General features: G+C 51.9%; 9 protein-coding genes and 1 pseudogene across 15 annotated transcripts; 7 read left to right on the top strand and 3 right to left on the bottom strand.

Annotated features, from left to right (window-relative positions):
* Positions 1-34,113: 34,113 nt before the first annotated feature.
* On the bottom strand, positions 34,114-285,978 carry ZC3H12A (zinc finger CCCH-type containing 12A). 3 transcript variants are annotated; one of them, XR_009247404.1, is made up of 7 exons: positions 285,833-285,978; positions 284,626-285,102; positions 280,630-280,769; positions 279,816-280,050; positions 279,287-279,393; positions 277,638-279,075; positions 34,114-34,123 (listed from the first exon to the last, which is right to left on the bottom strand). XR_009247404.1 is itself a non-coding variant. In XM_058679063.1 (6 exons), the coding sequence occupies exons 2-6, from the start codon at positions 285,066-285,068 to the stop codon at positions 278,204-278,206; spliced, it is 1,797 nt and encodes a 598-aa protein (XP_058535046.1). In that variant the 5' UTR covers positions 285,069-285,102; positions 285,833-285,978; the 3' UTR covers positions 277,482-278,203. The 3 variants fall into 3 exon arrangements, 2 of the variants coding, with proteins under 2 accessions (XP_058535046.1, XP_004591630.2); XM_058679063.1 differs by lacking the exon at positions 34,114-34,123 and having other exon boundaries at positions 277,482-279,075; XM_004591573.2 differs by lacking the exon at positions 34,114-34,123 and having other exon boundaries at positions 277,482-279,075; positions 284,626-285,099; positions 285,833-285,960.
* On the top strand, positions 34,725-79,429 carry EPHA10 (EPH receptor A10). The gene is made up of 17 exons (XM_004591697.3): positions 34,725-34,920; positions 37,112-37,176; positions 38,410-39,088; positions 44,228-44,383; positions 44,798-45,148; positions 63,344-63,477; positions 65,690-65,861; positions 69,828-69,936; positions 74,356-74,417; positions 74,537-74,662; positions 75,288-75,473; positions 75,840-75,901; positions 76,071-76,274; positions 76,532-76,681; positions 76,894-77,087; positions 78,182-78,337; positions 78,495-79,429. Exons 1-17 carry the CDS (start codon positions 34,815-34,817, stop codon positions 78,607-78,609), a joined length of 3,027 nt encoding a protein of 1,008 aa, XP_004591754.3. The 5' UTR covers positions 34,725-34,814; the 3' UTR covers positions 78,610-79,429.
* CDCA8 (cell division cycle associated 8) lies at positions 84,694-98,711 on the bottom strand. The gene is made up of 10 exons (XM_004591570.2): positions 98,225-98,711; positions 98,003-98,131; positions 97,384-97,424; positions 91,680-91,752; positions 90,285-90,373; positions 88,931-88,995; positions 88,294-88,389; positions 86,744-86,870; positions 85,694-85,780; positions 84,694-84,916 (listed from the first exon to the last, which is right to left on the bottom strand). The coding sequence occupies exons 1-10, from the start codon at positions 98,316-98,318 to the stop codon at positions 84,872-84,874; spliced, it is 846 nt and encodes a 281-aa protein (XP_004591627.1). The 5' UTR covers positions 98,319-98,711; the 3' UTR covers positions 84,694-84,871.
* AIRIM (AFG2 interacting ribosome maturation factor) lies at positions 98,940-103,744 on the top strand. Its single transcript, XM_058679201.1, has 4 exons — positions 98,940-99,346; positions 101,131-101,310; positions 103,389-103,507; positions 103,643-103,744. Exons 1-4 carry the CDS (start codon positions 99,072-99,074, stop codon positions 103,678-103,680), a joined length of 612 nt encoding a protein of 203 aa, XP_058535184.1. The 5' UTR covers positions 98,940-99,071; the 3' UTR covers positions 103,681-103,744.
* Positions 152,675-175,118, top strand: RSPO1 (R-spondin 1). 2 transcript variants are annotated; one of them, XM_058679179.1, is made up of 7 exons: positions 152,675-153,029; positions 154,748-154,812; positions 157,040-157,434; positions 170,654-170,845; positions 173,156-173,305; positions 173,500-173,688; positions 174,405-175,118. In XM_058679179.1, the coding sequence occupies exons 3-7, from the start codon at positions 157,341-157,343 to the stop codon at positions 174,575-174,577; spliced, it is 798 nt and encodes a 265-aa protein (XP_058535162.1). In that variant the 5' UTR covers positions 152,675-153,029; positions 154,748-154,812; positions 157,040-157,340; the 3' UTR covers positions 174,578-175,118. The 2 variants fall into 2 exon arrangements, with proteins under 2 accessions (XP_058535162.1, XP_012784291.2); XM_012928837.2 differs by lacking the exon at positions 154,748-154,812.
* On the top strand, positions 154,065-269,591 carry MEAF6 (MYST/Esa1 associated factor 6). Of its 4 annotated transcripts, XR_009247408.1 has the most exons (9): positions 247,284-247,450; positions 248,387-248,502; positions 253,751-253,838; positions 253,946-253,991; positions 263,819-264,011; positions 267,142-267,171; positions 267,277-267,334; positions 267,961-267,994; positions 268,806-269,591. XR_009247408.1 is itself a non-coding variant. In XM_058679140.1 (8 exons), the coding sequence occupies exons 2-8, from the start codon at positions 247,361-247,363 to the stop codon at positions 268,812-268,814; spliced, it is 576 nt and encodes a 191-aa protein (XP_058535123.1). In that variant the 5' UTR covers positions 154,065-154,070; positions 247,330-247,360; the 3' UTR covers positions 268,815-269,591. The 4 variants fall into 4 exon arrangements, 2 of the variants coding, with proteins under 2 accessions (XP_058535123.1, XP_058535116.1); XM_058679140.1 differs by lacking the exons at positions 267,142-267,171; positions 267,277-267,334 and adding an exon at positions 154,065-154,070 and having other exon boundaries at positions 247,330-247,450; XR_009247409.1 differs by lacking the exon at positions 267,142-267,171 and having other exon boundaries at positions 247,286-247,450.
* GNL2 (G protein nucleolar 2) lies at positions 194,024-216,181 on the top strand. Its single transcript, XM_058679057.1, has 16 exons — positions 194,024-194,212; positions 195,272-195,356; positions 196,256-196,350; positions 197,884-198,023; positions 200,398-200,582; positions 203,337-203,403; positions 204,233-204,391; positions 204,803-204,916; positions 210,347-210,475; positions 211,155-211,259; positions 211,936-212,094; positions 212,277-212,390; positions 213,737-214,197; positions 214,499-214,590; positions 215,078-215,178; positions 215,992-216,181. Exons 1-16 carry the CDS (start codon positions 194,149-194,151, stop codon positions 216,142-216,144), a joined length of 2,223 nt encoding a protein of 740 aa, XP_058535040.1. The 5' UTR covers positions 194,024-194,148; the 3' UTR covers positions 216,145-216,181.
* DNALI1 (dynein axonemal light intermediate chain 1) lies at positions 216,206-223,459 on the bottom strand. The gene is made up of 6 exons (XM_004591572.3): positions 223,265-223,459; positions 222,693-222,838; positions 221,092-221,261; positions 220,060-220,238; positions 219,527-219,691; positions 216,206-217,755 (listed from the first exon to the last, which is right to left on the bottom strand). The coding sequence occupies exons 1-6, from the start codon at positions 223,412-223,414 to the stop codon at positions 217,720-217,722; spliced, it is 846 nt and encodes a 281-aa protein (XP_004591629.3). The 5' UTR covers positions 223,415-223,459; the 3' UTR covers positions 216,206-217,719.
* SNIP1 (Smad nuclear interacting protein 1) lies at positions 224,277-237,530 on the top strand. Its single transcript, XM_058679115.1, has 4 exons — positions 224,277-224,556; positions 225,632-225,734; positions 235,340-235,938; positions 236,794-237,530. The coding sequence occupies exons 1-4, from the start codon at positions 224,348-224,350 to the stop codon at positions 237,059-237,061; spliced, it is 1,179 nt and encodes a 392-aa protein (XP_058535098.1). The 5' UTR covers positions 224,277-224,347; the 3' UTR covers positions 237,062-237,530.
* Positions 285,979-439,382: 153,404 nt separating the features above from the next.
* Positions 439,383-439,846, top strand: LOC118758596 (PRA1 family protein 2-like; annotated as a pseudogene).
* Positions 439,847-467,865: the final 28,019 nt, after the last annotated feature.

The raw sequence follows: 467,865 nt of genomic DNA, 5'->3' as shown, positions 1-467,865 counted from the left end.
CTCCTTCGGAAATAGTTTTACCTCTGCCTCCTTTGTGGGGTCCACGAGGAGCCCTGCTTGGTCTCGGGCACTCTTCCAACTACAGGGTCTTGAAGAGCATGGTGCACTGCTAGGTATGCAGTTCTTATTTCCCAAGTGCAGGGGAGCTATGAGGAGGAGCCGTGAGGTCGGGCAGGGTTGGTAAGTCTGCAGCCCAGGACAGTCTGTGGGAGAGAATTCACAGCAGTGAGTGAGCGGAGGCCAATGCTGACGCCCAGGGTCACTGACTCCAGCCGAGGTGCAGAGCAAGAGGAGAAACGGGATTTGAACTCACAGCCAGAACAAATTTATTATGCTTTTACAAGATTGATTTATTTTATTGTAAAGTCAGATATACAGAGAGGAGAGACAGAGAGGAAGATCTTCCATCCGCTGATTCACTCCCCAAGTGTCCACAATGGCCGGAGCTAAGCTGATCTGAAGGCAGGAGCCTCTTCTGTGTCTCCCACGTGGGTGCAGGGGCCCAAGGTTATCCTCAACTGCTTTCCCAGGCCACAAGCAGGGAACTGGATGGGAAGTGGAGCTGCCGGGATTAGAACTGGCACCCATGTGGGATCCTGGCATGGTCAAGGTGAGGACTTAGCGGCTAAGCCACTGCACTGAGCCCCAGAACAAATTTATTATAGACAAGTCCATTGGCAGAGGTGGCCAGCTGCTGGTGTGGTTATGGAGCAAGCCAGTGGCAGAGGCCTGATCTTCCAGCAGCTTAGGGTCTCACATAGTTTGGGTTGGGAGGGTACTTAACAGTCTACAGGTACAGGGCAGTGGATGGAGCTGAGGTAGTTGGGGGTCAGGTGGTTGGAAAGGAATGCAGGGGGCTGGGTTTTAGGTTAGGGAAAGGTGAGTCTCAGTTACTCCCAGGCAGGGAGTTACAGTGGCCGAGGAGTGAAAGTGGTTGACCGCCCCTGTGTGGCTTCCTGAGGTAGGAAGTTTCCTGTTGGGCGGCACGGCCCATAGCGTCAGTCCATTGAAGCTGGGAACTTGCAAAAGAACTCCTACACTCTTTAGGATGGTAGGAGCTCGGGAAACAGATTCAGACAGCTCTGCCTGTGTGTCCTGAGGAAGTCAGGGCAGGGCGCAGTGGTGTTGATTTATTACAAAGCGGAAGAAATGTCTTTATTCTTTGAGAAAGAACCTAGAATAAAGAGTGAATATATACACGTAGTAACAGTGTCCTTAACAGTCTGGCAAAGTGCACTTGTCCAGGGCAAGGATGTGCTGATCAGTGCGGTTATTCCAGATGTTGGAGGTGAAAGAGCAGAGGTCACCACCATTTGCCTTCCTGCTAAGGAGGCATCCTGAGACATGCCTAAATCCTGCTCCTCTAAGCCTTCCTAACTCCATTCTGAAGAGCTCTGTCATGCAGATTGAGTTATCATTCGTAGGGCTGCAGTTTCCCACTCCAGCAGTGGCCTCTGCGACTGCCGAGGTCCTGTCTCCCTGCTCTGCCCTCCCAGGTGGGTTTTGCCCTGAAGCTCGCCTTTTCTCTCGTCAGCTGGACCGTCTGACTTGTCTGTCCCAAAATCCTAAACATGCATCTCTTTGGACTGCATTTATCTTAAATTACTCCCCAGAGGAAGGAGGTGGCCGTGACCCCGTGAGATGCGATTTTTGGATAAATGTCAGAGGGAAGAGCACAAAGTCTGTCAAGGAATGAAATGACTCAGAACACCAACTTCCCACAGCAGCCTGGTGCTGTTATTTCTTCCCAGGGCGCAGGAAATTTGAATTGGAAGCAGAGTGGGCTTGGATTCTGTGATTTTGGACAGAATGTCCTGAAGTCTTCCCTGCTAGCTCTGTCTGTCTCCCCTAGGAGAAGGCAAAATCGCAACAGTGCAAAGACCTAAACTGGCTTCATGTTTTATTCTAGAATCAGGCAACACTTCCGTTTCCTGAAGTGATAGGGTTAATTGTATCTCTGGAACTCTGGAATCTTCTAAGAAACACCTGCATCCTGTCATTGGAAAGCCCCTGCTTTCTGAAACACCAGGAAGCAAACAGGAGATAGGAATGATCTTGGAGTTTTTAGAATTCCCGGGAAGGACAATTACCTTTGAGGCAGGCTGTTTATTGTCTACACTGAAGTGATAGGATTGGAATCCTGAGCTTTTGCATCATAAATCTTTATTAAAGTAATCAGATCAGAATCCTAAATTTTTACCTGCTTTCTGCTCTATGTCACAAACCATTATGTATTTACCCCATATCATATAGTTATTGATTTTCTCACAGATAATTGCTATAAAAACCTCCATTTACTTTGTTCAATGTACTTCTTGTTTATGGCAAGAGGTGGCAGCCCAACTGGACATTAAAATCACTTTATTTGACTTGGAGTCTCGCAAGATTTCTTTAAACTCCGTTACTGATGGGTTGAGAATAAGGTTGATTTTATAGACAAAGTAGGTTGAAGAAAGCAGACACAGAAGAGCCAAAGGCAGATCGGTCATTTCAGAGTTGCTTTCCTTGTGAGGCAAAGGCAGACAGACAGAACAAAAGAAGCAGAGCTGATTGACTTTGTTGAAACTAGCTCCTGGTTCCTGACAAGGTCAGATCAGCAACTTAGCTGAGCTGGATGATGTGAGACTTTAGCTAAGTGACTCCATTTTGGTTTCCAGCCTTGTCTGTGGGAGCCCAGTGCAGGAACTGGCTCCAAGACAATGGCCTCCTGAGACTTTTTTTTTAGCAAAGCAAGAAGAGAAAGAATGAAGAGGAAGCAAAAGAAGTAGAGGTTGGTGGTGATGTGTTGGGGTACCTAGTACGTAAGCTTTCCCAGCTCTGTTATTTTGCTGTCGCTGGGAATGATCTGAAACACAGCGGAGGCCCCCGATGGCCGGGCCTGGAGTCCTGGGCACTGCCACCAGAATTCTGATCCAAGATGACTAATCCACAAGAGGGCCCTGTCCCCATTGTCTCAGTCAAGTACACTGGTCTAAGTTCATCAATGATAGGTCCATGTCTGGCTGTTTTTCTTTCTGATGCAGGGCTCAGATTGAAGCCTTTGAAGTTTAGAGAAGAGACGAGGCGTGGTGGTGTGGTAGTCCGTTGTTGCACTGGGAAACCCTGGCACTTTCCTTCCAGAATAGTACACGTGGTCCCTGTTAGGTGGGACAGAGCAGAAGTGACTGCACTACCCTGGCGAAGTCAAAGCTGACACTCCCTCCCAGGAATGCTTGCAATGCTGGGTCACCCTGGTCTTGTCTCTGCAAAAGTTCAACGCCCCCATGATGAGTACCCTGCAATCTGTGCCACAGGCATGCGCAAACCAAGGAGCTGCTGCCTTCCCGCACGTCCCGTGCCTGAGGTCCTAAAAGCCCAGTGCTGTGAACCTTGGGTTGGCCATCTCCCTCACCTGGTCATGCCGCCCTGTAGACATGGTTCTGGGCGGGGTCTCCCAACAGGAGTCAATAGACTCTTCCCTGACTGATAAAACCCTTTGCATGAAGTAAAAGTGCCCCCTCTCTCCCAGTCACCCCCAAACCCTAACAGTCCTACACAACATGAGCTCACAGAGATGACCTTGCTAGTTGCCCAACAACCTCAAGCAGAGGTTGAGAAAGGGAACTGGAAGGACATTTGGAAGGAATCCCAGGAGGCAAGAGTGAGGCATTGATGAAATGAGAAAGGAAGTTAAATTAACCGCACGTTCTGAACGTAGCTGTTCTAGATGATGAGGCTTCAATTCCACCAGGGATTTGGAGAAGGGTACAGATGCTTCTAGAATTAAGGGCTGTGAGACTGGGGCACACAGCTACCCCCTCCACTGGGTGAGCATCTTCCCCAGGGGCATCATTTCCATTCACTTTCTCGCTCTTTTTACACTTCCCACCCCCCTGCTAACGCCAGCAGCAGCTGGGGCTGGCGGACCAGAGCTGGCTGCCACATCTGTGGGGTGATGGGGACCCTCGCCTGCTGCTGTTAGGAGGAGATCGGCACAAAGGCTGGAGGCCATGTAGGTTCTTGTCTCACAGGAAGAATTTCCATGTGGATAATTCAGAGATCGAAGTGAGACTGGTTGAATCAGAAGTCAAAAGTCGCCAGCCAATCAGGAAGCGGGCCTTCAAGAGGGAAGAATCAGAACAATGGTCAAGGTGCAGTCTTTTTTTTTTTTTTTAAAGATTTATTTATTTTTATTACAAAGTCAGATATACAGAGAGGAGGAGAGACAGAGAGGAAGATCTTCCATCCGATGATTCAATCCTCAAGTGACCACAATGGCCGGTGCTGCGCCGATCCAAAGCCAGGAACCAGGAACCTCCTCCAGGTCGCCCATGCAGGTGCAGGGTCCCAAAGCATTGGGCCGTCCTCGACTGCTTTCCCAGGCCACAAGCAGGGAGCTGGATGGGAAGTGGAGCAGCCGGGATTAGAACTGGCGTCCATATGGGATCCTGGAGCGTTCAAGGCGAGGACTTAAGCTGTTAGGCCACGAAGCCGGGCCCAAGGTGTGTTGTGGGATAAGGAGTTAGTTAGCACTCAGTAAGCTGAGCACTACAGGGAATGGGCTTGGGGCTGAAAGTACCTGGTCAATCGAACTCAGCTGTATCCAATATTCTGCTAATGAGGGTGTGGGGGGAAGAGTAAACAAGAAGTAGGTGAAAGGTCAAGAGAGGAGGCAATAAAGGCAGGCCTCAGAGAAGGCCTGAGAGAGAGACTTCCAACTCACTGGTCTGGGTGCTTGTCGGTGCCGCATCCCCAGATCCTTGCGTATCTACGTTACTGGCTCTGCTGGCTGGAACAAAGGTGGAGTCTTTTAAGCACACTTTTGGGGTGAAAGTTTCAGTAGTTAGCAGTCTAACCACGGGGATGAAACTTGTTTCAGGGGGGAATCTGTAGTTTTATCTAGATTGCTCAAAGTCAAGCTAACAGAAGGGTGGGATTGGGAGCTCCCCCCACTTAAGACCTATGTGTTTGAAGGAGTTACACAGAGAGGAAGAGACAGAGAGAGACAGAGAGAGAGAGCTTTTCCATCCAGTGGTCACTCCCCTGCAGCAGCAATGGCCAGGGCTGGGCCCGGCTGGAGCCAGGAGTCCAGCACTTGTTGCAGTTCTCCCGTGTAGGTGCAGGAGCCCAGGCACTCGGCCCTTTCTCTACATTCCCAGGCCCAGTGACAGAAGCTGGATCGGAGGGGGGCAGCCAGGACTTGTACCAGCACCCATATGGAGGCTGGCGCTGCAGGTGGAGGCTTTAGTCACTACGCCACAGCACCGGCCCTGGTAACTTTTCTAGTCTCATGAGAAACTAAAAATTCAGACACTGTCTCAGGATAAACCTGGAAAGCCAACGGAATGGAGGGTTGGCACTTTGGTCAAGCCAAAGGCAGCTCTAGGGGAGACAGGCACTTTGCACTCTTTTTTTCCCTTAAGAGTTATTTTTTTATTTTAAATGGAAAGGCAGATTTACAGAAACAGAGATACAGAGAGAAAGATCTTCCATCAGCTAATTCACTCCACAAGTAACTACTGAAGCCAGGAGTTTCGTCCAGTTCTCCACATGGGTGCAGGGTCCCAAGGCTTTGGGCCGTCCTTGACTGCTTTCCCAGACCACCAGCAGGGAGCTGGATGGGAAGTGGAGCTGTTGGGATTAGAACTGGCTCCCGTATGGGATTCCAGTGTGTGCAAGGCAAGGACTTTAGCTGCTAGGCCTGCGCCGGGCCCACTCTGCACTCTCTTAAAGACACTCTCTTGCTTCCTTGCTAGTGTGTGAAAACATCTGGAAGCCCAGGGGAGTGGACTCCCCATTCCATAGGCTGCCCTCAGCTGCTCTTTTTTTTTAATTAATTTATTTTATTGTATTGCTGTTGACAATCTTTACATAGTTAATTATGGTTAAAAAAAAAAGGTTCAGGGGGTATAGGAAAGTGGGTAATACTATTATGTCCATATTGTTTCCATCATGTATCTGAGGTAAAGGGGGATATTGAGGGAGAAGCCCCACCCGGTTTCCCTCCCACCCCAAGTCCTGGATGTGGGGCATGCTCTGAGATATTTGCTCAAGTGGTTTTAAAAGTTCTCCAGTTATGAATCGCTGCCAGTTTCGCTCGATGAGGTCGTCCACTGATTGATATGGTCCATCATAAAGTCTCCGTTTGCCCCATATTTCGCTGCCAACATATAGCTGAGGTGGTTGATTGACCTGTTCTGTCTTCTGTCTTTTCTTGGTTAGAGTTCTGAGTCCAGCAGTTCGATTGGGGAGGTCTCCAAAGAAACTTTGAGGTATTCCCAGACCAGATTCTTGTATGTTCTAGCAAGCACAGGGCCCGGCACAATCCATCACCCCGATCAGCTGGTGGTTGCAATTGCTGGGTTGGTTCTGTTTTCAGTCCCGAGTTGCACTGGAACCAATGGGTGTTGCAGTCAGTCTGGTTCTGCCCAGCACATACTCGGCCCTTCAACCAGTGGGAGCTGCAGCGTAGTCGGGGCGACCCACAATAACTCCCACCAGGCCCACCCCCTGCCCTGGTTTGCCAGTATGTGTAGCAGTAGAGCAGTCTGTCCCCCAGCCCATTTGGCTCTTGTACTTGTCAATGGGTATTAAAGCTTAGTTCCATCTAACCAACTCAATCATCCAGCCCTCACGGATGTTGTTGAGTGCCTCTCTATCTAGCCACCCCAACCCCCGTCCTAGTTTTCATGCTCTCCCGCGGGACTAGTGACCCAAGAAGGGGGAACCCACTTTTTCCCTCCCAGATCTCTGTCAGTCCCGGTTTATGCACTCTTTAGGTGGTTCCCTCAGCTGCTCTTCTTACGGTAAAGCTAGAAACTCAGATTGGACTCTCACTTTGATATTGATAAATGCAGTTTATGGGGAGAAACAAGCATTTTGTATATTTTTATTTTTTACTTTTGAAGAAGTTATTTCTTTTTATTGGGAAGTCAGATATGCAGAGGAGAAGAGACAGAAAGGAAGATCTTCCATCCGCTGATTTCACTCCCCAAGTGCTACAACGGTTAGAGCTGAGCCAATCTGAAGCCAGGAGCCAAGAGCTTCTTTTGGGTCTCCCACACGGGTGCAGGGTCCCAAGGCTTTGGGCTGTCCTCGACTGCTTTCCCAGGCCACAAGCAGGGAGCTGGATGGGAAGTGGAGCTGCTGGGATATGAACCAGTGCCCATATGGAATCCCGGTACGTGCAAGGCGATGATTTTAGCCACTAGGCTACCCCATCGGGCCTTTGTATTTTTTTTAACAGTTTATGTCATACATCAGATCATCCAGGGTAATCCTTGTTTCATTGAAAAAAGGTTTTTTTTCTGTAAAACCTGCACACAGGGGGCAAATGTGTGGTGTGTAAAGTTAAATCACCACTTAGGACACTGGCAGTATCCTGTGTCAGCGTGGTTTGGATCCTGGCTACACCACTTCTAATCCCATTTCCTGCTAACACACCTTGAAAGCAGCAGCTGATGACTCAAGTGCTTGGATCACTGCCACCCATGTGGGAGACCCACAGGGAGTTCTCGGCTTCCCTCTGTGGCCTGTTACGTATCTGCAGATGTTTGAGGGATAAACTATCAGTTGGATGTGTTCTCTCTCTCTCTTTCTCTTGCTCTCTCCCTTTCTCTATCACTCTGCCTTTCCAGTAGGTGAAAATAAAAAATATTTCTTTAAAAGATTTATTTATTTTATTGGAAAGTGTGATATACAGAGAGGAGGAGAGACGGAGAAGACTTCTGCCTGCCAATTCACTCCCCAAGCGGCTGCAACGGCCGACTGGAGCTGAGCCAATTGAAGCCAGGAGCCAGGAGCTTCTTCTGGGTCTCCCACCTGGGTGCCGGGTCCCAAGGCTTTGGGCCGTCCTCAACTGCTTTTCCAGGCCACAAGCAGGGAGCTGGACGGGCAGTGGGGCTGCTGGAGTTAGAACCGGTGCTTACATGGGATCCTGGTGTGTTCAAGGTGAAGACTTCAGACACTAGATCACTGCACTGGGCCCTATTTATTATTTTCTGATGATTTTTGCATAGTTAATTAGGGTGATGAGGGTCAAAGACTACAGGAAGGTGAGTGAGACCTTTATTTCCACATTCTCTTTTTCCTTCTTGTTTCTGGGGGAAGAGAGAAGATAAAGGGAGAAGCCACACCCAGCCTCCCAAACGCCTATGTACCCTGGGATGGAGGACAGTCACCAGACACCACCTCAGGGTCCCCAATGTGGGGCATGCTCCGAGGGTCCTGTTCAAGAGGCTTTGATAGTTTAACAGGTCTGAATTATTGCTGATCTCGCCACTCCAACCACGATGAAATCTCTCCAGAATCCACTGGTTGATATAGTCCACCCTAGTGTTTGCCCAGATATTCACTGCCAACGCTTGACTGGGGTAGTTGATAACTTTGTTTTGTCCTCCGTCCTCTGCCACAGTACCGATGCCTGCTGGAGGCTCCAATGTACTACCATATCCTCCGTGTGCATTTGGATATGCTGTCCATTGCTCTATCTAAGCCACTGAGGAGGCCCAGCTCTGACACATCCACGGTCAGACCATGGAACCTGCAATTCTCTCCATGGTTGGGTTCAGAGTCCAGATGTTCAACTGGGGAGTCCCCAAAGAAACTTCATCTGAGGTGATTGCAGACATGGTTCTTGTGTGTGCTTGCCAATACAGGGTCTGGCACAGTCCGGCACCCCAATCAGCTTATGCACATGCTGGTGGTTACAATTGCTGGGTCAATTCTGTCTCCAGCTCCATGTTTTACACAAACCAATGGGAGTTGCAGCCCAGCTCAATCCTACCCACCACACACTCGGCCCTCACGCAAACCAGTGGGAGCTGCAGCCTAGTTGGGGTGACTCCCAATAACCCTCACTAGGCCCGCCCCCTACCCTGGTTCCCGTGCTTGCCAGTATTACAACAGACTGCTTCCATCTGTCCCACATCCCATTCAGCTCTCATACATGTCAATGGGCACTAAAGCCTAATCTAGCCCCACTAGCCAGCCCACACGTGTGCTGGCGGGTACCACTCTGTGCTCTCTGTGTAGCCATGTCTGCCCCATTCGTGGTTCTCATGCTCACCAGTTGGAATGGCAACCCAAGAGGGAGGTGCCTACTGTTTCCCTCCTGGGCTCACTCCCACTCCTGGATCGTGCACTCTCTAGGTGGTTGTGCAGTTTAACTTGACAGAATGTGTTCCCCATGCCAGCATTTGCCAGCTGATGCTTCAACAAAGCCCAACCAATCCACACCCACTCTGTCTTATGCATGCAAAGTCAACCCAGCCTGGCTTTCCCCTGAACCAGCCCACATAAGGCCCACAGGTGTTGTAGCCCTGCCCGGCCTGGCCTGCCCCATCCCAGCTCTCATGCTCACTAGTGGGAATGGTGGTAGAGCAGAATAACCCCCTGCTGGGTTCGCCTGCTCTCCCCCAGGGCTCACGTGTCCTGGTTGCAGCGTCTGTTGCAGCCGGAGTTTCTGCATTTCCAACAAGATCACAATTGTCCGACTTCAAAGAACTGTTGCTCCCTCTTGTGGGTACAGCCAGACTGCTCTCGCTCAAACCCCAAAGCCACTCTGTTGATGCTAGATGGGGCTGGTTGGAGGGCATAGGTGGCTCTTGCTGAGGGCTGCTGATTGGTTCAACCTGGGCCTGGGTTCTCTCTGCTTCCTGGCTCACCACCTGACTGTCCCCCTGCAGCTGTCAGGAGCCAGCTCTGCAGAGGCCACCCAGACCTGAAGTGAAACCTCGAAGCTGTTTGCTGAAACATGCCTTTTCTTCCCCTAGAGACGCCTTTCAGGCGTTACAGTTAAAGTAACAAAAAGTGGACAGACGCCTGTCATCCCACCCATGCTCCCCAGCCGTGTAGAGTGACTCTGAGTGTGAGACGGTCAGTGGGTTAATGGGCAGTTCAGCCAGTTAACCGCACTTAGCTTGACCAAGCCTAGAAAAAAAGTAATCCCTGCCTTCTGATTGGCTTTTATGCTACTCCTCCTCTGATTGGCAGTGCCTAGGTTTGATTTTCAGAAAGGGGCCAATCAGAGAGAGCCACTTGGTACACAAAAAGACACGCCCTCTCCCTGCCTGAGGTTTAACTCGCAACTCCCCTCAAGGAGTTCTCCTGTTTGTGGAACGAGGTTTTTTGCTTTCAGCAAATCTTGCTTGGCTCGCTGTCCCTGACCACGTGGAAATTCCTCTCCAACGAGGACCAAGGTCACCCTCATCCCCTTCCTCCTTCAATGCAAGATGGTTAATACAGTGGTTCAGACCTCACGGCACCAGATCGCTTGCTCTGCGCTGGTTTCTCACTGCTGTGATGGAACGGAAAATGAGGTGAGCAGGAGAAACAGGATGAGAGTTGCTCTGAGCCGCATATTCCCACATGACAGAGAGACCATGGAGATGAAAAGAGGATGGGCCTCTAGCTAACGGTTAAAGTGCCAGCTGGGACGTGCACTCCTCTAGAGGGCCTAGGTTCAGCTTGCTACTCCAGCTTCCTGCTGACACAGGCCTTCAGAGGCAGCAGCGACAGCTCCTGTCCAGAGAGAATACCTGGATTAATTTTATAGTTTCAACCCCAGCTCTGAGAGCATTTGGGGGTGGGGGTGGGGGTGAACCACTTTCCCAAGTACAGTTTAAACAGAAGAATCAAGATTTCCAGACGTTGTCAGCAGATTTACCAAGACTTCTCATGGATGAGAACCATGTCATAGGCTCATGCCTCAGCTGGTCCCTCAGCAAAGACAGCAAAAGAGTAAACAAAGGGCCCGGCATGATAACCTAGTGGGTAAGTCCTCGCCTTGCATCCCCTAGGATCCCATATGGGCACTGGTTCATTTCCTGGCTGCTCCACTTCCCATCTAGCTCGGCTGCCTGTGGCCTGGGAAAGCAGCCAAGGACAGCACAAAGCCTTGGGACCCTGCACCCATGTGGGAGACCTAGAAGAAGCTCCTGGCTCCTGGCTTCAGATCAGTTCAATTCCGGTTGTGATGGCCACTTGGAGAGTGAACAGTGAATGGAAGATCTTTCCCTCTGTATCTCCTTCTTTCTATAAATCTTAATTTCCAAATAAAAATAAATAAATACTTTTTAAAATTAGTAAAAGATCAGATTTATGGAGATCAGATTTATCTGCTGGTTCACTCCCCAAGTTACCACAACAGCTGGAGTTGTGCTGATCCAAAGCCAGGAGCCAGGAGCTTCTTCCAGGTCTCCCATATGGGTGCAGGGTCCCAAGGATTTGTGCTGTCTCTATTGCTTTCCCAGGCCACAAGCAGGGAGCTGGATGGGAAGTGGGGCTGCTGGGATTAGAACTGGTGCACATGGTATCCTGGCATGTTCAAGACAAAGATGTTAGAGGCGGGGGCCCAAGCGGCTTAGCCCCGGGCCGCCATGCGGCCCGGGTGCTCGGGTCCCTGCCACGATTCCAGCCTAACACAGCCAAGCTTTCCACCACGTACGTGCGTACATGGGGTGCGAGGCTCTCGGGCGGCCAGTGCGCCATTTGGCGCCAGGCTTGGCCTGCTGGCCGCCCGGCCAGGAAGTTCTGGAATTTGGTTTCTCTGATATGCTGCATGAGACGCTCCATGCTGAACCCACAGTACTCGGAGAATATGTATTAGTCCTTAAGCTTTTCAAAGGCATTTTATCTTCCTCTGAAGAACCTGTAGTCACTTTATAGTGCCGATTGCCAACATCAGCTCACTTAAAAGGCAAAATTCCGGGCTTTTCTAGCAGGATGCCCCATTACCTGATAGGATGAGGGATCAGCAGAGGGGTCACAGAAGGCAGGACTATGACATTGACTGGCATTCAAGAACCATACTCGGGGCTAGAATGTGTGAGGCATGCGTGAACCAATCCCCTGAAACTCTGACCCCATTAGAAGGTTTAGAAGGGCCGGTAGAGTCTATGCAGGAGGCATGACAGTCTATAGGGCGCTCTGGGATGACCAGAGCAACCTCTGGCATACTTAACACTGGCAGGCAACAGGCCTGGTTGGAGAGCATGGGGGAGGCCTTGGCTGCGTGGAGCCTACCACTAAGGGGCACAGGAACTGGAGGGAGGCTGAGTTCTGGTCGGGTCACAGTTGTAATCCCTTGGCACAAATATCAATTCGGCTTTGACGCACCATGCCGGATTAGACCACAGCACAGTTTGGTGCTCCGGAGGACCAGGATAGATGTTGGACTGGCTCGGCTAGGCCTCAACCCCATCTGAGCCATATATGAGATATACGTGGGTATGGACGAGCCGTGGCTGGGCTGAAACTCTCAACAGCAGGAACCAGAATGGATTGAAGAGCGGAGCTGGCCGAAGGACCTGCTGGAATGCGTGAAGCCCGACACCAGGAAGGAGTCGGAGGGAGGAACCTGAACAGTTCCTCTGACAGGAAGCTGACTCTACAAATAAACGCAGGAAGCATGGAGGTAAATAACCCAGAAGAGGCTTTGGAATGTGACCCACTGGCATACACTTGGCTCGGGTTGGGGCAGACCAGGCTGAGCCGGTTCATGTCATCCACTGGCAAGCCCAAGTGCTGAAACTGTGTGGGGGCCTGGCCGGGTTTGTTTGCGATTAAAACAAACAAACAAACAAACAAACAAAAAAACAGTACAAAACACAAAATGCCAAGGTGAAATGGCCTGTGCTAGTAGGGAATGCAACACCCGACCAGCACTCCTCCCACTGGTTTAGGTGAGGGACGAGAGTATGATGGGCAGAGCCGGGGAGAGATGCGATACTCATTGGTTCCAATAGAGGTCGGGGCTCAGAAGAGAATCAACCCAGGGGTTAAAACCATCAGCTGATCGGAGTGATGGACGGTGGCGAGCACTGTGCTTACTAGTTGTACATGTAGGAGCCTGGACTGGGAATGCCTCAAAGTTTTTTTTAGGGGGATTCCCCTGAACAAAATGGAGGAATCAAAGCATTAATCAAAAAAAGATGGAAAATGGAGTAGATGAATCAACCACCTCAGCTTTATGCTTGCAGCGGAAAACTGGACAAGGGGAAACCCTAAGATGGACTATGTCAATCAGTGGACTCTGCACCAGCCTCATCATACCTGGACTGTTGCTGATGATATGTTGGAGCTTCTAATTGATCGAGGTGACGCTCTGCTGGCTCTGCCTTCAAACCTGAGAGGGCCTCCCTAAGAGGCCGTTGAACTTGTACTGGACAAGTGGGATGCTGGACTCTGTATGGTGTAAACCTTTAATTAGGGAATCTCAACGGAACTTGAGCTGTGGTTATGCATCAAGGTGAAGGAATTCATGATGGGGGAAGGGTTTGGGGTGAAGGGGGGGGGAATCCCAGTACCTATGAAATTGTGTCATGTAATGCAATGTAATTAATGAATAAATGAATATTAAAAAAAAAAAAAAAGACAAAGATGTTAGCCGCTATGCTATCATGCCAGACCCGAGGGAGATTTTTCATCAGCTGATTTGCTTCCTAAATACCCACATTTGCCATGACTGGGCCGTGCTCAGGCCAAGAGCCAGGAACGCCGTATGAGTGTCCCACATGGGTAACAGGGACCCAAGCACTTGGACCATCTGCTGCTGCCACCCATGACGTGTTAGCAGGGAATGGGATTGGAAATTGCGGAGCCAAGCAGCAGCGTCACTTGCTGTACCACAACACCTCCCCCACAACACGACTTTAAAATACTATTTCAATAATAGTATTTTTGCATAACCTTCCTTTTGGGGTGTCTACTGATGATTAAATCCTCGAAAGGGCTTGGCCAAATGGAAAGCGCTACTGAAAACCACAAAGGCAGCAGGAGGCAGGGGGAGGGAGAGCACAGAGACCTCCTTGAGGTCATGAGAAGGGTGAGGGGAAGGAAGCTAGGCCGGCCTTTGAGGGCACAGAGGCCTCAGGGACCTGGGCGCAAGGGTGTGCCCGCACGCTCCTCAGTATCTGCCAGGGTTTGCACTGTCATCCCCACTACTCACCTGCTGTCCAAAGAGACACCCATCTCTCAGTCACCCACCTTCAGATGCTAGTAACTACATCTTCACATCTTTCAATGCATGCGCGTATCTGTGTGATTTGAACAGCAGAGAGAGGCAGAGAGAAATCATGCCCACAACAGCTGGGGCCAGACCAGGCCAGAGCCTGGAGCTGGGAGCTCTATTAAGGGGTGGCAGGATCCCAACGACTGGAGCTCACGGTTACTGCCTTCCAGGCTGTGTGTTAACAGGACGCGGGGATCAGGGGTGGAGTCAGGGCTGGAACCCAGGCTCTTGGTTATGCCATGTGGGCATCTTGGTGCCTCTGCCAAGTACCCGTTCCTAACAGAAATGCTTTTGTGGGCATGTAACACGTGTACGTTTTTGTGGGGTGCTGTGTAATATTTCAACATCTGAACGCAACATAAACTGACCAGATCAGGCATCTGGCATTTCCCTTTTTCTGTTGGAAGCCGCCACTGCTGCACTGCTGTGTCCCAGTTTGCAAATGCTGGCCAAGTCATAGTGAGGCTTCCTGCAAAACATTTTAAGTCCTTTTTCTACCTCCCCACTGTACTATATCATTCAGATAGTGAGAGAAATGATGGAGTATGGGGACCCTAGAGCTCTCAGAGTCCAGCAGGTGCAACTTCATCCCACTGAGGCCCAAATTGAGTAGCCTCTATGGAAGCTCAGTCATGTCTCCTGACAACAGGCTGAGCTGGGTGATACCATGCCTGAGTCTGTCCCCGCCCAAGTCCACTGTGTTTTGCCCAGTGCTTCCTTCTCCCATGCTGCTCTACTTGGGCAGGAATCTCGCCTGCCAACCCCGCATGCCTTCATCCCTCAGGAGCAAATCTGACCTTCATGTCCCATCAATCTCCTTTCACTGTGCTCCAAGGGCCGTGTTCTTCCTGCCTCCCATCTGTGCCTCACTGCCTTCTCCCTTTCCGCTCAGCATGTGCCTCCATCCCTCAACGTGTCTCTCCACCATGGGGAGCAGGAGCTCCCTGCAGGGGACTTGGTGATCTACTCGTTGACGTCACTGTGACCTGGTGTCATGGATCTGGTCACTCTCTGTCATACAGGTGAAGAAGCAAAGGCCCAAAGAGGTGGCACGAGGCTGAGTTGGTGGTCGCAGCTCACATCGCTCTGTGCCCTTTAGGGTTGCCTGGTTCGGTCCTGTGAATCTGCCGGCCAGCAGGGGCCTGTGCATGGTGGCTGTACTGCTGTTGGACATCCCCACAGGCTGGGGATCTGATCACCTCAGTCCACCACATCCTGAGACTTATGGGCCAGAAGGGGCTCACGAAGGGCTCACTTAGTGCCAGATTCAGTACCACATCTGGTCAGTGTGAGGACTAGAAGGAGATACAATGGAATGTGTCAGAGGCAGAGGCACGAAGGAGTGAGGCTGAGGGATGGAGCAGGTGTCTAGGGGTTATACACTTATTCCAAGCTGTCTAGTATTTTGTGACCTCAGATTTTAGGTACCATAGCACTTAGCTGAAAATTAGAAGTGATTTGAATGCCAGCTGGGGCTCCTCATGCTACCATCAGCAACTGCCCATGCATGGGGGTGGGGGACATGTATGCCCAGGCAAGGGGACTGGGACCAAGTCAGAATGGGGTTCACTGAAGGCTAGTTTAACATGTATAAAATGATGTCTTTTATTCTCTTTTTAAGATTTGTTTTATTGGAAAGGCAGATTTACAGAGAGAAGAGACAAACAAAAAATCTTCCCTCCACTGGTTAACACCCCAAGAGCTCGCAATGGTTGGAGCTGATCTGAAGTCAAGAGCCAGGAGCCTCTTCTGGATCTCCCACATGGGTGCACAGTCCCAAGGCTTTGTACCATCCTCTGCTACTTTCCCAAACCATTATCAAGGAGTTGGATGGGAAGTGGAACAGCCAGGACATGAAGCAGTGCCTATATGGGATGTTGGCACTTGTAGGCAAAGGATTAACCAGTTAAGATCATGTAACTACTATAAAATGATTTCTAAGGGCTTTACAGACTAAGACACTGCACCTGTAAGTAATTGAGGGAGGTGAGATAGGATAGATTGCATGGGGGGAATCCAGAGAGCCTAACTGGGCCAGCTCAGTGCACTTGCCAATGAACATGAAAGCTAGGGCTAAGGGTGGACAGGACAAGACTAGGTCATAGACCACTAGTGCTTGTGAGAGCCATGTTCAGGGGTGAGTCTGATAGAGGTCCTTTGGGGTTGCTCTGACTTAGCTGTAGCACTCAGTGCTGCATGTGAAGCTCAGGGTTGTGGGTAGATAGGCTGGGCTAAACCACAGCATCTGCCACTGAGTACCAGGGCTGGGGATGGGCCACACTGGGCTGGGATGTAGCACTCTCTGGCATGCACCAGAACTGGGGATGTGGAAGGACCTGGTAAAGGTTCTTTGGGGTGGTCCTGACAGTACCTCAACATCTGCTGATGCCCATGGAGCTTGGCCTGTGGGAGGACTGGGCAGGTCTAAGCCACAGAATACTTTGGTGCACACAAGAGCCAGTGCTGGCAGGGGGCCACACTGGGTTGGGCTGTAGCACCTGCTGGCACACATGTGAATTGAGGCTGGGAGTGAGCCTGGCAGAGAGTCTTTGGGGTGATCCCAACTAGGCCAAGCACCTATCGATGCATGCAAGAGCTGGGGCTGGAATTGGACTGGAACGGGCTAGGCTAGGCAGCACCAAATCATGTGAGAGTCAGGGCAGGCGACAGGACTAGTCAAGGCTGAACCTACTGGCATGTGTGTGGACTGGTGCAGAGGGTGGGATGGGTCTTGTTGGGTCTGAGGACCTCCCCAGCTCAGAGCTTGTTGGGTTCTGATGGACCACTGAGCTCGAGACTCAAACTCGGGGAAAATGACATAGATACGTGGTCTGATCCCGGAGCACATGTTGCAGGACAGGTCCATCTCAGTTGCTGACGCCTGTACAAGAAAATAAAGCATACTCAGGTACACACTGAAGACAAGAAATCCAGCTCACCTAAGCCAACAGGGGACTTCAAGTACCTCATGAAAATATGGAAAGCAGGACAGGTTGAACTACACTCTAGGCCAAGCTCTGCAACAAGCACCTAGGTCTATGGAAACATGGAGGTGAACAAGAACAGCCAACGGGTCTTAGAATTTCTCACTTCTAATGCAACAAATCCAACAACTTCTCAGAACAATCAAGACCCCTCAAGTAACACCTTTGCAATGTTCTTCCCCTCCTTGGAGTCTCTAAGGTGACATCAACCAACCACTTTCTTCCTTGGGCACTGCTATATTTTAATGGAGAGGAGCAGCACATTCTACCCCTCCTGCAAACACCAGGAGGGAAGACAGAAACATTTATCTCACCCACCTTTCCCCTCACCCTAACCCTTCCATCCTAATGGCCCACATGGATCTGCAACCCCCTCGCCTTAGTAAAATAAAAATAAGAGTGACTTTAAACCGATGAAATTTTTAGGTTGCTTTAGGATCCTGGATTCTTGAGAGAAGAGGATAATTTAAGAAAACAATCATCTTACAATCTTTTGTAGTAAGAACTGAACCACAAAATAGTACTTGGCACATGCTTAGCACAGAACTAAGCAGCAAGAAGTATGAGAACATGAACACAGAATCGAGGTTTCTGCCAGGTGTGCCAGGTCTGAGAGATGCCACCATGATGCCTGCCAAGACAGAATATGCCACTGCCTCCCCTGGCATTGCAGCTCCTTTCTGCTCACACCTTCCTCCAGATTCTTCTTTTCAGTTCAATCTACTCAACAATGAATCCTTCTCAGCCCACCCCCACACTCACACACAGCCCTTCCCATCATGCTTCCTCTTCAGCCAGCCCTTAAAATGCTGGAGAAAGCGAGGAAGGAAGGCACAATCAGAGTTTTGCAGTTCAGAAGAAGTGATTATTTTCCTGGGACGTTTTAGAGTCTAGGAAAGACAGTTTGGGAGAAGCAGTGAATCACAGTGTTAAAATAGCATCATGGGCCAAGTACCGTGCGCCAATGGATTAAGCAATTGATGTTGTGTCCCATGTTGAAGTGTCAGGGTCCTGGCTACTCTGCTTCAGATCCAGCTTCTTGCTAGTAAGCCCAGGTAAGCAGCAAATGATGGCCCAAGTGCTTGGGTTGCTGCTGTCCATCTGGGAGACTCGAATGGGGCCTCTGGATCCTGGCACCAACCTTGCCCAGCCCTGGTTGCTGTAAGCATTTGGGGAGTGAATCAGCTAATGGATGACCTCTCTCTCTTCTCTCTGTCTCCCACACTTTCCTTGTCATTTTGCCTCTCAAACAAGTTAAATATTTTTTGAAGAGGCCCAACCATACACTCATTGAATACGTATTTACCAGGTGCATGCTAAGTGCCAGGCCCAGTCCTGGGTACTGAAGGGCACATGATGAATGAGACCAGCCTACTGTGTGTCTCCAGGGACTTGACAGTGACCAAAGCCACTCCGCGTGTAGGCTGAGCACTGATCCCTTTCTACTGCTGCCCAGTCTGAGGAATGGAAGGGACTAGAAGACATGGAACTCCTGGTTACTCCCTACCCCCTTCCCTGCCTTGCTGACTCTATTTGTACCATGTGACTCTGTCCCATTGACATGAGACATGTTACAGACATCTGACTCAAGGTGAACAATTAGATACTTCCCCCTGCAAGAATCTGCAACAGGAAGCTGGGGGAGCTGGAAGGTCATGCAGAACGATGGCCACCTCCAGGGCGAGCCAGAGCTGACATCTTGAGAAATCCGATTATGGGCAGAAGAGCCATGGCATTGGGTACTACAAACAGGCTGAGACCAGCAGCCTGCGTAGAGGAAAACATAGCAACTGTTTTACAAAAAGGAGCAAACCGAGATCATTTGCCCCTGGCAAGAAGGAGGGAAAGAGAGCAATCAAAGCATTTTAGTTTCAAGCAGAGGGCAGGCGCTGGTGCTGTGGCACAGCAAATGAAGTCACTGTCTGCGAGTTGGTCATCCCGCATGGATGCCGGTTAGACTCCCAACTGCCCATGCCACTCCAGCTCCCTGCTGATATACCTGGGAAGCAATGGAGGATGGTGTAGGTGCTTGGAACCCTGTACCTGTGTGGGACACCCAGATGGTGTTCCAGGTTCTTGGATTTAGTCTGTCCCAGCCCCAATTGCTGTAGCCATTGGAAAAGTCCCCCAGCAGATGGAAGCGCCTGGCTCCTGGTTTCGGATCAACCCAGTTCTGGCTGTTGCAGCCATTTGGGGAGTGAACCAGAGTATGGAAGATTCTCTTGCTCTCTTACTCTGCCTTCCAAATAAATAAATATGTAAATATTTTTTTAAAGGATGGAGAAGCTGGCTCACTAGCTGACAGCTTCTTTTTTTTTTTAAAAAAAGATTTATTTATTTTATTGGAAAGTCAGATATACAGAGAGGAGGAGAGACAGAGAGGAAGATCTTCTGTCCGATGATTCACTCCCCAAATGACCGCAATGGCCAGTGCTGCGCTGATCTGAAGCCAGGAGCCAGGAACTTCTTCCAGGTCTCCTACGCGAGTGCAGGGTCCCAAAACTTTGGTCCTCGACTGCTTTCCCAGGCCACAGGCAGGGAGCTGGATGGGAAGTGGAGCTGCCGGGATTAGAACCGGCGCCCAAATGGGATCCTATCAGGTTCAGAGCAAGGACTTTAGCTTCTAGGCCACTGTGCCGGGCCCAGCTGACAGCTTCTGTACCCAGCTCCGTCTCCCTGGAGTTGGTCCAGTTCATTCTCACACCACAGTAACTCCTCTCTCCTTCTCTTTATTGGTTTGAATATCAGTGGCAGACCATCTGGAGTGGCTCCCAGACTCTGAGGAGTTCCCTGGTGCTCACAACCCACTGTACCTCCTACCTGTGACTTGCTTTGAGGCAACAGAACACTACAAAGTGAGGGTTACTGTACAGGTGATCCCACCTCCCAGGACAAGAGGGGGAGTCTGAGATCTTCAAAGGGAAGTGGATCCTAACTTCATCAGGGAAAGTTCTGAAAAAGGGACTGCTCCTCCCGCTGGTGACAGGTTTGATGGAGGTAAGAGCCATGCTGGGCAGCTCCCAGGGACAGAGTGAGGGCAACCTCCAACAAGAGTTGGGGGAGGGGGCAGACACCTCCCCAGGTGAATTTCCAGGTGGGTCTGCAGCCCTCTGGGGGAGCCTGCTTGCAGCTTCTGAGCCCCCAGCAGAGGCCCCAGCTGGATTGGGCTGAGAGAGGGTAATCAACGACTCTCTGTTGACTGTGGTTTGCTCCCAAGTTTGTGGTTATTTGTTAGCACAACCGTAGAAGGACAATGCACTCTTCAACCAACCAATCTTGACTAAACAGAGATTGTTAGGCAGGAGGCCCAGGTTCTAGTCCCTGCTTTGCAGTGCTCCCCAACCCCTTTTCTGTTCTGACCCAGTTGAGTTCCCTTCCCTCTTTGGAGATCTTTGCAGTGGACAGCGGGACGAGCTAGTGCATCTTTGAGATCCTATTTTAGTTGTAATATTCGGGATGGGATACTTCACCGGAACCCACTGTCTTGTGGCAGTGCACGTCTGTTGACTATGTGTCTGTTCCAGAGAGTTCCAAATGTAAGCAAACCACGCCCGCCTTGAAGGTGTAAATCCCAATTCATTGTTGGTCTTTGGTCATACCACATTCCTTCCATGGAGCCATTCAGTCCCCATCTTGGCCTCCTTGTTAGTTTAGAAGCATATTTGGGTGAGGGTGACACAGGGACTGTGTCTGAGTGTTTATGATTTGAACTTTCCACTGTGGAAAGGATGGAGGCCCCTGGATCAACACCCCTGGAGGTGTCTCCTAGGAGGTTTTTTTCCTAAATATTTATTTATCTACCTATTTATTAGAAAATCAGATATACAGAGAGGAGGAGAGACAGAAAGATCCTCCATCAGCTGATTCACTCCCAAGTGGCCACAATGGCCTAAGTTGCACCGATCCGAGATCAGCAGCCTAGAGGAGCCTCTTCTGGGTCTCCCCAGCAGATGCAGGGTCCCAAAGCCTTGGACTGTCCTCGACTGCTTTCCCAGGCCACAAGCAGGTAGCTGGATGAGAAGTGGGGCTGCCGGGATACGAACCAGCACCCATATGGGATCTTGACGCATGCAAGGTGAGGGAGGGCTTTAGCCACTAAGCTACCACGCCTGGCCCTCCTAGGAGTTTTGAATCAGCTAAGAGAAGATACTATGGTGGGAAAGAAGACAAAGGAGAAAGGAACCAAGAAGAATGTTACAGAGATAGGAACAGACAGAAATGGGTAGATGCTGCTCGAAAGGCAGAACTAGTAGGAAACTACTAAAAACCCAGAAAGCAAGATTTCTTTAAAAAAAATAATTAAATTATTTTATTAATCCATGATACAGTAAGAGTTCTTAAAACACAGTTTTAGGGCCCGGTGCGGTAGCCTAGTGGCTAAAGTCCTCGCCTTGCATGCGCCAGGATCCCATATGGATTCTGATTCATATCCTGGCTGCTCCACTTCCCATCCAGCTCCCTGCTTGTGGCTTTGGAGAGCAGATGAGGATGACCCAAAGCCTCCCTGTACCCATGTGGGAGACCTAGAAGAAGTTCCTGGCTCCTGGCTTCGAATCACCTCAGCTCCGACCATTGTGGCCACTTGGTGAGTGAACCTGTGGATGGAAGGTCTTTGTCTCTGCTCCTCTCTGTAAATCTGACTTTCCAGGGCCCGACGCGATAACGTAGTGGTTAAGGTCCTCACCTTGAACGTGCCGGGATCCCATGTGGGTGGTTCTAATCCCGTCAGCTCCCAAAGCCTTGGGACCCTGCATCCGTGTGGGAGACCTGGAGGAGGAAGTTCCTGGCTCCTGGCTTCGGATCAGCGCAGCACCAGCTGTTGCGCTCACTTGGGGAGTGAATCATCGGATGGAAGATCTTCCTCTCTGTCTCTCCTCCTCTCTGTGCCTTTCCAATAAAAAGAAATAAATCTTTAAAAATGCCATTTTAAAACAGTGTTATACACTAAGAAGTAATGTGTTTTCCTTTAAGGATGTGGACAATTCCTGCTACAGAGAGAGTGCCCAATAAATACTGTGTGTGCTCCCCACATTCCCCACCCTTGCAGTTGGAGTGAGTCTGCGCACCTGTGGGAGTTAGGAACTTACAAGGTTTGGTGTAGATCCAATCTGGCAAACTCTGGCAGCCACTATGGAAGTTGGCTTGGACTGTTCAGACAACTGAGAACTGGTCTGTTGTGGGACCTGGCTATCCCACTGCTGGGAATGGATCCAGAAGAAACGAAACCTGCTTACACAAAAGCAATTTATAATCTTATATTATGGCAGCATAATCCACAATAGCAAAGACGTGGAAACAACCTAGATGCCTGTTGGGAGAATAATGGCTAAAGAAACTGCTAAATCTACTCAGTGGAGTACTACACAGCAATTGAAAAGAATGAAATCTTCCCATTTGCAACCAAATGGTCCCAATTGGAGATCATTATGCTCAGTGAAATAAACCAGTCCCCAAAGGGCAAACACCACAATACAGTCTCTGATATAAAACAACATTCTTGCAAAATATAAAACTCAGAGGTACATAGGTGAACAAGTATATACATATATTCTCCTTGATGAACTATATAATGGAGACTAGCAGACTGGGACAGGAAGATGCATTGCGGTGTGCCTCCTGATTCCCAAGGAAACAGTTAAATACATCTTGACAATATGATACTGGATTTTCTACCTTTGCCTATACCTGCGATACTGTGATGCACCTAAATAACTGGAAGCTGGACTTGTGTTGCTGAAGGACCATACAACCGTAATTACATGGGGGGAGAATGGGTGGACAGGGAGGACTGAGGGCAAATGAGGAAATCAAAAGCGTTTATCGTGGAAAATAATAATAACAATAAAATGATTTATTATAAAAAGATGGTAAAAAAATGTTAATCACTTTCCCTGGGATAAAATCAGAACGGAGCCTGGCAAGATGGCACAATGGCTAAATTCTCCTCTATGGGATCCTGATTGGGCACCGATTCTTGTACCAGCTGCTCCACTTCTCTGCCTATTGCCTAGGAAAGCAGTGAAGGATGCCCCCAAAGCCTTGACCACCTGCACTCATGTGGCAGAACTGGAAGAAGCTCCTGGCTCCTTGGTTTTGGATGGGGTCAACTTCAGCCGCTGCATCCATTTAAGAAGTGAACCAACAGATGGAAGACCTCCGTGTGTGTGTGTGTGTGTGTGTGTGTGTGTGTGTGTGTGTGTAAAACTCTTTCAATTAAAAAATAAGCAAATCTTGGACCTGATGTGGTAGCCTAGTGGCTAACGTCCTTACCTGGTAAGTGCAGGATCCCATATAGTTGCTGGTTTGTGCCCCAGTGGCTTGCTTCCTGCTTCCTATCCGCTCCCTGCTTGTGGCCTGGGAAAGCAGTAGAGGACTGCCCAGAGCCTTAGGATCCCTGGCTCCTGCTTCAGAACACCATTGCAGCCACTGGGGGAGAATCAGTGGATGGAAGCTCCTGGCTCTCTGTCTCTTCTCCTGTCTGTATATCTGACTTTCCTGTAAAAAATAAATAGATATTTTTTAAAAAATAAAAAATAGAGAATCAAGATGGCGGAATAGGGTAAGGACACATTTAAACGGATGGAAAAACATCTAATCAGGATGAAGCAGAGAGGACATATTCCAGGAAATAGGAAAGGACAGAACAACAGCAGAGGGGTACCTGGAGACTGACAGGTACAGGAAAGCAGCAGACACAACGGTGTGGTGTTGCAGTGACTGATACCCCAGCGGCATTCAGCTAACGGCAATCTGAACTCCACCAGCAGTTGGAACTCCACCAGCAACCAAGTGGGAAGGGACTTTCACTCAGAGCTTGGGAGGTGAGCCCAGACAAAGTACTGTCCGTTCTGCTGGTCCATTTGATTTGACCAGGAGCAGAGACAGAGCAGCAGATCACAGATGGGCAGTGCGAGAGCAGTGTGGATTTCACAGCCCAGTCAGCCCCCTAGAGCTGAATTGGGCGCCATTTTGCATAAGGAGGCAAAGGCAAGGGAAAGGACTGAGCATACGCTGAGCTGGGAGTGAACTCATTTCTGACTCAGTGAACTGCTACGATGTAGCATTGTACAGGTTCCCACCCAAGACAGGTCTGGGTAGCCCTAAGAACTGATGGCCAGCAGATCAAGAACTCCAGTAGTGGTACGTCAGATGCCATTTTGTACACCTTGGCAATAGCTTTAGGACTGCAGGGGTCAACAGTGAACTGCGCATGTGCTGATCTCGCGAGAACTCACCGAGTTCCGTGGATTGCACTGGTCCCACAGGAAAATAATACCAACTGTGGCATCGTATGGGTCAAAGTAGGTCCGTGTGGCACCCAGACCTAACGTCCAACAGGTTCCAGCAAGATCAGTGCCACCAACAACCTAACTATATAGGACACCTGGTGTCTTGCTAATCCTGGGTCCTGCTCCAACCGGAAGTGGGAGAAAGGTTGCAGTGCAGCCTCAGCACTGTATCACAGGAGGTGGAGAGTGGTGTGCCATGAGCTGGGGCTGTGGAGACCACGGCAGAAACCTAACATAATAACCCAGACCTGGAACGCACTGGAGGGAGTGGCACAAGTGGCTGCAAGCAAAGAGCTGTGTACCAACTGCAATAAGTAAAATCGCATTGTAGACCTGTGGGTGACACAGCTTAGAAACCTGCCCCAAGGAGAAGAATCTCATAACCAGAAGTACAATGACCAAGAGCAAAAGAAGAGACAAAGGCACAATGAATATTACTGAAGACTCCCCTGCAAAGGAGCAAAACCCTATGCCAACCTCTGAGTTAACTGAGGAAGACATCGAGAAAATGGGGCACACAGAATTCATAAAACTCATTTTAAAGATTCTGATCAACAATGAGAAGCACATACAAGAGTTCAAAGAATTTAAGGAAGCAATAAAGCAATTCAAGGCTGATATATCAGAAATTAAGAACACAGGAGAGCAAATTAAAAGTACAATGGAGAGTCTCCAAAACAGAATGAAGCAAGCAGAACAAAGAATCTCAGAATTGGGAAATATTTCCTGTTATCAAGGGGAAGCAAACAAAAAGCTAGAAGCAGAGCTGGATCAGGCAAAAAAAAGTATTCAAGAATTGAAAGACACTATTAAGAGGCCAAATATAAGAGTTATGGGAGTCCCAGAAGGTGCAGAAAGAGAAGCTGAGTTTGCAAATATATTTAATGAAATAATAAATATAAATAAATAAACATAAAAACATAAATAAAATTTAATAAAATAATAAATTTCCCTAAGCTAGAGAAAGAATTGGGAAACAAGATCCAGGAGCGGCACAGAACTCCCAACAGGCTTGATCAAAAGCGATCTTCACCAAGACACATGATCATCAAGCTCTCTTCAATTGAACATAAGGAAAAGATTCTTAAATGTGCACGTGAAAAAAATCAATTGACATATAAAGGAATGCTGATTAAACTCACAGGAGATCTCTCACAGGAACCTCTACAGGCAAGAAGAGGATGGAGTGACATATTCCAGATTCTAAAAGAAAAAAATTGTCTCCGGCTGCCAGAGGCAAGCGGAGGGCTGCGGGAGAGGACGTCTAGCTCGGATCCCGAACCCAGCCCGCCATGTGCCCATGGCTCATGGTGGGCTGGGCCCGGGGGGCCAGTGCGCCATTTGGCGCCAGGCTGTGCCTGCTGGCCGGCCGGCCGGGGAGCTCTGGGGTAATGGATGTCTGAATCGCTGCTTAGATAGCTCTAGGGTGACCTCATTGTTTCTGGGATCTGAGTCAATCCTAAAGATTCCCAATGCCAGTAACTCTTCCTTTGAAGAACTTCCAATCCCTTAATAATGCTGAGCTTTGAACACCTATCAAGTAAAAGATAAGCTCCGGCTTGTCTAGCAGACTGGCACCTAATGGTCCTCGGAGCAACCACAGGCAGATGCGTGATTTGCGGCTAGGAACGGGCCCAATCTGGGAGGTAGGGGGACGCCACAACTGGGATGAGGTTCCCACCAAGGAGTGTATGTGCTGGAATGGGGGCTGCGTTCTATCTAGGAAACAGTTGTAGTCACCCAAGGCACTAGTGTGGGCTGGGACTGGATGCACCAGGCCGGTTCAGATCCTAACACCATCTGGTGTTATGGAGAACCAGGGTAGATGTGGGACTGACTAGGCTGGGTCTCAATCCCCTTCTGAGCCATGTGTGAGCTGTATGTGGGTATGGACGGGCCATGGCTGGGCTGAAACATCCAACAACAAGAGTCAGAATGGGGTGAAAACCAGCCAGGAAAAGCCAATGTTCCTGCTAGGACAAGAGGTGAACCGAGTAGGGTTGGCTCAAGAACCCCCTGGCAAGCGCAAAATCTGGCATTGGGAGGGGTTCTGATGGAGGAGCCTGGGCAACTCCTCTGGCAGGACACAGTCCCTGCAGGTTAGCGCAAGAAGCATGATAGGAAACAGCCCAGAATAGGCCATGGAAAGTTTCCCACTGGCACACATTCAGCATGGGTCAGGAGCAGACCAGGCTGAATCAGTTCATGTCATCCACTGGCAAATCCGATCACCAGAATAGAGTGTGGGATGGGCCGGGTTTGGATGCTACAAAACCAGTACACATTATGGAATGCCAGGGCGTGGTTGCCTGTACTGGATATGAATGCAGCACCCATCCAGCACACGAGAGACCCAGGAAGGAAGGGGCAGAGCTGGCGGGGGGATTAAAGGGGCTGGTCCCCTCGCTGGACAGCCAATCCCACTGGAGAGCGTGGGCTGGGATAGAGACAGACACGACTAAGCAAGGCTACAACACCTGTGGGCTGCATGTGGACTAGATCAGGGCCGCAGCATCAGCTGGCAGAAGCTGGCACTGGGGACTAATTCTGTCGAGTCAAATCACAGGACCACCTAAAGAGTGCATAAACCGGGACTGAGAGAGACCTGGGAGGGAAAAGTGGGTTCCCCCTTCTTGGGTCACTATTCCCGTGGGAGGGCATGAAAACTAGGATGGGGGATGGGATGGCTAGATAGAGAGGCACTCAACAACATCCGTGAGGGCTGGATGGTTGAGTTGGTTAGATAGAACTAAGCTTTAATACCCATTGACAAGTGCCAGAGCCAAATGGGATGGGGGACAGACTGGTCTTCTGCTACACATACTGGCAAACCAGGGTAGGGGGTGGGCCTGGTGGGGGTTATTGTGGGTCGCTGGGACTACGCTGCAGCTCCCACTGGTTGATGTAAGGACCGAACCAGACTGGACTGCAACACCCATTGGTTCCAGTGCAACTCGGGACTGAAAACAGAACCAACACAGCAATTGCAACCACCAGCTGATCGGGGTGATGGACTGTGCCGGGCCCTGTGCTTGCTAGAACATACAAGAAACTGGTCTGGAAATACCTCAAAGTTTCTTTGGAGACCTCCCCAATTGAACTGCTGGACTTAGAACTCTAACCAAGAAAAGACAGAAGACAGAACAGGGCAATCATTCATCTCAGCTACATGTTGGCAGCGAAATATGGGACAAATGGAGACTTCATGATGGACCATATCAATCAGTGGACCACCTCATCGAGCGAAACTGGCAGCGATTCATAACTTGAGAACTATTAACACCACTTGAGCACATATCTCAGAGCATGCCCCACATCCGGGACTTGGGGTGGGCGGGAAACCAGGTGGGGCTTCTCCCTCAATGTCCCCCTTTACCTCAGATACATGATGGAAACAATATTGACATAATAGCATTGCCCACCTCCCTATCCCCCTGAACCTTTTTTTTTCTTTTTCTTGTTTTTCCTTTAACTATAGTTAACTATGTAAAGATTGTCAACAACAATGCAATAAAATGGATTAAAAAAAAAAAAAAAGAAAAAAATTGTCGGCCTAGGATAACATATCCAGCAAAGTTTTCTTTTGTCTTTGAAAATGAAATAAAATTCTTCCACAGTAAAGAAAAGTTAAAAGAATTTGCCTCTTCCAAACCTGCCCTACAAATGATACTTAAAGATGTTCTCTAGACAGAGAAGAGGAATAGCACCTACCAAAACCAAAGGCAAATGTGAAGAACATCCCAGTAAAATGACAATAGAAGACTAAACCAATGAACAGCCCATTCCTAAAATGACAGGACCAAAATACCATCCATACATATTAACCCTGAATGTAAATGGCTTAGGCTAAATCAAATGTCATAGATTAGTTGACTGGATTAAAAAACAAAACCCATCTATTTATTGTCTAGAAGAGACACACTTCACCAACAAAAATCAGCGGAAACTATATCACATGGGTTTTCATGTTTCTGTTAGTTTCATCTCTTCAAAACACTTTCTTCTGATTAAATTTGTCAATGACTCATACAACATACAGTAGCATCATTTTCTTCAAGAAGGTTCTTGATTTTCATTTCTTCAGCTACAAGTAAATCATTTAGTAGCATCATATTTAACTTCATGGTGTTGTTAATTTCTTTTTTCTCCCTGATGTTGATTTTGTTTTGTGGCTTTTCATTTAAGGGGATGCATAGTAGCTGTGTAATGGAGACTGTCATATCTAGTAACATGTCATTTAACTTCACGGCATTGTAAATTTCTATTTTTCTTTCTATTGTTGATTTTGTATTATGACTTCTCATTTGAGGGGATGTACAGTAGCTGTGAAATGGAGACTAACATTCAGATGTGAGGATACAATGTAGCATGCATTTGTACTTCCAGACAAAGATGGACTTACAATGAAACTGTTCGCTATATCTTGACAACAGGATGCTGGATTCTCTGCCATTGTCCATGCCCGCAGTGATGGACATATGACTGTGTATGAAGAACTTTATTGTAGTAATGATATAGAGGAACAAGGAGGGGAGAATTGGGGAGGGGATAAGGGAAATGCCAGGAGCCTATGGAATTGTATCATTAAATGATAATAAAATACTAAAATGTTAAAAAAATAAAACAACCTAAACTAGAAAAAAAATACTAAAATGAAAATAGACACGAAACAGCTGAACAGTACCCTATCGCCACTTTAGGATGTATATTAGCTGGTTCTGTGTACAAACAAAAATTGAAGGGTCAATGAAGTAGTCACAGGATGTGGTTAAGAACTTGCACTGTTATAATGTATTGATTACCCAATACCATGTCAATTAATTCCATAATGTTGTAAATTGTTGTTGATGTTGTGCTGGGGCTTCTAATTGATCGGGACAATATTCTGCCATCTTAGTCTTCAGACCAGAGATGGTCTCCCCAAGAAACTGTTGAGTTTATCTGGACAATAAGATGCTGGACTCTGTGCTTGGTACATGTTTGCAGCAAAAGAACCTCGACTTAATTTGAACTGTAATACTGCAACAAGGTGGAGGAATCCACCATGGGGGGAAGGTATGGGGAGGGGATGGGGGAATCCCAGAGCCTATGAAACTGTGTCACATAATACAATGTAATAAATAATAAAAAAAAAAGATACAAAAAATGAATTGTTTCTCTCAACAATATAGAATGCAAGAAGGAAGAGATATTGCATAGATAACAATATTTACAGCTATATTCACTTTCTATAAAGAAGTGTGCCTCTGTGTGTGTGTAGAAAACATCAGGAATGATAGAAATCAATCTATTAACATGATTTAAATTTTGGGATAGGATCATCTGGGAGGAACAAATTAACATTTTCACATAAAATTTTTATTAGTTTATATTACTTTGATGATTTAAATTTAAAACGACTGATTCAGTCTGAATATGGGCAGCTGGAAATAGAGCAAGGATTTCTAAATGGAGCCCTTGAAGACCATGTGGGTATAATGCATTCCCAGCCCTGGCTGTCGTACCATCATTCAGGTGCCAGTGGCAGGTTTGCTCCTTCAGGGGATTTGGAGGCATGAGGCTATCAAAGCCTGATGCCATCAAATATTTAAAGCACCCAGCTCTCTCTGCTCACACTCTCAAAGCTGCCTTCCCATCACATATTGGTTTCCTGGGCACATTTTCCTACAGAGAACGAATGTGCTGGACATGGCAATGTGAGGATACTGATCCCTTGGCAGTTTCATTTCTCATCATAAATGAATACATTGATTCTTTGGCTCAGATAACAGGATAGGAGCTGAGTTATTATGATTTACTTTTCAATCCTCTCTCTTTAGGTCTCTCTCCCAGCGCTCTTGAAGTCAAGTTTATAAGCCAGACCATGATGAATTCACTAAAGTAAATGTCACCTCTGATGCCACTTGGCAGCTGGCCAGCCTGCATGCCCTGACAACATTCATGTCTCTTCATACGTTCATCTCAACAAGGTGCCTCTTTCTTTCTCCTGTAGCATAGCTTTCCCAGTGTGACTTTCTGTGACGTTTTCTCCCCCCCTCATCACTTAACCTACCTTTTAAAATCCCTACCTTCCTTTTCCTTCTTTCATTTTCACCTTCATCAACCATGAACTTGAATAATAACATATTACAGAGCAATGTGTCAAGACTGTGTGGGGCCGTTTGTAAAAATTGTATTCTGATGTCATTGCAATACTGAGAAGTGTTTTTTGTTTCTCCTTTACAGAAAAATGAGCAGTTGTATTTCAGACTGTGAAGATTTTCTCTGCTTAATTGTAAAAATTAGTAAGCTAACTGCTATACATTTCCTGTGTCCTAGAAAATTTCAACCTAAAAGTTTATTTTGGGGCTAGCATTATAGCATTGCAAGCAAAACCAATGCCTTTGAAACTGGCATTCCATAGGGGTGTCAGTTTGAGTCCTGGCTGCTCCACTTCTGATCCAGCTCCCTGCTAATGTACCTGGGAGGGCCACAGAATATGTACAAAGTAGTTGGACCCCTGTCACCCATGTGGGAGACCCAAATGAAGCTCTAGGCATTGACCTGGCAAGCCAGGCTGATGGAAAACTTCACTCTCCCTTGCTTGCGCCCTCCCTTTCTGTATGTAACTTTGCCTTTTAAGTAAATTTTTGAAAGATTATTTATTTTTTTAATTGGAGAGGCAGATTTACAGAGAGAAAGAGACACAGAGAGAGTCTCTGTGTCACTGATTAACTTCCCAAATGGCCATAATAGCTGAAGCTGAGCCAATCCAAAGCCTGGAGCCAGGAGCTTATTCTGAGTCTCCCATGTGGATGCAAGGTCCCAAGGCCCCAAGGCCCCAAGGCCATCCTCTACTGCTTTCTCGGGGCATCAGCAGGGTGTTGGATGGGAAGCAGAGCAGCTAGGATGTGAACTAGCACCCACAAAGGATGCCAACACTTGCAGAGAGGATTCGCTGGTTGAGCCATTGCATGAACCCCTCAAGTAAATTTTTAAATAAAACATTATTTTTATTGGAAAGGCAGATCAGATTTATGGAGAAAATGAGAGCCAGAGAGAAAGATCTTCCATCCATTGGTTCACTCCCTACATAGCCTTAGCTGCCACAGTTGAGCCAATCTGAAGCCAGGAGTCAGGAGCTTCCTCTAGGTCTTCAACACAGATACAGGGTCCTAAAGCTTTGGGCTATCCTCTACAGCTTTTCCAGGCCACAAGCAGGGAGCTGGAAGGGAAGTGGAGCAGCCAGGACATAAACTGGCACCCATGTGGGATCGTGGAGCTTGCATGGTGAGGATTTAGCCATTGAGCCATTATGCCAAGCCCTCAAGTTAAAAAAAAAAAAATTAAGTTTGTAACTTCCATCTTACTTTTGCCCCAGTCTAATGTTCCAGAAAGGAATTTGCCTCATGTATTTTTAATCTTTCTTTAGGCTGGAGAAGAGAAGATGTCATGGAGGAGGAAATACACACATTTAATCTGCCTTGGGTAACAGAGCTCTCCGTTGCTTTGTCCCTCCTTGTCCTCTGTTCCGAGAGCAGGATATGGTCCTGACTTCTCTAGTGCAGTCCTTATCCTCTCCAGGGAGCAGATGACCTTTCCACCTGGTCATTCTGAGTCTACTTTACATGTCAATGAAAGGGAAGGAATCAAATTTACAACAATTAGATTTGTAGTCATCAGTAACTTGGAGGTGAAAGTTACGGTATTGTGGGATTCACTACCTAAATGACTTCTTCTCGTTCTTTTAGATGGTGAATGAAGCTGGTCCACAGTAGGTATGTCCCCCGCCCCCAGATCATGGCCATCAGAGATGCAAAGTAGAAGTAGACTTCACTAGGAATCCAGGAGCAGCGTAAGAGAAAGCAGGAGTTGTCAGCTGTGTCCCTGGCTCCTCCTGTTACTGAAGCAAGTGGAAGTTGCTTAGTTCCTGGATACTCAAATCACAAGATCTTGGCTGTAGATTGGAGGCTCAGGCAGTGAGCCCTGAGTCAGGGATTGGCCAACAGGAGCACAGAAATTCCAGACCTAGGTAAAGAAGAAGGAGCCAGGCTTGGTGGCTTCAGCACCACGGACAGAAATTAACCGAACTTGGTAATAGGGGCACAGGAATGTTCAGCACCATGGCCAGATGCCCTACCACCACCCCAACTATTCCAGAGAGGGACCCTCACCCTTGATTGACTGGCCCCCAGCCCTTAAAAGTTGCGATAAACAACCAATGATAGTTTGGGTTCCTTTTAAGGCCTCCAGCATTTCTCCACTGGGCTGTGTATTCCGCAACCTTCTGCTAGAGCAGAGTCCGCCTTGAAGCAACTAATTAAGAGCCATCTGATTTGCATATATCTGCATACTCTGGGGCTTCTCCATTCTGGTTTTATTATAAATGAATTGTTCAGAGGAAGGAAAAGAAAGGCTAATTCATTCCCTTTCTTTCTATTCTCTTCCCCATTTCTAGGCTCTCCTGACAACTCTCCACCCCTCCCACACCTTGCCTGCAGATGTGTGTGGCAAGAGAGCAGGTAAGCCAGAGTCCCCACAGCCAAGGTTTCTTGGGGGCACCCTCTGTGTCTTCCCCTAGACAAGCTGCCCCCATCTGCTTGTCATTTGAGGGTCCTTGCAGAACTCCGAGAGAGTCTGTGTTTTGTTTCAGCCTCTAGGGTCGCCGCCTTTGGACTAAAGTCCCTGGAGTTCAGCTAAGGAGCTACGACTAACGCCCCTGAGACTGCTAAGAAGGTGGGGCCAGCTTTGTAAGAGAAGGGTGTGGGGTGGTGGAGTGAGGACTCATTTCGCAATGAAAGGAGTCCTGGGTCTCTAAGCAGCTTCTAAAAATACCATTTCCCAGTGCTGGGGTGGGGGAGGGGACAGGCAAGCGTGAGGAGAATGAAGAAGGCAAGGAGGTGGGGCTGTAAGAGTGTGGCTTCAGGTAGATTTGACTTCAGCAGCTCCGGGGGCATCCCCGGCTGGACAGAGACCACACCCCTCCTGCTTCCTGGGCAGGCTCCAGGCTCCCCCTGGTCGCCCTTGCTCCCGACAGCAGAGCCCACTTCCCACCACCTGCTTTTTATTGCTACTGCCCAGCAAGTGTGTCTGTGAACAAGCAAGTGTGGGTATACACAAACCGTGCACACACACACACACACACACACACACAGATTGCAGCTGGAGAACAGCTTGTAAATGGCCCATTTCTATCATGCAAGATTCCACTTGCACTTGGTCCTGAGAGAGACACGGGCTGGGGCAGGGGCGGGAAGGCTTGTCCCTTGGTATTCTTCGCACAGAGCAGGGCACCCAGGAAGTGTTGGTGGGAGGGATGAGGGATGCGTGCAGGCAGAATACAGGGCCACTCAACCACACAGGAGATGCAGGATTCACACCCCATCTCCTGGCCTCCCGGCCACCACCACCTGCCAAGGGAGAGGGCGTGGGGTTTCCCAGACGAAAGGGCTCTGAGAAGAGGCAAGCCGGGTGGAGCTTTCTCCTCTCAAGTTCACCCAGACGGAGAAGCGCCGAGCTGCCCCTGCCCTCATCCCGAGGGCCCCGGCCCTTCCCACAACCCCTGGATAAGCCTTCAGCTTGCACATAAATGACCTTCACTAAACAGAGGTCGTGCTCCACGTTTTCTGGACTCTGGCTGCCTCGCAGAAGCCTGAGACTTCCGGCCGCTGCGCTCCTCGCTGGTCTCGTTGGGGTGGGCAGAGTAGGGGCATCCCAGGGGGACCCCCAGGCCGGGCAGACGGAGGACATAGCTGGTTGTCGAGTGGGCTGCTCGTGCTTTGGTAGCAGGTGCAAGGACCGCAGGGACCCTTCATTCCAGAAAATCCACCTCCGCACGTGGCCCCGCCTCACAAGCACGGCCCGGGGGCTGGGGACCCCGACTCCCACTTAGCTCCGGGGATCAGGGGTGGGGATCCCGACTCCGAATAGCTCCTGCTGCCCTCCAGTCGAGGGGTGTGTGTGTGTGTGTTTGTGTGTGCTGAGGGCGGGGAGAAAAAGGGGAGGCTCAAGCCGCGACACAACTGGAGCCGCAGACGCAAGAAAAGGGCCAGGGACTGGGCGGGCGAAGAGCTTCCCAGGGCTTGGGGGTCGCGACACCGGGCCCCCAGGCGTCTTGGAGGTGACGGAGCTTCCAGCTTAGCTCGGAGGGAGGCTGCCAGGGTCGCTGCTGCGCGGAGGGTCGCCCCTCCGCAAGCCACGCCCACGTCGCCTACTTCTCAGGAGCCAGCAGGGGCGCAGGGGTAGCGCTCTGGATCCCCGAAGCCGGCCGGTCCCCCGCCCCCCACCCCCAGCCGCAGTCCCACCCCCACGGCTGGGAGATCTGCGGGACCCCTTCCTTTCCCCCCTCCAGCTGCATGTTCCTCCCCTAGCCTGTGAAACTCCGCCTTCCCCTGCTCTGCTGGCGGGGATTGGCGGGCCTCCCGCGGCGGTGCCTAGCCATTGGTCCCCACGGATGATGGTGACCATGAGACCCCGCCCCACAGCCGGCGCTGGGGTCTGGGGGCGCAGCTCGGCGGCGCGGGGCTGGCGCGGCTCGAGCCGCCGCCGCACTGCCAGCGCCGCGTGCGGACCATGGAGACCCGCGCCGCTCCACACCCGCCGCGCCTCTGGGGCTGTCTGACGCCGCTCTGGCTCGTGCTGCTTTTGGGGCTTTGGCGGTCTGGGACCGCCGAGGAAGGTGAGGGAGGATACTAGCGTCTGTGCTCCGAGCCTGGAGTGCCCCCCAACACAAATTTTTTTTGAGAGCTGGGGGGACTAAGGTACTGGGATAAGGAGTTTTTGGAAAGACCAGCGGGTTCGAAGCAAGCAGGCTGCAAAGCATTGGTGAGACAGAGGAAGGTGGCTGCGTAAATGGGAAGCTCAGGGACTGGAGACCTTGGGGGGCGGGGTGGGCTGGGAAGGAAGACCCCGAGTCGGCGGTTCAGGGCCAGTCACACTGACGGGCTGAGATTGGAGGTGGGAGCTGTGGAGGAGGGGAGTGAAGAGAACAGAGGCGACAGGGAGCTGCGGAGGTGAGGTCGGATGTGGGATGCAGCCCGCCCAGAGCGCGAGGGGCTGGGTCCCCGCGCCCCGCGACGCGCGAGGCTGGGAACTGTCCGCAGTGCTGAATTGAGAGCGCGTTCTCTCTGGCGCGCTCCGTGCTGCCGGGCTGGGGACGTTCGGCGACAGTGGAGCACGTCTAGCCTCCGATACTGCATCTGGGGGAGCTGTGCGCTCAGCTCAATCCAGGGGCGGAACACCCAGGTGCAGCCTTCGGAGGAGCTGGAATCCGAGGCGCCGACTGCGGGGTGCGTCCCGCACCAGATCGCGGTTACTTTCCACTGCGCAATGCCGATGCTCAATTGGATATGAGAAAAGGTACAAGCGGTCAGTGGGCGATGCTGATGCCGCTGCGGTCGGCCCCCGGTGCAGGCCCTCACCTCGGCGGCCCACCGCTTTGCTTGAGCCTGGCATGAGTAATCTACCACGGCCTGGCCTCCTGTCTGTGGGCGGCGTCCCTGCGGTCCGCCCACACAGGTGCTTCTCTGGGAAAGATGTGGCCAGAAGGCAGACGGCGGTTCCCACACCTCCCACAGAGTTAAGTGATCCCAAGCTCCCCTGATGCCAGGAGAGGTCGTGGATTCTATAGGAAAGGATCCGCACGATTCTTGCAAAGGCAGAGGAGGAGCTCCTAGACAAGGCAGGAACTAGCCGAAGAGATGTGAGATTTCTGTTTCTCATGTTGTTAGACACCGCTTTTTCCTCAGAATCCCCAACAACACCCCCTCCCCCTGGGGGGGTGGTCACACTGCACAGGTTCAAGTCTCCTTCATGGATGGTGACTCTGAACCTCAGACATCTGATGGATTCAGGGATGTGTAGGTGACAGTGAGCAATAATTCTAGAAATCCGCAAAGTCTGTGGGAGGTCACTGAGAGCCCCTTACCCCTGTCTGGGAGCCAACTTTAATGTATTAGCCATGAACTTTGTGGTAGACTAAAGAATGACAACTTTCCCCCTGCCCCATAAGTCTGTGTCTTAATCCCCTGACCTGTTTATGACCTTAAAAATGTGTATTTATTTATTTGAAAGGCAGAATTAGATATAAAGAGGGAGAAACAGATAGATCTTTCATTCACTGGTTCACTCCCCAGATGGTTGTAATGGCCTGGGCTGGGCCAGGCCAAAGCCAGGAGCTAGGAACTTCATCCATCAGGGAGCTGGATTGAAGAGGAGCAGCCAGGACTTGAACCAGTGCCCATATGGGGTGCCAGCATTGCAGATGGCAGCCCAACTCACTGTGCCACAATGCCAGCCTTCATGCATGTGATCTTAAGTGACATGGCCAAGGAGACACTATCCCAGATGATTTTGGTGGACACAGGGTAATAATAGCATGTTCTTCTTTGGAAGAGGGCCAGGAGGGGTCAGAGGAAAAGCCCATATGATGACAGAAGCAGAGACTGAAGCAATGTGCTTAGATGATGGAGGAGGGGGCTGCAAGCCAAAGACCCCGGGCAGCCACCGGAGAGTAAAGACAGCAAGGCAGAGCCTCCAGAAGGACCGAGTCTGAGGACATCTTGACTTTAGATGAGATCTGGGAGCTCCCAGATCTGCAAGGGAGAAGATGGCTGTGTGTGAAGCCACAGGCGTGTGGGAACCCATGACAGCCGATGCAGGCTCCTTCCTTCATTCTTGTGGTTCACATTCTAGATTTGATCTGTTCAGACCTCCTGGGGGCTTTGTGGTCTGGGAAAAGCTGTCTGCCTCTTCTGCCACCTCCTCCATCCTCTCGGTTCAGAAATGGGTGATGAGTTCCGGGGAAGAACCCATTGCCCTGTTCCTAGGAGCCTTGGCTTTCTGACACCTGTCTTCTCCTCTCTGCTTAGTTGTCCTCCTGGATTCCAAAGCATCCCAGGCTGAGCTGGGCTGGACTGCATTGCCGAGTAATGGGGTAAGTGGGAAATGGCCTCCCTGTCCGTGGGATCCTCCCGCACCCCAGGACTTAGTCCCCTCAGCTGCCACGGCCATATCAGGTCTCCTCAGTGTGTGTGGTCACCAGTGGCTACTGACGTTGTACCACAGCAGCCTGTTAACAAATGTTGGGTCTTCAATCAATGAGACTGTTAAAACGGGGGGAAACGGGGAGAAAGCTGACTGGGTCTAGGAACAAAAATGGGGTGCTTATCGGGGCGGTGGCCTAGTAGTTAAGGTGCCGCTTGACTCCCAATTCCAACTTCCTGCTTAATGTGCACCCTGGGAAGCAGCGGGTTCAAGTATTTGGGACAAGTGGACCAGCAGATGGGAAATTTCCACCTGTCCCTCTTGCTGTCACTCAAGTTTCAAAAAACATCAATTAATTATTTAAAAAAATATTTATACATTTTTATTGGAAAGGCAGATATACAGAGAGAAGGAGAGATGGAGAGAAAGAGCCTTTGTCCGCCGGTTCACTTCCCAAGTGGCTGTAACGGCCGGAGCTAAGCTGATCCAAAGCCAGGGACCATGTGCTTCCTCCAGGTCTTTCACGCAGATACAGGGTCCCAAAGCTATGGGCTGTCCTCTGCATCTTCCCAGGCCACAAACAGGGAATCAGATGGGAAGTGGAGCATCCGGATCATGAACCGGTGCCCACATGGGATCCAACCACGTGCAAGGCGAGGACTTTAGCCACTAGGCAACTAAGCCAGGCCCATCAATTATCTTTTAGTCAGAAATGTGGAGCCTGGCTGGAGCCACTGCTGGACAGTGTCAGGCATGCAGTGGGCTTCTGGGTGGAGCTGGCGGTGGACAGAGCAAGGAGCTTGGAGCCTTTGGAGGAGTCAGAGAACTAGGGTGCAGGTGGGGAAGGGTTGTATGATTGCAGCCTGGTGTGGTGGAGAGCACGCCGGGTGCAGGCCAGGTGACTTCCAGCTGTCATAGGGAAAGCCCCTCTACCTCAGGGGCCTCACATTTCCCTTTCAAAATACGAATTGAACTCAGTTGTTTCTAAAGTTTTCGCGGGCTCTACATCTTATAATTTGGGGTGGTGGTGGTGGTGGTGGTGAGTGGTGCATGGGAAAGAAGGAGGGGGTTCAGGATAGGGCAAACTGACGGAGAAGATTGTGTCCACCTACACCACGGCCACTGCTGGCCGTTGTGTGGGAAGCCTGGCTCTGAACTGTCCCCCACTTTACTCTCGCCTCAGTGGGAGGAGATAAGCGGTGTGGACGAACACGACCGGCCCATCCGCACATACCAAGTATGCAACGTGCTGGAGCCCAGCCAAGACAATTGGCTACAGACAGGCTGGATCAGCCGCGGCCGCGGGCAACGCATCTTCGTGGAGCTGCAGTTCACACTGCGCGACTGTAGCAGCATCCCTGGCGCCGCGGGCACCTGCAAGGAGACCTTCAACGTCTACTATGTGGAGACCGAGGCCGACCTGGGCCGCGGGCGTCCCCGCCTGGGTGGCAGCCGACCCCGCAAAATCGACACGATCGCGGCGGACGAGAGCTTCACGCAGGGCGACCTGGGCGAGCGCAAGATGAAGCTGAACACCGAGGTGCGAGAGATTGGCCCGCTCAGTCGTCGGGGTTTTCACCTGGCTTTCCAGGATGTGGGCGCATGCGTGGCGCTGGTCTCCGTGCGCGTCTACTATAAGCAGTGCCGCGCCACGGTGCGGGGCCTGGCAGCGTTTCCGGCCACCGCGGCCGAGAGCGCCTTCTCCACGCTGGTGGAAGTGACCGGAACGTGCGTGGCGCACTCGGAAGGGGAGCCGGGCAGCCCCCCGCGCATGCATTGCGGCGCCGACGGCGAGTGGCTGGTGCCCGTAGGCCGCTGCAGCTGCAGCGCGGGATTCCAGGAGCGAGGCGACATCTGTGAAGGTATCTGACCCTCTAGGGGAGGGGATCATGGGGTGGGAGTCCAGGTTGCAGGTGGCAGGTAAGAGGGAGTTCTCGGAATCGAAGAGCCTGGCTGGGGGGATGGAGGGGGGTGGAATGCAGGGTCCTGGCTCAGAGCTGGAGTCCTGATCATGTGCCGTTTCCATGGGGACAGATGAGTGAAGTGACTAGGGGCACTTGTTTCAGCCACTATGGCAGGCACCTCACACCAGCCTTCTCATTCACCTTCCCAGCAACAGCATGATCAATATTCCTATTACAGAGAGGAGGGGACCTCAGGCAGATCAACACCTCACTTGCAAAGTTAGGGACTGGGGAGCCGGGATGTGAATCCAGGTGTGCCCAAGCTCAAGGTATTCGGCTATCCTTTGTGGCCCCTTGTATGTGTAAAGAGGAACTCCCCAAAAGCTTGAGCTTTGGGCCAGTGGGTTGGTTCTAGGAAGTGAACTTCTGGTCGTGGATTATGGGCCAGTCAGAGGCTGCTGGAGATTGGTCATGGGGGGGGGGGGTTGATTCTTGAGTTTGAGGGCTGGAGTGAGATTGGCAGGTGCAACTGGATGATTCCCTGGAGTGTCACTCAAGCCTTGAACCGGAATCACTGGGGGCGAGCCAGTGTTCAGGGTTTGGCTCAGTTCTCTGGTGTGTGGGGGCGCTGGGAACAGATCTTTCCTTCCTCCCATGTCTGAGGCTTTGGAGGCCCACAGGAAGGAAAAGGATGAAGTGACATGTCTTCCAAATGCAGTCTTTTTCTGGGTATCAAGGTGATAGAAATGAGTCAGTCCTACTTCCTGCTCTTGGGAAGCTCCCAGTCTAGATGCAGAGACACCAGAAATCTACAACTCCCTAGGGAGCAGGATATGCCACCATGAGGGACATCTGCAGAGCTGCTGAGGAAGGGTCTGTACTTGCCCTCTTACTTTGTTCAGCCAACCCGGCAAGAACTGAAGCCAAACCAGCTGTTTTCACTCAAGGGCTTATTCCATGACCTGGGAATGCCATCCTCTCTTTCCTGGGAAACTATGGTTTACTAAGGTGGGGGGAGAGCGTGAACCTTCCTGAGCACTCCAGATAGGATAGGATAGGGCTCCACCTCTGTGCACCTCTGTGGTCTCTGTACTTACCTCCTGATGGGCAGTGGTCTCCCTAGGCTGGTGTCTTGTGAGCTCAGGCACTGGCCCTTATCCATCTCAGTAGCCCCAGGGTCCACAACAGGGGCCCATTGGACATGCATTGAGGAAATGAGTGGCTGTCACAGGGTGTGATGTGTTTCGTAGAGAGCTTAGGAAGCATGGAGAAGTCAGAACTCAATGTGAAGGATGGAGAAGGCTTCCCAGAGGAGGTGAGAGGCTTTTCCCCCCAGGCAGACGAGAGTATGGTGAGCTTCGATCTTGTGTGTGAAAGCATTAGGGCCTGGAGGAGCACAGTCCCATTGGGTCCCAGTACATCAGTGGGTTGCTGGTGGCGTTGGGGTGAGATGTGAGGAGCGATAGGGTTGGAGAAGGGTAGGCCAACTCATGAAGGCTCTGGAACTTGGGGATGAAGAGCTTAGGTTCTCTGCTCAAGACCGCTGGGGAGGAGCTGAAACAGGATCTGACGTGCTCAGCAAGATGACTTGAACTACAGCTGCAAAGGAAGGACTAGAGGCCCAGAAGATGAGACAGGAAGTTGGGTGCAACAGTTCAGAAAAAGGACTGCAAGGGCAGAACCAAAGCAGTGACAGGACCCACTGGGGCTATGAGCATGACACAGTAGCCACAGCCTGGAAGAGTACGGGCTACGGGGGAAAGGAGGATCCGATGGCTGGACTGAACAAGCAGAGGTATCATTCACTGGGGGACAGAATGCAGCATGTGGCGTCACTGGTGTGTCCCAGTGGGGATGGTGAGAAAGCCGGTCCAGCATTCAGAAATGAACACAGAGATGCTATTTGAAGCCCTGGGTGTGGTTAGGAAAGACCAATGAGACTGTGTAAGGCAGGAAGCAAGAGGGCCCACCACAAAGACGCACAGAGCAGCGGTTTCTAAGGAGTCTAAGGAGATGTGGAAAAAAAGCTCACATAGTCCAAGACAGAGGGAGTGTGGAGGGGTTGGAAGAGAGTGAGGAGTGTGATGTCACAGAGCAAGGGAGATGGAGACTGTAGGAGAGAACAGCCTACGGTGTGGGCAGGTGGTTGGAAGATTGCAGAATGTCTTCATGGTGGCTCCACCGAGTGATGGAGAGGGAGCAGGCGCAGAGGGTGGAGGGAGGAAGGACATGGAACAGCTAGTCAAAGGATCCAGAAGACAGAGGTGGCAGGGAGGAGAGGATACAGGACTGAGAGATTCTTACTGCAGGTGGCAAAGACTTGTTTATAAGCCTAAGGGAAGGAAGCATGAGGGTACCAGGCTGGAGGGGGGTGGAGAACGTCCACTTGGGGAGGGGAAGAGCTGTTGTGTTGTTACTGTGATGGATTGGATTTGCTGATGTGTGCTGCTAATAAAAAGCAGGCCAACATTTAGTCATCTTTAATATTTGTAAAACATTCTGCATTTGGTACCGGCATCCAAAATGGCCCATCCACCCCCGTGGGTGAGGCACCCAGCAGCCCCGGGACCCAGCAGGGCAGATGATGGGTTGGGGATCCATAGTGGAACTGGAAGGGCTTTCCTTCACCTCAAGCGGGCTCCCACCCACTGAAGGGAAGAAAGAGGGGGAAATGGGTGTGGTTGGAGATGTGTGCTGATCCTGATGGCCAGATGTGGAGGGAGTTACCAGCTGGTGGCCTGTCCACCCTCGGGGAGGGGGTGGATGATAACTATCCATGCAGTGTGCTGTCACTGTGAGGTGTCTTGGGGGCTTTTACTGCACCATAAAGGATATTTGTTGAACATATGGATCAGCAAGTGCTCTCTCTCTCTCTCTCTCTTTTACACACACACACACACACACACACACACACACACGAACCCAATTCCACTTCTGAGTCGTGCCCAGACTCTCCCCTTGGGCTAAGTAAGAAGGTAACCATGCCTCTGTCTTGGGAATAGGGGGCCGAGAAGGTTGTCAGGGAAAGCTTCCTACCGGAGGTGGGCTTTGCAGCCGGCCTTGGGAAAGTGTGACAGTCGGTCAGGAGACCCGGAGGCCAGGAAGGCAGAGCTCGCTGTGGGTAGGGGGGCTGGCAGTGGAGACCTCTGGAGGGTTGGGTGTTGGGCAGGGGCGTGGCTGGAGCTGTATTTAGACAGTGAAGGCACCTGCTGCAGCTGAGCGTGGACTCAGCTGAGTGTGGATTTAGCTGAGTGTGGACTCTGCAGGTAGAGGGATGTCAGGGGGAGAGGGCAGAGCTGGCATGTTTTCCTTCCTTTGTTGTCTCCCTGGACTGGCCCTGAAACATGTCCCCTTCTCCTAAACCACTAACAGAATTCCCGAAAGAAGTGAGGTTTCCCTTGGGGAGGAAATCTACTGGGCACATAGCCCGCTTCTTCCATCCTCTGTAGGGCTGCCCTGGTATCAAGCTGGGCGCTGAGGGCCTATGCAGGGTGGCACATGGGGGACTGCAGACAGTGGAGGCTGAGCTGGGCCCTGTAGGAAGTGCTCAAGGCAGCCCTGGCAGCGGTCTTGGCAGGGAAGTACACAAACAAAGACTGTGCCCTCACTCAGGAAGCTGCTGGGGCCCACAGGCGGGCAGCTGACTCTGACCTTGAAGAAGCCCCTTGAAGCCCCTTCCTGAGTGTGGTGTGCCACACAGACCTCAACAGGGCCTCTGAAAGCAGAGTGCTGTGGAGGGGGCTCCTGCGTCCGAGGCGGTGCTGCCTCGTCCACTCGGCCCTGGCAACCCCGCTGATTGCAGAGGCAATGCATGCAGGCCACGGTTACAATTTCCACTTATCTGGTGGGTCCTTAAAAAGTCAGAAAGACCTGAGGAGAGGGGGGCCTTGCTTACACTGAGACCCGCATCCCCTTAGTCCCAGCCTGGGTCTGCACTGCCTGCCAGACCCAGATAAGCTGGCCCCAGGCTTTGTGCTGAATGCAAGAGAGTTTCTCAGGTTGGTGGGTTGCTAAGACCCCTTGCCCCCACCCCAGTAAGGTGCTGAAAATCCACACTCCACACACACGCACGCACACACACACACACCAGCTGGCCCCCCACCCCATACTGATCCTAACTTGTCAGAACTGCATGGCAACCAAGGTGACAAGCAGCCAAGCTCTGAGAGAGGGGTCAGCAGCCACTGCCTCCTCATCCCTTGCCCAGCTGGTGAGAGACTTTGAAAAGCGGGTGTTTAGCAGTCTTTGCTTCACGCCTGTGGGGGAGGAACTGTCAGTAGTAGTTACTGTGTAAATGGAGTTGGTTCCTGAGCTAAGAGGTTTACAGGTTTTCTCTCAGTCTTCCTGCAACCTTTTTGAGGTTAGGGATTCTGCGTGAGGCTCAGAGAGGTCAACCCATATGCCCAGGGCCACACAGCAAACAACAGTGCAACTCAGTTACCAACCCAAGTTGATAGAAAGGCCTGTTTGTGGTGAGAGTGGACAGGTGAGAGATGTGTAACATCAGAGTGGGTGACAAGATGAGAACGGGGTGAACCCAGGGGTCCAGAGAGCTGTCCCTGCCCCCACACCTGGTTGGCTCCGCTGTCAGAACTGGATCTGAGGGTGTGAGCTGGGGATCTGTGAGGCCCTGGCCCCGAGGGCTGGGGTGATGGGAGCATGGGTGCATGTGCACCTGTGTGAATGTCGGGGAAGGTGGGAGATGCTGGGAGTACCTTGTCACACTGGCACAGCCCTTGCCGGCTCCCCACTTCCTTCACAGCAGGGCAGTACTCCGTCCAGAGGGCACTAGCTGGAATCCCAGTCGTTTTGGCAACTTACTTTGCCTCTCTGAGCCTTACTTTACCTGTTTTAAAAATGGGCATCAAGGACCGCGGTCACTGATGGTTGTGATGATTAAAAGAACTGGTACAAGTAGAAGGTGTTGCCTGGCATTGCCCAGGGGTTAGGAGGGGCCTGGCTTGTGCCTAAGTACCTGAGCCTGTCTGTCCCGATCACAGATGGAAACTCGTCCCTCTGGGGGTGGGCAGGAAATGGCGGGGGGCGGGGAAAGGGGAACAGCGAAGGAATCCCGTCCTCACCAGCTCCTCCTGGCAGCCTGTCCCCCAGGGTTTTACAAGGTGTCCCCACGGCGGCCTCTCTGCTCGCCCTGCCCTGAGCACAGCCGGGCTCCGGAGAAGGCCTCCACCTACTGCGTGTGCCAGGACAGCTATGCACGCTCGCCCACCGACCCACCCTCGGCCTCGTGCACACGTGAGTCCCCTCCCTCCCGGTTGCAAGGTGCAGGGTGGCGGGGTTTGGGGGGAGGGCTGAGTGTGGACGTGGGGGCCAGCGAATCTGAAGATTGGGTGGGGAAGGGGATCCTGGGACAGGGCAGGCTAGGGGCCTGGGTTTTCAAGAACCGGGACAAGAAAGTCAGACTGAAGGGACCCTCACCGCACCCGCCTCTCCACCCAGGAGAGGCCACTCCGTCCGCATAGCCTCGGTGCCCCATCCCTCACCCCTCACCGGTCTCCACCCACCTCGTCATCCGATGCTCCTCGCTTTCAACCTCCCTCCTCCCCACCCTACTCCCGCCTCCGCTGGCCTCTTCGCCCTGTCCCTCCCGTGCTCCGGCCCTGCTCCCTTCGCCAGCCCGCCGACCGCTCCCGCCCCGTGTCGCCGCAGGGCCGCCGTCGGCGCCGAGGGACCTGCAGTACAGCCTGAGCCGCTCGCCGCTGGCGCTGCGGCTGCGGTGGCTGCCGCCGGCCGACTCGGGTGGCCGCTCGGACGTCACGTACTCGTTGCTGTGCCTGCGCTGCGGCCGCGACGGCCCAGCGGGCGCGTGCGAGCCCTGCGGCCCGCGCGTGGCCTTCGTGCCGCGCCAGGCGGGACTGCGGGAGCGCGCCGCCACGCTGCTGCACCTGCGGCCCGGCGCGCGCTACACCGTGCGCGTGGCCGCGCTCAACGGCGTCTCGGGCCCGGCGGCCGCCGCGGGAGCCACCTATGCGCAGGTCACCGTCTCCACCGGGCCAGGGGGTAAGGCTGCCGCGCGCCCCAAGGCCGAGCGACTCCGGCCCTTCCCGCGGCGCGGGTCCCCCAGCCCCAGCTCCCAGCCTACCTCCTCGCATGCACCGCAGGAACCGCAAGCGCCTCGGACCCTGGGAATGCCCACTGGGGCTCCAGCCTCCTGACCCGCGTCCAGGGGGCGGGACCCAGGGTGCGGGTAACTCTTTGCCGGTACGCCAGGGAGAAGACGAGCGCGTCCTTCCTGCAGGCCACCGCGCAGGAAGTGGTCCTTGGTTGCCAGTGCAACCCTGTAGTTCAGCTCACCTCTGGCTTCCCGGGAAACACGAGCCTGAAAGTTTCTCAAGATTTTACCTCGGAAATATCCGTAGGAAGCAGAATCGCTGCGTTCCTTTCTGTCTCAGGGCCCCCATCGTGTGTCCCCTGCAGCCCTCCGAGGCCACTCTCTTTCCTGGTGCGGGGGAGGGGGAAGGCCGAGCAAGCAGCAGGCTCCGCGGGGCCGGGCGAGCCACCCGCCAGCCCTTCGCAATTTCAATTCTCTGAAATTGAGAGTAGATGAAGACGCACGGCCTTTCGGACTGCACCTTCCCCCGTGGTGGTGACATTTGCTTGTTATTATTTGTCTCTCAGGGAACACTTTCCAGTAATCCCTCCAGGAGCCTTTGCAAACCCTCGGGCTGAGGCTTGTTTTGCTTTGAGGGTGCAGGGTTGGCCTGTGACCCCCGCCTCGGGCTCCTGGCTTCCCAGCTCCCGGGTATGTTCATTCCTTTGTGAGTAACTCGGCCACGCCTGTGCACGTGTGGATGCTTGAATAATTCCTTAACCCGGGATGAAGATTAAAATTTAACCAATGTGCGTTTCTTCTCACCGAGTTTGATCAAAACAGAGGAAAGCCTTTTGATCTTCACACCTTTTCCTATTCCTGAAAGAAGTTGTCTTCAGTTTTTGCTTGGACTAGAAGTTCTGACGATCCCTGGCCTTAGGCGTTACAGCCATTTTGATTCTCTCAATCCATTTTTCTCTGCCACCCAATTCGCCTGTTCTTTGCGATCTCTATTGTGCTGCAACACTAGCTACTGAGGAATCATTTATTTGAAAAGCAGAGCGGAAAAACAAAGAGAGGTCATCCATCTATTGGTTCACACCCTTAATAGCAGCGCTGGGCCAAATCAAAGGCAGGAAGCCTAGCACTCTAACAGGTTCTCCCGTGTGAGTGACACGCCCCCCGAGGACCTGGGCCATCTTCCGCTGCCTTGCAGGAAGCTGTGTGGGAAGCAGAGCAGGCAGGACTGGGACCAGAACCGGTAGGGAATGCCGATATTACAAGTGGCTTAACCGACTATACCACAACAGCTGCCTCTGCATTTACATATAGAAGATTAATATAGGAGGTGAAAACACCAATCCTATTACACAGACATAAGCAACCATTAACATCTTGGAATCGATACCTTCAGGCCTTCTTCCCCCTGTCTTATGTCCACACCGTTTTTATCCGGCATTTCCTACTAGGGTTCCTCTTGTTCCAGCATAGATGGAAATAGTCTCTGCACACGCTTTATTAATAACTACACTGAGCTTCCGAGAGCGCCACTCTGCGCTTGGCTCTGTGCAGTGTGCTTTTTCTGCGTTAATATGTTGCAATGGGATGGTATTTGTCTTCCGAACAATGGACCTGCGTTTGGAGATGCCTAGACACACTTGTCTGTGCGTTTGGCTTTGTCTGCTGTCCATGACTTCTGCTGTTGGTTTGTAGGCCACATAATGCTCCTGCTGTTGGTTTGGAGGCCACATAATGCTTCTGCTGTTGGTTTGTAGGCCACATAATGCTTCTGCTGTTGGTTTGTAGGCCACATAATGCTTCTGCTGTTGGTTTGGAGGCCACATAATGCTTCTGCTGTTGGTTTGGAGGCCACATAATGCTTCTGCTGTTGGTTTGGAGGCCACATAATGCTCCTGCTGTTGGTTTGGAGGCCACATAATGCTCCTGCTGTTGGTTTGTAGGCCACATAATGCTCTTGCTGTTGGTTTGTAGGCCACATAATGCTTCTGCTGTTGGTTTGTAGGCCACATAATGCTCCTGCTGTTGGTTTGTAGGCCACATAATGCTTCTGCTGTTGGTTTGGAGGCCACATAATGCTTCTGCCTTTTGCTATTTTTTTTAAATCAGAAATGCATCTTAATTTTGTAAAACTGCTTCTTAAGCATCTCTCAAGATGACATGTTTTTTTTTTTTTCTTTGACCTGTCAGTATGACGAATTCTATTAATGGATTTTTCAAAGTCGACTTTCTGCAGTCCTGGACTCCACCACAGTGGCTATGAGTAAATGCATATTATTCCTATAATAGTTTGCTGAATTCATTTGCCTTTATCATAAGATTTCTCCATCTGCATTGGTAAGAGAGATTAGTCTAGTGCGTTTGTGTTCCTTGTCAGGGTTTGGCACTGGGCTAGTGTTGGCTTTGGAAGAGGCCTTGGGGAGGTGTGTCCTCCTCTCATCCAGAACCGTCACATATTCCTGTCAAGTCTTTGAGAGAGGATGCTAGTGGGAACGTGAACTTAGAAGATCATTTTATTTTGATACCAAAAAAAAAAAAAAAAATCCCAAATGAAACCCATGCATATCTCCCTCATAATATGCACTTTTTGAATACCCCGATTTGCATGAATATCAGGTTTTATTTGCATCCAAATAAGTGATCTTCTAATTCCACTTTCCATTAAATGTTAATTTTAAAATATGTTTACATGTTAAAATGTTTAATTTATTTGAAAAGCAGAGAGACAGAGGGAGCGACAGAGTAAGGTTGGATTCACTGATTCATTTCCCACATAGCGGCAGTCGCCGGAGCTGGTCCAGGATGAAGTCAGGAACCCGGACTCTGGCTGCGTTGCATCTCCCAGGCTGGTCATGGGGACGCAAGCACTAGGGCCATCATCTGTTTCTTCTCAGACACCATCAGGAGAGAACTGGATTTCAGGAGAGTGGCTGGGACACAAACCCACCCTCTGACATGTCCCACTGGGTGGCTTAACCCATGGTGCCGCAACACTGGTCCCTCCATAACTTTTTTTTTTTAAAAGATTTATTTTATTTTATTGGAAAGGTGGATATACAGAGAGGAGGAGAGACAGAGAGGAAGATTTTCCGTTCAATGGTCTCCCACATGGGTGCAGGGTCCCAAAGATTTGGGCTGTCCTCAACTGCTGTCCCAGGCCATAAGCAGGGAGCTGGATGGGAAGCAGGGCCGCTGGGATTAGAACCAGCACCCAAATGCGATCCTGGTGTGTGTGCAAGGCGAGGACTTTAACCACTATGCTATCGTGCCGGGCCCTCCTCTGTAACTTTTAAAAGTAGCCCTGTATCCCGTGAAGGCCTGGGATGCTTTCTGAGTGCTGCACGTCTTCTTCATTTCTTCTCGAATCACATTTGATCACTTGTGCTTTTCAGAAAAAGCTTGGAGTATCTTTTCCTGATTTATTGTTGCAAGTGTGTACTTTAAGCCTTTCCTCAGTACCTGGAGTTTCCTTGGTCTCTGATCTCATCTTTCTTCATGCTGTGGGCTTGTAATGGCTCCTCGCCCTTCGTTTTTTCTGCCAGCAGTTTCTTTTCCTGCTTATGACAGAGCCGCCTGCTGAATCTGTCCGCTACTGGTTACTCTTATCATGTGTTTTCTGCTTTCACCTGTGTGCGTGCGCCCTCTTGCCTTCCTGAGGCCCTTCTGTAGAGGGGCTCTTCTTTTTGTTCTTTTTGTTTTCATTTTGTAGGTGCTAGAGGCAGACAACACTTCATTTCATCAAAGAGAGTGAAGGAGTTGCTTTTACAGACACAAAAGGGTTGGCAAAAGCAGAAACAGGGCCCGGCGCGATAGCGTAGTGGTTAAAGTCCTCGCATTGAACGCCCGGGATCCCATATGGGTGCCGGTTCTAATCCTGGCAGCCCTGCATCTTTCTCTCCGTCTCTCCTCCTCTCTGTATATCTGACTTTCCAATAAAAAAATAAATAAATCTTAAAAAAAAAAAGCAGAAACAAAAACCAAAAATTTCATTGGTTATTTAAAGATATATATGTATATATTACATGTATATTGGAAAGGCAGATTTACAGACAGAAAGAGAAAGATCTTCCATCCACTGGTTCACTCCCCAAATGGTCATCATGGCCAGAGCTGAGCTGATCTGAAGCCAGGAGCCAGGTCTCCCATGTGGGTGTGGGGTGCCAGGGACTTGGGCCACCTTCCACTTGCTTCCCAGGCCACAGACAGAGAGCTGAATGGGAAGTGGAGCGAGCAGGACATGAACCTGTGCTGGTATGGGATCCCAATGCTAGCAGCCGGGAGATTAGCCAGTTGAGCCATTGTGCCAGCCAGCATGGGTGGGTCAGTTTTTCCTTGTAAGGCGGAGCCTGGGAAGCAGAACAAGATTGGCTTAAGGGATGTGGGAACTGAAGCAGAGGGAGCTTCACTGGCATGCCAGTGGTTACTATCCTGATCTCCTCATTTCTTAGAAGGGCAAATAACAACTTAATTTCAGTTTAGTGACATGGAACTTACACATGGGTGGCTCTGCTATGATTTTTAATCTGATCTGTTGGTACCTATGCGGGATTTAAAAAAAATAATTCAGAATGTTTCAATAACTTTTTATTTGAAACACACACACACATCTTCCATCTCTTGGCTCCACTCCTCAATGCCTGGTACAGCCATAGCTGGGCCAGACTGGATGCATGTGTCTTAGATGGGTGTAGGGACTCAAGACTTGGACCATATCTGTTACCTCCCAACATGTGCATTAGCAGGAAGCTGGAATCTGGAGCAGAACTGGAACTTGAACCCAGGCCCCCCAATATGGGAGGAAAGAATCTCAAGCGATGTCTCAGTCATTGAGCTAATCACGGAGCCAAACCTGCTTCCCATCATTCCCATAAAAATAAAACAAACTATGACTTTGCCTCTGAGTATAGCTTTGGTCACATTTAATGCGTTTTTAACACAATATCTTATTTTTAGAGTTTTGCGGACTATAGTATTTGCCCTTTCAAAGCATACGATTCACTTGTGGTTGTAAAAATCACTTGTATACACTTTTTTTGTGTGTATTCACATGGTTTGTAATCAGCACTAATTCTAGAATATTTTCATCACCGCGGAAAGAAACCTGTTAGCAGTCACTCCTCATCCTCTCTAACTCCTACAGCTTCAGTAAGCACTGAATTCTCTGTGTGTGTAAACTTGCCAGTTCTGGGTGTTTCAATATATTGAATTATACAACTTGTGCACTTTTCATGTCTTGTTTTTTTTCACTGAGCATAACGTTTTCAGGGTTCACTCATGTTGTAGCATGGGACAGTACTGCAGTCCTTTTCTTCAGGATTGAGTGATATTCCACTGGATGAAGCTACTACAAAGCTTGTGCTGTCCTAACAAGGCTAGGATCAAGTTTTAATGGTCCCTTCATCAGCTCGTGGGCACTGGCTGTTTGTCATATTGATTACTATGAGCAGTCACTATGAACATCGGTGCCTAGCTTTCTGGGTGAACGTGTGCTTTCAGTTCTCTTGGGCCTATGCCTGGAAGCAGAATTGCTAAGTTATGCAACATTACAAACGGAATCACATCCTTCCAAAATTCATTTACTGACTGCAATAAGTTTTGTTGACCATGGCAAAACAGGAGTGTGTTTAGAGATCGTGCCTTTAAGGTGGATTGAGATGATAAAGATGGGCCTGAGTCTAACAGGACTGGAGTTCCTGTAAGAAAAGGAAGGGACAGAGCAGCTCACGACCCTGTTATCTCCCTGCAAACAGCTGTGTGAAGAGCAAGAGGATGAAAAGGGCTTTAGCAAAGTGCAGATCTGCTGGGCTTGTGCAGCTAGCACTCCCAGGACCTGGAGAAAATAAGTGGCTGTGGTTCAGGCCGTGCAGGCAGCAGTTCAGTGTCTTGCTGTGGGAACCTGTGCTTGCTAACATATAATCGCATTAAATTATTATTATTATTCTTATTATTATTTTAGTTTATAGGATATGAGGAGAAATAGAAAGGGGGAAACAGAGACAGGTTGATGTCTTCCAGCCGCTGGCTCACTCTTCAAACGCCCACAACAGAAGCCGGGAGTTGCAGACTCTGTCCTGGCTACCCACCTGGGTGGCACAGCTCTACCACTTGAGCCATCACCCGCTGTCCCCCGCCCCCGGAGTGTGCATTAGCAGAAAGTGGTACTGCAAGCACAGATTGAAACCCTGCATGCTGATAGGGATCGCAGGTGTCCCGAGTGGTCCCCAGACACCTGCTCCCAAATGACGTGACCTCTCAACCAGCTGCTTTGTAGGAGCAGCCAAGTTGTTTCCTACGGCAACAGAACCGTTGTACGTTCCCGTCAGCGTACAGAGGGTCTGGCTTCTCCTCTGTCTCTCCCACCAGCACTCCATGAGCACAGCATCCTCAGTCCACGTGGACTGGTGTCTCCTGGCACTTTGGATTGGCCTTTGCCTGTGACTAATGGTGCCGAAGTCTTTTTTTGAGTGCTGGCTTTGCTTTGGTCACTAAGCTGTGTAAATACAGATCCGGGTATATTCTGGGTTCTAGACCCCTCTGTTGGTTCCCTGGGTCCAGGGCCGTGGCCTCTTGGTGGTGCTAGGGGGAACCCTTCTTTGCTCTTGTGTTCTGTGGTGGTTGCCAGCTACTTCACTACCAGACACCTGGGAAGAATTGCTTAGGAAGGAGCGAAGTTCATGTTGGCTTGCAGTTCCCCGGGCCTCACCTGGGGATACTTTGAGCGGATTAGTCCCAGCTTTAATACATTGGCAAGAGATCAAGCCAGACTACCAGCCACACCCTAACGCCAGCCGACCTCATCTGCTCGGCATATTCTTGCAGGCAGGAGGCTGTCTGCTCCCTCTGTCAGTCTCTGTGTCCAAATGTTCCCTGTTCCTCAGGACATCAGAGTTAGGGAACGCTCGAACGACCTGAAGTCCCATTGCCAAAGGAGATGACCACTGGCTGACCACGGCACAATTCTAACAAACCCATAGGAACCTTATCGGAATTTCAGATATTTTCCTCTACACTGTGGCTTGCCTGTGTGAGAGCTTCCTTTGAATCATTTCAGCTTTTGATTTGATGTGGTCTAATTTATCTTTTTTTTTCTTGATTGTTCCCGTGTCTGGTGTCAGGCAGACACTGAAGGTCGCGATGATCAGACCTTCTTCCTCCTAGTACTATGCTCTTGGCTCATGTCGCTTTCGGAGCTGTGTTTGTGTTTCACGAATAGCTTTCTATTCTGTTTATGTTTCTGATTTGACTGTTTCATGGTTGAAGAAAGACATTTGTCCAACTTTCACTGGGTTGTTTGGTAACTATGAAGATTTTCTATGTGGTTTAAGACGTGGTAAACATTCTGAGTTTTTCATAGCTTCTTTAGAACAATGTGCTTTATGTTGCAGCTTCGTCTCTCCACACACATACAATTTAGGCTGTTATTCAGTTCTGTTTCTGTATTTTCTACCTGATGTTCCAAAGACCAAGAGGTTTATAGTCCACATTCTGCTTTTGATTGTCATAAAACTCCTTGTACTTCTAATGAATTTTCTTTAAAATATTGCAATTTTGCGGATATACTTTTGGTCTTCCCACAAGCCTTTCTTACCCTTCCCATTCAAGATTTTAAAAAGGGCCAGCACAATGTCTCAGCTGGCTAATTCCCCACCTCTAAGCACTGGCATCCTGTGTGGGCACTGGTTCATGTCTGGCTGCTCCACTTCTGATCCCGCTCCCTGCTTGTGGCCTGGGAAGGCAGCAGAGGATGGCCCAAAGCCTTGCGACCCTGCACCCACGTGGGAGACCCAAAAAGGGTTCCAAGTTCTTGGCTTTGAATTAGCTCAGTTTGGGCCATTGCAATTACTTGGGGAGTGAACCATCAAATGGAAGATCTTTCTTTTTCTCCTCCCTGTAAATCTGCAGTAAATCTTTAAAAAAAAAAAAAAACCCTACTTGGTATTATATTAAAAAAATATTTGTAGTCAGAGAGAGAGAGCACTCTCACCTGCTTGTTTAACCCAAATGCTGAAAGATCTCCTGGGCCAAAGCCTGCAGCTGGAGTCGGGGACTAAATCCAGGGCTCCCTCCTGGGATACAGGAGCCCAGCTGCTGGGCCACCACTGCTGCCTCCCAAGGGTCTAGATGCAGAAGAGGCTGGAGTCGGGAATCGAACCCCGGTCTTCTGAGGTGGGATGTGGGTATCTTAATGAGCATCTTAACCTCCAGGCCAGCGCTGACCCGGGTCTGCACTTTGAGCTCAACGCTTCTTGGTCTTTTTCCTCCCACGGCCTTCTCCACCTGTGTAGCAGAGGCTGTGTTTTCTCTTAGATTCCTTAGGTCCCTCTGGCAGCCATGCTCTATGGCTGTTCAAGTACACTCCTCCTCCTGGGGCTGCAGAATAACGGCTGAAATGCTTGTTCATCTGCCCAGTGTCTGGGCGTTTGCAGCTGCCTCTTGGTGGCATGTTGGCTGCTGCAGCTCCAGACTTTACACTTTACCATTCAGAGGCAGAACGAAACTGGTGCTTCTTTATTGGTTTCTTTTTCCTTTTTTTTTTAAGTGGGAAGCTTTTCCTAGATTTTCTTATTTCCCTCTCCCTTTCACTTACTATTTTTTTCTAAAGGTTTATTTATTTATATGAAAGTTTCTCTCTCTCTCTCTCTCTCTCTCTCTGTCAAACACACACACACACACACACACACACACAGAATTTCATCTGGGTCTACCGCATGAGTTCAGGGCTTTACCCTGGGCTATTTTTCTGCTTTCCCAGGTCATTAGCAGGGAGCTGGAAGGGAAATGGAGTAGCCTCAAACCAGTGCATAGATGAAATGCTAGCATTGCAGGTGGATACCTTACCCACTATGCTGCAGCCACCACTAATTGTTTCTGTTGGGCAAAACAGGCTTATAAACCCAACCTTAACTCAGTCATTGGCAAAAGGAATGGTGTCCCCAAATGTCCTGAAGCACACAGAATTCTCGTGAGTCACCAAGAGTAGACCCTCCATCCCTGCAAAAAAAGAAGGGGCTGCGCCTGTTGACTGCCCCCTTTGGTGTCTGTGGCATGCTTGGCCCTCTTTGGACTCTGGCTGGATTTCACCGCCAGTCCACGGCCACGGAGCAGGTACAGGGGTGGGCTGGGATGCTCGTTCCATTCCCAGGCCATAGACGGTTCTTATCTCCGTGGCTCTGTGGGGCGGAGTTGTCTCTTTCTCTGTGCCCTGGTCATCTGATGCTATACAACAGATGTGCTTTTAAAAAAAAAAAGCCATCGGGAGCCTGTTCCCATTTCTGCTGCGGTCTGCCTCTGCAGGGGGCTGGGCCAACGCTCAAGGTGATGCTCCCGCACTTGGCTGACCTTTGTGCCCAGGTCTTGTCTGCATTTAGCCAACAAAGTAGCCCTGGAGCAAAGGGAGGAGGAGCCCTTTTTCTCTGGGGCAGCTGGGCAGAGGGCATGGCTGCGAGTTGGGCCATTTTTTTTCTTCTTTTTAAGGATCAGACACTGGGTGGGTAGGAGAATGGATTTTTCAAGTTATTTTTAGAATGGGAGGCCTGCCTCACTGTGGGCAGCCTAGCCTGGGGTATAGTACAATCACACTTTTCCATCCAGTCCCACTGGCTAAGAGGCAGTTGCTAGCTCACTACCCAGCCGACGTTCGGGCAAGCAGCTGCCAGGAGGAGCTGAGAGGGTCACAAGGCCTTTCGGCTCTCCCTGGAGCTTTAGTTTTTTTGTTTTTTTGTTTTTTTTTGAAATTATTTTTAAATAATCTTACTTAGTTGATTAGGGTACAATGGGTCAAGGGCCACAGAGTGAAAGTGGGTAATACCATTGTTTCCACACAAATATCATCATTTTTTTTCCTGTATCTGGGGTCAGGGGAGAAACGAAGGGGAAAGCCCCACCCAACCTCCCACCCATCCCAGATCCCCAATGGGAGGTGCGCTCTGAGGGTCCTGCTCAAATGGTTTTCATAGTTCATCAGTTCTGGATTGCTGCCAATCTCGCAGTTCTAATCGCAAAGAAACCTGTTCAGAGTCCACTGGCTGACAGTCTCTTCATGGTTGGCGTTCTCCAAAGAAAGTTTATCTGAGATGATCCCAGACGTGATTCTTGCGTGAGTTTGCTAATACAGAGTCCAACACCGTCCGTCACACCAATCAGCTTATGCACATGCTGGTTGTTGCGATTGCTGAGTCCGTTCTGTTTCCAGCCCTATCTTCCTCGTGAACCAATGGGTGTTGTAGTCCAGCTCGATCCTACCCACTTCATACTTGGTCCTCACGCAAACCAGTTGGGGCTGCAGCCTAGTTGGGGCGACTCCCCATAACCCCCACCAGGTCTGCCCCCTACCCTGGTTCCCATGCTTGCCAGTTTGTACCGCAGGCGTATCCAGTCTGTCCCATATTCCATTTAGCTCTCACATATGTCAATGAGCATTGAAGCCTAGTTCAACCTAACCAACCTACTATCCAGCCCATACACCTAATGGCAGGTGCCTTTCTGTCTAGCCACTCATGCCCCTGTCCTGGTTTTCATGCTGTCCAATGAGAGTGGTAGCCCCGAGGGAGGTGCCCACTATTACTCTTCTAGGCCATACCCACTCCCAGATTATACACTCTCCAGGTGGTTCTGGCATTTGACTTGACAGAATTAGCTCCCAGTGCCAACCTCTGCCAGCTAATGCTGCGGCTAAGCCCAACCAACCCTCGCCCACTCTAATTTTTGCTTGCACCAGTCGGAACAGTCAGCCCACCATGGCCCTTCCCTTATCTAGCTCACATGAGGCCCACAGGTGTTATAGCCCTGCCTAGTCTGATCTGCCCCCATCCCGACTCATGCTTTCCAATGGAAGTAGTTGTCCAGCAGGGGAGCCCACATTCCCCTTAGGCTCTGCCTCCTCCCCCCTGATTATCACATGTGCTGTTTGGTCGCTGCAACCATATCTGGTATGGCTCATCTCACCTTGGCATTCCTTAATGTGTACTGGTATGTGTCGCAACCGAACCTGGCTTGACCCCCATACGGCTTACACATGGTTCAGTAAGGGCTGAGACCTAGCCTAGTCTGTCATACATTTCCCCTGGTCCTGCAGAGCACCAGATGGTGTTGGGGTCTGACCCAGCTTGGTACTTCCAGTCCCAGTCCACACTTGTGCCAAGTGAGATTACAACTGTATCCTGATCAGAATGCAGCCCCAATTCTAGCCCATGCGCTCCTTGGTGGGAAACTCAACCCAGCTAGGGTGTCCCCTTAGCTCCCCAACCAGGCCTATTCCCTGTCTTAGATCACGTGCAGGCCAGTGGTTGCTCTGACTCAGCTTGGCAGAGCCCCTCACTTGTCCTGGCCTCCTAGATGCTGTGGCTTAGTGTCCCTGTCTCACGCAGATCAGTAGGTGCAAGGACCTACTTGGCATGACTTGTGCTCCAACCTGATTTCTGTTGTTTCTTGTGAGTTAAGGTTTGTTCGGCCCTGCCCATTCTGCCCCCTTCCAGTGGCAGCCTGGCCCACCCCACATCCTGTTTTAGGATGCACATTCAGGTGCTGCTGCCTTGATCTGCCCTGACTGTTGTGGGTTCCCTTACCTGTAAGTGATGGCAGGTGGCATGGTCACACCTAGCTTAGTTCATCGCAACTCCAGCTTGCGAGCTAACCAGGGGGACTTGTATTTCCATAGGGTTGGGCCCACACAACCCCATAGAGTCTACCCCCAGACCAAGTTCTCTCACGTGCTGGATATGTCTTGACCCTGTCAAATGTGACCACTCCACCACTCCACCACCCAGTCGGGTAATGGTACCTAACATTGCCAAAGAGGCCCCCATCCATAGCTTTGGTGTGGGCTGGTGTGTGGCGATCAGTGATGCTCTACGCTAACAGCCCATCTCTGGATTCCTAATTGGGCTGGTGAATCTGTCTAACCCAAATTATCTTCTGTATACTTCCCTCCAAACCACCAGGTCTCAGTCCGCACGCATGCCTGAAACTTTCATGACCCTGTCACTGGGAATCACCCAAAATTCACTTCTTACCTACACTAAAACTGGCCTTAATCATGGGTGTCCCCAGGCAGCAACTACATATCTTAAAAATCCCAGAGTTCGCCACTGGGCGGCCAGCAGACAAAGCCTGGCACCACTTGGTGCACTGGCCACCCAAGGCCGAAGACGCATTCACTGCCTTCTGGCAGTGTCTTTGGCGTGAGTCCCCAGCATTGGGTCTGTCATGGCAGGGGCACCCCCCACAGCCGCCACACTGCAGGGAGCTGCAGTTGCCCCCAACCCCAAGGCCTGAACCCCTCCCAAACTCGCCCAGCTGCAAGATCTTAGCGGCAGGGCGGAGCTAGGATTTTAATCCAGTTCCCAAGTTTCCACCCTTCTTACCCTGAGGGAAGAGGGAAGAGCTCTCTTGGGTCCTGGGGGAAGCCGAGGACTCGTTCACTGCCTTCTGGCAGTGTCTTTGGCGTGAGTCCCCAGCATTGGGTCCAACCTGGCAGGAACACCCCCCACAGCAGCCATACTGCAGGGAGCTGCAGTTGCCCCCAACCCCAAGGCTCGAACCCCAGAGCTTTAGGTTTTAATGAGAATTTGGGAGTGTGTTGAGGTGGGGGCTGTTAGATGAAGGAGATTTGGAACTGCAGCCACCTTCATACCCATTCCAAAGAGGAGGCTGCCTGCCCTTTGTCCCCCCTGTCTACCTTCAGTCCTCCATAAGCCGAGGTGAAGCCTCCCATTGTTAGCACCAGTAGGTGCTTCGCATCTCCCACCCGGTCTCATCTCCATGCAGCTGGCCACAACCGACTGCTGGACTGCTCCATCAGGAAAGAGTGGAGCGGTGCCTGCCCCGGGCTGTGCCTGAGCTCATCCCAGCAGGGGCTCCTCTTGGGTAGGTCTGGGGGGCACCTGCCCCGGGCTGTGCCTGAGCTCATCCCAGCAGGGGCTCCTCTTGGGTAGCTGGCCTGGCAGCAGCTGCTGTTACACAGAAGGAGGTGTGGGCGCAGCCAGAAAACCCTGACCATGGTCCAGAGCTCCTGGCCAGGATAGCTGAAGGGGCCTGCTTCCGTATGCGCTCGGCTTCCCGGCCCTGGTTTCCTGGTTGTTCTCTGACTCCCCAAGCTGTACCTCCTGCACGGTCTGGACAGAGCTGCGAGCTAGTGCATTTCCTGAAAGTTCTGTGGTTTTGCGGGCTCTGGGATCTCCACTTGCGTGTCTGAGCCCGCAGCCTTCCCTGCCGCCTTTCTGGTATCTGCTGTTGAAATCCTAGTGAGGCAGCGAGCATTCCTCCCAGGAAGCCCCCTCCTGACCACCGTGTATGTGACTGTGTGTGTGAGGGGAGTGTGCGTGTGAATGTAGGTGTGTATGCATCTGAGTGTATATGTGAGTGTGAATGTATATCGGTGTGTATGAGGGTGGGAGTGTGCATTTGAGTATATATGTATTTGAATTTTTTTGTGTGAGTGTCTAGGAGTAGTGGGTGAGGGAATGTGTGTGTAAGTATATAAGTGTAAGTACATGTGCATATGAATCTATGTGAGCGTAGGACTAGTCTGTGTGTAAGTGTATGTATGTGTATGTGTGTGTGTGCACATGAATATGACTGTATGTGTGAATACATGTGTATGTGGGTGTATGTGCGGACAAGAGTGTATGAGTATGTGAGTGTATGTGAATTTGTGTTTCATTTTTTTAAAAAAGATTTATTTATTTTTATTGGAAAAACAGATTTATATAGAGAAGGAGAGACAGATAAGAGAGATCTTGTATCTGCTGGTTCACCCCCCAGATAGCCACAGTGGCCAGAACTGAGCCAATCTGGAGCCAGGAACCAGGATTTTCTTCTTACAGAGAGAAGGAGATGCAGAAAGATCCAGGATCCAGGATCCAGGAGCTTCTTTCAGGTCTCCCATGTGGGTGCAGGGTCCCAAGGCTTTGGGCCATCCTTGACTGCCACAATCAGGGAGCTGGAAGGGAAGTGGAGCAGCTGGAATGCAAATGGGCGCCCATATGAGATGTTGGTGCTGGAAGGCAGAGGATAAGATCAGTGAGCCACAGCATTGGACCCATTTATAAGTGTATGTGATTGAGCTTGTGGGTGTATAAGTGTGTGTGAATGGGAGTGTAATGTATGTGTTTTCTGTTGTATGTGTGTGACCGTGTATGTAGGTAAGCCTGTGAATGTGTGAGTGTGAGTGATGGCATGTGAGCAGCGTATATATCCATGTGAGAGAATGTGTGATGTGAGGGTGGGTGTGGATACATGTGTGTGCATCTGAGGGTGGGAGGGTGTACAGTGTGAGTGCACATGTGGCAGTGAGGGTGCTAGTGCTCAGCGCACAGTGCTCCTGAACTCTAACACACACTGCAGTCCTGCCCCTGGGAGCCGGACCAACTCAGCTGCTGGCGTCACAGCCTCTCACTCTGGTGAGAGCACCTGTCGCCAGAGTTGTCTGTTCCATCCCAGCTGCGGGTGCGAGCTGCTGCGGGGCAGTCCTGCACAGAAGCCTCAGCTTACCACTTGGCAACTCACCACCACACAGCCACTCTCCCTTCCTGCCTGTTGCAGCCCTGGGGGCTGCTGCAGGCTGCTCTACCGGCGACCTTGGCTCCTTCCAATCCAGAGTTGTCTTTGCAACTGACGTGTCTCACTGAGCATGGTGTCCTCTAGTTTTACCCGTGGTGGGGCATGTGTCAGAATTTCCCCCTTGTGAAGCAGTGAGTCATGGCCCCTCGTGCGTCTGGACTGCATGTCCGTACGTCCGCTCCTGGCCTTCAGGGAGCTTCCACAGCCCAGTTATTGTGACTGAAGCTCTAATGAATAGGGTGTGCGCATACCTCTCCAAGAGCTGTATTCTTTTTCTTTTCTTTTTCTTTTTAAATTTTGCTTCTCTTCTATTTAAAGATGTCTTTATTTATTTATTTATCCTTAATTGGAAAGTCAGATTTACAGAGAGAAAGAAAAACAGACAGAAAGATCCTCCATCTGCTGGTTCATACCCCAAAGGCCACAATAACCAGGAACTAGGAACTTCCTATGGGTCTCCCATGTGGGTGCAGAATCCCTAGGGTTTGGGCCATACTCTGCTGCTTTCCCGGGCCAGAAACAGTGAGCTGGAAGGGAAGTAGAGCAGCCAGCATATGAACCGGTGCCCAAATGGGATCCCAGCACATGCAAGGTGAGGACTTTAACCAATTGAACCATCACACTAGGCCCTAAAATCATGTTTTCAACTCTTTTAGAAGTGAGGATTGTTGGATCAGATGACAATTTGATTTTCATTATTATTTTAAAAGTGACTTATATGCTTAAATATTGTATTTGTTTGAAAAGGGAGAAAGGAGGATTTTTTTTTTAAGAAAATTATTTATTTTTATTGGAAAAGTAGATTTACAGAGAAAAGATGAGGCAGAGATCTTCTATCTGCTGGTTCACTCCCCAAGTGGCCACAACAACTGGAGATGAGCCGGGTTGAAAACCAGGAGCCAGGAGCTTCTTCCAGGTCTCCCACATGGGTGCAGGGTTGAATGGGAAGTGGAACAGCTGGGACATGAACTGGCACCCATCTGGGATCCCAGCGCTCGCAAGGCGAGGTTCTAGCACTGGGCCATTGCACCAGGCCCAGGAGGACTCTCCTATCCCTTGGTTCACACACAGAATGTGTCCATCAGCTGCCAGGCCTGGGCAGGTGGAGACTAGGAGCTGAGACTGTTTTGTGTCCCCAGTAACAGTAGATGCATTTCCAATTCCTTGTCATCTTTACCAATACTTGTAAACATTTATTTTTTTAGAGATTTATTTATTATGTGCTTTTTTGAAAGGGAGAGAGGGAGATGGAGAGAGAGTTTTCTCTCTGCCGATTCATCCCCTAAATGGCCACAAAGTCCAGAGATGCTCCTGGACAAAGGCAGGAGTCTGGCACTCCGTCTGGGTCTCCCGTGTGGGACCAAGGGCTCAAGTACTTTAGTTTCTCTTCTGTTGCTTTCTCAGGTGCATTTGCAGGGAACTGAATTGGAAATGGAACAGGCAGGAACTGGCCTGAGTTTATATGGGATGATGGTGTCGCATGCAGCAGCTTAACTGACTATGCCACCATGCCGGATTTCTATTTAATTTTTGATGGCAAATATCCTAAAGGGTATGAGGTGACATCTCATTAAGGTCCCTCATTGATGGATGATGTTAAGCATCTTCTCATATGCTTGTTGAATGAATGGGTCCTTTCTAAGAAATGTCCGTCCTTTGTGCATTAAAATTTTTTATAAGTTATTTTATCTATCTGAGCAAGAGTGATTGCTGAGAGAGCTCTTCCATCAGCTGGATCACTCCCCATAAGCCCGCCACAGCTGGGGCTGGACTAGGTTATAGCCCAGAGCCAGGAGCCAGGCAGTCTGCTTGTGTTTGCCTTGTTAGCAGACACCTGGTCGCTTGAACCATCACCTGCTGCCTGCAGGGTCCGCATCAGGAAGAAGCTAGAGTTCGGAGCCAAAGCCACGCATTCCAGTGTAAGACATGGGTGTCTTGGCAGGTAGACAAATGCCTGCTCCCACTTTGCTTATTTCTTAATCGAATGGCTTGGTTTTTTTTTTTTTTTTTTTTGTTATTAAATTGTGGGGGTTGTTGTTATTGTTTTTTTGTTGTTGTTATTAAATTGTTATTAAATTGTGTACTGCAGTATTAACTCCTTAAATATTTGGTGAGTGGATATTTTCTCCCACCCTGTATGTTGCCTTTCCATCTGTTCATTGTTTTCTTTGCTCAAGTGAAGTTGGGCGTGGTTCCATTTGTCTGTTCCTGATTTTGTTGCCTGTGCTTTTGGTGTCACCTTCAAGAAACCATTGCCAAATCCAATGTCATGGAGCATTCCCTCCATATTTTCTTCCAAGAATTTTGCTATTCCAGGTCTTGCGTTTGGGTCTTTAAAGTCATTTTGAGTCAATTTTTGTATGTGGCATAAAGAGGGGCTCCAACTTGATTCTTTTGCAAGTGGCCATGCCATTGTCCAAGAACCATTAGAGAACAGGCTGCCATTTCCCCGTCACGTAGCTCTGGGACCCTCATGGAAGGCCACGCGCGAGTGAGTAGGATTTCTGACTCGCTACCCTGTACCACCCGATTCGGTGACTGCAGCCTCGTGGCTGTTGGGAAGCTGGGAAGTCAACTTTGTATTTCGTTACCATTCTTGTTGCTTTGAGAGTTCATTTAAATTTTAGGAATTTTTGTTTATTTCGGCAAGGAATGCCTCTGAGATTGTGATAGAAATTGCTTTACTTTTATAAAGTGCTTTCGATAAGGGCATTTAGCAATATTAAGCATCCTACCCCATGAACACAGCGTATCTTTCCATCATCTCTGTTTTCTTTAATTTTTTTTTCAGCAATCTCTTACGGTCTTCATGGTACAGGTGTTTCGCCTCTTTGGTTGTTTCCAAGTCTTTTATTCTTTTCCTTGCTGTTGTAAGTGGGATTGTTGTTGTTTTCTTTATAATGAACAAACACACCTTTGTTGTGCATTAGTTTTGCATTCTGCAACTTTCCTGTACTTATTAATGCTCACTCTTGTGTGTGTGTGTGTGTGTGTGTGTGTGTGGAATCACTAGGGTTTTCTAAGAGATAAGATCCTGTCTTCTGGGGGCAGAGATGCATTTGTGGCTTCCTTTCCAATCTGAATGTCTTTGACATCTTTTTCCGACCTGACCTCCCTGGGTAGAAGCGTGGCCATCCTACCAGTGTCCCTACCTTAGAGGAGAACCTTCCAGCTTCTCTACATGGCTTGTGACCTCCACTTTTGGAGGTCTTTTCATACATGGCCTTTCTTAGTTGGGGGAGTGGTTCCCTTCTGTCTCCAGTGTTTTGAGCCTATGCGCTCATCGACCAGGTTGTGAGGATAGTGAGGAGCGTTGATCCTCCTAGCCAAACCACAGCAAGGGTAGCAGCAGCATGGGAGGACTGGACACTCCCAGAGGGTCAGTGTGCAGGGTCAGGAGGCTCCCACAGACTCCGCCCCTCAGCCACCCCGACCAGGTGCACAAGCCCCGCCCACCAGGCCCCGGCCCCGCCCCGTCCCACATGCCCCGCCCCTGCCGTTTACACCTGTTCCCTTCCCCGTCTCCCCGCTGCACCCTGACCTGCGCAGTGGGTCCAGGGGAAGAATCTCGCATTCTCTACTTTCAGCGCCCTGGGAGGAAGATGAGATCCGCAGGGACCGCGTGGAGCCCCAGAGCGTGTCACTGTCCTGGCGGGAGCCTATACCCGCAGGCGGCCCTGGGGCCAACAACACGGAGTATGAGATCCGCTACTACGAGAAGGTGAGTGGAATCTTCTCCATGCCCTCCCTCCAGCAAGAGCCCTTCTCTGGCTTTCCGGGCTTTCCCCCACCCCACCCCGAGTCTCCCCTCCTGCCCTCCACTCCAGTTCCTCCAGTTCCTCCTCTCTCTCCTGGATTCTGCCCCAGGGCCCCCGCTGTCTGCATTCTCACCACTTCTGCTCACTCACAGTTGACCAAGGCCTGTCTCTGGTGGCTGGTCCAGATTGTGCGGCTGGATGTTACCCTTGTCCTTGGAGCAAGAACACAAATACCACATTGTTTCCCATTGTACAAAGCTGTGGGACTGTGGGGTGTATTGCTAGGTGGGGTGGAGGTAAGTGTTAACATCCAGCTCTCCCAAATGGCAAATAGGCAAAGGGTGTGCATGTAAAATGCCATCTACAATAATATGAAATAAATTCAGTAGTTTCTAGAATAAGCTCCACACGGCTGGTTGACCCCCAAGGAATACTTGTAATGGTAATGCTCCTAGAAGCCCTCGTCAGTGCATGATTGCCGCTAAGCTATGGCTTACAAAATAAAGTCCCAAAGACTTGGGCCATCCTCCACTGCTTTCCCAAGTCATAAGCAGGGAGATGGATCAAAACTGGAGCAGCCAGGGCACCAACAGGCTAATTTTTAAGATGATAATTGTGCACAATCTGAATTCTATTAGAAATATTCTGATGAGCTTTGGCAGAAAAAATGCTCTGCTCCCCTGCTTAATGACTGGGCGCTTGCCGCCCATGAGGACAGCTGGATTGAGTTTCTACCTTCTGGCTCCAGCCTCAGCCAGGTGCAGGTGTTTGGGGGAAATGAATTATTTTTGAAATATTTATTTATTTATTTGAAAGGCAGAGTGACATAGACAGAGGAAGCGATAGAAAGATCTTCTGTCTGCTGGTTCACTCTCAAATGGCTGCAACCAGCAAGGCTGGTCTAGGGCAAATCCAGGAGCTCGCATCTCCATCTTGGTCTGCCCCATGTGTGGCAGGGACCCAGGTACTTGGAGCACCCTCTGCTGCCTTCCCAGGTGCCTTAGCAGGGAGCTGAATTGGAAGCAGAGCAGCAGAGAATCAAACTGGCACCACTATTTGGGATGCTGGTTGTGCGAAGCAGTGACCCAACCTACCCACCGCACACAACACATGTCCCAAGAAATCAAAGGGTGAAAAGAGGAAGATGTGACCTCAGCTGTATGTGAGCGGCTTCCGAAACTCTCATGGAACCCACCCCCCGGAAGTTTGACAGGTTCCCAAGTCTGGGCAGATGTCAGGAGCCTCCTCCCTGGGGCCGAGTGCTTCTCATCTCAGCTTCCGCCTGCATACCAGCCAGGGTCCTAGAGCAGAGGGGCTGGCCCAGTGAATGCATGTGGCGGCTGTGGAGCCTGGCAGTCTTGCTCCTTGCTCCTCCCCAGCTTTCTATCAACCTTCCTGCTCTCATGCGTCCCATGCCATTGCCTTCTGTGTCTCCATGCTGACCTGCCTGGAGGGACCGTGTGACCCGCCAGCTTGGGTCAAAGCCTGCTCTGTGTCCATAGAACTAGTGCCACAGGGGTGCTTGAAGTCAGGGCAAGGTGGGGGGCGTGCTGCCCTGGGGACTATGGGTGTGGCAGGGGGTCTGAGAAGCTCCAGGATAGGGTGGGGGCAGAGATGGAATTCTTCGAGGAACATCTCCAGGGCATTCCATTGGCAGATTCACTGGGGGTCAAGCTGGGGCCATTTGATGCGGGGTTCAGAGCAGGACCTAAGAGCTGCACAAGGGGTCGCCTGACCCCTGCCTTGGCCTCACCTATCAAAGGTAGAGGGAAATGGAGACTCAGGGCCTAGGAGAAGACCTAGCACTGTAGCCATTGCTGTCTGAGTCAGTTACTGTGTTAGTGAAGACGGGACAAGACATACAGTCGTGTCCCAAGAGAATGGGAATCCCTGCGAGCCCTTCAGGGCCAGGGTCCTTTTTCTGTTCTTTCCTGGGAGGCTCAGGCCCACAAGGATAGTCTAGCATTTGTCTCCAGTTTCAGTGTGAGGTGGAACGTGTGGGATCCTGTGGGAGAAATCTGGGGAATGGCCCAGGATGACCCGGGCTAGGCCTCTACCCAGCCCATTCCCAGATCAGGGTATTTCTCCTCCTGTCCTGCCCTGCTCCTTTCTTCCATCCTCCTCCCAGGGTTGGCTCTGGCCCTGGCCTGGACGCCACTTCTCATCCCTCTCCAGGGTCAGAGTGAGCAGGCGTACTCCACGGTGAAGACAGGGGCGCCCGCGGTCACCGTCACCAACCTGAAGCCGGCTACTCGCTACGTCTTTCAGATCCGGGCAGCTTCTCCAGGGCCTTCCTGGGAGGCTCAGAGCTTCAACCCCAGCATCGAAGTGCAGACCCCTGGGGAAGGTGAGTGGCAAGTGCAAGGGACCGGGACCCTGGGGGAGGAGGGATGAATAGAGAAGAATTACTTAGCAGTGGGGGAAGCCTACAGCACATTTCTCTGCAGCCCACTTAGCGAACGAATGTGGACTCTGCCAACACTGGCTTGACCACCCCTAGGAATTGCCCTGCCCTGCGGAAGCTGGCAAGTGCAAACTCCAGACAGCTGCAGCCTTGCCTCTCTCGGGACCCACCACAGGTCTTAGGGAGCCACCCCTGGCTCTCCCTGGAATCACTGCCGCTCTCTTGGGAGAAGGTACAGCCTTGGGGTCCGCTCTTGCAGCCATAGCTGGCTCCTTCCTCCAAAATGCTTGCTCTCTGCTCTGAGAGAGACTCCAACTGGGACACAGCTCTCTTGCTGAAGGAGAGGGACCATGCTGCAACACTAAACCAAGCACAGTGAGGACAGTGGGCCAATTACACAGTGTGAGAATTGTGCTTCCACAAAGCTGCCATTAAAAACAAAACCAAGCGGAAATTGAACTCGCTCTCCAGGTCTTAAAACATCTCCAGCCTCTCTGGGGTCTGTGGTATTGTGTTGGCTCGCTCTCTCTGCCCCTGGGCGCCCGCCCGCTGGGCTCCCCATCTGATTGCCTCTCCTGTTGGTGACCCCACCCTCAAGATCTCACCTCTATCGGAGCAGCTCCTGAAAGTATTTTCCTCAACAAAGGCAGTTACCCCCCACCTCCTCCGAGGCATTCTGGCACCAGCTGTCAAGATAATGCTTCTTCCCAACCTGCCACACAAGCAGGCTCATCTAAGATCGGCAGAGCTCTGAGCCCACAGGGAGCTGGAGATAAAACGTGCAGGGAATTGGAGTTCTGGGAAAGAAGACAGCACCTCTTGCCGGGATTGCCCCGTCTGTGTCAGACCTGGGCCAGGTGCTGGGGAGAGGAGATTAGAGCTGTGTCCCGTAGGCTGGGGAAGTGGTGAAAAAGGGGAAGGAAGGGATCTGGGGTGGAGGAAGTCAACAGAGCAAGGGCTCAGGGCTCGGCAGGCACAGGAGCTGGAGCTGTGAGCTGAGACCGGCCCGAGGGTTCCTGTTTCCGGGGTCCCTCTAGATCAGAGACTGCCCAGCCCTGGTCTCCCTGCGAGGTGTGGCCCTGGCTATGGGGTCCATAATGTTTCTCCTAACCCCATGAGCACTTCCTTTTTTTTTTGGCAAATCGTGACCCCATCTCTCACCAAGTCAGGGTTTTAAAGAAAGGTTTATTCATTTACTTCAGAAGCAGAGCAACAGAGAGAAAGGGAGAGACAGAGAGAGAGAGATCTTCCATCTGCTGTTGTACTCCCCAAATACCTGCAACAGCTGAGACTAAGCCAGGCCAGAGGCAGGAGGCAGAAACAGTGTCCTGACCTCCTGCCCGGACAGCAGTGCCTAGGCACCTGGGCTATCACCTGCTGCCTTCCCAGCAACGTTAGCAGGAAGCTGGACCACGAGCAGAGTGACTGGGACTTGAACTGGCACTGCGATATGAGATGCTGGAGACCCAGGTGGTGGCTTCACTTACTGAGCCTCAGTGCTGCCTCCAGGATCTTTTTGATTATTTGTGAATTTATTTTCACTTTATTTGAGAAGCAGAGAAGGGGGCATACCTTCTTCTGTTGATTCACGCCCCAGATGGTCAGAATAACAAGGGTGGGGGGCCAGAAGAAAATGAGGAATTGAGAACTCCACCCACATCTCCCACACAGATGGCAGGAACTTGAGTAAGCCATCACCTGTGGCCTCCCAGGATGTGTTTTTTTTTTTTAGAAAGATTATTTATTTATGTGAAAGGAGAGGAGATCTTCCATTTGTTGGTTCACTCTCCAGATGGCCGCAATGGCTGGAACGGGGCCAGTCCAAAGCCAGGAGCCAGGAACTTCCTCTGGATCTCCCGCTTGAATGCAGAGGCCCAAGCACTTGGGTCATCCTCTGTTGCTTTCCCTGATGGGAAGTGGAGCAGCCAGGACTTGAACCGGTGCCTACACGGGAGTCTAGAGCAGCAGCGTCACTCACTGTGCCACAGTTCCAGTTCCCCAGGATGCTGTGCACACGGCAGTGCCTTGAGGAGATGTATTAACAGAAATCTGTGATCAAGCCAAGAGCAGATTCACACTGTGGCAATCCAGGAATACTGACACCCAAGCAGGGTCTTAACCACCTGCGGACTGCCTGCCCCCCCGACAGCCAGCCTGTGTTATCTGGTGTTTTCTGTGTGTCAGGAATGAGTGATTGTGTGGCTGGCTCACGGTCTGTCCCCACGCCACAGCCATGGTGTTTTCTGAGACTGGGGGCAGCTCAGCAATGGACTGGGAGAGCACCCCCTCCCCATCTGGGCTCTTGGCTGCAGCCGTGCTGTCCCCTACCTCGTGGGCCTTGCCCAAAGCAATCATCCATACAGCAGCTACATTCTTTCAGTTTGGGAGTGGGGAAAGCCGGAGGATACCCAAGGCAGAAGCTACCGTGACCTGTAACTTGATCATGAAGACACATCCCATCAATTTAGCCAAGTTTGAATCACCAGATGTGAATGAGCCCACTAGAGCCAGCCTGGGGGGTCTGGGGAAGGAATGCCAGGAAGTGGGGTCCCAAGCTGACCTTGTCTCCTCCTCCTCCCTGTCTGTGCATGTGGAAACTCTGTTGCACACATTGCACACCTGGGGCTCTGAAGTCCCCCTTGGGCCCTAGCTTTGTTGGCCTTGAACACCGACTCTGTGATGCTCTGCCTTCTCGCTCCTCCAGTTCTTGGACCAGGTCTGTCTCTATCCAGTCATGGATTGTTCTCGCCTGCACCTGCCCTGCTGGGCTGCAGCCTGGGGCCTTTCTTCTCCTGTTCCTCACACCTCACATGCTGAGGCTGCCTGCACAGGTGCAGTTTTCCAGCACAGAGGTCAGCTCTGTGTTGTCGCCATCCTTGGTCTTTGCTGTGACCCTCCACCTCTCTCAGGCCCCTGCCCTCCTTCTGCACTTCCCATGAGGCAGATGCCTTCATTGCTTTCCTCCTTGGGCAGGACAGCCCTCACGGTGAAGTTCATCCTCCTGAGCTTGGCATTCCCAGCGCTCCAGGTTTTGTCTCCCCAATACCTGCCATCCTTCCCATCCCCCCACACCCACCCAGTGTCACCCCTCATCACTCACTCGCTGCCTCATTGTAGTCTGCTCCACAGCCACACGGGGCGACCTGCCACTTTCCAACACAGCAGGTGCATCTAGGCATCCTCAGAAGCCTCTTCAATCTGCAGGTGCGGTTGAATGGTTGTCTTCCGTGACACCTCGCTGGCTTTGGGAAGCAGTTACTGTGCTTCTGCCCAGCTCTGCTTCTTTTTCCAGGATGTTTTGCTTCTCCTGCTTCCTGCTCTGTGCACTCCTGCAGGGCAGGGATGGATGGACCAGTGGATGGGCTGAGGGGCCTGGGTCAGGGGGGCTCTTTGGGGGGGTGGAAATAGTTCAAAGCTGAGGCTTTTGGAATCAGGTTCGAGGCTTAGGGGTTCACCACTTATTAACTGTATGACCTTGGGCAAATTCACCTAAATCCTTCCTGTCTCAGCCGTAAAATGGAGACGGGCACATCTTAGTGTTGTTGCCATGGTAAAGTGCATGGAGTAGTGTCCTAAGTAGGTGAAGTGTTAGTTAACTCACCTAGTGTTAGCTCCTGTGAGTGTGGGTAGAGGAGCCAGACACCCTCTGTGGAGCCCCTCTAAGCCCTGCTCACTCATGGAAGAGGCCTGGCCTTGCCTGCCTACAGCCCTGCTCCTCTCAGAACCAGGCTACAGGGAAGGAGCCTCCCACCCTGGGAGGAGAGGAAGCATTTGGGATTCCCAGTGCACTGTCACCAGTGGGACAGTGGTGGGTACAGTGGTGGGCACAGGGGTGCTGAGGGAATCCTGTTATGGCATGAGGACAGTGCTCTCTACCGACCTCAACTTCCTGATGTTCCCCCTCTGCAGTTGCATCAGAGCCCAGGGACCAGAGCCCTGCAGTTGTTGTCACTGTGGTGACCATCTCAGCCCTGCTTGTGCTGGGCTCCGTGATGAGCGTGCTGGCCATCTGGAGGAGGTAGGTGGCTGGTCCCAGCCTGGGGTTGGGCACTGCTCGGTGTGTGTGTGTGTGTGTGTGTGTGTGTGTACCTTAACATGGACTCACAGGCACCAGTGTCTACACCTGTTCACACATGAAGCTGCTTTGCACATGTCAAGCACACTGCTGCATTGGATATGGGCACCGCCCCCTCGCTGCTCCTGCGGCAGCCAGCACTGCAGCTGGCTCAGCCACTCTGGGATAAAAGGGATTTAGCTCCTTAACTCATTAAATGTCACAAGGCATCACCCAGGCAGGAATCAAGCCCCAGCTGCTTGGTTGCGATTAGGATTCTCCCGAGGAGTTCTGAGGCGCCCATCCCCTGCCCCTAGGGGATCTTGAGGCCTTTCAACACAGGCGAAGAGAAGAAAGGCTGTGTGTGTGTGTGTGTGTGTGTGTGTGTGTGTGTGTGTGTGTGTGTTGGACAGGGAAGGAAATTCATAAGGCAGAACCTCCCGCTACAGCAGAAAGCAGTTTGTGGGAGAGAAGGCAGAGAGAGATTGGGAGGAAGGAACTTGCATCCAGATAAGTCTGGGTGAGAGAAGGTTCCAGGCCTTTTGCTCACAGCAGAGGGAGGCCTCTGATGCAAAGGCACTTGTGATGGGGAAGGGGAGAGGTGGGAAGGTTGCAGGAGTCAGGCTGGATGGGACAAGCGGGTGGAGGACCTGTATCCCAGAACATCCTGCCTCCTGGAAGTGACTGGGCTGCAGGCATCCTGAGCATTTGTATGGCACTGGTTCCCTGTTCTGAGGGTGACCCAGGTCATGGTCTTGCCAGTCTGGGGCCAGGAGGGGCAGGAAGGCGGGACGGATGGGGTGGGGAAAGGAATGCCTTCTTGCAGACCATAGGACCTTATTATTATTTTTTTTTAATTATTTATTATTTAACTTCAGTAATTACATTGTATTATGTGACACAGTTACATAGATACTTGGGTTCTCCCCACCCCTCCCCAAACCCTCCCACCATGGTGGATTCCTCCACCTTGTTGCATAACCACAGCTCAAGTTCAGTTGAGATTTCCCCATTGCAAGCGTATACCAAACATAGAGTCCAGCATCTTATTGTCCCGTCAAGTTCAACGGCTTCTTAGGTATACCCTCTCTGGTCTGATGACAGAGCCAGCAGAGTATCATCCCAGTCAATTGAAAGCTCCAACATACCATCAGCAAAAATTTACATCATTATGGAATTAATTGACATAGTAATGAGTAACCAATATGTTAAAAGTAAATGCGGGATCCCAGCCACCTTCTGTGACCACCTCACCTATACTTCAATTTTAGTTTATACACAACATATAACATTCAAAACATAACATGTTATACATAACATCATATCATCTTAAATTAAGGCAAACATGTGGTATTTAACCTTTTGGGATTGGCTCATTTCCCTTAGCATTAAACCACAGGACCTTAAGTAGGTTAATTCAGGACCGGACAGATGCTAGAATGTCTGGTTCTGGATATGAGTGGGGGCAGGCGGAAGAAAGGGAGGGATGTGAGAAAGGAGTATTTTGGACAGGGACAGAGGAGTAGGCAGAAGGAGAGGGCAGGGGCCTCCTGCCTTGCTCGCTGTCAAGCTGCATTTTGGAGGGGAGCACCCCCAGGGCCTGGGGGTTAGCCAGGCTGACTCCTGCAGCACACAGCTTCCACCTTCACAGACTGTCTACCGGCCCCTCTGCATGTCCCTGCACCTGTGCTGGGCCATTGTCCCCTCACCCCGATTCATCCCCTCTGCTGCCCATCCTGGTGCTTCTCACTTCTGTGAGATGGTGTGGGCTAGTAGAAACCTTTGCTTCTCATCTCTCTCTCAAAATAATTGGATTTACTTATTTATTTGAGAAATAAAATGACACAGAGAAACATCTTCCATTGCCCAAATGCCTACAGCAGCCAGGCTGAAGCAGGAATCAGGAACTTCAGGACTTAGGCCACCATCTGCCGCCTTCCCAGGCACTCAGCAGGGAGTCAGACAGGAAATGGAGCATCCAGGACTAGAACCAGTGCTCCCATAAAGGATTTGGTGTTACATGTGGCGGCTTAGTATGTAATGCCACAGTGTCTGCCCCTGTGCGTTTCTCTTAACCATGCACCTTCTGATGTTCCCCTCTCTGCTCAGCCCTGCCCCTTCATCTGCACCCTTCTTTCTGGAAGTCTCCCCCTGTATCACAGGAGTTCTGACATCACCCAGTTGATTCCAGTGGCCACTGGGCAGTCTTCCCACCTCTGGTCTCCTTGTTCTTTGTCTTCTTCATCTCTAAGGACTTCTCTTCGGTCCGCCTCTCCTGTTGGAGTCTCCCTCCGGATTGTCCCACCCGCCCACACCTAACCCGGCCGTCTTCATGGCATCCTGCATCCTTTGCACCTGCTTTCCAGCTTCATCATTGGTCCCTCGTCTTCTCCACACCAGATTGACAAGCAAGCTCACCGGCCTCTCCCCCATCTTCTTCCTGCTTGTCCCAGGGGGGTGCCCTCCCCATGCCGGGACCCAAGGCCCGAGCCCCACCCCTGTTGCTGCCTTAGGAACCAATACTGCTCTTAAGGTCCCCTTCTTCCGCCACAAGATTGCCAGCGTGTCGTGGGGATTAGGAACAGGAGGCTGACTTTATCCTGATTTTGTTAGAAAGCCGAGCCCCGGAGTGCCCCCGCCATGGAGTGGGGAAGCTGGGAGGCGACGCAGTGCGGGGGCTACCCTTCCCTCCACTGCCCAGATGCCAGCTTCTCTGTTTTGCCAGCTGCCCCTTTGGCCTCCCTCTAACCTTCATGGAGCCCCGCCCCCACCCATTCCTGCGCACTTCCTTGTCCCTTGTTGCCAGGGCACAGCCAGCCCCCAGTTCTTCTCCTACGTCCCTGGAGGTTCTTTTGCGGTCACCCTGTGGCTTCCTTCTCTTCCACCCAGCCTCTCTAGTGGAGCCATCTTGCAACTGTGCCCTGGGCCCCCGCTGGTATCCTCAGAGGAGATCTCCCTTCTAGGCTCCACACACATACACATCCCCATGAGCACACACACACACACACACACACACACACAGCCATACTGCATACACACACATTCAGCACACACACAGAGCCATATCACACACACATTCCCCATGCACACCCATAGCACACAGTCACACCACACAAACACACATTCCCCATGCACACACACATGCCATACAGTCCACACACATTCTCCCATGCACATATATCCCCATGTGTACCCACCAAACAGCCACACCACATACGCCCACGTTCCCACACAGCCGGTGCCCTATGCATATCTCCCCAGCACCCACACCACGCACACACGCATCCCCATGCACACCCACATCACACACAGTCCCCAGGCGCACCCACATCACACACATACATTCCTCACACAGCCACACTACATGCATGCCTCCCTCTCACACACCCCCTGACACATACCCCACACTGGTATTACACATACAGCCACCTACCCCCACACCTTTCACAGACACATCCATGCCCCACACACACATCACATATAACCTCCTGTGCACACACAGCCACACCCTCTTACACCACAGGTACACTCACAGCCATATCCCATCCACACCCAAACTCCCACAACCACATGTACCCATCAGCATCCACACCCAGACGCACACAACCCACAGCACATCCTGTACTCCAAGCTCATTAGCTCTTCCTGTTTGCCGCTTGGGCCCCACAGCTTCACACTCTGACGGTGACTCTCCCTGCCAACCCTCTCCTATTGCACTCCATCTTACTAGATGGCACCCCTTGTACTCTGCCGTGCAGGGTCCTCCAAAAATCTCCAAGCCTCATAGCCCTGTCCTTCGCGGCCGCTCAAGTCCCCTCTCCTTGGCCCTATCCGTGACCACCCAAATGCTCAAGCCACTGTGGCTTCCTATTGAGGGGACAGCAGGATCTTCAGATTTGAAGCACAAATCAGGACCCACCCAGCACTGCCCGGCCCCCAGGGGGTTCTCCTGTGCTCCCAGCAAGGCCTTGCCAGCTGCAGTGGCCTTAGGTGCCAATCTGGGTCTTTGTTGACCGTGGCTGCCTTGCTTCTCCCATGCCTGGGCTGAGGGGCCCCCAGGGAGCCTGGGTCTCTCTGATCTGCTCTTTCATCTGCTGCAGGCTGACGGAAGGCAGCTCTGGGCTTAAGGTCAGGGCTAGGCTCTCCCGCGTTTGGGGGGCTGCAGGTATCTCCAGTGTATCAGGAAGCAATACAAAGAGGAATGTGGGTAGGGCACATGGGTTGGGACTGGGACCATGCCATAGCAAGGAGGCTGTCAAAACCTACAGGGCAAGAAGGCCCCTCTGTGGGGGCACATGCCCCCAGAGCTGGTGAAACTGGAGAGTAGGGGAGGGGCAGCCATTGCAAAGTTGTCTCCCCCAACCCCTGCACCTCCCACCCCAGGCCCTGCAACTACGGGAAAGGCGGTGCGGACGCCCACGATGAGGAGGAACTGTACTTCCACTGTGAGTTGCCTGTGCCGTGCTGGGGCGCAGCGGTCCCTTTGCTACCGCAACCTTAACCACTCTTCACCAACGACTGAAGTTCCATTCCTCAGGCTGTCTCTCTCTCCCTGCCTTCCCAGTCAAAGTCCCCACGCGCCGCACGTTCCTGGATCCCCAGAGCTGCGGGGACCCGCTGCAGGCTGTGCATCTGTTTGCCAAGGAGCTGGATGCGAAAAGTGTCACGTTGGAGCGGAGTCTGGGAACAGGTGAGAGGGGCCTCGCCCATTCCCGAGCCTGGCCCTACCTGACTGTTCTCAAAGCCCCGTGTGCTTCCACTATGCTTCCACCCTGCTGTCCTGTGGACCCACCTCAACCCACTTGGCTGCCTCATGCCTGGAAGCCCGGTTTCCACCCAGAAACCCTCACCTTGCCCAGATGCCAGAGAAGGGGTGTGGGGGGGATGTGTGGTCCCATCTTCCTCCCCTCTCCTGGTCCCCAAGGAGTTTTCAGGGTTGGTCTCTGGCAGCTTCATGGGGACAGTAGGGAGGGGCCTTTGCAAGCAGGGGACCCTGGCTCTGCGCTGACCAGGGGCGTGTGGACGGATGCTGGGAAGGGTAGCTGTCATGGTCCCCCACCACACTGTAGTCACTTGGAGTCTAGTGGCCTTTGATGCGCTGGTGCACAAGCAAGATCCTCACTCTGAGGCTTGGCAGCCCGAGAGACGGACAGGAAAGACCTGTTCTTTTTTACAGAGAGAGCCCAGGTCCGCACGGCCTGCGGGTCCTTGGGTTTAGCAGGATTCCCACTCCATGTCCAGGCTGGAAATGGCTACTGTCCTGAGTGCCCACACTCAGCCTGCAGCAGGCGTCTGAGGAGCTGTCTTCCCAACAGGGCGCTTCGGGGAGCTGTGCTGCGGCTGCCTGCAGCTGCCTGGCCGCCAGGCACTGCCCGTGGCCGTGCACATGCTCAGGGAAGGGTGCCCAGACTCGCAGAGGCTCAGCTTCCTGGCCGAGGCCCTCACGCTGGGCCAGTTTGACCACAGCCACATCGTGCGGCTCGAGGGCGTCGTCACCCGGGGTAGGCCCAGCGCTTTGCCCCTGGTGGGGGGCTGGTGGGTGGGGAGGGGCTCCATCTGAACTCCACCCCTGGGGCAACCTCTCTGATCCTGAGTGGCCTTTCTGACTCTTCGTGATACTTTGGGGGTCACTTTGCCCGGGGGTACAGCTCCCCATCTTTGCCTGTATCCACTCCACAGCTGCCAGAGGTTTCTGCTTTTGTGCCTTGGCCCAAGGGGTGAGGGCTGGGCAGAAGGGTGGCAGATCTGGGGAGCACAGCTTTGGTTCTGCCTCTCTTGGCTGAATTGGGGGCCTCTGGAAGGGGAATGCATGTTTGTTTAGGGCGGGCAGGTGACTTATCCCCTGCTTGTCCCTGTCCTGGGCACAGGAAGCCCTTTGATGATTGTCACCGAGTACATGAGCCATGGGGCCCTGGATGACTTCCTGAGGGTGAGTGGCCTGGGCCCTGGGTGCTGACGGTCCCTCTTGTGACTCTTGGAGGGGCTTGGGAATGCTGTCCTTCCCACAGCAAGGCTGGCCTGGTTGGTGCAGGCTACACTGCGGTCAGGAGATGGCTCAGCACTTCCCCAGAGCCTCCATCTTCTCCTCCCCCCTGCAGCAGCACGAGGGGCAGCTGGCGGCTGGGCAGCTGCTGGGGTTTCTGCCCGGGCTGGCGTCTGCCATGAAGTACCTGTCGGAGATGGGCTACGTTCACCGGGGCCTGGCGGCCCGCCGTGTGCTGGTCAGCCCAGGCCTCGTGTGTAAGATCTCCGGCTTTGGGAGGGGGCCCCGGGACCGAGCCGAGGCTGTGTACACCACCATGGTGAGGATGCCTTTGCTACCAAACCCTCTTTGCCCCTCCTGTGCCCACCAAGCTCCCCTCCCCCCAATCCCTGCTGCCAGAGACCCTGCCCCATCCCCTACACAGCTGGTGCCAGAGTGGGCATCCCCCTGAAACTGGCTTGTGTGTCCTTTCCTGGGGCAGAAGCTGGGAATGGGGTTGGGAACCCAAGTTCTCCCAGATCCACGGAGGGTGCTGCGAGGATGAGTGAACCCTGCCTCCCGCCCTGCCCCACACAGAGTGGCCGGAGCCCGGCTCTCTGGGCCGCCCCCGAGACGCTCCAGTTTGGCCACTTCAGCTCTGCCAGCGATGTGTGGAGCTTTGGGGTCGTCATGTGGGAGGTGATGGCCTTCGGGGAGCGGCCCTACTGGGACATGTCTGGGCAAGACGTGAGTTTTCCTACGGCTTCAATTCTTGCCTTCTGACCCTCCTAGTCCCATGCCCCACCTCTTGGCCTGTTTCTGGTCCCTCCTGACCACTCCCTGTCTCCCTGTATCCTCTTTGGAATGTGTGTGTGTGTGTGTGTGCGTGCTTGCGCACACATGTGCACACATGTTGGGGAGACCCGAAGCTTCCGGTCTGCTCCTTGCCTGTGGTCCAGGTGATCAAGGCCGTGGAGGATGGTTTCCGGCTGCCACCCCCCAGGAACTGCCCCTCGGCACTGCACCGCCTGATGCTCGACTGCTGGCAGAAGGACCCTGGTGAGCGGCCCAGGTTCTCCCAGATCCACAGCCTCCTGAGCAGGATGGGGCAGGACCCAGAGCCCCCGAAGAGTGCCGTGGTCCCCTGCCCCAGGTACCTTCCCCTCTCTCCCCAGCCTGGCATACTAGATGGTGTTGTAGGTGCAGTGACGCTCCTGTTCCCCCACCTCACCACCTCACCCGTCCAAGTGCTGTAGGGTGCGGGGTGCTAAAGCCGCTCCTGGGACTGGGAGGGGCCGTTACAAGATGGCGACTGGCCCAGGGCCAGGAGGCGGAGTTGGTCTCATCAGCAGGTAAACAGGAAGTCACAGGGATAGGCTAATGCTCTCGCTGTGATTACTGGCCTATCACGTAGTGCCAAGTGGACCCACGGGGAGAAGTGATTGGTGGAGAACGATATAAAAGTAGCTGGTAAAAGCTGGACAGGGACGGACGGAACAGACGGAACAGACGAGGACAACAGAGAAAGACTGGGGGGCGACGAGGAGAAAGACTGGGGAATGAAGCAGAGAGTATGGGAAGAAATGTGGGAAGAAGGGTGGTGGAAAATGGAAGGAAGGTTGGCGGAAGAAGCAGAGAGGAAAGCTTAGACCAATGGGTACAGGAGCAGCAGAGAGAAAGTTTTAAATGCAGCCTCTTTTGGCAGTGAAGGGTCCGGTTGCCAGCTTTTCCCGGACCCCCAAGAGTATGCCTTGGCATTTTTAGTGTCGCCGCTGCTGGGCAGCAGCGACAAAGTGCCACTGCCCATCCAGGTACCCCTTGCCGCACTCACCTCCCTCTCACTTCTCGTGTGCTCTGTCACCTTTGCTCTGGTCCCAGCGCCAGGAAAGCTGCCTGGGAGAAAAGATGTGGCAGGAGTCCCAACACATTAGCTCCTGATCCTTGGTTGGAACTCGAGTTCCAACAGAGAGGTGAAATGACTACTTGCCGCAACTATAGCTCGCTTCTCAGGCCCCCAGCTTATCCCAGGTGTGTCCACTCTCCAACTGGCCCCGGTACTCCTGTGCCTTTCACTGACTCAGCTTGCCACCTGCCTGGCTATCCTGCGGCCCCACCCCTCTGGGAACGTGCAGGCCTGCTCAAGAGACTGGTCCATCCCTGCCCTACCCTTTCCCAGCCGGCCCCCTCCCCACTCCCAGATGCAGCAGACCTCAGCCACGGACTGACCGCAGCCCATCACACCCCCAGGCCTCCCACGCCCCTGGCCGACCGTGCCTTCTCCACCTTCCCCTCCTTCTGCTCCGTGGGTGCGTGGCTGGAGGCCCTGGATTTGTGTCGCTACAAGGACAGCTTTGCAGCTGCTGGTTATGGGACCCTGGAGGCCGTGGCCGAGATGACTGCGCAGTGAGTCGGAGGGACCGGGGTCAAGGCTGGGGTGTGGGGAATCGAAGGGTCCTGCTTCTGCCCAGATAGTGAGTCCCCCAACCTGTCCTGGTTCTGGGTTCACGGAAGGTGAGGGCCTTGTGGGAGGGCCTGACCTGTGCTTCTCCGTCTGTTCCAGGGACCTGACCAGCCTGGGCATCTCTTCGGCAGAACATAGAGAGGCCCTCCTCAGCGGAATTGGGGCCCTGCGGGCGCGAGTCCTACAGCTACAGGGCCAGGGGGTGCAGGTGTGAGGACTCTGGTGCTGTACCCTGCCAGGGTGGGAGGGAGCACCCTCCTCTTGGATCCAGGGCTGGTCTGGAGTCACAGCATCGTCCATTTCACTGCCTTCTCTCATTTCCGCTTGGGATGTCCTGACTGACCTAGTACTCCTGGCAGAGAGGTTCAGCTCTCTGGGGAGGTAAGATGGGATGGGGCCAGGATGCAGGGGAGGTGGCAGAGATCAAGCTGCCGTGCCTTGTACCTGCCCCTTCTGTCTTTCACACTTGCTGGGGTCCAGGACCTGCTCCAGTGTGGGGCCCCTTTTTCTACCCACACAATAGCCAGTCTGACAGCACAGGCCACCAAGGCAGCCCAGGGAGAGACGCCTGGCCAGAAGAGATAATGTCCTTAGCTCCCTGGGACTTGGCTGGGACCTGTCTGCACAGGCAAGGCTGGCACTGAGCTCTGGGGCTGCATGCCAAGGGTTGGGGACCCAGGAGCCAACTGCTTCCCTGTCTTTGGGCTGACAGTTCAGGGTGAGGGCCAGGGGCCTGTCCAGGCCGTGCAATGTCCTGGTGCTTCCCTCAGGCCTCACAAGGACCCCTCCCTCCATTTGCATTCCTTTTGTTAACTCAGTGGCTGGGGCATGGCTGGCAGCTTCCTGGTGTTCCCCCAGAGCTCTGCTGTCTAGCCTGGGAGTGGACAGAGAATCTCAGAGATGGGCCTCTGTCTCTCACAGGCTTAATTAATTTCCATTGTACAGATGGAAAAACTGAGGCCCCGAGCTGGCCAGAGCTGGGGTCAGAACCCAGATTGGGGATGAGGATGGCTCTGGGCAGAGTAGCAGGCATGCCCAGTGGCACCAGTTCCTTGAGGTGAAAAGCTCCAGCCTTCCCAGGAGTACCTCCTCCCTCTGACATCCTTGGCTCTGACTACAAAGCTCCTTATCCAGGTGGCCCTCCTGGCAGCAGTGGTGACCAGGGAGGCAGGGCTGTGATGGGGGCAGCAAGAGGCTGCTGGAACTAGACAGGCTTCAGAGCCTAAGTTGGCGTGGGTCACCCTGTTCCAGTCTGGCTGTGCATGGGGGTGGTGTGGGGCAGGCTGGGGAGGAGGATGGGGTGCAGGAGGCAGAGGGCGTGCCCTAAGAGGTGAGCTTAGGGCCAGGAAGTAACAGGGGCACCCTCTGTTGGTACATGTTGGGAGAGGGGTGCAGGGATCCCCCTGAGATGGCAGGTGAGGACCAGACCAGTGGGCAGGCTCAGCTCATGCTCGTGGCAGGACCAGCAGGGGACTGGGAGAGGCGGTGCACCCCAGGGGAGCACTCCGTGGAGGGGCCGGTGACTCAGAGCAGTGCCTTTGCCTCCCCTTGCCCTCGCCTCAGCAGCAGCTCCCCAATTCTCCCCTGAGCACCCGCCCCAGGTCCCTGAGAGACTTGGAGGGTCCTGGCTCCACTTGTAGCGGGGCTGCGGGGAAGAGGGTGTGGGCTCCCGCCACGTGCCCTGCAGGTCTTGTTTTGCCTACTCCCTCCGAGGGACCCTGGCCCAGCACCCAGGAGACAGAGGTGTGGACAAAGCTTCCTTCGCTCTCTCGCCCACCCCACCTTACTCCAGCCACATCAGCGGTTTCCTTAAGATCAGAGCCCACCCCCCCACCCCGGCTGCTGCGGGGAGGGCCCAGCTGTGTTGGCAAGACTTCGGCGTCCAGGGTAGATCTCCCCTCCACTGAGGCGTGAGGTCCCAGCATCCTGAAGGGCCCCAGGCCTCGCCCCACCCAGGTGCCAGTGCAGGGTGATGGCTCTCGGGCAGCCTTCTATAGATCTATTTTTATATGGAACTCCTTCAGCAGGCAGAGGGAGGTGGCCTGCCACCCCCACCTATCACCCCGGTCTGAACCCACCCAAGGGAGGGAAGGGGCTGCTGTGGGGCATGGTTCCTTGAACTAATCCCGAAGATGTTTTTATATTTCTTGGGTTTCGTGTGCAGGACAAAGTAATAAACCTTGCCTGTGAGGTTGCCGCCTCTAGGGTGACAGTGTTTCATTACTCAGTGGCTTGTGTGAGAGGGTGTGGGCGCCCCTTCCTTCACGGGAGGTGGGGGCACACGCTGGAGATGCTGTGGGGTGTGCAGGCAGGGACAGGGGAGGTGGGCAGGGCCTCAGGGTGTGGAACCCGGTGCACAGATGTGGATTCAGCATAGAGCTGTGGGGTCATGGTGGCAAGCGGGTGACCTGGGGAGCATGTTGGGGAGAAGGGAGCCCTGGAGACACCCCAGCATTAGCATCCAGAGGCACCTGGGTGAAGGAGGGCTGGAGACAACGTGAGAGAAGCCGGAAGGGAATCGGGCATTGCAGCAGGAAAGCGAGCTTGTTTCGGTGTTCAGGTCTGACAACTTGGCAGGAAGAGGACAGCAGGTGGATATTGCCCCTAATGATGTTAGTCGACTGGGGTCATTGGACATAGATCCCGCAGCTGGATGCTGTGACCAGAAGGAATCCATTGTCTCATGGTTCTTAGAGCTGGGAGGGAAGGGTCTGCTCCAGGCATGGCTTGCGTGTGCTGTCTTCTCTTAGTGCCGTCCCACACCTCCTTGTCCAAATGTCTCCTTTTATTACATCCCGTGGTCAGCCTCACTTAATCAGATCCCCATATATAGTCACTTTCTGATTTGCTGGGGCTTAGAATTTCAATATAGGAATTTGAGGGAATGGGCACATAGTTCAACCCGTAATTGTTGGGGAGCAAAGGCAGATGAGAGGAACAGGGGGTGGGGTTGGGAGTCACTGGGGAAGTGTGGTGCGGGGAGGAAGAGTAGGCTGTGGGCCAAGGATTGCCTGCAGCTGTGGCACACAGGCACTGACACACACACACGCACTCTCTCTGCTTTTCTTGATTGGCTGGCTAGGACTAGCACTTCTCTCCTAGCCTGGCTGTCCTCACCCACAGGCTCCACGGACAGGGAAGTGGCATCCCCAGCATGACTTTCCTTCCCTGAGAGCCAGCTGAGCACCAGCTCACTGGGACAGACGGGGATCAAAACCCACCTCTCGGCAGGCTGGAGAATGGTGCTTTCCATGACTCTGGTTAACACGTGTGACCAAGAAAGCAACCCCACAGCTCGTTACAGTATGCTACACCATGCAGCTTGAAGATGTACCCAGACTTCACCTGTAAGAATCTCTACGATGTACATCTTCATTAGATACAGCACAGGGCCTCGTGGACAAAGTAGGTTTCCCATCACTCCCCTGGGCTAGACCCACCGGTTGGCGGATGAGCTGGATGGCTCCAGGCCTTGTGGGCAGGGCAGAGCTGCCCGCTCAGCTTTTGCATGATGGGAGCAGAGCAGGGGCACCTTCAGTAAGGCGGGCAGATCCGTCGAAGTCAGATGCCACCAACTCCAGCAGGTTCTTCCTTGTGTCCCCACCTGTTCCCTCAGGGAGGAATGAATGAGTGGGGTGGAGGTACGAGGAGCACAGCTGTGCCCAAGTCTGCCCTGGGACACTGGCAGGGAAGGTTCGCATGGAGCCCACACCCAGCAGGTGCCTGCTACTGTTAGGGCTGACACTCGCAGGTGGATGTGCAATGTAAGCTCAGGAACTGAACTCGACTGCTCTGGGCTGTGACACATGATCTTGGAAAGCCAAGATCATTTTGCCTGGGTGGGTGGGGATAGTTAATAAAGTGAAAACCAAGGACAGGTGATGATGGGACAGACTACAGAGAAAAAACAAAACAGCTGCACCTCCAATCCTCACTGACCCTTCTCCACAGTGCACAAGTCTTCACCCCACCCCATGCTCAACTTCAGCTGTGAGCAATGACCGTGGCATGTTTCACGAGTGGGGATGTGGGTATGTAAGTTCAACAGCCTCGGTGGCAATGGACTTTTACGTCTGATGCGCTGAGGAACACTGCCTAGGAGAGTGCCTGGCTGTCTCACATCCCACCCCACCCCACACACATCAACCGGCTTGTCCTGTGAGCCATTTTAGACACTGCAGGCCCCATCAGGAAGTATTGGGGCAAACAGTGAACAGACTTCCCTGGAGTGCTGGAGGTTTTTGGCACTGCCTCAGGGGTCCCCGCCCACAGCAGCCTGGCTTTTACTTTATGGCTGCAGAGGATGGTCCACACTCAGCTGCCCACAGGCATGAGCTAGGTAATATCAAAATCGAATACGGATGGCTTTGAACCAGAAGCGGATTGTCAGGCTAACAAGCTGCTCCTCAACCCCAGCTGACTGTGGGCCTATGTCATCAATCAGTACTTTTTTTTAAAGATTTATTTATTTTTATTGGAAAGTAAAAAGTACAGAGAGGAGGAGAGACAAAAAGCTCTTCCACCCGCTGACTCATCCCCAAGTGGTCACACAGCAGCCAGTGCTGAGCCAATTTGAAGCCAGGAGCCAGGATCCTCCTCCAGGTCGCCCATGCGGGTGCAGGGTCCCAAGGCCTTGGGCCATCCTCAGCTGTTTTCCCAGGCCACAGGCAGGGAGCTGGATGGGAAGTGGGGCCACCTGGATTAGGACCAGGGCGCATATGGGATCCTGGTGCATGCAAGGTGGGGACTTTAGCCACTAGGCTACCACGCTGGGCCTGCCAGTTAATATTTTTGGAGGCTAGTAGGCAGTATTTGTGCAATCTCCTGATTTTAAAGTTAATAGCTGGTTTACAAAACACCACCACCAAAAGCACTCATACTCAAGCCCCGCCGTGAGGGTGAAGTGCCATCTGCAGGCTGCCACTGAGGTTGACTTTCTTTGTGACATCCCAGCCCTGACATCGTTCAGCCCATTTTTGTTGTCACTGTTAAGTCCAATCTTAAAAATCAAGGAACGCAAACTTTCCACCTTCCAAATCAGTCCCTCCTGTGGAATGTGGTGAACAATCTGTCACAGGTAGCATTTATTAGGCATCTGCAGCATACCACATTCTGTATCAATGGGTTAACTCGGGCAGAGCTGTGAAATGAGTCGGGGGGAGCTGGGTCTGGGCAGAGCTTGTTGGGTTCCGTGTCCTCCATGTCAGGCTCTTCTCGAAGATGCTCCTGAAGAATGGAGACAGGCAGGAGCCTGGGGGAGAGAGTGGCTGAGGCACGGCTGTTCTCTGCACACGCTCACTGACCAAAAGGCTTCACACATAGCACACATCCAGAAGCCAGGCTGAGGCATAGTCCTTGGCCGTAGTGAGATCCGTGCTGAGCCTTCTCGGTGCCAATGGTCTGAGGCGGCATGTGTGCCAGGGTCCTTAGGACTGTGGCCCTGAGAAGCATTGGCTGCTGCCCCTCACCCAGTTCCAGGCTGACCAGCCCTCACCATCCAGGTGAATGGTGCCTACTCTGATGCTGTCCTACAATGCACATTTCTGGCCTAGGATTAACGTGTTGGGAAACCCGCCTTAGAGGCTCAGGTTCCTGGACCTGTGGGTGAGCCAGCCTTCAGACAGGGGAGACGCTACCTGAAATAAAGGCTCCCCATCTCCTGAAACCAGTAGCTGTCCCAAGACCTTTACTCTGAGGGCTTTGGACCCTAAACTGTCCCTCAGTCCAGGTCGCACAGCTGGGAGAGGACAGACAGACAAGTGGCTAAAAAAACCCCAAAAACTCAAGAGTTTATTGTAAGTGGATATCCTTGAGAAGCTGGGATCAGAACCATCAGCTAACAGATACCAGTATTCAGGAAAACAGTACGTCCAAAAACCTCAGGAAGAGGAGGCTAAGCAACTTAAAAACAAATCAGTTTGCACAGGCCTGCATTACGTGATCGATCATGTCATAAAATACAAGATACCCCCAGGCCTGCAGGACAACTCGGCTCCCGGTGCCCGGGCCGCAGCCCAGGACTGTTGGGGCAGAAGGGCCGACTCATAGATCTCACCTGTGCCCAGGGGCACAGGCTCCACACGTGGGGCAAGGCAACCAGTCCAGTCACGTGTGGGCCATGGGCCCTGAGGGACAGAAGAGCTTTCTGCAGAACCATCCACCTTGCAGGGACAACTAGGTCAGAGAGCTTAGGGACAGCCAGTCACCAAAACCCCAGACAAGGCTAAATTCTACAGTTCCTTTCTCCACAGACCAGTTAGCTGGAGAGGTAGACGTGCAAGACATGGAAGCTGCCTCTGAGCTGAGTTTTGGTCTTTGATAAATAGGATAAACAGGAAAGCTGTTCCACGAGCCAGCTTGAAAAGAAACAACTGGGCAGAGGCTGAGAGATGCTGAGGCTCCATGCAGTGCCCCCAGAGGAGGAGGGGAGGAGGTCTGTGTGCTCAGCTGTGCCGCACCCGGTCCTGCCTGCTGTCTCACTTGTGGGTCTGTATGCTGCTGCAGATTTGGGCGAGACGGCTCTGAAAGCAAAGCAGACGCGTGGGTCATTTAAAGAATACACACTTGGCCTGCGTGTGTAAGCCACTCAAGTGCCCCCGAGCACTAGTCCGAGGGAAGGTCAGCCCTTCCGCTCCATTTGTACCACAGGTGAACGGGCCTTTCTGAAACAGTGTCTTGTCTGCACAAAGGAGCAACGGCAGCTCAGCTGAGATGGTGATGCATGCCGGGAGCAGTGATGCCCTGGGCCCGGCCTGAGGATGACTCGCAAGGTCTGGGCGGCTGGGGGCGGGCACGGGGCCCAGCTTAGCGTGATGTGTCTGGGAAACCAGCTTTGCCCTTGTTCTGCTCCTCAGATGTACCCTTCCCAGATCCCACAGAAGGACGGGCCTGCGAGAGTCAGGAATGTTCTAAGTGCTCCCAGCTAGGAAGTTCAGCTGAGTCAATTAAATCCTTTGGAGAATTTCAACCCACACAGGAAGCTGAATTGTGATGGGTACTGAGAGTAAGATTTGGTTCCCCACAGTCATGTGCAGATCACTGCTGAGCGAGAACACAACAGAGCTCCCTGTGGAGGGTACGTGTGCAGGGGGGAAGCAGGTGCACAGGAGAAATGCCAGGGGCAGGCACCAAACTCGGCCCCACTTGAACACAATGCTGTGATGGCAGCAGAGCCACTATGAACTCCCTGAGGGAAGGATGGCAGAGGGAGTCTAGTTAGTGGCCCCGGCCCCAGGGACAGCCACCCCAAGAGCTCTGGAGACACACTGAAAGGGGAGATAGATGACCATGAGACTTACCGAGAGCTTCTTAATGTTTCCCAAAGCCTCTGGGTCCAGCTGTGCGATATCAGTCCTCTGCAAGTCACTGGCCAGTAGCCGCACGCTCTGTACAGGATAGACTGTGTGAAACTGGCAGGTCGCCAAGAGCACCAACCCCCCTCCTCGGCATCCTCGTGGACTCAGGGGTCCCTGTAACATCCCGCACATGGCAGTGGGAAATGCCAGAAGGTGGGGAGCATCACGCCTCAGGGGAAAATGGCACCAGCAGTGCTCTCTGAGCTGATGGCTGCATTCCCAGGACAATGGCACAGCAGCTTGGGCAGCCCTGCAGAGCCCATCCGAGAGAAGCCCTGGGTGGCACTGGCTCTGCAGCCCAGAGTCAGTGGGCCTACTGCACGTCAGAATCCCCACTGGTGCACAGCTGCAGGCGTGGTCCCAGCTTTCTAGCCCAACTTGAACATCCCTGTTAGCTGGGGCTGGTGCAGTGGGGAAGTTGCTGCCTGTAACATTGGTATCCCACACTGGAGTGCCAGTTCAATTCTTGGCTGCTCTATTTCTGATCCAACTTCCAATTAAAGCACATGGGCAAACAGTGGAGGAGGAGACCCAAGTGTGTGGGCCCTGCTACTGGAGAGCTGGATGGAGATCCAGGCTCCTGGCTTCAGCCTGGCCCAACCCAGCTTGTTCCAGTCATGTGGGTAGTGAACCAACAAATGAAAGATATCTTGGTCACTTTGCCTATCAAATAAATCTTAAACAAAACAAAACAAAAACAAACAAATCCCTTCTTAGTGCAGCTCCTGCAGATACTACACTTGCTAAGCCAGCTGACTCCTGACCTGCTCCGCAGTGGCAGGAACCCCGTGCCCTGGGGCTTGCGACAGCTGGCTGGGCACGCAGTAGCTGCTCAACAGAGGTTGGTACAGGACCCTCCCAGCCTGGGCCTCTGAGGACAGCAGGACTGCAGAGACCAGGACCCATGGAACCTGAAGGTCCCCGAGCAGAGAAGTGGCTGAGGGCCCAACAAGGCAGGTGCTACACGAAGCAGCTCCCCGGAAGATACCGTACCGCGCCGCTGCCCATGGGCACAGTGAGGAAGACCTCCTTGCTGTCGGCCAGGGGGCTGCCGTTCATAGAGATGTTGTAGATGTGTTCTCTGGCTGCCGGAGTGCGCAGGCCCGGGGTCTTGAAGACTCTGCACAGCGGGAAAGTCTGTGAGGACAGCCTGGCAGACTGAATGACACCGGGAGGCACAGGGAGCCCTGCCTACCCCCATCTGGTCTCAAGCTGCAGTTTCCAGAGTCACATGTTTCTAAGAAGGCGAGTTCTAAATTTAGAGAAAACTTCTTTTTTTTTAAGGCTAATGACTAAACACAGCTGGGGAAAGGAGGGCATAATTACCAAACATATATCTAGCACAAGTCAACTCTTTCCCGTGTAAACGCCAGGCTCTCAGCTCCTCGGGGATGCGGGTCATCCAGCCAGCCACAAAGCCAAAAATAAACTGGCTGGGTGCTCCCGCCAGGCACAACTTCCCGGGGTCAGAGGAAGAAGAATCAGCGATGACATCATTACACTAATCCACATGCTTTCTCAAGGCCCTTAAAATGTTGCTGCCTATTTCCTCTAAATGTCTTCTGTTACATAGTCATGTGGAAAGAAAGAAAAAAAAGAGATAGTAAAGTGAGAACTAACAGTGGAAAATGACTCGTACTTTCCCTAGAGAGAAAAACCCCTTCTTACTCCACTCCCCAGGGGTGACGACTTGTAATTCCTTATCTAGCCTTCCAGAACTTCCTGTGACCATACAGCAAATGGGATCACTGGGACCCCTCCATCAGCAAGCTGCCAGGGGATGCTCTGAGGTGATGAACTCTCCCTACCCCCACTTGTTTCTGATGGCTAGCTGGCATTTCCTACTTCGCGAGCTAGCCTCTATGGGAGCCTGCGGGGTGGCACAGCCTGTTAAGCTTCCACCCATGACACTGGTATCCCTTATCAAGGTGCCCGTCTGAACCCAAGCTGTTCCACTTCTGGTCCACCTGGGGAGGCAGTGGAGCATGGCCTGTGTTGCCCGTGCTCCTGCACCCGGGAGGGAGACCTGGGTAGTTCTTGGCTCCTGGCCCTGTCCTGGCCCTGTCCTGGCCCTGTCCTGGCTGCTGCAGCCATCTGGAGGGAAAACCAGCAGATGCAGGGTCTCCCTCCGGCTCTGCCTTCCAAGGCAATCAAGTAATCAGTTTAAACAACAGCAAAACAACAGCCTCTATGGCAGGCACAACAAAGCTCAGTTACTTGTCTCTGAAAAGGCATTATCAATTTTCCTGTCTCCCAGGGGTAAAGGAACGCACCTCCCTGGCTCAAAAGATTTGTCAGAAAAAACACCAAAAAACAAAACAAACAAAAGAGAGAACTCCTAGTTGTCAGAGACAGAATCTTCTCCCTCTCTTTGGACAAAGAATCATTTTTCTGCTGCAAACAAGTGACCCAGGAGAGAGCGAGACAACACTGGGCAGGCCGAGCCTGGGCCAAGGACCCAGTGCGCCCTCAACACCCCTTCCCTGTGTGCGCTGCTCACTGCTGCGCTCTCACCGAACCCACACCCCGCTCCCGCTGCTCACCTGGAGTCAAACCTGGGCGTCAGGCGTGGAGTTGGTCTGACCATGGACAACTCCAGTCGGCTCAGAGCCGGCGTCACCATCTGACTGCGGCTTGACCTGCAGGGAAGCAGCAGCTGTTGAGGTCATGTTTGCAGCCCTCAGGCCCGGGACAGCAGCAGCAGCAGAGCTGGTGACGTCCCGCTCCGGGCACCTGGTACACAGCAACTCACATGTAGGAGGGTAGCACCCCCACTTACAGATGTGGAAACTCGGGGATTTGGAGTTCAGAGAACTTGTCCCAGACATGGTCACCCAAGCAGCCCGCCTCCAGAAGCTGATCTCTCATTTGAGCTAACAGATCACAAGAAAGGAGACAGCTTCATAACAATACAAGAGGTCAGGGTGGGCGTTGTGCTGCAGGCAGATAAAGCCTGGCCTGGGATCCTGGCAGCCACTCCGTGTCTGGTTGTGAGGCAGCTCTGCCCAGGCACTGACTGCTAGGCAACTAAACGGGCCGGGGGGGGGGGGGCAGACCGCTGCCCACCCTGGCTTAGGCACAGGATTCACGACTCGGTGCTCCTCTTCTACATCCGCCACCAGCCCTCCTCTGCTCTCCTGTGAGGCCCAAACTGTACTCCTCAGTTTGGAAAGCTAGTACCTTTTGCTTCTGCCTTTTCCTTGTAGGGACTGGTTCCTCTTCTTGGAGGGAGGGCACCTTCTGACCTGCAGTCACAACCAAACAAAACTGAATGTGCAAAATGTCCAGAAACGGGATAGGAGGGTTAAAAAAGAAAAGAAAAGAAAAGATGGGAAAGGGAGACCAGAACTACTTCAGGCCCCTCACAAAATCAGAGGCTTCAACACATTCACAACATCCCTGATGGGCCAAGGGCCCATGCCATCCAGGTCTTCAGAGAATTTCTGCTGGCACTAATGGTAAATCTCTTTTGAACCGACTGCAGCCAGACGTACCCCCACTGCTTTTCATGAAGTGCTGCCATGAGGGTCTCTCGGGCCATCCTGGGTGCCCAAGGAGGATCCCTCCTGGAGAGCTGGGAGGGGGATGACAAGGCTGGACCACAGCATGCAGTATACTGAACTGGGTGGTAACCACACACTGCCAACCTTAAGGCCTCGGGCACTCTCCTCTGCCCTTCCTACTTCCCTGGTTAGTCCCCAGCAGTCCACTTTCCTCTAGAGTGCCTACCTGCTCCCTCCCTCCCTCCCTGCTGTCCCTGCAGGACCTCTCCCGCTGCCTAGCTGGCACAAGCACCCAGAGATCTGGGGGGGAGGTCAGTGTGCCGCTCAGGCTCCAGCTTCTCCCTGAAATTCCCGCCCAGTGTATTCGTCCTGGAAGAGGACACTCAACAGGTCCCGCACCCGTCACCTGCCTCCTGGGCCCTGGTTCCACTGGGCAGCAGCTGCCTGGGTTACAGGCCACGTAGTCACTTCAGGGTTCTCCTCTCCTTCACTCATCACACCCATTCTCCTTTCTAAAATTCACCTCCAGCCAGCCCTTCTCTGCTGTGTCGGAGCCTCAGGTCAAGAACTAACAGTCTCCAGGCTGACGTGTTCAGCCTGTTTTCCCCTTTTCCCCTGTATTCTGAACGTGGCCCGGGAACATCAATCTAATGTCATTTTAGTACCCACCGTCAGAATGGAAGGACAAGGCCATGTGTCCACTCCTCATCCAGCCTTTGCTCTTGCTCTATCTCTATTACTCCCTGGCTAATAAGCCACATCAAACTGCTCCTTCACAGGACACTACTTTTGCTTCCCCCTGGAATTCTCTCACATTTTTTTCCTCTAGTTAACGGGATCTCAGCTTAACAGGCCTTAGCTGTGTCCTCAGAGGGAGCTTCTGCCTCTGTTTTACAGGTTCTTTACACATGCCAATGATCCTTTGTCATTGGCCATTTAAGATCGAATTTTCTTTTTTCAACTATGAGCTCTGTGTTTTTGTATTTGCTTCTCCTGCTAGCTCCCAGCCCTCAATTCAAATGCCTACTTACTCTTGCAGTTTGAGGGTTCTTTAGTTTGTTTTCTTCTTCTTCTCCCTCTTCTTCCACTATCATTTCATCCATTTGTATTGCCTTTCGTGCTGTAAAGGAAGTTTTAACAGTGTGAAATTTCTGATAGGAATAAACTCTTCAGCAGTCACATTTCTTAGAAGGAATAATACTACAATCTTAGACTGCAGTCAAGAGACAGATTCAACATAGACCACCCCGCTGTTTTAACAAAGAGGGGTTAGGAACCCCACATGAGGCCATGACAAGCCGGTCCAGCGTTGTGATTCAGCAGGAGGCTGATGCCTGGCTCCACCAGCTAACAGGGTGCATCACCCTAACCAGGCAGCCTTGGTTCCCTCATCTCTAACAGGGAGCAGTCATGTTACAAGAATATGATGAGGCTAGGAATGCGAGCTCCACAAGAACGCAGTGCTGCTACTTTTACTGCTGCTCAACTGCAGGCCCAGAATTGTTCCTTCAGTATTAATTAAGTGTTGTGGGATGAATGAATGCCACACCCTTGGACAATACCAGACACAGACCAAAACAAGCAGCATTGATTCCATATCTATTCATAAATGATTATAATTCTCATCTCAGGAGGAAAAGGAGTATGAGGCACATTTGAGATGCACCAAATTTACTCATTTTAAAGGCAGAGTGACAGAGAGAGAGGGAGAGGAGGGGTGAAGAACCTGGGCCATCTCCCACTCTTCCCAGGAATACTGGATCAGAAGTGGAATAGCACTCTATATAGGATGCAGGCATCCTAACTTTCTAAGCCACAACGTAACCCCTCTATCACTGAACAGCCTACAAAGCAGTCAAAGCCCAGCCAACAACTAACTGTTGGTTCAAATTGGTCCTGGTGCATTCAGTTCCATGGGGTAAAATTAAAACAAAAACCTGTACTTCTTAAACACAAGAATTAAAAGACTAATAGTGACTCAACAGATTTAAACAGCTACCAAACTCAATGATAGCAAAATCAAGTCTATGTTACAATTCCTCCTGCCCCTCTCCTATGTTTACTGATAACAAATGGGCTTTTTCTGTAACTCAGCGTTAAGTGTGTGATATGTCTGAGTTCATTTCAACTCACCGAAGTTCCATGGAATTACAGAGGACATTCCTCCTCTTACACCCTGATCACATCCGCAAGTCTCACTTGCTATTGCTCTCTTCGACTCTCTCTCAATCTTGTCAACTTTACCCCAGAGGAAAGCAAGCAGATATCAACGTTTGACTTTTTTTTCTTTTTTTCCACTTTAGCTCACACAGTGGTCTCACAAGCTTGGTTAGCATCTGTCTCGCACACAATGACCTGCTGAGTAGCCGGCCAGGCTCCCCAGCCCCGGCAGTGTCCAGTGCACGGAGGTTCGGACCAGTACTCACACTTGGCAGACCTCAGGGGTATCTGCATGGCTTCTGCTGTCAGTTTGTTTATTTCTGTGATATCCACGTCAGCCTGTGACAAACAAAGCCAGAGAACATCAAATGTGAGGAACATTTTTTTTCTAAAAATCAATTTTATTTTTATCCCAAAGTCAGATACACAGAAAGAGGGAGAGACAGGAAGATCTTCCGTCCGATGATTCACTTCCCAAGTGACCACAATGGCTGGTGCTGCACCGATCTGAAGCCAGGAGCCAGGAACTTTCCTCCAGGTCTCTCACATGGGTGCAGGGTCCCAAGGCTTTGGCTTTCCCAGGCCACAAGCAGGGAGCTGGATGGGAACTGGCGCCCATATGGGGTCCCAGTGCGTTCAAGGCTAGGACCTTAGCCACTGGGCCACCGCACCAGGCCCAGGAACATTTTATGGAGAAAGTTTCAAAAATACACCATGTGGGCCCGGCGCAGTGGCCTAGCGGCTAAAGTCCTCGCCTTGAACGCCCTGGGATCCCATATGGGCACCGGTTCTAATCCCAACAGCTCCACTTCCCATTCAGCTCCCTGCTTGTGGCCTGGGAAAGCAGTCGAGGATGGCCCAATGCATTGGGACCCTGAACCCACATGGGAAACCTTGAAGAGGTTCCTGGTTCCCGGCATTGGATCGGCGCAGCACCAGCCACTGCGGTCACTTGGGGAGTGAATCATTGGACGGAAGATCTTCCTCTCTGTCTCTCCTCCTCTCTGTATATCTGACTTTGTAATAAAAAAAAAATAAATCTTTAAAAAAAAATACACCATGTGATCCCAAGGTTAAGTATTACAGTATGTCCCTTTCCCAAAGTGACCAGTCTCTTAATCCTCTCACTCACCAGCTGTACCATCATTCCACTTGCTGAAACATACACACGTGCATATGTGTCCACACAAACATATGCAGCTTGCACCTCATTTATTTCAGGCTATATAAGATTCTACTATAGGCTATATCACAATGAGTATGTCCCTTCTTCCATCAACAGGCTTTTGCTCTTATAAACACTGCTATCTGGACCGCCCTATTCTTGTCTTACGCACATACCAAGGCCATATCATTTTCAGCTTTGATAGCATGTACGTGGTTTTTTTAAGTGCCTGTACCTGCTTACATCCCATTTGTAAACAATACAAATCTTCTACTGTAATACCTGGTATTGTCCCAGACTTCTCATTTCTTTGGGGTAACTCTAAAAAGTTGTCAGTAAGGTTCTTTGTGATGCTCTTAGGTCCTTCCAAAAGGCTCCAGGGCCAGCACTGTGCTGTTCTCAAATTATGGTGTGCAACACTAGCATCCTCTATCAGAGCATAGGTTCAAGTCCTGGCTGCTCCGTTTCTGATCCAGTTCCCTGCTAATGCTCCTGGGAAAGCAGTAAAGATACTCCAAGTGCTTGGGCTCTGCCATCTAGATGGAGTTCCAAGTTCCTGGCTTTGGCCCAACCCAGGTCTCACTACTGAGCAACTTGGGGAACGGAAGGCCAATCTCTCTCACTCTCTTTCTCTGAGTCTGCTTTTCAAATAAATAAATCTTAACAAAACAAAACAAAACAAAACAAAAGGCAGGGGGTTGGGAGGGCTTCCAGTCATCATTCTAGGTGATTACCTATAATGTATGGGTTGTTTAGAGCTAGATTTTGAGGCTATCTGGGCCTAACAAGAAAGCAACGCTGTATGGATTAATAGTGTCTACAACAATCTGCTTAAACACAGTGGTGACATTCCAACCAATTTCCCACCAACTCTCGAAGCAACAGTCACATTATGGGGTTATCACTGATAGCCAGCCATGGATTACCTACCATGTAGCTGCATTAACACAGCAGGTCTGAGCTGACCTAGGTAAAAAAGCCTGTTTGCCAAACTGGCCCTTAGTTGGCACCCGGGGATGGATTTCTGGAGGCCTCCCACTATGCCTTAAACTAAGACAGCTTCACCTGGGCCAAGGACCCACCAGTGTGTGCGAGAACTGCCACTGAAAGGAGACACAATAGAGGAGCTCTGGAAACTCCCTCATCGGGATGCAGTCCCTGCAGGTGAGCGCAAGAAGCAAGGCAAGGGGCAGCCCAGACCACACCAGGTTACAATACCCACCAGCATACATATGGATCAGGTCTGGGGATAGACCAGTCTGGGCCAGGTCATAACATTCCCTGGCAGATCTGAGAACCATGACAGGAAGAGTCATATCAGGCAGCAACATCAGCCAGTTCACATTAGGATCAGGGCAGGAATCAGGCTAGGCTAGGTTAGGCTGTAGCATCCACCAGCAGGAACTGGATCAAGGGGCAGGCTAGACGAGGTCAGGATGCGCAGTAAGACTGTGGATGCTGAGGTGAGGCGAGTCATGCCAGTCTGGGGCCAGCAGGGGCCAGGGATCTGACAGGGCTCAGGTAGCTTGGCTTGAGTCCTGGGGCCCACCTGCATGGTGGGGGGCCAGGTTTGTGAGCCCCGGGGGTGGGGGATCTGGCAAGACTCGGGTCTCCTAGCCCAGGTCCTGGGATCTGCCTATGAAGTGTATGTTTAGTTCATGAGCCCCAGGGGTGGGAGATCCGGTGGGACTCGGGTCCTTGGGTCCATCTGTGAGGGGTGTGTTGGGGTTCTTGAGCCCCGGGGGTGGGGGATCTGGAGGAGCTTAGGTCACCAGGCTCAGGTCTCTTGGCCTGCCTGCAAGGTGGGTGCTGGGTTCATGAGTTCCAGGGGTAAGGGATCCAGAGGGATCTAGGTGGTCTAGCCCAAATCTTGGGGCCTGCCTGTGAGGTGGGTGCCAGGTTCATGAGCCCCGGGGGTGGGGGATCCAGTGAGGCTTGGGATGCCTGGCCCGGGGCCTTGGGCTCACCTGCAAGAACATGTACTACTTAGTGAAAAAGGCAGAGCAGTGGACACAGGCCCTGTTGTAAAAGAATATAGCAGTTCACTTGGTGCTACAGCAGAAGGAGCAAGACAGAACAAACTGGACAATTGCCCCAGTCAAATGATGACAGCAAAAAATTCTGGTGGAGACGAGGCTTACTGTGTCAGCCAGTGCACATCGGGAGGGTGGATTCATTCCTGGATTGGCGAAATCATCAGCCTTTCAGAACTCTCCAAGCCACTTGGGCAGAACCCTTGGAATATGCGCACATTGAGACCCTGGGTTGATATGAGGTGGCGGTTCCTCATCCCTGGGTGCTGGGATGTTTGGAAAGTTGTGTGTGGCTTCCCCCTTTGTCTCTCCCCTTCCCCCAGAAACAAGAAGAAACAGCAAATTTGTAAACAACGAGTTCACCCAATTTTCCGTAAACCTTGATCTTTCCCATTCTGATCAAGCATGTAATTATTATAAATAAAAAACCAAACCAAACCAAACCAACAAAAAGATGGCTAATGCTAAGACCTGCTTTCCTTCTTCGTGTCTGTGATTTTGTTACATGCTCAGCAGAGGCCTACCTGTCCAGTCCCCAGTAAACACTAGAGGCTTTTGGTCCCTAGGAGTTGTTAGCATTGCTACATGTTTAACATTTCTTCTTGCCTCCACTAGGAGGCTTGGAACTTGCTCCAGACTCCCTCCAAATCTTGCCCGTGGGCTTCTTTCCTTTGCAGATTCTGCTTTGCTCTCTTCCATGTCATAACCATTCACAGGAGGATTACATGCCGATCTAGGAGGCCTCCAAGCGAAGCTCCTGGCACACTTTCCAGTTGGGAGCTTTTGTGTCCATTTTATTTTGAAAGGCAGAGATCTCTCCCACTGGCTGGTTTGTTCTCCAGGTGCTCCCAACAGCTGTGCCTCGGCCAGACGGATGCCAGGACTCTGAAACGTCCTGAGGGCCCCCAAATATTTGATCCATCGTCTGCTGCCTCGTAGGGCACACACTGGGAGGATGCTGGGTCATTAGCGGAGTCAGACCCAGAGTGGGACAGGCTGCAGCGTCCAAAGTATCAACATGCCGCTGTACCCAAATGCCCACCCTTTGTCCAGTCTGTATCACTCCTTTCTTGGGCTTTGAATCACGCTAACAAAGCCTAGGATTCTTCCAATTGGTGCAACCACACTTGGTATTACATCAGAAGCTCTGACTTGCAGTTCTTTGTTGTCTGAGGTGGAGGCAGACTGCGTTACCTAATGAGTGTTAACTCATCTCAGGTACGCGTTATCACATCAGATCTGGAGTACATGGGGGACTGAATAACATGAGTCAAGGAAACCCCTTCCGAAGAGTCAGCACTCAAAAAGAAGAGCATTTTGCTGGTTCTTGGTTTGGTATCTTAATTATCCCCATTCCTCTCCTACAGTGTTCATCTTCAGATCCTCAGCTGCTCCACAACGGCCTCTAACCCCCACAGCTGATGGAAGGCTGCTGGTTGGTGCTACTGTGCACATTCTCAATGCAGTTTCAGACCTCAGATCCCAAAGGATTCTCATCAACTTAGCAAAGACAAGTAGACCTGGTGGGGTCACTTTTTTTTTTAAGACATTTATTTGTAGTTGAAATCAGAGTTACGGAGAAAGAGGAGTAACATACTCCATCTCCTGGTTCACCCCCCAAACAGCCATAGCAGCACAGCTGAGTCAGGGCAAAGCGGGAACCAGGAGCTTCTTCTGGGTCTCCCGTGGGTGTGCAGGGGCCCAAGCACTCGGGCCACCCTCAGCTGCTTTCCCATGCCTGCCAGCAGGGAGCTGGATTAGAAGGGAGGCAGCTGCGAATCCATCAGCGTCCATATGGGATGCCGACGCCACAGGTGGAGGATCAGCCTGTTATACCTCATCACTTTGTAAGCTAATGAAGTTATTATAAACTTTTCTCTCAGAAACATACTCGAATGTGTGCATGAACACAGATTGTTCATGAACTTCACATGGCAAGGGATCCCATTAAGTCTATTAATGGGCAAGTGCTCAGTGTTGTCTGACTAAACTTCCTGCAAGAGGAAAATAATTTTTTTGTTTTCTTAATTTTTCATTTTGTTTCCTCTCTCTTCTCTCTTTGTTAAGAGTTTATCGATTTGAAAGGCAGAGAGAGAGAGATCCACTGATTCATTCCCTCAATTCCTGCAAAAACTGGGGCTGTGCCAGGCTGAAGCCAGGAGCCTAGAACTCCATCTGGGTCTCTCACGCCTGTCTTTCCAGCTGCATCGGCAGGTAGGTGGACTGGAAGCAGCGCAACCAAGATTCAAACTGGCCCTTGGAGACGGTACACCTGTGCTCTAAGTGGCGGCTTAAGCCACTGTACGCAATGCCCACCCCACAAATGAGTTTTTATTAATTAATGTTAATAGCTACCTGAGTCTCACGGCTACCACGTTAGACACTGCAGACTTGAGGTCTTCACTTTGCTTCCCCATCTTACTGCCTGCATTGCTAGTACGGCTGCCAGGAGCAGGTGGGGAACAGTCAGGAGTCTGACCCAAGAACGTGACTCTCATGCATGACATGGCCTCTTGGTCATCCAGCAGGTTCGTCACAGTTTATGAACATAGAATGTAAGGCCGCCAAAAACAGACCCATCTTTCTCTTTAGGGCTCAAAGCTATTTGGACTTCACATAGTTATACATTCAGCATCCTGCTTCAAATGTAACTTTCCGGTGCACCTGAATAGGGAACAGCTCTTTTAGGGAATCCTTCCACACCACCGTTCGGATTGTTCACACTGGATTATAATTAGGAACTAACAGCTCAAAAATAAGTCAGTTACTTACTGTTGCTGCCTCCTCCAGGGCCTGTTTGTTTCCTCCAAGGGCTTGAAAGAGAATGTTATACTTGGTTACTATCAGCTCTGAATGCTCAATCACCTTCCCTCCTCGGCCCCACCCTTGCCAACTTCCCCACCCAGCCTGGTCCTTCACTAAGCTTGAGCCTGTTTACTCATGGCCGGTTGTTATGATGCCCCAAACGTGCCACGGGCATAAGGCTGGGGGGTGGACTGAAACCCTCCTCCGCGCTCTTCCAGTTCATCCTTCCAAACACAGCACCAACCTCGGCCGAGGCTGCTTCCATCACAGCAGCTCGCTCACCACACAGGGCTGAGGCGCTCACCCCGTGCACACCCTGCTTCGCACTGAATTCCAGAAGCAACACCCACGGCCACGGCCCCAATCTGGTAGGCAGCTGGAGTGAGGCAAGTGCGTGCTGACTGGGGGATGAGTTGAGCCCCTCCTGCTAATCAACCCTCCCTTGCGGTGTGACAGCGAGGGCCGCACGCTTGCAGCCAAGTCAGCGATCTCTCTGCGCCTTCATCTCGTTCTCCTTCAAACGGGGACACTGCTCGTTAGCGCGCGGGGGATCAGACCGGGGGGAGGGAGGTCGCGCCCCACTTACCCAAGTAGCCGAGCCAGTTCATCTCGCGCAGCGCCTTGGGCAGCCGCAGGACCTCGATGTTGTACAGGTTGTCCACCTCCTTAAGGAGGTTCTGCCTGTCGGACGCAATCTGCTTCATCCTAACTTGCACTGCGCGAGGACAGAGACGCGGGTCACCCCGGCGGGAGGACGCGTGCCGCCGGCGCCCCTACCCCGCCAGCACCCCGGGCTCGGCCCCCTTACCTTCCCGGTCGAAGTCCTTAAGAAAGGAAGCGAGCTTCCGGCTCCGCAGCGAGTTGGTCTTGGCCACCCGACTGCTGCCCTTCTTGGGCGCCATGGCGCTTTGCAGGGGACCGAGCCACAAGGCGGCAGAGGCTGCGGAAGAGTTTGGGGGCGTTCGGCGCCGCGAGGGGCGGAGGCGAACAGACGGAATGGACACCCTTCCTTCGGGGGTCTGGAGCTATCCAAGACCTGAGGCGAGAAGTTGCAGGTCCCGAGATGAGGAGTAGGAAGAGCTGCGGCGTTCCGGCTGCGAAGGTGTGGCTCCGCGCCTAACCGCCCTCAATTCAAACTCAACCACCACCGGCTGGCGAATGAGAAGTCTCCGTTACGGCGCCGTAACATCCAATCACGAAGAAGCGTCTCACTCTGGCAGCCAATCCACGCGTAGGACTACAGCGCCCAGAAGTCATGGCGGCCAACGACAATTTTGGCCGACTCCGCGGAGGCCTGAGGTGAAACGCTGAGGGGGCTGCCGTCCTGGCGTCCGTCGGAAGGCCGCGGCTTCGTTGGAAGGCGTCCGTTGGAGCGCCATCGAGCCCTGCGGGTTCCTTGGCTTGCCGCTGCCCTGCTGGTGTAGGGACTGCAGCAACCCCCAAGGAACGGAGCCACGAGTTCGAATCCGGAGGAGGGCTCCTAGGGGAGCGAGGAATGCTCCTTCTGAAGTAGGCGACTCCCGCGGTCCCGGATCGCCGGGAGGCGGGGAGCGAGGGTCCTGCGCTCCGAGAGCGCCTTGCGCGGGAGCTTCTGTCGGAAAGAACTCGAAAGCCCTGGACTCGCTGCCGCTCCGTCGCCTCGGCCCCCCGGGAAGATGGCTGCGGACCGGTCTCTGCTGGCCGTGCGGGAGGCGCTGAAGAAGTGCTTCCCGGTGGTGCGGGAGCAGCAGGGCTCGTGGCAGGACGCCGTGCGGGACTGCCAGCCCCTCTTGGCCTCGCTCAGCAACCTGGCCGAGCAGCTGCGGGCGGCGCAGAGCCTCCGCTTGGACGAGGTGCCGGCGCTGCGGGCCTTCCCGGACCTGCAGGAGCGGCTGCGGCGCAAGCAGCTGGAGGCCGGAGACGCCGTGCTGGAGCAGCTCGGGGACAGGCTGTAAGGGGCCGTGGGGACCGGGCAGGAGTGAGCCGGCCAGGGTCGGCCGCCGGGTTTGAGGGGTGGCCCTGTCCTCCCCCTGCGTTTCCGTCTGCTGCCCTGGGTGGACTCTGGGAAAGGCCTCTGGTTGCTAACATTTCCCTTCTCGAAGACCTGGGACAGCAGCGGTGGGCTTGAAGTTAACAGCAAAAGGGACAAGGAATAGAGGCAGCTTATTTATCTCCTGTAGTTTTCATTGGTGATATAAGGCAGCGAGGAACTAGGCTGTGGATGCAACGGGTGCCAGAACTAAGGGTTTTCTGTGTATTATCGCAGAATCCTTTTAAAGGATAGTAATTTGAGGGCCTGGTACAGTTTCTCAGTTGGCTAATCCTCCGCTTGCACATGCCAGGATCCCATGTGGGCACTGGTTCAAGTCCCAGCTGCTCCACTTCCCATCCAGCTCCCTGCTTGTAACCTGGGAAAGCAGTGGAGGACAGCCCAAAGCCTTGGGACCCTGCACCCGCATGGGAGACCTGGAAGAAGCTCCTGGCTCCTGGCTTCAGATGGGCTGAGTTCCAACCGTTGTGGCTCTATGGGGAGTGAACCAGCAGATGGAAGATCTTCCAGTCTGTTTCCTTGGCTCTGTAAATCTACTTCTCCAATACAAATAAATACATTTTTAAAGGTAGTTATTTGAAAAGCAGTTACATAGGGGGAGGAACAAATCATTCATCCACTGGTTCACCTTCCAAATGGCCCCAGCAGCCTGGTTTGGGCCACCCCAGGCCCCTTCCTGACCTCCCAGCCGTGTGCTGGAGTCCAAGGACTGGGGCCCTCTTAGGCCCCAGGCGCATTAGCAGGGAGCTGGATCGGAGCAGCCAGGTCCGCTAGGGGATGCCTGTGGTAGCTCAACCCCCAGTGCTGCAGCCCTGGGCCCAGAGACTGTCTTGATGTTCCCTTACCCCATGGTGCAGAGGAGGGCACAAAACCCCCAGCCGGTGCCAAGCGTGGCTGACCAAGGAGCTGGAGCCTTCACTCCCGCTGGGGCGCCTCTGTGCCCAGTAGCAGTTGTCCAGGCTGGTTTGTGCCCGTGGTTAAACCTTCCATTTCAAGTTGCAAGGACCCTCCAAAAGCTGGTGGGGAATTGGAATTTACTAAGATGGGAAAATTGTTTTAGAAATGTAACGGCAACTTAAGTTCTTGATTTTTTTTTTAAAGATTTATTTACTTATTATTGGAAAGTTAGATATACAGAGAGAAGGAGACACAGAGAAGAAGATATTCCATCCGATGATTCACTCCCCAAGTGGCTGCATTGGCCGGAGCTGAGCTGATCTGAAGCCAGGAGGCTAGAGCCTCTTCCGGGTCTCTCACATGGGTGCAGGGTCCCAAGGCTTTGGGTTGTCCATGACTGCTTTCCCAGGCCGCCAGCAGGGAGCTGGATGGGAAGCAGGGCTTTGGGGATTAGAACCGGCACCCATATGGGATCTTGGTGCGTGCGAGGCAAGGAATTTAGTTGTTAGGCTACTGCACCAGGCCCCAAGTTCTTGACTCTTGAGCACCCACCAGCTTTGTTGTGACTGATCTTAGCTCAGTGGCCTCATGGTGGATTCTTGGCAGGGGACATTTGGCGGCTTCTAGAGCGGTTACTGCTCGTTGTGACAGGGCCAGGGTGGCAGCATAGCTGCTGTTGCCCAGCGGGCTGCCACACGTCCTGCAGTGCCGCCGCAGGCAGGGATCAGCGAGACCCTCGCCCAGCACCTGCTTCGGGCTGCCACCTGATGTCAGACTCTCTCCCCCAGAGCTGCCCTGCTCGAGGTGCGCGACGCGGTCAGCAGCCACGTGGAGCAAGTATTTGAAGTGTACGAGCGGCATGCCAGCACGCTGGACCTCGACGCTGTGCTGCAGCCCTCGGCGGCCACCCCCTCGGTGGCTGACATGTTAGAATGGCTACAGGACATTGACCGACATTTCCGAACCTCGTATCCTTGGTCCGGGTTTCACATGGTGTCCGCAGCTGCTAATGGGGACTTGACTGTAGCTTCCTCCCAAGTCCCTCGGCACAGGGTGTCCTTAGTACTGTACTGAGCAGATGCTGTCTGCCGGGTACTGTTCTCGGTGCTTGGAGACTGGCATCAAAGTAGATATGTATGAAAGTTCAGATGGCAGTGAGTGCTATGGAGTTGGGGTTGCAATTTTTGTTTTATTTATTTATTTATTGTTTCTTTTGTTATTGGTTTTCTTTTGTGGCCTGTTTTTTTGGGAGGAGGAGGTGTTGTAACTTTAAATAAGGTGGTCAGGGCAGACCTCATGAAAAAGTGCCTTTGGCACAAAGATCTTAAATGGATGAAGGAGGGAACCGTGTGGTCGTCTGGGGTGTGCCAGGAACATCAAATGCCAGGTTATGAGCTGAGAGCATGGGTGGCGTGTTCAGGAAGCGGCGAGGACCCTCCAGAGCAGGCTCCAGGGCAGGAGGGGGGCCTCACAGGCCGCGGAGACTCTGCAGGTAATGCATGTTTATTTATGTAATTTGAGAGAGGAATCTTCCATCTGCTGGGTCACTTCCCAAATGCCCACGCCAGTCAGGGCTGGGCTAGGCCAAACCTAGGAGCCCAGAACTCTGTGTGGGCATCCCACGCGTGTGAGGGCATCTGCTCATTGGCAGGAAGCCGGAATCAGCTGTCTGGGATGACCCGAGTGTTGCAGTAGAGATCACTTTCTCATGTCATCGGGGAAGGTCCTCGGGGGACGAGGGTGAAAGCTGGCAGCCCGCTGGGTTAAGGCTGTGACCTTTTTCTTTGGATTCTTGCTTAATGTTCCAGCTCACCTTTCTGGTCTCCCGTGAATGGTTCACAAGGTGCAACCGTGACTGTTGCCTCTGGTCTTTCTGGCATTTCGGTTTCCTGCAGATGTCTGCAAATGCAGGTTCGAACTTGCTGATCTAAGCTGGCCCTTCAGCCCTCTTCCTTAGCTGTCGCAGCCACGTTGTCTGACCCCCTCCCCGCCCCCTGCTCCTTCCTGACTGTAGTAATCCTGGTGGCAGCAGCCTGCGCGGGAGCCCCGGCCAGCTGAACTCTCACTGGGTGCTGCTCAGCCCTGCAGTCCTGCCTCCCTGCTGCCTCTTTCCTTCTCTGTCCCCCCAGGCACAGGCCAGTTCCTCTCGTCTCACTTGGCGTCCTCCTCACATGCAGCCTCGTGCAAGTTTCCCTGCGTAAGGCGGCTTTCTCTCCGGGCTGCCTGCAGACCCGGACCTCAGTTCCACAGGTGTATCTTTGGGTAGTCTGATTCTGACCACATTACTGGGCTAGCAGCGGTGAAGCTCAGAATCCGGCCCTTGGCCCTCAGGGTTGTCTTCTGGCTGCACCAGCATTTCCCGGCCTCTGCAGGGCCCTTGGCTGGGCCAGCAGGCAGGGGGGTCTGCCTCCCCTCTGCCGTGCCTTGGCTTGCACCCCGTCTCCCAGCTGGAACGTACCTGCCATCCTCTCTGCTGCAGTGTGTGTCCTCCGACTTCCTGCTGCTTTCCACCTGCCCTGTGTGTCATTTTGACCCCTTCTCTTGTCCTTACCGGGGTGAGGCCTGGCTTTCATTCCTTCCTTGAATCCTATGGCTGAGTTAGTAAAGATGTCACAGCTGGGGCCGGACATTGGCTCAACTGGCTAATCCTCTACCTCCTAGCGTCGGCATCCCACATATGTGCCGGTTTGTGTTCCAGCTGCTTCACTTCCCATCCAACTGCCTGCTTGTGGCCTGTGAAAGCGGTCAAGGTCGGCCCAAAGCCTTGGGACCCTGCACCCACATGGGAGACCCGAAAGAGGCTCCTGGCTTCAGATTGGCTCAGCTCCAGTCGTTGCAGCCATTTAGGGAGTGAACCTGGGAATGGAAGATCTTTCTCTCTGTCTTTTCTTCTCTCTGTAAATCTGATTTTCCAATGAAATAAATAAATCTTTAAGAGCGTGCCCTGGCTGCGCTTGTGCTGGGCTGCTCCCTCTGGCTCTGCGATGGTGTGCTTCCTCGTGGAGGTCGTTCCTCTTCATTGTGAGCAGTCCTTAACTCGGGGAAGGTACCTGAAGAGGAAGGCCCTCCTCTCCTCCATCCGATGGGGAGACTTGGTGAGCATCCAGGCGCTGCCCAAGGCCTGGGACCGGATCTCAGAAGGCGAGCATGAAGACCTCGTTCAGGGTACCACATCTTGTTCATTCTGTCTCCACCCCTTGTCCCTCTCCCCGCGGCTTACCTCTTAGGGAATCCGGCCAGATAACCCTCACAGTGGCTGGAGAGGTGGTGGGCCCCAGTGTTTCTCTCTTCCTATTGCAGATACCCTGATGAAAGTCGCCTTCTTCCTGGAAGAGTGAGGAAGCCGCATGTCTCTGGAGGTTGAGGCACCATGCTCGGAGACTGACGGTTTCTCTGAAAGTGTCTGCACCCTGGGCTGACCAACCCGCGGTCCCAGAGCCTGCAGCTGAGGCCTGGGTTGGGGAACGCTGGTGTGGGTGCTTCTGCAGGCTGCGTTGTGGCTGAGTGCCTGGGCCATGCTCTCCTGTTCCTGCAGCTCCAGGAAGAACACAGGGGTGAGAGTAAGCAGGAAAGGCCCACGCAAAAACACGGGATCTGGGTGTCCTTCGGGGATGCAGAGCAGCAGGGAAGGAAATACCGAGGACCAGAGTTCCAGCGGCCCTGGGCAGCTCCTGAAGCTCCAAGCCCAGGGACACCAGGTCCTGGGTCCGTGTATTCCTGTCATTCGGCCCAACTGCTTGGCAAAAGCCAGAGTGGTTTCGATGATTTGAAAAACTAAAGGTCCTCCTGCTGGAAAATATATTCAACAGCGGCAGGGAAGCTGCCACCAGGGGGCAGTGGTGCTGCACGAGTGGTTCCTGCTGTTTTGTCCAGGAGAGGTCCTCGGTGGCTGCTGGAACTGGCCGGCTTGGGCCTGAGAGCAGGGCACCAGGTAGCAGCCCTGTGCAAGTGGTCCAGGCAGCACTTCTGAGGCCCATGCTGCTTTCTGCACAATGGTCATGATACTTCTAGGACTTTGAATTCTCGAGTGGCTGTAGAAATCTTGATCATTAGACAAAAAGGGGCTTCAGAAACATAGAGGGCTTTTTTTTTCCCCCAAAGTGAAGATAGCTTTTTACTGCTTATTGCAAGAGTGAAGTATGCTTTTTAAAAAAATTGCAGACCCCAGTATATACCATCTCTTGGGTTTTATGTGCATTTTTCCAGATGTTCATATTTGTCTATCTGCAAAGGTAAATATTCTAATTGTGAAGAACTGAAATATTATATGGATATGTGGCATTGTTGGCCTGCCAGATAACTTGTTAATTTATGTAGTGTCCATCCTCCCAGGAATTTAAAAAGTTTTTTATCTTGTTTTTATCGTTACCTTTGGGTACAAAGGCCTATGATGGACTCAGATGAAAGAGAATAGAAAACCCTAGGGGAAGTTTACCGTGCAGTGAGGAAAAGACCTTCATGGTACCCACAAATCCCTGCTGCCTTCTGTCCATCCGGGTGCAGTGGGTCTGGGACGTGCACCTGGACAGGGAGCCCAGTAATGCTGGGGCCCAGACTCCTGGGCCACGGGGATCGAGATGTAACGTAATAAAGGAGTTCACGTTGTGCTGGGGGGCAGAGAATGGTAACTGGGAGCCTGGGAGGACCTTGTGGTGACAGTAATGCCCGAGTTGTTCTTGAGGGGAGTTTTGCTCGGCGTGAGACTTAGAGCAGCACACTCCATGTGCACGGACAGGCTGAGCGAAGGCCGTGTCCTGGGGCCCGTGGAAGCTGCACTGGGCAGGGCCCTGCATCGTGCACGGACAGGCTGAGCGAAGGCCGTGTCCTGGGGCCCGTGGAAGCTGGCTGGGCAGGGCCCTGCATCATGTGCACGGACAGGCTGAGCGAAGGCCGTGTCCTGGGGCCCGTGGAAGCTGGCTGGGCAGGGCCCTGCATCCTGGCTTGTGGGTTTGTGTGTGCTTGTGCAGAGGAAGAGCTGTGGAAACTCCCCTTTGAAGTGAGTGAGGACTGAACAGAAACAGGTTTATTGAGCTTAGTGATGACTGCGTTAAGAGGAATTGTTATGTTGTTCCCGCTTAGCTTTTCTTGTGCTATTAAAATGCCATCCTTTTTTAAAAAATTCACTGTTCTTTTTAAATTGAAAATAAATTTGATTTGTATCTTGGAAAGTAAAACATCCTTATTGTGTGAAATTTAAAGGGTTCAGCAGCACATTGAGTGGAGTGTCTCCTCCGTCAGTTAGCAGCCAGGACTCGGTGGTGGGGTGTACCCTGCAGCCCCCTGCCCTGCCTGTGAGCGTGTGGCAGCCCCTCCCGGGAAGCCCCAGGGACCCCTGCCTCTCTGGTGTTTACACCCTGTTGTATGCCTCTCCCATTCCACATGGGTTGGACATGTCCATTTGCTGTGTAGGAAATCAAATCCTACAGAAATGGTGCTCTGCTACTTTGGAAAATAGGTTGCAAGAAAAGGCTGCAGTCTGTTGGGGACCCCCCACAGGGGAGCAATCAGGCTGCAGCTGCCCCCAGGGGAGGCCCATGGGAAAGAGCAAATGGGTGCCCAGGCTGATCCTTGCTTCCAACCGGTCTGACGCCTTCACTGCAGACTCTTTCACTGCAACCTCGTTAGGACCTGGGCCAGCAGCAAGAGTGGAACTGTCCTGCCCCCCCCCCCCCCCCCCGACCACCTGCTTAACCCGAGGTGACAAATGTGGGAGCCACAGGTTAGGGAGCAGTTTGTCCCTCACACTACGTGCAGATATGCCGGTGACTCGTTTTTATGCAGACAGGAACACGCCATATGCTGTGTTGGACCTTGTATTTTCCACTTACCTTACCCTGCCGTTTTCTCTAAATAAACACTTAGAGCTTCCTTAGTTTGTTATTTTTAAAGATTTATTTAAAGAAAAAGCTACGGGTAGGGGAGTAGAGAGAAAGGTCTTTGATCCTTGGGTTCACTTCCCACGTAGCTGCAGTGGCCAGAGCTGGGCCAGGCCGAAGCTGGGGTGCTGGAGCCTCATCTGGGCCTCCCCCGTGGGCTCAGGGGCCAAGCACTTGGCCACTCTGTGCTGTTCTCCCAGGCCGTCAGCTGGGAGATGGGTTGAGTGCAGCTGGGCCGTGAGTCAGCACCCACGTGGGATGCAGGTGTGCTAGGAGATTGCTTAACCTATGCCACAGCATAGGCTCCTTATTTTTTTTGTATTTTAAGACTTTAGAAGATTTATTTGAAAGATGAATTTATTATTTTTTTAAAGATTTATTTATTTTCATTACAAAGTCAGATATACAGAGAGGAGGAGAGACAGAGAGGAAGATCCTCTCCCCAACTGAGCGCAATGGCCGGTGCTACGCCGATCTGATGCCAGGAACCAGGAACCTCTTCCAGGTCTCCCATACGGGTGCAGGAACCCAAAGCACTGGGCGGTCCTTGACTGCTTTCCCAGGCCACAAACAGGGAGCTGGATGGGAAGTGGAGCAGCTGGGATTAGAACCAGTGCCCATATGGGATCCCGGGGTGTTCAAGGTGAGGACTTCAGCCACCGGGCCCTGAAAGATGAATTTAGAGGGGAGAGATCTTCCATCCACTGGCTCACTCCCCACTCGGCTGCTCACTCAGCTGAGCTGAGCTGATCCAAAGCCAGGGACCAGAAGCATCTTCCAGGTCTCCCACGTGGGTGCAGGGTCCCAAGGCTTTGGGCCATCCTCGACTGCTTTCCCAGGCCACAAGCAGGGAGCTGGATGGGAAGTGGAGCAGCTGGGGCATGAACCAGAGTCCATACGGGATCCTGGCACTTGGAGGTCAGAGTCATGACACAGCCCCTAGTTTTTAAGACAGTTTCCTTAACCAGCCCCTTGCGGGAGTTGGGAGTGCGTTCAAGCTAGTTCCAGAGCCCCCAAGTCTACCAGGTCTACTGGTCTCACTTCTGTGAGATGCTTCCTCTCTCCTCCCCTGACAAGAACAAACTCTGCTGCTCTTTTTACTGGAATGGTGTTCTGTTTGTCCTAATATGCCTGGTGGATAAGAGCTGTTTCCTCTGCTTCCGAGGGCTAGATCCAAACCCTGCCTCTGTGAGACACACAGTCAACAGGAAATGAACACTGGTGCCCCTTTTCCTGCTCCATCCACTACCACAGAAAGGGTTGTCCCAAGCTCGTGGGGTGCCTGGGCCGGATCCTGCTGCCCTGGGGCAGGTTGAGAGCCAGGTACTCTCCCAGGCTCGCGGAGGGTGGGGCTGTTTGTAATCCCCCCTCCCCAGAAGGCCAGGAAAGTGCAGGAGCAGGGCAGGAGGAGGGCAAGGAGCTCGTCACTGCCTCTGAGGGAAACAGAGTCCCCAGGACCTGGGGCAGGGGTTTAGGGCCAGCTCTCGGTCTCCTTATCCTGTGTCGTGGACGCCGGGTGTTCTCACAGGACTGCGGCCTGGAGGCTTCTGGTGGATTTATAAACATGTAAGGGCCTGGAATCCACGGAAGATTTAGGAGTCGCCAAACTCACAGCCCTGCACTCTATATTCTCTCATCTCTCATTTTGATTGTTTATTTTAAAAATATTTTTTCAAATATCTTTGTTGTTATTGAAACAATGGAGCAGAGTTAACCTCCATGAGACAAATGGCAAAACCAACATTTTTTTGAGTGCGCACTTCTCAGCGGCATGGCTGGGGTTGGCACCAGCATCTTCTTGGCATTGGTAGAAAGCTTTTCGTCCACAGCACTGTGGGCAGCAAGGACTCACCTGACTTCTCAGCTGGCACAAGAGCCAGGATTTTGGAACACCCAGCCCTGTATGGGACACAGCTCTTCCAGGGTCAAGCCACCCCCTCCATCTCGGCGGTGGCCACTCCAAGCCTCTCGCAGGATGGCTGCACCCTGGCCAGCCACTCTCTTTTTAGCTGTGGGCTGGAGTGAAACCTGGGCTGTCTGAGAAAAAGCTCTTCCTACATCGTATCTGTAAGGCTCCTTCTGGGTTCCATGGTTCTGTATGGACACCTGCTTGGTTAGGTATGCGAGTTCCCAGCCCCAGAGAGATGGATGCAGCCCATGTGGAAGGAGCTAGGAGTTTGCCTGCTTTTTAAGTTTAGTTTAGTTTTATTTATTTATTTATTTATTTATTTATTTATTTATTTACTTATTTATTTATTTATTTAAAGGCAGATTACAAAGAGGAGAAATAGAGAAAAGAGATCTTATATCTGCTGGCTTACTCCCCAAATGGCCGCAATGGCCCAGAGCTGAGCTGATCCCAAGCCAGGAGCCAGGAACTTCTTCCGGGTCTCCCACTGAGTACAGGGACCCGAGGGTTTAGGCCATCCTCCACTGCTTTCTCAGGCCACAGGTAGGGAGCTGGATGGGAAGTGGAGATGCTGGGATATGAACCAGTGCCCATATGGGATCCTGGTTTGCAAGGATTGCCTACTGAGACATTGTGCCGGGCCCAGATGTTTGCTTTTTAAATTAATTAATTAATTTTAATTGGAAAGATAGATATACAGAGAGGAGGGGAGACAGAAAGGAAGATCTTCTGTCCAATGCTTCACTCTCCAAGCGGTCGCAACGGCTGGAACTGAGCTAATCCGAAGCCAGGAGCCAGGCGCTCTTCTGGGTCTCCCATGCGGGTGCAGGGTCCCAAGGCTTTGGGCCAACCTTGACTGCTTTCCCAGGCCACAAGCAGGGAGCTGGATGGGAAGCAGGGCCGCCAGGATTAGAACCGGCGACCATATGGGATCCTGGTTCATGCAAGGTGAGGACTTTAACCACTATGCTGTCGCGCCAGGCCCAGAAGTTTGCTTTCTTAATAAACATTACTTTTGTTCCAGGGTCATTCTTTATAACACGACCTTAATCCTGAGCATCAGTGGCAGCCAGCACAGGGAGGTGACGGTGGAGTGGAGTGGAGGAGTGGAGTAGCCACGGAGACTGCCCCTTGGGGGACAAGCAGGTCTTTATCACTTCACTGCATCTGCTTCTCCCTCATTCCCAGCACTGGTGCTAATTTCTGACAGGAATGCCCTTGTCTCTGCCCGGTGGGGCAGTTGTGGCTTAGGTTTACGGGGCCTCGCAGTGCCGTAGCCACATTCATGCCACCAGGGACCGATTCTTCTTACGGGCTTTCAGGGGAGGCACAGTGAGAGCTTTCCTGCTGGAGGCCTGCCGAGGAGCTCCGTGAGGCCCGTTTGCCATCGTGCGGGCTGGGATGTACCCTCTACACTCCCGTCCCTCTCTTCCGGATTCAGACCTGGGGCTTGCCTCTTCGCTTGCACAGAGCGCCCAGACTAATAAATCCCCCGCTCAATTGCGGTCCCCACCGCGCGTTTATAAGCAACAGCTGACTTTTATCTGCTTTTATCAGCTGGTTTTGTTCTTTCATATAAGCAAAGTTTTATGAGGGTCTCCTGAGCTGGCTCGTAATGTGATGAGACGTCTTCACAGCCGTGCCATAAATCGCCGGCACCTGCCGGGTGAGGATGCCGTTTTCCAGGCACGTTTTGTCCAGCTGGCGGCTCTGTCCCCTGGCCCAGTTTGCATTTCTGCACTTGTCTCTTTAAACGTGGATTTGTTTTCACATCTTTTCTGCGGCCTCTTTAAAAGTAAACTGAAACATGAGGGATAGAGAAAGGAGCTAGAAAGTTACGTCTGTGCTAAAAATTACCCCTGGCTTAAGCTGCTTGGAGAGCTGGTTTTGATCCATTGCCGAGACCTCAGCCTTCCCAGCCACATGTGCCTCAGGGCGGGGGACGGAAGGACAGCGCCAGCCACCCCTCAGGATGACTTGGATTCTTTTCTGGGCCATCGCCCTTTGCAGTTGCCCAAGCTCGAGCCCCTGGTTGTCGGTTCTAGAGGGCTCTTCTCCAGAGGGTGCCAAGCAGGACGTCTGGCATGGAGAGAGACGAAACGCAAGTGTGCCCCGCCTCCTGCAATTCAGGCCAGCCCCTTGGGGTCCAAGAGGGTGCCAGGGGGCAGAGGAAGAAGGGGACCTGGGATGGCAAAACATGCCATCAGTCAAGGAGAAGGGGAGTGTGGCCCCAGCCCACGTCTCTAGATTATCCACTTTCTGGGTTTTCTTTTTTTTACATTCATTCATAATTTTTATTGGAAAGGCAGATATATCAAGAGGAGATACAGAGAGAAAGATCCTCCATCCACTGGTTCACTTCTCAAGCAGCCGCAACGGCTGGTGCTGAGCCGATCCAAAGCCAGGAGTCAGGAGCTTCTTCCAGGTCTCCCACGCAGGTGCAGGGTCCCAAGGATTGGGTCATCCTCGACTGCTTTCCCAGGCTACACATAGGGAGCTGGATGGGAGGTGGAGCAGTCAGGATTAGAACTGGTGCCCAAATAGGATCCTGGTGTGTGCAAGGTGAGGACTTTAGCCGCTAGGCTACAGTGCCAGGCCCCTACGGGTTTGCTTGATTCAACTGGGAGACTATTAGGTCAGAGGACAGGATCTTCAGAGAGCCCATAATCTCCCTCTCCCACTGCAAGGGACAAGGACCATGACCCCTGCTTCTCCAAGCCCTCCTCAGGCCCCATCGACTTTGTGGGTATCTTTCGTAATTCCTCTAGTGCAAGCAACCTTTCCTGGAGGGTGTGCTTTGAGGTGCAGTGGGTGAAACCACCGCTGGGGGCACTCGTATCCCACATCAGAAGGCCTGGAGCCAGGAGCCTCTGCTGCTGACCCAGCTTCTTGCTGAGGCACACGCGGGGAGACTTCAGATGATGGCTGGCTCATGGGGGCCTCTCCTACCCACAGGGGAGACTAGATGGAGCCCCAGGCTCCTGGCTGCAGCCTGACCTAGTCCTGGCTGTTGCAGCCATTTCAGAAGGGAACCAGTAGATGAAAGATTCTCCTGCTTCTGTCTCTCTTTGCCTTTCCAATAAATAAAAATGAATCCATGGCGGGGGAGGGGGAAGGAGAGGAAGACATGTCCATGGGTACCCAAGAAGGAAAAAAAAAACACTATTTCTTTTTCGGTACGTACTTTTATTCTCTTTATTAGTTTAGATTGTTTTATTATTATTTTTTAATCCAGCCCTATAGCTTCACCAGCTCAGCAAAAGACTCTAACCATGTGGGAACTGAATCAAATAGACAAGATTCAGAGGTCCCTGCATCTGCCTGGTGGGGAGCGGGTGCACCTTGCTCTTGGGGCAGGGGAGAGTGCAACGTGCTGAGCTGGCTGGCTGCTGGTGGCTGTGGCCTTGGCAAAAGCCACAGCATCCTGGAGCCATCCTCAGCTTGGGCACAGGTCTGACCTTGCCACCTAAGACCATACGCCTGGGGTCTCCCCCGTTTTTACCAGTAAAATGTGGATATCTGAGCCACTAGGTTATTACGGAAACACACTGAAATAACCTGCCCAAAGCACAGAGGCTATGGCCTAGCACCCAGGAGGTTCCTCATTCACTGTAAGCCACCCTCTGCCTGGAGGAAGAAGTGGGGCTGAGGTTCTTTTTCCTTACCCTCCGCTGGGCAGAGCGTGTCCTGGCTACCTGTGCAATCAGCAGCTCGACTGAAGAGACTGAAACTGGAGGGCAGGACAGGACTCCCTAGGCCCCCTCCTGGCCTGGGCTCCCTGGCGAGACTGGCAGGCCTGGAGCCACCCGGCATTGCCACACCAACGGAAACGGTGGCTGCTGTCCCAGCCAAGCCCTAGGACTGTGGCAGGAGGCCGGACCGGGTCCAGCCACCACATCAAGGCTGCAGCCCCTCCCAACTTTGAGTGTGTCTCCCATGCGAGGCCTCCCGCCGCCCCTTTCCCAGAGAGCCCAAGTTCTCCTGGGGGCCAAGGGGGAGGCCACAGCCTTTTGTGGCTGCTGCTTTGGGGAGGAGAAAGTCCTGGGCAGGGAGGCAGACCATGTGGGCGCCTGAGCTGGCTCTGACTGCTCCCCGAGCTCCTCCCCACCCTCCCCACTCCCTGCTGAGCCCCGTGGGTATGCAATTGGGCTTCCCCAGCACCCAGGGTTTTCATCAGAAACAAAAGGAGGCCTGGAAGACCACAGTTTCAGCTGCATAGGCTGTTGCAAAAATGAAACTGTCTGATGAGACTCATCATGAAACGTCAAATCTTACACAAATGTGAGTGATTTTTCTTTGAGAAACAACAGCATGTAAAGGAAATAAGAAGGATTTACGAGGCCAGTGCTGTGGTATAGTGATAAATCCACTGCCTGTGATGTCTGTGTCCCGTACGGGCACTACTTGTATCACAACTGCTCCACTTCCCATCCAGCTCTCTGCCAATGACCTAAGGACTTGGGTCTCTGCCACCTGTGTGAGAGAGACCCACATGAAGCTCCTGGCTCCTGGCTTTGGTCTGGCCCAGCTCTGGCTGTTGTAGCCATTTGGGGAGTGAACCAGCAAATTAAAGATTCCCTCTGTGTGTGTGTGTGTCCCTCTCTATATAACTTGAGTTTCAAATAAATAAACCACTTCTAAAAAGAAGAAGGATTGGGCATAAGAACAATATGGAGCATGGGACGGGCATTTGGTGTAGAAGTTAAGTCTGCTTCCAATACTGAAACATCAGCATTTCAGTCTTGCTACTCCACTGCAGTCCAGCTTCCCGCTAATGCACACCCTGGGTGGCGGCAGGTAATGTCTCGAGGACTTGGGGGCCCTGCCACCCATGTGGGACACCGAAGAGGAGTTCCTGGTTTTGCCCGGCCTAGTTCTGGCTGTTACAAGCATTTGGGAGGAGAATAAACCAATGTTTCTCTGCCTTTTAGATAAATGAAAATAAATCTGAGCATCTATCATGTGCTAGGTACTGTGCGAGAATCTGGGGAGAACCAAGGGGTGTGGATTCTCCCTCTCCCGGAGCTTGCATCCTAGCAGGGAGGATCTCAATCAATGAGAACACAGAACACTTCTAGTGGAGGTGAATGAAGGAAGAAAAGGGTTTGGAAAGGAGTCAGAGAGGCAAGAGGACTCTGAAGGGGGGATGTTTGCACGGAGTCTTAGAGGAAACAAGGCCGGAGGGAGTGACAGGTGTCCAGGTCCCCTCTGCAGCCAGTGCGCCGTGACGGGACCGGAAAGAACAGATTGGACTGTTGACAGAGTGGGGCCTTGCCTTTCCACTCTCTTCGGCTCACAAGCATAAAGAGGAATTTTCAGGTGCCCTGTGAACTGAGTGACACCATTGCTTCAATGGCTGCTGGGATATGTGATGTGTGTCCTTCCCCCCCCCCCCAAGATCTATTTATTTATTTGAAAGGAAGAGCAAGCGAGAGACAGAGTCAGACAGAAAAATCTTCCATCTGCTGGTTCACTCTCTAGGAATGGGCCAGGCTGGGCCCAGGCTGAAGCCAGGAGCCAGGAGCTCCATGCGGGTCTCCCACATGGGTAGCTGGGAGCTAGGTACTTGGGGCATCTTCCACTGCCTTTCCAGATGCACTAGCTGGGAGCTGGATTGGAACCAGGGCTCTGATATGGGATGCTGGCATCACAGGGAACAGCTTATCTTGCTGTGCCGTAACCCGGCCTCCCTGTGTGGTGTGTTCTGAAGGGTTTGCTCAGCTGCTGTGGCCATAGTGCACATGCGCACATACAAACCTCTGGAGTCCTGGGTTTACACGGCTGTGTTGGAGCCATGAGGACTGCTCACCTGGCAGGTGTCCCAGGACCTTCCCCACTCCATCCCCTGCTAATGCACCTGTCTGCTCTGTTCAGCCCCAATCCATCTTCCCCTGACCCATGCCTTTTTCATGGAATATCTCCTGACCAGATGTCTCCTCTCCCCTCGTCAGCATGCGGAACTCCTCTTCACTTCCCTGGCTGAGCCCTGACATCCCCTCTTCTCGCTGGCCAATTTGCCTGGGTCCCCACGGAGCCACACACTCCCAAGATCATTCACTCAGTCCTGGGGTGACTAGCAGCTGTTTGCATATCCATTCCTCCCCCTGCCACCTCAACCCCTTCAGAACAGGGGCCAGGTTTGATCTGCAACTGCATCCCAGCCGGAAGCAGAGTGGGTGCTGCAATGAATGGATAGACGGATGGATGGATGACTTGGTGGTGTTCTTCACCGTGGAAGAACATCTGCAGCTGTCTTTGAAAGAATGTGTTATGCCATTTGATGAAATTCAAAAAAATGCACAGGACATCTCGTCTTCCTTGGGTGCCCCTGCAGAAGGGTGCCCCTCCTTGGGGGCCCTACATCTGCACCCCTGAGGAGTCTCACTGTGCTGCTGGGTCTCTGGACAAACCCGGCCCTAGAAGCCTTGATGGTCAGGAGGCCCAAGAGACGTGGCACTCACTCACCAACCCAGGCCGGCTCAAGTCTGTCCTGGCCAGATGCAGGGGGCTGTGTGGGATGAACGCCGCTCCGAAAAGAGGCCCTGGCTGCCTGCGCCTGCGTGACAGCCGAGACTGTCACATCTGCAGGTAATTTCTTCCTCCATCTGCCTGGGGATGGATCTCATTCAATTCGTCAGAACAATACCCTCTGTCCCTGTGCCATCTCACGGGCAGGAGGGGCTGCTAGGTCCCCTGGAGAGCACACTGCTCAGGCCTCTGCGTTGGAACCTTCTGTCTCCCAGTGAGCTATAATTGCATTAGGAGTGACCATGAGGTCAGCGGGTATGCTCATTCCGGGCAGTCTGGCCTGCAGCCACCCGCCCGGGTGCGTGCGCAAGGAGCCCGCAGGCCGTGCTGCCTGACATTTGCAATCGTTTACTGGAAATAAATTCCATCTCTGCGTTCTGCTCAGCCTTTCATATGGCAGCCAAGCTGTCCACCCTGGACTGGACATAAATCCCGCTGGTGAGGCCCCAGCCAGTGCTCCCCTCACTCCCAGAGCTGCTGCCTCTTCAAGAGCTCACCAGTGTGCTGCTGTTTGCCCCCCACTAGCTCAATTAAGGTCCCGGGGCATGGTGGGGTACGGGGAAGAGGGAACACTGTTGGGAGCCACACGCAGATGAGCAGTTTTCGGTCTGGGCGAATGACTTCATTCTGAACTTTGGTTCTTCTCAGTTGTAAAAGATGGATGAAGACTGTCCACTTCTCTCAGTCAGTCTCCAGATGAACAGTCTCCATGGTGCCTGCCAGCTGCCACCTGCCACCTGCCAGGGACAACAGACACACTTCTTTCCATCACTTTCTTTTCTGAGCTGCACGAGCTCAGAACTTGTCTGTGCATCAGTATCTTCCTCTGTCCAACGAGACCCCATTTCACACGGCGGCTGAGGGCATGACCACGGTGCCCGGCGCACATGGTACTCTGCCATCCATGGGCACAGCACTGGGAGGAGGACCTGACCAGTGCACTCCCTGAGCAGTGTGTGGTTGGTCCGGGAGGAATCTGGGCTGAGACAGGCTGTAGGTTTGGGGGAGGGACAGTCAAAGGGAGGGCTGGGTTGCAGGCTGACCAGGGCTCTTGCACACTGAGCACATGCTTAGTGGGGATCTACTGTGGCGAGCAACGGGCTTAGGGTGTGGAACCAGGAGAACTGCCTGTCCCACGGCCCTACAGGCCACTCATGGGACCTGCTCACTGGCTTCTCTCTTCTCTGGCCCTCTCCAGCTCTATACACATCACCCAGGGCAGAAAAGAGCCTCATGAATGCTCCCTCCTCAGCTGAGCTTCTGGGTATTCCTCAATGGGACTTAAGATCTTAGGGTCCAGGGCCCGGTGGCGTGGCCTAGCAGCTAGGGTCCTCGCCTTGAACGCGCCGGGATCTCATATGGGTGCTGATTCTAATCCCAGCAGTTCCACTTCCCATCCAGCTCCCTGCTTGTGGCCTGGGAGGGCGGTCGAGGACAGCCCAAAGCTTTGGGACCTTCACCCACATGGGAGAAGAGGTTTCTGGTTCCTGGCTTTGGATCAGCGCAGCACTGGCCGTTGTGGTCACTTGGGGAGTGAATCATCGGACGGAAGATTTTCCTCTCTGTCTCTCCTCCTCTCTGTATATCTGACTTGGTAATAAAAATAAATAAATCTGTTTTTTAAAAAAAATCTTAGGGTCCAGTTGTCACCTTCCCCCCCACCCCACCCAGGCTCTGCCATCTCCCTGTTTAATCTCAGTGGAGAAGGCCCTAGAGGGTCTTTACCAGCTCGCCACCAGGCCTAGCCATGTCATCCTTATTCAGCAAAGCACTGACAAGGCACAGTCCTGAAGATTCCTCCATGACTCAGCAGGGGCCGGGGTGGACAGGCACCTGCTCCCTGCCGTTCTCTAGAACCTTGGGATTGCCTGGCCCGGAGCAGAAGCTCAACAAGCACTTATAAACCAAGGGGTGAAACATGAGCTTCGTGAGCTTTGTTGGGGCCTGTGGCCAGGCTGGTGACTGGTGACCCAGAGGTGACCCTCCTGAATCTTGCACCATCCCTCGGGCTTCCCCAGTCCCCTTCCTCCAGCCACTGCTCCAGGCTTTAAGGCTCTACTGTTCAGGAAGTTCTCCTCAGTGTCTGCCTGCACCTCCCGGACTGACTGCTGTCTCAGGACCAGGCTGTGTGCAGGTATAAGGGTGTCCTCACTGAGCAGGAGATCAAGGGAAAGGCAGGTTGGGGACAGAAAGACAAAAGCTGAACGCCAGTGTTCAAGAGAAGAGAGAGCAGTTGCATTGAGCAGGGCCTGGCAGAGCGTGCTGGCTTCTGATTCAGATCTTAAGAGCATTGCTGGCGGACAGGCCTTGGCCACCAAGCGTGAACTGATATGTCCGGGGCAGCCGAGCTTGGCCTGAGTGTGGTCCCTGCTGGTGGGTGCAGAATGTGGGGCATTGAGGACTCCTGGGACACCCATTAGGGGTAGCGGAAGAAGCCAAGTCCAAGGTAGGAGTCCCCAGACCCTTAGACTTCCTAGGCTGGGCCAGGATTAAGAAGACACATTATAGCTGGCTGGACCAGACAGACAACATCAGAACCTGGGCCAGCACTGCTTGCACTGTGGAGGCTGGAGAAAAGTGCTACCTTGCAGGGAGGAAGGACTTCCGCTGCCATCAGCCCCCTAGGCAGGGAGCCCTGGCTCCACTGCTGATGTGTGGCTGCCAGCGTGCAGGGTGCAGCAATACCTCATTCCTGCAGGCCCCCAGAGAGAGGAACCAGCTCCTGTGGGAGTCCTGGCCGTGCTAGTCTAAATCCACTTCTGGCCTCCTTTGCTGCATGCTCTGCTTTGTCTGGAACTGAGCTCGTTACTACAAGCAGAGGGTGGAGGGCCTAGTTCTGGCCCAGGAGACACATGACCTCCAGGCGAATGTGTGAGCTTGAGCAAGTGCCTCTTAGTTCACTTGCACGGAGTGGAGGAGAATCTGGGGCTTGCATGTTTGATAGGAATTTTTTTTTTTTCTTGAAAGCAGTAGCCCCTGGGGAGGCGTGATGGCTTACTGTGCTAGTCCTCTGTCTGCAGTTGCCCGCATTTCCTATTGGTACCACTTCCTGTTCTGGCTGCTGCACTTCTAATTCAGTTCCCTGCTTGTGGCCTGGGAAAGCAGAAAAGGATGGCTCAAAGCCTTGGGATCCTGCACCCTGTGTGGGAGACCCAGAAGATGTTCCTGACTCCTGGCTTTGGATCAGCTCATCTCTGGCCATTGCTGCCACTTGGGGAATAAATCAGCAGATGAGAGATATTTCTGTCTCTCCCCTCTGTAAAATCTGCCTGTCCGATAAAAATATATAAATCTTTAAAAGGAGAAAAAAGAAAAAAGGAAGTAGTGACCCACACTGGTATTTTGGGGAGAGCGCTGAAGTCCAAGATCAATACGGGACACAAATGGGCTGGAGTGTCTTTGCTGGGAGGATTGGGGGCCTCCCACTACCCCTCTGGGCTGCATGTCCCCCAAGGGACCTCTTTGCCCTAAGCTCCACGGGGTCTCTCAAGGGCACCAGGGCTGCTGCGAGGTCCCAAGGCAGTGTTCCTATCTGGAAAGATGTTGACAACTGGCTGCCAAGTGGGGACAGAGGAGGAGGGTGGGCCTACTGGGACAGTCCCAGGCCCAACGAAGGGCAGCACAGCCACCTCCCTCCTGCAGCTGCCCCCAGCCGAGGGATCTGTGCAATGGCGGGGACAGCAGCCAACAGCTTTAGAGGGAAACTTCCTACAGAAGGGACTTGAGTCCTGGGCCTGGCCTTGCCCTCCCTAAGGGGAAACCAGAGGGTCTCAGAGCGGGCCCTGCTTGCAGTCTCTGTCCCAGAAAGCTCCTCCTTCCCTGGGGTCTGCTTAATCCCCGTTAACTGAGTTCTGACCTCTGCCTTGCACTAGGCCTTCCCCCACGCCCTTGCAGGCCTCCTCCTCCAGAGAATAAATAAATACTTTCTCCATTATCCCATTAGCAGCTTCACAGGTTTTCCTGCTGTTGGTTCCTGGCTCCGGTAAAAGTGGAAACACGTGTTCCGAAAAGCTGCCGTGTCCCACCCACCCCCACAGGCTAGGGGCCAAATGCAAGTGGGCATCATGCCCATTCACCTGCAGCTGCTGCCCACTGGGGACAGTTGTGCTCAGAACCAGTAGGGCTTCTCCCAGCTTTTGCCCACTTGGGCATCCCCCAGGGGTCTCCAGCCCCCAGACATGGAACTGGAGGTGCTCCTTCTGGATGCTGTGGGTCTTCAGGCAGATCGCTTTGCCTGTGTGGGCCTCAGGCTGTTTATTTTGGGGGAGAAAAAAGTTTATTTTTAAAGGCAAAAAGAGAGAATCTTTCACCCGCTGATTCACTCCCAAAATGCCTGCAGCAGCCAGGGCTGGACCCAGGCCAAAGCCAGGAGCAGGAAACTCCATCTGGGCCTTCTTGCAAGGGTAGCAAGGATCCAGGTATTGAGCCAACACCTGCTGTCTCCTAGGTAATCTGCATTATCAGGAAGCAGCCTGGGCTCAAACTAGGGCACCAGTATGGGATGCAGGTGCTCCAAGGGTTGGCTTAAAGTATGTGTCGAACACCTGCCCCAGGCTATCTAGGTGGCAGTGTTAGTGCCTTTCCTGATGGATTAGAGAACCCAGATAGCCTGAAAAAGCAAGGAAGGCACCAGGAGCTTTTGGCTGGGGCCCTTGGAAGAGGTTGGACTGTTCTGGTTCTGCAATCCATGTTTCCTTTTATAGATTCGGACAAGCAAGAAGCCAGGCCTTCCCACATTGTGACGGAAGGAACTTTGCAACCTCAGCCTTGTTGAGGCTGGCACCGTGCAGTCTCCCCTCCAGGGGTCACCACTCTCTGAGGAAGTTCTAGAACATTAGCACCTGGGCTTCTCAAGGTGGGTTAAGGAGCTGCCCAGCTGGTCTCGTCTATCACCTACCCAGTGCCCCGGGCAGGCACTGGCACAGTACACGCTCTGGCTGGGAGCTGGAAATGTATTTGTCTCTCCATCCCATCTCCTTGTCCTGTCCTCTGCCAGAGCCTCAGGCAAAGGGGCCCAGGTGGGCAGGAGTGTGGGCTGGAGAGTTTGGTAGCAGGCTGGCAGCCCCGTCAGTCTGAGCAGAGCCTGGCAGCAGCCAGGGCCTTTCTTAGTGCCATGCCACCACTCTGCCATCTTGCCTTCTCTTCTACAGTCGGGATAAGTCCTGGCCTGGGCCATCTCTGAGCCCCTCCACCTCTGGTGCCTGCCCCTGACAAGAACCCCAGCCCTGCTCACTTTGCCTGTCAGGGAGTTTCCTGACACAGCAGAGTATCTTGTTCTCCCTGGTTGAGCCTTTGAGTCAGCTGAGCTCCATTCAATGTCTTTTAAACTGTGGCTTCCTGGGCCTGGCGTGGTAACCTAGTGGCTAAAGTCCTCTCCTCGCACATGCCAGGATCCCATATGGGCTCTGGTTCTAATCCCCACAGCCCTGCTTCCCATCCTGCTCCCTGCTTGTGACCTGGGAAAGCCGTCGAGGATGGCCCAAAGTCTTGGGACCCTGCACCCACATGGGAGACCCCGAGGAAGAGGCTCTAGGCTCCTGGCTTCAGATTGGCTCAGCTTTGGCCATTACGGTCACTTGGGGAGTGAATCAGGAGTCAGAAGATCTTCCTTTCTGTCTCTCCTCCTCTCTGTATATCTGACTTTCCAATAAAATATTTTGAAAAAATAAATAAACTATGGCCTCCTTATTGGTTTGCTGGGTAACCTCAGATAAGTGGCCAAACTTCTCTGCTCCTCTAGTTTCTTCATTTTTTTTTAAATTTGTTTCTTTGTGTGAAAAGCTAGTTACAGAGAAAGAGATATTTTTCCTTCATTGGCTCACTCTCCAAATGGCTACAATGGCCACAGCTGGGCTAGCCCTAAGCCAGGGGCCGGGAGCTTCTTCCTGATCTCCCATGTGAGTGCAGGGGTCCAAGCACTTGAGCCATCCTCCAGTGTTTCCCCAGGCCATTAGCAAGGTGCTGGATTGGAGATGGAGTAACCAGGACTCAAACTGGTGCCCATATTGGATGCAGACACCGCAGGCAGCAGCTTTACCCACTACCCTGCTCATCTTTTTTTATTTGTTTGCCTAAAAGACAGAGCTAGAGAGAGAGGGAGGGTCGTATCTTCTACCCACTGATTCACTTCTCAGATGACCACAACAGACGGGGCTGAGCCAGGAGCATTGTCGGGGTCTCCACATGGGTGGCGAGGACCCAGACCATCGTCTGCTGCTTTCCCCAGACCAGGGAGCTTGATCGAAAACAGAGAAACCAGGCTACGAACCAGTGCCCATTTTGGATACCAGTGTTGAAGGCAACAACGTCGTCGTCTCTTCTTCTTCTTTTTTTTTTTTTTTTTTTAAGATTTATTATTATTGGAAAGCCGGATATACAGAGAGGAGGAGAGACAGAGAGGAAGATCTTCCATCCGATGTTTCACTCCCCAAGTGAGCTGCAACGGGCCAGTGCTGCGCAGATCTAATGCCGGGAACCAGGAACTTCTTCCGGGTCTCCCACGCGGGTGCAGGGTCCCAAAGCTTTGGGCCGTCTTCGACTGCTTTCCCAGGCCACAAGCAGGGAGCTGGATGGGAAGTGGAGCTGCCGGGATTAGAACCGGCGCCCATATGGGATCCCGGGGCTTTCAAGGCGAGGACTTTAGCCACTAGGCCACTGCGCCGGGCCCCTCTTCTTTTTTAAAGATTTATTTGTTTTTATTGGAAAGGTAGATTTACAGAGAGAAAGATCTTTCATTTACAGGTTCACTCCCCTAACATCCACAACAGCCATTAACTGAGCCAATCTGAAGGTAGGAGCCAGGAGCTTCTTCCGGATCTTCTACATGGATGCAAGGTCCCAAGGCTTTGGGCCATCCTTTACAACTTTCCCAGGCCACAAGCAGGGAGCTGGATGGGAAGTGGAGCAGCTGGGAGACGAACCCATGTCCATATGAGATTCTGGTGTATACAAGGTGAGGATCTAGGCACTGTGCCATCATGCCTGAAGGCAACAGCTTTACATGCTGTAACGCAGTGCCAAGACTGTACCTTGCTCATGGTTAAAGGGAAGAGGCACATGGCACTCTTGGAGAGCCTGGTGGGACAATGCACGAAGCAGTACCTAGCGCCTCATAAACCTTCCAAACAAGGAGCTTGCTCCTTACAGCCCCAGCATGCAGCATGGAGAGAGTAGTGAACACAGGAGAGCCTGAGGTGCACACTTAGTCCCAGACCCTAGCTCTCCAGCACGGGAACCACCAGACACCTGGGACCACATGAGGACGGTGCCCGGAGCGCATTCCTGAGAGAGGAGCTGGCATGGCCCACCCGTGCTGTTGGACTTGACTTTGTCTCCAACCCTTGTGTCCCCTCCTCTCCAGGGCTCCTTTCTCTGCAGCAGCTGGGCTTCCTTTTCTTGCCTCTGGGAAGCCCCCACAATTGCAACCCCAGACCTCTCAACCAGCGGTTCTCATTGGGTGCTTCCCCAAGAATTGTAGGAGGAAAGTGCAGTAGGGTGTCCTTTCATTCTGCCCTGCTAAGCCACTCTCTGCATGAGCATCCTGGGTGATGGACTGAGAGATGCCAGCTCAGCCCATGCTGGCCTCAAGGAGGAAGAGGCGGATGGCTGGTAGCCTCTCTCTCCCTGGGACATGGGAGTGACTAACTGGGCATGTTGGCATCAGTTGCCTGGCTGGCTAGGCATCAGGCCCAGCCCCCTCTGCACAGCTGGCAGCATGGTGGGACTGGCAGCATGGTGGGGAGGCTGCTAGGGGTGGTGAGGTGGGGGTGGGGAGATTGTGTTGCTTGACCTCCTGTGAGTTCCCCCTAGGCTGTGGTTCTGTGGTTGATTCTCTCCTGGGAGAGGCTCTCCTGGGAAGCTGGCAGGTCTGGGTCAAGGGGAGGGAGGCTGGTTGGGACCATATTCAGGGGCGGATTAGCTGGGAGAGCTGCTCCCACCAGCAGGGAGAGCTGGAGGAGGGGCCCAGCACCAGGACATTCCCTCCTCTGACCCCGGCAGGCAGAGCCCGGTGTCTGGGCTAGGGGGAGGGGCCGCCTCTTTCCCAGGGTCCTGGCCGGCCCCCAGAGCCCAGCACTTTCTCAGGCCCTTTATTAAATTTCTCAGGAGTGAGAGGGGAGGTTATCCCTCCCCCTCTTCCCCAGGCGCCCCTCCTTTTGTCTCCCTCCCCAGGAGGGTCGGAAGGAGCTTTTCTCATTATTGTGGTTATTAAAAAATAAATGAGCCAGAGACACACACAGAGAGAGACAGAGACAGAGAGACAGAGAGGCTGAGAGACACAGGCCAGCTAAGAGAGACAAAGAAAGTCAGATGGATAGAAGAGGGGTTTGGTGAGATAGAGATGGAAGGAAGGAGACGTGGAGACGGAGATGGCAAAAAATGGAGGTGAAGCTTTGGAGCTAGGGCAGCAGCTTTGGGGCACACCTGGTGCGCAGCGCTGTGGCCTCGGACAAGCAGACAAGCAGCGATCCTGACCTCAACTCCAGTCTCCTGCACAAAGGGAAGGACCACCCTCCCTTGGCAGCTTCCCTGTGTTGCTTAGGGTCTAGCACTGAGCGCACACTTGAAGCTTGACAGGTGTTCAGATGTGGCTTCATGTATGCAACCTGTCGTGTGTGTGTGTACAGGGAGACGATGAGAGGAAGGACAGTGGCAGGAGAGCTTGGATGGGGTGGGGGGCCTGGGGAGCCCCTGCTGCCTCAGTCCTTGCCCTGGCCATTGGCTGCCCCTGAGAGCCAGCCACTTCCTCCTGTCTCATCTCCTTGCTTCTGTGAGCCGACTCTTGGCTCCTGTGTTGGGGTGTGGAGAGGGGACCAGAGCCTGTGATTTTCTTCTGTTTTCTCCCAAATGAAGAAACTTAAGTGTGAGTCTAGAGCCCACCAAACCTGACACTGGGCTCTACAAATTTGCTATAAATTTTTCAAAGAAAAGACGTAGTTTTAAAATTCAGCCATTAATTTCTTTATTTGAAAGCAAAGTAAGAGAGCAGGAGAGCACTTTCAGTCACTGGTTCACTTCCCCAATGCCAACAACAGCCAGTGTTGGGCCTTGCCAAGGCCAGCTGCCTGGAATGCCATCCTGGTCGCCAGTGTGGGTGGCAGGGGCCCATCACCTGCTGCCTCCCAGGAGCATTAGTGAGGAGCCAGATTGAAAGCCGAGTAGCCAAGGTGCAAACCAGGCCCTTGTATATGGGATGTGAGTGACCAAAGGGGTGGCATAACCCACTGCCCCAAGGACAAAAACTCTTGTTTATCTTGAGGTTCTTTTTTTTCTTAAGTGCCTTCCTTTTTCCTCCTTAAGATATATTTATTCACTTAAAAGTCAGAGTTACAGAGAGAAAGGGAAACAGAGAGAAAGATGTTCCATCCACTGATTCATTCCCCAGATGGCCACCACAACCGTGACTGGGCCAGATCAAAGCCAGGAGCCCCGAGTCAGGAATTCCATCTGGGTCTCCGTGTGGGGGACAGGAGCCCAAGCACTTGGGCTGTCCTCGGCTGCCTTTCCCTAGGCCCATTAGCAAGGAGTTAAGCAGCTGGGACTGGAACTGGCATCTGTATGGGATCCCACAGTGTTGGTCCTTAACTAGCTTTCCTGAAGTATAACATTCACCCATGGAATCCACTCACATCAAATATACAGGGGGTGCAACTACCATCACAGACCAGTACTGAAGCATCCCCATCACCCTCTCTTGTCTGTCAATAATGTCTCCCCAGTCTTGCCCGGAGCCCAGGCAATCCTGCGTAGCTGTTAAGATCTCAGAGGGTGGGCTGATGCGATGGCTCAGTTAGCTCATCTTCCACCTCCAACTGCCATGTCCCATATGGGCACCGGTGCGTGTCCCAGCTTCTGTACTTCCCATCCAGCTCCTTGCTTGTGACCTGGGAAAGCAACAGAGGACGGCCCAAAGCCTTGGGACCCTGCACCCACGTGGGAGACCCCGAGGCTCTTCCTGTCTGCTGGCTTGGGATCAGCTCGGTTTTGGCCATTTTGTCCATTTGGGGAATGAACCCGCAGATGGAAGCTCTTTCTCTGTCTCTCCTTCTCTCTGTAAAATCTGTCTTTCCAATAAAAATAAATCTTTTTTTTTTTTTTTAATCTCAGAAAAGTTCATGGAAATAGAATCAAAAGAGGCATTTATTCTGGCAGGTACCAAGTGCTAACTCTGCCAGGGGCTGGATCTTGGAGTTGCACAGACAGCATTGTAAGGGTTAATTGGGGCCCATATGGAAAGGGATGAGGTCAGTCCATATCAGATCGTCTTAAATAGATTACGGCGAGAGGAGAGAGATGGATTTCTTTGCAGGTCCACTGTGTGCCAGACACAGTTGGAAGCACAGGGTGGCTGTCCACTTCTCACAGCACTAGTCTGGGGTGGGCAGGCTCTGTTGCCCTCTCCGTTCTGCAGAGGAGACACCCACAGCTTGCAGAGTTGACTGCCTTGTCCCGAGGTCATACCGCACGAGAGCGTGGGAGCTGAGATGTGGGCACTTGGTTGGCCCCAGCCGTGCCAGTGTTCTCCACTGCTGACAAGGAGAATGGCTAAGGGGTTAGACTTGCCCAGGTCCTGGGGGAATGAGGGGAAGAGCCAGAATTCCCACAGGCTTCCTGCACCAGCTCCCACACCCACCCCTGAGCAGGCCGCCCCAGGTTCACTGTCCCTCCTTGGCATTCACTAGGACACTCTGTGTCTTCCCTCTGTAACCTGAGTCTCCAGGCGTGGAACGCCAGCTTGTGGCAGGCCTGGCTTTGCAGGTGTGAAGTTCATGAGCCACGTCAGTCCTGGGAAGATGGAGGTAGGGGGTGGCACAAAGGCTCAGAAAGGTCCAAAGCCTCTGTTAAGATGGTACAGTTGGTACGCAAGTGGCGGAGGCCACATTCCGAGGGCTGCATCTGTTTGCTTCTGAAGCCATTCTCCTCTCTTTCCCTCCTCTGCTCCCCTTCCTCCCAGAGACTTCAGCGCCACATCTGGCTCCCAAATGACCCCCGCCCCCCAGGAGGGGAGGCGAAGGCCTGGGGAAGAAACAGCAGGAGGCTGGAGCGGGTGTGGGCAGAGGGGAAGGCTGGCCTTCTACCCCAGCTCTCGCCAGGGTGCTGCAGCTGGCCCCACCTCTCCTCCTGGACTCAGATTCAGTGTCTGTGTAAGTGTAAGGGTCAGAGCTGGGGTGGTAAGAGAGGGAAATGCCCTGCCACCTTCTGAGTGGCCCCCAGCCATCACCCACACTAGGCCTGCAGGACAAGGGACAGACTTCCTGGTGGGAGTTCTTGGATGGTGGGGACTGGTTAGTGTGAGGCCAAGGCCTCATTGCCACTGCTGGTCTCTGCTTCCTGCAAAGTAGACTTCCCCTCTGATGCCGCTCTTAGAGGCAGGCCCCGCTCTTAGAGGGGGTCACCCTGGCATTGGTGGGCGTGAGGGCAGGGTGGGCTCAGCCCAGCCTTCCAGGGCTTGGCATGCCCAGTAGAAGGGGAGACTGGGGCTGCAGAGCTGGGCTAGGGGGATGCGCCCACTGTGCCCACCCCATCCCTGCTGTGCTGGGCCCAGGTGAGGAGCTGTCAGAAGGCTGGAACTGATTATAAGTTCCAGGTCCAGCCCCTCCGCCCCACTGCTCTGATGGTGTGTCAGCCTGGGAGATTGTGAGGGGCAAGGATGTTGCCCACCCATACATTCTGAAACCCTGTCTGAGAACCTGGCTCAGGACAATGGCAAGGGAGACAGGGTCCTCTAGGATGTGACTGTCGGCTGCCAGGGCACCTGTCACCTGCACACAGCCATGCTTGTCACAGCCAGGTGGACACTCTTGGAGACCTACGTGGGACCCTCACACCAGGTATTGACATGTGCACACACTCAAAATAAGCACAGACCCTGTGCTCTCCATCTCTCTCTCTCTCTCTCTCTCTCTCTCTCTCTCTCTCTCTCTCACACACACACACACACACACACACGCTTCTGTAGGCACGTGGAATTCCTCCCACACCCTGACCATGGCAGGTACACCTCTGAGTTGCCTCCTGCTTCAGGGCAGCGACGTGTGGGGAACCCAAGGACTCTGGTGTGGGGAGTGACCTTGAAAGTCCACCTCCAGATCCCCCAACCCAGCTGCTGTGGCATCACTCAGGAGGACAGCAAACCCTTGGTCCTGGAGTCCTCGTGACACCTGGCTTTTTCCCATGGACCTTGTCAGTCGGAGCCTTTGGAAACCCCCTTTGGGAACACAAATTCTCAGGTGCTGGATTTCCAAGGCTGGCTCTCCCAGGAATGGGCTCTGGGGAGGGGTGGGAGGGCAGGAAGATTCATGGCGAGAGGGGTGTTGACAAAGGGAAGCTTTGGTTGGGTTAGGGCAATAGCTCACCTCATCCATGCTGAAAACATTCGAGAACATTCGCTTTGCGTGTTCACTGAAACAAAAGAAGGAGGAGTAAGAGGCCCTGTCCCCGGGGTGCCCTCCACAGGTCAGGAAGCTGGGGCCCTGGAGGGCTGATTTGACCCCCAGGCTGGGCAGGGGGACTTTTGCGTGAGAGTGAGTTGCCAGGCTTTAAGAGAAGGAAAAAGGCAGGGCCAGGGGACCAAGGAGAGGCTCTTCCCCGTTCACACACAGCGGCCAGTGCAGCCACCAGGAGAATGGGTGAGACCAAGATTTGCCTCTGGGTGCAGAGCCCCCCCCGTGCTCCATTGGTTCCTTCTTCATGCAGTCCAAGCCGGTGCCTTCCTCCGGGCTGCAACTTGCCTGAACACCTGTGACAATCACCCGTCTCCCTCAGTGCCCAGGGAGCTGCTTTGTTCTCATTCGTTCAGTAATGTGATGGCTCATGACTAGCTGTGCGACCTGGGGTCACCCATGATCTGTGGATCCCAGCGACTTCCCGATAGGATTGTTAGGTTGCAGCGAGTTATTTAAGCTTAACGGAACACCACCTGGCACCCACTAAATGCCAGGCAAATGTTAGCATTAAAAATGTTAACAGTCACATGCCAGCCACCACTAGGTACCGAGGACACAGCTGTGGAGAAGGGACACATGAGGTGTGCCCTACCCTCAGTAGCCCCAGGTCCTGGGGGCCAGGGGATGGGTGGGGTGTTGCTCTTGATCAAGAGGTTGTGGTCACATATGATGACTGTTGAAATGGGAGAAGGCAAGGTTTTGGGGGGCACAAGCTGGGAGCACAGCCTAGGTTGTGGAGCAAGGAAGACCTCCCACGGCAGGTCATTCGAGGTGAGACTTGACGGACAGGAATGGGGAGGAATAGCCAGGTGAGGAAGAGGAAGAAGAGGTGTTCCAGGCAGAGGAATGGGCAAGCAAAGACTTCCAGGTCATTGTCATCAACTCCAGGAGTAGCCCAGGGCCTGGGCTATGCGGAATTCTTGGCTAAGCATTGTTGGGGTGTGGAGGGGTATTGATCACTTTCAAGCTTATGCACTCACATGCAGTCCTTGAGAGGATTGTGTGTGTGTGTGTGTGTGTGTATCCATTTCACAGAGAAAGACACAGAGTCCCTGCAGTTGATGTAGGTCCCATTGCTGGTGGTCAGCAGAGGAGTCAGGGCCCTCATCTTGTCCATCATCTGGCATTTGGAGCTTAAGTGAGAACCACTTGTCCAGGGCGGCCGCTGACAAAGAGAGCTACTGAGGCCCTGGATCCCATCTCTAGGTGCCAGCCTACTCCCACCAGCCCCCACTGTAGGAGGTATCTGCTCTTACAGATCCTCCTCCTGGACACAGCTGCTGGATAGGAGAGAGGAGACACATTTGGCTTTGCAAAGTTTATGTAGTTTAGTTTTGGGTAAATGCAGTCAGGGTACCAGGAAGGCCAAACCCACAGAGGAGTGGGAGCTGTGGGGTCTAGCCAACCTTCATCCTGTCTCCTGGCTAAGAAATACTCCTTTAGGGTGCCAGATCGCAGACTCTGAAAGGAACAGCAAGCCCGTTGCACAGACAGGAAAACCAAGGCCCGTGTAGGCTGGGAGGGGCTGGGGGGCAGATCTGTCTTGTCTGTCCTCCTTCTCCGCCGCCCCATCCTCGAGCTACCCTGCACACTCACCTCTCCAAATGCTCCTTGGAGGCTGGCCGCCGCGACCCCCTTCCGGGAACGCGATGAAAGGTCTATTTATTATACTTTAGCTTGGACAGTTGTTTCAGATGTTTTCAATTCGTCAGCCTGCTCAGACATCTGTTCCTGGTTGAAGTCAGAGAAAAGAAAGAAAAAGGGAAAAAAACCCATGCATTTTACACACCCTTGCCCGGAGGCACACCACTCCACACCCCCTCACACACACTCATGACATACTCTGTGTCCTCACCCACACGTGGATATCCCCGTTCAGCTTCCCTCCCCAGACACTCCCTTCTGGCACGACTTCCACAGGCATGCTCACCACCCTCACCACCATCCACCTGTCCCCTCCAGGGCCTCCCAGTGGTGTTCACCATGCCCATGGTGGTTCAAATCCTGTCGTGGATGCAGTGTAGACACTGAGAAGTGAGTTGCCACCTGCCTTACCAAACAGGGCTCTCATACAGCCTTAGATCCTGTGTGTTCAGCCCCTGGCAGTGAGAATGGTTTCTGTTGATATTTCCACCCTCACCTTTGCACATCCGTGTGCCTATTTACCCCACTGGGGAAGAGGGGAGGATCTCTAGGGCTCCTGGGAAGCTCAGAGCCCTGTGCTGCTCGGCTGGACCCCTCCACGCACACAGATGCACAAAGCTGCATATGCAAGCCAGGTGCCTGCATGCTCAGGGCTCTTGTCCAACACATACATACACATGCACGTGTGTGCATGCACATGCGCATAGCATAGACATGATCACACATTTCCCCTATGCATGTGGACACACCTGTACCATTACATACACGCATGCACTCTCAGCTCACTTGCTCATGCAGCACAACATACACACGTGCACTGCCCAGGGAAGAGGCTGGGGATAAGAGGAACAGAGGGGGTGCTACGTTCATGGGGACCACTCCGGACAGGCTGGGTGTGTTTTTTCCAAAGAGACTAACCCCATCCAGCCTAGGAGATGTGAGTCGGGGCAGCAGCGGCTGATGAACTCCTAATGCCTGTGATGCCCACCCTGGTCACTCCATGCTGGAGGAACTTGGAGCAGCTTCCAGTGAAAGGGGGAGGCTTTGGGGTAGGAGTCCAGGGAATAAATCGCCTACGTAGGCTTCATTGGTTGGCACCTCCTGTTCGCCAGCCCCAGCCCCGGGCTAGGCCCTGGGCACGGGATCATGAGCACCTTCTCCGAGTCCTCTCCCACCTTCCCTGGTTTCCACTCCCATAGGTGGCTTCCATGATTGCTTAGACCAGCTCAGTTCATCTTCAGCCTAGGGTGCCCCAGGCTCAGCTGACCCCTCTGCCTCTCCCTACATCCTCTTGTTTTGGTTTGTGCCTTGGGCCCTGAGGCAAACTGGGGTATCTCCTTCTCTCCTCTAGTTTGCAGTTGGCACTGGTCTTGGGCTCAGAGCAGACCTGGGTTACCTGCTGTGTGATTTGGGTAAGGCATTTAACCCTTCTGAGCCATGATGTGTTCCCCTGTAACACATCATGGACAACATAGGCTTTGTGGGGAGGACCTATGGCAGGGCCTGGCACTGGAGGTGCTCAGGAGAAACTGAACCCTGAGCCAGGGCCCTCTCCCACTGCAGGGCAGGCTGCCCCCCTGGAGAGTGCCCTCCTTCAGCAAGTCCTCCCATTTGGGCTTGATGAGAGGAGGTTCTTCCTGGTGCAGATGGCAAGACCAAACAAGGGCAAACATCTCCACCCTCTTGCCTTCCAGGATCTTTGAGGTTCCTGTCAAATCCCCCGCACCCTAAGGCACTTAGGGAGCTTGTGTGGGGTGGCACGTGCAGCAGTAAGTGTTGCTGCTCGGTGGTGAGGGGTGATGGCAGTGGTGTCTGGAGCTGATTCCTATGTGCTATCCAGCGCAGTTCTGTCCTGCTCACACAAGAGAAGCAGTCAAGACCTGGAGCTTCTTGCTTCCCTGTCCCGAAGCCAAAGGCAGGACTTGCTGTTGCACTGTGTTGAACCACTGCATATCCACAGTCCTTGTAGCTGGGCCACCACCTGCCCACCTTAGAAGAAAGAACTTGGACCCGGCACAATGACTCAGTGGCTAACTTCTCACCTTGCACACACTGGAATCCCATATGGGTGCCGATTTGTGTTCCAGCTGCTCTACTTCCCATCCAGCTCCCTGCCTGTGGCATGAGAAAGCATTAGCGGATGGTCCAAAGCCCTGGGATACTGCACCCACGTGGGAGACCCAGAAAGAAGTTCCTGGCTCCTGACTTCGGATTGGCTCATCGCTGGCTGTTGTGGCCATATGGGAAGTTAACCAGCAGATGGAAGATCTTTCCCTCTGTCTCTCCTTCTCTCTGTAAATCTACCTTTTCCAGTAAAAATAAACAAATCTTAAAAAAAAAAAAAAGAAAGAAAAAGAAAGAAGAGCCAGAGGCCTTGGGCAAGGTGAAGGGCTGCTGGGCAGGAGCCAGGTAGAGAGGGGCTGTGGCCAGACTCCTTATCCAGGAAATCCTATCAGATGGGAGATGACAGGAAGTAAGCACTTTCTGAATGCCTACTGTGTGCCAGACTCGTGTCAGCATGCCTATGCCCGGAAGTCAACTCCATAAGGGTGGGGTGTTGTCTGTGGTGACCTCCAGCACCTAGCCTGGTGCCTGGCACATGGCAAAGCCGTGCTGAGTCACCAGATGTGCACCTGTTACTCTCATCACAATCGGTAGCTTCATCTGAAGGCTTAGAGACGTAAAGTGACTTGCCACTCAAGGTCATCACACCAGGTAGAGGTGGAGCTGAGCCTGTCTGGTTATAAAGCCCTGGCTGTGGCCACTGCCCTGCACAGCTGCTCTGTGCTTGCATGTGTGCCCATACCCTGGCACAGGAAGGGGCATGTAGTCCACGCCATCTCATGTCACCCATAGCAGCACTCCTGTGTTCTGTTCAGGGCTCACATGGCTGTATTGTGTAGATACTGGTCTTTGTACCAGGCCCAGCATCAAGTCGCCTGGATCCCTCTGAACATGGACTGGACATGGGCACAGGGCATAGGACAGGGCACACACCATCTCTGGGCACCCTGTGCTTAGCCAATCCAGATTATATATGTGCATATTTGTACTAATGCAAGATGTACATGTGTGCATACATGATGGTATTAGTCATGTATCAGGGATGTGTGTATGTGTGAGGTGCTAGTGCATGTGTCGTGTGTGTGTGTGTGTGTGTGTGTGTGTGTTTGTGTTTGTGAGAGCTGCTCAGAGAGCCCATTCTACCACACCCCAGGTCCTGGGGAAGCTAGACAAAGAAGCTGCAAGAAGTTCGCCTTCAGTCTGGTGTGTTGGAGCTGGGGGAAAATGTGTCACCAAGGGAAGGGGGTAGGAAGATTGGGGGGGTTGGCTGACCCCAACACTCACCTCCTCCCAGAATAAGAGGCAGAACAGAGGCATAGTGAATCCACTGCTTCTCTGACACATGCGGACTCACACATCTTGGCAGGCACACTCTCCTCCCCACCCCGCCACCACTTCCTACACATATGGACTCATACATACGGGCATGCATGGCCATTGCAGCAGCTGTGGGCTCATTCCACATGGACAGATTCCTGGCATGGTTGGCGTGTGGACACACACGCGTGCCTGCTAAGCACACACAGACCTACAGACACACCAAGAACAGACTCCATTTCAGTGTAGCAGTCCTGCCTGACTCTTTCACCTCCTCCCGAATCACCCCATCCCTCCACCTGTACCCCCTCTCCTTGAACCTAAACACAAGCAAGATACTCAGCAGCACGAGAGGGCTGGCCAGAGCTGTGATCTGGGGCAGTGGAAGGGGGTGGAGCTCTCCACTGGCTGTCCCCTCCCTGCAGAGTCCAGCGGCCGGAGCACCTGAACCCAATTAGCTGTCCAGCCTGCTCCATGTAACTGTGTCGGGGCCGGCTGGCAGAACGGGTTGGCATGCTCAGGGAACTGACTCACCCGGCCACGCTGGCTCTCCTCTTGATCTCCAGGGGACCCAGAGACAAGCCCCTCCTCTCAGATGCTCCTGGCACCTGCCCCTCATTGGATACCCATCCTGTACACCATCTTCCTCCTTTCTGTCCCCTACATTTCACTGAGAGCCACCTGCCCCTCATAATCTTGATCATACACCACTCTTGCTATGAGAAACTCTTCCAGGGGCCAGTGTGGTAGTGGTGCCCTGGGTTAAGCCATCGCTTGGGACGCCTATATCCTACATTGGAGAACTGGTTTGAGTCCCTGCTGCTCGGCTGATAACCCAGCTCTCTGTGAATGTTCCTGGAAAGCAGCAGAAATGGCTTGAATCCTGGAATTCCTGTCCTCCACGTGGCAGATCAGATGGAGCTCCTGAAACCTGGCTTTGACCCAGCTCAGACCTGGCTGTTGAGGCCAACTAGGTTACAAACAAACAGATGAAAATCTCTCTTGCTTGTCCTGGGTCTTCCACTCTCTTGCTCCATCACTGTGCTTTTCCAATAAAGAACTCCTTAAGAAAGGAATGCTTCCATATTGCACTGGCCACTTCCAGTGGTGCTCAGGGCCCTCCTCAACTGTGCATGCCTCTGGCTGGGCTGCTCCTCCCACTCAACACTCCCTCTGGCTCTCAGCACACCCGTCTTCATTCACCACGACTTCCCCATGCCTTTGCCTTCCCCACAAGACATTTTTCCCCACTCCTGCCTGATGAACTCCCATGATCTGGTCCCAGCTGAGAGTCCCTCTCCCCAGGAATCTGCCACTCCACAGCCTCTGCTCAGGGTTCATCCCAGGGCGGGCATCAGGCGTGGTGACTGCCACGTGACAGCCCTGTTGGCCACTGTTTCCAGCTTTGGCTTTGCATTTGGAATCTCAGCAACAGTTGTGTCTTGCTGTCCTTGGGTGATTGGCCCTGTTGGTCCTCAAATCTAAACTGGCTGGTAACGCCTCTACAAAGTTCCTTAGAGTTGGGATATAACTGCACACAGACTCCTGTATGTTTCACTTATTTATTGTTTTGGAAAAGCAGAGAGACAGAGAGAAGAGGAGAGAGCTCCCATCTGCTGATCCACTCCCTGGGGTTGGCAGTTTGTCAGCTTAGGCCAAGCTGAAGCTGGGAGCTAAGAACTCAACTGGGGCCCATCATGTGGTTGTCAGGGACCCAGATACTTGAGCCATCATCTGCTTCTCATGGTCCACATTAGCAGGAATCTGGATTAGAAGCAGAGCAGCCAAGACTTGAGCCAGCACAGTATTTTAATGTGAGATGCTGGCGTCAAAAGCAGAGATTACCTGCTATGCCATGATGCTGGCCCCATGTGGAACATGCTTGATTCAACCTTGATGGAGAAAAAAACAAGCTACAAAGACTCCATTAGATGAATGGGACCTTATGTATAGCTAATGGGAGGCAAATGATATGGACACAAAATTCCAAATGTTTAGCAGTAGATATTCACAAACATTTCATCTTACCAATAATCAAAGAAATACAAATGAAAGCAATGACAACATTCTATTATATCAATTAATAAAGGAGTTTCCCTCTGCCCCTCTAATGAGAATAGCCAGGGTAGGCAGTGTCACCGTGGAAAAGGCAAGTTCACATACTGCCATTTGCTTTATTCATTAACCTGCTGTTTACTGGGCACCTAGCACCCACCAGCCACTGCCCTGGGGGGATGGAAAGTGTGCTGGCCACAGGAACCAAGAGCTGTGGATGCTCTTACACCAGCAAGGCAAGGAATTACACATAAACTTGGCATGGCTGAGCCTCACAGCAGCAGTTCCCACAGATGTGGATCCAAACCCAGTAGCTATTGCTAGTGACTTGGCCACATTAGGGGAGCTGCTTAAGTGGTGGAGCCCACTAGCTCCCCGCCTAGTGGATGCCATGGGCACCATCACCTCCAGCCCACAGTGCTGTTGCATTAAGTGAACAGGTGTAACAGACCAGGACTACACTTGGTCTTAGCCAAAAGGCTGAGAAGCAGTCAGACCAGGACTAAAGAGAGTGAGCAGCCGGCCTGCGGCAGAGCCCAAGGAGTCCTGATGCGCCCTGTGTTTTGTCACTGGGGGCAACACCCCCCAACTACAGAAGACTGCACAGGGACACGCATAGGCTGCTACTTTCACTTTCATGGAGTGTTTATTCATTTGATTTTATGTGTGTGTGAGAGAGAGCGCGATATCTTGCATTCACTGTGTCACTCCCTGAACAGCCACAGCAGCCAAGCCAGGAGCCAAGAATTCCATCCAGGTCCACCCCATGGGTGGCAGGGACCAAGTCCTTGGGGTCGTCTCCTTCCCAGGCACATTAGCTGGATGGGAAGCAGAAGCAGAGGTGGGGCTTAATCCCAAGCACCCTGGTATGGGCTGGAAATGTCCAAAGCACTTCTTAGTCTCTGCTGTACCATGACACATGCCCTGTTCTTCTCACCTTTTACGGCATCACGTAGACCAGCCATTCACAGCGGTGCCTGTAGATTCTTGAATCTCATAGCCCCAAACCTGCAAAATGTGCCTTGGGACTAACAGTATGTGCTATGTCTATGAGCACCACCAAGGAGCCACCAGGAAGGAAAGGGTTCTACCATGATGGGGACAGAAAGCATGGGTCAAGTCCTCCTCTGTGTTTTGTAAGTCATCAAAAATGGCTCTTACAGCTGGAAATGAACAAGTTGTATGTAATTACATGCAACTCATAGTCATGGATAATTTGTGTTATAGAAGGGCCTTGTCAGGTAGGGAGTAATAAGGCTGTAACAGAGCCCAGTGGGATGGCACAGTGGCTAAATCTTCACCTTGCATGCATCAGGATCCCATATGGGCACTGGTTTCATGTCCCAGCTGCTCCGCTTCCCATCCAGCTCCCTGCTTGTGGCCTGGGAAAGCAGTGGAGGATGGCCCAAGCCCTTGGGACCCTGTACCCATGTGGGAGATCAAGAAGACGCTTCTGGCTCCCGGCTTTGGATTGACTCAGCTCTGGCCGTTGCAGCTACTTGTGGGGTGAACCAGCAGGTGGAAGATTTTTCTGTCTTTCCTTCTCTGTAAATCTGACTTTCCAATAAAAATAAATAAATCTTAAATTTAAAAAGAAGACTGTATGATGAGTAGTACAGATCAATCAAGAAAACCAGATGTTTTAAAATGCAGGGCCTGGAGCCTGGGTCTTACTTATTGATAGTTCCCTGGCAATCACTGCAATGAATCAATCATTGAGAAAATACATGCATATATTGCATGCATCATAGCAGTTTTCAAAGAAATCCTGTAATTGGGGCTGGCAGCATGGCATAGTAGACTAAGCTTTTTTGTGGGTGCTGGCATCCCATATAGAAGCTGGTTAGAGTATCAGCTACTTCACTGCTGATCCGCCTCCTTGCTTATGGCCTGGGAAAGCAGTAGAGAATTGCTTAAATCCTAAAACCCCTGTGCTCTCATGCTAAACTCAGAAGAAGCTCCAGAATCCTGGCTTTGGATCAGCTCAGCTCTGGCCATCGCAGCTATTAGAGAGTGAACCAGTGGATGGGAGATCTCTCCCTCTGTCTCTGTCTCTCTCTTCTGGTCTCTCCTTTCTGCCTTTAAAGAAAAAAAAATCTTTGATACACTAAGAAAGAAATAAAAAGTAATCTTATAATTATTACTACTTCAACACATGAGGAAATTAATTTCACCGAATTAAAGAGATTTATCAAGAGATTTATCAATTTACCAAATTAGAAGACAGAGCTGGGTTTGAACCCTGGGTTGCCTGACTCTCAAGTGCTGACTTGAGCCACCTTGTCATGTCATACCCTGAGCTGGAGTGTTCATGAGCTCTTCAATGTGACCACAAGGGATGAGGAGAAGAGGAACTGGGGAAGAGAACAGGCAGGCAGGGGCTGTCTGAGGTTCTGAGATGGGTGGTGGAGACCCGATGATTCAGAGCTGCCTGGAAGAGGTAAGCTCTGTCAGTGACTGGGGGAGAAGGGAAACCTGGCTTTCCCTGGAATGCATTTGAAAAGATGGTGAGGCACCGGAAGTTCTGACTGGTGTGAGGATAAGCAATACAAGCTGGAGGTAGATGCATGCCAATGGGAGCTGTACAGAATGCGAGGTGCCGGAGAAGAGGAACTCATGCTGCTGAGGACACACTAGGTGCCAGAGACTTGGCCTTATGCAGACATGCTTGGGGAGCATCTGGCCAATCGTGCTCCCTTCTTTGGGCATTGTTTCCCATCCACATACATCCTGAGGGCATGAAACCAGAAAGTCACCCACGCTTTATAACCTCCTCACCTTGCCCATGGGCGATGGCACCAGGAATCATTGAAGGGTTCAACATGGGACAGCTGGAATCTCCCTCCCTGACTGTGATGGACAGCAGGTCCTGGGCAGCCATGCCAGGACATGGAGAGTTGGGGCTGCATTGGCCACGAATGGCTGTGTGCAATCAGAAGACATTCACCTTCATGGACAAGGCACATGGGTGCAGAGAGGAGGCAGTTGGGGGCCACAGGGTGCTGTAGGGTGAGGGTTAGGGTGAGAGACTCAGCATCTTTGTGGTTCCCAGGATGTAGCCTGTTTCTCCTGTGTTTTATCTCCTTGGATGCTCATCATGTTGTCCATTGCAACCTCACAGTAAACCTCTTTTTCTGTGAGTCAACTTGTGAGGGATTCTGTTTCTTGCAAGTCAATGCCTTGAGCTAAGATGTGGCCATATCTTAGGTATAAGCTGCTAACTTCTCCAACCAAGCTGATGAGACCCACTGGAAAAATAAAGTGACAGGCTGGCTGACACATTCGACGAACACTGAGTGAGACCTGGTGTTGGAAATACAGAATGGACGAAGTCCCAGCTTTGCTGATGCCTGTATTGCTCCCTGGGAGACAGAAGCCAACAAATAAGCAAGGAACCGGAAAACATCAGGGAAGAGATGGTATTATAAAGGAGAGCACAGAAAACAGTCAACTTGAGCTACTTGATGCAGGAGAGAGGCTCTTGGAGGAAGATCCCTCCAGCTAAAACCAAATTGACAGGAAGGACTGGGCCTTGTGGGCACTCAAGCAGGCAGAAGGGCCAAAGAAAGACTTCAAGTCGAGCTGGGTTTGATGCCCTTGAGGGACCTTGTGGGGGTGTAGGGCCAGGATGGGTGTACTAGGCAAGAAGGGACAGATGCCTGTGAGGTCTGGGGTTCAAGCGAGATGTTTGTTTTGGATTCTAAGTGCAATAGGAAACCAGTGGAAGATTCTAACAGTGATCTGGTAGACAGTCCAACCAAACAGGATGCCATCTTTTAATATTTATTTACATGAAAGGCTGAGTTAGTAAGAATAAAGGAGATAGAGAGAGAGAGAAATGGGGGAGAGGGAGAGAGAGAGACCTTCCATCTACTGGTTTATTCGCTAAATAGCCACAAAAGCCAGAGCCGAACCAGGCCAAACCCAAGAGCAAGGAACTTCATCATGGGTACATGAACCTAAATACTTAGTCTGCTGCTGCTTTTCCCAGGGACGTTAGCAGGAAACTGGGTTGAAAGTTGAGTAGTCAGGACTCAAACTGGCATCCATATGGTGCAGGCAGCATCTCAGTTCACTACACGACAACATTGGAGATGCAAGAATCCTTTTCAAACGGAGACGGGAACATCAGAATCAGAAGAGATGTGATGACAGAAGTGGCGGTCAAAGTGGTGCAAGAAAGAGGCCATGAGTCAAGAAATGCAGGCAGCCTCTGGCAAGCGGAAAAGGCGAGACAGATCTTCCCCAGGCATCAGAAAGAACTCAAAGTTAACAACCCACTGTAGACTTCTGGCCTCTACAGCTGTAAAATTGTACATTGATGATTCTTTTTTTTTTTTTTTTTAAGATTTATTTATGGGACTGACATTGTTGTGCCAATTGGGAGTCCTGTCTGTTCCACTCTTGATCTAGCTTCCTGCTAATGGTCTGGGGAAAACAGCAAAAGGTGCTCCAGCTATGGGCAACTGCCTAGCTTGCCTTGTACCTTTATTATTGTTGTTGTTGTTTTTAATACTGGTACAGAAGTTATACTGCTGGGAGAAAGGCAGCCAATAGCTGGCAGGACTTCCAGGAACTTCCAAGGACCAGGCCACTGCACCTGTTGGTAGATGAGGGAGCTGAGGTAGAGTGGTTTAGAGAGGGAAACTGGAGGGCATGTCTGGATCAGGCCAAGGCACTCACCTACATGGGAAACATGGGCTGAGCTAAGTAGCATCATCTACTGTCCACCGGGACATGGGAAATCTGTGGCTAGAAGGCATGCCTGGCTGGACTAGGTTGTATTGCCCACCCACGAGTGTTGCAACAAGGGGTAGGCCATATCAGACCAGGCCATAGCACCCACCAGATCTGGAGGCAGATTCTGTAGGAGACTTATGGGCTTGCCTCTGTGGGACTGCAGTACCGCTGGTTTGCGTAAGAGCTGTGTGAGGTGATGTGCCAAGCCAGGCTGGACCACAGGACTCACCTGTCACTCAGAAGTCAGGGATGGGAAGTGGCTGGGCTGGACCAGGCTGCAGTACCTGCTGGCATATGCAAGGGTTGGAACTGAGGCAGACCATGCCAAGCATGATTGCAGCACCCACTACCTGCTAGTGCTCACAAGAGCCAGAATAGGTGTGGGACAGGCAGAACTAAGCTGCAGCACCCACTAGGTCACATGAGAACTGGGTCTTGAGGGTGGGACAACCTGGGATAGACTGTAGCACCTACTGGTAAGAGGTGGGATGGGTGCAGCCCATAATTATGCCGGGTAGCAGCATCCATTGGCACTCACGAGATTCAGGGCTGGGAGCGGGCCTAGCAGGGAAACTTGGGGAACTTCCATGGTAGGCTACAGTTCCTGGTGGTGAGCATGAGAGCCAGGACTGGAACCAGGCCAGGCTGGATTGGGCTGGTCTGCAGCACCCATTGGCATACAACAAAGGTGTAGGCCAGGTCTGGCAGCCAGCCAGGCTGGGCCAGTCCACAACACACCATGGAATGAGAGAGAGTCAGGATGGGGTACAGGGCAGGGTTGGACTGCAGCACCCATCCCCAGTTCAAAAGAGTGCTAAGAATGGGAATGGGCCAGGCTGTGTAAGGCTGCTGTACCCACTAGCCAGAGCTGGGTCTGGGGGCGGGCTGGGCTGAACCAGGCTGCAGAATCTGCTGGCAAATGCCAAGATGGGGTGGGCCATCTCAGATTAGGTTGCAGCACCTGCTGGCACACGCAAAACCTAGGAGTGGGAGTAGGCCTGGGACTCCGCCTGCTGAGACCCTGCTTCTAACGGTGAGCATAGATCTGGGACTAGAGGCAGGGCTGGTCCAGGCAGGGCTGTAACATCCATCAGCTAGCAGTTGGGCTGAATTAGGGGACTAGGCTGGGTTTTGCATGAGAGCCAGAATAGATGCAGGCCAGCTGATCTAGGCTGCAGTACCAACTGGCAATTGCCAAGACTGGGTGCCAGTCATGTCAGGCTCAACTGCAATACTCCCTGGCAGATGCAAGATCTGGAGCTGGTAACATGCCTGGCAGGGAAACTATGGCAACTATGCAGCTGGGTTGCAGTTTCCACTGGTGAAAGTAAGTGTTGAGGATAGGCCAGGCTGATCAAAGTGGCAGCACCAGTCAGCATGCATGTGCACTGATCTAGGGGCAGGCCCAGGTGAGTTACTCTGTAGCACTCATAAGTGTACACAAAAATGGAATGGGACAGACCAGGCTAGGCTCCAGCACATGCTGGCACATGCAAAAACCGGGGCTGGGGGGCAGGTCTGGTGGGGATTATTAGTGGTCACCCTGACTAGTGCCTGGCACCTGCTGATGTGTTTGAAGACCAGGCCTGTGGCAGGCTGGGCTGGGGTAGGCCACAGCACCCATCAATTCGTGTGAGATGGGATTGCAAGTGGAATTGACCAGGCAACTACATCCACTGGTATGTGTGTGGACTGGTAGAGGTGACAAACTAAACCTGACCCTGCTTTGGCTGGCACACATAAGTCAAGTCTGAGATCACCCCAAGAAAGGTTTCTTGGGGGACTCTTCAACTAGATCACTGGATTTGAATCCTGTCACAGGGAAAATCACAAGATAAGTGGTCTGACCTTGGAGCGCATGTGTTGGGACTGGGTCTTCTCAGTTGCTGATGCCTGTGCAGTGACATCATGTCCAGATGCACATGGGGAACATGACAGGCAATTCATTTGGCCAGCAGGGGATGTTAAGTGCCTTGTCAGAGGATATAGAAAGCAGAACAAGTTGGACAACTCTCCTGGCCAAGCTTTGCAACAAGTGTCGAGGTCTGTGGATGCACATTGAGGTGGATTTGGCCAGTCAGTAGACCTTGGAAAGAGTTTCTTTTTATAGAAAAAGATTTAGCCTAGCAGCTAAAGTCCTCACCTTGAATGTGCCGGAAACCCATATAGGTGCCAGTTCTAATCCTGGCCACCCCGCTTCCCATCCAACTCCCTGCTTGTGGCCTGAGAAAGCAGTTGAGGACGGCCAGGGCCTTGGGACACTGCACCTGCGTGGGAAACTTGAAAGAGGCTCCTGGCTCCTGACTTTAGATCGCCTCAGCTCCGCCTGTTGTGGCTGCTTGGGGAGTGAATCAACGGATGGGAGATCTTCCTCTCTGTCTCTCCTCCTCTCTATATATATATCTGACTTTCCAATAAAGATTTATTTATTTATTTATTTTAAAAGATTTACTTATTTTTATTGGAAAGGCAGTTAAGATTTACAGAGAGAAGGAGAGACAGAGATCTTTCAACTGCTTGCTCACTCCCCACGTGGCCACAACAGCCAGAGTTGAGCTGATCTGAAGCCAGGAGCTTCTCCTTGGTCTCCCACGTGGGTTCAGGGTCCCAAGGCTTTGGGCCATTCTCCACTGATTTCCTGGGCCACAAGCAGGGAGCTGGATGGGAAGTGGAGCAACTGGAATATGAACTGGTACCCATACAGGATCCTAGCACATGCAAAGGGAGGATTTAGCCATAGAGCTCATTGGACCTCAAAAGTTTCTCAAGCTTGGTGTAACTAAGCCCACAACATCTTAGAACTACCAAAACCATTCAAGTAACACCCTCGGAACATTCTTCCCCACATCAGCATCTTTAAGGTGTCATCAAATGACTGTTCCCCATCCCTGGGTGCTGTTGTGGTTTGATTGCGAAGAGTGGTCCCTTCCGCTTCATCCCCATCAGACCAGGTGAATAATAAGAAAAGAACTGAAATATTTGTCCCACCTACCTTCCTCCATACCTCGACCTCCCCCACATAATCGGAGGCCCACATGGGCGCGCATCCTCTCAACTATGTAAACAATATTAAAAACAAAACAATATTTTTTAAAAGTGAAAATAAGTAAATATTTACAAAAAATAAATGAATAAACCTGTAAAAAAGGAAACAGCAGAAGGTGGCCCAAATATTAGGGTTTCTGCTACCCATGTGGAAGACCCAGAGGAAGCTCATCTCTCCTGGTTTCGGCCTGGACTGGCCCTAGCCGTTGTGGCTATCTGGGGATTGAATAAGAAGATGGAAGACCTTGCTCTCTGTCTCCCCCTTTCCCTTCATCACTCTTTCAAATAAATAAATAAGTTTTTAAAATGCATTTATTTATTTGAAAGTCAGAGTGACAGAAATGGGTGGAGAGAGAGCTCTTCCATTTTAGGTTTATTCCCAAAAAAGCACAGAACTGCTGGGGCTACCCAGGCCAAATCCAGGAAGCAGGAACTCTATCCCAGTCATTCACTTGGGTGGCAGGGCCTGTCATCTACTGCCTTCCCAGGAGCATAAGCAGGAATCTGGGTGGGAAACAGAGCAACTGGGACTTGAACTGACATTCAATATGGGATGCAGGTGTCCCAAGTGGCACAGTACCCACCCCTACATTGGCTCTATTGAGGTGACCAAAGTGGTTGGAATTTGTTGCACTGGCCATAAGACCCTGATATAAGTTCTGTGATCTGATTTGTATTTTTTTTTAATTTATATTTATTGGAAAGTCAGATATACAGAGAGAAGGAGAGACAGAGAGGAAGATCTCCCATCCACTGATTCACTCCCCAAGCAGCCACAACAGCCAGAGCTGAGCCAATCTGAAGCCAGGAGCCAACAGCCTCTTCCAAGTCTGCCATGTGGGTTCAGTGTCCCAGGACCCTGGGCTGTCCTTGGCTGCTTTCCTGGACCACAAGCAAGGAGCTAGATGGGAAGTAGGGTTATGGGGACACGACCCAACACCCATATGAGATCCTGGCTCATGCAAGATAAGGACTTTAGCCACTAGGCCACCATGCCAGGCCCCTGATTTGTATTTCTAAAAATCATGCTGGCTGCTGTGGCTCCTGGGGGAGAAGGAAAGCTATGGACTAGCAAGGAGTTGGAGGAACCATCCAAACAGGTGCAGGGGCATGTAGACTAGGATGATGGGAGGAGAGATAAAACTCGAGACAGGGATTCTCCCTGGAGACAGAAGTGAAACAGTATGCAGATGGCTTACACAGAGCGAGTGAAGAAAACGTGGCTCCAAGACTGCTTTCACATGCGTAGCTAGATGGCTGGCAGAGCTGGAAAGACTGGGAGAGCATCCGATGGAGACATGTCATGGGCTTGGACAGGACCAGCCAGCCAGCAAGTGACAGACCCAGGATTGGGACTTGGTTGTTCTGGCTCTCAGGACTAACATGTTTGCTGTGAGAATTTTATTAAGGAAACGAATTTTAGATTTGTTTAAGCTAATGGCACCTCCTGTACTGAACCAGCAAGATGTATGAATCTGTATGAGGAATCTTTAAATGTCCATGAAAAATGGAGTTTATTTCAGAAAAACTAAGCATAGATCTCCAAAGTTATTCATTTAACCTTTAAAAAAGACGAATGTAATGGAAAGACGAGAGTGACACAGAGAAGGGAGGGAGGGAGAGATCTCTTATCAGCTAGTGCATTCCCCAAATCACCTCAACAACTGGAGCTTGGCAGACGGAAGCCAGGAGCCTGGAACTCCACCCAGGTCTCCCACGTGGGTGGCAGGTTCCCAAGCTTTCGGGCTGTCTTCTGCAGCTTTCCCAGGAGCATCAGCAGGCAGCTGGGTCAGCAGTGGAGCAGCTGGGTCTCAAAATGGCTTTTGTATGGGACGCTGGCATCACAGGTGGCTGTTTAGCGTTCTGCACCGAAACACTGCTTCCTGATTTCTAAAGCTTTTTGAACCTAAATGAACATCTTGTAGAGTTTTTTCTCCCCACAAGCTTTCTGAAATACCCTTATATCTACAAAGTCTACCCTTATCTGCCTATGTGAAAGGCCTTGTATTTAGTGGCTTAAGACAATAGCAATCCATTATATCACAATCCTGGAGGCCTGAAGTCTAAAACTGGTTGTTGGGGCTGTCTTTCTTCCAGGGAGTAGGGGGAAGAGCTGCACACTTGCCTTTTTAGCTTCTGGAAGCCACTTGCACACACACAGAGTTCTTCTCCCAAATAGATGGATGCAGAGGAATTAACTCCCATGATAGGAAAGGCTGTGCAGCCCAGCAGCTTGGAGACACAGGGGAACACGCTACAGCAGCTTCAGTATCCTGACAGAAATCCTTCCCACCTGAGAGAAGACATTCTTTGTTTCTTGGATGCTCTCCAATGGGTTATGGAAGGTAGACACCTTTCCTGAAAGTCTACTGATTAAGAAAATACTTTCAGAGAAACATCCAAAGTAATGTGAGTTCTGTGGTCTAGCCATGTTGACATCTTGAGCTGCCACTTTCCTATTGGGCCACATGCTTCTTGTCTGTATTGATTCATGGTGGAAGAGGAAGGTGGACGACTGGGACTGATCTTGGGTTTGTCCAAAGGAAAAGGTTGGGAGGAGGGCTGGGCAGGGGGGTGAGTACAGAACCAGAACTGCAGAGAGAAGCAGTCCACGACAGAGGAGGTGTCATGAGTTGCAGAGCCAGAGAGCCCCCAGGCTGCAGCCATCATCAGGTGGTCAGCACTCATAGTAACAGATCCTGAAGACTCTGGGAAGGAAGAAGGTTCCATCACAGGGACAGTCATGGGTCATTGAACCACGTAGACACAGAAAAGCAGTGTTGGGTGAATGTGCTGTGTGAACATGGGCTTGTGGCTCCCAGGCTGGAACCCTTTGTGCAACATGCTCCCCAACTGCATAAGCCATCAGAAGACAATGGTGTGAACCATGTGTGCATCCCAATATAGAAAGGTACAGCAAAAACACTAGGTGATGGGCAGTCTTTTGGTGTGCTGGTTGGGCTAGCTGAGCTGAGATTGACTCCTAGCTGTGTTCCCAGCTGCAGGTTCCTGTCCATGTGTGCCCAGGGAGGCAGCAGTGGTAGGAACTTGCCAGCTAAACTAGGAGGCCCTAGGTTGAGTTCCTGGCTCCTGGGTTCTTTGGCCTGGTCCAGCTCTGGGATGTCCGAGGAGTGAACCAGCAGAGGGGAGCTTTCTCTGTCTCTCTCTACCCCTCGAATTCAAAACAAATAAAAATCCTTTCACTAAGTGATGAGTTAGGGGACCACTGTTGTGTTCAGGGTCCTTAGCTGTTTGAGACATGTGTGTGTGGAGTGTGGCTGTGCTGGGGAGTGGAGTCCAGAGGGGAGCAAGTGAGGAGATGACCCCAACACATCTTGGGCAAGTGGAGTGGGAAGGGAATTGGGCTGTGGAATTGGAGATCCCTATTTGGAGGTGTCAGCAAGGGCATTTCCAGAAAAAAAGGGTCTGAGCCATGACTGGAGGTGAGAAAGGACGTGGCCAATCCTAGGAGGAGGGCAAGCCAGCCCAGGACCAGCGCAAAGGCCCAGGAATAAGAACGAGTTAGAACGATCAAGGAATTGAAAGAGGCCCAGTCAGGCTGAAGCCAGGAGAGAAGCAATACACGAAGCCGGAGGGATGTGGCCTTATAAGGGCTGCTGTTTGGATTTGATTCTAAGTGTGATGGAAAATCACTGGAAGGTTTAGGCAGGGCCGTGAGGGATGGGATCTGCCGGACAGATCCGAAGGTTGACTCTGGTTGCTGTGTGAAGCTGTGGGTGGAGATGGAGTAGATGCTGCGGAAAAGCAAGGGACACGGACAATCATTCTGGTATGCTGGTTCTGCTAAGTAGCGAGCTTGGCCTCAGGGCCGGCAGCTTGGAGGAGAGAGGAGCTGGCCTGGGGGTCCTAGAAGGGATCCTGGCAGGATCTGCCGATGGAGTAGATGTGGAGGTGCCAGGGGAAAACTGAGCAAGCACTCCTGGTTTTCTATGGTATCGGGTTCCCTGAAAGAGAGAGGGGAGACTATTCATAGCGACTGTGAGTTTTGTTTAGAGGCTTGGCTGTCTCAGCTGCCTTGGTGATGAAATGGTGATGGCTGGGAGCGAGAGGCTGGAGCAGCACCTGCGGCTGAGGCTGGTGAAGGGTTGGCCTTGGTCCCAGGTAACTGAGTTAGGGTAGTGGGACAGCTGTGAAGCGAGCGTCAGGGCAAAAATCAGGGTCAAGTAGACAAAAAGTCAAACGTTGGAATCAAGAGATTGTGGTGAGCTCAAGGATCTAGGAACTGAGGGACAGAGCGGATTGGGAAAAGCCCGGGGAGTGGGCGGCGAGGAGTTATGTGAGTGCAAGATATTAAGTAGCCCGGAGGACAAGAATGTAACACCACGGGGTCAGAGTCCAGGCGGGGGTTGTCAGGAGCAAGGCTAACCTAGGAAATGGGGTCCCCAAAGCCATGCTTTTGAGCCTGTCATAAAGCAAAGAATTCCAGGACGGCTGTCCTAGTCCCACAGGAAGAAAGAAGCTGCACCAAGGCACGGGGCTGGGGAGCAGCTAAGGCAGGTGGTGGGCAGTGGGGGTGCAGACCGCAGGAGATGCAGGGCATTGGCAGGCTGCTCCTGCAGGCACTAGAGGAGCCCAAGCCGTCATCCAACCAGGTGAAGGATGGTCCTGGGCTGCTTCTACAAGATTCAGCAGGTCCTGGGAGACAGGAAAGAGCTGGTGGGCAGTGCTCTTGGGAATGACTCACCTAATGAGTTCTTTCTAGGGGGCTTACCCCCTCCAGTTTCTCCCCCAAATTCAGCTTCACAAGAGCTTCCAGGAACTATATAAATATATATAAAAATATATATATATATATATGAAAGTCAGACACAGGCAGAGAAGGTTTGTCTATCTACCGGTTTAACTCCCTAAATGGCTGCAACTGCCAAGCCTGGGCCAGGCTGAAGCCAGGTGCCAGGAATTTCCTCTGGGTCTCCCCTGTGGCTAGCAGCGGCCTGAGCACTTGGGCCATTTTCCACTGCTTTCCCTGGGGGAACATTAGCAGGGAGCTAGATGGGAAGTGAAACAGCCAGAACTCAGCTGGCATCAAAGGGGATGCTGGTGTTACAGGTAGCAGCTTTACCTACTAAACCACAGCACTGACCCCCAGATACTGTTTGTATTTTTTTTTAACTAATTATGTTTTTTCCAGATACAGATTTACAAGTGTAGGGGTTCATCTCTTCCTCTCCTTCCTCTCTCCCCATAATCCCCTCCCATCATTTGTCTCCAAGTTATCGCTTCTTGTAAAGTATAACTCTGATCCTGCCTCTCACCTGTCTCATAAACTCAGAGGATGCCCTGAGAGAAAGTCCTGGTTCCTTGGCCTGGTGCCATACGATGCTTCTGGAAGGACCTCATCTGCTGTTCTCTGCTTCTTTTATCCTAAAAGGCTGCAAAGCAGGGAGAGGGCACCATGACGCATCAGGCCTTTCAATCTTCGCATGGGCCGCCCCCTGCCTGGAAAGCCCGTGATGCTCACATTCCCAGAGGCCATGGACTCTTCCAAGCACCTTCTCCTCAGAGCTGTGGCCTCTAATTCCCCCAAGGAGTCCCAAGCAGCTGTTCCTTGGGACAGTCTGTCTCCTCCTCTTTCTCTTCTCACTAGACCTCCCTATGTCCACCTCAGCTGTGGACCAGGAGCTGCTTGGAAAAGAGAAGGCACAGCAATATCCACCTCTCTGCTCACCAGCCCCCGGCGTAGGGGCCTGTGGTACAAGAGGGCTCATTAATATTGAATGACAGCAATGACAAGACGATGGCTAATAACAAGGGCCAGTCGTTCCTAGCTTCATGTTATTTATTTTTATCATTCTTGAAAGGCAGAATGATAAAGAAAGCGAGACCTTTCATTTGCTAGTTCACTCTCCAAATGTTCATAACAGCCAGGACTAAGACAGAGCAAAGCTAGGAGCCCAGAAATCCATCCAGGTCCTATATGTGAGTGGCAGGGGCCCAAGCAGTTGGGACTCTCATGGGCTGCCCTCCCAGGGCACTGACAGGAAGCTGGATCAGAAGTAGAGTAGCTGGGACTCAAACCAGCACTCAGATATAAGATCCAGGTGTCTGTCCACTGAACCACAATGCCTGTCTATGGTCTAAGCACTTAAACACTTACTTTACCATATGCTATCTCCATAAAGGCCATGGTGGGGATCCCCCGGCATAGCAAGCTAAGCCTCTGCCTATAGCTCATGAATCCCATGTGTGCACTGGTTCAAGTCCTGGCAGCTCCACTTCCAATCCAGCTACCTGCTGATGTGCCTAGGAAAAGTAGCAGAGGATATTCAAAGTCCTGGGCCCCTACAGCCATGTGGAAGACCCAGAAGAAGCTCCTGGATCTTGGCTCTTGGTTCAGACCAGCCCAGCTCCAGGCACTGTGGTCATTTGTGAAAGAAGCAGCAGGTGGAAGATCTCACTCTAACTCTCTCTGTTTCCCTTTCTCGCTCTGTAAATCTGTCTTTACAATAAAAAATTTAAAATCTTTTTTTAAAGATTTTTTTTGGAAGGGCAGATTAACAGAGAAAATGAAACAAACATCTTCTGTCCACTGGCTCACTCCCCAAGTGACCGTACCAACGAGAGCTAAGCTGATCTGGAGCCAGGAGCCACGAGCCAGGAGCTTCCTCTGAGTCACTCATGCGGGTGCAGGGTCCCAAGGCCCTGGGCTGTCCTCTACTACTTTTCCAGGGCACGGGCAGGGAGGTGGATTGGAAGTGGAGTAGCCGGGACATGAACTGGCACCCATATGGGATCCCAGGTCGTGCAAGACAAGGACTTTAGCCATTAGGCTACTGCACTGGGCCCTAAAAAAAAAAGAACAACAGTGGGGTAGTCATTGTTAGCATATCTGCCATGCAGGTAGAAAAACAGGCTTAGGTGAAGTAACTTGGTCAAGGGCATGAGGCTAGTCAGTGGTAGACACAGCGACTTTGAACTCCAGGCAATGCCCAGGATCCATGCCTTTAGCCACTAGGCTCTGCTGCCTTGGAGAAACTGACAGCCTCAAGTTTCTGGGGGACAACTGGACCATGGGGGTAAGGGTTTAAGATGAACTGACAATAACGGGGTTTGTTTTTCTGGAATAGCATGACTACAGATGTAACCCTCCTTCTGTGCTACGGAGTTCTGCTTTTGTAGGTTTTCCCCCAGGGAATCCTGACAGGTCTAAATTAATTCTAGTAGCATCATCCTTTTTGTCTGTCACTGGTTTGTTAATGAGTATGAAATCCCATTAGCTTTTTAAAAAACAGATGGACTTATTGCTGGACTTGGTGGGTGAAGATGTTGCGCCTGGAGCCGCTACAGACATCTTGTACTCATGAAGACGGCAACCAACAGACCGAAGATGGGAAAAATGAGGAAACAGGGGCCAGCACTGTGGCGTAGCATGCCAAGCCTCTGCCTATGGCGCTGGCATCCCATATAGGCATTGGTTTGAATCCCAACTGCTCCACTTCCAATCTAGCACTCTGCGAATTACCTGGAAAAGTAGCAGAGGAAGGCTCAAGTCCTTAAGTTCCTGCACCAATAACCCAGAAGAAGCTCCTGGCTTCAGACTGGCCCAGCTCTCACCACTGGGCCATTTGAGGGAATGACCCAGCAGATGGAAGATCTTTCTCTTCTTTTCTCTCTGTAACCCTGCCTTTCTGATAAAAATAAACAACATTGGGGGAGAAGAGAGTGAGCAAGAAAAGGAAAAAACATGGATTGACATTGTGGCATAGCAGGTAAAGTTACTGCCTGCAATACTGGTGTGCCAGAGGGGCACCGGTTTATGTCCCAGATATTCTGCTTCCAAGCCGGTTCCCTGTTAATGGCTTGAGAAGAACAGTGGGAGACGGTTTGGGTTTGGGTTCCTGCCACCCATGTGGGAGACCTGGAAGAAGATCCTGGCTTCTGGCTTTAGGCTGGCTCAGCCCTGGCCACTGTAGCCATCTGGTAGCTCTCTCTCTCACTCTGTAACTATGACTTTCAAACAAAATTTGTTTAAAGTGAAGAAACAGGACAGAACTTGATTTCTTTTGAAAAATGATTTACTTCTGTATTTTTAAGAGTTATAGAGAAAAGAGGGAGAGAGAGAGATCTTACATCTGCTGGTTCACTTCCCAGATGGCTAAAACTGCTGGGGCTGGACCAGGCTGAAGTCAGGAGCCTGGCCCTCCATCTGGGTCTCCCATACAGTTTCAGGGACCCAAGAAGTTGGACCATCTTCTGTTGCTTCTCCAGGTGCACCATCAAGGAGCTGAATCAGAAGTGGATAAGCCAGGTCTTGAACTATATGGGATGCTGACATCACAGACTCTGGCTTAACCGACTATGCCACAACATGGGCCCCAGAATTTGATTTCTGTTGGACTGTGGAACTCCTGGGCTGTTCTTCCATCAGCCCTTCTTGATATCTGCTGTTTTGTGAGTTCTGACTTGGTCCTTACCGCTGATAACAGAAAGTGTCCCGGAACAGTGATAATGCAGGCAGTCAGGCTCGCTGCCTGCTGAAGGATGCCAAGAAGTCTGAGCAGCACAATCGCCAGGAGCTACTGGCCTGGCCTGAGGCCTTGCTCCGAATGGCCGTCTTGGCCGCAGGTGGGCAGGGCTGGGATCCTTGTGGGAGTGAACCTGCAGGACCCAAAGAAAGGGCAGTCATGATGGTCCAGGGGCCCTCCGGTCACCAAACCTAGGCTGAGGATGTCTGTGGTGCTGGGCTCATGGGGTTAACAGACACAGTCCCTGGCCTCGTGGACTCCCTCCTGCGCCATGGAAAACAGCCTCCCGGGCCAGAAGTGAGGGACACACAGGGCTGCAGCTCCTGCAGGCTGACTTGCAGGGCAGCCAGGATGAACTTGCCAGAGGCAGCGTTTTGAAGATGCCGAGAGCTGGGTCAGGGAATAGGTACACCCAGGCAAGCATTGCACACGTCAGCCAAAACAGCCATCTCTGCCAACTGCCAGGCGTTTAGCACAACCTGGATGGATGTGACTGCCTATAGGTCGCGTGTTGCCCAAGTTATTTACTTGACCTCTTGGAATTCACATCTCTAAAGCAAGGCAAAGAGAAAGGGAACAAAACAAAAAAAACGCATGAACATGATTGCCAAATGTCACAGACTGCAGAACTTGGTGCGGGGCATGTATTAGGTGCTCAAGAAATGCTCTTTAGTATTCTCCTTTGTTGGCTACTAGGCAGTAATGCATGTGTCCCCTGAGCCAGGTGGCTCCCCTCCCTTCCTCACTGATTCCAGAGCCTGGGAGGGAGACGGCCCCTCCATGCCCACAGACTCCTCCTCAGGCAGGAAACCCGAGCCCACTGCCTGGCCTGAGACAGCTTCAAGCGCTGGGGTGGTTTGTGTTACTTCTTCTCTCTCCCCCCCCCCCTCCATTAAATGCAACAAAATAAAACCAAACAAAAGTCCAACGCCTGGCGTGGCTTGTCCGGGAGTTATGCAAGTGTGTAAAAAAAATAAAATAAAATAAACATTCAGTTTTCAGCATTTGGGGCTGTTTGATTAGGCACAGAGCAGAGCCAAGGGCTAGTTAGAGACAGAGACGGCAAGGGGGGAGGGATTTGGGAGGGGAATCGAAACCCTGCTCCCCCCAACTCGGAAGTGGTGATTTGCCTCCTGTGAACTTGGCCATGCTTTGGCTACCAGAGCGCAAGCACTGGGCACTGGGGACCCAACGGATCTGCTGTCTCTAGTTTTCCATAGTCGCTCTTCCCTAACGGGTCAGGACACACCAAGGGTCACTCCATCCGTTCCCATCTCATTGCAAGTGACCAGGCGCCCTTACAGTCAGGAATCAGGCTTCCCCTCTAGTAAGGAGGAGCCCCCCCACCGCCCCAGCCGCCTGTTCTGAGCACTCGGCCCACCCCCTCCGCACCAGGGCGTCTTTTGGGTTCCAGCTTGAGCTCAGCGCGCTACAGCCTCAGCCGAGTTTCCTTCAGCCCATGTGAAGCTGCCGAGCAGCTGTTTGCCACACTATGACGCAGGGAGTCCCCACCCCCCTCTCCAGACCTCGGCTTGGTCTGCGGCGCCGCAGGTGTCCGCTGCTCTTCAAGGCAGCCCCAGTCAAGCATGCATAGAGTTCCTACTGTTCACCAGGCATACAACCCTTCCTTTCACCCAGCCCTAACCCAGATAAGAACTGGGCAGCTCAGAGAGATTCAGGAACGCGGGTACCGCCACACAGCCGGTGAGCGAGGCCACAGGGATTTGAAATCACGTTTCCACTGGCTCTCACGCCGTCACGTCGGAGTGACTTCACCTGGGTGCCCTGCCTGGAATTTCTTCTGACCCCTGAAAATGGTCTGCAGGCTTGGCCCTGAAGGGGAGAAGACTGCGGCCAGGACCGGGTCTCTAGATCCAGTTCCTCACAACTTTACAAGTTCCTGATGGGGCAAATTGAGGTTTCCCTAGTCCCCCGAGGCCCTCCTCTGACCCCAAGATTCGTGGAGCTGCCGCCAGGGCCCTGGCTGCGTGGACTCCTCGCGGGCTGCGAAGCCCAGGGGCGGGGCGGGGACCGAGGGTCCGAGCCAGGTCCAAAGCCAACCCCGCGCTGCTGGGAGCGCAGAGCGCCAGCCAGCGTTGGGCAGGGGCGTGCGGGAGGGGGCTGCGGCGTCCCGGGCCCGGCGCTCCAGTCCGTTTTTTCTTGCGGATCGCAGGCAGGGGGGCCGGCTAGGGGGTGGGACCGCGAAGGGGGGGATTCCCTCCCTCGTGCGAGCCGAGGAACGGCCCCTCTCCGGGCTGGGAGCTCCGGCCGAGCGGAGGCGCGAAGCAGAGCACGAGCGCAGGGCGGAGAGCCCGGGCGGCGGCCGCCGGGGCTGCGGCTGTGCCCTCGTGGGCTGGTGGGGGAGCCAGGGCCGCCCGAGCTACCCCAGAGGACCGATGAGTCGGGTGGGGCGCCGGCCCCGGAGGGCGTGAGCCGCCCGCAGATTGAGCAACTTGGGATCGGGCAGGCGGAGCGCAGGCGAGCCGGGCGCCCAGGAGCGTCCTGCGGCTGGCGGGCGGCTGAGCCGGCCGCGCCCTCGCCCCTCCCGGGCCTGCCCCTGCCGCGGCGGGCAGCGTGGAGGTGAGTCCCCCCGCCCCTTCGCTGCCGCGACCTCCTCCTCGCCGGCGTGTCTCTCTCCCAGACCTGGGCTGTCGCGGGCCCTCCCGTCGGGGCCAGGCCGAGCTGGGTTGCGAGGAAGTTGGGGGGTGGGGGTAGGAGGTGGAAGGAGACAGCGAGAGGAAGGGGAGTCCTGCCATTGTGGGGAGGGCGGCTCCTGGACACCCTTCCTTGCAAATCCTGCAGTCCCCATCACCCCCTCAAGCCAGGGGACGGCTCCCTCCCCGCTGCCGCCTTGGGGTCCATCCGTCACCCAACAGTCGCCAACTCCCCGGGTCCACCAACCCAAGTCGCAGCTCCATCAGAAGCTACCGGGCTCAGATTCCCACGGACCCTGGCCACCTCCGACCCTATGCCGCAGCCCGGGCCGGGTCCGACGGAACAGGCAGCATGCCTGGCGGCCCCGGGGACCACAGCGAGATGGCTCCCGGGCCTTGAAGGGCGGGGGAGACGCACTGGGCTCCGGGAGCAGCAGGGACGCACCTCGGGTGCGAGCGTCTGCAGCAGACCTCTGCTGTGGAACCGGCCTTTCGGCCTCAGGAAGCTCAGGAGCTCAGCCCCGAGTACCGTGGGTCTATCTCTGCCTCGCACCTGTTGGAGCTTCACCAGGAACGTAGGGGAGGACCCAGGGGTGGTGCGCGCTCGCGGCAGCGATGGGTTTCGTGAAGGAGCCATTCTCGGCCGCCCTTGCTTTTGAGGGCAGGAGAGAAGGCCCAAGCACCTGGCTTGGCTCTGGCCGACAGGCTAATCCCGACAGGTCGTGTAGGCACGTACTCGGTCCCGCCCCCCCCTCGCCCGGCAGTCTGCCTGGCCGCCAAAACCCTGAAGCCCCGTAGCCGGTCCCAGGGAGGGCTAATGAGAAATTATCCGGATGGTTTACATTTTTGGGTCTGTATCCGGCTCCTGATGGAGTACCAATTTATCCTGATACTGTTGCAAGGCAAGAAGGTGAAAGTTATTCCAGCCTTCAGCTGGGACTAAGCCCACCCCACCCCCGCCCCCAGCAAATCCCACCTCCCCCACCCCACATACACATGTTTAACCAAAAAGCTGCTTCCCTCTTTCCAAAACGTGCCCTCCCCTCCTGGGACCACCCAGCTCTGCCTCTGCCCCAGTCCTTTTCCACACCTCCAATGCTCCATTCCCCAAGCCTGCTGGTGCCCTGGATGGCAGAGCTCTGGTGCCACGCCCCACTCTCCTGACACCCATCATGGGAGAATTACTGCTTGGAAAGTCTGTAGCTCCCCTATGTCTTCCTTGTGAAATGAGAATGATTGGCTCCCTGAGCTCGTGACAGGTGGGGGACAGGCACCAAGCAGGAGTCCCTCACCTGGAGCCTGGCAGAGAGAGATGCCCGTTTCCGTCCCCCCCCACCCTCCCACTGAGACTTGGGTCCCTGGCCACTGCCAGTGGCTCCCATTCTGTCCCTGAGGCGAAGGGTGTGTCCCAAGGACATCAGGCATTGTTCATGCGTCCTGAAAGTGGCACATTTGCCTTTGCTGGACCCAGGGCTTGCATCCATTGAAGAAATGAATGCAGCCCTCTTGTGGGGTTGAGTCTGTATGTAATTTTTTTTCCCTCCAAAAGAGCTTGAAATTCCTCCCCAGCCCGAGGTAAGGGAGGTGGATATGGTGGCTTGCTTCTAGGAAATTCATATTTGGATCCTTCGCTTGGTTTCCCAGCTGACTGTGGACTGCCAGTGATTCAAGTGGGAGTGGGCCAGAAGTTTGTCGCTGGGGAGGACTGGGTGAGTATGCAAAGGGCTTGGCGGACCATGTTACACCCCAGATGGGGTTGAGAAGGAATCGGAGAGGGTATGCATGGGAAAGAGGGAGAGGAAGCGAGCTCGTGTTTGCCAAACACAGACCCTGATGCGCCAGCATCACGTAGGGTAGGAGGGAGGAAGGTAGACATACGCAGAACCTGTCTGTCCCTAGGACCCAGGCGACACTGCCATTGGCCTCGGGGACTGAGGGTTTGACACCAAGTTTGGATGACACAGTCTCCTGGTAGGACAGAGGCTGCTGTTAGGAATCATTCCCACTCCTTGGAGCAACTCCTTCAACGCCAGGGCAATCACCCACAAAGAGGCGCTCCCCACTGTTAGGGTGGGATCCAGATGATGCATATGTCTTTATCACTGTTTTATGGGGCCATAGGAATGGAGCCACAACATGGAGCCATAAAAAAGAAAAAAATCCAGCAAATGTTACTGAGTTCTCATCCTGTGCCCTGCACCAGAGTAAGCCATTTTCTGTGTTCATTCACTGAAGTGATCCAAAACCAGCCACCCTCCTGCAGATAAGGAAAACAGGCTCAGACCAGCTAGGCAACTAACCCAAGGTGGCACAGCTGCAGTGAGCAAAGCCAATATTCAAATCCAGGCAGGCCTCCAATGCTGATGCTTCTCACTATGGCCTGCACTGGCCAGTCTCTGCTTCGAGACAGCATCCTTGGCACTGAAGACCCCAGCCCGACATTCATGATTGGTGGAAGATGGCAGTATGCCATGGGGGGCTGGGCAGGCTGGGGAGGCTTTGGCAGGTCACTCAAGGAGGCCCAGAGGGGCGAGGAGGGGTTGGCAGCTGATGGGGTACTTGGGGGTGGCTGGGGGCATCTCTGCTGGCTACGGCCACAGCACCAGGTGGGATCCATCAACCTCGTGTAAACACTTCTCACAGGCAGCTTAACCACTTGAGTGTGTCTGGCCTTCAAAGCCAGTGGGAGAGGCCAAGGAGGGAGGTACTGAACTCCCTTGGGGGATAATGATTTATCTCCTCTGCAGGTGGGCTCAATGGAGTGGGGGGGGGGGAGGCTCCCTGAGATGCAGGGGGGGGGCAGGAAGGAGCCAGAATAGGAGTGGGGGTGGGACGGAGTTTCTGGGAGGGCTATGGACACCTTCACTCTGGCATCTCAGATTTCTCACTCAGCTGCATCTCCCAGCAGTCACATCCATCCCCATTATATGGATGAGGAAACTCAAGGCCAGAGAGTGAGTGAGTGACTTGTCCGGAGGCATGAGACCAGACAGGATAATGCTCCCTGCCCTTACCCAGCTATCCATCAAGCCCTGGACACTCAACGCCCCTGCATGGGCGTGGTTGGGCATGCAGGAGAGCATGAGGGGTACACAACACGGGCAGCCTGCGTGGTGCCAGCATTGGGGGAGTGTCCGAGCCAGAGCGTGGGAGCCTCGAGTGGGAAGCAGGGTTTCCGTCTTCACTCCCAGCTTGGGCTCTGAGATCTGACTTCCCAGACACAGCTCCTCAGGGGAGGGGCCGGCTCCCCTGCCCCCATCACCCCTGGCCAGCCGCGGGTCCAGAGACCTGGCTCTCGCTGTGCTGGGGATTATCTTCATTCTCTCTGTCTCTGGCCAGGGCGGGCATTGCTGCCTCTTTTATCCTCTCACAAAGACCGGGCCCGCCAGGCCTGCTGTGTCAGAGTTTCTGTGGCTGGGGGGGTGGTGGGGGTAGAGCCTCACTTCCTTTTCTCCCGCCAAGCACAGAGGGCTGTGTGGTGTGCCAGCTTGCGGGGGGCCACTGCGTAAGCTCCAGTCCAGGTGAAAGGCCCTTGGGTGACTCAGCACTGGGAAGAGAAGGGGCTCACTCAGAATGGACAGAGACCGCTCCTCTTTGAGACACTGCAGCATGTGGGCTGTAGGATAGACTTAAGGAAGGACTTCCAGTTGGAGCTAGCCGCTGTTTGGCAGGGGCAAGGCCGGCCGGCACCCGTGATTGAGACTCACTGCGGATCCACAGGTTTGGTGTTGGAGATGGCCACATTCCAGCCCTCGTCCTACTTTAGGGAGTAGGGAGTTCTGTAGAAAAGGAAAAGGAGCTGGCTTCTTCTGTGGGGGGTGCCAGGCAGGTACCTGGGATGAGCCTGGGCAGGGAACCCTCACGGGAAGGCAGGAGGGCTAGGCTGGGACCCTGCTAATATCACAGGATTAACTCTTCTTTCCCTTCTCCCTACAGGCTGGTTTCTGGAGTGCCTGCTGTAGAAGTGACAAAGATGCCATCTCCTATGTGACACCCAGAGGAACGCTGCTTTTGACAACCTCCCTTGGGCTCATGGAGAACTGGGCTCCCCACACCCTCTCTGTCTCCAGCTGAGATTATGGTGGATTTGGGCTGTGGCCCAGGCCTGGGCCTCCTGCTGCTGACCCAGCCTGGGAGGCGTTAACAAGAGCCCTGCGCCCTGCGTTGTTCAGCCCCCCTCCCTCAACCCAGTACCCCCCCAGTCCTCCTCCCAGGGGCCTGGAGCCGGCAAGTGACTATGCGGCTTGGGTTGTGTGTGGTGGCCCTGACTCTGAGCTGGATGCACCTTGCTGCCGGCAGCCGAGGGATCAGGGGAAAAAGGCAGAGGCGGAGTAAGTAACGGGGCGGACTGGGCTGGGCCACAGCTGGTCTTGGCCTTGGGAGGGGGCCGCCTGGGACTGCAGGGACCTGGCTGGTTTCATTGATGCGACAAGGGATGTCGACTTCTACTTTGTCTCTCAGAGCTTTGTAGGTGATGCAGCGGATTTTTCTGGTTGTGGATTATCTGGTGGGTGGATTAATTAGTTGCGATTACCCACTCTGTCCATTACTCACTTTGTCTGTTTTCCCCCTGGTCCACGGCTTCCTAGATTAACCTCTGTCTTGGGAGGATCCAGTGCGTGGATTACGCCTTTGGGGATTTACGCCCTTTGACATAACACCAGCTTTGTGTGGTTTCCATGGAGATGCCTCCTGGGTGGGAGGAACCCCTCCCACTCCCCAGCACCGTTGAGTCGGTTCTCTGCAGGTCATCCCAGGAGTTCAAGGCCCCTTTCTTTGAGTGGAAGCTGAGGCACAGCCAGCCCTCAGCTCTTTGGGCCAGAAAGAGTACATTCTGGCTATGGACAACTAGGTAGGCATCTTGTGCCCAAAAGATGGAGCAGTGGGTTGGGGAGACTGTGAACTCCTGTGGCTTGGAAACCAGGGTTGGGTGCAGGTGTGGAAATGGCCGGGAGGGGTCTGGCTTCCGACTCTACAGAGCAGAGCAGCTTGACTTGTGTGAGCCTTGCCATGCCTGGCGCGCGTGCTGAGACAGGGAGGCAGTGGCCCGTGGATGCTCAGTGTGGCTGATGCAGGCCTGCTGTTTCCAAAGCAGAGCCTGGGGCAGTTCAACTTGGACCTGCTCTACCTGCACCCATGGGCTTGCCCCGCCCATCTGGCCAGGCATCTCCATTCCCTGTTGGTCATTGCCTGACACAGAGCTGTTCCTGGTGGGAGTGGCATCCAGGAAGGAGTGGTTAGGGAATAGGGTGGGGGCCTCCAGACCCTCAAGGCTGGCTCTCTCTCTCTCTCTCTCTTTCTCTCTCTCTCTCTCTCTCTCTCTCTCTCTCTCTCTCTGGATGTTCTCTGAGAGCTGGAAGTTTTCCACAGATCTAACCCAGTGTGCTTCAGATTGAGGCAGGCTACACAGGCAATGTGGAATTTTCTTGGATCTCCATGGGTGCGACCAAGGCCAGGACTTGGTCCAGAGAGAGGAGCCCAGAGAACGAATGAAGCTGAAAATCCCCAACTTCACAACCACTTAGAGACAGCTCGGTCCATGCATGGGAGGCTTTGGTCTGGCCCCCTGTTCCTCTGGTGTGCACAGCGCCGGGGTCTTTGTGGGCTAGATGTAGTGTCTGTGCAGTGTCCTGGACTTCAGGCAGGGCCTGCTCCTAGTAAAGGCTGATGGAAGGGGCTTTCTAATGACTCCTTTAAAGACATTTATTTGAGGGACACACAGACAACAGGCTGGTTCTCTTCCCTAGGCCCACAGTGGCTGGGCCTGAGCCAGGCTGAAGTCAGAAGCTAGGAGTTCAATCTGTTCCCAAGCACATCAGGGAATCCAACACTCCAACCACCCCATGCCAGCCGTCACCTGCCCATCACCTGCTGCCACCCAGGTGAAGCTAGGACTCATACCCAACCACTCCATCATGGTGTGTGTATGTGTGTGTGTCTGCTCCCATCTTAAATATTTGTTTTGCTTATCTGAAAGGCAGAGTAACAGAGAAGAAAGATGAGGAGAAAGGAGAAAGATATATATATATATATGGAGAGAGAGAGAGAGAGAGAGAGAGAGAATCTTCCATTCTCTGGTTCATTCTCCAAATGGCCACAGCAGCAGGAGCTGGGGCAGGCCCAAGCCAGGAACCATCTTCAGATGCTTTTCTAGATATTTTGGCAGGAAATTGGATGAGAAGTAGAACAGCCAAAAAGTGCTAATGACTTCTTTTGGTACAGCCACATAAAGCATACAAGGCAATGTAGGTTGCTACAGACATCCCTGAGCAGGGAGAGTCAAGGGTAAGGGCAGTGCAGGAAAGACTCGGGCATGCAGGAAGAGCCTCAGCTGTGTGTGCAGCAGCTCAGGGAAGTGTCAGAGGATGTATGGTGAGCAGGGCTTGTTTTACGATGATCACCATGCTAAGTTGTGTTCCTGCGTAGTGTTAGATTAAGGATTACAGATAATTATACATGTTTAATTAGTCCACGAATTGGGAGAGATGGCAAGAGAGATTGCTCCTGTCTACTGGTTCATTCCCTCAAATGCCTGCAATGACAAGGAGGAAGTGGTCACTCAAGCCAGGATCCCACATGGGATCCTGAGCCATACTTGTTGCCTCCCAGAGTCTGCATTAGCAGGAATGCTGGCATCAGCTGAGAGTAGGACCTGGGACCTGAACCCAGACACTCCGGAGCGGAAGGCAGCTCTCTTCCCCACCAGGCCAAGTGCTTAGGCTGTGGTGATGAGTTTATAACTGCCTTGGTAAGATGCATAAACAGGAGCAGCTTGGGGATCCTTTTGTCCTAGGGTTTCTGGGAAAGTGGAAGACCAGTTTACTTGTACATTCTGCTCCAGCCTCTTGTCAGAGTGGAAGGCACAGCTTGGAAGCAGATGAGGGTAGCCGGGTCCTGGAGCCTCAGGGCCAGTGACTGGCACACCACAGGTGCAGCGCAGTGATATCGCCCCCGAAGCTCCCTAAGGGAATTCTGACCTCAGGGTAACACGGATGACCTCCCTTTGTGACGGGAGAGAAGTGGAGCCAAGGCGGTCTTTCTCTCTTTTTATAAAGATTAATTTTGTTTTTATTAGAAAGGCTGATTTATAGAGAAGGAAAGACATAGACAAAAATCCTCCATCAAATGATTCACTTCCTACAACAGCCGGAGCTGAGCTGATCTGAAACCAGGAGCCTTTCCTGGTCTCCCGTGTGGGTGCATGGTCTCAAGGACTTGGGCCATCCTCTGCTGCTTTCCCAGGCCATAGGCAGGGAGCTGGATGGGAAGTGGAGCAGTCAGGACATGAACTGGTGCCCATATGGGATGCCAGCGCTCAAAGGTAGAGGATTAGCCTGTTGAGCCATGTCTCTTTAGCAGGGTGGTGTGAAGGTTCCTGGCCAGGCCACTCTTCTCCTCCCCCTCGTGCAGCTGGGATCCACCCCCTCCCTGAGTCCCTGGGCTTGTTGGCCCTTGTGGCTGCCTGTTCCATCTAAAATCCCTGCACCTGCCAGGCCTTCATTGCCTCCCCACTATCCCACTCCCCCAATGCTGCCTTCAGCTGTCTCCTTCTGATTTCTGGACCTCTTACTCAGTCCTGTCCTCTAGGAAGCCACATTTATTTCTTCCCTGACCCCCGAGTCCCCCCACATAGCTGGAACTACCTGAACAGTCGAGGGAGCTCCCCATTCACTCCTCCACTGGCAGCTTCCGTTCCCCTCAACCCCTGTCACTACACATCTTTAGCGTCTCTCTTCCCTCCCTGAATCCCAGTTCATGTCTTGAGTCATTCAGCAAATGTTCACCAAAAATCTATGAATTCTGTCTCCACTTGGCAGAGCTAAATCACGAAAAGCCTACACAGGTGGCCGGGGGAAGGACCATTTCACTCGCACACCAACATCACCCATGGGATACCTGGAGGGCAGAGAGCCTAAGGTGCTGGGAGTAGGCCCAGGACATTTGTTCAGGACGTGGAGCATACCTAGGAGTTGAATGAAGATCTGGGAAGCCCCCAGGGCTGGAGCAGCTGTGTTCCTGGTAGTTTTGAATATTGAGGGTCTTTTCTTCTGGAACCAAGGTTGTACCCAGTGCTCAGATAAAACCTCAAACCCCACTAGGATAGAGCAGCTGAGCAGCCTAGGGCTGAAGGCCGGGTTCTGGAGACGAGTCAGACCACCAAGTCCTTGGAGCTGTCCAGCTGAGCAGTTTGTCCTGGAGTCCCTGGGTGGGTTTGGTCCAGGGAGCCCTTGGTCCAGCTGCAGTCAAGGTGGGGGAGGGCACTGGAGGTGAGAGAAACAAAGGCTCCTCCAAGACTGTTCCGCCCAGGAGAAAGTGAAGGCCAAGCTTGCAGCGGAGTTGCAGAACCCTGGGTCTTCCCATGGGGGCAGGTCCAGGGCTTACAGAACATACAACATGGGGCCTTATGTGATTGACCCAGTGTCTAAATCCTCATGTTGCAAGCACCAGGATCCCATATGGGCACCAGTTCATGTCCCAGCTGCACAGCCTCCCATCTAGCTCCCTGCTTGTGGCCTGGGAAAGCAGCAGAGGATGGCCCAAGGCCTTGGGACCCTGCACCCACATGGGAGACCAAGAAGAGGCTCTGGGCTCCTGGCTTCAGATTGCTCAGCTGCAGCCACTGCCAGCAGTTGAAGAATGATCTAACAGTTGAAGATCTTTCTTTCTGATTCTCCTTCTCTGTGTAAATCAGACTTTCCAAGAAAAGTAAGTAAATCTTAAAAAAAGAAAGAAAGAAAGAAAAAGAAATAGCACAGGCAACAGAGGGCCTTGCATGCTAGGAAGCTGCTAGAAGGGACAGGAACCTCCCCACAGGAACCTCTTACTTACCACTTGCTCCTGCTCTTCACAGAACCTGCCCTATCACTCCCATCCCAGCCAACATAATTTAGGCTTCTCTTCCCCAGTCTAGATCCTGCAAGGCTAGATTCCACCCCTAGATTCAAACCGAGGTCATCCCTGCTCCAGGTCAGGATGCACTCTCGCCACCCATGCTCAGCTGACCGGTCACTCCTGTTCCCTCTTCTGCATTCAGCCCCCTCTCCTGCACTTTGGAGAATACATAGAGGGCTCGTGCAGATGCCACCCCTACCCTGAGCCCCTCTCTTGCTAGATCCTAAGCCCTGCACCCCTAGGGCAGCTCCCATCTAGGGATAAGACAGACTCTGCCCTTCATGTAGAGGCGAAAACACAGCAAAGGCAAATGGTGTGATGTCTGCTAAGACAAACTCAAGTCTGGGGATGGGGGCAAGAATAAAGATAACTTGACCCCAAAACTTCACAAGGAGATAAGATGAAGCAAAGCTTGCTGGGAAGGCTGTTTTAGGTTTTAGTTCTCAGGCTTGAAGCAGTGAGTCAGACTCAGAAGGAGGCAGAGAAGCTTCCAGACAAAAAGGCCAATGTGGAGACAGGTGTTGTGGGTGCCTCAGGCTAAGATACCTCTTGGGAAGCAGCATCCCAAATCCGAGTGCTGGTTCAAGTGCTGGCTGGTCCACTTCCAATCCAGCTTCCCACTACTGCAGCTAGGAAGGCCATAGATGATGGCTCCAGTATGTGAGCCACCTGCCACTCATGTGGGATGCCTGGCTCCTGGTTGTTGCAGGCATTTGGGGAGTGAACCAGTAGATGGAAGATTTTCTCTCTCTCCCTTTCTCTGTCACTCTACTTTCCAAATAAATAAACAAATCATTAAAAAGGCAATTTTGAGATATAAAAAGTCTCAGGTGTGGAAAGTAATGTGATGTATCCAGAGAAACAAAAATCCTTCTGTATGGTCTACGGATGGTATTGAGAAAGGAGGAGGCAGGGGAGAAGACAGCGGGGTGGGGAGTGTCAGTTCATAAAACAAAAATAGGTAAATCTTTTGTTTAAAAGATTTTTCTTGAAAAGGCAGGTTTACAGCAGAGACACAGAGAGAAAGATCTTCCAACTGTTAATTCACTCCCCAAATGTCCACAATGGCCAGAACTGAGCTGACCTGAAGCCAGGAACCAGGAACTGCTGGATCTTCCACGCAGGTGCAGGGTCCCAAGGCTTTGGGTCATCCTCAACTGCTTTCCCAGGCCACAAGCAGGGAGCTGGATGGGAAGTGGAGCAGCTGAAACATGAACTGGTGCTTGCAACGCGAGGACTTTAGCCACTACGCTACCACGCAGGACCCTCTACTTGAGCTCATTTCTTAAAATTAATGAGCTGTAATTGTGTGTGACATTTCAGCATTTGTGACCAATGTGGAATGATAAGATCAACATAGCTGTCGCCTCAGACAGCGACCTTGTCTCTGTGTCGACAGCTAATTATTTTGAAACTCGCAGGACAGCTATCATGTTGTCAGACTGGAAGGTACTGTCCCTCTCCAAGTCCACTTCTGTACTCATTTACGTCAAGCACCCCTGTTTCATGTGCTCCTGTCATGGTCAGACCGGTGTTTGTAACATCACTGCCCCTGTCCAGGAGCTTTGCAGTCACATCCCTCACTCCCACCTGCTCTCTGCTCCTATTTCTCTGTCCCTCTTCTGGCTTTCCTCCACTTACCTTCCTCTCTACTCACTCCTTAGCCCCCCTATGATTTGGCTCCCATCCCCGCCCTTCCACCCAAACTGCCCCTCTCAAGGGCACCCAATCAGTGACTGCTAATAGTTCAGATTTTGTAGCTATGCAGCCAAGCTGGCCAACCTTGACTTCCTCCCTTTCTCTGGATCCCTTCCCACATCTCCAAGGATTCCTCCACCGCTTCTCACCCCCACCCTTCTGCCTCTGCTTATCGGTTGAATGCAGGTGTCAGCCCTGCCTTAGTTTCTTCTCACGGCTGCCCAGCTGCCTCCTGGGGCTGCCCTTCCATTGAGCTCGCTAACCTTCCCTTTGCTCCCTGGCCCCAGCTTTCTGCCCTCCAGCCCCACCTCTGCCCTGTGATCCTCTGCAATTGCCCACCAGGGTGGCCAACAGCCTACTTGCTGTGGGTCAGTTCCAGCATTGCAGTGGCATTCAGCAAGATGGGGTCCCCGTTTTATCCCTCATGGCTTCCCTGGTGCTTTTCAGTGGCCCCTGCCGGTCTCTCACTTCATTCTCAGGCTCTTAGCTGGCCCTTTGTTCTCTGTCCCTTCTCACCCTGCAGCCCATCTGATGCTCCCCCTGTCTCTGGTGACTGTTGTCCCATAGAAGATGCCAGATCTTCATCATCACCTGAAATGCCTCCCTTGGGTTCCAAACCCACACGTTCAACTGCCTGTGGACACGGTGCCCTGGAGGTCCCATGGGAACCACACGTTTCATGCATGTGAAACTGAACTACTTGGTATTCCCTAGCTGCCCCCAGCCCCTTTTGTCCCTCTCAGAGAAGGACCCCAGCTTAGCCCCGACTTTCTTCTATTTGAGAGGCAAATTTACAGAGAAAAAAGAAACGACAGAGATTATCCATCTGTTGATTCACTCCCCAGATGGCTACGACCGCTTGACCTGGGCTGTTCCCAAGCCAGGAGCCAAAAGTTTCCTCTGGGGTCTTCCATGGGAGTGCAGGGACCCCAAGACTTGGGCCATCTTTTGCTGCTTTCACAGGTCATCACCAAGGAGCTGCTGGGACTTGAACCAGAGCCCATGTGGGATGCCAAGCACTGCAGGTAGCGCTGGCCCTCCCAGCTTACCTTTATCTAAGCCTGGCATCTCCAGGTCACCTGACTTGTGCTTTGCTCTGCCCTCCCCTCCTCTGCCCCTGCCATCACCTGTTCTTGCCCCAGTAGCTCATCCGGGTCTGCTGCTTTCCTTCCTCTTGGTCTAGCCTTGGCTCTTTCCCCCACTGAGGGTTAACCTGGAAACCTTGCCCCTGCTTTGGCCCTCCCCACAGTCAGTTCTCTCTTCTATGGAGTAATCTTGCTACACCAGAATCCTTTCTGTCTCTGCTGTTTTAACCCTTCCTTTAGGACCAAGTCTGGGCTCCTTCACATGGGCCTGAGGCCCGTGGCTATCTGGCCCCTGTGTTTATCCGCAGCTTCACATCTAACCACTCCTTCCACACCCCTGCTATTCTGGACTGATTTCAGACCCCTGAGCATGTCACATGATCTGCCGTGTCATGGCTGGTGCTGAAGACAAATACCCATTGAAAGAAAGGTGGGTGGAGGGATTCTAAGAAGACCTTTGGAAATCTGTCCTTTGCAAAGGTGACAGCAGAGGAAGATGCCATGTGGCCCTAGAGGACTGCTAAGGGGACACATGATGTGAAGGTCCAGAGGGAGCTTTCATTTCAACAATGGCTTAAGAACTATGAGTAGGGACTGACATGATAACTGGCTAATCCTTCACCTCTAAGCCCCCAGATCACCTATGGGCACTGATTCCTGTCCTGGCTGCCCCACTTCCTATCTAGCTACGTGCTTGTGGCCTGGGAAAGCAGTAGAGGATGGATCAAGCCTCTGGGATCCTGTACCCACATGGGAGACCCGGAGGAGGCTCCTGGCTTCTAGCTTAGGATTAGAATACAGCATCAGCTGTTGCAGCCACTTGGGGAATGAACCAACAGATGGAAGATCTTGCTCTCGGTCTCTCTCTCTGTAAATCTGCCTTTCCAATAAAAATAAACAGCTCCGTCTCCATGCATCCTGCAAAAAAAAAAAAAAAAATATTTAAAAAGAAAAAAAAATAAAAATAAATAGCTCCCTTTGTGGTCTGGGAAAGCAGTAGAGGATGGCCCAAGACTTTGGGACCCTGCACCCACATGGGAGACCCGGAAGAAGCTCCTGGCTCCTGGCTTCAGATCGGAGCTCAGCTCCAGCCATTGCGGCCACTTGGGGAGCAAACCAGCGAATGGAAGATCTTTCTCTCTGTCTTCTCTTTGTAAATCTGAATTTCCAATATAAATGAATGAATAAATAAATCTTTTTAAATAAAATAAAATTTAGAAATTAAATCTTAAAAAGATTAGTGAGTAGTAGTGGATGCCACAGCTTTGCCGTGGAAGTAGCCCTGACAATCCACAGGGTGTATTCATTTGTAGCACACACTGAGGTCCACACTGGGAAAAAAACTACCCCAAGGGCCCCTCTTAACTCCAGTATAAAACATAAGGAGGGGGTCCGGCGGCGTGGCCTAGCGGCTAAAGTCCTCGCCTTGAACGCCCTGGGATCCCATATGGGCGCCGGTTCTAATCCCGGCAGCTCCACTTCCCATCCAGCTCCCTGCTTGTGGCCTGGGAAAGCAGTTGAGGACGGCCCAAGGCTTTGGGACACTGCACCCGCGTGGGAGACCTGGAAGAGCTTCTTGGTTCCCGGCTTTGGATCGGGGCGTACCGGCCATTGCGGCTCACTTGGGGAGTGAATCATCAGACGGAAGATCTTCCTCTCTGTCTCTCCTCCTCTCTGTATATCCGGCTTTCCAATAATAATAATAATTTAAAAAAAACGTAAGAAGGATTTTTGCTTAGATAATGATGACATTCACAAGAACTACAGCAATTTAAAATTGATTGATTCCATGACTGTATAGATCATGGATTTTTTTTCAAAACCTCAAGTATTGGCATTTGGCCCAGCTGAGTTGCTGCTTGCAACAAGGGCATCCCATGTCAGTGTCTGGACTGAGCCCCAGCTGCTCCACTTCTGATCCAGTTTCCTGCTAATTCCCACTCCGGGAGACAGCAAGAGCTGGCTAAAGTGCACAGGGACCTTGATGGAGGTCCTGGCTCTTGGCTCCTACCTGGCCCAGCCCAGCTGTTGTTGGTGCTTACAGAATGATTCAACTGATGGAAGAGCTCTGACTCTGTCTTCCTCTCTCTCTCTCTCCATTTCAAATAAGATACAAAAAAGAAGAAGGAAAAACCTGTGAAAATGAATCAGTCCATCTAGTTCTACTCTCAATGTCCATGTCATCTACCATCAACACCACCCTGGCTTTTGGGATTCCATGTTTGTTTTAAAATGGATTTTATTTATGTAAGAGGCAAAGTGACAGTGAGGGAGGGGGAGAGAGTGAGAGATCTTCCATCCACTGGTTCACTCCCCAGATGGCCACTACAGCTGGGACAAAGCAGGCCAAAGCCAGGAGCCAGGAGCTTCACCTGGGTGTCCCATATGGGTGCAGGGTACCAAACACTTGAGATATCTTCAACTGTCTCCCCAAGCCATTAGTAGGGAGCTGGATAGGAAGTAGAACAGCTGGGATTTGAACCAGAAGATACTGGCACTCCAGGTAGCAGCTTTATTTGCTACAGCAGAGTGCTGGCCCCCACTCTGGCTATATACAGTCGATTCTCTATCTCTCCGGGTTCCCTATTCTAGGAGCCAATTAGTTGTGGATCCAAATTATTTGAAAAAAAATTGTGCCTGTCCTGATCATGTATATACTTCTTTTTCTTGTGTTATGCTCAAGCAATACAGTATCACAATGACTTCCATAGCATTTGCATCAAGTATTAAAAGTCATTTGGGGCCAGCCCTATGGTAGAGGAAGTTAAGCCTCAGACCGCAGCATCTTATATGAGCACCAGTTGAAGTCCTTGCTGTTCTACTTCCCATCCAGCTCCCTGCTAATGCACCTGGGAAAGCAGTGAAAAGTTACCCAAGTCCTTAGGCCCCTGCACCCATGTGGGAGACATGGATGAAGCTCCCAGCTCCTGGCTCTGGTCTGACCCAGTCTTAACCATTGTGGCCATTTCGGGGATTGAAGCAGCAGATGGAAACTCTCTTCTCTCTGCCTCTTCCTCTCTGTGACTTGGCCTTTCAAATAAATGAATAATGTAAAAAGAAGTTATTTAGAGATAATTTAAGATATATGGGAAGATGTATGTAGGTTTAAGGCCACACTATGTCATTCTATGTACGGGGTTTGAGTACTGTCAGATTTTGGTCCTGGGATAAGGGGTGGTCCTGGAATCACAGCTGTATTTCTGCCCCCCACGCCAACCCCTCCCACAACAAGTACTAACTGATAATTCTTTTTTTTAAAGATTTATTTATTTTTATTGCAAAGTCAGATATACAGAGAGAGAGAGAGACAGAGAAAAATATCTTCTGTCCAATGATTCACTCCCCAAGTGACCGCAACGGCCAGTACTGCGCCGGTCAGGAGCCAGGAGCTCTTCCGGGTCTCCCATGCGGGTGCAGGGTCCCAAGGCTTTCGGCCATCCTCCACTGCTTTCCCAGGCCACAAGCAGGGAGCTGGATGGCAAGTGGGGCCACCGGGTTTAGAACTGGCAACCATATGGGATCCTGGCGCATTCAAGGGGAGGCCACAGTGCTGGGCCTAGCTGAGAATTCTTACTCAAATAACTTAACCCTTCCATTTCTTCATCTATAAGAAGAAATCAAACATAGTAGTAATAGTTCCTGCCTCGGGGGTTGTTGTTAGGACTAAATGAGTTAGTATTTCCCGAGCATCAAGAACAAGGGCTTGACATTTGGTGACAAGCTGTGGTTAGCATTGTGTCGTGTGGTGGTTGTTACCTTTGTTCTATCTTCCTTCTTCCATTCTACTTTCTCTCTCTTCCCTCATCTACCATCATGAAGCCAGGAATTGTCTTGGGGCAACCAGAGGACTTAGAAAAGTCCTTGAAGAATGAAAGGAGAAGAAAAGTTGATTTGGATGCCAAAAAGTTTGAAATTCATACACATAAGAGGTCCTCAGACTGTGGAAAAATACATGTTATGAAAAAACCATGCACAGATTTCAACAATTTTCTTGCACCCAAGTAAACGATATCTTTGCTCTATTTTCCCACCCAACAGCCATTCAGGGTAGCCTTCTCCATCAGCCCTTCTCAGGGGTGGGGAGGGTGGCACACAGGATCCTGTATGCAGTCACACAGACACCCAAGTTAGCTCCAGGTTTTCCTGAACTCCTGGTCTACCAGCTGCTCCTTCTCACACTATCTCATTTCTGATTGTCCCAGTTTTCTGACTCTAGTCTATACCGACAGCTTCTTGCCACCTGGGTCCTCCTAAATAGCTCCTAAGCTACTTTCCTCACTTCTTTGCTCATTTCTCTTCCCAGGGGCCTCTTTCATTGGCTAGGCCCCAGGGTCACCCACAGCCCAGCCAGAATCGTCCTTACCTGTTAACTGTAATCGCCTACCAGTTGTATTCGCGTCAAACTAACCTTTTGTCTCCTTCTCCACTGCAGTCTCAGGGTCTTATTCAAGTTTGTTCCAGTGTTTTCATCTGTTTCCACCCAACAGTTCTTGGGTCTCTGGTCTCTGCCTTGGTTTGCCTGAGAATTCCTCCCAAATGGGTTCATGGGACCAACTCTCACTCAACATTTGCCCATGGCTTCCTGTTGTCCAACTCCAAAGACGGACTCTGCCCAACAAGTGTTCTATGGCCAGGCTGTTTGGGGAATGGAGCCCACTCTGTCCCTGCCTTCCAGAGTCACTCACTTAGGAGTGTGACAAAAGCTGCAAGCAGCCCTGCCCTAAAGATTTGTCCCCCTGGTCCCTGGTCTGACGGGAACTAAAGTTTGGGAGCATCAGGCCCTAAGCATTACTCTAGAAGCTTCCACCTTGCAAGGTCAAGTTCTCTTTCCTTAGCGTGATAAAAAAAGGAAACCTTGCTTTTCCCCACTGGCCCACCACTTTCCACCTCCACCACAGATTATCTGCCATTTCCCTGTGGGGAGTTTTATACCTCTGGGGTTCGGCTTCTACTCGCCGCAGACAAGTGGCGCTTTGTGAAGCCTTTCCCTCTCTTTAGTTTGGGTCCATGATTGCTTGCACTGTGGCTGTTTGTAGACCCAATGAAAAGATCATTGCCTATGTTGGCAAGCTTGTTTCCATCTCTGTCTCCAACATATCAGCCTGGGCCCTGGGAGGCACTCAGGGACTTCTGGGAACTAGCGAATAAGCAGATAAGAAAGAAGAAACAGGAGATCGCACATATGCCCAAAGGATGAGTCTGAAGTAGGCTTTCTCAACCCCAGCACCATTCCCATTCTGCACCAAGCAATTCTTGTGCCTCACGCATTGTAGGGTGTCTGGAAGTAATTCTGATGTCTAAGCCATTGAAGCCAATGGCAAGAGCCTCCCTCTCCATCCCAAGCTGTGACAGTCAAATATTCACAAAGGTCCCCTGGGAAGCAAAATCATCCCTGATGGAGACCACTGTTCTAAACATGGGTTACTCCAATTGTCTTCCTGGCTCTGGGCAGGTGGGCCTTCTTTCAGACATTGTGACTCATATTACTCTTTTTCACAAGACTGTTATCCCCAAGACCTCCTTCTCGGCCCAAGGCTGAGGTCTTCTTCCTCTGAGGAGAGGAGGGCTGACTTCCGATGGGAGAGGGAGCAGCTGCCTAGGGTGGTGATGCCAAAGCCAGAGGGTGAGCTTTTGTGGTGCCTGGGCTCTAGAGAGGCTGTGACTCCAGACACCCATGCTGCTTCCCTTGAGAAAAGTTCCTGGGGATGCATGCCAAGTAGCCCTGCAGAGAGCTGCTTCCTGACCTGCACTTTCTGAGAAGTACGTTTCCTCTATGGACAGAAACCCTCATCTTCTGACTTCCTCTTCTCTCGGGGGCTTGGGCACATGGGTTCCCTCCTGCAGCCACCTTCTTGCCCTTGCTCTGCCCATGCAGTCAGCGCCGAAGGGAGTCAGGCTTGTGCCAAAGGCTGCGAGCTCTGTTCAGAGGTCAACGGCTGTCTCAAGTGCTCACCCAAGCTCTTCATCCTGCTGGAACGGAACGACATCCGCCAGGTGGGCGTCTGCTTGCCGTCCTGCCCACCTGGATACTTTGACGCCCGCAACCCCGACATGAACAAGTGCATCAGTGAGTATGGGTGGGCTCGGCTGGGGGTGGATGTGCCAGAGGCTCTGGGCTGGGGAAGGGACCTCTAAACTGCTGGTGGCTGCGGAGAGGGGTATAAAAGACACTATAGTAAGGAGGGGAAGTTCCCCAGTGGAGTTTGCAGCTGCTGGCCAGACGGATCCCTGCACCTGGCAACTCCAGGTTCCTGCATCTTCCAAACACCATCTCACCCCTGCCCAGCTGCACCCCTTGCAGCTACACAGGTCACTCCCAACCTGGCATGCTGCGGACCTGGCAGCCAACATCTTGCTTGTACCACCCGCATCCACCCAATCTCCATGTCCTGCTTGCCCCATCTCCTTTCTATGTTCCCTGCCAGTGTCCTGCCCAGCCTCCTGGCACACCTCTCCTGGACCACCGCCATAGCCCATGCACTTGGCCCCCAGCCCTCAGCGGATTCCCTTCAACACACCCTTGGCACCTCAGCAGGAACACAGCCCATCCCATCACACTTGACTTCATGCCAACTGCCCGGAGATCCGAGTACGAACAGTCTGCTCTCCCTCTTCACCCCCACTTCAGTTCTACTTCTTTATCCCAGCTGTAGCTCCTGTGTCCCAAAGCCCACATGGCCCATGTCTTCACCTCATCTCTGTTGCCACAGCTGTGACAGCATGGAGGCCAGGCCATGAGTGTAGGCTGGTGCACGGCGCCACTGCCCATCCACCCATGCAGTGTGGTGTGTGTCCAGATCTCAGCCCAGCTTAGCCACTTGACAGCCTTCAGAAACAGATAGGACCAAGTGGATTACCAAAGATGGTTACATGGAGGTCTGGAAAGGAAATGAATGCCTGAGCCAAGAGTAGTCAATGGGGTTCTGATCTTGATTCTGCTGTGAATGTCGCATATGTCATGTGACAATGACCTTATTGTGGTCTCTTAATGCCTCGTCTTTCCATGGGAGCATTAGGTGTTGTAAGATACATGTGCTAGTGCCTGGCACTCAGTAAATGGTGGCTGCTGCCATCCTTATGTCTGTTCTTTAAAAAAAAAAAATGTTTATTTATTTTACTTGAAAGAGTAGAGAGAGGGAGAGAGAGGGAAAGATCTTCCATCTGCTGGTTTACTCTCCAAATGATCACAGTGGCCAAAGCTGAGACTGTGCAAAGTGGAAGCCAGGAGCTGCTTCTGGGTCTCCCACATGAGTGCAGTGGACCAAGGCCTTGTACCACCTTCTGCTGCTTTCCCTGGCCATTAGCAGGGAGCTGGATTGGAAGTGTAGCATCTGGGACTCAAACCAATGCTCATATGGAAGGTTGGCACTATGGGCTGAGATTTAGTCTGCTACACCACAGTACTGGCCCCTTATTTTTTTGCTTGTATTTTACTGGCAACCAAACCCAGGAATCAGAATACCAGAGAAGGAAAAGGGGAGAGACAGAAGGAGGGAAGTAAAGCTGTGCCCATGCCACAGAGGCCAGGTGGCACAGATGAGGGTTGGGGGTGAGGAACTTGGGAGGTTGGAGGTAGGACCCTGGGACCTGCCCTCTTGGTTGTAAGGGTGTTTTGGGCAGTGAGTTCCTGGTTGTGCCAGCTCCTGGCAAACTGGCAGCTCAGGCAGCAGGTGCCAGAGCCTGGGAGGAAGACCCTGCCCACAATTTATGAAGGGAGAGGTTGTGAAAGGCCTTACTTGTTTCCAGCCAAGTCCTGGGCAACCCATCCTCCCCTGCTTCCCCAGAGGAGAGAACTGGCAGGAAGAAGGCAGGGAGGGACCCAGGAACCCCACCAAGGTGCTTCCTGGAACCAGGCCCTGGACATAGAGAGGAATTTGCCCCAGGACGGCTTCCCTCCTTGCAGCAGACTCTCCATGCTGGGTGAGTGGGCAGGGGGAGGACTCAGAATTTAGGTGCCCAGCTAAGGGGGCAAAGGATGCCATGCAGCTACTCTCTGGGGGCCATTCTGTCCTTCTGCACTCGCTAGCAGTAGGTGGCCCAAGGTACTAACCACTCCTCTGCCACTCCCATAAGGCCCAAAGGGGTCCCACCTTTCTCCAAAACCAGCTCTCCTGGGCCTGACCTTGGAGCCCAGGCCTAGGACCAACTTCAGACTAGGGGTGGATGGCTGGCAGCAGGAGTACCCCCACACCCAGGCAGTCCCCAGAGAGACCCCTTCATCTTCTCTGACCTTCCCTTGTCCCTCCACTCTCCCTGCTCCCAGACTCTTCTAGGCCAAGGCCTTGTCCTCCATACCAGGCAGGAGGGAGAGCACTAGGGCTGAGGGAGATGGGCATTGCAGGCTGGGCTGGAGGCTCCACTCTGGTCCTCTCTGCAGAATGCAAGATTGAACACTGCGAGGCCTGCTTCAGCCATAACTTCTGCACCAAGTGTCGGGAGGGCTTATACCTGCACAAGGGCCGCTGCTACTCAGCCTGTCCCGAGGGCTCCACAGCTTCCAATGGCACCCTGGAGTGCAGCAGTCCTGGTGAGCAGCTGCGGGCACTGGGGCAGAGGGATGGCTGTGGGAAGGGGCCAAGGGAGTGTGGCCAGGGGTGCTATGCAGGCAAAGACCCTTAGCTGCCTTCTTGTCAAGGTCCCGCCTACCTGGGGCACTGTAGGCTGGGAAGGAGATATGACCCCCCTGCTCCTCTTCCTTTCCGTCTCTTCTCTTGCCACCAGCACAATGTGAAATGAGCGAGTGGTCGCCATGGGGACCATGCTCCAAGAAGAAGAAGCTTTGTGGCTTCCGGCGGGGCTCCGAGGAGCGGACACGCAGGGTGCTATTGGCACCTGCAGGGGACCACACGACTTGCTCTGACACCAAGGAGACCCGCAGGTGCACAGTGCAGAGAACGCCATGTCCTGAGGGTGAGCTGCCACTGCTGCCTCCCTGAGATTGGGGCTCAAGTCCAGGCACAGAGAGATTTTCACCCTAGGTACTATATCCTAGCCGGGAACAATACTCCCGGGCCCTGTACAGAGGGAGTCGAAAGCATGTGTGGCCACTTTCCCTCCAGCCTCCCCATTTCCTCTCAGCTACAGTGGTTTGTGCTGGAAGGACACTTGGAAGTCAGATGGAGGGCACAGTGACCCAAAAAGGTGCAGGATCTCAGCCAAGGTCATGCAGCCTGCCCCAGAGGTACACAGGGGGTGCAGGTGGGGGAACCCTAAGAGCTGCACTGAATACCTGGGAAGAGCTTTAACCCTGAGGATCCGAAGTGTGCAGGAGGCATGAGGAAGAGGACAGCATCTGGTGTGTCTTGAGAAGTGGAGGGTGGAAAGATTGATGGAAGCTCTCTGGGTGTCCAGGCTGCAGGGCACCCAGGTATAGGAAGCCCAGGCTGTAGGGTGCCCAAGCTGTAGGGCACCCAGTCTATAGGGCACCCAGGCTGTAGGGTGCCCAGGCTCCAGGGCCCTCTGGAGTGGCTGGTGCTTAGTGGTAGCCTGGAGCCGACCCAGTCTCCAGACCTCCTTCCTGCCTCCCCCTGACCCAACTTCTGTGGCACTCCCATCTCAGGGCCTCAGCCCTGCCCGTATGCTGCTGGCACACCCGGTGATTCTTCCCACTGTTGGGGTCATTGCAGGGCAAAAGAAGAAAAAGGGAGGCCAAGGCCGACGTGAGAACACCAACCGGAACCTGGCCCGGAAGGACAGCAAGGAGACAGGCACTGGCTCTCGGAAGCGCAAGGGGCAACAGCAGCAGCCGCCGCAGCAGCCGGGCACAGCTGGGCCACTCACGTCTGCAGGGCCCACCTAGGCTCGGGCTCCAGACGCCAGGCTGATCCAAAAGAGTTCTGTGTGATGAACTGGAATGTTGTGGGTGTTGGACACACATACCCTATCCATCCATGCACACACAGACAGACACTCAAACCCTTGGCCCCTTAGGCAGCCAACCAACACAGACACACACACACACACACACACACACACACACACACATACACACGAGGCCATCATAAGACTCTGGTGGGCCTCCTGGTCTCAGCAGAACACAACAGCTTGCGATGCTCAGAGTGGACATGGCACCAAGAATGTTCTGGAATCTAAGCCCAACTTTGCAGCATGAAGCCTTCTGGAAAGACTTCTGGGATTGGATTGGCCAGGAGTGGCTGCAGGAGCCCAAGTGGAAACCTGCCGGGAACCTGGGGCAGAAGCTTCTTGCTGCCCTCTCGGGCACTCCCAACTGTGTGACTTTATCATTGGAGAGAATTTCAACAGCCGTGATATGTATCAGGGGCTGACCTGACTCTGAAAACTGCTTAAAGGTTTATTTCAAATTAAAAAGAAGTCGACAACAACAATGCCAGCTGTGGCCCTTAGTGCCATATTCCTTTCCAGGGTGTGAGGGTTGGTGGGATGTGGCATGGGGGGTGGTGGGCCACAGGCTAGCAGAGGGCTGGCCTGAGTGGGCAAGCCAGGGTCTTGCAGGGTCACATGCCTTGGAGAATGTGGTTTGTGGTTAAGTAGTGATGGCATCGCCAGGCAGCTTGCTAGGAGTGATCATTGCAAGCACCATCCAGATCTGATGACCAGGACCTGATTAAAAAAAAAAAAAAAAGATCGATTTATTTTTATTGGAAAGTCAGATATACAGACAGGAGGAGAGACAGAAAGAAAGATATTGCATCTACTGATTCACTTCCCAAGTGGCTACAATGGCTGGAGCTGAGCCCATTCGAAGGCAGGAGCCCAGAGCCTCTTCTGGGTCTCCAATGTGGGTGCAGGGTCCCAAGGCTTTGGGCCATCCTCGACTGCTTTCCAAGGTCACAAGCAGGAAGCTGGATGGGAAGCAGGGCTGTTGAGACATGAACGAGGGCCCATATGCGATTCAAGGCGAGGTCTTTAGCCACAAGGTTACTGCACCAGGCCCCTCAAAAACAGTTTGATGTATTTATTCTACTTGTAAGTCAGAATTACAGAGTCAGGGAGAGAAAAACCTTCCATATATTGGTTCACTCCCTAATAACCACCACGGCCAGAGCTGGACCAGTCAGAAGCTGAGAGCCAGGAGCTTCTTCTGGGTCTCCCTTGTGGGTGCAGGGACTCAGTAACTTAGATCATTTCGTGCTGCTTCTGCCAGAAACATTAGGAAACTGCATAGGAATTGGAGAATTTAACTCTCAAATGAAAGCCCCTAGGGGATGCTGTGCTTCAGATAAAGAATTAGCCTACTACATCACCATGCTAGCTCCAAGGATTGCTCTTTTATATTTTTAAGATTTGTTTATTTTTATTGGAAGATTTACAGAGAGAAGGAGAGACAGAGAGATCTTCCATCTGCTGGTTCACTCCCCAAGCGGCCACAGTGGCTGGAGCTGAGCCAATCTAAAACAAGAAGTCAGGAGCTTCCTCTGGGTTTCACAGGCGGTTGCAGGGTCCCAGGGCGTGGGCCATCCTCTGTTGCTTTCCTAGGCCACAAGTAGAGATGGAAAGTGGAGCTGCCGCAACACAAACTAGTGCCCATATGGATCCCTGGTATTTGCCAAAGGAGGATTAGCCAATTGAGTCACATTCTGGGCCCACAGAACCTGCATTTGAACCAGATTCTGGCTTGCTGCTGCTGCAGCTGCTGGCTTATAGATGCTGGGGAGCCTGATGAGCAATGCTTTATCCTAAGGATGAAATCAAAGGCCTCAGGCAGCTTGCAGCAGGGCAAATGCTGGTCAGCTGGGAAGGGGGACTTCCTATTCAAGGGAGCCAGAATCCACAGATGAGGGCTCCCAGGATCTGTCTGGCAAGGGAGTGCATGAGCTTTTTGAGATGGAGCAGGACAGTTCTGCCAAAGCGCAAGCTATGTGCCCGACTCTGGTCTAGGCATTCGGTTTGCAGGCTCGGGAGCCAGCCAGCCAGATGCCTTGCTCTCCTGTACCATGGAGGTTTGATAGGGGAATCAGGCAGGCATTGATCGAGGAGGTGCAACACAAAATTGTAACAATTGCAAATGGACAGAGTCAAGGGCAGACCAGTGCTGGCCCATGTTGATAGGTATGAAAATGAAGGTAATGGAGTTAAAATAGAATCCCATTGTCTCAGAGAAGCTTAGAAGAGGCAGTGTCTGAGCCCAGCCTGCAGGATGCCTTGAGTGATTGAAAGACTGCAGGAATTGCCTTTCAGACCAGCATTTTCCAAAAGAAATCTGTGAGCCCTAGATCTCATCTAAAAATCTTCTTAGCCACAGTTTAAAACCCAGCTATACTTTTTAAACATATGATTGGTCTAAAAATTATTTTTTACATTTTCAGAAACTAAGTCTTCAGCCTTTTGCATGTATTCTTGCATTTAGAGCATGTCTTAATTGGGATGCTGATTTTTCGCCTGAAATGCTTGATCTATGCTTAGATTTTGTGAAAATTAAAGTTGAACAAGAGCTGCCCACCCAAGGTGCTTCAAGAATACTCGAGTTTTCCAATAACCAACTGGACATATTTTTAAGATGTAAATTTAATAAACTAAAAATCAAATAGCATTAACAATGCAGTCCTTTGGGAATACGAGGCACATTTCTTTTTTCATTAATTTTTAAATTTTTGATGATGATTACAACATTGTTGACCAGAGTGGGAAGGATCGAGGGTTAGGGAAAAGTGGGTGAAATCATTGTTTCCAAGTTCTCTATTTCCAAGTTAAAGAGGGAAGCCACACCCAGCCTCCCAAATATCCAGTACCCAGGGAAGGGGAACCGCCACCCAACATCAACCCAGGGTCCCAATGTAGTGCATGTTCTGAGGGTTCTACCCAAGTGGTTTGGATAGTTCCGAAATGCCATCAGTTTCGCCGATCCAAGGGTGAGGCTGTCCTCCCAGTGTCCATTGGCTGACATATTTGACCTCAAGTCTCCATTCACCCAGATCTTTGCTGTCCTTGTTGGGCTGGGACAGTTGTCGAATTTGTTTAGTTCTGTTGCTATGGTACCCAATGAGCTGCCGTATTCTCCACATTCATCCACTGCCCCATCTTTTTCACTCCTAGGTGGGCCCAAGGACCTGGACCAGGTGACCTGATCCCCGCCAGGTCGCCTGCCACAGGGACTCATGAACCTGGTCCCCACCTCACAGGCAGGCCCAAGAACCCAGGCCAGGCCACCCGAGCTCCGACGGATCCACCACTCTCAGGGAGAGCCATATTTCAAGTGCTCACCAGTTAGCTGTTGGCTACTCTACCGGATAAGCACATCCTTCTTAAATGTATTTATAATCTGAGTGGTCGAGAGAGACAAAGAGAGAGCATTCTCTTCCTACTGACTCTGCAAGTGCTTGTGATGATTGAGGCTGAAGGTCATCTATACGGGTGGCAGGAACCCAGTCACTTGGGCCATCACCACTGCCTCCCAGAGTCTGCCTTAACGGGAAGGTGGAGTCGTGAATCAGAAGTGGGTGTCAAACCCAGGCACTGTGATATGTGATGGAGGCATCCCAACCACCATTTCAGATATCTGCCCTAGAAGGGCACAGTTCTAAATAGAGGGCCTCGCATCTCCAAATGTCCTGAGAGTGGCTTAGCATTCAAGGCACTGAGAGCAAGTCAGTGCAGCTGCAAGGCCTGTGGGGTAAGCCAAGTGACAGGATTCTAGAAAGGTCATCTGGAGTTGGGCCCTTACTCTCAGAGCCAAGAGAAGCTACTAGTGGGTTGGAAGCAGCAGGACTATAACCAGACTTTTTATTTATTTATTTATTTATTTATTTATTTATTTATTTATTTATTTATTTTTTACAAAAGTCAAGTTTCCCTGCAGTGTGGAAAACAGCTGAAAGGGGCTGCCTAAGAGGCTGTTGCTGTTAGCCAGGAGAGAGATGTTGGAGGCTTGGACTGCGCTGGGTGGTAGAAACTGGCATGGAGGAGATGATCAAGGTTGTGGGTTTGGAATAAGGCAACGCAAGGGAAGCACTGGGTGCAGGGCAATCTTGGTACTCAGCTCTGTGGCTCTTGACCGAGAAGGCTGAACCAGGGTGGATCAGTAGGCCTGGGAGCCTGAGGGCGGAGCAGACCCCAGGGGAGCAGGAGAGAGCCAACTCTAACCAGTGTGGCTCTGAACATGCCTTCCACCAGCCCAGCCAAGTCATTATCTGTCACCTGGAATCACAGGCCACACCTCACTCTGCAGGTGACTCCTACACCTGTGCCAGCACCTGCAACTGTAAGGACACAGCTGCAGCTCCTGGCAGAAGGGCTGCTGTTCCTGCTGCCCTGCGGGCTGTGCCAAGGGTGCACACAGGATTGCATCTGCTGAGGAGCATGGGAACAGCATCCATGGAGCCCAGCTCCCAGCATTAACAGAGTGCAGTGCACAAACCTGGCTTTCCTTCTCAGGAGAGCCTCAGTTGCCACATTCCTTTCTCTGTGTCAGGTGTAAATGACAATAAACCCATTCAGACTTGAAAGAGAGAGATAGGAATATGGGTCTGCCCAGAAATAAGATCTTCTAGGCCATTGAACCTGTGAGAAGCACCACTGAGAGGTTCCCTTTAAAACAATGTCAGAACCCACATCCAGCTTCCGAGCACCCCAGGCACAGCAGAAGCTGCCCCATCTCCGATAGGGCCCCCCAGCTTCTCTCAGCATCGTCTCTTGAAACCTCTGCAATCTGCTCAGAAGCTCCCAGCAGCCAATGGAGGGAACATCCCATGTGTTGCAGGAGTCTGCTGCTTGCCCATCTGCAGAACCACTGGTGGGAGGGCATCAGACCCTGCTGCGCTACGTGCGAGCCAGGTGTATCCTTGCTGACTACAAGCCCCTCCTGTGCCGGTCTTGCTTTGCCCCCTCTTGAACTGGAAGGAAGGTCTGGCTTTCACCATGAAGGGTGGTCACCTGCTTCTAGTCCTGAAGGATCCCACATGAAGCAACAGAGGCCATGAAGTCTGAAAATCCCTGGACACTGGGCCAGATATGTAGGTATGCTGGACTTCCGTGCGACAGGCAGGGGCTGGGAAGAGGGAGCATCAGTGGAGATGTAGGCCTAAGCCTACACCCTGGTGGAGGCAATGACAGCACGTGATTGTGTGCGGTCATCATTTGCTCCCCCCCCCCTTTTTTTTTTAAATGTTAGGCTTTTTCTGTCTACTTTGTCTCAACCTTGCCCAGACTAACTCATTTCTGGCCAATTCACTCAGTTCCAGCTCTGGTATATTTCAAATCGAGTCTCCAGAGAATGGATTTGTTTTCCATTTCATTCTTTGGGGTGTTGCGGTTGTGTGCTTTGGATTTAATTTTTTTTTCTAAGCAGGGATTTTCTTCCCCTCTTGATTTGTTTGGTTTGGTTCAACAGGGCTCAGAGAGAATTTAGGGACAGGATCAGTTTGTTGGACCCTGTTACACGCCCCTGCTGCATAGCCAGTAGCCCAGGTGCTCACTTGTCGCTGCTTCTCCAGCTGTGGTCCAGACCAGATTTAAACAGGGAACAGCAGGTGGAGGAGACCTAGTGGGAGAAGCAGTGGGAATATCTTGAAAGAACAGGTTCCATTTTGAGGGGTGAAATGGATTGGTTGCAAAGGGGCTAGGGGCCTGTGCAATGCTGTTGTCCACAGTGAGCTTGACAGAAGCCTAGTGGTAGGGGAGCAGAGATCTGCAGATGAGACACCTCCAGGGTTGCTGGGATGTGAGCATCCCAAGAGAGGGTGCAACTGCTTTGACGTGGCATGCCTCCTGGCTCCCCCAAGGCAGAGAGCCAACCAAGATGAAGAATAAACAGATCTTGGCTGGAGGCTCAAGGCAGGCATTTCACTAGACCCTTGGGTGAGTCAGCATGGAAGAGGATGGCGAGCACGCTAGGAAATCTAAGACCCTCTCTTTCTACGGCCACCTGTGGTCTACCACGTTGGTGGCAGCGATGATCAGAGACCCAGTTCAGTGACTGGGGGTGATGGCTTGGGTTCTGCCCTAGAGCTTTCCAGAAATGAGGCAGGAAATTGCGAAACCGAGTTACATTTTGAAAGAGAAAGTATGTGAGAAATGGTTCCTCCCTCGCCCGTTCGCTCTCCCGGAGCTTGGTGCAAGGAGGTGGGTAAGATGGATTCTTGGCTGGGCTCAGTCTGGTGTGAAAAGGAGGGCACAGCCAAGCTCCCAGCCCCTGCCCAGCACCCCATAGACACACACCAGGCCAGGCCCCAGCAGCCCGGAATTATTGATCACTGGAATTAGGATGCACTTTTACCATCTGTGGAACATCAACTGGGCCCATGGAAAAGGCCGGTTCTTTCCCCTTGCTGAGTCCGGGCTCCTGCAAGGGCCAACTTCTGAGCGCTCCCTCCGCAGCTCAATATGTACCAACGGCTGCTGACTGAATACTTGGAATGTCTTCCAGCTGAACCAAGCCTGTCCATAAAATGGGAAGCATTTTGGCACTTCCAAGGCCCCTGGCACCCATTCTTGGCCCTGGATGGGTTGTCTTCAAGGAGCTGGGGTGGGCCTCCTGCCAGCACGCTTCCCTGGGAAACATCGAAGTGAGTTAAAGTCAACAATGAGTTCATCTCCAAAAGGAACAAGCCGGCAGCCTTCAGGGCACAAGAACAGGGGACTTGGGGGCAGTGCAGGGGGTTAGGTGGTGGTGGAACAGTCAGACCGCATCCCAGTCTATCAGACAAACTGGCAGCTGAAGGCACCAAAGGAAGTATTTTCCCAAGCCAGCCCTGGAAGGTTCACTTGGCAAAGGCAGGGCCAAGCAGGGTGTCACAATGCACAAGCAGTGTTTTCTCAAGCCCTGGGGGGCTGGAGTAAGACACTGAGGTGGAAAGCAGCTGGGGCAGGCAGGTGAGTGGGTCAGTGAACTGTGGCCATGCTGGGCCCAGGCCTGCCTTTTGGATATGAGAGGACGAGGATGGTCATTTGGCCAGTTGTGCACCACGGCTGTCTCATCCTGGAGGATTGGGAGGAGAGGATTTGGTGGCAGTGACAAGCAGGCTTACAATGATTGCAGAATCGCACAGTTTTCATCTGAACATCTCCATCAGTATTAGCTTTATCTCTGAGGGCTTCCCAGGCAGTGAATGGTCCTGGAGACAGGAGTCAGCATCGCACTTCCATGCTGGTCGCTGCCTGCAGTATGAGCAAGATGTTCTCATCCTCAAAGACACTGAACTGCCCTTGGCCTTGAGACACTTAGAACCAACCGCACCGCAAGCCCCAAGCCCCAAGGGTCAACCTCCCTCTGTGTACCAGAGTGGAGTGCCAGCCTACACAACTGCTTTCAGGGCTGGGCTCAGAGTGGAGAAGCCTGGTTAAAAACTACTGGTGCTAGACTGAGACAGACAAGTCCACCTGGCTCACACACTTAGGGGGTTGGAGACTGGGGGAGACTGCCTTCCATATGAACTTGGCCTTTATCCCAAGGGCAGGCCCCATTGTCAATAGTGTGCTCTGCTCTCACAGGGCATCCCATTGTACAAAGAATTTGACTACCATGTGTATGCACAGTTCACTTTCTGCCATCAGTCAACAAAATGCTCACAGACAGGCCCAGTGCGGTAGCTTAATGGCTAAAGTCCTTGCCTCGCTACCATCAGGATCCCATTTGGGTACTGGCTGCTCCACTTTCCATCCAGCTCCCTGCCTGTGGCCTGGGAAAAGCAGTAGAGAATGCCCCCAAAGCCTTGGGACCCTATACCCTTGTATACCCGGAAGAAGCTCCTGGCTTCAGATCAGCTCAGCTGCAGCCATTGCAGCCACTTGGGAAGTGAATCAGCAGATGGAAGATCTTGTTCTGTCTCTCCTCTGTGTAAATCTGACTTTCCAATAAAGATAAAGAAATCTTTTCAAGAATGCCCACGGACCTGCATCTCCATCACTCACAAATACATCTTTATGCCATCTCCATGGTTCACAACTCTCCTCATTCCTCTCTTTCCTTTTCCAAGCCTGCTCATTCTTCTGACCCTGATGGCCGTTTGCCCCCCTGACCTCTTTTCCGCCTCCTCCATGACTATCTTTTGTTTTTTTGTTTTCCTCCCGTGTGGCTGCAGGCTCTTCACAGCACTCCTGGACCAGTCTTTCTCCTGCGTATTTGACTAACAGCATTTATCCTTTGCTCTCCCAGACTAGATGTTTGCGAAGTGAGTGAATGAAGAGGTGGGGCTGGAATGTGTTTTTCCTTCATATTGTTCCCAGAGATGATCATTATGAATGGGATTTACTCTTGTATATTTCTGAGAGGAAAAGCCGGTCATGAAGGTGCTGGGTCACCCGCAGGCATTTGGTCATCACTGGTTAGGGTGACCCACCTTTTCTGGGGTCTCCTCCTGTCCCTGGCCCTCAGAATGATTCCCTGGTGTCCAACACAGATGCATGTCCCAATTTCCTCTGTCCCCTCCCCCTGAGATGCGTTCCCCCATGCTGTCACCAGGAGGCTTTCTCTCCTAGTCCATCCCCTCCCCACTACCGACACACACACCCAAACGCTTTTCCTTGGTGAAGCTTCTGATTTGCCAACAGCAGTGTCTCTTCTGCATTTTGGCAATCTCTGTGTGCCTCAGGCTCATCCAGGAGTGCTCCCCCACTCCCCCTGGAGACTGCCAGCTCCAGAGCTCGGGGATTGTTCTATCTCTGTCGTTTCCTGAGGTCTACAGGTGCAGAGGGAGTTACAATAATAAATCATCTACATCGTGTTTCCAATACTCAAAGGCTTTCACTTGCATGTGAGTGGACTCCATTATAATGCCCATTTTATAGACGAGACAAATGAGACTCATAGAGATGAAAGGCTATGGCTGAGGGCGCACTGCTCATACACTGCAACACCCAGGCTGTGGAGCTCTGCTACAACCTCATTATACAAAAACCCAGTTTGTGTGTCCTGCTCTTTCCTCCCACCATGCATGCCTTCCTGTCTGTTCAGCAGCTGCTTTGCTGGGAGGAGAGATGACACAGGCACAGTTGCTTACCAGGTTCTGCCTCAGCACGCCAACCTCTCATTGGCATCAAAGTCTTTCAAGATCACCAGCATGACCATGGCTGCCAGTGTATCCCAACGACACACTGCCCATCCTGCTCGCCAGCCCGGAAGACCTCTGGGCACCAGAACCACAATGGGCAAGGAGAGCAGTCTCCTCTACTCTGAGTCATGCTCTGGATCCAGGTCAGGAAAGCCAGTCCTAGTCTCTGGACAAAGGGGCTCTTTGAGTTTCTGCCTGAAGTTGCTTTTCCTCCCATCTAAGTACTAACCAGGCCGGACCCTGCTTAGCTTCCAAGATCAGATGCGATCGGGCGCCTTCAGGGTGGTGTGGCTGTGGACATGAAACTCCTTTTCCTTTGGGCTCAGCAGAGAGAAAGAAAGAAAGAAAGAAAGAAAGAAAGAAAGAAAGAAAGAAAGAAAGAAAGAAAGAAAGAAAGAAAGAAAGAAAGAAAGAAAGAAAGAAAGAAAGAAAGAAAGAAAGAAAGAAAGAAAGAAAGAAAGAAAAAAGAAAAGCCAAGCCAAGCCTAGGACTTGGCCAAAGGACAACTAGATCAAGAGATGTCCCCACTAGATCTGTACTTTGCCCACCAGTCCAGGCTCTCTCTGCCACATTCCCATGAAACTTGAACCACAGTCTGGCGCCCTCAGCTGATCCACTAAAGCATCAGCTACGTGTGGGAGTAAAACAGACCCTCAGATACCCCCAGGGTGGGCGATAAAGTTCTGATAAGGGTAGCATTCACGTCAGACAGCCGAGGTTAAGTCATCTGACAGTCATGTGACCACTCAACGCTCAGAACACACACCAGCACCCTAGAATGGGGTTGTAGACAGGCTTTTCAGACAAAGGATTAGGACATAAATACTTCTGGCATTTTGGGCCATGGGTCATCTGTTGCAGCCATCCATCCCTGCCTGTGTAGTGTGAAAGCAGCCACAGAGCATGTGTAAACGAGTGGTGTGGCTCTGCTCCAAAAAACCTTTATTTACGAACCCTCAGATTGCACCCCGACTATAATATTTATGTGTCACAAAATACCTCTCTCTCTCTCTCTCTCTCTCTTTCTTTTTTTAATTGCAAAGTCAGATACACAGAGAGGATGATCTTCCATCCGGTGATTCACTCCCCAAGTGGCCACAGCAGCCGGAGCTGCGCTGATCCAAAGCCAGGAGCCAGGAACTCTTCTGGGTCTCCCACGTGGGTGCAGGGTCCCAAGGCTTTGGGCTGTCCTGGACTGCTTTCCCAGGCCACAAGCAGGGATCTGGGCGGGAAGCGGGGCCACTGGGATTAGAACCAGCACCCATCTAGGATCCCGGCGTGTTAAAGGTGAGGACTTTTGCCACTAGGCCACCGTGCTGGGCCCAAAATACCACTCTCAATCTGCCTTTCTCTGTTTGAAGACATAACCATTCTTTACTCATGGGCCATATCAAAATAGGCAGCTGCCGGGATTCAGCCCGCGGGCTGTAGTTTCTCTACCCCTGCCTTTGGGACAAAGCTACTCCATTCAGTTCATGCTCTTTCAGGACCGTGGAGGGAGGGGGGAATCCTAGCAGCTATCTGAGTCCCCATATCTTGGGCACAGCGGTGAGGCATCCTGTGTATCTTCCCAGCTTTAGCTAGAAGCAAAGTTGGCACACTTGAAAGTGTCTCCAACAGGTATTTAAAGCATCAAGATTCCTCCACCCTGTATTGCACAGCGAGTGGGAAGGCTCACTTGACCCAAAGATAATGGTGATAAATTTGCCTTTTTCTGATCAGCGCTCCAACACGTTACATAACAAGAGGGGTTCACCAGTTTGTCCACTGCTTGAGGAGGTATGTGCCCCAACTTTCCTCCACACCTTAACTTCGATCTCTATTTGGGAAACAAGATTTATTTCCAATATAGGCTTCGCCAGGTCGGGGAGCAAAGGGGATGGGAGCAGATCAAGGAAAACTCAGTATCTTGCTGGGCAGAAGCTGCCCTCAGGGCCAGACTGACCTGATGGACAGACCTCCCTCCATGAACCATCCCCTCCCCCGCGCTCTGACTTGAAGGGATTGAGTTTTCAAATTCTTTAAAGTGACATTATTCTTCTGGAAACCATCCAGGAGTCCTGGCTCACATTGTTAAGAAGTGTTTTCCTAAGGGCAGAAGATGAGGCAGTATAAAGCATGACACAAAGGTTGAGTCTAACGGCGTGGACATCAAAAGGATCATTGGACAGATAGCTATCGGAGTAATAAGAAACACACTGATCCTGGAGAAATGAGTCAGTACGGGCCCTCCAGCCTCGTTGGAGCTTAAACAATTATCTGCAATAGGGAATTATGCTTTAAATTCTTACAACCATGGGTGTTCTGGATTAAGCTCGCAGGATGCAGCCAGCAATCCTGCGTTCTCCAAGTCAGGCTGAAAATCCGAGGCCATTCGTAGCATCTCCTCAAAGTGTTTCTCGGATTTTCTGAAGTGGAATATGCTGGGGACCACTGGGGTCTCAGCAAGGGAAAGCATTGTTAGTTGTTTCCCGGACACCTCTTCTAGGGATCATTTTGGAAGAGCTGTTTAGCCAACAACGCAGTGAACGTCAAGACTCATACAAATGATGCTTTTCCCACGCAGAAGTGTGCCCAGATACATCCGTAATAAAGAGAAGTTCTCAGGCCTGGCGCGGTGGCCTAGTGGCTAAAATCCTCACCTTGAACACGCCCTGGGATCCCATATGGTTGCTGGTTCTAATCCCAGCATCTCCAATCCCCATCCATCTCCCTGCTTGTGGCCTGGAAAAGCAGCCGAGGACGGCTCAAAAGCTTGGAAACCTACACCCGCGTGGGAGATCCGGAGGAAATTCCTGGCTCCAGGCTTCAGATCAGCACAGCACCAGCCGTTGCGGTCACTTGGGGTGTGAATCATTGGATGGATGATCTTCCTCTCTGTCTCTCCTTCTCTCTGTATATCTGACTTTGCAATAAAAATCAATAAATATTTTTTTAAAAAGAGAGAGAGAGGGTCTCAGTGTTCCTCAGGGTGATTCTCACCATCCTCCATGTTGGCCTAGCTTGTGCCCAAAACTTCCCAGGCACCCCATACTAAAAAACAGAAGACCGAGTGGCCTGTGAATCCACATTCATACTTCTTAGTTTTCTTATCTTTCCTGAGAAACTGTTGTATTTGCAAAAATAAGTTTTTACTTATTTTGTTTTTATTTGAAAAGGAGAACAAAAGGGACAGACAGTGGTCTTTCGTGCACTGGTTTGCTACCCCATTGTCCACAGCAGCTAGGACTGGCCAGGAAAAAGCCAGGAACCAGAAACCCCATGCAGGGCTCCACTAGGGTGGCAGGAACCCCAGTGTTAGAGCCATCAGCTGCTGCTTTCTGGGCACGTCAGAAAGCAGCTGGATCCGATGTGGAGAGCCCAGGACTTGAATCATTTCTCTAATAGGTGCAAGCTTCCCAGGTGGTGGCTTAACATGCTGCACATGGACCCAAACACCTGAGCCATGACCTGCTGCCACTCAGGGTGCACATCAACCAGAAAGCTGGATTAGAAGTGGGGCAGCTAGGACTTGAATCAGGTGCCTCAAAAATTGGATGTCGGGCCCGGCGCAGTGGCCTAGCGGCTAAAGTCCTCACCTTGAACACACCGGGATCCCATATGGGTGCCGGTTCTAATCCCAGCAGCTCTACTTCCTATCCAGCTCCCTGCTTGTGGCCTGGGAAAGCAGTCGAGGACAGCCCAAAGCCCTAGGACTCTGAACCTGCAAGGGAGGCCTGGAGGTTCCTGGCTCATGGCTTCGGATGGGCGCAGCAACGGCCATTGCAGTCACTTGGGGAGTGAATCATCGGATGGAAGATCTTCTTCTCTGTCTCTCCTCCTCTCTGTATATCTGACTTTGTAATAAAAATTAACAAATCTTTAAAAAAAAATGGATATCGGGCCCGGCAGCGTGGCCTAGCGGCTAAAGTCCACGCCTTGAAAGCCCCGGGATCCCATATGGGCGCTGGTTCTAATCCCGGCAGCTCCACTTCCCATCCAGCTCCCTGCTTGTGGCCTGGGAAAGCAGTTGAGGACGGCCCAATGCATTGGGACCCTGCATCCTCGTGGGAGACCCGGAAGAGGTTCCAGGTTCCCGGCTTCGGATCGGCGTGCATTGGCCCATTGCAGCTCACTTGGGGAGTGAATCATCGGACGGAAGATCTCCTCTCTGTCTCTCCTCCTCTGTGTATATCTGGCTGTAATAAAATGAATAAATCTTTTTAAAAAAAAACGGATATCAGTGTCCTAGGCAGCTACTTAATCTCTGTGCCAAATGCCCACCCCAACTTCCTGGTAAATTATTGAAGTTGTATGAGGGAGCTTTGAAGAGGTCAAATGGGCTATTGTTGTGGCACAGCAGGTTAAAAGAGCATCCCATAGGAGAGCTAATTGCTTCATTTCTGATAGAGCACCTAGTTAGTGCACCTGAAAAAGCAACAGAAGATGACCTACATACATGGTAGTACTCTGCTTAGAGTTCCCTTGCAGTCATTCAGGGAGTGGATCAGCAGGTTAGACTTCTCTTTCTATCTCTACCTCTCCACCCTACTCTTTAAATAAATAAATAAATCTCTTTTAAAAAAAATAAAGCAAGGGGGGCCTGGTACAGTGGCCTAGTGGCTAAAGTCCTCATCTTGAATGTGCCAGGATCCCATATGGGCGCCGGTTCTAATTCCAGCAGTTCAGCTTCCCATCCAGCTCCCTGCTTGTGGCCTGGGAAAGCAGCCGAGGACAGCCCAATGCCTTGGGATCCTGCACCCATGTGGGAAACCCGGAAGAAGCTCCTGGCTCCTGGCTTCAGATCAACTCAGCTCCGGCCACTGTGGCTATTTGGGGAGTGAAGTCATCGGACGGAAGATATTTCTCTTCATATCTCCTTCACTTTATATATCTGCCTTTCCAATAAAAATAAATAAATCTTTAAAAAAAGATTTACACAGAAGGAAAGACAGGTAGAAATAGAGAGACATCTTTCATTTGCTGGTTCACTCCCCAAATGGCCATAACGGCCAGCACTGGACCAGGCCAAAGCCAGGAACCAGGAGTTTCTTTTGGGTTTCTGACAAGGGTAGTAGGGGCCCAAGTGCTTGGGCTATATTTCACTTCCTTTCCCAGGCCACTAGCAGGGAACTGAGTCAAAGAAGGAGCAACTGGAACCAGTGCTCACACGGATGCAGGTGATGCAGGCGGAGGCTTTATCTTCTCTGCCACAACACCAGCCCTTCCATAAATTACTTGAAGTACTCGCATATCACTATGAATTGTCTTGTTTGCTATGAACAAAACACAACGACAAAGCCCTGACCATGTATTCTGAGCCCTTGCTTATCCTCCATGGTGTGCCATGGCCTCCTCCTTGGGGACCCAGAGCAGCCATTGCAGGGGCTCAACTCTTAGCCCCAGCAGACCAGGGGTCAATGCATCAGGGACCACGCATGCATGGCAGGAGAGATGTAGCGAGCTGCATTGAAGAGCCTCTGCCTGCAGTTGAACTGGGAAGTATTAACCAACCAAGAAGCTGGCACTAATTAAGAGCTAATGGCCCGACAATGGAGCTCCGCCAAAGGATAACGACAGCATTTGGGGGAGAGCCAAGACATGTATTCTTCAAGTTCCTTAGGCACTGCCGCAGCCTGCCTCAGCCTTGCTCTGCGGAGAGAAGGAACAGGATAGCAGACAGGGGGCAGAGGGCTGGATCTGCCAAGGCTGCCCGCTGCTCCACCGGACAGAAAGCCACAGGTGATTTGTGGAAAGGACTTTGCAGACTTAGAACTTGAGTGTCCTGGGCCCGGCGCAGTGGCCTAGTGGCTAAAGTCCTCGCCTTGAGCGCACCAGGATCCCATATGGGTGCCGGTTCTAATCCCAGCAGCTCTACTTCCCATCCAGCTCCCTGCTTGTGGCCTGGGAAAGCAGTCGAGGACAGCCCAAAGCCCTGGGACTCTGCACCTGCGTGGGGGACCTGGAAGAAGTTCCTGGCTCCTGGCTTCGGATGGGCGCAGCAACAGCCATTGCAGTCACTTGGGGTGTGAATCATCGGATGGAAGATCTTCTTCTCTGTCTCTCCTCCTCTCTGTATATCTGACTTTGCAATAAGAATAATAAATAAATCTTAAAAAAAAAAGAAAAAGAACTTGAGTGTCCTCCAAGAATCACTGAGGGGTCTGCATAGCAGGCAAGTCCTCTGCCTGGAGCAATAGCACCCCATGTTTGTACCAGTTTGTGTCTCAGCTGCTCCACTTCCTATCCAGCTCCCTGCCTGTGGCCTGGGAAAGCAGCAGGAGAAAGCTCAAGGCCTTGGAACACTACACACTCATGTGGGAGAGCTATAACAGGTTCCTGGTTTCAAATTGGCTCAGATTCAGTTATTGTAGCCATTTAGGGACAGAACCAGCATCTCTCTATCTCTCTCTCTGATTCTTACTTTTAAGTAAAATAAATAAATATTTGAAAGAGAATAAGTCTTTAAAACTAATAGTCACTGAAATGTAGATTCTCTGCACCCCTCCCCTGCAGGGTCTGATTTCTGGAGCCCTTGGGGTGAAGCCTAGTAGTGTGTATTTTTTAGTGATTTATTTTTATTGAAAAGGCAGATTTACACAGAGAAGGAGAGACATAGATAAAGATCTTCTGTCCAATAGTTTACTCCTCAAGTGGCTGCAATGGCCAGAGCTGAGCTGATCCAAAGCCAGGAGCCTCTTTCTGGTCTCCCAAGCAGGTGCAGGGTCCCAAGGCTTTGGGCCGTCCTGTATTGCTTTCCCAGGCCACAAACAGGGAGCTGGATGGGAAGTGGAGCAACCAGGATATGAACCAGCACCCATGTGGTATCCTGGCACATGCAAGGTAAGGATTTAGCCTCTAGGCTATTGCTTCGAGCCCCCAGGAGTGTGCCCTCTAAACAGTTGTTTCCAAGCAATCTCCATGTCAGCGATCCTCAGACCACTCTTGTAAAATTCTGTTCTAGGAGCTGCTGGTATCAGTCCTTCAGAAGCCAATGAACGCGTCTTTACAGCATGAAAGTGAGGTTAGTTTTCTGTACTTGCCGTAGAAACACCAATCAGGAACACAGCACAGGGCTATGTGGCGTTTCTAGCCCTTCTCTGTCATGGTCTTCGTGTTCACACCCACCTGGGGTTATGATGAGCAGGATTCCAGAGAATGAGCGCCAACCCTGGGTCTGGAGAGAGACGCAAACACGGAAGCACGCATCCCATGTGTGTGCCAGGTCTGTATTCCCTGCTCACATCCTCCTGCATAGGAACACACCGCAAACCTCCAGGGCAGTAAGCAATTATTTTGTCTGGTTTAAAGCTGAGAAACTATAGGCCTGGAGGTATGTCTTGCCTCCTGTGCTGTACAAGACACCAGAAAGGAGAGTGGGAAAGCAGTCACAGCATTGCAGTTGCAGCAAGCAGGGCAGGAAAGCGAAACCAGTGACGAGCTTGACCGACCTGGATCGGGTTCGTTATCTCGCTGTTGGTTGTCAGATTTGGCCAATCCTGTTGTGAAAGGATTGACAGGTCAGATTGTAAAAATAGATGGGAGATCTGCCTGATACATGCAAACAGAGGATGAGACTATGAGAGAAAGAAGCCACCCTATCATCTGGGAAAACGAAACTGCTTGGCAAGACTTCACAACAGCCTGATTCAAAATTTCATAATGAAATTATGTCTCTGATCAAAGCCCGAATGAGCTCATAGGCTGATTTTTGCCATTCGTGTTTATTCTGGTTTACACCAAGCTGAAGCATCAGAAACGCATTAACCTCATCTTCTCTCCGGGAGGAGGCATTGTCCCCTTACTTGGGGATCAAAGGGACAGGACGGGGTGCAAGGGTTGGGGTCAGGGGCTGTGAAGATCCTCAGTGAACACGGCTTGTTTTCCATGGAGCTCTCTGAGGCCCTCAGACATGTATCAGAGCCAGAGCCGTCCCTGCAAAGTTTGTGTGGAATTTCAGGTCAGCTCCCCTTCCCTTCCCCTGCCCCCGGGGCAAGAAAAGTGAAGATTCAGGGAGAGAAGACACTTTCAGCTCTCCTCCAGGACATGGCCTGGGTTGGCGCTAAAAAGATTGTTTTGGGGGGGGGGGTTGTTTGTTATAGACTCAGAGAGCTAAGGACTCAATCATTCATTCTTCAATTAGAGTACCTCCCTTTCTAACAAGCTGTTTGTTTTTATGCAACGGCCAGAGGACATTACAACATTACACGGTCCCGCCTTTCCTCTGTCTTACCATCTCTTCTTTGCCCTGCAGAAAGCCCTTCCTGACCTTCAGGGGTGTCGACCAAGACGGAGGGCTTCTTGGTGGAAGCATTCTAGAGACCTGGCTCAGGCTGGCAGGAAGGGTAGCCTCTCCTGGTTGACTGCCCTCCTCTGCTCTGGCTGTGGGCTGGAGAGTCTTCCTGGCTTTGTTTCTGCTGTGGTTCTAAGTCCTGAGGACACAGCAGCACACCTGCTCAGGAGAGCCCTGCTTTCAGGAAGTTACGTTCTGGCTTTGCAGAAGCAGCTCCGCAAACTTGTACATAAAAGCATTTCGTGGGACCATGTGAGCAGGGGTAATTCAGGAGGGGAGGACGTGAGGCAGCTGATTTAGAATATTCAGGAAAGAGTTTGCCCAGTAGGGTGATCAGCAGATAAAATGTAGGCTGTACAGTTCAGCTTGAATTTTGGGTAAACCATAGAAAAATGCTTCTTTTTAAGATTTTATTTTGATATGAAAGGCAATGTTACAGAAAGAAGGAGAGATAGAGAGGTGTTCCATCTGCTGTTTCACTCCCCAAATTGGCCACAATGGCTGGAACTGGGTGACTCTGAAGTCAGGAGCCAGGTAGGGCTTTTGTTTTCCCCATACGGGTGCAGGGGCCCAAGGACTTGAGCCATCCTCTGCTGCTTTCCCAGGCCGCAAGCAGGGAGCTAGATCAGAAATGGAGCAGCTAGGACACGAACTGGTGCCCCTATGGGATGTTGGGGCCGTGTGCGGAGGCTTTAACCTACTATACCATAGTGTTAGCACTGTAAAATTATTTTAGTACAAGTATGTCCAAGATAATATTTAGGATATTATAAAAATTTTGATTCTTTAACTGAAATTCAAATTTATCATCTTTTTATTTCTTAATGCTAGCAGCTTTATCAGCAGGTGACGTTTGATCTGAAAAGGAATGACCAAAAGGAAACGGCTTGTGTCAAGACTCAATGAAGGGCCCTGCTTTGTGGCATAGTAGATAAAGTTGCCACCTGTCATGCTAGTATCCCATATGGATGCCAGTTTGAATCCCAGATGCTCTACTTCCTATCTAATCTCCTGCTGATGTCCTGGAAAAAGCAATGAAAGAGGACCCAAGTGTTTGGATCCCTGCATCCATGTGGGAGACCTAGAAGAAGCTCTTGGATCCTGGCTTTAACGTGACCCAGCCCTGGCCACTGGGAGCATTTGGAGAATGTTCTCCCTCTCTGCTTCTCTAACTCTACTTTTCAAATAAATAAATATTTTTTAAACGAGAGATTCAGGGAAGGAGTGATTTGGGAAGAGGAAAAAGGCAATACAAATATTAAAATAACCTCAGGTAGCAAGGAGTGACGTCAGATAATCAGGCAGAGGAAAGCACAGGATTCTGTAGAAACTACAGAATTTGAATCTGTCTCTCATCCTAAAAGAGTGCTAACCCATTAAAATTTTTTAAAAATTGATTTTTAAAAAGATTTATTCTTTTCTCTTATTGCACAGTCAGATATACAGAAAGGAGCAGAGGTTGAGAGGAAGATCTTCTGTCCAATTATTCACTTCTCAAGTGCTGCACCCATCCGAAGCCTGGAGCCAGGAACCTTCCTCCAGGTTCCCCACGCGGGTGCTTTGGGCCGTCCTCGACTGCTTTCCCAGGCCACAAGCAGGGAGCTGGATGGGAAGTGGAGCAATCAGGATACTAACCGTTGCCCATGTGGGATCCCGGTGCGTGCAAGGTGAGGACTTTAACCACTTGGCTACTGCACAACGGCCCAGCCATTAGAATTTTAAGGAAGAGGATGACACGTAGTGACAAAAAGTTGGCGTTTGTAGAGGTCAACTACATTTGGAAGAGCTTAGAGAACAAATTTAAAACATAATTAAACTTGGGTTTATGTCATTGGCTCGAGAAGAGGCATTTTTATTTGGAAGTGTGTCCAACCACAAGCTCTAGGCGGTTGCTATGGAGGGGCAGCTTGGCGGTTGCTAGGGCGGGGGCGGAGCCAGGGGCGTGGCAGCGCGCCTCCGTTTCCAGGAAGTCGCTCCGGTGAAGGGCGCGGCGCGAGCGGAAGTGACGTGTCCATTGCCCACGTGGTCCGGCGTGGTTCATGCGGTTTCTTTCGGCCGGGCCTGCAAAGTGAAGTACTCGTCCACCTGCCGTGAGCCAAGGCCTGGACCTCGGGTCCCTGTTGAGTCGGCAAGATGGTGAAGCCCAAGTACAAAGGACGGAGCACCATTAACCCCTCCAAGGCCAGCACGAACCCGGGTACGGCGGCGGGGCTGGCGGAGGCCGGGGGAGGAGGGGTCCCAGGTGTTCAGGGCGGGAGTGACCTCGAGCCGAGTGGCCGTGGGGAAGGGAAGGAGGGCCGGATGTGCGGCAGCTTCTCTCCTCGGGAGGCACCGAGGAAAGCTGACATCTTGCCTGGCTGACCGGCCCAGGTGTGTGTCACCTGGTCTGAAAGTCTGGGGCGCGGTCAGTGGGGCGGTGGAGGCCTGAGGGGTGCAGGCCCCCCAGCGGGACTTCTGTGCTTGACCACCTTCGCTTGCCCATTTCAGTGGCACCAGGATGGTGGATTTGGCTCTTGGGATCTCTTAACGTGTGTAGAAAACCCCACAGATGAATGAACAAGGTCGTTCCGGTTCAGATGTTTTGGAAGATCCACGTACATTTTGTCCAGTTTCCAGCATCCTTAGAGACGGTGGGGCAGCAAATTGGCCCAGCCAGGGAGTGGGAGGGTTCCCTGGGGCTGTCACGCAGCCTGTCTTCTCCCGTCGCTTTGAGGGGCTCAGAAAAAGAAAAGCTGGGCTCGTGTTCCCTTGCGTGTACAACGGTCTCTCCCTCGTTGAGGCGGCTAGAGTTGCCACACCTTTAGCTGTTTATCCCATGGAAATCTGCACTTTCTGAGTCGTGAGACTGTCACGTATGTGTCAGCCCTGTGGTCTGCCTGCTGCCTTGCCTGTTCCAGGCAGAAGTAGGGATTTGTCCAGCTGGAGCGCAGGGGTGACCATAGGCAATGTTCACATCCTGACTGTGCGTGCAATAGTGAGCCTGGGCAGGGTGTCCGACATCTGTGTACCTCGACGTGGGGACATAACGTGGGGCGTTTCTGTGGGTGAAAATGAGCCACGATTGTGCACCAAGATTGACGTGGTTGTGTCATGTCCCATGCCAGTGTTTACATACTGGAGCAGCGTACGGAGAGGTGGTGTGGTGAGGGGGGCAGCTTGCCTTGTATGGCCTGAGGACCCAGGGTGTCTTCACCAACCACCGCTCTTGGACTTGTTAGTGGTCAACTAGTGTATTGTCTGATTGTACCTTTCTCAGATCGAGTACAAGGTGCAGGAGGCCAAAACATGAGGGACCGGGCCACCATCCGGCGCCTGAATATGTACAGGCAGAAGGAGCGCAGGTAAGGCTGGGGTGCTGCCCTCCTGCACTGTTCCCCACGCCTGGACTTGGAGCCTTTCAGGTCCCCACCGCTGTTCGCTCCAGGTAGCAGTACTCTCAAATGGCATTTTTACAGGTGGGTTGTGCTAGTTCGATCCCGTATTTTTGGCGTGAGGCCTGGGCAGGTGGTGATTCACAGTACCTCCCCACAAGTGGAGGTGTTGTGTTCCTCACAGCCCTGGTCTCCAGAAATGGCCCATCATGTCTCAGAGTTCAAGATTGATGAGCCGGAGCTCCAGCAGTTGTAGGACTGTTGTCACGACAGTGGCCAAGAAACTGGGCAGCAATGCTAGACTTGAGATCCTAACACTGCGGCTCTTGGAATCTTGTTCCAGCCACGGTTTCTGCCACAGAGGGACTTGCTGAGTGTGGTGTTTTGCTAGCTGCTGTTAATTTGGCTGGTAATTAAATCCCTGCCCTGTTCTGAAAGAGACGTCTAGAACAAAGGGCGATGAACTTCATCTGCCTTAGTCACCTTCTCTGCCATTTGTTTTAGAAGGTTGAGTTCCAGCATAAATCACCCTCTGCTTAGAATTCATTTAAACCAGGTTTCAAAGAATTACTCAGAAAACTCGAGTATGTGATGTTTTTAAAAAAAGCAAACAAACAGTAGATGGATGTTTAAACATCAGCCTTGTTATTCAGCTAGCAGAAATCATTACGTGCTCTGTTGCAAGAGATTAAATGGCTTTCAGGCAATCTGTTTCAAATGTAGAAGTTCTCTTTGTTTACCAAAATCTGTACTTCATGATCCTTTTAAAAAAAAAAAAGCCCTTTTGATGGAAAGCGTGTTCTGTAAACCAGGCTTTGCTGTTGCCTTCCTGGTGATGTAATCCCAAATCTGTTGTTTCCTCAATTTAGGAACAGTCGTGGTAAAGTGATTAAGCCCCTGCAGTATCAATCCACAGTGGCTTCTGGCACGGTGGCGAGAGTAGAGCCCAATATTAAGTGGTTTGGTGAGTATTATCCGCTTTACTTTGTTCTCCCTAGTGTGTGCTGTATGCAGAAGGCCGGGCCGTGTCTGTGTCTCCCGAGGAGGACTCTGGTCTGAGTGGAACTGTCACGGGTTCTGTGGCAAAGGAAATAGTGCTGAGAAGAGTAACGGGTTTAAAAGCCAGCCAGCTCCTTTGGAAGAGCGCTCGCCTTTGCTGGCTGTCAGAGTACCCTGTTGGGCTGGCCGGCCGTCCTTAGTGACTGGGCTGGCTTTCACAGTCCTTGAGCTCGCCTCATGGTTCCCGTAGCAATCACTGCTGGAGACATGACGCTAGTGCCCTTAGCTCACAAGGCACACTAGCCTAAAGTTCCTCTGCAGTACTTGGTGTTAATGAACTTGTACTTGAACTTGCGTAGCACTTAAAGAGCCTGATTGTTGATTGGTCCTTCTAGGAGTGAGTGGAGTCGCAGGAGGAGTGGGAGTTTTCTTTCTTTGGGGGAAGCTCCTCCCTCCGCCCCATTTCACGCTGGACTTGCCCTTAGCCATCAGCGGATGGGAGCCAAGGGAAGGCTCAGACAACCAGAACGCATCACTTGCTGGCAGGCTAACCTCTGGGTTTGGGTACGGGTGGCATCTCCCAGTGAATGTCTTTCTGCGCCCTCTGATCAGATGGCCCCTGTAGAGCTGCCCCAGGCAAGTGTCAGAGAAGACTGTGAAGACAGACTGAACATGGTGAATGGGTACGGGCCTGTCTAGGTCCAGACTGCCTGAGTTTGACTTCTACTTCTGCCATTTCCATGGCTGTGGGCAAGTGATGGAGCCTGTCCGCCTCTCAGTTTCCTCTTCCCTAAAGTGGGAACAAGTGCAGTTTGTATCGCGCAGCAGTTAGGGCAATGAAAGAAGAGATGTGGAATGCCTAGTGCAGCCCCAGCGCACAGTGGGTCCAGTGTGTGCACTCGCTGCCTCAGTGTTGTTACATTTGTGCTGTAAGGTGGGCTGTTTAATGGAATACCTCCTCCAGGCAGGCTCTCAGGGTTTTCTCCAGCTCATGCCATGTGGCTATGCTTTGTTCCCTTGCCGAGATGGTTGGGTTCACAGCGCTGCCCCCCTGGTCTCCCTAACCATGGTCTCCAGGGCTCTTGAGTGTTGGTACTTCAGGATTCTGTCAGTGCCAACTGGTCAGCTGGGATCGCTCCAGGTTCCTCTGCCAGAGCGAGCCGGAAGTAGGACAAATCTCCAAAGTCAGCTCCATTCAGTCAAGTTTGTGTTTCAGCACTCGCCAGTCAGGAAGTTGGGCTTGGAGAGCTGAGAGGTCCATTTGTGCATCTGTGTTGGTGGATTAGCTCCTGGTGCAGGAGTGCAGGGGAAGCAGTTTTGAGGTAGCTTGTTCTCCCTGCCTCCTGCACAGTTGGACACGGTCACAGGAGTGGCTGTGTCGGGTGCTGGGGCGCAGGAGGGCGATTGAAAATCTTGCTGGTGCCAGTGTCACTGGGAGGATGGAGCCAGAAGCCATCGGAGTTGTTCATTAAGCAGCAACACTTGATTTGTAAAACAGGAAATACACGTGTGATTAAGCAGTCGTCACTACAAAAGTTTCAAGAGGAAATGGAGACGGTGATGAAGGATCCGTACAAAGTCGTCATGAAGCAGAGCAAGCTGCCGATGAGTCTTCTCCATGACCGAGTCCAGCCTCACGTAAGCCGTGGGATTTCACGGGCGCACTGCACACGGATACCTTCCCAGCTTGGTTGTCCTTGGCCTTGGGCAGCAGTGACAGGCTTCCTGAGCCTTCCATTGCCCCTCTGTCAGGGTCTTACCTGTAGCATAGCACAGGCTGTGGAGTGACACCTGAGTGACTTGTTCTGCCTGTTAATGTGGACTCTGCCTGTGATGGAGAGGTAGCTCTCCCCGCTGGATGACTGGAGGCGGATGGGACGTGGGTCAAGCCCCAAGGCCTTAGTGAGCAGATACCCCACCCCCATGAGCTGAAATAGATGGGAGCTGTCAGTAGTGATTGTTTTGATCTCAGTTGATTTATCTTTGTAGGCACATTCATTTAAGCAGTGATTCCATCAGACTACAGGAGGAATGTAGGGTTAGGACTGGGCAGGTCTAAGTCCCTTCCAGCTTTTGTGAGACCCCTGACGATTCTGTGGGGAAACGCGGGTACAGGAGAGACTAGGTCTGGCTTGAGTGGCATGAGGTTCGCACAAGGCAGGGAGATGGGCTCGTGCTAGCCTGCACGTCTTCACTTTGCATTGAATAATAATTCCCAGAAACGTATCCAGCACATACACTTCAGTTCCCGTGTGGGGAAGGCAGGAAAGCATTGACATGCATGCATGGATCAAACAGTTCAAAGACAAGTGTTTACTTCCAGAACAAAATAAAAACCAAGGCCTGGTTATTGCCTCAGGTTTTGTCAATTATGTTTTGTTTTATGATGGACTGGAAGAATGGCACCTATTAGTGGAATGACTGTTTTCTTTCAGGGAAGCACATGAGTGTAATTCATGAACCACAGACAAGTTGCTCATTTCCCCTGTGCTCTTTGTCTGTTCTCCCTGAAGCCTTGTTTTAAGCAACTATTGAATCCTGTTTATGGGAAGAGCAGAGAAGTTCTGTTACGGAGTCATTGCTTTGTTGCTTGCTCCAGTTGTTCAGGACTTTTAAGATTAGGGCTTGAATATCTGCCTTGTGGAGTAGGATCTACAGCTGCTGTATTCAGCTGGTATCTTAATACAGAAAGCTTCACGGAATCATTGCCCAGTTTTCCGCTTTAGTCTTGAAAAACCTTACCTATTTGATGTTAGTACGATACCTATTACTTCCTGTTAAGTTGAATTTGGAGATTGTTGGCACGGTAGTATCAGATCAAACATACTTTGCAACTTGGCCACGTTCGTGCACGTGTGGATGAGAATGTGGTTTCCGTAGCAATACAGTAAAGATGCTGTAACTTACTTTACATATGTACGATAGGTCTTACTGCGTTGTACCTACTGACGTGTAAGCTTACAGACACAAATCCGTGTGTACTGTCCTTGTAGACTGTCAAGGCTGTCTGTGACCGTAGTTAGTGACACCTCTGATCCTTGATGCTAGGCAGTGGGTGCAAGGAGGCTAAGAAATGGACTGGAGGATCTGACAAGATGAGGGCATCTCAAGGAGCTCTGAAGTTGGGGGGGTCTGCTAGAGTTTGGAAGCCACAGGTTTGCTCTGTCTTCCTGAGTTTGGGGGTGTCGTACTTTTAAGGAGGAATTCATGTTGCAGGGAGAGGATGGTTCTTCTTCTTTTCTGAAGATTTTCTGCCAGCTGTTAACATTCTGTTAGGTGATAGATCCTAACACAAACTTGGACTTTCATCCTGCTTCAAAAATTCCTGTGCCTGTAACTGCTCTACAGGCACATCAAGTTCCAGTTAGGATCAGGTTCCTTTTATCACATCTAAAATTTTATTTTGGACTTTTGCTAGATGTTTTTCATCTGAAGGCTTTCCATGTGCATTTAATAAAAGACCTTACCTAAATTAGGGAAAATGTTATCTGAAACTAAAATGCATTGTACAAAACAAGCAATTGCTTTTAGCCATGAAAGAAATTTAACTTCCAAGAAAAAGTTGGCATTTACAGTTGGTTTAAAAAAAAAACACAAGCTTGAGTATGATTGTCCTTGACAAAATCTGCGAATTTGGCGAATTTTCCGCACTTGCTTGAAAGCTAACAATAAAGGGTTAGAAATGATAACTTGATTTTCATCATCATGGACAAAAGTTTAGGATAAAGCTGAGTTGCTGGCAAGCCTTACAACATGGTTCGCATTTGCTGGGATTGTTTGTGTTACTCTTGTATTTCTCCAAAGAGGTTTACAAAAATTCACAGTGGGGAACAAGTGTGTGTGCTATCTAAACAAGCATTTCTAACCTGAAAGCAGACGGCTGGCACGTTCTTGTAGATTCTGGTGTGGGTGGAGTTTTGGGAAGATAAATGCAGAAGGCCTTTCCTAGGCAGGTTTATTTTTTCAGCTTTGAGCTTTCTTCAACTGACCTGTCATTTTCCTCTCCCTTCAGAACTCGAAGGTGCATATCCTTGACACTGAAAGCTTTGAAACGACTTTTGGGCCCAAGTCGCAGAGGAAGCGCCCAAACTTACCCGCAAGTGACATGCAGTCTCTGCTGGAAAGTGCTGAGCTCTCTACTGAGGGCTATGACCAGGGCAAGGATCGCGACTTAGTGACCGAAGACACGGGGGTGAGGTATGCTGATGAAGGTCCTCCAGGCCTGCTTGTCTTTGCACTGATGTAACCCAGCATTTTCTTTCATTTGGTTTGCCTTTGATCTCTGAGATCAGAAACACTGCTGAAATTGAGACCATGGGGCTGGCACAGTGGCAGGCTACTCAGCTATGCTACCGATATTCTATATCAGCTGGTTCGAGTCCTGGCTGCTGCACTCTGATCCAGCTCCCTGTTATAGCCTAGGAGAACAGTGGAGGATGGTTCAAAGCCTTGGGATCCTGCCACCCACACGGGAGACCCAGGAGAAGCTCCTGGCTCCCAGCTTTGGGTCAGCTCGGCTCCAGCCACTGGGACCATTTGGAGTATGAACAGCGGATACAGAGGTCTCTGTTTCTTGCTATCTTTGTAACTCTTGCAAGTAAAAGAAATAAATCTTTTTTTTTTTTAAGATTTGTTTATTTTATTGGGAAGTCAGACCTACATAAAGAAGGAGAGACAGAAAGATCCTCTGTCCACTGGTTTACTCCCCATGTGGCCGCCGTACCTGCAGCTGAGCCAATCTGAAACCAGAAGCCAGGAGCTTCTTCCAGGTCTCCCATGCGGATACAGGTCCCAAGGCTTTGGACCATCCTCAACTGCTTTCCCAGGCCACAGGCTGGGATGGGAGCTGGATGGGAAGTGGGGCTGCCAGGATGTGAACTGCCACCTATATGGAATCCCAGTGTGTACAGTTCCAATGTCACACATTTATGTGTTATTTCTTCCTGTACTAAGCAGAGTGAGAATGAGATTTATGCGACGAAACCTTTTGTCCTTAGTTATTGGCTAAAGATGCACTCTCTGGGGAGGATGATGACGTCAGAGGGGGTGCCTGCTCTTGGGTTGGCCACTGCCATCCGGCACTGCAGACACGGTGCCTGCACTTGGTCTCTGCCGAGCAGCGCCGTGCTGTGAGGCGGCCTTGCCTGGTCACTGCAGCTGTGTTATTCATGCACCTGAGCATTAAGCGGCCGTGGATTCACGCAGTCTCCGGATTCTTTGAACTTTCTGATTGGTCCTGTATTGTGCCTATTTGCATTTTTTTCCTCTTCCTAAAAGTGTAGCAAGTAGTGGAGAGAAAGACAAAACTTTTTTTTTCTCTTTTATAAATTTATTTCTTTTGAAAAATTTATAGGAGGAGAGGGAGAGATGGAGACACACAAAGAGATCCTTGCTCTGCAAGGATCCTGCATCCCTCCCGAGGTGGCTGCAGCAGCCAGGCAACTGGGTCAGGCAGCAGCCGGGAGCTTCTTCCTGGTCTCCCCCTCAAATACTGGGGCCATCGTCCACTGCTTGTCCCAGGCCATTATCAAGGTGCTGATGGAAGTGGAGCAGCCAGCACACAGACTGGCACCCATCTGGGATGCTGGTGCTGCTTGTGGCAGCTCTACCCACTACACTGCAGTGCCAGCCCCTAGACAGAGCTGTCTCTGTTGGAGACTGAACAGTCTTGTCCTAGGTTACTCTCTCTGTGGGAGCTGCGGAGGAGGCTGTGGTCTGAGTCCTTCCAGTCCCACTTCGCAATTGTCTGGTTTAGTTTTTTGATTGTGGTATAAGACCTGACGTAAAGTTGACCATTTTAGCTGTTTCTTGTGTACAGTACAGGGACACGAAGTCCGCTGTTACGTGCCATCACCACTATCCGCTTCCAGAAATTTTTTTTTTTAAGATTTATTTTTATTGGAAAGTCAGATATTCAGAGAGGAGGAATGATAGAGGAATATCTTCCATCCGATGATTCACTTCCCAGATGGCTGCAACGGCTGGAGCTGAGCCGATCCGAAGCCAGGAGCCTCTTCTGTCTCCCACGTGGGTGAAGGGTCCCAAGGCTTTGGGCTGTCCTCAACTGCATTCCCAGGCCACAAGCAGGGAGCTGAGTGGGAAATGGGGAGGCCGGGATTAGAACCAGTGCCTATATAGGATCCTGGCACGTGCGAGGTGAGGAGTTTAGTTGCTAGGCTATCGTGCCACACCCCCCCACCTGAATTTTTTTTATCACTCCGAACTGAAAGACTGTCCTGTTGGGCACTTACCCCTGCCCTTGACTCCTGGCATCCATGCTGTCCTCTGGGTCTCTCGGGAGTCAGTAGCCAGCAGTGCCTCATAGAAGTGAAATCATACGGTAATTGTCGCCGTGTGTCTGGCTGAACTCCCTTGGCATCATTTCCAGAGTTTGTCCTTGTAGCATGTGTCACAGTTTCCTTGTTTGGATGTACTGCCTTGTGTCAGTTAATCGTCTGTCAATATATGGCTATGATCACTTGGTTTTTATTTTTTGGTTTTTCTAATTATTTATTTGAAAGGCAGGGAGTTACAAAGAGAGGAAGAGAGAGAGAGAAAGAATCTTCTGTCCTCTGGGTCACTCCCAAAATGTTCACAGCAGCAGAGCCTGGGCCAGGTCTAAACCGGAAGCCTGGACCTCCACGCAGGATCTCCCAGGGATTTGGGCCATCCTCCATTGCTTTCCCAGAAGAATGAGCAGAGAGCTGGAATGGCAGTGGAGCAGCTGGGACTCAAACCGGTGGTCATGTAGAATGCCAGCATTGCAGGCATCAACTTGCCCTGTGACTCTGGACCCAGGCCCCTGTAGTCACTCTGTGCCCTGTTGTGCCCTGTTGGCCAGGCTCCCCCTCCAGCTGGCGTGGACATGCCTTCCTTAGAGTGTGGGCCTCTCCCTCCAGCATCTTCTCACCGGATAGTGTGGCACCTGCTCATTGGTATTTTCTTGTTTAGAAATGAAGCCCAAGAAGAGATATATAAAAAGGGACAGTCCAAAAGAATCTGGGGTGAGCTGTACAAGGTGAGACACTTGCATCCTCTCATTGTGTGATTCCACTGTGATTCTTATAGTCATCTCTGAGGAAAAAGATTTTGATAACCGGAAGCTCTGCCAGATAGAGTAGATTCTGCTGCCCATTGTGTCTTCCTCCACAAAGCAACCAACACACACACATACGCACATTCTGTCGTAGCTGACTGCGTTTCTGAAATCACTTGTGAGATTCCCGGTTGCCTCCCGTCCATTCGTGTGTATTACCTGTCTTCCTTTCTGTTCTCCGTTACTGTGCTGTTCATGCCTGGACTGCGTGCGCCAGGTTATACAGGCAGTTCTGGTTCCTCCATCCAGTTGCCTCCTTGTATCGCTGAGAACACAGCTCGCCTGCCTTAGTGGTGGCAGCAGCTTTGTGGGTCCCCAGTCCTGACCCAGGGCTCTTGAACTGCCAAGTTTCTGTGCACAGACTGATAATATTCTCGGGAACACAGACCTTTAAGCATAGTTACATGAATCTACAGTGACGTAATACAAAACCAATACCGATACAGCAGACTGAGTTAACATTAGAAACCTATGGCAGTTTGGGAAGGCGTAGTTCAGCTTTAACTGTCTGTAGTTGTAGTACTGTTTTCTGTGAGCTGGTGTCTTGTCTGAAATGGGCAGGTTTTAGATGCCCACCCAGGGAGAAGCTGATTTCTGTTTATGGGGCATTGGGTTTGGCTGTAGCCTGCTCTCACGTGACTGTTTTGCAGGGGTTCCTAAGCGTTTCTGTTTTTCCCAGGCTCCCTGGAAAGTCATTCTTCATAGTTTTGTACTTGCACTGTAGCAAACCGTTTTCCCCTCTGAATTATAGGTGATTGACTCATCAGATGTTGTTGTTCAAGTTCTTGATGCTAGAGACCCCATGGGGACCCGTTCTCCTCACATTGAGACTTACCTGAAGAAAGAAAAACCCTGGAAACACCTCATTTTTGTGCTCAACAAATGTGACCTTGTCCCAACCTGGGCAACAGTAAGTACCACGACTAATCCAGAACAGACCGTGCAGACCACTCAGCTCCAGGAGACCTGGAATTCATCTGCTCACAAGTCAGTTTGTGGGTTTTCCCTAGAAAACCTCTGAGACAACGCAGTGGTGTCTTGAAATTATAATCCTTGGAGGACTGTCCTCTGGAGGTGTATGGCGCAGGTGCAGCGCCCCCACATGGTGGGGCATCCGGCCAGCTTTCCCTTGTGTTCCATTGATTTGCGTTTTTATTGTTGTAGTTGAAAGAGGAGATGTTTTGAAGACTCACAGCTAATGCTGACGTGGGCAGCAGTGGACAGCAGCGTATCTGAAACACAGCCTGTCCGCTCCAGATGTCATTCCTCCCCATCTGTAGGTAAACCAGCAGCGCTCAGCCTGTTCTCCTGTTTCCCGTAGAAGCGCTGGGTTGCCGTCCTGTCCCAGGATTATCCGACACTGGCTTTCCATGCGAGTCTCACCAACCCCTTCGGCAAAGGGGCCTTCATTCAGCTGCTGCGGCAGTTTGGAAAGGTACGGCAGTCTGACCTTCGTCTGCTGGGGTGTGTGGTGTGGCTGTGCCATGGTAAGTTGCTTCGGGAGTTGCCTCCCACATCACGGTGTGTGGTCTGGAGGTGCAGGAACTCATCGAGGCTATCCGTCCAGGATGGCTCTTCCAGGAAACTGATTCTGCAGCAAGTCCAATGTTCCAAAATGTTCACAGGGGGTCGAACACTGCACCTCTGGTTGTGTCCTTGATCGGTTGTCCTTGGCTTCTAAGGAAAATATATGTATCCTGTCCCATTCTTCCTTCACTCAGCTGGAGCAAATGCTGCCAGCACATTGCTGTTTCGCTGCTGTTCTCCGCGTGTGCTTGCTTAGCGTTTTGGCCCCGTGCCCCCACCTGGTGTTAGCTGGCTGTCTTTCCTGCCGTAGAAAGCAGAGTCTAAGCTCCTTGCAGCCATCCTCTGTCCACACCCTCCCTGGCTCCGCTTGTCCTGTATTTGTTGGGTGACCCTGTGGGGTCTCCTGCCTCTTCACTGTGCTGACACGTGCCCTGACTGTGGCTCCCTGCTGCCTTGTCTCTGTGTCTGTGTCTGTCACTGCTGTGCTGTTGAGCTCTCTAGTGAAGAGGCCTGCAGGCACAGGTGCCACACGGGGTGCGGGCCGCCTTGCTGCTCCCTCCCAGCAGCAGAGCTCCCCTGTGTCCTGTCCTTCGGGTTCCCGACGCTGCCTGCCTGCCTTGGGGCCTGCCTGTTCCTGTCCTCTGGGATGCGCGTGCCTTTTGAGGTAGTGTCGTTTTCGAATGCTTCCTCAGAAAGGGTAATGAGGAGGAAGGTTGAGAGACCACATGACTCTGAAAGTGTCTCCCTGCTCTTCTGCCTCGGCCTCGGAGTGTTCGAGGCCCCGCTGCGTTGGCTTCAGGCTCCTGCGGTTGCTTTGGAGAAAAGTGAGGTCAGTTTGACTCCTCATCCCTGTGCTTGTTCTAAAATTCCACCTTGATGTGTCTGGAGGAGGACCCGTTGTGCACTGAGCTAAGCGGGAGGTGGGGTTGTCTGGCTATTACTTTTTTTTTTTTTTTTTTTTCGTATAAAAGTGTTTATTTTGGTGCACACATTCTTTTTCTATCCATATATGCATGAAATCTTCAAAAAGCTCATGGAAAATACTTACTGTAAAAAATTATGTGTAGATTCCAAAATTATGTCTTATATCAATGAAATTTGATCATCTTTTTTAAAAAAAGATTTATTCTGGGGGGAGGGAGGGAGAGGGGGAGGGGGATTCCCAAAGCCTATGAAACTGTCACATAATGCTAAATATTAATTAAAACAAAAAAAAAAAAAAAAAAAAAGAAGTTAGGACCAGAAAAAAAAAAAAAAGATTTATTCTGTTTTATTTATTTGAAAGCGATGGGGCACACGTAGAGACAGAGAAAATCTTCCATTTTCTAATGCAGTCTCCAAATGCCCACAATAGATGGGGCTTGGTAAGGGAAAGGTCAGGAATTTGATAATCAACTGGGTTTACTACATGGGTGACAGGTGTGGAGTACGTGGGTCATCTTCTGCTTCCTCTTTAGGGGAGAATTAATAGGAAGCAGAGTAGCTGGAACTTGAACCATCACACTGACTTGGGATGCAGGCATCCTGGGCGGTAACCTATGTGTGACAATGCCCACCCCTAAGCTTCTCTTTTAATTTTGCGTTGCAAGAATTTTTTTTTTTCATACATTTCCAACTTCAATGCCTTTGTTTTTTTTTTTATTAATTATTATGCATTATGTGACAGTTTCATAGTCTCTGGGAATCCCCCCACCCCCTGGCTATTACTTTTTCTTTAGTTTGTTGTTTGTTTATTTTTGAAGGCAGATAGAGAGGGAACTCTTGCATCTGCTGGTTCACTCCCCCAGTGTCTGCAACAGCCAGGGTGAGGCCGAGCTTGACCGCAGGAGAGCCAGGAGCTGGGAGCTCCCTCTGTCTGCCGCTCCCACACGAGTGCTGGGGACCTGAGCCCTTGAGTCGGTGCCTGCCGCCTCCTGGGGTGTCCACCCGGAAGCTGGGTCAGGAGCAGAGGCGGGGCTGCGTCCCAGGTACCCGGGCAGGGGTGTGGACGTCTCAGGCCACAGTTTACTTCACTGGGTCACATGCCCTCCCCAGAACTGTCTTACGTTATTTGAAATTTCACTTAACCCTTCCAAGGTCTGTATTATTCTTCTGGAGAAATTGAGTCTTACCTCCTGGTTTCACTCTTGAACTTTCTTTTCTTTAGTTTGCTGTATACGTGACATTTTGCTGTACTTTTTGGACAGCTCGCCTGAACGACTCACTCAGCTGCTGTATCACAAAATGTATTTTGCCTATGCTCTTGTTTAACTCGGCCCCACCCTGCCCCCTTGTACATCTCTGACAGCTGTGATATCTCCTCTGCCTCAGACAGTGCCGATGGTGTGTTTAAGCCTCCCCTCCCTGTGTTAACTCCCTGACTTCCAGGTTTGTTTCTCTGTCTCTTCTGCTGGGATCATGCTTCAGGTTACTCTTGATTCTCCATTCATAAGGAAGAGGAAAGCTGATGGGGAGGGTAGGCTTTGTGGTATGATGGGTGAAGCTGCCACTCGGGATTTTCGTGTCTTGTGGATTTGAGTCCCACCTCCACCTCTGCTTCTGGTTCACCTTCCTGCGAATGCATCTGGGAGGCAGCTGATGATGGTGCGGGTGCTGAGCCCCCGCCATCCACGTGGGAGACCAGATGGAGCTCCTGTGTATACGTGTTTTCTCTCCCTGTGGCTATGCCTTTCAAGTAAATAAACATTTTTGTGTTTTCAAAGATGATAGAGGGACAGGCATTTGCCTCAGCAGTTAAACTATTCTTTGGGACGCCCACATTCCATATTTGAGTGCCTGATTCAAGTCTTGGCTGCTCTGCTTCTGTTTTGTTTTGTTTTTGTTTTCAGATTTGTTATTTATTATTTGAAAGGCAGAGTTGCAAAAGGAAGAGGAGACTTTCCATTCCTTGGTTCATTCCCCAAATGGCCACAATGGCCAGGGCTGCTTCTGGGTCTCCCACATGTGTGCAGGGACTCAAGCCCTTGGGCCATCTTCTGCTGGTTTTCCATGTGCCTTAGCAGGGAGTTAAATAAGCAATAGAGCAACCAGGTCTTGAGCTGGCACCCATATTGGAGGCCAGCATTGCAGAGGCTTAACTTGCTATTCTATAACGTCAGTCCCGCGGCTTTTCTGCTTCTAATCCAGTTTCTTTCTACCGCACACCCTGAGGGAGTGCAAGTGATGGTTCAAGTGCTTCAGTCCTGCCACTCTGTGAGAGACTGGACTTGTGGTTCTGGTCTTCTCTGCTTGCTGTGCCATTGGGGAGGGAAGCAGCAGATGAGAGATCTGTCTCCCTTTCTCCTCCCACTCCACTCTAATCCCTGTGCTTTTCAAATCTCATGAAAGTAAGAGACAAAACAGATGTGGCAGATTGGATTTCCCAACTGACCATTATAGGGTGATTGAATGGGGACCCACATGTTTTATTGGCAGACACCCTGTGAGGTTTCAGAGTCATGGTTCTTCTTCCTGGGGTCTAAGACTTTCTCCAGAGAAGTGTGGTGGTCTTCAGCTGTCAGGGTGCATAGGCCTGGCTGCCGGGCTCTGGGAGCTCAGTGGGTGTGGCCTGGAGTAGACTTTCAGTTGACCATTCAGGCACACTGGCCTTTGGCTATGCTTCTCTTACATTTGAGATCCCTTCCAGGGCTGAGAGCTGGTGGCATTGTCAGGCACACAGGGTTTCATGGATTTGTCATTTCCCTCAGCCTGGCCTGCAGGGCCCGGGGAGGTCTGTGCCTGCCTAGCACGGGGTTGCTGCATCCGCTGGCTTGCCCCCAGCTCTTGGTATACGCGTAGTTAGCTTCTGGTATTTTGTTACCATTATAGCTCCCCCTCTGGGGTTTGGAGTGCTGATTCTACAGCTGTGATGCTGGTGGACTTGGTGGGCATGAGGTCAGTTCACATGTACCGTCCTCCACCTTCCATCCCAAGTTCCATCCGCTTGCAGAGCTGGGTGCCAGCTGGGCTCTGCCTCACTGAGACCCCACCCAGTAGTCTAGCTTCTGAGGTGTGTGTGTGTTGTTTTTTTTTTTTTTTTTTCTCTCTTGTTGTTGAATTTTGGCAGTGGAAATGTGAAACATATTGTCCAGAGAAAAGCGGAAGTGACCCGTGAGGAGTCTGAAGGGCATTTGTCTGTGGATGGTGGTAGTCTCAGTGAGTAGTCTAGCTATTTTATTTTCCCTTGAGATTTATTTCATTTTTATTTGAAAGACAGAGTTACAGAGAAAGAGAGAGATCCTTCATTCTCTAGTTTACTCCAAATGGCTGACAACAGCTGGAGCTGAACCAGTCTGAAGCCAGGAGCCAGGAACTTCTTCCAGGTCTCACACTTGGGTGCAGGGTCCCAAGGACTTGGGCCTTCTTCTGCCCATTTCACAGATATGACACACTGATGTTACAGTGAGAGGCACATTTACCAATCTGTGTACTACTTTTGAGCCTTTGTTCTTTTATTTTTTTTTTTTAAGATTTATTTATTTTTATTACAAAGTCAGATAGAGGAGAGACAGAGAGGAAGATCTTCCATCCGATAATCACTCCCCAAGTGAACCGCAATGGCCGGTGCTGTGCCGATCCGAAGCCGGGAACCAGGAACCTCCTCCAGGTCTCCCGCGCAGGGTCCCAAAGCTTTGGGCCGTCCTCGACTGCTTTCCCAGGCCAGAAGCAGGGAGCTGGATGGAAAGTGGAGCTGCCGGGATTAGAACCGGCCCCCATATGGGATCCTGGCGCGTCCAAGGCGAGGAGTTTAGCCGCTAGGCCATGCCGCCGGGCCCTGAGCCTTTGTTCTACAGTCTAAGGATAGTTGAATGTGGGTGGCTGAGATGACTCATCTCTGGTTGATTCATGAGGACAGGGGGTCCACTTCCACTGTGAAGGTTTAATGTACAGGGGTCCAATCATTTTGGGTTAAAAGCTTTGCACTGTGGTGTTTTCTGTTTTTGTGGGGTTTTGTTGTGTTTATTTAAGATTGGTATATTTGAAAGACAGAGAGGCACATCTTCACCCACTGGTTCACCTGTTCCCCAAATGGCTACAATGGCTGGGGTTAGACCAGGCTGAAGCTAGGAACCTAGAACTCCCATGTGCGTCTCCGGCTTGAGGGGTGGGGACCTAAGGATTTGGGCCATCCCCTGCTGCTTTCCTGGGTGCACTAGCAGGGAGTTGCGTCAGAAGCAGAGTGGCCGGGTCTCAGACCAGCACTTGGAAATGGCATATCATCAGCATCGTAAGCATCTGGTTACCGGGCTAGGTAACAGTGCCAGTCCTTGCGCTCTTCTCGTTATGTTAGCCAAGTCACCTCTCTGCCGCAGAGGCTGTGCCTGACTGCATGTCCGTGGTGTGTTCTCTCTCTGCGCAGCTGCACACAGACAAGAAGCAGATCAGTGTCGGCTTCATTGGCTATCCAAATGTTGGCAAGAGCTCTGTGATAAACACGTTGCGTTCCAAGAAAGTCTGTAATGTGGCCCCCATCGCAGGCGAAACAAAGGTATGTCTGCCTCAAAGGGGTCTGCCTTCTGCCAGTGTTTGTTTCTGTGAAGGCAGGGGGCTGGTGGGGAGAGAGGTGATTGCTTAAGACCTGGAGATTCTCCCTACTTCTCGCTGTTGGGAATTTAGTTTTGCATGTAGTGGCTTTGGATGTTTGACTTCCTGTTGCCCACTGTGATGCTGCTGAGCGTTCTCTCTATGCCATGGTGTGGCTTTGGCCTGATTTGGTTGATATTATTCATCTTGAGGACTTTACATGATCACTGCTGCCTTCACTCAAGAATGGCTGCTGGGTTAGGAAGGCACACCCAGCCAAGGGTGGTTGCTGTGGAACACAGAGGGACCAGGGAGTAACATGGCCCAGCTGAACAGCAAGAGGCCCAGTGGTGATCTATTTCCAGCGCACTTAGGAAGCTCAGAAGAGGGTCTACAGGGTCTCACCACACAGGGCTGGGTGGGAGTCCTCTGCAGTGCTTTCAGGCCCTTACATGATGGCAGCTGGAGTTGACACTTGTGCAGGTGTCGTGGGCGGGGCATGGAGAGAGGAAGCTGTGATTGTTCAGCAGGCTGGCCTGGACCTCTTGCTCCTTACCCTCTGGCTTCACCTGAGAGCTTCAGGGCTTTGGAAGTTAGACTCAGTGTTGGGCACAGAGGTGTCCCTGGCTTTTTTCCATCCTCAGGTCTGGCAGTACATCACTCTGATGCGGCGGATATTCCTGATCGATTGTCCGGGTGTGGTTTACCCATCAGAGGACTCGGAGACAGACATTGTGCTCAAAGGAGTTGTGAGTGTCAGGCCCTGAGGGCCTCCCTGCTTCCTGTGGGTACTCCGGGCCCTTGGCTTTTTGCTTGCTCAGAAGACACTTTGGGGTCAGTTTGGTTGGCCTGTCCAGCCAGAGTTTGGGAGCGTGATGATGACCAGGGCGGCCTTTCCTTCCCACTTCAGCCTGTTGAAGGAGTTAGTGGAATCAGGGGGCATATCTGGTCAGTATCATCCCACAAAAGAGCTTGTAGTTTACATGCTGGATCCAAAGGGAGGCAGGGCCTGTTTATGTTTAGTGATAATTCATCTTTGTGGGTTTATGGGCTGAGTCATTTTGGAGCCCAATCATTTCCTCACTTGTTTCTGAATGTGACTGAAAACTTGAAATGATTCCACTTAACCTTGACCATGCTTCTGGCTATACATCCTGTGCACATTCCTCCCCTGTTTTCATAAACTGATCTGTTCCTGTTGTATCCTGGGATTGCCAGGCTTTTAACCATTTCTGCAAGTTGGTAACACGAAGTAGTGAGGTTCAAACAGCCTCAGAAGCCACTTGGGTGGTTTGTGGTGAGCTGGGCTCCCAAGTGGGGACTGGGATCTCCTCGTCCCCGCCTGTGGCCGTCTGTTTGCAAACAGTGGCACGTAGCACACTGGGAGCTCCGCTGCTTGCCCAAGAATTTCCTATTGACATCTAGGTTCAAGTTGAGAAAATTAAGACACCCGAAGACCATGTTGGTGCTGTACTTGAACGAGCCAAGCCAGAATATATCAGCAAGACGTACAAGATCGACTCTTGGGAAAATGCTGAGGACTTTCTGGAGAAGTTAGCTTTCCGCACTGGGAAATTGTTAAAGGTGAACCAAGGCCATGAGAAATGTGACTGATGTGTGCTGTAGGTGTGGGTGTTAGAGAAACAGGCCTGTGTATTGGCCTTTCATGAGCAGTGTGACACTTATCAAGTATGATGATGAATACCTGGGACAGCTGCCCCATGGTTTTGTTCTTGGGGTCTCACTGGGCGTCTCTGATGTTTCAGGGTGGGGAGCCTGACTTGCAGACAGTGGGTAAGATGGTCCTCAATGACTGGCAGAGGGGCCGGATTCCTTTCTTTGTCAAGCCTCCCAACGCAGAGCCGCCTGCAGTCCCCCAGGTAAGAACAGGGTGGATCCAGTTCTTGGAAAGCGTGGTTCTCATCCAGAGCTGGGGCCCTTTTCATGGCCTACCTTTCTGAAAGCTTGCTTTCCTTTCTGCATCTTTGAGCAGCAGTGTCACCCGCAGCAGTGAGCTTGTCGGAGACCCATAAATAACAAGCGCAGCATAAGCCCAGGCCTCAGGGTCTGGAGAAAGAGGGCTCGTTGGATCATCTTCTGATCCCTTTGGCTTTTCTTAAGCTTGAGGAGCCTTAAACAAACATTAGAACCAGCTGTGTGCCAGGCCCAGGGAACCCAGGCATGAATCAGCCCTGCTCTTGCGGTGCCGGTGCTTAGATGGGGAATTGTAGGCGTGAGGCTGAGGTTTGGGCCTGGGGGGCGCAGGGCGGAATCCCGAAGCTTCACTGCTCTCACACGTCCCTTTCTGTGGCGGCAGCCAGCCCAGGGCTCAGCCTGCGCGCTTTGCTTTGCTGCTTCCAGGGCCTTCTGGACAGCTCAGCCAGGGTGTCGAGGTGGCATCGTGTGCCACTCCTGCCATTCAGATCTGTCTGGCCCTGATGTCAGCTGTGCTCTGTCCCAGGCATGCCCAGGCAACTGCTGCAGCTTGATGTTTTCAGCTGAATATTCTGTCCTGCTTTTCAGAATTGGCACTCCTGAGACATTTGTTAATGGGCCAACTGCCACCTTCCCCAGTCAAACCCAGCAGCCCCTCCCCCTCTGCTCTGTGAGTTTGCTCATTCTGTGTACAGGCTTTCTGGAGGCCTGAATCTCCCCTCCCCCTATTGTGCACCATATCTTTCTGGATCCTGGGGCTGGAATTGGTGTCTCAGATAGCTGAGTTCCTGACATCCACTTGGGAAACCTGGATTGGGTTCTTGCTGGCTCCCATCTCAGGTCTGGCAGCTGCAGCTGCTAAAGACATTTGGGGAGTGAAACCAATGGATAAAAGTTCTCTCTCTCTTTCTTTTTAATTGGAAAAACAGATTTACAAAGAGGCAGAGATGTTCCATCCAATGGTTTATCCCCAAATGGCCACAGTAGACAGAGCTGAGCTAATCTGAGGTCAGGAGCCTGGAGCTTCCCACGTGGGTGCAAGGTCCCAAGGCTTTTGGCTGTCTTTTGCTGCTTCCCCAGGCCAAAAACAGGGGCTAGGTGGGAAATGGAACAGCTGGGACACAAACAAGCATCTGTATGAAATGCTGGCACTTGCAGGTGGAGGATTAGCCAGTTCAGCCATTGTTTCAGCACCCAGAAGTTCTTTCTCGCCCCTCAGATTTTAAAAAAAGTTATATTTCCATCTTCAGCTTATTTTTCTTTGACATTATGCCCTTTTTGTCCTCCACAGCATTCACCTTCCTCACCCCCAGAGGCTGATGCCGAAATCCCCCAGGACAACCCAGAAGAGGGAGCCCCAGCAGCAGTCAGCGAAGGGTCACAGCAAGTCACAGAGACAGAAAAGGAAGAAGAAGATGGCCGTGCTGCCAACTCAGAGATGCAGGAGATCCTGGCACGCGTTCGGCAGAACTTTGGCAAAATCAACGTGGTGCCCCAGTTCTCCGGGGACGACCTGGTTCCCGTGGAGCTGTCAGACCTCGATGAAGAGTTTGAGAGCTGGTCCGTGGAGGAGGAAGAGGATGAGGAGGAGCAGGTGCAGCTGGGAGACGACGAGGAGGAGGCTGACCAGGAGCCCCAGGAGCAGCCCGCAGGGAACACCACCAAGGCTGTTCTGAGAGCCCTGGATGAAAAGATCGCTAAATATCACAAGTTTTTAAACAAAGCCAAGGCCAAAAAGTTCTCAGCAGTCAGGTAAGCCTCTCCTCTCTTTGAACTGCGGCAAGTTCACGTTCATTCCTTTCCTCAAAACCCGCTGTTGGTATTAGAGTGGTGGTTTTGAAAAGGGCTGCCTGTGTCCGTGTTTGATCCTTGATGCGTCCATGTAACATTGAGCTCCCTACTGTAGGAGAGGTCGGGGGCTCGGGGGCTGTGGCCGGTGACTCCTTTCCTGGTGCTCCCTACAGCGTGAGGGCGGGCTCCTCAGCCTGGGGACATGGGCCCTGCAGAGGAGTGAGGAGTGCTGGGTGGCTTCAGCGCTTTGCCTCTGTTTCAGAATACCAAAGGGGCTGAGTGAAATGGTTTTTGCAAAGTCTGAAGAACGAAAAAAAAGAAAGGCCTCTGAAGCGGTGGATGACGGAGAGGAAGGTGAGTGAATTTGCCGCAGCGGGATTGCTTCGGTTCTTCAGGGTCTGTCTGGCACCGTGCCCTGCAGACGCATGGCGTTTCTGATGCACAGGCTGCTTGGCATCCAAATTATGTTACCCACAACTGGGTCCTGCACTTTTCTTAGGATGGTATTGGCAGTTCAGGAAACTTGATACAAAGAGTTGATTATCCACCATAGAAGCCAGGTGTGAGACCACAGACAGTTGGGGAGTGAGGCCTATTGCAACTTTACTCCGTTGGATGGCCAGCATCTGTCAAGCCTGCATTTATGTGACATTCGTACAACCCTGCTGAGGTCTGGCAGACTCCTGGCTCCTTCCCAACCTGACCCTGCTATGTTCACACTCCATCCACACCTGCCTTCCACCTCTTCCTCCTTCTGACATGTCCAGCTTCCCACCTTAGGGCTTGATAGTTTTGAATAGAAAATACTGTTTTTTTTTTTCTCTCCCCTGTGTGTTTGTAGCTTGTTCTTATGCAGCACCTACCAAGAAAGGAAAGAAGTGGAAGGCCCAGAGGGAAGAGGACCATCCAGAGAAAGCCAGCAGGATGCTGACATGTAAAGAAGTAAGTACTGGGGTCTTAAGTTAGACCCAGTATCAGGACGCTCATATCTGAAATAAAACGTTCCAGGGTCTTCAGAATGGAAAGCTGAGAGCAGCTGATTTCTCAAGACCCACTGCTTGCTGAAACGGGTGTTCCAGAGCTGAATCCTAGCAACCCCAGTCCGTAGTGACCTGGGCATCCCTTACATGGAATCAAGACGGGGCACCCTGGGCAGAGGCTACTGAGTCCCTGTCGTGTTGTAAGAGGCCCTGGTCCCCGTTTTGCAACAAGTGGGTGTCACATAGAAGAGTCGGTTGGGTTTACGGCCCCAGGGAGATGACATGATGAGTAAAGTGTTTCAGGGCTGGGGCCATTTGGATGTCTGTGGCATCATGCACAGGCCATACCGACTTGCCAACTTAAAAATTCACCTGCTATAGATGTCTTGGATTCCTAGTCCCATCTGTGGAGGCCTTGGTGGCAGGACCTGACCAAATGCTTTTATGGGCCGCATTTCCCCTCCCCTGGGCTCTGTGAAGAGCAGCTTTGTCCCATGGCTGTCTGAGCTGGAACGGGCCCTCTGGGCAGGGGCGTGGTTGGTCATCATGTGTCCAACCTGACTGACCACTGGTCAGGAAGGCAGCAGAACCTGTGCAGGTATTGCATGAGGTTGGCTTCAGTGGGAGAGTGTGGCCTGGAGATGTCAGACATCACCAGGAGAGCGCGTGCATCCCTCCCTCCTTCCTGTGGCCGCGGGAGTCGGGGAGGAGGACACGGAGGCGCACATCTTAGGACTCTGTTTGATTGTTCTATGCTTTCTGCCATTTTTCACAGCGGAGGCGAGCAGCACGGCAGCAGCAGTCCAAAAAAGTTGGTGTCCGCTACTATGAAACACACAATGTGAAAAATAGGAACAGGAATAAAAAGAAGACAAGCGACTCGGAGGGACAGCGACACAGACACAGAGCCTTCAGGCACAAGCAGTGACAAGCTCAAGGTTTATTAAATTATACAAAACATGCAACTAGAACTTGTGCTCCTTTCCTTCCACGCTGTTGGCCTTTCTAAAGCCATAATGCTTGTTTGAGGTCTACCTGTGAGGCCATCAATCAGAGCTAGTGAAGACAGTGGAAAGCTCCCTCCTGCCTCCAGGTTTCAGGTTCAAGTCCATTGGCACTCCTGCTTCAGGTGGCCCTCTCGGTTCCTTACTGAAGTCCCACTCCATAAAGCATCTGGCAAAGCCAGGAGGTGGGAGTGCAAGGCAGGAAGTGGCCTTTTGTGCCGGGAGTTAGCCGTCTGGAACCGAAGAAGAGCATGGCACAGGTGTTGGTGGACAGCCTGGCCTTTCATGTGTAAGGGAAAAGCTCCAGCAAATTCTGCCCCTCATGGAGCCTACCAGGTGGCCCCATTGGCTTCTTGTGGAGTGACAGCACAGGCAGGTCATGACCCTGGAGCCTTGTGGTCTTCCAGCACCTGCCCAGGGGAAGAGCTGGGACGGCACGTTCCAGATGTGAGTGAGTGGGGTGGCTTCTGGCTGCAGGGAGCACTGCTCCTCTTATGAGGCTCTCGCTCTGGCAAGCAGCCGTGAAACCCTGAGCAGGAGAGGTGTCAGATCAGAGCTCTGCCAAGAGGAGGAAGGCTCTTCGGACTCAAGGGGATGCCAGGTACTGGAGGCCAGGGGAATTGGGAGTGATTTCTTAGCTAACACTGCTGGTCAGCTTCGGAGGAGAGTCGCCCAGCTTGCCACCCTGGTCTGCCCAAAATTGCAAGTTTTTGCCACTAATTCAGTCTTCTGAGTGCCATACTAAAAGTGTCTGCGGCTTCCCTGTGTTTTACCTTAGGTCTACAGGGCCTGGTCTGATCATTAGGAACAAGAACCGTGATTGAGATTTGGCCCCCTCTCCATGGATTAGACGAGCTGGGGTCTGAGCTGTGCCGAGCAAGGGGGCCAAGTTCTGTGTCTGGTGGAGGAGGCGCTTGGGGACACACGGACCACAGGGACGTTTGGCCTGGCTTCCCTTCCAGCAAACGTGTTCTTCCTCCAAAGCTGCAGGCTGGCCTCTGGGTGTTCCCTCACCTGGGCAGTCTGAACCTGAGGAGGAGGGGGCCATCGGACTGGGTAGATGGGGAGAAGATGCTCCAGGATAAAAGCAAAGCTCCAACATGAGTTACTGGCTATGTTCCGACACGCAGTGAGGGAAGGCCTGAGACCAGGCATGCCACGGTAGGGCTGCAGGTGCTTCATAAACCCAGACTTCGAGGGACAGAGAGATGGCTTCATTTGGCCAGAAGTTAGTCCTGGCAGAGGGGAGCAGTTACTTTTCAGAGTCTTGCTGTTTGAGTTGGCAAAGACCAAGGTTGGTGAGTAAGCCACATTCGGAGACTTGGCTACGCCACCTTCCATTGCCCAACTGGGAGCCTCCTGCCAGACCTCAGGTGGCTGTTGGCACATGTAGGTGGTGATCAGGGAAGGGGATGGCTTGTTCACTCAGGAAACTAGCTTTTTATTACCAAGGGCTTATGACCGAGTCGTCATGCTTGCTGAGGCCCATATGGAAATGATCACTTCTTTGGTGCAATAATGCCTTCCAGTTGGGCCTGAAAAACAAAAACAAACTCCATTAGTATTTGAAGCTCACAGCCGCACACAAATAGCTGAGAGGTGATAAAAGTCCACGGGAGGGAGAGTCCAGACACAGCCACTCCACGTGTTCCCTTCCCCTTCATTCCCAGCTCCATGTTTTCTGCATTAACTGATGTTTTTTGGCTTGTCCCATGGTCTTGCTACATGAGAAGAAACCAGAGCTGTCCTGGTCTCCATACAATAATGGCTCATTGTATCATAGGAAGCATTGAAAAGCAAATTGAATAAAAGTTGTTGAAATAGCGGTTTTTCGTGGCTCGGAATGTCAGGCCTGACTGTCTGCTAAGTTAAACATTTGGCACTCTGGTTTAAGATCCCGGGGGCTCTGCTGGGACTCGGGGTTTGGGAAATGGCAGATTTTCAGCCACCGACTCAACTTGACACCCAATTAGAGGAAAGTGCTACCAGCAAGCAGGGAGCTGGCAGTCTTGTCCGTGAAGCTGAGGGCGCCTGGGAGAGGTTTACCCGGAGCCTCTCGCAGCCAGTTGGATAATTGTGATGAGATGTGGACAAGTCTTTGCATAGGTCTGTTCTAGCGACTGCAAACACTGCTTGATGTGCCTTGTTGCTTTGAGCCAATACAAACAACTCACTTCTAAAGTGTCCACCCCAGAGAGGACAGGGCCTCTCTGAAATGTTAGGGAGATGCTAAGGGGAAACCAGGGAGAAAGGATATTGCAGAAGAGGGAAGCCCCTTGCAGAGGCTTTACGTAAACATTCCATCTGCCTGTGGCAGTTCCTAGCTGCTTTTGTTAAATGACAAAGCCTTCCCTCTCGCACACACAGGAACATTTTGATTTGTGGAGCCTCCAAGCCTACTGGTCTCCAGTGTGTGTGTCCAGTGAGCCTGGGGAGCCTGGGGGAGACTCAAGGCCAGGAAAGCCACTCGGGGTTCAAGCATCTTCTGGGGGGGGGGGCGGTGTTCTTGTAACAGACAGCACAAGACCAGAAAGCTGGGGCTGCACCACAGGCAGCCTGACTCCAACTTCCCACACACTGCTTGAAATACTCTCATCCATCTATCTAGAGCGTTCTAACCGGAACAAGCATCAGGGTCGCCAAGAACTTGGTAAGATGTATCACAGTGCCCAGGTCCACAGTTAGGATTCAGTAGGGCTGCGACAGGCGAGTGATTGGCATCTCTCAAAGTTCACAGATGCTTGAGGATGGTGCCAGTGTGGGGCCCAACCTTTGAGAACCACTGAACCAGGCAGCATGGAGGTACAGAGGCCTGTGGCATGACCTCCCCACCACCTCTTCTACTAGTCTTTCTCCTTCCTGTCTTAAAATACACCTGCTGACCTCCCCTCCACCCCAGGTTTCCAGTGCCACGTGCCTCTGGTTTGCTCTGGCACAGCCTTCCCAGCCCCATCAAAAACTCTGCTTTTCTCCTGCCTGTGCCCCCACACGTGCCTCTAAGGGACTGGCAGGGACAGCCTTCGGGTGAGGCTGTGGGGGACTTCTCCAGCACACCAGCTGTGAGGGGACATACTCCATTCTGGGCTGTAGCCACCTCTCGCACAGCAAGGACCCCATTCTCCCCTAGCAGGATACCTTCTGCTCTGAGAGCCAAGCGCAGATGTTTGGGGACTTCCAGTCATCTGAGTAGTGACCCCTTTCCCTGCCTCAGGGAGCTCCCCCGGCCCGTTGGTGGTGCAAGTGGATGTGCATTTGAAAGCCAGGAAGGGGCAGAGGAGGCACCTGCCCCTGGGCCGTGCATTTTACCTTCAGCTGCTGGTTCGTCCGCTTTAGGAACTGAATCTCCTCATTGTGTTTCTTCTCCTCCACCTGGCGCTTTTCACTCTCTCGCTTCTCAATGGCCTCACATTTAGCCTTCTGCTCATTTACTTGCCTCTCCAGATCTTTCTTTTCAGCCTCCAGTTCTGCAATCTGAAGATGGAATGCCCCATCATTCTGGGCCGTCACCAAGTGGGTGGGGTGGAGTGAGTGCCTGGTGGGGCAGAGGAAGTGGGATGCAGCGGTCCAACCCCAGCCATGGTCAGAGTAAGTGCTGCCACCCAGTGGGAGGCTGGTGACAGGCATAGAGTGTCCAGCCTGGAGGCCTCTTGGCCAAGACAGCTGACAGCTGGGCAGGCATCACCCCCAATGGAGGGTACAGGCCAAGGTGGAGCAGTTTTAGAAGACAGCCATGGGTGGAGTGGGGCAGGGGTGCGTGGCAGAATCTAATGACGGTGTGAGCACCACGTGGCCCTGATGGAAGAGTCGCAGGGGGAAGGGGTCCCGTAAACCCCACTCACTCTCCTCTCCATGTCTGACTTCCCCTGTTCGGCCTGCAGTGCCTTCCTCATGCCAAAGGCCACGCTGCTCTCGTACAGGGTCTGGTAGGCTGCGATGGTCATGCGGATCTCGTCCCGGACTCGCAGCAGCAAGAGCCCCCTCTCGGCACAGTTGATGGTGACCTCCCGGATGAGTTCGTCTTCCAACGCACACATACACATCAAGGTCAGGGACGATGGGCGGGAGGGACCCTGCCTCTCAGGGAGGACTCCGGCTTGTGTTCTGCTTTGGAGATGAGGTCTTGGCAGGTGCCTTCATTGACCCCAAGGAGATCTGCCATGCACCTGTACTCGGAACTTGGCATGTACTCTGAACTTGGCCAGGACTAAGGAAAGTGGGGCCCAGGTTTGTCTGTGGTGGAAACTGAATAAATCTGACTGAGTTTGAAGGTGAGTGGCCATTGGAAAGCACCAAGCAATCCTTGGATGAACCACTCTGGGGCTGGAACCTACAGGGTCTAAAGCTTGCCTGCCTCTTTCCTCCCTCAGGGGTGACCTGCAGGACATACCACAGGCCTGTCCAGGCCCCATGGCTGTCTTGGGGTCTGGAGGCCATTTGCAGATTCCAGCCCACAGGGCCAGTGAGACTGGGCCAGGTATCAGTCCTTGTGTCTGTCAGTTAACAAGGAACCTGCCATATTTTTCTTCAGGACCACTGGCCAAATGTTGATGAATGGATATAAATATAGAACTGATTTTTTGATTAAAAAATGAACTCATGCTTACTACAGAAATGTTGTGGGGGGAGAAACCCCAAAATTTTAAACATTTTTGTTTTGGCCCAAATATCTGCTAAGGGCTGAGGAACACAAGTTTTCAGGAGTACCAAGCCAGGTGGGGCACTAGGAGTAATGGGGAAAGGGGCTGGAAGGGGCAAGGTGGTGTATCTACTGGGCAAGGGGCAACTAGGGGCAAAGAGAATCATGTAAGTTGGGGTGGAACTTCTGTTTGGGGGGGCGCTCAGGGCCTGGAGCTGTGCACCTGCCCACTCACCAAAGCACTGCGAATAGAGCTCCCTGCGGACTGGGCAGATGCCCGTTTCCCTGGCCTGCCGCTGCTGCAGCTTCAAGTCCAGCTGCTCCTGGAGGTGCACCACGTCCATCCTGGTGCTGGGGGTGCTGGACACCTGCTGGATCCATAGCTGCGTGTCTTCCACCCACTCCCTGCAGCACAGACAAAGCCAGGCTCAGCTGGGTACATGCCTGGGTTGCCCTCTAAGTGCTCTGCCTGAGCCAGAGCCAGAGGCTGCTCTGTCACCCACCCACCACGACCCTCCCTCCCTCTCTTTCTCTCTCTCCTCTCCCTATCTGTCTCCTTCCCTCCCTCCTTCCCTGACTCCCTCCCTCCCTCCATGGGCAGAACTCCAGAGCCACGGCACCAGGCTGCTCTAGTTTGGGGTCTAGCAGAGGTGAGCAACAGTTCGGAGGTCCTCTGAATCATCAGCTCATCCAGCTCTTGCCCTTTGAACTCACTGCTGACAGCCTCATAGTCACCGACACTTTAGCTGCACCGAACGCCCCAGAGGAGAGGGAGGGGGTTCCCCACTAACTTGGGGAGCAGGAGACACAGGACTCCATATGCCAGGAAGAGGCAAATGTGTGCATCCAGGTATGTGCCTACATAGGCTGCCCACAATGACCTCTGGGTCCCAGGCACAGTCCAACTCAGTGATCACTGAGGGGAGGCTGGGGGGACAGAACCACCATGGGAGAGGGCACTCTCACACCATGGATGGGAGAAAAGCCACTGAAAAATATCTCCCTGTCCCTTGACCTCCATCTCACAGATCAGTCTCTTGTTTTCATCAGCACCTTAAAAACTGCAGCGTTGATGTATTACATAAACACAGTGAAATGGGTGTGTGATTAATGTGGCTACAGAAGGAAAAAGCCAGGATGAAGGAACCGTGCTGGACAGGGGTTTTGTTGTGTACAGGAGTCCCCAGGAAGGCTTCCTGGAGGAAGGATCTGAGACATGAAGGGAACTGGGGCTGGGGCAGGGCCAGGTGGGTATCTCAAGGTAAGAGCATTGCTGGCCATGAGGACAGCACCTGTTGAGGCCCTGCGTGTGGGAGAAGGATTAGGCTGTGTCAGCAGCAGCAGGTGGAGGACCCTGGGCCTCCACCACGATGAGTAAGACCAGGGCAGATGGGGGACGATAGCGTGGGCCAGATCATGAGTGGGATGGGATGCCACTTGCTGGCAAGGGCAAGTGGGTGGGGTTTTCTGCCTGGTCAACGCGGTGGTGCAGGCGACGGGGACAAGGTGGGGGAGGCAGAGGTGGTGGGAATGGTTAGACCGGGTTGCAATCGGAACGGGGAGCCAAGATGATCTGCCCCTCAAAGGAGCCAAGAGTGGCCTGAGGAGAAAGAAGGCTGGGGAGCACTTTGGGGCGGGGGAAGTGGTAGTGATGGAGTTTGCACACACGGAATGTGAGATGGCCAGCAGAGAGCTTCAGGGAGCACTGCCCGGATCTGGACACACCTTTCAGAGCTGGTCTACAAAGCCTCAGCTACTGGCCCAGCAAGGGGCAGCCAGACACAGCCCAAGCCTAGGGCTTCCCCCTGCCCACATTTTGTTGTTCTTCTTCTTTACCTGGGGGGCAGAATGGCATTCAGGATTTCCTCTGCCTGCTTTGTAGGATCGGGAACGCAGGATGTGGTGGGGAGCTTGGTCTTGGTTGTCTGTGGGATTGGACTGGAGGGTCCAGGCTGCTGGGAACTGGCCTTGAGGGGCCGAGCCTAGGAACAGACGGTTCAAGCCTTCAGCCCGCTGCTAGGCTGCAGGTGTTCCATACCCCCCTCCAACCCGTCCGTGCCTGCTTCCAGCCTGTTCTCTCCATCTTTCCTGTGGAAATCTCATCTCTAGTCCCCACCGAACCAGGGGCAGCAGCGGCCAGGCCTCTGCTCTGCTCCCTGCAGTGGTGGGGAAACCACCTGCTCATCGTCCCCTTGAACTCATGTGACCATAAGAGGGGCCCGTCCTTCTCCAGGGACTTTCTAACCCACTCTAAACAGAATCGGTCCAGAGTGGTCGGTCCCACCTAGCAACTCCTGTCCAGTCCCGCCCCCTCAGCCGCGCCCAATCCCCTTCATCTTGGATCGCTGCCACCCCCGACCCCTCACTCCCGGCGCTCGCCGCGGGGACCTGTCTGCCCCCGGCCTTACTTTGGGGCTCCGTTTCTCCGTGTTCCGGCTCACCAACACCGGGGTGTCGTATTTGAGCAGAGAGTCGGCTGGGGGGATCATGGCGGCGGTGCGGGTGGCAGCCCCGGTGGCGGCACCTTCTCCTGACTGGGCCTTGTTTGCCGTCACCATGGAAACCCTCCTCCCGGCCCGGCGGGGCGGCGGGAGCGCGGGGTGCGGCGCGCGGGTTCGGTGAGGCTCAGCCTTCTTTCTCCGCTCGGCCCCTCCTCGAAAGCAGGGAGAACAGGGGTTCGAGTCCCTGCCCCGTGGCTACTTCGCGATCTGGGTGAGCTGGGCGGGTCCCCTCGCCGAGCCCCTGTTTAGTCACCTCAGGGAAGGGCTGGGGGACCATTCCTAGAAGTCCCCGCTGTTTTCAGGGACTTAAAAAATTAAATGGAGAAACAGCGGGCTACTAGGGCAGCGTTTCAGTCACGTCACTTCGGATTTCCACAGCGTTGGTGCACAACTTTGTTTTCCGCTGTATCGTTTAGGTCTGCTGTAGATGGTTTCTAAACAACATCTCCAAGGGCCACGTTAACGCCCATGAATTGTCTAAAGAATTCCCCACTGCTGTACACTCGGGTGGCCCACATGTAATGCACGGCCACGAATAGGCTTCAGAAGTTAGCTTCTTTAATAAAGACGAATCTTTCATCTGCTGGTTCACTCCCCAAATGGGCTCCACAGACGGAGCCGAACTGATCCAAAGCCAGGAGCCTCTACCTGGTGGGGGCCCAGGGACTTGGGCCGTCCACCGCTGCTTTCCCAGGTCACAAGGAGGGAAAGTGGAGCGGCCGGGATTCGAACCTGCAGACTGAGCACTGGCTTGTCCAGCCGCGGCGCTGGCCCTCGGTCCTTCGCTTTCTCGGCTCGAAACTCCCGCCCTCGGAGCCGACTTCCTGTTGCCCTGCCCACAGGGGCAGACGTCACGTGATTCGCACTCCCGCCGCGGGGCTTGCTGGGAGATCGCGCCCCCAGGAAGTTAAAGTGCTTAGGTCAGTCTCGTCATTTCCTTCAGCGAGAGCAGCTCAACGGATCGGTGTTCTTGTGCTCCCGGATCCCAGCATGAAGGAGGTGAAGAGCGAGCGGGAGCGCAAGAGCCGCCGGCGGCGCCGGGAGGCGGATGAGGCGCCGGCCGTGGCCACGGTGGTGGTGAAGCAGGAACGGCTCAGCCCCGAGGCCGAGCCGCCGCCCGGCCCGCACCGGCCGGACCCGGGCGCTGCCCCGTCCCCGCCGGCCGGGCGCCGCGGAAGCAGAGCCGGGGGAGGCAGCCGGTAGGTGGGACGCCGCCGGAGGGGCTGGGGCCCGGGCTGGCGGCGGGAAGGAGCCTGGGCTTGGTTCCGGCCGCGCTCCGCCCGGGAAGCTTGCTTGGGGTGGGGGTGGTGCACCCCGGTGCTGGTCACCCGCGCTCTGGCCAGGCGTGTTTGCTGGGGAGGGGGTGCGCCCCGGTGCTGGTAATCCGCGTTCTGGCCAGGCGTGTTTGCTGGGGAGGGGTCGCATCTCGGTGCTAGTCACCTGTGCTCCGGCGGGCGTGTTTGCTGGGAAGGGGGTGCGCCCCGATGCTCGTCACCTGTGCTGCTGCCCGACGTACTTGCTCTGGTTTTGGTCACCCCTGCTCTCGCTGAGCGTGGAGCTCCTGGTGCCCAGCGGGCAGGGCCTGGTTCCCCACCCCCAGCCTCTCGCAGAGCGCATGGCCCAGCAGGTAACACGCATAGTGAACCTGGGAGGATTCTGCCCCATCTGTCCTCCAGTGACTGCGGTGCTGTGTTTCCAGTTCTCTGACCCCACGTGAGGATCAGAGCCATTGCCATCTAGACTTCCCTCTGAAGTGCAAGACTCCTTGCTCAGCAGTTTACCGTGGTGTACTTCACTAAATACTGGGGGCCTGCTAAAGACCCCGCCAAAAGTACTTATCCGGGAACAGCGTGATTGTGGGAGAAACTGGGGGAGCGGAACAGGAGCGTGTGGCTGGAGTGCAGTGATGGAGGAGGAAGAGGTGCTGTGAGCAGGGCTAAGGGTCAGGGGGAGTGATAGGACCTTCCGATGGATTGATTGTGATAGGATGTGGGGGTGCTGGATAGTGGAGGTGAGCCCTGCATGGTGGTGGTGGCTGCCAGCGTGGAGGGGAAGGTTTCCGAAGGCTGGGAGTCCCAATCCGTGTTCCCTAAGGGAGGAGGTTCCCAGGCCGTCACCAGGGTGACCAGGGCAGCAAAGTGAAGCCCTGGCTCCCCACTGAGCTCAGCAGAGACCAGGGTGGTGTTTGTGTTGGTGGGTGAGCTGACACTGGAAACAAATTCATAGAGGGCAAGGGAAACTGAGATGCAATCCTTTGTGTGCCTGCTCTGCAAGGTCCCCTGCCAAGAAGAAAAACAAGTCATCTGCCCGAAGGAGCAAGTCTCCCCGGAGCAAGAGGAGTAGGAGCCCTCACCACTCAACGGTCAAGGTGAAGCAGGTCAGTGGGGTTGGGGTCTTGGGGTGGGGTCTTCCTCCAGAGGCTCTTCCTGCCACTGCCAGGGAGACACAGCACTGAGACTGTGTATCTTTCTTTAAATGTCTGCTGGTTTTCTGAGACTTTTTAACCCAATCCCCAGTAGGTACCCTCTGCTCTTTTTAATTTTAAAGTTGCAGCCTCAGGACTCTTGGAAAGGGAGAGAAAGATTTTCCACCTGCTGTTTGACTCCCCAAGTGGCTGCAACAGCCAGAGCCGAGCCAATCTGAAGCCAGGAGCCAGCAGCTTCTTCTGGGTCTCCCAAGCGGGTACAGGGTCCCAAGGTTTTGGACAATCTTCCACCCGTTTCCAAGCCACAAGCAGGGAGCTGGAAGGGAAGTGGAGGAACTAGGACATGAGCCAACACCCATGTGGGTTGCTGACGCTTGAAGGTGGAGAATTAGCTGCGATGGATCGGCTCGGCCGGGAGCGATCAGTCCGAGGGGAACAGGACCCCGGGAACGGTGGGCAAGGATTCGGCGAGTGACAGACAGACGCAGCAACTCAAGGCAGTTGTATCTGAGTGCATTTTGCAAAAGCAAGGCATCAACTTATATACAATAGATTATTGCAAAGGGACATTTTCTGTTTATTCATGTGGTTACATTTCTACAAACAATTATTCCAGGGAGGTAAGCGGGTCTGTTGAGAAAAGGTTGTTCTCTAATAGCCTGGTGACAAACTGCGGTTGCTATTTTTTATGGACGTAGTTTGGCACCAGTTGCAGTTTTAATCATTAAGCGGTTAGCTCTCATTGTGCTTTGTGCCTTACATTGGTTTTAATATTAACCTGTCTGTTTTTCTTAGTTTTTCTTCCTGTATGGTTTTTTTAAGCCACAGATCTCTACTATAATCTTCTTTTTTGGAGTTCTCAAAAATAGTCCCAAGTAGGTTTATTAAAGCTAATGACCTGATAGTTTTTATCTCATACTGCTTGCAATCCTTGTCCAGTCTCCCGTCAGAAGGCTTCATAGAACTATAAAGGAATATTGAGCCTTTGCCGCGCATAAATAACATTATTCCAGCCATAAAGATAAGAGCAAAGAGTACAGCGAGGGACACCAAGACCACTAGAGATGCAGTCAGATCCAGGCGGCATCCTTCCTTGAAGCTTCCGCCTCAGCCTGGTGATGTTCTCACGCAGGCTCCACTGGAGGTGGTGTGACAATTAGCCGATATGGCTATCATGCTAGCCACTATAAACTTTATTTTGGAATAAGTACTAGTTTAGATATGTCTGTCAGAAATGAGACAGACAGGAGTCCTCTACCCTGTGTCTGCCGGTGGAAACATGGCATAGAAGTCTAGTAGCAGTGTCTCAATTAGAAAATATGACCATCTAGATAGAAGAAAAAGGAAAAACATTTTCACTACGGTAAGGATTCACATGTTGTCATTTTACACCCACATCCACTTTCCCACCTTCGTCCTAGCCACCTCTAATCTGTCAGTTTTGTCATTTCAAGAATGTTATGTCAGTGCTGTCAGAGGCCATATAGCCGTGGGAACCGGCTTGTTTTCAGAGTGGAATTCTTTGGCATTCCTGTTATCGCATTGATCCGTTGGTTGCTTTTTGTGCTGAGTGGTATCCGTGGTTTGAATGTAGCCATTCATTCGTAGAGGAACATTTGGGTTTCCAGTTTGGGGCTCTTACACCTCAAACTGCGGGATAAACATTGGTGGAAGGGTTTTGTGTGAGGATGGGATTTACTGAGAGTATGGCTGCCGGATCGTGTAGTAGATGCATGTTTAATTTTTTTAAAGAAATTGTCACGCTATTTTCCACAGTGGTTTTGTTAGTTTTCTAGGACTGCTACAAGAAAATACAGACGACTCAGATGTTAGGAACTTGTTTTCTCATTATTCCAAAGCCTAAAATTTAAAGGTGAAGGCATCAGTAGGTGTGGTTCACTTGGCAGAACAAACAAAAATCTTCTCGGGCTTTAAGGTGGTTCTCTTCTCACCACGCCCTCTCCTAATCTTTCCTCTGCATAGACAGCCCTGGTTTGCTCTTAGGAGACCAGCTGTTTTTAGGACCCAGAGCCCCACAGTCATTCTGACTCAAGCCTATCGCCTCTTAATCTCATCTCAAAGTGATTTCATTTCAAGTCACTGGAGTTTGGGAGTTTGATTACATTCATTTTAGTGAGCACAATTTAGTCCACAGCTGTGGTGGTACTTTTTTTCAAAAACATTTATTCATTTATTTGAAAGAATTGAAAAGAGTGAAAGGAAAAGAGAGATCATATCCATGCCTTGGTTCACTCTCCTAATGGCCACAGTGGGCCTTTGGGCCATTGGGCCAGGACAAAGCCAGGAGTGGCCTCAGGTCTCCCACATAGGTGCAAGGGCCCAGGCACTTGGGCCATCCACGCTACTTTCCCAGGCGAAAGAGCAGGAAAGGAAGTGGAATAAGCGGGAATCCAATTAATGCCCATATGGGCTGCCACAGCATTGGCCCCAGAAGTGCCATTGTAGCATTCTAACTCCACCGGCTGTGTGTGAGGGATTCAGTTGTCTGTATCTTTTGTTGTTGTTGTTGTTGTTATTATTATTGGGTAGTCAGATATACGGAAGAGGAGAAACAGAAAGATCTTGGGTCCACTGATTGACTCCACAGGCGTCTGCAGAAGGCCGAACTGAGCCGATCCGGAGCCTCTTCTGGGTCTCACACGTGGGTGCAGGAACCCAAGGCTTTGGTCTGTCTTTGACTGTTTTCCCAGGCCACAAGCAGGGAGCTGGATGGGAAGTGGAGCAGCTGGAATATGAACCAGTCCATATGGGATCCCTGGAGTGCAAGGTGACATTCATGTCCTGGCTGCTCCGCTTCCCATCCAGCTCCCTGCTTGTGGTCTGAGAAAGCACTGGAGGATGACCCAAAACCTTGGGACCCTGCACCCCCGTGGGAGACCTGGAAGAAGTTCCTTGCTCCTGGCTTTGGATCGGCACGGCTCTGGCCGTTGTGGCCACTTAGGGAATGAATCAGTGGGTGTAAAATCTTCTCTGTCTCTCCTCCTCTTTTGTATATCTGACTTTCCAATAAAAATAAAATAATTCTTAAAAAAAAAAGAATGCCCAGTAGAGGCTGCTGTTGTGGCACAGTGCGTTAAGCTACTGCCAGCCATGCCAGCATCTCAGATGAGTGCTGCTTCGAATCCTGGCTGCTCTGCTTTCATCCAGCTCCCTGCTAATGTTCCTGGGGAAGCAGCAGAGGATAGCCTAGCTCTGTGAGCTGCTGCTGCCCAGGTAGGAGACCTGGTGTTCCAGAGTGCGGCTTCTTCTGAGTTTCCCATGTGGGTGCAGCAGCCCAAACATCCTTTGCTGTTTTGTCCATGCCATTAGCAAAGGTTTTGATTGGAAACGGAGGGCAACCAGGTCTCAGACTAGCGCCCCTCTGGGATGGCAGAATTGAAGGTGTTGGTTCATCGCATAATGCTATAATGCCGGCCTTTTTCTTTGGTCTTTTATACATTTTTTTTTTCCATGTCTGAAATGGCAGTTTTCTCCACTGTTTATCCAGTTTAGGGTTTATTTGGTTTCTTGAATCTAAAAAGAGATCCTTTCATCAGAAGTTTTTTGGTTGCCTGTCACCCAATATGGGCACCAGTACGGGTCCAGCTGTTCTACTCCCAGTGTAGCAGCCTGGATGACCTAGAAAAAGCAATGGAACATGGTGCTAGGGCGTGGGGTGCTGCACCCATGGGAGAAACCAGGGAGAAGCTCCTGGCTTCATCCAGGCCCAGCCCTGGCTGTTACATCCATTTGGAGAGTGAACCAGCGAGTGTACCATCCATCAGTCCAGCTCTGTTGGTTTACCCCGTCTCCCCTCCCCCACCCCCAGCTCTGACTTTCAGTTAATGTTTAGGAGAAGAAAGAAAGTTCTCTTTGGTTATTTCCCCAAATACATCACTTTTTTTTTTTTTAAGATTTTTATTTATTTTTATTGGAAAGGCAGATACACAGAAAGGAAGAGAGGCACAGAGGAAGATCTTCTGTCCAATAATTCATGCCCCAAGCGGTCACAATGGCTGGAGCTGAGTCAACCCAAAGACAGGAGCCTGGAGCCTCTTCTAGGTCTCCCACGTAGGTGCAGGGTCCTAAGGCTCTGGAGCATCCTCGACTGCTTTCCCAGGCCACAGCCAAGGAGCTGGATGGGAAGCAGGGCTGTGGGGATTAGAACCGGCGCCCATATGGAATCTTGAGCGTTCAAGGTGAGGACTTTAGCTGCTAGGCTACTGCTTTGGGCCCCTATCTGTGACGACTTCAACATTTTGTTGTGGGAAATTTCACACATGTCTAACATCTTTGTCACTCAGAGAGTGTTGAGTGTTTCTCTGTTTCATGTCTGTTCTTCTCCGTGTCCCTCTTCTCCCTCAGATTATTTTGAAGCAAGTTCCAGACAGTGTTTCATCTATAAATATTTTAGCCTTTAGCTTCAGAAGATAAGAATTCCTTGACAGCCTAATGACTGGGGCAGGTGTTCTGGCACAGCTGGTGAAGCCACTGATTGGCATGCCCGTGCTGGCGTGAGGCCTGGCTGCTCTGCTTCCTGCCCAGCTCTCTGCTGTTGTATCTGGGAGGCAGCAGGTGTGCTCAGGCACTGAGTTCCTGGCCAGCTGTGAAGCCGTTTGAGGAGTGACCCAGTGAATGAACTGTCTCTCTTTCTCAGTCTCTCCCTCTCCCTTTTGTTTTAAACAAAACCACACAGCCACAAATCCATTATCTCACTTGATTTTTAGAATATCTAAATTGCGGGCCTGGCACGGTAGCCTAGCGGCCAAAGTCCTCATCTTGAACGCACTGAGATCCCATATGGGCTCCGGTTCAGGTCCTGGTAGCCCCGCTTCCCATCCAGCTCCCTGCTTGTGGCCTGGGAAAGCAGTGGAAGACAGCCCAAAGCCTTGGGACCCTGCATCCACATAGGAGTCCCAGAAGAGGCTCCTGGCTCCTGGCTTGCTCTTTTTGTCATACAAAACTGAAGCCCAGTACCATCAAACTATTCTCCCTAGCCCCTGGCCACCACCAGCGTACTTCCTATCTCTAGATTCGCCTACTCTGGTCGGCCTCCCTCACCTTTGGTGTGATAGGTCAGTATTTGTCGTTTTGTGTCTAACTTAACTAAATGTCCTTGAAATTCCTTATTTTGTGACATCTGTCAACTTCCTTTTTTAGGGCTGAATTCCTTGGGTCTTAAATGATGTTGTGAACATTAAGACCCTACTTTTTTTTTTCTTTAAGAAAAAAATATATAGATTTAGATATAGATACCATTCAAAAGGCACGGCTGTAGAGAGGAGCAGAGGCAGATCTTGCAGGCACTGACTCACTCCTAGATGGTCACACAGGTGGAGCTGAGCCAGTCCGAAGCCAGGAGCTTCTTCCAGTTCTCCCACATCGGTCCAGGTTCCCCAGGACTTGAGCCATCAAGCACAGAGCTGGGTCAGAAGTGGAGCAGCTGGGGCAGGAAGCAGGAACTTGCACCATACGGAGTCCCTGTGTGGGCCTAGACCTGACTTGGATTTCATTAGGATATATACTTAGAAGTGAAATTGCTAGAACATACAGTGAAACTATTTTCCACAGTGACTACCATTTTACATTCCCACCAGCAGTAAACAAGGATTCCATTTTCTCTCCAATTAAATAATATCAGCTACCTGATTCATGTTTCTATGATTGGCTTATGATCTTTGTATAAATTTATCTGTGAAGCTCAGAATCAACCTTGCCGTTCTAGATCTTGGTTCCCTGTAGGGTCATATTTCTGATAACTTTTTTTTTTAGATTTATTTGTTTTTATTGGAAAGTCAGGTATACAGAGAGGAGAGAGAGATCTTAGTCTGCTAATTCATTCCACAAGTGGCTACAGTGACCGGAGCTGAGCCGATCCGAAGCAAGGAGCTTCCTCCAGGTCTCCTATGCGGGTGCAGGGTCCCAAGGGTTTGGGCCATCCTCAGCTGCTTTCCCAGGCCACACGCAGGGAGCTGGCTGGAAAGTGGGGCTACCAGGATACGAACCAATACCCATATAGGATCTTGGTGCAGGCAAGGCAAGGACTTTGGGCACTAGGCTACTGTGCTGGGCCCAGTTTGCAGTTTTTCTCTTGCAGGCTTCTGTGATGTACATCCCCAGGAGTCATCTGGAATGTTCCTGTGGCCCGTGGGTTATATCTCGGGTCTTGGTCAGTTTCAGGTTCACTTAAGACACCGAGTGCTTGGGTCACGAGGCGTACAGTGTTTCATTATCTGGCTGCTTAATCACCTGGGACAGGCTCTCACAGTGAACTGTATTTTATTTAACCTTATAGATGTTTCATCACCTGAACTTCAATGATCTAATGTCTGAAGGCCTGGGGGTTTGAATCTGGTGGGCCTGTGTGTGACCACCCACGCGTGGTGGCTTGGGTGGCCGGTGCTCTTGGATGTGTAAGTTCCTATGTACCAGATCATTCCCCCCTGGAGATTGTCCTTGACTTTCTGTGACTTGAATGATATATTTCAAAATGTTTTTTGTGGTGTTTAGTTGATTATGCTAGGAACACCTTGTTATCTAGTCCATTAACGTGGAAATTTATTCACATATTGCAAAATTTTCTTGTTTCTTTCCTCTTACTTAGAATATTTTAGAGGTATTCTTATGTCTTTAGCTCATAGCCTTTAATGACTGACATTCCCCATTGTGCAATAATGTATTTAACCATTCTGTCATTGAGGAACTGTGTTAGTTTTCTGTCACTTTAAGAAATACCTGATGGCATGGCATGATAGTGTAGTGGTCAAAGTCCTCGCTTTGCATGCGCCGGGGTCCTATATGGTCGCCGGTTCTAATCCCGTCGGTCCTGCTTCCCGTCCAACTCCCTGCTTGTGGTCTGGGAAGGCTATCAAGGACGGCCCAAAGCCTTGGGACCCTGCACCCGCGTGGGAGACCCCGAAGAGCTCCTGACTCCTGGCTTCGGATTGGCTCAGCTCCGGCCGTTGCAGCTGCTTGGGAAGTGAACCATCGGACGAGGGATCTTCCTCTCTTCCTCTCCTCCTCTGTGTATCCACCTTTCCAATAAAAATAAATAAATCTTCAAAAAAAAACAAATACCTGAGGACCCAGCGTGGTAGCCTAGTGGCTAAAGTCCTTACAAGGCATCCCATATAGGCACCGATTCCCATCCAGCTCCCTACTTGTGGCCTGGGAAAGCAATCAAAGATGGTCCAAACCTTGGGCTCCTGCAATCGTGTGGGAGAATCAAAAGAAGCTCCTGGCTCCTGGCTTTTTGTCTCCTCCGCTCCGGCTGATATGGCTGTTGGGGAGTGAGCCAGCAGGTGGAAGACCTCTGTTTTTGCTTCTCTCTGGGTATCTGCCTTGCTAAGAACAAAAATCTTAAAGTATCCGAGAAGCTACTTAAAAAGGTGAGTTTTGGTTCGTGGTTTTAAAGTTTCCCGATTCAGTGGACGCCATTGGTTTGACCATGTGGTGAGGCTGGTGGTGGCAGTGCGGGCAGGGGCACAGTCCAGAAGCAGAGAAGGTGACCATGTCCACATTGGCTTGGTAACCAGCCCTGTGGCAGAAACTTCTGAGATGACCGACTTCCCACCTGCCCCCTCATGGACTAGTTCCTAAAGCCAAAAGGTAGATTAGGCCTCCACCTTCTTAGACATTTAGGTTTTGACTTTCATTTTAAATATGTGCATTGGTTTGGGAACCAGATCACTTCAAACTGTAGTGAGGACATGAGATTGTTTACAGGTTTTGAGTAAGATTGCCGTAAATCCATGTAAATTGTGCATTTTTGTTAGTATTTCCATAGTGTGTGTATGTATGTGTGTAGATAGATAGATAGATAATTTTTATTTGAAAGATTTACAGGGAGAAGGAGAAACACTGAGGAAGATCTCCCATCTGCTGGTTCACTCCTAAATGGCCGCAGTGGCCAGAGCTGAGTTGATCTGAAGGTAGAAACCAACGGCTTCCTTCTGGGTCTCCCATGTGGGTATAGGCTCCCAAGTGCTTGGGCCCTCGTCCCCTGCTTCCCCATGCCATAGGCAGGGAGCTGGATAAGAAGTGGAACAGCTCGGACATGAACTGGTGCCCACATGGGAAGCCTGTGCTTGAAGGTGGATATTAGGCTATTGAGCCATGGTACCAGCCCCTAGGACAGATTTAAGTGGGATTCCTGGTTGATGAAGTTGTATGTGCCATGAAATTACCCTAAATAAGCTATGCAGTTTAGTTTCTGAGAATATCCATTCTGTAGTCTCTCTCTTTTTTTTTTCTTAAGATTTATTTATTTTTATTGGAAAGTCAGATATACAGACAGGAGGAGAGACAGAGAGGAGGATCTTCTGTCCGGTGGTTCACTCCCCAAGCAACCACAATGGCTGGAGCTGAGCCAGTCCAAAGCCAGGAGCCTCTTCCGGGTCTCCCACGTGGGTGCAGGGTCCCAAGGCTTTTGCGTTTTCCTCAACTGCATTCCCAGGCCACAGGCAGGGAGCTGAATGGGAAGTGGGACCACCAGGATTAGAACCGGCGACCATATGGGATCCCGGGCGTGCAAGGCGAGGACTTTAACTGCTAATTTCTTGCTGGGCCCTGTAATTTCTCTTGACATGAGCTTTTATTGATCTTTTTAATTTTGCTAACTTGAAAAGTTCAGATTTCTTTTTGAACTGCTTTGGTTATTAGGGGAAACACAGTCATGTATTTGTCAGTCATTTCTGTTGAGAGGTGCTCATTGATGTCTGGCCTGTTTCTCTGCTGGGTTGTTGGTCGTGCTGCTGTGCCTTCTCACTGCCAGGTTAGAGTGTTCATTGACCATTGACGTCTGGCCCGTTTCTCCGCTGGGTTGTTGGTCGTGCTGCTGTGCCTTCTCACTGCCAGGTTGGAGTGCGGCGTGTTGCGGTTTCTCCCTGGCTGATTTTCAGAGCTGGCTCTTCCAGGAAATCGTGAAATGTTTTTGCATCTTTTAAGTTCCCCAATCCCCAGTAATGCGGTGGTTGGGAGTCTGGGCGTGGTTTCTCCTCTTGTAGCTCCCTCTCCCCCATATTCAGGAAGAAGAAAATGTGTGAACAGGGGTCTCACCCACTCTCCCCTGATCTTTGGCCCTTCCCTGATCAACTCTGTAAACATCATCAATGATAAAATTAAATTTTAAAAAAGGAAGAAGAAAGTCTTCAGCAGTATCTGTCGATCCATTTTTACAGGTTCTTCGATTTTGTGTCATCTTTCTTAAGCCTAGATATTGAGTAATTTGGATTACTGTTGAAATAGGGTCTTTTAAGATCATAGTGTTTTCATTTTGGTGTAAGAGAAAGCTAGCTGTTTTCTTTGACATGACTGCTGAGCCTTCTCTGTTCAGTTTTCTGTGTTCTCTCCCCTGCCGATTGACTGTTGTTATCCCTGGCGTTCTGGGGCCACAGTTGAGAAGCAGCAGCATCTTTATAACGGTTGTGATTGATCTTGTTTATGTGGGGAGTTTTGCTCCGAATGCTGGAGTCCTAACCAGAAAGGCCTTCTGAGCGAACATAGGCTGCTCCCAGATGCAGGCCGCCTTTCATTCACTGAGTCTCTTTGGGTCTTAGGAACGTGAGGAGCACCCTCGGAGAGGACGGGACGAACGGCAGCATCGTGCGCCCTCAGAGCAGGAGCACCGGAGAGCTAGGGACAGCGACCGAGACAGGCACCGGGGCCATTCCTGTCAGCGGAGGAGCTCTCCCGAGCGGTCTGCGAGCGCACAGGCTCAAGGACGGGACCGAGACCTTCAGAGCCTGCAGGCTCAGGATGACGACGAGCGGGAGTTTTACAATGCCAGACGCCGTGAGCATCGCCAACAGCATCAAGTCAGTGGCGGGGGTCATGAGTCGCAGGAGATGGTGCCTCGACCTGCTGGCAAGAAAGAAAAAGTGGCACCTGTTAAGGAGAAGCCAAGCTTTGAACTCTCCGGGGCCCTTCTCGAGGACACCAACACCTTCCGGGGGGTGGTTATTAAGTACAGTGAGCCGCCGGAAGCACGGATCCCCAAAAAGCGATGGCGCCTCTACCCCTTTAAAAACGACGAAGTCCTTCCCGTCATGTACATTCACCGACAGAGCGCTTACCTCCTGGGGCGGCACCGCCGCATCGCAGACATCCCCATTGACCATCCCTCGTGTTCCAAGCAGCATGCCGTCTTTCAGTACCGGTAGGTACCCGGTGGGGGATGCCAGCAGAGGCGGAGTGTCTGGGCTAATCACATTAGTGAAGTTTTCCTTCATCTCTGGAGGAGTCCCATACCCCTTGGGTCTAATACTGGGCTTAGGGGCCATTGTGAATCTCCCTGTCCTAAGAGTAATCATTTAGATTTGTGCCAGAACATTGAACCAGTTGTCAGAAGACCAGATTTATTAGAGTCTGCCCCCATGACATGGTAGCTGCTTGCCCTGTGATGATCCACTCCGTAAGCCTCAGTCTCCACTCCCCTGTGTGCTGTCCAGAGGGCTGACCCTGACTGACAGTGCCTGGCATCAGTGTTTGCTAACTCTGGGTCTGGACAGTGTGTGTGTTGGATCTGTCGCCACCTGCGCCCCCCCAGCAGTCTATGTGGGAGCTGAGTCAGGTGCCTACGTCCGCTCAGCCAGCTGAGAAGGCCAGCGCTCTGCAGGGTGTGATAGGTGGCAGCCATAGCGCAGCTCCCTCGCCTCCGAGGTCCAGATCCAGGCAGGAGCCAAAATACCTTCAAGTGTCATATACACAGTTTTTTCCAGAATACATGAAAAATGTATAGTATAAGAAAAACCATGTGTGGATTCCAATTTTTTTTTTTTTCCTAAAAAACGCTCATAACACTTTTAAACTTTATTTTTGTACAAACCTGTTGAAGAACCTGCGTACGTAAGCTGCTCCCTGTATCCCTGCTCGGGGCCCTGCTTTTCCTGATCTGCATCGAGTTCAAGCCAGGTGATTGACGCCAGCTGGACAGAGTGGGCCAAGGGCTCTGTGGAGACTGGAGGAGGTAAGGCAAGCTTGTACTCACAGACTTCTCTTCTTACTCTGCCAGGCTTGTGGAGTATACCCGCGCAGATGGCACCATTGGCCGCAGGGTGAGGCCCTACATAATTGACCTTGGCTCGGGCAATGGAACCTTCTTGAACAACAAGCGCATTGAGCCACAGAGATACTATGAACTGAAGGAAAAGGATGTACTCAAGTTTGGGTTCAGTAGCAGAGAGTACGTTTTGCTCCATGAGTCATCAGATACGTCGGAACTAGACCGGAAGGAAGACGAAGATGACGAAGAGGAGGAAGGCGGGGTTTCAGACAGCTAGCAAACTGAGAAGCAGTCCACGCTGACAGGGCTCCTTCTCCTTCTCGGAGGGCGTTAGGATGGACTCCAGGAGAACCGCGGTGCTCTCCGCATTGCCTCTTGTTGCCTTAAGTCTTTCTTGCTGGCCAGCTTGTTGCAGTTAAAGGACACGGACTTGGGTTTGGATGAACTCTTGCCTGTGGTGCCCCAGCCACATGCCTGTGGGCATTTGTTTTCAGAACAGTCTTCACCAATTAAAACCCACCGTGTTCTGGTAGACACGTTGTGGCATTCGTTGGCACTGCTTAGGAAACGAAGCCCTTGGCCTCCAAGGGGACTCTCGGCGTGTTCTCTTTGTACAGGTACTTTATTTATATTGTAGTTAGGCTTTGTCGGGCAGGATTTTTGCTCTTCCTTTTGAGCAGTGGATCTTAGTAAGCTCTGGTTCTCAGCAGAACAACCTCCCATGTGTCCCAAAGCTTGGACCTGGTTGAGCTCTTGAGTCATAAATGTTTATTTGCACTTTGTTTTAGGGAGCTGGGAGTTTACCACATGACCTCGTTCTTAACTGTCAAGCAGGTGCCTCGTGGCACCCGCTTAGTGTAGGACAGTATGGGAAGATCGTGGGTGTGATTGAACGGAAGTGGGTCGTAGACGGAGTTGCGAGGAGAGAATTCCTGATTTCCCCCATGCAACATGTACATAACAATGTTTTATCATCTTTTGCATTCTTTAGTTTTGTGTTTTTAATTCAAATGTTACCTCTTTTTCTTTTGAGAAATAGACTGTCACTCAGGTGGCAGGGTCTTTGCTTTATTCCTAACAGGATCAACATGTGTATATGTGTGAAGGAGGGTCCGTGGCCTCCATGCTTCCACACGTGTTAAAGCAGTTGTTCAGGGCGGTGGCATGTACCTTCCCAGGACCGGAAAGCAAGAGGAGTGCCCACTTTTCTTAATTTCCTACCAGAGAAAAGTGTGTGAGTAGGGAAGTAATGAACTGCTTGTACACAGTGTTTGTGTGTGTGTATAGATGAGTTGTGTGCTAAAGAGCTGCCTACTGATTTTCCTATGACAAGATTTTGTGATATAAATGTGCTACTATGTGATAGGCAAAGGCCTCCCTGCATTTGAAAAGCGGGTATTCATTTATATGTATTTTTGGGATAAAAAATAATAAAATTTGTAAATATAGCCCCATTTCAAAGGATAATTCTCTCCTAGTGTAGCTGAGTGTTCATCAGTGCTTGTAGGGATAAGGAGGTGATCGGGTTGCGTGGCAGACACCAGGCAGCAGTGAGGGTGGGACCGACAGCTGTGCTGGGATCCGGGTCTCTCCTTCCCCTGCAGGGAGTAGGGTGTTGGTAAGGGGTTTCTCCTGCCCAGAGTGGGGCTCTGCCCACGTGCACAGTGGCCTTCACACCAGTGAAGAACCTGTCCACTCTGCTTGAGCAGGGATGTGCCCGGCAGGAGAAAGGATGCAGCCCCGGTCCGTGCCGCTACCCACTATTCCTCCTGGGCTGAAACTTCTGAGGCTTTCAAACTGGAACATCATCTTCTCCATCGTCCTCACTTTGGTTTCAGGGCTAAAGGTTGGCTTGTTTGGAAGTTGGGGTTGAGGGGGAGCAGATGGCTAGCCAGTGTCCAGAAGAAATTGAAAGATTCTCTTTGGAGAGCAAACATCTCTTTAGGCCAACCAGTTGGAGGATGAGAGACACTACAGCCAGCACTTGCACAACACATCCCACATCCACCATCGCCACTGCTAGTTCCCGCATTTTGCTATGCACCCTACCTCCCATATTACATACATAAAGGAGGCTTTTTTTCTGGGGTGAGGCCCTCATGTGACCTCTCACTCCAGGTCATCGCTGCTGTTTGAGCTGCTGAAGCTTCCTAGGTGCCTGCTGTAGGCTGCGCACAGCCCCCGGTGGACACAGTGACATATGACCACGTTGCCCACGTTTCTTTAGGACAAAATCCCAGGGTGTCGGGTACCCTGGCCTAAGGAAGGGGTCACTTCCTGGATGAGGCACTCTATACCGAACATCTGGGAGTCTTCCAGTTTCCCTGATTTCAAAAAAGCCAGTTTTGGGCCCGGCGGCGTGGCCTAGCGGCCAAAGTCCTCGCCTTGAAGGCCCTGGGATCCCATATGGGCGCCGGTTCTAGTCCCGGCGGCTCCAGTTCGCATCCAGCTCCCTGCTTGTGGCCTGGGAAAGCAGTCGAGGATGGCCCAATGCATTGGGACATTGCACCCGCGTGGGAGACCCGGAGGAGGTGCCGGGTTCCCAGCTTCGGATCGGCGTGCATCGGCCTGTTGCGGCTCACTTGGGGAGTGAATCATTGGACGGAAGATCTTCCTCTCTGTGTCTCCTCCTCTGTGTATATCTGGCTGTAATAAAATGAATAAATCTTAAAAAAAAAAAAAAAAAGCCAGTTTAGATCCTCAGACTTGAAGTTGGCTTAACTATAAACTTTCTTAAAAGTCATTCCGTTTTGATGCTGATGCCCATCTTGGCTATGTCTGTGTCTCCAGGCCAGCTGACTGACCTGCAGATCGGCACTGTGACAGCGCAGCAGTGCGGAGCCCTCAGGCCCCAAGGCCCTGCAGCAGCCCTGCACTGCACAGATCTGGGACTGAATCTGAGGGTTCCGCCCTCAAACCTATTAGGCTTTATCGTAGTCCAGTCGTCTTATTCTAACATTGACAAAAGACAACTCACTAAATGAGGCTGATCATGCGACTCTGAAATACTGCTGATACATTGCAACAGAACTAATTGAGATAGTAGAAGATAAAATTTTTTTGCATTGAATATGCCAGTATTTGATTTTTTTTTTTTTAAAGATTCATTTACGCTTATTTGAAACAGGTTTAGGGCCTGGTGTGGTTGCTAAAGTCCTCACTTTGCACAGGCCAGGATCCTATATGGGTACTGATTCGTGTCCTGGCTGCTCCACTTTCCATCCAGCTCTCTGCTTGTGACCTGGGAAAGCAGTAGAGGATGGCCCAAAGCCATTGAAGCCACATGGGGAGCAAACCAGTGGGTGGGGGAGCTTTCTATCTCCTCTCTGTAAATGTCTTTCCAATTTAAAAAAGAGAACATTTGATTGCTTTTAAAAAGTTTATTTATTTGAAGGGCAGAGCTACGGGGGAGCAGAGAGAGAGCGCTTCATCTACTAGTTCACTTCCCAGATGGCTGAAATGGCTGGAGCTGGGCTGGTCAGAAGTCAGGAGCTTCCTCCAGGTCTCCGTTGTCTGCACAGCAACCCAAGCACTTGAACCATCCTCTGCTGCTTTCCTGGTCTGTTAGGAGGGAACTGGATCAGAAGTGGAGCAGCTAGGATCAGAACTGGTACCCTTATGGGATGCTGGCACCACAGTTAGGAAATTGGCTTACTACACCACTGCCCTGGCCCCAAAACGTTTAATTTTTAAAAGCTTATTGGGCCCAGCGGTGTGGCCTAGCGGCTAAAGTCCTCACCAGGACCCCATATAGGCACCGTTTCTAATCCCGGCAGCCCTGCTTCCCATCCAGCTCCCTGCTTGTGGCCTGAGAAAGCAGTCAAGGACAGCCCAAACCCTTGGGACCCACGTGGGAGACCCGGAAGAACCTCCTGGCTCCTGGCTTCGAATGTGCTCAGCTCTGGCTGCTGCATCCACTTGGGGAATGAATCATCAGACGGAATATCTTCCTGTCTCTCCTCTCTGTATATCTTACTTTGTAATAAAAATAAATAAATCTAAAAAAGGAAATGGTTTTTTTTTAAAAAAAAAAGCTTATCATTTGATAGGGTGCAAGTTAATATGTATTTTTTTTTTAAAGATTTATTCAGTTTATTACAGCCAGATATACAGAGAGGAGGAGAGACAGAGAGGAAGATCTTCCGTCCAATGATTCACTCCCCAAGTGAGCCGCAACGGGCCGGTGCGCGCCGATCCGAAGCCGGGAACCTGGAATCTCTTCCGGGTCTCCCACGTGGGTGCAGGGTCCCAATGCATTGGGCCGTCCTCGACTGCTTTCCCAGGCCACAAGCAGGGGAGCTGGATGGGAACTGGAGCCGCTGGGATTAGAACCGGCGCCCATATGGGATCCTGGTGCGTTCAAGGCGAGGACTTTAGCCGCTAGGCCACGCCGCCGGGCCCAAGTTAATATGTATTTTTAAAGATTTATTTTGAAAGAGGGTTGTTTCATCTGCTGGTTCTGTCCCCAGTTGGCCACAATGGCTGGGGCTGGGCCAGGCTGAAGTCAGGAGCTAGAAGCTTCATCTGGGTTTCACACATGGGTTGCAGAAACTCAAACGCTTGAGTCTGCTGTTGTACTTCCCAGGACCAGAAACAGGATCCCAGCGGCTGGACCTGGATTGGGTACCCATGTGGAACGTTGGCATCACAGATGGCAGCTTACCCTCCCGGGCCACCAGCCCCACTGGTGGTTACACTTCTAACATCCTTCCCGCTGTGGAAATGTGTGTGGATCTGAGGAATAAAACCGTATCATGCGTGTGAATACAGTTTTTCTGGGTATGTGAGTTTATGCCTAGTGAAAAGACTACTTGCTTTAAATTTAAAAGGTTTATTTATTTATTTGAAAGGGAGAGAAAGAGAAAGATCTTCCGTCTTCCAATTCACTGCCCAAATGTCCACAACAGCCAGGGCTCAGCCAGGAGCTGGGAATTCTGTCCAGGTCCTGGCAAGAGGGGAAGGGACTCAAATATTGGAACCCATCATCCATTGCCCCCAGGGTGCACATTAGCAGCAGAGGCGGGGCTCCATCCCTGGCACTGGGAGATGCAGGCCTGCCTAGAGGCAGCTTGATTCATCCTACAGTGCTTGCCTTGGGAAATGATTTTTGAAGTGAGTAGATGTGTTTACTCTGAAGTAATGAGTGAATCCAGTCAGTGGTTGCATACCTTTAGATGCTAGCAGTTGTTTATAACAGCAAGAGGCAGAGCAACGATTTGGAGAAGGGCTATACTCTGCAACAGGGGACATTTGAGGTATGCCTTAGAGAACAGACTGTGAAGCAGTAGATCAGACGGCACAGCACAAAGAACAGCAGGACCAAGTTACGTGGAAAGGGCCCTGTAAGGCCTGGGATGAGGAATGACACCAGTCCTAATTCGGGGATCTTTGCTCTGGACTTGTCTTCCCTGCAGAGTATAGTGGAGGGAACTGGTGTATCAGTAGGGTGACCCGTTCACAAGGGAGTTGAAGGAGATCGTGGTTGAGCAGGACTTCATGGGTAGTGAGTGTCCCAGGTGAAGCCTCACCAGCTCACAGCCAGAGCTGACTGAACATCGTATCAATGAAAACGTAGATGTTCTGCAATGGATTGCCAACCAAGAGCTGTAAACTGGGACCCGGTAATAAAACTGGACAGTACTGAGAAGGACTTAGGACATAGCACACCTGTACATGAACTCAGCTCATCCTCATAGCCCAAAGGAGCAGACTTACCTGTTCTATTTTGCAAATCAAAAACCTGAAACATGGGCCCCATGCAGTGGCCTAGCGGCTTAAGTCCTCGCCTTGAACATGCCAGAATCCCATATGGGCTCCAGTTCTAATCTCGGTGGTCCCACTTCCCATCCAGCTCCTTGCTTGTGACCTGGGAAAGCGGTCAAGGACAGCCCAAAGCCTTGAGACCCTGTACCCGCATAGGAGACCTGGAGGAAGCTCCTGGCTCCTGGCTTTAAATGGTTCAGCTGTGGCCATTGTGGCCAATTGCGGAGTCTCTTTCTCTCTTTAAATCTGCCTTTCCAGTGAAAATAAATAAAAAAGAAGGAAAAAGGAAGAAAGGTTTCTAGGAAGACAAATACCAATATGCTTCAAAATGCCTGAAGCGATAAACTAATAAAGCACTGGAGAACTCAAAGTTGAATAGGAAATGCAGACAAGGTAGACCGCTGGTTGCTGCTGAAGATGGACTGTTACTTTGGTGAGTCTTCTGAAAACAGCCAAAAGCGTCTGTGCAAAAAAAAAAAAAAAATCTCAAACTACACAAAAACTGACAATTCAGTGAGAAGTTACCAGCTAGCATGCTGAAGCCTGGTCTGGTGAGCAGACCTTACTCAGCTAGCTGGGGCGGAAGTGGAAACTCAAACGCCAAAGGGGACTCCAACAGGCAGTGTTTCCCAGGGAAATAACAGGCATGCCAAAGAACTAGCCCTTCCTGAATGAAAGACCAGATAAAGATATCAGATCTTCACAGGGAGCTGTAGGCTGGAAGTCCCTAAAGAAGTGTCTCCAGGCTTCCACTGAAAAAAACAAGTTATTTTTAAAAATGTATTTGTTGTAATGGAAAGGTATATCTACAGAGAGACAGATCTTCCATCCATGGTTCACTCCCCAAATGGCCACACAGCCAGAGCTGAGCTGATCTAAAGCCAGGACCCAAGCTGCTGCTGGGATCCCAAAGCTTGGGCCATCCTCTGCTGCTTTCCCAGGCCACAGAAAGGGACTGGATGGGAAATGGAGCAGCTGGGACTTGAACCGGCATCTATATGGGATCCCAGCACTTGCAAGGAGAGGATTAGACAATTGAGCTGTCGCACCAGGCCCAGAATATCTTTGTCTCTGTCTTTCCTCTCTGTAAATCAGCCTTTTCAATAAAAATAAATTAATTTTTTAAAAAGTGTATTTATTTATATGAAAGAGGAAGAGACAGACCATCTGCTCACTCCCCACCTGGCTGCAACAACTGGAGCTAAACTGATCCGAAGCCAGGAGCCAGGAGCTTCTTCCAGGTCTCCCGCATGGGTGCAGGGTCCCAAGCACTGAGGTCATCTGCTGCTTTCTCAGACACGTTATCAGGTTCCGAACCAGAAGCAAAGCAGGCGGAAATGCTGGTGTTGCAGGTGGTGGCTTACTTTGCTACGCCCCAGGCTGGCTTTTATTGACGGGGGATAGGAAATTATTGAGCTACCATCCACTGCCTCCTTGGTCTGTACATGCAGGAAGCTGCAAACAGGAGCAAATCCAGGGTGCAAATCCAGACACTGATGTGAAATGAAGGTGTCCCAACTCACAGCCTAATCTCTAGGCCAAAGGCCTTCCCCCACGTACATTACCTTGAGCAAGTGGACCAACTCCTTGAAAACTACAATCTACCAATATTTTCCAGTTATGCATAATCCTCACTATTAAGTAAATTGAATTTTGAATTAAAAAGCTTCTAAAAGTGTCCAGCATGATCACTCAATTGGCTAAATCCTCTTCTTGTAAGCGCTGTTTACATGAACATGTGAGTTGACACAGGAAAAAATCTGATGAACTTCAATACCACTTCTGATAAAAACTCTTGGCACACCAGGCGTATAGGGGAACTTTTCCATTACGATAGCTTAGAGCTAACATTACAGTGTATGGTGAAAGATGGAGTGCTTTTTACCAAAGAGTCCAAGGCAAGAATATTCATTTTGTTTTGTTTTTAATATTTATTTTTATTTGAAAGGCAGATTTACAGAGAGATCAAGAAAGATCTTCCAACTGCTGGTTCACTGCCCAGATGGCTGCCATGACTGGAGCTGAGTTGATCCAAGACCAGGAGCCAGGAGCCTCCTGGTCTCCCACATGGGTACAGAGATTCAAAATCTTGGGACATCCCCTTTGCTTTCCCAGGCCCTAATCGGGGAGCTGGATTGGAAGTGCAGCAGTCGAGACCCAAACTGGTGCCAATATGGGATCCCAGTGCTTGCAAGATAGAGGATTAGCCTGTTGAGCCAGCCCCAAGAATATCCGTATTTATCACTCTTAATTTAATGTACTATCAGAATCCCCCCCATCCCTCCCCCAACCATGCCCAGATAGAGGAGAAAAGGGAAGAAAAGGAAAATTGGAAGTATTTGTCCCACCTATCTCTCCCAATGCCTCGACCTTCCCCGACCCCATGAGTCCTTGCCAACTATGTAAACAATATTAAAAATTATATATATAATATAAAATATATACATATATATGTTATCAGAAGTCCTAGTTAGGCACAATAAGACAGGAAAGCCGGAGCTGGCATGATGACAGTGGATTAAGCCACCACCTATGATGCCCTGTAACCCTTATAAGCACTGGTTCGAGTCCTGGCTCCTTACTAATGTGCCTGAGACAGACAGGAGGACATCCCTGTGGTTGACCTGGAGGAAGCTCCTGGCTGCTGGCTTCCGCCTGGCCGGCCCCAGCAGCTGCAGCCATTGGAGTAGTGAAGCAGCAGGTGAAAGATGCCTCTGTGTCTGTCCCTCTGCCTTGGAAATAAATTAAAGCTTTTTTTTCTGAAGGAAAGGAAATGAAAAGCAGCCAGGTCTGATGTAGTGGCACAGCAGCTTAAGCTGCTCTTGGAATGTCCGCAGTCCAGAGTCGCAGCTGCTCCTTGTCCCGTCCAGCTCCCTGCTCCTTGGAATGCTGCAGAAGCTGACCCAAACCCTGGGGATCATGAACCTGCATCAGAGACTCAGAAGAAGCTCCTGCCTCCTGGCTTCAAATCGGCTCAGCTTCAAATTGGTTTGTTATGGTTGTTCATTATGGACAAGTAGATGGAAGATTTCTCTGTCTCTCCTCTCTGCAATTCTCTTTCAAATTAAACCAAATAAATATTTTAAAAATAAAAATTGTTTATTTGAAAAGCAGAATTACAGAAAGAGAGTCAGGAGCCAAGGGCTTCATCCAGGTCTCCTTTGTAGGTGCCAGAGTTGTTTGGGTATGTGATTTGGGAGGTGGATTGGAAGTGCAGGAGGCAGATTTTGAACTAGAACTCTCATGGAATGCTGGTATCACAGGTGGTAGCTTGACTCACTGCACCACAATATAGACCTCATGAAGTGTTTTCTTTTTGTTTTTATTTTTAAAGATTTATTTACTTTTATTGGAAAGTCAGATATTCAAAGGGATGGAGAGACAGAAAGATCTTCCATCCTCTGGTTCATTCCTCAAGTGGCCAAAATGGCCAGAACTGAGTTGCTCTGAAGCCAGGAGCCAGAAGCTTCTTCTGAGTCTCCCATGTGGGTGCCGGTTCTGCACCCACATGGGATCTGGTGGGTGCAAGGTGAGGATTTAGCCACTAGGCTAATCATGCTGGGTCCTCCTAGAGTGTTGTTACGTTTGAGATTCAGGAGAGTAAAAATTAGGCAGAGACATACTTGAAGGAAAATGCATAGATCTACAAATGACAGAAGCCCACCGACTTCCAGACAAGACAGGGAGGGGAAGTGAGAGAGAGAGAGAGAAATGAAAAAAAAAAATTTCCTCCTCTGCTGATGATAGTAAAATTGACGAGTATGAAAAATGCAGAGTTGAGGCTGGTGAGAGACGCAGAATTGTCAGCATCGTTAAGGCATCTGGAGTTAAAGGTAAGAGCTAAGACATGGTCCTGCCCCTTGCCAAATCACAGCTGTGTTGTTATCTTCATTTGCACACCAGGGGGTCAGACGCACGAACTTGGCCTTCCTGTCTCGAGGGCATCGTGTATGGGTGCAAACAGGACAGCTCTGGCTCTGGGCTGCACCTTTCATCACCGCTCAACCTCACTCATGCTTGACTCTACAGAGCCTCGCAACACCCTTGAAAGGCTGGTAAAAGGGCAGTGACACCGCCTCTGGGTGTGGAAGATCCCCCTGGCACCGCGGTGAGTGAACGATGACACAGAGCCACAGTGGAAGCCAGGAGCCAGGAGCCCCCAACCGGGAGAGCGTGAAAGAATCGGAGGGGCTAGAGCAAGGGGGACCCAGAGGATCTGGCTTTGCGTTCCATCTCAAGTCTAGTAGGGGCAGTGAGAAGACCTCCCTCCCCCAGCCAGATTCCTGACTTGGGCCATTGGGTGGCAGTGAAATGTCATCCTGAAGGCGGGTTGTACAAGACACTGGGAGCTTTACTTATTTATTTTTTAAATTTACTTATCTTTATTGAAAATGCAAATTTACAGAGAGAAGGAGAGAAAGATCTGCTGGTTCACTCCCCGAATGGCCGCAACGGCGGGAGCTAAAGCAATCCGAAGCCAGTTATTTTTTAAAATTTTTATTACAAAGGCAGATAGATGTACGGAGAGAAGGAGAGACAGAAAGCAAGCCGACTAGATTTAAGCAGCAGCCGGGCTTTGGACGCGACGAGGCGTGGCGTCCGTCAAGTCCGCGGGCCGATCCAGGCACACAGAGGCGGATCCCGGCAGGTGCAGCGGCCGCGGCGCCCCGACCTCCCAGCGGCCCTCGGCGCGCGTCCCCGGAAGCCGCTCGCGCAGGCGCAGTGCGGCGGGCTCTCCCTGGCGGCGGGCGGCGGCGCGCAGGGCCCGCCCCCAGCCTCGCGCTCGCGCCGCCGCCGATCGCCTCAGCCCAACATGGCGATGCACAACAAGGCGGCGCCGCCACAGATCCCGGACACCCGGCGGGAGCTGGCCGAGCTCGTGAAGCGGAAGCAGGAGCTGGCGGTGAGCGGCTGCGGCCCCGGCCGGCCGGCTCGGGAGGCCCCGGCGCCCCGCTTCGCCCGTCTCGTCGTCACCCGCCCGCCCGCCGGGCCGTTGGCGACTCCGGGGAGCGCAGCGCGCGGGCCGGGGAGCCCGGCGGCCTGGGCCGGGGGCGCGTGCCGCGGCGCGCCGTTTCCGGCGGTGTGGAGGCCGAGCCACGGCCGGCGCCTCGAGCCAGGGGGCGGGAGCGGGCCGCGACGTGTGCGTGCGAGCGCCCGAGAGGGCGGCCGTGCAGGAGGGTGGGCTTGGTGGGGGACCCCAGCACCAGGCGCGGGGCTCCTGGAGGGTGCTGGTGAACCAGTCCTTCCCGATCCTAGGAGGGTGTCTTGGGTGCTCAGGAGGTGACGGGAGAAAGCAGACGACCGAGGCTAGGAAATGGGGAGGCCGAGACGAGCCCCCGCATTTTCCTGGGGCGCCTGCCCCCCCATCACCTGCGGCTGCCCTTGCAGGTTTCCATGACAACTGGCAGCCCGGTGCCGGCGGCATTTCGGAGCCTGCGGGGAGGGGAGTGAGGCGAGCTGCTCTCTCCCTTCTGGTGCCTTTTTTTTTTTTTTTTTCTTGTACGTGGTCCTGGAGCCCGGCCTTGTTATGCTTCAGCCCGGGGTCTTCACACCTGGGTTTAGAAATAAGGACCGCGTGTGAAAAACACGCAGAATTGTTCCCCCGTGTGATATTTTTCCCTCCCCCGAGACAGGTTCCGCCATTCTGTTCATGACACAGTCCATCCCCTTGGGCCTGAATGAGCCACCCCTTCCCCGAATTATCCAGTCCTCCACAAAGATAATTTTAATAGGGTCACTTTGGGTTTTGTAAACCCAGGATGAGGATTTGAGCTTGGGCTTGTCTGATGCTCACGCTTAGAGGCCTTGTCCACGGATGTCCTTGATTTTCATCTCCCAGGAAACGCTGGCCAACTTGGAGAGACAGATCTATGCTTTTGAAGGAAGCTACCTGGAAGACACTCAGATGTATGGCAATATCATCCGTGGCTGGGATCGCTATCTGACCAACCAGAAGTGAGTGTACGCAGGCTGTGCTGCACCTGTGAGATCCTGGGAAGACTTGCTGGTTGGAGTGGGAGGTGTTGGTCGCCACGGGCAGGGAGGCAAGCAGTCAAGTGGTGGAGCTGTGGGGAGAGGTGTGGGCTTGGGCTGGGACTGCAGCCGGGCCCCCAGCCCCTCTGAGTCACCTTGGCTGCAGGGAAGTCAGGTGTGGAGAGCGAGCGTGTTGCAGTCTGGCCCAGCAGTGCTACTAGTATTTTGCACATTGTAATCAGTCCTTGGTTCCACCCTCACGGTTTTGGCCATTCTTGTGTGCCAGCTATCTGGGAGTGATGATATGGTACAGGGGTTAAACTGCAACCTGTGATGCCAGCATCCCAAGGGGGAGATAGTCCAAGAGGTTAGGCACCTGCCACCCACGGGGAAGACCAGGTGGAGTTCTGGGTTCTTGCCTTTTGGCCTCATTTGGCTCCAACCATTGCAGGCATTTGGGGAGTGGACACTGATGATCTCTTTGTATGTTCTTCACTGTTGCTGACATAGAGGTTGATTTTCCATCAGCTGGCTCACTCCCCAGATGGTGCAAACCAGGAGCCAGGAACTCGCATCTGAGTCTCTCACATGGAAAGGCAGCTTTGCAGAGAGAAGGAGAGAGAGAAAGATCTTCCATCTGCTGGTTCACTCCCCAAGTAGCCGCAGTGGCTGGAGCTGAGCTAATCCAAAGCCAGGAGTCAGGAGCTTCTTCCAGGTCTCTCATGCAGGTGCAGGAACCCAAGGCTTTAGGCCGTCCTCTACTGCTTTCCCAGGCCACAAGTAGGGGTCTGAATGGGAAGTGGAGCAGCTGAGACATGAACCAGCGCCGTTATGGGAGCTCGGCACTGGAAGGGTGAGGATCAGCCAATTGAGCCGTTATGCTGTTGCTTCCAACCTGAGCCTTTCCCCAAGAAGTGCAGCTCTGCTAAGCGGCAGTTTATTGAGGAGGCAGGTAAACAGACCAGCTGGCTGGGGTCAGAGAGTGACCCCGAAGTGAGAGTTAGAAGGGTTTTCATTGGGAAGAGTGAGTTAAACCCTCGTGGGAACCAGGTGAGTTGGACAGCCACAGGAGGCTGCCAAGGGAACGATAGGTGGACAATGGGTGAGCTGTAGCAACATCAGGAGGCTGCCATGGGGACAGTTGGTGGGCCGGAACAGCCACAGGAGGCAGTCATAGGAACAATGAGTGAATAAATCATATGGTACTGATTCCTGGAATTGAGGGTTGCCGGCAGGGCATGGTGCTCCTTGTGATCTGGCCCCAAAGCAGCACACTGGCAAAGCATAAAGAGCAGGTTAGCAGACTTATGCAGGCCTGGGCCACAGTGACTCCATTTTGTGACTGGATTTTACAGCTCCAGGCCCCAAATAAATAGAAATTTTAAAATTTTATTTTTGATGTAGTTGACAGGAATGCAAGCCCAGGAGACCACTGATAGGGTGGGGGGGTTGAAGTATGGAGGAAGGTGATTCAAACAAATGCTTCCAGTTTTCCTTTTCTCTTGTAGCTAAGTGGTGGTGGTGGGGAGGATGGGCTGTTCCCATCTGCCAAACTACATCAGTATCTAGGGATGGGGGATGTTTACTTGATGTCATCTTAGAAACGCTGATATGGAGAAGAATGTTCTGAGGGTGTTGCTTGAATAGTTTTGATAGTTCTGAGATGCTGTTGGTTCTGTTGCTCTAAGGTCCCATATAAATAAAATCTTTAAAAAGAAAATTCTGGGGCCCAGTGTGATAGCATAGTGGCCGAAGTCCTTGCCTTGCACGCGCCGGGATCCCATATGGGCACCAATTCTAATCCTGATGGCCCCACTTCCCATCTGACTCCCTGCTTGTGGTCTGGGAAAGCAGTGGAGGATGGCCCAAAGCCTTGGGACCCTGCACTCACATGGGAAACTCAGAGGAGCTCCTGGCTCCTGGCTTCGGATCTGCGCAGCACCGGCCGTTGCGGTCATTTGGGGAGTGAGTCATCAGACGGAAGATCTTTCTTTCTGTCTCTCCTTCTCTCTGTATATCTGCCTTTCCAATAAAAATAAATAACTCTTAAAAAAAAAAGTAATGTGAAATATCTTAATAACAAAATAAAAAAATTTCTTCAAAAACTTTTGCAACTTTGGGATTTAAAAAAAATAAATAAATACATATTCGTTTTTATTGATTTGAAAGGCAGAATAATATATGGAGATTTTCTGTCCATCGGTTTATTCCCCCAGGGACTGCAACAGGCAGGGCTGGGCCAGGCTAGCGTCGTCGGGAGGCAGGGGCTTAGTCCTGCGCTCCTGCGATGACTGCCTGGTCATCATGCTGCAGATGAACGGAGCACTGGAACTGGAAGCAGATGGGACCCAAAGCCAGGCACTGTGGGCACCCTGGCACTGTGGACACCCAAAGCCAGGCACTGTGGGTGCACTGGCACGATGGGAACCCTGGCACTGTAGGTGTACTGTCATGGTGGGCACCCTTTCACTGTGGGCACCCTGGCCCTGTGGACACCCAAAGCCAGGCACTGTGGCAGCCCTGGCCCTGTGGACACCCAAAGCCAGGCACTGTGGGAGCCCTGGCCCTGTGGACACCCAAAGCCAGGCACTGTGGCAGCCCTGGCCCTGTGGACACCCAAAGCCAGGCACTGTGGGCACCCTGGCCCTGTGGACACCCAAAGCCAGGCACTGTGGGCACCCTGGCCCTGTGGACACCCAAAGCCAGGCACTGTGGGCACCCTGGCCCTGTGGACACCCAAAGCCAGGCACTGTGGGCACCCTGGCCCTGTGGACACCCAAAGCCAGGCACTGTGGGCACCCTGGCCCTGTGGACACCCAAAGCCAGGCACTGTGGCAGCCCTGGCCCTGTGGACACCCAAAGCCAGGCACTGTGGGAGCCCTGGCACTGTGGGTCCTCTTGCAAAGAGGCCCCATGTACGCTTTACTTGGTTTTCTCCAGGGATGGTGTGTGTGTAACTGTGTAGCACAACATCAGAACTGGACACTATGTATTTAGAGTTGTATGACTTTTTATCCTGGGTATGGATTCGTGTAACCCCTCTCAAAATGCAGAACTGTCCACTCACCACGAAGATCTTCAGGCTCTTCTTTTGTACTTCTGTCCTGTTTTCCCCTTATCATTTGTGTTTTCCTGTTCAGCCATATCAGTTAGAGCAGATGTTACGTGTGACACTTTGCACCTGTCAGTAATGAGCTCGGGAGAACAAGGACTGTTGTTGGACCCAGCCACAACAGTCGCACGTGGCAGTTAGCAGTCCGAGCTGTGTCCTCAGGTGGCCGCTCAGGTGGCTGCTCGGCCTGCATGGCTGTATTTGCCTGGTGTGTCCCTTTAGTCTTTCAGTTTAGGAGACTGCCTCGTTCTTTTTGTTTGCTTAATATTTTATAATTGGATTGGAAAGGCAGAGAGAGAGTCTAGTCTGTGGGCTCCCTCCCCGGGCCTGCAGAAGCCAGGATTAGGTGTTGAGGTTAGCGGCGGGAGCCACTTTCTGCTGTGTTTGAGTTGTGCTTGTGCTGTGGTTGATGGTGTTGTTTTGTAGAATGTTCCACTTCTGGATTTTTCTCATGCTGACTTCATGAGAGAGCTTGGAATATTCCTGGAGCAGCGGTGCGTGGCCCCTGCGTGCCTCTCATCTGGCTCTGCTTCGTCACCAGCAGAGCATCAGAGCTGCTAAGCTTGGCGGTGGGATTTCTCTGCTGTGAAAGACGTGAATGCACTGTGTCCCTCAGGTTTATATTTAGTAGTCATTACCACTTTAACCCTTTTTAAATTTTAAGATGTATTTATTTTTATTGGAAAGGCAGATATGCAGAGAGAAGGAGAGACAGAAAGGAAGATCATCCGTCTGATGCTTCACTCCCCAGATAGCCACAACGGCTGGAACTGAGCCAATCCGAAGCAAGGAGCCAGGAGCCTCGAGCCTCCTCCGGGTTTCCCACGCGGTGCAGGGTCCCAAGGCTTTGAGCCATCCTCCACTGCTTTCCCAGGCCACAAGCAGGGAGCCAGCTGGATGGGAAGTGGGGCTGCTGGGACATGAACCAGCAGCCATATGGGATCCCGGCACATTCAAGGTGAGAACTTTAGCCACTATGCTACTGTGCTGGGCCCAACTTTAACCCTTTTTTAACACAGTTTTTTTTTCTTGTTTTGTTATTTAAACGATAGAGGCAGAGATCCTGCAGTTACTCGTTTGCTCTCTAAAGGCCAACACCAAGTGGGGTTGAACAGTCTTCAGTCTGCTGGTTCACTCCCCACATGGTCAGTGTCCAGGACTGGTCCAGGCCGAAATAAAGGGAGAAGCCCCACCCAGTCTCCCACCTATCCCAGGTCCCCCATGTGGGGCACACTGCAAGGATCCTGCTCAAGCAGTTCTGATAGTTCAACAGTTTTGAATTGCCACCAATCTTGCCATTCCAATCGCGATGAAATCTATTCAGAATCCACTGACTGACACAGTCTCTTCATGGTTGGGGTTCTGAGATCAGCAGTTCAGTTGGAGGGATCTCCAAAGTGTTGTTTGCTTTTAATTGGAAAGGCAGGTTTACAGAGAGGAGCGACAGATCCTTCATCTACCCCATGTGGAATCCTGATGTGTGCAAGGTGAGGATTTAGCCACTGAGCCATCAGGCCAGGCCCAGCTTGTCCTTAGACCCCATATCTTCTGTTTCTCTAAGAAGCTCTGATTCCCTCCTCCCCTTTAAAAAAAAATTCTGTATTTATTTGAAAGGTAGAGTTACAGAGAGGGGAAGAGAGTGATCTCTTCTGTCCACTGGTTTATTCCCCAAATTGTCACAGAAGCCAGGCAAGAACCCCACCTGGGTCCTTCATCTAGGCTCCTGAGCAGGGAACTAAATGGGAAGAGGAGTGGGGGATTGAACCATGCTGGGTGTGATATGCCAGTGCCAACCTTCTTTAACTCTGAAAATGAAGTGTATTTAAGAGATCCTTCCTGTTATTGCTCTTGGCTGGCGGTTTTCAGTAGCAAGCAATAGAAATCCAGGTGTGCATGTTTTTGAGGCATTTGTTTTCCTGGGTGGGTCCATCCCAGCGCTGGGATCAAGCCTGTCCCTGTGGCTGTGAGCGTGGGCCTTGCATCCGTCCAGGTGACTCGGAGGCCTTTCTAGGAACTTGATTAAAACCAGATAGGTGTCTGTGCGTCAGTCCTGGGGCCTCCCCGGCTTGGGCCATAATCATAGCTCGGCGCTTAGTGAAATCCTTCCGTGTGTTTCAGAAACTCCAACAGCAAAAATGACCGAAGGAACCGCAAGTTTAAGGAGGCAGAGCGGCTCTTCAGTAAATCCTCAGTGACGTCGGCAGCTGTAAGTGGCGGCCCGCTGTTGAGGAATGTCCGTCTTCCCTCCCGAGGCTGGGAGTGCCCTCGTGAGGTCTGTGGTCGCTGTTGAGTAACTGCAGGCTTCTCTTTCAGGCCGTGAGTGCGTTGGCAGGCGTTCAGGACCAGCTGATTGAAAAGAGTAAGTTGTTGTTTTGTTTGTTCTGTTTTCATTTTTTTTCGTCAGTGTATTTCTGTGCTTCACAGCCCCCTGTGTTTAATTCATCTTCCACTGTGTGTCTCGGGACTGCTTCTCCCTGCTCTTCTCTCGCTAGAAGCTGGGAAGCCTTTGGGGTCTCCTTGCTCCTTCTTGCTTTTCAGAAGCACTCCGCTGCACCCCTCCTGCCCTTGGGGCTGGGCAGGGGCTGCTCAGTGCTGGCTTTGCTCCCGACGAGTCTTCTAAATTTCTCAGTTTTTTTTTTTTTTTTTGTCCCTGACTATAAAAACAGAATTTTCATGGAACATTTCGAACACACCTAATAAATCCTGGTGTGTTTACACAGGATGTGTGTGTGCTTTTGAGGATAAAGTGGAGAGAAGGCAGTTTATGCAGGTGATGGTGACAGCGTTTCCCAGGTGTGGCTGTGCAGCCTGAGCTGTTCTTGCTGGTGACGACACAGACATTCCACGGTGGGCTTTGTGAGTCGGACCTGCTACTCTGTGCAGCCTCTGGCAGCACTGGACCCGCGTCCGAGGATGATACTGCCTGGGGTCTGGGTCTTTGTGCAGTGGGGCTCTTAGTGCATTGGGAGTCGGAACGACCTAGTGACTTGAGTTATCTCTGTGTACAGAGTTCTGAATTTGCTGCTCTGCGCCTTACTTCTTTGGTTGCTTCTAGACATTTCCACTCTGATGTTCAGATGCATTTGGCCTGAAACAAATGCATTGTATTTGTTTTGAAACTCCCATTTCCTTCGAAATTCATGTGCCTCGGGTTTGGTTCTGTTATTCCTCTGTCATAGCGCTGGAGGCATCCGATTCCTTTCTGCCAGCCAGTGTGTTTGTGCTGCATCCTTTGCAGCACTGCCCTACCATGACTCAACTAAAGCTTGCTTCTGTTCCAATTAGTGCCGCTTCTTGAAGGCAAAGCTGCGTCATCGGCCTGGGAACACATCGTATCATGTTGGTGTGCCTTGGTTTTCCCCGTAGGTTGCTGGTGTTGCCTGGTACTGAGTGGAGAAGGTGACCTGTGTGTCAGTAAGGAGGCGCTGCCCATGGTTATTACCACGCTAATGATCACCTTTAGGAGTGTTTTCTGAACCCCTGGTTTTTTAAAATTGAAATCTTTAAAAAAAAATTTATTTGAGAGGCACAGAGGGAGAGACATCTTCCATCTGTTGGTTTACTCCTCAAATGGCTATCTACAACAGCTACAGGTGTGCCAGGCAGAAGCCAGGAGCCAGGAATTCTTTCCAGGTCTCCCACACAGGTAGCAGGAAGCCGAGTCTGTGGGCTTCCTAGGGTGTGCAGTGGCAGGAAGCTGGAATGGAGCAGAGTAGGGGCTAGAGGCCAGGCGCTCCCATGTGGGATGCAGCCATCGTGCGTGGTTTGTGAACGACTGTGCCAAGCACCTGCCCTTCTTCTAGCTTTTTGAAATATGCAGTATACTGTTGTTAATTATAATCACCCTGCTGTTGAGTAGAACACCAAAATTCATCTCTATGGTCTGTCCCTGTGTTTGCATGGTCTAGCCTCTCCCCATCCTCGTATCTTTCCTAGCCTCTGGTAGCCACAGTTCTATTCCGCATTTCCACGATAGCAACTTTTGGAATCTATAAACAAGGCTGAAGTAGTGCATGTTTGTCTTATGCCTGGCTCACTTCACTTAGCATTATGTTGAGGCTCATCCCTGTTGCTAAAAATCAATGTGATTTCATCCTGGTTCATGGCTGAATAGTATTTCATTGTGTTACTTTTTTTTTTTTTTCTTAAGGTTCATTTACTTGAAAGGCTAGACAGTGGGGGTCAGGGAGTAGAACTGGGGAGCAGTAGAGGAGAGATCACCCATTCCTTGATTCACTGCCCAAATGCCAGCAGCTGCTGTGGCTGCACCAGGCTGGAGCCAGGAGCCAGCCCTGTGGGTGGCAGGCACTCAAGTGCTTGAGCCATCTGCTGCTTCCCAGACAGTATTAGCAGGGAGCTGGACCAGAAGCGCAGCATCTGGGACTTGTACTAGCAAGTCAGAGTGGAATACAGCTGTCCGAGTTGGGGCTTCACCTGCTGGGCTGAGCAGCTGTTACCTCTTCAGATAAGGCATTTGCCTCATGCCATTAACTTTTGTTCTGATACTCTGGTTAAATGTATTTGAACCCTCTTAAGTTACCCTTTATGTTTTAACCATCTCTTTGTTTTTATGTTGTATTTGTGAACTGATTTTATTTCTTTATTTACCTACCCACAGGTACATGAATTCTCTTTTCACCTGTGCCTGATCTGTTAAACCTTTCTTTTATTTTTTTATGTATTTGAGAGACACACAGAGAGAGAGACCTGGAAAGAGTATCCCATATGCTGGCTTGTTTCCTAGTTGCCTGTGATAGCAAGGGCTCGGCCAAGGCCAAAACTGGGAGCGGATCCTCAGTCCCAGGGCCTGGCTTAGTGGGAACCTGGCATCAGGAACTGGAAGGGTAAAGCCAGGCGTCCCGGGGTGGTTTTTTTAAGGATTTATTTATGCATTTGAAAGGCAGAGTGAGAAATCTTTCATTCTCTGGTTTGCTCCCCGAGTTGTCACAGTGGCCATGACTGATCCACAGCCGGAAGCAGGAGCCTCTTCCAGGTCTCCCTTGTGGGTGCAGGACCTAAAGCTTTGGGGCATCTTCCCCTGTTTCCCCAGGAACATTAATGAGGAGCTAGATTGGAGGTGTAGCAGCTGGGACTCAAACTAGGACCACATGGGCTGAATGCTGTTGCTTCAGGCAGCAGCTTAGCTTGCTACACTACAGCACTAGCTCCAATTCGGTGCATCTTAACAGGCAGCTGAACTACAAGACCTGATGTGCACCTGGTGTTCTTCATTTTAGATCTTTTGTTTTCATTTGTTTTGCTTTTTTTTTTTTAATATTTATTTTTTATTGGAAAGGCAAATTCACAGAGAAGGAGAGATATAGGGAAACATCTTCCATCCACTGGTCTACTCAACAAAGGCTTTGTGCCATCCACCTCTGCTTTCCCAGGCCACAAGCAGGGAGCTGGATGGGAAGTGGAGCAGTTGGGACACAAACCTGTGCCCGTATGGGATCCTGATGCTTGGAGGTGGAAGACTAGCCAATTAAGCCATTGTGCTGAGTCCCTGTGTTTTATTTTTAGTATTCAGAATTTTTTGTTAATGTTAAAAAGTGCTAGTTAGGGGGTCCCGACCCAGTGGCCTGCTTCCCATCCAGCTACCTTCTTGTGGCCTGGGAAACCAGTCGAGATGGCCCAAAGCCTTGGGACCCTGCACCCAATGGGAGACCAGGAAGAAGCTCCTGGCTTCGGATCAGCGCAGCTCTGACTGTTGCAGCTGCTTGGGGAGTGAATCAGTGGACAGAAGATCTTCCTCTCTGTCTCTCCTCCTCTGTGTATATCTGACTTTGCAATACAATAAAATCTTAAAAAAAAAAGTTTTTTGCTGATAAGAGAATTGCCTTTAGTAGCCATTTCTTTATTTTAATTAGCAGAGTGCCTTGTGAATTTATAAAGTTAATCAAAATCTTGTGTTCTCTAAAAATGAGTTGATCACAATGATGCCAGTGAGAAATGAACATGTGTGTGGTTCCTGGGTGCCGCGTTGCATACTGGTCTCCCAGGCCTCTTAAGATCATGCCCTGCGGTGTCTCCATGAGCCAAGGGAGAAAATTATTCTCACTCTGTGATCTCCCTTTGCATTTTAATAGTGCTTAATCCAGTTTCCCTGGCTCTTAAATTCCTTTGTTAAATCTTGCCCGGTGTGGTAGTCTAGTGGTTAAAGTCCTTGCCTTGCATGTGCCTGGATCCCATATGGGCGCTGGTTTGTGTCCCACTGGCCCCACTTCTCATCCAGCTCCCTGCCCAAAGCCTTGTAACCCCGCACCCTTGTGGGAGACCTAGAAGAAGCTCCTGGCTCCTGGCTTTGGATCGGCTTAGCTCTGGCTGTTGCGGCTACTTGGGGAGTGAATTGATGGATGGTAGATCTTCCCCTCTGCTTCTCTTCATCTCTGTATGTCTGATTTTCCAATATAAATAAATGTTAAAAAATCTCCTTGCCTAATAATCTTAAGGAGAGCACCAGTGATCTTCATTGTTTGACACTGCCCTCTTCCGAAGCCCTCCCATGTCCCACTCTCAGCCCTCTTCCTGGGTGACCTTTCTTACAGCTCAATGTGCGTGCTTCTCTAGGTCTGCGCTCCAGACCCTGTGCTGGCAGCGTCTTCTGTAAACCAAGCTCGTTGTTGAAGATAGGCGTCATTTGTGAGCTGCATGAGATTTGGAGAAGGGGCTGGAGCCTCAGCATGCAGCCTGGGCCTCACCATCGAGCCCCTTAGGGATGGCTGACCCATGTTGAAGCTTCTGGATCCACAGATCAGGGACCAGCTCAGAAGGTTAAAGGAGCAAGTCAGCTCTCCGAAGTGACTAGATCCTGTCTCCCTTGTGTGACCTGCAGATTCATGGGACTCCCTTCCCATTCGCTTGTTCCAAATGCACCATGTGCTGTCTAACTCCGCACCTTGGCATGTGCTGTGTTTTGTATTTATCTTGACTTCTCACTTTTTAAAATCCAGTTTGAATTCCACTCCCTGCATTGAAGTTTTCTTCTCAGTTATCCATTCTTCTCTGTTCCTTTGGTCCTTAGTGTCCACGTCAGTTTTTAGTGGCATCTGTCACGTCTGCCTGGGTGACCCATTTGTCACCTAGGTGCCTTCCCTGTGCCCAGGGGTATGAGTCAGTTCCCACTGCTCTGTTGTGCTTGTAGAGTGTGACTGGCTCATCTGGTTATTCAGTGCTGCTGAGCAGCTGGCCCCGGTGAATGCCCTTTAGTGTCTTCTGGTGGATTTGCAGTGTAGACACAGTTTGCAAATCGGACTTGTCTACCCTGCCCTTCTCCCACATCTGCCCGTACCTAGCACCTGCTTAGTCGTGTGTCACATTCGTCACTCTATCATCTACGGCTTTTATGGCCTCCTGCCTTATCAACTTGTGTCTTTCCCTGCCTATCACAGTGCTTTGCCCATTTTCATCTGAACAACAAGGTGAAAGAGACAGACAGTCCTATGTACCTGCAGTCCACTGGGTCACTTCCCGGATACCCACAATAGCTGGTGCTAGGCTGGACCACAGCCACGGGCCAGGAACTCTGCCTGGACTTCCAGAGGGGTGGCAGGAGCTCTAGTGCTTGGACTCTGATGGCTACCTCTGGCTTGCATTAGCAGGAAGTTGAGTCAAATACAGAATAGCCAGCACTCTAATATGCAATATGCATAGCACAAGTAACAATTTAACACGTATCACCACAACAGCCATCCCTATTTGTATAATTTTTTAAAATACTGCTTCCCTAAATCAAAGTGGAACTGAGTAGGCCTGGGGAAAGGAAGAGTACTTTGAGTATTTTAGAGGGTACTTTACCCTCTAAAATTGTCTTTTTTAAAAAATGTATATGAATATTTATTTTTATTTGAAAGGTAAATTTACAGAGAGAGAGAGAGGTTTTTCATCCACTGGTTCACTCCCCAAATGGCTGCAGTGGCCAGAACTGAGTGTCTGAAGCCAGGATCCAGGAGTTTCTTCCAGGTCGCCCATGCGGGTGCAGGGTCCCAAGGACTTGCACCTCCTTGGCTGCTTTCCCAGGCCACAAGCAGGGAGCTGGATTGGAAACATAGCACCGTGACATGAACCGGCATCCCATATGGAATGCTGGTGCTGTAGACAGAGAATTAGCCTATGGCCACTGTGCTGGTCCCTTCACTTTTTTGAATTTGTATTCATTTAAAAGGTGGAGTCACAGACATACATGCATACACACAAATCTTCCAGCTGCTGTTTAGTTCCCCAAAGGACTGCAACAGCCGGATAGAAGCCAGGAGCCAGGAGCTGCTTCTTAGTGTTGTATGTGGCTGCAGGAGCTTAAGAACTTGAACCATCTTCTGCTGCTTTCCCAGGTGTGTTAGTGAAAAGCAGGATTGAAAGTGGAGGAGCTGGGACTCGAACTGGTGCCCCGCGCCCATTTGGGATGCCATTGGCACAGGCAGCATCTTTCCCAGCCGTCCCACCCCTGCCTTGGCACTTTTCAGGGTGGCGTATTTTTGTGGCTCTGAATGTTTAAATACACGAAGTAGTCCAATGTATGTGTGTGTTTTTGTCAGATTTGCTTTTGTGTTCATATGTAAGAAAGCACTGCCTAACACAATGCCTGCCAGGACTCTTAGCTTTTCTGTATTTACACGTGTGGTCTTAGTGAAATCTTGCGTAAGACTTGAGGGGGGTCCCTCTTCGTCCTTTGGCTTGTGAATATCCAGTTGTTACAGCACAATTTGCTGAGGAAGAAAAAAAAAACAACCCTCTTCACAGGGTCATGGTCATACTTGCCGCAGAACCACCGCCCATGTGTGTGAGGCCTTGTGTCTGGACTCTGGTACCAGTACCATGGAGTGTTGCTTACTGTAGCTTTGTGTAGTTTAAAATTCTTTTGTTGATTTTTGGGTGAAATCAGTTTTCTTGAACTTCAGAAAGCCATTTGTTCTAGTTTCATCCAGTGTTACCTCCTGTGTGGTTTTCATGAAATGTGTTCAAAAATACAGAGTTATGTGATTTCTCAGATCTGGCAGTTTCTGCCACCCGCTTTTCTGGAACTGTCTCTTGCCATTCCTTCCTGTGTTTTTGTGTTATTCCATATCTCTTTCTAACTCTTACAATATGAAGAAGAAAACTAGGAGGCCAGAATTGTGGCATAGTGCATTAAGCTGCTGCTTGGGATGCCAAGCATCCGGCTGCTGACTGCTGACTTGAGTTATGGTTGCTGCTCTTCTGATCCAGAACAGCAGTGGGTGATGAATCAAGTACTTGGGTGGAGTTCCTGGTTCCTGGCTGCAGCCTGGCCCAGCCCCAGATGTTGCTGGCATTAGGGAGTCAGCCATCTTGTATGAGATCTCTCCTCTGTCACTCTGAAATAAATAAATCATTAAAAAATAAGAGGGCCCGGCATGGTAGCCTAGGCTAAAGTTCTCAGCTTGCTTGTGCCAGGATCCCATGTGGGCACTGGTTCGTATCCTGGCTGCTCCACTTCCCATCCAGCTCCCTGCTTGTGGCCTGGGAAAGCAGTGGAGGACAGCCCAAAGCCTTGGGACCCTGCACCTGCGTGGGAGACCTGGATGAAGCTCCTGGCTTCAGATTGGTGCAGCTCTGGCCGTTGCAGCCACTTGGGGAGTGAACTAACAGACGGAAGATCTTTCTGTCTCTCCTTTTCTCTGTCTCTCCTTCTTTCTGTAAATCTTACTTTTCAATAAAAATAAATAAGTATTTTTAAAAAAGAAAGGCAGAAGAAGAAAACTGGATCCTGACCCTGCTGCCTCCATAACCCCTTCGGACAATTTTTAGAAAACTGGCACGATGGCTCATTGGCTAAATTTTTGCCTTGCATGCGCCGGGTTCCCTTGTGGGCACGGGTTCGAGTCCCGGCTGCTCTGCTTCCCTTCCAGCTCCCTGCTTATGGCCTGGAAAAGCAGTAGAGGATGGCCCAAAGCCTTGGGACCCTGAACCTACGCGGGAGACCTGGAAGAACCTTCTGGCTCCTGGCTTTGGATCGGCTCAGCTCTGGCCGTTGCGGCCACTTGGGGAGTGAACCAGCGGATTGAAGATCTTTCTGTAAATCTGCCTGTCCAATAAAAATAAATAAATCTTTAAAAAGTAGACAGTGTTTGTACTTGGGGGTCCTTCCGTGATTGAGTGAAGTTGCTGGGACGAATATTGTGGCACAGTGGGTTAGGCTACTGCTGGGGACACGTGCATCTCATAGCAGCAGGATTGGGGTCGCGTCCTGTTTCCACCTCCAGCCAGTTCCCTGCTGACATAGCTGGGAGGCAGAAGGTTCCTGCCACCAGCATGGGAGGATGCCCCAGTGGAGCTCCGGGCTTACGCCTTGATTGTTGATGGCATTTGAGTGATAAACCAGTGGATAGAGGATTTCTAACCCCTCTTCTGTTACTCTGCTTTTTAATTAGTTAATTAAAAGTTAAAAACATTTCTTCCAAGTATGTATTTATCAAGATATATGCAGTTATATCATTAAACGTGTGTATAAGTTGATTTTGAATTTGGTTTTGTTTATTAAATGTATCTAAGTGATGTTTTCACATAAGAAATGTGTGTCAACTAAAGAATATTAGTGCTTTTTAACAGTCTTTTTTTTTTTTAAGATTTGTTTACTTGAAAGAGTTATATAGAGAGGGAAAGGCGAAGAGAGAAATCTTCCATCTGCTGGTTCACTTCCCAAATGGCCCTGGTGGCTATGGCTGGACTAGGCCAAAGCCAGGAGCTTCTTCTGGGTCTCCCATGCCGGTGCATGGTCCCAAGGCTTTGGGCTGTCCTCTGCTGCTTTCCCAGGCCAGAAGCAGGGAGCTGGAAGGGAACTGGAGCAGCTGGGACACAAACCATCAACCATATGGACTTCTGGCGCTTGCAAGATGAGAATTTAGCCATTAAGCCATTGCGCTGGGCCCTGACATGCACCCTGAAAGGCAGCAGGTGATGGCTCCAGGCGTGGTTTTCCTGTCAGCCACTGGAGGTGGGTGGGCCTGGATTGAGGTCTACACTCTGGCCTTCTGCCTGACCCAGCTCCTCTTTTAGATGCACATACTAAAGGAGTGATCAGTGGATTTGAACATTAATTCTTCCCCTGTGGCTCTTTCTGCCTTTTGGATAACTTTTAAAAAGGAAAAAGACGGGCATGGCACGGTGGCCTAGCAGCTAAAATCCTCACCTTGCACGCACCGGGATCCCATATGGGCGCCGGTTCTAATCCTGGCAGCCTTATTTTCCACCCAGCTCCTTGCTTATGGCCTGGGAAAGCAGTCAAGGACGGCCCAAGGTCCTGGGATCTTGCACCCGCGTGGGAGACCTGCAAGAGCTGCTGGCTTCGGATTGATGCAGCTCTGGCTGTTGCAGTCACTTGGGGAGTGAATCATCGGATGGAAGAGCTTTCTCTGTGTGTATCTGACTTTGCAATAAAAATAAAATAAATCTTTTTTTGTGTGTGTTTTTTTTTGTTTTGTTTTTTATTTATTTATTTATTTATTTTTTAATTTTTCTTTAATAAAATAAATCTTTAAAAAAAAATAAAAAGGGAAAAAGGCAAATTATGTTTAAGAAATAGAAAGGAGTCCTGCACCCTTTGGGAAAAGATTCAGGCCCAGTCCTAGATGTTACCTAAGGTTTCACCCTGTGCAAGCCTGTCTGCTAAACCATTGTCAATCCCATCAGTGTGATGAAGTCAGCTTGCCCATGTGTTTCTCCCCACGGGTGTCCCACAGTGAGCAGAGCTGCCGTTGCCCAGGCTGTGTTTCTCATGACCTCTGCTATCCATGTGCTTGGTATGGGTGAGCTCTGTCCTGGATAGTTGTCCTGGACAATTCCTGGAGGAATTGGAAGGTGTTTTCCTGCCCCCAGCGCTGGGCAGGCCTTCCCTGATGCCCAGGGACACTGATGGTACTGGGCAGGCCTTCCCTGACTCCCTGGGGGCACTGATGGTGCTGGGCAGGCCTTCCCTGGTACCCAGGGGGTACTGATGGTGCTGGGCAGGCCTTCGTTGGTACCCAGGGGGTACTGATGGTGCTGGGCAAGCCTTCCCTGGCTCCCTGGGGGCGCTGATGGTGCTGGGCAGGCCTTCCCTGATGCCCTGGGGGCGCTGATGGTGCCACAGGCCTTCCCTGGCACCCAGGGGACGCTGATGGTGCTCGGCAGGCCTTCTCTGACGCCCTGGGGCGCTGATGGTGCTGGTGGGGTTGTGTTTGTTCCCTCCAGGGGAGCCGGGCAGTGGGACTGAAAGTGATACGTCTCCAGACTTCCACAATCAGGAGAACGAACCAAGCCAGGAGGATGCCGAGGATCTGGATGGATCTGTGCAGGGGGTGAAACCTCAGAAGGCCGCCTCCTCCACTTCCTCAGGCAGCCATCACAGCAGCCATAAAAAGCGCAAGAATAAAAACCGGCACAGGTCAGTGGCCGGGCTTCCGTGGCCGTGGCTGGGAAAGAATGCAGTGCCAGGACCGCCCTTGGTCCCCAGAGCTGGGCGGATGTTCTCAGAGGGAGGGAGGGAGGACTGGGCTGTGAGCGTAACCTGGAAGGAGAACTCCAGGACTCCTTGCCTACTGTTGGTAGTGCAGAAGAATTTGGTTTGGTAACAGTCTCACTATTCGGGTGAGTTGGAGTCTTTTGGAAAAGAGGGGCGTTAGAGGCAGCATCCGTGTGGTTGGTGGTGGCCCCAAAATGCCACTGTACATCCTGGGGTTCTGGGAAGCTGTGGAGTGGGATTCAGTCTGTTGCTCTTTATTCTTAGTAAGCTTTGTGGATGGAGAAAACTGATTTAACATGCCCCTTTCTCTCCTTTTTTGATGCAAGTTTTTTGGTTGCTTGTGACTGTGTTTTTGTATTTCTCTGTGACATGCGGACTTCAGACATCGGAGGAGCCATAGAAAAGCCCACACCATAGGAGACTGCCTTCCTAAATAGCGTTGGTCCCGCGTGTGTTTGACAGTGAGTCCGTAAGGAGCCAGGACATCAGTGGGCAGAAAGGTCAGGTGTCAACCAGGGAGTGTCAACGTTCACTTAGCCTACAGGTTGTAGGAAAATGCTGGGGCTAGGGAACTCACACGTTGGGAATTTGATGGCTTCATTCAGAAAGAATAATGCCTGGTTGACAGAATAAGGTGTCTTGCCCTGGGCTCAGACGTGTGTGAGGCCTGGAAGCCGGCGTCCCGTTTCTTTGTGTGCTGAGAAGTGAAGGGGACACGCAGGGAATGGTGGGGCCCGTCTTCCTTGATAAGCCTTCAGATAGTTCTTCATGCATCAAGATACTGAGATTGATCACTTCAGGAATGTGGTGTGAGGGGTTCGTGGGGAAGTCACTGTTGTGGCACCTCCTTGGCCCCAGCTGGTTCTTTAATTCTTTAGAGAGCTTTCGTTGTTGATGCTACAGAAGTAATATTTGTTCCAAGCAGTGCTGCTTAACCTTTTTCTGCAAACCAGAGTTCACCATGCTCATCTTCTAACTAGTGAGAAGTGGCAAAAAACATGCATATCGTTTTTTGCATAGCTACAGGGTTTTTGGCCACTGATAGGAACTGGTGTTAGCTTCTCCCAAGTGATGGAGAAGCATGCTCTGTTTAAAGAAACACTCTAAATTTTGCCATGATAGTGAAAAGTCGTGCTTGTGTTATTTTTCATAAGCTTGCTCCGGTGTGATTTTCAAGCCGTCGTTCCTTGCTTACTTGAGGGTGGCAGGAGTAGAGAGAAGGTGTCGGCCAGTCTCTGGGACTCCTGGCCCAGTGCTAAGCACTGTGCTGCCAAGACAGCTGTTTGTTTCAGGTAATACCTGACACGAGGGACTCAACAGAGGCATTGGACTTCATTGTCCTTTTTCCAGGACATTTCCTTGGTACCAACACTCCCTCCCTATCTTTTGCACTCTGTAGCCAGCTCCTTTCAGGATGCTAGGATTTCAGATGACGCTGTGCTGCTGGCACCAATTGCTCACACGAGCAGGAGCCTGGCTTTCCTTGTCTCTCCCTGTCTTCGCTGATAGAGCATCTGGCTGGTCTTCTCCTTTGGCCCTAAGTGCTCATCTGCCCCAAGAGAGAAGGAAATCGGATGCTTCCTGCCTAGTGAAGCTAGGTTCCGTGGCCTGTGTGGCAGGCACTTCTGTGGCCAGCTCGGTGCTTGAATGTCTGCCATCTTTAGTCAAGCGTAGGGTTAGGGCTGGGGTGGAGCACCTGTTTACTCATCCTGGTAAGTTTGCAGCCAACATAGCCTTCCTCTGCAGCATGGTGGAGGCTGGCTATGGGCTCGGCCCTGTTTATATTTGCAAGGCAAAGCACAAGTAACAGTGGTGCTTAGGGAAAAGGAAGTGGCTTTTGAATTTACCCCCTGCAGGAATGTGAAATTGTATGAAATAATTGTTAACATTCATTACTGATGACAGTGTCTTCAATTATTATGTTTTATGTGATGTCTGCACAGAAAATCCCAGCGTAATTAATGAAAAGGATGACATGATAACTCACAGCTGCTCTTCCAGGTTTTCACTGCGATACCAAAGCCTAGAATTCCAGGGAGTTTATCAAGTGTTGGTTAACCAGGTATAGTGTGTTTAAATCTGAAAGCAAAGTGCAATCAAGCTGGAAGTGGAGTGTGGTTAATCCCTCGACTACGTTGCCTGTGAACTCTCCCAGAGGCCTAAAGGAAGTGACGTCAGGAGGGATGCTGATGGACTCTGGGCTTCACCTCTGCTCACTGTCAGGGAGGAAGCGCGGCCATTGCGTGTGTTTTTACTCCACTGGCAGTCAGCAAGGGAGCCCTGTTGCACTCCAGGGTCATGTGCACTGTTCAGGGCAGCCCCTACCGGCCTCTGAGCAGTGACATCACAGTGGTCTCCGCCCCGCTTCTCCTGAGTGGATCCCTAAACCCCACGGGGCTTACGGATGCCCCATAGATGTGCGTATCTTTTCCATAACCCTGCCGTGTGTGGATCCTGCCGGCTGTGAAAATGAGTTGTGCTGCCCTTCTGTCTGTGGAACTGCCACCCAGTGTGCTCACCCTCTGGGACCGAGGGTAGCATATGTCACTTGAGTCAAAGGGGCCACATGTTTTCCTGTTTTAAACTTTGGCCTTTTTTTTTTTTTTTTTTTTTGGTCTTTTGCTGTCATGGAAATGTATTATCCTGAACTGTTGGCTCTGTCTTCACAAACACCTTTCGCCCTGTGACCAACCCTTTCCTTTCTGTTTCTTCTAATGTCCTAATGATTTTTGTCAGTTTAATTAAATACATTAAAAGTTCTAACTCTGAATCTGGCAGCTGATCAGAGGGCTCCAGGTACCTGCAGTTTTCTAATGAAATCATGTTTCTTCTCGTGGTCTTCTGCTAGGGCAGACCCCTCTGCTAGGGCACACTCAGGAAGAAAGGGGGTCTCCTGACCACAGACCTTGGTGCTTAGATGTTCAAAACTTTATTGCTTACGATTCCTGAAGCTGATATTGTTCCTACACATCTTGCTAGGGTGGCTAATCGACTAATTGATTCAGTTAGTACATTAATCTCTTGCTTTCTTCCTCTCCACTGCTGCCCTCAGCCCGGCTGGCATGTTTGATTATGACTTTGAGTAAGTTTGACTTGACTCAGTATTTGTGCCGTGTTGTTTCATGTGTAGACACCAGGATGCCTTTTTGAGACCTTTCTAACCCATAGTTTATCTGTTTAATTGTAGGTATGTATATTAGGTTAGGCTGGGAAGTTTTTTTTAAAAACAGAAAAACGTGATGGAGGTAACATTTTATTTAATAACTTAAGCAAAATTAAGTAAACTTCACTTTTATGCATTTTAATTTCTTTTAAAATAGATAACCTTTAATTCACATTTAAATAAATTTTCTGGCTTTGCTTCGTAAGGAGATTAATGGTTTAAAAATTTGATACTTTGCTTTGAAAAGATTTTTAAAAAATTGAAATTCATTTAATTTCATTTGTGTTTCATGTCCAGAAATACAAATTCCTAGTCTCTTTCCTGTTCTTAATCACCCATGTCTCTGTAATTCTCAGTGATAGTGAAAGAGTTAACGCATTAACATAGAGCATGCCATCTTAATTCACTCTCTTTAACATATAATTTGGAAATAGCTTTTTTTTTTTTTAATTGTATGGCTTTTTGGTAACTGCTGCATTTTTCTTTTTGAGCCATCCCCGTTGGTCTTGCAGCAAAATTACCTGCTCGTATTTTTAAAATAATCGCTTAATAGTATCCGGGTAAAGAACTAAATGTGACATAGTCTAATGAAGAATGCGGACTTGACTTAACCAGATAGTCTCTGCATTAGCTTGTGCCCTGTGCAGTAGCTGACTGTTGACCCTTTATCTGTATGCTAAAATGCAACTCTTATCTTTCCTATCACAGGATTGATCTGAAGTTAAACAAAAAACCTCGAGCCGTAAGTATCACCCAGGCCATTTCAGAGAGACTGGCAATTTTGTCACTGATTACAAAAATGTGTCCGTTTTCAGCCTTTTGAGTGTTGCTAATCTGGGGTCAGCAGTCCGGGCAGTCCCTCTGGTCACACGTTAGCTTCTAGTGTTTCTTTCTTGTTTTTCCTTTTTTTTTTGATGTTTTGTAGAGAAAAGCAGGTCACATAGCAGCTTTCCTAAAGGATAATTCCCTTTGAGTATAAAGACTAGCTCCCTCGCTTCCCCCAAGTCCCACCTGGTGAGGTGAGCTGGTTTAATAAGAATAGAACCAGCATGTCAGTCGGGGCATTCTGGGCTCAGAGTGACAGGCCATTTTTAGATGTCATACACAGTACATTATACCTTTTCCCCCCCAAAGATTGGTTTATTTATTCTAAAACATTACAGAGTATGGGAGAGGGATCTTCCATCTGTTGGTTTACTCCCCAAATGGCCACAGTGACTGGAGCTGGGCTAGTCTGAAGCCAGGAGCCAGGAGCTTCTCCTGGGTCTCCCATATGGGTAACAGGAAGCCCAAACACTTGAGCCATCCTCTGCTGCTTTCTCAGGCGCATTAGCAGGGAGCTGGATTAGAAGTGGAGCAGCCGGGGTGCGGACATCTCAGACAGTGGTTTCACTCACTGCACTATGATGTCAGCCCTCCTGAATCACACATGAGAGCACCCTTTAGCTACACAACAATCCCCTTGGCAGGCTTGTTGGTAGGATTTTTCCCTTTGGGGTCAGACCAGTGTTCTGCTGACCGTAAGCTGGGCTCTGTCTCTCTGCCTGCCCCAGGACTATTAGAAGACTCCTCTGCAGAAGCCTCCAGCTGTGTGGAGCCCCGCTTCCCTCCGACCTCACAGAGACATGCGTCCTGCATCGGAGTGTGTGGCCACCCACCTCTGTCCCCTAGACCCAGTGCTTGTGACTCTGAGTAGCTTGTTGTGAATGTGGTGACAAGTCATTTTTGTAAGACATTGGATCACTTACCTTATGTCATTTTCAGTAACAGCTGCAGGAAGACCAAGTCCTGGTGATACTCCCAGCGGGTTGCTAACTGCATTTCTCCCTTCTCAGAATGAATGAATGCCTTCAGACAGGCTGGCACCCACCTCAGCTGTGGTACCTGTTGAGAACTGTTCTCTGGTTTTGGTTTGTGCTGAACGTCACATTTGAGATGGAAGCTGTAAATACCAGGCATCGTTTTGTTTTGTGTCCTTGTTTTCTGATCGTAGCCCTCACCTTTCTTTTGGGACTTTTTGTAATGCCTTAGGATAGCTCACCTCTTCCTGTCAGCCTGCACTGGAACGCTGGAGCGTGCCTGGTCGCCTGTGTCACGCAGTGGCCAGCATTCCTCATGGACAGTAGTCTGCTTGGCCATAGGTAAAGCAGGAAGCCAGCTCTCTGCCCCTGTGTTTATTTAATGATTACCTGTCTCAAGTGTTTCTGAGTTAGTAGCGAGTTCACATCCAAGGAACAGGAAAAGCTGAAGAACGTCTGTTTAAGTCAATCCTTTTAAAATTGATCTTTTTATTCTTTTTGTATGAATAAAATTTCACAGCTTTGATGTCTCATGAACAACTTTTAAATCTAAGGTGGTTTTTCACCTGTTCATTCATATCATGCCTGTTGGAGATTGTTTTCTTTTCTTTCCTTTTCTCTCTTTGCTAGTATTGACCTGATGAAATATTGCCCTAACAGTCACAAGGTTGTGCGGGAAGGCCTAGAGTTTCGCCGAAAGCTAGTCATGTCTGGCATTGCTGAGTGGAGAGCTGCTGGGGGCCCTTGAGTGTGCGCTACCCAACAGCTGACCCCTCCATGGGCCCGAGAACCTGCCCCACGTTCAGCTGCCTCTCTGCACACATTGACCCTCCTCAACAACACGCCAGGGAGACCCCGGGACCCCAGGGCACCGCTGTGGCCAAAGTGTCTCTGGCTCCTGATCAGAGAGGCCAGGTTGGGAAGCTCTGTGTTAGGAACCTGAGTGAGGATCAGCCCAGGGTGACGATCTTGGGCCTCGCCTTCCGCTTGACTTGAGCCGGTCCTGGTCCTTTGCTCACACCCGTCTGTTTGGAAGAAAGCCTCACGTTGTGTGTGGTGTTGGTGGAGCTGAGCACAGATGGCGCATTAGCAAGAAGCCTGCCTTGGCAGGCGTGCACAGCCTTGGCCTGTGCTCCTCAACTGGTGTGTGTTTGTTTGTTTTCTTTCGCTGTGGCTATTTAGATGTCTTTCCTAATGGAACTCCCATGTCAGGGTTTTTAAGGAAATAGTTTCTTATATTTAGATTGTTCCTTAAAAAAAAAAAAAAGAAAGAAAGAAACCAAACCTGAAGGCTTCTGTTTCTTTTGTCAGTTTATCTCCTTTTCTGGAGAGCAGGGGTTCGTGACGTGGGGAGGGAAGGAGAGGGAGGGGACACCTGGTGTTTCCTTAACTCTGGGGGCGCACGCAGGTGACCTCAGGGTCCCCTGACCCTCAACACAGGGCATTTGCTAGAGATAGTGCCACTGCCCTTATTGGTATTGCTCAGTGGCCTCGAGTTTGGATACACCTGAGTGCAAGAAGCAACACCAAGCTTCCTGCTTTGTTTTTAGCTTCTCTGCTGAGTGTAACCCTGTGGAGGAGCTTCTCTTCTACTGTAGAGTGTAGACTGGCCGGGGGACAGGCAGTTCTTGTCCTAGGGATGTTGTTTGCAGTCCCCATGCAAGGCTGCTATGAGAAGAGCCGAGGCCTCCACTCCTCCCCCATCTGGTGGTATTAGATTTGGTTATAAACGGAGTTTGCGTAGCTCTTATAACGGGACAAGTCATTGATCCAGAGAACAGACTGGCTGACATGGAGGGACAGTCTGAATAGGTAATATTGGGGGAGGGCTGCTGGTGACCTGTAACCACCCATCCCGGAAGCCCCCAGCAGTGATCCCTGGATTGGGAAGACGTCTCCCTCGTGGGCTGGTCTTCCCCACTGGGGTTGGATGTGGACCAGCAGTGGCTTAAAGAACAGGAGTTGAATGGCGGAGCACTGAGCCCTGCTTTCCGGCTTGAATGCAAGCAGCAGAGTGGGTGAGAGGGCGGAGACCAGCCATGCTGCTGTATTTCTGACATCTGGGTCAGCTTGCTTTTCTGCATGTCGTCCTCTCCCTCTGTGGGTTAGGCACAGGCTGGCCTTTGCTCCTTTGGACCCTAGAAGACATTTAAAGATGCAAACCTAGATCCGTGGAACTAGGGTTCTTGTCTGGGGCTGGGAGGCTGCTGCAGGACAGGCCTTGGGTGGTGCCGGGCTCCCAAGGAGCCAGGGAAATTCACTGTCTAAATCTCAGATATCCTGACACCATCACACCCTACAAGTTCCAGATGGAGAATGTGAGTAACCCACAAAGGAAAGGATTGGAAGCCACTGGAGACTGTGGGGTTGGGAGGGGTCCCCTTCTGGCTCATAAGTGGCTCCTTCCTGTGTCCCCACAGGACTCATTAAAGATATTAGTGGCGCCATTCATGAAATACCTGCCCTCCTAACCTAATCTCAGAGGCCTGGCTTCCTAATGCCATGCCCTGGGGCATTGAAGGGGGACATGGTGGGGTGGGGTTCAGCATAGGTGCTCTGCAGGACACCTCCCTTCAGACCGGGCACCAAACAGGGCTTCCCTTTGTAGTTAGGTCGGTCCTGCCCCAGAAGCACCAGGCGCTCTGCATGGAGACGCTTCTAAAGGGACCTGGGGGAACACACCAGCAGCATGCATGACTGCTCATCTACATGGCAGGTCACTGTGCCTACTGAGCTTTTTTTTTTTTTTTTTTTTTTTTTTTAAGAATTTATTTATTGGGCCTGGCGGCGTGGCCTAGCGGCTAAAGTCCTCACCTTGAACGCCCAGGGATCCCATATGGGTGCCGGTTCTAATCCCAGAAGCTCCACTTCCCATCCAGCTCCTGCTTGTGGCCTGGGAAAGCAGTCGAGGATGGCCCAAAGATTTGGGACCCTGCACCCATGTGGGAGACCCGGAAGAGGTTCCTGGTTCCTGGCATCGGATCGGTGCGCACCGGCCCGTTGCGGCTCACTTGGGGAGTGAATCATCGGACGGAAGATCTTCCTCTCTGTCTCTCCTCCTCTCTGTATATCTGACTTTGTAATAAAAATAAATCTTTTTAAAAAAAAAAAGAATTTATTTTCACTGGAAAGTCAGATTTACAGAAGGAGAGTTTTTTTTTTTTTTTTTTTTAAAGATTTATTCATTTTATTACAGCCAGATATACAGAGAGGAGGAGAGACAGAGAGGAAGATCTTCCATCCGATGTTTCACTCCCCAAGTGAGCCGCAACGGGCCGATGCGCGCCAATCCGAAGCCGGGAACCTGGAACCTCTTCTGGGTCTCCCACGCGGGTGCAGTGTCCCAATGCACTGGGCCGTCCTCAACTGCTTTCCCAGGCCACAAACAGGGAGCTGGATGGGAAGTGGAGCTGCCGGGATTAGAACCGGCGCCCATATGGGATCCCGGGGCTTTCAAGGCGAGGACTTTAGCCGCTAGGCCACGCCGCCGGGCCCGAGAGAGAGTTTTTTTTTTTTTAGGTTTATTTATTTTTATTGGAAAGTCAGGTATACAGAAAGGAGAAGAGAGAAAGGAAAATCTTCCGTTTGCTGATTCACTCCCCAAGTGACCGCAACAACTGGAGCTGAGCCAATCAGAAGCCAGGAGCTGCTTCTGGGTCTCCCACGCAGGTGCAGGGTCCCAAGGCATTGGGCCATCCTGGACTGCTTTCCCAGGCCACAAGCAGGGAGCTGGATGGGAAAGTAGAGCAGCTGGGACAGGAAGCAGTGCTCACATGGGATATCTGCCTGTGCAAGGCGAGGAATTAAGCCACTAGCCTACTGTGCTGGGCCCGCAGGCCTGCCTCTTGAGCTTCTAAAAAAAAAGATTATTTACTTGAAAGAGCAACAGAGAGCTAGCATCACTGGGTTCACACTCCTCAAATGGATGTAACAACTAGACCTGGACCAAGTGGAAACAAGGAGCCCAAAACTCCCACCAGGGTCTCCTGTGTGTTTGGCAAATCCTTGTGTCCCCTTCTGCTGTCTCCCTAGGCACATCAACAAGGAACTGGCTTAGAAGTTGGGTAAATCTGGATACAGCACAGTAACCTAGTGGCTAAGGTCCTTGAACCCACGGAACTAGCCTCACGCACATGGCTTTGTAAATGTGAATGCCCTAGGGTAGGTTCTCAGGGAGGTAGCACCTCAGGGGCCCTGGAGTTCTGGCTTCCCTTTCAATTTGGCATCTCTGGCAGCAAGAGGGCAGAGCCAGATGTGCGATACCCTGGCATCCCATTGAATTTTCCAAATCATCTGTTGAAAGTCAACTATTGTACTTTTCCTCTCCTTTTTTTATGCTGCTGTTTTCTTAGGCTTTTAAAATGCTGGGACGGGGCCAGTGCAGCGGCTTAACAGTCTAATTCTCTTGCCAGCTCTGGCATTCCATATGGGCACCAGTTCTAATTCTGGAGGTCCCGCTTCCCATTCAGCTCCCTGCTTGTGGCCTGGGAAAGCAGTAGAGGACAGTCCAAAGCCTTAGGATCCTGCACCCTCGTGGGAGACCTGTAAGAAACTCCTGGTTCCTGGCTTTGGATTGGCTCAGCTCCGACCATTGAGGTCAACTGGGCAGTAAACCAGCAGATTGAGATTGTCTCTCCCCTGTGCAAATTGGCCTTTCAAATTAAAAAAAAAAAAAATCTTAAAAATCCTGGGACATGGGCCCGGCGCAGTGGCCTAGCGGCTAAAGTCCTCACTTTGAAAGCGCCGGGATCCCATATGGGCACCAGTTTTAGTTGCGGCAGCTCCACTTCCCATCCCGCTCCCTACTTGTGGCCTGAGAAAGCAGTCGAGGATGGCCCAGCGCTTTGGGACCCTGTACCCACGTGGGAGACCTGGAGGAAGTTCCTGGCTCCTGGCTTCGTTCGGATTGGCGCAGCACTGGCCATTGCGATCACTTGGGGAGTGAATCATGGGATGGAAGATCTTCTGACTTTGCAATAAAAATAATAAATAAGCCTTTTTTTTTTTTTTTAAATCCTGGGATAGGTGGAACTTTTGACTTTGCAGAAGGCATGGTAGTGCCCTGTGACATTGCTTCCAGGGTCAGCTCCAGGTGCTGCTTTGAGTCCTGCAGGAGCAGTACCAGAAGGTGCCAGCAGGTGGCAGATAGGGCGACACCAGCAGCAGCCTGGCCTTGAGTGGAGAGCAGCGGCAGAATCAGCTTTGGGACTGGGCCCCAGTGGCCAGGTTCCCAGCCATATGCCCGAACCTTGCCTCCCACCTGCTGCTGTTTCTCAAAAGCGCTTTAAGCTTCCTGGCAACTGCCTTTAGAGGAGCTTTAAGCAACCACACCCTGGGTGACAGTCTGGGGCCGCCTCTACCTCCAGGAACCAGATGTAAGAATTTACATGCCACAATCTTGACTTCAGGATGCCTCGAATTTTCATCCTGACCAGGCTCTGCTTCCTGCGTCTTTCTGCCAACCTCCCCCCTTGTTTCTACTTGTGAACCAGCAAAGATGTCACCACTCAGTCCCTCTGCCGTGCCCACTACCAGGGAGCCTTGAGTTTGAGAAGCCCAAGGGCCAAGGTCCTTGGGCTGCCTCTTTCCGGACAGGAGCCCCTGGGGACCAGCTCGGGTCCAGGGCTTGTGTGCACAGCACCTCATCCCTCACAGCTGCCTTGGATCCAGTTTTCTATTGCTGAGCACTGGCCCTGGCAGGTCTGCCCTGCATGTCCCACGGTGTGAGGAGTGCTGTCCACTTCCCAGTTCATCCTGCATAGGATACCTTAGGAGAACTGCTCTCCCACCTGTGGCTGGTTCGGGTCCCCAGCTCCTAGTCCTCCGTATAGGCTGGAAGAGTGCGGCAGGGGTTGAGCAGGCAGGGACAGCAGGAGGAATTTCATTCCACTGTAGGCTGCTACCTTGCCTGCTCATCCTGGCTTCTATAGTCCACACCCCATGGCAGGTGAACCCCTGTGCCAGACAGAACTTGCAGGACAGCTCAGGGGTCGGGCCACTGTCCAAGATAGCCACAGGCCAGGGCGGAGGGAGGGCATTTGGAGGTGTGGGAAAAAGTGGGTGGGAGGCGTTTCTCTGTGTCATTTCCCAACAGTGAAGGAATTTGCATACTGGCCAGTTTCCCCATCAGCTTCTTGGCTCCTAGAACCAGGAAAGCCAGAGGAGGAAAGAGCTGCACGGGACAGCCACCTGGAGTTTGTTCCCTTGCAGTGGCCTCCTCCTCTGCGATTTGAGCTTTGGTCTTAGGAGTGACATCCTGTCACTGTCACCTTTACTGGCAGGTCGGAGAGGGGAGTGTAGGGGTGGAGGTGGCAGCTGAGGCTGCGAGAGGGGGAAGTGAGTTGACTTGGGTTACACAGCTTGAACCCAGGTCTCCCCCTCTGCCATCACCACACAGATGTAGGCGTCCTCTTGTGAAATCGAGCGAGACCAGGCCTGCGGTGTCCCCTTCTGTAGGTGAGGAAATGCCGCCTATGTCAGCTGTTTCAGTGGATGTCATAGCAGGAGGTAGTAGGGAGAACTTTATAGAATTAAAACCTGAGCCATGAGGAAGAGTTAGCTTGGGCATCAGGCCTGGCAGCCTCTGAGTAGCTCTGCCTGGAAGCCAGATTGAGAAACAGGTCCCAGAGGGAGCTGGAAACATTCACGGCAGCATGGCAAGGCCTGGCATGCTGGGAAAGCACAGGCTGCAAGCTTGGGTCCCCAGGGAAGGACAGAATGGCTTGGATCCTCTCCAGAGCCTGGCACCTGCTGCAGCAGGACTCCTCCCCCAACAGTCAGCCAGCACCCGCTGCCCACTGCCCACCTGCCTGCAGAGTGCCTCTCTTGCTACCTGCGAAATACACAGAAGCGGAAGCAGCAAATGACCAAGAATTCAACCCTGGGCAGGAAGTGAGTGTGACCTCCCAAGTCCATGGCTAGTGGGTACATGAGATGGGAGGAGGAGTGAGAGTGCCTTACTTCCCCTTCTGGATGACCCAAGGCCTCCCAGCCACGTGGCACAGAGGCAGCATAGCATGCTGGGGCACTTCAGGTCCAAGGCCCACCCGTCCTCAGCTTTGGGGACCTGGGACCCAGTGCTCAAGGCCCTGCCCCAGTCTGTCTTCCTCCGTGGGACCTTGCCACGTGCCTGATAGTGAACTGGATAATCCGGTATTTCAGCTTTCCACCCCATAAACACAGGGACCTATAAGTAGCCTTGTAATCTGGAACACAGTTCTCAATGGGGAAAAAATAGATTGTGAACAAGGCAGTGCCATGGCCTGAGGCAGCTGGAATTGACAGGTGTGGAATGCCAGGAAGAACAGATTGGCCGAAATTATTTCCATGTCCCGCCCTAGGTACAGGCTTCAAAGAATGACCATTTAGGGTGAGGAAGGCTGGCACTGTGGCACCGCATGTGAAGCCCACACAGGAACTGGCTTGAGTCCTGGCTGCTCCACTTCCCATCCAGGTACCTGCGGTGCTAATGCACCTGGGAAAGCATCAGAGGATGGCCCGAGTGCTTGCGCCCCTGCTCACCCAACTGTGGGAGCCCTGGGTGGATTTCCAGGCTCCTGCCCAGCTCAACTCTGGCTGTTGCAGCTATTGGGGAAAATGAACCAATAGATGGAGGAGCTCTGTGCCTCTCCCTGTCACTCTTTCAAATAAATAACAATTCTTTAAAAAAAAAAAAAAAAGCTTTCTTGTTTTTTCCTAAAGTCCTTTCCCACTTTCCCCTGCTGATTCTGTGTGGGGAGCATCAGATAGCCCAGCTGGTCACCTAAAAATACTTGACATGTTCACCCTAGTTTTTCATGGGTGTGGATGTGTATTCCTGCTGGCCTCTTTGTGGGCTGGATAAGCTCAAGATGCTGGCTGCAGGGGAAACCCTGGTGAACAGGTGAATGGAGCTTGCAGGGGATCACCTGAGACCGCTTAATGGAGCCTTACTCTTCCAGGGGTCAGGTCCCACCCCAGGCAGCCCTTTGATCCTCCTTCCACGGATGAGGACACAGCCCCAGGGAGGGCAGTCACTTGCCCCCTGGTGACAATCAGCAGCAAAGCCAGTTGGTGAGGGCTCCTCATCTTCTTGGAGGGGACCCTGGCCTACCTGGTGAGCTGGGGACTGGGAGAAGAGGGCCAGAGCCAAGTCCTGAAGACTCTCTCCCCCGTCCTTCTAGCCCAGTTCCTGGGAGGCCATCTCTCAGGCTGGGTACTTCCCCAGCCTCAGCGCTGGCCACAGCCCAGAAAAGGGGAACAGCCCCACAACCTGGCACACAGCCCTTTCACACTTCTGCTTCCTGGCCTGGGCCCCACCCCCACCCAGGTCTGCAGCAGCCTCCCATCAAGGCACAGCCCCAGCCCTGCAGGGCCTGCACAGACCCCGTGAGAGCTGGGACCCCTCCCTTGTTCCCGGGGCGAAGGCAGAGCCACAGTCACCTCTGAAAATGGCTTGCGCTATATACTTTATTACTGATGTTTTTGGAGGGAGGGCTTTCCACTTAGAACATGGGAGACTGACACCTGTGCGTAGGCAGAGGCACATCCTCATGCCCTTGGAGATGGAGGGGTCAGAGGAGAGGGTTGGGGGACAGGGACCCTGACCCCCCGGGGCAGGTGCACGGAGTAGGGCAGAAGGGAGGTTATTTAAGAAGCATCTTGCTTACTGACATGAAGCCACGCGCCCAGTGAGAGCATGGGCGAAGCCTCATTGGCTTAGAGGAAGGGGCCCCTGGAGGGCAGGCACACAGTGCCCAACTGGCCAGCCAAGGCTGGCATCCCAGGGACGGGGCGGAGGTGGGGGGGCCTTGCACAGAGCCCCCAGCCCGAGCTTCTGCTCCCCCCCAGCCTCCTTCCCCGCCCTGAGAGAAAAGAGGGTTTGGGCCTCAGCCACAGACTGACGGCCGTTACTGGCGCATCTGCTTAAAACTACAGAGATACAATGTGCATCAACAGGGCGATCGCCTCTGACCCACTCAGACACACAGCTGGGCAGCCATGGGGGCCAGAACCAATCCTACAGTATGTTCGGTGTGTGGGTTCCCTCCCTTTTGCTTACCACCCTCCTGCTGTCCAGCCTCCAGGGGCAGCACACCTTGAGGCTGTGAACAGGCCCCTTTACAGCGCTAGGCCCTGACCAGACAGCCCCCACCCTCCCGACAGGTGCCCGCTTACTCGTTGGGGTGCTGGGACTTGTAGGACAAGATCTCCGCCGCCAGCTGCTGGGGGTCCAGGAGCTGTGGGAAACGCCCCATCACAGCCTCTACCAGGTGCGGGGGGAAGACGCCGCACAACTTGGTGTACACATTGGCCCGTTCCTTGGCCAGGCTGCCCGCCCCGGCCCACAGGCCCCCACCGGGTCCTGGGTTCGGCCCCTGGGGATCCTGCAGGACTGGGGTGGGTGGGGGCAGCGGGTATGGTTCAGACCAGTACTCTCGGGGCGGGAAGGCAGGTGGTGGGGCCGGGTAGTCAGCAGGGACACTGAAGTGGCCAGCACCCATGTCCCGTCCAAAAGCATGGTAGGTCTGAGTGGCCGGCAGCTCCCGTCCATAGTGGTAGCCAGGGTAAGGCCCGCGAGGTAGGCCTGGCTCTCCCAGGCTTGCACCCCGGACTCCCCACAGTTCTGATATCTGGCTCTCTAGGGAGCCGATGCCCGAGTCCAGGTGGTCCTGGGAAGTGTAGGGTAGTGAGTCCAGCGTCTGTGGGAGCCAGTCAGAAGGCCCAAAACTGCCTGCACTGCTCCCACTCGCTGGGAGGCTCCTGCCTGCTGGGGCAAAGTTCTGTGCTGGCCCCTCGCGCCGGGATCCTGGGGAGGCCCGGGGTCCCAGCTTCTTCCCATCCACGCCACTCTGTTCGCCGTCTGTGGGTGCAGAGCTGGGCTGGGGTGATGGTGCAGGGCGCTGGGTACTCTTCTCCTTGCCCGGGGCTCTGAGGGGGGAGAGGAGTGCGTTGGCACGGAGCTCGTCGGCCACGGAGCGCTGTGGGCGGCTGGGCCGCTCCGGGTGGAAGAAGCGGCACTTGATCCCGTAGGTGCACTTTTTGCCTGCATGAAGAAAGAAGGGGGGCTGTGGGGAGTGCATGGGACCAGGGTCTGGGTTGGGGAGGGGAGTGGGTGACACAGGAATGCTGTGCTTGGTGTGTATGTCTTGGGGGGCAGTCCCCAGGAGGAAGCAAGTGGGGCACAGGCAGGCTCAGGTAAAAGGAAGGGCAGGTACGGGGGCTTGGGGGCTCGAGGGCAGAGCTGGGCCTCATACCATAGGGACACGGCTGCTTCCTGTGCTCGGAGGGCAGTGGCTTCTTCCGCAGGAAGTTGTCCAGGCTGGGCCCATGTCGGCCCAAGGGGTCATCGGGAGGCATGAACCTGCAAGAGGGCCAGGAGGACTTTCAGGGAGGCAGGGCATGTCCAGCTGCCGAGAAGGGGCCGGGCGCCGGGGCTCTCTGGGCAGGCCTGCAGACATCGGGCCAGATGCCCAGATCTTGCCCTTGCTGGGGGCGATGGCAGGGGGGTGGGTCACACCAAGGGAGGTAAGGGGCAGCCCCCCAGCCAGGGATTCTCTGAAGGCATCAGAGGCTGCCCCAAGTCCCAGGGTCTCTGCTCAGGGTGGTGGGAGGCCTTCCTGAAATACTAATCCTGTTCTGGCATAAACACTACCGCTCCCGCCCCATGTGGAAAAGTCCCCGGGCAGGCGGGCAGCTGTCCCAAGGGCTCCCCAGAGCCCAGCCCTCTCCGCTGGGGCCAGTCCCAGTCCATGAGGGCCGGCGGCTCCTCCTGATGGGTCGTACTTGTCATTGACGAAGGAGTACATGAGCAGCCGCTCCTCGATGAAGCGCTTCCACTCCTGGCGCTCTCCCTGCAGGTCCCGGTAGGTGTCGTTGGAGACTACGATCCCATCGGACTCGTAGGCCAGTTTCACGATAAAGCGGTCGTCGTAGCACACCACCCGCTTGCCGCCGACCCGCCTCGACGGCGTGAACACCAGGATCTTCTTCTTCTCCAGCTCCCGCAGGATGTGCTGGTCTGGGAGGTGACAGGGTGTGGGGTCAGGGTCCAGCCGGGACCCAGAGCAGGTTCTAACCTCCTGGTGGTCACGAGTGGTGGGGAGGGGCAGAAAGCAAGTCTGCTGAGGCCACGGCTACACCACCATGCTCCCTGGCTTGGCTCTGCCATGAGCTTGCTGCCTGGAGACGGGGCCAGCGCCCAGGGCACTGAATTGCTCTTCTTCCCCTCTGGACATTGGGCCCGTTCCCAGACGTGGTCTTGGCTGTCTCTCCATTCTGTCCTTGGGGGCGCAGAGGCAGCCGGGGTGGGACACAGCCAGGATTCCAACTCAGCTGGTCTCAGCCCTAGAACCATTTAGCTGTTCTGCCCCTGTGCCACTGAGGCTGGTAAAGGGGTGCCCACCCACTAGGAGGAAGGAGGAGGCACCCACTCCCTGAAGCAAGACTGGACAAGGTGACTGCCCGCCAATGGCTGCTTGTTCAGAGCACGACTGCCGAGGCCAGCAGAACCCAGGGACAGACTCCTACCCGGAGTCAACCAGGTGCCGGGCGCAGCCACGGGGGAAGGACAGGGCTCTCGGGGCACCACTCAGCTCACCTGTGATGGGTACATCAGGTCGAGGCTGCTCCTTCCTCCAGGACGGTACAAACACAGTGACGTCTGCGTGACCCCGCTCCAGAAACCAGTTCACGGCCAGCAGGATGCCCCGGCAGGAGAACACCTCCTTGTTTCCATGGCTGGGAAGAGAGGAAGGACAGGCTAGCTTGGGCAGGCTGGGGAGTAGATCACCTGCCAGCCCCTGCCTACCCCACTATGCTGGGGGTAGGGGGTGAGAAAGGCTGGCTCAAAGCCTCCATTGCCAGCACTGCTTCCCAGCAGGTCCCAGGCAGCCTGGAGACTCCCCGCCCCCACCTCCCCAGCTAGATCCCATTTCCTTGAAATTGAGGACACACCCAGCACAGCTCCCCACGTTGAGGGGGGTGGAAGCAGGAGGGTCAGGCCCCCTTGCAACACACCTGGGGGTGGGGGAAAGGGCAAGTGAGCAGATTGCTGGTTCCTGCCCCGCCCAGCAGCTGCTGGGACCACAGGACACAGATGTACACAGCGCACTGAGTCACCAGCCTTCCCTTGGCCCAGTAGTGCCGCCCGCCCGCCAGCGTACTGACGGGGCGGGGGAAGCACCGGCCCCGGCCTAGAGAGACCAGGCTGTTCCGGATTAAAGTTCAGCTCCTGCACTAAGCCTCCAGGGGCTGGGACCCCGGGAGGGCAAAGGAATAGGAGTCACCTGGCTCCTGGCTCCGTTCACCACAGGACAGGAAGTGACTGGGGGCTAGGAGCAGGAGACTAATGAAAGTGAAAGGACAGTGGACACTACTTTTTCCCCCCAATGCCAGAGAGGAGGGTGTGACTAAGAGAAAGATACTTAGGAGTTGGTGCCACCTCCGGGAATGCTGCCAGCAAGCAGCGCTGGGAGCCAGAGCATCCTCCCTGCCCAAGCTGGTCTGACTGACCAACCATGGCCGGGCCCCAGATCACAGCTCCCCTGCCTGGAAGACTGCTCAGCATCCATCCCAGGGGGCCACGGCAGCAACAGTGCAAAGTCAAGGAGATTTTCATCTGGAGTTTTGGGACTGGTCCGAAGGGTTCCCAGGGAACACTGGGCATCATGGAAGGGGCTCCCTTCCCGTAGCCCTTTGCCTCTTGCTGCCCCTCTGAGCAAGCACCTCAGAATTTCAGATTTGGCAAATACAACAGGACAGATGTTACGCAAAAGGGGCAAGTCCAGGGCCGACCACATCCTGTGCGTGACTTTAGCGGGGGTTGGAGGGGTTGGTTGGCTGGTAGCTGGAGTCCCAGGAGAAGCCAGACAGGGAGGTGAGGGGGCATAGCGGCTGTTGGGGGGGTTTGCTCTGACCTCCAGGGTCTGTGACGGGGACCAAGTCCAGCCCTGGAGCAGCACCCGGCTCTTGCTGACCCGGGGCTGGCTCACAGTCTCCCGGGGGTAGGAACCTGGTGGTACTGAGTGAGGGTACCCCCACTGGCAACCCCCCTTCCCGGGAAGCACACGGTGGCTCAGAGAAGAGAATGTGGTCATGGAGGGGGTCACACCATGGTGACGGAGCAATGCTCAGTGTGTGTGCTCCCAAGCATCACATGGGTGGTGGCCTGGGTGAGCCTGGTCTAGGGGAAGAAGTGGGGGGTCCAAAGGCATCCCTGCCCTCCCACCCCCAAACATGGCTTGCTGAGGCGAAGGCCATCAGGGCCCTGTGACTCACACAGCGTCACCTGGCTAGTGGTAAGAGGCAAGCGGGATTGGAAAGCCAGCCTGAAGCCACTAGAACGCTTTCCTTTCTCTCACCGAACACCCAGGGCTGATGTGGTAGAAAACACACATACACAAACAAAAACCCCTCCCAAACTCAAGTGTGAACCAAGTGGGTTAAGAGGGAGGGGCAGAACAGGAAGAAATGATGTTCTGGTGAATTTGCGTTCTTCCTGCAGAACCCACGTGAAGTGTCACTGCCTCTTGGACGCCTTCTGGGATTGCTCATTGATGCCCGGAACTCTGCCTGCCCCACACCTGCCCTGGGCCTTCTCCCTGGCCTCCCCTCTCCAGCCTGGCTCCCTGTCTGAGATATGCAGTCTGCACCTGCCTCCTGCTCCTGTCCACACATATGAACATGCAGGGGTCCCGTGCTAGGCCAGTGGCATCTCCAAGCCTTGGGACTCCCTGGGATGCCTGAACTCAGTGTATTGAAAACCTTGGCTGAGGCTGAGTCTGCTCTCTGTGGCCCTGGCTTCCAGAATGTTCCCTCAGCAGGCAAGCATGGCAGAGCCAGAAGCGAAACACACAAGGCCCAGAGTGCCTCTCTACAGCTAACTTGAAGTCCCTCTTGCTGCAATGGAGAAAGTTCCAGTGGCACAGGAAAACCGGACTTCCTCTCACCGGCCCCCGCCCCCCACCCCACCAGCTCCGGGCAGCCCCTCCGGAGGGCCCAGAGGGTCAGGGTCCCCCTGCCAGCTAGCTAAGCAGACAGGATGTATTTGCTCTAGCCTCCAGATCAGCTGCTCCCCCGCCCCAGGACAGAGGGCAGGGCTGGGCCAGGCTCCCCAGGTGAAAAGATCTGCCCAAGCTGGGCTTGTTGAGTGGAGGAAAAAAAAATTCCCTTAGAAGGAAACAAGAGGTGAATTTCCCCACGATTTGCATATGGCAGGGGCTAGCCCGCCCCTGGCGGGAGGGGGCGGCAGGGCAGGAACCCAAAAGCAGCTGAGACAGGAAGTCAGAGGCTGGAATTCCCCTCCTGCCAGCGCTGGCCCAGCTCAGAAACCCCCAGTGGCCAGGCGGGCTCCGCGCGTGGCTCTGCCTCTCAGAGGGCTGATGTGCCCCACCACCGCCCCTCCTCTTGTGGGGACACAAACACACTGCTCCTGGTGGCCCCCTGGCTTGGCCACTCTCAGCCCATGTCCCTCTCTAGGGCCAGGAGCCCCAGGAGGACACCTAAGCCTCCACCCCAGCTTGGGGGCCAGCTCTCCCCTGCCTCCTCTCAGCCTGTGGTCAAGATGGGAACACAGAGCCAGAAGGTCGGAAGAGTTCACCTGGCCTGCTGGGAAGGGGGTAGGGTTGTGGGGGGCAGGCAGGCCCAGAGCTGACTTGCCCCCAGCTGAGCCAGGGGTGGGCGGGGCCAAATGCCAGGGAGGACAGAGGCTGAAGTCAGGCACCGCAGGCAGCCCATCTGGGAGATCCCTCTTGGGTGGTGGGGAAGTGCCTGGGGTCACCCTATCAATGCCACCAGGAACTTTTCCTCCTCCGGAGTGACCCACCCAACCCTGACTCACAGCCCACCTAGGGGTTGGGGCTGGGGGAGAAAGCTGGCCTGAAGGGCGGGGCCTGGCTTCAAGGGAGAAGCCAGGGCTGTCTAAGGCCAAGCAGTGGCCTTAACCCTGTACCCACCCTGTGAGAGCCCATGGGGAGACAGAGGGGCAGTCATGGGGCCCCATGCCACTGTGCAGGCAACTGCCCCCCCAGTCCCATGAGAGCCAGAGCCAGCTGCGAGGTCACTCCCCCCGTATCACAGCCAACCCCAAGAGCCCCACCCCCTCAAAGGATGGTGAGGACCATGACCGGGTACCCCCTTGAACACTGGCCACTGCCTGCCCCTCACATGCTCTGTGCCAAGGGTTGGGTCAACCCTCTCACAGGTAACAAAGCTAAGTTCCCTGGTGGGTGGCAGCCAGTCCCAGGCCAGTCCCCTGCAAGATCTGACCTCCACCGCAGTGAGGGGTCTGAGGCTGTGTGCTCCTGCTGGCCTCACACACAGACCCACCCACTGCATATAGCCCCCCAGGTGCCCCTGGAGGCCCCAGGATCTGTATTGGAACACTTGCGCCACCACCTCCAGGCAGACTGACTCTATAGCAGGATTGCAGCCCCACTTCAAAGATGTCCCGAGCTGTCAGGTGGGGGGCCTCCTGGCATGGGGAAGCAGGGTCATGGAGGGCAGAGGTCAAGTCCTGGTCCCCAAGGCAGAGCTGTGCAGCAGCTGAAACAAGTGGCACCAATGCACATGCCTCAGCCACAGAAATGCCACCTACCTCATGGCCACATTGCTTCCGTCAATGACCACTGGCCTCAGGTCGCTGCCCTCCCTGTCGTCCTCTGGGAGTGAAGGCTCCAGGCTGGGCACCTTGGGGGTGCCCCCGCCGCGGGGCACCAAGGGGAGCTGACAGCAGCGGTCAGGTGAGGCCTGGCGCTCCCGCTCGGTGGCCGAGCCATGCTTCACCAGCTCGCCCAGCACCGTGTTCGTGTCTGCCTGCAGTCCCAGCTTCTGCAACACGCTGTGGATTTCCGAGGAGGAATAGCCCAGCTTCCGAAAGAAATCCACCTTCATCTGCAGCTCCAAAGTCGCTGCCTCCTCGGTGGTGGGTTCCGGAGTCGTCCCTGGGGTGTCCCGGCAGCTGTGGCTGTCCTCCAGTGCCCACAAACTCATGGCGGGGCTGGCTTGCGGGCTGGGGGTCTCTCCACAGGAGCTGCTCATAGCTCAGCCTCCTGCAAGACGGCCGTTTCAGCTGCTGCGGGGCGGGGAACAGGCATGAGGGTTAGCAAAGGGAGCCGCCTGCCCTGTCATCCTCTCTCCTACCCGCCCCACCCACCAGGATGAGGCAACCCTGGACTGGTGGCGCTAGGCAAGGCCACGGTCACGCATCAGCTCTGGAAAGTTCTCCCAGTGAGAGTAGGGTAAACTGAGGCACCGACAATCAGAAAGCGCTCAAGGTCACCCAGCTGTTTGCTGGTGGCCCAAAGACTGGAACTCCATCTCTTTAACTCCACCCCCTACCCCCCAACCCCAACCCAGGGACCCAGAAGGCAGGGGCGGGGCACTCTGGGTGGAAAACCGAGCTCAGACGGGCACCAGGGGCCGGGGGCTTCCCCCTACGACGAGGAGGCCTTCCCGGCACTCTAGGGCCGGGCCCAGGCGGCGCAGGGCTCAGACCGACTCCCAGGCCCGGGTAGGGTAAGTTTCCGGGGTGATCGACTCGGAAGAAAAGTTGCCGGGAAACTCTGGTCGGCTGCCGGGCGCCAGGGGCGCGGGGGCTGTCCCGGCTTACAGGCCCGTGCTCCTGCGGCCTCCCCTCCCGACCTCAACCCCCTGCCCCGACCTCGCCTCCGCACCGTGGGCTCAGTGGAAGGGGTCCCGAGCACTAGCGAGCGAGGGGGGCCCATCCCAGGGCTCTTCCTTTTGTCCCACCCGGCCGGAGCCCAGCCGGGACCCGCAGCCCGCGCCCCTCCCGCCGCGCTCACCCAGCCGCGCGCCGCCCGCAGCCGGCGGCGTCTCCATGGGGCCGAGTCCCAGGGGCAAGGCCGGCAACGCCTTTATACGGAGCCGTCGACAAGCAGGTGGCGTTAAGGAGGGTGACGCGGAAGCCCGGCAGGGCCACCGCCCCTTCCTGCTCCTCCCCGCGCGCCGCCCCGCCCCGGGCCCCGGCCCCTCCCCCGCGGCCCGAGAGGCCAGCCGCGCTGAGACCCAGGCAGGAAAGTGCGCCCCTGCCTGCGAGGGATCAAGGCAGGCGCCGTCGGAGCCGGGCGCTGTCAGGTGGAGGGACTGATGGAGGCGCGTACAGGGGTCCACAGCCAACCACGGCCGCCAGCGTTGGCCCCTAAGAACTCCAGGTGCAACCCCCATCCGCGCCCGGGGCACTGCACGTGCATCTGATGGGGACAGGTCAACAGGTGAGTGGAGATGGAATCAGTAGTGGGTAGGGAGTGGCCTGTCCAGACTCTTTAAGGAGTCATACAAGGTGGTAACATGAAAAGAAAAGCAAGGGAATGATTAAAATTAAACTTCAGGAAGGTAGTTTCAGATGAGAGGAATGCCCAGAGGGTCTCCAGGAGTCCGGTGACTGTTTTAAGTCAGGTGCAGGCTGCCTACTCGAAGATGTGTGCTCTTTTTTTTTTTAAGATTTATTTATTTTTATTGCAAAGGCTGATATACAGAAAGGAGGAGAGACAGAGAGGAAGATCTTCCATTCGATGGTTCACTCCGCAAGCGACCACAATGGTTGGAGCTGAGTCAATCCGAAGCCACTGGGATTAGAACCGGCGACCATGTGGGATCCCGGCACATTCAAGACCAAGATTTTAACTGCTATGCTATCGCACTGGGCCCTTAAGATTTATTTATTTTTATCAGAAAGTCAGATATACAGAGAGAAGGAGAGACAGAGAAGAAGTCAGATATACAGAGAGAAGGAGAGACAGAGAGAAAGATCTTCCATCTGATGATTCATTCCCCACATGACCACAATGAGCCAATCCAAAGCCTGGACCCAGGAGCAGGGTGGCTGGGATTAGACCAGTGGCCATATGGGATCCCGGTGTGTTCTAGGCAAGGACTTTATTTTTTTTTTAAGATCTTTTTTTTAAAAGATTTATTCATTTTATTACAGCCAGATATGCACAGAGGAGGAGAGACAGAGAGAAAGATCTTCCGTCCGATGATTCACTCCCCAAGTGAGCCGCAACGGGCCGATGCGCGCCAATTCAAAGCCGGGAACCTGGAACCTCTTCCGGGTCTCCCACGCGGGTGCAGGGTCCCAATGCATTGGGCCGTCCTCAACTGCTTTCCCAGACCACAAACAGGGAGCTGGATGGGAAGTGGAGCTGCCGGGATTAGAACTGGCGCCCATATGGGATCCCGGGGCTTTCAAGGCGAGGACTTTAGCCACTAGGCCACGCCGCCAGGCCCTTAAGATTTTTTTTTTAAAAGATTAATTTTTTATTTTATTGGAAAGGCGGATATACAGAGAGGAAGATCTTCCATCCGATGGTTCACTCCCCAAGTGACCGCAATGGCCGGTGCTGTGCCAATCTGAAGCCAGGAGCCAGGAACTTCTTCCAGGTCTCCCACGTGGGTGCAGGGTCCCAAGGCCTTGGGCCGTCCTTGACTGCTTTTCCAGGCCACAAGCAGGGAGCGGGATGGGAAGTAGAGCAGCCAGGACACGAACCAGCACCAGTATGGAATGCTGAACTAGCAGGTAGATCAGCATGCCCTGCAACTGTGCTGCCTCCTGTTCCCCGTACCCCCCTGAAGTTTTCAAATTTCCAAGAGTTCTTGTACATGTCTCCCGAGCTGAGGACATGGAGACTCAGAGATGGAAAAAGGTGAAGTGGCTTACTCAGAAGCCAGGAGCTGGCAGGGTTGGAATTCCTGCCACTCTTTGCTGGCTTGTTCCCACCGCACCAGCTTGTCTGACAAAGCCACAGACAGCCAGGGAGGAGGTGGGGTGTGTGTCCTGTCAGGTCCCGTCGCTCCTCCTTGGAGCCTGCCCGACTCTCACTGGCCACCAAGTCCCTGCTTTGAAGCCTGGTCATTTTTGAAGATCCACAGAATGTCTCCTTTGCTGTGCCTTGTCCCCATTCCCCCTACGGCAATCCCCGAGGTTTGCAGACTGATGACAGAGGGAACACGGAGCCCCTGCCACCTGTCAGCCCCACCCTGTGCCAGCGTATCACACGCTCTGTGTCCCTCCTGCCGAGCACCTTGCATGCCGTACCCCTCAGCTCACTAGGACCCCTTTTATGAGGGAGAAGCACTCAGGAATGCCAGGCACATCCTCACGATAGTAAGTACCTTCAATACGGTAAAAACCGAGGTGTTATGTGCAGGTTAATAATAGAGGTAATAGTTCCCCATGGCGACCGTGCCACCCATTTATGGTGCTGGGCACTGTGCCAGTGTCTCACAGGCACTTCCAGGCCTTGGCTGCTGCTCAGCCAGGAGTGCCCTTCCCTGCCTCCTGACGGCTGCCTGGCTGATGCCATTCATCTTTGAGATGATGTCACCTCCTCGGGGAGGCCTCCTTGCTGCTCCTAACAGCCCCCAGCCAATGGCCCTGTATGCTGAATTGTCACTGCCAGCCTAGATCCAGTCCTCTGAGGCTGGGACCGGATGAGGACGCCTCCCTGGGCTCCCAGGCTTGGTGTTGTCCAGGCCTGGTCCAGTGGGAACCGGCGAGACTAGGCAGTGAGTCAGGCGGCTCCCCACCGCAGTCTTGTTCTCTTCCGGCTCCTTTCACCGTCTTCTTCTCTGGATGCCAGCTCTCTGCTGGCGGTGCTAGGGAACCCCTGCTCTACTGACAACAGGGCTTATGCAACCGTTGGCTCGGATCCCTGTGCATCGAATGGTGTCAAGCCCATTCCTACCCCTCCGCCTGTTGCACGCCCTTCTTGGCAGATGCACTTGCCAACTTCCTTTCTGAGCCTGCCTGCCCTCTGGCCACCTCCCTGTGCCCAGCCACACCTACCAAGTTCCTGGACGGGTCACCTCCCAGAGTGAGAGCGAGGCTGCAGAGGGAAAGGTCCCAGGGGTGACCTTGTCCCTTTAGTAGCTCAGCCTAGGGAGGACTCAGGAGCGGGACTTCTGCCCTCAGGCCTTTGCAAAGGTAATGCTGAAAGAACCACAACCCTGCTACATTTAGAGGCCCTTGGAGTTTTCCAGAAGGATGAGTCACAGTGGGACACTGTACATCAGCACGTATGTCAAAGTCAGCTGAGGGGCCAGTGTTGGACCATTAGTGGGTTAAGCTGCCCCCTATGAGACCTGACTCCCTTATGGGAACTGGTTGAATTCTAGCTGCTCCACTTCCAATCTAGCTCTTGGCTAATGGCCTGGGGAAAATCGGTGAAATAGATGGCCCAGGAGGGGCCCAGCATGATGGCTTGACTGACTAATCCTCTTCCTTGTAAGCGCCAAGATCCTATATGGGTGAATGAGCAGCAACAGCCAGGGCTGGACCAGGCCAAAGCCAGGAGCCAGGAGCTTCTTCCAGGTCTCCCTTCTGGGTGGCAGGTGGCCAAGCACTTGGACCTTCCTCTGCTGCTTTTCTCAGTCTATTAGCAGGGAGCTGGGTTGGAATAGGAACAGCTAGGACATAAACCAACATCCATATGGGATGCCAGTGGCACAAGTGACAGTTTTACCTGCAATACTGGCCTTGAGGACTTATTTTAAACATGTATGTATAAATATAAATTTTATTGGATAAATAGCTTATGGTGGGGCTGGGACAGGGATAGGATGGAGTATCCTATGGTGTGGATGAGTAAGGAAGTGGCAAGGGTACAGGGCAGAGGGACCCAGGGCCTGTAAGAGCTGGGAAGGGACAGCAGTAGAGCAACATGGACAGTGAAGTAAAGGTCGGCCGACTGGGCTACCAGCCAGTGTAAAATAAATGCCTGTGAGTTCATGCTGGCATGAAGAAATGATTGAATAAAAACTGAGAGAAGAGTTGATTATTCCTTCTTATATAATTCCCCATCATGGGCTTGGCCTAATGGCTCTGTTGGCTCATCTTCCCTTTGCAAGTGCCAGGGTCCTATATGAGTGCAGGTTCATGTCCCAGCTGCTCCATTTCCCATCCAGCTCCCTGCCTGTGGCCTGGGAAAGCAGTCCAGGATGGCCCAAAGCCTTGGGACCCTGCATCCACATAGGAGACCCAGAAGAGGCTCCTGGCTCCTGGCTTCGGATCAGTTCAGCTCTGGCCATTGTGGCCATTTGAGGAGTGACCTGGCAAATGAAAAGCAGTTATGGCAGGGAAGTGGGGGTGGGAGAGACAGAAAAATCTTTCTTCTGTTGGTTCTTTCCCCCAGATGGCCGCAATGAAGCTGAACTTGTCCAAAAGCCAGGAGCCAGGAACTTCTTGAGGGTCTCCCACATGGGTGCAGGGGCCCAAGGACTAGAGCTGTCCTCTGTTGCTTTCCTGGGCCATAAGCAGGGAGCTGGATAGGAAGTAGAGCAGTCAGTACTTGAACCTGTGCACAAATGGGATGCCAGCATTGCAGGAGGAGGTGTAACTTACTATGCTACAGGACTGGTCCCTAACATGATAGTTTGAATCAGTGTGACACATTGCTAAGGTAATAAGCTACAAGATGACAGCTTTTGGGGAGAGTGAAACTGGGTGAGCTTATTTGGGAACTCTCGGCACTATCTTGAAACTCCTCTATGAACCTACTGGTAATTTCCAGAGCTCACACTGGAGCGCATAAAGCCACCACCTGTGAAGTCAGCGTCACACATGGGAGCCTGTTCAAGCCACTTCTGATCCAGCCCCTTGCTAGTGGCCTGGGAAAAGCAGTGGAAGAGGGTACACATGTCCTCACCCCTGCTCTCCATGGGAGAGGCCCGGATGAGGCTGCAGGCTTTTGACTTTGGCCAGGATGTTGCCTTTGAGCTCTGGTCCTGGCTCAGCTATTGCAGCCCAGTGAACCAGCAGATAAAAGACGTTTCTCTGTCTCTCCCTCTTAACTCTGCCTGTCAGATGGATTAATAAATAACTCTGTATTTAAAAACAATAACCCCCAAATTCCAGCACTTATTTTTAAAAAGGCGCATGTGACGCCCTGGGCCTCCTTCACAGAGAGAGCATGCAGTTTGGTGATCAGGCCAAACTTCTATGTAAAGTTCCATTGGCTCAGATCCTGTGCCAGTCCCAGCTGGAGATAATACCCCGAGAGAGGGGAGGCCTTGGGTCTCCAGGGACCCCTCTTCCCCCCTGCCTGTGCCCCACCCCTCAGCAGCTCAGCACTCCCAGCCTCCTCTTTCCTGCACCCTTGAACCTGCAGCTGGAAAATCCCACAGGGGCTGATTACCGTGGACTCTCGCTTTATAGATGAGGAGACTGGGAGGGAGGAGGGCTGCTTGACCTTGGCCCTGTGGGAGGAAAGGGCTGGGAACAGGACTAATCTGGCTGTCACGGCCTGAGGCATCCCAGGTGGGTGTCTGGCAGATCCCACAGGTGCCCTGCCTTGCCGATGAAGGGCAAGGCCCGTCTCAAGGGGGATGGTGCTAGCTCAGGTCAAGTGTCTCCAAGGGCCTCACTGTGCACTCCCTTAACAGGTGATTCCTGTGGAAGGCCCAGGAAGAGGTGGGATCTGAAAGTAGGCAAAAGGTTGATTTGGTCTGGGAGGGGGTGTTCCCATTCCAACTTAGAAGTCAGAAGGAGTTCTGTAAATGCCGGGGCATGCTGGGTCCCCAGTGATGGGGTTGAGCATTCTGTTTTCCTGTTGTCCCTGAAACTGTCAGTGACCACCCCCTACCCCCGGGCCTGCCCCAGGGTCCTGGGAGTAGAGCCCAGGCTGCAGCGGCACTGTCCCCAGGACAGCTGTGGGCGGGACCAGCAGGCCTTTGTCCTAGAAGATGAAATGCCATCCTCATGGGGTTTCCCTATGGAATCATTGCAGTCTGGGGCAGCACCCTGTCCCTTTGGGTAAGGCACAGGAGCTGACTGGAGGTGGGGGCACACTGGACCGACATGGTTCCCATTCAGCTCTGTTGTGTGTGCCTCTGCTGCAGCCCCTAGGCCAAGGTCAGTTCTCAGAGGTCCCTGGGAACTCTGAGTGGGGCTTGCATCTCATCCGAGGAGAAGCCAGCACAGACTGGCCAGGGATAAGGTGGCACCTGGGCAGGATCTGACCTCAGAGGTGGGCATTAGCCGCTTGCCGGCCGGCTCCCTAAACCCTATATGGTCAGTCACGGGGTGCTCACAGCGAGTGCCTCACGGGACCCTGGCAGCCACCCCAGTGCAGTTGTGACAGTCACAGATGTCGTTTGCTAATCAACAGGCCGGGGAAACTGGCTGGCCACCTCGCCAGCAGCCTTTGCCCCGTCCCCTGTTCCCGATCGTAGTGGGAATTTCCCAGTCACATGGGCTGGTCAGAAATGACCCCATTCTAGGGGTGGGGCCTAAGTGTCTTCAGCAAAGCCCAGGCATTTTGGGCACTGATGAGAGCCTGCTTGGGATGTTGCTCCCCAGGCAGAGGGCCTCGCTTTGGGGCCCAGATCCTTTTCCCAGGTGCTGGCCCTAGAAAGCAGGCAGGTGGCTTGAGGGATTGGGTCCCTGCCACGGCTATGGAAGACTTGGGTGGAGTTCCTGGCTCCTATCTTTGTCCTGACCTGGCCCCAGGCATTGTGGGTATGGCTGGAGGGGATGGTGAAAAACCAACAGATAGGAGATCTCTGTCTCTTTCTCTCTCTCTGCCTTTTCAGTAAAAAAGTGATAAGCAACATTTCATCCTCCAGGCTATGGGGAGCTGTTTAGGAAATGGCACAATTGGAGTCCACGTGTCTTAATTCTGATTCTGTTCTTTGAGCTAACTTGGAATCAAGCCCTCTGTGTCAGATTACAATTAAGAAAAGCAAGGAGAGCCAGGAGTTTCTGGAGCCAACAAAGAGAGACTGTTAGGTCCTTAGTAATAACTGCTAGGCCAGGCCTTGCCCAAAGCCAGCTCTGGGCATTTCAGAAATCAGTGCATTCTGTCACTCACAACCAAACATATCCTTTATTTATTTTTTAAGGTTTATTTATTTTTGTTGGAAAGGCAGATGTACAGGGAGAAGGAGAGATAGAAAGATCTTCCATCTACTGGTTCACCTACCAAATGGTCATAATGATCAGAGTTGAGCTGATCCAAAGGCAGGAGCCCAGAGCTTCTTTTGGGTCTCCCACGTGGGAAGCTTTGGGTCATCCTCCGTTGCTTTCCCAGGCCACAAGCAGGGAGTTGGATGGGAGATGGACCAGCCAGGACACAAACTGGCGCTCCTATGGGATCCTGGCACTTGAGCCACAGTGTCAGCCCCAAAAAGTATCCTTTAAAATGATGCTAACAATGACTCATTAACGATTAAGGATCAATAATCACCTAACGATGGCTTAGGAGACAAAATCTTACAGAATATGAGGTCTGTGTTTGCAGGCACAAAGCAGGTCAGTTCTCATAGTTACCAGGTGCCACTGAGGCCCCGAGAGGTGACGCTGGCTCAGGGTTTCACAGTTGCTTAGTCTGGTCCCTGGCACGTCACTACTTCCGCTTCTTGGTGTTTAATCATAGTTGGTACACTTGAATTTCCTTTTTTTTTTTTTTTTTAAAGATTATTTGGTTGTTTCTTTGAAAGGCAGGGAGAGAGAGAGAGAGAGAGAGATTGGTTCATGGTCCAAATGACTGCATTGGCCAAGACTGAGCCACACTGAAGCCAGGAGCCAGGAGTTTTATCTGGGTGCAGGAGCTCAAGTACCTGGGCCAGCTTGTGTTGTTCGTGCAGGGGTATTAGCAGGGAGCTGGATGAGAAGCAGAGAAGCCGGGACTTGAACTGGCCAAAGGTCAGCGAAAAGTCAGCCAGCAAGCAGCTCTCCTCCTTCCTGGCCCCTGAGTCAGCCACTTCTGCCTCCCCTGGGAGAAGGGTGAGGATTCTGGGGGTGGCAGGACCCTTCTCTGGCCTCTCCTTTCAGCTGCTGAGTTGCATAGGCCAAGGGCATGACTGTGGAACCTGGCAGGTAAGGCCTTCCTCCACCCCTGGAAAAAACCAAAGCTGTGAGGCTCAGAGAAGACTCACTTCTCCTGCCAGACTAGCTTGGAGAGATGGGGGCCATGTGCTTGGGAGTCTCACCCCAGCTGTTACATACTCGTGTCTGAATGCCTTCTGATGTGCCCCAAGCCTGGCAGCAGCTGGAGGGCTCATGTACGAGGCTGCCCAGGTGCAACATGCATGAGGGTCTGGATGCTGTGACCTGATGAGCAGGTCACAGTTCACACAACTACCCATAACATGCCCAGGTTACATTTTCCAATTTGTTGTGACAACAACCGAGGACCCTGTAAACCCCTTTTCTGAATTAAAAAAAAAATGTGTATCATAGTTTAAAAAGATTTATTTTATTTTGATTGAAAAGTGAGATATATAGAGAGGAGGAGAGACAGAGAGGAAAATCTTCCATCTGATGATTCACTTCCCAAGTAGCCGCAATGACTGGAGCTGAGCTAATCTGAAGCCAGGAGCCTGGAGCTTTTTCTAGGTCTCCCACATTGGTGCAGGGTCCCAAGGCTTTGGGCTGTACTTGACTGCTTTCCCAGGCCACAAGCAGGGAGCTGGATGGGAAGCAGGGCTGCTGGGATTAGAACCAACACCCATATTGGGTTCCCAGCTTGTGCAAGGCGAGGAGGACATAAGCTGCTAGGCTACCACACTGGGCCCAAAAGTTTATAATTTTTATGAAATTGGACATAAATTTAGAAAATTTATTTTTCCTTTAGATAAGTCAGATCCCAAACTTGTACATTAGAAAGTTTATATGTGTGAAAAGGTTCATTATTTTTAAAGGCTACTTTTAATGTTTTTTCTATTTAAGAAATGATGCCTACTGTCTAATAGAATTCAAATTAATTTTATGAGGAAAAGCTAGATTTATAGACAAACGAATTAAAAATAATTTGTCACGCCTGATTTGGGACCTGAATGTATACTGCAATTATCATGATAGATTGAAATTTAACCACCTGCTCTGAATTCAAAGGTGGTTCTGATTGTTTTGATGCGTGGGGGTTCGAATTTGTGCATGTTCGGTTTCATTTTTGTGACTTATTTTAAAAACAAATGTGGTGCTTTGTTTGTAAATGAAGAGATAAGAGAGAGGCTATCCACTCCTCAAATAGCCCATTTCAGTCATGAATAGATGGCTGTTATTTCCAGAAGATGAAAAGCTACCAGGGTCCCATTTTCTCTGCTCTGGTCTGTGTTTGAAGTCCTGGAGACGTGTTGCTGTTCTCCTGACGATTTTTCCACCCCCTGCACAGGTGATGCATTAACCACGCACAGGTTCAGAAGGGGCAGGTGTGTTTATAGCAGAAACAAAAGCTCCTCTCCAGGATCCACCTCTCCAGGAGCAAGCAAGCAGAATTCACAATTCCTCATGGAGATGCTTAGCCTCCGTGAGCTAATATTTGAACATCTGCTTTTTCTTGTTTCTCTTTATGTTTGTATACAGATGGTCCTCTCTTGTGCCAGTGGAGCCTTGATTTTTCTTATTGTAAGAAGAAATCTCTGAGAGAATTCCAGCTACCACACAAGGATGGGGCATCCTTTGTTCAGGCAGATTCTGACCCGCGGATGCCCAGTTGGCTTCCGATCCTTAGCCAGGTCATCCAGGGCTGCAATATATACCCTGGTCTACACACCACCTTGCAACTGCCTGAAAGCTGGAAGGTTCCTCACTGGGTCAAGGGCGTGTTCATTTTCCAGAGCTGCTGCTCTCCTTTGCTAAGTGGTTGCAGCAACAACCCTGCTCCATCCCAGGGGTCTGGACACTCAAAAGCAGGGTGACCACAGGGTTGGCTCTTACTTTAAAAATTATTTATTTATTTTTAATTTTTATTGGAAAGATAGATATACGGAGAGGAGGAGTGAGAGAAAGAAAGATCTTCCGTCTGTTGATTTACTCCCCAAGTGGCCACAACCGTTGGAGTTTCGTTGATCCAAACCCAGGAGCCAGGAGCCTCTTTCAGGTCACCTGCATGGGTACAGGGTCCCAAGGTTTTGAGCCATCCTTGACTGCTTTCCCAGGCTTCAAGCAGGGAGCTGGATGGGAAGCAGGGCTGCCAGGATTAGAACTGGCACTCATATGGGATCCCGGCATGTGCAAGACGAGGACTTTAGCCACTAGGCTACCATACCAGGCCCTACAGTTTATCTTTAAAGCTATTTAATTCTGACATCATTCAACATACCGACTTCATCATTCTTTCTTCCAATGAAGATTGATTTATTGATTTAATTGAAAAGCTCAGTGATGAGAAGAGAGATCTTCTCTCTATTGGTTCACCCCGTTAATGGTCATCGCAGCCTGGTCTGGGCAAGGCAGAAATCCAGAAACCAGAAACTCCATGGGAGTCTCCCATGTAGATGGCAGGAGTCCACAGGTTTGGACCATCATCTGCTGCTTTCCCAGGCGCATTAGCTGGGAGCTGGATTGGAAGCCAAGAAGCTGGACCTTAAGTTGGTACTCATTTGGGAGGCTGGCACTGTGGGCAGCAGCTTAGTCCACTACACCCCAACACCCCACTTGTAAGGACTGCTGTAAGACCGATTTGCTTTGCTTTCATGATTGGTTGTTTGCCTCCTTTGTTTAATGAGTTACTGGGGGTTTTGTATTTACTGATTCACAGGATTTCTTTAAAGACTAGGGGAAATTCAGTTTTGGGGTCATGTTTCAAATAATTCCTTTTCTGATTTGCCAATTGTTATTTGACTTACATATGATTTTTTTTTTTACTAGAGAAAATTACATTTTATACAGATAAACACAGTGGGTTAACTGGGTTTGGATGCTGGTTGGAATCCTGGCCGCTTGTGATCCAGCTCCCTGCTAATGCACCCACAAAGGCAGGCAGCAGACGGCGACCTGAGTGTTTGGTCCCCTGCCATCCTTGGGGGAGACCCTAGATGGAATTCCTGGCCTCTGGCTCTGGCCTGGCCCAGTCCTGGCTGGTGCGGCCATTTGGTGGCCTCTGGCTCTGGCCTGGCCCAGTCCTGGCTGGTGCGGCCATTTGGTGGCCTCTGGCTCTGGCCTGGCCCAGTCCTGGCTGGTGCGGCCATTTGGTGGCCTCTGGCTCTGGCCTGGCCCAGTCCTGGCTGGTGCGGCCATTTGGTGGCCTCTGGCTCTGGCCTGGCCCAGTGCTGGCTGGTGCGGCCATTTGGTGGCCTCTGGCTCTGGCCTGGCCCAGTGCTGGCTGGTGCGGCCATTTGGGGAGTGAACCAATGAATGGAAGATCTCTCTGTGTTTCTCTCTAACTCTTTCAAAAAAAAATGCATCTTAACAAAACAAACAAAAAACTCTGAATTATTTTTCTTTATAATTTTGGAGCATTTTCTGATCTTTAAGAAGATCTTTTCCAGTCCAGAAATATGGAACAACTTTTCCCATCTTTGTTTTGAATGAAGCCATGGCTTTATCCCCCGACTCCTCCTGTTGCTTTTTGCCCCATAGGGCGCAATGGCTTTGACCAACTCACATGCAGCAACAGTGCTTGGACACAGGCAGTGTGGACCTGCAGACTTGGCAGAAATGGTGCCAGGGCTTGCATTTCAGCGTCAGTTTTGTTTTGTTTTGTTTTGGTATTTTTGCTTTTAACCAGCAATCCATTGTGGGTTTATACTACATTTGTCATTGTGATAAGATAATTTCAAACAGTTTCACTGGCCAAGATAGACCAAGGCCTGGCCGTGTTCAGCTCAGTAACGAAAGAGCTGAGTCACTCTGAGTTCCCATTAAATACACACTCAGAGTCTCTGAGTCAGCATCACTCAAACATCATGATTATATATTAACTTATCAAAATGAAGAAATGTAAGTGGATATTAACACCACGTCCACAGACACAAGTGCCCCAGGAAGGCATCTAAGGGGACAGGGCGTTGGGATCTTGACCGCTCTGCCTTCTGGCCCTGCTGCCTTCAATAACTTGCTTTGTCTCTCTGGGCTACAGTTGCATTATAAAATGAGGGTTAAGATGGTGGACTTAACTTTCTGGAATCTTGGTGGTCGTGGTGGGGTTGTGGTATGGTGGGTGAAGCTGCCGCCTCTGACACTGTCATATGAGAAAGCTGGTTTAAGTCTCAACTTCTCTGCTTCTCACTCAGCTCCTGGCTCACACACCTGGGACAGCAGTGGATCATGGCTCAAGTACTTGGGTCCCTGCCCTCCGACGTGGGAGATCCAGATGGCATCCCAAGTTGTTGGCTTTGCCTGCATTCAGTCCCAGCCACTGCAGCCACTGGGGAGTGAACCAGCAGATGGATAATCTCTGTGTAACGCTACCTTTCAAATATATACATACATTAAAAGAAATCATAAAAATAAAGTAAAACATTCCTCTGCAGGATCTGAGCTGAAACCTTGAAGGTTCAAGTTCAAGAGCCTCATGGCAAACCCCTCTGTCTCTGCCGATGGTGGTGATGTCACAGAAGGAGGTGGTGCCACTCAGACACCTGGCATCTGCTGGGGGGTGTAGAGGGTCTGGCTCCAGGATCACAAGAACCAGAGCTTTCCCTGGTGCGGGGGTCACCTGCAGCCTCCGACTTCCCTGAACTGGCACAGGTCTTCACGGCAGTCGTCCTTGACTCTCTCATCACTTTGCAGAGTCAAGGGATGGGGTGTGGAGTGGGATCCTTTACTCTAGGGCACGTGTCCCCTCAGGTCCTGGCCGAGGCATCACAGGTCCCTCCCTGTTCAGGCTTCAGAGTCACATGTGGTCCTTGTGCGGCTGTTCATGGGCAGGCCTCTCTATGGGCGGGCCCAGCAGCTATACGCCGACTGTTCCCATCAGACCTCCTGCTCTTGGACACAGAGGCCATGTTGGCCACATGCCTCAGCCTGGGTGCCAGCAGGCTCAGGGTCACACCCTGCAAAGCCTCACTGTCCTCATCTGAGCTGGTGTGAAGGGGGGAACAGCCCCATGCCTGCAGGGTGCTGGGCACAGCACCTCCTGTGTGACACAGGATATCTGTCCAGGGCTTGTCGCTCTCGGACTGAAACCCCAAGGGTCCTGGCTGGGTCAGGTGACTGTTGAATATTTTGGTCAACAGCTGGGGTGAAGGCTCCTAGCGGGCTTGTTCAGTTTGCAGGGCAATCAAACTACAAGCTGGGGTTCCTATTTTATTTTACTAATTTAAGAAAAAGTCTATTATTTGTGCATGCATGCTCAAGAGAAGAGGGCGTCTTCCCTTCTGGTAGTTCACTCTCCAATGCCCACCACAGCTGGGGAGCTGGGCTGTGGCCTGGCTGAAGTCAGCAGGGAGGACTCTGTCTGGGTCTCCCATGAGGGTGCCAAGGAGCCATCACCTCCTGCCAGCTGGAAGCTAAAGTCCTCGCCCTGAACGCTCCGGGATCCCATATGGCCACCAGTTCTAATCCCGGAAGCTCCACTTCCCATCCAGCTCCCTGCTTGTGCCCTGGGAAGGCAGTCGAGGACGGGCCAATGCCTCTGGGATCCTGCACCCGTGTGGGAGACCTGGAGGAGATTCCTGGCTCCTGGATTCAGATTGGCACAGCACCGGCCGTTGCGCTCACTTGGGGAGTGAATCATTGGATGGAAGATCTTCCTCTCTGTCTCTCCTCTATGTGTATCTGCCATTCCAATAAAAATAAAACAAATCTTTAAAAAAAGAACATTGAACGAGTGTTGCATGAGAATGGTTTGGCTGGAAGTCCAGTGGACTCCGTATTAAGTTGGCTGCTCCAAGCCCATGTGTCTCAGCTGTATTTGCAGGGGTGTGTGGCTGAGGAGGAGGTGGGTGGGGGAGTTGTGTTTACCTGTGGTGGTACTAAGGTGCTTGGAGGGATGGGAAGGAATAGGGACCAAGTATATTCTGTGGTGGTGAAGGCAGCAAAGATCTGGGGACCCTGGGGGGAGAGAGGATGAAAAGGGCCGAGGCAACAGCTGTGGGGCAGCTCTGCCCGGCTCTGTGGGCAGAACCAGCATCCACAGGGACCAGGAGGGCCGGGTGCATCAGCCCTGAGCCGTGGTAATCAGGAATGCCTTCAGAGGTAGTGAGCTCCCTGACACCGGTGGCATGCAAGTTGAGTGAGAAAACACCTTCTGCTTAGGCTTTTAACAAAAATAGTAGACCTTGTTGCTAAAAAATTCCTATTGGCTATGTGCATGTATGTACATATTATAGTCAACAAATACGTACTCTCTTCCTATTTGTAATGTGTTTTTTTTTTTTAGCAAGTTTTTTTCTTAAGATTTATTTATTGGAAAAGCAAATTTACAGAGAAAAGGGAAGACAGACAGATCTTCTGGCCGCTAGTTCACTCTCCAAGTGGCTGCAGCGCCCAGAGATGAGTGGATCCAAAGTCAGGAGCTTGGAGCTTCTTCTGGGTCTCCCATATAGGTGCAGGGTCCCAAGGCTTTGGGTCATCCTCTACTGCTTTCCCAGGCCACAGGCAGGGAGCTTGCTGGGAAGTGGAGCAGCTGGAATATGAACCAGCATCCAAATGGGATCCCGGTGGTTGTACGGCAAGGATTTAGCCGCTAGGCTACCGTGGGGCCCTGTAATGTATACTTTAAAAAGCAAATATTATTATGGAAATGGGAGCCTTTTACAACAGCAGGTGTGTTTAAGAGTTGTCACTTGAATCAGCACAATAAAGCATACTATCTGGGAGGATTTTTTTTTTCCAATCTAGTCCAACTTACACTGGTGCCATTGGAATGCATGTTTTGCATTTTGAAAAGAAGGATATGAATACATAAAAATATTTACAATAGACCCAGCCTTCCTCCTGGGTGAAGTGCTACACCAGATCCTGAATCCATCACCCGAGACACTCCCTGCACCTGGCCACCGGCTCTCGCTTCTGTGTTACAGCGGAGACAGGCTATTAAACTGGTTTTTTTTAACAAATTCAGAGCAGCAGGTTCTTGGCTAGAGGGAAAAATTTTTTTCCCACTTATCAAGAGAAGTTATTCCTTCAAAGGATGAGAAGCCACTTCTTCATAAAACGAATTTGAAGGGAGCTTTTTGTTCTGCGGGGACAACATCTGGATTTGAATACATCCGCGCTTAAAAGGAGATTTCTCATAATGGACCCAACTGAAAACACTCAGCAGACAAGGATTTGGGACTTTTCAAAAGCAGCCACTTGGCACGGGCGCCGAGGGCCCTGCGGCTCTCCTGCGTCGGCTCACTCTCACCCTGCGCCCCGCTCCCCGGGGGACCCCGCGCCCTGAATGCCGTGGTGCGCGTCGGTGGCTCCAGCAGGCTCCCTTCCTTTTACAGAGCTGCCAAGGAGACCTTGCCATGAAGGACGCCAGGGAGGCGGCCAAGGCCGCGGGTTTGCGAAGGAGGTGCTCAGGGCGCAGCGCCGCCATCTGCAGCTTGCGGGCGGAGGGCAGGGAGGCGCCTAGTCCGGCTTGGGGTCCCCTTACAGGGCCGGGGCCTTTCTACACGCCGGGCGCCCCACGCTGAACCAAGTCACCTCTAGGATCTGACCTCTCCCAAGGGTGGGCGCAGCACCTGCAACTGGTGCTTCGCTTAGGAAGACGGAAAGCCAGGGATTCGCTGAGGAGGCTGCCCGTTACCATCCTTTCCACCTCACCTCCGCAGCGCCATCTGGCTGTGGGTGTGAGATAACCTCTGGAAGCTGCCGCTCCCGCACACCCCCGGGGCCCTGACTTAGGGGCAGCCTTGGAGGTCCCAAGACTGTAAGGCCTCTTGCCAGATTGTTCTCTGGGAGTGAGATGCACTGTGTGGGTGAGGTTTAGGCTGGTCCAGAGCCACTGCCACCCACACACTCCACCTGGTGGGTACCTGTCCTCTTCCCACCTGCCACCTGCCACTTGCCTCCTGCCTGACCTCCCCAGGCTCAGCCTCCTGGTGGGTCCGGCCATGCTGTGTGCTCCCAGACCTAGGAGCCTTTTTGGCTTGCTCCACCACCCGCTCTGGCCCCAGCACCCAACCTGGCGCACCTGCAGTGCTTACAGAAGAGCTGCCTACCAGGCTGACCTGTGAAGGAGTTCTCCATACCTCTGGAGTCAGCTCAGCTTGGCCCTGGAAAGGATTCCGGCAGGTGCAGGAAGTGGGGCCAAGAAGCCGCTGCCCTCTTTCCCCCCATCTTAGTCTTCAGCACCCCATTCCCAGCTGGTGCAGCTTCCTCGGGGGCTATGCTCCACGTGGCTTACTCCTCTTATTCTGCTGGACTCTGACAGTCACACTGGGGTCCTCTGTATGCCTCCCCAGCACAGCCCGCCTCCTCAGCCTGCTGTGGCACCCACACTGGACCTTGGTCGCTCTCTGATTCCCACCACCCTTTGGGACTTGGTGAGTCCCGGGAATTGTCCTCCTTGCTCCGCTGCCCGTAGCAGCTTGGGGACTGAATTGTTCAGGCAGGGAGGGGAGAGGGAGAGCAGGGCAGTGTTTTCAGGGGGAAAAAAAAGTTTTTTAATTGAAATTTCTTGTGTAAGCAAAATCTTGAACAGAATATATAAAACGGAGTTGCTCTGCTTGAAGGGAGAATGAGAGAGAGAATTAGAGTTCAAGGTTGGGGTGAAGTTGGAGGGAAAGGGAAGTAGAGGGCGAGCCCAAGCCCGCTGTTGTGGGAAGTCCTAGGGGTTCCTTGGTGCACAGGCTAGGAACCGCTGCCGAAAAGATTCTGCCTTGGAGCCGGTGCCATGGTCGGTGTTGCAAGCTGATCCTCTGCCCCGTTGGTGCCAGCACCCCATCGAGACACGTCTCCCAGCTGCTCCACTTGGGATCCCTCTGTCTATGACTCAGGAAGTCAGTGGAGGAGGGCCCATGCCCTTGGTTCCTTCGACCTACCTGAGAGAGCCAGGAGAAGCTCCTGGCTCCTGGTTTCAGAGCAGCCCAATGTTGGGTGATGTGGCCGTTTTGGGAGTTATAGCCAGGAGATGGAAGAGTCTCTGTGTAACTCGCTTTCTCTCTGTACCTCTGCCTTTGGAAAAAAAAAATCCTAGAAGATTGTGCCTAGAATCAGATGGGGCCACTCACAGCTGTAGTGGGCAGCCATATTGGAGGGAGGCAGAATTTGACGGCAACACTGGTCTATGCCCACCTGGAGGAGAGTCTGACTGGGGTGCAAGGCAGGCAGGTTTTGGGTGTGTCCTTCCAGGCCTGTGGGCAGGGTCAACAGGACACGGGCTGTGCCCAGACACAGGCCTGCTCCCGCCCCCATGCCCACCCCATGCCTATTTGTGACCCCTGGTGCCTCACTTCTGTTCCCTCCATGGTCACTGCCAGGAACAGACCGTGCTGTTCTGCCTTGGTGAGTATCAGTGACCTCCTAATGGCACCTGCCAGACTTTGTGTAGTCTTTGTGGGGCCCCAAGCTGTTCTGCTGTCCAGGGAGAGCCCGCCTGCTCTCACTAATTCCCTGAAGAGAGCAGGAAGCCAGGAACCAAAGGTTGCGTAAGTGATTGTAGCGGCTGTGGCCAGGGATGAATCCCAGTGCTTTCCGGGCACTGAGTCCCGTGCTGCCTCCCCACAGGCCTCCGTGGCTTTAGCTGTGGGTGGGTTAGGACTGGCTCTGAACTGGAAAGAAAGCTGGGAAGGGGTCAAGGCTCTTGCCTGATTCCTGGGGGGCAGGCTCTAAGGGAGAGAGGAAGCTGTGGCTTGGTGGTTTGGAGCAGTATGACTGTGTAATTTGTCATCTGCATCAGAGGCCTTGGAGAATGAGTGGGAGAGCCATTAGTACTTCCCTGAGAGTGGCACAGCCACAGGCCGAGGCCACCTAGGCTGCCCTCATCCCGTACGGAAGGGCTTGGGTGAATCCTCCACTCCCTAGGCCAGCCTCCTGCTGGTGCGTGTCCTGAGAGGCAGTGGTGACAGTGGCCCAAAGGGATTGTGTTCCTGTCCTCTACGTGGGAAGCCTGGATGAAGTTCCGGGGCAAAGCCACTGGACCCAAGCTTCTGCGAACATTGAGAGAGTGAGTTGCGAGATGGAGTCCTCCCTGTCTGCCTGGCTTTCTGTCCCTTCACTGAAATGCTTCTTTAAGGTTCTTCCCTCATGGGCACAATGGCTAAGCTGTGCCTCGCCCTGTCCCTCTGCACCTCCAGACCCTGCCCCACTGGTTGGCTACAGTGGGAACCTGACAGCAGCTACTCACTGGGCTTGTGTGGAGGCTGCCACCCCAGAGTTGGCTTGTTTTGATTCTCGAGACAGTGTGATTCCCAGTTTATTGATAGAGAGACTGAGACCCAGAAGGAGCCTTCCCAGGAAACAGCTGGTGAGTGGTGGAGCTGGAGTTCACCCCAGGGAGGCTGACTTTCTTTGAAAGGAACTAAAAGATTTTTTTGTTGCTTTTAAAGATTTAGTTATGTATTTGAAAGGCAGAGAAACAGCAATACAGGGAGGGAGAGAGAAAGAGGGAAGGATGGAGGGGGAGAAAGAGCGAAGGATGGAGGGGGAGAGAAAAGGATGGAGGGGGAGAGAGAGAGGTCTTATTTTGATTGATAAACTCTTCAAACGCTACCATAGCCAGGGTTGGGCCAAGTCAAAGTCTGGAACTCCATCCTTGCCTCCCGCATGGGTGGTAGGCACCTGCTGCCTGCCCAGGGGCATGACCAGGGAGCTGGACAGAGCAGCGTAGCCAGGACTCAAATCAGTGCTCTGATGTGGGATGCCAACGTGCCAAGTAGTGACTTAACCTGCTGCACAACAATGCTGAACCCTAAAACAAGGCTGTTATGAGTTATTTGAGCCAAAGAGCTGTGGCATGAAGTGGCCCTTCCCCATCTCGCTCAGTCCAGAGATGACATTTAGAGGTACTTTGAGCAGTGGTGGGGAGCAGTGTGTGTGAGGGAGAGGTGCCTTCAGCAGAGGGAGTGTATTAGGGTATGGAGTGGAGGCATAGCAGCAGGATGAACATTTATTAAGTACCTACTGTATGCCAGGCTTGCAGGTATAAGCCTCATTGTGATGCTGTCAAGTAGGTAGCATTAATATTTGCATTAAGAAATTTGAAAGGCAGAATCAGAGAGAAAGAGAGAGAGAGGGAGAGAGAGAGAGAGAGCTGACTTCCATTTGCTGGTTCACTCCCCAAATGACCACAATGGTCAGAGTTGGGTCAACTTGAAGGCAGGAGCCAGGGGCTTCACCCAGATCTCCCACCTTGAGTGCAGGAGCCCAAGGCCTTGGGTCTCTGCTGATTTCCTAGGGTATTTGCAGGGAGCTGGATGGGAAGTGGAGCAGCTGGGATGTGAACCAGTGCCTGTTTGGGATGCTGGCTGAGTCTAAGGCACCACAGTGTCAGCCCCTAAAATTCCAATTTTACAGAAGAGCAAAACTGAGGCCACGAGCCTACCATGACACAATCAGCAGGCAGTGGAGGTGGGACCACCCAGGCAGCCCAGCTTCCCAGGCTGCGAGCTCCATCATCGTGTTGTTTGCGTTCAGGGATGGCTCTGTGGTTGGTTCCTCCATCCTGCTTCCTCCAGGATGTGCAGTGGGCCACTGGTCAGTGAGCAGAGTGTATGATCTAGCCGTCTGGGGTTCCAGGGCAAGAATGCCCCCGCCTTTCCCACTTGTGCTCTGGGGTCTGGGCAAGTGGTTTGGAGGAGGCAGAGCTGTTGTCCCTGCCGCCGCCACCTCCGCCAGCTCGGTTTTATCCATTTGCTTTAAATGCTTCTCGCTCTCTGTTTTTAAATCTAATTCTTCAGCTTCTTTTTCATCTTCCCTCAAGTTGCTTTAATGAAACGAAAATGTGTCTGTTTGCCTCGGCTGGAACTGCCCGGGGAATTTCAATATAAAACAAACAAGTTGGCTTTTAAAATTAAAATTTTATGGGTGGCATTTCCTCATTTAATGGGAAGCACAAAAGGCTGGAGTGAAACCAATTAACACGGGGTTGGGACTCGGTGTTCAGCAAAATTAAACAACAGGAGCGCGGTGTGTGTGCTGGGAGCTGTTGGTGCAGCAGCTGGTGAGGGGTGCAAATGAGGTAGCCAGTAGGTCCTGCCCTCTGCACGCTGTGCCCTCAGCACCCATGTGGGCTTGCACCAACATGTCGGGCTCAGCACCCTCACGTGGAACAACAGTGTCCATGTGCAGGTGTACGCACCTGTCCTGTGCTATCCTGTTGGGGAGGGGGTGTGCAAGCAGAGAGAGGGCTGCTTTGGAGCCTGGGGGTCCTGGGCACTGGCATTTGCAGCAGTGCTGGGAGAAGTACTAAACTGGCTCAATGTGAATTCCACCTGAGATGGCAAGTGGGGGTGGGATGTGGGAGGGTATCTTCGTGCTGACAGCTGTGCCCACGGCCCGGGCAGAGCCAGGCATGCCGCAGGTGCTGCACTCGAGGATGGGATAGACGCCTCCCTTGGGGCAGGAAGTGTGATACAAGCTGCTACTCTGGCATCAGACCCTTGGGTGCTTGTCGCCCACCCAGGAACAGGCAGTGTTGAGGTAAAGGTGCCACAGGAGAGCTGAGGAGGAAGGCGGGAGGCCCTTCTGAGGGAGAAAGGCTTCATGGCGTCTATCAAGATGCAGAGGCAGTCTGGCCCTGGGCTGGGCTGGAAGAGGTGAGAGCTGACCTGGCAGTCACGTGCATGCAGGGAGATGGCTTTGGAGAGGGTAAGAATGACCAGCTCTGGGAAGGGGGTGGGGCAGTGGGATTCATTAGAAGAGGCAGCAGCGGCTCCCGGGATTCTGGGCCTGGGAACTGAAGGCAGGGGTGTGGATGAGGGTATTGGATGAGTCCAGGCTGAGCAGCAGGTCAGCGAGAAGACATGGGTGATGGAGAAGCCCTTCTCCTGGCTGGGGAGGCCTGGAGTAGGCACAGCAGATAACCAGCAGACCCCCCAAAGTGCTGAGTATACAGGAAGCAGATACCAGACTGCGGCCACATCTACCCAGATTCTATACATCAAGGGTGAGTGGGGGAGGGCATGAGGCGTGCCCCCAGGGAGCCCTCTACACAAGCAGCTCTCTTGCTTCGGGGGAGGGTCTTGGGCTGTCTCTTCTATTGCCCTGGTGTCTCTCTGCTCCCCCTATTTCCAGCCTCCAGCCTCCACATGGGAGACCATCATGACTGCTGAACCCAGTGATGCTGCCTGGTACGAGAGGCTGTGAGGCAGGGAGTGAACTGGCTGTCGGGTCAGTGCCAGCATCTGTGGTCCTCCTTCCCTGGACATCCAGACCTGCACAGATGCCCCCAGATAGACCTCCCATGGGTGCAGCCAGGTTCTGACTCCCAGAGGGCATATTTGTGGGCACGGAAAGAGGTTCCTTGAAGCAACCTTGCATCCAGAGACCTGTGAGAGGCTCCCTTTGGGATATCTCTGTGAAGTCAGTTTGGGAACCCGCAGGAAGTTTATAAGTTTTTTTGAGGCCAAAGTCTGGCTTAGCTTGGTGGCCCGAAACAGAAAACAGATGAGAATGGCTCCCGGCAAAGGCTGCAGGCAACAAGGTGTGTACTTGGCCAAACCTGGAGCAGGTTCCTCTGCCTGAAAGCTGGTGTTGGTCCTTTGTGCTAGCTGAACTTGACCCTAAACCACAAAACAGTTGACTGCCTGCTTTGTTCCTGCAGCCTGCTGCTTCTCCTTGACCAGCTCAGCAAAGGCAGCACTCCTTGGAATGCCGTACTGTCTCCCTCCATCCCCTGGGGAAGGAGCCACCCCTGTGTCCTGTCCAAAATAGGCTCGGAAGTACTAGTAAGAGTTTGCCTACTGAGCGTGGCACTAACTGTGTGACATGGATGAAAACACAGCAGTGTGCAGTGCTTTCCCTTGGGGGCCGAGACGCAGGCACACGAGTGCCTGGCGACCAGAGTCCGCCCTCTAAGCGTCCGGTGGAGGAACGTTGGACAAAGGGCTTCGCTGCCCCAGGTGTGGCACTGCCACTTCTTTTTCTCTTGTTCTGGGAGCAAGCCAGGATGGAGGAAGCTGCATCATGAGCTGGCAAAGTGTTGACAAACGCGTTTGTGAATGAGTGTGGAGAGTAGGTAGGTGAGGTGTGAGATGGTGGAGGCAGAGCAGACAATTAAAAGATCTGCTAATTTCTCTCTTGAATTCACATTTTAGGAAATGTTTATAAACTGAGAGTTCTAATTCCTTTTCTCCCTCACACCTTAAAAAATTTTTTTTTCAAGATGCATACATTATAAAAGAATCGTCTGTAGAAGACATGGCCCATTTTCTGGCCAGCCAGTTGGGACTCCTTAGCGCAAGGATGTGGACAGCTAGTGCCAGCTGCCTTAGCGAGCCATGACTTGGGCGGCCAGAGGGGTTGGAAAGGTGGAGCTGAGCTGTGTCCCAGCCTCTCCTTGATGGGGGCTAACAGACCCCATCCCTTGAGGCTTCTTCCTCCAAACCCCCCCAACCCCCACAGTAGGATTGCTCTGTGGTCGATTGTCAAGCAGAATTCCAGAGCTTCACGTCTGATTGGATGGATTTCTTGGTCCCCTGCATCCAAGTAGGACACTGGCCGTTGTGATTGGGGAAGGCTTAGACCCCATGAGTTGCCCATCACTCCCACTGTGGCAGGCCACAAGGGTGGGATGAGTGTTGGGGATTCCCCTGCGAGTTCCCCATGCCTGGGCCCTCAGGGGCATGCCTGGGCTACAGACCTGCTGCTATTGGCAGCCTCTTGCCCCCACCCTGCTGAGTCTCTTCCCCGTGGCCCTTCCTGGCAGTCATGACACTGATTCAAATCTTGTCCGGTCGGTCCACACTCAGCGTACTTACCAGGACGATAGTTCCTTAGTAGGTCCCTAGCCGCGTTGCTTGCCAATACATTAAAAAAAATTTTTTTTTCTCTAGCCGCCTCAAAGGCTCAACATGTTTAATCATAGCCCAAAACACATATTAGAGCTAATGGGATAAGGCAGAACACAGAATTACAAAATTTATGGGAAAATTATCATTATTCGCCAAACACACCATTTTATCACTAGAAAAACCCAATAAAATCTACTAAAACAATTAGTTACGACAAATCAAAGAGTTTAGTAAGACGTCAGATACAAAATAATAAACAATTAAGACTTTTCTTTTTCTATCACAGCCATAATGAGTTTGAAGGCATTTAAATAGATGACTTGAAGAAGGTTTTAACGTTTTAGGTTTTTAACTTGACAAATAAACTCAGTTGGAAAGTGTCTTAAACAAACAAACAAAAAAAAGCTTTACCTGCGTGGACTCGCCCCAGCACACCCGCCCCAGCACACCCGCCCCCTCCTCGCCCCATCTCCGGATCCGATCTCCGGATGAGTATCTTTTCCACAGGTAAGGCAAGTCACACTCGTTTTTCCAGGCAGAGCCCTGGAGGGAGAATTCTGAGTACAGGAATGAAGACTGGTGCATTAAATATTCTGTTTCATAACGACTGCATTTTAAGCAGAGTTGGCCACCAGCGTGACCTGGTTTGGCGGCTGGCAGTGGGAGCAGCTGGGAACAGAGATTTTCAGGTGCTCAGTCTCCTGTTGGCGAGGACCTGGGGGTCCAGTTGGGCGCTAGCTCCTGATTCCAGCCTGCCCTCCCACTAAGGCAAATGGCTGGTCCCTCCATGGGGCTCCTGCCTTCCACATAAGGGAGATGGGGGTGGAGAAGGGAGACCTGGGCTGGGCCCAGCCAGCACTTGGGGTGTGAAACAGCAGGTGGGAGCACTCTCTTTCTCTCTCTGCCCCTCCCATGAACACCCACAAAAGGAGAACGGGAGAGTCCTTCTGTGGTACTCAGCTGTTTGGTCCACAGGAACCTGAGTCTGGCTGTGCCGGCGGGGGAGGGAGTGCCAGGGTGTCAAGGCCACGCCGGAAAGCTGTGCTGATGGCTAAGACAGAAGTGGAGTTGGAGGGTGGGGAGCAGTCAGGAGAAGGAGCATGGAGACCGCGAGAGGACAGAAAGCCCCCTGGACTGTGTGGGGACCCCGCCCCCCGGCCAGCAGCACCTGCCTAGGTCCCTCCAGAGCTGAAGTACTGTTCTCAAAGCATTCAACACATTTGCACGTGGTGCCAGGCGCCCAATCGTAGGTTACACAACTCAATGAGGCGTTCTTTGAATGAGGTGGTTCAAAGGAGGCTGTGAGAAATTCTCACGAAAAGTAATAGTGGAATAACTACTAAGTCATACGTGGAGTTGGTTAGTGGCCTTCAGGCAGTATAGCCATGACCTTCAGGGCTGATTGTCTCCCTAAATGGAAATCGTCTGATGATTTGCCTGGGAAAGAAGTGGAAGATGGCCCGATTTCTTGGGCCCCTGCATCCAGGCAGGACACTGGCTGTTGTGGCCATTTCAAGAGTGAACCAGCACGTGGAAGGTTCCTCTCTGTCTCCGCACCCACATACACTCTGCCTCTCAAACACGTCAATATGAGTTTCTGAAACAATGTTCCTGGAGCCGCTCCCCCCCCCCCCTTTTTTTTAAAGATTTATTTATTTTTATTACAAAGTCAGATATACAGAGAGGAGGAGAGACAGAGAGGAAGATCTTTCGTCCGATGGTTCACTCCCCAAGTGAGCGCAACGGTTGGAGCTGAGCCAATCCGAAGCTAGGAACTCTTCTGCCCAAGGCTTTGGGACGTCCTTGACTGCTTTCCCAGGCCACAAGCAGGGAGCTGGATGGAAAGTGGAGCTGCTGGGATTAGAACCAGCGCCCATATGGGATCCCGGAGCGTTCAAGGCGAGGACTTTAGCCGCCAGGCCACGTCCCTGGGCCTTTTTTTTTTTTTTTTAAGATTTATTTATTTTTATTACAAAGTCAGATATACAGAGAGGAGGAGAGACAGAGAGGAAGACCCCCCCCCCTTTATTTAAAGATATTTTTATTTAATTGGAAAGGCAGGTTTTTAGACAGGGGGAGAAACAGAGAGGGAAAGGTTGAACTTCTATCTACTAGTTAACTCCCCAAACGGCCACGATGCCAGAATTTAGCCGATCCAAAGCCAGAAGCCAGGAGCTTCTCCTGGGTCTCCAACTCAGGAAATCTAATATGGGATATGGGCCCCCAGACGGGGTCTTCGTGGCTCCGTCAGCTGCTTATTCTTGTTTGTGTGTGTGTGCTTAGTAATAGCCACCCCCTAACCTATATGAAGCACTTACTTCCAATTTTTAAAAAATTATTATTTTAGATGATTTTTACATGGTTGATCAGGGTGGGAAAGATCCAGGGTTAGGGAGAAGTGGGTGTGATCATTGTTTCCAAACTTTCTATATCTTCTTCCCATTTCTGGGGGAGGGAGGAGATAAGAAGAGCAGCCATACTCAGCCTCCCAACCATCCCAGTATCCAGGGATGGGGAACGGCCACTTGATGTCAACCCATGGTCCCAATGTGACGCATGCTCCAAAGGTTCTGCCCAGGTGGATGTGATAGTTCTGAAATGCTGTTGATCTCAGCGGTCTATGGATGAGGAATCCCTTCCATTGGCTGACACAGTCGACCTTAGAGTCTGCATTCGCCCAGATATTTGTTGTCATTGTTTGGCTGAGGTAGTTGTCCATATGTTCTAGTCTCCATTCTCTGCTTTGGTACCAGATGACCTCTGCAGGCCCCAATGGGCTACCATGTCCTCTATGTGCACCATAGTCTGCTGTCCAGCACTCCATCCTTTACACTGAGGAGGAGCAGTACTCACAGGTGGGTCTATGGACCCAGGTTAGGCGACCCAGGCTATGCAACCTGGGCCTAGTCAGACCCTCAACCCTGGGGCTCACAGACTTGGCACCCACCATGCAGGTGAGCCCAAAAGCCTGGGCCAGGCGACCTGAGCCATGATAGACCCCTAATGCTGAGACTCACAGATCCAACACCCCCTGTGTAGGTAGGCCCAAGGACAATGGGCAAGGTGACTGTGGCTGTGCTAAACCTCCCACCCCTGGGGCTCACAGACCTGATACCCACCATGTAGGTGAGCCCTAGAACCTGGGCCAGGCGACCCAGGGCCTGCCAGACCTCCTAATCCCGGGGCTCTTGGACTCAGCACCCACCACGCCGGCAGGCCCAAAGACCCATACTTCCAGTTTTTAAAATCTGATTGACAGTCTCTCTCTTGTCTTTTTTTTTTTTTTTTTTAGACTTGTTTACTTGAAAGACCAAGTTATGGAGAGATTGAGACAGATAGATAGAAAGATAGATAGATAGATAGATCTTCCATTTACTGGTTCCTTTCCCAGATGACTACAGTGGAGTCAGGTCAAAGCCTGAGACCCATCGGGTCTCTCCCATGGGTGGCTCTTGGGAAGGCAGTAGCAGGTGACCCAAGCACCCGGGGCACTTTCTCAGGCTCACTCACAGCGAGCTGAATGACAAGTAGAGCAGCTGGCACTCACATGGGATGCCAGCGTCACAACTCTGGTCCTTCAGCTTCATCCTTGGTTGAGTTTTTAGTTTTCTTTTTAGTATTGTTTACATAGTTGGGAGGGATGCATTTCCATGTTGGTCTCCAATTAGGATGGGGAGGTTCAGGTATGGAGGAAGGTGTGACACCTGTTTGAGGTGTTTTTTTTTTTTTCTGTTTCTTTTTTTTCTCCTGTGTCTGCAGGGAAGGAGGGACCACTGCTTGGTGACAAACTACATCAGCACCCAGGGTTGGGGGACGGTCCTGTGAAAATGCCTTAGATGGGCAAGGAATTTCCCGGGCTGATGGGGTTAAATGAAGACAGTCCTACTCCCAGGACCAAGCTTGGAGGAAGGAAGCCTCTGTGTGCTTTTGCGCGTTCTGCCACACGGTGTCGCTGTTGAAGACAGGTCGCGCATGGTCTGATGCACTTGGCTGGCCACTGCTCCGCTGCTCTTCGTGTTGCTTCAGGCCCTTCTATTGGCTGCACCAGACTTTTCATATGGAACAATAGATCCACGATTAGTTCTTTAGCTAAATCAGACAATATACGTCGAGATCCTAATATGTGCCAGGCCCCGACGTAGGTCCTGAGAGCATATTGGCACAACACCGACAAGAATTTCTGCCCTGTGGGGCCGGCACAGTCAGCAGTGAACACAACAAACAACTGAATGACAGGGCCTGTGAGAAGGGAAAGCACGGTATGGCAGAGTACTGGAACTGGGGAGCCTGGGGGGCTGTTGGTCAGCGCTGCATCACTGGGAAAACAATAAAGTCTATTTTATTCATTTTTAAAAAGATGTATTTGAAAGGCAGTGTTACAGAGAGACAGAAGGGGGGGGGGAAGATTTCCATTGGTTAGTTCACTCCTCAAATGGCCACCATGGCCAGGGCTGCTTCAGGCCCGAAGCCCAGAGCCAGGAACTTCATCTGGCTCTCCCACATGGGTATAGGGTACCAAGTACTGGGGCCACCTGCTACTGCCTTCCCAAGAGCATTAGCAGGGAGCTGGATTGAAAGTGGAGCAGCTGGGACTTGAACCCACACTCCCATGAAATGTTGGTGTTACAAGTGAGGGTAAACTCACTCGGCCACAACACTGGCCCCAGCTGTGTTAGAAGAACATTGGAGGACATTGGAGGATCGGACCTTGGCAGGTATGGGTTGGGAGTGTTTGAGGCTGGGAGGCAGATGGAGCAGCAGGAGAGGTTATGTGACCTTGCAGGCTGTTTTAGGGACTTGGAATTTATTATTTTTTAAAGATTTATTTATTTTATTGCAAATTCAGATATACAGAGAGGAAGATCTTCTGTCCATTGATTCACTTCCCAAGTAGCTGCAACGGCTGGAGTTGAGCCGATCCAAAGCCAGGAGCCCAGAGCTTCTTCTGGGTCTCCCCCTCAGGTGCAGGGTCCCAAGGCTTTGGGCTGTCCTTGACTGCTTTCTCAGGCCACAAGCAGGGAGTTGGATGGCAAACGGGACCTCTGGGATTAGAATCGGTGCCCATATGGGATCTCAGCACGTGTGAGGCAAGGACTTTAGCCACTGAGCTACTGCACTGGGCCCAGGCACTTGGGCTTTAAAAGCAGTTCTTAGAGACAGGGAGGCAGAGACCCCATTGTCTGGTTTCTGAAGCTGGGAGCCAGGAAAGCAATCCAGCTCTTCCACATGGGTGGCAAGGACCCAACTACCTGAGCTGAGGGTCTGTGTGGGGAGGAGGGTGCAAAGACAGCACTCCCGGTGGTGCGAGCCTCCCTCCAGAGCATCTTCAGCTTGTCCTCTAGGCCCGTGCTGTGGATGTGGGCTTTCACTGTGACACAGGCCCCATGGTAAGCTTAAGGCACAGCAGAGGCAGAGTGGGGAGACCCGTCAGGGCGTTGTTACAATAGTCCTGGGTGAGTGGCATCGCGGTTCCCAAAATCGTAAGTACCTTTCAGCCTCCTCGGCAAGTCCCAGCCTTCCAGGGTCAGCCTGAACTTGGGGAAGCCACAGAAGAGCATGACTGCTGAGGGCCCGCGGTGTGATGGGGTCAAGTCCATGGCCGCTTTGGCTGCCCTTCAGAGACCCTTGTGAGGGGGCCGCTTGCTCCCCAGGTGCTGGCCTCTGCTAAAGACGGGTCATGCCCCCCTCCCCTCAACTTCCCCCACCGTATCTGAGGAAGGGGCCTTTGGGAGAGAGTTGGGCTTGGATGCACCAAGGCAGGGCCCCAGGGATGGGATCCTGTCCTCAGGGGACATGGGGGGTGAGCTTGCAAGGGGACAGGCATTGGTAAGACAGGCAGCGGTCCTCACTGCAAACTGCAGTCCTTGGCCCCTGGGACTTCCCGGACCCAGAAAGTAAGATATAAATGCCTGTGATGGACCTTGCTCTGGCAGGAAGCCGTCTGGGAAGCGGACCCAGCAGTGGAACTTTGCCAGTTCTGAGACGTGGTTGTCTTGGCTACCATATCATACCTGCTGACAGGTGGGTGTGGATCTCTGCTCCGTGCTGAGACTGACAAGGGTGACCACGGACTCAGGCAGGGACAGCGTGATGGGGATGCCGTCTGCCAGATACCGAGATGCGGTTCTGATACCTAGACCAGGAGTCCCAGTTATACAAAGTACAGGGACACACACGCACAGGGCCTGCCCCTACCCTCCCTCGCCCCCAGTGCACCCTGCACCCCAGCTCAGCTCCGCCCAGCTATGAATGCCACAGCTGTGCCCCACCCCCACTTATGTGACTTGGTTTCCCGGGCTGGGATGGAGTCAGGGAGGACATTCCATGTGACGGTACCTGTGGTCCCTTCACTGGGTCAGCACTGCCGATGGGGAGCTCGACTCCAGCCGTGGGGAAGGAGCGTCCAGTGGAGAAACCAGCGGTGCGGGTGGGGACAGATGTGGCAGCCAGGGTGTCCAAGCGCCATTTGGGAAGACGCTGTGTCACCAGAAGCAAACCGTTCTCTAAGCTCAGGGCCGTAGCTTCTGCCTCCCTGCGAGGCCCAGGCGGGCCATGGGAACTCAGGTGGCTGTCCGCTGTGGTGCGCCTCGCGGTAGGAGGGATAGAGGTCGCATAGCAGGTGTACTGATGGGATTGTGACAGAGCGGAGGGACAGTGGAGGAGCAAGGGGAACCGGAAGGGCAGACAGAAAGGAGCTGCGATTCCCCGCTGCTGGGTGTGTGGCAGGGAGCTGTGTGTGCCAGGCGCGGCCGCCAGGGGCGCTGCAGGTGGGACTAAGCTTACTCCTGCCATCGCAGTGGGTGCCTAGTGTCCCCAAGTCCAGGCGTAGGAAGTCCCCGGTGCCATTTGTACAGCTCCTATTTGTAAAGGCTGACGGGCCCAGGCTCGTCCACCCTGCATTCATCCCACCGGGTCCACCCCAGGCTGAGAGCCCCGCGACGTGATGACAATGGTTGTAATGAAGAGATGAACGAAGTCAGGAAGGAGAGGAGGGAGGGAGGGAGGAGCCAAAGGCAGGGATGGGGAAGGAGGGAGGGAGGGAAGAGGATGGAGGCAGGGCCTTGTCGGAGGCCTCTGGCATCTCTGGGCTCCCACCCCGTCTCTGCACCCACTCCCTGCCCGGACGGAGGCCTCCTGTGCTCGCTGCCCGGGTCTCCAAGCTCAGCTGCCTCCTTGTCTAATTCCATTTTCTCACTAGACAGACGAAGGGCCGGCTCCGCCTTCGCACTCACACCGACAGGCTGCTCATCAGCTGCAGCGGCATCTGTTCTCGTCAGAAACATTCCAGAAGATGGGACAGGAGCCCGGTCCTAGGCTGCTGGCTGGGAGAGAGCCAGACTCGCCTCCTCCCCTGGGAAGGCCTCCTCCTGGGGGGCGGGTGAGCCTCCACCACCCCTCCCTTCTCCTAACCAGGGAGCATGGGGGAGCGCTGAGGCCCCTTGGTTCAGTCCCAGCTCTGGGATGACCAGCTGTGTGTGGCTGTGGGCGGTGCTGGCCCTCTCTGTGCCTAAGCGTTGAATGTTGCAAGCATTTGACGAATGAAATGTTTGTGAATCCACATCTGTGCTTTGTACATGGGTGACACATGTTGGTAATGACTGCAGTTCTCTTCCTGGCTCCTGGGGTTGCTTTTCTCAGGGAGGGGTTCAGCCCAGCTGTGGGGAGGGGCCAGAGAGGGGCGTGCTCTCTGTGGTCTGGGCAGCGGGCAGGAGGCTTGATGTGTTTTGTACAGTTATTGCCCCTTCCTACGTCCCTGGTCCCTGCCCTGGGGAACCTCCACAAACACAAAGAAGGAGTCCAGGAGGCAGATATGTAACGTATAGGCACAAGAGGAGGAAGCAGCTAACGAGTATGGAGGTTGGTGAGGGAGTGGTCCAGAAGGCTTCCTGGAGGAGGTGGCATGAGTAGCACGCGCAGGGGTGTGTAAGAGTTTTGCAGGCAGCCCTATGGTGGAAGGCCTTCTGGAAGACTGGGTGGGAATGTGCCTTCTGCTGAGGCTGTGGGGGAGCTTAGTGGGTGTGGAGCAGGTTAACAGAGAGTGGATCTGTGGAAGGGAGCTGGGGCACACACTGGGGGATGGCCAGGCACTGGGGGATGGTCTGGGAGGAAAGGGGGCTGTCTCTTGGCTCCCTTGCTATCCGTGTCTGTGGCTCCATCTGCCAGGATGGACTGGCCAGGCTGGCCACCCCTGGGTTACTGAGCGAGGGAAATGCCTTTGGCACCAGCTGGCCCTGAGGAGGGGCCGGGGTGGAGCAGGAGGGTGCAGAACTGAGGGCATGAGGGCTGCCCTGCAGGGGCTGGAGCTGGCCGGTCAGGCAGGCCCCGGGCATGGCCGCCTCTGTCCAGCAGGGGGCAGCAGCAGTGCGTGGATGGATGGGCCCGGCCACTGGCTCTTAAAGAAAGGTCTGTGCGGGTGGTTGGGTCAGATCAGTGTGTGTCCAGGCGTCCCGTGAGCAGAGAGACAGGGAGAGAGGCAGCTTCACAACCTCAGGCTCTTGTCTGCTGGTCCAGCCCTGCCCAAGACCAAGGATGCCCACAGGGACCCAGAGGCCACATGGGTTGCATCTGTCATTTCCAATGACGGGATCAGGCAGACCCACCCAGGGCGTGTTTAAGAGCCCCTGGTGCCTGCTGCCTTCCTCAGGTCAAAGCGAACAAAGGTTTCAGGGGGTGGGGCCCAGGCGTGGTGGTGAAATGATCCCCTTACTGCCACTCCCCAGCCCCGGTGCTATGATGCTCAGGGGGTGAGCCGGCTGCTGCCGGGAGAAAGGGAAAAGACAGATTTCAAATTCCACTTCTCCCAGCTGCAGGGAGGGTCTGCGTCGCTCACATCCGTGACCCTGACCCTCACAGGAGTGGGTCTAAGGGCCCTTGGCTCCTGGCAGTACAACTGGAGGCTGAGAGGAGGTGATGAGCGGGACACAGCCTTGGGAGACACCTGTGTCCACCTGCCAGGGCAGGCGTGGAGAGCACGTGGTATGGACATGCGTGGTGCATTCCTGTGTGATCCATGAGTCTCTCCGGGGACCCTGCAGGCCCGTCTGGGGCATGCTCTGCTCTGGGTTTCCTATGTGGGTTGGCACGCTATGTGTGGGTGGCTGTGAGCTCCCTCTGAACGCATGTGTTCCACGTGTGTGTGCCACAGGGACGGCCTTTGCACAGCCTGTGTTCTCGGGCCTCCGGGAGCCGCCGAGGCATGCGTAGCTCTGCTGTTGGAAAGCGGGTTTCCGCTTTCTTCTCTTCTTGCAGTCTGATCGATATGCAGGTCCAGTATAGCCTCCCCACAGGCCACACACAGCGAGTGTGCTATGGACAAAGTCAAGTGTGGGCTTAGAAAAGTCCACCGCAGCCTCTCCGGGCACGATTCTTTCAGCTGCCCTCTGGGTGGGCAGCTGGCCACACTGGCCTGCCGTGTGCCTGCTGGGTGTGCCAGGCCCACCACTTACGAATGGCCGTGGGAGGGCCCAAGCTAAGCAGGGCCAGGTGGAGACCCAGGCACCTCCCAGGCAGGTCGGCTGCTGGATGCCACTTTCTGTCCACATTCTTCTGATATGCATTCGACATTTCTTTCTTTTTTTTTTTTTTTAAGGTTTATTAAGGAGTCTTTATTAACCAAGCTTGGTGATAATAGAGCATACCAGAAATAGCAAATCACACCTCCATATGGCAATCCAATCAATCATAATCCAACCAAACATAACCCCAAGAGGAACAAATGGTAATTACCCTCAAGTTCATGAGTTAAGCTGAAGACCTGTGTCCCAGCTTCCCCAACAACATAAGCTATGCTAAGAGACATGCAGCGAATAACCTGGACACACTTACAAAGCTGCAGTCATTCACCTTCCCCTGGCTTCTCTGCCCACATTCCGCCACTGCTAGGCCTCACCTCTCCTGGAACTCCTGACAGTACACAAACCAGAAACAACATTGCTATCTTCATTGTCCTACCTAAGCAGTAGACAGAGGGAGAGGAATAGACATACAGAGGCCATGCTCAAGGGATTACCTGTCCTGGGTAGGGCCAGAGCGATGGAAGCACCCGACCAGGCACTCAATCAAGACAGTAAGCCCCTGCTTTCATGAACCTTTAAGGGGGCTTGTGAGGGGAGCTTACACGACAATGCAATACTGCCCCGTCTCAGATGATAGGTGAGTCACAGGTGGACAGTGGTGAACAGCTAGGTGGTAGGGGGGAAGTGGTTGAGGATGGAATTAACATTCCATTTGCTGTTAGGACCCACTTTCAGGACAGAGGGTAGGGGACACAGCCAGATTCCATTTGCCCACTGTCAAAGGGGTGTTGGCTATCACTGGCTGTACCCCCTAACAAAATAAATAAAATAATGAAATAAAAGGTCTTCAATGGTTAACCAAGGTCTAAGTAAGCAATGTTGGATGTTCTGGGTCAAAGCCTGAGTTACAAACTCCATTTCGTAATCATCTGCTCCTGTAATCATCTGGTCCATTTACAAGCTTGAGTACGCAGGTGCCCACAAGGTTCTGTAGCTCAAAGACTGGCTTCTACACTATGCTCTGTTTTACCTATTTCTGGTTGAAATATGAATTTCAAAGGCAGCAGGAACACTAATAGAAAGTTGTCTGCAGAACTGGAAGGTAGAGATGCCATCTTTTGGTGTGGCATGGGGTCAACGTGCCTTTTGCTCAGGCTGTGTGTTCAGGACAAGAAGTTCCCACAGAATAGATGTGATCCGTGAGCCGAAAACACCAGACGCAACAGGTATCTTAGGAGGTTTATTCCAGCGGGGCAGGAATGGGGTGGAGGTGGTGGAGATCGGTGGGAAAAGGGGAGAAAGGGCAATCGACATTTCTTTAGTGGAGGAGAAAAGTGCCGGGTAGTAAAAATGGTGTACCTGCTTATAGGAGGAAATGAGCTTTATGGCAGGCGTGGAGTGCGCTGTGCGTTTTCACTTAGCCAGCTCTGCTTTTGATACCAGTGTTTCCCTGTCATTTATAAGCAAAGATCCCTTGCCACTCATGGAGGATGGGGCGACTCCCACAAGTGTAGGGGCAGAGGGGGCTCTTGTATGTGGGACTCCGGCAGGTGGTCTGTGAACGTAGAGTTCCAGTTGCTTCCATGAGCTCATGCTTACGCTACACAAATACTGCTTCCCAGTGTGTTAGCCAAGGGCGCCTCCTTCAGGCAGCCCCAGTCCTGGGGACTCTGCTTCCCAAGAGGAGACTGGGGTGGGGAGTTTGAGCCCAGGGTGGGGTAGCGCCCTGGCCATCTGCTTGAGTGTGTGCTCAGGGCGTGTCTTTGTGGCAGAAGGGATGTTAATATGCATGCAATGGGTATGAATGTGTGTGTGTGAGTGGGGGTGTCTGGGTGGGGTAGGCATGTTGGGGGCATGGATTTAATGTGGATGGGCACTGGTCTTTTTTGGGGGAAGGTACGGTGTAGGTGAGCCAGGAGCAGCATGTGGACCTTTTCACTGGGTCCGGTGAGTCAGGTGCACCTGCCTACGGGGGTGTGTGGGACATGATGTGGATGTCTGTGAGAGGGTCCCAGCCCTCCAGCCTCTCTTGCACCCTGGGTAGGGGTGTCCAGATCTGCAGTGCTGTTTCATTTACAGTGTGCTTGGCGGCAGCATTTACGGGGAGGCATGTGCTGGCTGCGGGTTGTAAAGGACACCGTCCTTTGGGCCGGGGAGATAGCTGGGTGGCAGCTTGTCTAAGAGCTTGCCCTGGCCCAGGAGCCCTCTTCCCCGCCCCCTTGCCCCCAGCCCTCACTGAGGCCACCATCATCCAGGCTCCTGCAGGAGTTTCTAACTTGCTCTCTTCTCTTTCTCTTCTGCCCCTCCTCCCCATTCTCTGCCTTGTAGCTGGTGAGCTTTCCCCAAACTCCAATCTGGGCACATCCTCCTTACTTCAAACCCTTCAGTGACCTCCTGAGTGCCAACAGGAGGTTGGCTGACTGCCCAGCCTAGCCCCTGAGACTCCAATGAGGTTCCTTTTGCCTGAGCCTCTCTCTACTCTCAAAGTGCAATGTCATCCATGCTCAGGGTTGCTTGGTACCACTTCCTCCAGCACCTGTGCAAGCTCCAGCCTCCAGCTCCTCTCTCTCTGCTGCCTTTTCCAGCCCCACAGGCTAGTGCCCTTTCACCCAGCCTGATTGGCCATGCACCTGTGTCTGTCTGCAGCCTGGGCAGGCTCCTGGGCAGGCTCATACCTGGTATAGGTGGCATTTTCTCTTTTCCTTCCTCCCGGGCAGGCAACTGGCCAGAGCCTCTTGTGACTGGGGCAGTGAAATTGCCTGCGAAACACTTCTCCATTTGGGTCTGTTTTTGCAGAAATTGGTGCTTCTGCTGGGGATTAAGCTGATGTACCAGAAAGAGAGATGAGAGAAGTGGGGAAATGCTTCTTGGACTCCAGGCAGGGAGGGGACAGAAGTCTGGGGTTGCCCTGGCAGAGGGGACTCATGCTTGTTCTTTGGCAGGGTCTTGGAGGATGGGAGAGCCGCAGGAGGTCTGGACACAGCGGATATTCCGCAGCAGCCCTTGCTGAGCTACGGCTGCAGTGAGAGAGGCCCTGCAGGGCTTGGCACTGTGATACCAAACATTTTTGTTTGCTTGTTTTTCAGATTATTTAAACTATTTGAAAGACAGAATCACAAGGAGAGAGGGAGAGATCTTCTATCTGTTGGTTCACTCCCCAAATGGCTGCAATGGTCAGGGCTGGGTCAGGCCAAAGCCAGGAGCCAGGAGCTACTTCTGGCCTCCCATGTGAGTGCAGGAACCCAAGCATTTGGACATTCTCTGCTGCTTTCCCAGGCCATTAGGGGGGAGCTGAGTGGGAAGTGGAACAGCCAGAACTTGAATCTATGCCTATATAGGATGTGGCTTAACAGGTGCTGTCATAACACCAGCCTCAGTTTATATGTTTTTTAAAATCATGTATTTGTGAGATAGTTGGTAGTGGTGGGAGGAGAGAGAGAGAGAGAGAGAGAGAGAGAGAGAGAGAGAGAGAGAGAGAGAGAGAGAGAGAGAGAGAAAGCCACAACAGCCAGACTAGGATGAGGAAGCCCAAAACCAGGAGCCAGGAGCTTCCTCCGGGTTTTCCACTTGGACCCACAGGTACAGGGATCCAACCTATCACTTTGACCATCTTTGGCTGATTTCCCAGGTGCATTAGCAGGGAGCTGAATCAGAAGTGGAGCAGCTGGGACTCTTAACACGTTCTCCAATATGGATTGCTGACCTCATGGTTTAACCCACTGTGCTACTACGCTGACCTTGAGCCTAAACTTTCTTTCCTTTAAAATTTTTATTTATTTGATAGCAAAGTTACAGAAGTTGAGAGGGAGAGATGGAGATCTTCCATTTGCTGGTTCACTCCCTGAATGGCAGGGTGAATCCAGGAAGCAAGGATGCCCCCAGGGTCTCCCACGTGGGTGGCAGGGGCCCTGGCACACCTGTTAATCTTTCCTAAGAGTTAGCTGGATTGGAAGTGGAGCAGCCGGGACGTGAACCAGTGCCCATGTGGGATGCTAGTGTCAGAGATGGTGACAGCTCCCTGCATTGCAAGGTGGGCCCCTGAGCTTCAGCTCAACCTACGCTGCCCCTTCAGTGGGGGACGGGAGCCCTTTGGCCGTGGAGGTGCACAGTGAGTGTTCATGATAGACTGAGCAGCACTCACCGAGGAAGAAGATGGGGTCCCCATGTGACACAGCTAGAGCCATCCTGGACTTCACTGGAGGCTTCCTGGGTCCAGGAGGTCTGAGACTGGCCTTGTCCAGTGGATGGAGACCAAGGGATGCAGTGCACCCCATGCTTGGTTGAGTGCCAGCTTTCCCCCTCTTGAAGTGAGGTGTGCCCTGCAAACTGCCTTTGCACATTTTGGCCTCACAGACCCCCCCAGGTCCCCCTCAGTGAGCTGCCTCAAGGAGGGGGGCATATGGATCTTGGGCACTCACTAGCACCCAGGTTTGCCTTTGCTTATTCTGTTACTGTTTAATTTGGCTCTGCAGGTCTTCCTTTGCTTCTTGACAGTTCTCATTAGCTGGGATGTGGGAATCTTGGGCTGCGTGCTTAAATGTTGCCAAAATACCATGGGTTACTTCATTTCAAACCAGGTTCCCTCGCCAACGTCAGAGAGCCCATTTGTTCCTCTAGGAATGTCGGGAACTCAGCCTCAGACCCTCTGGGGCTAGGTCAGAAATTTGTGCGTGCTTGTGCGCATGTGTGTGCAAGAGAGGCAGAGGTAAGGGTTCCTGAAACAAAAGCAGTGTGCAGCTGGAAAGCCAACAGGGAAACCAGGGGGAATTCCCAAGGGTACCCCTTTAAAAAGGGAGCAGAGGGGCCAGCAGGGCAAGCCCCTGCTGGTGAGGTTGACATCTCATGTCAGAGGGATGTTTTGGGTCCCAGCTGCTCTGCTTCTGATCCAGCTTCTTGCTAATGCACTTGGGAAAACCTCCATGATGGATGGCCCAAGGACTTGAGTCCGTGGCACCTGCTTGGGAGACCCAGGTGGAGTTCTTGGCTCCTGACTTCAGCCTGGTTTGGTCCCGACTGTTGTGGTCATTTAGGGAGTGAAGGAAGATATTACTGTTTATATTCCTTCACTCCCTCTCTGTGGATAGGTAGGAAGCACTGAGTTTGTGCAGTGGGTACCCCTGGGCAGGGCCCTCAGCTCCTGGGCTGACTGCAGAGACATGACCTTGGCTTCCTCATTAGGGACTTGCCCCTGACCTTGGTCTGGATCTGTCCTTTGGAAGCATCTTGCCATGGAGAGGCAGACAGGTGGTTAGGATGTGGTTCTACTGTGGGGTGGAGTGCTGGGAGCACCAGCAAGGTCATCCCACCCAAGCTGTGGGGAGGGTTAGTCTTTCCAGGTATCAGTGACATTGAACCCAAGCCCTGGGGGAGGAAGTGTCTTCTCCAGCAAGGGTGAGTGGAGGTCTGGAGATGGCTTCTCACCAAGAGGGGGGCATAGAAGCATCTAGAAGGATGTGGGGGAGAGGGAAGAGATGGGAACTGAAGCGAGTGACCCATCTTTAAGGGACACCTGGATGCAGGGGGAGGGTGGCTCTGAGGTGTTTAGCAGCTGTTACCCAGGACATAGAGCCTTTTTGCCAATTTCTGTGGTGAAATGTGTCACCACACTCATCTTAAGCTGTCAGCGTGATGTCATTGCAGGTGGGGCGGGACGAGAGATGGTGGTCTCCACTCCCACGCCAGCGTGAGCTGGCTCCTGTGCACTACTGGCTGGCGCAGACAGAGTGACCTCTGTCCCCTCTCCCAGCACCTGCATGCAGCCCCTGCGGAGTTAGCACCAAGGCTGAGAACAGTCTGGGAGGACAAACAGCAGAACCCACGGGGCAGCCCCACCCCTTTGCCTGGAGGGATGCCCGAGGACTGGCCGGAAGGGGTGCCGTAGCATCACATTTTAGGGCTGAAGATGGAATTGAGAGCATGCTGGGATGAGAGGCTGATGAGCTGATGATAATAATTATGACAATTATGCAAAATACACAAATAATAATTACAGAAAATCATGATTATTATTTGTGGGTGTGAGATGTCTCCAGCTTTTTGGAACCACACAGAAGCACTGGATTGCTTCATGGGTCTGTGAATGTCACAGCCAAGTGCAGGCTGACTGGCCGTTGGGAGCTGGGGGTTCCATTCTTCACCAGAAGGCTGTCTCCTGGACTGGGGGTTGGAGGAATCCAGCCCCAGGCTTGGGTGAGCTGTCCTGCAGGTTCAAGGAAGGCTAGTCTCCCCACTTCTGGTTCTTATTTTAGACCCTTTCTCTGAGGACGCAGGGTGGAGGGAGTCAGAACAGGGCAATGGGTGACCTAGAGGAAGAACTTGAAGGTTCAGGGGCCATGTGATTCCCAGAGAGCCATTCTGCTGGTGTGTGGCCGATTGGGTGCTTGACCTAATGGGGCAGTGAGATTTGCTTTTCTGGACATTTAGGGCTGGGCTTGGGGGAGGGCAGAGTCCGTTGGTGTGAATGACTAGAGCCCTGGGCTGGAAGCTGGGAATGGGCAGGTGGACTGCAGGAGCAGCGGGAGAGACAGGCCAGATGCCTGGGGCCTCCTGTGTGCTGCTCTGACCTCCTACGAAAGACCCCTGGTATCACTGTGGTCAGGGTCCCAGCCAGGCCAGCCTGAAGGCATCACTCCTCCGTGCGGGAAAGATTATTCTTTTCTTTTTCTTTAAGGATGTATTTATTTTTATTTCTTAAATTTCTTTTTTGAGATTTAACACATTTTTAAGGATTTATTTATTTTTATTAGAAAGGAAGATTTACAGAGAGAAGGAAACACAGAGAAAGATCTTCCGTCCACTGGTTCACTCCCCAAGTGGCTCCAATGGCTGAAACTGAGCTGATCTGATAGCAGAAGCCAGGAGCCTCTTCCGGATCTCACATATCTGATAGCAGAAGCCAGGAGCCTCTTCCGGATCTCACATGTCACAAGACTTTGGGCTATTCTCTTCTGTTTCTTTTTGAGAGGCAGACAGAGTATGAGAGAACACGAGAGAGCGAGTCCGTGGGAGGACTTCCACCTGCTGGATTCCTCTCCACAGAGCTGCGACAGCCTGAGCTGGGTGGCAGAGCCAGCAGCCACACCCCCCGGTGGGTGGCAGGGACCCAGGTCCCTGAGCCATTTCTGCTGCCTCTCAGAATCTGGGTTAGCGGGAAGTTGAAACAGAACCAAACATGGAAACCATGCATTCCAACGAGCGATGTGGACGTTGTAGTTTCTAGGACAAATGTCTGCCCTAATAACTCCTTTTTAAAAAGATTTATTTGAAAGGCAGAGTGACAGAGGAGAGGAGAGTGAGCAAGTGAGAGAGCAGGGGAGACGGAGAGGAAGTTATCCTTGTCGTCTGCTCTGCTCTCCAGTTTCCCATAGCCGTGGGGGCTGAGCCTGGCTACGGTAGGAGTCAGGAACCACCTCGAGGTCTCCCTTGTGAATGGCAGGAAGCTGAACATTTGGACCATCATCTGCTTCCTCCCAGCATGCATGCAAGATGCTATGTCAGAATCAGAGTGGTGTGGACTTGAACTGGCGCTCTGATACAGGACGCGGGCACCCCAAGCGGTGGCTTAACCAACTGCACCACAACGCCTGCCCCCATTTCCCCTTTTAACATGACTTAGGTTCAGTTCCTTGTGTCTGTATTTTCCATTTTATTATCATTGATTGGTCAGGCCAGGTACAGGGTAGGCAGTGGGTGGTGCCTCCTTAATTTTGTTTCATTTTGCCTTAATCCTTTGGTAGCAAGAGGCCTGAGGTTGTTGATTTTGTAACCAGTGGGTTGTAGGTGGTGAAGGAGAGGGGCTTTTCCAGTGTATGCTGAGGTTTCTGGGTGATGTGGCCTGCCGGGGCAGTGACCAGTCCTGGAGATGGGGAGCAGTTAGGGGAGGGGACCAGATTTGGGCAGGAGGCCAAGTTCATCATGGAGAGGCAGGTGGGATATCGGGGGTGAGCTTCCTATCTGACAGATGTGAGTACGCACTCAAAGGCTGTAGGGAGGTCAGAGCCTGGCCTGTGGGAGCCAGACTGTGAGTGGAGCACCAGGTACTATAGCTGGCCCAGGGCATGTGCTTGGGAAACGCTTAGCATTGCTTGCTGAAGTTGTGGGGCTGGGTCTGAGCTCCGGGCTGTGTGGCAGGAGCAATGAGTCTCATCATAAAGCCGCAGGCTGCTTAGGGGAGCCACTGATTGGGAGATGCTCACAGAGCCCTCCCGCGGCCTGGAGCGGACATGCTGACACTACCTGGCCTGTGAGGATTCTTGCAACACAAATATCTTCTGGAGGGACCTTCTCCCTCATCCGTGATTGTAAGTCTCTGTTCCTCTAAGAAGTGACTTCCCGGGGAGCTGGTACTGTGGTTAAGCCACCATTTGTGATATCATTCCCATATCAAAGTGCCAAGTTGAGTCCCCGCTGCTGGGAAGGTGGCACCAGATGGCCCAAGTGCTCGGGCCCCCGCCAGCTGCAAGGGAATCCAAGGTGGAGCTCTAGGCTCCTGGGTTTGGACTGACCCAGCCCTGGCCATTACAACCATTGGGGGAGTGAGCCAAGGGCTAGAAGATCTCTCTCTCTCTTCCTCTATCCCTCTACCTTTTAAAATAAATGAAGAAACCATCTTAAAAAATATCTACTTATGTTTTAGTTGAGAGGCAGATTTTGCAGAGAGAGAAGGGGAAATACAACAAGGTCTTACATCCTTGGTTCACACCCCAAATAGCCACAACTGCCAGAGATGAGCTATCCAAAGTCAGGAGCCAGGAGCTTCTTCTGGGTCTCTCACATGGCTGCAGCATCCCAAATGCTTGAACCATCCTCCATTGCTGCCCCAGGCCTGAAGCAGGGAGCTGGATTGGGAGTGGAGCAGCTGGGACTTAAACCTGCATCCATATGGGCTGCCACTGTCACAGGGTGGAGGATTAACATGCTGCACCACTGTGACAGCCTCAGAAATGAAGAAAAAGAAAAAAAATTTAAAGATTTATTTTTTCTGGTAAAGACAGACTTACAGAGAGATGGAGAGCCAAAGAGAAAGATCTTACATCCACTGGTTCACTCCCCAAATGGCCACTATGGCCGGAGCTGAGCTGATCCAAAGCCAGCAGCCTCTTCCAGGTCTCCCACATGAGTTCAGGGTTCCAAGGCTTTGGGGCCATCCTCTACTGCTTTCCCAGGCAATAAGCAGGGAGCTGGAAGGGAAGTGGAGCAGTTGGGACATGAACCAGCACCCATATGGGATCTTGGCGCATCCAAGATGAAGACTTGAGCCACTAAAGTATCATGCTGGATCCATGAAGAAACCTGAAAAGAAAAAAATGTGTGTTTCTGACAGCGGCCTGGAGGCGAAGCCTGGCTGTGGGTGGGGCTGTGGCGTGACTCTGCCCTTCCCGGCTGCACTCCCAGTGCCGGCCTGGGGCCTCAGCTTTGCAGGGTGATCATGTTCTTGTGAATTCATCTGACCCCTGGTATTTCCTTGTGAAAGAAATCCCAGGGTTCATTACTTCCATCTCAGAGAGAAAGTGACTGGGGTTATACTGCGTGTCTGAGGGCCCTAAGCCGGCTGGGGCAGGCCGGGTTGGAATCGTGGGCTACTTAAGAGAAATTATAGTCACCTGAATGCAGAAGTCATGATGTATTCTGAGCTTTCTTTGACTGTCCCATAATGAGATGACACCAGAGTTATATAAATGAGTGATGCTGATTAAGGACTTATATGCCGGATACTGTATTTTACATTTAAACCTCATTTAATCCTCGTGACAAGTCTATGAGGTCTGGCCTGTCATCCATCTATCGGCAAGAATAAAGAAGATAATGTTCACTTCTGGCCATGAGGTGGGAAAAGGGCCCTGGCATTCATCACCGGGGAGGGAGGGTTGCTATGACTGTTAGGGAACAAATTGGTTGTAGCAATTCACAGCTGAAATGGAAGAGCCTTCTGACTCCCAGCTTCCTCCTGGGAACCTGTCCTGTGGGAGAACAAGCGTGAGGACAAGAGGGGTAGATGCCCCGGGTGCAGGGGTGGTCTACTCAGCACCTGTTGTGGTGCCGGAAACGAAGGCCTGGAGCACCTGCCAGAGGGACTTGGGACCTGACAGGGCTGTGGCTCATCACCAGGGGTCGATGGAGAGGATGTGGTGCCAACTCCTCTTCCTTTGTCTCTCTTACTGCTTTAATTCCGCTCTTTTTTTTTTTTTTTAAAAAAAGATTTATTTATTTATTTTTATTGCAAAGTCAGACATACAGAGAGAAGGTGAGATAGAGAGGAAGATCTTCCGTCTGATGATTCACTCCCCAAGTAGCTGCAATGGCCAGTGCTGCGCTGATCCGAAGACAGGAGCCAGGGACTTCTTCCAAGTCTCCCATGCAGGTGCATGGTCCCAAGGCTTTGGGCCGTCCTCGGCTGCTTTCCCAGGCCACAAGCAGGGAGCTGGATGGGAAGGGGAGCAGTTGGAATTTGAACTGGCGCACAAATGGGATCCCAGCAGATGCAAGGCGAGGACTTTAGCCACTAGGCTATTGCACTGGGCACTCTCTCTTCTACTTTAAGACAAAGATGTGAGTCAGAGCCGCAGTGCTGGGCAGTAGAGCCAATGGAGTGGCAACAGGGGGTTGTTGCAGGCAGCTAGGGCAGGTGAAGGAGAACTGGGAGCACTGAACTCAGGGGAGGGGAGTGTGTATGTGTGTGTTTGCTCAGGACCCTGGGAAGGGCCCGGTGGTGGTGATGGAACAAGTTAGGAGTGATTAATGGTGTTTGTAGTTGCAAGCTCCACTAACGACTGTGATCATGAGCATTGTAATAATGTGTGTAATGAGAGCTCTCACCACGCACTAATACATCACTCCTGATGGCCGTGGGGAATGTGATCTGGGCCAGGACATCATGTTAGCAGACCTGGGCCAGCCTGGCAGTGAGAGGGTGCCCTGGTGGGTGTGGGGAGGTGCAGACCTTGTGGCGTGTCTGTTCAGCGTCTGCAGACCTGTTTGATCTAGCACTGTCCTGTTACCTCTTCGAGCCTCAGTTCTCCTGTCCCTTTATTCTACAGGGCCAAGAGGGTTAACTGAGATGATTCTCTTAAGACAGGTCTCTCCTCTGCACCTCCCTGGCTGCCTCTCTCCAGTCAGGCTGGCTGCGTGGCTGCCCTGAGGAGTCCCACCTGTGCATCTGATGCATGCCCGTGCACTGGCTGCCCATCCTGCTCTCCTCCCAGGTGTTTGCATGATGCATCCCACCCTACTGCACATCAATTCACGGGTCCACTCTTCAGGGAGAGCTTTCCGATCCTGTCGTCTCCAACAGCACTTGTGCTCTGGCCCCTTCGTATCCAGTCCTTCTGTGCTGTGTGTGGAATGGTGTATCCTTTCTGGTCTATCCTGGCCTCTAACTGGAAGCGTCAGCACAGGGATCGTGTTTTGTTCACGGTTGAGTTTTCAGCACCTAGAACAGCGCCTGTTCCAAGAAGGTGCTCTGGAAAGAGCTGTGGGATAAAAGAACTGGTTCTGTGCCAGACATGGGATAAGCACTCAGCCAACTGGGCTAGCAGGTAGAATGGTGCACATGGACGAACAGGCACCTGCCAGGGCCAGGACGGAGCTTCCCTTCACAGACTCAGAGAATCTGATTTCGCACCCTTCTCCCCTGCTTAGCTCCTCCTCAGGCCTTGAGAGACAGAGAACTGCAAAGTTCATTGTGGTCTCTTGGCATGGCTGAGACCACACCATGGGGTAGAAATGGACAAAGACTGTGCCCAGTCACCTATGTAAAAGGGCCTTAGGGATCCTCCTCCCCGACCTCAAAAATGCTGTGTACTGAGGTGTGCATTTGTGTGTGACCATGGAACAGTGTGAGGAAGCCCTGTATGTGTTTGTATGTCTGTATCTTATTGTGTGTGCTACATGAGTGAGCTGTGTCTGATAGTCTCAATTGTGTTTGCCATGAGAGTGTTTGTGAAGGCTGGGTATATGTTTGTGTGGAAGGTACAGTGGCATGTGAGAGTGTATGGGCGTATGTGTGGCTGTGTTGTGTGTGCATGAGTGAGCTGTGGGTGTATGTGGATTGGGTGGGAAGGAGTCCAGGACATAAACTTGTGATTAATTTGTGAAAGATTTCTGGGGCTCGTCATAGTTTCTAAAAACACGGATTCCTAAAGATACTGGTTGTATTGCTTTTCTGGGGCTTCTGTGACAAGATGTCCCTACAGAGAGAGAGAGAGAGAGAGAGAGAGAGAGAGAGAGAGAGAGAGAGAGAATCTCTCTTGGGGAGATTCTCTGCTGATTGTTACTGCTTCATTAGAGATGTGATCATTTTGTAACGCCAAGCAAACAGTGCAGGGGACCTTGGAGCACAGAGCTGGAGCCACGGGACCACATCCCATTTGATACTAATTGGTTTGATGATGAAAACTGTTGCATTACAGACGGTATGACTAGTTCCTAATTTAATATAATCAATAAAGTAACAATGGCTCAATGCAAATGAGATGTGGGAACCATGGGGCCATTTGTAAGCTGTGTTCTTAATGTGTTTTCCTAATTAGCTGGAGCAGAGTTCCACGCCTACCTGGAGGCGGGACAAGGGACCCTCTGAGATCCTGTGTCTCCTTACACCCTGCTCTGCCGAGAGGCTCAGAATGGTTCAGCTGTGAACCTCAAAGATGTTTTTAGGACTGAACTGGAGTCAGGGTGGGAAGCTCTGTGGGACACTTCCCTTCAGGTTCACAGCATTGTCAGCAAATTAACTCGTTTTTAATATGGTTTAAAGTAAAAATACTAATTTGCCACCAGTTTTCCTGCAGTGGCTCCATAGTCACATGTGGCTAAGGGCTAGAGTTTCAGACAAAGCAAATGAAGAAGCTTCCATCATCATAGACAATTCTTTGGATGATGCTGCTCTAGCCTCCACCCCCCTTTTGAAAGTGTTTGTTTACTTGTATCTGCTTGAAATTTAGGGAGAGAGAGAGAGACAGACAGACAACTTCAATCCACTGGTTCACTCCCCAAATGCCCACAACAACCAGTATTAGCCAAAGACAGAGCCAGCAGCACAGAACTCCATCCATGTCTCACAGATGGCTGGCAGGAACCTGAGTACTTAGGCCATCCTTTTCTGTCTCCCAGGTGCACTTCCAGGAAGCTGACATGGAAGCTGAGCAGCCAGGATCACACGGCTCCCTGATCTAGGATGTGGGCCTTGCCAAGGGGTGGCTTGATCTCCTGTGCCTCACAGCCTACTCTGCTGTAGACCTATGATGCAGCTGAGCTGAGCTCTAGGGAGATGCCTCGCTGCTCCAGACTTGGATGTGGGTGCACCCGTGTTGTCTTCGAATGCCAAATGTGCTGCACCAATTCCCCTGCTGTTAACAGTCCAACTCAGTGCTATCTCTTGTCACATCCCCTGCACCTGATGCCAAGGCCCAGCAGCCTCAGAGCTGCTATACCAGATGGCCTGGGAGTTGTTAATGAGAGGCTTTCTGGTGTGTGTGTGTGTGTGTGTGTGTGTGTGTGTGTGTGCGCATGCATGGGCTGGGACTGTGTGCTGTGGTCATCATTTTGGGACTTTTCCTTGGGGAAGTAGCAAATGGCATCCTAACGCAGGGCTTTTCCAGCAGGGACCACCTCATTGATCAATATGAAAGACCCCACAGCAAAGTGACTCAAAGGCTTGGTTGCTGCCATGGCCGCACCTCCCACCATTCCCTTCCCGCATCTCTGGGGCTTGTGTACTTTGTGTTGGCTTAAGTGTCAGCACTCCAGACCCCAGTCCCAGCTTTATCAGGAACCAGTGGTTGGATTTAAGAGAATTTACTTTTTCTGGAGATGTGTGAGATTGGAAGCCTCACTCTGTTACTCTGGGAGGCAGTGGGAAGGTGTGGGTCTTTTGCTCCTGCCTCTGACCTTGCAGCCTGACTGTGTCTAATTCACTGACTAAGGGTGTATTTTGAGGAAACGAGTGAAAAATGAGGTTGCCATTCTGGGAAAGGCTGGGATCCACGGACCACAGGGGTAGGCAATGGCTTATGTGAGTAGCTGCTAGGTTCTGAGTCAGGTCAGACCAAGCATGAATTGGGGCAAGATGGAGGGAATAACACAGAGACAGGAAGCAAATCTGGGCAGGCATTTGACTTTGCAGTTGGGTGAGCATGACGGGACATGGTGTGGCCTGACAGCTGGTGTGGAGGATGGAGTCACTCAGGGTGCCAGCCTCAGGCAGAGGCCGTCAGCACCACGGACAGCTCTGGAGGCCTCCCCGATTTGTCAGAGACCTTGGGCAGCCAGAGACTTTCATCTCTCAGTCACTTAACACTCCCTCTCTGCTCTTTAAGAGACACCCCCAACACTTCTCAGATTGGTGTCAAAAGGAATGCCCGTGACACTGACCTTTTTCAGGGGGAGGAGTTCCCTGAAGTGTTCACACCCATCAAAGGTCTGGCTTACTGGTGGATGATCTTCCCTGGAGGCATCCATATATGCTCAGTTCAGGGACACAGCCTTAGCCAGAGGCCCTGTGGTTGTGTGGGCAGCCCCTACATCTAACCTTCAGTTTGGTTATTCCCTCAGGCCTCCAAGGCTCCATGTAGATGAATCTTCCCCAGCCCTCCCTTTCCTCTCCTTTCACTTGCAGCTGCTTGAGTGAATGGGGCCAAAGAGCTGGAGTATGAGCTTTTCCCACTAATGAGCTCTCCAAGGGCCTCAGCCGGCCCCTCCCTCAGCTCCACCCTGCACTGTTTACTTATTTATAACAAATGGTGGCATCCCTCAAATCGCCAGAGACAAAAATGCCAGGCAACGCTACTGCTCAGCATTTGGAGAGAGGGAGCATAGAAGAGGATGACCCTGGCAGAGATCTCACCTGGAGGTGTGGAGAGGTGTTTTTCAGCAGATCATCCAGGCCCCACAGCCTACAGAAGGGGAGCATGAGGCTGGGAGGGCACGTGACTTCTCATTTCTACCCAGTCTGTGGTGACCAAGCCATGAAGTGCAATCTGAGACTTTGTATTTCTAGCCCAACACTAGCTCCACCCTGGGCCTTCTTTAGAAAGCATTTATTTTTGAAAACTGAAGCAAGCCCTCTGTTTCTACTGACAGCTTGGCAATTTTATGTCTGTCAACACTTTGATAAATTTAGAAGAAATGGGACTGATTTTGGCACATCTGGGGACTTGCAGAAAGATCAAGATTGCCACCACGATGATGTCTTCTCTCTGCCACCTGCAAACAAAACGGCAGTTGATACGAAAAGTTTGCAGGAGACCTGCTGTCTGTAACTGGTAGCAAATTTCAGAGTCGTTTGACTAGTGGGTGTAAGTGCTCATGGATGTGCCGGCATAAATTGGACCTTCACGCCGGAGTCATGGTCCCTTACTTTAGGCACACAGCTCATTTCATTTGCAACAAGACACCCAGGGGAGGTGAAGTTGCCCTGTAATTTGAGAGATCGTTGTCTTTGTTACTTATGAGGATGAGTAGAGAGGTGCTCATGTCCTAGTTAGGCCTGGGCCAGGACAAGGAGTGAGGGGGGGGGGAGAAATCTGCTGAAATCCCAGCTTGCTGGGACCTCACTGTTCCTTTTTCCATGCATTTAGCCATTTTCCTCACCATCAAAGCCAGGAAGTCCAGAGGCTCTGAGACTTGAAGCATCCACAAGGGGGAGGGGATGGTGAGGTGCATTGGGAGGCTTTAAACATGAGGTGAGGTGGATCCAACTTCCTGCCTCATATAACCGATCCACAGACTTGCCAGGAGCCACAGCGTGCCATTGGGGGTTGGCTTAATGGGCCAGTATGCACAGCTCTTGCAGGAACCGAGCAGAGAGTATCAGGAGCTTCAGTTTAGTAGCCTGAGTCAGAGGGTGTACCTGCAGTGTTTACTAACCCCTCTGAGCAGAATGAACTCGGCTCAGCAACTCAAAGCAGGACCAACTGCAGGACACTGCCCCACCACACACACGTCCACAGTCGTGGTGAGCCTCAGCCCATCTTCCCCCAATCTTGCTCCCCATCACTGTTGTCCAGGCCTGGCCGGTACCTTTGATGGGTTCCCTGACACCACGAATGAGCCCTCTCCACCCTATAAGATGACGTAGAAGCCATCAATTCCTACTTCCATCAGTCTTCTTTCTATGCTTGGCATTCCTTTGCCTTGTAGCTAGGTTCACCACATTTGTTTAGCTTCCTTGATGGGAACCAGGGCTTTTTATGTGTCAGATTCTGTTCAAAGTGCATTAGGTGTATTAATTCACTTACTCTTCATAGCAAGTTTACAGAGTAGAAACTGTTCTTACTCCTGTTTTACAGATGAGAAAACTTAGGTGCAGAGAATTTAAATATCTTGCCTAAGATCAGAATAAATAAATAAATAATAAATAACTTCCAAAGCAATGAAGTGTTTGATTTAGTTCCCCAAGATTCTTATTCTCATGGAGGACTGGCTTCCCCACTCCTCCACTCACCCATTCACCTTTTCATTCAAGAAGCATTTATTGGCTGCATCTGCTGTGCCCATCACTCTGCCAGTAATGGTGGGAACGTCAGAGATAGCCATCACCCTTCTTGAATACACAGACCTGTGGGACAAACAGATGATACCTCAATACGCCAACTAATGTGTATTGAAAGGCGGGCACAGATGCTCTGGAGAAAGGGATGTGGTTCCCATGCATCATGGCTCAGGTGCTAGGGCTGCCACTTAAGTCCCCACGTCCCATCTCCAAATCCTCATCCAGATCACCAATCCCCTATCAGATTCAATTTCCTATGCTCCACAGTTTCCAGGAGCTTCTCTCATTCCAGGGTCCCAACAGAATGTCAAACACATCCCGCCACATTTGCATGAGGTGGTCTGTCAGGTAGTCAGTCCTAACTGTTCTTGCAATACAAGGAAGGTGAGAGTTGTTGCCTCCCTGGGTCCCACAAACCCTTCTGGCTATTTGATTGCAGGTAGCACTACTTCATTTTGTCCTTAGCAGTGACTGAAGACAGGGCACGGATGTCTTTGAGAGACTGTCAAAAACCAGGAATATGTATTTTTTTTCCCAGAAAGAATTAACTTCCTGGAGTCCTAAGCTATCAAATACTCAGAAGCAACCCCAAGTTTGCATGCAAGATTTGAAGAACATTGACACATTTTAAGTTTATTTTCATTGTTTTCTGAAATGCAGAGGCACACACAGAGTCACAGGCACACACACATAGAAGAAAGAACAAAGAAAGAGACAGAGACAGAGAGAAAGAGAGAGGGAGAGAGAGAGAGCAAGCTTCCAATTCACTGGGTCACTCTCTAAATGGCCATAATAACCAAGGCTGGGTCAAGCTGGAGGCAAGAGTCAGGAATTCCATCTTGGTCTCCCATGTGGTTGACTGGAATTCAAGTACTTGGGCTATCTTCGGTTGCTCCCCAGACACATTCATAGGGAGCAGGATTAGAAGTGGAGTAGTTGGAACTTGAAATGGCACTCTGATGTGGGATGCAGGCATCCCAGGCGGAGACTTGACTTGCTGTGCCACAGCCAATGCCTGCCCCAACTTGGACATTAGTCCTACTCCAGCAGCTTGTCAGTGTCTGGGGGATTCAGTGGATCTCCCAGGAGGGTCCCTTACATGCTCCTCAGGGGGCCAGGGGACAGTGCAAGGGCTGGTGCCTCTTGATGCTCCTCTGGATCCCACTGGCTGGAGGTCCACAGAACGCGGGAGCAGCCTCATGGCTTCCAGAAAAACTGCTTGTCTCCCAGGTGCACCTGCCACTCCATTAACTGGTCTGGCAGAGAGAGAGACTCGAGATTCATCTCAATATTTCTTGGCAGGGATTCTGAGTATGAAGTGCAGGGAAAACAAGTGTGAGGCACATGTACTACCCTTCCTGACCCAGCACCCAAGACAGGCAGCACTAATCAATCACAGCTTTCTTTCCCATTGGGCCCAGATATGTTCTCATAATCCTTCTCAAACAGTCATTTAGGTAGACACCGCCAATCCATCAAAGTTGACATGTGGGATGAAATATATGTGCCATCCTGGATTCAGGGGAAGATGGGATGGGCACTTTGGCTCCAGGCCCACCTCTTGCAGCTGGCCCAACTTCCGGGCAACTGCCTGATGGACTTCTCCTCTTCTTCTGAGACCATCCTGCAAAGCCACCTGCCCTGGGAAACTTTCTCTGTCCCATGTTGAGTTTGAGATTCCCTTTACCTCTCCACCTGAGCTCCCCATGAAGGTTTCTATCCTCGCAACTTTTGCTCTATTAATTGGTTGCTTACCTGTGAGATGGTGTTGATACACACCTGTATTGTAGCACCCAACCCAAGAGAAAGCATGGAGAGGGATCTGGTGGTGGGGAGGACCCCCAAGGCAGCATTTGCTGTGTGGTTGTATTTTGCTAAGCCAAAGCAGCCCATAGCTTTTGAGCGACGGCTTTCCTCTCACTGCAGAAAGCGTCGCTCATTGAAATTCACCATGAATGGGCAGTTTCTGACATGAGTCTCTTGGCTGGGTACTGAGACAGCTGCCAACACCCAGCACTCCAGGCAGCAGAAGGCCTTTTGTTCATGAGTTACAGGAATGCCTTTTACCCTCCCCCAGACCCAATGGGAAGATAAGCCTGCTCTTGCCTCCACTGGCATCTCTCAGGCCCCTGAAGCTTCCTTTTTCTTGGCTGAGAAAATAAGGGGGATCTGGGAGACCTCCCCAACAACATGATGTGGAAGTGGCAGTGTGTAAGGGGTCCCCTCCAGACCAGAGCTTCGGGGGAGAGCTAACTTGGTGGGAGGGGCTGGAGGCTTCAATTTGGACAGAGCTCAGTCAGTACAGGTGACTCCCTCCTGCATCCTTGGACCGAAACAGACAGAATCATCAGTGGGCCTATGGGGTCTGAGGGTTCATGCAAGATGATGCTGTTGGGGCGTAGTGGTTTAAGCCATGGCTTGAGATGCCAGCATCCCATAGTGGAGAGCTGGTTTGAGTCCTGACTATTCTGTTTCTGATCCAACTCCCTGCTAATGTGCCTGGGAAGATAAAGGAAGACGACTTTAGAACTTGGGCTCATGCCACTCATGTGGGAGACCTGGATAAGTTCCTGGATCCTGGTTTTGACCTGGTCCAGCTTGGGCTGTAGGACTCCCTGTTTGTGTTTGTCACTTTGTTTGCTGAATAAATAAATCTTCTTAGAAAGATGGTGCCCTTGAGGACAACCAAAACAGCATTGTAAGGGTAGCGCAGCATGCTGACTCTGTGCTAGGCACTGTGGTAAATGTTGCCCAATCTACAGCCTTTAGGGTCTTAGCACTCCCTTTCCAGTAGGGTCTCATAGTATCCCATTTTGCAGATGAAACAATAGAAGTCACAGAGAGATTACCCTGTGCTAATTGTTCTTTGGCTAAGTAAGGAAGCTGAGATTGACACTCTTGGAAGGAAGTCATGGATAACACTATGTGTATGAGGTCCCAACGTGATGGCCTATTGGCTAAATCCTCACCTTGCACAAGCCAGGATCTCATATGGGTGTTGGTTGGTGTCCTGACTGCTCCACTTCTCATCCAGATCTCTGCTTGTGGCCTAGGAAAGCAATAGAGGATGGCCTAAAGTTTTGAGACCCTGCACCCGCATGGGAGACCCAGAAAAAGCGGCTGACTGCTGGTTTCAGTTTGGCTCAGCTCTGGCTATTGTGGTCCTTTGGGGAATGGACCAGTGGATGAAAGATCTTTTTCAGTATCTCCTTCTCTCTGTAAATTTGCCTTTCCAATAAAAATAAATAGATCTTAAAAAAGAAAGACTATGTATATGCATGGGAAAAGAGGCTGTAGTCTTTGAGAAAGTTATTGCACTTCTATAAGCCTTCTAATCTAAGTAGTGGGATAATTATATCTGTACGGATTAGAAGAGCTTTTACAAGGAAAATGCCTAGCACATTACAGATAATCAATAAACAGCCACTGCCATGATCCATTCCCTAATTGCTCTTTCCTTTATGCTCTTTCTGGTTCATGCACTTTTCTTTCCAAGTCTTATCAGACTCTTTTGATTATCATTTATCTGTCTTGTTGCTCTACTGTAAACCCCTCAGAGCCAACAACCAGCTCTTCACTACCTCTGGCCTCTCTGGCCAGTGGAAGAGAAGGTCCATATGAGGAAACTGAGGCTTTGTCAGGAGGACGTTTGCCCAAGTGGACAAGCTGGCCAGTGTCAGAACCCAGGTCTCTCTCTAAGTTGCTGTGCAGACTATTTTCTGATCCATACTCAGGGAGGGGAGAGAGGTGGAAGATCCCATCCCAGAGCAGGAAATTGCTTGGTGGGGGAAAGCTGTAAGTCCCTGGGTAGGAAATGGGAGTGAGAGGTCGTGAGCCCTGTTTTGTCTGAGCTACTGGGCTCAGGGAGGAAGGCGTGCATGGAGGACAGATGAGACAAACCTGGGTGAGTTAGGGAGAGGGCGGTGCTAACTTTGACTCTAAGGTGGGTTAGATATACAAGGGGGATACAGGAGTTTGGGGACAAGAAATGATGGATTATATATGGCAGTTGATAGGACAGACCTCTAAGGGTCTCTAGTGGGCACTTGTCTCTAAGGGAATGTGACCTGCATCCCAATACTTGTCCCAGCTTGTGATCCTATGATATGAACTCACACTGAGCATGTAGAAGTATAGCGTTGGAGTTGGGATGTAGGACTTGGATCCCGGCTCTTCTGTGGCTTTGGTCACAAGTCATGCTCACTGGTGTAGCTTCTCTGAGTCTCACTTTCACATTCTATCAAAGGGGATGACTAGGAAGTACCTCCTTGTTGTGAAGGTCAGGTGACATAAAACTGGCCAATGATGGGGCGTAACAAGAATTCAACAAGCAGCTGTCCAGGGGAAGGTAGCAAAGTTCTGACCCCTTTTATTGCAAGACTGACCCCCTGCCATTTCAATTTCTCCTACCCTGCCAGCACCAGATGCCTACGTGCCCACCATGGGGCTCTAAACCTCTTCTTTTCTCAGAGAGCCTTTCCGCTACAACATCCTCTCTAGCCTTTTAGGACTTTGGACCAAGCAGAGAGCGGGGGATGAGTCTCCTCTTCCAACTAGATGTCACTTGAATTTCAAGTGTACTTTTGTGTCCTGACCCAGAGGTTGTGAGTGATGCTGGGGACATTGGCCAGGGTGATGGAGTCAGGTTAATCTTGTTAGGAGCAGAGATGGTGAGGTTTGTGTGTTCAGAAGCAGTCGCTTATGCCCTCCCATGAGGACAGCTGTAAAGGGTATGAAGCTTATACTGAGAGAGGATCTAACACTGCTTGCTTGCAATCAAGTGGAGGTGGGGAGGTCATGCTTTTTGACCGGGTGGTCCTTGAATGACACCTGTGGTCATTCCAGTTGGACTAGGAGCTTCTGCTGTTGTTGTTTCCTGTTCCCAGATTCCAGCAATGCATGGAGACAGTGGACAACTGCCAGGCATGTAGATAATAGGCAAGAAAAACCATGATTCAAGGATCAGAGAACCCATGTTCAAATCCTGGCCAGGATGATCTTGGAAAAGCTACTTGTCTTCTCCAAGTCTTTATTGTCTGTGACATGGGGCATGATCATATCCAACTCCTGTAGCAGAATGAACAGGTAGACAATTCTCCTGGGTGATGCAGATTTCAGAGCCCAGACTGGCTTTGGGTTGTGAAGCCAGAGCTGAGCTGCAAACGCAGCAGTGCCGTGCGAGTGCTTTGTCAGAGGCCACAAGACTGCAGGGATACCCTGACCATTCTTTCACACCCTCTGACCCGGAAAGGAAAGAGAATTGCCTCCTGCTGGATCCTTTAACTGCTGCCTTCTCAGAGCTAGTGGGCCTGGAAGGTTTAGATACTTGGGTGGAGTGACGAAGCCTCAGGGTCACAGGTCCTGATCACAGAGAAGACGCGGCTGCCTCTGAACTTCCTCCTGGTGACCATGTGAAGTCTCAAGTCCCAGCCCAGTTGCAGAGTGAATGAATTGCTAGTCTCACCAGGGCAGAGTGCTTTTGGGCCCAAGCCCTCATTTCGTTTTAAAGGCCCAATACATCTGCACAATCACCTCCCCAGCCCTCTGCAGAAGGAATGTATTATTTTGGAAAACTTTCGTTTTCTTTTTCCTTAAAAAAAAAATCCAACAACTTTTATTCCCAGGTGGAAATGGTTTATCAACGTCTTTAAAAAACCACTCAGATCTTCTTGGCAACCCCTGATACCATAAAAGAGTGGATGTGCGAATGCAAATGAATTGGAGGGCATTAAAAAAACCTTTCTTGCTCGGGCAGCTGAAGTGGAGCAGGCTGGATGATGGATAGCGGGTGGCTTTCTGCTGAGCGGGTTTGCTCTTTTTTACTGCTGCCAATGGCTGATGGATTTCATCTTTTGTTTCCTTTACTGCTGCTTAAGCAACCGCACCTCAGATTGGGGAGGGTGGGGTATGTTGCCTGGTCTTCCCGGGAGGGCTCCTGCCAGCTGTTCTGCACTCCCTGCCTGGTCTGGGGAAGGTGCAGGATGGGCCAGTGGGGTGCAGCCTCCAGGGAGGAACCCTGATGGAATTGCTGAGCTTGGTTAATAAGTCTGCTGAAGAGGTGGGAATCCTTGGAGGGACCTCAGACACATTATGCTCTCTGTGTTAGTGGAGGCTGGTTGCCTTCCAGGGTCTTTTCTTTTTAATTTTAAGACATGTTTGAAAAGCAGAGTAATTGAGAGGGAGATGGAAAGACAGAGAGATCTTCTATCCTCTGATTCAGTTCCTAACTGGCTATAACCTGGGGCTGGGTCAGGCCAAAGCCAGGAACCAGGAATTCTGAGTCTGCCATGTGGGTGGCAGGGATCCAAGCACTTGGTCATCTTCTGTTGCCTTCCCAGGCAACTGGCAGGAAACTGGATCCCAAGTGGAGCAGCTGGGACTTGAACTGCTGCTTCCATCTGGTATGCTGGCATTTCAGGCAGCAGTTTAATCCACTGTTCCATAGCACCAACCCCAGTCTTACACTACCTTATCATCACGTGCAGGAGAAAACTCACCCCTAGCCAGCCACATGTCATGCACTTAACAAAACGTTCTCATGGGTACCCATGTCAATACACAGAGATGCTGGCACTTGCTCACACTCACCCCCACACAAATGCAAGTGCAGACACTTGAGTGTGTAAGCAGTACACCAGTCCTTCTAACTCTCAAACCTCTGTGCACGCACACACTTGCATACACAAATGCCAATACACAACTCCAGGGGAGGAAGTTAAAAAGTGGGGTGAAACTCTGTGTGTCCTGAATCTGGAACAAGGGGCCGGATGGGAAGGCGTGCTTGGAGTGCTACAGCGGAAAGAACGCCGAGGAGGGAAATTTGACCTTTGTCGTCTCACAGTGGCCGAGTGGTCTCTTGACTTCTCTAAGCCTTGCTCTCCTTATTTGGAATGAACTTCCTTCCGGATACACAGGCCCAAGATTTTGTGAAGCTCAAGTTCAGAAGTCAGCACGGGCTGAAGTACTAGCAATATGGTAATAGCTAGTCCATATGGAGCGCTTAATGTGTGCTACTCTCTGGGCTAAGCACTTTCTAGACTTTATTTCTGCTAACCTCCAGCACAGTCCTTAGGGATGAGTGCTATTATTGATTTTATAGGTGAGCAAATGGAAACTGGAAGCTCAGAGAGGTGCAGTTACCAGCCCGGGGCAACATAGCATATAGTGATAAAGATTGCATTTTTTTTTTAAAGATTTACTTATTTTATTACAAAGTCAGATATACAGAGAGGAGGAGAGACAGAGAGGAAGATCTTCCGTCCGATGTTTCGCTCCCCAAGTGAGCCGCAACGGCTGGTGCTGCGCCGATCTGAAGCCGGGAACCTGGAACCTCTTCCAGGTCTCCCACGCGGGTGCAGGGTCCCAAAGCTTTGAGCCGTCCTCGACTGCTTTCCCAGGCCACAAGCAGGGAGCTGGATGGGAAGTGGAGCGGCCGGGATTAGAACCTGCGCCCATATGGGATCCCAGGGTGTGTTCAAGGTGAGGACTTTAGCCGCTAGGCCACGCTGCCGGGCCCAAGATTGTATTTTTAAAAAATGATTTTTTTTTATTGGAAAGATAGAGCTACAGAGAGGAAAAGGGGACACACACACACACACACAGTACTTGCAAGTTCATTACCCAAATGACCACAGTGGCTAGAGCTGGGCTGGTCCAAAGCTGGGAGCCAGGAGCTTCTTTTGGGTTTCCCACATGGGTGGCCAGGGTCCAAGTACTTGTGCTATCATTTGCTGCCTTCCCAGGCATATCGGCTTGATAGGAAGTGAAACAGCCAGGACATGAACCTGCATACAGCTTGTATTTGAATCCAAGCAGGTTGGTATCAGGGCTTGACCTCTCTGCTCCTTTGGACACATGCAGAGTTGAACTTATCCCGGTGCAGGGGACCAGGAGGTGAGCGCACACAGCCCCTTCCGTAGGGAGGTCCATGGTCCAAGGAGAGGCAGTCCCTGCAGAGCAGCCAGGGTGAGCCGCCAGGCTTGCTGCAGCTCACGTGTGACTCTGGGGGATCAGGAGCGTCCCAGGCTGCCCCTGAGGGTATGCCAGGGGCTGGTGTCTCTTTGGCTGGGTGGGGACTGTGTGCCCTGATACTGAGCTTCTGGTGGATCCAGGGAGTGTGGAGCCGTCCAGGGTGTACGTGCTGTGTTAGTCTCTGTCTGGGCAATGCCCTCTGTCCTGGCTGGGTCACTATAGCACATCCTGATGGCTGTGGGAAAGTTGAGATGATCATAGCCCTGCACCAGGACTTGAAAAATGGAGCTGGGATTGGAGTACAGCCCTCTGTTGAAGCCTGAATGTGGTGCCACTAGTGGGTCCAGGGGGAAAGGTTAGCGTGGCATAGAGTAGGGAGGTCCCAGGTGCTCACAGGTTCTCTGTAAGGGAGAGAAGGATGGTCATAGGAATGTCTCCCTCGGGAGGGGCGGTGCAACTGGAGGAAGACTAGCTACTACAATGACCAAAGCTCCGCTCAAGGTCACGCATGTAGGAGTGATGGCGGTAGAGCTAGGGTGTGCACACAGGTCTGTCCCATCCCCGAAGTCAAAGACCACTGCTTACCCAGCACCACGTCCCCAACTCCGTATGCAGCACCTGCAGTGACAGGACAACGGAACCCTCTGATGAATCTGCTTGCCTTCCTTCCCCCAACATGTGTACGCACCCACCTGCTGCTGACTTACCAGCCGCTGGCACCAGCTGCTGCCTCCAAGTCCTCCAGCTGACCTGGGCCACTCTTCTCTGAGACATGTGGGTCAATTTGCTCCATTCTTCCCTGGGGCTGAGGTGCTATCAGTACTTCATTAAAAAAAATTAATTGTATTTCTTTGAAAGACAGAGAGACAGAAAAAGAGTTCTTCCATCTGCTGATTCACTCCCCAAATGCCTACAAACACGAGGATGAGCCAGGTAGAAGCCAGGAAGCTGGAACTCCACTTGGGTCCACTGGAGACCCAAGTGGAGTCACCACGTACTCAGCCATCACGTACTGCCTCCCAGGAGGTACTCAACAGGAGTTCTAGATGTCGCTGGACCTTGAACTCAGGCCCTCGGTTACAGGCTGTACATGTTCTAAGTGGCGATTCAGCCACTGCAAGAAACATCTACCCCTTCGTCACTCATTTTTATTCTGAATCATATTCTATTGGATGGGTATACTGTGTGTGTGTGTGTGAGAGAGAGAGAGAGAGAGAGAGAGAGAGAGAGAGAGGGAGGAGAGAGAGAGAAAGAGAAAGAGAGAGATTTTAGCTTCTGGCTCACTCCCAAATGTCCACAACAGCTGGGGCTCAGCCACTGGAAGTGCAGTGCAGGTCCCTTGCAGGCCCCCAAGCACCTGAGCCAGCACCTGCTGCCTCCCAGAGAGTGCATCAGTAGGACGCTGGAGCACCAGTGGAGGGGTGGGCACTCCAACCAGAGACCCAGCTGTGGGCCTAGGCGTCCTAGGTGGTTTCCTAACTGTCACACCAAATGCCTGTTCTGTCCTCTTTTTTAAAGGAAAGAATTTTTAAAATGCTATAGATTTGCAATAATGAATGAAAACACTAACAATTAAAGTAAAAATGGGAAGTTTCAACAGCCCTGGAGAAAAAAATGACTGTGTCCTTCTGGACTTATCTTTGTGTGAGTGTATGTCTGTACACGCACAGACACACACTGGTATTCATCCGTCCATTCACCTACACATGAGATTAGTGTTTACTCACTTGCACTGGATTGCTTTTGGTCATTGGTGGTTTTTTTGGTGATGGTGGAGAAGCTACCGGGTTCCAGAAGGACCTAGTACTTGCGCCGGAGAACTTACAGTCAGAGTGTGGCATCGTGGAAAGACGGAAGCATCCCAGTCACATGTGTGAGTCCAAAGAAGGGAACACGGGCCAGATTCATGCAGGTGCAGGTGGGGGCTGGCCAGGCCGAGCCTTCAGAGCGGTGACAGGGAGCCGAGCTGGGAGAAGGGCTTGAGTCATTGAGGTGGGGCTGGCGGGAGGGAGCCAAGCTGCAGAGGGTCTGGGATTCCAAGGAGAGGAGGCAGTCAGCTTCCAGCTGGTCTTGGGAGGTCCAGCTGCAAGTGGTACACCTGGTGTGATGGCTCAATGGCTAAATCCTCACCTTGCAAGTGCCGGGATCGCATATGGGCGCCGGTTCATGTCCTGGCTGCTCCACTTCCCATTCAGCATCCTGCTTGTGGCCTGGGAAAGCAGTAGAGGATGGCCAAGGCCCTGGGACCCTGCCTCCACTTGGGAGACCTGGAAGAAGACCCTGGTTCTTGGCTTTGGATCGGCTCAGCTCCAGCTGTTGTGGCCATTTGGAGAGTGAACCAGTAAATGAAACATCTTTCTCTCCATCTCTCCGTCTTTTCTCTCCAAAAATCTGGTCTGCCTTTCCAATACAAATAAATAAATCTTAAACAAAAAGGAAGTGGTGCTTTCAGAAGGAGGATCAGTCCTGTGTGTGCGCGCATGTGTGTGCATGCACACATGTGTGGAGGTGACTGGAACTGAGATGGCTTCAGTAGGAGGGAGCAGGGGAGAGGGGGAGTCCGGAGAGGCCATGGCCCAGCAGTGTGAGGGGTGCCCTGGGCAGAGATGACCTGGAGTCCAAAACCCTGTGGTTTCAGGGCAGCAGGAGACACAGAGAGTAAAGGCTTTGACCTGGTCTAAATGGCAGCAAAGGTGGGATTGTGGGGTGTGGGTGGAGTGGAGCTTCTGGATTCATATGCCCCAGGTGGAGGTGAAGGCCAGCCCTCTGTAGCTGTCCCTGGGAAGGTGACCCACAGCTCCACGAGTCTCAAAGGGGCAGGGTCCAGATTGAAGGACTTGGGATATTTCCAGTCTGTTAGTCCCTGATGCCCACCTGCTGACTTCCTTTTTTGTTTGTTTGTTTTAAACTTTTAAAAGATTTATTTATTTATTTTTTTTTTTAAAGATTTATTTTATTTTCATTACAAAGTCAGATATACTGAGAGGAGGAGAGACAGAGAGGAAGTGGAGCTGCCGGGATTAGAACCAGCGGCCATATGGGATCAAGGCAAGGACCTTAGCCACTAGGCCACGCTGCCAAGCCCAAGATTTATTTATTTTTATTGGAAAGGCAGATCAGATTTGCAGAGAGGAGAGACAGGGTGGACGTTAGCAGGTAGCTTCAGCAGTGGCAGGCCTTGAATACAGGCACTTTTGTATGGACTGTGGGCACCTGAATTGCTGTGCCAATGCCTACCTCTGCCCCTTACCCCCTGACTTTCTTAGGGCTCCACTCTCCCCTCCTCTGCCGTAGCCAGCAGTGTCCTGACGCTGGTGTGGGCTGAAACTGGGAGGTCAAGCAGAGACAGGTTGGGACTGAAGGAAGGTTCTAGCTGCCCTTTTTTTTTTCTTCTTTTTGTGGTGTGGAAATGGGAGGAAGGAAGACCTGAGAGATCAAAAAAGCTCAGAGTCCCAGATGCTTGCATAATCAGTTGCTGAGAATGATGAGGTGGGAGGCAGAGGCCACTGCACACTCTGCTGAGAACCAGGCGACATGTATCAGGCTGGAGCATGCGAGGCTCTGGGGACCCGAGGAAAGGGGCTTTCCAGAGCCTGCGGTTTGAACTGGGTCCCCCCTTTTTTATTTTGATAATCTTTACATAGTTGATTAGGACACAAAGGGTCAAGGGTTACCATTGTTTCCACATTTTGTGTGTGTGTGTGTGTGTGTATGTTTCTGGGATAAGGAGGAAGATAAAGGGAGAAGCCCCACCTAGCCTCCCACCTATCCCAGGGTCCCTGATGTGGAGCATGCTCCGAGGGCACTGCTCAAGTGGTTTCAATAGTTCAACAGTTCTGTATTGCTGCCAATCTCGCCATTCCAAGCACAATGAAATCTCTCCAGAATCCACTGGCTGACATAGTCCACCTTAGAGTCTCCATTTGTCCAGATCTTCACTGCCAACACATGGCTGGGGCAGATGACCAATTTGTTCTGTCCTCTGTTGTGGTACCAGGTGTCCTCTGCAGGCTCCGATGGACCGCCATTTCTTCCATGTGCACTTGTATATGCTGTCCACTGCTCTGTCTGAGCCTCTGGGGAGGCTCTGCTTTGATACATGCACTCCATAGTCAGATCATGGAACCTGCGATTCTCTTTATGGTTGGGGCTCAGAGATCAGCAGTTCAGTTGGAGGAATCCCCAAAGAAATTTCGTCTAAGATGATCCCAGACCTGATTCTTTTGTGTCAATGCCAGTACAGGATCCAACACAGTCCGTGGCCCCAATCAGCTTATGCAAATGCTGATGGTTGCAATTGCTGGGTTGGTTCTGTTTCCAGACTTGCCTTCCACATGAACTGATGGATGTTGCAGTCCAGCCTGATTCTGCCCAGCACACACTTGGCCATCACATAAACCAGTGGGAGCTGCAGCCTAGTCGGGATGACTCCCAATAACCTCCACCAAGCCTGCCCCCTACCCTGGTTCCTGTGCTTGCTGGTATGTCCCGAGACTTGTCCATTCTGTCCCACATCCCATCCAGCTCTTACATATGTCAATGGGCATTGAAGCCTAGTTCAACCAAACCAGCCCACACATGTGCTGCTGGATGTTGTTCTGTCTAGCCACCCCAGCTCCAGGCCTGGTTTTCATGCTGTCCAGTGGGAGTGGTAGCCCAAGAGGGAGGTGCCCAGTATTTCTCTGCTGGGCCACTCCCACACCCAGATTATGCCCTCCAGGTGGTCCTGTGGTTTAACTTGACAGAATTAGGCCCCAGTGCCAGCCCTTGCCTGCTGATGCTGTGGCAACACCCAACTCTGATTTATGCTTGCACCAGTAGGAGCAGTCAGCCCAGCCTGGCTTTCCCCTATCTAACTCACATGAGGCCCACAGGTATTGTAGCCCTGCGTGGTCTGGTCTGTCTCCATCCCAACTCATGCTTTCCAGTGGGAGTGGTGGTCCAGCAGGGGAGCCCTCCACATTCCCCCTACTGGCTTTTCCCCCTCCCCCACTGGTTCTCAGGTGTGTTGGTTGGGTGCTGTGGCCCAGTCTGGCATGGCTGGCCTCGGCTCAGCATTTGCCAGTGGGTGCTGTAGCTTGGTCCAGCCCACCCTCAATTCCAGCTGACACTGGTAAGGGTTACAGCCTAGTCCAGCCTAGCCCAGCTGGCACCCCATCCTAGCCATAATGTGTACTGGTATGTGGTGTGTTCGAACTTGGCACGACTCACACTCTGTTCGCCAGCCGGTGATGTGAGCTGCTTCAGCCTGGTCTGCCCCCAACCTGTGCCATATGTATGCTGGTTGGTACCTTTCCCTGGCCTGGTCTGGGCTGCTCCCTGTTGTGGTTCTTGTGCTCACCTGCAGGGTCTGTGTCCTGCCAGAGGAGTTGCCCAGGCTCCTCTATCAGAACCTCTCCCTATGCCAGATCCTGCGCATACCAGTGGGTCCATGGGCCAGCCCTACTTAGTCCAACTCCTGTCCTGGCAGTAACAGTGGCCTTTCCTGACTGGCCTTCAACCCATTCTGTGAACTGGGTCCCTTTTACAAGGCTACAATAATGTCAATGAAAGACTGGAGCCTTGTAAAATGTATTGGCTGCCAGTGTTGCTGTGTCTTTGACTGCTGGACCATGGCAGGGCCAGGCTGGGCCCACCTGGGGAGGAGGGACGGGTTCATCTGTCCTGTACAGGTGGCGCTCCTCTGTAGGAGGACATTGTGACCCTAGAAGGTCAGTGAGCAGGATTACAGTTGATTGGATAATATTTGTATGATAACAACCGAATGGATACCTTTGGTATAACTGATTGGATATCATTTGTATGAGAACAGTTGAGTGGACAGCATGTGAATGAGAACACTTGGTGGAATATACAAAACAAAAGGTGTTCCAAACAAAAGTTATAGAAACAGTTGATTGCTTTTGTTGATAAGCTCAATACTTCCTCCCTTATCTCCCCCTCCCGCCCACCCCCTTACGACCCTCAGTGTATAAAGTCTGATGCCACTAATAAACTTCAGCAATTGACCATCAGTCAGGGTCCACGTGTGTTATCATCGGCTCCGTGCACCAAGTCCATCGCTGCTCGACAGCGACACTCCTCTACCTTGCCCTGAACCCCCACCTTCTTCACATTTTTAAAAGAATACTTATTGATTTTTATTGGAAAGGCAGGTTTACACAGTGGAGGAGAGACAGAAAGATCTTCCATCCATTGGCTCACTCCCCAAGTGGCGCAAGGACTGGAGCTGCGCCAATCCGAAGGCAGAAGTCAGGAGCTTATTCCAGGTCTCCCACACAGGTGCAGAGTTCCAAGGCTTTGGGCTGTGCTTCACTGCTTTCCCAGGCCACAAGCAGGGAGCTGGATGGGAAGCAGGGCCACAGGGACATGAACTGGCGCCCATGTGGGATCCTGGCATGTGCACGGTGAGGACTTTAGCCACTAGGCTATTGCTCAGGACCCCACATTTGTTTTTTGAAAATGGGATGCCCGGGAAGCAAAGGGGAGCAGTGTTAGTAAACTGATGCTGTGTTTAGTGCATGTGTGCAGGTAGCACATTAGTTAGCATTTTGGTGCAGTGGTAGACACTCCAGGTAGAGGTCCAGGTGCCTTGTCTTATGGAGAAATTGACTCACAGCAGGCAGGAGCTGGTCCCCCCAAGGCCCTGGGCTGGCAGCAAGAGCCCCCCAATGCCCGCCTCTTTCCGTTTGCTGCCCATCTTCTAGGGTCCACCTGCGTCTCTCTTCTGCAGACCTTTGCAGAGAACTTGGCCCTTTTCACTCCAGGGGGTCACAGGGAGCAGTGCCAAATGCCTCATGCATTTGTGTCCCCACTGTTCTGTTCTGTATTTTTAAAAAAGGATTTATTTATTTCTATTGGAAAGGCAGATATTCAGAGAGAAGGAGATACAGAGAGAAAGATCTTCTGTCTGCTGACTCACTCCCCAAGAAGTCACTACAGCCAGAGCTAAGCTGGTTTGAAGCTAGCAGCCAGGAGCTTCTTGAAGGTCTCCCACACAGGTGCAGGGTCGTAAGGTTTTGAGCCGTCCTCGACTGCTTTCCCAGGCCACAAACATGGAGCTGGATGGGTAGTGGAGCAGCTGGGATTGGAACCAGTGCCCACATGGGATACTGGCATGTGCGAGGCGAGAACTTTAGCCACTAGGCTACCGTGCCGGGCCCCCATTACAAGTTCTTGCAGGGTGACTCTAGCCCTGGTAAGGAGAGATGCCCACTCCCCATACCTGTAGCTGGCAGGTGGGGGTAGGTCAGGGTCCTGGTTGTTGGGAGCACCAGCTGCATTGCTGTGACAGGCAGCAGGGGCAGTGCTTAGAGATGGGCGACCTAGGGACTGGGGGAAGCAATGTCCCTCCTGTGTTCTGTGCCTCATTGCTGGGCCAGTCTGAGAGCGATTCGGATTTTCCTGCACACGAAGGCAGAGCCATGACCCCGGGCTTTCACTGGCCCTTCTGGTTGGGCGGCCCCGAAGGTGTCCCAGACGTGGAAATCCCAGGGCCCTTACGCTGTTCTTGGAATCCTCTTTCCTATGCGATTGCTCCTGTTCTTTGTTCTGGTAAGACCACCACCAGACCCCCACTCAGTGACTGGACACGGACCCCAAGAGCCCTGAGGCTGTTCCCCCACCCGGCTCTGGCTAGTGCCACGTGCTGATCTCAGTGGGTAAAGGTGGCACTGAGAACGCTGTCCAGGAAATAGCCATAAGCCCCGCGGGTAAATCCAAGCTATGGGTCTAGACATCACAGGGAAAAAAAAAAAAATCTACCTTTGATGAACTTACCCAGAGTTGTGCATTTGAAAAACCTAGAAAGCAGGTTTTTTTTTTTTTTTAAAGACTCTAACCATGACATTACTCACAAAGACTTCACCCTGCGACAGGTTGAGAGAATTGCTATTCTTCCTTAGACCTCATCAACCCCTATAACCTAGGCAGGCATCCTTCCCTCCATAGCTGAGGAAACTGATAGGCTGAGAGTTCAAATTGAGGCTGGTCGCCTGGCTCCAGACACTTGACCCTAGCCCTGTGTATTTTCTGTAACTTGGTGTCAATTCCAAAAATCACACCTATTGTTGAAATGTGGTGTGGGGAAGGGGGATTGTAGCAAATTCTTTTCAAGGTTATTCCAGCTCTCACCTTAACCTTGTCTGCTCTGACTCAATTGGCTGGTTTTGGTTGGAGGGGCCCATGAGGAAGGGTCTCTCTCCAGCTCCTCCCACCTAGAACTTTCCTGTCTAGTCAGTTTCCTGGCCCTTGGCTGTGGCTCTTTCCAGCTGACAGCTCTTGCAGCACACTGAGGCAGGGAGCTGGGGTCTAGGGGACTGCTGGGTCTGACAGGTGGGTGGTGGTAGTCTGACAGCTCTGCCTTTTCTCTGACTATCCGCCCCTGCTCTGCTAGAATGGACGGCAGCGCCTGGCATCAGAGCAGCACGCAGCTCTTTGACTCTTGCCTGGTCCTCCCTGCCTCAGGCTCCCTCCCGATAGCCCCAGGCTGGTGGCAGATGGCTCAGCCTCTCCACCGCAGAGCCAGGCGCCTAGGAGGCCCCATTGCATCAAAAGCGTCTTTGACTCTGGGCTTTAGCTGGCTGAGGTGGGCGGGCATACATACACGGGAGGGGCACGTGTTTATGAAACACCTCTGCTGCCAGCTGCTCGTGTGGGACCTCCGTGGAGGAGCAGGGCCAATGCCAGGAGAGCGGTGCTGGGGCCTCACAGCCCCCAGCGGGTAGCACTCTTGTGGCCTGCATCCCTCCTCTGAACAACAGTGACAGCGGGGAGACTGGGAGGCGTGCCCAGCCCGAAGGGTCAGTGCAGGCGAGAGACTGAGCTGGCATCCACACCACGAAAGGCAGTGTTTGCAAGGTTAGGGACACTGCTGCAACACGTACAGAGCTTACTCGCATCCTGGGCTCCTTAGAATCCCCAAATCTGTGGTTTCAGCTACTATGCTCAAAGTATCACAGGAAAGATTCTAGAAATAAACAACCCGTACATTTTATATTGACTGTGCGCCATGTTGAGGAGTGCAATGCACCCCATGGCAGTTCGCTTGCCTCAAAGGGCAGCCATTCTTCTTCCCAGCATGGCAACCACCTGCCAGGGATACGGGCGGGGGTGGGGGGAGGCGGGGAGGGGGTGGTGACTGCTACAATGCGTTGTTCAGTTCTCACAACAGCCCTCAAGATGGTGGCTCTGAGTGTGCCCACTGGACAGCTGCTGGAGACAGCACCAGAGAGGTTGGTTGCTGACCCAAGGTCACGTGCCTGGGCGATGGTGGCTTCAGGACTGGAACTCAGCAAGTTTGGTACTGTGGTGTGTGTTCTTCAACCTCCCCTCTGCCCTCAGATCCCATAGTTGCATGGGAGGAGGAGGTGTGTGTGAAACACGCACACACACACACACACACACACTCTCTTGAAAGAGCTCATGGAGAGTGCAATTAAAGGGATACATTTATTTGAAAGGCAGAGTGACAAGGAGAGAGGAAATAACAGAAATCTACCGGCCCACTCCCTAAATGGTCCCGACAGCTGAGACTGGACCAGGCCAAAGCCAGGAGCCGGGAACCCCATCCGGGTCTCCCTCACGGGTGTTGGGGGCCCAAGCAGTTGCGCCATCTTCCGCTGCTTTCCCAGGAGTGTTAGTTGGGAGCAGGGTTGGAAGCAGAGCAGCTGGGACTCAAATGGGTGCTCAGATAGCGGTGCATTGACCAGGCACAGTAAGTTTATTTTGGTTAAAAAAAAAAAAATGGAAAGAACGCATCTGAGTGGTCTTCGAACAGTTTAAGCAGTATGTGTGTGATGGAAAACCAAGTGCCTGCATAAGATAAAATTTCAGATTGTTGTCAGTGCTGCTAAAGACATCAGTGAATACATTGGGTAAAGATGAGCCCAGAGATATACGTTGTGTACTGATGGTGTGTGTGTGTGTATACCATGGTGAACCTGTGGTGTGTATGTGTATGTGCCCATGGTGTGCCTGTGGTGTGTGTGTGTGTGCTAATGGTGTTCCTGCTGTGTTTGCATGTATACCATGGTGTGTCTGCACGTTTACCATGGTGTGTGTGTATCTGTACCTGTGGTGTGTGTGTGTGTACTCGTGGTGTGCCTGTGATGTGTGCTAATGGTGTTCCTGCTATGTTTGCATGTATACCATGGTGTGTCTGCACGTTTACCATGGTGTGTGTATCTGTACCTGTGATGTGTGTGTGTATCTGTACCTGTGGGGTGTGTATGCATGTATACCATGATGTACCTGTGGTGTGTGTGTGTGTACTGTGGTTTGTGTGCGCATTCCTGCACGTGCGCCTGAGTGACTGTGTGTCTGTGTCTCTCCCACCCTCCCGATGGCTGCCTGCTCTCAGACACCTGACCTTTTATTAGGTCACTTTATAATTGATTGAAATGTCCCAGGTACCGTCTCTTAACTACAGGGTGATTATGACAATTATGATGATTATCAAGTGAAAAAAAGAGAGAGAGAGACAGAGGCCGAGGGGCTGGGGGCTGGGAATTGCTGGAGATGGAGGCAGTGCTGTCATTAAGCCACATTGTGTGAGATTGTTCCCCTTCAAAAGGCAGCTGTGAAAAGGAGAGAGAGAGTCTTTTTTTTTTTTTTTAAAAAAGGTCTATTATGCAAGCGGTGCGGGGTGCACAGTGCCTGAGGGAGGGCTGTGGGGTGTAATTAGGGCAGTGACAGGTAGAATTACATGGTGTCTCTGGGAGGGGGTTGGATGCAGGAGGGGACAGGTAACGGCTAGGAACTTTTGGACCCTTCTCTGGACCCTTTGGCGAGCCAGGGTGACCCAGGATTGGGCGGAGGGTCTACGGAGGTGGGGGGCCGGCATTATTATCCTGCTGCTGGGGGCAGCCTTGTCTTGTTGGAAGCCTTTCTGGATGGCTCCCTGCCTCGTCCAGGCTTTCGGAGCATTCACACTCCAGACAGGGAGCAGGCAAAAGCCAATTGTGTGGAACAGGGGATGCAGATAAACAATTTCCCTGCTTCCTCCATTCTGGAGTGCCTGGGCTGGGCTAGGGGGAAGGGCTGCAGCCTCCTGCTGCCCGCCCAGTTTCATGGGGGCCGGGCCAGTGCCTATCTGCAGGCCTTGCTGCAGTTTCTTGGGTCCACACCCTAGGTAGGGGGAAATGTCTGCCTCCCAAATCCCTCTAACCTGCAGAGGAATGGAAACGGCCAGGCCTCCTTCCTTCCCCTGTAGCGTCCCCTGCAGCCCAGGAAGCTCAAGGACGGATCCTGCGGTTTAGGATCAACCTGGACCCAGTTCAGTTTCAGTTTCTCCACAAGGATGAAGGGTGGCCCTGATGCTGCAGGGCCATTGTGAACACTAAATGAGTTACTTGAGAGGGAGGGTTGCATCCCAGGTCCCAGCGTCCAGCAAGCTGCTGGCAAGCTGCAGCTGCCCAGACCTGGAAGTGAACACTTTCTTCACAGAGAGCCGAAATCTGGCCTGGCTAGGCACCCCAGGACAGGGTGGTGTTTTTTCACTCAATAAGCACCCTTCCGTCCCCTCCGTGTGCAGACACCCAGATCTGTAGGTGGCCCTGAGTGAGGGACCATATCTCACCTAAGAAAGAGCCTACGGGGATGAGGGTGGGTCTTTGAGTGAGGGGAGTAACCAAGGACCCCTGGCCTGGGTGCTCCCTCTTCCACCCTGAGAGCATCCAGGACTGGGATTCCTACAGACCACACTCCCAGACAGCCACGCTCCCCATCCGGGTCCCGCCCTGTGTTGTTGCAGCCAACTTCAGCTCACAGACTAAGCGGGTATTGCTGCCCACCCAAGGGGTCTTGTCTGTTATCGTGGCATTTTCTTTGACTTGGATAAGCCAAGTCAAAACCTCTGTTTCCTGGAACTCCTTGCGCTGTTGTTTAGATAAGTTTAAATGAGCTGTGATTAAGCTAATTTTGAAGTAATTAACTTGGGGAGGAATCCTTCACTTCTTAAAATTCTAAGTGACTGTTCATTCTGAGAGGGAGCCCTCGCCGAGGAGCCACACGCCTTTCAGGAGCCCGCTTAATTAAAACGTAAGGAACTCAGCCGCCGAGCAAGAGCTCCCCGTCATTAATGAAAAATGAATATTCTTTATCTAATTACACAGCATAATTAATTGGAGTCTCCAGCCGCAGAGGTGGAGGGGGCAGGGGAGCTATAGGCAGGCAGAGGCTGCTGCCCGCCACACACCCCTACACGGGTGCTGGCGTCTCCCTGGAGCTGGGACAGAAGGGCCAGGCAGAGAGAAGTTGGCTCCTCACAGCAGAGGGGTTGGCACCTGCCAAGGGTCTAGCCAGGGTCTCTCCTGGGCTGTAGGTTGAGCCTGGGTCATCCGTCCCATATCCTCCCATTCAGCTATAGAATTTACTTCTTACTTGTTTTTTTTTTTTTTTTTTTTTTTTTTGAAAGGCAGACTTAGAGAGAGAGACACACACTGAGTTTCCACCCACTGATTAGATCCCCAAATGGCCGCAGTGGCTGGGTCTGGGCTAGACAGAAGCCAGGACCCAGAGGCCTCCTCCGGGTCTTCCACGTGGGTGTAGGGGCCCAAACAATTGGGCCATTCTCCAACTGCTTTCCCTGGCACACTAGCAGGGAGCTGGATCATAAGTGGAGCAGCTGGGACCCAAATTGCTATGCCACACAGTGCCAGCTCCTGAGCCAGTTTATTGAGTACCTACTACATGCTAGACTGTGGATGAAGCAGTTGGAAGCCTTGTCACCGGGAAACATCTGGATTTGAATCCCAGTTCTGCTGTTGCTGATGTTGGGCCAGTCCTGTGATCTGTGAGGCCTCTGTTTTCTCTCTGTAAAATGGGGTGAGCAGTGGAATCTGTCTCTCAGTGTTCCCATGAGGATTCGATGAATAAATATTTACTGAGCACTTGGAGCAGTGCTTGATACACACCTGACATCGCTGTAGTAAGTGATGACTATAGAAATAAACACATAGGAACCCGGTGCAGTAGGCTAGTGACTTAAGTTCTTGCCTTGCTCGTGCTAGGATCCCATATGGGCGCCTGTTCATGTCCTGGCTGCTCCGCTTCTCATTCAGCTCCCTGTTTGTGGCCTGGGAAAGCAGCAGAGGATGGCCCAAGGCCTTGGGATCTTGCACCTGTGTCAGAGACCTGAAAGAAGCTCCTGACTTCTGTCTTTGGTTCAACTCAGTTCTGGCTGTGGCAGCCACTTGAGGAATGAGCCAGTGGATGGAAGATCTTCCTCTCTCTGTCTCTCCTTCTCTCTGTGAATCTGCTTTTACAATAAAAATAAATAAATCTTAAAAAAAAAAAAAAAAAAAAGGAGAAAGAAACACACAGGATGCAGGGTTGATGCCCAGGGGGTGGGGGAAGCACAAGGAGCAACAAGATGGGAGATTGGCTTTGGGCTTGGGGTCCAGGGTGAGGGTAGGAGGGAGACACAGCTGCTTGGCTGTGTCCCAGCCTCGGTCTCACTGTCACTGCCAGGTCCTGGAACCAGAAGCCTGGAGCTTCATCTAGGACTCTCATGTGAACCATTTTCTGCTGCTTTTACTCAGATACATAGCAGCAGAGAATGTAGGACTTGAACCAGCACCCATGTAGGATGCTGCCATGGTCTAACTGCTTCACACTCTTTTTTTTTTTTTTTTAAGATTTATTTATTTTTATTACAAAGTCAGATATACAGAGAGAAGGAGAGACAGAGTGAAAGATCTTCTGTCTGATGATTCACTCCCCAAGCATCTGCAGCTGGCTGGAGCTGCATCTATCCAAAGCCAGGAGCCAGGAACCTCCTCCAGGTTTCCCATGTGGGTGCAGGGTCCCAAGTGCTTTGGGCTGTCCATGACTGCTTCTCCAGGCCGCAAGCAGGGAGCTGGATGGGAAGTGGAGCTGCTGGGATTAGAACCAGTGTCCATGTGGGATCCTGGTGTGTGCAAGGTGAACACTTCAGCTGATAGGACACTGTGCTGGGCTCTTCTTCACACTTTTGTATCACAACGCCAGCCCTCAAGAGGCTGCTTTGGCCAATCACAATCAACTGTGGTCAGGGGGCCTAAGCCACACCCACACCACAGTCTAGGCCAAGCAGTGGCCTAGTGGGGGTGTGTGTGGGGTCACCAGGTAGGCCACCTTTCGCTAGACAGGATGTCCTGCAAACCTGCTCACTGGCTGCTCCTTGCAGCTCTCAGAGCAATGCCCGCTATCCAGGGGAACGCTATTCCCTGGCTGCCAGGCAGGCAACTTCTGTGGGCTTTGTGTGCTTGTTCCCCACCCAGTGGAGTGAGCAAATTTGTTGTAGGAGTCTCCGTGGTGAAGAAAGAGGGGCAGGAGGCTTCCGGCAGAGCTAAGCTGATGGCATGCTGGATGTATAGTTTTTATTTAATCTCTAAACTGTTTCGACATTGCCTTTGGGGTAGAGGGAGGGTGGCCCTAGGGAGAGCCCAGACGATGAGAGGGAAAGAGAAGGTGCTTGGGCAAGGATTACTGGGGATAAAAGCAACTTAAAGCTCTGGAGGCGGCAGGTCAATGTTGTCAGCTACGCCCAGGAACCCGCTGTTCCCAGAGTATTGCTTGGAATGTCCTGGGCGCTTTGGAAAGTCCTTGGTGTGTCCCTTTCTGTGTGATGTGGTGAGGCCGGGTCTTAGAGGGATCTGGACAGGTGTGCATCAGTGAATGTCATGCAAGAACAGGACCCAGATGTGGGATGTTTCAGCAGCTCTCCCTGCTGAAGCAGCCTCCTGTGGTCAGGATCCCTTCCTGGCAGGGTGGAGGTGCTGATCCTTGTCTCTTCTGCGAAGCCACATCCGCCGCCTAGCAACTTCTGCAGAAAATGCATGGGTTTATTTCTGCAAAGCTGGGCTATTACAAGAGGCGTTACATCTGTTGAAGGGTCCTTCCTAGGACTCCCACACGGGTGCAGGGTTCCAAGGCTTTGGGCCATTCTCTACTGTTTTCCCAGGCCATAAGCAAGGAGTTGGATGGGAAGCAGAGCAGCCGGGATATGAACTGGAAGCCCATATGGGATCCTGGCACTTGCAAGGGGAGGATTGGCAGACAGAGCCCACTGCTCCTGGCCCCTCCCTCCCCCAGGGAGACCCCACCTCCCTGCACTTGGCAGCATCCAGAGCGGGGGGGGGCGGGGAGGGGGCAGAAGCAGCTGCTCTCCTCCCGTGTCAGCCCCGGCTTCTCCTTAATTTGATGAATCTTGAGATAGTGGGAGGCTCTCACTCCCTTCTCAGAACGGTACGTTTGAGTGAAACCAAATTGACTTCTAGCATCGTTTCAATCACCTGTCTGAAAGGCTTGATTTAACTCTCTGGTCAGGACGATGGGATTCAATCAATGCTCATCCAAAAAAGCCACATTCTTCTTGAAAAATTACTTTGCATGTGATTAAATAATAGCAACACTTCCCGGCTCCCGGGAAGCCTCAGGCTGCATTTGGAGGAGAGGCACGCAGTGCACTGGAAGCTGTGATTGATCTTGGCCTTGCAGTTGCTCTCAGATCCATTTCACAGCTCTTTTGGCTGATGGGACAGTGGCATTGAACTTTCCCAAAGGCTGAGGACAAGGGCCTGATGACCCAAGACTGGGAGGTGGTGCTGTTCAGGCCTGAAGCTGTGAGGAATACTCCGCCAAAAAGATGCATGTGTTGAAGTGGTTTAAAAGCAGTGTTTATTTGTATTTATTAGAAAGGCAGAGAGGGCCTAGCATGATAGCCTAGTAACTAAAGTCCTCGTTTTGCACATGCCAGGATCCTATGTGGACGTTGGTTGCTGTCCTGGCTGTTTCACTTCCCACTTCCTGTCCAACTCCCTGCCTGCAGCCTGGGAAAACAGTCGAGGACAATTCAAAGCTTTGGGACCCTGCTCTCGCGTGGGAGACCCGGAAGAAGCTCCTGGCTCCTGCCTTCAGACTAGCTTAGCTCTGGCCACTGTGGCCATCTGGCGAGTGAACCAGTGGATGGAAGATCTTTTCTCTGTCCTTTTCTCTGTAAATCTGCCTTCCCAATAAAAATTAATAAATCTTTAACAAGAAAAAAGAAAGGCAGAGAAAGAAATACACACACACACACACACACACACACACACACACACACACGAGAGAGATCTTCCACTTGCATGGTTCATTTCCCAAATGTCCATGATAGCCAGGACTTGGGCAGGTTGAAACAAGGAGCCAGGAACATAATTGAGGTCTCCCTGGTGGGTGGCGTCACTTGCTTCCTCCTAGGGTGCACATTAGCAGGAAGCTGGATCAGAAGTGCAGCTGGGGCTCTAATCCAGGCACTCTAACAGCCATATCATATGCCTGGCTTTAAAGTGACTTTTTTATTTTTATTTTTTAAATATTTATTTTTATTGGAAAGGCAGATTTACAGAGAAGAGGAGAGACAGTGAGAAAGATCTTCCATCTGCTGGTTCACTCGCAAATGGCTGCGACGGCCAGAGCTGAGCTGATTCAAGGCCAGGAGCCAGGAGCTTCTTTCGGGTCTTCCACATGGATGCAGGGTTCCAAGGCCTTGGGCTGTCCTCAATTGTTTTCCCAGGCCATAAGCAAGGAACTGGCTAGGAAGTAAAGCAGCTGGGACATGAACTGGAACCCATATGGGATTCTGGTACTTGCAAGGGGAGGATTAGCCAATTGGATCATTGTACTGGGTCCTCCCTTAAAGCACCTTAATAATGAAATTTTAGTGTTCTGACTATGGGATTCCCCCACACCCGTCTCTGAGGAGAGACACAGCTGCAGCTTTGGAATGTATCAGAGTGGGTCAGGGCGAGGCAGGGTGTTCGAATCCTGGCTCTGCCAGCCCTGGCTGTGTGATTAGGGCAAGCCACTTTGTCATCCTGACCCTCAGTTTCCTTAGTTGTCAAATGGGAGAATAACTCCATCTTGGGATACGCCATGGTGCAACACACGTGAAGTCACCGGCTCTGACAGGCGCTTAGCCAAGTTGTGTTCCCTTGTTTGAAATTTGTGTATATGTAGTCTTCATTTCTGTGCATTAAATACCCAGTGCAAGAGAAGCCATTCATAATTTGTTGATGGGATTTTTCTCAAGAGGAAATTTGTGGCGCTCTAAAAATTTTTACCTCCTTTAGCAGAAACATGACATGTGAGCTCAACAAAGGTGAATTGTAATACGTATACTCCGGCTTAGGTTTGAGGGGCGGGCTGCAAACCACAGCACACAAGTCCTGTCTGCCTGCTTTCTAAGGAACATCTGATGGCAACACAGCCACACCCAGCCATGCGTGTGTCCTAGGCGGCTGCTGTGACAGGGGCAGAGGTGAATGATGGCAGCAGGAACCAGGTGCCCGCAAAGCCTGCCAGGAGTCACAATCTCACCTTTCACACAAAGCAAGCGTGCTGATGTTTGGCTCAGGCCCCTGGTTCTCTTGTGGGTGCCTGGACCACTGAGCTCTGGCCTCAGAGAGCTGACTGAACAGGTCCAAGGCGGGGCCTATGGATGCGTGTTTCCCAGGTGCATTAGCAGGGAGCTGGGTCAGAAATGGAGCAGCCAGGCACAAAGTGGTACCCATATGGGATGTCGGTGTCTCATTGGCAGCTTTACCTGCAGTACCACAGTGCGAGCCCCCATGTTCTCCTTCAGCCTGGCTGTGTGATGATTCACTTTAGCTGGTGCTATTTGTTCAGAAGTTCCAAGCCTAGACTTGGAGAACTCACATGTTTTTGTTGGTTCAGTTGCATCATCACAGGATAATTACAGTGAGGCTGCTGTGCTGGTCTGAAGACCCGTGGAGCAGCTGCCCTGCCGAGTCCGCTGAGCCGAGTGGCTCTAGCTCGCTGCAGATGCGTGATGACACAGTGTTGTGTTTGGCCCTCTGTGCTTTGAGTTCTCAAAGAACTGTGTCTACTTTTCATGGCTGCTTGTTTTTCAGTGTGTTTATTCATTTTTATTTATTCTGAAGGACAGAGTAATAGAGACACAGAATCAGGGAGAGAGACACAGAGAGTCAGGAAGAGACACAGAGAGAGCTTCATCCATTGTTTATTCTCCAAATGCCTACGGCAGCTGGACCTGGGCCAGGGCAAAGTCAGGAGTCAAGAACTCCATTTGGGTCTCCTACATCAGTGACTGGGACTCAAGCCCTGGAGCCCTCATCTCTCTCTTGCCTCCTAGGGTTTGTATTAGCAAGAAATGGGATTGGAAACAGAGACAGGCAGGAGCCTAGGCATGCCATTGTAGGGATGTGGGCGTCCCAAGCAGCAGGTGAACATGATACATCATGAGGCCTACCCCTGGGGCTTAGGGTCTGGGGAGGTTTGTTTTGCAGTAGTAGCAGTAGACTAAGATGGCCAGGCTGAGAAACTGGAGCTGTATTTCAAGTATGATCGGATGGCACAGAGTGTTCAGCTAGGAGAGTAACATGATGTGATTTGTGCTTGGAAGTCATCTGGTAGGCCGCTGGGAGGAGGAGGTGGCATGTTTTGAGCCGTCTGTGTGTGTGTGTGTGTGTGTGTGTGTGTGTGTGTGTGTGTGCGTGGACTCAGCCTGGTACTGTGTTTGGCATGAAGGAGGGGCTCAGGAGCTGGAGGAATGAACTCGCCTCTCTTTGGGGTCCCTGGGTACTCTCTCTGGACCCTTCTCACCTTGACAGTAAGGGTGCTGGCCTATGGGATTCTTTCTGACTTGGGCTGGACCTGATCTCCTGTGTCTTTAGGGTCCCTGTAGGTCAGGCAAGCACAGCTCAGAGTCCAGCCTGAAATGAACAAACACCGATACTCCCTCCACAGCTGCTAGCAGTTGGATTTTCACTCCACTGGCCTCTGACAGATCCAGAAATTTAAGTGACTCACACTGGGTCTTGGGCAGCTTTCCTTAAAACCTCATCAGCCAACAGACCGCTTGAGCGGTTCCCCTTTAGTCCCCAAACGTGTGGAAGCAGATATTATGGAGAGAACAAGCTTGGTGCCAACAGGCGAGGAGAAACTCTTGGACTGAGGCCTGCGGATCTTGGCAAGAAAACCTGCTGGGGCCTCTCAGACCTGAAACCTGAGAGACCGTGAGTGCTCCCCACCTCCCCCACCCCATGGAGAGGGGCACCTGCTTTGCTGGGGTGCATTTGAACATATCTGACCTTGCGCATTGCTAGAGGAGCCAAGTTCCAACCCGGATACACACACTCCAGTTTCCACAGGAAAATCCATGTTGGGGGATTAATTTTGACCTGCACTCGTAGTATTTACTGAAGAGGCTCAGAGCCTGTGACCCAAACATCGCATGACTTGTAGGAGGATTAATATTCCAAGGGAGCAGGCCAACCATGAGGTGAGATGCTGGGTCCTTGGTCCTCAGAATTTTACCGATGGAATTAAAGCTCTCCTGTGTGAGTTGGGCTGACCCAGAGCTGTTTCTCCAGGGAGCACTGTCTAGGTGCCTGTGTCAGAGAAGGAACTTGAGCCCATCCTGTAGTTCCACTCGTGTGTTAGTTGAGCATCCCATTGGCACTGTGTTCTGGGATAGGCAGCCCGGTGCCACCAGGCTGTCCAGAATGGTGCCCTCAAACTTGGTCACAGCTCTGAGAACATTCTTAGAACAATTATTTATTTCAAGTCAGTTTCTCTGACTCGATGGAGCAGGGTCTGGGTCTGTCTTTCCACAACAAGGTGTTGCTAGGTGTTCTTCACACCTGGCAGTATCTGACAGCACACAGTAGGTGCTTACTACGATTTGTTTGATAACTGGAATGCAATCTACATGTGGTAAAATGCACAGATCTTCAGGACACCCTGTGATGAGTTGTGGCAAAGGTGAATGCTTTACAGACAACCCTTTAATCAAGATGAACAACACAGTATAACAGAGCCACACACAGGTGCTTGATATTTCTCTAGAAGCCTCGTTAAAACGTGAAGAAAGGAGGTGGGCATTCTGATGCTGCCGTTAGCTACAGTGAAGAGCCCCATCTCATACTGGAGTGCCTATCCAAGTCCTTGCCCTTGAAGCTTCTAACCCAGCTTCCTGCTAAATGCATCCTGGGAAGCAGGAGATGTTGCAACACGTGCCGGGGCCAGTGCCACCTGTGTGGGCGAGCCTGCTAGAGTTCAGGGGTTTCTAGTTTCAGCCTGGTCCAACTCTGATTCTTGCGGGTAACTGGGGAAAGAACCAGCAGATGGAAGATTCTCTCTCTCTCACTGCCTTTCAAGTACATACAAATATTAGTTTTCATAATACATTTGCTTAACTTGATAAAAGAGGACTTCAAAATTTGTAGAGGGCCCAGCACGATGGTTCAGTGGCTAAATCCTTGCCTTGCATTCGCTGGGATCCCACATGAGTGCTGTGTGTGTGTGTGTGTGTGTGTGTGTGTATGTGTGTGTGTGTGTGTGGTTCATGTCCCAGTTGCTCCACTTCCCATCCAGCTCCCTGCTTTTGGCCTGTGAAACCAGTCGAGGACGGCCCAAAGCCTTGGAACCCTGCACCTGCATGGGAGATCTGGAAGAAGATCCTGGCTCCTGGCTTTGTGGCAATTTGGGGAGTGAACCATGGAAAGATGGAAAATCTTTCTGTATCTTCTCTTTTGTAAAACTGCATTTCCAGTATAAATAAGCAAATCTTTAAAAGATGTTTGTAGAAAATTGCATTAAAAAGTTTATTGTGCTGCAAAAAATTTTCAAGATCATGTACATAGTGGGTATTTTTGAAGACTGGAAAAATATATGTTAAGTAAAAACTGGTTGTATTTCAAACTTTCTTGGTAACAAAAATAAATTTATCTTTTAATCATCTTTTCTATAAACTTCTAAAAAGGATTCATTTGTTTATTTGAAAGTCAGAGAAATATATCTTCTGCTGTTAGATTGCTTCCCAAATGGCAGGGCCAGGCTGAAGCCAGGAGTCAGGAGCTTCATCTGGGTCTCCCACCTGAGTGCAGGGGCCCAAGCACTTGGGCCAGGTTCTGCTGCTTTCCCAAGCATGTCTGTAGGGAGCTGGATGGACAGTAGAGCAGTGAGGACATGCACTGGCTCCCACAGGACTGCTGGCATCACAGACAGAGGCCTTATTCGCTCTGCCACATCCAATGCTCGCCCCCTCTATACACTTTTTGGAGTACTCTTGTATGTCCAATGTATTTTTTCCATATAATCATTGATGATAACATAAAATAAACCACATAAAATTCACGAATGAGAAGTCTCACATTCTTTTTCTCATTCAAAGACGTTGTGAGCCCGAGTTGATTTGATACTTACAGAACATTTCGTTTTCTTCTGGTCACATCCCATGTGCTGAGCTGTCACATGTGGCTGATAGCTGCTGTACTGTTGACACCATCCAGCACGTCCTCATCACCCTTCTCTGTGTCCTGCTCTGCTCGAACCTCTTGGCCCAGATGTAAGCACTGTTCTGATGTCTGTTGCTGTAGATTAGTTCTGCTTGCCCTAGACCTTCATATACTCATAAAGTGATTCTAGCAGTAGGGCTATTTTTCAGAAAATTTGTGAAAAATGGAGTTAAAAGGTAACAGGTGGAGCTGATGGTGTGGTGCAGCAAGTGGGAGCATCAGTTCAAGTCCCAATGGCTCTGCTTCTGACTCGGCTTCCTGCAGACGCACCAGCTGGAAGGCAAGCAGAAGGTGGCTCAGGTACTCGAACTTCTGCCACTCAAACGGGAGACCCTGAAGAAGTTCCGGGGTTCTGGCTTTCGCCTGGTCCAGCCCTGACTATAGCAGCCATATAGGGAGTGAACCAATGGAGGGATGGTCTTCTACTCTGTGTCACTCTGCCTTTCAAAAGAAAAAAAAAATAGATAAAACTTAAAAAAAAAAAAGACTCAAGGAGGATGGTGGATGAGCATGGACTGGGAAAGGGTCCCTCTGGGTGGGACTTCCTGTGAGGAGGTGTGCTGGGATGCAGGATCTCCTATCCCACCTGCCTGGCTGGCTGATGGAAACTCCCCTGGGCTTTGGGAGCATTGGCCAGAGCTGTTACACATACATACCCCAGATCCATCTGTCCCTGTGGCGGAGGGAGTTCCAAGTACTTTCTGGCCTTGGGAAAGAGTCCCACCTGCTCCCTTCCTCGCCACAATGCCTCAGTGGCATCACCAGTGAAGCCACTCAGGGAGGAGAGAATGTGGGTGGCCCCAGCACACCCCTTTAACCTGTGTCGTCCATCAGTCATGCCTTTGTTGTATCTGGAGCTGAACTTCCGCCTGGAACATACCTGGTCCCATTCACTTCTGCATCTACCTGGAGAGGGTCTAGAGGAACTAACCGTCTTCTGGGGCTTAGCAAACAGAGCTTGGACTTGCTCAGGGTGACTTATGCTACATAATGGGGACACAGCCAGAGCTGGAGGTTTGGTCCACCTGGGTCTCCGGCTCCGGGGCTGGTTGTGCCCAGCCGGGCTGCAGCCCAGGTGGACTGCCTGGCTACTGGGCACCTTGTTCCTTTCCGTCCTAAACTCCTTGGCAACAGCTCCCTCCTTTGAGCCTCCAGAGTGCAGCCTATTTGTCTTTAAGCTCAAGAAATGGGGAGAGCCAAAGGGAGAGGGTGAAATAAATTTATTGTCGTGTTAGAAACATTGGATTGAAGAATTGATCCCTGCGGCTAAGTAATTTCCCTCTTTCCTGCAAAATATAAATAAATCTGTGTGGCTTATGCTGAGTGATGAGGCCTGGCCACTGGCTGCATTTTGCAACGGGAAATGCCCTTCAGAGACCTCCCCAGACCCGTGGCTTCCTCTGCTTGACCCCCTCAACAAGCTGCTATACATGGCCCTGGAGGGAAGGGGAGACACCAGCAGCTCCCTTGGCTTAGGATGACTCAGGGATATCTTATCTTGCACTTCCACATTGCAGTTGTGGCCCAAAACTGCTGCTGTTTCAGAAACATAAATAGAGTAGCTTTATTATTATTATTATTATTATTATTATTATTATTATTATTATTTTCTCTGGGCTCAAGAAGGAGGGGCTGGGCCGTGGGAGATGAGTGCTTCTGGTATGTGATTATGTAACACGCAGCGTTCCTCTTCCCTAAAGAATTCATCTAATTTCTGGGAGGAAACGGCCACTGAGGCATGCCCTATACTAATCACAGGGGCCGCTTTGCTCTCTGCCCTCCTGCTGCCTGCCTGCTTCAGTTTTAGCCTGTTTCCCTGGCGGATGGCATTGCTCCCACCCTCTTTGCCCGGTCTCAGGCAAGGACCTGGAAAGCAAGAAAGGCAAGTTGGCTGCAGGCCTGGCTCCCTCGCTGGCTGGCGCAGACGGGCTGTGTTGGCCTGTGTACCCCACGGCTGTCTGGTGGGGTTTTGCAGTCTCGGCGGGGAGCAATTGTGTAAGGAGCCGGGGTTGTTGGCATACAGGTGGTCTGGCCTCTGGGGGGTGGGGTGGGTGGTTTTCCCATCTTGGAAGGGCCAGGAGGGCAGACAGACACGTCAGGACAAAGCCTGCCTGCTGGTGGGAGTGGACATTGCTCAGCCGCAGTGTTGATGCGGGGCTGCCGGTGAAGAAGCGGGAGTGTCCAAGGCATCTGTTGGGGGCAGGTGGGGAGGGAGGAGTGGGGAAGGTGGCATCTCGGGGTGGAGGTGGCCGTTCCTAGGGTGGCCATGCTCTCAGAGTCATGGCATCTTTCGCCGTCCTTGCCCGCGAGGCTGACCCCCCTTGGGGAAGGACAGCAGTGCTGCACAGATACTGCCGATGGCTTTGATCTTCTGCCTGTGTTAATGAGTTAATGAAACATGGATGATTTGCCCAGGTGGGACCTGCAAATCCCTCTCTTTGCTTCCGGGAGGAGTTCATAAAGATCCTGGGTCTTAACTCCTTCTCTCCCAGCCCTAGCTTGCTGCTGCTTTTATAAAGTAAAAAAAAAAAAAAAAAAAAACTATATTTCTGAGGGCTGGCACCATGGTGTAGCAGTCTGTGGCATTCTATATGGGTATCAGTTCAAATCTCAGCTGCTCCACTTCCAGTCCAGTTCCATGCTAATGGCTTGAGAAAGCATTAGGGTGACCCAAGCGCTTGGGCCTCTGTATACACAGGAGAGCTCCAGAAGAAGCTCCTGGTTCCTGGCTTCAGACCAACTCAGCTGCAGCTGTTATGTTTATTTGGGAGTAAAACAGCAGATAGAATTTTTTTTTTCTCACTTTCACTCTCTAACTCTGCATTTTATTTTATTTTATTTTTTATTTTAAAATATTTTTGTTTTGTTTGTTTATTTTGTTTGTTTATTTATACACAGTATGTGTATATTTCTGGGGAATGACATTGTGGTGCAGCAGATAAAACCGCTACCTGCAATGCCAGCATTACATACGGGCACTGGTTTGAGTCCTTGCTGTTCTGCTTCCATCTAGCTCCCTGCTAATGGCCTTGGAAAAGCAGCATAAGATGGTCCAAGTGTCTGGGGCTCCTGCCACCCACATGGGAGACCTGCAAGAAGTTTCTGGCTCCCAACTTTGGCTTGGCATGGTGTTGGCTTTTGCTGCCATCTGGGGAGAGAACCATCAGATGGAAGCTCACTCTCTTTCTCTCTTTAATTCTGAATTGCAAATAAATAAATAAACCTTTAAAAAGTCTGTAAAATATATTTTAAAATTGTTATTTAATTTTATTTTAGAGGAAGCAAGAGAGAGGAGAGAGGAGAGTTCTCTTGGCTGGTGTACTTTCTGAACGGCCACAGAAGTTGGGTCTAGGCCAGGCTCAAGCCACGAGCCCAGATCTCAGTCCAGCTCTCCCATATGGTGACAGGAGTCCTCGAACCATCACTTGCAGTCTCTTAGGGTGTTTGCATTAGCAAGAAGTGGAGTAGCAGGGACTCAGTCCAGGCACCGCAGGGCAGGATAGTGGCTGTTGCACCTAATGCCTGCCCCCATTGGCGGCTGCTGCAGCCCTCTGTGAAAGGGATGCGAACTGGTACTGGGCACTGGATTGGGTGAGAGCCATGCAGGGGACACAGACCAGGCGCTCTCTCAGCCTCAGAGTGGCTTTCCAGGTGTTAGTCCTGTTGGGCACTGGATAGCTCTAGCAGGGAAATTCATATGCCCCCGCTCCTGGGCATGAGGGCACAGGCTACGTCCATCAAACATGCCCACCCTGGACACTGACTAGGGAGGGGAGAAGGAGCAACCCAGGAGGGTGGCATCAGCGACCACAACTGCACTGTTTCTGGAGGCACCAGCGGCTGACTTCAGCTCATGTAGTGGGGGAGGGGTGTGTGTGCAGGTGCAAGGCAGTGGGGGCTCTGCTCTGTGTGTTGAGGTACTTGTGACAGCCTGTGGCTTGCTACTCCGGGTGTCTGGGCGGCTATCCCTGGGAACGCTGTGCCATAGTGCCCCCTGTAGGGAGACAGGAGTAGCTGGTTACTGGGATTTGAAAAAAGGCAAGTGTATCAGGCAGAGGTGAGCTCTGGTCCCAGTTTTCTGCAGAAACACACACACACACACACACAAACGCAAAGATGGAAAAAGGAGGAAGTCTGTCTTTCGCCGCGGAGAGCCTGTTTTGCCAAGCTGCTAGTTTCCTGAGCTCCCCGAAGGCCACGCACAAAAGTGAATGTGGATTGCCTAGTGGCAGCTGCAGCTGAGTCTTCCATTTGGGCCTCTTGTCCCACGTCAGGGCTTGGGAATCCTCCTCCCCTGCTCTTTAGAAGCTCCTGCCCAGCAGGTCCAGAATGGACATAGCCACACTGGCTGTGTGTGTGTGTGTGTGTGTGTGTGTGTGTGTGTGTGAACGCCTGGAGTTCAGCTCAGGCTGGGTTGCTGGCCAATGTGCAGCGACAGATTAGAGCTCCCCATTGTTTCTGGGATCAAGTCCAAATCGTCCACCCCATACACCCCTGCAGGCTCGGCTGCTGCCCGCTTGGAAGTCTGGCTGCAGCTTGCTTGCTCTCTCGAAACCACGCGGGCCTTTCCTGGGTAGTCACCGTTTGTCTCTGACGTGCCACACGTATTTGCAGTTTCTGGGGACACTCTCCCTGCACTTTCACTGGTTCACTCTGGCTCAAACCGAGGTCTGCATCAAATCTAGTCTATGAATCCGATCTCTCTGGCTGTTGTTCAACCAGCACCAAGCAGAATGGGTCTATCACCTTCTTTTGTTGGAGGCCATACCTCTGTTGCTGTAACCTCTGAACACCAGATTGTTTCTGGTAGCTGCTCCGTGGCTTTGATTCACCTAGCCTCCTAGCCCTTCGGATGCCCCTGGGCCTGTCACCTCTCTCAAGGACCGTGAGTTCTAGGCTGTCCAAGTGTAGCTCGTCTTGGGAAGCCGCTGTAAGGCTGCAGCCTGCCGTTCTCCCAGGCACTCTCGGCTTCCCGAAGGCAAAGCTGCTGTTCTGGGCTCCCTGCAGCCCACTCTCTCTCTCTTCTTGTGAATGTAATTGGAATTTCACAGTCATCAGTTCTTAAAACGATTTTCTGAGCCTTGGAAAGCACATGAGTTGCAAAATGGTTTCAGAATAGTTTTCTCAAAGTTGTTTCTCTCTGCCTGCTTCCTGCCTTTTTCCACTTTCCTATTTGCTAAGTCCCGTGTGTGGAGTGTGTGTGTGTGTGTGTGTGTGTGTGTGTGTGTGGTGGGGAGCAGTTCTGGGCTCAGCACCTGGAGCTGGGTGCAGGGGAGTGGGTGGTGTCATGCTAAGGAGGGAGGGCAGGACCTACCCTACTGTTGTTTTGTTGAGCGTGGGGTGCTGTGCTTAGGTGAATACGCTTGTGTGCAAAAGTTGCTGCGTGCAAGGTTGCCCTTACCAAAGCTGACCAAGTGGTAAAGTGCAGGGCGAGTGTGAGGATGGGCTGTACAGGAGGTGGTTGTGGGGAAGGATTTCCTTATGTGGAAACTGCTGCTGTGTTTTAAGAGTCCCCTTTCTTCTAAAAAATTATATTATGTATTTGAAAAGCAGAGTGACACACGCAGAGAGAGACAGAGACAGAAAGATCTTCCATCTGCAGGTTCACTCCTCAAATGGCTGCAATGACTTGGCCAGGGACTCCATCTGGGTCTTCCACATGGGGCAGGGGCCTGAATACTTGGGTCATCTTCTACTGCTTTCCTACGTGCATTAGCAGAGCACCTGGGACATGAACTGGTCAACTGATATGGGATGCCACCATTGCAGGAGGCAGCTTAATCTGCTCTGCCCACAAGGCTGGCACAGGGGTGGGGTTTTTGAGGGACCTGGAGGGTTCTTTGGGACAGAGAGATGGCTGGGATGGCTTTTATGGGACTCGAGCTCAGCCAAGCCCTGCTTATTTAGACCCTGTCTCTGCTTGCTTGCTTGTCTCTGGGCTCCCACTCTGGTGCCAGGTTCCTTCCTTCCATTCAGGGGAGCCCTTTCCCTCTGCTCCAGGTGTCCTGACACCCTGGCCCCACCTGGATAATTTCAGACCTTTTACTCTGGGATCCTTTCTGAAAACTCCACTCCACTCAGCACCTCTTTTTTTTTTTTTTTTTTTTTTTGCACCAATGTCATTGATTGAGAGGTATCAGCAAGTGGCAGGTAAGAGCAAATACAGGGGCCATCCTTGGGGTGCAGAGTGTGAAGTTGCTGACTGTGACCCTGGAGTCCTATATTAGTGCGGTTGGAGGCCCGGCTGCTCCAGTTTTGACCCAGCTCCCTACTAATGTGCCTGGGAAAGCAGCAGGTGGTGGCCCTAGGGCTTGGCCCATTGTTCTCCTGCGGGAGACACAGATGGAATTCCAGAGTCCTGGCCTTGTTCTGGCCCAGCTCCAGCTGTTGTAGTCATTTGGGGAAGTGAATCAGCAGGTAAAAGAGATCTCTCTCTCCTCCTCATTCTGTTGCATTTCAAATCAATCAAGCAATTGTTTTTAGAAAAGCAAATGCAGGCGGAGTAAGAGTGGGGGTACAGTTAAGAAACAAGTGGTCAGCATCAGTGCCGCTAGTGACATGTGGGGGTGACACCGTGTGGCTCTGATAGGATGAGAGAAGGGCACTCCACCTGGGAACTGCACATCCCCCCATGAGTATAGCTTGGGGACCACTCATGAGACAGGCCCCATGGGAGCAAGAGCCCCCAGCATACGTGCCTGCTGCTCTGCTAAACAGCCAGGGTCCCCAGGGACAGGCTAGAGGTTGCACAGAGAGAAATCACCAAACGCTGTGAGGGATGTGGGGTTAGATCTCGGTACAGGCAAGGGGCAGGCATGGAAAAGCTGGGAAAATCCCAGCACTGCCTATGGTTTAGAATTTGAGAACCACCCCGAGGTTACGTGAGCAATCAGTGTTGGGGGAAGGGAGGTGAAGAATAGTGACTGGAAAGCTATTTCCAAATGCGAAGCTAACACAAGGTGAATGTTCTGGAAGGATACGTGGGTTCAAGTCCAGGACCCCTGCTGGTGAGCTCTGTGTCTGTGGGTGGACTTGACACTCAGCTTCAGGTTCCTCATTTGGGAAACAGGACCAGTACCAGGGCTGACCTCTGCAGGGCTGTCAGGATGCAGTGAGTGATGCTTGAGACCCGTTCCTAGAGGGCCTGGCCCACCTGCCATGATTGATACGGGTTAGCGATTATTATTATTATTGATGAAGAAGGAGGTCAACCTCTAACAGTGGCGAGGGACGGAGAACCTGCTGGGTGACACAATTCAATGAGATCTGAGTAATAATTCAATGTGATTCCATGAAATACACATGTATGGATTGTGAGTGTGTGTGTGTGTTGGGGGGGGGGTGTTTGGCAGAGAACTCAGACCGGGTGCTGGTCCTGGGAGGACTCAGACCTGTGGATGAGGAGGCCGACCCGGGTTAGGTGATGATGCTGAGGGGGAGGGGTGCACAGTGGCTAAGGAAAGACATGTTTATGTCACCACCAGGGGGCAGTGGCAGGAGCTCTGCTGGGCCCTGGGGTATTCCAACCCCCGACTGGGTTTTAATGCATGGTTAGGGATTTTCCAGCAATATGGGATATGGACATACAGTCCTCATAAGCATGTGACTGCATGTCAAGCAATGTGCATGATGCTTGACCTAAGTTACCTCAACCCTGCAAGGTTGAAGTCAACAGCCAGGGATGGGATTCCCCGAGGCTGCAGGATACTGGCTGGCCAAATTCCCGGCCGACCCAGGCAGTCTCGCTCCAAAGCTGCCTGCCAGGATGTAGGGTTGAAGGCTCTGCACCTGAAGGAGTAGCAAGGGCCAAAGCACAGCATCAAGAGGAGGGCAAGTTCTGGGCTGTGTTCTGGGCTCCTCTGCAAAGCCAGGAGGGAGAGGGGGGTGTGATGGGTTGCACCAGTGCAGAGCAACAAAGGCCTTTGGCTTCCCCAGGGCCTTGGGTTATGACTTGGGTCAGGAGAGCTTGGCAGGGCTTGCCTAGAGGGTCTGTGTCCTAGGCAGGACACCCTGGCTTCAGGGTGGAGAGTGACAGCAGGCCTGGTAGAGGCAGGGAGGCTGGGGAAGAGAGGACGGGAACAGATGGGGACGAACAGATGATGGGAGGAGAGCGTGGCCAGCAAAATGCAGGAGCGTGAGAGAGGCGGCTTTGCCAATCCCCGTGTGAGAAGACATAGGGCTCTTAGCAGACAGCGAGCTTTTTGGAGTGCAGCCCCAGTGCAGTGGCCGCTGCAGGCAGTGGGCCTTGGGCTGTGGAAACAGTAGGAGGAGCTGGACCGCACCTCTTCCCTCAGGCTGCTGGGAGCCTTGGGCTCCCAGCATCTGGGCATGCTTCTTCCCGCTAAGAGGCAGGGGAGGGGGAAGAGGGGGACTAAGGGTGGCGGAGCTGAGGCCAAGGCACCTGCACATCCTGGAGGACATGTGAGAGGGCTGCGAGCCAGAGGTCGTTTCCCATTTCCCTGGCCTGCTCACCTCGTTCCCCTCTGCCTCCTGCTTCTTTCCCAGAAGCTGTGTCCCTCAGCTTTGCTGGCCTCCTCCCACAGTTTCCCAGCTCCGGGCACACAGTTCCGTTTTCTGCTTTCCTCCAGAGAGGGGCTTGGATTGGTGGGGCTGGAAAAGCGGCTGAATATTTTTCGAATGTTCTCGCTTGTAGAACTCAGCCCTGCTGGGGTGGGAGCTACATCTGGGGACCCACCCTGGTTGTTGGCTCTGTGGCTGAAACTGGGGAGAGGGCGGAAGAAGTGTTGGGGGAGGGGTGCTGGGCTCTCCAGGGTATGGGGTTGTGATGCTAATTGACTATAAAAGAGTGGGCTTGAAATTGAAATTTTCTGGGCTTCCAGGTTCTTGGTCGCAGCATCTGATGCTCATTAAACCACAGGTAGATGAATTGGCAGAGTGGCTGCTGACTGTGCAACCTGAGGGAGGTTGCGCCAGCAGCTGGGAGGAGCGGGCAGGGCACTGGACAGAGTGGCTGGCCCTGGGTGCTGGCAGCATCTTAGCCAGTAGTCCCAGATCTTTCTCTCTCTCTTTCGCGTGCTCGTACACACACACACACACACACACACACACACACACACACACACACACCATGATCCGATCTTGTGATCCTGGTCCCCGTTCCTCTCCAGCTCCTAGCTAGCCAGGTGAGCTTAGGTTCCTACCAGTCAGGTGGCATGAACAACCCTGTCTCCCCAGGCTTCAGCTGCTGCACCATGAGCGGCTGGAGGGAAGGAGTCCAGCTCCTTTGATAGGTGGGGCTTCATATTGAGTGGAGATGTCAAACTTCCTTTTTAAGATTTAAGTTATTTTATTTAAAAGGCAGAATTACAGAATGAAAGAGAAACAGGAGAGAGAGAGAGAGAGAGAGAGAGAGAGAGAGATCTTCTATCTGCCGTTTCATTTCCCAAATGGCCACAATGGCCAGAGATGGGCTGATTTGAAACTGGGAGCCAGGAACTTCCTCCAGGATTTTCATCTGGGCGCAAGGGCCCAAAAGGATGGCAAAAGCCATCTGCTGCCCTCCCAGGCCCATCAGTAGAGAGCTGGATTGGAAGTGAACTAGCTAGGACATGAATTGGTGCTTATATTGGGTGATAAAATTCATTTATTTTTTAGCCAGGCAGAGTGACAGAGAGTTTGGTGGAGGGGAGAAACAGATCTAGACATCTTCCATCTGCTGGTCCACTTTCCAAATGTCCACAATAACCAGGCCTGGGCCAGGCTAAAGCCAGGAGCCTGGAACCCCATCTGGGCCTTCCATGTAGGTGTCAGGGATCCAAGCACTTGGGCCATCCTCTGCTGATTTCCCAGGCACATTAGCAGGGAGCTGAATGGGGAGTATATTGTCAGGACTTGAGCCTGTACCCATATGAGATGCTGGTGTTGCAAGCAGCAGCTTAGACCACCGTACTACAATGTCAACTGCCCCCTCCCCACCTCTGAGCAGCCAACACTGGAGAATCACATGAAGGGGGTTCTGGAACCTGAATCCTGCAGGCTGCACCATCCTGAGGGTGGAGACACGGTCACTGTGTCACTCTTCTTGACCAGAGGAGCTGCGGCTCCACCTGCTTTGCAGGGTCTCCTCTCATGCTTCTCTGTTTCCTGGCTGGGGATGACTCGGGGAGGCCAGCTTTCAGAGTCTCATTTCATCTTTTGGCTCTGTCTTTCCCAGGGGAGCCACTGTGTACCGTCCTTTGAAGGAGGCCCCTGGCCACCGGGACTATCGCTGTTGCTCTCTGGGAGGGAGCCCCTTTGCTGAGACTTGGCCTGGGGCAGCTGGCCCTGATGGGCAGCAAGCCCTAGCTTCAGACCTCCTAATCCTGCCTCAAGGCCCCAGAGCTAGGAGGGTTGGAGCCCCATCAGTCATTCTATCCTGAGTCCAGCCGGAAGCAGCCCAGCGAGGCCCCAAACTCGCCCAGTCCTTTGGGTCATAGCCCCTGGATGAGTAGGCACAGCAGGTGCGGTCTCTTTGTGGTCCACAACTCCACTTTCTTCCTCTTTAGAAAAGCGCCCCCTGGAGCCTGTGTCACCTGTGGCAGGGAGGGAGCAGGTGAGTGCTGCCCCACTGGCTGGCAGGAAGCAGCCAGAAACCTGGCGCACCCAGCCAGGTCTCCGTCAGTCTTCCCTTGTGGCTTCTGTTGGAGTGTTTACATCCATCAAAATTAACCAACGCTTATTGAGTACTTATTGTGTAGTCAGCATGGGGGAAATTGCTCTTTTTTTATATGAAAAAGAAAAAAAAAAACCCACAACCAACCCTCTTCTGCTCTCTGATTTCCTTTTTCTCCCAATTCTTCAGCCTTCTGGAAGGGATGCCTTGAATTATTCAACCTGCAGCACAGATCTCTGGAGAACATAGCCTCGCGGCTACTTTAATCACTAGAAAGGTTCCGAGTCAGTTATAATCAAGCCGGAGTCAACGTGGAAATGCTCATTGCTGCTTGCAAAACAAGATCAAAAGGAAGACCAAGGAGGAGATGAAATCTGAGGGGGGAGAGATGCTTGTGGGTTTCTGGGGCTCTTAGGCTCCATTTGGATTTCTGAAGGGGGTCGCAGCCCTAAAGCCCAGCCCTTTGCTTCTGGGTTGGCTTGAGCTCAGCAGGGTGCCTGCCTGGTCTCTCTCTTTCTCTCTCTCTCTCTCTTTCTCTCTCTCCTTCTCTCACTGGGAAGCTAGGCCCAGCTTTCTGCCAGATCAAACTGAGCAAGGATGGAGATTTGGGGGTGGGAGACTGGGAACCTGGTACCTATTAGGAAGATGGGGGGCCAGCTGGGGTATGGGCTCTCTCTGCCTTGGGCTAGCCTGGGAGAGGATGTATACAGGCAAGGCGCAAGGTGCGGTGTGGAGGGCTGTCTGGAAGTGACTGTCCTGGAGTTGGGGCCGCTACTTGGTCTCAGGGGAGAGACAACCTTGGGTCTTTCCCTGGGTTCCTAGCTAAGCCCCTGAGGGAGGATGGTGCAGGCATTGATATGCCGGTAGAACTGAGGAGCAGTTTGGGGCAGAATGTCTAGGTGGGTACAGGTTGGGCCAGCCTGGGTCAGCCAGTATGCTATGGGGACCGTGGAGGGCCATTGTGCCCAGCTTGTCCTGGGGTGTCTGAGCATGTTGGGCACCTTGGTGTGTTGGCAAGGTTCAGACTGTAACAGTGACAGACCCCTGCTTTATGGCAGCTAATGGGGCTCCAGGTGTGTCTCATGGCTCCCCCACCACCCATGATGCTCCTCCCCAAGGTGGGCCAACCTGGAGGGCAGGAAAGATCTAGGAGGTCTTGGCTTTGTGGTGCCCCCTTCTCCCTCTTGTAGCTCCTGGAGCATTGGTCAGGGATGCTCCGCATGCCAGTGCTGGCAGGTCAAGTTCTCTCTCCTTGGTTCTCTTTCTCTGGGATGGGGGTTCAGGCTGGAGCCAGGTTTTGGCCTCCAGGCAGGAGAAGTTGAGGTTGAGCTGAACTCACAGAAATGAGATCCCCGCCCCCCCCGCCCGTCCCCCGCCTTGCCTACACTCCAGGCCCAGCTCTGCACTCTCAGGTGTGAAGTTGGCACTGGAGACCATGCTGGAGAAGGTGCTGGCTTTGGACTTCCCCTGTTGACGGGTCTTGCAGGAAGAATGAGGGGCCCTGGCAGGAAGTTGGAATTCTGGAACCGGCCCAGTTTCCTGCCTACTAAGATTTTGATCTCAGCAGCACTTGGTCCTATAGCAGCCACCTGGGGTGGTGGAGGGGCTGGAGGCCCCGGGTGCTTCAGAAGCAGGGCCCTTGCCTGTCCCCCACCCCCAACTGCCCTGCTATTGGGAGGGGGTTAGTCCAGCAGCTGTGTGGGTCCCCAAGCAGTTCAGGAAGGGGATGGCAGTTGGGAGGGGGTGCTTATGGATGCAGGGACGAGTTGTCACTGACCAGCTGTGTGACTGCACCCTTTATAGAAGTTTGTAGAAAGGATTACAAGAAAGGCATGCAGAGTGCTTGGTGTGGGGCCTGGGACATAGAAGGCACCTGGCAAATGGCTCTTCACGCTGAGGGTGTGTCTTTGTGTCTTTTTTTCCTCTGAGCACAAACCCTGCAAGCCATGGCTCAGGCCAGAGCCCAGGCTTGCTGCCTGCTCCTGGGACGGCGCTCTCCTGTGTCTGTCCTAAGCGTCCCCGAGCGGCTCTGAAACTCCTGGGTCATGAGTGGTGAAGCCCGCAGCAAATGGATCAGGTTCACCCTCGGCACTTCTGCGTTTCAGAAGAATCAGCACAAAGCCAATTATCTTCCATTACAAACATGCGCCACACAAATGGGAAAAGGAACAATCCAGAAGCCTACGGATTTCTCTACCCAGGGGCTGTGGGCAGTCTGACACACTTCCTCTCTCCCTCCTCTCTCCTTCCTTCCTCCCTTCTTCCCTCCTTGTCCCTCTTTCCCCTGCTTTGTTGCCCTCTGTGGGGTTGGGGGGCGGGGGCGGTATCACTGACATAACTTAGATGCCCAGTTCACCCTCTACACTGTGGTGAGCATGTCTTTCTGTTTTTATCACCCCCGCACCCTGCTGTCTGTTACCATTCCCAGATTACTTAGGGAATGGAAAGGGGTGAGATTTATTGTTTGACAGCTCCAAGAATCTAAGACACAAGGTATTTAGAAAATACTTGGCCTGGAGAAAACCTCTCTCTTTCAACCTGAAGAAGCTATCTATGACTAAAAAGCTTACCACTTGGACACAATCCCCACAAATGTTTTGGTGGTTCTTTCTCTTCTGCTTTAAAACATCCGGTGTTTTAAGTGGTGTGTGTTTTAGCAAATTGGAGCCACACGGAAACATTTGTAATTCCAGATTTCCACTTATGAATGTATGTTTTCAGAGAGATCTTCTCTCCCTATTCTCTATCAGACAGACTCAAATTCGTGAGAACCAAAAACAAAAGGCCAAATTTTTCCCAATAGAAGACTTAGTAAAAAAAAAAGTTTTGAGCCAACTAAAATATACTAATGTTTAGGGATAGAGATGAAATTGTTAATACTTGTAGTGTCTAATGTACAAACTTAGTTTCACATAGATATGTAGTCACATATGACATAAAGTGTGTTGAATTAGAAAAATCCTTCTTCAGCAGCTGGCACTGTGGGGTAGCCAGCTAAGCCTCTGTCTGTGGCCCCAGCCTCCCTTATGTGTTCCAGTTTGAGTCTTGGCAGCTCTACTCTGATCCAGATCCCTGCGAATGGCCTGGGAAGGCAGTGGAGGATGGCCCAAGTCCTTGGGTCCCTGAACTCATGCAGGAGAACCTGAGGAGACCCCTGGCTCTCGGCTTCGAATAGGCCCAACTTTGTCATTGTGGCCATTTGGAGGGTGAACCAGCAGATGGACGATCCTGCTGTGTCTCTGTCACTCTGTAGCTCTGCCTTTCAAATAAAAACACAAATATATCTTTTATTCAAAAAAATCATTTTCAGGGGCCCGGCGGCATGGCCTAGCAGCTAAAGTCCTCGTCTTGAACACCCTGGGATCCCATATGGACGCCGGTTCTAATCCCGGCAGCTCCACTTCCCATCCAGCTCCCTGCTTGTGGCCTGGGAAAGCAGTTGAGGATGGCCCAATGACTTGGGGCCCTGCACCCATGTGGGAGACCCGGAAGAGGTTCCTGGCTCCTGGCTTCGGATCAGCGCAGCACTGGCCGTTGTGCTCACTTGGGGAGTGAAACATCGGACGGAAGATCTTCCTCTCTGTCTCTCCTCTTCTCTGTATAGCTGACTTTGTAATAAAATAAATAAATCTTTAAAAAAAATCATTTTCTGCATTTCCCTTGATGTAGCTCCACATTTCACACCATCTGGGCGATGCCCTGGGCTTTGGCAGTGTCCTGGGCTGCGCACGTCTGTTCTCCTAGGGGCTGCCTGTGGATCCCCCACCTTGCTGTGGGGAGCAGCTTGCTTTAAGTTGTTTGAGATTGAGCTGCAGTGCTTTAAAAACCCGTGTACAGTGCTGTCTCTGCAAATTGTACTCCCAACCACAAGTATCTATTTGCATAACATTAGCTGGGCCTCTTTACTCATCCCGGAAGTGTGCGTGTTAGTGATCTGCAAGGCATAACAGCTCGCAGGATGGCTTTTAAGCAGGATCTTTAAAGTCTTGTTTACAATGACAGCCAACACTGGCAATGGTCAGGTCATAACCCTGAGTACAATTACTAAACCCCTGTTAAATATCTTTGCCTCCTTTTTGCCAACTCCATCAGGTAACCTCTATAAACATCCCAAAACAAGCCATGATTGAGGTCAGGTAGGGCTAATGTGATTTCCCCAAACAGCAGTCTGTTGTTTAAAATAAAGTAACGAAGAGGGTGTGTAAGAGGAGAGTCGGTGTGCAAACTTGAATGTAAAGAGACTTTTCTCTGAGAGCTAATTATGGGGAAAAATCCTCATGTGTGGTTTGAACATATGTGATCTTTTTAAATGATAAGATTAATGGAAGCAGAGTTCTCCATTGTTGGGCTCTACCTAATTTATGTAATCCTTTCTCTATTGTTTGACAGTTCAATTATTTCTGCTTTTCTTGCTATTATAAATAATACGATGCACTCTCACACCGGTGTCTTGGGCACATTACAGAGAGGTGCTGGGGACAAATCCCCAAGGAGTGGTAAGGACCCGAATAGGTGGCGCTGAAGCATTCTTCAGAAACTCTCCAATTTTTGATTCCATCAGCAGTGAAGGGGGCGGACACTTGATGATAAAGCGTGGAATGCCTGTGAAATTAAAGGGAAAGGTGCGTCTCTATGAACCCGTTGAGCTTTTTGCAGTCGTCATCTGTCAGTACTGGGGAGTCCTTAGAACTCGGTGTGTCTGATTTGCCACTGGGTTTGCATCCGTCTCCTGAAGGGCACACTCCAGCTCAGAGCAACCCCAGCCAGGGCTGCTCCATTCTGCTGCTGTTCCCCCCCATAGCATTGGCTTCTTGATAGCTTGCACAATTAAACCGATGTTTATTATGCTCCTCTGCATGCTCTTGGCTTTGCTGTTTTTGTTGGGCAAACCCATTCATTGGAGTTAGGGGAGGGGTAATTGAGAATATAAAGTGTTAAGGGTAATAGCTTTGGTGACAGGCATACTTCAGGAAGTTGGCATTGTTATTCATATACTTTAAAACTTTCTTCTTTAAGATTCACTTATTTTTATTGAAAAGGCAGATTTACAGACAGAAAGATCTTTCAGTCTCTGGTTCACTCCAAAATCGGCCACCACTGCCAGAACTGAGCAGATCCAAAGTCAGGAGCCAGGAGCTTCTTCTGGGTCTCCCACACAGGTGCGGGGTCCCAAGGCTTTGGGCCATCCTTGACTGTTTTCCCAGGTTAGAAGCAGGGAGCTGGATGGGAAGTGGAGCTTCCAGGACACAAACTGGTGCCCATCTGGGATCCTGGATTTTGCAAGGTGAAGGTTTAGCCACTAGGATATTGCGCTGGGCCCTGCGGTTACTCTTTGAAGACCACCATGGACCATGGTCAGGTGGAGGGTGCAGAGAGGCTGTGGTTTGTCCCTTGTCTGCACTTTGTCCCCTCCATCTCATTCTTTTTCCTGGCTGCCCAGTCTGCTGTCCAGTGCTGCTCAGGCCCAGCGCTGGGCGCATGGCTATAGATCCCTGGCAGCGCACAGAGGCCCTGGCTTGGCTCCGACTTTTTCCTGGTCCTGCTTAGTCGCTGGCCGCACTTAGCAGCACTGGTGGTGGCTCCTTCTCACGGCCTCCCAGAACTCTTCCGGAGCCCCACTCCACCAGTTCTTTGGCTCCTCCCACAGCTGTGCAAAGTTCAGTTCTCCCAGGAAATTCCTGATCTCAAAGCATGCACTGGGGTCCTGATTCCCGGTTGAACCCTAGTGGAGGTGACATGGTGTGACTTCAAAACTGGGCCCAGGAGGACTTGCAGTGCCTCCTCTGCTCTCCAGGCTGCATGAGACTGTCACACTGAGAGGAACCAGGCAGACCCACAGGAGGCACAGGAACCATGTGGAGCACAGGCGGAGCCCTGGCCCATGCACAGCATCATGAGACGCGAGTCACTGTGGCTTCTGTGTTCTCCGAGAAAATGCTTCTCTTGTCTTCCATTGGCTGATGAACCGGTGACTCTATTGGGTTGCAGATTCAGCTAAATAAAAATACTAAGAAAAAGGTAGTGTCATCTGATTAGAATGATCCCATTGTGAAAGCATTGAAAATGATCATTTCTTATTCACTTCCACACAAATCACAGGTGCTTCCTTTCTGACTGTGGTAAAATACACGCAGCATATAATTTACCATGTTAGCCTTTTAAAATTTTTCTTTTCCTTTTTTTTTTTAAGTCAGATATACAGATAGAGGAAGATCTTCCATCCAGGTCTCCCGAGAGGGTGCAGGGTCTCAAGGCTTTGGGTTGTCCTCAACTGCTTTCCCAGGCCATAAGCAGGGAGCAGGATGAGAAATAGGGCTGCTGGGATTAGAACTGGTGCCCATATGGGATCCCATGGCGTTCAAGGCAAGAAATTTAGTTGCTAGGCTACCATGCTGGGTCTTAAAAATTTTTTTGTACAGCAAAGACTTTCCAAATAGTCACAAGAGCCAGGTTTGGGACAAGCAAACCCAGAACTAGGAACTCTAGCTGGCTTCCCCACGTCGGTGGCAGGAATACAAGTACATGGATCATCATCTGCTGCCCTTCCAGGTTCCGTAGCAGGAAGCTGGATTGAAAGTGGGGCAGCAGGGACTGGAATTCGTGACCCATTACGGGTTGCTGGAGGTTACAGGTGGCAGCTCGACCTGCTGTGTACAATGTTATCTCTTCTTGTTTGTTTGTGGGAGAAACATGATCTTCCTTGGTGACAGGAGCCGCACTGAACAGGCAGGGTTTGTAAACTCACAGCTTGAACCACAAAAGCCCACATATCTAAGGGGACTTTAACAAACTGGTGGGAAAATGAAATTAAAAGATATGCTTGTTTGGGGGCTAGACATTTTTGATATCCAAGCTTAATGTGCATATTTTCATGATCTTCTTTGTGTTGATCCCTCAAATGCTTGATTTAATACATGCTGTGGTCTTGTACAACGTTTGAAAAGAACTTGAATTTATTTTCAAGGTTTAAAATTCTAGAGATTATCATGAAAATCAGAATGTCTGTTTAAAACACCAGGCTGTCTGGAGCCACATCCCCATTAGACAGTACTCTTGGTGGGGCTGGGTCCAGCTGCTTTGTGCTCCAAGCTGCCTTCTGCAGCCCAGGCCTGCCCTTGTGGGCTTGCCTGGTTCAGCTGCCTGTTATCTCACTTGCTCCATGTACTGCGTGGCACCTCTGTTCTCCAGTGCCCTCCCTGGAGGGAGCCTGTTGACCTCATGATACAGACCTAGGTTCCCACTGTGTGATGGCTGTGCTGTGTCTTCAGGGCCTTGCATTCCTCCTGGGAACTTGTCCCAGCACATCCTGGTGTACTGCTGAAGGGAGGACCCGCTCTGCTGATCTCCCCACTCTCTGTCTGCACGCAGGGCAGAGGGTGATCATGGTAAGGGAGTGCCTAGGATGGGGTGGGTGGGGTGGCAGAGGCTGATCCAGAAGGTAGGGTTTAGAATTCAGGTCTAGATCCCCTCTGGTAGTGTCTCCTATGGCTCTTCTAGTTGCTTCTGGGAGGTGCTCCCTTGGCCACTCTGTGAGTTCCTGGGTCCAGGACCTCTTCTCTGGCCCATGGATGGTGCTGTGAGGCCTGTTGGGGTCTTCAGGGCTTGCCATGAGTGAGTGCGTGAGTGCTGGATGAATAAGGTGTCTGGATGGGGAAAAGGTGGAGAACCAGACAGAAGCGCTGATCAGGCACAAGCAAAAGGCTATTCGGGAAGAAGGGACCAGCGACCCTAGGAAGCACATCTTCCTAAGGGCTTGGATCCAGGGCTGTTGGCCTCAGAGAGCCCAGGATGCACACATGAGCTGGGTGGAAACGCAGACGTCCTTACCCTTCATTGTTCATTCATTTTTAAATGTTTGTAGGGTAGTCCCTGTGGTAGCCATGGAGTCCCCGTTGACCCAGTGGTGGAGCAGGGAGGGGTCTGCCAGGATGAAGCATCAGGGAGGGCAGGGGGCCCTAAATGGCAACAGTGGGGGGGTGGGGAATCCAGAAACCCACTCAAGAGGGCCTTAGGGTGTTGGTGACCATCTACCCAAGTGTTACCCACCTGTCTTTCATTACAGGAGCATGTCAAGATCCTTGTTTCTGCTGATTTACAGTAACTTTTGCTAAATGTGTAAGACTCCATTTCCTTCCTTGACACACGGGGAAAGTACCTGCCCTAGAGTGATGGTGGGTATGGTGTGAGATACCGATGGAGAGAGTGCTTTGCTTGGTCTGCCCCGACTCTTCCAGAGATGACGGCTATCAGCAACCAAGGACCCTGTGGAAGATGGCCCCTGGATCTCCACCCGCCTAGCCCATTTGGGAGGCCATAGGGACATGGCACACTGTGCCCTTGGCTAACAGACCCCCAACATGGCCTGTTGGCTGGGCAAGCAACAAGAAGGATGGGCTGCACCCTAGTCTCTCTTCCCTACTCTGCTAGGACTTCCTTTGTAAACAACTCTAGGAAGTCAAATGTTACATTCATCCTGCATTTCAGCAGAAAATGAGTCTGCCCTGAGATACAATTTCCTGTGCTTCCTGACCTTTAACTTATTATTATTATTATTATTTTTAGATTTTATTATTATTGGAAAGCCAGATATATAGAGAGGAGGAGAGACAGAGAGGAAGATCTTCCATCCGATGTTTCACTCCCCAAGTGAGCCGCAACGGGCTGGTGCGTGCCGATCCGAAGCCGGGAACCAGGAACCTCTTCCGGGTCTCCCACGTGGGTGCAGGGTCCCAAAGCTTTGGGCCGTCCTCGACTGCTTTCCCAGGCCACAAGCAGGGAGCTGGATGGGAAGTGGAGCTGCCGGGATTAGAACCTGCGCCCATATGGGATCCCAGGGTGTTCAAGGCGAGGACTTTAGCCGCTAGGCCACGCTGCTGGGCCCAACCTTTAACTTCTTTAGAGGGTCTAGAGAGATAGACATATCTGTTAGCCAGTCACAGTATTGTTATACTGTAGGGACCGCCTTTCTGCCAGCCCCTTCTCCTATATAAGCTTGTAACTTCTCTCAAATAAACAGACATTCCTCACCCCCAGTTTGTCTGCAGTGTTTCTATCGCGGAAGAGTACTGTCATCTCATACCTCGATGGTCTCGGGGCCTGCTGGGTAGAAGACCCCCCAAGAGGACCCAAGCATGGGTGGTAGTAGTGGAGAGGTGCTCCAACTGCCCTTGAACCTAACCATCCTATGGCTCCCAAGGTAGGCTCCAAGGAGATGGGCTCAGGGCAGCCCTGGGACTTGTTTGACAACTCATTTGGTTGGACCCCGAGACTTCCATGAAATCTTGCTTGTTCTGGGTTTTTCCCAGGGGAGAAGGAATGGTCTTGGGGCATTGCTATAATTCTGGCCAACGTGGGTAGGATCAGTGTGATGGAAAAAGACACAAACCACAGCAGCTTGCAACGGGGGGAGGCTGTACTTGCTAGCCACAGGGCAGTGGTGGTCAGAAAGGTCAGAGACAGATTGACGCCTGAGCCCGTGGATTGAACCATGAGCTCAGCAGAGAGAGGAAGAGGGAAGGTGGTGATCAAGAACAGAATCTGGCCACTAGTGGAGGCTGATCTAATGGCTGTTGTGGGCCCAGGGGTTCCCCAGGGAAGTTCCCGGGCACCTCGGCCGTGGACTTGTGTGACAAGGGTTGCTGTCCACTCATGGGTACTTGCTCAGCATTCAGGCCTCTCCAGAGTGCATTTCCATAATGATCTGTTCTGAGATCCAAAGATGATCCTATTGATCAGCAGCTCTGTAAGCTACTCCTGCTGACCACTAATCTCTGAGAACACAGGCTTGAAGTCCTCTTGGGGTAGGTGCTGCGCTCGGGCCCATTTCAAGGCCCTGATGAACGCAGAGGCCTCCGAGATGGTAGCTGTGGCCGCCAGTCAAGCTTGCACTCGGTCCTCGGCTGGGGAGCATTTCTGGTGTTAGGACTGGAAGGACTCCGGCACCTATACTTCCCAGACAAGCTGCGGGGAGGCTGAGAGCTGGGGTTGTCCTCTCCTTCCCAAGATGACTTTTCAGAAAACGAGGGCCATGCCAAAGTGCAGTCAGTCTGCTCCCTGCACTTGTAAACTTGGCCTGAGCCTCCTGTTCTTCCACGTTCTTGGTGGGTCATGGCAGCCCTCAGCTGCGGGGCCTACCTCATCCTCTGCTCCCACCTCCTCCCTCAGGTCTCTTATAGAGTGAGGAGGAGCAGGTGTCCGTATAAGAAATCGTTCACTCCTGTGGCACCCTCTTTTAGCCCTGTGGGGCACAAGCTCCCTTCTGTATAGTGCCCAGCCCCCGCTTTCCCAGGGGACTCAAACCAGCCTAGAGTGGAATCTTCATCTGTGACCCATAGGACATTTCCCACTTTGTGGACTTTGGGGGGAATGAGGTCCAGTCTCCCCAGTGACTGAGGCTGTTCTATGTTGAAGCCGTGGTTCAGCCCTTGGGGATGTGTTTGGCTATTGATGGTCCCGGGACCCTGAGTGTTGTGACCGTGACCTTAGTCTGTTGGCCACTGCTACACGAGCATCTCTGCCTAGTTTGGGACTGGGCCAGGACTGTTGCATACCCTCCACACTGTATATTGCATACCCTCCTCACTGTATATTTGCAGTGAGGACTCAGAGGGGCCCCAACCCCATCGGCAACAAATACCGTCCCCCACCTCGGGCATTCTGCCTGCCTTCATTTGAAACAGTGAGGATGCTGAGCATCCTGGTTCTGGATGCATTTTCAGAAATATAACTCCCAAGTCTACACTAAAGCACTTGAGAAAACATACCCACCGGGGTGTTCCAAGGCAGCCGCCACAGGCAATGGGGCTTGGCACTCTTCCCCCTGGGGTTTGAGATAATTTCTTGTTTCCACCAATTCTTTTTTTTTTTTTTTTAAGATTTATTCATTTTATTATAGCCAGATATACAGAGAGGAGGAGAGACAGAGAGGAAGATCTTCCATCCGATGTTTCACTCCCCAAGTGAGCCGCAACGGGCCGATGCGCGGTGATCCGAAGCCAGGAACCAGGAACCTTTTCCAGGTCTCTCACGCGGGTGCAGTGTCCCAATGCATTGGGCCGTCCTCGACTGCCTTCCCAGGCCACAAGCAGGGAGCTGGATGGGAAGTGGAGCTGCCGGGATTAGAACTGGCACCCATATGGGATCCCGGGGCTTTCAAGGTGAGGACTTTAGCCGCTAGGCCACGCCACCGGGCCCGCTTCCACCAATTCTTAATTCCTGCCCCTCTTCAGAGTGGAAGCCTGCTGGGAACTTCCCGTCCGGGCATTGGCAGCCTCTTAGGGATTCCCTAAACTGGCACTGCATTGGGGGTGCCATTGCGGCCTTATCACTTGTCATTCCAGAATCCCTGTCTAGAGGGTCACCTTCTTCCCACTTCCAACACCCCAGCAGCCCTGACGGATCCCACCATCCCTGCATCTAGGTCCCTGGGCCTGCTCTTGGCACTCCGTATCCCCTGGGCATGCTCTCTCCATCTTCATCAGCACCAACTTTCCAACTTCCCCAACCCATAATGCTTTCCTGAAGATGATTTGCCCATGCACCGTGTTGTCTTCAGTCCTCTGAAATCACCAGATTCTAATGTTGCTGTGTGTTCCCATGAACCCCTCCCCCTCCACATGGCTGTTAACTTCCGTGCCCACCTAAATGCCTTCATTCATTCATAGCTATTTACCTATCTCAGCCTAGGTATGACAGGAAGACAAACAGATAGATGGATCTTAGATGGATAGATAGGTGGGAGGTCCCATCTGCTGATTCAACCCCCAACCACCTGCAGCAGCTGGGGCTGTTCCTCACACGCTTGCAGGAACATGATCATTTGAGGCATGATTGCTGCTCCGAAGGTGTGCAATGGCATAACGTTGTCATCAGGAGCTGGAGCTTAGAGGTAAATCCAGGTACCCCAATGTGGGATGCAAGCAATGTAACTCCTTTTTTTAAAAAAAAATTATTGTAAAGTCAGATATACAGAAATGGAGGAGAGATGGAGAGGAAGTTCTTCCGTCTGATGATTCACTCCCCAAATGGCTGCAAAGGCCGGAGCTGCGCTGGTCTGAAGCCAGGAGTCAGGAGCCTTTTCTAGGCTTCCCACATGGGTGTGGGCCTGTGCTCTGGCAGCCGGGGCTGCAGCTTGCCTTTGGCATTCGAGACGGCCCTTTCCCCACAAGCATGCACTCGCAATGTTTCTTAAATTAAGAATTTGATGCATTCATTCAGTTCCCCTCCAGCGATTACAGAGAGCAGAGAAAGTGATGCCTTGTGCTAATGTGCAGGTGCGGTTGTGCATCCTGAAGGAGATCTTGACCAACTTCAGAGGGGGAAGATGTCCCTAAATGACCCTTTGTTCTTGGTGCAAAATGCCAATTTGTCTAAGAGCTGATGGGGCTGGTGCTCTGGAAATCGAAACCTGCCCGAGGGTCAGGTGACAATGTCAAGGGCATGCGTGCATGTGGAAGTCCTTGTATGTTCACATGCATGAGTGTGTGCATGTGTGTGTGTCAGTGCTCAGGTGCATCCGAGAGAATGACCTGCAGAGAAGGTTGTGGTCTGGTTTGCCATGTGAGCTTGGAGCTACCCTCACAGAGATAACCTGAAGAGGGGTCTGTCACATGGGAAGCTGCTGGTTCTTCCCGGGCGGGGAGTTGATCTCTTTGCCTTCATGTTAAACAACCAGGGAAGTGCAAGCAGCTGGGCCTGCGCAGTAGCCTAGTGGCTAAAATCCTTGCCTTGCACACACCAGGATCCCATATGGGCTCTAGTTCTAATCCCAGCAGCTCTGTTTCCCATCCAGCTCCCTGCTTGTGGCCTGGGAAAGCAGTCAAGGACAGCCCAAAGCCTTTGGACCCTGTACCCCTGTGGGAGACCTGGAAGAGGCTCCTGGCTTCTGGCTTTCGATCAGTGCAGCTCTGGCTGTTGTGGCCACTTGAGGGGTGAATCGGTGAATCATCAGATGGAATATCTTCTCTGTCTCTCTTCCTTTCTGCATATATCTGACTTTCCAATAAAAATAAAATAAATCTTAAAAAAAGAGAAAGTGCAGGCAGCAGGCCTTGCGGAAGAGGGGGAAGGGAGGCCCAGCAAATGTAATTGTGTCCTGGCTTTGGCAAGTTACTTGATCTTTCTGCACCTCAGCTTTCACACCTGAAAAATGGGGCAATACTACTTTTTTTTTTTTTTTTAAGATTTATTCATTTTATTGGAAAGGCAGATGTACAGAGCGGAGGAGAGACGGAGAGGAAGAACTTCCGTCCAATCATTCACTCCCCAAGTGGCCGCAACGGCTGGTGCTGCGCCGATCCAAAGCCAGGAACTTCTTTCCGGGTCTCCCACATGGGTGCAGGGTCCTAAGACCTTGGGCTGTCCTCAACCGCTTTCCCAGCCCACAAATAGGGAGCTGGATGGGAAGTAAAGCTGCCAGGATTAGAACGGGCGCCCATATGGGATCCCCGTTCAAGGAGAAGACCTTAACCATTACGCCACCATGCCAGGCCCCGGCAATACTATTCTAGGTTGGAGTAAAGAACGAGTGAGTGCTGGTCAAAGGATCTGGATGTGTGTGAGTGTGTATGTGTGTGTGTATTGCATTAGATATAAGATTTACCTGAGGACCCAGCATGGTAGTGGCTGAAGTTCTCGCCTTGCATCTGCCAGGATTTCATATGACCGCTGGTTCCAATCCCAGCTGTTCCACTTCCCGTCCAGCTCCCTGCTTGTGGCCTGGGAAAGCACTAGAGGATGGCCCAAAGCCTTGGGACCCTGCACCCACATGGGAGACCCAGAAAGAACTCCTGGCTCCTGGCTTTGGATCTGCTCAGCTCCGGCCATTATGGCTACTTGGGGGGATGTGTCACTTTCATCTCTGATCTCTCTCAGCTCACAGTAAGTGTCCACACAGGCCTGTGCCCTGAACAAAGACTCGGGTACTGCCCCATCCCTGTGCCCCAGGTGGGATAGGCCAGTGTAGACTGCAAAGCTTGGTGTGGTCACGGGCTGGGACGGGGGGATCTGGGTGCAGGGGGTGGTGGAGGAGCACGACAACTCCCAGGTGTCCAGGTTGGCTGCCTTCTGGCTTTTGTCACTCATCCATGCTTGTACCTGCCTTAGAGGGATCCCAAGGCCTCAGCTGCGAGAGACAGGTGTTCACCTCGCTGCCTTCTGCCATGCCGTCACCATGATGGAGGTGGGAACCGTCCTCTTGGTTAGTTTTTAATGAGACTCGATGTTCTCAGAGAGGAAAGAGGATGAGCTTGAAGGATTCCTACCTATTTCTCTTGTGCAAAACTCCTTCCCTGACGAATACGGTTCTCTCCCCCGCACGTGAATCCCAATCGATTTTCCCTCCGTCAGAATCCCTCAGGCGTTGCCAGCCTCCTAATGGTAAGTGATGAGGACACAGCGGCTACTGTTGCTGGCAGGATTGCTGTGGCGTTGCCCGTGACTGTGCCCTACCCACTGCTGGGGGCAGGAGAGCTTTGCCAACCATAATGAAAACCATTAGCGCTTTTTTTCTATTTCTTTATTTTTTATTAGTTATTATTTTATTATTATTATCATTTTATGATACAGTTCCATAGGCTCCTGGAACTTCCCTTATCTCCTCCCCAATCCTCACCCCCCCAGTTCCTCTATATCGTTACTAAAGTATAGTTCTTCATACACAGTCATATGCCCATTATTGCGGGCATGGACAATGGCAGAGAGTCCAGCATCCATTGTCAAGATATAGTAAACAGTTTCATTGTAAGTTCATCTTTGTCTGGAAGTAGAGATACATACTACACTGTATCCTCACATCTGGGTATTTTAGTCTCCATTTCATAGTTACTATACATCCTCTTAAATGAAAAGTCACAATATAAAATCAGCAATAGGAAGAAAAATAGAAGTTTGCAATACCATGAAGTTGAATGACATGTTACTAGATATGACAGTCTCCATTACACAGCTACTATACATCCCCTTAAATGAAAAATCACAAAACAAAATCAGCAACTGGAAGAAAAAAGAAATTAACAACACCATGAAGTCAAATAACATGCTACTGAATGATTAATGTGTCACTGAAGAAATGAAAAAGAAAATCAAGAACCTTCTTGAAGAAAAGGATGCTACTATATGCTCTATGAGTCACTGAATAATTTAATCAGAACAAACTGTTTTGAAGAGATGCAACTAACAAAGACAAAAACAGTAAAATCCATGTGCTACAGCTTCCGCTGATTTTTGTTGGTGAAATGTGTCTCTTCTCGACAGCAAATAGATGTGTTTTGTTTTTTAATCCAGTCTACTAATCTATGATGTTTGATTGAGCTTAAGCCAATTACTTTCAGGGTTAATATGTATGGGTGGTAATTTGGTCCTGTCATTTTAGCAATGGGTTGTTCATTGGTTTAGTCTTCTGTTGTCATTTTACTGGGATGTTCTTCCCGTTTGCCTTTGGTTTTGGTACGTGCTATTCCTCTTCTCTGTGAAGAGAACATCTTGAAGTATCATTTGTAGGGCAGGTTTGGAAGAGGCAAATTCTTTTAACTTTTCTTTACTGTGGAAGAATTTTATTTCATTTTCAAAGACAAAAGAAAGTTTTGCTGGATATATCATCCTGGGCCGATAACTTTTTTTTTTTTTTAGAATCTTGGCTAGAGTTTCCTGTGAGAGGTCTCCTGTGAGTTCAATTGGGATTCCTTAATATGTCAGTTGATTTTTTTCACGCGCACATAATGATCTTTTCCTTATGTTTGACTGAAGAGAGCTTGATGATCATGTGTCGTGATGAAGTCGCTTTTGATCAAGTCTGTTGGGAGTTCTGTGCCCCTCCTGGATGTTGTTTCCCAATTCTTTCTCTAGATAAGGGAAATTTTTCCTTATTTTTTCATTAAATATATCTGTAAAACCAGTTTCTCTTTCTGCACCTTCGGGACTCCCATAACTCTTATATATTTGGCCTCTTAATAGTGTCTTTCAATTCTTGAAATTCTTGAAATTCTTTTTTTGGCCTGATCCAGTCTGCTTCCAGCATTTTGTTTGTTTCTCCCTGGTGACAGGAAATATCTGCCAATTCTGAGATTCTGCTTGCTTCATTCTATTTTGGAGACTCTCCACTGTACTTTTAATTTGTTCTACTGTATTCTTCATTTCTGATACGTCACCCTTGATTTGCTTTATTGCTGCTATTTCTTGTGTAACATATTCCTTAAATTCTTTGAACTCCTATATTATGTGCTTCCCGTTGTTGATCAGAAGCTTTATAATGAGTTTTCTGAATTGTGTGTCCCCCATTTTCTCGATGTCTTCCTCAGTTAACTCTGAAGTTGGCAAAAGGTTTTGCTCCTTTGCAGGGGAGTCTTCAGTAATATTCATGGTGCCTCTGTCTCTTTTTTCTCTTGGTCATTGTACTTCTGCTTAGCAGAGTCTTCTCCTTGGGGCAGGTTTCTAAGCTGTGTCACCCACAGGTCTACAGTTTGATTTTACTTATCGCCATTGGTAATTGCTCTTTGTTTGCAGTCACTTGTGCCACTCCCTCCAGCGAGTTTCAGGTCTGGGTTCTTAGGTTAGATTTCCACCATGGTCTCCATAGCCCCAGCTCCTGGCTCACCACTCTCCACCTCCTGTCATACCGTGCTGAGGTTGCATTGTTGTCTGTACAACCTTTCTCCCACTTCCGGTTGGAGCAGGTCCTAGGATTAGGGAGACACCAGGTGTCCTATATAGCTAGGTGGTTGGTGGTGTTGATTTTGCCGGAACCTGTTGGATGTTAGGTCTGGGTGCCACACGGACCTACTTTGATCCGTACGATGCCACAGTCGGTATTATTTTCCTGAGGGCCCAGTGCAATTCACGGAACTTAGAGTTCCTGCGAGCTCAGCGCATGTGCAGCTCACTGTTGTCCCCTGCAGTCTTAAATTCTTTGCCACAGTGTGCAAAATGGTGCCTGACGTACCACTACTAGAGTTCTTGATCTGCTGGCCGTCAGGTCTGAGGGCTACCCGAACCTGTCTTGGGTGGAAACTGTAGAATGCCACGTTGATGCAGTTCATTGTGTCAGAAATGAGTTCACTCCCAGCTCAGCATATGCTCAGTCCTTTCCCTTGCCTTTGCCTTTTTAGGCAAAATGGCACCTAATTTGGCTCTAGGGGGCTAACTGGGCTGTGAAATCCACCCTGTTCCCACACTACCCGTCTGGGACCTACTGCTCTGCCTCTGCTCCTGGTCAAATCTAACAAACCAGCACGACAAGCAGTTCTTTGTCTGGGTTCACCTTCTGAATTCCCAATATACGTCCCTTCCCACCTTATTGCTTGTGGCGTTCTGGCTGCCGGTGGAGTTCAGATCACTGTTTGTTGAATGCCGCTGGAGTATCAGTCACTGCAACACCACACTGTTGTGTCTGCTGCTTTCCTGTGTCTGTCAGTCTCCAGGTACTCCTCTGCTGTTGTTTTGTCCTCTTCTGTTTCCTGAAATGTGTCCTCTCTGCTTCACACTGGCTAATATTTCTCCATCTGTTTAAACGCATCCTTACCCTATTCTGTCTGCTTGATTCTCGGGACATTTTTAAAAATGTTTATTTATTTTTATTGCAAAGGCACATCCATAGAGGGAAGGAGAGACAAAGGGAAAGATCTTCCATCTACTGGTTCACTTCGCAAGTAGCTACAACAGCTGGAGCTGAGCCAATTAGAAACCAGGAACTTCTTCTGGGTCTCCCACATGGGTGCAGGGTCCCAAGGCTTTAGGCCATCCTTTTCTGTTTTCCTAGGCTACACGCAGTGAGCTGGATAGGAGTTGGGGCAGCTGGGACATGAGCCAATATGGGATTCTGACACTTGAAAGGGGAGGATTAGCCTATTGAGCCATTGTGCTAGGCCCACCCAGGAAAGACCTTCTATCCTCCAGCCAATGCCTGGCCCGTAGTTGCCGAGCACTGAGTGACTGATGACTACTCAGCCAGGAGGTGAAGGGATTGGTTAGCTGATGGGTTTTGGGGGAGGTACCTGAGAGGAGGGGTGTGCTGAGGCTCGAGGCCCCAGGCCCCAGGGATTTCTGATGAAAGCTTTTCCCATTCATTCCCAGGACCGTGGGAAGACAGAGAAGGAGCACATGGACTTGAACTTTGCCACCAGCTACAAACTCACTACAGGGCAGATGGCTAAGCCTGACATGGCAGGGGTCAGGTGTGGGCTGTGTGTGGGTTCCAGCCCATCACGGGCACCTCCACAGGGGTGAGAGGGGCCCTGGGGTCTCCTCACTACCTGGCTTCATGCGCTCTGATTTATACAACGTCATGTTGATGGCATGGATGCTGTACCAGGCTCTGCTCTGAGTGCCTCAAGTACCTGCCCTCCTGCAGAGGTCTTCCTCCTCGTCTACTCAGTCCCCCAGCTGTGCTTCGAGAGGACACAGAAAGCATCTCCTCCTCCAGAAGAGGAGACGTGAGGGCTGGGTACATCATGTCACATGCCCGAGGCTGGAAATGCAGTTACTAGAAGAACTGGGATTTGAACCCAGATAATTTTGGCTCAACGGAAGCTGAGTGTCAAGGCCAGAGTGACCCTGCTCCTCTGTATTAGGAAGGTCCTAGCCTGAGTCCCGCAGCTTCTTTCGGAGAAATTGGGTTGGAACTCAGCTCCCTGGTGCCGAGAAAGGACTTATTCTGTAAGCTCTGTGTTGGCTAAGTGGGAAGGTGGTGGAGACACAGTCAAACCCCTGCTGTTTAGGGGCTTGGGAGCCGAACCACCTACCCTGATAGCAAGGGCCACCTTTGTGTCTTCCCTTTGTCCTTATCAGAAAGAACCGAAGGGGCACAAGCCCAGGCTCTGGGCTACCAGCCTCTGCTGTTGCTATGGTTGGGTGGAGCTGGCCTACGCCGGGTGACCTGGGCGAGCCTGAGAGACCTGAGAGAGCCCTGCAGACTGCTCATTCTCGCATGGTAGGGAAGGACTTCAAGCAACCTGAGGCCATCTTGTGCAGGCCTGGGCCATTCTTGGCTCTGGAAGCTCAGGACACATGGCATTCTCTTGCTATGGAATCATTCCTGGGCTCAGTCAGAACTAGAACACCTGGACAGGCCCCGAGGCTCTGACACCTGCTGGCTCGGAGTGCCTGGTTCAGCATCTCTAAGTTCTTGTGTCTCTAAAGCTGTGTTTCTTTTTACAGGGCTATTGTGGGAGTTTTATAGGGCAGAGTAAGTCACAGTTTCTCAAAGTTTTCCACTAAAGCAAGACCCTAGTGACTAAAGAGAGTAGAACAGGTCCCCTGGAGGCTGAGGCAGGATGGGAGGAGTCATATAGAGCAGTCAGTCACAGTTTAGAATTGATCTTGAAGCCTTCCCTGAGCTTGAAAATTCATGGGACTTACATCCTGCTCCACAATGCATCCTTGTTGCTTCTTTTGACACAAGGGCTGTGTTTTAAGTTACTCACCAGCGGGGAATTCTAATACCATCAAGGTGGGTGGCCACATGCACCTTGGCTGGCACACGATGGGGCCCTCCAGGTTTGAGTGCGTCTCATTGAAGAAGTGTTTGTCAGTGCAGGGACTCAAGAAAGAGCCAATGTAGTGCTGCCGAAGCTCAGAGAGTTTTAATGGCAATGCTGGCAGGGGCAGGAATGCATCCATCAGCAAGCAACATGTGAGGAGGGGAGGGAGGAAAGGAGAGGCGAGCTGGGATGCAGGACACCAGCCATGACTCGGGTACTGGTCAGGCAATCTAGGCAAGTCCCCCAGGGCCAGTCGCCTGTCCCTTGTCCTGCTGGAGCGTCACTGTCCAGGGTGTCCTGGAGCTTCTCCATAAAAACCAAAGCAAGGGGATGTGGGCACAGACACAAGAGAGAGGGTTGGCTCGGGGGACTGGCTCAGACTGTCTGCAGGCTGGACACCCTGAGATGCTAAGAGTGGTGAGCTGTCTGAGTCCAGAGCCTCAGAAGCAGGGAAGCCGAAGGTGTGACTCTAGACCTGAGGCTGAAAGCCTGGGTGCCAGCAAGGGAGTGGCAGGTGTCATTCCTAGAAAGCAAAGGTCTCTGCTGGCCAAGGCGGGAGGTGGGCAGGACCCAGCTTGGAGAGACAGACATGTTCTCGCTACATCCCTGTCAACTGCCAGTGCCTGCCCTCCTCCAGAGCAGGCTTCCTGCTCCTCCACTGAGTCACACGGGGCCAGTCTCTAGCAAGTGCAGACATGCTCAACATCAGGCTTTTCCAGGTTTCTAGGTATCCCTTAATGCTGTAGAAAGCAGGGCACCCCTGACACCACCAGGGACCCCGTCTTCTTCTACCGCGATGGTGAACATTCACTCTTGATGCCCCTGGGAAGGTGTCTATTCATGTCACAGTGAACCCTGTGTGACCCTGACCTTTTGGACTTAGGGTGACTTTCCTGTCCCTCCTGGAGTGGGCTCTCATCCTTTCACGGCGTGGGATCTGGTGTGTGGGATCCCCCAGCAGTCTCCCACGGTCCTCCTGGTTTTGAGGCCTCTCAGGCTATGATGATCTTTGGAGACGAGTGGTATTTTTCCCAGGGTTCTTCTAGTGGCCATGTCGATTGGGTTCCATGGTGAGATCCGGTTCTAGTTGTGCACTTTGACTCTGCTTTCTGCTCCTTTTAGTATCCTCTTAAAATTGCAAAGCTCCCAGGCAGAAATATGCACACTTCACAATATTACAAAATATCTGAGAGCAAATATTTCCGGAGAATGGCGAGAGCAGAAGCAAACACCTGCTTTTATTCCTGTGTTATTTCGGGGGGAAAGCAGATAATGAGTTCTCTTTCTCACAATCAATGTTCACTGGATTTTTGGCTACATTATTCGGAGCAAATATAAACAGGGTAAGTTAAAGGCACGGATTATTGCAAAATAAAATGGGGATACATGAAGCTTAAAAGTCTTAATTTTAAACTACTCCCCATAATAGGCCAGAACTTGATCCTCTGTAATTCTATGCAAACAGTGTTTGCATTTTATTATTGAATGTGTTTTATATTGGCATATGATAAGATTTGGCTCATGTTTTTGCATAAATATAATAAAAGGAGGCTTCCCAGTGAACACGGATCTGAGAAATGGTGTTTACTTATTTCTCTCTGTTCAAAACAGTGTGAACTGCAGATTTTTTTTGTTTCAGTAATTGTTTAAAAGATATTACGTCTCTATTGTTTCTTTTTTTTTTGAAGATTTATTTTATTTTGATTGGAAAGTCAGATATACAGAGAGGAGGAGAAACAGAAAGATCTTCTGTCCGATGATTCATTCCCCAAGTGACCACAACGGCCGGTGCTATGCCCATCTGAAGCCAGGATCCAGGAACTTCTTCTGGGTCTCCCACATGGGTGCAGGGTCCCAAGGCTTTGGGCCGTCCTTAACTGCTTTCCCAGGCCACAAGCAGGGTGCTGGATGGGAAGAGGAGCTGCCGGGATTAGAAGATTAGAACCGGCGCCCATATGGGATCCCAGGCTTATTCAAGGTGAGGACTTTAGCTGCTAGGCCATGCCGCCAGGCTCTCTGTATTGTTTCTTTCTTTTCTTTTTCTTTCTTTTTTTTTTAACCAAGAATGGGAGCCAATCTGGGGACAATAATGGCTTTTTGTTTCTCTCTGGGGAGTGCAGGCCCATGATGCCACATTCCCACTGGCAGGCCAGCCTCCGTGCTGTCTGCATGGCTGTGGACCTGGCATGCAGGTAAATGAGGACTTAGGCCCTGAAGGGCCACTGGAGAGTGGGGGGGACTTTGTGGGTTGGAGAATGGAGAGGAGGGCAGGGGTGAGAAGATGAGGGGAGAAGCAGGGATGTGGTGGCCAGTTTCAGTGCTTTTTTCTCTAGTTCTTGTTGACACCTGCTGGGATCGCACAAGGCAAGATGCTGATTTGGGGTTGGCTCTGGAATTTCAGAGAGATTACATGAGGCTTTGAATAGGCAAGAGATTGTAAAGAAGTGGCAAAGGGGCTGGAAGCAGCCAGACCCAGCCAGATCTGAATCCTTTCTCTACCACTCATGGTGATGGCTTTGTGACTGTGGGTGTGGGGTATCACCTTTCGGACCCTCAGTTACCTCATCTGTAGAATGGGGCGAAGGAAGGCTCACCTCAGAAGGTGATGGAGAGGATTTACTGGAGGAGAGAAAAACACGGGACAGTCCTTCCCTTGGTGCCTGCTCCGTGGGCTCCTGCTGCTGATGCCAGTCCAAGCGAGGCCAAAGTGCTCACACTCGGGTCCAGCAGCTCTGAGCCTGGGCCTCAACCTGCCTTGTCTTTGGATGTCTTTTGTACATCTATGCCTGTCTTGATTGTAGTGCAAAGCTTCCGGAAGTTAGGAGCAGTTTTGGCCCAGCCCAGACACCTCCAACGCTCAGTCACTGTGCCTTGAGTTGCGGTCCATTGACTTTCCCCTTGAAGCCAGCCGTTGTCCTTTCTGCCAGGCCAGACTCTTCCTGCAATACACATTTGCAAACACCAGGTGGCAGTAGAGTCTCAGGTCACTTTGGGAACCAGGACACAAGAGGATTTCTGTCCTTGGGAGACGTTTAAAAGTGGATTTCCGTTTATTAAACCAGTTCAATGAGATTAACCTGCTTATCCCCCCCCCCCCCATTGTGAAGCATGGCAAGCATCACAGCAGCTAATGAGGCAAAATACAAAGTGTTTGGTACACATGATTATCTTTTCTTAACTAATCCCTAAAGTGCGTCTAATCCAGGGGCCCTATATCTTAGGGAAGGCTTTCTCTTCTCTGAACACTCAGGTTTTCTCCCTTTGGTCCTGTCCTTCCTCTTCGATTCCTTTGGCTCAGTCAGCGCAGAGACAGATGTCTCCTGCCTGGGTGTGGAGAAGATGACCTGAGGGTCTCACGCCTGGGTCAGTAAAGGGGAGGAGAAGGGGAAGGCGTGTGCTGAGCTGCCCAAAGAGGGTGAGCAGCTGCCACTGGGCTCCACCTGGGGGAATGAGAAGGGGACTGTGGAGGGGAGGGAGCCCCAACTCTGCATGGGACTCTAACTCATCATTCATTCAGCAAATAGTTCCTGCAGTCCTACTGTGTGCAGATCTCTGTGCTGAATGCTGGGGATTCACACTCAGGCAGGCACAGGCACACCCCAAGACACACAGACACACACACACACGCACACACACAGATGGTCACCCACCCACCCCCACACACACATATATACACACACATACGTATACCATCACCCAGACACACACATACACCCAGACCATCACCCAGACATGCACACACACACCCTACTCCTCAGCGTTCCTCTGCCAGGCACACCCACTATTCTTGTGCACCTGTAAAAGCGCGGGAATCTGAAGATGCCAGTAGGGTGGGGAACATTTTTCTGCCAAGGGTCATTTGAATACAGCATCTTCTTCTGGACATACAGAATTATCCGTTTTTATAGTCTGCTCTGGAGTTACTGAAAGTTGAGAGTCTGACCTTCAGTTGCCTTGGCAGGGTCAGAGCCAATGTTTTCATGGGCCTTATAAGGGCAGCAGGCTGGATGTTCCCCACCACACTGCAGGATACTTCCAAAAGCTCATGGGAAATGTGGGATTCCAGAATCAGAGGGAGGGCAGGCATCATGGCACCGCGGGTTAAAGAGGCTGCTGGTAATGCTGGCATCCCATATCGCAGTGCCAGTTAAATCCTGACGGCTCTGCTTCTGCTCTGGCTTCCTGCTTATGCTCCTGGGAAGGCCCCTGCTCAACCATGTGGGAGATCAGAATAAAATGCTTGGTTCCTGCTTTTGGCCTGGCTCAGCCCCAGCTGCTGCAGCCATTTGGGGAGTGAAGTAGTGAATGGAAAAAAATCTCTCTCTCTTTCTCCCTCTCTCTGTTGCTCTGCCTTTTCAAGAAATAAATCTTTGAAGAAACAAGTTTATTCTGCTACAGAAAAGCCATTTGGAAACTCAAGCACTGTTTCTCATGATATGCTCTTTTTTTTTTTTTTTCTGTGCGCTTGTTGAAGTTGCTGCGTTTCTGCTCGCACCGTCCCCCACCCCCGCCCCCTTTGCTCAGCTCTTATCTTCCTTTGCACGCGGCAGCTGTCGGCATGCCCTCCTGCCCTGGCTCCCGCATACACATGCAGACATACGGGGGCACGTGCCCTCCCGGACACCCTCACACCTACCCTAAGCTGTGAGTCCCGACAGGCACCCCCCGCCCACACACACCCAGTCCCTGCCCATGCTCCCTGCAGAGGCGGTGGAGAGAGCCTGCTATGCAAACACTTTTCCTCCCCGGTGATGGAGTGCCTCCTTAGGGCCTCCTCGGCTTGTAACAGATTAAAGGCGAACAAGCATTTGTCACGGCGAAGTGTACCCGGTTGTGCTGGAAAATGGACTTGGGATGAGCGTGAGAGCTTGAACCTGTCACGGAGGGGAGTGCCTCTGTTATTGCAGTCCGCTGGGGCTGCGGTGGCCGCTGCCGCTTATCGGCCATGGCAGGCATCACCTCCGACTGAAAGGATCCCATTACGGTAAGTAATGGCTTAATCACAGCCAGTTTGTAACGGAGATGACCTCTCCACATCCCTCTGGCCTGCCCCGATGGATTGCGTCTCTCTACTCCGTGACTAACAGCACCTTCTGCTCTCTCTTCCCCTGGGAAGGGGGCCACGGGGCCCAGCCAGGGGGGCATCTGGCAGCTCTAGGGGCAAGGACCAGGGCAGGGAGCAGGGACACTACCTCTCTGACTCAGAGAGGTCGGGAAGCAGAGACCAGAAGGTGGGGTGCTCCATGCTGCTCAGCCTCATGCAGTGCTTTTCCTTGGAGCCTAATGTTGTAACAATGGGCTGAAAGGATGGGAAGAGTCCTCTGGAGATGTGACCGGAGGATGCTCGCATGTCCCCTGCTCTACCCTGATCCTGGGAAGTAAGGTGTTACTGTTCCCACCTCATGGATGAGAAAACAAAGGCTCTATGTTAGAGCCAATTGTGGACAGAGGCTGGACTGCAGGTAAATGGGGACTTGACCATTGTGTGCGGAGAGGTGCCCATCAGCTTTTGGGTGTCCAGGTACCTTCTCAGGTCCACTGGCCACCTGGGAGGGGGAACACGGTTGAGTCTTCTGGCTGCTGGGTAGAGGCAGAAGGTCATTCCAGCCCTGACCAAGGTCAGGAGCTCCACAAGGAGCGCAGGACAGCTGCCTTGCTTGAGCCTAAAGTCGTGTGCCTGGGGCTGATGGGATGGAGAGCAGGCAGCAGGGAGATCCTGGACATGTGAGTTGAGGGCACCTTCTCCTTCCCTCTTGCCACAACACAGGCCTGCGTTGGCCACTGGGGCCATGGCCTGGCCCCAGATAGGATAGCCTATCTAGAGACCAAAATGGGAGAATATAGACCTCCCCTGGGCTTGGTTTCCTCACCTGTGCAAAGTCTAAACCTGCCTGGAAGCAGTTTGAGGCTTCACCACAAGGATGTGAACGGACTGTTCTACCTGCCTGGGACTGAGAGGCAGCATTCCTTCAGAAAACTGTGGGACTGAGGCCAGCAAGTGGAGAGAGGAGTCCCAGGAGCGTGGGGGGCAGGTATGCATGCACCCCACAGCATCCCCACCTGATTCTTCCCACATTTCAGGCTCTTAGGAATGTGATGGTCGTGTCCATCACACAGATGAGACAAAAGAGTCAAAAATCTTATTTATTTATTTAAAAATTTTATTTTTGATAGTATTTATATAGTTGGTTAGGGTAGGAGGGATCAAGGACTAGGGGAAAGTGAGCGAGACCATTATTTCCACATTTTCTTTTTCCTCTTCCTGTATCTGGGGGAAGTGGGGAGATAAGGAAAGAAGCCACACTCAACCTCCCAAACACCTCAGTAGCCAGGGATGGGAAACGGCCACCCAGTGTCATCCCAGCGTCCCCAACATGGAGCATGTTCTAAGGGTTCTATTCAAGTGGTTTCTGTAGTTCTGACATGCTGTTGATCTTGCAGACCCAAGGATGAGGAAATCATTCTAAGGTTTATTGGCTGGAGGTCAAGCATCCTGCCCAAGGGTCCAACTAGGGTACGGAACTCCCAGAAGTGCTCATTACAGTATGTGCCTGTGTATAGGATTCTCTGGGAAACTCCACAGCCCCCCTGCCCCTGCTCGCTCGCTCTCTTTCCCTCTCCCTGGCATATGGTGCTTTTCCCTGTGTGGGCACCTGTGCGCTCAGCCGTCTAGTTTAGGTCAGGGGACCAGAGGCAGCTGGAGGGACTAGGGCTGGGCTACAGAGATGAGTGGACCTTGTAGGGAGGGGCTGAATCCAGGAAGTGCTGACCACAGTGCTGAGGACTGCAAGAAGTGGAGCATGGCCTCAAGCTACAGAGGTTGTGAGCTCTGTTCTGCTCGCCCCACCCTTGACTGCAAGGCTCTCTGACACCAGCTTGCCTTGCCCTGGTAGGCTCTGAGTTTCCTTGTCTTAGCAACAGCTATTCTAAGAATATTTATTAAGTGCATAATATTTATTACACACCAGACACTGGGCCAGCAAGCCATTTACATTTACTTAGCAACATTTATTCAACAAATATTTATGAAGTGAGCACTATGTACTGGGCCAGATACTAGAAATGGAGTGGAGAGAGGAGAGACATGCAACTCCTTCCTTCCCTATAGCTGGCCAAGGAGATGTAAAGGGCTGCCGCTAAGAGCCCCTGGGTGGACCATCACCCCCTGGCATCTCATGACAGCTCCAGGAACAAGTGCCACAGAGCCATCTATGCTTTTCAGAGGAGGAAGCCGAGGCTCAGAGAGGTTCAGTGACTTGCACAGCTGGTAGTGACTGGAGCTGGGCCTTGTGCTTTAACCAACACATTGTGGCTGTGCTGTTGTGTTTCCTGACCATGGACCCTGCAGGTCTGGGGATGTGCACCTTGGGATGTGGCCTTGAGGAGGGGGATACACAGACCTGCCAGCTCCATCAGGAGCTTCCCTGCTGCTTCTTCCCCCAACCCCCAGCTTTCCTCAGCCCCCAGTCTGGGCCTTGCCTTCTCTGCAGTTGGGGAAAGCTTATTCTCATGCTAATTGCAAAACTAATTGTTCTTATTGCAAAATCCATTATATAGTATATTTATATTGCAGATAATGAGCTGTTTGGATTAAATAGCTCACTAAAAGTCAATAAAAAGGAATTTGCTTCACTGTTCTTCCCCTCATTTTTCACCAGCACCGTTAACACAGCCGTCCTTCTCCCTGCAGGCTGGAATTCATTAGAGCGCCTGGAGCTGCAAGGGGAGGGGTCCCAGGCTGGGTTTTCCTCTTCCCTTTGAAAAAGTGATCCTGGAGAAGAGGGTGGAATCCAAGAGGCAGATCCTTCCCCTAGGCTTTAGTGACATAAAGGGAGAGGTATCTTCATTTCTGCAGAAGCAAAGCTGGGGGCAGGGAGTCAGGACTCAGCTAACATCCAGTGCTATCCTCAAAGCATGGGAGCCTGCCTGACCAAGTCTTGGGGTTGGGCTCTTGGGAAGGGGACAAAAAAATGAACAAAATCCATGGAGCCTGGGCTTGGGGACAGGAAAGAGCTGGGGAGGAGACAAACCCAGGCCAGGCTTGGAAATGGTCAATGTGGGTTGGCAGCCAAGGGCCCAGACTTGTAGCTCTAGCACTTTCTAACGCAAAATCTTTCACAGGCTCTCGGCACTTTTTTGTTCTACTCATTTCTCTGACTTTGGTTCTAAACCTGAAGGTGGCTTGTTTAAGCTGAACTCTCCAACAGGAGAGCTGGTCTGTGAAATTCTGGAGTTATGGGATCTTGTTGTAGCCCCCGTGTTTCACTACCTCAGGTGTAGATTTCTCAGGAGCAGTTGAAGCCAAGACAAGACCCAGGATCATGCACCTGACACTGTGTGTGTGCTTCTGAGTGATGGAGATGGGGCAGAGAGATGGGGGATTTGTTCTTATTTTTCTTAGGCCCGACCCCCCATTTGGCTGAATTAAGTGTGTAATGTGAGAGGTGATGTGACCTGGCTGAGCCTGCTGGATCCTCCAAATACATATTCATCAATCAGTCAGTTAGTATTGGTGCCTCCTGACTCCCCGCCAAAATCAGGAGACTGATCACTCTCAATAAAAACACACAAGGTATTTTTTTTGTCAGTTTATTGGGAGTGAAGAGATGGACATTAGCTGAATAGTCACACAGATAAGTGATTAATTAAAGCTGTGGCAAATGCTTTGAGGGGAAGGAGAGTCAGCCCAGGAAATCCTAACCTGGATGGTGGGGCTAGAGGACACAGGAGGTGAGCTGAACTCTGCAGGGAGAACTCCCCAGACAGCAAAAGAGGAGGATGAGATGTGGGTGAGGGTGGAGGCCAGGAGGGAGCAGGGGGCTGCTGGTGATGGCAGGAAGATCAGTGGGATGAGGCTGCCATGCCTGGTGGGAGACCAGCCTGTGCAGGATTGGGAATGTCAAGAGGGTGAAGGGCTTAATGTCTATAGTAGCAGTGATTTGGGACCACAGAGGAGTTCACTCCAGTGTGACATGATCAGAGTGGCTCTCGACACATGCCAGAGGGAACACTGGAAGGCTTAGTCTTGATAAAGGTGGTGGAGCTGATAGAAAAGGCAGACGGAAAAACAGAACCTTAGTTAAAGCTTGGGAGAAACAGTTTGCCCAGGAGACATCTGAGTTGTATTAGGAGGAAGGAGAGATGCCGGCCGCCTCTCCAGTCCAAGTGATACAGGGCCTACCATCATTCTGGGGACTGATTTTAAACTCAGATGACAGCCGTGTTGGTGGGCAGCTGAGTTCAGCACCACGGAGAGCTCCAGAGCCAGCTTCTGGAAATTTGCAGGGTGCGGGTTGCCTCCCCGCAACTCAGCTAGGAGGGCTTGGAGGGCCACCAATGTCATTACGGAGTGATCTCCCTAGAGCAAAGCCAATAGAGAGATGTTGGGTCATTTTTGCACAGAAGCTTAGTCCTGGTGCTGGTCAGCATGGAGCTGGGGCTGCAGGGACTCCCAGAAGAAGCTAGCAGACCAGCAGAAAAGGGACAGCAGCCTGAGAAGGCCCCAATGCAGGCACCTGAGGTGGCTGTAATCTATCACCATCTTTACTTACAGACTTCAAAGGGAGATGGGAAGAGAGGGAGGCAGCCCCACGCTGGAGAAACTTGAGCATGACTGAGATCAAAGGCAAAAAAATGTGGTTCCACGCACTGGCCCCCTGCAGGTCTCAGCATCCACAGAGCTGCTGACATGGGAGGGCTTTCCAGGGATGAAACAGTATCCAGGACATGGAGGCCAGTGCAAGGGGCAAGGAAGCCTCCCCGCAGACCAGCTCAGCTCCTCCCGCAGAGGGAGCAACTCAGGGAGGGGAGGATCCTGCTGATAAAGTAGGTGATCAAGGAGTCCCAGGAAGGACCAATGACCCCTTTTTGCTGTTTCCTGAAGGTGTTTCTGGAGGTCTGTAGGCTCACCTGCGTCTCTTCTGAAAGCAATGCTGTGGCATGGTTGCTGGTGTGGGTTGCCTAAGTGGACAGCAATGTGGATGCAGTTGGGAGGAGCTCGTTTCTTTTTTTTGCATTACTGTTTTTTTTCTCTTTTTAAGAATTGGAGGTTGCTCCTCTCTACCTGGCAGCATTAGGACTCATTGTTACAGGGAACAGAGGGCGGGACAAGACGGCTTTCTCACTGCAAGTTCTTCCTCAGGATTCTTTTTTTTTTTTTAAAAAAAGATTTTCATTTATTTTTATTGCAAAGTCAGATATACAGAGAGAAGAAGAGACAGAGAGAAAGATCCTCTGTCCAATGATTCACTACCCAAGTGAGTGCAATGGCCGGTACTGCGCCCAATGGAAGCTGGGAGCCAGGAGCTCTTCCGGGTCTCCCACACGGGTGCAGGGTCCCAAGGCTTTGGGCAGTCTTTGACTGCTTTCCCAGGCCACCAGCAGGGAGTTGGATGGGAAGCAGGTCTGCTGGGATTAGAGCCGGCTCCCATATAGGATCCCGGCGTGTTCAAGGCGAGTACTTCAGCTGCTAGGCCACCACACTGGGCCCCTCAGGATTCTTGATGGGGCCCTAAAACCTGGGCAAAGGTCATTGCCTAGCGATCTGCAGTCAGCGTGACCTCTGGGTCCTCTGAGTCGTGCCAATGCCCTTGGGTTCTCTCTTTCTGTTAGTGTCTAATTCCCATAACGGCAAATCCCAGGGAGGCAGAGCCTTGGGAGAGGGATGGCTCATGCTTTTGGACATAGTTCAGAGCCACACTGGTAACGGTTTGAGTGAATAAATGAACAAATAATGACTCACATTCCAATTGGGTTGTGGCTGGTGCCATTCAGAGGTGGGGAGTAGGCAGAAATTTTTCAGGGGTTTAGTTTTCTCAAACCACAAGGCACGATGGAGGTTCGGAGGAGTGCCCAAGGCGGTGTTTGTGAAGATGACTGGAATGGTAGTGACGAGGGCCTGTGGGTTAGGAAGGTCTGGGAGGATGGGCAGTGTATAAGTTGAATCTTTAGGCACTATTGGGGGCCGAGGGTAGTGGCTCCAGAATGTCCCCAAAGACTTCAAGGTGTGGGTGTGTCTGGAGGCTGCAGGACTTTGCATGTTTGTGTCTCATTGTAGCTCTGAACTTGGGAGGAAAGCATGAAGCTTGTGGCTCTGAGATCCCGGAGGCAAGGCAATTGTGCAGGGTCTTTGGAGGTGCTGTCCTAGCCGGTGGGAGAAGGCCTGGCCCTGAGACTGTGCCAGTGCTTCAGGCCCCTAAGGCAGCAGGGAAGATGGACAGGACCCTGCTAGAGCAGGTGCAGGGCCTATGGCATGGTGAGGGAAGGTGTTCCTGGTGCTTACTGGAGTGGTTGACCAGGGAAAGGTTGGCCCCTGGCTTCAGTTTGGGGGTGAAGGAGAATCTTCCCCTTGTCAGTTTCCTCCTCACAACTCTGTTTAAGGCAGACAGGAACTCACAGTGTAGCCATGGAGACAGGGGCCCTTCTCTGGTGAGGCCACTGGAAGTCACCAAGGGACTTCATCCTTAATTCACCTTGGCCTTCCTTTCTGCCCTTCACGCATGATGTGGGGATTTGACACAGGAAGGAGATGACAGGGCAGGTGGTAGCAGAGGGGTCTTGGCAAGGGGAAGCTCAGGGTGGGGGCGAGGGTGGAGGCTGCTCTCTGTCCAACTTCAGTCCTGAAGGGGCTCTCAGCTCTGCAAGGAAGACAGAGAGGAGCCTGGGAATCAGGAGGGAATAGGAAGAATGAGGAGAATAGGCCTGTGAACATATGTGTGTCAGAGCAAGTGTGAGTCCCTGGGTGTGTGCGAGGGTGACTGTGTACCTCCCTGGGTGTGCACAGGAGAGTGCACCTCTGTGTTGTCACACAGGCAGCTCCTGCTGTGAGTGTGCCCGTGTATGTGTGTGTGTGTGTGTGTGTGTACCCAGGTGGGAACTGTGAGTGAAGACCAGTGCAGAGCATGAATCTGCATTTGTACTTTGGATTTTTGTGAAAGTTGAGCTGGCAACAGGTCTCTTTTCTGAGTGTGTTTGTGATGGTGTGCGTGTGTGTGTGTGTGTGTGTTTGGGATTGTATGTGCCCCTGTTGCACTGTCCAAGGGCAATGTGAGTTGTGCTTCTTGGGAAGGGGGGTCTGGGCTAGGAAGGAGTGTGTGTGTGTGTGTGTGTGTGTGTGTGTGTGTGCATGGGAGCATGCCGAGTGGCAGGCAAGACAAATGATTAATCTATAGAAATCTATATTCTATTCTTCCATGCGTCCACTCCGCCCTTCTCACGCTCCCATGCATCACCTCCGGAAATCCATCACCCGACTCCCAGCCAAGGACAGGCTGCGAAGAGCCAGTGCCTGCCTTATTGATGGACTTGCTGGGTGCTTTTTGTACATTTGGATATATGGAGAAGGGAAGCTTGCTCTGGCCTCTTCGTTCACTCTCTCCTTCGTTTACTCATTCCTTCCATCATTTGCCCAGCAGTTGGTTCTTGAATGCCTACTGTGTGTCAGGAATGTTCCTTGGTGCAGTGATAAATAAGGCAAAGGTGAGTCAGGCTGAATCAGGCTCTCTTTCGAGGCCAGTGGGGCCTAAGACAGCACATTGCCCATGGTGGTTGGAGGTGAGGCAGGAGATGATGCAGGGGCTCTAGAGGAACTGAGGAGGGGAGAGGAGGTGATAACTAAGGAGAGCTCTGAAGGGTGACAGACCCAAACGCAAGGGAGAGACGCACCAGACAAAGGAGCTCAGGGGTCCAGCATCAGAGAGGACTTGCTGGGGCTGGAGAGTGACGGAAGCAGCAAGAGGTGAGGCTACCGAGATAGGCGAAGCTGCAGGACCTGGAGTGCCCCGTAGAGAAGCTGGGTCACAAAGGAGAGGCAATGGGGAGCCTTTGAAGGGTATAAGTGGGGATACCACAATGTTGTAATGCAGAAGGCACACTCCGGTAGATTGTGGGGAGAGGGGAGCAGAGGGATGAAGCTGCCGCAGCAACTCCAGGAAGGGAAGGCAGTGGCTCAGAAGAGGGCTGTGGCAGTGGAGAGGCAGAGATGTTATAGACTCTGAACTTATTTTGGAGGCAGAGCTAAGGGCTTAGTGGTAGACCAGATGCTGGGGTGGGACAGCAGGACCCCCCGCCAGGTTTCTGAATTAGTTACTCCTTTGCAGAGCTTCTGTCTCCCCATCTTGACAATGGGATGACTGTTCCTGCACTTGCAGGTTGATGTGAGGTTGCGTGCTGCCAGTCCATATATATATATATATATATAATTATTATTTTTTTCAAGCATCATTCCAAGTCCGTCTCGGGAATGGAAAGCCAGCCAGCCTTCTCTGTACCACTGGATGGGGCCATCTCCTGCTCTGCTCTTTTCCAGGAAGCTTTGGGCTGGCTGACTGCCTCTTTGAGGGTCTTCTCTAATCCCCCTCCAGGGTGATCTCTACAAGTGTTGCCAGTCCTGGAGGCTGTCTGCCTTTAGCCTGTAAGGAAGGCTGGGAGGAATGGGGACTTGGCAGCTGTCTGGGGCAGCAGATGGGCCAGCAGGTGTTCACAGAGGGAGAGGCCTGTCCCAAGGTCACTAGGCTCAACATCTAGACTTGCAGGAGCTTCAAGGCCAAGAGTGCCCTTCAAGGTCACAATGTCCCAGTGCCCTGTCCTCAGACCAAAGGGCTCTCAGGCCAGCTGGTGGCTCGCCCATCCTGAGAGGTCACAGGGGATGAACTTCCCTGAACACAGCACGTGGTTCTGTTCTCTCCCTCAGGAGGGAGCACTGGCAAAGGCCCCAAGGACACCCTGAAGCCTGTTTATTCTTCAACTGGGCCTATGTGATGTGAATAAGCAACCCACGATGGGAAGGGAGGCAGTGGTCTAACAACTTTTTGCAACTAGCACTTCAATGTATTGCCTCTGGACTTTTGGATAATGTTGCATCTTGCAAAAACAAGAAACCCCTTTTCAACGCAGGCAGAGTTGACACTCATCACAGTAAAAGCCTTCTCTGCCCTTCCTTTCCTGTGTGCAGCCCAACACACGGTGCAGCCTGCAATTCAAAGCCAGCTTCCAGGAGCAGGGGCTGCCAAGGCATGGGTGTGTGGGGGAGGCAGCAGGGCGCGCCTCGGCACCCAACTCAGTGTGATCTGCGGGTGCGAGACCGCCTGCCAAAGGGGGCCAGGAAGAGTGCAGAGAAGGCCCTGCGCACTTGGAGTATTTTCAAATGAAGTGACAGCGGGCACAACACAACGGCGGAAGACGCCTGTGTTTCTTGGGAGCATTCAGTCACAATTCATCATTATCCAATTTTTCTCCCCTTGGGTTTTCTCTCACACACATTTTTTATCCCGATTTGACAGCTAAATGAGGAATCACTCTGCCTACGTTATCTGTTTTGTTCGGGAATTAATCTGTCGTCACACATGAACTGCCAAGTGGTTTGTGGGAGCAGGGACTGGAGGAGCTGGCTCCCCAGATGCCCTGAGGTGCAAGGGGGAGCTCTCTACTGGCTGTCCTGAGGATGCACTGCAAAGGTGGCCCCTGTCCTGCAGGTTCCCGAGCACTGGCCTCAGGCTCCATGGATAGAAGAGCTATCTGGGGTATTTCAGCCCATCCTTTGTCAAGTTCATGGTGTTATGACACAGGAGGTCACTCTGCCTCACCTCTGCTGGCTGCAGCTTTGGGAGGAGTGTGGTGTGACCCCTGATCTCTCCACAGGGGGTAGTTCAGCAGCAGGAAGTCCACCATACACTTCACCATTGGTTCTTTTTGCTCTAACATCGCCAGGTGCTAGGAACCAAGTCAGACCTCAGCTGCAAATGACAGTGAGTAAAGAACTTTGGGGGTGAATCTGGTCTTTCCACAGTGGCCCCGGTTTCTTCCCTTTCTCCTCCTTCCTTATTCTTTACACCACCCCAACCTTTTCTTTCCTCCCTCTCCTTCTCTCCTTCACTTCCTTTCTTTCCCTCTCATGTCACTTCTCCCTCCCCTTCCCTCTCCCTTCATCCCTACTTTCTTTTTTCCCCACTTGCGTTTTCTACTTAAGTGATGCAGATTCAATTTCTACCACCCAACAGTTGCAAATGCAGATGTGCAGGGAGCCAGCAGACGGGCAGGGATCTGAGATGATGGAGGGTCCCAAGCAGAGGCACTTCCTCCGGGACCTTGGCTGCCTTGATAGCCACACCTGGCCTATAACACCATAGAGGGCATGCCCAGTTTTGTTCACACATGTGGCCAAGCTCTGGGCACACACCTGGTGGAGGTGTGGGCTGGGGTGGTAGGTGGGCATCCATGAAGACATGGGTAGAAGAGTGAAAGGTTAGCTTTGTGTTGAAATCCTGTTTACACCCAAAGTCCCTGTGTCCTGCAGGGGCTGGCCATTTCCTGCCTTTGCTGATAGGCTCCTTGTGTAAGGGAGGGAGGGGCCCATACTCTGCAGCCATACAGCTCTGGCTCCCATCCAGTCCTGTCTGTGAGACCTTGGGCAAGACCCTCAATCCTGCTAAGCCTCACTTCTGTCCTCTGCAAGATACAGGTGTCAAGGGCAGGCTCTGTTGCATGGAGCTGGAATGAACATTAAATGAGATAATGCAACACGGCGCTTCCTTCTGCACCTGTCCTCACGAGGCTGCTGAGAAACTTGCCCAGCCTTGTCTCTTGCTCCAGGCCCCAGCATGGTTTGTCCTTGTCCTCCTCTGGCCAGCACAATGGCTTCTGTGTCCCCGTGTCCTTCTCTTCCTTCCAGCTTGGCTAGGTGGGGATCCTGGGAAAGAGGCAGATGGCAGCTGGGGCTGAGTGTGACAGTGATTATGTGGTGAAAGGGTGATAATTTATTCTGCTCAGCTTTGACTCGGAGTTGGAAGGAGAAATCTATTACTTCTGGAAGGCACGGCTGAGGGTGACCCCTCTCCTGTCTGACCTCTGAAGAAGGGGGCTGACCCTTTGCTTGCTGTGTGTACAGATCCGGAAGATCCCCAGAGAGCCTCCATGCACAGGAACCCATAGTAGGAATTGGAAGGCCTGGGGACAGGGTGGAGTTGGCAGGGTCAGCTGCAGAGCGAGGCTGTGCAGAGGCAGTAGGGCTCCCCACCCCTGGTGGAAGGGACAGTGGGCTCACACTGCCTCTGGCTTGGCTGGGGTCCTGGGCCCAGCCCAGGTCTGGACTGTTTCCTCATTTATCTACTGGTCTTCCTGGTGAGTGGCGGATGTCTTCTAAGCAATGGGGAGGAAGATGTAAAACTAATCCCCACTCTAATAAAAACAGCCTCCCGATTAAATATGTATGAACACATATTGATTTGGGGATTAAACAGAAAAGAAAATTGAGCCTGTAATTGAGCCAGGGAGCATGTACAGGGTGCGACTTGGGATGCGCTTCTCCAAACACACCTGCTGGGGCTGGGGAGGGCGGGAGCAGTGGGTGTAGAGCCGTTCAGTACACTGCAGAGGTGCCTCTGTGTGAGCTCTGAGGGCAGGCTCTGCCTGCTTTGGGTCTCTGCCCTCTTTCCGATTGGGGGAACTTCCAAGCAGGGCTGTTTCCTGGATGTCTGAGTGAGAGTCTCTTGGTGGAGGGCAGCTGAGGAGGTGGACAGCCATCTGTCTCAAGGAAGGATGACTTCTTAGTTACTGGCTCTGTGCACGTCCCATGAAAACAGAACATGTGGAGTTGATGTTGAGTTACAGCCTTCTGACTCCAGGTCCAAGGTTGTGCTTACTACAGGCAGGGATGGGGGACTGTCCTGTTCTGTATGAAGCTGCAGAGCTGAAGATCCCACATCTCACAGACCTTCAGGGACATTGGCCTTTAGTCCAGCTCCCTGCCTGGAAACTTGGTGCCTTCCTTCACCAATACAAAGTCATCTGACTTCCAGGGCTGGGGGAATCTCATCTCCTTTTAAAGGAAGCTGGGAGCTCTGGAAAGAGATCAGAGCCTGCCCTCCCACCAAGTGCATGCACAGGTTCCACATCTGTCTGAAAGAGAGAAGGGCCAGTGGGATCAGCCTGGAAGTGGTTGTGCACCTGCTGGACGGGCCCTGGGCTTGACTGTCTCCCCTAGGCTGGCATTCTTAGCTTCCCATGGATGTCGTGACATAGGGCTGAAGATTTCCACTTTTCAACCTGAAAAACGGACTCGGAGATTGAAAGTCACTTACCAGTCATTAGAACAGTCATCCTAGCCATGGGAATAGCTTAGCGAGCCATTACCCTAGGCCGGAAGCATCACAGACCACCCGGCAGCCCTCACCAGGACCCTGTAGAGTGGAAACCTTCTCCCCGTGGTATGGAGGGGGAACTGCCCACAGCCGTGCTCAGCTCAGCCACTCCTCCCCACACTCTGTGCCAGACAAATGTGGTCTCCTGGTGCCTTGCTGCTCGCTGTCCCAGTCCTTTCTGCTGCAGCTCAGCTCCCACACCCCTTCCCTCCCCAGGAATCTGCTGGTCTTTCTTCATCACTCCCTTGTCTCCTCCCCCTGTTTGTCTCCGCTGCTCCCCAGTGCCCACTTTATCCCCATGTGTCCGTGTATCCCATGTGCACTGCACTTCTCAGTTTTTACAGCATTTTCACTGTTGTGGCCTCATTCATGGTTCAGCACGGCCTCATCCTAAGTGACAAAGAATGGAGGGCACAGGCAAGTGATACAACCCCAGTGGAAGAGCTGGGGAGTGGTGATGCTAGGTGTGTCTTCCCAGGTGAGGGTATCCTTGTGTCAGGACTCCCCCAAAGACACTCTGGGGCTATATGATCGAGGGCAAAGAGTACCCCGGTTTGGTTTCAGACCCCTGTGCTTCCTCTAGCTGGCTGTGTGGCCCTGGGAAAATCAGGCAGCCTCTCTGAGCTGTGTGTTTTATTTCATGCTTTGCTGGAACCCATGTTGAGGGCTGGAGCCAGCACCCACACAGACATACTGTAGTTTCAGAAGTGCTGCTGGGACACAGGTGTGACCCCCTGCCTAAGGCTGGGAGGGGCCTTTGCCAGGCCAGCTATCCCCTGGATGGGGAGAGGAAGAAAAGCAGCAGATAGGAAGCTTGGGACAGGAAGATCCAGCCCCCCAAGACCCGGGGGAGTTCTTGGAGCTCACAGGCACCCCCCCCCCCCCCCCGCCCAGCTGCTGCCGCCTCCGCCCGTGGTTATTAAAGCAATGACTTACTTTAGGAAGGGTCCACGTGCTCTTCAGGAAGCTGCTGCGACAGTGCCATCCTGATTAAAGGAATGAATCAAGTGGGAACAGCCCTGTCTGGGGAGGTGGGACATGGGAGCATGGGGCGTTGTCGCAGAGGCCAGGAGGTGTGGAGCCGGGGGGCTTTGGGGTTCTTTGTGGAAACCTCAGCATCTGTGGTAGGAGGCCAGGCTTTAAGGTCATCCTTCTCTGTAGCTGGGAGGTCGGAGGGTCGGGGTCTTGGGCTTAGAACATGGAGCCTGGGCTGCAGGGTGGGCCAGCATGACCATCCTCATCTCTCGGCTCCCTGATTTCTCTTTTTGTGAGGTGGGGGGGGGGTCATACCTGACTCAGACTCTAGTAGAAAAAGATGTGGGGCTGTTACCAGATCTAGTGCTGGGTTCTGGGAGGACCGGGACAGTGTTAACCCAAACATTAGGCATTGCACTCCTGCTGTAAATAGCCAGCCCTTCCATGCAGTTCATGATGGGCCAAACATCTCCTGTGTGATTTGGAGCCCAGCAGTTGCCTCTTGCAGGCAGGGGTCCCTCGGGTCTGTAGGTGGTAGGTCCTGTAGGGGTCCTGTAGGGGTCCTGTAGGGATCTGCAGGGATCTGTAGGGATCTATAGGGATCTGTAGGTGGGTGAGTGCCATGGTGCTCAGAACCCCTGGCTGTGCTCTTAGCTTGCTCTTGCTTCTCGGCCAGCACCATGAAATGTTTGTGGCTGGGGGTTCTGGTCCAGGCTGTCACAGACCCAGTGAGGTCCTGTTCCTCTCATTCCCATGTTTCCCATGTGTGTAGCCTGGGAGCCATGCCTCTCATGGTGGCCTTGTGTCTTGCACGCAGGCTGGGTATACTTTCTGTCCACCTCTGGGGATCCTGGCTCTGTTTGGCCCTGTTTGAGGTTTTGGAAGCATCACCTGCTATCTGTCTCTCTGATTGGGTGCTTGTTAGCAGGCGTGTTTGGGTTCTCCTGCAGGGATCCCTCCTGACTGGCGGTGTCTGGGCCAAACCAGTTGCCAAACATCTTGAATGTCACTCCTGTCCTCCTCTACTTCTTACTATTCTCTAGCTGCTCACTGGCCACCTTTCTGGAAAATCCCATCTATGGCTGCTAGAGGAGGTGGAGGGAGGAGCAGAAGCAGAGAAGACAGAGACCAGGGCCCAGCACAGTAGCCTAGTGGCTAAAATCCTCACCTTGCATGTGCTGGGTGAGGATGGGTTAGGATGCCGGTTCGTGTCCTGGCTGTTCCACTTCCCATTCAGCTCCCTGCTTGTGGCCTGGGAAAGCAGCAGAGGACAGCCCAAAGCGTTGGGACCTTGCACCCATGTAGGAGACCTGGAAAAAGCTCCTGGTTTTGGATCAGCTCAGCTTGAGCCATTGTGGCAACTTGGGGAGTGAACCAGTAGATGAATGATCTTTCTCTCTGAATCGGATTTTTCAATTAAAAAAACTCTTAAAAAAAAATGAAAGAGGCCAAAGCGCAGCTTAAACAACCCAAGCTGGAAGCTGGCTTCACTGACCCACCCTGTGCCCCAGCACATCCCAGTATAGGGCTCCAGCAGAAAAGCCAAGGCTCACTCAGCGGAGGCCCTGAGGCCACGTGGGCAAGGTCAGGGGCCCAGTGCTGAGCAACTGCAGGTTGCTGTCCATGTCCACAGGCTTCTGGAGGCCCTGGGGTCATGGAAGGACGCAGCTGTGGCCAAGACCAGAGGTCTGGATCTCCTTCTTCCCATTGGCTCTGATTTCCTGCTGGGTCCTTCCCTGATCCTGACCCTGGAAGGTGGTCGGCCCAGGGGGCCTGAGACGCACTCTATCTAAGGGCTCGGTCTCCACAGTGGAGCGCAGAGCAGAAGAAGGGAAGGGGTGATGCCACTGAGAACATTAGCATGGCTGTGTGTTCTCTTTGGGCTTATCGTTGCTTGGAATGTTCTTATCTATTTGCTGGTTCAGAGTTTGTTTACGTTCTTCTCTATTAAGATGTCAGCTGCATGAGGGCTGGCAACCTCGTCCGCTTGGTCTGCTGTAATATCTCCAGCATTGAGCCTGTGCCAAGCACACAGTAGGCCCGCATCTGCACAATGTCTGCATCTGCACACTGCCCACACCTGTACACTGCCCATACCTGCTCACATCTGCACACTGCCCACACCTGCACATACCCACACACACCTGCACACTGCCCACACCTGCACACTGCCCACATCTGCTCACATCTGCACACTGCCCACACCTGCGCATACCCACACACACCTGCACACTGCCCACACCTGCACACTGCCCACATCTGCTCACGTGCACACTGTCCACACCTGCCCACACCTGCACACCTGCACACATCTGCTCACACCTGCACACTGCCCACACCTGCTCACGTCTGCACACTGCCCACACCTGCACACTGCCCACATCTGCTCACATCTGCACACTGTCCATAACTGCCCACACCTGCACACCTGCACACATCTGCTCACATCTGCTCACATCTGCACACTGCCCACACCTGCACACTGCCCACATCTGCACACTGCCCACATCTGCTCACATCTGCACATTGCCCACACCTGCTCACATCTGCACACTGCCCACACCTATACACTGCCCACACCTGCACACTGTCCACATCTGCACACTGCCCATGTCTGCTGGCACACTGTTTACATTTGCAGGTCTCACCTCCACCCAACAGTGGCATCACTCACATCCTTCCATGCTTCCCACAGTGAGCACTTACGAGAACACGGCCCATCAGCAGTACTCCAAAGTTCCAGGGAACCTCTCTCTGCCCGTTTGTCCATGCTGCTCTGCTGGGCAGTGCCCTGTGGAAACCTACCTCCAGCTGTGCCTGTGGTGTTCAGAGAATCCCACAATGCCATTATTTGCTCTGCGGGTTGTACCCTTCAAGGGCCCTGAGATTCAGCACTCAATACCCTTCCAGGCAGACAGCAGCCCCCCCGGCACCCCCCCGAAGCTGCCTGTCCCTCAGGGTCCTGATCATACCCACACTTTGTGCCCTTGAGCTCGTGTGGTGTACACTGCACTCATTGCCTTCAACCTGAATCTGGGGCAGTGGACAGGGCCAGTGCAAAGGGCAGGAGCTGGAGCAGAAAGGACAATGCTGGAGTGCAGGTGAGAAGGGATGTTGCAAGTGTCAAGGGGGTGTGAAATGAGTAGCAGCAGCAGCTGGGCAGGGTCACTGCCTCCCCTCCTCCCCATCTTCCCTTGTCCTCCCCACCCAGGCAGCACTGTGGAGTACCAGCCCTGAGCTCCAGCCCCTGCTGCCCAGGGAGTCCTCCCAGGTGGGCTCCAGGCCCTTCCTGCCACTGGTTTCTTCCAGGACACGGTGCTGCACACAGCAGGTGCTCGACACCTGTGGAGGCCAACGTGACCCCTGAAGATAGGACAGGAGTGGTGAAGGTGGCAGTGAGTGCACTCAGATGGCCAAGCTGAGTACCAAGAGGGACATGAGACTCCTCCCCACGGCCGCATAGGAGCCAGTGTCTCCTGACCTCCAGTCCAGGGGTTCAGAACATGCTGGACATCAAGGGATGACCCAGTAGGGGTCTGACTACTGCTGAGAAGTATACAACGGGGGGAACCACACTGGCTGGTGTGAGAGTGAGTTAACCTGGGGCTCTAACGCAGAGCAGAGGGAGAGATCTCCCCCGAGGGCTTCTTGGAAGAGGTAGAGTTTCAGGTGAGACTTGAGGGATGGGTGAGTGGTCCTGGTAAACAGTGAGGGAAAAAGAATTCCAGGTGACAAGAAAATGTCCACAGTCCCTTACTGGGAAAAATACTCAGTGCTTTGGTTAATGATATATTTTTATTGGAAAGGCAAATTAGATTTATTGAGAGAAATAGACACAGAGAAAAACTCTTTTATCCTCTGGTTCACTCCCCAAGTGCACAATGGCATGAGCTGAACCGATCCAAAACCAGGAGCCAGGAGCTTCTTCCGGTTCTCCCACGTGGGTGCAGGGTCTCAAGGCTTTGGGCCATCTTCTATTGCTTTCCCAGGCCACAAGCAGGGAGATGGAAGGGAAGTGGAACAGCCGGGATTAGAACCAGCATCCATATGCAATGCTGGTGCTTGCAAGGTAAGAATTTAGCCACTGAACAACCCTGCCAGGCTCACCACTCAGTGCTTTTACGGAGTCAGAGGGAGCTAGAGAGGAATGCAGGAAGTGGCTGGTGGGAGAGAGAGTTTAGATGGGAGTGAGGCTGTGAGTTCCCCAAAGGCAGGTACGTCTGGGCTCTGTCCCGGCCGGGGCCGTATGGTATCATTCAGAGTACAGGAGCAGAGGTCTGGCAGACTTGGGGTCTAATCCTTGTTTTTCCCAGCTGGTCTGTCTCTAAGGTACCACTCCAGGGTCCAAAGGTGGCAGTGCCCCCACCCATCCTGCGGAATGAATGCCCTACCCTGGCAATCCTGGCAGCTGCTGCAGTTGTCCATGTGAGGCTAGCTGTGGGGCTCCCATTCCTGCTGCTGCTGGAAGCCCCTGGGGACATGCAGAGGCCTCCCTTCTGGGCAGGTTGCTTTGGTCTCTGGGCAGCTTTGGGGTGTCCCTGCCCATAGACAGAGGCACCCCCTCATTCTCATCCTCTGTGATATGGGAAGTCGGGGTTGCCCACGTCATCTCTCATCCTTGTTCGCCTTCCTGAGAGGGCTCTGTCCCAGCATGTGGGACACAGTCTGTGTCCCCAGCAAAGCTGAGAGGCTGACAGTAAAACGAGATGCTTGGCCCATTGCGAGACCTGATCGTAAATGATGGCGGTGACGGGCACGAGGCAATAGGTCATGTTGATATTTTCACATTAGTTTTAGATTCTTATTACATTTTGATGGATGGAGAGAAGGGGGGGATTTCATCGTAATCTCATTCCTGCCTTAAACTGCTAATTCATGCCTGAGTTCCCTCTTCCATTTTGTTTCTACAGATGCAGTCAAGTGCTGATGGAAGGAAGATTTAATAGGCAGCTGCAAAGAGACGCTCGCTGATAGGGAAAGTGCAGGCTGGGGAGGTGCCTTGCACGGAGAGCATCTAATTAACTCATTGTTACAAACAGACTTGGTTCCCTGGGGCACAGGCCCTCCCTGGATACAATAACAGTAAACACAGAATAACAAAACAATCTCATGCCCAGGATGGTGCTTTTAATTTTTCAAAGCGATTCATTTAAAAAAATCAAAGTCTGTGAGGGTATTATTGTTCCCATTCCAATGGTGGAGAAACTGAGAGCCAGAGGAGGGAAGAGGTTCAGACCAGCCCCTTTCAAAAGAGCATGCAGAGAGGAAGGGCCAGGGACCCTGGAGAAAAAAAAAAGCATGATGACTGGCTGATTGAAGGAGAGAGAGGTGGCAACGGGGAGAGCACTCCGTCTTCCGGTTTGCGCCTCAAACCCCTGCACTAGACTACACTGTCAATGCACAGTCAGCACCCCTTGCTGACTGGAGTTATCCCTCCTGCCTGGGGGTGTCTGCCTTAGCTGCAAGGTGGAGCCACGAGTTGCAGCTCGAAGCCAAGCCCAGATTCTCCTACAGGGGGCGCCGGTGTCCCAGTTGCCACAACCTCCCTGAGCAGTGAGAGTGGATGCCCTTTGCCTGTGTGCAGGTAGTGGCACAGCCATTGGCTTCCTTTCCCATCTCCCTGCACAGGACACTTCGGCAGCTAACTCCTCCTGTTCACTCCTGCCCTGACCCTGCAGGGCTTTCTTGTCCACAGCACTCTACAGTTTGCATGTCAGATTGTCACAACTGCCCAATAGATCCCTCTTAGGACACGTGAAGGGACCAAGGCTCGAAGAATTGGTGTGGAGGCCAGCAATGTGGTGCAATGGGTTAACTGGCTGTTTGCAAAGTTGGCATCCCATATGAGCTCCGGCTGGAGTCCTAGATGTTCCACAACCTAGTGTCCTGCTAATGCACTTGAGAAGGGAGTTGGAAGATGACCCAAGTCCTTGGGCCCTGCGCCCCCATATAGGAGACCTGAATGGAGTTCCTGGTTTGTTATTTGGCCTGCCCAGTCTCAAATACCACAGCCATTTGGAGAGTGAACCAGAGGATGAGAGATTTCTCTCTCTCTCTATATATATATATTTGAAATAAATGAAGACGTTTAGAAAAAGGAATTAATGCGATTTTTAAAAAAGATTTATTCATTTTATTACAGCCAGATATACACAGAGGAGGAGAGACAGAGAGGAAGATCTTCCGTCCGATGATTCACTCCCCAAGTGAGCCGCAACGGGCCGATGCGCGCCGATCCGAAGCCGGGAACCTGGAACCTCTTCCGGGTCTCCCACGCGGGTGCAGGGTCCCAATGCATTGGGCCGTCCTCCACTGCTTTCCCAGGCCACAAGCAGGGAGCTGGATGGGAAGTGGAGCTGCCGGGATTAGAACGGGCGCCCATATGGGATCCCGGGGCTTTCAAGGCGAGGACTTTAGCCGCTAGGCCACGCCGCCGGGCCCACATGCGATCTTGTCTAAGGTCACAAGGTACTCTGGGCAGAGGTCAGACTCAAAGTTGAGTGTTTTGCCCCTCGTCCAGGACTGTCCGTGTCTGTGCCTTGGACTGCACCTGGGGCAGCTCTGTGTTGGACTTTTGCATCCCTTGAGTCAGGGTCAGAGGTCAGACTGCAGGGCCCCCGTGGCTGGCGGAGGCTGGCAGCTGTTGTGAAGATGTTGGCTAAGCCGGTGGTAGCCAAACGTGGGGTGCATGCGGCCCTGACACCCGCAGGCATATCCCTGGCTGGCCTCCCTGTTCCAGTGGCACAGGCGTCCTCGCCTCCCGTCCACAGCATCTCTCCTGCTGCCTTCTCTCTTTTCCTCTCCTCTGCCTCCCTCTTTTCCAAGCATAAGAATGGCTGGACTTGGCATTATCTGCTGGTTTCCATGGTAATAAAATCTGTTTCCGATAATGGCCCTTCCCTGGCTGTGGTTAGTTTTGGTAATTTTAGCAACACTGTCGCAAAGGCCACCTGCATTTCAATATGATGCAAGCTGGATTCCACTGCCGCTCTCAGGTTGAATAGAAATAAGGGAAAGTGCTTGCTCGAAAATTTCTAGGCTGCATAAATGCTCAAGGAGAGGAAGAGACGCTACATTAACGCCACAGGCTAGGATGGGGGCAGTGTTAGTCTCCAGTGTGACAGGGCATTCTCCTGCAGCCAGCGCGTGGCACCTGCAGAGGGAGGCCACACTCTCCTGTGGGGCTGGGGCCTTCTCTGACTTGGCCCTGGACACCCACCCTGACTTGCCTCAAGTCTTCCCACTGTTCATATCCCTGTGCAAAAGTGCTGTTTCTGGTGTTTGAGTTTTGCATACCCTGTTCCTTTTATTTGACTGGCTGCTGAGCTCCTACTTAGTCGGCAATAGCCTGTTCAGGGCTCCCCGTGACCCTCCACTCAAGTCCTTCCTTCTTGATGCCACTCCTACACTCCACTAGCAGGTAAATGCACTCCTCTGTGCCAGCAGTTTTGTCTCTTCCTGCCTCCCTCCCTCTCTCCCTCCTCCCTCCCTCCCTCTCTCTCTCTCTCCTCCCTCCCTCCCTCTTTCCCTCCTCCCTCCCTTCCTCTCTTCCTCCTCCCTTCCTTCCTTCCTTCTTTCCTTTTTCCCTCTCCCTCTTTCTCTCTCTCTCTTTCCTTCCTTTTTAAACGCCCAATCACAAAAATCTGACTTCCCTGGCCAGGCTGTAGCGGTAAAATAATCAAATCCTAACCACTAGACCACCAGGGAGACTCTTCCTTTTTAATCTTTTTTTTTTTTTTTAATTTACTTATTTGAAAGGCAGTGTTACAGAGGGGGACACCTACACATGGAGAGAGAGATATCATCCATCCACTGGCTCACTCCCCAAATGGCTGTAACAGCTGGAGCTAGGCCAGGGAATCCCAGCCAGGCTTCCCATGTGGCTGGAAGGGGCCCAGTCACTTGGGTGTTTTCCAATGCTTTTCCAGGAGTGACAACAGGAAGCTGGATAAGTAGTTGGAAGAGGTTGGGGTTCGAACTGGCACTCAGATAGGGTGTGCTGGCTTGTGGGGAGGTGGTTCAATGCACTGCTCCACAAAGCTGGCCTCAACCTGTCTTTCTCTTCAGGTCACAGTGAACTCTGAGCACACCGATGTGGGCTGAGGTCATCTCTGTGGCTCTCAGCCTGGCTCAGAGGATGTGTTGGGGACTGAGAAGGTACATAGTAGCAGCCACCTCCAGCTGCCCACTTGCACTGTGTGCCAGCCTTCCTGTCCCCCCCGTGCTTTCTGGGTAGCTTTTCATTGCTTCTTCCTCACCCTAGGAGGTGGGTACTGTTATCTCTACATCTTGCACTTGAGGGATCAAGGCACTGGCCCCAGAAGACAAAGTAGGCTGGCAGGGTGGATGCTAGTTCAATGAAGAATTCAGGTGGAAAAACTGGCTGAGCTCCTGGTCTTTGAATTTGCAGGAAGAATTTCCTGGACATCTTCGGTGGGAACTGTGAGGCACTGGGTGTGGGCCCAAGCATCTGGGGTAGTGGGGAGGTGTGTGTGTGTGTGTGTGTGTGTGTGTGTGTGGCGGGTAGAGGGCCAGCAAGACGGGGATGGAGAGGGGGCAGGGCAGATGTTAGGAGCCACAGGAACAGATTCTGCTATTGTTGAAGATTTTTAGGGAGGGATTGTTAGGAAAGCCTGGTGAATGGGGGCTGGAGCCTGAAAATGGGCCCCACCTGGGTCTGGAGCAAGCCTGCTGCCCCAGAGGCGCTGAGAGAGGGTGTGTGGGCTCAGCCCTGTGGAAGACTCCAGGTCTGTGAGCATCAAGTGTGTTCACATGCAGGCGGCGCTCACTCTCTGCCTGCCAATAGCTGCCTTGATTTGTGTGCAAGCCCAGACCTGGGCTCCCCCAGGACTGGCAAGTGCAGCAGCGCCTGCACTTGGAGTTGAAATAGTTCTGGAGAAGCACTTAGTTGGGCCTGGGCGCACAGGGTGGGGGAACACAAGGCTGCTCTGACTTCAGAATTTTCTTTAGCAATCCACACACATTCCCTAGCCTGCCACCCAGGCCTGCAGGATTGTGGCAGGTAGCTGCTGCGAGGTAGAGTCACAACAAGGCAGGACCCTGGGCTGCTGTTCCCTTGGGTTCTGATAATCAAGTTCTGGCAAGGCCACATGCCCCAAAGCAAGTTTCTGTGCAGATGAGAGTTGAGTCAGACCCTCCCCAGCCTCTTAGAGGCATCCAGGCTCGTGGTGAAGGGTGACCAGATGTCCCCCAGCTCCCTGCTGGACTTGCTCCAAGACTGGAGTCATGGTCTTCAGAGATGCTGCATAGAGGCTCAATGGAAGGTGATGCTAATAACAGCTAACACCCAGATAATGCTTTCTGTGTGATCCTGCCCTCAGGCCTCATGTTACACCCATTTCACAGGTCAGAAGACCAGGTTGTATCAAAAGCAAACACACAAAGGCACAGAGAGGTTGAATCATCTGCCCACAGTCTCATAGACTCAAGCTTGGAGCCGGGGTTTGAGTCCAGGCACCTGGTCTTTTAATCCCTAGGGAAGGGGAGATGAGTGGGGAGAAGAGCTGGGGTTCTAAGAATACCCCTTCCTTCCTTCCTTCCTTCCTTCCTTCCTTCCTTCCTTCCTTCCTTCCTTCCTTCCCTCCTTCCTTCCTTCCTTCCTTCCCTCCTTCCTTCTTTCTCTCAAGCATTTGTAAGCACTTCTCGTGGGTGAGTCCACTTCCACTGCCACCATGGGAGGTGGGGCTGGTCCCAGTTTCCAGGGTACCTGCTGGGAATTTCGTGCCTCACGGGGGAGCTGCAGGCATGGCCAGGAACCAGTTGTGAGTCCCAGATGGGTTTTGGGGTCCCAGACCAGGGCTAGACTCTTGGTTCCGCTATTTTCCCGTGTCTCAGCCTCCAGTATAAGACCAGGGTGCCTTGCAGCTCAGGTTCCTTTCTCAGCCAATGGGAAACGCACAGTTCCTGCTGGCTGTTCTACAGGCAGACCTGCGTTCCCTCCAGATGATAAATGGCTCAGTGTTTTACAAATTTAAAGATTTCCCCAGGGGTGGGGGAGGGTCTTAGAAAATATATATTCTAGAAGGAATAGCCAATTTTCCCTCCACACAGGGACCTTGACTGGAATGTCTCAAAAGTGCACTTGACTCTATGCATTGCTCCTCTTCCCCCATGCCAGGATGCATCCCGGTTGTGTATTAGGACTTGCTCTCCTGCCATGGCCATGTCAGTAACGATTGGATTGAGTTGTGAGCTTGGAGATAGGACATTGGTTTCAATGGTTGCCGGCAGACACAGCCTATCCTGGAATTCTCTGATTCAATTGAGATAGACTTTTAACTCTGGCATCCAGAAAAACAGCATAAAGTTCCTTCTTACTGCACCCATGGTACAGAAGGTAAAGCTGAGGTACGTGGAAGGCTTGACCAGTCAATGGTAACATCTCATAGAAGAGCCTGCCTCAAACCAGAATGTCCCCTGGAAGGAGCTGGTTCACACTGGGACAGATGAAGGGCCAGCCTACCAAAGAGGAGGCAGATATGGCCTCCTTCCCAGGCTCCCAGACCTGCCCTTTGCCCTGTGCATGCTTTGGCCACCCTCTCAAAGTGGGGCCTGTGTGTTAAGCTAGAAGGGCCTCTGGAAGGGGAAACTGAGGCCCCATGGCAGGGATGGAGGGGGGAGCATTACTCAAGATCACTCTCCTAGCATCTGGCCCATTCTCCAAGCTAATCATCATGGAAGACTTGCACACCCTAATTCCTCTTCCCGTCAGGCACTAACTGTCTTGTTTAAACTGTCTCTAGGATTAGTCAAACAATCAGATATCACAGCCAACAGCCGCCCTGTTCCTTCATTATCAGGCGCCTATAATTAATATTTATAAACCAAGAGGGTGCTTGTCTTTCTTTGCAGAGAAGGAACTCAGCCTTTCCAGACGGTGGCTGCAAACACGCAGCCTCTTGTTACCCCATCATGGGAAAGAGTTGGACCACTTCAGCAGATGCACTTGGAATCATAGCTGGCAGACCACTGAGCTGGGGGCCGGGGGGTGGGTGGTGGTGGTGGTGGTGGCAGCAGCACCCTGGACAGCGCCCCTTCTTGGTGGTGGTGGGGATGCTGGGAAATATACCCTGGGAGAGAGAGGAATGCAGAGTGGTGGAGTCAGACACATGGAACACAAGAGGGCATGAGATAGAGGAAGATTGTACAATCCCACAGTGAAAGGGGATGCAGCTGGAGAGAAAGAGAAGAGGAAGTGTGTGTGTGTGTGTGTGTGTGTGTGTGTGTGTGGTGTGTGTGGGGGAGGGGGAGAGAAAAGAAACACACAGAAAAGTTCAGAGGCAAAAGAAGAAGAAAGTGAGAGAACAAGAGAGGCTGCAGAAGTCCACCAAGAGCAAAGGCTGAGGATGAGCTTCCCAGAGAGAGAGAGAGAGGCAGAGGGATCACAGGGTGTGGTGGAGGCAGCAAGCAGAGGGCCATGACTTGTGGGGAGGTGGGGGAGGTCAGGATGCTTGGGCTGGCTGTCATCCACTAGGTGGCATGAAGCACAGAAACTGCACACAGTAGGGCGCTCGGCCAGACCATGGCCTGGTAGCCACTGTTACCCCAGCATGCTCCCTTGTCACAGCCTGGAGCAAGCTAATACTGAACCTAACATGCCCTGTCCCCTTCCTACCCAAGTACCAAACCAGGCCTATGCCAGGGGGTGAACCAGATGTGGCAATCAATCAATCAGCATGTGCAAATCTTTGTCCACCAGAAGGGTTTAATGGTGTGAACACTGGGTAGGGAGCTGGGAAAACCTGGTTCCTGACTTGGCCACCGGAACCATTGAACAAGTTTATTGATGTTCTCTTGCCTCAGTTTCTCCTTATGTCAGATAAGGGGTGGTCCCTATTGGTCTCCAAGGAGCCCTAGAAACTCAGGACCTCAGGTCTCGGCTCTCTTTGTTTCCACACCTGTTTCAAAGCCACCCTGGGCTCACCAGCGCTATTGTACCCAGGCAGGTCTGGCAAGGACATGGTCTTCCTGGGGCTGCCTGTGGCTCTCTGATTTGCACATCAGAACCCAAGGAGGGCTTTTAACTGTTTGTGCCCCCAGGCTTGGGTGAAAGAGCTACAGAAGAGGAAGCTCAGTGGAGAAACAGCCTTGAAAGTGGGGCTCTTGGGAGCCATGAACTTGGCCCTGCAAAAGTGGATGCCACATGATTATTAATGAGGCAATGACTGGGCTGCGGGGAGAAGCCCTTTCTTTTTTTCCCAGGAAATACAGACAGGCCAAACTGAGAAACTGAGAACTTGTCCTGGTTAGAGAAAAACCAGGAGTCGGCACTGTGGGGTAGTGGATGAGGTCATTGCCTGGGCTACTAGCATCTCATAGAGGTACCTGCTTGAGTTCCAGCTCCCTGCTAGTGCCCCTGGGACAGCAGTGAAAGATGGCCCAAGTGCTTGTGCTCCTGCCTCCCACATGGCACACCTGGTTGGAGGCCTAGGCTTCTGGCTTTGGTCTGGCCAGGCCTGGTCACTGTAACCATTTGGTGAGTAAAGCAACAGGTGGGAGATGCCTCTCTCTGTATCTCTCTCCCATCACCACTCTACCTTTTAAATAGGTATACTTTTATTAAAAACAAACAAACAAACAAACAAACAAACAAACAAAAAACAGAGTGAGAGGCTTAAATTAGCCACAGCGGCCCCTTTAGTTTTATAGGTAGGTAGAGAAAAATGTTCCCTAACAGCACTCCCAAACCCAGTGGCTTCAGATGGCAGTTGCTCATACGCACGTATGGGCAGGTCAGCTGACTTAGGCTTGCTTGGGGTGACTGTGCTTCTCAAGTGTCTTCATTCATTTCCTGAAACTCATGGGCTACCCTGGACATGAAACCTGGGGCTAACCTGAGCGCAGCTGTGGCTAACCTGAGTACAGCTGATGTCTAGGCCTGGAGCTGGTGCCTACCCAGTTCCACCCTCATCCGATTGGCCGGAGGTGAGAGCCACATCCTGCTCTCAATGAAAGGCCACAGCAAGGGTCAGGACTGAGGCCCTGAACAGAGGATGGACTTGAGGCCAAGAGTGAATTGATCACAAGACCCTGCTGTGTGCAGGTCACTGGATGCAGAGAGAGGCATTCATGGTGAACGGGACAGACAAGGGGACTTCCTTCAGGGAGCTCACCACAAACTCATAAAGCAATGAATCAAATCAGAGGTTGTCAAATCACAATGAAGGAAATGGAAGGGGAGGCTACTGGAGGAGCAAGTAAGACACTTTGTTTCAAAAAAGGATGTTTTTATTCATTTGGAAGTCAGGGTTACAGAAAGAGGGGGGAGGAGAAAAAGAAGGGAGAGAGAAGGGGAGAGAAAGAGAGATTTTCTATTTGCTGGTTCACTCCCCAGATGGTCACAATAGCTAGGGCTGGCCCAGCCTAAGCCAGGAGCTAACACTTCCTCCAGGTCTCCTGTGTGGGTTCAGGGCACCCAAAGCCATCTTCTGTTGGGTTCCCAGAATGTTATCAAGGAGGTGGATCAAAAGTGAAGCAACTCAGATTTGAATCAGTTTTCTGACATAGGATGCTGGTGTTGCAAGTGGTCGCTTAAGATGCTGGGTCACAACACTGGCTCCTGGGGCATCCATTTTGAGGAGCTGGTCTGAGATGGTTTCTCTGGGGAGAGGAAGGGATAGCATCTCATGCCAGGGGCCCAGCAGGTGTACATTCCAAACCCCGTGCTTTTCAGCCATCCTGTTGTCTCTTGAAGAGGTCCCTGGGGATCTTGGGATGTCCACTTTCCTCCACCACTGGCCAGTGTCCTCTTGACCACTCACTGCTAAGTACTGCCACCCACGCCCCCACCAGCTGCAGCCCCCCAGGTCACCCTTGTCCTTAGTGAACCTTCCCCTTAGTGAACTGGGAATCTGACCAGGACATGCCCTTGTCAAAGCAAAAGTGAAACATGAGCCCCTGAGCCTTAAATTTCTCTTCTTCTTCTCTTTTCTTCTTTTTCAAAAGATTTATTTATTTTTGTTGGAAAGTCAGATTGACAAAGATAAGAGACAAAGAGAAAGATCCTCCATATACTGGTTCACTCTTCAAGTGGCTGCAACAGCCAGAGCTGAGTTGATCCGAAGCCAGGAGCCAGGAACTTTCTCTGAGTCTCCTATGTGCATACAGGATCCCAAGGCTTTGGACCATCCTTCTCTGCTTTCCCAGGCCACAAACAGGGAGCTGGATGGGAAGTGGAACATCCAGGACATGAACCAGCACCCATGTGGGATCCTGGCAATTGCAAGATGAGACTCTAGCCATTTTTTTAAAAAATAGATTTATTGAAAGATAGAGTGACAGAAAGGGGGAGAGAGAGAGGAGAGAGAGAGAGCGAGTGAGTGAGCCACTTCCCTCTGCTGGTTCATTGGTTAAATGGCTACACCAGTGAGGGCTGAGCCACATCAAAGCCAGAAGGTTGGAACTCCATCCAGAGCTCCCACATGGGTGGCAGGGCCCAAGTACTTAGTCCATCCTCTGATACTTTCCTGGGTGCATCAGGCAGAGATCTGGGTCGGAAGCAAAGCAGCCAAGACTTGAACTATCATTCTACCCTGAGAGGCTGGCACCACAGGCAGCTGCGTAGCCTGCTGGACCACAACATGAGCTTCCACAAAGCACAAGTCCCAGCCCCTCTCCAGCTACCCATCCTTTCTCCCTTCCTCCAGCCCGGCCAGAGTTCGTTGTAGAGCCTCTTCGGTGCTCTAGCACCACTGTCACTTCTGCTGTACTGCTCTTGCCTCTTGTTCATCTGGCTAATGCCTACTCGGTGTCACCCTGCAGCCCCTGCAGGGTCTTTGCTGATGCCCTCCTCCTCTGGGGTGGCACAGTGCCTGTGGGACCTCTGGCACCACTGGTTGCTTGGTGCTGAAGTTGTCTGATGGGAGGGCTGGAGCAAGCACCGGAACACAGGAACAGGTCCTGTGCTGCCTCCAAGTTGTGGAGCGGCCAACCCCTGGCTGGCTTCGAATGAGCCCCGTGTTGCATCCTCAACTCCATGATTTGCATCTGGACTTTTAGTGAAGAGCCACTTCCTAGTGGCAAACTGGGAGGGGTGGTGGTGATGGTAGGGCAGTGATCCTCCCGACATTTCCTGGTTCAATTTCTGGAGGGTTTAAAGAACAATAGCATCTGATGACCAGGAGAAAGTTTTGAGAAAGTTTTAGTGGATCAATATCTGGGTTAGCCTCCCCAGACAGTCCTGTGCTGGGACAGTGTCCCAGCTCATGTCTCCATCCGCAAAGGACAGTTTTGTGAGTTTCACTGGGAAAGGCAAAGGACGAGATTTTGTTCAGTTGATGGTTTATTTTGTGTACTCAACTTCAGTCGGACTTAATGGTCTCAGCCATTTTGAGGAATGTTTATTGCGTTGCTGATTGTATAAGTAATATATACGCATTGTAGCACATTTAGGAAACAAGAGTAGGAGGAACAGAATAACGATTCGCCGTAATCTTTTCTTTGAGAAATAGCCAGCCGTAACGTTTTGGCATCTCTCTTGCCAGTTTTTTTCTTTACTGCTTAACATTTTTTTTTTTAAAAGTGGCTACAAAAACATTACATTATAGCCATTTCTCGGTTTGCTAGCATTTAACCCAGGTAGTGCCTACCCAGGATTTGAATTTATCTTGTATCATAATAGGATGCACCCAATCTCTTCATTAGACAGTTTCTGGGTTTGTGTTTTCTGTTTTGTTTGTGCTCTCACCTACACATCCTCATCCATGAAGCTTGCCTGCTGGTCTGATTACTTCCTTGGCGTGGATGCCTTTGGAACTGCAGGTGGTTGATTGAAAACCAGGCAAACAATGGGAACAAGGCAGGACTGCGGGTGGTCAAGCCCCTCAGGTGGGAAACTACTCCATATCATCGTGCATGTGCAAACCCCAGCAGTGTTACTCCTCAAGTTGCTACAGTGGAAAGACCAACTTTGCCAAGTGCTGGTGAAGATGGGGAAGAGCCGCTGGCTCCTTTACCTGCAGGAGGAAATGTTAGCGTTGCTTTGGAGTGTGGCTTCTACTGATGTTCAACAGACACCAAACCTACACGGGGACCCAGCAGTCTCACCCCTAGAGGGAGACCCAAGAGAAGTGAGTGCCCATGGTCCCAAGAAGACATCTGCAACAGTATTCCTGTCTATTCTATCAATCATAGCCCCAAGTTATGACTAATCTAAATACACATCAATACTCAAATGGATAAATCAACTGTATTTTCATACAACATAGCAACAAAAGAAAAACAGGATCAGTACACACAACCATATGGATGAATCTCATAGGCATTAGGCTGAGAAAAATATGCCAGAGATGTGTTCTGTAGAATCTCATTTATAGGAAGCTCAAGAGCAGGCAAACTAAATTCAGATGTATTAAAATCAGAACAGGGTCCAGTGCAATGTCTCAGTGGCTAAATCCTTGCCTTTCAAGCATCAGGATTCTCTATAGGCTCTGTTTCGTGTCCCAGCTGATTTACTTCCCATCCAGCTCCTGCTTGTGGCCTGAGAAAGCAGTGGAAGATGGCCCAAAGCCTTAGGACCCTGTGCCTGCATGGGGGAACTGGAAGAAGCTCCTGGCTTTCCCTGCAGCCAGATAGGAGACCTAGGGAAGACTCCTGGCTCCTGGCTTTGCATCGGCTTAGCTTAGCTCTGGCTATTTTGGCCATTTGGGGAGTGAGTCAGTGGATGGAAAACCTTTCTCTCTGTCTCTCCTTCTCTTCATAAATCGAATCTGCCTTGTCAGTAAAAATGGATAAATCTTTGAATAAAAAAAAATCAGTACAGTAATTTCTCATTGAGGGACATAGAGATTGGAAAGTTCCAGAGAGACGCTGGCAACATCAGCCATCTTTCTTCCCATGATCCTGGAGGTGAGGTCATGGGTGAATAGGGAAGTAGTAATTTTTTATAAAAACAAAATGTACAATGAATTCAGACTGGTGCCTATAAGAGAAGCCGGTGTCACGTCTGTTGGCTTTACCCACTGCTCCTCAGGGCATGCCGGGTCTGGTTGTTTTTGATCTACTCTTCAGAGCTGGCTCTTTCTTGCCCAAGTTGTTCTGACTCTGCAGCATGACTGCGTAGAACTACATGTGTTGCTTTTGCCACAACTGATTAGATCTGAAACTGCTGGAGGAACCCCATGCTAGACCTCAAGATGGTTGGAGGATGGAGATGATGCACTGGGGACCAGGATTCTACAGAGGATGCAGTTGACTGGGAGCCCATGGAGCCCTGACTCAGGGTGATGTTCAGGTGGGTGCAGAAGGCAGCTGCTTGGAGGTCAGCTGCAACCAGAGCAGGCTGAGTGAACGCTCCCAGTTTCCACTGGATTCTGTCATGATGGCAGGTGAAAGATGGCTTCCTCTTTACCATCATTCCCAGGTATCGCTAAACTCTCATCTGCAAGGAGATCTGCCAGCGCCTCATACCTGCCTCCTTCCAGGCCCAGGCTACTGTGAGCAATAACAACAACCCTCTCTAATTTCATTCACAGAATAAGGTACATGGTTTTTGTAATCACCATTCTTTCCTTGACTTCAAGTGAGGGTGAACATTTAACCTTTATTTTCTATTTAGTTTTGAAAGATAAGTTTTTGAAGATTTAATTTTATGGTTTTGAAAAGGAGAGAGGGAGGGAGAGAAAGAAAGAGAGAGAGAGAGAGAGAGAGAGAATCTTCCGTTAGCTGGCTTGCTGCCTAGATGATTACAATGACCATAGCTCATGGCTGGGGCTGGGCCAGGCTGATATCAGAAGTTTTTCCAGTTCTCCCATGTGGGTGCAGGTGCCCCAGCACATGGGCCAACCCATGTTGCTTTCCCAGGTACGTTAACAAGGAGCTGGATTGGAAGTGGACCAGCCAGGACTTGAACCACTGCCCATTGTGGGTATTGGTGTCACAGGTCTGCAGCTGGGATGATAATGTTGTGATGACCACTTAACCTTCTGGATCACCATTCCAGACCCAGGGGGAACTTTCCTTGGCCAGTTGTGAGCCTGTGGTTATGTCACTGACCGATCCTCTTCCCAGGGCTCTCCTGGTGCTGTTGGCTGGTCTTCAGGGCACCCATCACCCTGCTGGGTCGGGTGGAGGCTTTTGAGGGTCCCGAGCCACTGAGAGCGTGCCTGCATGTTTTTGCTGGTGGTGGTAGCACTTGGCTTTTTATTTATTTATTTTTTTTGCCTACAAGTGCTTTCCCAGGAAGCTGTGTCAGCCCTGCAATTAGCTCCCTCAATCAGGAAAGCAGCCCGTGGTGAGATGAGACACATCTCTGTGGCTGATTGCTGGGAACTGGGGAGCGAGCAGGCAGGCGATAATCTCCCGCTCTCTCCCCTTCTCTGCATCTCTGTTCCTTTCTCCATTTTAAATAACTGCTTGATTGTAAAGAGGGCTGATTCACTACTCGAGATTTCTTCTGTAACTTTGTAGAGAAGTTAAAAGAACCGTTTCCTTTTCTTCTCCCTCCCTTCCCTGAGTCCCTTCAGAAAGGCCCCACCCCTCACCCTGCCCACATGTCCCTCTTCACTTTGACACTCACACTTCTAACTGCAGGTCCCCTCCCAGCCCCAGCCTCACATATCTTAACTATTACTGTAAAAAAAAAAATGTGTCTTTAGGCCTGACCACAAACTTTCTTTGTGAGCTATCTCTAGGTTAGTGTTTAGGGGACTGCCTTGCAGCATAGCAGGGAGAGCTGCTGCCTGTGGCACTGGAATCCCATATGGATGCTGGTTTGTGTCCTGGCTACTCTGCTTCGGCTCCAGCTTCCTGCTAATTGCCTGGGAAAAGAGCAGAAGACGGCCCAAGTGCTTGGGCTCCTGCACCCATACGGGAGACCGGGAAGACGCTTCAGATTCCTGGCTTCAGTCTGTCCCAGCCACAGCCATTTCAGGTCATTTGGGAAATGAACCAACAAAAGGAAGCTTCTTTCTCTCTGTCTTCCTCTCTGTGTGTAATTTTCTTTTTCTTTTTTTTTTCTAAGGTTTTATTTATTTTTATTACAAAGTCAGATACACAGAGAGGAGGAGAGACAGAGAAGAAGATCTTCCGTCCGATGATTCACTCTCCAAGTGAGCGCAACGGCCGGTGCTGTGCCGATCCGGAGCCAGGAGCCAGGAACCTCTTCCAGGTCTCCCACGCGGGTGCAGGATCCCAAAGCATTGGGCTGTCCTGGACTGCCTTCCCAGGCCACAAGCAGGGAGCTGGATGGGAAGTGGAGCTGCTGGGATTAGAACCGGAGTGCACATGGGATCCCGGGGCGCGTTCAAGGCGAGGACTTCAAACACTAGGCCATGCCTCCGGGCCTGTCTCTGTGTAATTTTCAAATGAACAAGTAAAAAAAAATTTTTTTAAACTAGATTAGCGTTTACATTTTCATTTTGTTTGGACCTCAAGAACGATGTCCTCCCAGATTTCTCTCTCCTCCCTCCCTCCCACCTCTTTCCCTCCCTCTCTCTCCTCCTTCCCTTCCACCTTCCCCTCCCACTCCCTCCCACTCCCTTCACTTCTCCCTCTCTTTCCCTCCTCTCCTCTCTCCCCACAGTGTTGTCCCAGCTTCCCAAATCCCTCCCCTCCCCCTTGCCCTCCATCCCCACCTCTCTTCCTTCCCCTCTCCCTCCTCCCTCTTTCCTCCCTTCATCCTTCCTCCCTCCTGCTTCTCTCCCTCTCCCCCTCGGACAGATATTTGCTGAGGATCTGTCATGAGCCACACTCAGCGCTAGGAACAGAGGACACACTTGGAAGGATGCAGAGGCAACTCCTGACTTTAAGAAGCTTACCTTCTACTTGGGGATCAAGACAGTTAAAAAGCCAGGCTGCATTTTCGCTGCAATGGCCGGTAAGGGCCAGTTTATTGGGAGAAAACAGCAGTGCAGATTACTTCCTGGGAGGCAGTAGCAATCTGGCTTGGCTGAGAGCTGACTGTCCTGTGTGAGTTTGGGCGATGGGAGCTCTCGATATGGATGTAGCAGGTGCCAATGCCCTGGGGCAGGAGTGGTCTGGGACATCAGGTGGTCAGGGACATGGTGACTGGGGCATCAGGAGCCAAAGGATGAGGTCAGAGAGAAAAGGCATGGAGCAGATCTCGCGAGGCCACCACGCATATCTGATTTTCATCTTAAACAGGATGGAAAAGCACCGACAGTTTTCTGAGCAGCGATGTGACATGTACTGACTTGAGTTTTTCAAGCCTCATCTGGTTACTCTGCTGATTAGACAACAGAGGGGCAGGAGTGGAAGCAGGGAAATAACCCAAATAGCCCTCTTTTCTCTTGGTGAAATAACCGCTCCCTGGAGCTGACAGCAGGGAGCAGATTCAGCTGCAAGTGTCACAGGCAGCTCAGCGACTGTTCAGTGAGGCAGAGCCCAGGAGCCACCAAGGTGTAATTCCTCTTTTACAGAGAGAGGAGTTAAAAGGACACATTATAAAATCCAGCCCAGTGTTTCTACATTACAAACATCTACTGATTTTCCCCCCTTCTTTCAGATGTTTTGTTGATCAAATTATATTCTTGACATGTTGGGGACCTTTCATGTTTTCCCAAATGCCGTCTAATGATGCCACAGTGCAATTAAGCCTAATTTGTTGGCAGAAATAATGGGAAGTTATTCAGTTCTGCAAAAGAACAAACCTCCATGTTCTTGCTATTATCCTTATTATTGAGGCCATTATTATTGCTGGAAGCATGTGTGGGTCGGGAGGAAGTAGGAGGGATAATGAGAAACCCTTGGGAAGGGACTGAAGGGAGATGGGGCATTTGGAGCCCAGCTCCTGGAGTCAGATCTCTCCTGTTTGAGCTTGGACAAGCGGCTTGACCTCACCAAGACTCTTCCCCCTGTACATTTGACTGTTTACATCATTTGGTTGTTGAGGGATACATATGTTTCAAGTTTATTTTCAGAAATTAGTTATTTACTGGAAAGAGCAAGAGCCATCTTTCATATGCTGGTTCACTCCCTAAGTGCCTGAGGCTGCCTAGCATGGGCTAGGTTAGAAGCCAGAAGCCAGGAATGCCATGCGGATCTCCTAGGTGGATGGCAGGAACCTGAGCACCTGGGTCATTTGCTGCTGCCTCTGTGTACAGTTCCAGGGAGTTTGAGTGGAAGTCTAGTAGCTGGGGCTTGAGTCAGGTAGTGTGAGATCGGATTTAGGAAATGCTGGAGCCAAGGCTTCTCTGGTAAGTTCTTAGGCATTCACTAGCTCCCTGGTCTCAAAGAGTGACCTGCTGGCCAGGTAGCAGGATGGAGAAAGAGACAAAGGATGCATCTCAGCTGCCTAAAGGAGGACTCCCAAAGCTACCTTGTGATGATACTTCCACTAACATCTCAGTAGGTAGGATTAAGACATATGACCATATTTAACTGCAAGGAATGCTGGGAGATGTAGTCTTTCTGCTAGGATGTGATTTGTCTAACTGAAAAACTGGGAATCTAATACAATGGAATTAAAGGAGGACACCTCTTAAGAGGTAAGTGGAGGCTCTTCCACAGGTGGGCCTAGAGTGAGTAGAAGATAGGGAGAAAGGGAAAGGGAAACCAACTTAACTGTCAGGTTGTGTCGCTTGCTTTCTTCTATCCCTTCTTTCCTGCATAGCCAGCCAATGATCAATCTCTGTTGGCATTGATTCCTGTCAATCACCCACCCTTCCCAGTCTATAGAGACAGAGAGCCCTGGTTCAGCCTTGCTCGTTACTCACCAGGACCTTTGAGAAGTTTCTTCTTGCCCACCTTCCCAACCCATGGTCCCTTTTTACTTCTGTGGGGTCTCCAACACCCCACAGAATAAAGTCCATCTCCAAGCTTAGACTTTGAGTGTCTACAATGTGGTTCCTGGATCTTGTTGCTTTCTGCTCATCCCTCCATTCTGGCAGCTGAGGGACCAGGAATATCTTTCCTGTTAGCTGGATTAACCACATTCTCTGAGCTTTTCTGATATTGAATCTGGTTGTTTTAACTGAAACGCTTTTAATTGACACACTAAAATGGTACATATTTAAGGGGTATTATGTTGTGTTTTAATACATGCATATGTTGTGTAGTATCTAAACAGGATATTTATATCTTCTCAAATATTTGCAATTTCTTATGATGAAACCCTTCCTTCTGGTTAGAGAACCACACAGTGCATTATTCTTATTGGTAGTCACTTTACTGTGCAGTCGGGCACCAGGCTCCTTACTCCGATGGCACTATACATTATGCCTGTTGAATCATCTTCCCCCATCCTTTTCTCCTCCCTACTCACCCCTGCCTCTGGCAGCTGCCGATACATTCCCTTCTCTGAGCTCAGTTTTTCAGATTCCACACAGGAGTGGGTTCATGCAGTGTATCTTTCTGGGCATGGCTTATTGCACTCCACAAAATGACATCCAGTTCCATTTTTGTTTTTTGCAAGTGGCAACATTTCAGCCTTTTTATTGGTCACATACTACTCCATTGTGTGCACATGTGCCACTTTTTTTTCTTTTCACGTTCATTGGTTGATGGATTTCCATTTCTTGGCTTCCATGACTAGAACTGTAATGAGCATGGCCATGCAGATATCTTTTTTTTTTTTGAAAGATTTATTTTTTTTTTTTTATTACAAAGTCAGATACACAGAGAGGAGGAGAGACAGAGAGGAAGATCTTCCGTCCAATGATTCACTCCCCAAGTGAGCGCAACGGCCGGTGCTGTGCCGATCCGAAGCTGGGAACCTGGAACCTCCTCTGGATCTCCCATGTGGGCGCAGGGTCCCAAATCCTTGGGCCGTCCTCGACTGCTTTCCCAAGCCACAAGTAGGGAGCTGGATGGGAAGTGGAGCTGCTGGGACTAGAACCGGCATCCATATGGGATCCCGGGGCATTCAAGGCGAGGACTTTAGCCACTAGGCCACGCCGCTGGACCCATGATATCTTTTTTTTTTTTAAAGATTTATTTATTTCACCACAAAGATATACAGAGAGGAGGAGAGACAGAGAGGAAGATCCTCCATCCGATGTTTCACTCCCCAAGTGAGCCGCAACGGGTCGGTGCGCGCCGATCCGAAGCCGGGAACCAGGAACCTCCTCCGGGTCTCCCACGTGGGCGCAGTGTCCCAAAGCTTTGGGCCGTCCTCGACTGCCTTCCCAGGCCACAAGCAGGGAGCTGGATGGGAAGTGGAGCTGCCGGATTAGAACCAGCGCCCACATGGGATCCCGGGGCATGCAAGGCGAGGACTTTAGCCGCTAGGCCACGCCGCCGGGCCCCATGATATCTTTTTAACAGATGAATTTCTTCATTCCTCCTGGATATCTACCCAAGAGTGAGATTTTTGGAATTTATGGTAGCTTTTTTTGTTTTTTGGAGGAATCTCTGTACTGTGTTTTCCAAAAAGGCCATTCTAATCGATTCTCTCACAGCAGTGTGGGATTCCTTTTTTTCCACAATCTTATTATCTTTTGTCTTCTTATTTTTTAAAAAATTATTTTAGATTATGTTTACATAGTTGATCAGGGTGGGAAGGATCTAGAGTTAGGGAGAAGTGGATGTGATCATTGTTTCCAAACTTTCTAATTCTTCTTCCCGTTTCTGGGATTTGGGGGGAGATAGGAAGATAGTCCCAGTACGAGGACAAGGAAAGGCCACCTGATGTCAGCCCAGGGTCACAATGTGGTGCATTTTCTGAAGGTTCTGCCCAGGTGGATGTGATAGTTCTGAAATGCTCTCTATCTTGCATATCTATGAATGAGGAATCCCTTCTAATGGCTGACACAACAACCTTAGAGTCTTCAATTGCCCAGATATTTGCTGTCATCATTTGGCTGGGGTGGATGTCCATATGTTCTGTTCTCTATTCTCTGATATGGTAACAGATGTCCCCTTCAGGCCCCAGTGAGCTGCCATGTCCTCCATGGTCTGCCATGTAGGACTCTGTCCTCTATAGTGAGGAGGACCAGTTCTCCTAAATGGGCTCATGGACCTGAGTCAGGCGACCTGGGCCAAGCCACACCCCCCACCCTTGGGGCTCACTGATCTAGTGACCACCACGCAGGCAGACCCAAGACCTGGGGCCCTGCGACCCGGAACCTGCCAGAACCCCCAAATCCCTGGGCTCATAGATCTGACGCCTGCTACATAGGTGGGCCTTAGGACCTGGGCCAGGAAACCCAGGACCCTCTGGATCCCACACCCCTATGGGTCACAGATCCAGCACCTACCAACAAGTGGGCCCAAGGGTCTCTGTGCCTCGGGCTCAAGGACCCGACACCCACCATCCCCAGACTGACACGGCTCAACTTTCCTTGCATCTACCAGTGGGTGTTGCAGTTTAATTTGATCCAACCTGCCCCCAGTCACAGTTTGTGCTGGTTGGTGCTGCTGTCTAGCCTTGCCCAGTCAGTCCCAAGTCCCAACTGGAGTGTGAACTGGCTGGTGATGTGGTTCGACAGCCCCTCCTGTACCCCATCCTGGTTCTTGTGTCTGCCAGTGGATGTTATGAAGTGGCCTGGCCTGGCCCATTCCCTGGTCTGATCCACATGCATGCCAGCGGGTACTGTAACCTGACCTGATTTGGGCTGCTCCCTGCCTTGGTTCTTGTGCTTACTTGCAGGGACTACAACCTAACAAAGGAGTTTGCTGCGCTCCTCTGTCTGGTCTCTTCCCAGTGGCAGATCTTGCATATACCAGTGGGCCCCTGGCCCAGGTTGACTTTGTCCACCTCTTGTCCTGGCAGGAATGATGTTCTTGCCCAATCAGCCTATACCCTTTCTGGTTCTTACTGATGGATGTTGCAGCCCATCCACACCTGGTTCATGGCCAAACATAGCACTCACATGGTTTAGTGGGAACTGAAATTAGCTCAAATTGTTCTACACCCACCCTGATTCTCATAATTACCAGTGGGTGCTAGAGTCTAGCCCAGTCTGGCACTCCCCAGACCCAGTCCACATTCGTGCTGAGGAGGTTGCAGCCATGTTCAGCTTGGTACAATGCACCAATTCTGGCTCTCGTGTTCACCAGTGGGAATTTCAGCCCAGCCAGGGAGTCCCCCTAGCTCCCTAATCAGGCCGATTTCCAGCCATAGTTCTTGTGCATGCCAATGGAGATTGCTGTTCCACATGGGTGAGCCCACATATTCCCCTGCAGATTCTACCCCCAGACCTGACTCGCTCATGTATTTGTTGACTTCATGACCCAGCCTCACAGGACCTGTTTCCTTTTCTGATGATTTCTGTTGGGTTCCATGTTGTAACCCCGAGCTTTCCCCTTGTCTTCTTGGTAACAGCCAGTCTAGGGGATGTGAGGTAATATCCCAACCACACTTCTCCTAGATGGGTTATTTTTTTTTTGAGAGAAGGAGAGAAAACAAAGACATAGACAGAGTTCCCATATGGCCTGGGCCGACCTAGGGCAAGAGCTAAGAACTGGAAACTCAATCCAGCTCCGCCATGTGACTAGCAGGAATGTAACTGAGGCCATTAGGACTGCCCATTGCCCGGCAGGGTCTGCCTTGGTGGGAAACTGGAGTTGAACTGGAGCTGGGGCCAGAGACAGCCACTGATGTTGGATACAGGAGTCTGGATCACTGGTTAAGTGCTTGTGCCCTTGATTTGCGTTTCATGATTAGTGATTAATGATGATTCATCATTGGTGGCTCATGTTGTTAAGCATCTCTTTCTCATGTACCTGTTGGTCCCTGAGGTCTTCATTTGAGATATGTCTGTTTAAATCTACTGCCCACAAAGCATTTTGATCACTGTTACTATTGTTCTTACTATGGAGTTGGCTGAGTTCCTTAGTATGTATTTTTTTAAAAAAAGATTTATTTATTTTTATTGGAAATTCAGATTCAAAGAGAGAAAGAGAGACAGAGAGAAAGAGCTTCCATCCATGGTTTACTCCCCATGTGGCTGCCATGAACTGGAGCTGAGCTGATCCAAAGCCAGGAGTCAGGAGCCTCTTCTGGGTTTCCCATGAGGATATAGGGTCCCAAGGTTTTGGGTCATCCTTGACTGCTTCCCCAGGCCACAAGCAGGGAGCTGGATGGGAAGCAAGGCCACTGGGATTAGAACTAGCGCCCATACTAGATCCTGGCACGTGCAAGGTGAGGACTTTAGCCACTAGGTTAGTGAGCCAGGCCCCCATGCTGTTTAATTGCTGTGACTTGGTCATGTGTTTTAAAGTCAGGTGGACCAATGCTTCCTGATTTATTCTTCTTTCATTAAGATTGCTTTGGCTATTTGGAGTCTCTTGAGGTTCACATAAAGTTTAGTAGCTCTGTAAAAAATATAGGTATTGGGCCCGGCGGCGTGGCCTAGTGGCTAAAGTTGCCTTGAACGCCCCGGGATCCCATATGGGCGCCGGTTCTAATCCCGGCAGCTCCACTCCCCATCCAGCTCCCTGCTTGTGGCCTGGGAAAGCAGTGGAGGACGGCCCAATGCATTGGGACCCTGCACCCGCGTGGGAGACCCGGAAGAGGTTCCAGGCTCCTGGCTCCGGATCGGCGCACACTGGCCCGTTGCGGCTCACTTGGGGAGTGAACCATCAGACGGAAGATCTTCCTCTCTGTCTCTCCTCCTCTCTGTATATCTGACTTTGTAATAAAATAAATAAATCTTTAAAAAATATTGGTATTTTGATAAGGATTACATTAAGTCTATAATTAGTTTAGGTAATATGAACACCTTAGTTGTATCAATTCTTTCAGTTGATGAACTCAGGATGCTTTTCCATTTCTTTGTGCTCTCTGCAATTCCTTTCTTCCTTCCTTCCTCACTCCCTCTCTTCCTTTCAAAAGATTTATGCATTTGAAAGTCATATATATTTATATCAAGCTGGCACGATATGACATGCTGGCATCACAAGCAGTCGCATAACCCACTGTGGCGCAGCACCAGCTTCTCTTTAATCTCTTCAATTCGTTTTTTAGAGTTTTCACTGCAGACATAGTTCACCTCTGTGATTAAACTTATTCCTAGGTATTTGTCTTTTTGTAGCTATTGGAGGTGGTGTTACTGTCTTTTTCTTTTTGCTAAATATTTATGTATTTATTTGAAAGGCAAAATTACAGAGAGAGAGAGAGAGAGAGAGAGAGAGAGAGAGAGAGAGAGGTCTTTCATCCACTGGTTTACTCCTTAAATGACTGTAAGTGGTTGGGCTGGGTCAAGCTGAAACCAGGAACCTGAAACTCTACCTGGGTTTCCCATGTGGTTGGCAAGGGCCCAGCCATTTGGGCTAATTCTACTCCTTGCCCAGGCATGTTGGAAAGGAGCTAGACCAGATTTTTTCCAATGTGCTTTGCAGTGGCCAGGGGGTAACAGATGTTGTAGTCCAGCAGGCTCCTTTGGGCTGGTCTAGCAAGGAACAGGATGTGGGAGGTAGGACTGCCACTGCTGCGAGTCCTGGATGATTTTCTCCTGGGGTCGACACACCTGGTCATTCCAGATCCTTGCGACAGGCAGCGTTGGTGTCACCTTAACATCAACAACCTTCTCTACTATCAAACCAACTACCTTCAGTGCTACGGCTTCAGTCTCACTCTGGCTGAGTACATGCACCTGCTACACTGACAATGTTGGTGGCCCTGGGCATCCTGATGTGCCTGGCTGTGGTGCTGGCCATCAGCATCCTCGTCCTCTGGGTCACCCACGGCGCTTACACCTTCCTGCTCAGCACTGCAGGGCCAGCACTTCAGATCCTGGTATGTGCCTCACTGTGCCTGTGCAAACTTAAAGATAAGCTTGAGAACAAGATGGAAAGCATTGGTCTCAAGCAGATGTTAAAGGGGCTGATCCTAGAAGTGCTGGGACAAGAGCAGGAGGCCAAATCCTAGGTTCCTGGAATCTGTGCCCAGCCCTGAAGAAAAACTCCCTCAACCCCCTCTCATGACCAATACCCTGAGCCTTTTCCCAGCCCTTGACCTAGGCATCTAGAATCCTTTGCCCTCCCCTTCTCCCTCCTTCTCCCCACACAAAACCTTAAGATATCTATCTGTGATGGCCCCTACACTGGTCCAAAACTAGGTTATTCCTCTTTCACACATACAATCTCCATTACCCTGGAAACCACAGCCCTAGACTTGGGACCTAGGGCCAACAACATCTAGCCCCATATCTGGGGCTTTTTTTTCTTTTTAAGATTCATTTTGTTGCAAAGTCAGATATACAGAGAGGAGGAGAGACAGAGAGAAATATCTTCTTTCTGATGATTCACTTCCCAAGTGACCACAACAGCTGGAGCCGAGCCGATCTGAAGCCAGGAGCTCTTCTGGGTCTCCCATGCAAGTGCAGGGTCCCAAGGCTTTGGGTCATCCTTGACTGCTTTCCCAGGCCACAAACAGGGAACTGGATGGGAAGCGGGGCTGCCAGGATTAGAACTGGTGCCCATATGGGAACCTGGCACAAGCAAGGTGAGGATCTAGCCACCAGGACCATAACATCTATGGCCAATAGCAAATTGTGGATTAGGAGACACTCCTAACCCTAGCCTGGGATCCCCCCACACACCATTTTACCCTATTTAACCAAAATTGGGGTTTGGGGCAAGGTATTGTGACATCTTGAATCCAAGTCCCAAGCATTTTCAGCCCTTATCTAGGTTTGATCCCAGGTGACCTCAACCAGTCCCACTTACTGCTCCCTGCCTTCCCTGCCACCACCATGTGCTGGGAATGAAGGGTGGGATTTATATATCAGTGCTTGCGGTGATGATAAGAACTGTTGCATCTTTCAAGGCAAAAAAAAAAAAAAAAAAAAGGAAAAAAGAAAAAGAAAGGAAGGAAGGAAGAAAGCAAGCAAGCAAGCTGGATCTGGATCAGACGTAGAGTAACCAAGTGGGTGCTTATATGGGATGCCGGTGTTACCAGGAGGCGACTTAATCCACTGTCCCACAATACTGGTCCTAGATTGCTTTCACAATTTCTTTTTCAGATAATTTGCTATTAGTGTATAAACATGCTTGAAGTTTTACATCCAATTTAAAACATAATTATTAGTTTTATATTTATATTATTATTATATTTATATTTATATTATTATTTTTATTTCAAAGGCAGAGTTACAACATCACAGATCTTGCATACGCTGATTCACTGCCCAGATGACTACAACCACCAAAGCGGAGCTGATCCAAAGCTGGAGGATCTCCCACATGGCTGCGGGTTCAGGGGCCCAAACACTTGGGTCCTCTGATTCTTTCCCAGGCCATAAGTAGGGAGCTGGATAGGAAATGGAGTATCTGGGACATGAGCTGGTGCCTACATGGGATGCTGGCACTGCAGGTGGAAGCTTAGGCTACTACACCATGGCAATGAGTGAGAGAAGAGAGAGCAAGTGAGCCATACTATCTCCTGGTCCATTCCTGAAATGCCTACAGTGGACCTAAGCTGGAGTCCAAGCCAAGAGCCAAGAACTCAATCTAGCTTTTCCACATAGGTGGCAGGAGCCCAATGGTGAAGCTGTTACTACTGCCTACCTGGGTCCACCTTGACAGGAAGTTGAAGTCAGGAGTAGAGCCAAGACTGAGCCCAGGCACTGTAATATGCGATGTTGGCTCTTACCTACTAGGCCAATAACCCTCCTCTACTATCCCCCTTCAACACTGACTGCATATCCTGCAACATTGCATAATTCATTTATTCATTTTGATAGGCTTTTTTTGCAGATTTTGGGGGGCTTCACATCTTCTACCCCACATCTATCTGGCTGCAAGACAACACCAGTTGGGATGCAGTGAAACCATCTTCTATTCTTGTCCTTCCTTTGCCAGAGGTGCTAGTGGCTATTGTTATGGTTGATGCTAGTATTGTTTCTCAGCTCTTCTGTCACCTATATAACCAATCCCCTGGGTTAAATCCCTACTGTGTGAGACACCTAGAGCAGTTCAAGTGCCTGGCATAGCACTTGGACAGCACTTGAGCTGTTGAATGAACCAGCTGTGTCCAGGGCTCCGCTGCCCCTGGGTCCTTGATTGCACTTGCTCATTGATTCCTCTTTCCCTCCCCATCCTAGGAGCTGCGGCTGAGAAGTGGGGATGCCAACATGAGGATCCAGGCGCCCTGACTCCTGAAAAGTGTTTCCTCCATTCTCAGAAGCTGGGACCTAGGAAGCAAAGGGTTAGGGGAGAGACTGGGGAAGGGGAGGAGAGGCCTCTCTGGGTCTTCTCGCCTGGTTGAAACACACAAGGCCTCACTACTGGTTCAGGCAAGGATTTACCAGTGTTAAGGCTGCAACATGGAGGGGTCCTGACACCCATGGAGGGAGGCAGCTGCCTGCCCAGCGCCCCCCACCCTGTCCAATACTGCCTAGGGTGGAGAGAGGGGTGGTTTCTGTTTTCTGGATAGGATGAGAGTGGTTTCCCACAGAGGGAACCCTGTAGATGTTTCCCAAGTGTTTCAGTTGGCCCTAAAGAGGGAACAAGTCAGGACGTTTACACTGTGGTTAGGAGCTTTTGGATTAGACCCTGGATGGAAGTCTCCCCTCGCCTTGGGTGGTGACTATAAAGGCATGCTCGGATGCAGAACTACCTTAGCTGCAGAGCCTGCCTGTCCTTGTCTTCTCCACTCTGCCAGAACAATCTCCATCTGTCCCTTGAACAGGCTCCAGGGGCACTGCACTTACCGTCATCTCAGGATTCAGCCCTCAGTGCCTCCCCTGACCATCCCATCTGACATGGTTGTCCCCCTCCTTGTGGTTGGCTTTTACGTCTTAGCTGAGTTGATCACTGTCCAAAGCAATCCTGTTTCTGTGTGTTCACATCTGCTCGTTCTCCATGCAGGTTCACAGCTTCAAGGGGCACCAGTCCTTTCTGCTGTCTTTCTCACTCACCCCTGATGCTGGCCTCAGTGGCTGCTACATGGTAACTGCTTAGTACGTAGTCTTTTGAACAAGTAAGTTACTTTATTTATTCAATTAATTCCTATTTATTTTTAAAAAGATTTATTTAATGAGATCTTCCACCTGCAAGCTCATTCCGCAAATGACTGCAGCAGCCAGGGTTGAGCCAGGTCAAAGCCAGAACTCCATTTGGGTCTCCCACTTGGGTGGCAGGGGTCCAAACACTTGGGTCATCTGCTGCTTTTCCGGCACATCGATAGGGAGCTGTGTTCGTCGTGGAACAGCTGGGACTCGAACCAGCAGCTGTGTTGGATGCTGGCATCACAAGCAGCACCTTAACTCTATTATACCACAATGCTGGTCCCTGAGTTAGTCACTTTAAGGAACCCAAGAAACCAGCTGCCAGGGCCTAGGAATGACCCTGGGTGTACGTTGCTGAGGCCAGTCCAGGGAGTCTTGTTGGGGAGCAGGGTAGGGAGAGAATGGGCAGGATTTTGGAGTTTGGGTGTGGGGATTCAATGATGTCATGTCTGTGGAACCCTCAGCACAGGGCCTGGCATACTGTCAAGGGCCCAGTGCTTGTTGAGTTCCATTGCATCCCTGTTGGTTCTGAAGGCTGAGGTGTGGGGTCCACGCACCCTGGGTTGACGCTGGGCTGAGTAGCAGAGTGAGATGGCCCCAGTGGGGAGACTTACAATTCCCATTTGACAGCCCTGGCCCCGGCACTGGGAATGTGACTGAAAACAGGAGTTAGACTGACATAAGGCTCTTAGGGTAGACTCTGGTCTGATGTCACGGGGAGCTGCTCGGGGCCACTGTGTGCAGCAGAAAGGTCGTGTGAGGACACAGCTCATCCACAGGGCCACAGAGCAGCCGAATGTGCGGGCGTCTTGATCTGGGCTGGCAGCCTCAGAACCATGTGACGGTGACTCTCCGCTGGGGAAGCCGCTCAGCCTGGGAGTTTCCTTCCCACAGCCCCATCACACCATGACTGAGGGCCAAGGGATTCCGGGTGCACACAGCTGGCTGTATGGACGTGCTCTGCACTCTCCTTGGACATCCTCAATGTAGGGGCAGCCGATGTCTCCCTCTGCCTACACTTTTTTGAGTCAACCCAAAACTCCTAGGTGCCTCTTGTCCACTGGCCTCTTGTCCCCCCTCCCCCCCCCCTGGGGGCAGTTGTCCTTGAAATGACCTGGGATGTGTCACTTGGTCTGTCTGTGACTACATTGCTTATGGAGCCACATCGCTGCCATGGAGGTGGTGGTCACCGTTTTGGGAGCTGTTCTTGATGACAGGAAGGTCGGCAGCTGGTCCCCTTGGTAGGGCAGCAAGAATAGCCTGTCAACACTCAGTCCCCGAGCCACGCCCTCTCCATGTTTGGTATTGTTGTGCTTTGCTTCCAGCTCAAGGAGGCGCTGGAGAGACTGATGGGGGAGTGTGGAGTGTGGTTGGCCGCCTCCCCACGGCCAGAGGGAGGGATCAGCTGAGAGCACCCCCCTTCTCTGGCAGGGCCAGCGTCTGGGTTCAGGACCCTGCTCAGAGTAAGGGACTCCACAACCTGCTCGCCCAGTGGAGTAAACTGAGGCCAGAGATCGCAAAGCTGGGTGCAGCATGCCAGTGTTCTGATTTGTTTGAGGGACAGAGACAGACGGGAAAGGGTGCAGAAGAGGAGGTCGTGTGGGATAAGAGTTTGAGCCGTAACTCAGAAGGGTCCAGGGAAGATGCAGATAGGTGAGCGCCACTTGTTGAGATTTCTCTGGAGGGGCCGGGATGAAAAGCAGAAAGGCTCCTTAAATGCCGCAGCCAACCTTGCTCTGATAGGCAGCCTTTAACCCCTGCACCCCACCCACCCCACCCCTACTTTCCAACTCTGCCTCCTCCCTCGGAGTCTCGGTTTCTCCTTCTTCAGTCAGAGCCAATCCCAGGGAAGCAAGCAGGCATGAGCCTACCTGATTGGAGAAAGGAGCGGCCGAAGGCGGGGCCGAGCTGTGGACTGTCTGGAAAGGCAGCTGGCCCTGGCCAGAGCGGCGGCTGTTTGCAGAGGCTGGGCTGTTGCCGGAGGGCGGGCGGGTGGACAGAGGCTCCGAGGCAGCTGGTCAGCCGGGGCCTGGTGATGGCTTAGCTCTGCTCATCTGGTGGAGAGAGGTTCTCTTCTGATTGAGCTAATTATGCTGATTGAATGTCCTTCTCCCTTCAGTGCCTCTCTCTCTCCCGGTCTCTCCCCCCACCCTGTCTCTTTGGAGAGAAAAGGGAAAGGTTTCCTTCATGTGACTGGTAATTGTTATGCATACAGTGTCAGATGTTAATGCAGGCGCTGATTGACAGCTAATCAGCCCATCAGCTGTACAAAAAGAGTGAATAACTCGGTAATTTGATTTCCCCTGATTCCCCTGCGTGGGATGGCAGGAAAGTCTAAATTAGCAATCAGGGAGCCCGTGTGGCTCCTGGAGGGGGTGGTGGGGATGAGGGGTGCGGCGCAGCTGCAGCCCCGTGGGTTCCCGGGGCCACGAGGTGGGGAGCCCAGAGTGGAGGGGGCAGGTATAGAGCCTGGGAGGGGCCTGGAGGACAGCTGGGGTGTGGTGGTACCGCCCACCCAGGCCTCTCAGAGCTGGTTGCCAGGGTTTCCACAGTGTGACCCAAATTCTTGTAGTTTTTTTGGTGGGGGTGGGAGGGAGAGGCATCCCCTGGCTCAGGTTTGGGCAGATTCTATTTCAGCAAAATGGAGTGAGGAGGAGCACCCGTGGACTGTATAGTTCCCAGTAAGGCCATTTCTGGCCTCTTGAGCAAACAACAGCAGCCAGTCACAGCTACCGTCCGCAGTGTGACCCCCAAGGCCCAGAGGCCCAGGAACTGTGACAAGTCCTTTGCTGCCTGCACCCATTGTGCAAGAGAAGAGAGACTGAGCCCCTAGTGGTGGGGTTGGGATTGGAACCAAGTGTGGCACTGACATCTTGGCTGCGGGTAGAAAAGGTGGCCTGGGGTAGGACCAGCTCTGCATTAGAAGATCTTCCCACTCCCTGTAAGAACCTAGGGGCTAGACACCTCCCCATCCGAGACATTTTCGTGTGTGTCTGTGGCCATAAACCTCCCCACACCCCACTTAGACACACACACATGCACTCTCCACACAGACACTGCACACACCACACATATCACACAAACATGACACACACACACCACATACACCACACACACACACACCCAAAAATGTATATCCTTTGACAGTTGGAGAAACTAGACCGAGAGAGCAGGAACCAGCCTGAGGTGGAGCCAACTGGGGCTGGACCCCAGTTCTGTCTCAGCCCAGCAGTGCCCAGCAGTGCCCAGCCTGTCTCTCTTGCCCTGGCTCTCCCTCTGCACCCAGCCCTGCTCTCTGCTCCTGTGTGGAGTCACCAGGGCTCTGGTGGCTGATCCTGGCCTGCAGAAGGGCCTGGAGGTGCCCTGGGAGGGCTCTAGGTGGCAACAGCACATTGTGAAGTAGAGGCAGTGCCATTGGCTTCCGAAGCGCCAGCTGCTGGAGGAGGGAGACCTGAGTGACAGCTTTGGTTTTCTGGGAACGTGATGGCCTGCGTGCCTGGGCTGTCTGCTGTGTGTTCCCTGGTTGCCTAGACTTAATTGCTCCCACCCTGCGTTCATACCACATGCACCAACCGATCTATGGGGGTCAGTACTCCCTCATCAGGCCCCAGGGACTCCTTCTCCTCCAGTTTCTGCACTAACCCCTGTACCAGGCAGACCAGCCTTTTGAGAGGGTCTAGGAAAAGACAGGAAGAAGCCCTGGACTCCTCCTTCTCCATGGGATTTAAAAGGTGAGTTTTTAGGGGAGCAACTGTCAAGTGAAATAGCAAAGCACGCAAGCTGCAGACCCTGACTTTGACCTTGACCTTTGTAGGGTCAACTCACGCAAAGCTTTGATCAGATTTGAAGTCTGGAAGAAGTCCAGTCCAGAGAAGCCGTACACTGGGGAGTAATGGAAATCTGTTGTTCTCTAGCCACTATGCTGGCCAATGAGGGACAGTCATCCCCACCGTGTAGATGAGAAGACTGAGGCTCTGAGAGGCACAAAGAGTGCTCAAGGGAGGGGTGTGCCCCTAGCAAGAGGGGGATCTCCAGATTCTGCTTGGTGCTGGAGTTCATGGAGCATGGAGGGTGGAGGAAGAAAGAAGTAAGGAGTAGGGGTGTGTGTGTGAGAGTGTGTGTGTATGAGTGTGGGGTGAGTGTATGTGTGAGTGTGTGGGGTGTGTGTGAATATGTGTGAGTGTGGTATATATGTGTGTGTGAGTGTGTAGGGTGTGTGTGGTGTGTGATATATGTGTGAGTGTGTGTATGTGAATGCGGAGAGAATGTGTGAGTGTGGGGTATATATGAGTGTGTGGTATTGGGGTGTGGTATGTATAAGTATGGTGTGTGTATGTGTGAGTGTGGGGTGTGGGGATGTGAGTGTGGGGTGTGGAGATGTGTGTGTGTATGATTGTGGGGAGCGTGTGAGTGTGGGGATGTGTGTGTGAGTGTGAGTTATATATGAGTGTGTGGTGTGTGTGGAGGGTGTGGGGTGTAGTATGTATAAGTGTGGTGTGTGTATATGTGTGAGTGTGGGGATGCGTGTGTATGAGTGTGGTGTGTGGGGATGTATGTGTGTGTGAGTGTGGTGTATGTGAGTGTGGTATATAAACGTGGTGTGTGTACATGTCTGAGTGTGGGTTGTGGGGATGTGTGTGTAAGGGGGTGAGTGTTGGGTGTGTGCCTAAGTGGTATGTGTGTGTCCTGGGCACAGGTAACATGCAGTTGGGAGGCAGTACCTGGGTTCTGAGGTTCTGGGCTGGTTCAGGGTGGCTTTGAGGTTACTGGAGGTGACGTTCATGTTCCAGCCCAGGAGAACTTGGATCACCAGATGGAATGCAAAGTGGGACCCAGGACCGACAATGACCTCAGTCTTGAAATGCAACAGGAGCCCCGGGCTTTGAGGTAGGGCCCGAGGTCAGTGGAGAACAGAATTTGCTGAGCTTCCAAACTCAAATATTTGCCTTTCTGCCAGCAAGTGTTTGTGTGCTGGGAGCTGGCTTTCTTGTGAGCCAGTCACGAGTGTGTGTGCCTGTGTATGTATGTGTGTGTGCTTAGTGAGCGAGACGGGTGATGCTGATGACACCTGCGGTAAAATTATAGTGAATGTTGATCGAGCTCATATTCTGTGCCAGATTCTCCCTGGTGCCTGATTTATAGGAGTTCATGCAAGCCTTCCCAGGGCCTTATCCTCCCCATTTTACAGATGTGAAGGTGCTCAGCCTGGGCTTCCTGGCCAAGAAGGAGACCCAGGCTGTTCAACTTCAAGGCCAAGGCAGATACACATTGACAAGCGGGGCTGTGTGTTGTGTCAGAGAGAAGCCAGGGACTGTTGGGTGCTGGGCACCTTTGCGTGCATGGAGACTTTGCACAAGCTGTGCTTGCCTCCCTCCTGCTCCCCTGGGTGGTGGAGCTTCCACCTTCTCAGCAGATGAGGCTGGCCTGGCACAGCGAGGTACAACTCAAGAGGCCCAGAGCTGACTCCTGGAGCGCCCACTCCTGACCCAGGGGTCCTGAGGAGGCCTCTCCATGCTCTCTCTTCTGGTCCCACAGGGATCAGACCCTGCTGGCTGCCAATCTCACTGTCTCAAGTGACACTTCATGATCCAGCCGCTCTCTCCCCCCAACCCCTCCGGGGATGCCTGCTGTACCTGAAGGGTCAGACTGACAGGGCCTCAGCTGGGAGAAGCGCCCAGCCTCGGCCCTCTCCGACCCCTCTCTCTTGCCAGCTGCAGCCTGGGGCTGGGGCTTCTGCCCTGGATCTCCCTGAGGACCCCCAGGTCCCAGGAGAGGCAGAGGCTCTGGAATCCCAGGCCCGTGGACTGCAGCTCTCCCCTGCTGCTCAGCTCCTACCTGGAGCCCTAGGAACAACTTCCCAGCAGCCCTGGGCATTTCCAGGACTGTTACCCATGCCTGGTCCATCACTTCCTCTCCTGGCCTGTTCCAACCTCAGGCTCCTTTTCCACCCTGCTGACCTACTGATGTGTTCACGGCATGCAAGGTACCATTCTTGGGATCTCATCTGACCACACAATGCCTCTGGAGGTTGGTCCCATGTGAATGGACTCTTGGAGAGGAAGAGGGACACATGCGTACACACACACACACACACACACACACACACACACACACACACAGTGTAGCCAGGAGAGCTGGGAGCTAGGCACCTGAAGCCCTGGGCCTGTTTCATCCTTGTGTGGTTTGAACAGCTCTATGCCACTCCCCACCCCACAACCTTCTGTCTTAGCCCAGGGACTGCTTTTTAAGGGTATGCTGTCTCCCCCTCTCAGACTGGGAAACCCTCCCTGCAGGTGCAGATCCCGGTTCACCTGCAGTGCTGGACTGAGATCCCACCTTCCACCAGGGCTGGAAGGCTACTTCCTTTAAGCTGGCTCTGCCCAGGCCAGCATTCTCCAGACCAGCTCTCCACAAAGGCCCAAGCCTTGTCAGATGACTTCCAGCAGCAGAGATGTTATCACTCTTAGGGTGAGGTTTCCTTTTTCCTGTACCCTAATCTTGCTCCTCCCACCATATCCAGGCAGCTTTCAGGGTTTGCCTACAAGGGTCAAGTGAAGTGATGTAGCAAGCTAATCCTCTGTGTGCAGTGTGCTGGCATCCCAGATAGGCACTGGTTCTAACTCTGGCTGCTCTACTTCTGATCCAGCTCATTGCTAATGAACCTAAGGAAGCAGCAGGATGGCCCACATCCTTGGGCCTTTGCATCCATGTGCAGATCGGGAAAAGCTCCTGGATCGCGGCTTTATACTGGCCCAGCTCTGACCATTGCAGCCATTTGAGGAGTGAACCAGTGGGTAGCAAATCTCAGTTCCTCTCACTTGCTATAACTCTTTTATGTAAAATGAAAGGCTTTCCTTCTCTCCCTGTTTTGTAAAGAAAGGTCAAGGGCTCCTGGCTGGGTTGTGCTGCTTCCTGCAGAGGTCCTGGGTCTGTTTCTCTTGGGCAGCCAGTAGCTGGTACTGTGTGGCGAGAACTCTGTGTGACATGCTCAGGAAGTGTGACTTGAGCAGGTGCCATGAGGCTGTCACCTCCCTGAATCTACATGTCATGCTCTTAATGACACAGTCTGCGAGTGAACAGAATGTCAGCGGCCACCTCACTTTGTGGGCCCGTAGGGTCCTTGTGGCCACCTACGGATGGCAGTACTTTGCCATTGCACTAGTGCCTGTCACAGGACCATCCTAGTGGTGACAATTGTCTTACCCACCAGACCCTAGGGAGGGGTCTGCTTGGTAGAGGGTCCCCTTCTCTCTCCTTTATGGCACTGACTATCTCAGCTCCAGATGGGTGCCCGGTGCAGTCCCTTTCACTGACTCAACATTCCCTCTGCACTTGTGTCCTACCTGTCCCGTCCTTTTCCCTGTGTCGCTCGGGATCCCCAGTCACGCGGCCTGCCCCTCTGTCTACCCACCTGCTGTGCAAGCTGGAGCACAGCAAGGTCTATGGCAGGGAACCTGGGCCAGTCGCTAGCCTGGCCTCCCCAGCAGTCACCCGGGCCTTGAAGATCCACCCTGTGCCATGCAGTGGGTTCCAGGAAGAAAGGCAGGGCAAAGCAGTAGGGATTGGAACACCTCATTCATTTGTTGACCCATTCATTTACTCACTCACTCGTTTGTTTGATTGATGTATTCTTGTTGCGCACCTGCCCTGGACAGGGGCTACTATAGGTTACAGAGGAACAGGAGAGAGTAAGATAGATAAGACCTGTATCTTCATGGATGAACGACACTGAACCAGGGGCAGGGATGAGATAAGAAAACCAAGCAAAACGGAGCAGAAGCCAGGGAGGGAGGACAAGGGATGAGATCACAGTGATCAAGGACTCAGACTCTGAAGCCACACATTCTGTGTGGGGGCCTCCAACTGTATGAGATCCCTGTGCAGGGCTGTCCCCCAGAGGAACTAGTCGTTGGCATCTTCCTTGAAGGGACAATGTTCTAAGATGAACAGAAGCCAATGAAGCAGGCATGAGAAGGAGGAAGCTCAACTATAAAGGCCTGACATATGTGGGAATTGGAAGGAGACCCATAGAGCTAGCAACGGCTAACAATGGCCAATGCAAGAAGAGATCTGAGCATCAGGAGGGGTTGTCAGGAGGTCCAGCTTGGAGGTTACGGTCAGAGGTTTGGATTGCAAGCGAAGGCCAGGGGGATGTCATCGAGCGTGATTGTGTCTAGCGACAGGGTTGGATCTGCTTTCTCAGGCCCAGTGGCACTGTGATGTGGCAGTGGCTCACAGGGTCAGCTAAGGACAAGAGTCCCAACCCACACCCATGCCCAGCCCTGTGCCAAGCCCATAAACCCAGCGTACATCGCTGGCCAACAAAGAGAGCAGGAGAAGCACCTCCCCTACTGTTCTAGAAGCTTCTTAACCCGCCAGGGCCTTGAAGGAAGAAGCAATGGAGCCTGGAGGGGCACTTCCGAGGGATGTTGTTTTGCATCTTAATTGCACACCAGGCAGGCCCGTGGGCAGGGCCAGCTGTGGAATAGTGACTGCTGCCAAGCTGCGGTGACTCAGGCTGCAGATCGTGAAAAATATTCATTTTTGCACTGCCTTTGGAATTCAGCATTTGCAAGGGAGTCGGTGCCACCAGTCACCAGGAAGCGGAACTAGGAACCTGTGGCCACAGCTACTTGGAGAGGCGTGGGGCAGCATTGTTCGTTGCTTCTCGCACAGGGCACGTGGCTCCTCCAGAGAGCTGCTACGCTCTTGCCATAGTTCCAGATACCTCCGGGAGGGCGCTGCTGCCTCCATCACAAATTGATTTTCCGCTTTGCAGCGCAGGGCTGTCGCCTGCTGCCTGAGTGTCACATTCCTTTTGGGTCCATTTGAGGGAGAAAAAAGAAATCGAACTCTGGGCATGCAAATGTGTGAGTGGTACATTCTGGGGCTGGGTAGGCACTGCCAGTTGACACAAACACGTGACTCGGCCATGGCAGAAAGGTTTAGATGGTGGCTGAGTGGCCCATTCCCACTGTGTACCAGCACCGTGACCCGCTCTTCATCTGAAAAATGAGACTACTGCTCTGACCACACAGGGAGGCACGAGGCTGATGAGGGTTACGTACCCCGAGTCCTTGGCGTGCAGCTTGCGAGTGTTGAGATGGTGGACACAGAGTACTGATTCTCACTGATGCTGTTGCTGCTGCTGTCCTGACTGGGAGGTGACCAGGTGTAGAGGGGCGGTGAGGAATGTGCAGCCATAGGCCAGCAGGGGCTGCTGGAGGAGAGGAGGGGGGCAGGGGACTGACTCAGATCCTGTGCTTTCATTTCTGTGATGCTGGGAGCCTGGCTGTGTTGCATTGTTTGCACAGAGAGCTAGGCCCACCCTAAGAGAGAGAGAGAAGCCACTGCAAGCTGGTCTGCGTGAGCCAAGATCTCTGGACGTAAGGACACCTGTATTCATTTGGCTCAGTGGCCCGTGACCAGGTCACGTCCATCCCGGTCACTGTGGTTAATGTTTTACATTAAGGGAATACTGATAATGATAATCCTATCGACAGTTATATAAAACATGTGTGAAATGTGACTGTATACCAGGCACTAGATTCAGAACTTTGCTAAGATTTTCATTATTGTTCCCATTCTGCAGATAAGAAAACTGAGGTTGAAGCAAATGGACAAACTCACACAGCATAAATGATGGGGCAGGGGTTGGAACCAGTCTAACTGGCTCCAAGTCCTTGGGTTCTTGGCCTCTGTGTGATGTTGCTCTGGATGAGGCTGGTGTGAGGTCTTGTGGGAAGGGCCCAGAAACCAGGTCAAGATGGTCCCGTTCTGTTCAGGCCTTCAGCAAAGGGCCTGGGGCAGGGTAGGCGTGGGCAGGCTTAGATGGCTCTGGAGGTCTCAATGGCTGCCCACGAGGGCAGTAGTCAGGTGGAGGGAGGCAGTGGGTGCCAGAGAGTGCTCAGCAGTGAGGAGGACCAGGGAAGACTTAGGAGTGAGGGTTGGGAGTGGCCGAGGGATGTGAGGGGCATTTACAGAAAACATGCCCTTAGGCTCTGCCACCACCCTTCCTGTCCCTCCTCTATCTCGTTCTTTGCCATCATTTATTATGCACCACAACTTTCTCCGGGCAGGGAGCAGGGTCAGTGTGTTGGCACAAGGTACCCTGTGAGGACTCTATGTGCCTCAACTGGCTCTTCCCAAGAAGTGACCAAAGCTTCAGAACCCAGTGAAGCCAAGTCACTGACCCTGGGAGTCGTGAGCAGGTAGATGAGGCAGTTGGTGGGGGAGACACACACCTGTGACAGGAGGGCCACCTAACTTCTGGAACACCAGTCCCCAGAGAAGGGAGTGGGTGCTTGATGGGTGAGGACCCAAGCTTTGCAGTTAAACTTATGTTCTTACTTGGGGCTTCTCTACTTTCTCATCATGTGACCCAGGCAAACTTGGTCGCTTTGCTGAGCCTTGGTTTCCTTATCTACAGAATGGGAACGATCCCTGAGTTAGCTGTCTGCTGCTGTGTAACAAATACACCCAACTGTCACAGCAGAAAGCAGTGTACACACAATCGTCTTGTGGTTTCTGTGGACCAGCATGCTGCCTGGGTCCACTGCTCCGGTCTCTCACAGGTGCTTGCAGAGGGTTCCAGGGGCTGCAGGTGCAGCTGAAGGCTCTGTTGTGGGGTATAGTGGTGGTGGGGGGAGAATCTGCTCCCCAAGCTGTGTGCAAAATGACCCTGTTAGTCGAAGGCTGTAGGGCTGGGGTGCTTGGTTCTCTGCTGCAGTTGCCAGGAAGTTAGAATCTCTTGCCAAATGGAGAGAGAGAGTGAGCGCTCTGGCCCCCAAGCACGAAGAGCAGGTCTGGTTGGGACGTCTGTTTGGTGGGAAGGCTGCACAGATGAAATGTGCCTGGCATGGAGTCTATGCTCTGTAAATGGACCCTTAGCCTTGATGGTGAGGCTGTTCTCAAAGCAGGCTGGGCTGGGGCTGATGTGACATGGGAACCAGCAATGCAGCTCCTACTGGCCCCACGCTGTGGACCACTCACAGCCCCTTCCACGCCGACTCTCCCCTGCTGTGTCTATCTGATCAAATCCTGCCTGTTTCTCCGGACTCACAGCATGCCCCTCCTCCTGTAGGAAGCCTTTCTGCAGCTGGTCGGCCTTGGGGGAACTGGGGGAACTCTGGTGACAGCGCATCTAGCATTGTCTCCTAGGCAGGCAGATCTGCTGTGTTTGAAGTTTACAGTTTCTTGGATAGAGCAATGAGAGGTTTATTTTTTTTTTTTAATCTGAAAGGAGGAATTGTGAAAGGTACATCACGACAGAATAAACACAACGGTGACTCTTGTTTCATAATTGATGTTGCTCCTTTATGCACTTTTGACAGCTCCATCGTGTAATGGACGGCTGTGAGATTTTCTCTCCCTCTGGGCGAGCAAGGGAGGAGGTCACGTGACAGTTCCCCACTCCAAGTGCTCTGCTTCTGGGCAGGATGCAGAAATGAAGCCCCAGGGTGGCTGGGTGGTGATGGATCCTGGGTCACAGAACGGTAGAGCCAAAACGTGCAGCCCATTGTGGCGTCCTGAGCCCTGCCATGCTCTTCCCATTATGTGCATTCATTCACTTGTTCACTTATGAACGTCCCTTGTACCAGGTCTTAGGAACAGGATGATAAGCAAGTTCTTGTCCCAGTCACAATGAGCTTTTTTTTTTTTTAATTAGTATAATCTTTAGTTTGACATTTAAGATTTTTAAAAATCTATTTTCATCTACTTGAAAGGAAGAATGACAAAGAGAGAGATGTCTTTCATCTGCTGATTCACTCTCCAAATGTCTGCACCACACAGGGCTGAGCCAGGCAGAAGCCAAGATTCCAGAATTCCATCTGGCTCTCCCATAAGGGCAGCAGGGGCTCAAGCACATGTGCCATCAGCTGCTGCCTCCTATGGTTCATTAGCAGGGAGCTAGATAGGAAGTGGAGCAGCCAGGACCTGAACTGGGAATCCTAGAGTATTCCCTAGAGGATGCTGGAGTTGTAGACAGCAACTGAACTTGCTGTACAATCTTGGCCCCTAGGCTTCAGCCACTTCCCCTTCTCTTCAGACTGCTACAGAATTACAACTTTGTCCATGCAGAGGCGCTCTTCCTTGGTATCCCTCCTCTCTTGCGCTGACAAGAGGGCATGAGCTAAAGCGACAGTGTATTCAAGGAGGCATTAGCCTAGTGGCCAAAGGAAAAAAATGACTGTGGAGTCCCAGCAGAGAAGGTTCAGAGCAGACACAGGAGAAGGCTGGAAGTGGTGGTCACACAGGTGCTCCAGTGGACAGTGGGGAGCAAGGTGCACTAGACCAAACTGACTTACTACTGGCATTAAAAAAATGTATTTATTTACTCAAAAGACAGAAATACACAGAGAGAGGGAAAGATTGTACATCCACTGGCTTATTTCCCAAGCAGCCACAGCAGGGGTAAGTTAGGCCAAAGCCAGGAGCCTGGAACTCAGTCCAGGCCTTCTATGTGGGTGACAGGGGCCCAATCACTTGGGGCATCTTCTGCTTTTCCAAGCCTACTAGCAGGAAACTGGACTGGAAGTGAAGCAGCCGGGACTCGAACTGGCACTTATATGGCATGCAACACTGGCTTAACCCACCGTGCCGCAGTGCTGTCCAGGCTGACTGGCTTTTTAACAGCAGTTCCTTTACTACCCTACTGCTACCCTATTCTACCTCAGACCTCACTGGTCTTCCCCACCACAGCTCTTAAGGAGTTAAACTCCAGCCCTGCCTTCCTGCCTAGTGAGTCAGGTGATGGGATTGCAGTTAATAGTAATTTGAACAAGTTTGGTCAACTAGAAATGCATAAGGCGATTGAAACATGAAAACGGTCTCAGAATTTCTACAATTGCTGTATTGTAGTCCAGCAAGTGGTTCGCTCCATTGTAGGACAGATGGCTGAAATAATTGGCAACCAATCTCACATTTGTTTACTGAACCTTTGCAAAGAGGAGCAGGAAACAGCTAGTGATGGCATCAGGAGAGCCTGCCTGTACTTCGGCCCAGAGCTATCCCCCAGCCTGGTGAGAATTTCTGCTCAGTAGGACCCTGCAGGCGCCTTCCGAGGCACTGGGCATGCCATGGTGGGCTACAGAGAGTGTCCTGCCTGCCTGTGGGACAGAAGGACTGTAATAAACAAAAGGCTTTTGAGTAATCAAGGTGGGGGTGAGAAGTGATATGAAGGAAGGAGGCAGGGTGATGACCTGTGGGATGAAGTAGGTGAGGTGACCTACCCATGGGTGACATAGTTCTGGGGGTGCTACGCTGAGACGTCCTGTTTTCTGTTAGTTGTGTCTTTGGAAAAGGGACTGACTTCTCTGAGCTTCAGTTGCCTCATCTATGAAATGGGAAGATAAGTACCAGTTTCAATCATTTGAGACAAAATGTACCAAAGCTAATTGTTGCCTATAAAACATTTTAAATATGGAAGTGGTTAAGATCACAATTATGGAACCAGGTGATCCATCCACCCAACCATCCATCACCCTTTAACATGAGTAGAAGCTGTAAAAGCATATTTGGGGAAGGAAAGAAAAAACAAATATCTATCTACCTATCTATCTATCCATCCATCCATCCACCTGTCCTTCTATCTCTTCATCTACCCAGCATCCATCCATCCATCCATCTGCCCATCCATCTACCCATTCACTCATTGATCCATCCATCCCATTTGTTTTTTCTTTCCTTCCCCAAATATGCTTCTACAGTTTCTATGCATGTTAAAGGGTATCCCATTGCTGATTTGCTATTCTGATCCAAGTATGCAAAGAAGTGGTCTCGCGCAGAATGGACTAGAATATTTAAACAAAACTTTCCCAAAGGCTTTGAGAAAGACAATGGGAAGCAAACATAGTCTAACTTGTAGGTTTTGTATAGGAGAATTTATTCCTATGTAATGAGCACCACAGAGGCTGTCACTCAGGACTGGCTTCCAGTGGTGTTCAGGGACACTTCTTCCTATTTCCCCCAAATTCTGTTCCCCATTCCCAGAGGAAGGGGACTTCTGGCTCTGATTCTGATTTTTCCAGGACAGACATTGAGTCCTAACCTGTGTCCAGGACCCTGGCTTTTCTGCCTAGCTCCTTCCAAATTCCTGTTTGCTTAGGGACAGGACGGTGCTGCTTCCCGGGCACCTGGCAATTGTCCGGGGCTCACACTGACTCACCAGGACTGCTTTCGCCTATAGCACACTCTGGCTGTCCTATCCAGCTCTGGGCATTGCTTCTGCATGAGACACTGAGCCTAGTCCATCCCACATCTACCCTGGTCCTCTAGGACACCAGAGGGTGTTGGAGTCTGACCCGGCTCAGTGCATCCAATCCCAGTCCACACTTGTGCCAAGGGAGGCTACAACCGTTTCCTGATCAGAACGCAGCCCCCATTCCAGGCCACATGCCCCTTGGTGGGAACCTCAACCCAGCTAGGGTTGTCCGCTTAGCTCCCCAACCAGGCCTGTTCCCAACCACAGATCACGCGCATGCCAGTGGTTGCTCTGACTCAGCTTGGCTCAGCCCATCACTTGTCCCGACCTCTGCCTTAGACACTGTGGCTTAGTGTTCCTGGCTCATGCAGACCAGTAGGTGCAAGAGCCTAGCTCGGCATGACCTGTGCTCCATCCTGGGCTCTAGTTTCGTTTGTGGGCTAAGGTTTGCTCAGTCCTGCCCAGTCCACCCTGTTCCAATTACCAATTGACACATTACCCAGTTGTTGGAGCGACTTTGTCCAGCTTGTCCGACCCCCAGGTCTGGACCACATGTTCATCAGCGGGAGTTATGACTCGCCAAGGGAATTTCCCAAGTTCCTCCACTTAATCCATTCCCAGACCCAGTTCTCATACATGCCATTGGGTTTAGGCCAGGTTCCGGAGAAGTCTGGCCTTCCATTTGGCCTTGTATGAGCTGGTGAATGTTGCAGCCTGGCCCACCCCACACCCTCCTGAGCCATGTATGAGCCATATGTGGGTATGGATGAGCCATGGCTGGGCTGAAATATCCAACAGCAAGGACCAGTTTGGGTTGAAGGCCAGTCAGGAATAGCCACTGTTCCTGCTAGGACAGGAGGTGAACTGAGTAGGGCTGGCTCATGGACCTCCTGGTATGCATAAAATCTGGCATTGGGAGAGGTTCTGATGGAGGATCCTGGGCAACTCCTCTGGCAGGACACAGACCTGGCAGGTAAGTGCAAGAAGCATGATAGAAAACAGTCCAGAATAGGCCATGGAAAATTACCCACTGGCATACATTTGGCATGGGTCAGGGGCAGACCAAATCCAAGCACCATAACAGTGTGGGTCGAGCCGGGTTCGGTCGCAACAAAAACTAGTGCACAATACAGAATGTCAAGGTGAGGTTGCCTGTACCGGATGTGACCGCAGCACCCATCCAGCACGCGTGAGAACCAGGAAGGGAGGGGGCAGAGCCAGCAGGGGGAATAAAGGGGAGTTCCCATGCTGGACAGCTACTGCCATTGGAGAGCGTGAGCTGGGTTGGGGGCAGACCAGACTGGGCAGGGCTACAACACCTGTGTGCCTCATGCGGACCAGATCAGGAAAAAGCCAGGCTGGGCTGATTATTCCTAGTGGTGCAAGCAAAATTAGAGTGGGTGAGGGTTGTTTGGGCTTATTCGCAGCATCAGCTGGCAGAAGCTGGCACTGGGGTCTAATTCCATCAAGTCAAACCACAGAACTACCTGGAGAGTGCATAATCTGGGAGTGGGGGTGGCCTGGGAGGGAAATAATGGGCTCCTTTCTCTTGGGTTACCACTTTCACGGGAGAGCACGAAAACTAGGACAGGGGCTGGGGTGGCTAGACAGATACCCAATAACATCTGTGTGGGCTGCATAGTGGAGCTGGTTAGATGGAACAAAGGTTTAATACCCATTGACATGTACGAGAGCCGAATGGGGTGTGGGACAGACTGGACTACTGCTACACATACTGGCAAACCACGGTAGGGGGTGGGCCTGGTGGGGGTTATTGTGGGTAGCTCCAACTAGGCTGCAGCTCCCCCTGGTTTATGTGAGGGCCGAGTATGTGCTGGGCAGAACCAGGCTGGACTGCAACACCCATTGGTTCCAGTGGAAGTAGGGGCTTAAAACAGAACCAACCCAGCAATTGCAACCACCAGCTGATCAGGGCGATGGACTGTGCTGGGCCCTGTGCTTGCTAGTACACACAAGAATGTGGTCTGAGAACACCTCAGACTAAGTTTCTTTGGAGATCTCCCCAATCGAAGTGCTGGACTCAGAACCTTAACCAAGAAAAGACAGAAGACAGAACAGGTCAATCAACCATCTCAGCTATATGTTGGCAATACGGGGCAAACGGAGACTCTATGATGGACTATGTCAATCAGTGGATTCTTCAATGACCTCATTGTGTTTGGAGTGGCAAGATTGGCAGCGATTCACAATTAGTGAACTATCAAAACCACTTGAACAAGTATCTCGGAGCATGCCCTACATCTAGGACCTGGGGAGGATGGGAAATTGGGTGGACCTTCTCCCTTAATAACCCCCTTTAAACATGAAGGAAATAATATGGGAATAATAGTCTTAACTACTTTCCTATAGCCCTTGAACCTTTTTACCCTAATTAACTATGTAAAGATTATAAAAAAATAATTAAAAAATAAATTAATTAAAAAAGACTATCATATCCTTTGCTCATAAGATCATATCCTTATTAATATCACCATGAACCAAATCATCTCTTTCTGTCTACATCCTGTTCCATGACTTATTTAAAGTCAAATGACATCTTCTCTTCAATGGCTATTACCACAATTTTCTTCCCTGGTCCCACCATCAAAAACAAACCATTTTCAAATAGGATGAAAAATGAATTTCATAACCACATTCACTCAATTCTAAGCAAACCTTTCAGGGTATGAGACAGCTTTCTGCAGGGAGCAGAGAGGTCACTGGGCTTCTTCAGTTGCAACAGGTCTATCCTAAGGTTGGTCCCATCCTTTGGCCCTGATCTGGGAAGCATAGAACAGGTATCCAGCTCTCATGCATCTGATACCTGCACTTCTTAAACTTAAATAACAGATTCCATTAAAAAAGCATTAGCATGGCACTCCCGTAATTAATCTTCTCCGGAGAACTAATAGTTCAGAAAGCACGCAGTGGAGCAAGGGCATCATACATCACTAAACTCATTTATCGTAATTGATTTATCTAAGAATCGCTGGGACTGCCAGCCTCATGCCTGCTGACCCACAGTGGGGCCCCGTGAATGCCTTAGAGTTGGGAGAGAGGGACAGGGTGGGTGGATGCAGCCAGAGCCGGCAGCAGCTGGCTTCGTCCTCATCACAAGGCAGCAAACAGCGTAATGGGTGCACCACCGAGGCGGGCCAGCCCAGGAAGCTTTTAGAGGCTCTCAGCAGCCCTTGTAGTGCACCCAGATTACATGCGGAGCTATTTCACATCATTAAACCCCCCTATTTTGATCCTGGGTGCTGGGCATTCTCTCTCTGCATCATGCTGGGCTTCAAAGTAACTACTTTGCCAAAGCAGCTGTAGCTGTAGTGGCAAGCTGACCTCAGAGCACCGAACTGTATTTGCTGGCTGTTGTTTGCTTGCTGGTCTCCCAGCCCTGGACCAGAATGGAAGGGAGGGCTGCTGTGCAGCAGACCTGCCTCTGCTCAGCTTGCCTGTCTCATCTGCAGCTCCCACTGGGGCAAGAATTTGGGGAGGGGGGTCTCGCTGGGTTCCCAGATCTACTGGAGGCCACTGTGGTGAAGATCTATCTGCCTGACCTTCCCTCCAGCCCCAAACCCGTCCTGCCACAGCCTGCTCTACAGCAGTTGGACACTGGGAGTGCCCTCGCATAGGATAAGCCTGGATTGTGCTAGATCTTTCACCAGCTTTCCTTTAGAAGTAGGAATAAAAGCCCCGATAAGGCAGAGTAGGGCCTAAGGGGACAGCCTGCTGTGCAAGGCAACAACCTTTTTGGTTCACTGGATTCTTTCTGCTCTGAGCTCTGTGCCCACGCTGATCACACCTGGGTTCATCTTGTAGCCTCCTCTCTGGGGTCTTTCCGGATGTGCCACTCCCTTTGAATCCACTGCTGGCTGAGTTGGGGTCTGTGCCCTGCCTCCTCTCCTTCCACGCTCTAGCCCAGCTCCAGCCTGTGTCCTTCCCAGCTCTTGCCTAGACCAGCCTCCAGGAAAGCACAAGCTGAGTGGACTCCTGGACAATGATGCCTGCTGCCAGCTCCTGTCCTACTGCCTCGGTTTATGGGCTGCCTCCTGCCCCGGACTCCTTGTTGTGTCCCCCAGATGTTAGCTGGAGGCAAAGTCCTGCCCTGCACAGCAGCCCATCTGTCTGGATGGTTCATGTAGCCATCCCTGCCAGCTTTTGCCAGCTTTGTCTTCTCCTCGGGGTTGAAGCCGCATCTCTATAGACCTTGCCCACCCTGACAGACCACATGGAGAGAGAATGCTGCCAACCTCCACTCCAGGTGCCCTTTCTGTGTGCTGCCTGCTTGGTCTGACACATCCTTGGAGCCTAGACCGAAATCACCTGCCTGGAACCTGAAAATGCCGGCTCCTGTGTCCTCCACTCCGCCCCCACCCGCCCACCGCCGGAGCCCGCAGAGTGGCAGGCAGGCTGTAGAGCAAGAGCCATCTGCACACTCAGTGGGTCACGCCTATGACCATGGGCAATTCCTTTCCTTTCTTTCAGTTTCCATTTCTACATTTGTGAGATGAGAGGGTTGGAAATAATGTCCCCCAGGGTCTCTCGAAAATAAAATGGAAAACTGGAGACCCCAAGGACAAAGAGGGATTAGTGTGGTGGTCAAGTCAAGTAGTGTCCACTCTCCCCTCTGCCTGCGGCCTCCATGTTAACACAGGACTCAGCAGGGATTTACGCAAGAGGCTCTGCGCCAGCGCCTTGGGCTCTCACCTTTTGAAAACGGTGCAATTTAATGGTAATGCAATTACAGATGTGCTGAGATTGAAACAGCCCGTCTTATCTCAAACTCATCTTCCCTACCAAGTCTCAGAGCAGGTGCTGGTCCCTAATAGCTGCTGAGATGAATTCCCCAGGCAGCTGGGGGCTCCCCCAGGGGAGGGTGGTGTGCAGAGGGGAGGGGAGAGGGAGGGGCAGGAGGGAGAGAAGCAGAGAGAGCTGGGTGGAGAAAAATGGCATCCAGAAAAGGAGGGCTGGAGGGAGGCGTGGTGAGGGAGTAGAGGGGAGGGAGGGAGAGACAGAGCAAGGGGAGGAGGAGGGAGCTGGTGAGAGTGAGGAGGAGGGAACTGAGGGGAGGCAGAAAATAGAGGAAAAGGGAGAAGAGATGAAATGCAAGAACTAGAGAGATCATGAAGAAGATAGATGGAGGAGGGGGCGCAGAAAGGGGGCAAAGAGACACAGCAGGTGGGGGTGAGGTGGGTGAGGGGCAGAGAAAGAGAGGAGGGTACCAAGGAGGGAGAGGTGAGGGGGAGGATCCAGAGGCAGGAGGGGGAGGAGCCAGGGCTGAAGGAGGGGGTGTAGGGAAGCCTCTGGGCCTCTCTGACCATGAACCTCTCAGAGCCTCCAGAGGCTGAGGGCACCCTAAGGCAGAGCGCAAACACAAAGGCAGGGCAGGAGAGCGATGCCTGCTGTGAGTGGAGGGAAGGTACCCCACAGGATGGAGGCAGATAGGGAGACCCATGCGAAATAAGGAGCTTGCACAACTGAATCCAGAGGCCAGGAGAGGGTTGGGAGCTCAGGTGGAAGGGAGATGCCTGTGTACAGTGTGGACATCATCTGGGAGTGTTGGGTCCAGCGGACAGCGCCACACCCGGGACGTCTGGGTCCCCCTCCCATCTGCTCCCAAAATGGCTCTTCCGGGTGCTTAGAATGCAGGCTTGCGGTCCGCGGTCTAGATCAATTACTTTTCAGAACATGATCTTGATCCTGATGTGGCTGCCCTGGATCATTGAGTGGCAAGGGCTCCCAGAGAAAATAGCATTTTTTATCACCCTGACAAAATGCTCCCGCGCGGTGAAGACGCAGCCTCCCAGCGCGCGCACGAGACATAACTAACCCGAAGCATAATCTGCTAAATTGAAAGCCATAATGTTTGCTGTTGGAGCTAAATATTAACAGGGCGTTGTCTCCCAATGACCCTCGGGAGGCAGCGGGCTTAGCAGGAGGCTGGCGTCCGAGTCAAGCAACTTGATTAAATTCCTTTCTGCCATCAGAATTAAGAAATTTGAATAGTTTTATGAGAGTCACGCCACAGAGGACAGGAAAATGAAATGTTTGGGAAAGGGGGTGGGCAGGTTGCCTGCCAGGCCTTCACGTGGTCCTAGGGGGAGCTGCATCTCCCTTCCTGGAGGGGTGGACCGAGGGCTGTGGAAGGCTCTGACCTCCCTCCCAGTCCCACTGCGGTGCAGCCTCCTCCTTGCCCACCCAGACGGCCCTGTGAAGAGTAGGGAGCCCCTGGAGAGGCCTCTCCACCACTCACGCAGAAGGTGAGGTCCTGTCTTACTAGACAGGACCTGCTGGAATACTGGGACTTGTTGGGGCCTTGGAGCGGGACAGCTGGGGTTCAAATCCTCGCTTTGCTTTGCTCTTACCAGCTGTGTGATTACAACCAGGGTACTTTGTCTGTCTGTACTGCAATGTCTGTAGCTGTGAAGTGAATTTGTTCTGGGGGGTCTACAGTGGTGAAGATTTAAAGAGCCTTATGGTGTTTAGAATAGGGCTTAGCAAATAGTTAGAGCTAGTTGCGTACTGCTATTGTTAGTTAACCAAAATGCTATTTATTGTTAGTTAACCATCAAAATGCTATTTATTTACGTATTCAAAGGCAGAGAAAGTCACTGGTTTACCCTCCAAATGATTCCAATAGCCAGGGCTGGGCCCCTCTGAAGCCAGGAGCCTGAAAATCCACCCAAGTCTCTCACGTGAGTGACAAGGGTCCAAGCACTTGGGTCATCTGCTGCTGCTTTCCCAGACACATTAGTAGGGATCTGGGTCAGAAACAGAGCAGTTGGGACTTGAACTGGCACTCATATGAGATGCCTGTTTCACAAACTGCAGCTTAACCCACTGTGCCACAGTGCCTCCCCACTCCCAAATTGCTTTTTCTATGTAAAATAAAAATATAAATAACCAAACAGGACATTTATCTGGGGTAGGCTTTAGTGGCTGCTCTTTCCTGCCCTATGGTCCTACCCCATCTCAGGAGCATTCTAAAGCTTCCACAACTGGCAAGCGCTACTTTAACAACATGATATTGCATTCAGAATAAAATCATGTTTTTGTAGAAAAGCTCCAGTCCATCTCAGGTTCTGGAAGTTTCCTTTCTTGAATGTGTTCTGGAAAAAGAAGGCCAGAAAGTTTCTGATGTGTCACCTTTTCACGCCTCAGGCATGGGGGCCCTCCTGCAGCTCCATGTGCTCAGTAATTCCAAGGGACAGTGCATGCTGGGCCAAGGCTTTCATATCATCACCGAATACCTGAGGGTTGGGGGCGGGTGAGTGATTTGTTGACAAAAAAGATTATACAGTCAGAAGGGTAGAACAAGCTTCCTCAAACCTGCTTCCTCCCAGTGGAGCTGGAGGATGCGGGGGAGTTTGCGTCAGATGGCTCCTGACTGACCAGAGCCTCTCTTCTGTCTTGCTCACCATCCTCATCAAGGTCCCCGTGTCGGTGTCTCTTCCCTCCGCCGTCTGTACCGTGGTGAAAAGCTGACGTCAAGACAGCAGCTACATGCCTGTCCAGAGGTTTCACTCTGAAACCTGCTCCTGAGAGGAGCCGTGTCTACGCAAGTGGCCCTCACGTCTGGAAGATCCTCTCTTGGGAGGAAAAAAAAAAACCGTTCTGGCAGAAATGGCGTAGGTAGGAACAGAAGGTGAGGGCGTGGTCTGCTGGGGAGGGGGACGACTTTGGAGCAGCTGCCTGAGCTGTCACTTACATTGGGAAAAAGTCGTTGCGCGGGCAATGCATAATAGTCTATGTTTTTCCACTTTATATGGAGTCCATTTGAAGCCCCAGAGAGAAGCCGGTGGAGAGCGTTCTGTTTTGATCATTAAAGAATCAGGCAGACCTGGTTTGGAGACTGTCTCTAGTGGCTCTTACAGGATTGGGATGGCTGGGAAGGACTTGTGCCCCCGTGCAACCTTGCAGGGCTGGTGGAGGAGGTGAGGGGAGTGGACACTGAGTTCCCCATGGGAACTGAGCCCCGGAGAGCCTGATTTTGGGATGCTGTCTAAGGGCAGTTGGTTACTCAGATGTGGGAGGAGGTGGAAACAGTAGCATCATTTCTGTTTCCATCTTGAGGCGCTAGCATTGTGGCTGGAGTCCCAGCTGCCCTGCTTCTGGTCCAGTCTCACGAGAATGTGCAGATGATGGCCCAAGTGCGTGGGTCCCTGTCACCCACGTGGGAGGCCCAGAAGGAGTTCCTGACTCCTGGCTTCAGCCTGGCCCAGCTCTGGTTTCCGCAGCCATTTGGGAGAGTGACAGTGGATGAAAGATCTCCTTTCTCTTCCCCATCTCTCCCCCTTTTGACTCTCTCCCTTTCAAATAAATAAAAATAAGTATTTTTTAAAGGAACATCTCTCCTGTCTTTATGTAATACTTGTTACAACTGTGTGAGGTGTATATGATTAGCTCTGTTTCCCAGGGCAGATGGGCACAAAAGAACGATTGTATCTGTTGGATGGTGGTAAAGCAGCCATTGTTCCTGCTTTTGGAGTGTGTGCCTTGTACCCTCAGTATCTCTGACAGAGGGCCCACCACAGGCCAGTGCTCTCTGCTGTACGGGGGTGCTGGCACTGGCAGGGCTGCAAGTGGGGAGCCCCTTCTATTAGCCCTGTGACATCTAGTGGTCACCCCCAGTGTGGGGGCATCAGTGTTGTTTGAGGGAGAGAACACTGCTCCTTCTGACGCACTAAAGGAAAAGCCGTCTTGTTGTGCTCCTCTTTCTGTGCAGAGCTGACCTTGAGGCCAGCAGAGCCACAAGCTGGGAGGCGCCTGGGTCTCCAACCACAGGTGGAGGTCAGCAGAGCAAGCCTCAGAAATCCTGGCCAATTTCAGCCACGCAGCAGCAATCTCATCCAGCTGCTGTGTGAATAACTGCACCTTTAATATGATGGCCTGCTGTAGCACTGGGACTTCGTGGCTTGCTTTTTTAAAAGACTTACTTATTTTTTTTTTGAAAGATGGAATGCAGAGAAGGAGATTCACACACACACATACACACACACACACATAAAGGGAAGCTTCCATCTGTGCTTCACTCCATACTCACCAAATGGCCACGACAGCTAGAGCTGAGCCAATGCAAAGCCAGGACCCAGCAGCTACTTCCAGGTCTCTCTTGGCTGAAGGGGCCCAATGACTTGGACTTTCCTCTGCTGCTTTTGCAAGCGTATCAGTAGGGAGCTGGATGGGAAGTAGAGCAGCCAAGGATTTGAACTGTTGTGCATATGGGATGTTGGTGTTGTAGGCACAGGCTTTACTATGCCCATTAGGGCTCATGTTGGCAGTTGCTGTTTAATCTTCACAAGAATGTTTAGGAGACAACTATCAGGAACCCATCCTAATGATGAAGTTTAAAGTCGGAGCTGGGTGATTTGCCTCAGGCTGTACAAGCAGTAAGTGAAATGCCAGGGGTTCAAAACCAGACCCCTCCAACACAGACTTTCAGCATCTTGTCACTCACTAGGACTGGGTTCAACTGGGTTTGTGTGTCTTCTGCTACTATAACAACACACAGGAAGCTGTGCCATTTTATAAAGAAAAAGTGGCTTATTCGGCACCCAGTTTATAGGCTTAAGGGCAGGGTGCTGTTTGGCATTGGCTTGGCACTGTTGAGGACTTTAGGGCAGGTGCATCCAAGGACAGCAGAAAAGATGTCAATTGGAAAGACAGGAAGCCAGAGAGCGAGTGAGCTAGTGGGGTCCCATGGGAAATTGCTGGGTCCCCTGTGAGGGCAGCCCCATCTTGCCAGGCCCCACCTCCTAAACAGAACCATAGCCTCGTCCCAACGCCACAGTGAGCATCACCTGCCAATTGTGCCGAACCATCTTCAGAACAGGGCAGCGGCAGGCAAGGCGTGCTGTCTTTGGTCCGGTCTTGAGCATGAATGTCAGAACAACTTTAGAACTAGAAAGTCAAAAAGAGAAACCTACAGAGGCCTCATGCTGGGCTTAGATCCAGAAACAAGGAAGGCAAGGGCGTGAATGACACCTGTGGACCTGCAGCTGGAGAGCTGCGAGCAGGCTGCAGGGAGGGCTGGGTGCCAAGAGCCTGTAGTTGATTTTCCCCCCTCTGGAGCCCTCCCTAACCACCGCTGTCATGGTGTAATGGGAGTGGCAGCAGATGCAGTGGGAGTTGGTGCCTTCATGGCACTTTGTAGGAGCACTTTTCTGAGTGATCCTTGTGTATAATTTTAAGCCTTGTTAGCCCTATGAGCTAGGTCCTGCTATGATGCCTACTTTAGAGGTGAGAAAGGAAACACAGAAGGAATAGCAACTTGTCAAAGTCAAGATTCTGAAGAGGAGAGCTGGGATTTGAACCCTGGACTCTTTCCCTACAATGTACACTCTCTTCCCCCCAGGAAGGACAGGGCTGATGAACAGAACATGACCTTAGCCATTTCTGTCTGTATGTGGGAATCTGGGTCCCAGGGCAAGCAGAGCCACCTCGTAGTCTGGGGAGAAGACTCCAAGCCTGGATTTAGGCAAAACCAAACATCATGGCTGTCCACATCTGCTGTGGAGCCTTTCAGGCTCTGGTAATGAACTCTACGGTTCTGACCTGGACAGGAGAAAAGAGAGGGAAGAGGTCTGTGATGAGCATTTGCTAGGAAAGAAGGTTCAAGAAGTATGAGACGGATGAGAGGCAAAGGCACATACCTCTTCTGGCTTCAGAGAACAGAACCACAGAACTGAACAAGCCCAGGCCTTGGGCTAGTGTGAGTGCCTAAACAGAGCC

The sequence above is a fragment of the Ochotona princeps genome, chromosome 2 (genome assembly GCF_030435755.1).
Source record: "Ochotona princeps isolate mOchPri1 chromosome 2, mOchPri1.hap1, whole genome shotgun sequence".
Lineage (NCBI taxonomy): Eukaryota > Metazoa > Chordata > Mammalia > Lagomorpha > Ochotonidae > Ochotona > Ochotona princeps.
This window is presented reverse-complemented; position numbering and strand designations above follow the sequence as displayed.

Coding starts and splice junctions, on each gene's coding strand:
- AIRIM (XM_058679201.1), top strand. CDS start 99,072: ATGGCTGCGGACCGGTCTCTGCTGGCCGTGCGGGAGGCGCTGAAGAAG. Junction 101,311..103,388: donor GACCGACATTTCCGAACCTC/GTATCCTTGGTC, acceptor AACTCGGGGAAG/GTACCTGAAGAGGAAGGCCC. Junction 103,508..103,642: donor GCATGAAGACCTCGTTCAGG/GTACCACATCTT, acceptor TTCCTATTGCAG/ATACCCTGATGAAAGTCGCC.
- SNIP1 (XM_058679115.1), top strand. CDS start 224,348: ATGAAGGAGGTGAAGAGCGAGCGGGAGCGCAAGAGCCGCCGGCGGCGC. Junction 224,557..225,631: donor AGAGCCGGGGGAGGCAGCCG/GTAGGTGGGACG, acceptor CTGCTCTGCAAG/GTCCCCTGCCAAGAAGAAAA. Junction 225,735..235,339: donor CAACGGTCAAGGTGAAGCAG/GTCAGTGGGGTT, acceptor TTTGGGTCTTAG/GAACGTGAGGAGCACCCTCG.
- MEAF6 (XM_058679140.1), top strand. CDS start 247,361: ATGGCGATGCACAACAAGGCGGCGCCGCCACAGATCCCGGACACCCGG. Junction 248,503..253,750: donor CGCTATCTGACCAACCAGAA/GTGAGTGTACGC, acceptor CGTGTGTTTCAG/AAACTCCAACAGCAAAAATG. Junction 253,992..263,818: donor GGACCAGCTGATTGAAAAGA/GTAAGTTGTTGT, acceptor TGTTCCCTCCAG/GGGAGCCGGGCAGTGGGACT.
- DNALI1 (XM_004591572.3), bottom strand. CDS start 223,414: ATGGTGACGGCAAACAAGGCCCAGTCAGGAGAAGGTGCCGCCACCGGG. Junction 221,262..222,692: donor AATGCCATTCTGCCCCCCAG/GTAAAGAAGAAG, acceptor TCTGTGCTGCAG/GGAGTGGGTGGAAGACACGC. Junction 219,692..220,059: donor AGTCAGACATGGAGAGGAGA/GTGAGTGGGGTT, acceptor TTCCATCTTCAG/ATTGCAGAACTGGAGGCTGA.
- GNL2 (XM_058679057.1), top strand. CDS start 194,149: ATGGTGAAGCCCAAGTACAAAGGACGGAGCACCATTAACCCCTCCAAG. Junction 203,404..204,232: donor TCTGGGGTGAGCTGTACAAG/GTGAGACACTTG, acceptor TCTGAATTATAG/GTGATTGACTCATCAGATGT. Junction 211,260..211,935: donor ACATTGTGCTCAAAGGAGTT/GTGAGTGTCAGG, acceptor ATTGACATCTAG/GTTCAAGTTGAGAAAATTAA.
- ZC3H12A (XM_058679063.1), bottom strand. CDS start 285,068: ATGAGCAGCTCCTGTGGAGAGACCCCCAGCCCGCAAGCCAGCCCCGCC. Junction 279,394..279,815: donor TACTCCTTCGTCAATGACAA/GTACGACCCATC, acceptor GCCCTCTTGCAG/GTTCATGCCTCCCGATGACC. Junction 279,076..279,286: donor GAAGCAGCCGTGTCCCTATG/GTATGAGGCCCA, acceptor TTCTTCATGCAG/GCAAAAAGTGCACCTACGGG.
- RSPO1 (XM_012928837.2), top strand. CDS start 157,341: ATGCGGCTTGGGTTGTGTGTGGTGGCCCTGACTCTGAGCTGGATGCAC. Junction 157,435..170,653: donor GGGAAAAAGGCAGAGGCGGA/GTAAGTAACGGG, acceptor CTGCCCATGCAG/TCAGCGCCGAAGGGAGTCAG. Junction 173,689..174,404: donor GAGAACGCCATGTCCTGAGG/GTGAGCTGCCAC, acceptor GGGTCATTGCAG/GGCAAAAGAAGAAAAAGGGA.
- CDCA8 (XM_004591570.2), bottom strand. CDS start 98,318: ATGGCGCCCAAGAAGGGCAGCAGTCGGGTGGCCAAGACCAACTCGCTG. Junction 88,390..88,930: donor GGAAAAGGCAGAAGCAAAAG/GTACTAGCTTTC, acceptor GCTTCCCTGCAG/GTCAAGCCGCAGTCAGATGG. Junction 85,781..86,743: donor TGCCCATGGGCAGCGGCGCG/GTACGGTATCTT, acceptor TATCCTGTACAG/AGCGTGCGGCTACTGGCCAG.
- EPHA10 (XM_004591697.3), top strand. CDS start 34,815: ATGGAGACCCGCGCCGCTCCACACCCGCCGCGCCTCTGGGGCTGTCTG. Junction 34,921..37,111: donor GTCTGGGACCGCCGAGGAAG/GTGAGGGAGGAT, acceptor CTCTCTGCTTAG/TTGTCCTCCTGGATTCCAAA. Junction 63,478..65,689: donor AGATCCGCTACTACGAGAAG/GTGAGTGGAATC, acceptor ATCCCTCTCCAG/GGTCAGAGTGAGCAGGCGTA.